Below are 576,716 nucleotides of genomic sequence, written 5' to 3' on the forward strand. Positions count from 1 at the left end.
AACGCCATAGGGGCCACAGAAATCACCATCAGCCAACTACAAAAAGCCACTTTACTGGGAACAGCCTATGTTTTGTGATGATATCTATAATAATATTAATTAATTAATTAATTAATTAATTCAGCTGTCCCAGGTCCTTGGGAAGGACTTGATATCTGGATAAAACAATCCAGTCAATAACACCTGTCAGACTGTGTAAACAAGAAAGAAGAAGAAGAAGAATCGGGTTCTGATAATTGATATTGTAATCCCAGGGGATAGACGAGTCGATGAAAAACAATTGGAGAAAATAACTAAATACAAGGACCTTCAGACTGAAATTTAGTGGCTCTGGAAAAAGAAAACAATAGTGGCGCCTATAGTTGTTGGTGCCCTTGGTGCAGTACCGAAAGAACTTGAACATCATCTTGACACCTTGGGCATTGATAAAATGACAACACATCAGCTACAGAAGGCCACACTACTCGGGACAGCACGAATACTACAACACTATCTTTAATTTTTCTTTAGTTATCTTAGAGCTTTGGAAAGGGCCTGATAATTTAAGTACCAAATGCAGTCAATAACATCTGGTAGACTGTGTGTGAATAGCATCATCATAATCATCATCAATAATATAATATTCTGTGATTATATCTATAACAATAACAATATTGATAATAAAATTCAGCCATCCCAGGTCCTTGGGAAGGACTCGATGTCTGGATAAAACAAATGAGTCAGTAATACCTGTCTGACTGTGTAAACAAGAAATAATAATAATAATAATAACAATAAATTAATAAACAACAACTAAGTTAGTGCAAATGCAGTTTTACCCTCACAACAACCCTGTGAGGTAGGTTAGGCTGAGAGATACATGACTGGCCCAGAGTCACCCAGTTAGTTTCATGGTTGAATGGGGATTCGGACTTGGGTGTTCCCAGTCCTAGTCCAACACTCTAACATCTACGTTATACTGGCTACCCCAGCATGTTGCACCTATCCACATGAGTTCCTTGCTGGCTACTAGTGCTGTGCATGACCATCATTATTAGTACTGTCCTGATCCCATTAATTATTGCATTGTGTACTCAGTCCCAGAGGTGATCTGGTTCACCTTGAGCCAATACATCAGTATCAGCTAGATGCATTGGAGTAGGGGTTTTCCTTTATTGAAGATCCAGCATATCTGAAGAAATTGGCTGCCTTCTGGGCAGCTGCCGTGACACAATTTCAAAATGCCACTTTCCCTTCCCTTGTGAAAAAGGGGAAATCATGATATTCCGTCCTTTTCCTGGTGCATTTCTGGGGAGAAAAAAATGGCAGCACACTATTTCTTAAGAAGAACTGAATCTTCAATAAAAGTAAGTCTCCCATGCTCCTATGTTATTCAATACAATATGATTGTTGGGATGCCATGTTACCTGGTCGCTTGGGTGGCCCTGTGGAGTCTGGAGAAGGGTGTGGCATCCCTCCTCTGAGGCTTTCGTTCCCTTTAGGGAGCAGTGGGGATGAAAAGGGCCCAGGCAGTCTGGTCGGATCACAGTAGGGTTGAGAGGACAAGGCAGGGAGAGCTGCAGGAAACAGCTCTAGGGAGACAGCTAGGTTAGGTGTGGCAGGAAACGGGAAGCAAGGTCAGGAAGGGGGCGGGGCTGGAAGTAGTCTTTAAGCTCTGTCAGCTCTGCACTGGGGAATTTAAAGACAAGGCAACTGATGAGGAGGAGCTGCTTCTGAGTATGGGAGCCAGGAGTTATCCAGGAGAGGGAACTGGTTGAATGCAGCAAGCCAGGAGGACTCCTCAGGTGACAAGTTAACCTCCTTCCCTGGCTGTTCCTGAGGCTGACCTTTTTGGGGTTGCTCCAGTCATTCTGGAGTTCAAGAAGGGCTAGGAGCCCACCTTGTCCCCTGGGAGTCTGACAATGATACAGTGCAGTATTCAGTGGCGCCCTTACCCCTTTGGGGCCAGAGTCCAGGGCCTCCACACCCCCTGGGGACCCCAAATCTTCCTTAGTCTGTCCAGGGAGGTGTGGTCACCACTGGCCCACACTGTGCTGGGCAGCCGAGTGTTGTTATGACTTGTGCTGGTGCTTTAGAGACAGAGGGGGTGGGGTGAGGAGAGAAATATATGGGGTGGGAATATGTTAAGTTGTGTGTTGAAATGTCTCTGCTAATGCATATTTGCATGAATATACCTGTTTTATATCCTTACATTCTTGTGAGTTCAGTTGCTGTTTGTGCCCTCAAGAACCCACGTGTTCAAAATACTGTTTGTCATGGCGTGTCTGTGTAGGGAGATTATGCTTAATGCAGCCCAGGGGGTGTGGGTGGGCTCCAAAGGCCTTTAGGCCCAGGCTCCAAAATTACCCAAGTGCACCTCTGGCAGTATTGTATCAAATAAATTCCTTTTATTGCAGACATTTTTCATCAGAATTGTTTCCAGTGAAAAATGTTCCTGTAGGGCTCACATAATCTTGGACCAGATTTTTGGGCCAATGTGATGCACAGCCCTACTGGCTACTCTGTTCCCTGTAAGCATTCCTTCTCCACACATGGAGCTTTCATTTATATAAATATACTATTTATATAATTGTAGTAAAAGTGTATAATACATTATTCTTATTAAGCTGAGATTAATTAATTGTTATTAGTACAAATGCAGAAATAAGCGTAAAAATAAACAAACTTTTTTTACTCTTTAAAAACCTTCTTTTTTACTTTAAGTAACTTCTTCTGAAGGTACTTTACACCTTCAGGAAAAGTACTTAAGTAATGGAAGCAATTGCTTATTAGATAAAAGTAAAGCTGTCTCTTGGGCCAGCTAATCGAGTTCTTTCTTAGGAGAACTAGAGAACAACTGGGGAACATGATGACAAAATCCTTGGGATAGCACCAAGGAATGCCAGTCCCACAAAGCTTACTCAATTTTAAGTCTCAATTTTAAGTGTACAGAAAACAGAAGAGACATCTGAGATCATTTGACTCACTGCTGCTTGTTCACCATGGAAATGGTAAGGACGTTTCAGTGCTATATTTGGTACTTTCATAGTGGCTTCAGGTACTCTTACTCCAAATAATGCTGCTTCGCTGTTTTATTTCCAAACTCTCAGCTGTGGTTTGATCCTCAGTTTGAAGGATTCTCTCCTATTCCTATTCCCCCTTCTCATTGGCTGGTTACACACTTGTACTCTCTGGCACTACTGAGGCATTCCTTTTCTGCATCCAGCTGGAATTACAATTAAAATGGAGGTTTCACACACGGCTTAATGTAGCTTTCTTTTCCCATAATAAACACACAATATCTGTCCCCATGGACAAGACCTGTGGGGTCAGACATTTACTCAGAATTAAGTTGCTTTCAGCAAAGATCCTGCTTTCTTTGGCTACCAACCCTTTAATTACCAGCCCGCACCTGCCCTTTCTAAGGCTGACATATGATTTGAGGCAGGAGAAGGGAGAGCTGCCATATTATTGCATGGGGGATGGGGACAGCTGCTGCTGCTGAGAGAATGGGTGAGGGACAAATGCTACTTGCGAGTTTCTTCCCTTTCCTGCCTCACCCACTTGCTGTCTGTGCATTACTTCCCACACCATTTCTTTTACCTGGAGGGATGGTATAAAGCAGCAGCTGCTCCCCTCAGCTGCCTCTGTCTCCATCCTCTTCTCCTCTGGTAGTCCTACTCGCCAGGAAATGTGGAGTCAAAGGTATAATGTGGAAAGGTTTTCAGAGCTGTTAGATGTCTCACTTCCCCACGGAAAGAGCCTCCCCACTTCTCCAGGTTCTAGAGAAAGGCAGGGGAAACCTGGTGTGTGCTTAGTTGTGGACAAACAACTCAATGTCATGGGGTCAAGCCCTTTCCTGCTTCTCCTCCCCCACCCTACTGAACAAGAAGAATTGAAAATTAAAATTTAATACCACACATGTTCATCACCACCATGAGCAATGAAAATTTAAAACATTGTTTTAAAAACTCACTGTAAATTAACATAGGGAGTACACATCAGGGATATTTCCAGTGGAGGTGGAGATTTTTTTGTGCTGGTTTCCATAGGTTTACAATAATAACAATAAATATTTATATACCACTTTTCCAACAAATGTTTCCAAAGCAGTTTACATAGAGAGAGGAATAATAAATAAATAAATAAATAAATAAATAAATTAAAATAAGTTTATGCAATGAAGTGCATGCAGAGTAACAGCTAGGTGTCCAGACCTAGTCGCTTTTGTGCTAGATTTTGTTTTGTTTTGTTTCTTTATTTTATTTACAATATTCACATAACAGAGAACAGTAACAAAATAAAACAGTACATTGAACAATCATGTTTTCAAAACATCACAAGAGAATCCAGAATCAAATCTAGTACTGTTAATATAATAAATATAATCTGCCCAAATACAGTGAAATTGTGATTCTACTTTCACAGCCTGCATTAATCTGATCAGTGATCTTTTCTAAAAGTGCAATTGACTACACTTTATTATACCATTGCTCAATTGTTAATTTATCCAAATATTTCAATTGTTGAACAATTTGTGTTTCCGCTGCCAGAATTAAAAAAATTACAAGTTCCTTAAGTTTAACTTGGCATTATTTCCTACAAAAATATGTAATAACCCTAGTTCATCATGCTCTTTTCTGCCCTCATCAGGGCACTTTCCAGACTGGACACTACAACAGTGTCACTACGTGTTCATTAAGTGTGCTTCCGTATTGCCTATATATCGACATCGCAGTCCCTGTGCTGTCAGCAAGGTGCCGTTCACATTTCCGATGCCTTCTTTTGGATTTTATTGCTGCGTTACAGTCCTACAACATAGTAAAAAAGTAGCTGTATTTTCCCGTTGTAGGATGGTTTGTGGAAGCTAGAAAAGTCTACACCCCCTGCTGGCGACTTTGCATAACTTCCATTATTTACGGTTTCAATACGATTCTGCCAAGCCGAAGTGAACTACGGCTGTATTACCATGTAATCTGGAAAGCGTCCAGGGCAGAGCATTGTGAAACACTATGACTTGTGGACCTTCCCCTATGATTCTTGCTGTCCCCATCCCCAGTAATTAGTATGCACGTGCAGAGAAAGCAAAAAGCCACAGATACTAGTTGTCCTTGCCTCTTTCTCTGATACTTCAACCATATACTATAATCGGAAATAACTAAGATGCTTATAACTTGTTTGTTTCTTGACAGAATTGGATGAAAGTAGTGTGCATGGCAGACCCTTCTGAAACCATTATACCAACTGAATTTCAGACACATAGGTGTGAAGTCTTCTTTGCACACAAACTTTAAAGTTCTGAGGCCTATTTTTTGCCATTCAAATCTCCACAATCATTGCAGTCAGGATAGGAACAATGGCTGACATTCTGAGTAAATTACTCAATGGAAGTCCCACTGACATGAAGTAGTTATTTAGAATAACTCCTAAGTAGCAGGATGGATATCAGCCAATGTTTCTACTACCCCTCTGATGTGCTTTAGAATGGCTCCTGCTTTTCTGTAACATTGAATATAGAGCAGCAATAATCATTTGGAGGGGCACAGAGTGGGGTGAGGGAGAGACAGAAGGCTGAGAAGGGGAAAGTGGAAAAGGCCTCTTTCCACAAAGGCTATTTTAAAAAGTTAACAGCACAGGAAGAGCAACATTGCACAGAAATGTCTAAATAAATAAAATAAAAGCAGAGCCAACAAATTATATCAAACTGTCCTCAATTTTCAAAATAGGCCCACATTAAGTGAGAACTGGAACAAAAGTGCATCCAAGCACAAAGGTGTGCTCAGGTAAGTGGATGTGCCAACCTTCCAATACATTACCACCTATACAGATGTGTTCTATACAGAACCCATTCTTCTGCAGGTTACATTGTGATCCATCTACATCTTTCCTTCTTACATAAAGTTCTTCCTTCTTACATAAGGTTTCCCTCTTCTACAATCTAATTAGAATAAACATTGTTTTTGTTTTTGTTTTTATTTATCTTTACATTTATATCCCGTTCTTCTTCCAATGGTGCAGCGGGAAATGACTTGACTAGCAAGCCAGAGGTTGCTGGTTCAAATCCCCACTGGTATATTTCCCAGACTATGGGAAACACCTATATTGGGCAGCAGCAATATAGGAAGATGCTGAAAGGCATCATCTCATACTACATGGGAAAGGCATCTCATACTACAATGGTAAACCCCTCCTGTATTCTACCAAAGACAACCACAGGGCTCTGTGGTTGCCAGGAGTCGACACGGACTTGATGGCACACTTTACCTTCTTCCAAAGAGTTCAGAGTGGTGTATATGGTTATGCTTATCCTCACAACAACCCTGTGAGATAGGTTAGGCTGAGAGATATGTGACTGGCCCAGAATCACCCAGTGAGTTTCATGGCTGAATGGAGATTTGAACTCAGGTCTCCCTGGTCGTAGTCCAACACTCTAACCATTACACCACACTGGCTGTATGAAAAGAAGTGAGTGTTTCAGTGATTTTAATCTAGATTGCACAATGAAGATATAGGATGTAGAGTTAGGGAAGGTTGTGGGATGTCATTGTCTAGACCACCTGCAAAATCACATGGAAGAATCAGTGTTTATGCTGGAATAAACAACCATCTGGAAAGGTTCCAGATTGCCTTGCCAGGTCCATACCGGACAAGCAAGCTCCTAAATTCTAGTAAAAGAAAGAAAAGTGGCATAAATCAGATATGACAAACCTATGTGTACAACTCAGAAAATGCTGTATACTGTGAGCTGGCAATGATGTCATCTGAGCTCTCTAAAATGCGAGTGAACCAAAGATAACAATTCCAGACTGAACAGCTATTGTGGCTTTTTACCAAATATCTTCAAGCTTAATTCTGCTGCTTTCTCCAGTAGATGGTGCTAGCATACCACAGTCAGACTCCCTGTTTTTGTTTGTTTGTTTGTTTTTGTTTTGCTGAGGGAACAACCTGGGACATTTTCTCATTTGAGATTTTAACACCTTATTTTCAGCTATGAAGACAGAAATACCTTTGCTTCTGACTACTGTGGTGCTGGGACACACCTAACTGTGATTTATTCATCACTGTTTTTCATTCAGCTGACCTCTCAGATCAAAACAATAACTGGACCCACCAACCTCAAATTATATCATGTATATTTCAAGAACAAATGGATACCCAAACATCTGCTAGAAAACCCAATTAAAACTCCACCTTACTATGGCTTTAAAAAAGAAAGAAAGATATTTCTAGTATTTATCATGTTTCCCACAAAATACAAAAAATACCAACAACCGCAAGAAAAAAACAATACCTGTAAAGAATGCCAATATATTTTCTATTATTGTTGCACAAAACACTGGTGTCATATTGTAATGTGTTGTGCACATGCTAAGTTTGTGCATTTCAAGTGTTTTGAATGTGGTGTAGGGGATAGTGTGTTAGACCAAAGAAACATGATGCCTTGCTCGGCTCTGAAAGTGATCCTATTTCTGGGTGTGAGATGAGAACCTGGTGAGGTAGCAGTACCAGCAAGCAGGCTGGGAGAAGGACTTTATACATTAGAATCCCCTGAGCACCTCCAACAGCCACTTCCGCCAAGTTTTAAAAGGTGAGAGTAGTGGTTTGGAAGCATCTCTTGAGAAGACAAGGTCAGACCAGGGGAGGCAGCAAACATTTGTTTTCTTTCCTAAAGAAGCAAGCAAGCAAACAAACAAACAAACAAGAAAGCAAGGGGGGAGGAGACAAGGAGACTTTGGTAGGGCTACTCTTGCTTAGGGTTTGATTTCTGGCTGGCTAGGGGTTTCTTGTTGAGAGGGCAGTTCCAGTTTTAGCTGTGCCTCAAGAGGTGAGGAGAGGATTAGCTGCAGATGAGTCACACAGCTTGTTGGAGGGGCCACATTCCTGAGGAGGCTCAGTTTGGAAGCAGCTCTTGAGAATTCAAGGCTCAGACCAGGAGAGCTTTGGTTTCTGGAACTTTGCAAACAGGAGTTGCTATCAGACAAGGTGTGTCCTATACCATTTTTGTAATGTTTCTTGAAAGATGGAGCTTAAAACCTTTAATTAGCTAAAAACTGCAGCTAAGACCTAGCTTTCAATAAAACAAACTCTATATATTCCAAATAGCCAATAAAACTGGTTATGAAGGTAGAAAGCCAATGGTGGGGCGGGGGTGTGTGCTGCTGACCAGTGTATTGCACAGATTGTTGTAGGTATGACTGCACTCTGCCCCTTGAGGGGCAGATGTTATGAGTGTGCATTTGGTGAAAAGAGGTCCTGGCTCTCAGGAAACAAGTTCATTCTCTTGAACCCAAGATGGCTGAAACCTGAGAAGCTCAGAGAGGCAGAGAGATATGTGGATGAGACCCTCAGAGATGTGATAGAGGCATCCCACTCCCAGGCTGACAGCTCCTGTGCTGTAATGGAGAATGAAAGTCTCAGGGAAGGAGGACATCAGTCCGAGGAAGAGGGAAATGCTCCCTTAGAGAGACCCCTTCCTTGGGTGATGCACCCATATCCTCTCGTACAGAAGATACTCATCTGAGGATTGGGGGTCTCCTAGTAGCAGGTGATTTGATTGTTAGGGGCATAGAGAGATGGGTTGTGACCCATGTGTAGACTGCATCGTGACATGCATGCCTGGTGTGAAGGTTGCACAGCGTTAGGCAGTGCTGAGGAGGAGACAGCTGTCGTGGTGCACGTCAACACCAACGATGTTGGGAAATGCAGTCGGGAGGTCCTGGAAGCCAAACCTAGGTTGCTAGGTAACATATTGAAGCCCAGGACCCCCGACGTAGCATTCTCTGAAGTGCTTCCTGTTCCAAGTACAAGGCCAGCGAGGCAAGCAGAGCCAGGGGTGTATCTAGGGTAGGGCAGGCAGAATAGAAAGAATAACTGAAATAATGGCACACCTGAAACCTGGCACCCCAGACACTAGCCCAGGTTGCTTGCCCCTAAGTTCATTTGTGAGACTGGGCACACGTGTACATCTTGCAATGTTATTGCAAAGACATCAAATATAGCTTGCACCAAGCATGTTTACTCAGTTCTACTAAAAAGAATGTTACTTACTCCCTATCAAATGTTTTTAAAATTACAGCCTAAGGGTAACATGATCTTGGATTGTTTTTAATGAAGCATTGCAGCAAGATAGGCTTCTTCAAACTTCAATATTTAAGTCATCAGTCTTCTAAAATTTAGCTGAGGGGTTTCAATTAATGGATGAAATGGTGGTGTCGGGAGGAGTTTAGATTTGTTAGGCACTGGGATAAACTTTGGTGCAAGCAAAGCCTGTACAAAAGTGATGGTCTCCACTTGAACCAAAGTGGAACCAGACTGCTGGTGCTTAAAATAAAAAAGGTAACAGAGCAGCTTTTAAAATGATGCAGCGGGGGGATTGCTTACAACCCCCCACAGCATCATTGCAAAATCCTGAGATCTGGGTGATATCTCATTCAGCAAGCAAAATACCCTAAGGTGTGAGGGGGAAACCATTTCAGATAAACCAGAAGGGTACAGAGTAGAACCAGGAGTAGGGCAGACAGAAGCACGTGACAGCTAGCCAGAAAGGTCCAGTGATGGTAAGGGAGATAGCACATGCCAGTGCCAGGTAAAAGGTGTTTATATACCAATGCCAGAAGCCTACAAGCCAAGATGGGCAAGCTGGAGTGCTTGGTTACTAATGAAAATATAGATATAGTGGGCACAATGGAAACCTGGTGGAATGGTGCGAACCAGTGGGACACTATTATTCCTGGATACAAAAGGGCAGGGAGGGGCAGTTTGGGGGTGGAGTAGCACTGTATATATTAAAGAATGGATAGAATCCAACAAGTTAGAAAACCTAGGAGGACCGGAGTCCTCCACAGAATCATTATGGGTGACAATAAAAGGACTGAAAGGAAATGTTTTACTAGGAATGTGCAATTGCCATCTGGATCAAAATGCTAGACTTGGAGAAGCAAAGGTGTCAAAGAGAGACAGAGCTGTAATAATAATGGGTAACTTCAATTACCATCACATAGACTCGGTAAATTCATGTGTGGGTATTGACAGAGAGGCCAAATTTCTAGACATGCTAAATGACTGTGCCTTAGAACACTTGGTTGCAGAACCAACCAGAGAGAAGGCTACCTTGGACTTAATACTGAGCTGGTGCGAGATGTCCAGGACCTGGTGTGAGATGTCAGAGTTGTAGAACCATTGGGGAACACTGACCATTGAGTGATCCAATTCAGCTTATATGTGAGCGGATCATTGCCAAGCAAGTCCAACACAGATGTTGCACTTCAGAAGAGGAAACCTTTAAAAAATGAGGGACTAGTAAAAGGGTATGTCAGGAGGGTCAAATCACTCCAGAAAGCATGGAACTTATTTAAAACCACAATAGAAGCTCAGTTGGAATGTTTACCAAGAGGAGGAAAAGTACCACCAATTTCAGGAGGACGCCAGCATGGCTAGCAAGTTGTCTCAGGGAAACTATAAAAAGGGGAAATTGAAGTCCTGCCCAAATGAATAGAACAGAAAGGAACACAAACTCTGGCAAAAGCAATGCAAAGAGACAATAAGGGATGCAAAAAGAGAGTTTGAGGAGCATATAGCAAGAAGTGTCAAGGGAAATAAACACTTCTTTAAATATATCAGAAGCAGAAAACCTGTCAGGGAGGCAGTAGATTATGAGGACTTGAAAGGGATTATTAAGGAGGATAAGAAGATTGCAGAGAAGCTGAATATGTTCTTAGCAACTGTCTTCACAGCGGAAGTTACTGATGATATACTCCCTCCAGAACTGAGCTTCTCAGGCCTCACACTGGGCCAATTTGAGGTGACAAGAGAGGATGTTCTAAACTGTATTGAAAAACTAAAAATTAACAAATCGCCACTGCCAGGGCCAGATGGCATCTACCCAAGAGTTCCGAAAGAACCCAAATGTTAAATTGCTGACCTCCTAGCAAAAATATGTAACTTCTCCCTACAATCAAGCTCTGTATCAGAGGATTGGCAAATGTAACTCCAGTTTTCAAAAAGGGATCCAGGAAACTAGAGGCCAATTCCCTTAACTTCTGTGCCTGGTAAACTGATGGAAAGCATACTTAAGGACAAAATTGTTAAACATATAGATCAGGCCTTCCTAAAGGAGAATCAGCATGGCTTCCACAAGGGCAAGTCTTGCCTCACTAAACTTTTATTTATTTATTTATTTATTTAGATTTATATGTCGGCCTACTCCCATAGGACTCAGGGCGGCTTACAAGCAAACATACACAGCAACACAATTTCATAAACATATATCTTACATAGCCTCATAAACCACAACCCCATACAATACTCATTCCACATGACATAATAACCAAGGATTACAAGATCACTCTATGACCAGCTATCTCAGCGACCAAACACCCGGCGGAACATTTCAGTCTTACATGCCTTACAAAAGGCCAACAGATCATGGAGAGCTCTGATATTATCCGGGAGACTGTTCCATAGAGTCGGGGCCACCACTGAGAAGGCTCTGGCTTTTGTTGATTGCAATTTAATATCCCTAGGGCCCGGGATCACCAAGGCATTACTTGTGGCTGATCTCAGGACCCGGTGAGGGACATATCGAACCAGGAGGTCTTGGAGGTATGAGGGCCCATACCGTGTAGGGCTTTAAATGTTAAGGTTAATACTTTAAACTTAACCCGGGACTCAACCGGCAACCAGTGCAACTGAGCGAGCAAAGGTGTCACATATGCTCGCCAAGGTGCCTTAGTAAGGACCCTGGCCTCTGCATTCTGCACCAGTTGCAATCTCCAAGTTAAGCGCAGTGGCAGCTCCACATAAAGCGAGTTGCAATAATCTAACCTGGAAGTGACTGTTGCATGGATCACAGTGGCCAAGTCTGGAGGGAACAGATAGGGGACCATCCTCCATATTTGGCATAACTGAAAGAAAGCCTTTCGAGTGACCTCCATAATCTGAGCCTCCATATTCAAAGAGGCATCAAGAATCACACTCAGGTTCTTCACAGTAGGCTGAGGTATCAAACAAGCACTATCAAGGGTCGGTAACTGAAAACTCCCCCCTGACCTCTTCGGACCCAGCCACAGAACTTCAGTCTTATCGGGATTAAGCTATAGACGACTTTGCCTCAGCCAGTCTGCAACTGCCTCCAAACACCTGGTCAGCTGGGCTATGGTGTCCTCAGCCCTGCCATCCATCAGCAGAAAAAGCTGGGTGTCATCCTCATATTGGTGGCACCCTAGCCCAAAACTCCTCACCAGCTTTGCTAGCGGCCGCATATAAATATTGAACAGCAAGGGCGAGAGAATAGCCCCCTGGGGGACACCACATGTTAGTACCTGACGTAAAGACCTCTCATCGCTCATTGCTTCCCTATATCCCTGGTCTTGTAGGAAGGAACGTAGCCACAACAAGGCCACGCCTCGAATCCCAGCATCAGCGACGTGATGGACCAGAATATCATGGTCCACAGTGTCGAATGCTGCTGTGAAATCTAACAGCAACAGCAGCGCCGACCCTCCCCTATCAAGCTGGCGACGGAGATCATCAGTCAGGGCGACAAGGACCGTTTCTACCCCAGGCCCAGGCCCAAACCCAGACTGGAAGGGATCGAGAATCGCTGCATCCTCCAAAAGTGTCTGAAGTTGTACTGCTACCACTCACTCTATCACCTTACTTTAAAAGGGCAAATCCAATACCGGGTGGTAGTTAGCTGGCTCCAAGGCATCCAACGATGGCTTCTTCAAACCAATGCCTCTTTCAGCTCTCCTGAGAAAATCCCCGTCTCCAGGGAAAGATTGATAATATTCCCAAGGGAGGTCTACAACCCCTCTCGGGTAGCCTTCACCAGCCAGGAGGAGCAAGGAAACAGAGGGTAGGAATAAATTGACAGTTTTCGCAATGTACGGAAGTAAGAAGTGGGGTCCCCCAGGGAGTTTAACTTATTCATAAATTAACTAGAAGTTGGGGTAAGCAGCTAAGTGGCCAAATTTTCAGATGACACTAAGCAGGATGCTGGATTATATAGGCCTTGGGCCTGATCCAGCAGGGTTGTTTTTAATGTTCCTATGACTTCATCTGCCCAGAGCAAGATTAAGAGCAGCAGGAACATCTGAAGGGCTGAAGAGAAGTCTCTAAAGAACATCTGTCTTCACTACCTCCTTTGCTTCTACTGCCAGTGTGGAGCAGAACCAGTAGCTACAGTAGCTAGACATTACCCTGGATCACTGGACACTGTTAAAAGTGCCTGACTTCACTTTAAGAAGCAGCTTATATTTCTTGTCTCAGGAATGATCTTAGAACTGCAAGATAGCGATATACATTTTTAAATCCTCTCCAGGGTTTGGATACACTGTACAGTAGGCCTGTGCAATATCAGGTTGGGAATATCGGATTTAGTTTGATATCCCCAGTATTGGATCCTATTGGACATAATTCCGATCAGGAATATCAGTAAAAATGTTGCAAAAAACCTCACAGAGACTTGGAGAGAAAATGTCTCCAAGCCTACTCCTGACTGCACCCATGAAATCAGGTGGTGCGGGCCAAGATAAACCCTAGCAAGAACCCATTGGCCCAGCTGGTGCTTATAGGGGGTTTCACTTGGCCCCCACAACCTGATTTAGAGATGCAGTTCTTAAAAACTGGGTCTGGAGCCAACTTGGAGACAAAGGCCACTCCCAACCTGCTTACGTATCGGATTTCTGTTAAGAAGATCCAAATCCGACTGGTATTTTGAAGGGTTCTAAAGGCCTGAATCCAACATTATTTGTATCAGATCAGATCCAATATTTTCATTCATGTACAGGCCTACTGTACAGCAGCTGTAATTGTGAGGCACTTTTTTCTGCCATAGATCTGATACTATTATTATGATCTTTTCACCAAAGGTCTGATCCAAATTCCCACTCTCCCACAACCACCAGTGGCTATTATCTGCAGTGGGGAGACATACAGGCACAAAATCCTGAGAACGTATTAAAACCTATTCTGTTCCAATAGTGGGGGGGCGGGGTGTGGATGACTGAGCTGTGGCCTCTGCCAAGGTAGAGATCTGGGTGCTAGCAAGAATCCTGGGAGGGTCAGGGCCTTGAATAGCTCTGAGGGAAGCACAATGCAGGCAGAGGGGGCAGGAGCAGAACCTCTAAAGCTCCAAACAGGAGCAAGGAAGCTGGGTACAACATAATAGATTGGGTGTTGTTCCAGCAAATGTCAGAGATCCAGGGTCATGACAAATCTCTCAAGTCCAGTTTCAACACAACTACATAACATTAGATCAAATATTCTCTAAAGTTTTAAAATAAGACTAGAAAAATTGTTAATAATATAGACACAGGAGGGAAATCTATATTAACGCATAGACCAATTTCATTGCTGCAGGATTTTCTGGGAAATTTCTTCACTGTAGATTTTGCCAACATTCTTTAAGTCTTTAAGAAATATGTCTTGATGAATGAACACTAGGTGTCACTGTTGTAGCATCTTGACAGAGGCATAGTTGTCCTTTCTAATCCAAATCTCACAGACAAAGAAACCAATGTGAACATAGGAAGCTGCAGTCTACTGAGTCAGACCATTGGCCTATCTGGCTCAGTATGACTGGCTACAGTTCTATTACTACTACTACAAATTCTCCAGGGTATTAAATAGGATTTTTTCTGAGCCTCATCTGGAGATGCTGGATACTGAACCCGGAACTCTGCATATGCTAAGTAGGTACTCTACCACTGAACTACAGCCCCATCTCTTGTGGGGAATTGAACTTGGGACCTTTTGCTTGCTAAGCAGTTGCTCTGCCATTGAGCTGCAGCCTAGAACCAGGAGTCACTCTAAATGAACAAATGAACAATCTTTGGTGCATGTGGCTATTTAACGAAAGAGAGAAGAGTCTTAGTGCTGCTTCATACAGAAATATACTGTAAGTCTCCATGCCTTGATGGAATCAAATCACATAGGAACATAGGAAGCTGCCATATACTGAGTCAGACCATAGGTCCGTCTAGCTCAGTATTGTCTACATAGACTGGCAGAAGAATATCCAAGGTTGCAGGCAGGAATCTCTCTCAGCCCTATCTTGGAGAAGCCAGGGAGGGAACTTGGAACCTCGATGCTCTTCCCAGAGCAGCTTCATCCCCTGAGGGGAATATCTTGCAGTGCTCACACTTCTAGTCTCCCATTCATATGTAACCAGGGCAGACCCTGCTTAGCTAAGGAGACAAGTCATGCTTGCTGCCACAAGACCAGCTCTCCTCTAGTTTATGTAATGTTTGAAGGGAAGACAGATATGTGCAAACATGCAGGAAAAATCATTATATCAGCAGTACAGAGGGTGGTAGAAATGAATTTTCTCACTTGCACCAAAATAACTCCACAAAGTGACTATATACTCTTGAAGCAGCTCTTTGCAGAAAATAGCTGATTTATGTGCAAGGCTTGCCAGGGCCAAATTGAGAGAGCCAACCCTTGCAAGTCCTTGGAGGGCAGAAAGATCCCCCCCTGCTTCCTACTTGGGGGTTGCAGTGGCAACCCCAGCTGCCCCTCTTACTCACTGGATCCTTCCGCTCTTTGTTCTTGAACAGGCAGAGGGCAGGAAAATTGGAGCAGCAGGAAATGTTTTTATTTAGTTCCTGCTGCTCCAACTTCCCTTCCCTCAGCCTTTTGACAGGCAGAGGGTGGGACATGCCAGGGAGGGAGTAGGAGATGACAAGGGTAGCAGCTGGAACACCACAAGAAGAACGTTTTAAGGGGCAGCAGCAGTGGCGGATCTGGATGGGGTGAGTTAGCCACAGGTGTTAATGAATCTGCGAGGACAGCCAATCCACAGCCTCCACCAATCTACCACTTGAGGTGTTTGCCTTATCTTGCTTCATTTGTGAAGTGCCCTTGCCCATAAGGATGCTGCATAATATAAACAGGTTTATATTATAAGTGGTATATATAAGAGGGTTTGCAAATGGATGTTGAACACTAAACATTTTCACTCGAGGAAGTCCATCTTTTGAGGAGCTTGTCACAAGGGAGGATTTCTTAGAAAGTCCATTGCATGTAGGGATTTGTGGATAAGGATGTAAGGATTTGAGACCTTTGGAGACAGGGAACCATCTCCTTCCTATTATTCTCTTGTCTTTGTAAACCACTTTGAGAACTTCTCTGTTGAAAAGTGGAGGAGGAAGAAGAAGAAGGGACAAAATATTGCAATATAAGGATTGTAAGATAGTGTAGGTTATATCTAATGGTAAATATTGTTTGTTTATTGTGTGACTCTCTCTGTGTGTGCGTGCATGTGTGTGTGTACACACACACAATGATTAGCAGAATAACAGATTCAGTGTGCAACTTCCACCTCTGTTCCTTAGGAGAGTTCACACACATACAATTGTTTTTTTAATTTTTTTTTGCCTGTGTGTGTGCGGGGGTTTGGGACTGGCTCGACTTCTCAAGTGCTTAAATGTGTCAAAACCTGTCCCTTTCAAGCTGTGAAATGGCTGGTGAGAAAAAAGAGTTTAGACATTTCCCCTCTCAGAAGCAGGAGGGTGTTTGATTGTCTTGAGAGAATATTCAAGCTGAGAAATAGCCTGCCCTTTTTGTTCAAGCCCAATCCTCACTCCTTGCCACAGAATTACATTAGCTCTGCCCACTTGGTTGTCTGCTGTCTTGAGTCCACAAATATTCCATCTCACTTACTAACATGGGTACAGTTTGGGGTTTTTTTTTTTGCCCCCTTAGGTTCTTTTCTTCAGATTTTTTTTTTAACACTGATGTATCTGCAAGTTACCCCAAATCTGCTGGTACCTCCCACTCACCCTCAGGCACTCTGGTTATGTGTCTCTAAGGATAATAAAGTTGACAGCTCTTTTGGAACTAGATAATAACAATAACAATAAATAATTTGTGTGATGGTGTCATGTCACATAGGCCATTCTTCCTATAATTTATCTCAGTAATATAATTTTTTTAGGCTACATGATCTGCCCTAACACAGCATACCTCAGCTATCAACTTTCCTATTTTAATCACAGTATTGGTTAGCAGCACACTCCTGGTCAGGAGACAAGTCAAATGCAAACAGTGTATAACTATGGGCAAACTCTTCATTGTTTATTAACAATGATCTGTCTGTCTTATGTTTACCAGCTGCCTCCACAAAGTTAATGGATTCTCTCATGCAGTTTCCAGCTTCAAAGTGACTTGGTAGGTACCTGTTCATAAGACACATATAGCGTCACAAAGTTTACATTATAAATTTCTAAATATAGTATGGTAAAGTATATTTTTAAAGATATTTGGAACCCATGTTTCTATTGAATAAATCACTGTATTATTATTATTATTATTTATTTACACAGTCAGACAGGTGTTATTGACTGGTTTGTTTTATCCAGACATCGAGTTGTTCCCAAGGACCTGGGATGCCAGAATTTTATTGTCAACGTTGTTGCTGTTGTTATAGATATCGTCACAGAATATAGGCTGTTCCTAGTAAAGTTGCTTTTTGTAATTGGCTGATGGTGATTTCTGTGGCCCCGATGGTGTTGAAGTGTTCTTCAAGGTCTTTTGGAACTGCACCCAGGGCGCCAATGACCACTGGGATTATTTTGGTCTTTTTCTGCCACAGTCTTTCAATTTCAATTTGTAGATCTTTGTATTTTGTGATTTTTTTCTATTTCTTTTTCTTCTATTCTGCTATCCCCTGCTATTGCTATGTCGATTATTTTGACTTGTTTTTCTTTCTTCTCGGCTACAGTTATATCTGGTGTATTGTGTGGCAGATGTTTGTCTGTTTGTAGTCAGAAGTCCTATAATATTTTTGCATCTTCATTTTCTACCACTTTTTCAATTTTATGGTCCCACCAATTTTTGGCGACAGGTAGCTTGTATTTTTTGCAGATGTTCCAGTGTATCATCCCTGCTACCTTGTCATGCCTTTGTTTGTAATCAGTCTGTGCAATCTTTTTACAACAGCTGATTAGGTGGTCCATTGTTTCATCTGCTTCTTTACAAAGGTGGCACTTGCTGTTTGTTGTTGACTTTTCTACTTTTGCTCTTATTGCATTTGTTTTTAGTGCCTGTTCTTGTGCAGCCAGTATTAAACCCTCTGTTTCTTTCTTCAAGTTGCCATTCTTAAGCCATTGCCAGGTCTTGGTGATGTCTGATTTTCCAGTTATATTGTGCAAATATTGACCATGCAGTGGCTTATTTCTCCATTTTTCTGATGGTTCTTGACTTGTTCTTTCTTGTAGGCCTGCTTTGTTTCATTGGTGTTGAAATAGTTTCTCGTTATTGACCATTTGAAGTGCATCTTCTTTACTGTCCTTGATATATTCTTCAAGGCCTCTTTTCTCCTCCTCTACTGTTTGATGGACTTGCAGCATTCCTCTTCCACCTGAGCTGCGAGGGAGGTATAGCCTATCAACATCACTGCGGGGGTGCAGAGCATGATTGATGGTCATTATTTTCCTGGTCTTACGATCCAGCGTCTCTAGCTCTGCCTGGGTCCAGTCTATTATTCCTGCAGTGTATCTGATAACAGGTATACCCCAGGTGTTTATAGCTTGTATGGTGTTCCCACCGTTGAATTTGGACTTTCCCACCATTGAATTTGGCTATATCACTACTGAATATACGGACAGTGTTTAGCAGTGATTCGATTTCTGACTGGGACTTTCCATACAACTTCAGATCGTCCATGTACAGCAGATGGTTGATTTGACTTGATGTTTTAGATGTTTGGTATCCGAGGCCTGTTTTGTTTAGTATTTGTGAAAGTCATAGCGATTACAAACAACAGAGGAGATAGTGAGTCCCCTTGGAAAATGTATCTTCTAATGTTAACCTGTCCAAGTGTCTCGCCATTGATTTTTAACCGTGTACTCCACATGCTCATTGCCTTTTTTTATAAAGATCTGAATGTTTTTGCTGACACTTATTTGCTGACATTTATTTATTATTTATTATTATTTATTATATTATATTATTATTATTACATTTATATCCCGCTCTTCCTCCAAGGAGCCCAGAGCTGTGTACTACATACTTGAGTTTATTTTTCACAACAACCCTGTGAAGTAGGTTAGGCTGAGAGAGAAGTGACTGGCCCAGAGTCACAAATTCTATAACTACCATTTGGGTAACTGACTATGAACAGATTTTCCTGGCTGCTGGTACAGCTGCATGTGGGAATGGGAAACTTCCACACTAACAAAATCAAAATCAGAGCCTTAACATTATCTGTAAGCAAGGCTTCTGCATGCCTTTTTCACAAAGAGTGAAGCAGATATTATCTGGATATTATCAGGATCATATCCTGATGATCACTAATTGTTCTTACTTTCATTTATTTATTTAAAAAACATACCCAGGGGCGTAGCAAGATCCCTGGGAGCCAGGGGACAAAATCTTCTTAGGAGGCCTCCCCTAACCCACTCCCCCAGCATCTGACATCAGATGAAAGGGGCGGGGCAACCAATATCTCCCCACCACCGCCCTGCCATCCCTGCCCCGCCGCTGCTATTTCTGTTTGTCTTCAGCGTGGGGGGGGGAGCTGAGTTGTGGTGGGTATTGTAGCTGGCCAGCAGACATAGCTTCTCTGGCAGCAGGCCTCTCCGGCAAAATTGGCGGCGGTGGGTGCTGTAGCTAGCTGGCTGGTCAGCCTCTCCGGCAGCCTCTCTGGCTGAACTGTGCACCTGTGAAGTTCAGATATGGACATCATATGCCCGTGACGTCATGGGCACGCAATGTCCATATCCAAACTGCGCAGGCACACAGTTCAGCCAGAGAGGCTGCCGGAGAGGTTGGCCAGCCAGCTAGCTACAGCACCCACCGCTGCTGCCAGTTTGGCTGGAGAGGCCTCTGGAGAGGCCAGCCAGCCAGCTACAGCTACCACTGCTTCCCGGCTCACCCTCCCCCAGACTGCCCGGAGACAAACAGAAATAACGGCAATGGGATAGAGGTGGCTGCAGGGCAGAGGCGGCAATGGAGCAGGGCAGGGGTGGTCTGCCTAGGGGTCCCTTCGGGGGCCCCTGACACTCTGGGTCCAGGGACATTTGTCCCTGTTTGTCCAATGGGCGCTATGCCCATGTTTTACCCCATGGTCCAGTACAATACTGCTTGGAGTGGCTTACAACAGTAAAAGCAGTATAAAATTTAAAACAATAAAACATACCATTCAGATGTGACTAAATTTTCACATCTACTCATTTTAATAACATTTTATTCTTCAGTGTGAAAGTGTCCTATAAAGGTTTATTTTGAGCAGTCAGATTCACTCATCCTACAACTGCTACATTATTTCCATCCAAGTGCATTGATTCATGTTATCCAGTGGTGTCCTCATAAACAAGCTCTGAGTTTTCTAGATGCTGACCCAGAGGTAATAGGGCTGCAGTTAGAATGCCTGTTCCAATCCAGATAAAAGTTATGCAATAGTTTGTTAAAATACTTGATTTCTGAAAATATTTTTTGTATTTGATTAGTACTGTAATTTGCTGTAAACTACTCATGTTTTGTAGTAGTCTCTGTAGTGTACAGTATATTAAGCTTTTCATATTAGCAGTTTCATGTGACTTTTAAAACAAGCCTTGTACAACATGCAAGCATTTTGATCTGTAAGCTGTATCCAAACATGATTTCTAGTCAGAGTTTAACTTGCTTGTTGGAAACTTCTTAAATGGGAGGTTCTGATACTTAAAATCTTCCTCCTGACCTATGTTATAATATTATTTTAATACACTTATAATATACCCTGGATTCTCATGAGGAGCCACATTGCCTAGCTGAACGTAGCAGCCCCTTACATGTTTGAAGGCATACAATTATAATAAAGTACTTTATTGACAGGAGGATAGGATTAAAACTGGTCATTACCTCTGTTGTCTTCTTATTTTTCAAGAAAGTTTCTGCATGTGCAAAAGCAAGAGATGCACAACTGATTCACCTTCACAAGGCTACAGATATTAGGGGTGTGCACAGGACTGCCTGTGGCAGTTCAATTCAAATTAAAACCAAATTCAAACCAAACCGCTGATCCGCAAGCTGGTTCATCAGAGCTGGTGGGTAGTTCGGTTAATGCACACAAACCGGATTGAACCAGTTCAGAATGCTCGTGAAAGGAAGTCTGGTAAGGATTCCCCTTTACAAGCATTTGGGATCCCTATAGACAAAATTTGGGTTGAAAATGGCAGGGGGTGGACAGGAAGTCACCCTACCCACGGCAGCTCCATGGTGGGCCCCCAAACCAGCTGCTGAACCAGGCCCATGCTGGCAGAGCCTAGAGGAGCTGGAGCCAGCCAACAGCTGGTGCCATGGAGCCACCACGGGTAAAGTGACCTCCCCCCTGCCCGCCCTTTTCAACCCAAATTTTGTTTCTAGGGATCCCTGATGCTTATAAAGGGGAATCCTTACCAGCTTCCTTACCAGATTCTCCTTTACAGGCATCCCAAACCAGTCAAACTGGGCCAAACCATTTCAATCCGAACTGGGCCCAGTTTGGTTCAAACTCAGACTGGCCCCCACTTTTGGATGTTCAGAAGAAGTCATACAGATCATACAGGTTTCCATGCAGTCATCTACAACTGTCAGGCGATAGGGCAAAATTACAAACCACAGGCTGCTGTGCAATTCAGAAATAAGTCTCAGTGAGTTCAATGGGACCTACTCCCAAGAAACCATGTAGACAATAGCTACCACCTTATTTTTGGATTCCATAAACTATCAGTATTCACCATCTCTGCTTGCTCTTGACACTATGATTAATGTACTTGAGATGCTAACATACAGTCCATTTCCACTTGTTCACACATAGTACTTCTTCCATTTGGTCATGAAGCTCAAGTTTCCCTGGAAAGTTGTGGAGCTGAATTTGAGGCCTTAACTGAACAGCTTATCCAGAGTTCTCTGTAGGTGCAATAATGGGGTTTCAATTGGTGAAAAGGATGGAAGATTCTTAGGATCCCTCAAAAGTGATATACAGCCTTCCATGTATCCTTACAAAAGGTCACCAATGTGCTTGCTTACACACAGTGGCATTAGCACTTCATATATATACCTTTGGGGAGCAAATAGGTCAATTGTTCCGAGACCTCTGTGTACTGGCAAATGGGATGACAAGACTTCTGTGTGTTGGTAAGTGGGGATGAATGAACCAACTTTTTTGATTACATAAAGCTTCAGAAATGTTCTGTCAGAGTGGAACTTCTGGATGCATGGCAGTGCTATGGATTCTCCTATTGATTTAAAGGAGCCATGGGCTCAGTTTTTGTTTTTACAAAATGGAGGCTCAGAATGACTCAAAATGGAAGCTCATAAGAACTGCCCAAGGCAGAGATTCTCAGCAACCTGTCTTATTGATCAGGGGTTTTGTGACAGTCTTATGGAAGGAGTCATATGACTCCACAAAATTTAAACATACACTCACTTTAAAATGGAGGGTCAGGAACCCTGCCCTAGGAGTGGGATGGTAAATGTCTATTATGTATGCAAAGGGGGATGATCTCAAAGAATGATTACATATACCCAAATTTCTGGTCACATAACAAATACAAAAAATTTACCACAGAGGAGCAGGATTTACAGTAGCAGACGTGTCCCCGGGTGGGATCTTCAAGTCCTGAAGTGCCAGGAGATGACAAAGGGAAAGCTGCCTGGTCAGTGATTACATAGGCCATTTAAGAGAGGGTATAATTTTCCTGCTGTTTATGCATTATGTGTAAGAAGACTAGAGTGATGACTTAAATATTAAAGTTTGAAGAAGGCTATCTTGCTGCAATGCTTCATTAAAAACAATCCAAGATCATGTTACACTTAGGCTGTAATTTTAAAAACATTTGATAGGGAGTAAGTAACATTCTTTTCAGTAGAACTTCTGAGTAAACATGCTTGGTGCAAGCTATATTTGATGTCTTTGAAATAACATTGCAAGATGTACATGTGTGCCCAGTCTCACAAATGAACTTAGGGGCAAGCAACCTGGGCTAGTGTCTAGGATGCCAGCTTTCAGGTGTGCCATTATTTCAGTTATTCTTAAAGTTTAATAGTTTTTAACAGTTTAGAAAACAATTTGTTTTTATGACTAAATACAGGTTTACAGACCCATGCAGACTGAGCATCAAAGTTGTGAAGGGGGGCTGCACATGCAATAAAAAATAAGGAGCTGAAAAGCTGAGCATTAAGAGGTGCTTTACAATTTTATCCTTGAGGATGCTTTCCATCAGTTTGCCTGGAACGGACATTAGGCTAACTGGCCTGTAATTTCCTGGATCGCCCCTGGATCCCTTCTTGAAAATCGGTGTTACATTTGCTACTCTCCAGTCCTCTGGTACAGAGCCCGATTTCAGGGATAAGTTAAATATTTTAGCAAGGAGGTCAGCAATTTCACATTTGAGTTCTTTGAGGACTCTTGGATGGATGCCATCTGGCCCTGGTGATTTGTTAGCTTTCAGTTTTTCCAGACAGTTTAGAACATCATCCCTTATCACTTCTATCTGACTCAGCTCTCTAGCCTCCATCCCTAAAAAGCCTGGTTCAGGAGCAGGTATATGCTCAGTATCCTCTGCCGTGAAGACAGATGCAAAGAACTCATTCAGTTTCTCTGCAACCTCCATATCCTCCTTAATAATCCCTTTCACTCCCTCATTGTCTAATGGTCCAACTGCCTCCCTGGCAGGTTTCCTGCTTCTGATGTACTTAAAGAAGTTTTTGTTATTCCCCTTGATACTTTTGGCTAAATGTTCCTCAAACTCTCTTTTTGCCTCCCTTATTGTCACCTTGCATTTCTTTTGCCAGAGTTTGTGTTCCTTTCTGTTCTCTTCATTTGGGCAGGCCTTCCCATTTCTGAAGGCAGTCTTTTCCCCTTTATAACTTCCCAAGCTTTACCTGTTAGCCATGCTGGCATCCTCCTGGACTTAGTGGTACCTTTCCTCCTTTTGGGTATACAATCTAACTGGGCTTCTAGTATTGTGGTTTTGAGTAAACTCCATGCACTCTGGAGTGAAGTGACTCTCCTGATTTCCCCCCTCAGCTTTCTTTTCACCATACTCCTCATTTTGGAGAAGTTTCCTCTTCTGAAATTCAAAATGTCTGTGTTAGACATCCTTAGGGATTATCTCCCCACATGTATGTTTACTTGTGAGTAAATACTGCTGAAAACAGTGGGACTGACCTCTGAAAAGATATTCCCTGCTTCTGGTCTCTCTGGTTCCAAAAATATTAGCTATCAACTTACTCAATAGGATATTCACTGTCAAACATATGTCTTTTGATGAATGAATGAACCTGCTGGGGCTTTTAAGAAAAAAGGATGGCTGCAATTCTTTGTACAGTTACTTGGGGCAAAGATCCAGTAAGCTCAGTAGGATTTACTTATGAGTGAATATGAATAGAATTAGACTTATTGCTCCATATAGCCAAGCTATAGGGGAAGGGACACAGAAAAATATGCATCCATTCACAATAATTACTGTAATGCGTAACAACAACAACAAAAAATTATATACCGCTTTGAACAAAAGTTTCCAAAGCGGCTATTATAGAAAAATAATAAATAAGAAGGATCCCTGTCCCCAAAGGGCTCACAACCTAAAAAGAAACATAAGATAGATACCAGCAACAGTCACTGGAAGTAGTGTGCTGGGGCTGGATAGGGCCAGTTAAAGCAACATCACTGTTGCTTTATTCAAAATACACAACTTGTCTCAGAAAAAAATTCTTTTATGAATATTTCCATTTCCCAGTGTTTTTATAATTACTAATCTGTTGACCAAAAAAACCAGTTCTATACATCATGTTCACAATTTCTGTATGTACAGTACACCAATGTTACCCTGTTGGTTACCCACCAATGTTGCTATGTAAAGTGATTGGTTCAGGGTTCCCAGATGCATTAATATGGGTGGTTGAAAATGTGTGTAAACACGTGTATGAGACTACTGTGAATTATCTTTAGGTGTGTAGCAAGGTTGGAATGGGCCTATGTGAAAATGAGTCCCTGTACCCCCTCATTCTTCTCCCCCCCCCCACATGTCTTTGATGCAGAAGAACTGTAAGGACATGGTGGAAAATAAAGCATTCTTGATACACTCTTGCTCTCACACATATGCAGATAATATCAGACCGAGACAAGTGTCTGTGAGCCATGCACACAGACATATTCAAAGACATTATTGCATGTATGCATTCCCAGGCCTGACTCAGAAACATTTTGAACATATATTTCTACTACAATTACCTCATTTTAATATAATGTCAACAACATTTCTTTCTTATTCACCCATTCTCTCTCTCTCTTACACACACACACACACACACACACACACGTTTCCCATGGGAAATTGAATCCCAGATTTCACTCCTGGATTTAGGAGTAAACTGAACCCAATTGCTAAGGAATTTTTTGAGGGAACTGGGGAAGCAGAGAAAATCAGTATTATTAGCTTAACTTGTGCAGAGCATCTGCGCGTACTTGATTGCTCCCCTCACCCCCTGCCACAGTCCCCTCACCTCAGAGATCTCCCCACCCTCACCTGAGCTGCACTCCTCCTTCTCCTCCATCCCATTGCTTCCATCCTCCTCACCTCTCTTGGTCGTGGCTACAGAGTTGCTGGCACCTCTTGGCCAAGCTGCAGCCCCCTATCCCCAGAGACCTCCTCACTCAAGCCCCACTCCTGATCCTCCCCACAGGAGCAGCAGCAGTGATTGACCGGGCCCTTCTTCACTGCCACTGCCGCCATGACCACTCATTCCCCTCAGGCTGCTGACAGGCCCTGGACCGTCCCTTGCCTGTCTACCTTCCTCTGACAATGACCTCAGTTGCCCCAAACAGCAGCAGTGGTTGACTGGACCCTTCCTTGCTGTCGGTGCGTGATGGCCGCTCATTCCTCTCAGGCTGCTAACAGGCTCAGGACCATCCCTCGCCTTTCTTTCTATCTCTCTTCCCTTCCCTTCTTTTTCTCTCTTTCTCTCTCCTCCACTCACCCTTCCCCACTCTTTCTTCCCCGTCCCTTCATGTTTTTTCCCTCTCTCCCATCCCTCCCTCCCAGGCCCTCCCTCAAAGACCCTACCCACAGGCGCTTCTCTACCCACAGGCGCCTTTCTACCCACAGCCCCTCCCTCCCCCTCATCCCTCCTCCCTCCTTGTTCTTCTTGTTTCCTCATCTAATTCACACAATGGCAGCCTCCTTCTCCTGAAGGGCCCTTTCCTCCCTCACAACCCCTCTCTTCACAGATGCCTGCCTGCCTGCTTGCTATCTATCTATCTATCCATCTCCTCTACAATCAAGAACATCTTCCGACCAGTAACAAATGCATTCCAACTGACCTTAACCACCACAGGCTCCTTCTCCCTATCTGCATATGGAATCCCCACTGCCCAGTCAGGTGCTTCTGCTTGTGAACTCTTGTGAGAGCTACCACACACGGGTACTATCAGCCACGGGTATGCCTTAGAAAATGAAATATATAGACTAGCTGGGCCAGGTGCAGAGCATCAAGCCAGCCCACCCCCACCTCCTGCCCACTGCCTGCTCCTGGCGGCTGGACTGGCGCCTCCTTATCCTGGCGACTGGGCCAGCCTGCTGCCTCCTCATCTTGGCGGCCATTTTGTCCTCATCATTAGTCAGGCAGCTGCTTGTGAACTCTCGTGAGAGCTGCCACACATGGGAGTAGCGACGGGAATACCTAGGAGAAATAAATATATATAAATGGTTTTATCCTGTTCTTTTAATTAAGGGCAGGAATTAAAAAAAGAGTCCCTAAGTTCCTTTAGTTGAATACTTTTTCAGTTCTGTCTCAGCTTCAGGAAGAAAGCAGGAAGAGGAGTGTCAGTCAGCATCCCTCCCGTTTTCTCCTCATGACTGGCTGGCTGATGCTCAGTGACAGTTCCCTTGCTTTTAAGCCTATCACATAGGCTGATGGAATACTGTGTCGAAATGAGCACTAGCAAGAGGAGGGAGGGACACTGTCTGACACCCCTTCCACTCCTGAAAAGGACTCATCTCACTTGAATCCAAGATGCATCCTTCAATCAGGAGCCAACAGTGTGCCATCAAGGGAGTCAGGGAGGGGAAAAGCAAAGAGAGAGTTAATACTCACCTTGTAGCCCCCCTCTCTCAGGGGCCTAGGGACATTTGCCCCACCTTGTTCAATTATAGCTGCACCCCTGCTTGTCTTCCACATTTTATAAAAAATGTCTAGTATACACTTAGCAATTGTATTTTCTGCAGGATGTGTGGAGCTGTTTTAAATTAGCAGCTTATTTTTCTAATTTATGCTACTTAGGAGAGGCATGCAGGGAGCTGAACTGTCTACAGAAGTTGTTGCATGCCAGTTGCTCAACTGAAGTCTGTTGGGAGAGTGAGTCAGTGGGAGGAGAGATAAAGAAAGTATGTCAACACTAGTTGTAGAAGCCTCCTTTCAACTTTCATCTCCTTGAGCCTTATCTCCAGAGTCTACTTTTCTCTGTGGAAATGGTCTTGAATTATAAAACCAAAGAACTTGATGCACACTTCAGCATTTTTTATGTTGTATTATTTTCAGAATTTCCTTCTTCAATAATTCCAGACATAGTGAGATAAAAGGCAGACATGATCATAAGGCACTAGAACAAGATGTAGGGGATCTGTGTGTTCTTTTGTTAGTCTTGCTACAGACGTGACCTTCAGCAAGTCTGCTAACCTCTGTGTCTCAATCTTGCATCAGTGAAATAGTGATAGGAATAGTTCCCTCCTCTTTGTCTTTTCTTTTGCCTGTTCCTCAAATTTTACTAGCAGGGCAAACTATTGAAATGAAGACTGTAATGCTACAGAAGTTTGAGAATTTCAATAAACCTTAAATGTGAATGTAATAACTTTCCTTCAGTACAGTGTCCAAGATGGGTCTTTAGTGAAAATCAACAATCCTATTCTCCTTGGTATGGGTATGGTGTGGGATATATCTGATATTTTCACCAAGGGAAGAAAGAAAACACGTTGTCAGTATTTACTTTGATGAACCAAGCTTTTGAAAATGAGTATACACTGAAGATACTGGTTTCCCCCCTTTCCCCCCTTACTTAAAATGCTGAATAGACAACCATACCATACCATTTAGAAGAGCAGTATCACACATCAAAACTTAACTATGAACATGGCAGGGACAGAGTGGTCCACACATTAACATTCAGTATTTCATGAGTGTAACAAGAGCTTTGTTCAGACAGTTTTTAAAAATAGGATGCTATACACGAGTACAGTGTCCACAGTGCATCCGGAAGTCCTGCCCCCAGGCAGGTTACTGGCATGTCACTCACTCTCTTGCCCATACTCTTCCCAGTTACGACATTCATCTGAAGAGGCAAATGCCATAAGTATGATAGTGAGCATTTATGTGATTACAGGGCTGGGTGCTCTGGGCACTGTATTTGTGTACAATGTCCTTATTTTTTAAAACAGTCTGAACAAGGAAAAGTTGATTAGTATGTGTGAAGATGCCATTGCAGATTGGTCATCATGGATACAACCATAATTATTGTTGGGAATTCCCTCTGGTAGGAGAATTTCTTTTTCATTATAGCAGAGTGCACAGAGGCACAACACAGCGGAATTTAGTTAGGCATGCGTGCATGCTATGCCAGTTCATAGTTTCAAATCAATATATATGGTATTTATTAGAGAACTCCATTCTAGACAGGAAAGTGAGGAGTTAGGATCTCTAATCTAGCTAGCTAGCTGGATGCAGATGGATTCTGCATCTCTGCACACATGGTGCAGGGAAGAGGAGCTTCCATGCTGCAAGGTAGAAGGAACAGAAAGAGAAGGGAAGAGGAAGTGCAAAGCAGGAAGGAAGGAAGTTAGTCCCTAAGAGTAGCAATCTACATTCCAAAGGGATAGTGTCAGAGCAGTAGAGAAGGGATGAGCAATGTCTTGACCCTCTAGCCCTCTGACTCACTAGTCTGTCCTCCACTGTCCTTGAGACAAGAGACAGCGCAAAGTCCTTCACTTCCAACACCCCCTCTCGATGTCTTGTGATTCAGTTCACAAGATTCATTTTCTCTCTCAGCTTTTCAAAGCAGGGTCTTGATAGTGGCTTAGTGAGTATATCTGCAAGCATTTCATTTGCTGGGCAGTAGATCAGCTTGATTAGTCCATCATTTTTACAGACTTCTCACTACATGGTACTTCACATCAATATGTTTGGTACGCCTCTTTTCATCTTCTTATTTGGAGAGTTGAATGCCGCTTTGGTTGTCTTCATACACTGGTACTGGCTGTGGTACATCTATACCTAGATCTTTCAGTAGTTGACACAGCCATTGTATCTCATGACAGCCCAGTACAGCTGATACATATTCTGCTTCAGTGGTTGATGATGCTGTTATGTCTTGCTTGGTGCTTGACCAGCTTATGGATCCATTTCCATAGAAAATTATGTGACCGCTGGTGGATTTCCTTTCTGTTAGGTCTCCACCCCAGTCTGCATCTACGTATGCTTCTAGTTTGGGTTCACTGTTAGCTGGCAGCTTGAGCTTAAAGTGTGCAGTACCCTTTATGTACTTAACAAGTCTCTTAATTGCATTCCAGTCCTTGACTGTTGGTGATGCAGTCTTTCTGCAAAGTAAGCCAACTGCTGTACTAATATTTGGCCTAGTGAGTGTACTAATGTATAGAAGCTTACCCAATGCTTCACGATATCTATGGTTGTCAGATAGTGGCTCAGTTTGATCTTCTTGCTTTATGTAGTTCACTTCCATTGGAGTTGGTGTAGGATTCACATCTTCCAGTCTGAGCACGTTTATCAAGTCTTTAATTTTCTGTTCTTGGTTGATGAGGAAACTTCCATCTTTCTCTCTTTGTACTTGAATGCCCAAGTAGTGTGCAATGTTGCCAAGTCGCTTGACTTCCACATCTCTGTTCAGATGATGCATTATTTCCTTGCTGTCATCTGGATTCTCATAGGCAAGAATCAAATCCCTGCTAACTTGGCAAAGAGGCATCTTTTAACCTGGTGATTCTCTTTATTTAGCAGGGGGAGAGTAACTGACCTTATCCACCCCCAGCACAGTACCTCCAGTGACTGTTGCTGGGGTCTATCTTACATTTCTTTTTAGATTGTGAGCCCTTTGGGGACAGGGATCCATCTTATTTATTATTTCTCTGTGTAAACCGCCTTGAGCCATTTTTGGAAGGGCGGTATAGAAATCAAATCAAATAAATAAATAAATAAATAACCAACCAACATACTCCAAAATGTAAGTCCAATTGCCATCTCTGAATTTCATGTACAGGCAGGGATCAGCTTCACTTCTTTTGAAGTTTGCTTGAAGCAGCATATCATTTAGTTTTGTGTTCCATGCTCTGGCAGCCTGTTTTAAACCATAAATGCTCTTTTGCAGTTTGCATACAAGGTCCTCTTTGCCTTTCTTTAAGAAACCTGGTGGTTGTTGCATGTAAATGTCCTCTTCTAGTTCGCCATTCAAGAATGCAGTTTTCATGTCTAGGTGTTCAACATGCATTCCTTTGCTAGCAGCAATACTTAACAGAGTCCTTGCTGTAGTGTGTTTGACCGCTGCTGCAAATGTTTCATCATAATCTTCTCCATATTTCTGTGAATATCCTTTCGCTACTAATCTGGCTTTGTAGCACTGAATCTCACCATCAGCATCATGTTTGCGTTTGAAAACCCATTTGCAGCCTATAACTTTGTAACTTAGTAAGAGTCGAGGTTTTGTTTTTCTGTAGAGCCTCAAGCTCTTCAATTGCACCTTGTTCCCACTTCTGGTTGTGGTAGCTAGGATATTTCCTCCCATGATGAGGGTTCTGGTTGTTCTGCCGTTCTTGCAAGGTATGACAGTCCCGGGGCTGGAACACCTCTGCTTGAGTGCATTGATCACCTCACCTCACCTTCTGTGGTCTCTCCCACTATCTCAGGTGTGTCTGGTGGATCGCTGGGGGTCTCTGTGTCGAGCGTGGTTGGATCTGGATTGGCTGTCTCCTCCTCCTCAATTCCTCTGAGATCAGGAAGCATAATCCAATCATCGGGGTGTTTGGTCTGGTTGCTTGCTTTGGTGTAAGCCCCCTCTGAAGACGTAGCTCTTTCATTCTAATCAAAATACACCGATCTGCTTATGGTTATCTTGTTAGTGTCAGGATTCAGAATTGTGTAGCATTTGGATTGCACTGAGTAGCCTACAAAAATCTCTTTTGTGGCCCTAGCCCCAAACTTAGTCCTTTTTTCCTTTGGGATGTATGAGTAAGCCGTGCTTCCAAAGACACGCAAATGCGTCATGGACGGCTTATGACCATGCCAAAGTTCATATGGTGTTGTTCCTATAGGCTTTGTGTGCATTCTGTTTTGTATATATGTAGCAGTCATGATGCCTTCTCCCCAGAGTTTCTGTGGGAGGTGTGCATCAGCAAGCATGCATCTTACCATGTCCAGGAGGCTTCTGTTCTTTGACACTTCATTCTGCGATGGGTTGGAAGCTACCGTGGTTTGATGCACAATTCCATGTTCTCTCAGGAACTGCTGTGTGGTGCTGGACATATACTCTCCTCCATTGTCTGTGCGCAGGATCTTTGGCTTCCGCTCAAATTTGTTGCTTGCCATGGCCACATAGTCCTGGAGTTTCTTGAGCATCTGTGATTTCTCCTTTAGTAGAAAGACAACTAAATATTGTGTATAATCGTCAGTGATTGTTAAGAAATATTTATGATTACCTATGGTCGCTGGTAGTGGTTCAAATATATCGCTGTGGATCAGCTCCAGGGGACTTCTGGTCTTCCTTTCATTCTGCTTAGGAAATGGCTTGTTAACTGCTTTGGACTCAAGACAACAAACACAGCTAGTCACAATGTCACATGGTACAAAATCAATGCCATCAGCTAATCCCCTTTCCTTCATGTTCTGGATTGACTCATAGCTCCTGTGTCCCAGGTGTCTATGCCACAGTTGCAAGCAGTTTTCATGCAAGCATGACTGAGCAAGGTTCACTTCATTGGGCTGGTATGCTTCAGGTTTGGACCGGGCTGGTCTTTCTCTGTCTGTCTTTGATACAGGTTGCTCCTGCATGCTGTACAGGCCTTTGCATTCAGAGCCTACAAGGCAAACCTCTCCATTCTGGGTAACAACACTTTGTCTATTTCTAATATACAATTCACAGCCTTGTTTCTCTAGCTTGGATATTGAAAGCAAGGAGTTTGAGAAGTCAGGGATATACAAAACATCCTTCACAAAAAATGGTTTAACTGATCCATCTAATAACTTGCAATACAAAATTCCTTCGCCTTTCTTCTTTGCTTTAATTGCAGTATTATTGCCCAAATGAACAATCTCTTCAGGAATATCAAACAGTTCAGTATAGAGATCCAAATGATTTGAAATATGGACCATCAAACCTGTGTCCAGAATAAATTTTTCATCGCCTTGCATCAGGGAAACACTGAAATTCTTATGTGAATCTGTTTCTGTAAATTCAGCCTTCTTTGTCTGATTTTTGGGACAGTTCGCCACCTTGTGGCCAAATTGGTTACACAGAAAACATCTAAAGGCATTGGTCTCAGTTGGCCTCATTCCAGGAGCAGGCTCCCTGCTGGTGGTCAACTCTCTCTCTGGCCTGAGTTCCCTTGGCAATGGAGCCAGACCTCTTTGTATGCAAATGTAGGGGGTCCATGCGGTTTCCTCTTGCAGCATTCCCTCCCCACCTTGGGTTTCCTCTGGAATGGCCAGTTGTTGCCTTAAGAACAAAGTTATTTGCCAATTCACCTTCATATCGAGAATTCAAAACTTTTCTTCTGCTTGCCTCAGGAGAGATAGTTTCCACAGCTCTCTCAAAGGTTAGAGCGGTGTGGGTTTCCAATTGGCCAATTATATTGCTATAGCTGGGAGGCATGCTTAGGAACAGAGCTTCCAGCTTCTGATTCTCTGTAAATTCCTCCTTTGCAGCTTTAAATGAAGCAACAAAGTCCCACAGTAGTCCAACATGCGTGGCAAAACAGTCCCCATCTGGGACTGGAGATTCTGCATTTTCTTTCTCAAGTTAAAGGTGTATGCCCACCCCTTTTTCATATGCAAGGAATCTAGCTTGCTTAGCATTTCCTTTGAGATCTCAAGATCACATATAGTAGAAAGATAATTTTTACTCACAGAAGCCGTAATCAAAGCTTGAGCTTTTGCATCTTTGAGTAGCCACACCTCTTTAGCAGTTTTCTCAGCAGCTGTGGTTCTGTCTGCGGGGGTGGTGGTGAGTGGGGTCTTCTTCAGTGACTTTCTGTAGTCCTTCCGCTTGCAATGCAATCCTCAGTTAGGCTGACTGTCATGAACCCAGACAATTACTTGGAATGGAAAACCCGAGCTTTCCCTCTAGGTAAGTAGCCATCCTCACTGAGCTCCATAAAAGGGCAGCTGCTGTAGATTAGCAATTCAAAGTGTCCAGGTTAGATCTCACTGGATCTCCTGGAACAGACTTAACTCTTTAGTTGCAGTACACGCAGCTCAAAATACTGGGCTCCCATAATCTGTTGGGAATTCTCTCTGGTAGGAGAATTTCTTTTTCATTATAGCAGAGTGCACAGAGGCACAACACAGTGGAATTTAGTTAGGCATGTGTGTATGCTGAGAGTAAAGTAACTTGGAGCCAGTTCATAGTTTCAAATCAATATATATGGTATTTATTAGAGAACTCCATTCTAGACAGGAAAGTGAGGAGTTAGGATCTCTAATCTAGCTAGCTAGCTGGATGCAGATGGATTCTGCACACATGGTGCAGGGAAGAGGAGCTTGCATGTTGCAAGGTAGAAGGCAGGGAAGAGGAAGTGCAATGCAGGAAGGAAGGAAGTTAGTCCCTAAGAGTAGCAATCTACATTCCAAAGGGATAGTGTCAGAGAAGTAGAGAAAGGATGAGCAATCTCGACCCTCTAGCCCGCTGACTCACTAGTCTGTCCTCCACTGTCTTTGAGACAAGAGACAGCGCAAAGTCCTTCACTTCCAACAATTATAACTTTTCACCATCTAAAATGTGCTGAATTTTAAGTCAGTTCACATAATCAGTAGTGAGTAATCACATAATGCACCTGCATGTGTGAACTGGCCCTAAGAGGCAAAGGCTGTGAGGGACAATTTAGTATACCCCACTCAAAGTGGGGCAAAGCTCAACCAACTTTCTGTGTCCACTTTCTCAGGTTGTTTCTTGTCACATAAGAAAGCAAGCAGATTAAATGTGGGTTTATGCATGTTTACTCATAAGGAATCACACTGGAACGTACTCCCTCCTGTGTTTGGGTTGGAGCTTGACTTGGGGCCTTTTAGCAAGTTACTGATAAGATGACTCACAATTTATTTTTGTGATGAACCTGTGTGTGACCAAAAAAAATCATTTGTTTAATGTTGTGTATAATTCAGCCTCAGAGTGATGGTATCAGTCCTGCTTTCTTGCACTGTGTGTAAGATACTGCCAATTTTGCTTTCAGAGAAACAGAAGCATGGAGACAACTAGGATTATATAATGCACAGAGATATGACTCCAGCTTTCCCTCATAAAATGTGAGCACCACAATCATTCTTGTTTTAATCGAGATTTTTCTGAAACTCACCAGACCCTGTTATAAACTAATTCTGACAAATGTACTTCAATGGGCAAGCCAGTGGCTCTGCATCAGGTAGCCGCATGTATGTTTTAATTTAGTCGTCTTAGACCATTTCCCTGTTGCTACCAGTGAAGTCATAAGAAAGGCCACAGATGTAATTGACAGCCTCTTGCCCCAAGGACAGAGAGAGACAAGGCAACGGATCACTTGTGTATAAGCTCCTGATATCTCAACCCTGAAGGCTGAGGCACTCCCATTTTAAGGACAAGCAGGAAGGGAGGGAGGAGCAGGTCTCAGGTGGGTGGTCCAACTGACCAAATGCAAAACGCCAGCTCCGGCACCCGCCACCACCCCCATCTCACTTCTTCGCCTCCAACAGGCACCCTCCCATCCTCCTAATCTTCTGACTTCAACAACTTTTATTTTCTCCCGCGGCACATCCTCGCTCCTTGACCCCAGCTGCCACAGCCTGAGTTTATCTGTGATCTCGCGAGGAACTCTTTCCGTCTCTCACACGCAACTCTACCTAGTGCATAGCGAGCACTTCGCCTAATGTCTGGATTTCCTTGGGCATGTCGCAAAAAAGACAACTCCACGTTCTTTAAAAGGTGCAAATGCAAGATCACTTAATGCATTCCTGTGGCTGAAATGACTAATCCAAGTTAGAGTTGTCCGTACGGAGTCTGGGGATACATGAGATGATTCCAGAGTAGAAGGTTTTGTGCACTTCTGTTTTTAGCACTTCATGCATGATGAAGGGGATGGCAGTCCACGAAAGGTTATGCGAAATGTGTTAGTCTTTAGGGTGTCATAGTCGTCTTGATTGTCTGCTGCTACCGATTAACACGCTTGTCCCTCTAGAAGTGGCACGACACTCTCGTATGTACACGTGCGCATCCCGACATTCCCGTAAACGTGGATGTAAAACGGTGCTTTCAATGCTCAAATTATGGGGTAGGACATGTAGTGGGGGGGGGCTTGAAATTCAGAAGCCACCCCCCCCCCACACCTCTCAATTATATCCAAATCATTCTTCCCACAAGCAGGGCCGGTGCTAGGGTTTTTTGCACCCTAGGCGAGATCACCTTCTGGCCCCCCCCCCCAGCCAATCATATTTCAAACACAGATGTATTATAGGAAGAATGAAAAGCACAGAATTTGAAATCCCCCCCCCCCCGCCAGCGCTCATCAGGGCAGCAGCGTTGCCCCCTTTACCGGATGTAACTGGAAGTACTCGACACGCCTGTGTGCGTTGCACACGCACCCAACGCGCACAGATATGTTGAGTACCTCCAGTTCCATCTGGTAAAGTGGGCAACAGGGCGGCACGATGCCAGCCCAACGGACTTTTAGGAAATCAAGCGCGGGTAGGGGAGAGAAGTGCACCCTCCCCTGCCCTTAAAGTTACCCCAGGCCAGTTCCATGCACCTCCCTAATGTGGGGCCCATGGAGCAGACTTGCAGGAGCTAGGCAGCCAGGGGAACCAATGGGATGAGAGGCAGTAGGGATGGGGGGGGCCTTCTGGGCAGTCTCTCCCCGCAGTGAGCCAGCTGGCTGGGTCCAGGGGGGATGGGGGGACGTGGTGGTGTCTTGCCATGGAGCTGGTGGCCCTTTGGCTACTGCCGGCCACCAGGCACTGCCAGGCTCTCCCGGGGCTGTGGCTGCTGGTTTCTGCAGCCCTCTTGCCTGATGTCTCTGTGCCACCCACAACCCTAACCCTACCCCCCCCCCACCAGAGAGGGAGCAGTGGCAGCCCGCTGAGTGTGCGGGGCGGGGGGGGGGGCAGCCTTCTTGCAGGCGGCGGCAGCAGCGGCCTCAGCCTCCTCCTTGCAGGCCTCTCCTCCGCGGCCGACCAAGCAGGCGCTGCTTTCCGCCCTCCTGCCGCTTGTGCCGGCGGCGGCGCCATGAGCCCCGCAGGCTCCTCAGCAGGCAACTGCCAGGCTGCTGCTGGGCGGGCGCCACCACCGAGGCCCTCGACTCAGCCGCGGCGGGCTTCCCATGCTGAGAGTCACTCAGCAGAGCCGGCCCACTGCTGACGGCGGCTCCGGGGTGCCCAGTGGCCGGTCGGGGCTCCGGGGTGAGGGTGGTCGCCCTCCTCCTCCTCCTCCTGCAGCCGCAACTGGCAGGCTGGGCAAAGCAGGGCGCGGGGGCGGGCTGGGGAGCCCCGCCACGCCAGAGGCGCGGCTGGCTGGCTGGCCAGGGTTGCGGGGTGCCCAGCAGCAGCAGCAGCAGCAGGCCGCTGCCCGGCAGGTGCCACCGCTGGCTGGCCTTCGGTGGGAGCCTCTGCGCGGGGGGCTCCCTCTGGAGCGGGAGGCGAAGGCGGTCCTCGCAAGGCCTGGACTGCTCCGTCCAGCAGGCGCGGCGCGGCCAGAGAGAGCGAGCTGAGTCCCACCCCGCCCCCGGAGGAGGTGGCGCCGCCTGCTTGCTGCTGCTGCTGCTGCTGCCTCGGGGGCTGGTCAGGGCCTGCTGCTGCTGCCTGCCTGGCCCCAGCCACGCGCGGCGGGGGGAGCCCTGGGAGGAGGGCGGCGGCAGCCCCGGGTTGTGTCCCCCGCCTCGCCCTGCCGCCAGACAAAGGGCTGCTGCCTTGTCCTGCCTTCTTGGCCCCTCGCTCTCCCCCGCTAGGCAGGGGCCTGCAGGCTGACCGCTGGGGGGGGGGGGCAGCAGGCTGGCCAGCGTGGCGCCCCCTCCATTTTGGCGCCCTAGGCAACTGCCTAGTTCGCCTTAATGGACGCGCCGGCACTGCCTTCAAGCCTTCTAAAGGAGCAACTAACGGGGCTGCTGACTGGGACCCTCCGCCCCCGTAATTCGAGCGAAGCGCACCGCCTCGTTCTCTCTCTGGGATGTCTATGAAGAGCCACTTCACGCAGACTAATACGCAACGTTAGCCTAGGGAGGTAAAAGTGAGAGAAGTGTTACTATTCCGCCTCATTTCCAGCGGAGTGCGACTCTAACCAGCCTCCTCCTGTAGGAAACTCCGGCCCGAGGAGCGTACAGCATAGCTCAGGCAGGCGCTCTCGTAGTCCAGGGGTCGGAGCAAGAGGCGCGGCCCCCGCGATACCCGCCCCCTGTCTCCTCCTCTCCGCTCCTCCTCCAGCCACAGAGCCCAAGCTTCAGGAGGAGAAAGCAGCCGCGATAGCCTTTGGAGAGTTTCCCGGGGCAGCTGTGCGCGGGGGGGCCAGCGGGAAAGGGGGTGTCCGATCGCAGCGCCTGGAACTCCTTCCCTGGTCTTGGCACGGTAAGAAAGCAAGCAGCCCCGATTCTGGCTGCGAGGGGGCCTTCCACGTTTCCGTTACTCGGTTCGGATGTCGCAAAGAAAAAGAGCTGGCGTCAGGGAGGCAACGGTAGTGGTGGAAGGAAAGCAGAGGAAAGGCAGGGAGGGAGGTGGGTTTCGCTGTTTGCTCTCGGTGTTTATCAGTCATCCCAGGAAGGCAGGCCGGATCACGCTGCAGGCAGCTCCAGCAGGGGACTTGGAAAGGCTTTGCAGGAATTGATTTTACATTCCTAGCCTAGGTAACGTCACTCTCCTGGTGGTGGCAAATGCATTTTCTTGAGCGAGGGCGATGTTGCCGCTTCTCAGAAGCGCAGACCACTTTGACCTAGTAGATTGCAGAACTGGGGGGAGGCACCCAGGCGGGTGATCGTGGCCTGGCCGAGCCTAGGTTTCCCCTGTAGAAGGCTGCATGTGGGTGTCAGATTCACTAAGAGACGGAGACTGGAAGTGCTTTGCCTGCCTGAAACCTTCGCTTCCCCCCAGAACTTGCTCGGCCAGCCATCTGCCAATAGGAGGCTTCGCGGACTCGGAGTGGGGGGCGCTGGCCGTTAGAGTTGTCAGTGGGCCTGAGTGGTGCAGATCGATCGGTCGTGGGCGAATGAATTAAATCTGTTGCGTTCGGGGAGAAAGTGGGTGGGAACTTGGAAGGCATGCATCTATCGACTTCTTGTGTTTCCCTGGATGTGCCTGACTTTGGACCTGCTCGCTGCTGAAAGATTGCAGTGCTGCGGGAAAGTTTTGGGATCATTTACAGAGGTGACAAGCGCTTCCTTCTGAGGCGACTCAGATGGAAGCGGGGCGCGCCCCCCATAAGCTATAAATAAAGGATAAGCAGGGGGTATTTTTCTTGGAATATTTTTGCTGCCCAAGTGCTTTTATGTTTTTTTCTCAGGGGTGACAGTACCAAATAATGCATTGTGTTGCTCTTTCCCAAGTAGAAAATACTTCTCTTTGAGGACTGGACAAAATGTAATATGACCGCAATGATGTGGTGATTTCATGCAGCAAATGAAGAAATGCATACTGTATTCAACATGCCCCCCCCCCCCCAGATTATGGATATATCACTGTTGTGAACTAAAATGCACCAGGAAAAAATGGTGTCAATTTGTTGCTAGAGTGAAGGTGTTTTCCAAACCAAGTCTGTAGTCTACCAAGGAGTTGCCCAGAAGTAGTACACTAATGGACTCAAAGAATTGTTCTGGAATATTTCTACAATAAAGCCCCTGCCCTGAACACATGTGCACACCTCCATAAGTTCTATTGAATTCAAGCCTATTGATTGCACAATCCTAAGCACATTTACTCACAAGTAAGCCCCACTAAATCAAATGTGATTTACTCCTTAGTAGTTGTGCTTAAGTCCATAGTACTGCTGACTGATCTTCTGCATATTTGCTTAGAAATAGTATTTATTTCAGTGGGTCTACATGTCTTTTATGAAAGGAGTCTAATGATGCCATGCTAATTAGCTATGCTAATATGATTACTCTGAAATATGTTTTATGGTGTTCAGTAGGATTTATTTTCTAATAAATTAGTTTCAGGTTGCAAATGCAATGAATGATGGGTTTATTCACCTAATACCTCAGTCTTGCACATGTTTACTTAGAATTAAGTCTCATTTAATTCATTTGAGCAGACTTTGAACTAAAGATGTTTTGGGGTCATTGTCTGATGTATGTCCCAGTTGCAAATGTACCTGCATGGGGCTTGTTTGCATTTAAATCTATATTTTGTTAAGTAGGGAGATTGTAATAGTAAAACTATATTTTAACTTGTACGTTCAGAATTGACTCTATTTAAGAAAAATCTTATGTTTATCAGATGAGCAGCTATGCTGTGTCACTGACAATTAGGTCCTGTACTTGACCTGAGAAGAGGTAACTTAATGGACAATAACACAATCTTAGTGGGTTGAAGGGCAGGTAAACAGTTCCTTCAGGGTCCCCCCTCCCCATCTGAAAGTTCTTTATAGTTTAAACTAGGGGTTACATAAGCTGGTATATGTCCCACTCTGTGAAGTCAGTGAGGCAGAATCTGCATAATTCAGATACTTGGAAGAAGTGGCCTGTGTTTTGCTTTTCTCATTTGCTCTTCACAGAAATAAGAGAAGAGAGCTCTGCATTGTCTGCCAGGCTAACCTGAAATTATCATGATAGGATAGCAGTATTTATAAGAATATTAATTGTTCCCTATTCAAGATAAAGTGTCCATGAAATTCTTTTGAGTAAAATAAACCACTGTGGGGGTAAAATATTAGATATTGAGATTTTTTGAAAGCATGGGAAAATAACTTATGCCTAGAAATAGTATAAAGATAATTGAGAGCCTTTAGGCAGTAATCCTGTGCACACCTACTTGGGAGTAAGCCTCATCAAACACAAGAGGATTTACTGTTGAGTAAACATGTTCAGGACTGGGGTGTTATAGGTGCCAGTGCAGTATTATAAATTATCCTGCCAGAGTCAACATTGCTGGCACAAAGATCACATGCATTTTGGGATGATTTGAAATGTAAAGAATTGAGCTACTATGGTGCTGCTGCTTAGTATCTATATATTTAATCCCTGTAGACGTGCCTCAGTCTCTGTGGGGATGTGTCCCGGCAACCCAGCTGATTGACTGGGCAGCGGAGCGGAGGGGCGCACCTGATTGGCTGAGGCGCGTCTGTGGTGGAGGACAGAGTCGGCAGGCCTTGCCGGACCATGGAGGACAGGGTGGTGGCGGGGGTCCCGGCCCGGCTGGGGAGGCCGGCGGTGGCGGGGGCCCCGGCCCGGCTGGGGAGGCCGGCGGTGGCGGGGGCCCCGGCCCGGCTGGGGAGGCCGGCCCAGCCGCAGAGGCCGGCGGCGGCGGGCCCGGCCTGAATGCGGAGGCCGGCGGCAGCCCAGCCGGAGACTGGGGCAGTGGGGAGAGAGGTAGCTGGCCCCCAAAAATGCGCAGATGCTCTGTGCTGGGGTCGGCTTGTAATTAATAATTCGAGCACAGTTCAAAAATCTGCCCATGTTTCATTCCTGCCTATCATGCAGCTTTTAAAGGTACAGCTGCCCTGCACATGAAACTGAGATGCTTTGAGCTCTGGACAAGTATGATTGTCACATCTTGGTTAACTCTGCTGCTGGGCCTTTAGCAGCAGCCTGCCAAATAATCAAGAAATTAAGCAGGTCATAGTTTTCCTCATAGGGAGATAAAGGTTTAATTTCTTATGTCAGGTGCAGGGGGTGATGGTGAAGTGTGCATGGGACAGGTGTCCAAATTACAGCCAAATTACAGCCTCACTGGGCAGATATCCTGTCACACATGAAAGGAGGCAATCAGGCTGTTGCCTGCTATACTGTCTCGTGCCCCATAGCTAGAGCCTGCCCAATGTGACCTATGTCCAGCCCAGGCTTCGTCTTTTTGTCTTCCCTGTGTAACAGATTTTGTTGGTTTTTCAAATTAATCCTCTCACCTCTGCCTGTTGGGCCTCTCTGCCTCTTTAGACTTTCCAAGTCCAGACCTTGGGATAACTTGTAAGTGTTATACAGAAGCAAGAATTCCCACAGGTGTTGCTTGTATCATCATGGCATTGTAGTGATGGGGAAAAGTACACCTGTTGGAATTTCCCCTTCAAAGTGTATCTTAAATGTACAGAAGCCCTCTCAGTTTTGTATCTGTCAAGTATCTGTCAGTTTTGTATCTTATTTATATGTTTAAGAGATGCTCCCTCCACTGTTAAGGTGCAAAGACCTCACAAGGCTTCCAAAGGTGGGTTAAATACAATTAATATATCATAGAATACCAATATCACACTTAATACAGGGCTCCATTCCAGTTGGTGTCTTTTTGGGCAATCAAATTTTGAGCTATACCCCTGCCAATTATTTAAACCACTTAACAGTCCCAAAGTCCCACAGAGCCCTGACACTGGCCTGTTGCAATGCCTTGCGCACAGCTGAGCTGTGATGGAAAGAAGATATTAAAAAATCCCATACGGAGAGCGTATTTGCCCCTGTGGCTCCAGTGCTATTGAAACAACGGCTCATGTACTCTTGTACTGCCAGTACTATTGTGACATTCGACATAAGCTGATCTCGCCATATATTAGCACATATCCAGGCTGTACTGATTTTTTTAAATCTTAATTTCCTCTGGACAGATCAGAATGACTTTAGATCCTATAATGTGGCCAAGTTCTGCCTCATAGCTAGCGAAATTCTTTTAGAGTTTAATAAGAACTAAATACTTTAGCGCCTGTATGTTGCGTCCACTTATTGGATGTGCTGATGCCATACATAGCATAGAATACAATATGGAATGAGATTTAACACCATTCTCTATTAGGCACACAATTTTGCTGTCTTGTCCCCTTTATACTCAGTGTCATTCTGATACCAGTGTTGATTAATTTTTACATATAGTTTTATGTTCATAGTCTTAACTTTTAGCTTCTTCTACACACTATACTATGTTTTTAGGTAATTTTATAGAGATAGCTTAATACTTTGTAGGAGTAGATTGTTTTAACTGGTTTTTGTTTATTTTTCTGTTATGCTGGTAAGACCAAAATAAAGACTATGCCTATGCTTTTGTTCTATACTTGGTGAAAATCTTTTTCACCATTGGCATTGGTTGGGATGGTTACTTATTTATTTCAGGTCCAGTTTAAATATTCAGCCTTGCATCTAAAACCAAATATTAATTTAGGATAAAAATATTGCAAAAGGGGCTGGGGGGTCACCTCTCCTGGAATTCATCAAGAAATGAGGGTCGCTAATGTGTTTCTGATAAATCTGACAGAGTGTCAGGACTACCTCCAATTCCTCCTCAGATGAGGGGTCCCAAAAATTGACTGAGAGGACCCCAAAGCCCTTGCCCCAGACATCTGGCAGGCTAAATTGCTCAAGCATAGACTGGAGGGGCATCCTAGAGACCTGTACCTCCAAGAGCCCCACAATAATACCCACAAGCAGGAGATGGGAGAGAAAACCCAAGCAGGTCCTATGGCCCCTGAACCTGGCAAGCCCTCAGGTTCTAGCTCTGCTCCTCATGCCCCCATCAAGTATACTCACCAGATGGGGAGTAAGGGTTTATCTACAGACTCTCGTCTAAGAGAATAGCTTCCTTTGCCAACAGAACCTCAGGAGAGGCGCTGATGTCAGACTTGGCTGGATTTCCAGCAATGGCATAGAAACCCCAGGCTGGCAGCTCACCCATTCAGCCAGGAGGGGTGGAGACCTCTGAGCCTCCATTTAGCTTCAGTACAGCTCAGTGACCTTGTTGGTTCAACAACTCACACAGCTGTGTTTTTCAGCTCCACAGACCCCAACCTAGTTCCTAGTGTCTGTGTCTGTCTACTGCCAGCCCTGACCTCCTGTGCTCCCAGGCCAGATTTCTACTACTTTAATTAATTAATTAATTAATTAATTAATTAATATACTGCCTGACTCCAGCGGCTCCAGGCGGTTCACAAAAACAAAGACAAACAAGAACAGCCATTAAAACAAGAATTAAAAATCTAACATTCAAAAATTACAGCAATTAAAAAGTCTAAACAGCAAAAACATTCAAAAATTACAATTAAAAAACCTAAACAACAATTAAAAAATTAAAACTCAGAAATTAATAAAAGCCTGGCTAAAAAAAAGTGTCTCAAGGGCTCTTTTGAAGGCTGGTAAAGATAATCACCTTAAGTGGCGCAGCAGGTTGCCAGTTCGAATCCCTGCTGGTATTATATTGGGCAGCAGCGATATAGGAAAATGCTGAAAGGCATCATCTCATACTGCACTGGAGGAGACAATGGTAAACCCTTCCTGTATTCTAGCAAAGAAAAACACAGGGCTCTGTGGACACCAAGAGTCGAAATCGACTTGATAGCACACTTTACCTTACCTAAAGATGTTAACCCACAAATGTTTATAGGGAACACATTCCACAGCTTAGAAGCAACTACAGAGAAGGCCCGCTTCCAAATCACCTCCAGACGAGCTGGCAGTATATGGAGATGGACCTCTCTCAATTATCTTAATGTGTGGTGAGGATCATGTAGATGGTGGCGCTCTACCAGGTAACCTGGTCCTAAGCCATTTAGGGCTTTAAAGGTAATTATCAGCACTTTGTATTTTGCCCAGAAACCCACTGGCAGCCAATACGACTGCTTTAAAACAAGTGCAATAAGACTCCAAGACACCCCGGAGACCAGTCTAGCCACTGCATTTTGAACCAACTGAAATTTCCAAACCATATACAAAGGCAGCCCCACATAGAGTGCATTGCAATAGTCAAGCCTAGAGGTTACCAGAGAGCACCAGAGTTCTGAGATCATTATCCTCAAGGAACAACTGAAGTTGATAGAAAGCGCTCCTGGCCGTATCACCAGAAACCAGAGTGATGCCTGGCTCCAGAAGCACTCCCAGGCTACATACCTGCTCCTTTAAGGGGAGTGCAACCCCATCCAGAAGAGGAAGATCTATCATGTCCCTCGAAGTATGACCCCTCACTATGAGTACCTCCATTTTGCTTGGATTCAGTTTCAATTTATTATCCCTCATCTAGTCCATTACTGCCTGTAGGCAGGCATTTAGTGGGGCTATGCCATTTCCTGATTATAATGTCATGGAGAAAAATTGATAACACCCTGCTCCAAATCTCTTGATGATCTCGCCCATCGAGATCATGCAGATGTTTTTTCATGTAGATGTTAAAAAGCGTTTCATGTAGTTATTTCATGTAGATATTAAAAAGTATCAGAGACAGAATGTAGCCTTGAGAGACACCATACAATAGCTCTCATTTCAGAGAGCAACTGTCTCCGAGTGACACCACCTGAAATTTACCAGAGAGATAGGAACAGAACCACTGCAAAGCAGTGACACCTATTCCCATATGATTCAGAAGGATACCATGGTCGATCGTATCAAAAGCTGCAGAAAGGTCCAAAAGTTTGAATAAATAATCAGTATCTTCCAAAACTGCCTGGAGTTGAACAGCCACCACCCTCTCAATTATCTTGCCCACCCAAGAGAGGTTGGAGACTGGCCTATAATTATCCATCACTGAGGGCTCTAGGGCAGGCTTCTTAAGCAAAGGACTCACAATTGCCTCCTTCAGACATGGAGGCATCCCGCCTTTCCCTCACTGAGAGGAGAGCTGGTCTTGTGGTAGCAAGCATGACTTGTCCCCATAGCTAAGCAGAGTCTGCCCTGGTTGCATCTGAATGGGAGACTTGATGTGTGAGCACTGCAAAATATTCCCCTCAGGGGATGAAGCTGCTCTGGGAAGAGCATAAGGTTTCAAGTTCCCTTCCTGGTTTCTCCAAGATAGGGCTGAGAGAGATTCCTGCCTGCAACCTTGGAGAAGCTGCTGCCAGTCTGTGAAGGCAATACTGAGCTAGATAGACCAATGGGCTACCTCAATATATGGCAGTTTCCTATGTTCCTATGAGGCATTTATGATGTCAACTAGGCCATCTCTAACAATATCCCTGCTAGATGTTATAAGCCACGTTGGGCATGGATCCAAAGGACAAGTGGCAGCCGAACACCTCCAAGGAGTTTGTCCACGTCCTCAGGAGTCACAAATTGAAACTGATCCATTCTAATTAAACCAGAGGAGATACTGGACACCTCTGCAGTTGACCCTACCATAACCTTGGAGTTCATCAGCTCGAATGCGAGACATTTTATCTGCAAAAAAAGTTGTTAAAAGCATCACAGTGGGATAATGAGAAATCCAGATCTACATTCAGAGAAGAGGGAATCTGAGTCAGTTCCCTCACAACTATGAAAAACTCTGCTGGACGTGAATTTGCGGACACAATATGTGCAGAATAGAATTACTTCTTCGCTGCGCATATTGCCACAGAATAAGCCTTCAAGTGGGCTTTGTGCAGTGTCTTATCGGATTCAAGTCGAGTCTTCCTCCACTTATGCTCTAGCCTTCTCCCTTGCTGCTTCAGCTCCCGTAGCTGTTCAGTATACTATGAAGCTCATTTTGAAGCAGAAGACACTTAGGGGCAATAGTGTCTACTCCGTATTCCAGGTCTCCACCAGGGACCTGGTGGAGACCTGGTAAGCTCCCTGTTCTAGGGTATCAACAGAATCTCCTGCAGAAACAACCCTAAAACCCTCCAAGGCCTCTTGGAATTCTATAGGATCCTTCTTGGGCGAACCATCCTAATAGGTCCTGCACCCCTGAAGAGGTGGGTTGTGGCCATGAAACCAACCTTAACCAGATAGTGGTCCATCCATGACAATGGTGGCACACAAGGAATCTCCACCCGCAGAACACCACCCTGATCTGAGCAAAAGACTAAATCGAGAGTATTACCAGCGGTGTGTGTTAGCCTCATGACCAATTATTTTATCAAAAAATAACTGAGCGAACATCAGAAAACTTGTGAGCATGCGCATGTGTGCACGCCTTAGAGGAACAGTGATCCAATTGTCTCACAGGGATCCTGGTAAGGGAGATGTTATTCCGATGGATCACAGCCACCACCACCACCTCCCCTTCCCCTTCCCCAAACCTCTTCCTCCATTGAGTACCCAGTAGGGAGGAGCTGAGCCCATTCTGGGCCACTAGCCTTCCCCAACCAGGTCTCAGTGATACAAGCCAAGTCCTCTCCATCATCTGTGATCAAATCATGGATGATTTTGGTCTTATTTTGGACCAACCTGGCATTGCAAAGGAGCAAGGTCAAGTTCTGAGAGTGGATAGAACTGCTCACCAAGGCCTGAGAGCTGACAAGGTGGATGGAACTGCTCACAGAGGCCTGAGATCTGACAGGACAGCTGGAGCTGACAGGACTTATGCTTGACCCACCTCGAGGTCTGATTGCTCCGGCTCACCCTCATACCTATACCAACAGAAGAGCAGCAGCTTTGGCTTGTACTGCTGCTGCTTGAGATAAGAGGACATGACACTTAGGAAGCGTATGGTGTCTCTCTAAACGTCATGTTTTGGACATATCTATTTGCCATTGACATATGAATGTGTGAAACTACTTTACAGTGATTCGGACCATTGGTTGATCTAACTCAGCAGCAGCCAATGCTTGCTGGCAGCACTTTGACTGACAGCAGCCAGTGCCAATTCATGACATTTTGCTCCTGAAATGGAGTACCAAATGGCACCTTCCTCTTTCTTTTTTCTCTTTCTTTCCTATCCCCCTATCCATTCCTTTCTTAGGGAAAGGAATGTTGCTCTTTTAGGGAAAGAAGCATGGTGCCATTTTGCCTTTCTCCCATTTTGCCAGGCCATCCATGGGGGGATGCTGAACACGTTGTTGTGCTGCCCCAAGAGCTCTCCCAAAATCTGCTCCCTGTAGTCTGGTGTTTTTTAAATTTTGAGCCCATTAAGAAGCCATTGACTTAAAATTACAGGATCACAATGCAATAGGATATCATTATTGCACTAGCCCTAGTCAGGTGTTAATCCCCTTGTCCAGGCTGAACACGCAGAGCGGGGGAAAGGAGCACACTGGAACGCTGCTCCACCATTGTTCATGATCATGGGAACAAACTCTCTGTGGGTACAGCACTTGCCTCTGCAGTCGCACACTTAACCCAGGGAGAGTGGGAGATGGGGCTAAAAGGGCATGTTGGTGCAGGACCATGGGTAGCTAATCTGTTCCCTTTCCCCTCTCCATGCGTTCATGCTTGACACCTTAATAAGGCTCTAAGCAGAATTCATGCTCTTTCTTGCTCAGGGATCTTCCCCTTCTGAGTTTTGTGCTTTTGATTCCAGAAACTTTCCCCAAAGCTGATGAAAATGGTTACCAAACCCTGTTGGCTCAAAGTGATGTGTCCTCTACATGGAGTCCTTGCTCTTTATTTTCATTGCTTCTTCAGTTGAGGACTCTCCCCCATGGAAGAGACCTCTATTCTAAAGGGTCTTGGGCTGCACTAGTATTTACAGTGCTATGTTATACCTGGCCCAGCTTTGTTTACTTCCTTGCTAAAGCAAAGTCCAACTGAAGAACTGCACAGCTTCATATTGCTCTTTAAGATACATCTATTTATTTTTAATAATATGTTGGAGTATGAGCATTGCAATGCCTGTTTAGTCAGGGTCATTTTTTATTCTGGTTAATAGCAATAGCAATAGCACTTACATTTATATACCGCTTTATAGCTGGAGCTCTCTAAGCAGTTTACAATGATTTAGCATATTGCCCCCAACATTCTGGGTACTCATTTTACCAACCTCGGAAGGATGGAAGGCTGAGTCAACCTTGAGCCCCTGGTCAGGATCGAACTTGTAACCTTCTGGTTACAGGGCGGCAGTTTTACCACTGCGCCATCAGTGGTTAAAGATGTTTAATCAATTTGATTGATGAAACATTGTAGTCCTCCTGAAAATCTATATACTTATTTCACTAAGACAGAGCGAGGGAGCGAGGGAGCCCCGGGGGGGGGGGTGAGCGAGGGAGCCCCGGCGGGTGGAGAGCGAGCGAGGGAGCCTGGGGGGTTGAGAGCGAGCGAGGGAGCCTGGGGGTGGAGAGCGAGCGAGGGAGCCCGGGGGGGGGGGAGACCGAGTGAGGGAGCCCCGGGGGGGGGGTGTAGCACAGGCTCACTGCACAACCGCCCAGATGCTCTGTGCTGGGTCAGCTAGTCTATCCTTAAAAACATGTGTGCTAATTTAACCTGGGAAGTTGCTGTTTCTCCCAGTGCTATATTAGAAGTATGCTGTAGGTACCTACTGGAGCCCTCTAGCCTACTGGAACATAGCAAGCTGCTTTCTACTGCAGATGCTCTTCCCAGTGGCCCCATTACCCAAGGGGGATAACTTACAGTGCTCACATGCAGTCTCCCCTTCAGATGCAAACCAGGGCAGGTTCTGCTTAGCAAAGGGGACAATTCATGCTTCCCACCACAAGACCAGTTCTCCTCCTGATTTCTTGACTGATTCTTGCAGCCTGGTCCTAAGCATATTTTCTTAGAAATAAACCCCACTAAGTACAATGGGGGCCACCTTAAGTGGCACAGCGGGGAAATGCTAGACTAACAAACAGAAGGTTGCCGGTTCAAATCCTCACTGGTACTATATCAGGCAGCAGCGATATAGGAAGATGCTGAAAGGCATCCTCTTATACTGCATGGGAGGAGGCAATGGTAAACCCCTCCTTTATTGTACCATAAGAAAACCACAGGACTTTGTGGGTGCCAGGAGTCAAAATTGACTTGACGGCACTTTACTTACTTTACTAAGGACAATGGGAATTGCTCCCTAGTAACTACATTTAGGCTTGTGCCCTCTGAGATAAGTTACTGTCTATCTACAGCTTAAAGGAATAACTGCTCTTGATTGGTGAAAGTATATGTTGGGACAGCAGCAAAAGGATGCTGTGTAATGTATGCATCTATCCCCACATGGCTATGTACTAGCCAAGATTCATCATAGTGGCAATTTATATAATTTTAAAACATAGTTGTGATAGAAAGTTCCTTCCTTCCTCTGTAATTGGCTTGCTTCAGCATCTCCTAAGGTTGTGTGCTTCCCAGTTGTAGAACAAATTGGACACTCACCTGATGGCACTTGTCTGGGCTTCATCGCTTTGATGGGCATTGTACTTCCATTATGGTTTTTTTAAGTGTTCCTCAATTTCTTTTTCATTAAATAGATCAATCCACTACTGCGAAAGAACTGGGTTCCCCCCCCTGGTATTGACAGGACAAAAGCTGTTGCAAAGATCATCTCTATGACTGGTTATTCTAACTGCACACATTTGAAGAGAACGTTTTGTATCTTGGAGCAAAATCCAGCTGTCTGTCTACTTGGCACAGCTTGTGACCAGGAACACTTTCTACCAGTTCTTTGAAGACAGAACATTGGTTTCTGAGTGCAATTCAGGAATTAGGTTTCATAATTTTTTGTTCAGAAAGCTTTCTGTGATTGATCATGATGCTTTGCAATTCCCCCCCCCCCTCTTGCATGTTAAGGACAACCAAAGCTCCCATCAGCAAGTGGTGCTTGTGAAGGGCTGATTGGCAGAGCATTCCTGGCCTTGAGCTTTGGAACTTCTTTTGCTTCTGCTAGCCTGTTTGAGGCTGGAATCTGTTTAACCTATGTGACATGGCAAAAAGAAAAAAGCTGCCTTTGCTGAAATGAGTGCAATATCTTTTTCATGGAGCAATTTGAATCTATGCAATATTTAATAAAGCCACAAATGTAGATAGGTACGCTCTTTTAAAGAGCATAATATAATTGTTTTGCTCTCTCTTATGAGCAAATACTCACAAAAACACTTACATTCTCTCTAGCCATGGGTTGATTCCTGCTGCTATTCTTATTTCATTCTCCTTCAAGGATCTGACATGATACACTCGTTCTGAACACCAGAATGCCCAAATTCTGAATCACCAGAATGCGGTTGCTGCAGACTCGTAAGCAGCTCCGATGCTGGTCAGAATGAGTGGTTGCTCAGTACTCAGTTTACCCAAATAGATGACCCTGAATTTAAGACAACCTCCTTAAAAACAGAGGTTAAATAAGGATATACCTGTATTTACCCAAAATGAACAGGACTTTGCATTTAAGGCAACTTCCCAGGTATAACCTTATTTAACCTCTGTTTATGAGCACTGGCTCCTTAGCAGCTAGTGTGTGAAAAACTGGATGAGGAATAGTACAAGAGCAACCTGTGAACAATGAAGTGGTGGATTTATTTATTTGCATGTGTAGCCTAAGAATTCATTAAGACACAACCAGATAAAATGGCCATCATGATGCACAGCTGTTCCATTGCCAGAACACTCCACACTGGGGCTGTGCGCTCACATTCCCCATTGTGCAACCCCATAGCATTCCTTATGCAACCACTCATTCTGACCAGCATCGGAGCTGCTTACGAGTCTGCAGCAACCACAGGGCGGAGCATTCTGGTGTTCAGAATGAGTGTATCATGTTAGCCATTGAAATAAACAACACCTGAAGTTATATAAATATCATATCATGTTAACTTCAGATTGCAAAAACCAGGCCAAATTAAAAATCCTTACAATGCTTATAAAGGATCCTTGAAGGAGAATGAAATAGAATAGCAGCAGGAAGGAACCCATGAAAGAGGCTCATGGCTAGAGAGAATGCAAGTGTTTTTGTGAGTATTTGCCGGGAGAAAGAATAGAAGCAAGTAGGAGCTATCCCTCTGGCAATGTTGAGAATTGGTTTTTATTTTGCTGTTGATATTGTAAATATGTATTTTTTTTTTCATTGTGGCAACACAATAAATCAGACTACTTGAATTTGTAGTTTCTGGCTGGTTTTAAATCCAGCATAACTGCAGGCCATCCACTCATATCTCCTCATATCTATTGGGAATTCCCTTCCCCCAGAGAAGGAATTCTTCAGGCAGTAGCTGGAGGAAGGAGCTGTTCTTCAGGTTAATGCCTGGAACAGCCAGGTGAGCCTTCTTGCCAGGCAAGAGAGGGGTGAGGGAACGGGTGGAAGTAGCACTTTAATTAAAAATAAAGAAACTTCAACATCACTTCACTACCAGAGATGAGGATTTCAGGGGAAATCTCATCTGAATTCATTCTTATACATAGCAGCTGGATAAACACTACTGTACTTTGGAATCTTTGCATAATTGTCCAGCGGGGCTGGGTTGGATTGTGTATGTGTCCTTGAAGGTAAAATAAGCTTAGAAGGGAGGTCCATGCTCAGAAGTGTGAGAATCTGTCCTAAAGTGCCTCTTTGCTTTGAAAAAACAAATATAATCAATCTAGGTGTAACTGTCAGTGAAGGCAGGGGCGTAGCTAGGAGAGAGGGGGCCCATGTTCATCCCTCTCTCTGGCAGCCCCCCGGAGCGAGGAATGAAGAAAATAGGGAGGGATGGAGCTGGAGGGCCCTCAGGAGCTGGGGGCCCGTGTTCTTTGAACCCTTTTGCTCAATTATAGCTACAAGCGAAGGGTCTAATATGTACATCCATGTCCTGTTAATATACCTGTCTGCGAAGCTTGACTTCACTGTTTTTTGTTTATCAGTCATATTTCTATACCCCCATGAGCAAGCATCCCTAGGCAGTGTACATAAGTTAAAACATATAAAAACAGGATAAAATGATCAAACTATTTGATATAAAGCCAATTAAAATTGATTAAAAGCTTGAGAAAACAAGTGTGTCTTAAAGGTCTTTCAAAAACCAGCCGGAGCAATTTTTTATGCCTTCTCTCCCTCCCTGCCCCCGCCCTTTATCAGCCACAGACACACAGACGTTTAGCATGAGAAATTTTGACTAGCATAGAGATGAGGATCTGAGGGAAAGTCTCACCAGAATTCAGACAATTGTAAAAGGTACAGGAATTCTGACCAAAAAAAGAGGGTTTCTCAAATATAGATGGCATCTCTTCTCTGCAATTTGTCAAGTAATCAAGGTTTCCATATTGATTCGAAGTTGAATTTTAAACATAGCACTATATATTATTAGTGGTGTGCCCGGACCGGTCCAGGGCCATGCAAAAGGCCTCTGGACTGGTCCGGAATTCGGCCAGTTCAGCGGGGGGTGGGGGAGTGTCGCTTTAAGGGTGGGGGGTAGTACTTACCCCTCCCGCTGCTCTTCCCCCTCTGGCGCTCGACTTTAAGGTAACGTTTTTTGGGCGGCAGTGTTCCTCCCTGCCACCCCTGCCCCCATCATTGGCTGCAAAGCTCCAGAGCAAGTAGAAGCTGGCGCCATACATGCGCCTGTCGCGGCACGCACGCGTCTGTTGCCGCCGCTGGCCCGTGTGCGCCGCAACGGGTGCATGCATGGCGCCAGCTTCTACTTGCTCTGGAGCTTTGCAGCCAACGATGGGGGCAGGGGTGGCAGGGAGGAACACTGCCGCCCCAAAAACGTTACCTTAAAGTTGAGTGCCGGAGGGGGAAGAGCAGCGGGAGGGGTAAGTACTACCCTCCCGCCCTTAAAGTGACACTCCCCTCAGTGCCAGACCACGCCTCTGTGGTTCTGTGCACATCCCTACTATATATACACACTTATTCCTCTGGCTGACTTATTTGGATTTAAAACTGGGTCTTCTTGGATATCATCTTTTTTAAATTTTCACCAAAAATTGATCAGGATAGCAGGAAAAGGAGAAACAGCTGCTGCTAGGATTTTGGTAATTTGCCTTTACAGATAAGCCAGTATCTCAGAGCAGATTATTACGCCAACACCTTTTGGTACTAATGGGCTCTTGAGAAGAGAAGCAAATGTGGCTTTGATGCTGTGGGCTAGGAGCCATTTTCTGAAGTTATTATGATTATTGTGCATGTTTGGCCGTTAGCTAATATCCTTCCTCCCCTTTCCCTCTTTCAGTCTGTGTTTGTGCTGCTGGTAGAGAGCTTGTGAAGAAAGGATCTGGGGGGAAATACCAATATGCCCTGCAGGATTGGGAGGGAAAGAGATATGAGGATTATTTTGAGACAGAGAGCAGTTTATTTTCTATATATTAATTCCTTATACCCCACTTTCAGCAAAAGTGGGTTACAAGAGATACACCAATCATAACAGTACAATAAACATTTTTAAAAATGATTCAAGAAAAAAATGCAGCTACACTAAAACCAGTACAAAAAACAACTGAACAGCAGAGATCAAAATCTTAAGGGTCTTTTGGAATAAAAAAAGTAAAAGCCAGAAAGGGATGGGCCCTATTGAATGATCTCCCAAACCTTTGCTCTTCTATTGGTCCTCTATTTTTGAGACATATGAGGCTGTTACTCTGGCACTTTGCTCAGTCACACCCTCCTTTTGATTGGTTCAAGCTGGAGCATAGATGTGATCATCCCCTTTTAAGTCCTGCATCCTGCCATTGGACTATGGGCTGGTTTACACACTGAGGCTATTCTCACAATTGCCCAAAAGTGGGCTTAGCACGCTTTTGGGCGATCGTGTGCTGCTACAGGAGCCGCATGGCTCCCGGAAGCAAACCTCGCTAAGTACCCCTCCCCTTAGATGAGATAAATGGAGCGAGCGCTCCGTTAACCTTATCTTTTTGCTCGTGTGTTGCCGTGGCATGTGGTGACACATGTGTAGACCCCCGGCCGGGAGGCTGCAAGCAGCCTCGCGGGCTCGGGGGTCTCTCTAGGATGCCCCGCACGCTCACACGGGGCATCCTGGAACTTCTAGGGGCCACATGGCCCCTGATCCCCACAGCCCCTACTAGGTCCATTACAGAGCTGGCAGTCGTGTGGGTGGCTGATCCGGCCACCCAGGGCTGCCTTTTGATCATCTGTGGGGAGAGCAGGCTAAGCCCACTCTCCCCGCAAACCCCCTTACGGCTTTTCACACTGATCGTGTGAAGAGCCTCATTGTGTTCTCATGGAGGTTTAACAGCCTGTAACTGCAACTTCTAGGGCAGGCCTGCACAACTTAGGCCCTCCAGCTGTTGTTGGACCATAACCCCATAATCCTCAGCCACAGCGGCCAGTAGTCAGAGATGATGGAAGTTGTAGTTCAACTACACTGGAGGGCCAAAGTTGTGTAGCCCTGCTCTAGTATTTGGATTATTATCATGTGGCGTGTCCTGCCTCCTCCATGCATCTGAGGCCCACAAGTGCATCACTTCTAGTGGAAGATAATACTTAATTCATCCGATGAAATGGGTAGGACTGTAGATCTCGAAAGCTTATACCACACTAAAATTGTTAGTCTTTAAGGTGTCACAAGACTCTTGTTTTTCTGCTGCAGATTAATGTGGGAAAAGAGACATCTTTAAAGGCTCTCTTACGTTTAGCAGGGGGAAGAAATAACTATCCCTATTCTACTTGAGCATAGTGTCTTGTCACTGGCTGTCACTTGGTGGTGGTGGTTGCATGTGTGTGAGTGTATGAAATTGTGAGTCTCTCGGGGGAAAGAGAAAAAGAAACCATTTTCTCATACCTTTTGCTCTGTAAGCCATTTAGAGAGTTCTTTTACTGAAAATGCAGTATATGGATATTTTAATAATAATAATAATAATAGTAGTAGTAGTAGTAGTAGCAGCTACTTTTTTGGAAGTTGTCTGTATGTGCACACCCTGTGTCAGTTCATAAGTATAGCTTATTTCCAGGCAATAACTTGTTCAAGTTATTAAGTTATTTACTGCCAAGTTAAAACAAATTAAACAGGCATTTAATTTGTAAAGTGTGGGTAGAGGCTTTACAGTGTTGCTGTTGTAGGTCTTGCTGGATTTTTCTTTTCCTTTCACTCCTTCACATTTATCCTGTGCTGTTGTTTTGAATGAATTGCACCTATTGGATTCCTGTCATGCTGCTGGTAAAGAAGCATGCCTTTATTATATTTAGATGTAATATGCCTTTATGCATTATACTTCTCACATGGAGCTCATGTGGTTTGCTGGGTTGTTCCCTGTTTATCTAGATAAAGTACAGTAACACCTGAAAAGGACTAGATCATGTTCTGCCTGTTGTTGTCTCTTCAAGGACCAGTCTCTCTTACTTGCAATCTTTAAGCAGAAAAGCAGCTAAATTTACGATACAGTGAGGACTGTTGCTTGTATTATTTTCATAGTTCTCTGTGTGAAGGTATAGACATTGTGCACTAGAAAGGATTGTAGTATTCTGATTTATCCTCTCACTAATGGTCTTCCAATGCCAATTTTAAATACATTTGTAAAGTGTGGGAAGAGGCTTTACTTTGTTACTGTTTTAGGACTTGCTGGTGTTTTTGTTTTGTTCGCTGACATCCTGACTAATGCTGCACTGGTGCTACGGGGAGGGACGAGGTTCACCAATCTCCCCTTCCCGCCAAAGCTCACTGTGTCTCCCTAACACATGTCCCTGAGGGTCATGTCAGGAGACGTGGTGTGAGGGGAGGGGAGTTGGAAAAAATTGCCCTTTTCCTGTAGCACCAGCACAGCATTTTTCTGGATGTCAGCCACTGTGTTTTAAATGTATTTTTGTTTTGATATGTTGTTAGCTGCCTTGGGCGGCCTGTGGCTGTAAACGTGAATAAAAACATTTTAAATAAACTTAAACAATATTTAAAACATGAATTCTTGTTTTTACAACCTGATCTTAAGCATGTTTGTTTGGAAATAAGTGTTTTTTGTATCCTTGCAATTTATTTCTCGATAAATATGCTTCGGACTTAGTTTACTTTCTTGTTCCCTTTCCTCAATTATGTGATAGGTCTTCACCATTTATGGGTAAATAATGGCTCCTTATAATGTTAGAAGGAAAAACAGCTGCTTATCAGGAGAGTTGGATTACATGTGTGACACTGAAATAGGTGGGTGTCAAGTTGCTTCCAGTTGTTAATGACATAAGAGCATATGGAGGAATAAATGGTTCGATGTTATGATAAGGATTTGGACTCTTCCCCACCCTTCGCCTTTAAAAATTTTTTTAAACTTGCACCAGTCAGGTATCTATGGGCAGATTGTCTGTGATCTAAATTGCTACGGAGTATCACACAATTGACTTTTGCTAGCCTTGTGGAATTAAAAACCCCAACATCTGCTATTGAAGTTATCTTCTTAAAAAAAAGAAAAAAAGAAGCTGTTTGCCATGTGGAATGGAGGTGCTGCTGTTAAAATAAAAGCAAGTCTAGACTAGGGATATGCCTGAATGGGCTCGGGCAGCTGCGGGGGTGGGGGGTGATCTCCTTAAGAAGCAGGTCCTTATTTGCTCCGCTGCCACTCTGCCACTTTTCCGGAACGGTGCCTGCTCTACCAAAGGCTGCAGGAAACAGCACTGCAACCCCCGCAGTCAGCGGGGTGGAGCAGGTAAGGACCTACTTACCTTTCCTTAAGGGAAACACTCCCCGCCCTGCTGAACTGGTTTAGCTGATTCGGTGCTTCTCTAAGGAGGTGCTGAACCAGTTCATGCACATCTCTAGTCTAGACCCCTCTTGAGATGAAAAGTAGCTTAATGGTTCTTTTAATCCTGGCTGTGGTTTTGAGGGTGCTTTCCCCCACAATTGTGGAATAATTATGCAGTTGTTACTCCTTTGCTGCGTGGTATCCAGATTTCTTTCCTCAAGGTCACGTGTTTGTTGAGGTGACTTCTCATTTTTTGAGCACTCATAGTGCTGTACCTTGTGATGCCGTTGTTCTCCAGATAGCATAGCCAGTGCTGTTATGGGTGCCCTTTATTATTATTTATTATTTTATTTAAAATAATTTAGATATTACAGCAGTGGTGTGGGAACTGCTCTTCTGTGAGTTTATTACATGGTACTGCAGTAATGATTACAGGCATATCAATGTGCAGGTATGGCCAATTGCAACATGGCTCTTTACCATGCAATTATCACTTGGCTCAGATCAGGAATGATTATTGGATGGCAGAGAATTGCACTTTACTTAAAAAAAGAAAAAGAAAAAAGCAAGCATGCCTGCACCTTTCCGCAAGTCTCAAAGTGACTTACAAAACTGAGGAAAAAATTACAATTAAATCATGAAATACAATTAAATGAGTTGCAACACTTACAACACCAGATGAGCTAACACAACTAAAAATAAATAAATCTCTAGCCATGGTAGGATAGATAGCTTGAATAAGTATGTTTTTTAAAGGGTGCCAAAAAGACATCAAGTGCATTGTCCAGATTTCCAATTGGCCTCACCCACTTAGCTGATGGCAGGTCTTTAAACAACACAGCAATGCCGTAAGATAAATCCATGGGAAATTTGCTCCCACACTGCTGCTGTACTATATAAAGGGCACATTAGTTTCTAGGCTAAATGTGGTTGTGCAGTTTTGCTCTATTAGTCTGTTAAAAATATTTATATACTTCTGTTCAGAAAAAGGTTATCAAAGTGGTTTACATAGCAAAAGGCATGAGCTGCCAAAACATCAAGGGATCAATGGCTAGATTCCAGAACATGAGTGCCCACATAAAGAAAGTATGAACTTGATGCCCTCACAGATTTTATGTGGAAGCCAGAGTATAGAACATCTTCTCCCTAAGAGGGAGAAGCTTATGGAAGAAGATGCTCCAGAATAAATGCAAACCTCAGACAGTGAAGGACTTTAAAAGTAGTTTTAAAATAGTCGCTAGCACTTTGAATTGGTCCTTGAAGCATATAGGCAGCCAATTGCACCAGCATGTTTTGGGAGTTTGGAGGGCTGCAGGGAAGGGACAGACTTTTCTGTGACTTCTGTTGGCTAATATCATTCAATTTATTTCTGTTTTTTCATGCCGCCCAGAAATAAATTAGATCATTACTAAGTTAATATGAGGTGAGCAAGCAAGGGAAAGATTTTTGGAAAGCATATATGGGATTACAGTTAGAAAAGGGAAACCTTGAAGAATATGTTTCCAGCTCATTGATTCTGGGTGTATTCATTTGGGAGAGTCATTTCCAACAGAGCCATAGCTTTGGAACACCTTTTGTTCCTACAGAAGGAGATTTAGCGCATTTTCAGATCACTAATGGTGTAACGTTTTGCTTTTAGACAGGGGTGTAGCAAGGTTGGAGACAGTCCAGGGACAAGACCCTGCTGCCTTGGCCACCTGTGCTGAGATGACAGCAGGCAGCCCTTGTAGACCTGTGGCCCTGCCTCAGCTGCATCCCTGTTGCCATTATATCCATGCCCTTGCTTTTAGTGATTATTAATTCAGCCTAACTGGAAAGTCATGATAGAATGAGAACCATCCAGTGAACCTTTTTTCACCTGCCTCAGTCTATATCTACTAATAAAAGTAGTGGCTAGATAGCTAGTTAGGTTTACAATTTTAAGGCCACTTTATACTGGGTTTGGCAGGTGCAGTGTGGCAGTGAACAGCGATAAAAGCGGTGCGGCACCTTAGGTAAGTGTTTGGCTTTAAGGAGGAGGGGCAGATCCCTTGAGGCTTGGCAGATCAGGGATGCTTCTTAACTCCTACCTCTCTGCAAAACGGCATCCTTCTGTATAGCTAGACAGCATCGGAGGGGTGGCGTTAATAACAGAGACCTGACTTTAGGTCGGCGAAGAAGGGTGCCCTTTGCTTGTGAGTGGAGGGCCGTCTGGAGCCAAGGTGCTAGTGCCATGGGTTTTAGGCCAGGGCAGCCCTGGGTGGCCGACCCGCTAGGGACCGCACTGTTACTGGGTGTGGCGCCAATCCCACCTTAGTGCCTTGCGGGCACTTGTTCATCTGTAACCCCCCAATAAAGTGGCTAATTTCACCAAAGCTGAATGCGTCCGTGTCTCCTTGGGTCTGGGTGCAATGAGTCTGTACTCGTCAGGAATGGGAAAATTACAAATGGAGTTGTAGTGAAAAATATTCCAGTAGCAGTAATTCTCTGAGATCTCTTAGGCTCAGATTTTTGCACAAGTTTCAATAGTTTACCGTTTCTTTCTGTAGTATGTGGTATAGGGCCTTGTCACAGGACACATTTATAATCATGGTTTATGGTTCAGTTCTTTATTGCTTATAAGTTCTTTATTGCTTATAACCAAAGCCATCACAGTATAAAATGAAAATCAAAGGTTTGAAAAAATTGTGATTGGATTCTAGAGTATCCGAATCCTCTGTGTAAACCATGACCACTTATATATCTTATATACTCCTTCTTTTACCACTTATACATTTAATTTATAATAATGGCTTATGTTGTGTGTTAAATGGCTTTAACTGTTATATAGAGCTGATGCTCAATTGGCAGTGCTTATGCCAACCTTTAACTCCTAAATAATTTAGGACCAGAATATCTAAGGTACCATCTCTACCCATATGAACTTCCCTGTCCACTTCATTGAACTCCGTTTCATGTCCTGATCCCAGCTGAGGCACAGCAGGTGAGACCATGGGACAAGGCCTTCTCAATGGTGGCACTTGAACTTTGGAGCTGCCTACCCCAGGATATTTGGATGACTTCATCTCTTGTTCACCTTTCAGGGTGAAAAGTGAAGATGATGTCACTCAGATGGCCATTTGTTTAGATGAAATAAGATGCAATTTGGCTGCTGTGCTTTCCCTTGCTGGTGTAGTTATTGCTTCTGCTTTAACTGTTAATTCCCTTTTAAATTATTTTTACAAATATTGTTTTTTTATTAAGTGTCTTTTGTTAGCTGCTCCCTTCCATTTAGGAACGGAAAGTAGGGTACACATTTTAATCAATACAAATAAAAGAAAACTGCTACATCTATAATGTTCGTTTTGCATATTTGACCAGTATAATACACTCACCACAAAGTTTTGATGACAAATTTAATATGGCTGGGATAAACTAGCTTAACTTTATAGACTGTTCAGGCTTTATAATGCTAGAATGCTGTTTGATCCCTCTGCATTAACTATACTGATGTTCTCATACATGTATAATAAAAATGTTATCTGATTGATATATTTATAACAACTCTTTCATACAATTTTTTTAAATGTTTGTCTAACAGACTTCCTCTATAGCTACTGGTGGTGCTAAAACAACTGTCTGGACATGGGGAACTAAGATGAACTAGTGGTTGCATTAAAACATCTGTGGAATTAGGACTGCAGTCTATAGAGCTTGTCTTCTTAAAAACCTTTAAAAAAATAAAATATCACATTGATACTCAACACAAAATTTCAAGTTACAAAAAGGAAATAACCCACAAATGTTACCAATCACAATTATTACAACATTATTAACATTAGGAAATTATTTAAAATTTGTGTTTCTTTTTATATCTTTTTATAATACTCTTTAAAGAAAGGAAAACCTTGCTAGCATAGAATCATCATCCTGTATAACTCAAAACAGTTACTTACAGAGCAGGTCAGGGAAAATAAAAACTGGAAAAATGCATGTGACATCCATAGTTGAACTGCGCAGGTGCACAGTTCAGCCAGACAGGCCCGCCAGCCACAATGCCCACTGCCGCTGCTGCCACGGGGGGTGGCCTGCCCCACTCGGCTCACCGCCCACATCCCAGAGACCAAGAAAAGCGGCAGCGGGGCAGGGGCAGTGGCAGCGGCGGTAGGGCAGGGAAGGGTGGTGGTGGGGCAGCTTGCTTGGGCCCCCTCTGACTCTCTGGGCCCAGGAACATTTGTCCTTGCTTGTCCAATGGACTCCATGCCCATGTTTACAGAAACCCAAGAGGTCTAGGCCTCATTCTTTCACACCATATGATGTGGAAATGCCCATTAATAAAAGGGTTTTGGAGTGAAAAAATACAGAAAATAGCAGAAATAACTGGATATGTACTCCCAGAAGATCCAAAAATATTATTATTTGGTTGTATAATGGAAGAGGTTCTTGCAGTGGATTTAGAACAAACTTTACTAGCAATGGCCAGAGTGTGTATAGCTGCAAAATGGAAATCACATGGGGCCCCATCCCTCCAGAACTGGATTGAGAATATCTGGCATAGTATCTTGATGATATATGGTTTGACCTTTTCCAAAAAGTGTTCTTTCTTCAAAATTCCTATTTTATAAAATTATCAAGAGACTCCTGTAATAAATTTGCAACTATGATAGCTATGACATTTGTCTTAATGTGCAAATTGCACCTTGTTTTCATTGGTCAGTAAAAGGGACTAATGAGCTCTGAAAACACTGTTCGGGTATTCACACACGCAGCTTAACCCAAGCTAGTGTAGCCCAGCCTACATTAGGCTGTATGTGTGAAGTTCCAGGAGCGAGGTAGCTCCCGGTGCTGCCCCCTCAACCAAGCCCCACTTTTACACTGACATTTAGCCAAGGTTAAACAAACATGTGGTTCGCTTAACCTTGGCCAGCAATTGTCTGAGCGCCGCTGGGTTAAATGGCTTCCTCCCATCCTGCTGCTATTTCCGGTGGGGAGAAGGGGCTGGGGAGAAGGAGTGGCTGTTCTGAGCACGTGGCTGCTCTAATGAGGGGTGCCCTGGTGCACCCTGGGATGCGGGAGTGGGGAGATACTCCCATTCACAGCATCTCCCTCCACCATACCACTACTCATACAGAGGGGTGGACAACCACTGCTTGTCTGCCAGGGAAGGCAGGTGAGCTCCTGCCTTTCCCACAGCCTGCTTGCCCTCCCCAGCGAGGTCGTGTGAAAGACGATGAAAGTTGTTTGTCCTCTCAGTTGGACATATTTAATCAATTTAATTTCTGGCTGTGTAAGACTTGGAGACCTGCAATTTTCTAACTGAGTATTATGATTATGCCATTTGATGATAAGTAATATTTTCATCACAGTTAAATTCCATACCAACTCAAAATACTCTCTAATTATTCTGTCCAAATAGTCAAGCAAAATAGTTAGCAGCACACAAAGCAAGTTAGAATTAATCTATGGTAGAATACAGAAGGGGTTTACCATTGCCTCCTCCCGCACAGTATGAGATGATGCCTTTCAGCATCTTCTTATATCGCTGCTGCTCGATATAGTACCAGTGGGGATTCAAACTGGCAACCTTCTGCTTGTTAGTCAAGCATTTCCCTGCTGCACCACTTAAGGTGATGGTCCCTTTTATTCTATTTGTTACTCATTGTTAAAACAGCTTAGTAACTATATCCATGTTGAACCTTTTTCAATGCAGCTTTTGCTCTTGGACTTGGAAGTTTTTTAGGGTTAACTGAATATGCTGTATTTTTGATTTTCAGGCAGGACCCAAGACTTGCATCTTATTTGTTGTTTTTATAAAATTCGTGTTAGAAAATATTTGCTCACTAAGGTATGTTGAGTTGAAACTGAGAGAAGCCTAAATGAATATTTTGTCAATTGACTTATTTGGAATTGTCTACCAGATAGATATCAAATATAATTTGGATGTTTTTTGAGCTCACCCAAAATATTTCCTTAAGAATGAATCAAGATTACACCCCGGCCATCTCCTCCTCCTCTTATGTGCCCCCTGCCACTACTTGCCTCTGGGAGAGGGCAATGGTTAGCGCTTCTGTGTTCGGATGCTGGTCATGCCCTTATGCTGGCAACAGAAGTACATCAATGCAGGGAGTGTGGCTGGCACTGGAGCATGGCTTTGCTACCTGTCACCCTCTCCCACATGCTGAGTGGTTCCTTTGCCGGCTGGGTGCTTCTTTTCTCTCCCTTGCTCAGAGCAAGGGATAGAAAGGAAACACCCAGCTGGTGAAGAAGTCATTTGTTGAATGGGAGAGTGGTGGCAATGCTGGCCACGACCCCTGCATTGATGTGCTTCTGATGCCAGCTGGCGCAAGGGTCATAACCAGTATAAAAACACAGAAGTGCTGCCTGTCGCCTTTCCCACCAGCAAGTAGTTCATTTGCCATCTGGGAGGTCTGGGGACGGGGAGAGAACGTGCACTGGGTGGGCAAGGAGGTACCCTGAGCAGCCCCCAGACATCAGGCTCCCAGAGACATTTGCCCCCCCCCCCAATTTCAATGGTGACTATGCCTCTGGTTTGTTGTCTGAACTTTGGGGACTGTGATTTAACTTTGGTTTATAAACTAGGATATTAAACCACTTGGTTTAATATCCTAATTTGCAAACTTCCTATGTTTTCTTTTTGAATGGTGGTTGGTGCTTTTGTGCTTGATCATAGTGTAGCAGTATAAGGCAAGGCACTAAAAACCTGGGAGCTCTTGATTGATTTCCTCTAATGCACTTCTAGTCCACAGCCTTGACCACTACATTTTTAAATCGCTTAGACATGATGCTAGTCAGTAGACTGTTATACAGTGGCAGTGATGGGGTTTGGCCCATAGCTAAAAGAGAGAAGGATATATACACCAGACATCATGGCTTACATGCACACCGAGTAAAATGAAAGTACTATTGTCATTGCCATATCTACAGTCTTTGAACTTGAAATAATTAGAGGAATGAAAGGCTTAACTTATTTGATTTCTGATTAAAAATAAACAGTTCTAATCCTGATCTGTTCATATGCATGTTAGAAGGCCTCTGATACATGAAGCACTAATAGGTTGCTGTGAAGCTCTCTCCCCCGCCCTGACTCCACCATGTGCTCTCCATTTCTCACACTCACACTCATGTTTGTGTGGGCACAAGTGTGCATGCAGGGCCGGTGCTAGGGTTTTTTGCACCCTAGGCGAGATCACCTTCTGCCCCCCCCCCGGCCAATCATATTTCAAACACAGATGTATTATAGGAAGAATGAAAAGCACAGAATTTGAAATCCCCCCCCCCGCCAGCGCTCATCGGGGCAGCAGCGTTGCCCCCTTTACCGGATGTAACTGGAAGTACTCGACACGCCTGTGTGCGTTGCACACGCACCCAACGCGCACAGATATGTTGAGTACCTCCAGTTCCATCTGGTAAAGTGGGCAACAGGGCGGCACGATGCCAGCCCAACGGACTTTTAGGAAATCAAGCGCGGGGAGGGGAGAGAAGTGCACCCTCCCCTGCCCTTAAAGTTACCCCAGGCCAGTTCCATGCACCTCCCTAATGTGGGGCCCATGGAGCAGACTTGCAGGAGCTAGGCAGCCAGGGGAACCAATGGGATGAGAGGCAGTAGGGATGGGGGGGGCCCTTCTGGGCAGTCTCTCCCCGCAGTGAGCCAGCTGGCTGGGTCCACGGGGGCTGGGGGGAGGTGGTGGTGTCTTGCCATGGAGCTGGTGGCCCTTTAGCTACTGCCGGCAACCAGGCACTGCCAGGCTCTCCCGAGGCTGTGGCTGCTGGTTTCTGCAGCCCTCTTGCCTGATGTCTCTGTGCCACCCACAACCCTAACCCTACCCCCCCCCAGAGAGGGAGCAGTGGCAGCCCGCTGAGTGTGCGGGGCGGGGGGGGGCAGCCTTCTTGCAGGCGGCGGCAGCAGCGGCCTCAGCCTCCTCCTTGCAGGCCTCTCCTCCGCGGCCGACCAAGCAGGCGCTGCTTTCCGCCCTCCTGCCGCTTGTGCCGGCGGCGGCGCCGTGAGCCCCGCGAGCTCCTCAGCAGGCAACTGCCAGGCTGCTGCTGGGCGGGCGCCACCACCGAGGCCCTCGACTCAGCCGCGGCGGGCTTCCCATGCTGAGAGTCACTCAGCAGAGCCGGCCCACTGCTGACGGCGGCTCCGGGGTGCCCAGTGGCTGGTCGGGGCTCCGGGGTGAGGGTGGTCGCCCTCCTCCTCCTCCTGCAGCCGCAACTGGCAGGCTGGGCAAAGCAGGGCGCGGGGGCGGGCTGGGGAGCCCCGCCACGCCAGAGGCGTGGCTGGCTGGCTGGCCAGGGTTGCGGGGTGCCCAGCAGCAGCAGCAGCAGCAGCAGGCCGCTGCCCGGCAGGTGCCACCGCTGGCTGGCCTTCGGTGGGAGCCTCCGCGCGGGGGGCTTCCTCTGGAGCGGGAGGCGAAGGCGGTCCTCGCAAGGCCTGGACTGCTCCGTCCAGCAGGCGCGGCGCGGCCATAGAGAGCGAGCTGAGTCCCACCCCGCCCCCTGAGGAGGTTGCGCCGCCTGCTTGCTGCTGCTGCTGCCTCGGGGGCTGGTCGGGGCCTGCTGCTGCTGCCTGCCTGGCCCCAGCCACGCGTGGCGGGGGGAGCCCTGGTAGGAGGGCGGCGGCAGCCCCGGGTTGGGTCCCCCGCCTCGCCCTGCCGCCAGACAAAGGGCTGCTGCCTTGTCCTGCCTTCTTGGCCCCTCGCTCTCCCCCGCTAGGCAGGGGCCTGCAGGCTGACCGCTGGGGGGGGGGCAGCAGGCTGGCCAGCGCGGCGCCCCCTCCATTTTGGCGCCCTAGGCAACTGCCTAGTTCGCCTTAATGGACACGCCGGCACTGTGTGCATGCATGCGTGCATGCACACACAATGTAACAACAACATTGGAGAATAAGAAGAGTAGGTCCAACCATTTTCCTGATCAATGTTGCCTTTGTGGTGGGAGATAGAGTGGGATGGTAACGAACCCTTCAAACAAGGGTATCCGCTGAACTCAGTACATCAGTGAGTCTGTTTGCTTACTGTTACTACTGTGTGTCCCAGATCCCAGTCTTCTGCTTAGCAGAATACTGGAATATTTGATGGTACATGAATAAAAAACCAAAACCAAAACTGACTATATCAAATACAATGCTTGTGGGGGGTGGGCAAAAGTGGCTGTTTTCAGCAGATGTCTGAGAGGTGCTTGCTAAGGGCAAGGCACAGTCAATGAGCAAGTAAATAAAGCATTTGTGGACCACATGCTGTCACAGATCCCCCCCCCCGCTTTATTTGACCATATGTTTAGGAGTCTACGCGTGTTTTTGCCTTGAGATGCTGACGCCTTTTAGTCTGGAATGTGCAAATGTTGTTAATGTGGTCTAGAAGTTAGAAGGTGGCCACTTGAAAAACAGAATGTACATTGTAGCTAGTGTAGCAGCTACTACATTCAAACAGCAAGACGGGACGTGCAAAAACGTATTTCGGCATCCTTTGTGAAAACAGCTTAAGAATGTGTTGGTGGCATATCAAGGGGCCCAGCCCCACACTTGAAACAGATTATTAGCTACTGTGTTGAGAAGCTAGTATCTTTCCATCACATTTTTGGGTAAAGATCATAACTGTAAATCTTTTTTTATTGCAGGTCACTTGTGCAGCTAATTTGAACTACGTTTCTTTGTAGCTAGACCTCTGGTTACCCACTTGTATAATACAGGGTCAAGCAAACCTGTTTGTTCTTTCTTGATCCTAATCTGAATTGAGCCAAAGGACTTTAAAAAACAACAACAACACTCCTTCCCTCTCTGTTCTTGTCTCATCCTTCATTTTTTCTCTCTTTTCCTCACCATCAGCACAGTCCTTCCCCAAATTTCTGTCTGGGAAAATTATGCTGGTAGCTTTTGTTTTTTGAACCTCATTATCTTTCTTTCCTCCTCCCTTTGAGTTGTGTATTCTAGATGATTGCAAGTTGTAGACATTTTGGAGCCATTTGGCTTACCCTGAAATAAATTAGAAATGTGAAGGCTGCAAAAGAAATACAGTACTAATCTCTTGTTCTGGAGTTTAAACATAAAAACAACTGGCAGAATTCTGGTAGGGGGTCTGGAAGAGTTCTCTTTTCTCCTCAGAAGTCTTTAATTAAGAAGCCTTCATTACTTGAGTTGTCTTAATGACTGTTTTATAATCTAATGTGGTATACTGACATGTTTTGTCAGCTATGGGTGGTTGTGTTGTAATCTTTGGAATTCTTACAAAAAACACAAACTTGCTAGGCAAGGTTGCAAACATTTGTGATACTTATCACCATCACGGTGGATTTCTACGTTAATTTATTATGTCAAAGTCTGTAGTTTTTTCGATGCTCACAACACACATATCAGTGCACGAGAAGGTTCATTTTAGTAGTTTGCAGAGATGCAAAAAATTAGTCCCACAGCTGCTTTTTCATTGGTTATGATATTTTTATGCTAACATGTATTTAGTTTTGAGGTAGTGGGTAAGCACTTAGGAAGAACAAGTCATGAACTTTAACATATTAACAGCACATGCGCATGGTACAATAAACTGAATTGCAGCTCCCCTACCTTTTAAAATAGGTTTCTAGACCTCATGGTTGAAGAGTGTGAATTGTGTGCTCAAAAACTGAATATACATTTTAAAATACTGAACTTACAATTTTAAAAATAATAACTTTAGCTGCTTGCTCATGAGCTTTATATATTTAGAATGGCAGCTTTGAGTAGGGACTAACATTTGAGCGGTTTTCAGGGTTTTTAGAAACTTGTCATTTTAGGGGGTGGCACTATTTTCTTACATTAACTCAGTGGTGAAAGTGAATGAAAATAATATGCAAGCCATAAGTAAAAGTCTTAGGCCTTCTTTGGCTTGTTGCTCGGAAACAGAAAATGCCTCCTAAGCTTATTTTTGTTGTGGGGAGGGGTGAAACCTGAATCAGTGACCATCTGTCCTGAGTTGGTTGGCTTCCTTTTGAATTGGCTTTTGTCTCTGTCAAACAATTGGTTCTTTTTTAGTGCCAATATACAATCCCAAGTACCACTGGTGGTATCTCTGCCTGCACCCCATCATCATTTGTAAACACTGTGTAGCTTTATTATAATGCCACTGATAGTAATAGCAGCCACTGCAGAATGATGGAGGTAAAACCATTCATGGAATAATTCAGTTGATGCTTTAGCTCCGTTAAGTTTCTGAAAGACAATTGGGGTGGTTCCTTTTTCTTTTTTATGATTTTAGGATGCATAACTGATACAAATCAACATGATGAACATTCCACTTGAGATGCATCAGATTCATTTCCATATAGCTAGCTTTATTATACTTTTTGTAAATGAAACTATGACAGCTACATATTGGATTCCTTTACAGGACCATGGCCTTGATTCAAAGCTCTGTAAAAGTTCCAGTGTACATTGAGCAAAAGAGCAAAGACTTTGCCCTTCCTTTCAATATTGAGGGAAGCTGAGCCACTGTACTGAGGGAAGCTGAGAGGAGAGCTTGTCTTGTGCTAGCAAGCACGACTTGTCCTCTTAGCTAAGCAGGGTCTACCCTGGTTGCATTTGAATGGGAGACCACATGTGAACACTGTAAGATATTCCCCTCAGGGAATGGAGCCACCCTCGGAAGAGCAGAAGGTTCCAAGTTCCCTCCCTAGCTTCTCCAAAATAGGGCTGAGAGAGATTCCTGCCTGCAGCCTTGGAGAAGCTGCTGCCAGTCTGTGAAGATAGACCAATGGTCTGACTCAGTATATGGTAGCTTCCTGTGTTCCTATGTTCCTAAGTGCTGGTGTTAACCAGTCTGGGTAGACAATACTGAGCTAGATAGACCAATGGTCTGACTCAGTATATGGCAGCTTCCTATGTTTCACTGATTTTTCAATGCATAGAATAAAATATGGTCTATAAATAAGGACACTAGCTTAGATGGCTTCAAAAGATAATTATTAGACAAATTAATGGAGGAAGAGTCCAGCAATGGTTTCTGTATGCCTGCATTCATTTTAAAAGTAAACCTGGGTACAGCTTCCTCAAATGCATGGTACAGATAGGAAGTGTACTGCTGTATCTGTGTTCAAGATAACATGTGAATAACTGTACCTGCGTAGTCCGTATACAGATTGTGCAAGTGCTGAACAGAACTTGGCAAAGAATTTGGCAAAGAGGCACCCCCTGGTAACTTGGCAAAGAGGCACCTTTTAACATAGTTATTCTCTTTATTTAGCAGCGGGAGAGTAACTGGCCCTATTCACCCCCAGCACAGTACCTCCAATGACTGTTGCTGGTGTCTGTCTTATGTTTCTTTTTAGATTGTGAGCACTTTGGGGACAGGGATCCATCCTATCTTATTTATTTATTATTTCACTGTGTAAACCGCACTGAGCCATTGTTGGAAGGGCAGTATAAAAATCGAATAAATATAATGAATAAATGTGTATTCCATGTGTATAGATGAATGTGCATGGGCTCCCCAGAAATGACCATGAATAGTTTGAGCATGGACCCTGCCTCATTAATATTCACCCCCCACAACTAAATATTTGGAAGGGGTTTCTGTGCCATGATTTTTTCATCCTTTATTAAATTCAATTACCTATCACTGCCACAGGCTGTTCAGGTCACCGTCCTTTCTCTAGGAGACCACTTCTACACTTTTTCTTTCTTTCTTTCTTTCTTTTTGCAGAGAAGTGTGTAGTGGGGGTCTCCTATCCAAGTACTGGCTTACCTTTAGAGATGGAACCGTATGAGACAGCTTTAGACCAATTCAATTACAAAAAATAATAGAAATGATCCTTCTGAAACAAAAGTGACCTTGAATGTATGCATTCTTTAGCATTGTGTGTGTAGTGGAAATTAGAGTTCTTCATATGCATATTCAAATCTTTCATAGTTTCTAAGCGCTTAAATATTTTACTTCATATCACTTAGAAACTAGATCACAGATCAGGAGTGGGAATATATATGTCAACCAACTATTTAGGATAATCTGCTTGCAGACTATATTCCCTTGAAATATATCCTCCCACTCTTGTTCTGTGTTCTGGTTTGGTTTCTAATATCTCATTCCTAAACTTTTCTAAAATGTACCATTATGAGATGCTTGCATATCTAATAATAAACTATGAATTAATTTAAAATATCCTTTTATTGGAATTTTCTCTTAAGAAAATTTCAAATTAAGTTAAAGCTCATTATGCTGTCTTTGTTTCTTGTGTGTAATGTCTGTCTTGCAATTATTGTGGGGAAAAGCCACTCAATAACCACCTATTTTTAAAGTTGTCTTCTGAGAAGACATATTATGTTTCCACTTGTATATTTCAATTTCTTCCACAGTTTTCACATGCAACCTTGAGAGGGTTCTTTAAACTTTCTGAGGCTCTGCTTTCCTCTTCTAAAATGGCAGTAAATGTTCGTCATTCAAGCTTTTTTGTTTTGGCTGGTCACAAGAATTGTCAGAAAGGTGGAGAGTTGTTGTCCGCCCCCCCCCCCCCCCGGTTAAAGATTAACATGCTATATCCACAAAAAGATGCTATTTTATTCTTCATGTTAGGGCACTGTATTATGTTGATTATGCTTTGAGATTCAGGAATATATCTCATGGTGCCATCCAGGCTGACTACAGATTGCCTGGGAAATTTACACAGGAGAAAGCAGCCCTATTTGGCATGGGTAATCAAGAGTAAGGCTGGAATTGCTCTTAGCTATCATTCAGGTTTCCTTTCAAAGTCCAAGGACCCGCTGAGAAAAACAAAAAGCTAATGAAAGCTGACTGTATTCTAACCTAAACCCTGTAGAATCTGAAATGATGTCCTGACAGTCTGTGTACTCTTATTCTTCCACATTCTTGTGGTTACTAAGGTAACTGGTTTTTAGCGGTTTTACGTCTTCATTGTCAAGTATTTCCTACACTTATTGTTGCTGTTTTCAAATTAGGGCAATTTAAACAAAGCCTTTTGAATAAGAACTAAAACAGAAAAAAGGAATAAAATGGAAATTGATGTAATGAATTAATTGCACTCCTTTTTTTAATTAACCGCAGTACTTTTTTTTAGAACTGAGTTAGTGTTTCACATGTTTTCTCTTCTCTAGTTGAAGCAGTAAGAGGGAAGAAGCATTAGATTTTACGTGCATTTTGAATAGGTTGCAATAGTTTGTAGGCCAACAGGTGAATCTGCTTATAGGGCTGGGTGATATAAGCTGGATATTTCACATTAAACAATTTAGGATAAGTTGAAAGACATATTGACTGTAGCCTAAGACTTGCAACACTGAGTAAGGACTATATAGTTTATATAGTCTTCCAGTGACTGTATATTTAGTATGAAAACAATTGTAATAAACAACTTTAATGGTATAATAATGCTTCGATTAGTAAAATATGAGCTTAGTGATGTATTAAATTTATAAATGAGTGAGCCAGAACTACATATTTGGATTCTGTAGTCCCTTCAATTTTAGGATTATAACTTGAGAGCATTATGACTATGTATGCCATGTAAAACATTGGTCTTAAGATCAGATGCAGTATTTTCTGTGTGTTGATTACAAAATGATCCCACTAATGTTGTTAAAATATTGCAAATAAAACTTTTTTAGATTGGCCACCTTCCATATATTAAGAGTACACAATCCAGACCATTGGCAGACATCCAGACTAATTTGTACATCAAACAACATTCTGCATTTGCAAAGGGGTGAGAGGCAGTTTTTGCCTATCTCTCCTTCTTTCTGTAGCTCACTGTGCCTCCCAAAAATATGTCTCTGAAGATTGTGAGACCCTCAGAGCTATATTTTCTGGAGGCACAGTAGACTGAAGAGAGAAGGGGAGATCTGCAAAAATTACCTCTCCTCTGTTGTACATAGAAACATAGGAAGCTGCCATATACTGAGTCAGACTATTGGTCTATCTAGCTCAGTATTGTCTTCACAGACTGGCAGCGGCTTCTCCAAGGTTGCAGGCAGGAATCTCTCTCAGTCCTATCTTGGAGAAGCCAGGGAGGGAACTTGAAACCTTTTGCTCTTCCCAGAGCGGCTCCATCCCCTGGAGACATTTTGGCATATACTTGTCAGCCACTGTTTGCCACATGGGGAGAATAGTAGATGGCTTGGTCCACTGGGATTTAGAGTATTTGCCTTCATTTAGGGGGATTGGGATTTGGCAGTTACTAATACAGGGGCTGGGACAAGCAGACTCAGGGCTCTTTAAGAATGCTGACATCACTGGGCAGCTGGGGGATTGCATATATGGAACATAAACGCTTAGATATTATATCTCTGGAATTTTGTGGGGAGGAGGGAAGTGAGGAATGAATGTATTTCCTGACACGTCTCTTCAAGAGACAGACTGGCAGTAGTCCTTCTCTGTACAAAAATGTGCAAGAGCCTCAATGCAATTAAAAATGTATATGAAAAATACAGAGATTCCTTGTTTCCCTTCTTTACAAATGAGACTGAGCAAACTTTTCAACCATACACTGAAGGCTGCATCCAGCCTTCATGCCTCCTGTTGGCCATCTCTGATGTAAATCATCCAGTTACCACCACCTTCAGTAAATACATTTATTAAACATTTACTTTTGTTGCAATAACTGCAGTCAAGGAATAAAGAATGTTTGCTGCCTTCTTTAAATACATGGTTTAGTTATGAACCTTTTAAGTTTATAGGTGCTACCAGAATGCAACCCCATGCTGTCCAAAACAAATGCTGAAAAGTAGTTTCTTAAACTGAAAGCTTTGATCAGATCATAACTATATTGAGCAATATTTTTTGCTGCAAACAGTTTCCTCATACAGGCCTACCTCACCAATTGCGGTTTGTGTATCTTTGGTCGGGTAATGGACAACTGACTTTGGCATACATGGAAAAATCTGGTAAAGAAGGGGTTTATTCCAGGTATACATGGGTCGGGTGTGGCCGGAAATGACTGCAGTGGTCATTTCTGGCTGCCATTTTGTGGAGGAGAGCCATTTTATGACTCAGTTGAAAACAAAACAAACAAAACACCCCACAATTTTGTGCCAATTTTCAGGGACCTTTGCACTTGTGGAGGGCATCCTGATAGCCTGTGGAGCATGGTAGGGCACTTTATTTGGCCTGTTTTTGCATTTTTGGGGCGATTTTGAGGTGTTTTTTAAAAAGTCTAGGAACCTAACCCTTGTGTTCCCATAGACTCAATGACTCATTATCCGTGGTGCCATTACATAACATAAGATAGGAGTTCCCAACCTGTGGTACTCCAGATGTTGCTGAACTATAACTCCCATCCTCCCTAACCATAATAAATTGTAGCTGAGGATGTTGGGAGTTGTAGTTCAGCAACATCTGGTGTACCACATGCTGGAAACCCCTGACATGAGGTCACTACTCCTCTATGCTACGTATTGATTTTCTGTGGTCAGTTGAGAATTACCACTTGGGTGGTGGCCTTGGTGTGGTAAATTGATGAGGAAACAAGGGAAGCTAGAAGAGTTTTTATTTTACTCAGTTATGTTGGCCATACTGAGCTTTCAAGGAGAGTACCATGCATACATTTTTTACAGATGATCCCTCACTGCCAAAGAAAAGAGGTGAGGAACAATAAATGTCCCAGTTTCCCCTGTGTTCTTTCTGATATAGTCCAGTCCCAATGTTTCCTTACAAGTATTTATGTGCCTGCTGCACTTGAGTTTGTTTCTAGTAGCAGACACTTCAGAAAGATCAAAATTTCTGTTGTATTTTATATATATTTATTTTTCCCCACAAAAACAAATATATAAATTTTTAAATCCCACGTAAAGATCCAATTCTGAGCTGAAAGAAAGTGATATTTTTACAGTTCATAGAAGTGGGATTTGTATGGGATTCAAATTACTCTTCTGTATAATCTGGCTTCTTAAGTGATGTGTTTGCTTTTTTGGTATTTTTGTCTATTCAGTATTTACTTCAAAGTCAGCTATTTCAAAGTCAGTATTTACTTAAAAGTCAGTATTTACTTCAAAGTCATCCCATTTTTATCTTCTTGCCCACATGTTTTCATGCAGTATTGTTGCGAAGAATCATCAATAGGGAACGTTCTAATTTCCGCAAGTAAAGTAGGAATCCAGTTTGGCTCTCCTGTGATCTGTGTATGCTCTCACAGTGAGAATCTATAGAAGAATGATTACAGATGCTCATGCTTTTTCAAGCATTTTTGTTAAGAACTGGGATTACTCCTTTTATTTACATTTTCTTTGTACCTTTTATTTTAAGGGTGTTTATCCCTTCTTACTTCCTACTTCATAATAATGTTGTGGACTTCCAGTGGCATTTTGTTTTAGTTTTGAACATTTTGATTTCTTCATTATGGGACATGTTGGTAGGCAGGAATTAAATTTACTCTGAGGAGAGCTGATTGTAAGTATAAGGATTTGTGGCTGCAACTGTTGACAACTCTTAGGTTCAGGATGTTGGCACATTCGTCGCACAGAATGGGAGACATGGAATAGGTAACAATAATGGCCCCAACCCAGAGAGCTCTGTTATGTATACGGATCACTTTATATGCATTCGCTTTTGGATTCCTGAGATTTCCCATCCCTATTGCTTTTTTAATCTTGTCTGGATCCAGTTAACCACTGCTGGTTTAAGACCATTGGAGTGGATTAAAAAACAGAGTCAGGTACCATCAGAAGAATTTATCTACTCTAAAATCCATCTTTAAAAGAATACCAGGGCAGTGGACACCTTCTTCAAAGGACAAGGCTAACATTTCAGTTCTTCACACAACTCTGGACTACAGTGTGTGTCATGTCCACATTGATTTTGGCTTGACTTTGCCCACTTTTGGCAGCTAGCCCTATCCAAGTTGTGCAAGATCATAATTTCACTGAGCTGAGGGACAGGCTGCATAGAACAGAAACAACAGGCTTTGCACACAATAGTATTCAGCAACTTGTGCCTGGGGCTGCTATAAAAGGGGCAGCAGACAGCATCTGGCATGTTACCATATGTTGCCCATCACAGTGTACAAACTGGAGGTAATGTTTATCTTTCTTGGGATTCCACAGTTGTATTTTCCTTGCGGCTGAGTTTTTGGAAGTTTCATCTCATAGAATTTGTCATGACAGAAACTGAAAGGAAAAAATCACTTGTTCTTCTGAATATATTCAATTCTAGGTAAAGTTACATGGGGATCTTGCCTACAATGATATAGAATTCATTCTAGCACACATATCAGACCAGGGGTGAGAACCATATGTCCTCACTTCAGACAGTACTCTGTAAGAGGTTATTCAGAAGCATGTAATTATCTGCTTTTCAACCCCTGCTTGTATCTGACTACGATAGGATTGCTGTCAAAATCAATTGGTGTAGAATTTGGTCTGAATTATTTTAACTTGATTTTTAAAAATTGGCAGCTTCATCATAATTTGCGAGGCTTTAAGCCCACACAAAATTGATTACACATTAATCGAAGATGTTTTCAGCATGTTAGCATTTTAAATGCCACAACCATTCCATTCTTCTCATATTTAAACGTTGTGCACTAAACAGCATGTACAGGATCTGTGTAATCACAATTGATCCTGTAGTATCACCTCTTCTTTGCTTAGAAGATCCATTTCAGATTTTGAATGTTTACTTCCTGATTGACTTCTGTTCCATTCAGAATAAGAACAGAAGCGTTTGTATTTACCAAACCCATGATGCAGTGTAACCCTGGCCTAATCATGTATTGTGGTAGTAACTAAGTGTTTACAGCTTCGACTAAAAAAACCTCTTATAGAATGGTCATCAGCAGCCACATCTTTCACAACTGATAGTGAAAGCAGTGTACAATGGGCACAGTCGCTGAACTGGCCCAATTTCAAATTGCCACTGACTTTAGCCCTAGCCATTAATGTAAAAGTCTACATTGTTACAACATTACCCGGCAAACTCTGTCCTTGCTGACCATGAGAACAGTGTTTGTCTGAAGAGACAAATGCTGTACTGAAGAGAGATCTTCCGTGTGAGTGGGAATGTTGTTGTTTTGTGGAAACTTATTGTTTGGAACCGAATGGACAGAATAAATGGTAGAATCCCTCCTCTAGATTTCACTTGTCCTTAGAATCTGCTGTCATTCCTGAAAGTGTACATATCTCAAAAATAGACCTAAAGATGCATTTCATCCTGGGGGTGGGGAGTGGTATGACTTATAGACACTGAAATTTTTTTTAAAAAGTTTTGTGTAGTTAAAAATAATTACTTTAGAATGAGTAATGGGATGTGAGCATATATTATATCAATGTATATTAAAATAATTAGTTTACTAGGGTACTACATTTAGTACACAATGGCCTTGATCAAGACCTTCACATGGAGGGATCCCTCAAAGAGAGCCCCATTTCCATCTTTTCCCTGTGATGTAGGCATAGGCACAATGCCAGGCCATTAGAAGAATGGCCCTAACTCTTGCTACATGGGCAGAGAGGCACCTTTTTAACGTGGTGATCCTCTTTATTTAGTAGGGGGAGAGTAACTGCCCCTATCCACCCCCAACACAGTACCTCCAGTGACTGTTGCTGGTGTCTATCTCATATTTCTTTTTAGATTGTGAGCCCTTTGGGGACAGGGATCAGTTTTACTTATTTATTTATTATTTCTCTATGTAAATTGCTTTGGAAACTTTTGTTGAAAAGTGGTATATAGATATTTGTTGTTGTTGTTGCGGGTGGGTGAGTGGTCAGATGGTGTCTTCCCTCTCTGCTTAGTCGACTCAAGAAATGCAAGCTTGGTCCAGTTCACAGAGTGCCAGTGAAGCTATCAGTGTTCCTAAGCTGTTCACATAATTTAAGGGAACATTTGGATGGTTTCTGATTTCAGGTTCCTATATCTAGTTCTTTTAATTACTATTATGGTACAATGTTGTGCCGATACAACAATGAAGAATCTAGTGATACCTTAAAAAGTAACACATATTTTGTGGTAGTCTTCTTTCCTTCTTTCTTTTTCACGGTCCAGAACCTGCAGCTACATGAAGTGGAGAGTGCATGAAGTGTAGTGTTAGGTAGCCTTGGGGTTGTACTGAGCAACTGATGCCTGACTTTAGATCCCATCAGCTGACCATTTTTGAGGCCAGAAGCACTATGAAGCTGCAAGAACTGCCTTACCGCTCAGTTTCTTGACACTCTTTTTGTAACAGGTGGCTTGGAATGTGACTGCAGTATCCAGCACCTGTCCACACAATGCCCATAAATAAGAAGGCATGATGACCCTAGGGGAAGGGTAGAGGGGCACATGAATTCAGAGGCATCACCACTTCTAACTAGATTACTCAAATAGTCTGGTGACTTCTTGGCATTGTTTGAAGCTGTGTTTCTGAACTATTTTGTATCATTGCATTTTCCTTAAAAAGTATTCTTCAAGCATTTAGTGATGATGCATGATGCAGTTCTTTGCCATACTTTCTGTGATTTACAAAACCATAATATACCACTTGTGTAGGGGAACTCTTTGAAGTGGAGCAAGAAAACTTTAAAGTGTCTGAGGGAAATATTATTTGTCATGGAAAAATCCAATTTCTCATCATCTAATGTGAAAAAGGTCATACCATTCTAATTGGTTCATTTGGATCCTTGATGCGCATTTAGTGTGGTTTTAGGATCTGTCTCTTTCGAAGTAGTGAGTGGTGCATGAGATTTCCCCTTCCATTTACTTGGATTATTGCCACAACATGCTGTGTTCTTGGTGATTACTAGGAGCATGTGAATTGTAAGGGCAAAGAACCTTATTCATGACAATGGCCTGTGACTGTAGGAATGTAGGGGTCATGACCACTAGTTTTTATTAAATGTAATGACATCGACCACTGACATCCCTAGTAGTGCTTAAGAAAACTACTTTGATAATCCTGTTTTCTGATCCCCAGTGGATTCTATGCACTGCTTTACTTTTCTGTAAATAAAATAGTAGTACTTTTTGTCCTTGGCTAAATTTCCTTGAAGATTTCTGTATAAATACTTAATGATGTTGGCACATGGGTCATTTTCTTGACACATTGCTGAACTCTTTTGGTTATGGTTTGCAAAACTATAAACATAATATGTGGTGGATTGTGTTCTTGGCATCCTCCTCCTCCTCCTATTTTTTAAAGTGACTTATGCGTATCAGTGTGGAAAGAAATTGTCCTGTTCATAATGAAGAATCTGTTCTTCTGCTAGTCACTTGATGCAGGGCAATGATTCTGCTTTTCTCTTTGAAGTGTTTTTGTTTTTGACATTTTATATAGGCATGTTAGGGAAATTAGTGTCCAGTCCTTTGTATTTCTGTAATCACCATGCAGTATAATGGCTTCTTGTGAGAAACACTAAAATGCCTTTGAAAGTTTTGGCAGGAAAAGCTACCTTGTGCCAAACAAGTGCTTTTTTTCTTTGTTGCATTACATTTTATTTATGATTTGTTCTGTTCTGTCTGTCCTTGTATTCCTTAGGAGAGCTTGCCAAAATGTCCCGAAAAGCAGTTGCATCATACAGTCAAGGAGGCTGGGCTTGCGTGCCACAAGATTAAGAACAGCAGAATAAGCAGAATAAGAACAGCAGTCACTGTACACCTTTACACACAGTTATCAGCTCAGTTTTAACCACTGATGAGGAGGAAAAATAAATGATGGCTTTGGTTTCTCTGATAAGCCTTCTACTGTCTCCCTTCTGTCACACACAGAGGGAGAGGTGGCTTCCTCTCTTCCTGCTATTGCTATAAGAGGGCCATTGCCACAATCAAGGGTTGGTTTGTCTACGAGGCAAACTAGGCAGTCACATAGAGCACCGAGCGGGGAGGGGCACTGATGGTCTGGGTCATGTGCCAATTGCACCAGCACCCCCTGCCCCAATGGGCGCAGTGGCGGATTAAAGGAGAGGCGAAGTAGGCATTTGCCTACGGTGGCAAAATTTGAAGAGTGGAAAGTTTTGTTCCTCAAATTTTGCCACCCCTCTCTCAGGGCAGCGGTGGCTGTAGCAGAGGAAGTCCCCCCCTTACCTTTTTTTAAAAAATGCCACTTGTGTGGTAGCTGTGAGGAGCAGTGGGGAGGAGAAAGTTTCCCCTTTTGCTCTCTAAAGTCCTGCCAGCAGCAGGATGGGGCATGGCAGCTGGAGGGATGGAGGGTGGGAGACAAGGGGAGAGTTTCCCCTTTTACCGCCACAGTTGCATGACGGGGTGAGCTCCTCCCAGCTCCCCTCCTCGCAAGTGACTGCTCAGCCTCTCTGCTGTGCTGCCGATTTTTGGCCTTCCTCCATGTGAGGAGGAAGGCTGAAAATGGGCTGCACAGCAGAGAGGTTGTGCAGTCACTTGCGAGGAGGGGAGCTGGGAGGAGCTCACCCCGTCATGCAGCTGTGGCATTTTCAAAGGTAAAAGGGGGAACTCTCCCCTCCTCGCTCCCCCTCTGCTGCTGCGCCCCATCGCACCACTGGTACCTCTTTAGAGGGCCAAAGGGGAAACGATCCTTTCGCCCCCCTGCAGCTAATGCTGCCGCCATGAGTGGCATTTAAAAGAAAAAAAAGAAAAGGGCAGCAAAAGCCTTTTTGCCTATAGGCGGCAAAACGCTTAATCTGCCCCTGAATGGGTGGGCAGGCAGACATACCTCCCATCTTTGGAATGACCAAATGGATGATTAGGCAGGCACTCCGCACCCCTGTCACAGCAGGCCAACTGTTCAGAAGCAGCTGGCAGCGGCAAGAGCAGAGGCATCGAGGACAGCAAATGGGAAGGTCCAAATGGGAAGGTGCTCTCCTCACTGCCTCCACCCACTGCTCCTGCCACCCGTGGCGTGTTATAATGACATTGAAGCATCACATGGCGATGTCATTATAATTTGCCATGGCATGCCGGCTGCCCAAAAGCAGCTGGCAGCAGCGGGCGGAGGTAGTGAGAAGAGCAAGTGGGTGGTTGACAGGGACTGCTCACTCACCAGGAAGTGCCCACTGGTGTTGGCCTATCGGTTCTTGGGCCAGCCCTGCCATAATCCCAGCAATGCATCCTATATTGTAGAAGTGCTACCTTTTTAATACTTGTGCCGAAGAAGGAGTGCAATCAGGTGCTTATTTTCTCACCCCTGCATGACATATTGCAGCTGCTAAAATTCCCTCTTCTCCACACTTACTAGTGCAACAAGAACCTTGTCTTTCTTTATCTCTGGCCATTCTAGTGCCGGCCTTCGGACCAGTGGCATAGCCACCATTGAACGAGGAGAGGGAAATGTCTCTGGGCCACTGGTGCCTGGGGGCTTTCTAAGGCACCCCCTCCCCATGTACACCCAGTCACTGAAGGACCACTCACCATCTGGGAGAGGGTGATGGGTGGCACTTCTGTGTTGCAACATTGGCCACGCCACTTGCACTGGCATCAGAAACATGCCAACATAAGGGGTGTGACTGGCATCAGTCAGAGTGAGGGAGATACAAGAAGCACCCAACCAGCAAATGAATCATTCTTTGCTGGGAGAGGGAGCCGGGTTGTGTGGATGTGCTTTGATGCTAGCAACACGCCTGCACCAATGCACTTCTGATGCCGGTGCTAGGGTTGTGGTCGACATCACAATACGGAAGTGTTACCCTGTCCCAAAGGTGGGTGGGCAGGGCGTAAAAGTGACAAGAGGGTGCCTCCAAACTTCCTTCATCCCCGTTTATGACTGCTTTCAACAGTACTCTTCCTATTCCAGGTCAGCTTCTTAAAACCCATCTAAACAAAAGCAGCCAAAAATTGGCTATAGTTATGCCTCATTTTAATGGAGAGCAAAATTCCCAGGCTTTCCTTGCTGTTCAAATGTCTCATATTTTAATGTTTCCAATCAGAGACTCATATCTGCATCCAGTTTATATTCCCTTCCCTACAATACATTTTCAGAATGTGAGTAGGAAAACACAACACACTACTAGGGGAATGTTCATGGTGATTCTTCCTCTGGGCTCACAATAATGACATTAAATAACGTAATTTATTTGTAATATGTTGCAGTGTTGGATGGTCAATGTGCCCTTTCAGGGTTTCTCCTTTTGATTGGCACTTCGATTTTTCACTCACACACACACCCCTTCCCAGTATAAAAAGAGGGTGCTTCCCGCATCCCCAAACCATGCCATTTTGAATTGATGGTGGTGATCTTTTATGTTGCTCATTTTCGAGATCTTAACATTGGAAGCGGAAAAGCATGCTTTCCCATATCTCCACATAAATAGTAGAAATGTTTGGTCAGGATCTTTTAAAGGCATTTTATAGCAGCAAAAGGAATAAGTAATTTCCTAAACTTGCCCTTTTTACCTATGGAGGCTGTAAAAATTGTTAATGCAAACGATGTTGCCTTCTGTTGTGTGATGCTAATTGGAAACGGATCACTGCAATTTATGGGGCACTTACCCTTTGGGTGCACGATAAATGGCTCACTTTGAGTGATGTTTCTTCATTGATTTTCTACTATTTAGCACCAGAAGAAGTGAGCAGAAGAACCCAAGATAAACATGGAGTTGATTTTGAAGTTGACATAATTCTGTAAGCTGTGAATTCATGACTATTATGGGTTTGTTGGACTGAGTTAAACATTATAGGAAATCTTTTTCTTTATTCCTCAGTCATTTTCCTGGCTCTATTAGTATCGGCAAATCTATCAACGGCCCACTCCATCCTGGATTTCATCTAGTTCTTTTATTTGGAAGTTTCCCTTTATTCCACAGAGAGACTTTCATTGTGTTCCAGTATCAGTTACTCTGTTGGCCCTTTTGGCAGAAAAAGGAACAATGGGTGATATAATAATCACATTATATCCAATTACACTTTCCCATATTAAGCCACAGTTCTATTTGTGATAATTGAATAATTAACTATTTAAAATGTGCCTTTGTATGAATTTAAAGATAAACATTTCAAATTAAATATTTTCTGTGTTCCAAATAACACTTTAGATTTGTGAGAATGATCTCTTTTTAAACTGGTGAGTTTAGTATTTATTTTCATTTAAATCTCCAGTATGCCAATCTGCAGTGCTGTGTGAAATACCTTATTTGCTTTATCTTTAAGCAACTGTGTGGATTTTAGTAAGGAATGGTGTGCCATTACTTGTGGGTTTTTTTAAATATTGTGAGACTATATGATGTAGAGGTTTGGTACATTACATGTGCAAACTGTAAAAGCAGTTAACATTATGATATAATAGTACATCTTACTGTGTCACATTTGCTTGCCAACTCTGATTGTTTTTATTAAGCTTCTCTCTAAAGCAGGCCATTTCATGCATTTTGACATTGCACAGCGGTATGTTCATACTAAGACACTTATTGTGTTTAAAATAACTGGGATATGGGTTTCTGATGGCGCAAAAATGCACACATTTTTCAGTGAAAAGCGTTGTGATAGTAATTTTGACAGAGCATCTTAGGTTTCCCAAAATGAAATGCGTGAACAATGTAGAAATAAGGTCTTTGAATCACTCATTAAGTGTAATTGGAAGTGTAGTCTTCACTGTAAAATAGCATGGCTGTTTAATGATTTTTCTCTCATCAGTCACGTACTTCTGTAAAGGTGTGATGTTGTTTTTACTCAGTAGGCTGTCACTTAGCTTCTTTGCACTTCAAAAAGATCTAAGGTTGCTGATTATGACTTTGCTATTTCCTGTTTAATTGTTATATACTTAAAAGGATTCCTAGTTTTAAAACCTCGTGGTAAAGAACAGAAGTATAAATCCTCCAAACCTGCAAGTCTATGAAATGTATATATATTTAAGAGTCATGTGATCAGGTTCAGCATGCATTATTCACTAAAGGCCGATTACCAGTTCAGCTATTTGGAAGATCTCTGCCATTTGGAGAAAATAATTCTGACCCAGTGTGTTTCCCCAGCTATAACAACAATTTTCTGTGGTCACGATTCATATGATAACATAGTACATAGTCACTTAAGTGACTTACTCCCAGAGAAACATCTGTAACCCGAAGCACACTGGAACAGACATTAGTTCCTTGATCGAGGTGTATAAAATTATTCATGGAGTGGAGAGGGTAGACAGAGAAATTTCTTTCACACCCAACACTAGAACCAGCGGTCATCCCATGAAACTGAAGGTCGCCAAATTTAGGAGGGACAAGAGGAAGTACTTTTTCACACAACACATAATTAATCTATGGGATTCTATACCATGGCATGTGGTGATTTAAAGCCATCTGCTTGGATGGCTTTAAAAGAGGCTTAGGCAAATTCATGGAGGACAGGTCTATCAATGGCTACTAGTCTGGTGGCTGTGGGCCACCTCTATCCTCAGAGGCAGGAGGCAACTCAATACCAGTTGCAGGGGAGCAACAGCAGGAGAGAGGGTTTGTATACATCTCTTGCCTGTGGGCTCCCCAGAGGCATCTGGAGGGCAACTGCGTGAAACAGGATGCTGGACTAGATAGGCATTGGGCCTGATTCAGCAGGGCTGTTCTAATGTTCTTATGTGCTTCATATGGCTTCCTCTCCAGGGATGCTTGGACTACTCAGCATGAAGAAAATTTTCAAGCATCTTAATTGATCCCTTTAGATCCAGCATTGTGAGCTAAACATTGTTTCGTACCTTCCACTTTCGGTATGGATTGGAATTGGTTCCAAACAGTATTTTCCAATTCTGTTTAAATGATATTTATTTTAATTATTTATTAAAACATTTTTATACCGCCCAAAACTTACGTCTCTGGGCAGTTTACAACAGAATAAAAACAAAGTAAAACAACCGTTAAGACAAAAATGGGGGTGGGGGAACACAGACATTACAACAATTTAAAAAATTTAAAATAATATTTTAAAACAGCATTAAAACCATTAAAACATTAATTAAAAGCCTGGGTGAAGAGATGTGTTTTTAAAGACTTTTTAAAAGATGTCAGAGATAGGGAGGCTCTTATTTCACTAGGGAGCGCATTCCAAAGCTTCGGGGCAGCTGCGGAGAAGGCCTGTCCCTAAGTGGCCACCAGATGAGCCGGTGGCAGCTGCAGACGGACCTCTCCTGAAGATCTCAGTGGGCGGTGGGGTTCATGCCGAGTTCTATTTCAAGTTCTAAAGAAAAGATAGAAAAAAATTCACACTGAATTACGCCAGGAATGGATACAGCCTTAATAAAAATGCATATTCTGACTGATAGGGATGTACACAAACTGGCAGGCGGCCAGTTCGGTGGTGGGAGTTTACCTTTAAGGACCAAGGAGGGTGCTCTTATCCCACCCCCGCTGCATTTCCCCCTCTGGCACTGTGCTCATCTTGCTGGCGCTGTGCTCAAAATCACTGGCGCCAGGTGGCAGAGTACCCTCTTGCCTCCCTGGTCAGCATCAGACTGGAAGTGGCTGGTGCGCATGTGCAACATGCATACGCGCACTGGCTTTTCTGGTCTATCGCTGACCAGGGTGGCAAAAAGGTACGCTGCTGCCCCACGCCAGGGATTTTGAGCACAGCGCCAACGGGGGAAACTGGGGGGGAGTGCGTAAGAGCACCCTGCCTGCTCCCTAAAGGCAACACCACCCTGCCGCAGGACCGCCAGGCCACTGAACTAGTCCGGAGTGCCGGAAAAGGAACTCTGAACCAGTTCGTGCACATCCCTACTGGCTGACATCCAGACTAAGTTACTCAGTTGTACTACTCAGGAGTTACTACTAAATTTCAATAGGACTTCCTCTAGTAAATTTAATCAGGATGTCACCACTTTCTATACAGAAATTACATGGTCTGACTCAGTATATGGCAGCTTCCTATGTTCCTGTGTTCCTACACACAATCCAGTGTATCCAGCACTTCTTATGTTCCTGATTAAAACAATGTTCAATTGACTCTACACTACAGTGCAGTGCTACTTATATTCGCATATGTTTGTTAATATCAGCCTTGTAATTAACTTCCTAAACTTGTCCAGCTGGAAATGTTTGTCCTCGTCTGCTTCAGGGATGTTGGAAAGGGTTAACTTTTGATGTTTTTTAAAAAAATCTTTTTTGTCAAGCCTTTAGAGGCACTGGCAGTTTCAGCAGCACTTGAAGTTCTGATAACATTCCTGGTGGCTGACTCCTTCTGGACCCTGTCTTTGTGACTCTTCTAGAATGAAACATGGCAAAAAAGAGGGGCCCCCCCAAAAAAAATTACCCCCCCTCCAAACAGTCACTCAGACTGAAGTTCCAGGTCACCAGTGGTTAAAGACAAGACTCTGAGGCTATTCTCACATGCAGATAAAACCGGACTAAGGAAGCCCAGCCCAGTTTTGCCTGTGCGTGAGAACTGCCAGGAGCCGTATGGTGACAAACCCTGTAGGGAGCCCTGGTTGTTAGCCAGAGTTAAGGGTGTGAGCGTGCTCTCATGCCTGGCTAACTGATTGTGTGTCAGTGCTGCATGGCTCCGCATGGCGTCTGCACACGAGTAGCCTCCCGTCCTGCGTCATAAGGCTCTCCGTAATGGGACTTCTGGGGGCCTCCTGGCTCCCAAGCCTCCCGGCTGTCAGTGGCAGTCGGCAAACATCTGGTCGAGCCAGAAGACCAGGATCATCTGCGATGGAGGTAAGCATTTTAAGGCTTCCTCCGCTACAGCATGAAGCCTGTTCTCCCTGATCGTGAGAAAGGGCTCTCTGTTATATTTTAATCATTTCTAATGGGTTAGTGCAGGGGTTGGCAGGCTTTAGGCTTGCAGAACTTTTCTTTAATGGAGCCCTGTGGTCTGTCAGCTGGGGTCACCTATTAAATAGTAGCTTGCAAGTGGGAACAGAAAGAACTAGTTGTAGTATACAGACTATTGGGGTGCTCTCCCTATACAAATTTATGGACCTAAGGCTCAATTCAGAGGAAAAATAAGACACTTGCACTCTTTTCTCAATCCTGTGCATTTTTGCACATAAGTAGAAGTATACATATGTATTCAAAAAATGTTAAGGATATTGGGGAGCCCAGATGGTCATGCCATGGACCAGAAGTGAACATGATGGTCTTCTTTCTGAAATAGCCCCCATATTCTGTAGGTATACTGACCCTTCTTTCATTTGCCCGGCTAGTGGGTGCACTGTAATGCTGTAGGGCAAAATATTCATGCAACAAATAAGATAACCTTAAGCTCTGTTTATGGATTTAGAAATGTGTTGTACTATGAAGGTTATTAATCACTTTGAGTAACAGTCAAGTCTGAATGCAAAGGAACTGACATGCTTTAAAGGGAAGTAATAAACTCTTAGGCTGTTACATGAAAGGAGAGAAATAGTGTAGTAACAGTTGAGTTAGCTTTCACTACTGCCATGAATCTGCATTAAAATGTCCATAATTCATTTCTGTATATCGACATTCATTCTTAATTTACTGTTTGGAATACACGCTTGACCAGCACTGAACAAAATGTACTCCTTGAAGATAAGAATTGTTTTAAATGTTTGCAGTGGTGAGAACAGCATGCACTAGAGAAGAATGCGTTGTTCAGCCACCTGGTAAGCATCAACAAATTTAATGGTGTTTGTGTGTGTATAAATTTGTATATATTTATATTAAAATATAAAATTAAATGCCATCTATATAGATTTCTTCAGAAAATACTAACTATAGACATTTAATTCATGGGTAGGATTGATTTTCAAGAAGTGCTGAAATGTGTGTAGTCTGATCTCTTCCCTCAGCTTGAAACATCAGTGATGGCCAACCTGCTAACACATAGCTTGATCAAGGAAACACTCTGTGTCCAAACTCTATAGTCCCATATCTTTCCAGGCAATATCAGTTAACACTTTGTAGGGGCAAACAAGAGATTTATCAACACAGGTATTGGCAGCAATAGTGACTGACTAGCAATAAGGACTAACTAGGCCTTTGCTTGAGCTAACATTACATTGAAGAGGCAAGAAGTCTGTTAAGAGTAACAAGCAAATGTTAATGATCACAAGTTGTATATTCATTTTTGTTTTGTGTTAATATGCATTAGACCCATTGCCTGTTGTTAAGTTGAGACCCTGTTTCTTTATTCCACAAGGACCTGAAATTTAAGAGAAAGCAGTTTTCTAGACTTCCAACAGATAAGGCACAATGCCGCCCCCCCAATGCTGAATATACACTTTCTACAGTTTAGCTACCATTTACTTTTAAAATGTAAAGGTAAGAATTACACACTTTCAGAGCAACCCTCCCCTGCCTTGTGTTTCTGGATGTAGCTCCTAACTGGGTGGAAACAAGCCCAGAGCAGTGATATGTAAAGATGAACCAAGTGGCCTCCACTATTGGTTGAGTACTTCATTGTCACAGGTGCTTTTAATTATTTAACTCCTGGAAGCAAAATGTTCCTTAGCAAGCATTTGGTTATTACTGAGATAAGCTAATATATACACACTAGTCTACATGTACTAGCCACCTAATGGCTCAGTGGGGAAATGCTTGATTATCAAGCAAGAGGTTGCTGGTTTGAATGCCTGCTAATTCACCTATATTGGGTAGCAGCGATATAGGAAGATGCTGAAAGGCATCATCTTATACTGTGTGGGAGATGGCAATAGTAAACCTCTCTTGTATTCTACCAGAGACAACCACAGGGCTCTGTGGGCGCCAGGAGTCAAAACCGACTTGATGGCACACTTCACTTTAGTCTGCATGTGTGCGCGCGTGCGCATGTTGTTCAAGGCAAAACATTGATTTGTGGGCCATCTGATAAGAGCAAATATTCCTCTTTAAGTTGTTGTTTCTCATATAAGGGGGAGGAGTGTGGATGAAACCCTTACTATTCTTTTATCTTTAAATATATAACTAGGAGGAATTATCTTGCAGGTTCTGATGGAGATGATCATTTGTGACAATAAATAGGGAAGAGACACTTGTGCCAACATGAATGATTTATTTTAGGTTTGGACCTTGGGCTATATAGTTCCTGAAAAAACTGTTCCTTAAGGTAAGGCCCCTCCTTTGCTGAAAGATTATCTGAGATTTCTTCACTCCAAAAGAATGTTGTAATTCTGTGAAGTATTTTAGAGATTGTAGTTTGTGGTTTTAACATGTAGTGAAAGTGGAGTTCATTCTGTGATTTGAAAAGATACTACAGATAGTCCCAAAGTCTTGTGAGGTAATAGTACTTTCTTTTAAAGATAAGGACAATCACACCTTTTTCAACTGAAACCAGCATTGTAGAATAGCTGTGAACTTTGGCCTTAATTCACACTGTGGATAGCATAGTGATTCACCACTTTTCATTGTACCCCATGTTTTTGGTTTGTTTGTTTTTAAAGTAAAGACAGAATTACCTGTTCTGCCACCATCTTACTTCAAAAACCAACTGCCACTTTTTTGAGGACTGGGAAGGTACTGTTCCTAGTGGTTAAAGGTAAAGTGTGCCATCGAGTCAATTTTGACTACTGGCGCCCACAGAGCCCTGTGGTTTTCTTTGGTAGAATACAGGAGGGGTTTACCATTGCCTCCTCCCACACAGTATGAGATAATGCCTTTCAGCATCTTCTTATATCGCTGCTGCCCGATATAAGTGTTTCCAGCGGGGATTCGAACTGGCAACCTTCTGCTTGTTAGTCAAGCATTTCCCTGATGCGCCACTTAAGGTGGCTCCCAGTGGTTGGAGGATATTATTTTCTCTGTTTTACTCCCCTCCCCTCCCCTCCAACCTTTCTTCCCACTTTGAGCAGTTACTTTCCCCTTTTGAACTTCATGGTACCAGATGGAAATTTGGGTCTAGTTCTATGTGTTTATTGTGAGATAGTCCAACCATGTTTTAGTTCTGCACTGATGTACAGGAAGCAGAGAAAGGGGGAAAGAGTGGCAGTCTTCTCTCACACATTTTACTAGCCAGTTTAGAAATCCTGCTGGTGTCATATACAAAGTGGGGACAGCACTGGAGGATTAGTGCTGCTTATGCTAGCAAGTGCTCCTAAGAGCTGCTTTTTAAAAGCATCAGCCATAATTTGCAATCATATCCAAGACACCTTGGGTTCCTAGGATCCTATGGAGGAAAGCTTTTTTTTAGCGCATGTTTGTTTTGTAGCCTACTTTTAGAGCATAATGGAGATGTCAGAAGATGTCCCAATATAAAACAAAGGTATTTGTTTCATGGAATTTGGGTCTTTCCCCATGATGTGGATTCTGCCACTATGAATATTCCCAGGAATATTTTAAACACATCACTAGAAGTCTTGTATTGGATGGGTGTTGTATAGCTAGTGAGAATTGGATGTGCTGAATCATATTCTCTGCTCCAAAATAAAGTGTGCTGTGTGATCAGGAACAAGTGTTTGGGTCATTTGGGAAGTACAGGTGTTCTGGTTTGTATCAAAATGTGTAAGGGAGGCTGTGAGACAAATAATATATGTTTTGTATTCAGGTTGCTAAAAATGTTCCTTCATGAGATCATACAAACCATATGATCTGTACTTCAGTAGCTGTCACATCCCCAAATATAAAGGGGTGTGTTCAGAAAAGTATGTATTTGATCCCAACATCCCTCTTCAAAATTAAAAGAGCATTTAAATACAGCTTCTGATCTTACATGAGTGGTATGGGAACAACTAAGCTCAGGTAATGTTGGAAAATCTAGACCATGTGGAAGGAACTCACTATACAGTTTCTCCCTATATCAGCCGTGGAAAGGAGCCAAATCATTTCCCAGTATTATAGTGCAGAAGAGGCATATTCTGCGGTGGCTTCCATTCTGCTAAGGTAACACAAAAAGGAATATCATCTGGGCATGACCATTTCATGCGTTTTGAATGTATATGAACATATGAAGCCGCCTTCTGCTGAGTTGGACCATTCATCCACTTGGCTCAGCTTTGTCTGCACTGACTGCCAGTGGCTCACCAGGGATTCAGGTAGAACTAATTTCCAGTTTGTCTGCAGCATCTTATTTGAAGATGCTGGTCTTGAACCTGGGAACTTCTGTATGCAAAGCATATGTCCCCACTGATCTATGATCCTTACCTCGATGGCTGCTCTTTACTATCTACAGTTGTGGGACCTTCAGATATAACTGTCACACAAATAATTCAACTTCTAATATTTTTTTTGTCATCAGAGTTTATTGTCCTGAATCTTTTCAAATAGTAAACAACATGTATTTTAATGGCTAGAGATAAGCTGATTGGTGGAAGTGGTGACTTTTTCAGGCTTTCCAAAGGGCTTCCCATTATCCTATCAAGTTGTTCTAGTAAGAACTAATCAGCCTTTTTTCCTTTCACTGTCTCTACAACTGGACTACATTTGGTTCAAATCAAGGTCCACAAGTTACATCTCTTGCACCTCAAATGTTGATGCATCCGCCATCTTGCATCAGGGTGGATGACATCATCACAAACTATGCCATTGAGGTGTCCCTACAGCTGTAGCAAATTTGGTTCAAATAGGTTAGGCGCAGTTCACAAGTTAGCCCACTTGGGCTTCAAAAGTTTACATGTCTGCCATCTTGGATCGGTGGGGATGACATCATCACAAATTATGCCGTTGAAGTGTCCCTGTGTGTCACTCACTACAACTGTACCAAATTTGGTTCAAATTGGTTAGACTGTCCCAAGTTATTTCACTTGCGCCTCAAACATTCACACATCCCTCATCTTGGATTGGGGTAGATGACATCATCACAAACTGTGCCATTGAGGTGTCCCTACAGCTGCAGCAAATTTGGTTCAAATCGGTTAAGCAGTTCACAAGTTAGCCCACTTGCACCTCAAAAGTGTATGCACTTGCCATCTTGAATTGATGTGGATGACATCATCATTAACTAAGCCATTGAGGTGTCCCTGTGTGTCACTCACTGCTGCTGTACCCAGTTTGGTTCAAATAGGTTAGGCGGCCCACAAATTTGCCCACATGTGCCTCAGATGCTCATGAAGCTGCCATCTTAAATTGGAGTAGATGACATCACCACACACCACACCATTAGGGCATCCCTATGTGTCCCTACAGCTGTAGAAAATTTGGTTCAGATCATTTAAGCGGTTCACAAGTTAGCCCACTTGCGCTTCAAAAATTTATGCATCCACTATCTTGGATTGGGGTGGATGACATCATCACAAACTACTCCATTGAGATGTCCCTATGTGTCCCTACAACTATACCTGATTTGGTTCATATTCGTCCAGGTATTGCAAGGTTGTTGCGGGGGGATGCATGGACACACACAGAGAATGCTGGGTGATCTCATAAGCCTACTGGGAAGTAGGCTAAAAAGATAATTCCTAAAGACTTCAAGAACAGCTTAACTATTCAAGCAGACTAGGTAGCTGTCTGGGTTGGCACTTCAAGAAGTATGTCTTATGCCAGAAAACAGTGTGTAAATCCAGGGTTTTGTGCTGCTCTCAGTATAGCTGGCTCTCTGTGCAAACAGAAAGTGTTCATTGGAACTCCACTGCAAACCTCAGGACACTTGGGAGGCACTCTTTGTTCTTATGAGAGACGTCCTTGCCCTGGCTAGGGAAGCAAAACACCTTAACCTAAAAAGAGACAAAGTTTTGGTAGACAGCTGAGATTTTTCAGGATAAGTGGGGGACAAACAGCTTAATCGGGCTTTTATGAGGTTTTGTTGGCCTGCTTTTTCTTGTTCTGGAAGAAGGCTAACTTGCAGATCATTCAACAGCAGATGGGGCAAACAAATATTTTCATGATGTAAGTTTAGTCAAGGTTAGGGTGGTACAGAATTACAGATAAACTTGAAAAGTTCATTGAGTTCTCATATCTCTCATTGGGCTGCTTTTCTTGGCAGTCTCAACAAAAGGCTGCCATAACTTTTTGCTGCTGTTCCCAGGCATGCTGGTATAGCTCTTTAAAGACTCTAGTCTAGCCTTCTCTGGAAGCAGGTCACCAAGAAGTGAATCATGTTCTCTTTTCTGCTGGCTGGGAAGATTACCATGGTGTGCAGCCTTTGCTCTTCTGATTTTTGATGGTTTTATTCAGAAAGAAAGAAAAATGTAAAAGGCAATACAATACTGGTTCTGTGTTGCTACTTGAACATGGTCAAAAGAATACCAGCCTATATAGTATAACCGTGCATAGCTAATAATTAAAATTAAATAATTAAGAAGAAATAAACTCTTCTATTTATTTGCCTGCCCAGACGTTCTGAAAAAGGTAAGCATTTTTAACTTGTTGCTTGAAACAAATCAAAAAGGAAGCCAGAAAATCTCCCTGAGGAGAGAGATCCACCATCTTGTTGCTTCTGTAGAGAAGGACCTGTCTCTTGTGACCACCTGCTTGCTGCACTCAGTTTGTCATTGGAGATGGAGACCCCAATTCATGTTACCTCACTGCACCTTGGGCAATGGGGTAACATGAATTGGGACCTTTATGACCATCTGAGTGAGTAGCCAGGTTCATATAGAAGAAAAAAAGGCAGTCTGAGAGATCCTGTCCCCAGACCATTTAGGACTTCAAAGGATGAACTCGCACTCTGAATTGAGCCTGGAAACAAATTGGGACCCAGTGAAGGTGGGACAATTTCAGAATTATATGCTCTGAATTATGAGCTCCAGTTAATATGCTGGTAGCTGCATTCTGAGCAGTTTCTGCCTTTCTTTGCATGCAACCATAGGTGTTGCACATTACAGTTGTTTAATGTGGACGTTGTTATGGCATGAATGACCATGGCTAGATCCATCTTCTATAGGAAAGGGCATGATTGGCATCTGGCATTTAATGCTAAAAGCTGTCCTTCTCACTGACAGCACCTAGGCATTTAGGTGCATCCTAAGTTATGAATCTGATTCCTAGGGAGAGGGCATCCCTATCCTGAAGAGATCATACATGCCCTCCCAGACTTGCCTTCTAGGAAGGCTTGGAACCATTGCAAAATAGTGTTTGATAATAAGGCAGCTCAGAAGGATACTGTGGTCAATTGTCTCAAATGCCACCAAGAAGTCCTGGAGTATCAACAGGGTCACACTATGCCTGTGCATCTTCTGGCATAGGTTGTCCACAAAGAATAGTTAGTGGCGACCCCTGGATAAAAATCAAATTTATGAGGTTCTAGTTAATAGTTGTCATCCCTGAAAACTTGGAATGGGAGACCACCACACACTCTAGTAGTTTGCTTAAAAATGGAACATTGGAGACTAGTTGATAATTATTCAAATGGCTAGGGTCTTAAGGACATTTTTTCCCTAGAAGTGATGCCATAATGGCCCACTATGAATGGATTATTACAATATTCTGTTCAACTGGCTAGCTTCCTTATAGCTGTTCTACTTGGCCAAGAGGAAATCCATGGATCTTGGTGGGCTTAGGCATGTACTTGTCTTATTATGGCATTTTTTTTCAGAGGCAGCAGTCTCCATCAGTTGATGAAACATCTGATTAACTGGCCTATGGAAGCAAATGCCATGACAAGCCAGTTAATTTTCAAGGTGCCACACATCGTTGTCTTGAAGCTTTTTGAAGAACATTTCCCCTTTTTTAACATGAGGTAAGAGGTAAAGTGTCCCACCGAGTGACATTAGACAATTTTAAAGAAGTGAGTAGTAAACATTTTAGCCATCATGCAAGAGAGAAAAGAATATGCTAGACAATTATGTATATGCCTGCACATTTGTTTCTTTCCCCTTCCCTCTGTTTTTTTCTTCTTCATTAATTTCCACTCTACCAAATCATTGTGCTACCTTTAAAGTCCAAGGTTTTATTTTTAAAAACCTTGTGCTTTAAAAAGTGCCCAATGGTTTGGTACAGTGGAAACTCCTGATCTGTGGCTAAATTCAACACATACATATATAATCATCTTCTAACATACGTATAGTTCAAGATGACTCTGTCAATAAAACTCAAATGGATTTAGGGTTCAGCTTCATGTAATTAGCTAACCCTCTCTTGATGCTTTTAGGTTGACTCTAGAAGCACAATGGTTGAGTTGGTAACCATTATATTTGTTTAACTGCTGTAAAGTAAGAGTCTAACAATAGATTCTTGCACTTAAATAGCAGAGTAAGGGATTGATGCCCCATCCATCATTTAGGCCTATCCCTCCTGCTGTCTCAACTGATAGGTAGTTCTGCTGATGTTGACAGTTAAGAAGAAGAGATCAGGAAGTGGGAATGATGGATCAAGACAATCTCCTATCCTGAGAGGAAATCGGAAAACTCCTCTCTTACGGAACTTCTTTGTCAAGGGTGCCAAAGATTAATTGTGCTTATGGCACACAGCAGCCCTTTCCCTTGCTTTGATGGACTAGCATGTCATCCTTCTAATTTTGACAGAATTTGCAATTAAACAGACATTGCTGCATTACATTTCTGTCTTATAGGCATTATTTGGAGTGGATCCAGGACATTGCTTGGGTCAAGCAGGGAATGTTCAAAGATGCTACAGTAGGGACCTGATTCCAAGGAGCACTCCTGAGCACTTGCTGTTCCAAGCATCTCTAGAGGCATTTAATTTTCCTTGAAGTAGGAAAACATTTCAAACCATATCCAAACTGTCTATATAATTTGGGTTCTGAATTGTGAAAATACTTAACTTGTAGAATCATTCTGAAGAGAAATTCAGATTAGCCCATGATTAGTTTTTGGCTGAGTCAGTGGTAGGGGTGGGTGGGTGAAGGCAACCAAGCAAAATCCGTTATTAGGCAGACTGAAACTTAGTGTGATTTGGAATGATGCAAAGATATAATTCCAGCTATAAGAATTTCAGAATGCATTATTATGCCAGACCTCATATTTTCAAATATAGTGCTTTTTGATACTTTTTTCATTGGAGTTAGAGTGCAACTAAAAGGCCGATTCTCCTCAGAAAATGGTTAGAAATAGCTTCTGTTGCACTGACCTCATGTTGACCTAACCGGTTTTGAAGAGCATACAGTACTTCCTGCACTCTTTATCCCAAGTACATTGTGTCTGTTTTCAAATGCGCACTTCCTAACTTAATGAGAACAATCAGCTGCATGTGTTCAATGTACACTCTTCAGAAACACACAGAAAGAACATTGATCACTGTTTAATCTTAAAATGCTGTTGCAAGCCATTTGGAATTTTTCCCTAACCTCAGTGTGTTTTTTTTATTTTTAAAGCAGGTACATTTTTCATTGATGAGAAGTCTAAAATCATTATTAAAATGTAGCTGCCGAATCAAAGGCCTTTGAAAATATATAATTATTAAAAGATGTGTATAACTTGGAAATAGGACATAGAAAGACATAGCAGACACACTATTAATATGCTTGATTCCTATCATCCCAGCTCTTTTGCAGAGCAATACCTTCAGCTTTGATCTAGTAGGCCATTACTGCACAGAAGATTATCATCTTGAACAACCTGTGACCTGAAATTTTCAGATACTTTTGATTTTACGCAGTGAGAAAAATGAATCTGTATCTCTGACCATAAGTAGGTCTAGCAAGGCAAGAACTTGAAGAAAGAGCTGTTGCACCAGCAAACTCTGGCTGTACGTAAATGAAGGGGTTATTTTATTTTTTTTATGTATTTATTTAACACATTTCTATACCGCCCAAAATGCAAGTCTTTGGGTGGTTTACAACAATACAATAAAAACAACATAAAAAGATCAAAACATTTCAACTATTAAAATTTAACACATTAAAACTATTAAACTCAACTAAAACAATATCTAATTAAAAGCTGGGGTGAACAAATGCGTCTTGACTGCCTTTTAAAATGTTGTAAGAGATGGGGAGGCTCTTATTTCATCAGGAAGTGTGTTCCAAAGCCTTGGGGCAGCAATGGAGAAGGCCCATCCCTGAGTAGCCACCAGACGAGCCAGTGGCAACTGCAGACAAACCTCTCCAGATGATCTCAATGGGCGGTGTGGTTCATAGCGAAGAAGAATACCTGGGGCCCAACCTTGTATTTTGCCCAGAAATGTATCGGCAACAGTGTAGATCTTTTAAGATAAAATAGGAATGATATGGTCTCTGAGATAGGATAGGATTTTGAGATAGGAGTGATATGGTTATATAGGAACCAGGCACCCTGCCCCTTCCTGGAGCTCTTGCTGGCCTCTCCTTCATAGGAACATAGGAAGCTGCCTTATACTGAGTCAGACCACTGGTCTATCTAACTCAGTATTGTCTACACAGACTGGCAGTGGCTTCTCCAAGGTCACAGGCAGGATCCACAGGAGCCTCTCTAAGCCCTATCTTGGAGATGCCAGGGAAAGAACTTGGAACCTTCTGCATGCAAGCATGCAGATGTTCTTCCCAGAGTGGCTCCATCCCCTCAGGGGAATATCTTACAGTGCTCACACATGTAGTCTGATTTGTATGCAACCAGGGCAGACCCTGCTTAGCAAAGGGGACGGGTCATACCTGCTACCATATGACCAGCTCTCCTCCCTCCAGAGCACCCATTGAAGGGAGATGCTGAGCAGCCGGGTGAGCACTCCACCTCTAATGTAGGAGTTTGGCCATCTTATGGTGATCTCTCCGTCCCAGGGATGATTGTGGGGGCTCCAGGGCCAGGACCGGAGCCTTGCTGTCCTGTTCTTGCTGAGAACAGGCATTGGTTCTCAGAGTTTCAGGGCTCTTCCAAGGGGACAGTTGCAGAAGGGGCAACAAGCTCTGGCTGCTCAGAGTTTATTGGATTTGGGGGGTTGTTGGGGCTGGGGCATGCATCTCCTCCTGCTGCAACAGGGTCTCCATGGGTCAGAGCTAGGGTGGATCCTGACAACTTCAGTTATTGCATTTGTTTTTATTTTGTATTTATCCAGAACAGCTAAATATTGCTGTTTAGCAACAGCTAAATAACATTTTTCTTCTGGACAGAAAGGTAGGATAAAAATAATTTCCTTGATCCGTGCTACATATAAATGAGCTCTTAGTTTTAGTTTGCGTAGTGGCAGAGCTATTTCAAAATCAGGTGTATTTATCCTAGCAGCTTGCTGTTAGTGGCAGACATCCAGACTAAGTTACTCAATAGTACTACTCAGTAGTTACTGTACTTTAAAAGGCAACTTAATGTGGTCTCTCTGAGATGATGCAGAGGCCAACCTGACTGCCTCATTCTGGACCAACTGTACTTTCCGGACTACGTACAAAGGCAGACCCACATAGAGTGCATTGCAGAAGTCAAGTCTGGAGATTACCTGCATATGTACCACAGTTTTGAGGTCGTTCATCTCAAGAAACGGACGCAGCTGGTGTATCAACCAAAGCTGATAGAAAGCCCTCTGGCCACCGCCTCAACCTGGGAGAGGTATGGATCCAGAAGTACTGAGTACCTGTTCCTTTTGGGGAAGTGTGACCCCATTTAGAATAGGTAGGTCAAAATTGTCTCTAGAGTACACACATTCAATATGGTCAAATACCCCGACAGGGACCCTGGTAAGGGAGATGTTATCCTTATAGATCACAGCCACTCTACCTCCCCGCCCGTGTCCCTCACCTGCTCCTCTACATAATACCCTTCAGGGAGAAGCTGTGACCAGATTCTAGCCTCCCCCAGTCTTGGTGATACATACCAGGTTGGCCCCTTCATCCACAATCAAATTATGGATGAGTTCGGCTTTATTCTGGACCGACATGGCATTGCAAAGGAGCAAGGTGAGGTTATGTGGGTTGTTGGCAGTGCTCCCCGAGGTCAAAGAGCTGGCAGGACAACTGGAGTGGGAGACAGATATTAAATTTCTGACTGCCCTTCCCCTGGAATGGCCTGCTGACCTGCCAGAGTTACTTCTTCTATTCCCCACCACCACCACCACCACTGGTATAGCTGCTCCACAGTCAACAAAGGCTCCCCCGTCTCTCCATCTCCAGACAAACCCAGATACATTATTTAGCAGGGGAAGAGTAACTGGCCCTATCCACCCCCAGTACTGTACCTCCAGTGACTGTTGCTGGTGTCTATCTTATGTTTCTTTTAGACTGTGAGCCCTTTGGGGACAGGGATCCATCTTGTTTATTTATTATTTCTCTGTGTAAACTGCCCTGAGCCATTTTTGGAAGGGCAGTATAGAAATCAAATAAATAATTAAATAACAACAACAACAAATTAACTTCAATCACATCTCAGTAACAAGTGGGCAAACCAGCTGTTGCAGCTCCTAAAATAACCAATAGGAATATAGTATGCCCCAGCCCTCAGTCCCACACCAAAGGTCAGGCACCAAAGGCCGGCGCCCTTTGATGGCTGGCTTTGGCGGCTGCCTACAGGTCGGCCACCGGCTGCGCTGCTGGCACTCCCTCCGACTTGATAGACTCCAAAAAACTCAGAGTCACCTCTCTCACAGGTGACTCCAAGCTGGGGCAGATGAAAATTAGTGCTCACAGTTGGAAATAGTTACCAGCACTCAGGAAGATGAAAGGGCAAAGCACAACTACACAGACCAACTTCTAAGCTGTCCACGCCGAGCTGTGGGGAGGTGGGTGGCTAAGGAGGCTATGAAATATCTCCAGACCAAGGTCAAGGAGACAAGCTGACACAGTCCAAGCCCTCGTATCGTCTTCGCATCCCTTACACTCCCTTTAGCTGATGACATAGAAAGAGTTTAGTCCAGCGGAGTTGTCTAGGGTCGTGAAGGGGCTAGTATGTGCCCCTCCCCCTTGAATTTTGAATTTGGAACTATCAGTTACTCTATGTGACTTCTTCAGTTTTGCTGATAAAATCTCTTATATTCGGGCCAAACTGGATTCTACAGTTATTGCAGAGTCTGTTGTACAGGTGTCCAGCAACTTCTCTTATAGGATTAGATTGGATCACTTTCAGTTTGTGACTCTTGAAGATGTGGACAAACTGCTTTGGACTGTGCGTCCTACAACCTGTTCTCTTGACCCTGCCCAATTTGGCTTATTTCATTGGGTGACCATATTATTAGAGAGGCTCTGATAAATATTATAAATGCTTCTCTGACGGAGGGCAGGATGTCTCCTTGTCTTAAGGAGGCTATTATTAGACTTTCTTTGAAGAAACCTGCATTCGATTCCTTGGAGTTATGTAATTACAGACCCATTTCCAGTCTTCCATGATTGGGCCAGAGTGGGTGGTGGCCTCCCAGCTCCAGGCAGTATTGGAAGAAATTGATTATCCAGACCTGTTTCAAATCAGCTTTCTAGGGGACTATGGGGTTGAGACTGCCATGGTTGGCCTGATGGATGATCTCCAATTGGCTGTCAATGGAGGAAGTGTGACTCTGCTGATCCTTTTGGACCTCTTTGATACTATTGACCATGATATCTTTCTGGGTTGCCTGAGGAGGGTGGGATTGGGTGGCACTGTTTTACAGTGGTTCTATTCTTACCTCTCTGACAGATTCCAGATGGTGTCACTTGGAGCTCTGCAAAGCAAGAATTGCAGTATGGAGTTCTACAAAGCTCCATACTGTATCCAATGCACTTTAATATCTACATGAAACTTCTGGGGAACCGCTGGGAGAGATCATCAGGAGAACATAAGAACAGCCCTGCTGGATCAGGCCCATGGCCCATCTAGTCCAATATCCTGTTTCACACAGCAGCCCACCAGATGCTGCTGGAAGCCTACAGGCAGGAGTTGAGGGTATGCCCTCAACAGGAGGTTTGGTGAAGGGTGTTATCAATATGCTGATGACACCCAGATCTATTTTTCGCTATCAACTTCATCAGGAAATGCATTAACTTCCCTAAATGCCTCCTGCCTTTAGGTAGTAATGGGCTGGATGAGGGATAACAAACTGAAGTGGAATCCAAATATGTTGGAGGTACTTACTGTTGGGGTGTCAGGACCTGACAGATTACTTAGATCTTCCTCTTCTGGATGGGGTTACATTCCCCCTGAAAGATCAGGTACATAGCTTGAGTGTACCCCTGGATCCAAAACTCTCTGTGGTTTTTCAGGTTGAGGCAGTGGCCAGAAGTGTTTTTTATCAGCTTCGGCTGATAAGTTGTTTACGTCTATTTCTGGAGGCAAATGCCCTTAAAACAGTAGTGTATATACTGGTAACCTCCATGCTTGATTACTGTAGTTCACTCTACATGGGGCTGCCTTTGTAGTCCTGAAACGACAATTGGTACAGAATGCGACATCTAGACATGTCTCTGGGACATCCTGAGGGGACCATATAACACCGATTTTAAAAGAACTGCACTGGCTGCCAATATATTTCTGGGTGAAATACAAAGTGCTGGTTATTACCTACAAAGCCCTTAATGGCTTGGGTCCAGGGTATTTAAGAAGGTGCCTTCTTTGTCATGAACCCTGTCACCTATTAGAGATAGAGATGTCCTGTTACGGTTGCCGCCAGCTTGTTTGGCGGTGACTTGGGAGTGGGCTTTCTCTGTGGCTGCCCTGGGGCTTTTGAATATGCTCCTTGATGAAATAAGAGCATTTCCTCTTCTGATTGCTTTTAGGAAGATCCTTGAGATGCACCTGTTTTTGCAGGCTTTTGAAATCAAATTTAAACTGTTTAATTTTTTTAGACTGTGTTTACTGTATATTGTAAAATTTTAACTCATTTTACCGTTTTGTATTGTGTTAAACTTTGTACACCACCTAGAGATGTACAGATCAGGCAGTATAAAAATATAATAAATAAAATAAATCATGGTTTAGCTAAAGATACACAAGTGGTGGTAGGATTGGACAGTCAAGCAGATTGTGAAATTCTTCCAAGGAACTAGCTTAGTCCATTTGATGCTGTTGTTTGTCATGGTTTTAGTGGCCCACTTTGGCTAACTAAACTAAAACAAAATTACTGTACAAAAGAGCCGTAGAAAAAGGAAACCAACCAGAAACAAAGAGTGAAATGCTCTCTTGAAGAGCCAGGTTTTAGTTGCTTGCTGAAAGTTGAGTAACAACAAAGATAAATAGGAGTCTTTGGAGAAGGCCTTTTACAACTTAGGTGCCCCACTCAGAAAAGCCTTGTCTTATGTCCCCTACACATCAAATTTGAGATTGTCAGGGGGACAATCAACAGGGCTTCAGATGCTGAGCTAAGTACCTAAGCAAGCTCTTATGGAAGGAGGCAGTCCTTGGGATGTCCTGGTCCCAGACCATTTAGGGCCCTTGCCCTTGACCAGCAGTTGTAAATGCTGGAAGCAGATCAGCAACCGGTGAAGCTGGAACACTGAGATAATCTGATCTGAATGCCTCACCCCAAACAACAGCCATGAAGCTGAGTTCCAAACCAGTTGAAGTATCCAGACATATTTTAAATGGCAGTACTACAAAAAACATCTTTCAGTACACCAACCTGGATATGACCATGGTGAAATCCACTTTCTCCAGGTTGCTTTCTTCCAGCAGCTGCTTCTCTCACTCTCCTGCTTTTGAAAAGGCAAGAGCAGGACATGGAGCAAAAGATAATGTATGGAGGACCCCACGCTTCCATTCCTAGGGATGTGCATGAACCTGTTTGGTGGCCCTTTTACGGGCCTCCGAACAGGTTCGAACATGGGGCTGGTTGGAAGTTCGATGCCAGTGGGAGTGCCACTTTAAAGAGGGTGCACTTTGACGGGCGCATGCCCACCCGGTACTTCTGGCCACTTCTGGCCAAGGAGGGGGAAGGGGCGGCAGGGAGGTACACTGCTGCCCCCAAAGGTTTTTACTGGGAAGGAGTGCCGATGGGGGGAAAGCAGCAGCAGGGGTAAGTGAACCCTCCCCTGCCCTTAAAGTGGCACCCACACCGGTGTCAAACTGCACATCCGTGGTTCTGTGCACATCCCTATCCATTCCTTGTCCCACCACCTGCTTTGCAAGGAAAGTGGCATGACCGCTTGCAGGAGGAAGAAGAGCTGCTCAGCATAGGGGCTAATGGGCTGATGAGCAGGTGGTGGGCTGGTGTAGTGGTTAGTATACCCCCTTTGCCAATTTGTCACCTGAAGCAATGGCCTCATTAGAGGGCTGGCATTGGGCCAGGTGTCAGCCAGATTTCATAGGAACACATAAGAATATAGAAATATGCCTTCTACTTCTATTTCAGCATGAAATTCCTCTCTACTGCAGAGAAAATATGTTCAGGAGTAGCTGTAACAGTGATGTGCCATCAGTGCATATATATTGAGCCTTGCTAAATAAGTCTGCAAGAGTGAACCCTCAGTAAGTGGGCCTAAACCAGCTGTGATTGTTCTGAATTCTGTGCTGGACATCAGCCACCACAGAATCATTTAGAAGTAGGGATGTGTACTGTGTAGAAGTATGTTCCTTAGTGTTTTCAAAATACATTGAAATGGGAGGGGGGCATTCAAAAAGAGGTGGGAAAATTATTTTCTTCTTAGGCAGTTTCACTATTTCTATGACAAATGCAATCGGATTCTTCAATAAACCTTTATTTGACTATTAGTGGTCAAAAACACAGTACTGTCTTTAAAAATGGGATATAGTTTTGCTGTATCTTCTTCACAAGATAATTCTCTGTGATCTGATACAACCGGAGATATGATTGCAATTTGATGGGAACATTTTGAATTCGCAGGGAATGAATTGCTGAACACAGAGTTGTTTTCTGCGCAAATAGAGAGAGAATGCTGGCATGGGCAAGGTTGTGCTGACCTTACCTAGTGGTCTGTTCCGTTGATTGACATGTTTCAAAGGTTATACTAACTGTGGTGGAAATGTAGATGGTAGCTAACTGGCATCGTTCCAAATGGCACTGAAGAGTGCAATAACCAACAGTGCTAGCTTTTGGGTAGACACAGAGGAGCACACAGAGGTCACTACCTGGCCAGTTCTCACTGATCTTTATTACTGCTTCCTTCTCGTCTTCAAAATACATTGTTGTAAGTGATGCCTTTCACTTTAAAAAAAGTGAAATAACACTGGGTGCCAGTTGCCAGCTTACTAGTGGTCAGGAACAGATTTAGTGAAAGAGAAAGGAGGACCACACCCAGCAAGGGAAAAAAATAATAAAAATCCATGGGTGGAGGACATAACTATTACATTTTCATCCGATTTCTTCCTCCAGCTATTCTGCACTGCCAGAAGCAGATCAACACAAGGGTTAAGCCCCTGCCCAAAGAGTGTTATCCAGGCTCTCTGAATAGTTTACTTTTAGCATAACTTAAAGGTGCATACAAGCTTCCTTAATCTTGCTCACCACATGGGAAGTGGTCCAGGGTTGTCCCTGCAGTGGTCCCTGCAGGGTTGCTCAACATTTGCCCTCCTGCAGCTGTTGGCCTACAACTCCCATAATTCCTAGCTAATGGCCACTGTGGCTGGGGATTATGGGAGCTGTAGTCCAAAAACAGCTGGGAGGCCTAAGTTGAGCAGGCCTGTTATAGAGTGAGCCCAAGGCTACCTTCCAACTTTTGAGCTGGTGGGGGATGATCCCAACCCCAAGGTTTGGAGGATGCCTGAGATTTGTTTTGGTGTTGTGATTAGGTGTTCTCTGAGCTCTGGAAGTGCTGTGCCAAAACAAGCCCCAGCCTCCCTGACCAAGCAGGAAAGGGAGGGTAGAGATTTTCTTGGCTTGGGTCTGAGAGTAATTCCTGTCTTTTCCCCACCCTCTCCAACTTGAACTCCAGCTCCAAAACTAGGAGTTGTAGGAAGAGAGCAGCACCATCTTAGACATATATACTAATAAGTAGGTGCTATTGAATTCATTGGGAGTAAGAGTATATAATAATCCTATGGACACTTACCCAATGAACATAGTGGGACTTGCTTCTGAGTAAGCATACAGAATATTGCATGGAAGGGGGCAGGATCCTGGATATCACAGTTTTAGCACAAGTAGAGGCCAACTAAGATTTGTGTAATTAATTACCTGCTTTGTACTAGTGTCAGCCCTGATCCCATATATGGTTGATTGTTGTTTGCTGGAGTTCTGCCCTCTGTTGTGAAATAAACATTGAAGCTCTACATAGGATCCATGCGAAGAGCCTAACCGGGCCCTGTGGGGAGAGCGGGCTTAGCCCACTCTCCCCGCAGATAAGCAGGGAGCTTGTGTCTGTGTTTAGGGAGGAGGAATTCTCTAGATAAGCTTTCCACCCTCTTGCCCTTAATTATAGGTGTGGGCATTTGCCTCAGAGTTGGCGGAGGAGGGACATATATTCAGTTCACTCCTTCCTCTATCAGCTGGAGCAAAAAGCCTGAGCTGCTCTCCAGGAGTCCATCAGACCAACAAACCCCATCCCTGCTGATCCTCTCATCTTTGGCAGCCCCTGCCTTAAATAAAGCCCTACATTTAGGACAACCCCCCCCCCCCCGCTTGCTCCTTCTTTCCTGGCCAGGCAAGTGAATTGGCCACCCAATCTCTGGCTTCCAAAGGGGAGTTGTTCTCCAACTCCACCCCCTTAATGAGCCTTTTTGTACCCATTTGCAGCTGTGAAGCTGATGGCATTGCTATTCCCTTTCCACCATTCGGCTGCCTCTTGGGCTGCCCCCGCCCATCCCCCAGCAGCTGTTGCACACCTCTCTGAGCCCTTCCTGACTTCTGAAAGGTAGTTACTGGGGTTGTCCCGGCGTCTGGAGCCTTCTCTCGGCACACTGCTGTTTGACTGGGTAAACAACCGAATCTCACGGAGGAGGGTAGGAAATCCTGACAGCTTGTCCTGGGCAGCTGGTTTGGCCACCCACACAACTACTGGCTCCGTCATGGAGCTGGTAAGGGCAGCGGGAATTGGGGGACTGCCCAGCCCCTGGGAGTCCCAGAATGCCTTGCGCAAGGCATTCTGGGGAGACCCCTGAGGCCGGGAGGCTTGATGAAGCCTCCTGGTCCAGAGGGTCTTCTCATGAGTGTCTGTGCTGCATGGCAACTCACGATCACCAAAATGGGGCTAGCAGAATGAGTTAGTGTTCACTCCGCTAACCTCATTTAGGGCAGGAATTAAGCGGGCTAACCCCAGGAGCCTGGCGCGGTTCCTGGCAGTTCTCATGGCCACTTGAAAGTGGTCTGGGCTCCCTTAGCGCGCTTTTGAGCAGTTGTGTGAATAGCCTCATTATATCCTGAGTTTTGACTATTGCATATAAGAATGGCCCGGGCTTTCTGATAATTGGAATGTCTTGGGCTTTCTGTCTCTTAAACTTCAGCTAGTGTTCAACTTACATTTTAAAAATAAAAGTATTGAAGTTCTTTAACTATTTGGGGGTATACACCATGCCATCTTTGATGGAGAGAGGTGCAAATACCCCATTCCCAGATATGTCTAGTAATCATTGTGTTGGGGGACTACATGGTAACCAAATTTTAGGCCTCTAGGTTGTGTAGAAGTCCTAACAATTTTGATATCTCATGAATCAATGAGTGGAGACTTGCATATTCTCAAGCTTTCTGTGGTTTTCAATGCATTTTTAAAGAAATCCTTACTGAAACCAAGGAGACTGCTCTTTAGTAAGTGTCCTCTTGCAGCCTTTGTAGCGAACAACTTTTAAAGAAGATGCATAAAGATAAAGTATTAAGATACTTTATGCATCTACTTAAGTCCTTTTCTTACGTAGATAAAAGCTCCAAATATCCACAAGTGGTCATATGAGTATGTTAGGTCATTACATAAATGGATTGTTTAAAAACACCATGAGAAAGAGAAAAACCATCAGTAGTAATTAACTCTGGAGGGTGTTACGTTGTTTTATAGATCAAGCCTGAGGCACCTGGGATTGCCCTCAGCTGCATCCATTTGCCCAGACCCTTCTTTAATTGATAGACCTCCTGCATCTCCTGAGTGTTCGCTCTTTGCTGGCCACTAGCCACTTTACTGTGTCAACAGCTAGGGTCAGGGCCAGCTGTCCAGGTCTAGAGAGGCAGTAAACATTGACTGAATATAGAAAACATAACAATTGGCTGCTGACTCAAACAGAAGAGACAAGGACAACAGCAGTTCAGCATTTGTGAAGCCACCAGTGTGCAGGTTGTGACTTTCTCCGTCCAGATAACTGGCACGTGCGGTGTAATGTGAAAAGATGGTTATTCAACATGGACACGTGGCTGATGTGTGCTATGTAGAAAGATTGCTGCTCCTTACCTCTAACTGGCCTTGCTTGCTGCCAGCAGCCCTGATTGCAGCCCTGAGTTGCCCAAGCAGAGTTCATAAAGATGTGGTTTGTGTGCCCTAAGAGATCAGCCCAGCAGTTTTTCTGGGACTCTCTTCCTCACCCTACCCCTGCAGGATTTTCTGAACCCCTTTTTGATATTGTCCTGACAATGCAGCCTTTGTAACTTTTTCGGTTGCCTATCTTATTCTGTGGGGCCCCCACATCCTTTCCTGATATTTAACCTTTAAAATATTTAGAATAAAAATTGTTGTGTAAGCAAAGGACTTTGTGTGTCTTTCTGTTCAATTATTTGATAGAATGTAAGAAAGGCATTATTCCTTATGCTGGACATTTGCATCTTTCTAAATTTACTGTAATCCCACAGCAATTTATATGCATGTCTAGAGTCATTTGGATTAGTCTGAGAGGAGAATTGATTACTTTTAACCATATTGATTGGCAACAATAGCATTAACTTCTTAGAGCCATACACCTCCCCCACCCCACCCCAGCGTCAAGCTAGAGCAGGCTATTCGTTTGGCCATATTAACTTTAAATTAAGAGCACGTTTATCATTTGAGACTTAGTTAGGAGAAATTATTATTCATTTACTGCCCCCAGCAACTTGCTGCAAGATTTGAGGGGTTCTGTATTTGCATTTCTTGGAACCTTTTGGAATAGCTACCAAGCCTCAATAAGCTAACATAAGATGTGAATATCCAGTTACCAAAACGTGAACATTTCTTGGTAATCATCTAAAAGGAAGGTCACTGATGTAGCAACAAATGCAGTTAAAGTGCTTTGGCTCCATTGCATCTCAGTACTCTTTTGAATTCTCTCTCAAGCTGTTCCATCTCTGGACTGTCTTTGACCTAGAGATGAACCTTGGTAATTTTGGAGCCTGGACCTAAAGGCCTTTGGAGCCCCACTCCCCTGCAATTTAAGCATCATCCCCCTACACACACCATGACACATGCAGCATTTTTAACATGTGGGTTCATGAGGGCACAAACAGGAACTGAACTCACAAAAATGTAAGAATAAGAAACAGGTATATTTATGCAAATATGCATTGGCAGAAAACATTTCAACACGCAGCTTAACATATTCCCATCCCACATTTTTTCTTTCCCCGCTCTCCCCTTGGTTTCTAAAGCAGAGGCTTCTCGGCACAGGACACAGTCATGCTCAGCCACCTGGCGCAGTGAGGGCCAGTGGCATGGTGCAGCAACCACACCACCCGGGACAGACTAAAGAGGATTTGGGGGCCCCCAGGGGGTGTGGAGGCCCTGGACTTTGGCTCAGAAGTCCAGGGGGAAGAGTGCCTCTGCTTTGACTCTTGGGACAACTTATTTTTCCATAATGCCACTGAATATTGCTGATAAAGACAAGTGGTCAGGATGACAGTTGAATATAATGTCTGGATACATAGATACTAAATATTCTTCACTTATTTGTATTGTACCAGTTAAATACTTCATTTATTTGCATCCTGTCAGTTAAATTAGGAAAGATAATTTACTTTTAAACCTCCCTTCGCTTAGGACTGTCACAGCTGTGCTCAGTCTCATCTTAAAGGAAAGTACTATTGTGTGGATTAGCTATTGTGCTTAAACGTAATACCTCAGCAAATTCTAAATTAACATTTTTTGCACAATAAGGTTTTTGTAAAAGCAATGTCTACTGTCCAGAATACTGTGATTAAGCAACCGTTCTTGCTGCAACATATTGTGATTAGGCAACAATTCTTGAACATATGCCTGTTTTGCTGGAATATCTTTCTAATGAAGAAATGCAGAACACTCCAGCAAACAGACAAAGAGTTGCACTGTTTTTGGAAATATTAGAGGATTTTATTGGCACACACGCTCCAGAACTATCCCATCCTACCTCTGGTTAAAAGGTAAAGTGTGCCATTGAGTCGGTGTCAGCTCTTGGCAACCACAGAACCCTGTGGTTGTCTTTGGTAGAATACAGGAGGGGTTTACCATTGTCATCTCCCATGCAGTATGAGATGATTCCTTCTAGCATCTTCCTATATTGCTACTGCCCAATATAGGTGTTCCTCATAGTCTAGGAAACATAGCAGCTGGGATTCAAACCGGCAACCTCTGGCTTACTAGTCAAATCATTTCCCCACTGTGCCATTAGGTGGCTTCACTTCTGGTTAAAGCACTCTAAAGCACTCTGAATTTGTCATTAGAAAATAAGTTACCTAGAATTTTTATTTGTCAGAAAGAGGCAATTTAAGTGCTGGAGCAATACAGGGCCCTCCTTCCCCATCTTAAGGTGGTGAAATGCAGAATGATGTATTCCATTTGAAATGAAATCTTTACTTTTAAAAACATTTACTTTTGATATACTATGCTTAATGTCTGGATATTAAAAGAACATTTTCTGAATCCTAAAAAGCAACAAGCAGAACAAATGGAACCTACTTTCTGCTTATTTTAACATGGCGAATCTAACCTAGGACCGCCTCCTGTGTGCTGGAAATTTGGCTTATATCCATCATCTGCACATGGGTTACCAAGGAACTTTGCCTATACTTTGAGTGGCTGCCATCTTGAAATAAGATGGCGGGTCAGCCAAAAAACAAAAACAAAAAATTAACCCCAAACAAAACTCTGTTGGGGTCCCATAGGACTGTCTCCCATGGGCTGTGGATTTGGTTTGTATCAGATTGTAAATGCAAAAGTCATTAGAGGAAGACACATGAACACACATACAGTCTTGGTGATTTCATAAGCTTTCTTCCCTTCAGAAAGTACACTAAAAATGTTATTTTTCATCAGTTGGGAATAATACATCTTGTATCAGATTATACATTTTTTAATATAAAGCTCGGTTTTTTAGATGACTTGAAACAAGGAAGGGATTAAAAAGTCTAAATAATTTGATGTTAAAACCATAGAAAATACTTAAGAATGTGCCAAGGGCACTTTCAGATGCCTTAAGAAGTGCCAAGGGCATTTCCAGGGACCACCCACCAGACAAAAAATCTTTCCCAGTAAATAAACCATACCTATGAATTGGTACAGTGAATAGGGGACTGTTAAGTTTTTGGTCATGTGCATTGAATTGGACTATACGTGTTTCATTGGACTAGACAAGTGTTTCCAAGGTTTGGAATCTCAACTGATTCTTTAGAAGGTATAGCAAATTCTGCAATGTTGTCCTATGAAACATATCAGAATTAGATCCTTCAAATGGCTTCTGCTTTTTTGCCCTCTAAATTGTGGAGGAGCTGGGTCAGCTGGGAATGTGATGTGATATGGCATGATAGAGTTTGGGGCTGGTGAAGTCAGACATAGGTTCTGTTGTACCCATGCACAGAATTGTGTATGCGAGTCATAAGCCTATCCAGACTAAGCCCTCCTGATTTTATTAGATTTGTTGTTAAATACTGGCACAATATTAAAACTTATAAAGGTTAGTGAAAAGTTTGCTGGTTCCTGGTGCTGCTTATAAGAAACCAAAATGGTGGTAGACACGTCAAATTAGTCTCCATACCTTGAACACTGCTACTTTTCTAAACTATTATTACAATTTAGGGCCCAATTAAGCATGTTTGATTTTGATGGGACTCTAACAATCCTAACTTGTTTTCTAGATCAAACAATTTACCATCTATGGTAAAGGGAGGCTGTTGCTGTAACAATAAGAAATATTATTAGTATTCACTGTAAAATCCAGCTGGTTTATTTTGAGTGCTCTTTATCACCTTCTTATCAAACTGTATGGTCTGAGTCGGACAGTACATTGCAATGAGCCGGACAACAAATCTGAAAATCATTACAGGTCTTTAAAATGTCACAAAGTTTCAAAGGGAAAAGGACCAATTTTCCTGGTAAATTAGATGCTGTAAAGAAAGTGTCACCTCCAGTAGCTTGCCCTGAGTCTTGGAGTTTCATTGCCTCAAATGCTGCTTAAGAAGAATAGCTTTTATAACTGCATAGTAAATGCATGTTGGGTTAATGAAGATCATTTCTTGATGTGTCAAAATGACCCCTTTGTTCCTCATTTTATTCTTTTGTTGCCAGCATCTAATCTGCTTTTGTATTATCAGATCCAGGCATCACACAATGCTGACTCTAGCAATGGCATTTATCTGGAATGTTGCCTTTTGTTTCCTGCTTTTACCAGGCCTCCAGTGCTTTCTTTGGTCGTCTGGTATCTCCCACTAATGTGATTTGCACTCCTAGGCTCTGCAGGTTGTCCTCAGCTTTTATTCGGGAATTAGACTAGGACTTGCCACCCTAGTTGCTAGTGAATCCATAGGGTAGAGTTTTTTGGTGGGTTCCCCCCCTCCACCTTCTTTTTGAAAGGTGTGTGCTTAAATGTTGTGTAAACTAAGTAGGCTTGGATTTAAATGTTAGAATGCACTGGCCAAAGTGTAAGACAGTTTTCTCATGCCTCAATTTATTTTTTTATAGTGTGTGTGTGTGTGTGTGTTTTGAATTATTAGGCAAAAAAAAAATTCTTTGGTTTATAGGGAGTTGGGGTTGCTACATATACATTCCATTTTCCATTTTCTGTTTTCTCTTCCAAGCTTAGGCTACAGCCCTGTGCATGCTTTCTTGGGAGTAAGGCCTGTTGAATTCAGTGGGGCTTAATGCTGAATTTACCTGCATAGGTTTGTGCTGTCCGTGTTTGGAATCTGGGCAACAAAGTTTGAACAAGGAAGGTCTAATAAAGTGGTCATTACTTTTGGGATCACAGAGGGCTAGTTTTTGATCCATAAGAGTGGTCTTCCTCATTGCTGGCTGCTCATATACATGATCAAATATAATGTATGATGCTGGGCAATGTCTCTGCTCGTGAGGATTGGGAAAGTGTCTCCACAATCTTGGTAATTAACTGCTGATGACTTATTTGTAATCACCGAGATTGCACATTGTTTATCTATAGAAGTGTGTTCCAGGACATGATCTAAGCGATACATTGCATTAACTGACCTGGAGATTATTGTGGGGAAGGTATATGTGTAGTAATCAGATGACATCATGATTTTACCTTCATGCAATGTTGTGATGCCATATGCCGCTGTTTACAAGCTGCTGTTATCAAACTCTGTCATGTGTACAAAACACGTGTTTTGCCTCGGAGCAGCTAGATTTGAGTGTCAAGAAAAGGAGTTTAAAACTACTACTAAGTCCTTCTCTCCTAGATAGTAAGGCAACTGTACCTCATTGCCAGCTCTCGTCAAATTCTTCTCATAGTTGTTCCATTTCAGAGGTGACTGCATATCAGTGGTAATTCAAGAGATGGGTGTTCACAGATTTGGATGAGAAATCCTTGTACTATTAGGACATTAAAAAGCTTACCATGATAAAGCTAAACAGTTAATGTATTGAATGGTTGCATTACAAGACTGTCACAACAAAAAGGCACCAGACAAAATATATATACAAAACCATAACTTCATCAGTAATCCATACCAAATAATCAAACTTTGAAAGTCTCCATATCACAAGCCAGTTAAATCAGTTGCCTAAACATTCTTCAGATCCTAGATTTTTTTAAAGGGTCTTCAGTGGATATATAAGAGACGGTTACTTGCTTGGAAATCCATGCTTACTCTCTGTATCATGTGTGCGACAAAGTTATATGGTCATAGGAACATAGGAAGCTGCCATATACTGAGTCAGACCATTGGTTTATCTAGCTCATTATAGTCTTCACAGACTGGCAGTGGCTTCTCCAAGGTTTCAGGCAGGAATCTCAGCCCTATCTTGAAGAAGCCAGGGAGGGAACTTGGAACCTTCTGCTCTTCCCAGAGCGGCTCCATCCCCTGAGGGGAATATCTTACGGTGCTCGCACTTCTAGTCTCCCATTCATATGCAACCAGGGTGGACCCTGCTTAGCTAAGGGGACAAGTCATGCTTGCTACCACAAGACCAGCTTTCCTCTCTAAATGGAATATATGTGTTACCTCATTTTGAAACAAAACTTTTAACATCAGAGATCAGACCTTGCCAAGGAAGTCACTTATTTCAGCTTTAGTTTAGCAGTGTTTGTCCTCCTCCTGTGGTCCAAGTTGAGGGCCATATGGAGTTTATTATTATTTTAATCCCAAAATATATTAATTTTTTCAGCCTTTGTTCCTTCTGATGATTACTTTTATTGAAGGTCAGAATTATAATATCTTATCAACATGTTACTATCATTACATTATTATTTTTCTATCAGATGTACTAGAGTATAGATACTTGCATTGCAAGTACTGTGGGGCTGTGGCATATGGCATAGTAATTTGAGGGTAATTCAGAAAATGAATTCAATAAATGCAGTGATTGCTTCCCTGTTTAACCATGGTGGAAAAGACTTAGCTAACAGAGCCATTCAAAGTGTGTATAGAACAAATGGAGAACTCAAATGTCTCTTTTAATGGTTATTTCTTTGCTGTTTTTGGTAATTAAAGAATTTGCATTAACTCCTGTGAATTTTGGATCACATACTGAGGTACTGATCCTAAGCACATTATCTTGGAATAAATGGAACTTGCTTCTAGGAACATAGGAAACTGCCATATACTGAGTCAGACCATTGGTCTATCTAGCTCAGTATTGTCTTCACAGACTGGCAGCGGCTTCTCCAAGGTTGCAGGCAGGAATCTCTCTCAGCCCTATCTTGGAGAAGCCAGGGAGGGAACTTGAAACCTTCTGCTCTTCCCAGAGCAACTTCATCCCCTGAGGGGAATATCTTGCAGTGCTCACACATGAAGTCTAGGTAATACGGTTCTAGGATTGAGCTGCCAGAGTGAAAATAAATTTAAAGGCTGCTATGGTGCTATGGCTTGTTAGTTCATATCAGAGAGGATATTGTTTTGATATTTGCAGTATTTTATTGAGCATTATAATTAGTCACCAAAGCTAGAATTTGATCAAAGAACAGACTCTACATAAAGTTTGCTTTGCTTTAAAAAACACTCTGAAGAACAAAGTTACAGGATGTATTTGATAATGAGGGTAGGACTTATAAATAGATTGAGTCATAGTGTCCTGACAACAGCTTAAGAAGGTCCCTGTGACCTATGAAATCCTCACTTTCCTTGAAATTGGCTATGTATCTTAAAATTGCAGAAAGTTAATATGCATTCTGTGTGCTTGCCTCTGCATGGCTTGCCATTTAAAATGGATTTGTACATAAGATCAAAATTAAATCTATGCTACCTAATGATATGGCAGGAGTAGAAGGATGTAATATATCCGACATGGAAAGCCTCTATTATCAAATGTATAAATGTTATACAACTGTAATTCTTTGCCTTTCAGTGACATTATAATTCCTTTTCAATTACCAAAACTCTGGTTTACAAATAGCCCTTAATTGTAGATTTGATTTAAAGGGACAAATTGTGCAAGAGTAAAGTCTGGAAGTTTTTTGTTTTTTTTAACAAGACGGGTCATAGAAAGACTGTTATTTTCTTCTCCCCTCCACCCTGCAAGTTGGCAGACTTTACAGCTCTGACTATAGGCCAAAAGGAGGATAAATGACAGCAACCCCCTCTCTTATTTTTGCAATGATTTCAAACCCTGGGGTTTAGCTGAAGGGACTTAAAGAGTTTTTGAAGTGCAAATAGGTTGGTGAAGTGTAAGCCCTTTCAGAGTTTCATTTTGATGGATTTTTTTTCCCCTGGGTGGATTTTTTGGCACCAGCTGTGATCTGGAAAGCTACAGGGTGCTTTTTTGTTTGTTTTTGATCAATCATGCAATAAGAACTTGCCATGGGGGTGTACTTTTTCTGCTTTCATATTGATCCTATTGTGTTTAAAAGTAGTTAATTTAATAGGGACTTTTAAAAACTTCCCTAAGATGATGGGAGCTAATGGAGCTGTCATTTCAAGGTCATTTCCAGTGCTGGCAACTGGTTCTAATGAGAAAAGGATTTTGTAACAGGAAAAATGTTTGGACCATCAAGCGTATTGTATCTTTGGCTGTGGGAATAGCTAGGTCAGTATCAGTTTTTAATGTATACATGTATAGATTTTCACATGTAATCATATGCTATGAAGAACTTTTAATATGATTATGTTCCTCAGCAATCAATGACAAATCTCACTGTAGGCTAGGAAAGCAAAGTAAAATATTGTGCCACTTGCAAAATTATATCAAAACCGATAGATACAATAGTCTAAAAGATGTTCATAGCAGCCTTCTGGAAAAAACTTAAACTATTGTATTTTCATCAACTTGCATATTGAATGTGACAAATTTTTGCCCCGACATGAGGCTCAAAGGCACACACAAACCACAAACTGACCCAAGTCCTATTTGGATATTATGTGGTACATGTGTGCAGGTGTCTGTACACATGTAAATGTGTTCATGTGAATTGCTGTACATGTGTTCATTTAAAAAGTGAACCTAGATACAGACTACATCAAATGTAGGATATAGATATGAAGTGTACTACTGTACCTGTACTGAACATAATGGGCCAGTTTACACAATGTTTTGTCTCCTGACCCAAATCCATGGGATAAGAATGTGTGCATGTTATGAGTGTGCATGCTTTTCTCTCCTCCCAGTGGACTCCTCTTGTGAATCACATGGGGGACAGTTATTTCTACTTGTTTCCCTGTATATTGCCCAAATTGTCCTGCCCTGGTTGCCACCAGATGTGATAGTATGGGAGAGGCTGGCTCTGTGATGAGCTTGGGATCTGGGGGTGCTGCCCCAGGGAGCTCATACTCTGAGAAATCTTCTTTGGGGGCCTTGACTCCAAAGCAGCTTCATGTTCTCGTCTCAAGAAGCAAAGCTTCTGACTTCAAAATAGAGAAATTGAGAAGCTGTGGGGAAAAGCTGGAAATTTTGCGGAAAATAGCAATACATGCAATACTTATTTTGTGTCATGTTTAAACTTACTGTTTTAAAGACACAAAATGAATAGGAGGATTCGCGCTTTAACAACCTTTTTGCCTTCTGTAGGGAAGTAAGAGAATCCAGAGAACTCTGGAAGCAGGCAGAAAGAGCGGAGGAAGGAAATTCTAGGTGAGCTCTGGATCAGTGGTTGGGAAATGGGCAATGGGGTGAGCCATGGTAAAGGAAGCCAGCTGGCAGCCCGTGTTCCTCCTGCCATGGCGGCCCCCCTGCCATGCCCCTTGTGTCCAGCGTCTGACATCAGATGCAGCAAGGAGTGGCTTCGCTCGCAAACAGGGCCGCACACGCTATTTGGGAGCAAATACCAGCCAGCTTTCACAGTGTGGCCATGAATGCTCTTCCTGCCTTCAAAGGCAGGGAGAGCATCTTCTGGCCACTCTGTGAACACAGCACTGGCCGGTATTTGCTCTCAAATGGGGAACACAACCCTGTTTGCAAGTGAAGCTGCTCCCCCTGCATCTGATGTCAGACACAGGGGGTGTGGCTGGGGCACCAGGTAGTGCCCCTGATTGGCAGCAGCCTGGGTTCTTTGAACCCATGTTCGCTCAGTGGTGGCTCCGCCCCTGGGGGTGAGGACTTGCCGGGAACAAGGCAGAGCAAGGCAGCCTGGGATTGCATACAGACTTTTCATGGGAGGCATTGATGGGTGCTCACTTACAAGCCTGGATTGGTGATTGTCTGTAACACTGTTCTTTGTTTATTTCTGAAACTTACATTAAACTTAATCCACATGTCGTTTGTACCACATGTCATCTGTACCAACCCATACCGTACAATGTTAAGTCAATTTTTAGAATCTTGATGGCCTGATATTTAGATTCTCAGGATCTGAGATTTGTATTTTGGGTAGTTGTTGAAAGAACATTTTCAGTACCTCTCCATACAGAACTTTGTTCATTTTAGCATTTGTTGTTTGGGAAGCTTCATTTTCATATATAAAATTATGCTGGGTAGCTTCTATACTAAGCTCATTATAACTAAGTCCCATTGAAATTAATGGGACTTAAGTTAGTCACTAAGCCACCTAATGGTGCAGCGGGGAAGCAACCTGCCTGGAGAGAAGGAGACTCTTGATTTAAATCCCCACTGGTGTGTTTCCCAGAATATGGGAAACTCCTATATAGGGCAGCAGTGATATAGGAAGGTGCTGAAAGGCATCATCTCATACTGCGCAGGAGAGGGCCATGGTAAACCCCTCCTGTATTCTACCAAGAAAAACCACATGGCTTTGTGGTTGCCAGAAGTTGACACTAACTTGACGGCACAACCTTTCCTTAAGTTAGTCACTATTAACTTGTCTCATGGATTTCAGTGGTGCCTAGCCGTAACTAACTAGTCTGGATGCTGCCTACTATGTTTACCAAGGCAACACTTTCCTTGTGCTGCAGGAAAAAGAAATTTGATTCAGATCTCTCACTACTGCTGTTGGTTGCATACCCACTCCATTTGTGGCATTTAATCACCCCTAAGCGGTTACAGAACAGAAGAATGACAACAGCCTGTCAAACGATGGACTTTTTAGACCAAGGAGCACTAATATCCTATGATCAATGATTTTCAAAAGACATCCAAACCAGTCTCTCTATCCATCTCTCAATACCAACAACTTTCTCAACCAAGCACATTAAATTGCTTTGCCAAACAATTGCTTACTGCCTTTTAAGATATATTTATGTTATCAACAAAAGGCCTTGTTCCTACTTTGTGTATCAGCTCCTCTAGCTCTGCTTCTGAAGGATAAATCTATGTTTAATCTTCAGAGGCAGTTGGGAGTGAGTCTAGACGATGATGTCTGGCAGATTTGCTAGTCTATCAGCAGAAACATAAAATAAGCTTAGTACAAAGTCCTTAGTAGATGGTATTTAACTTCTGTAAGAGTCTATATCGTCCAAAGTACCTATAGTCAGTCTCGCTGTAGTGGGTGTGCCAAATTGGTTCTTTTTTTCCATCTTGGGTAGGAATGCCAGTGATTCTGCACTGCTGTCTCATATCTCAGATTTTGTCTACTTCAGACCTAACATCAACACCAAAATTATGCTCTTTATAAAACAAGGGAGAATCCAGGCTACTTTCACAAGCAGAAGCTTCAGAAATAGTTATACATGGTGACAAAACTTTGTATAACAAAGTTGAACAAAAAACTTTGTTATACAATGTGACAAAACATTGTATAACAAGAGACTGAAAATTCCCCAGAGCAACAGAAAGAAGGAATAGACTGGGACTTTTGTTGGTGTACTGATCATCCTGCTGACCAACGGAGTCCCTAACTGATCTGACAGACTTGGCGTTGGAGTCTCCCAGGCTTGTGGTGGTGGGGGACTTCAATGTTCATTTTGGGACCAATTTATCCAGAGCAGCTCAGGAGCTCATAGCGGCCATGACAACTATAGACCTATCACAAGTGATCTCAGAACTGACTCACGTAACGTTGCTGGTCACTCTTGATCTAGTCTTTTACCCTGATCAGGGTGGTGTTCTGTGGGTGATTTCCCATTGTCATGGACCAACCACCATCTGGTTAAGGTTGGACTTACAACTGCTTCTGCAGAGAACTCTGTTAGGATTGTCTGCCCGAGATGCAACCGGATTCCAAGAAGTCTTTGAATAATTTAGTGTTGGCTCTCCTGGTGACCCTGTTGATGCCCTGGTGGAGAATTGGAACAGCAAACTCACCAGGGCGGTAGACACGATCATTCCTAAGTGTCCTCTCTGACCTGCTTCAAAATTGGTATACAGAAGAACTATGGAGGCTGAAACACTATGGGGGTGTTGTTGTTGAGGGCCTGGTAGATATTATAAACGCTTCTCTGTGGGAGTGCAGGATACCTTCTTGCTTTAAGAAGGCAATCATTAGACCTCTTCTGAAGAAGCCTGCATTGAATCCCTCAGAATTCAGCAACTATAAGCCTGTCTCCAACCTACCATGGCTGGGCAAGGTAATTAAGAGTGTGGTGGCCTCCCAGCTCTAGGAAGTATTGGAGGAAACTGATTGTCTACACCCATTTCAAACTAGCTTTGGGGTCGGCTGTGGGGTGGAGAGTGCCTTGGTCAGCCAGATGGATGATCTCCAGTTCGGAATTGACAGAGGGATTGTGACTCTGTTGGTCCTTTTGGATCATTCAGCAGCTTTCAATACTATCAACCATAGTATGGTTCTGGAGCATCTAAAAGGGTTGGGATGCACTGCTTTTCATTGGTTCTGCTCCTAACTCTTGGGCAGATTCCAGATGGTGTCCCTTGGAAACTGTTGTTCTTCAAAACCCAAACTTTTATATGGTGCCCCCAGGGCTCCATATTGTCTCCAATGCTTTTAACAGCTACATGAAACCACTGGGAGAGATAATCAGGAGATTTGGTGCAGGGTGTTCTTAGTATACTGACGACACCCCAACCTTTTTCTCCATTTCAACATCATTGGGAGAAGGCATAAACTCCCTAAAAGCCTGCCTGGAGGCAGTGATGGGCTGGATGAGGGATAAAAAATTGAGACTGAATCAAGATAAGATGGAGGTACAGTACTTATTGTGCGGGGTCAGAACTCAGGAGACGATTTTGATCTGCTGTTTCTGGATGGAGTCACACCTCCCCAGAAGGAACAGGTATGAAGTCTAGGGGTGCTTCTGGATCCAAACCTCTCCCTGGTGTCCCAGGTTGAGGCAGTGGACAGAGGTGCTATCTATCTATCTGTCTATCTATCTCTCTATCTATCTATCTATCACATTTATACCCCACTCTTCCTCCAAGGAGATCAGAGCAGTGTACATGGTTATTTTTATCCTCACAACAACCCTGTGAGGTTAGGCTGAGAGATAAATGGCTGGGCCAGAGTTACCCAGTGAGCTGCATGGTTGAATGGGGATTCGAACTTGGGTCTTCCCAGCTGTTATGCCAGCTGCAACTGTTTCTTGAGATAAACAACCTCAGAACAGTGCTACACATGCTGGTAACTTCCAGACTTGACTACTGCAATATGCTCTATGTTGGGCTGCCTTTGTACTGCAGTTGGTATAGAATGCGGCAGCCAGTTTGGTCTCTGAGTCATCTCGGAGAGGCCATATTACTCCTATACTAAAAGTGCTACACTGGCAAAATACAAGGTGCTGGTTATAATCTATAAATCCCTAAATATTTTAGGCCCTGTGTATTTAAGAGAACATGTTCTTCTCCATGAACCCCACTGCCCATTGAGATCCTCCGGAGAAGTTTATCTACAGTTGCCACCAGCTTGTCTCTTTTGCTGCCCCAAGACTCTGGAATGCACTCCCTCCTGAAATGACAGGTTCCCCATCTTTGACAACTTTTAAAAAGTCTCCAAGGACGCCCCCCCCGCCACCTAAGCTTTTTAACTAGACTGCGGTTTTAAATTCTCAAGGTTTGTTTTTACCTAATTTGCCTAACCTCAGTAGAAGGGTTCATCAGCTCATATGGTGTGACTAGTTATATTATTATATAATAATAATTATATATATAATTATATATATAATTATAAATAATTATATATGTATAAATTATATTATTACTATATGTTTTATATGCTGCATTTTTATGAATTACATACATTTTGATGTTCTATATGTTTTTATATGAAATTTTTTCACAATAATTGTTAAATTACACCATGTCATAAGACACCCTGCCCTCCAAACATGCTAGTCTGTATTCTTACAGTGTTCTCTGATATCATTGTTTTCATCCTAAAACAGGCATTTGGGTGTAAAGGTATTACTGCAGAAACATCTCTGCATTTAATTAAGAGTTATTGCCTGATCTATGTATTTTGGCATGAAATAAATCCTTAAAAACTTATTCTATGGCCGTGTGTTCAGGGTTTTTATTTTATTGTTTTGAAACATATGTTGGAAACATATAATATTATCATTGATTTAAACATGTTAGATTATTTGAGTCCTCCATCTCTTCTACTACTACTACTACGACGACGACTACTACTACTACTACAGCTTCCTTGTTTCATCATCATCATCATCATCAGAATGTATTTTGCTTTGATATTTCCTCCTGTTTCCTAGCAAAGGTTGTTCTACATTTCTCTATACAAACCCTGTTTATGATGGACAGAGAACGGTGGGGGGATAGATCTCTGTTCAGTATTACTCTGAGTTCTCCTTTCACTGGAAGGTAATGGCTCTTTCCATATGTAGCATTTCATTAGTTTGTTGCTGGGAATCTTAATATGACCTCCCTTTGTTACAGAAGTGATTTATCGTGCATCACGACATCCTTCTCTTTCTTTTTTCTCTATTTTTTACAGCCCAAGTTATATATTGTATAATGACTACTTCCATGTATTTTAGGAGTAAAATGTTTAAAGACCTGATTTCATGTTCATGGTCTGATTACAATCTGTGTTTCCAATTCTCACTTTAAATATTTTGTACAGGAACCAGATCTCTTCCAAGTCAGCTGAGCTATGATATGAATGTATTTAAGGTTTTTAAAAATTGAACAGAGAGCACATCTATTTTAAAACAAAAACAAAACTTACGACATTAATCTCCACAGTGTATGTGCTTCAATAAGTATGCAAGGTTCACCAATAATTCTTGCAGAAACAAATATATTTTCTTAAAGAATATATTTGAGTTCCTACTGGAGTGGCCAGATGCCTGTATTTGAAGGTGTTATATCTAATTCTGTAATATCTGAATTCATTTAAGGGAATTAATAGATTAATGTACCTGGTTCTGGAATTGCTTTTTAAAAATTCGATTTGGTCTTTATTGCTCACTTTTTACCTTACAGATTTGACAAATGATTTTGAAAGTATCATGAGCATTTAAAATAATTTTTACTATTTTGTAGTGTGTGTGTGTGTGTGTGTATGTATATGTGAGTATGTTTATATGAAATATTCATAAACAGGAAGTATTATGCTGTGCTTATTCTTTAAGAGTAAATGCTATCTAACTTAATTGTTATGAAGAAATCTTAATCCCATTTTGTAGGATATATTTTTCAGACTAGTATTTCTGCCTTGATTTTAGTAAAAGATTATTTTCTTTGTAACTGTTTTCTTTTTCCACTTGTGAGAGGTTTACGATGTAGAATCCGTAAAAAGAACGCAGTGTTAAGGTTGCTGTTGTATTTCTCCCTTGAGTTCTTAGAGGTGATGTTATCTTTTGTTCACTCAGCAGTATGGTCATTTCTAAGAGCATCTGTCACTTGAGGCATTATAAGATGGATGAGTCTCAAGTGAACTGCTAGTTGAAGCAAATGGTGAAAATAAGAAAGACAAGGGGACTGGAGGCTTTCAGAGAGGGCAGACCACAAGGAAACAGGGCAGTCAATATTGAAAGAAAACACCAAGATGGACCACATGTTGTTATATTTGGACACTAAGATTCTTTTATGGATATAATCAGAGTTGATCATCTAAATCATGGTAAAAGTCTCATAATCTTTTTTTAGTTGTATTTTTTGGTCACCATTGGGGCAGTTAGAAATGGGAGGGGAAACTGTACTTTGTTATGTTTTCTGACATGTAGAAGAAATACTCTTTTGTAGCATTGAGAAGGCATTTTCTTTTTATGTTGACATTGTTTTGGGTGTGCATGATGTACAGTGTGTATTCTTCAAACCAGTTACAGTAGGAACATGTACTGCTCTTCTTTGTGGCTTCAAGATTGCTGCATTTGTGTAGAGTTTTCTTTCTTCTTCTTAAAATGATTGCATTTTTCTGAATACTGTCTAGTTTAATAAAATGGTTTTATATGATAATATTCATTCTTGCACCTTTTAGATGAAATCAAAATATGTAAATTGTAAGCATTTGGAAATTATTCCTTTTCTGTTGAAATGCAAAAAGTACCTCTGTGGTTTCTTAGCTCCGTTAATTGTGTTTGACATTTCTTACAGAATGAAAATGATAAATTGCCGAGTCTGCAATTTTCTAGTCATAACAGACTGTATCTTTATATACAAGAGGGCTCTTCTACATTTGACAAGATTTGGAAGGCACTGTGAAACTGTTGGCTTAAAAAATTATTTTGTCAAATTTCCTTGCTGTTGTCAGGCTGTGAGGGGGAAGCAGGAGTGGAAGAGGCAAAGAAATTAAGATGATTAGAAGCTTGAAAGCTTCACAAATGGTAGAGTAGCTCTCTTCTCAATGGATGTAAATAATAGATGAAAGACTGAGAATGACAACAAAGGATCAGGGTTCTTAAGAGAATGTGTGCAGCTTGAATAGAGGTCTGTGGCCCAGGGCCAAAGGTCTTAGCTTTGAGTGTAATTAGAAGGAAATACAAAGATGTCATTACTAGCAGGTGAAATGTTCAGCACGTGGCCAAAAAAAAAAAAAAAATTAAAAAATTCAGCCTTGGTGCTTTCAGGATTAGATTATAGTCTTTAAATAACCCCAAAGTCTTTTCACTGTCTTACAGTTTGATCAAAAGCAACGTAGCTTGATTTTGATGGCCATCTGTGATGATTTTAAAGTTGGTGGTGTGTAAAGTGGTACAGTTTAGGCAGAGAAATTTGTGGATTGGGGAATGACATTGAGGTTATTCACACGATCAAAAACTGTTTTCTATTCAGGTTTGGGAGCTGTGTCTGCTCCCAATTTTCGGCTGTGTGGAAGCAAGGGAGGAGGGTAACCTGGGTAGCTTTTCCTCCTACCTTGCTTCCACACAATTACTCCTACCCAGGTTTTCCTCTTATTTTGCTTCCACGCAACCGAAAATTGGGAGCGCATACAGCTCCCAAACCTGGGTAGAACATTCATTGTGTGAATGACCTCATTGGGTTAGACTGGTTTGATCCCAGAAGTTGCTTTGCTATAGCGATAGACCTGTCTTCTGCTTTAATGAGAGGTGAGAGGCCCAAGTTATTTTTTAAATCATCATGCATTTTTGAAGTTGTAGGAATTGATTAGACACTCTGTTATTATTCTCATGCTAGATCTTCAGTAATGTACTATTGACATGTTATTAAACTGAAACTCTATTAGTCAAAATACAGGGCTAAGCCATTCTGCTTATAGGATACCATTGAAAGGACTCTACAAAATTAAAAAACCTTCCTGATAAGACTTAGGTTGATGGAGCTGTGATTTCAAGGTCAGCTGCCAGTATTGGCAGCCACTACTAATGACAAAAGGTTGCTGTGGAAGGAAACGTGATTCACTTTTCAAGATTGTAAGCTGCAGCTCTTGGTTAGATGTCCCAAAATGTCTCATACAATGTCAATACAAGTGCAAATGTCAATACAAGTGCATTGTATAGAACTCGGGTAGAATGACAACAATAACTGATCATATGGTGGTGACTTAGTCTGTTGAATGGCTCCAGCCATGAAAGAGCCAGTTTATATGTAGCCTGCCACACAGTGAACCACAGTTTACTATGCTGCTGCAGTGCCTCAGTCATTGGGTGAATAGAGGGTCTTAGGAAAGCTCTACATATTGCCGCCATTCACACAATCAAAAACTGTGCCCTACCTGGCAGTAGCAGCTGGCCGCTGCTCTATGTGTGCTCTCAATTTTCATTAGTGTGGAAACAAGTAGAAGGAAAATTGGGAGCACACACATCTCCCAAACCCGGGTAGAACACAGTTTTTGATTGTATGGCCAGAATATATAGACTATTGGTTCTTCATATGGTTAGGGCCACTATGCAGTCAGTTTTTAAATGGTTAATGGTAATGTGATTTCACTCACTCCATGTCCAAAGGATTGAAATGAAAATCATCTTAATGCAAGCATGCTTAAGACTGCATCCATAGCCTAAGAAGCAGATCAGTAATGGGCTTTCCATTATCCCAAAGTAAGTTTCATTCTGTGGAATAGTTTTTAGAACTTATTTTACTCAGCATATGGCTATGAGGTTCTAGCATTCTTCCTTAGTAATGAAAAGCTTCTGTTATAAATTCAGAGTTTTTACAGACATGCACAAATAATATAGTGGTTTTGGCATATCAGTTGTTTAGAAGTCTTGGGCATTCTGAAGTGATTTTGGCATCGCTTATGTCAGTGGCTTCTTTTGATCATAAATAACATTATTTATGGAGTAAAACAATATTTTCAGATAAACATGGGTATGTTAATGCAAGGTGACTGTTGCATTTATAATGAAACTTATAAATTTAGTTAAGTTGAAATTATAAATTAGAACTTTTCCCTTTCTCTGTCCTAATACATTCATCAAGGCATGCTGATGATATAGTTCTTTAGTTAGTTCCTTGTAAGTAAAATTAGTTTATTTCGTGGTTTATGCTAACAGTTTTTACAGTATCAGGTGTAATGGAATTTATAATGGGTTAGAATGTCCAAACTATTGTTGTTGCCCTCATATTCATCAGTATAAACTATTTAAGAATGTTCTGGTTGCATGGCAAGTCTGGAGAGAATGACAGCTTTTTTGCATTGCATTTAATGGGAAAGCTGACACATACATTCTCTCTACATTTTGATTTGGGGCGTTTGGAAACTCCCCTATTTTAGGCCAAATGGACACAAAAGTAGCAGCCATCTGGTAGCCATTTGAAATCCAAGCTATGTAGTAGATGTTCTGTATGATGAGCTATTCATGTGTAACTCCTTTAACTGATATTGAAAGGGGATTGGTTTGAGCTTCCAGACTTCATTTCCATGGCTAGAATTTGATATTTATTTGTCCATTATCTTTTCCTCCCCAACATTGTCTGTGACACTGGGTTTTGTTTGCAGGTGGTTGTGGTTACTTACCAGAATTAAATTTGTTCTGTAGTGATCTGTAGTTTAATATTTTCTAATATAGGTTTATATAGTACATCTGGAGTGGTGATGGTGGTTGTTAGACAAGGTATAGAGCATTGCAGAATGTATAATTAGGAACAGCTTTTACAATTTGCACTCCTATGCATGCTTACAGAGAGGTAAGTCACACTCTATTCAATAAATAAGAGTGTGTAGGATTTCAGCCTTGGATAAGTTTCTAAGTAGGCTTGCCACGTGGAATTTTTGTGAGGAAGCCTGAAATGTTTGTTGCTAATACAACAAACACCATCATACATTAATATTATTTTTGGATTTAATTTGTCCTCAATTAACTGTATTACTTTACAGGTCTTTAAAATTCGGCGATCTGGATCAAGTGGCAGAATAACTTTGAGCAACCGTCCATCATGAACGCATTTAATAAAGGCTGAAAGGAGTACAAGAAGGTATATATTTTCCATATTCTGCGTGCACTAGTATGACCATGCATTTATCGTAAATAACTCCATTTAAAAATGTAATATATTTCAACATGAATATTAAAACACTTGTGTAGGTATATGTCTCTGTGAAATTGTAAGCATATTACCATGATGTTATGGTTTATAACCATCCTGAGCCATTTTTTGAAGGGGGGTATATAAATCAAGCAAGCAAACAAACAAATAAATCTCATTCCTAGTCACTTGCATGCTTGGCAGAGCTAGTATTTGGATCCAGTTATTAATGTGTTAAAATAAACTTTTAGACCTTTGAAAATCTGAAGAAGAAAAATCAACAGCTTCCTTTTGTGGAAATGTCAAAATTGGCTTTTTTGGCTCATAGTCCAAAATTTTGCTTGATATTCCAAGATTGACTAGTTTATGTATAGGCAGGTGTGATAACTAAGACCAAGTGTAAACACTAGTCAGACCACAACAAAATTAATCATGACTAAGCATAAACTTTTTTTAAAAAAAGAAACAAGGTAGCCACTCATGTATGTCCCAATAAATTCAGTGGGTCTTAGTTGTGACTAATTTAGTTTGGATCCTGCTCATTGTCTATATTACCTAACTGTTCTACGTACCTTTTTATTTTAATATTTAAAAACAATTTAATGGGTTTAAAAGTTCTAACTGTGTTTTGCAATTTGAAAACAAAAGTGTTGGTTCAGTTGAGAAGTATGCAATGGTAGTGTCTTGAGTTTTGGAAAGAAGGCACATGCTGGGGGAATTTGCGGTGGGAGTGAGACTTTGAAACAGGATGACAGTTGTGGTTCCATTTCAGAAGTTCATGTACTTAGTTACAATCAGTCAGATGTGATTTATGTCAGAGAGTTGGGGTGTGTGTGTGTGTGTGTGTGTGTGTGTGTGTGTGTGTGTGTGTGAAATATATTTGTGCCATTCTGGTCAAAGTATAAAATCTATCATCATTAAAAGAAAATTGCTGTTAAAAATCTAAAGAGAACATTCAGAATATATTTTATTTCAGCATGGAGAGGACAAATCTCTTTCAGTGGGGGCAGTGACCTCTTCTCCTGCTCCTTGCTACGGGTCAGTTGAAGAAGCTTGACTTACTTTATGTGGAACATTGGATTCCGATTGTTTCTTGTTGTACTTAAATGCCCCAGTATTTCCAAGAGGCCAAAGATCTATTCCTGTTTTATGTCCTGTTTTATCCTTAGGGGCAGGAGGCCCAATAGTGCGTTCAGGCCCAATAGAACAAGAGGGTCATTGCCATAGTCCAGGTCCTAATTGTTGCTTCTTGGTTACCACACAGACAACAAACCAGCTTTCAGGAAGATTTTAGACGGGAACATCTGGAGCATAGCAGAAGTAGTAGGGGAGGAGAGTGCCTTGCATTTTGTTTCACCAGGTGCTAGGAGGAAGCAACATTAGCTTTTTTTGATATGGGAGGCAAGTTCTGTGGCCCCTGAAGTTAGGTTACAACAATTGAAAAGGTCAAAGGACAGCTGAGTGGGGTCAATGAGACACCATGGGGTGTATTTTGTTACTTAGTAAAAGGAGCAACATCCTAAAACCTTAAAGGGTTCTCTTCAAATCTGTGTTGTGAAAAGCTTTTATGAGTCTGATGGTGAAAAAATGCTGATTTATCTAAGGAATGCTTGCTTTTGTCTAAATTAAAGGATAATCCTTACCAAATGTTGGTTGTGATAGTGCAGTCAGTTTAGTGACTGGAAACCACAATTAGAGAATGAAGCACATGCGCTTTCACTTCCTAACGTTATAACTTCAGCAATTGGATCTGAAAAGAATCCCCCCCCCCCATTCTGCTAGTGATTAAGGACACTTGGCAGGTCAAATTAAGCACTTCAGTGTCAATTTATTTCAATGGGTCAATTGAGCATCCACTTACATATCTTCCATTGAAATTAATGGAACTTAAAACATTCTTAACTTTAGTTGATTTGTGTACCCTTGAGTAGATCTTGGTAGGGAAAAAAATAATTCTAAAAGGAAAATATTGTTTTCCTCAGAACACTGGTCCTCGGTCACCAGATAACAAACTTTTTGTGCTTCATCCATCAACCCACATCCAATAAGGCTGCAATGCACTTACCAATAGACAAGTGAGCGAGACCATTTGGCCATCAAGATTATTACTGTCTACACTATAATCAGAAATAGATCTTCTGTTTGTTCAGCTCAAAGGGAGAAAAAAATGCAGTTATTGTCGTCTTGCCAATTTCATCTTTTTCTTGTTATTGGTGCTTTTCACAAATATGAATAAGAATTTTAATAATAAATTCAGAAGCTCAGAGAAAAGAAAGAAAGAGGCACAGAGCTCCTCCTTTTCATAGGTAGGATGGAAAAAGAAGGCATGCTTAGACCATAAAACAATTTTGCTATTGCAAACAATCTGAGGCCTTTTAAAAAATACTCCATCCTGGGATAACTTTCTGAAGGGAGGGTTAGAAATATTTTAAATAAACATAATTTGCTCCATTATCTTGTAATCAGTTGCAATGGGAAAATACTAGCATTCAGAAAATAAGAACTTAGTGTTGTTAACTAGCATTTTCTAATGTTTTACTGGAAGAATTAAAAGATATATGTATTTTGTTTGTGTCATAAGCCATGGTTATCAAAAGAGCTAAATGTATATTCTTAATAATATTATAAAAATGGTTTGCAAAAAAGCTAAAGCTATAGCAGGGGTGGCCAACCTGAGCAATGTTGCCTGGGGATGATGGAAGTTGTAGTCCAACAATTGAAGTTGGTCATTGGCCACCCTGAGCTCTAGCATGTAAACCAGAAAACCCTGAGATATCTGTTATGGTATAGATTGAGTTTATCTCTGTTTTGCAAATGACGTTTTTGTGACATCCAAACTGAGGATAAGAATCCTGTGGAGGCGTAGTAAGGTTTGCCTAATAGAAACAATGGGGATTCATATTTTGGCTTGCATTTGGACTTTCTATACCACCCCCCCACCTCCCCATCATTTTTCCTTTCATTTTATTAGCTGAAACAAGTAGATAATATTGCAATGTTGAATTTAAAATATACTTCTCTTCCTATTCAGTTTCAGAATTTTTTGTTTTTTAAAAAAATTATTTCCCCAGCTCAGAATATAGTTTCCCCCCGCATTTCAGAGTTGGAGCATACTTCTGAGCCAGCCCACCTACAAGATGATTAGAGTTGTGCATGAACACATCCTGCTCCCCCTCCTGGCATGCCTTCTAATAATGGGGGGGTGGGGTGGTTTCCATCTGAACTGCCTCCTTACACATGATTGAATGAAAAGCTAAATTAATGTAGCATTTAAATCACATGTAAGGGATGATGATGATGATGATGATTATTATTATTAATTCAATTTCTATACCGCCTTCCAAAAATGGCTCAGGGTGGTTTACACAGAGAAATAACAAACAAATAACATGACAGTTCAGATGAACCATACTCCCATGCGATTAGAAGTAGGAGAGTGTTTGCTGGGAGTCAAAATGGGACATGCTGATGTTACCTGAGGGCCAACAATTTCCTCAGAACCACAAACCAGGCAAACAAGGATGATTGAAGGAAGCAAAATCACCGTTTATTGGTTCCAAGCCAAGCCAAGTCAAGTCAGCGCTGACGACGCCACTCAGTACCTCACGGTGAAACCTGAGAGACGTGCCTTGCTGCCTGGGTCACAAGTTTTTATAATTTGGCATTACTACATAATTAGGCGTCAACATTCAGCCACAAAGAGCCAATCAATACATTACATTCGTACATATGCTTGCATAGAGGCTGGACTTTGCGCTCTAAGTTTCTTTTTCACAGCAGAGATAATTAATTAATTAATAGAAGAAGCCTCCACATTCCTAGAACAATACAGTTACTATTCAAGGGAGTCTATCTCTCCCCGCTGTTCCGAACCCCCACTTCTTCTGCTCTGGGCGGATAGCCAACTTATCACTTTCTCTGGCCTGTACTTCTCCATCTCACAGAGGCACTGAATTTCAAACACACTTTCTACAAAGCAATTACAAAGCAGCTTTCTGAAAAGGTATTTTTCCATTCCACACTGATACACTTCCTTAATTTCACTGTAGGTGGGCTGGCTCAAATGTATCATCCAAATTGGGTCCTCCGATTATTGTGTTTAAGATAAATCTTGAAACCAACAGTGGATTTAGGCTAATCTAGATTAATCAATCTAGATTAGAGAACTGATCTAGATGCTCATACCTACATTTTTAAGTGGCACTCCTCTTTATTTTTAAAATCTTTTAGGTTTCTTTGGGTTGAAGAATGAATTTCTTTGACACACTAGAGGTCATACATTGCTCATGGATTATTTTTATCTTTGATTTAATATATGATGGATTCCCTCTGTATGTCTAGATATTCTTGACATTCTGTTTATTCTGCAGAAGAACTATTAATTGCATATATTAATTAAATATTATTTATATATATTTTAATCAATCAATTGATTGATTAAATTGTGTTTAGATTATTTGATCTGTTTCTAGACTATTTGTAAATCTTGCAGTAGGCATTGTGGTGTTCTGGTTAATCAGTTCCTTGATCCAGGCCAGCTCTTGAATGTTGCTTTAGTTACTATTTTAGTCCAGCCTAGACTGGAGGTGGGGCAGACAAACAACAAGCAGAAGGAGAATAGAAAGCAGTCTGCACTTGCCTTTCTGTAAACGGGACTGATTTCATTAAATATTCTACCTGGTCCTTGTTTGCCACAACTCTTTGCTCTGAATTCTAGAGGTATTATCTTCGAAAAGGCATTCCCTGCTTTATGACAGAGAAGGGGGAATGGTCATCTACTTGATCCCCCACCCCCAACCCCGCGATCATATCTGTGAGAGTATTCTATAGCTGCGTCCCTCACAAGTACAAAGAAATCTTATATAGATTTAACTAACAGTTTATTCAGAAACAACTCCATTTTATCCTCCTCCTCCTCCCTCACTTTTCCTTTCTGAATCCACCCCCACCCAGACACTCTCTACAGGATCCCCACTAGTATCTGTGGTTACAATAGTGTGCCTGTTGGTGTCCAAAGAAGTGAGATCAGGGTTTTCAGCAATGGCCAATTTTATAGTCTGAAAACTAGCCTTGCATGATGCATCCCAGGTAAATGCTACATTCTTTTTAAAAACAAGATGCAGTGGAGAAACTTTTGAGGCAAATTGTCTAACAAATTTAGAGTAATACCAAATAATAATTTGGTCCTAAAAATGACCGAAGTGCATCCTTGTTGTGTGGCTCTGGTGCTTCCCGAATAGCTTTCACCAAGTCTCTTTTAAGATGAATGCCACTCTGAATTATTGTGTGTCCCACGTACGTCACTGAATGTGTGCAAGATTGACATTTCGCTACAGAGATAGTAAGTCTGTGTTGTCAGAGTTTTTTTAAAGACTTCTGTTAGTTTAGCATCATGCTCCTCAATGGTTTTACCGTACACTAAAATGTCCTGAAAGTAAGTGATGCCATCCGTAGTCCAAAAATTGCATGCATCATTCTTTGAAATACTGAGGCTGCAGAGGCTTAATCTGAAGTGCAGTCTTTTGTATTGAAAAAGACCCTTTGGTTAATGAAGGCTGTGTATTTGTAAGAACTTTTGAGCAGAGGAATTGATGATAGGCTGAAGAAAAGCCCAGAGTTGTGTACACTGGAGCCTCTTTCGGAATAAGCAGCATTTCACTGATATTGGGTAATGGATGATAATCCTCTACCTTGTGGAAGTTCACATCCCTTAAATTTACACACATTCAAAGTGCACCATTTGATTTCAGCACAAGAACAATGGGAGAGACCCATTCTGATGCATCAACAGGTTCTCTGATCAGCATGCTGTAGTCTTAAGAGCTCATCCATAAGCAGTTGGCACAATGCTATGGGTACTTCCTCACTTTGTGTTGTACAGGTATTGCATTTGCCTTCATCTGAATTTTATGTTTGAAATGTATGGTAGTGCTAGGAGTATCAGCAAAAACATCAGAGAAACCAGCAATCATAGCAGCATATGGATGCTCCATCGTCTGTAATACAGCTTCCGTGCTATTTGGGTCTAACAAGATCCATAATGTTTCTGATGTTTCTAGCCCAATTATCAAGACTCCTTTTTGTGACACGTACACTTTCCCTTCTGCAATACATCCCTTGTGTTCCAGGACACCAGTGGTGGATCCATTGATGGCAATAGGGGTACCTCCATATCCCCAAGGGCGGATATCTGAAGGCTGCAAGTGCAGATCTTATGTAGTGAGGACTTTATTGTAAAGTAGATGGAAAATGATAGTGTATGGAGAACCAGAATCAGCCAGGATCTGCACTTCATGGCCATTAGGTTTGACTTGACAATGTGGAGAAGCGGGCTCTGATTCTTTCACACTTAAAACACTGTCAGGAAGTGGTTCATCTGCCTCATCCTCATCCTATGGTGACTCAATAATGGAGTGGACAGCAGACTTGCAAAGATTAGCAAAGTGTCCCCCTTTTTTTGCACTTGTTGCAAGTGACCTTCTGTAAAGGACAGTGAGCAAAATTGGCTTTCTTGGAAGAGTCTCCACATCGATAGCGTTAGTAGTTCCCATTTACCAACTACGGCTGGTACACCAGCTGCAACCCTGCTTGGAGAAGTCGAATCTGACCTCAGTCATTCATGCATTGGTAACATCCAGATTGGACTACTGGAATGCACTCTACATGGGGCTGCCCTGCCCTTGAAGACTGTTCAGAAGCTTCAGCTGGTTCAGAATGCCGCTGCAAGGATGATTGTGGGTGCAAGTCGTTTCATGAGTATCACACCCATCCTGCGGCAGCTTCATTGGTTACCGGTTCACTTCTGGGCTAGATTCAAGGTGCTGGTCTTGACCTTTAAAGCTCTACAAAGCTTGGGGCCAGGGTACCTGTTGGACTGCATTCGCCCATATGAATGTGCCAGGGCCCTCCGCTCATTTTTGCCACTAACAGAGATCTGGTTGGTGGGGACTAGAGACAGGGCCTTTTCAGTTGTGGCCCCTCAGCTTTAGAACACCCTCCCTGAAGAGCTTCGCCATGCTCCTTCCCTCAGTGTTTTTAAAAAACAACTTAAAACACACCTTTTAAAGGAGGCTTTTTGATGCTCCATTTTTTGTTATGTCTGGTAGGTTCTTTAGCTTTTCATGATTTTCAATTTTTAGCTTTTAAAATAACTTTTAATTTGAACCTAATAATGAGTGTGTTTTTACTTGACTTTTAATGTGTTTGTTAGTTTTGTTACTTTTATTGTGTCTTGTATCTATTTTATTGTTGTGAGCCCCTCTGAGCCAATCCCCTTTTAAAGTCATTTAATGACTCATCTAAAGTCATTAACTGATATTAATCTCATGTCAGTTAATTTCATTGTATGACCCCGGTTTCTAGAGTTTTGAGAAAAGAAATATTTCTCTTAGTCCAGTTTCTCCACACTTGCACACTATGCATAATTTTATAAACCTAAGTCTTCTAAGTCTCCCTTTGTTCCCTGTTTTCTGAATTAAAAAGGTCCTAAACATTGTAGTATTTCTGCATAGGGAAGGTGATCCAGCCCCCCCCCCAATAATTTTGGTTGCTCTTGTCTATTCCTTTTCCAGCTCTACTACACAAAAGGGCAACCTAGTTGATTGATTTAACCCCATATTATTTATTTTATTCTATTTATATACTGATCTGTCTTCTGTCTATCTATCTATCTATAGGTAGTGTACATAGACCAAGATACAATATGAAACAAAATACAAACAATTAAAACATTTTTACAGAATAAAAACAATTAAAACAATTTCTCGAGTAAAACAGTTTCACAAGATGAAAACAATTAACAGTTTAAAATGAATTTCAATTAAAAGCCTGAGAAAACAGATGTATCTTAAGGGTCTTTTTAAAAAGCAACCAGAGATGGTAAAGCTCTTATTCTGACAGAGAGTGCATTCTAAAGCCCTGCAGCAGCCACATAGAAGGCCTGGTCCCGAGTTGCTATCAGATGAACCGGTGGCAACTGTAACATGACCTCCACAGATGATCTTAATAGGCGACAGGGTTAATGAGAAAGAGGGCACTCTCTTACATACCCGGGACCAAATCAAATTAATAATAATAATAATATTAATAATAATTTAAAAATCTGTTCAGGGCTTTATAGGTAATATATACCTTTATAGCTAATATATACCTTTATAGGTAATTTGGGGGGTTATCAGTATGCTGAACAGAATCTGTAACTGAGACTGAATCCAGGTAAGATGGAGATACATATTTTGTGGGCTCAGAACTCAGGAGATAATTTTGGTCTACTGATTCTGGATGGGAGTTACACTTCCCCAAAAGGAACAGGTACTCAGTCTGGGGGTGCTTCTGGATCCTGACTTCTTCTTGCTGTCCCAGGTTGAGGTAGTGGCCAGATGTGCTTTTTCTCAACTTCTCCTGATAGTCCAGCTGTGTCTGTTTCTTGAGATAAACAACCTCAGAACGACGCATACATATGCTGGTAACCTCCAGACTTGACTACTGCAATGTACTCTCTGTGGGGCTGCCTTTGTACATAATCTGAAAACTGCAGTTGGTTCAGAATGCGGCAGCCAGGCTGGTCTCTAGTCATCTTGGAGAGACCATATTATTTCTATACTAAAAGAGCTATACTAACTGCCAGTAGATTTCCAGGCAAAATACAAGTTGCTGGTTATAACCTATGAAGCCCTAACAGCTTAAAGTAAAGTTGTGTCATCAAGTTGGTGTCGACTCCTGGCAACCACAGAATCATGTGGTTTTGTTTGGTAGAATACAGGAGGGGTTTACCATTGCCATCTCCCACACAGTATGAGATGATGCCTTTCAGCATCTTCCTATATCGCTCTTGCCCAATATAGTCTGGGAAACATACCAACAGGGATTTGAATGAGCAACCTCTTGCTCCCTAGGCAAGTTACTAGGCAAGTTACCTGCTGCACCATTAGGTGGCTTAAGTCCTGTGTGTTTAAGAGAGTGCCTTCTTCTCCATGAGTTTCACCTTCCCCTGAGATCATCCGGAGAGGTTCATCTGCAGTTGTCACCAGCCTTCTCTGTTGCTGCCCTAAAACTCTGGAATGCACTCCCTGCTTTAAAAAAAAAAAAAATCTCCCCATCTCTGACAATTTTTTAAAAGCCCCTAAAGACATATTTTTTCACCAAAGATGTTTAACTCTGTTGTGGTTTTAAATTGTTTTTAGGTTTTCATTTTTAATCTGTTTTATGTTGTTGTAAACTGCCCAGAGATTGAAGTTTGGGGCAGTCTACAAATTTGAAATATAAGCCCTCTCACAACCCTAGACAGCTCCACTGGACATGAACTTGTGGATGCAATGTGGACAGAAAAGAATTGTTTCTTTGCTGCACATATTGCCAGAGCATAGATCTTCAAATGTTTTTGGTGTTGCAACCTGTCGTATTCGAGTAGAGTATTTCTCCATATGTGCTCTAGTTGTCTACCTCACTGCTTCAGCTCCCATAATTTTTCTCAATACCATAGGGCTAATTATGAAGCAGGTTGAAGAGGAGCAATTGTGTCTACTGTTCTAGTGAGGTCACTATTCCAAGTTTGCATCAGAGCATTGACAGAATCACTGGCAGATCAAACTTGAAACCTTTCTGAGGTTTATTGGAATCCCGTTGGATCCAATAACCTTCTCGGGCGGACCAACCTAATGGATCTTTAATCCCTGCAGAAATGAGTTGTGCTTGCAAGTCCTACCTTAACCAGATGGTGGTCTGTCCATGACAATGGGGAAATTGTCCCCACACATGCTACACCACCCTGATCAGTAAAAGACTACATCAAGCATGTGACCAGCAGCATGCATTGATCCGGAGACCAGTTGGGATAGGCCTGTGGTTGTCATGGTTGCTATGAAGTCCTGAGCTGCTCCTGACAGACAAACCATTCCCATAGCAAACACTGAAGTCCCCACCACCCAATATCGACATATATCAATATGGATGACTTCACTGTCAGCCCTGCAACCAGGTCCGTCAGCTCAGTTAAGGACTCTATTGAACAGCAGGGTGATCTGTAAGCCAACAGTAATCCCAGTCTATCCTTGGTCCCCAGGCTTATGTACAGACACTCAATACACATTAGACCAAAGGACTAGGATTAAAGAAGAATCATTTTATGTAGCCGCCTGCTGCCATCCTAACGGTCAGTCAGTACTGTATACCATGTGTGGGGACAATTTCCCCATTGTCATGGACAGACCACCATCTGGTTAAGTATCTTATAAGATGCTGGGGCTCCAGCCTGCTTTGGAAGCCACGAAGTTGAAGCTGCTTTCACGAGGAAACTTTGTTCCCTCAATCCCAGAATTGTGAGGGATTGTCTGTGCTATTTTATGGTGAGGGAAAGGCACTTTATCTATTCTCAGGTTACTTTGGAAGATCAGTGTTTCAGGACTGTTCCTGAGAAAAATGTGTTCTAAGGCCATGACCCATGATGATTTTGGCTTCTATTGTATCTTGCACAGAAGAGTTCCTTGGTGTGACTGGATGGAGTTCTTGGGTTGGTATATGTTCATATACTGTAGCTATGCATTTACCAAACCTCTGTTGATATTCTGATGTAGCATAGAGAAAAACAAGGCACTATGGGTGATTTTGACATTTCACCCTTCCTTCCTGATCTTCATTTACTCCTGATTGCTTTAGGAATAACAAATAAAGCTCATTTTATTATATACTACCACTTCATTTATTTATTTATTATTTATTTATTGTTGCATTTATATACCGCTTTTCATTAAAAGACAACCCCAAGGCGGTTTACAAAAGTTAAAACATACAATAAAAAGACAATAAAAATATTAAGCTAAAAAATATAAAAACAAACCAAATTTAAAATCTATAAAATACAAGCATAAAAACAATACAACAGGTAAAAACACACAGAAGCAGCAGTAAAAACGATTGTGTAAAAGCCTGGATAAAAAGCCAAGTTTTAACAAGCTTTCTAAAAGCCATGATGGAGTCCGAGGAGCGAATGGACACTGGGAGAGCATTCCAAAGTCTGGGAGCAGCAACAGAGAAGGCCCTGTCCCGAGTGCATGACAGCCGGGTCTCTCTCATTGTCGGCACCCGGAGCAGGGCCCCCTCAGATGTCCTCGTCAAGCAGGCAGAAACCCTTGAATGCCCGCCTTATACATATGTCATGGGGTGAGACAGATTTAAAATAGATGGTTTTAGTCATATGTGGAAAAACCACAGTAATGATAACTGACTATTATGTGCTTCAGAATCTGTCAGTAAAATGGCTTAAGAGTAGGGCTGCAGCATTCAGCAGCAAACCCATCCTGCTTCTACATCCTGAGTAATAGGTTTGTTATAGCAAAATTCGGATAGGGAGCCTGCACTGATGTGGTACATGTGTGTGAAGCTGCACGAAACCCCAGTATTTTCATTGTGATATATGTAATATGATATTTTGAAACCATTTAATTTAATGCATCATCTCTGTGGATTTGAGAAAAGTTAGTGGGATTTCGTACAGACAAGTTAAATGATTACATTATATAAGTAAGTAAATAAATAAGGAAAGAAAGACAGACAGACGGACAAATAATTGTCAAGCTAAGTTATATACAGAAGGTTAGCTCTTGAAAACCAGTGAGGACCAGGATAACAGTAAAATACAGGCTCACATTAGTAGCAAGCTGTTGCATTAATAGGCTTGATGCAGAGTAACATATGGTGCAGTTCTCATAAGTAGCTTGTCAGTCACCATGTTAATCTAAGGAGTATTATTTCCCCTTTCAGATTGCTCACCAATTCATTCAATTTGCTGGATTTGATTCTTGGAAGCATGTAAAGCAACGTGTCATCCTCTGACAGCTGTGTTTGGCAACTCAATCCTAAGTAGATTTATTTGAAAGAAATTTCCATTTATTTCAGGACTAATGTCCAAGTAACAATGCTCAAAATCATCGCATTGATTTCAAATTATGGGTTGAGTTTGTTCATCTTTCTGAATCTGAAATGTATCCTGGTAGAAAACCAAGAAAAACCTCTTGGTTAAATAGATTATAATAAACCACGTTGTTTTAAAAATGAACAAGATATTGAAGCCCTTCTCATGATCAGTAAGAAGGGCTACCCTCTCTTGAGAGGAGGAAGACCCAAAATTGCTTACTTCCCCACAGATGATTACAGGGACATTTCTGGCGAGCAACGTTGCAGACGAGTGACGGCTCTCCTGCGGGCCGCCCGTGCTGCGCTGAGCTGCTCTGGGGGTCAGCCTCAGGGAAGCGCCGCTGTGTGGTGCCCCACCCCCGGAGCCCCAATAATACATTATTGGGAACCCCCCCCGAGTGTGCCAGATCATGTCTGACACATGATCAAACAAGGATAAGAGAGTGCTCGCTCCCCTAATCTTGCTTAAGAGGGTGGCTATTTAGGCAGGCTTGCCACTGTGGAGCCACTGGGCTTGCCCTCGAGCCCGGTGGTTCTTATGAGCATGCAAAACTGGGCTGGGCTGCCTTAACATGGTTTTGCATGCTCATGAGAATAGCCTCATTAATTTCTAATGAAATACTTATATACTAGTATTTTTTAAAACAACAACCACCACCACCATATTTCAAATCAATATCATTTCCCAAAAACTATGAGCAACCTGCTCTTGGTTTCACAGTGCAAATGGAAGTTTTACATAGAAGTTCAGGTAGGAAGAAATGGCAAAACAGTGTAACAAGTCCAAATGGTATAATGAAAGGAAAAGATTTGCACAATTACTATATTCCTAATGCAGGGACTGTAACACTTCCCCCCCCCTTTAAAAATAATAATAATAATTCAGCAGAGCTTTTGACCTCCTAATGGAAATCCCAAATTAGTTTACAAAAGCAATGATAATGGCTGCCCTCCTGATTAAGGCAATATGCTGGAAAGATGCGCCTGTGCTGTGGAGAATATACAGAATGGGGCGGGGGTGTGTGTGATTTTTGTTGACTTCTGCTTCTCCCAGAATTGTTCTGAGCTCTCAAAATATATGGCACTTAGGGTCATGCAGCCCTGAGAGACATATTCTGGGAGGGTGCGGGCAGCCCTGGACTAACCATAAGGCAAAACAAGCACGTGCTTAGGGTATCAAGGGAAGGGGGGGCACCACAGAGTTTCCCACCTAGCTATCATGCCCTTAACTCTTTCACTGAACATAAGAACAGCCCTTCTGGATCAGGCCCAAGGCCCATCTAGTCCAGCATCCTGTTTCACACAGTGGCTCACCAGATGCTGCTTGGCAAGAGTTGAGGGCATGCCCTCTCTCCTGCTGTTACTCCCCTTCAACTGGAACTCAGAGGCATCCTGCATTTGAGGCTAGAGGTGGCCTACAGCCCTCCAACTAGTAGCCGTTGATAGACCTCTCCTCCATGAAGTTATCCAAACCCCTCTTAAAGCCATCCAGGTTGTTGGCTGTCACCACATCTCCTGGCAGAGAATTCCACAAGTGGATTGTGCATTGTGCGGAAAAGTACTTCTGTTTGTTGGTCCTAGATTTCCTGGCAATCAATTTCATGGGACAACCCCTGGTTGTAGTGTTATGTGAGAGGGAGAAGAATTTCTCTCTATCCACTTTCTCCACACCTTCCATGATTTTATAGACCTCTATCATTTCTCCCCGCAGTCATCTTTTTTCTAAACTAAATAGCCCCAGATGTTGTAGCCTTGCCTCATAAGAAAGGTGCTCTAGGCCCCTGATCATCTTGGTTGCCCTCTTCTGCACCTTTTCCAGTCCTACAATGTCCTTTTTTAGATGTGGTGACCAGAATTGTATGCAGTACTCCAGGTGTGGCCGTACCATCATTTTGTATACGGGCATTATAATATTAGCCGTTTTATTTTCAATCCCCTTCCTAATGATCCCTAGCATGGAATTGGCCTTTTTAACAGCTGCCGCACATTGAGGCAACATTTTCAACGAGCTGTCCACCACGACCCCAATATTCCTTTCCTGGTCAGTCACCAACAGCTCAGATTCGATCAGCATATACTTGAAATTGGAGTTTTTTGCCCCAGTGTGCATCACTTGACACTTGCCAATATTGAACCGAATTTGCCATTTTGACACCCACTCACCCAGTTTGGAGAGATCCTTTTGGAGCTCCTCACAACCCATTTTGGATTTCACTATCCAAAAGAGTTTGGTATCATCTGCAAATGTGGCCACTTGCTGCTTACCCCTGCTTCTAGATCATTTATGAATAAATTAAAAAGCACCGGTCCCAGTAGAGATCCCTGGGGGACCCCACTTCTTACTTCCCTCCATTGTGAAAACTCTCCATTCATCCCTACGCTCTGTTTCCTGTCTTTCAGCCAGTTAGCAATCCACACTTGTACTTGTCCCCTTATCCCATGACTGCTAAGTTTTCTAAGGAGTCTTTGATGAGGAACTTTGTCGAAAGCTTTTTCGAAGTCCAGGTATACTATGTCAACTGGATCACCTTGATCCACACACATGCTGACACTCTCAAAGAACTCCAAAAGGTTTGTGAGGCAAGATTTACCTTTGCAGAACCCATGCTGGTCCACTCCCAGCAGGGCCTGTTGTTCTATATGCTTTACAGTTTTTTCCTTGAGGATGCTTTCCATCAATCTGCCTAGAACAGACGTTAAGCTAACTGGCCTGTAATTTCCCGGATCGCCCCTGGATCCTTTTTTGAAAATCGATGTTACATTTGCTACTTTCCAGTCCTCCAGTACAGATCCTGATTGCAGGGATAAGTTATATATTTTGTCAAGGAGGTCGGCAATTTCACATTTGAGTTCTTTGAGGACTCTTGGATGGATGCCATCTGGCCCTGGTGATTTGCTAATTTTCACTTTTTCCAGACAGTGAACATCATCTCTTGTCACTTCTATCTGACTCAGTTCTTTTAGCCTCCATCCCTGAAAAGTCTGGTTCAGGAACAGGTATATGCTCTATATCCTCTGCTGTGAAGATGGATGCAAAGAACTCATTGAACTTCTCTGCAACCTCCATATCCTCCTTAATAATCCCTTCCACTCCCTCATTGTCTAATGGCCCAACAGCCTCCCTGGCAGGTTTCCTGCTTCTGATGTATTTAAAGAAGTTTTTATTATTCCCCTTGATACTTTTAGCTAAATGTTCCTCAAATTCTCTTTTTGCCTCCCTCACCTTGCATTTCTTTTGCCCCCTTGCATTTCACTGCCACACTCAACTTTAGTCGATTTTTTGTAATTGTTTTTATCTGCCATGTTCGACTTTACTCTGCATTGTTAAAAAAATGTTTTCTTTGGCTTGGTGAGTGACTAAAGTTTTGAGAAACTACTAAACTATGTATCTGAAGTAAAAAGTCATTGATTTGCAAAAAATTACTGTAAAGAACAGTACAAAATATTCACATAAAAGATGGTCTGTTATGATGTCTGACCTTGAAGATGAAATATTTTTCTCAATCATCCCTTCTGTTGCGGCTGTTTATATGAAATTATAGGCATTGGAACTGTTTTGTTTTACCTTCAAAAATCTAGAAGAATTTTTTTTTAAATTTAAATAATGATTAAGATATAAGTAAATAATTTGCTTGAGTCTTAATGTCTTGTCAGTTAAGCAATGGAGGGGGCCTAGAGGGGGCACCATTGTTGGGTTGTGCTTAGGGCATCAGTTGCCCTTAATCCGGCCCTGGGTGCGGGGCATTTCCGGAGGAAGCAGAGATCAATGTTGTGTCCTACCCTGTGTGCTCCTTGCTGTGGAGCTCTGTAAGTCTTCTGCAGTGCAGGTGTGTCTGCCTTGGTTAGGATGTCGGCAAATATTAACACTATAACCCATTGAAATATTCTGAGAGTAAATTTTCAGAATTTAAATCCAGAAATGTATACTAAAATGGGCCTGTTATTTGCTATCTGCCATTATCTCTAATTGGGAAGATCCACGAAGAACCCTTGTGTTTTACAGCTGCTTCCCTCATTGACACAAAATCTTAATTAAAGGTTTATTCAGAAACAACTCTGTTTTCTCCTTCTTTTTCTCCTTTTCCCTTTCTGGCTCCACCCCCCCCCCCCGCCATGCTACCTTATCCCCACGGGAAGAAACTTCTCAACAACCCTACATAAAAGACAGGAAACAGAGGGTAGGTATAAATGGAGAGTTTTCACAATGGAGGGAAGTAAAAAGTGGGGTCCCCCAGGGATCTCTACTGGGACCGGTGCTTTTTAATTTATTCATAAATGATCTAGAAGCAGGGGTAAGCAGCGAGGTGGCCACATTTGCAGATGATACCAAACTCTTTTGGGTAGTGAAATCCAAAATGGATTGTGAGGAGCTCCAAAAGGATCTCTCCAAACTGGGGGAGTGGGCGACAAAGTGGCAAATGTGGTTCAGTGTTGGCAAGTGTAAGGTGATGCACACTGGGACGAAAAACCCCAACTTCAAGTATATGCTGATGGGATCTGAGCTGTTGGTGACTGACCAGGAGAGGGATCTTGGGGTCGTGGTGGACAGCTCGTTGAAAATGTCGCCTCAATGTACAGCAGCTGTTAAAAAGGCCAATTCCATGCTAGGGATCATTAGGAAGGGGATTGAAAATAAAACGGCTAATATTTTAATGCCTTTATACAAAACTGTGGTGCGACCACACTTAGAGCACTGCGTACAATTCTGGTCACCCCATCTAAAAAAGGACATTGTAGGACTGCAAAATGTGCAGAAGAGGTCAAGCAAGATGATCAGGGGCCTAGAGCACCTTTCTTATGAGGCAAGAGTACAACACCTGGGGCTTTTTAGTTTAGAAAAAAGATGACTGTGGGGAGACTTGATAGAGGTCTATACAATTATGCATGGAGTGGAGAAAGTGGATAGAGAGAGATTCTTCTCCCTCTCACATAACACTACAACCAGGGGTCATCCCATGATACTGATTTCCAGGAAATCTAGGACCAACAAACGGAGATACTTTTTCATACAACGCATAATCCACTTGTGGAATTCTCTGCCAGGAGATGTGGTGACAGCCAACAACCTGGATGGCTTTAAGAGGGGTTTGGATAACTTCATGGAGGAGAGGTCTATCAACGGCTACTAGTTGGAGGGCTGTGGGCCGCCTCCAGCTTTGAAGGATGCCTCTGAGTTCCAGTTGAAGGGGAGTAACCGCAAGAGAGAGGGCATGCCCTCAACTCCTGTCTGTGGCTTCCTGCAGCATCTGGTGGGCCACTGTGTGAAACAGGATGCTGGACTAGATGGGCCTTGGGCCTGATCCAGCAGGGCTGTTCTTATGTTCTTATTATCAGATAGAACACAACACTTTGGGAAATGGCTGAATCAAATCAGCTGAACTAAGCAGCAGGTGAGTATTGGAGATAAATTCCATGGTCTAATGAAACATGATCAATTAATTACATTAATAGATTAATTGCACTTTCTTCATCTCCTGCCCCTTTCTTTTTTCTTTTTCCTTGTAGGGATTCCTGCCCCTTTCTTGTAGGGATTTTGGTGATTTAATTAATTGAATTGAACGAATAAATTTTTTTTAACCTCTTGTAGTTTGGTACTACTGCCTTTCAATGATATCACCTTCCAATAAGCATACTCACTTTGCAGCATGATTGCGGCTTTATGAAAGGTACTAATTGTAAATTCTGTTTTCTTTTCTTTGTGTGCTTCTTTCATTCATCTTTTTTAAAAAATGTGATTGACCGTTGCTCAATGTGGTCCAGTGTGCTGTTATTAAAGAAACCTTTACATAGAGAATGATTTCAGTGGTACTTCTTAAAACAATGTTTCTGAAATTATGAGGGAATCCTGGGGCTCCCAACACAAGATGCAAACAATTTTTCAAGCATTACTTCATAACTCACAATTGACATCAAATTTGTTCTCACAAGCTGTGATGATGGCTATTTTGTTGGATGACTTTAAAAGGATTATACAAATGCATGAAGCGTAAGTCCATAAAGGGTTATTAGTGTCAAAGTCAAAAATGAGCCTCCGTGTTAACAGGCAGTCTGCCCCTGAGAAACAGATACTGGGGACAAACAGTGATGGCTGGGGGTTACAGTTACAGTTTGTTTCTGGAATATCTTTGGTATATTTTCTAATATATACGGCTTCTCTGAGGGAGGGCAGGATGTATCCTTGCCATTAGGAGGCTATTATTAGACCTTACTTGAAACCTTCATTGGATCCCTCAGAGTTAGTCAAATATAGTCCTGTCACCAATCTTCCATGGTAGGGCAATTGAGAGGGTGGTGGCCTCTCAGCTCCAGGCAGTCATGAAGGAAACAGATTATCTAGAACAGGAGTCCCCAACCTGTGGCCCTCCAGATGTAAATTGTAGCTGGGGATGATGGGAGTTGTAGTTCAGCAACATCTGGAGGGCCACAGGTTGGGGACCCCTGATCTAGAACCATTTCAAATAGGCTTTCGGGCAGGCTATGGGTGTTGAGACTGCCTTGGTTGGCCTGTTGGATGATCTCCAGTTGGCTATTGGCAGAGAGGTAGTATGACTCTGCTGATCCATTTGGTTCTCTTGGTGGCTTTTGATACGATTGACCATGGTATCTTTCTGGGTTGTCTGAGGCAGATGAGATTGGGTGGCATTGTTTTACAGTGGTTCCGTTCCTACCTCTCAGGTAGATTCCAGATGGTATTGCTTGGAGATCAAGGGATTAACTTCATACTGTCTCTAATGCTTTTTAACAGCTACATGAAACTGCTGGGAGATATCATCAGGAGATTTGGAGCAGGGTGTTATGACACCCAGAACTATTTCTCCATATCAACTTCATCAGGAAATGGCATCAGTACGGCCCCTCCATACATCTTAGAAAAAATATTGGGGTATATTGGATATTTTGAATTAGCCCCCAAAACCGATGTAAAAATGGAATTCTTTATCATGGACATAATGCAGACTAAGCTCCAATGCGCAGGGAAAAACATTGGAGTGCTCCCTGATATCTTGCACAGACTTTGACAGAAATATGGCCAATATGTGAATGCACACCCACCCAACCCATGGTGAAGCAAAGTAAAGCTGCGATCTGGGAAAGACCCAGGTGGGTTTAGCATGCCACTCTGTCTCAGGCATGGCGACAATACTGGGATAATAACACAAGGCTGTAGTAAAGTTTATAACTGGATAATAATGTGAAACACTTCAAACATTTGACAGCACTACATGAATCCTTAACATTCTTAATTAGTGGTGGTGGTAGGCAGGAACTGTTACCCATTCTTGATCAGAATATGGGCTGCTTATGTACAGTTGTGAATACTGCATTGTTTAAGCTAGAAAATTCTGATTTGAACCAGAATAGAGGTTCAAAGACGCAGCTGAAGGAAGTCAAGCAGAGTGGAAGAAAGAAAAGGAATATTCTCAAATAATGACAAAAGCATGGAGATGGGGATAGAGGGGAAGATGAAGCCTTGGGAGCTCTCGGCTTCTCTCCCAGTGTTCAAGCTCTTATCCAAGTTGATTATTTTTAGGGAGTCTTCAGAAGTTGGGACAACCAAATCATTTTCCTGATATTTGTTTTTTACTGGGAATCTTTTTCTCAGAGACTTCTGTTGAAGGGCTTTTCTTGGGGTTGTTGTTGTTTTTTAGTTCCTGATCATGTTCAGTCCCTGAATGCATTTCCTTCTCCCCTCAAACAACAACTCACTGTCAGGTTTGTGTCACATCGGAGGGATGCAACACCGTCTTTTGCTTACAGATCCTACAGTGTAGGATCACAATGGGGACAGCTAAGTGGAATCCATAACTTGTTCTTCCCTGAACACATCCTTTGTTTAACCCCCATTTCATTGTCATTTCTGCTGTGTTCCAGTATAAATAGCAAGCCAGTCCAGTCTACCACAAATTCGCCAGCTGTGAGGGTTTCCAGGAATGGAACCTTCACAGTTGGCGAGGGATGACTGTAGGGTTTTCGCCATTTAATCTTGAATGTATGTGTGTATGTATGTTTGTGTAGTGGTTAGAGTGCTGGACTAGGACCAGGGAGACCCGAGTTCAAATCCCCATTCAGCCATGAGAGTTGCTGGGTGACTCTGGGCCAGTCACTTCTCTCTCAGCCTAACCTACTTCATAGGGTTGTTGTGAGGAGAAACTTAACTATGTACATCGCTCTGGGCTCCTTGGAGGAAGAGTGGAATATAAATTTAAATAATTATAATAATTTGTATATTGCCCTATACAAAAAAGTCTCTGGGTGGTTCACAGTCTAAAAACCATTAAAACATTAATGTGAATAAAACAGTTTAAAAATACAATAAAAACTCTAAAACCCAAAGTTTTAACAACTAATATTTATATACCGCTTTTCAACAAACATTTCCAAAGCGGTTTACATAGAGAAATAACAATAAAAATAAACAAGATGAATCCCTGTCCCCAAAGGGCTCACAAATCTAAAAAGAAACATAAGATAGACATCAGCAACAGTCACTGGCGGCACTGTGCTGAGGATGGATAGGGCCAGTTACTCTCCCCCTGCGATATAAAGAGAATCACCAAGTTTAAAAGGTGTCTGTGCCTCTTTGCCCAGTTAGCAGGGCAAAGTTTAAAACTATAAACTAAAAGCCTGACTAAACAGGTATGTTTTCAGGTCCTTTTATAAAAACACCCAGAGAAGCGGAAACACTAATTTCAATAGGGAGCACATTCCAGAGTCCTGGGTCAACTCTGGAAAAGGCCCAGTTTTGAGTCACTACCAACTGAGCCAGTGGCAACCACAACCGCATTTCCCCAGATGATCTTAATAGGTGGCACTGTTGATGAAGAAGAAGGCATTCTCTTAAATACCTCTGACCCAAACTTAGGGCTCTATAGGTAATGACCAGCTCTTTGTATTTCACCCAAAAACTTATTGCAGCCAGTGTATTTCTTTTAAAATGTGTGTAATATTGTCTCTTTGGGCAACCTTGGAGACCAACCTGGCTGTTGCATTCTGTACTAACTGCAGTTTCTGAACTATGTACAAAGTCAACCTAACATAGAGCGCATTGCAGTAGTCAAGCCTGGATGTTACCAGCATATGCACCACTGTTTTAAGGTTGTTTATCTCCAGAAATGGACGTAGCTGGCGAATCAGCCGAAGCTGATAGAAAGCACTCCTGGCCACTGCCTCAACCTGAGAAATCAGGGAGAGGTTTCTGTCCAGAAGTACTCCCAGACTATGTGTCCAGACTATGTATACAAGGTGGCCTTTGGACTTTGCTGAATGCTCCTCCACCTCTAGCTAAAAAGGCCTTGTTTTAAAGGAACACTGAGGTACAATAAGATATATTTGAGTATATCTCAATGACAGCGAAGACCTCCATTAGTTAAAAGCAGACTTTAAAAAAATTAAAGCAAACAAACAAGAACAGTGTTTTTCCAAGATGTTATATTAATGGCTTTCTTTGCCATTGCTAATAGTTCATCCTGTGAGTGTGCCCTGTGCAAATATCCATTCATAATCTTCCTGTTGGTAATGGGGGCATTTCTGTCGGCATAGCTAAAACTCTGAATTTCATCAGCCTTTTTCACTTGTTTTCCAGACCATGGGGAATTCGTATGCAGGGCAACTGAAATCTGCCCGCTTTGAAGAAGCCCTTCACAACTCTATAGAGGCCTCTCTAAGATGCAACAGTGCTGTTCCACGGCCCATTTTCTCCCAGCTCTATCTTGATCCTGACCAGCCTATTATTTCCCCGGAAGGTAACCAAGCAAGTATGGCATATTTCAGTAGCCTTTCTTATGTTACTTAAAATGATGTCATCGTTTTTTAAAAAGCTTTCAATAAGTATCTCTTTCCACTAGCATCCTCATGCAGGTACATTTTCTTTCTATAATGCACTGTAGATGTGAAACCAAAAGTGGAAGACCTGGACAAAGAACTGATGCATCGTTACACCCAGAATGGAAGCTTAGATTTTTCTACTAGCCAGACTGCTAATGAAGTGGAGGAAGATGAGGAAGATGAAGATATGTCTGATTCCAATAGTCCACCAATCCCGTACGCACAAAAACCTGCCCCAGAAGGGTCTTGCACTACTGATGGTTGGTTTAAGCCTTCCTTATCTAAAACTTAACATTAATTAGAATACGTTTTTTAAAAAGGAGAAATTAGAATGAAACTTTTGTTATCAAAAGTTTTGTTATCAAAACCTTTGATAACATTTCTGAATGTGTAAGACTGTGATTTTGTACTTGGTTATATGGCCATAACTTTGGATAAATTAGAATATTTATTTATTCATTCATTCAGCATATTTTTATACTGCCTGAAATTTACGTCTCTAGGTAGTGTACAAAGTTTAAAACAATATAAAAAGATCACAGATTAAAATCCACAATAAAAACAATTGCATAAAACAGATCTTTAAAACAAATTATTAAAATTAATTCTAATTAAAAGCCTGCGAAAACAGGTGAATCTTGAGGGTCTTGATGAAAACAGTGAAGGACATGCTCTTATTTCAGTGGGAAGCATATTTCAAAGCCTCAGGGCAGCTACAGAAAAAGCCCGGTCCTGGGTCACCAGCAGGTTTAGTAAGATTTATATGCAGTAAACTGAATTCAAGACTGCAAGTAAAAATCTTTTTGTAATTTAAGATTTGGAACCAGTGAGATTCTAGCCAACCTGGCACAGGGGTTTTCAGGACTTGTAGTGGGAGGGAAGTTTTAGGAGAAGGAAAAGGAAAAGGAAAAATGACGTGTTCTTGATTGCTTGAAATATTCTCCCTCTGTACTATAAACTTCTGAAGTGCTCAGGTTTAGGGGTGTGCATGGAACCGGCTGGTCTGGCTCAGTTCGAGTCCAAACCTGACCCGAACCAGACTGGGCCAGTTCAGTCCGGCACCCCCTCAACTAGGGGTGTTCACGGAACCGGCTGGCCAAGTCCGGTCCAGCCCCCATCGTAAACCCCACCCCGGTCCGGTCTGGGTCCAGACAGTTCACAGAATTTTTTTAAAAAACTATTAAATGAATATTTAAAGCTACCTTTAGCCCCTTCGCAGGGCTTCGGGGGGGGGGGTCCCCATGGGTTCCTTTACCCCCTGCAGGCCTCTGGAATAACCGCCACAGCCCAGGAATCTAATAATTTTTGGCCTCTGTAGTAAGTTGTGGTGGCCATTTTGACCACCACCACGCATGCGTAAATGGCTTCTGTGAGGCCTGGCATGGCCCACGGCCTCACAGAGGACATTTGCTCATGGGCATCCGCCATTTTGTTTTTTCCAAAATGGCCGCCGTGCATGCATAAATGACCCCTGTGAGGCCGTGGGTCATGCCAGGCCTCACAGAGGCCAATTATGCATGTGCAGTGGTGGCCAAAATGGCCACGGCCGCTTACTACAGAGGCCCGAACGGTCCAAAAATTATCAGATTATCAGGGCCGTGGTGGTTATTTCAGAGGCTGGCAGGGGGTAGGGGAACCTTCGTGGACACCCACTCACTGCCACAGCATATAGGAAGCCCTCCAAAGGGGCTAAAGGTACTTTGTATATTCATTCATATATATATATATATATATATATATATATATATATATATATATATATAAAATCCGTGAACTGTCTGCAGGTTCGGTTCCGGTCCAGACAGAACCGGGGGGGGGGGGTTCGGCTCAATCCCGAACCCCTGAACCTCCGGACCAAACCTCCATGCAGACCAGTCTACACATCCCTACCCTCAGCGCCCCGGTTCAGTTCAGTCATGCCCAGGCCATGCAGAGGCCCGTTGCGCAGGCGCGGTTGCCTCTAAAATGTGGAAGGCCCAAATGGGCTGAAGAACGGCTGAATGGGGAAGGCTGGCGAGGGGAAGGAGAATCTCTGTGGACCCCCCACCTCAGAGAACCCACCTGAAGTGGGTAAGTTTAATTTTTAAATATATATATTTCTGTTCACAAACCCCCTGAATGGGCTGGGGGGGGGGTTCGGTCCGGGGTTGAGCTGAACCAGTGGGGGGCAGTTGGCTCAACTGTGAGCCTTGGAACCAAACCAGTTCAACTTTGAACCGGTTCAGTTCCGAACTTGTTTGCCCAGGATTGGGGCTGCCCACCCCAATTTCTGAATAGCAAAGAAAAGGAGGTTTCTGAAAAATAAGAAAGGGTGGAGACATATTTACATAGGAAGCTGCCTTATACCGAATCAGACCATTGGTCCATCTAGCTCCGTATTGTCTACACAGACTGGCAGCGGCTTCACCAAGGTTGCAGTCTCTCCCTGCCCTGTCTTGGAGATGCCAGGGAGGGAACTAAGAACCTTCTACATGCAAGCATTAAGATGCTGCAGAGTAGCCCCATCCCCTGAAGGGGAATATCTTACAGTAATCACACATCTCCCATTCAAATGCAAACTAGGGTGGACCCTGCTTAACAAAGGAGACAATTCATGCTTGCTACCACAGGACTAGCCCTCCTCCCTTTTTAACTTCTTCATGTCCGTCCTGGTGACTTTGTTCTCATCTATTGTCCTCTTCAACCCCTCTGCCCCACTTCAGTAGACACTCCCAACATTCTATAGGTCTTCAGAAATCCTCCTTGATTCTTATAAATAAATAAATAAATAAAACACACACACTTTTCCTCTCTTAATAGATAAACCAATATATTTCTGCATACCTGCAGATTCCCCTGACTATGCAGAAACTCCTACACTCATTTTGGATGGTCTCTTTTCACCGCTGAACTGATAGGCTGAGAATCAGCAAATTTTATCATTAGAAGCAATTGTAATCGCTGATATTTTTAGGATTCAGTGTGATTCACAATCTTTATTTTGCTTTGTCTTCGAGACTGTTTTACTGACTGACTTCCAGAGCAACAAACTGCATGTGGAACAAGTAAAGTTGTGCTAGTGCAAGAGGATGGCTTAGTTGCACTAACAAATGGGGATTTGCTGCGTGCCCTATGGTGCTGTTGCACAAAGACCTCACTAAAAAAGAGGTGTGCCATGGATGCGCAACACTTCGCAGAAATAGTTAGCAGAATAGCTTTGTGTTGCACAGCATTCCCGCCCCCCCCCCCCCGCCACCCGCACATGCGGTTCATGGCTCTAGATGTCAGCCACTGGTTATTAAAAACAGAGAACAAATGAGGAAGCAAAAGTTAAAGGCCAAAAATCAAGAGCTGTGGTTGAAGTAGAAGACCTCCAATACCTCTTCCAACTCTAAAACCCTATGATTCTAAGCTTTCATGCTTCAAAATGTGGGAGATTCTGAATGAAGCTGTTCAGGTGTTCCAAGCATAATGAAATATGTGTAACATATCCATTATAGTGCTAACCTGGTTAAAATGCAGACAGACAATGGCCCTCATATTGCGCAGGCTTATGCTGGTGTTTCTGATCAGCCCATGCTGCTACTGGCATCTAAGGAAGCACCAGCAGTCTTGCACAAGAGCACAGATACTTAAAAGTTGTGCACCCACACTTCTGGAGTACAACTTACACTGGAAATAATCTAATTGTACTCCTGAAGTGTTTGTTTATTTATTTATTTATTTATTTTATTTTTACATTTTTATACCGCCTTTCGTTAAAAGAAAACCCCAAGGCGGTTTACAAAAATTAAAAACATACAGCAAAAAGCAGTAAAAACATCAAGCTAAAAAAAAGCATAAAAACAAGACAACAGATAAAAACACACAAGAACAGCAGTAAAAGACGATTATGTAAAAGCCTGGGTAAAAAGCCAAGTCTTTAAAAGCTTTCTAAAAACTGTAATGGAGTCCGAGGAACGAATGGCCACCGGGAGAGCATTCCAGAGTCTAGGGGCAGCAACAGAGAAGGCCCTGTCCCGAGTGCACGACAGCCGGGCCTCCCTCATTGTCGGCACCCGGAGCAGGGCCCCCTCAGATGTCCTAGTTAAGCGGGCAGCAACCCTTGGGAGCAGGCGGTCCCTCAAATACCCCGGGCCCAAACCATTTAGGGCTTTAAAGGTCAAAACCAGCACCTTGAATTGGACCCGGAAACGAACTGGCAGCCAGTGCAGCTCTTTCAAAATGGGGGTGATATGTTCCCAACGGGCAGCTCCGGATAAAACCCTCGCTGCCGCATTTTGCACTAGCTGTAGTTTCCGGATATTCTTCAAGGGCAGCCCCACGTAGAGCGCATTACAGTAATCCAGCCGCGATGTGACTAAGGCGTGGGTAACCATGGCCAGATCTGCCTTCTCGAGAAAGGGATGCAACTGGCGTACCAAAGGCACCCCTGGCCACCGCCTCCACCTGAGCCTCCAAAAGCAGAGCCGGGTCCAGTAGTACCCCCAAGCTGCGTACTTGCTCCTTCAAGGGGAGTGCAACCCCATCCAGAACCAGTAAAATCTCCTCATCCTGATTGGCTCTCCTACTGACCAACAGTACCTCCGTCTTATCCGGATTCAATTTCAGTTTGTTAGCCCACATCCAACCCATCACGGCCTCCAGCCCCCGATTCAGGACATCCACCGCCTCCCTAGGATCAGATGACAAGGAGAGATAGAGCTGAGTGTCATCCGCATATTGCTGACAACTCAGTCCAAATTCCCGGATGACCTCTCCCAGCGGCTTCATGTAGATGTTAAACAGCATGGGGGACAAGACCGAACCCTGCAGGACCCCACAGGCCAACGACCACGGGGCTGAGCAGTAGTCCCCCAGCACCACCTTCTGGACCCTCCCCTCAAGAAAGGACCGGAACCACTGCAACACAGTGCCTCTGATTCCCATACCCGAGAGGCGGCCCAGAAGGATACCATGGTCGATGGTATCGAACGCCGCTGAGAGGTCCAGCAGAACCAACAGGGACGCACTCCCCCTGTCTAGTTCCCGGCGTAGGTCATCCACTAGAGCGACCAAGGCAGTCTCAGTCCCATACCCGGGGCGGAAGCCAGAATGAAAAGGGTCCAGATAATCCGTATCATCCAAGACCCTCTGCAGCTGGGACACCACCACATGCTCCATCACCTTGCCCAAGAAGGGAAGGTTAGACACAGGTCTATAATTGTCCAGGTTGGAGGGATCAAGGGAGGGCTTTTTAAATAGAGGTCTTACCACCGCCTCCTTAAGGCACGATGGCATCCTGCCCTCCCTTAACGAAGCATTAACGATCACCTCCAGCCATCTACCTGTCCCCTCCCGGGCAGCTTTTATTAGCCATGAAGGGCAAGGGTCAAGAGTGCACGAAGTCGCCCGCACACTGCCCAGGATCTTGTCCACATCCTCAGGCCGCACCAACCGAAAAGAATCCAAAACAACGGGACCAGATGGTACCAGAGGCACGTCTGCTGGAACTGCCAAAACTCTGGAGTCCAGGTCAGCACGGATGCAAGCGACTTTATCTGCAAAGCGACAGGCAAACCGATCACAAAGAGCCGTAGATGACTCCTCCCCCATTGTCCGGGGGGATGTATGGAGCAATGTTTTCACCACACGAAACAGCTCTGTTTGCCTGCACTGAGCAGACGCAATGGAGGTGGAGAAAAAACGTTTCTTCGCCGCCCCCACCGCCACGGCGTAGTCCCTAAAATGGGTTCTAGCCCGTGTTCAATCGGATTCGTGACTACTCTTCCTCCAGCGTCGCTCCAGCTGTCGTCCGAGTTGCTTCATCGCCCTAAGCTCCGAGGAAAACCAAGGAGCAGAACGGGCTCCACCAAGCCGGAGAGGGCGTTTGGGGGCAACCGTGTCAACAGCCCGGGCCATCTCTCCATTCCAGAGATCAACCAAGGCCTCGACAGGGTCACCAGCTCTGGACACTGGGAACTCCCCGAGGGCCGTCTGAAATCCAAGCGGATCCATAAGCCTCCGGGGGCGGACCATCTTAATCGGCCCACCACCCCTGCAGAGGGCAGACGGAGCAGTCAAACTAAACCCCACCAGGTGATGATCTGTCCATGACAAGGGAGTGATCTCAAATTCCCCCACCTCCAGATCCAGAGTGTGTCCCGCCACGTGGGTAGGGCCCGATACCAATTGAGACAGGCCCATGGTTGCCATGGAGGCCATGAAATCCTGAGCCGCACCCACTAGGGGAGCCTCGGTGTGGACATTGAAATCCCCCAAAACAATAAGCCTGGGGGAACCCAAGGCCACCTCCGAGACCACCCCTGCCAGCTCAGGTAGGGAGACTGAAGTGCAGCGGGGTAGTCGGTACACCAACAGAATCCCCAGCCTATCTCGGAGGCCCACCCTCAAGGACAAACACTCGAAATTCTGAGATTGCCTGACTGGGCACCTGGAAACGGGGAGGGTCTCTCGAAAGATGACCGCAACGCCTCCTCCCCGGCCCTCGAGGCGGGGCTGCTGCACGATCTGGAAACCTGGAGGACAAAGCTGAGAGAGACCAACCCCGCCCAGCGCATCCAACCAGGTCTCCGTCACGCATACCAGGTCAGCACGCTCATCCACAATCAGATCGTGGATGAGAGATGTTTTTGTGTTAACTGACCTGGCATTCAGCAGCAGCACCCTAATCCTCGAAGGAGCGTTCTCAGAGCTCCCTAGGGTCAGAGGGTTGGGAGAGGGGCCGGAAAAAGGAACAGGCCTCAATTGCCTGGACCGATTTCCCCAGTAACGCCCCTCCCAACTCCCACCGCCATACCTCCCTCTGCCCGCTACCTGTTATATTGCCGCCCCCACTCCAGACCCACTTTTTTGCTCTCCCAGGCACATCTCCCTAGACTAACCCACCACAGCTTCTTGGCTAATTTAAAAACCAGGACCAGGCTTATACGATCTCTGCTGATGTCTTAATTGAAGGAAGACAGATCTTCAAGGCAGACGGAAAAGGTCTTCAGGCCCCAGGCAGCTCGCCCCATGGCTGAGAGCCACAAGGACGAGAGCCCTTGGGCCAGCCTGCCTTTTATATTGGCAGAAGCCCCAGCTCAGCAACAGCCCAGGAGATGTTACACACCTGGAAGAGAAGTGGAGCAGAGGCAACAAACAGTCAGTGCCCCACCCAAGCTGTCCTCTGTTTCCTTCTTCTGTTAGTATGCAGCTTTTAAGTTTTTGCACACTTGCACTCTTGCACATCAGTGCTGGTGCACTTTCTTAACACCTGCCGAAGCTCAGGCTGATTGGAATGTGGTATAAGCCTATACAACGTGTGAGCCACAAATAAAATATTATTCAAAAGCAACAATTTTGTTGAAGTATTACACTGGGCCTCCTTCTTGGTGTTCAATATTTCCTTCCTCTTGTTCTTCTCTTTGTGTCCATGTTAGGTGTATCACTGCCGTTGCTCAGTTGATAAAAGGTCTTTCTGATTATTCAGCACTAGAAACAGGAATGTTGTTACAATTGAACATTGTGGGGGGGATGCTCCTTAGCCCTTGAGGAAGGGGGCCCCACTGATTCAGTGACAGCTTGCTCCTTGTTCTCCCTCGCACCTCTCTAAAGAAGAAGGAGGGCAGAGTCCCATCTTCAATCTGTCCTAGGGCCCACTTCAACCTTGCTACACCCCTGACTAGAAACATGAGTACCAAAACTCATGGATTTAGAAGTTAGAAGTAAAGGTTGCTTTGATTCTTTGTCCACAGGAGCAATCTATTTAAATCCAAATGGTTTTAAAATCAGAATGTTATTTGAAAGGAAGAGTATAAAGGGATAGATTGAGTGTTCTTTGTATTACTGTAACGTTATGTATGAAAATAACAACAATAAGCAGTTTTTTATATCCCCGTGTATCCCAGTTTTTTGGGGCGTTCTGGGATGTTGAAATACAAGTTGATTGTGAAGTTGGGTGTGAGTAGTTGCTTCTTATTTTTCCACCTACAAACCATCATTCAGTTGCCCCATGACCCTTGTAGTTGACAGTTCTATGATTAGTGTCTTTAACAGAGCATCTCAGGATATGTGCCAAACTGCAACAATAGCAGTAATGTCCTTTTGGTTGTAAACTGACCGTTTTTCTGTACTTTGAAGAGAGGCAATTAGGTAGGAAGGTAGTTAATACCTGATCAGTTGCTGTGAAGTTACAGCTGGAAGTGACTCTGAACTGCAATTCTTATGTAAATCTCTGTTGGTAATTTATTATTCAAATGCGTTATCTTAAAGCAGCACAATAACAGGTCTGTACCCCATAGAAGAGATGCTAATTGTTACTGTTGGGTGGGGGTTGGGGGGGAGGAAGGAAAATCTTTGCTTTACACAGCTTCAGTGCTTTTGTTTGTAGTTTCACAGCTGTGTTGGCCAAATTCTCTCTCTCTCTTTTTTAGCTGGTTAGCTCTGTGTTGTTTTAAAGCATTGTAGAGTGGCAATTTATTCATCTGGATAGAAAATCTTGATGTTTCTTGGGAGCAAAATAATATTGTATTGGCTCTGTGTTAATTTCTTACTGCTTTTATTTTTTTTTAAAGTCACCAAGTAGGTGTAAACTCCAACCTCTGGTTCAAAATTAACCTGTGGCCACATAAGAGTTTTGCTAATGGAATCTAACAGGAGCTTATTTTATAATATTTTATCTGTCAGATATTTTATTTTATTAGTCCCCAAGCAGCTAGCAGTAATGGCGGGGGGGGAGTGTAACTTTAACAGTACATACTGTACTCATCTACTGTCGGTTACATTGTTCCTGATCCAAAGTTAGCCCTCTGGAGTCCAATTGAAATCTTGACTTAAGTTGTCTTAAATTAGTCATAACCCACCTTTCCCATTGATTTCAATGAGTTTTAAACATGGTTAAGTTTCTCTGGATCAGAACCAGCAAGATTTCTATTCCAAATGACCAATGTGCCTGAAATTAGGGGAGCAGCTTGATTTGCCAGTTATATCTATATAGATAGTTAATCACTAGAGAGTTGTTAAATAATTCATAATTTATGCCTAGATTTAAGTCTCTGAGTTATCTGCTATGTAAAAAACAAAACAAAATTCTACAGAACTCATTACAATAATGTGAGAGACTAGAGTATCCTTGTTAAACTATAGGATATGTTGATTCAATTTTGAAAAGCAGCAGGCATTTAAACCCCAAATAAAGATTTGCAGGACCAAAAGAACTAGAAATAAAACCTAATGAATGGCTCCTGGGGACACCATCTGCATTTCTTTGGAAGAAAATGCAAGATTTTTACTTCACAGAAGTAGATTTGCATCGCCTAATTATCTCATGCTTTGAGCTAACACAGAAATCCTTGATCCAAAATGCTATATACACTTTGTTGAAACAATAGTGGAAGTACAAACTCACTCTAAAGTTCTTAAAGAATATAGCATTGTATTCTTCATGTTGTGTGGGGTGGGGAAGCAACAAAAGGCTCCTAGAAGCTACAATGATTTGGCTGCCCAGCTATAGAATTGTTCAGTGTTTGTCTTAAGAATCTAAATTAAAAGCTCTACCTTTAAATGCTGTAATTTGTTCTTTAAGTTAAGAGTCCAAAAGTCAGGTTTAAGGCTCAATTATAGATAGCAAGGAAAATATTTATATTGTAAAACATTACAAATTAAAGCTATATAAATAACTCTGGGGGTGGGGCTTGAGGGATTTCCCCTGCTATAACTGGACCGATGCATATTAGTTGAACGTTTCTGTTTTCTTGTTTGTCCTCCAGAACCATACCTTGCTCTCACCTAAAATGTTCCCAGTAAAGAAAAAAATAGAGAACCGTTATAAAGATTTTGCAATGTATTGTAACAATTTCTGTAATGTATCTAATGTATTGCAAACTTTAAAATCCCATCCCTTCCACCTTCAGTCTATGTTTGCCCTATAGTACCCTAAACAAATCTGTCTTTCCATTTTCTTGTATTTCCTCTTTCCACTCAATCCTATTTGAATAAGGTATTTCATGCCACTTGGGAAAAGCAGAAAGATAGGGATAAGTTTACTATGGGGGGGGGGGCGGGAACAGCTGCTTTTCTGCGATTTCATCAAATAATAATTTTTCGGTTCAGTAGTATTAAATCTGTTTGTTATTCCTAAATATCACTTCCTAAATCGGTTTGTTATTCCTGGTGATAGTTCTATCAGAAATATACTACATTTTAAAAAATGGCAGAAGGAAATAAAAGTGAACCAGAGTATACCAAAATAGCAAATTGGAGTACATGTCCAATTGACATGGAATTCATTTTAACTATATAGGTCACAATCTGGTATCCCTAGAGCTAGCACAAATAAAAAAATGCATTTCTTAGATTTCCCAACTGAATAAGGTAACCTAAATAAACTGGGAAATAAGGATTTCCCCGCTCCCAGTTTAACAGTATGGGATAGAGGTAATGCAATATCCAACATGAATGTCTTTGATCAGGTAGTCTTCAACCCTCCATTTTTTGTGTTGACAGAAGCTTCTTATAGACTAGGTTAGGTGAACATTGTTCAAATATCATTATGTTTTAAAATGCACACCGTCCTGTTTGGTAATACAGTTTTGAACTTCAAGAGTTAATACTCCTCCCTCCTCTCCCCACCCCCCACTGTGGGATTGTGCTGACAGTAATTAAGACCTCCAGGCTGTTTGTTTCCTTATCACTCACGGTATTTGCTTTCCTTATCAGTCATCTCTGAGTGCCTCTGGCCATGGACATGCTCTGTTATGTGCCACCGAAAAATGACCGCCACTGGTTATGACTATTGTAATGCTTGGTTCCAGGAAACTCCACCCCCCACAAATATTCTCAATATGATAAAATCTGCCAAAATTGATTTGTGTGGTGATTTTGTCCACACAAGATGGTATAGTTAACCAAGTGCTCCTCACCCTGTCACCAGAAAAATTCTTTTAACAATGTTCTGAAACCTGCAAAGAATAGCTAATGTCCCAGATAATGTTACTTCAGTGAGAGAGAGCTTTAAAATTGTATTTGGTGACTATGGAGTGGTTCTGTTTTCGGGCCTAGCAACAGAGGAGAAAATCCCAATGATACAGAAGTTCCTTATAGTAATAAATTCAGAACTTCCTAGGCCTAGCAGAAAGCATGCAGCAATTCAGGCATGAATTAAACGAAAGACTGGGCAAACTCAATTAAGCTCAATTAAGCTCAAACTCAATTAAGCTTTTTTTAAACAAAAAAATCACAGGCTTATCTCTGAATTTCAAGAAATTGCAGGATAATGCCATGGATCTAGGGATGAAGCAGCCAGAGAAAATAAAAGCACTCTCCAATACCAAGAGAGAGAGAGAAAGCAACTTTAAATGTGAAGACCTGGAATTTACTGTTGATACCTGAATGTATGGGCCTATGAACATAAGAACTGCCCTGCTGGATCAGGCCCAAGGTCCAGCATCCTGTTTCACACAGTGGCCCACCAGATGCCTCTAGGAAGCCCACAGACAATAGTTGAGGGCATGCCCTCTCTCTTACTGTTATTACCCTGCAACTGGTATTTAGAGGCATTTTGTCTCTGAGGCTGGAGGTGGCCTATATTACTCAGATTAGTAGCCATTGTCCTCCATGAATTTATTTAAGCCCTTCTTAAAGCCATCCAGACTGGCGGCTGTCACCACATCCCATAGGTTAATTATGCATTGTGTGAAAAAGCACTTCATTTTGTCCATCCAAAAAGTTTTTGGTAATCAGTTTCATGGGATGACCCCCTGGTTCTAATGTTATGTGAGAGGGAGAAAATGTTATTTCTCTCCACACTATGCATAATTTTATAGGTCTCTGTCATGTCACCCCCTCAGTCTTTCTAAACTAAAAAGCCCCAGGTGTTGTAGCCTTGCCTTGTAAGGAAGGTGCTCTAGACCCCGATCATCTTGGTTGTCGTTTTTTTCACTTTTCCAGTTCTATAATGTCCTTTTTTAGCTATAGGGGGTTACTCCAAATGTGGCCACACCATAGATTTGTATAACAGCATTATGATATTAGCAGTTTTATTTTCAAACCCCTTCCTAATGATTCCAAGCGTGGAATTGGCCTTTTTCATAGCTGACGCACTTTGTGTTGACACTTTAATGAGCTGTCCACCACAACCCCAAGATCTCTCTCCTGGTCAGTCATCTACAGCTCAGATCTCATCAGCATATATATGAAGATGTTTTTTTTGCCCCAATATGTATCGCTTTACATTTGCTAATATTGAACCACACCTGCCATTTTGTTGCCCACTCCCCCAGTTTGGAGAGATCCTCTTTGAGCTCCTCTCAATTTCTTTTGGAATAATTTGGTGTGATCTGCAAATTTGGCCACCTCGCTGCTTACCCCAACTTCTAGATCATTTATGAATTAATTAAAAAGCTCTGTTCTCAGTATAGACCCCTGGGGATCCTACTTCTTACTTTCCTCCATTTAGAGAACTGTCCATTTATTCCTTCAACCAATAATCCACAATGAACGTGTCCCTTTATCCCATGACTGTTATATTTTCTCAAAAGTCTTTGATGAGGAACTTTGTTGAAAGCTTCTTGAAAATCCAAGTATTTTATGTCAACTAGATCTCCTTTATCCACACTAGGGATGTGCACTGAACCAGTTCTGTGCACTTCTGGGAGGGCAGGGGGCTCTCTTAAGAGGTAGGGAGGACACTGCCTACCTAGTGTCACGCCCTCGATCTCAGATAGCAAGGAGGAAGGGGAAGCTGACAGCCTTTCAGCGGATGCAGGGGTGCCTGAGGGGCAGAGCCCAGCTGTCAGTTCCCAAGAGATGGCTGAGGAAGGTCTGGCTGATGTTTCAGAGCAGGCACAGCAGTCAAGAGCAGGCACAGCAGTCTGAGGAAGCAGAGACAGTGACGCACAGACTAGAAGATGAGCTGTGCAGGCAACCCCCACTGACTCCACAGCAACGGTGTGTCACAAGGTGAAGAGCACAGCTGGAAACTATCAGGAGGAGTAAACACCTCTTGCAGAGGGCTGATAAGCCTTGAATCCCTGCCAGCTGAGAGTTATCAGCTTAGACTATAAAGCACGTCAGCAGCTTTCTGTTAGCTGCTGGAAGACATTTGTCAACCCTCGTGCTGACAGCTTTCAGCCCAAGCCTGATATAAAGAACTATTCTGAGCCGTGTTTTGTTTCTGCAGCCCAGTTTGTATTGTGAACTATCTTCCTGGACTTCCCTTCTGGGTGGCCAGATTACTGACACCTGCCAGCCCATGCCCTGTCATTCTTCCCCTGCCAGCGCTCTCTCCAAAAGCAGGTGCGCGGGACAGCAGCATCCCTCTCTGTGCCCTATTCTGCATCACCATGACCCATCTGCTTTTGGAGAAAGCACTGGTGGGGGAAGTGATAGGATGGGGGCTGGCAGGTAGGCCGCGCTTTCCCCACCTCTTAAGGGACCCCGCCTCCATGTTCGAACTGGCTTGGACTCCGGTCCGCAGAACCAGTTTGGCGCTCCAGAAAGGACTCTTGGATGGATACCATCTGGCCCTGGCGATTTGCTAATTTTTAACTTTTCTAGTCATTTTAGAACATCATCTTGTCACCTCTCTCTGACTCAGTTTTTTAGCTTCTGTCCCTGAGAATCTCAGTTCAGGCACAGGTATACCAGTATCCTCTGCCAGTAAGACAGATGCAAAGAAACCATTTAACTTCTCTGCAATCTCTGTATGATCCTTAATAATCCCTTTCACTCCCTCATCATCTAACAGACCAATCACCTCCCTGGTAGGCTTCCTGCTTCTGGACTTGGTGGTACCTTTCCTCTTTTTTGGTATATATTCTAACTGGTCTTCTACTATTATGGTTTTAAATAAACTCCGTGCATTCTGGTGAAGCGACACTCTTGATTTTTCATTTCAGTTTTCTTTTTACCAAACTCCTCCTTTTAGAGAAGTTTCCTCTTCAGAAGTTCAAAGTGTCAGTGTTAGACTTCCTTGGTGATTCTCTCCACTTGTAAATGCTGAATTTGATCACACTATGGTCACTGTTCCCTAAATGTTCCACAACACTGACATCTTGCACCAGGTCCTGTTCATCACTCAGGATTAAGTCCAAGGCTGCATTCTCTGTGGTTTGTTCCATGACCAACAGTTCTACAACTTGTCATTACAGTCGTTGAGTGTATCTAGAAATTTGGCTTCTTTATAATTACTTGAATGTGAATTTATGTAGTCTATGTGTGGGTAATTGAAGTCCCCCATTATTACAGTTCTGTCTCTCTTTGATACTTCGCTGATTTCCTTCTGCAACTCTCGGTCACTGTCAGCATTTTGATCAGGAGGGTAAACGCACATTCTCTTTCAGGCCTTGTATTGTTACCCATAATGTTTCTGTGGAGGATTCTGGTCTTACTATGTTTTCTAGCTTGTTAGATTCTATATCCCCTTTAACATACAGTGCTACTCCACCCCCAGTTCTCCCTTCCCAGTCCTCTCTATAGAGTTTATATTCAGGAATAACAGTGGCTTGCTAGTTATTACTGTTCCATCATGTTTCTGTTATTATTCACTGTATCTATGCTTTCATTAGCAAGCAAGCTCTCCAGCTCACCCATCTTGGCGTGGAGGCTTCTGGTATTGGCATATAAGTACCTATATGCTGAATTTCTTACCTTGTGTGCTATCTTTCTTATGGCCATTTAATCTTCTTGACTGGCTAGCACATCCTTCTGTCTGCTCTTTACTGTCCCCTTCTGGTTTATCTGAAGCATTTAGACCCTCACACCTTAAGAGATGGCATTTACTAAAGTGGATACAGTCCATCTATCCCCCAGGTGTCATTTTGAAAGCTGCTCTGTGACCTTTTTGATCTTAAGTGCCAGCAGTCTGGTTCCATCTTGGTTCAAGTGCAGCCTGTCCTCTTTTGGTTCATCTTGTCCCAAAATGTATCCCAGTGCAAATCTAAAACCCCTCCTGCTGGCACCACCGTCTCATCCACACATTGAGACCCCCCAGCTCCTCCTATCTCACTTGCCCTCCATGTAGAACAGGTAGCATTTCTGAGAATGCTATTCTGGGGTTCCTGGACTTCAATATGCTACGTAGCAGCCTAAATTGGCTTCCAGGACTTCCCGACTACATTTCCCAACATAGTTGGTGCCAGCGTGCACCACAACAGCTGATTCCTCTCCAGCACTGCCTAGCAGCCTATCTAGATGCCATGCGACATCTGCAACCTTTGCACCAGGCAGGCAAGTCACCATGTGGTCTACACACAGGTCACAGACCCATCTATACCCCTAATGATCGAATTGCCCATTACTAGGAGGCCCCCACCCCTTGGAGGAGTATCCCCTGTGCAAGATGTGGTTTCATCATCTATGAAAAGGGTCCCTTCTCAGGGTGCATCTCCCTCTTCCTTGAAACATCCTCCTTCCCCGAGACATCCATTCTCCATGACAGCAGAGGAGCCATCAGCCTGGGAGTGGAATGCCTCTATCACATCCCGGAAGATCTAATCCATGGATCTCTCTGACTTTCTGAGCTTCTCCAGGTCAGCCACCTTGTCTTTGAGGAAACGAACTTGTTCCCTGAGAGCCAGGAGCTCCTTGCACCGAACATACACCCATGACTTCTACCCATCAAACAGATAGTCATATATGCAACACTCTGTAGAATACACTGGGAAGGCCCCCTCCCCTGCTGGTTTGGTCGGCTGTTTAGAGTATTTGGAGATTGCTTGTTTGAATCCTCAATCTGAGGATGGAAAAGACATAGTAGACTTCCTGGTAAGTCGGCTCTCTACTCTTCTGCCTGATTCATTGTTAATGGTTTTGAAAGTGCATTCTTTCAAAAGCCCAAGAGCCCTGAGGTCTGCCCCCCACAGAACATTATTATGTGGTTCGCCTGCTTCACATTTAAGGAAGCATTTCTAAGTAAATTGCAAGTTATTAAGGATATTAACTTTAAAGGGGATTCAGTTTTAAACCTCCAAGATATCAGTCCAGAAACCCTAAGGCTCAGGCAAGCATTTCAGCCATACATCACTTTGCCGAGGGAAGCTGAGATTCCGTAACTTTGGGGATTGTAGACCATGATGGTGTTATGAAAGCAGTATCAACATATCAGGAAGCACAAGAATCTGAACTCCCCACAAGAACATTAGGTCCAGAAGAGAAGAAAGAAGCTGCTGATCCAAGCAGGCATGAAGGCCTTAATGACTGGTTCCAAAAATAAAAGGAAAAGTCCAAAAAAGGAGACATCCTACAGGCAAATCCTCACTTTCCTCACTCTACAAAAGCCTCATAGAAGATAGAGAGCTGATCTTATGTGGATAGAATACCTTCTGCTTTTCTCTTAACATTTTGCAAGGAACTCCATTTCTGGGTTTCTATTATTGTTATACAGTACTTCTCTATGTTCATTGTTTGTTGTTGTTCTGTCTCTGCTGCTATGTTAGGGTAATACAAAGTTATTGTAATAATGATTGTAATTATTACAAATAATAATGAAAGTATCATGGAATCACTAAAGTTATATTCCTTCAGTAGCAAGAGTCTGAGATACCCATTTAAAAATATGTGGAGTATCTGATGTTATTGAGAAGAAAAGGCCTTTGGATAGTCCTCCAAGAAATCCATCATAAAAAGGAGGAGTGATTTTGGCAAAAAAGTTTAGTTTGGAATGGAAAGATATTTATAGAAACCCAAATGAGTGCTACATCACTGTAAAAAGGCATATCTAAAGGACAGATGATTGCTTAGTCCAATATGCCAGCCCTTATTTCTCAAGCAAACTTTGCAGTAGTGTTCAACATTAGGGAGGGACAGTGCTTTGAGGGTTAGTTTAATCTTGTCTGTAATAGTCATTGGGGCAGGAAAGGAAATCCCAGAAGAACTCTTCAAAATTCAGGCTTTTGAAAGCTATTGGAAGAATGTACTCTTCTTGATTCCTGGAGGTTTAAAAATCCTGGCGTGTACTTATTACATGTACTTTTGAGTACATGTACTACATGTGCTTATGTCATGATTTGTTTTTTGAGCTCTCAGGCTCTACTTATTCAAATATTGTCTCAGTTATAGCCTCAGATCATGCTCCAGTAATAACACATGTTCAACCCTCTGAGCAGAAGCCAGCTACACTATCATGGTCACTAAATCAATCCCACACTACATACCCACTACATACCTCTAATCCCTCACTACACAGTTATTATTATTATTTATTATTATTATTAAAACTTTTATACCGCCCTTCCAAAAGGCTCAGGGCGGTTTACATTAAAACACCTTAAAATCAGTTAATAATTAAAATAAAAATTATAAAACATAACAATGATTAACAATTAAAAACATCATAAAACTACAATTAAACAATCAAACAATTTAAAAACAAATTTTTAAAAAGCTGAGAAAGCCTGGCTGAAGAGATATGTTTTCAGGTGTTTTCTGAAAATTGCAAGAGATGGGGAGGATCGTATCTCAGCAGGGAGTGTATTCCACAATCTCGGGGCAGCAGCTGAAAAGGCCCGTCTCTGTGTAGCCACCAAACGAGTTGGTGGCAACTGGAGACGGACCTCCTCAAGTGACCTCAGTGGCCGGTGGGGCTCATAGCGAAGAAGACGCTCTCTTAGATACCCGGGGCCTAAGCCGTTTAGGGCTTTATAAGTAATAACTAGCACTTTGTATTTTGCCCGGAAACCTACTGGCAGCCAGTGTAACTCCATCTCAGGAGAAACTCAGGAAATAAACTGAGCATTTCTTTGAGTTAACACAGACAGCTGATATAGTCTTATAGTTTGGGATGCCATGGAAGTAGTCCTTCAGGGTGTATGTATCAGGGAAAATGAATATAATAAAAAAGGGTGGGGGGACAGACTGAAAAGGAACTGCATGCTGAGATCTTTAAGTTTGAAACCCTGTACAAAAAAAACAGATAGCAAACAAATTTATAGAAAATTAATAAGCACACGCTGAGAATTAAAAGCTTTGGATAGTGGCAAAATGAATATGGTATTGGCATATATATTAACTAATGATATTATAAGTTTGGGGATGGAAATTCAAAAATTATTTATTTATTGTACAGCTTCTATACTGCCTTTCATAAAGCTTCCCAACGCAGTTTACAAAAGTTAAAATACAATAAAACTCCATAAAAATAACATTTAAAACCTTAACATCAGTTAAACAGTAAAAACTGTAGAACACCAAAACAACCACCATTAAAAAGATACATAGAAACAGGAACAGTAGGCTGTTGAGTTACTTAATTTTCCTAAATTGTAGGAGCTTAGGGGAGAGAAATAGGCATGGCTACAAAAACTACTGTTCACTCACTGAACCAATGAGAGAACGCACACTACAAATCTACAAAATTATTTTGGGGTACAGAACAGGAAAAGTCTCTGGCTCACTGATTCTGTCTTTCATCTTTTCTGCATATTATATAGTGTAAATCAGGAAAAGTGTAAATTTATATTTACATTTACAGTGGTCCCTCGACTTACGAAGATAATCCGTTCCGAACGCACGTTCGTAGGTCGGAATTTTCGTAAGTCAAAAAGCGCATCCACGGAGGTCCGGAAACATTCGTAGGTCGAGGAAACCGCGTCTAAAAATTCGTAGGTCAAGGAAGCCGCATCTAAACCGGCAACGACTTCCGGTATTTTTTGTCGTTCGTATGTCGAAATCTTCGGATGTCGAGTACTTCGTAAGTCGGGGGACCACTGTATAGTGTAAATCAGGAAATTGTTAGCAATTTTTTTTGTTTAAAAATAAAATAACTTAAAGTTACAATCTCAGCTATTACAATTGGAAAAGATAAATCAGCATTCAGCACTAAAGATATTGGCTTACATCCTGACTAGATTTGCAAGAAGTGCCACTGAACTTAAAAGGACAGCAGGCACAAAACCCGTTAAACAGGGTTTAGTAGCATGTGTAGAGAGGCGATTCAGACGACCACCCCTTTCTATTGAGTAAAAGACATGCTCTGCTCGAGTTATCACATCCTTGAGTAATGTCGGGCCGGGTACATTTATGCCAGTGGCCCTGATGTTACCATGTGTAGGGCTGATGTGGGCATGGGTTATCTGAACTGGCCCTTGGTTGGGACCTATAGCAGTCAGTTCTAGCTAAACTTATTTACATATTTGTTTTCAAGTGTCGCCCATACACATCTTTCCTAAGTGTCTCAGTAAATGACAGAAACTGTTTAGCTCCTTTGTTCACCAAAGGAAAAGTACAATGTACAAATGTGTACAACAGGGTGGTGTTGGTATGCCCAGTGTGAGGTGGTATTATGATGCATTTTACTCACAACAGCTTCTTCCTCTGCTGTGCATGGATACAGACAATATCTATGAAGACTTTTCCCCACATGAAACTTTCTGTAAGAGCCATCCCATTCTAGCCAGGATCTTTTCATGGCCTAGGCTTGGTATGTACATGTAATTCTTTTCAGAGAAATAACAGATTTGAAAGATCTAGGTAAAAGCTAGCTCCTCTGTTATCTTCTCTCATACAAATAACAGATCATCCATTGTTCTTACAATGAATCCAAGCACAATCCGTTTAAAGAATAGGAATCAAAAGGCCTCTACAGATGAAACCTTAATAACAATAACCAAACAATTTTAGATTCACAAATTAGAGAAAACTAGACTTAGTGAAAGTTAATTAACTACAAGTACACCAAATGTTATATTTTGCCACCAATTGTACATCACTCAATAAGGAATCAGACATCTCTTGTAACATTTGAAATTTGATTCTAAATTCTACAGTATAAACCAAAAGGACAGTTTCTGATCTCTACAAACTCTATAGATCAAATCTACTGGGAATGTAGTTGACTTAAAACTGCTGAAGGGAAAAGACCTAGGAGTGAAATTATCTTCAAAGCATACCCTTAATGTGCCAGAATCCTCCCCCCATCACTAAAAACCAGGATCATCTATAATGAATACATGTTACCATATATGGTGGAGCTGAAATATGTTTAAATCTTTTGAGGAAAAGTTCTTAAAGAAATCTCACAAATGGCAAAGCAGGAAGTAACAAACATGTCTATGTTTGAGGGCTCCCCCACAAGGACTTTTAAGGGTTTTATGGCTCTTTTACTGATAGCAGTGTACTTAGAAATAACAAAACTTTGGAGGCATGGAAACAGATCAGTCATCACTGAAGTTCCGTATCAGAGAGTTTGACAAATTCCTTTATTAGAGCAAATAAAATTAGGTCATCAAAAGTTGCACTAGATGCATTTCCTGCAATTTGGTTTATCTTCATTTTGTACATCAACAGCACTAGATCATCCTTGTGACACAACCAACAGTCTGCTTTGTGCAGTGATGGACTCTTCTTCTTTAGTGGTTTTCAAACAGCTGTGGCACTTCCTTGCTCTGAGCAGGGGGTAGATTAGAAGACCTCCAAGATTTCTTCTAACTCTAATATTCTATTATTCTACACTTTCACTCACAACATCTTCTGGAAGGATCTTCTTGGATAAGGGTTTAGTGAACGTTTTTGGACTCTGACCTTTGAACTTTTTATACGTAACGGTTTAAAATACTTCCTTTCAACATTTGTCCTGATGACTCTTCAAATGTTTGCATTGTTTATAGAAACAAATAAAAATGTTTTTTTTAAAAAATGTGTGTATATGTGTATGTGCATGAATGCTTGTGTATATATGCGTCAGTATGCGCAGCGGGGAAATGTCTTGATTAGCAAGCCAGAGGTTGCTGGTTCGAATCCCCACTGATATGTTTCCCAGACTATAGGAAACTCCTATATCGGGCAGCAGTGATATAGGAAGATGCTGAAAGGCATTATCTCATACTGCATGGAAGATTGCAATGGTAAACCCTTACTGTATTCCACCAAGGACGACCACTGGGCTCTGTGGTCGCCAGGAGTCGACACCGACTCGACGGCACACTTTGCCTAAGGTTGCACTCTTCCTCTGAAGAGACAGTTTAAAAAAGATATTTTTAAATTGTAAGTTCATTGTTACGAATATTATGTCTGCAGATACCACCCCCCACCCACATTTGTGGAAAATAAAAGGCTTGAAAACGTTTTGTTCCAGTACAAATGTTGATTAGCAAAACAAAATAAGTACAGTCCTACTCCCAGAATTCAGTTGACTGGGCCAGATTGTGAAGGGAAAAGAAAGATCTCATTCCACCACTCTCCTTTGTAGCTCAAGCTTTCTATTTCTTTGTGCTTGACTGATCTTCCTCAAGGTGATATGTTCACAGAGGCACAAAATAATCTGGGCTTATTTAGCAGATCCTTATTTAGACTAGAGCAGGTCCTTACCTGCTCCTCTGGCACCCTGCTGCTTTTCCAGGTGTGGTGCTGCTCAGAAGTCCACACATGGCCTTAGGGCTTCACCCAGAAATCTGCGTGCCATGACCATGTGCAGGCTGCTGGGTGAAGCCCCGAGGCCACACACAGGCTTCTGAGTGGCACCACACCCAGAAAAGTGGCAGGGTGCTGGAGAAGCAGGTAAGGAGATGCTTTATTCATGCTTAAAGCTATCGCTTCCCGTCCCGCCGAAACATTTGTGCACACCCCTAGTGCTGGATGCCAAAACAGTTGCAGGGACAGAGACTAATTGGTTTCCTGAATATGGGGGAACCTGTGAAGTATGCAAGAAGGCCTTTGGGGGGGGGAAAGGACCCCAAATATCTTGCCCCCAGATCCTGGAACCATCAGGGTCAAGGGCTGTGTCTGTGTGTTGCCCTCAGGCTCCATCACAATGTTTGCAGCAGAGAGCAGCACACAGATGCCAGGTCTTAGCCACCCAGACCTGGGTTTAGACTTGTTTTTCTTCAACATGCCAATTGCTTACCTTCAATCTTTTCTTTTTTTTCCAGTTCAAATTTTATTGAGTTTTAACAATAATAATAACCATAACAATCATCACAATCATAATGAACACAAATTGACTTCCCGCGCACCTCTTTTCGTGATACTAACTATAAATTTTACCCTTATAGTAATATTAATTAAACACAAATACAAATTTAAACCTTCCACTACCATTAATCAGCCCAACCTGCATTTCAGATTTCAAATCCTGCTGTAAGATCCATAGTAGGGAAATAATTCTTTAAATAAACCAAAAAGGGTTTCCAGTCTTCCTTGAAACGTTCTAAACTTTGGTCTCTAATCAGTGTTGTAAGTTTTGCCATTTCCGCATATTCTAAAGTTTTTATCAGCCAATCTTCTTTTGAAGGCAGTTCATTAGTCTTCCATTTCTGTGCATATAATATTCTGGCCGCCGTAGAAGCATACATAAAAAAAGTTAAATTATTTGTAGAAATTGCTCCTTGTGTTATTCCTAGCAGGAAGGATTCTGGCTTCTTAGGAAATGTCAGTTTAAGTATCTTCTTCAATTCATTGTATATCATGTCCCAATGGGCCTTAGCCCTCCCACAGGTCCACCACATATGAAAAAAAGTACCTTCAACATGCCCACACTTCCAACATTTGTTTGAAACGTTTTTATACATCAGTGCCAATTTTTTAGGCGTTAAATACCATCTATACATCATTTTGTAATAGTTAATTGCTTCCCTTCAATCTTGGGACTAAAAGAAGGGCAAGGGTTTGGTTTGGAGCAGAATATACTTCTTCAGAGCCCAGTTTCCTGCCCTCAAATAGGATACCTGCCACAGCCTCTCTGATCAAGCCAGGTCCATCCAGGTTTCAGTAGAGGGGCTGAAGCAGCTGTTCCCAGAGCAGTTTATCCATATGCCATGGAAAGCTGCACTGCATAGCTTTCAGTTGAATGTACATTCAGATGTTCATACAAAAGTGAATACAACTATGCAAGCAATTCAGTGCAGATAGCATATGCACTCAAATGCATATGCGATATGCAGTTGCTGATCCATCAAGTGGTGTACATTGTGCAAGGCTGTTTCGGTATGTAAACGGCCTTAGTTCTATCAGAATGAGGAAGAGTGTGGGGACTGGGAGAGAGTACAAATACGACATTTTCCCTTGCTCTTGCCCTGCTCCTCTCTTTCCTCCAATTTTTTACAGGTCCCTTTCAAACATGCAACAATAAAAGGTAGGACACAAACTGCTTTTATGAGTCTACACTGGTTTTGTATTTTACTATTTTAACTAGTACTCTTTGACTATGGATTTTAGAAGACTGGATGAATTATTGACCCAAGATAGGTAGTTGTTTCATGAAACACACACATACTCTAAAGTCTAGAATGACCAGAGTTCTCTGTAGCTGTTCTGAATTGTTTTTTAAAAAGCAATAAATCGATCATAGATATTTTATGATGTATCCTTTCTTTTCAGGTTTTTGTCAAGCAGGCAAAGATTTGCGGTTAGTATCGTTGTGTATGGAACAGATCGATATCCCAGCAGGTTTCCTTTTGGTAGGAGCCAAGTCTCCAAATCTTCCTGAGCACATTCTAGTCTGTGCTGTTGACAAGAGGTTCTTGCCAGATGTCCATGGAAAAAATGCACTTTTAGGTAAATGGTTTTCATTATTCTTTGTGCCATGACAAATTTATAATGCCCCAAAACTGGGTTGAGATCATGCTAGATCTAATTCAAGACTTGAATTTCTCACCAGAGTAAAACCCTTTCAAAATAAGGCTGGAATTCCATCTTTCAGTTTAAAGTCAGATATTTCATATCTACCACATTTTGAACATTTGGAATATGCATTGGTTTATTATTATTTTGTTCTTCCAATGAGATCAGGGCACCATAAATGGTCCCCTCTATTTTCCTCACTCACAGCAGTCCAGTGAGGTAGGTTAGGCTGAGAGGCTGTGACTGGCCCAGGTTCACCAAGTAAGCTTTGTGACTGCATGGAAATTTGAACCCAGGTCTTACCAGTCCTAGTCCAACATTATAATCACTATACCAAAATGGCTGTCTTGTGTAGTTATCGTATATGCATTGATAGCCCTGCCCTGTCACATCCATTGATCTATTACTGCTTGTTCATCAGTGTTGCAAATAGCTACTTCCTGCTTGCCTGGGACAATTAGCAATTACTAATGTAAAACCACCTCCCAATGTCATCTTGTTCTTTCCCCAGGTAGAAAGAGCACCTTTCTGGCTCAGGGAAAACCACTGTAGTGCTATAGTGGCTGCACACACAGCCTCTCTTGGGTTTTTGACACCATACTTAGTTGCATTTTTTGATGTACAAAATGTTGGTGGAGCCTGGTATAAGCCATGCACAGACACACACAAATGATGGCCAGTAAGAGTTTTCAACCTTTTCTGCCACTGCTTGGCTGCCATGAATGATAAAAAGTGTGTGTGTGTGTTCTCCTGAGCCATCAGATTTCTATCTTGATTTTCTCTAATAAATTCTGCAAGAATGTTGTCAAATGTAAACAGCACTATCTGAAAGGAATGCCTTGGTGGTGCCGTGGCTTCTTTCCCTTGCTTTAAGGACCAGGGGAAAAAATGAAAGAAAATTATGCCCTGATGTTCTTTCTAGTATTGGGGGAGGGATGACAGGTCTGGGTGTGATCTCTGCAGGCTCAGTTCAACAGGATTATCAGCTGCAGGTAGGAATCACTCTATAGAGTCTGTTTTACAACAGGAATGTGGGACTCTGAGATAGGCCAAAGACAGAGACAGGTCTGCAGCACAAGTATTTGACAGCATAACATTTGGAATGCAACAAAACTGTGTGTCTCCATGACAGATTGTTCACACTGTGGAGATGATAAGGCAGGGATAACTCTATCACACAGCCCTGCCAAGGGCATCACCCCACCTATCTCCTCCTGCCCCGCCTCGTCTCTGCTGTTGCATCACTCTTCCCCAGGGCCGGATTATGACCTGCTGAGGCCCTAAGCTATGTCAAGCTTCAAAGGCCCCACAGCATTACAAAACGGGTCTGGAAGTCCCAAGTCCCAGCCCGGCATGTCACTCACCCTCCAACCCACCACACTACTCATGGTTACAGCAACATTCAGCTGAAGAGGCTGCCTGTATCCATAATGGTGGGCATTGGTCTAAATGAGACCCTGGTCTAATAAAATTCCATATAGGGTCTCTGCACAGATTTATGAACTCAGTATGATAAATAACTGTGGCCAAAAATAACATATAGTATTTTTATCATGTCAGAACAATAGCAACAGCAATAGCACTTATATTTATATACCGCTCTATAGCCGGAGCTCTCTAAGCGGTTTACAATGATGTAGCATATTGCCCCCAACATTCTGGGTACTCATTTTACTGACCTCGGAAGGATGGAAGGCTGAGTCAACCTTGAGCCCCTGGTCAGGATCAAACTTGTAACCTTCTGGTTACAGAGCGGCAGTTTTACCACTGCGCCACCAGGGGCTCATAGATTCTCATAGAGAAACAGATCCTTTTCCCTTGCTCCTTTATTTTTCAACCAGTTATGAAAAGGTTGAAATTCATTTATTTATTTTTAGTCAGAGGCCCCTCATAATGTGAGGCCCTAAGTTGTGCCTAAATGCAGCACTGCTCTTCCCTGCCCACTCTTTTCCCTTTGGTCTGCCTGCCCTGCCCCGTGAGCCAGAGTCCATTGCTGCTATTCCTTTTTTGCTTCCTGACTCTCCTTCCTGGGGAGTGTTCTACCACCTGGTTCCACACCATGATCCATGAGCAGTGCTCCACTGCTGCTCAATTAGCAGCAACCTGCTCACTTGTGCACCATCAGACACCACCCAACAGAGTGATGGCAGCGTTGATGGGTCAAGGAGTGGATGGACCCTAGGCACACAAAGCTGGATGCTGCTTTGAAGCTGGAAAAGCAGTAGCAGCAATTGTGTTAGTGGTGAGGAGTGGCACATGTGGCCCGGGAATGGGAGGTGAGAAGGAAAAGGGGGTAGTGGCAGCAGACTTTGTCCCAGAGGGCAGGGCCAGGGAGGAGAGGAGAAAAAGGAGGCAGGAAGTGCAGTGTGACAGTGGAGAGGACAAGGGACAATAGCAGCAGGCTCTGCCCCAGGGGCAAGGTTGGTGGGGGATAAATTGTTTCTTGTTTCAGGTTTTGGCTTTAATTGGCCATCATTGGATAAAATCTAGCATGTTTTATTTATGGGAGCCTGTGACTCTGCTGTCTTCCTTACGTAGAAGGGCCCACTTAAGAGGGCCCTTCCTTAGAGGAAGCTTCTGGCTGACTTGTTGTACCTGCAGTTCCCTCTTATGTCTGTCTATCATGTGGCACAGAATGGGGAGCATGCCATGTCTCCTTTGAAAACGGGGTGGGGTGGGGAGACTACATGTAATCGAGTGGGGCAGGCAATAAAAGAACAGGAAGAATGGGAGAGCAGGACAGAGAGCAGATTATTAATTTATTCTACCCACTTTTCTATTAAAACAAAGCAAAGTGACTCACAAGCTTTAATGGAAAATACAAAATAATTGCAATCCAATACAAAGCAAAATGGCAGCAGTAAAATTGCAGGAAATTTTGGGAGGGACCTCACCACAGCCATGGGGCTATGCCCTGCCTCAGTGAGGCTTTGTCCACTTTCGGACCAGATAGATAGATCTGCTTTGGCAGTTATATTCAGCCAAGATGAGCAAAGATTGAGCTCGCAGGTGGTTGGTCTCCAAGACTCTATCCACATATTGAAGGCGAACAGACTGAAAGGTATTAACAGCAGTATCAGATAGTGTCATTGCAACTTCAGTTTTAGATTCTGATCTAAACAATCTGCAAGATGGAACAGATACGAGTGATTTTATCTGTGAAATGTTTTGCATATGTTTCATCATATTTTGGTCTTGCTGGCTAGAATATCATATGATATAATATATAATTTTCTGAATGGCATAATATCATTCAGAAAAGCTCTGCTGGCCAGCCATTAAGCAGGTGTAATGATAGAGGGAAAATAAATGTTCTTTTGCCATCATCACTGCCACAGAGTAAGCCCTAACCTGGCCACTAGCCTGTGTTTCATCTTCAGTCTTCTGCTACTTGTACTCCAGCCATTGTTCCACTTGTTTCATTGCCCCAGTTTCTCAGCATAAGAGCTATTGTATCTATGGCCTAGGTCACTTCCCCATTCCAGAGGCTGTCTCATATATCAGCAGAAAAAGTCCCCCAAATTCATCTGAAAACCATCAGAATCTGCCCACTTCTGTTGGTGAACCATTCTAATAAGTATGCCATTTTTGCAGAAGTTAGATGCTACTCAGAATACAGCTCTCACTAGATAGGTAATGATAATTGGTCTCCTCTTCCTGTCTGGAGGAACATACCAAATCAAGCATATGCCCCCCATGATGTGTTGGATCAAATGTGACCTGAGACAAGCCCATGGTTACCATGATAGCCATGAAATCTTGAACTGCACCAGACAAGGTGGCCTCAATGTGTTGACTGAAATCTCCCAAAACAGTGATCTGTGGGATCCTCCACACCACTTCTGAGGTCACCTTCGTTAGCTCAGGCAAGTAGACTGTTAGGTAGCAGGGTAGACAGTATGCCAGCAGAACTTCAGCCCTGTGTTGGGAGCCAGCACCAGATGTAGGTGCTTATAACTGGTGCTTATAACTGGAGAACAGGAAGCCTAGTCAGGATGCCTAGCCAGGATGCCTAGCAAGAGAGGTGAAATCACAATGGACAACAATGACACCTTCGTTCTGCCTGTCAAACTGAGATTGATGCATGCCGCACTGTGAAACTGGTGGGTTTGGTGAGAGAAATTAACTCTTCACCAGGCAGGTCTCCACAATGCACATCTGATAGGCATGCTCATTCAGGTTCAAGTCTTGGGTACGAGATGGTAAATATCCATTTGCCATCCTGATTGTCAAATCAGGACTGCTATCATTCCAGCTAGAGTCTGCAGGAACAGAGAGTCAGAGACAGGACCAGAATGGTGCAGAGCTCTCTAAACACACTTTCCTTTATCTAGTCTGCCTGGCTTCCACTATCATGCTTTCCCCTGCCCTACACTTGGTGGCACCCACTCCACCTAGTCACATTCTAAAGTGTAGCAATGTTCTAAGCAGTATCAGAAAGAGATGGAAATCAGTATATTAAGCAAAAGTACAACCTTGCTATAAAAGATTGATGGAGTAAAACAGAGAACTAGTTTTCAACTTTTTTGTTTTTATTTTCCAAGGATGTTCTTGACCTGTGCTTCAAGACAACTCATATCTTTGTGTTCATTCAGATAACTTTTCTGTTTGCATTTTTTAAAAAAAAAATATGTTTAAAGTATGATGCAAGAACAGCTGGTGTTTCTGTTGTACTCTGGTCTTTTCATATTTTCTAGTTTTAATAGAATTACAACTGTCATTTGCTGAACTAAATGTGCAGATGAACTGAGTGAGGTCTTGCAAGAAGTTATGGTTTTGATCTGCCAACTGAACTGCTGCAAATGTTTCTCTTAATAACCATTGAACTTACAATGGCTGCAACATGCCTTCAGTATGAGGACAGTGTAAATCAGCTATGTAACCAAGCAGCTTCTTAACTGTCATTTAATCATTTTTATAATCCCAACTAGGATTCTTTCTGCCTAGTGTTAATGCAGGAGTACAGGCTTACTTTTACCCTTTCTATGGTTTATAGTATTGAAATTTTTAAAAAGCGCAATCCACAGCAAAAACACAGTGTAGGTGATACATATACCTCTCTAAACATCTGTGTTAGTGATGTGCACAGACCGGTTCTAAAGGCCTGCGAAACGGTTTGCTGGGGGGTGGTGTCGTGGTTTGACATCAGGGGGTGGCTCTTTAAGGGTGGGGGAGGGTGCACTTACCCCTCCCGCTGCTTTCTCCCCACCAGCGCTCCTTTTTTGAAAAGCCTTTTGGACAGCAGTGTACCTCCTTGCTGCGCCTTCCCCCGTTCCTCAGCAAAAGGCTTCAGAATGTGCAATTGCGCATGCACATGTCACGTACCTCCCTGCCACCCTGCCGCTTTTCAAAAAAGGAGCGCCGGTGGGGGGAAAGTGGCAGGAGGGGTAAGTGAACCCTCCCTCACCCTTAAAGAGTCCCCTTCTGCCTGGCTGTGAACCGGAACACTGCGGTTCCATGCACATCACTAAATTTGTGGTTATGAGTCTGAATCAGGTGGAGCGTCAATAGAGCGGATGAGTCTGAAGAACCCACACTTTCCAAAGCTGCCTGGCCCTGAGAAGGGCGGCCTTGCTGTGGTGCTGCCCATCCCCAGTGCTGTGCGCAGTCCGCTGACACTTCTCAGCCGTAACCGGAGCACAGCCATGCCTCTGTCATCATGTGGGAGCAAAGTTGCCAGCAGAGCGGCGGTGTGCAGTGATGGCACTGTGCACAGCACTTTTGCTGCCGTTTCCCAGGCCCAGCTGCTCACCTGGCTGGAGCATGGGGGCTGGAGCCACGCTGTTGCTGGCAGAGGTGGGGGGGGGAGGAGTGAAGAGGCAGCGGGTTGCTTTAGAGTTTGTACCTACGCCGCCTTCAATCTTGCTACGCCACTGGTCTGAATCTTGACTGGACTAAGGTTTTCAGAAACATCTATTTGGGTATTTAAAGATATATGTGTGTCTCATGCACTCTGTGTTTTTGGGCACAGTTCACAGACACGGTTCAATGGTTTTGTACACGGTTCAGTGTTGGCAAGTGTAAAGTGATGCACATTGGGACAAAAAAACCCAACTTCAAGTATATGCTGATGGGATCTGAGCTGTCGGTGACTGACCAGGAGAGGGATCTTGGGGTCGTGGTGGACAGCTCGTTGAAAGTGTCGACTCAATGTGCGGCAGCTGTTAAAAAGGCCAGTTCCATGCTAGGGATCATTAGGAAGAGGATTGAAAATAAAACTGCTAAGATTATAATTGTTTGTTTGTTTGTTTGCCCTTACACAAAACTGTGGTGCAGCCACACCTGGAGTACTGCATACAATTCTGGTCACCACATCTAAAAAAGGACTGGAAAAGGTGCAGAAGAGGGCAACCAACATGATCAGGGGCCTAGAGCACCTTTCTCATGAGGCAAGGCTACGATACCTGGGGCTATTTAGTTTAGAAAAAAGACAACTGCAGGGAGACATGATAGAGATCTATAAAATTATGCATGGCGTGGAGAAAGTGGATAGAGAGAAATTTAGAACCAGCCAACAGAAGTACTTTTTCACATAATGCATAATCAACTTGTGGAATTCTCTGCCACAAGATGTGGTGACAGCCAACAACCTGGATGGCTTTAAGAGGGGTTTGGATAACTTCATGGAGGAGAGGTCTATCGACGGCTACTAGTCGGAGGGCCACCTCCAGCCTCAAAGTCAGGATGCCTCTGAGTACCAGTTCCAGGGGAGTAACAGCAGGAGAGAGGGCACGCCCTCAACTCCTGCCTGTAGGCTTCCAGTAGCATCTGGTGAGCCACTGTGTGAAACAGGACGCTGGACTAGATGGGCCTTAGGCCTGATCCATCAGGGCTGTTCTTATGTTCTTATGGACATAGAGTTCATGAGAGACAGGAATAATGCCTGGAGAGATCACATAAATAATCTCTGCAGACATTATTCCTGTGTTAAACCTAAACATGCAATCAAGGTGTAGAGCCCTGAAGGGGTCTGGTGGGGAGAGCAGGCTTAGCCTGCTCTCACCACACACAAGCAGTCATTTGTTGCTGGGTGGCCGGATCAGCCACACCACACAAGTGCACCACACAAGTGGAAGGTGCCTTCCAGGGGTCCCCTCTCCTCCCCCACCCCGAGTGTGTCAGCTGTGGCTGCAATCAGCCACGGCTGGCACCTGATCAAAATAACGAGGTTAACGGAGTGCTCACTCCGTTAACCTCGTTTGGCGGGAGGGTTACTTAGGTGGGCTAGCCGCCATGGTACCACTGGGCTTACCCGTGAGCCTGGTGGTTCCAACGATCACTAGAAACCGGGCTGGGCTCCCTCAGCCCAGTTTCTAGTGATCGTGGGAATAACTTCATATACTGCTTTTCAACAGAAGTTTCCAAAACGGTTTAGCTAGCTAGCTAGCTAGATAGATAGATAGACAGACAAAAATGGATCCCTGTCCCCAAAGGGCTCACAATCTAAAAAGAAACATAAGGTAGACACCAGCAACAGTCACTGGAGGTACTGTGCTGGGGGTGGATAGGGTCAGTTACTCTCCCCCGCTAAATAAAGAGAATCGTCACATTAAAAAGGTGCCTCTTAGGGTTAATATGGGGAATGATAAAGCATTCTGGGTAACCACACCCTCCCTAGCCAAGCCCCCATGTGTCTCCATGTTCAGCACTTGTCTGCAGAGGTAAGTGTTGAATGCAGGAAGAGTTCTTCCCCAAACACAGAACACTCCCTTAAGTGTGCTTCTTGCAGCCAGCGACTGCAGGGTGTGTGTCTTAGCTGGTACAGTCCCATTTCCCAACGCTCCACGCATGCAGGCTGAATGCCTGAACAGGGATAAAGTGTAGAGCCAGCCCGAGTTTCTTTCCAAGCAGCATGCCTCGTCTATTCTACTGGCAAGACACTTTACACAGTACCCAAATAGGAAGCAATTCCATAGAGCGTGCATTCTATAGATATATACCAGACTGTCTGTAGAGTGTTCTTACAACAATATGAGGATGGAAAAACAATGCCACTTAAAGTGTGCATTCTGGAACTAGAACATTGTACACTTAAAAGAAAAATGTGCATTCTGGAACTAGAACATTGTACACGTAAAAGAAAAATCAGGGAAGCATTGCACATAGATAAACTGAAACCTGAGGTTAATGGTAAGGAGGAACTGAGATAAATGTTGAAGTATATTGGCCATTAAAGGCTGTATTGCTGAACTTGCTTCTTTCCCCTTGCTTTCTCTTTGTCAGCACTGAGTTGGGAAAGGTTTTGTTATCTTCTCTCTCCCCTACCCCGTCCCCATTGTATTAACTTCAGGTGTTTGGCTGGAAGAGCTTACTTACATAAGGATGTCAGTTCAAACAGTGAAACATTGAGCACTAATTATGATGTGTTAATGTCGAAATGTTTGCTTTTATAGAAACCTTTTGGATTAATTTCCTTTTTCATATATGCAATAAAGAAGGTCTTTAGAGGAGTCTTGTTGCAGGTTTGTCATGCGTATTTCATCGCCACTATACCAGCTGATTTGAAATATGAGGGTTGTTAAAATATGTAAACAGATGTTTTCCACACACGTGTCTCAGTTTTAGGACTACACTTTTGGCTGCTGTAAATCCCCCTCCATCGGTTTTGTCTGGAGATGGTTTGGAAATCCCACACAGAGGTGCATTTGGGTAATTTTGGAGAATAGACATAAAGGCCTTTGGACCCTACCCCCTGCTGCAAGTTAAGGATCCTCCCCCTACACGTGGGTTCTTGAGGGCACAAACAGCAACTAAAGTCACAAGAATTTAAGAATATAAATTATGCAAATAAATATACCTGCAAAATATTTCCTGTGGGTAAATAAACGTACCTGCAGAAACATTTCAACACACAACTTATCATATTCCCATCCCACATATTTCTTAACCCACTCCCCACTCTTTCTCTAAAGCACTTGGCACAGGCCGCAATCACACTCGGTCCCCCAGCATAGTGCAGACCAACAGCGACCACACCACCCAGGACAGACTAAAGAGGGCTTGGCTTCCCATCGGAACCGCTGGGAGCCATGTGGCTCCTGGCAGCACCTCGGCTGCAATCCCTTGGCTGCAAACAGCTCGGCTAAGAGACCGAGCTGTTAAATGAGTTTAAGGGAGTGAGCCTTAACCCTCTTTAACTGATCCTGTGTCAGCACCAGCTGCTTTCTGCCAGCGCTGCAACACTGTTGGGCGCCTGCCCGTTGCTGGGCAATGCACCGTGCACAGCGAGCTTCCGCTGCCTTCCTCATTACCCACCCTCAAGCCCTCTCGCTCGATCGTGAGAAAGGGTTCCTAGTTTGAGTTTTAATTTTAATGAGTTTTAATCTGGTTTGAATTTTATTTTATTTTATTTTATTTTATTATGTGTTTTTGATTTTAATGTAAACCACCCTGAGCCATTTTAGGAAGGGCCGTATATAAACTGTGTAAGTGTGTAAAATGATAACATTTTCAAAATAATAATACCGTTAAGTGCATTCCCCAGGATCATTATATGTGACTTGGCCTGTGCTAGTGTTATGAAAATAGCCAGTTGAGCTGGGACTGTATTGCTCATGGTGCATTTGCAGTTCAGGTCTTAATTGTGAATACCTTGCCTAATCATGGATTATAGGGACCAAGGAAATATGTTGAGGAGATGCCTTTGTTACACCTCACTTGTTGACTGTTGTTTGCCTTCTCTTGTCATGTAGAAATCTTCTTTGAAATCTGTAGGACATCAACAATGGGTCAAGGATAATATATAGCCCCAACTCTATCCAGTAAAGCCTAATTAAAGATGTAATTTAGGCCACCTTGCAAAACTAGTTTGACCTTCTGAACCTTTCTTCCCAAGTCTTTTCTGTTTGGAAGAGATTACAGTACTTGCGATGAGCTTTCAACTTTTGTTTCAATGGAACGAAGTGCTTTGCCTCAAATATTTACTATCAGATATTTACCCTATCAGAACTTCCACGAAGGGCGGGGGTGGGGAGACTGCAGTGACTGTGAGGACGCAGATTACAACTTACCCCAGGGAGCCCTGTAGGCCAGAGAGGATATTTATTCCCTGTGACCACTTTAAATCCTTTTTTCCACGTAAAAGTTAAAAGGAGGCCTCTGAAAATGCAAGGCAAATGAAGGCAGCATTACTAAGAATACTAGTAACAGAATACTAAAGGGAACATTTAGTTCTGGGAGGGAAATGTGACTCTCATATCCATTCTAACTCTGGCAAAGAGAGATCGGTTCGTGAAAGTTTGTTGAGCATCCGAACATAAATGCTTACTTTTCCTAACCCTCTGCATTCTCTGCCAAGTTTTGTAAGTTTGCTCTTCAATTGAGGGATATGTAAGAACCAATGGAACTGTGGTTGGTGATCCCTGGGAACTGAGAATTCTAGGTTTCTCTGCCCATTGTTTGCCCATTCTTCCTGCTATCTGTGTGCAGTTGAGGAGTGTATTAATAAACTGAGTAGATGGCAAATAGTACACCCTTTTAATAGAAGAATACTTAGCAGATAGCAATCAAATTGTCACTTCACAGCATATTTTGGAAATAATTTGAATACGTGTTATGTCCCCCCCCCCAGGTTTTTCTGGAAACTGCATAGGGTGTGGAGAAAGAGGATTTCGATATTTCACTGAATTTTCCAACCATATTAACCTGAAGCTCACCACTCAGCCAAAGAAGCAGAAGCACTTAAAGTACTACCTAGTAAGAAACTCCCAAGGTGTGCTGTCAAAGGGACCCCTTATATGCTGGAAAGGTAACAAGTATCCTATTTGTTAGACATGCCTAGGATTTGGAGAAAATTAAATCTTATGTAAACAGTAAATTGTGATGTTTTATCTTAAAATCTTATTTATAAATGGGAGGTTCCTATCATAATATGCAATCCTAAATTTTTCTTGTTTTGTTAGTGTGAGATATACACACACACACACACATATATACACACACACACACCACACACACATATATCTATATCTATATCAATATCTATCTATCTATCTATCTACACACACACACACACACACACACACACACACACACACACACACACTTATGTGTCACTTACTGGACATTTAATAGGAGAGCAACAAGGCACTCAGGAAATGTATGTGGTTCCTTCCCTTTGTTCTTGCTACAACCCTGTGTGGTGGTTTAGGCTCACAGTGACCCAAGAGAATCATGTGAGTTTCATGGCTAAGTGCATATTTGAACCCAGTCCTAATCCAGCACTCAAGCCACTACACCACACTAATGGTTATTTAATAGCACTAAAGATTTATGAAAATCATGCAAGTCAAGAATTCGGTTGAAGTTAATAAACAGATGAAGTTCATCACAGGGAGCCTGAGTTTAAACCATTATGGCCCAAAAGCAAGTGGCCAGGTGACAATTGGTGATCAGCATGTGTGGGTATTTATGCCAGAAGTTGCTAAAAGATCACCTTCATCCTGTCAATCTTGCTATGTATTTTTCATGTGGGATGGCCCTAGGGATTGACCATGTCAGAATACTCCTACAGCCCAATCCTATGGCTGTTTACAAAAGGCTTTCACTGTTCTAGCTTTACACTGATATTGTCCAGCTGGTGTAATATTCCTTGTTAGCATTTGGTGGTTTGTTGGGGCTATGACCTTTGAACATAGGAACATAGGAAACTGCCATATACTGAGTCAGATCATTGGTCTATCTAGCTCAGTATTGTCTTCACAGATTGGCAGCGGCTTCTCCAAGGTTGCAGGCAGGAATCTCTCTCAGCCTTATCTTGGAGAAGGCAGGGAGGGAACCGTCTGCTCTTCCCAGAACGGCTCCATCCCCTGAGGGGAATATTTTGCAGTGCTCACACATCAAGTCTCCCATTCAGATGCAACCAGGGCAGACCCTGCTTAGCTATGGGGACAAGTCATGCTTGCTACCACAACACCAGCTCTCAGGCAGGTAGAACTTGCATTTTTGGCTTTGACTCATGTTATGTGAATGCAGTGTTGCAACAGGTGTGGGCTCTGGTCCTTTTGTTGTAGGTGGGATTGTGCTTAGCATTACTATTTCCTCATCTACTCCCTTTCTGCCCACATGTGGCTTGTGCTCTGAAGCAACACCTGTGCAGCTGTGCACTACACTGTGTTGCTTCACCAGTGCAACATTCTAAATGTTTTGCTGCCTCTAAGTGACATTGATGATGGATTGAGGCAAGGCTGTTGCTTGTATAATAAACTTTTGACCCCAGATCATGGGGTGGTGGTGGTAGTGGTATCTGGTATTAAACCTTTTTTGTCTGAGTGTTACTCTGCCTAAGTCCCTCCTCAGTTTCCTCAACCAACAGTGGTATCTTATTGACTGCATGGAAGGTAAATAATTGATTGACTAAAATGAATCATTTTTTGACAAAATTTCATGGATATTGTTCTTGGCTGAACTCTTGTTTCTTACATAGCCTTTAAAAATATGCTGTATTGTGTTTTTTACCCTTTTATGTATTTAACATCTGATATGCTAAATTGTCTCACTGTGAAGTCTGGCCGCCTTAATATGTAATGTAGCTGCTTCACTTGCAGAATGTAGAAGCAGGCAATCTTCTGCTGCTAGCCATTCTGCTAAACCTAACCCTTCAGCATCTCCATCCACGACTCCTGAGAGTGGAGCAGCCAATGGATACAAACCAGGGTTCAGTCAGACAGGTAGGAACTGTGAATTAATTCTCTTCTAAAGACAGAGATTGATGAAGTGATGATTGTGTTGTGACTTACACCTCGGATGACACTGCTTAGGGTTGCTGGCAACCAAGGAAGCTAGCCTACCCCATCGTGCATTCATCTCAGGTGCATTCATCTCATCGCCCAGCATGCATTCATCTCAGGGCGGCTTGTAAAGAAGATTGGTTGGCACATGATTGAAATGCTGCCTCTTGGTGGAGTGCAGCTTACAAGCTTGCCATTACCTACTTAATGGCTAAGTGGGAAGAAAGATTTCCCAATATTTACAGTATATTGCTCAGTGTCTAGATGAGACTGAAATTAGGATTTATGTAAATAGCTCTTTGAAACATTCCCTTGAATACAATTGTTTTCTCTTAGTTTTCACCTGTTTGATGACAGTGTATAGATTCATTTACATTGCCACTGATGTCTGAAGAGGGGTACAATGCAGATGATGATCTTATTGTGGCTAAGAGACTGGGATCAGACCAAGGGATCAGACCCGTCCTCCTACCCATTTCTTTAGGCACACAGATGACTTAACTGTATTTAAGTGTTTAGCTGGCAGCAACATTAACCATGTGTTCAAGTTCTTTAATGTTACAGCCACAAGCCAAAACAGAAGAGAAAAATTACAGTTATATAATTGAATGTATGTAATTAAAACAGGCTGAAATTAGAATTAGTTAAAAAAAAATGACAAAATTGAAAACATAGTGATAATAAAAATTTAAAACAGTAAAATATCCTTATTAACATTCAATTATATAACTGTAATTTTTCTCTTCTGTTTTGGCTTGTGGCTGTAACATTAAAGAACTTGAACTTGAACACATTAACCATGATTAAGAGTGTCTCTACAATACTTTGGTTCATACACGTTGTTGTAAATGGTATGTTTTAATGAGCTGGGTAAATGGAAATATCTTTTCCTCAATATAGACAGTGTCACTGTGTGTAATCGTTAGAACTTGGTTGGCATTATGGTTATCTTCTGTTGAATCACCTAATGTCTGCATAGGAGTATAGAAACTTCCAAGTTCGTTAGACTTGGGTCAGAATCCCAATGAAAAGGTCTCTGTCATTTGAAAGCTTGTATACTCCTACATCAATATAAGTTGGCCAAATAGAAGGTGTAATTTTTCCTCTTTCTTATTCTCTGAGCCCATTACAGCAACATTTGTCTATATCAGGAACTACACTGGCCCTATTTTAAAAGGTTTGCATTGTAACCATAGGAGCATAGGAAACTGCCTTATCCGAGTCAGCCTCTTGGTCCAGCTACTGTAGCTCAGTATTGTCTACACTGACTGGATCTCCAGGGTTTCAGGCAGGAGTCTTCCAGCCCCACCGGGGAGTTTTCCACTCAGCAGGCTTTTCCACAAGTTTTATGCGAGGCTTTTCTGTGAACTCAAAGTTATCCCAAAAACCTGCTGCAAAAAGTGGATTTTTTTATCCCCGGATATAAATCGGGCTGCACTCTAAAGTGCAGTGAAAAACCTGAATTGTGTGTGAATAGCTCCCCAGTAGCTCACAGGGACTTTGGGGTAAATCTGCCCAATATGTGAACATACACTCTCCATTCCAGAGGAGATGTGAGCTAAAGGGCTTTAAAAGCCCTATGTGAAAAACTTCCTGGAGATGCCAGGGATTCAACCTGGGACCTTCTGCATGCAAAGCAGGCACTCTTCTACTAAGTTACAGCCCCATCCCTGTATGTCATCAATAGCACACTAGCAAGACAGATATCAATACCGATTCTTCCTTTGCTCTCCAAAGGTGCCAAAACAACAACAACAACAACAGCACTAGATCTCAGTGTTTCAGTAGTAATTGAACACTGTAGTCAGAAAAACTTTTAAGTTATAGGAATCATTCTTAAATTGTCATTTAAATTTCTAAACCAGATTAAGAACGTTTAAAGACAAAGCAAAGAGTGTGTGAAATCTTGATTTTGAGTTTTCATGGCATAGAAGTATATAGTCACAAAACAAGTCATTCTAGTCTAATATAGATGAGCTTTTGTCTGGATTCACACTTGCCAAGTCAGTAAATCCTCCTGCTATGCTCCCTCCCACTCTCTTTTGTATCACTGTTTGCTTGTCTGGTCACATTGCCAAGCCCTTTTAACCTCCTGCTAGAATTAGAATCTTTCAGTTAAGATACTATAATGTTCTCCATGTAATATATACATATTTACCCTGATTGTTTCTCCACACAACCAACCACATTTGGACACAGTACCAGTTTTATTATATGTCATGGAAAGCGACACATTTTCTGTAGGCAGATATATTTATTATATGTATTTAGAACTTTCATGTGTGCCTCCCTAATAAGGCCTATAGAACAGCTAGCAATAACTCATTAAAATAAGATATTAAAACAATTGCAGAAAAAAATATAAGCAACCGGCAGAAAAAAATATTATCATGACACAAAACTACAAGCACACAAGTCATTAGCAGTTCTAAAATAATTCAGCTTATTTCAGCAGTGTGCTTGACAAATCAAGGAAGCACATAGCAGAAGTGTAGGGAGGCTGGTGGCAGCCCATGTACGGACGCTGCTGCAGCCCCCTGCCCCCCATCTGACGTCAGATGCAGGGGGCTGGCTAGCCATGCCCTCGCATCTTAGATCAGATGCGGGAGTGTGGTATCCCTCCTAAACGGGGATGTGCTGCTCCATTTGGGAGGGAGATTGATTGGCCCCATTGCGTTGGCAGTGAGACCAGGAGTGACTCTCCCTGCCTTTAAGGTAGGGAGAGTCACTCTGGCCACACTGCCAACGCAGCATGGGCTGATCTCCCTGGGCAGTGAGATCCCTGAAGCTGACTCCTCTCCTAAGAAGCTGCAGCTCCCTCTCTCCTCTGGCCCCTCATCATTGGCCTGGCCACTTTTAAAGGCTGCCTCACAGGCTGGAGATCCAGGCCCTGACCTACTAGTCCCCTCCCCCTAATACTTTCTTGCCCCATCACCTGTCGATCCTTCCCCACTCTTTCCCCGACCTCCTTGCGATGCAACCTTGCTTGGTGCTGGCCACACCAGTTGTGTTGTTGGTTCAACGTCACCTGTGGGTGGTGGCTGCCCTGCCTGAAGGTGCACTGCAGTCCAGATGCCCAAACCACCCGTGTTCTCCTGGCTTGATGCAACAGTCCTTGGAGAGGCACCAGGTGCGTCAGATTCTCCGTATTGCTCCTCCTATCCCTCAAGGCTGCTTCTGAGGTTGGTGTGGGGCATGGATGGGCCGATAAAACCTCCACCTATTCAAATCCCCTTCTTTATCACTATTACGTCTAGGAGTCTTAAATTCCATTGACTCTGGCCACTCTCTTCAAAATGGAAAAGATCATGGGCCAGCATGAAGTACTGGAGGTCACAAAGATCTCAGGGGCACTTTTCCAGGATTCAAGTGGGCTTCAGAGGGAAGGGGAAATCCACAAAATACTGTTCCTCCCCGTAATGCACACACAGCATTAACAGCACCAGTGCTTTCTTAGTCTGGATGTCGGCCATGCTCTTTTGGAATTCACATGTTTAGTGCATATGAACTAGATTGCCTGTTAATTCACACTAGTTTCTAGACATGTCACCCCACCTCCCCCCAAAAAGCTTCTTATTCTTAAAAAAAAAAAAAAGCTTACTATTTGCCTTAGATTGGTGAATAACTCTTTGTGTCTCTCTGTAACTGCCTGAGTGCTGCTGTTTTTATGAAGAGCTGTGCTTTGTGAAAAGGATACTGTAGCTAATGGTTTATAAACTATGCAGTTTTCTAATTTCCCCCCTAATCTTTCTTACTCATTTTCTCTGTACAAATGTGAAAAAAGCTGAACTTGGATTTGTCTTTTGATAGCTACCTTGCTGTACCATGTTGTATATCTTTGCCTTCCAGCAAGTAGTCTTTCAATAGCAACATGGTCACTTCAAGGTCCCATGCTTCGACTGTGGGGCTATTCACATGATTAGCAAAAATCGGGCTAGGAGAGCCTAGCCTGATTTTTGCTAATTGTGAGAACCACCGGGCTTGGCTGCGAGCCTGGTGGTTCTCGAGTGGGTAACTCGCTCCTGTAGCCTTCCCCATAGCCCGGGTTTGCGGAGTGAGTGCTCCGCAAAACCGGGCTATCTGGTCGTGAGTAGCCACAGTATGGCTCCACGCCACGGCTACTTGCGAGTAGACCCCCGGAGGGGAGGCGAAAAGCCGGCTCCAGGGGTCTCCCCAGAATGCCCTGCGTGCTCACGCAGGGCATACTGGGGCTTCCGGGGGCCATGCAGCCCCCACTCCCCCCAGCCGCCACCCGCTCCGTCACGGAGCTGGCAATCGTGTGGGCGGTCAATCCGGCCACCTAGGTCTCCCTGCCCACTCCCTTCCCACTCACCGCCACAAACTGGGTCTCACTGATCGTGAGACCCGGTCCTGTATGTTCTCACATGTAGGGCAACCATTTGGGGACAAGGAGGAACTTTTCTAATGGAAAGATCTTGGAGGAGTAGATTCCTTGACTGTACCTCCCTTGCCTAGTTACTGTCAAAAAGCCTTGAACAGTTTATAGCCTAGTTAGTATTTTGGCAGATGAGTTGGAGTTAATGATCCAGCTTAATTTTTTCAGCTGGCAAATCCTCTATTTTCTGCTTCTCCATTTACTCTCGTTGTTCTCAGGTTGTGTTGCCTCCAGGGTATATTGATTTGGCAGATCTCTTGGAAATATCCCTTCCCTTTGCCTTCTGTCTTTTTTTCTCACTGGCTGTTTTCTATGAGATTGGTGTTGATTCAAACAAGCATGCCCTGTTTTTTTTGTTTTTTTTTACCAGTTTCAGTATTCTAGTGAAATTCAGCATACATTGTTTCCAAAGAAAAGTTCATTGTTAGGTCACAACAGTTTCAGGCATGTTGGGATATCAACAGCCTAAAGGGAAGATTGATTTGCTGTTAAATGTAACCTCAGGGACAAAGAAATCATTCTTATGTATTTGTAAGAACAGAAACTTAGAACTGTGTATAACCTATGCTAAGAAAACCAAAATGTTGCACTGTTAACTCAAATTCTATACTAACAATTGTTGAATTCTACAACTTGTATAAGTTATGCAAACTGAGCCATTTTTTCTACTATTTAATTATCTTACATAGTTCACTTTAAAGAACTATGTAAAGAACTATGGTAAAGAACTATGTTGGACATTGAATCCCATCCCTGCCCACTCACCACACTTCACCAGATGGTACCTACACACATTCTAGTCCAGGGCTACTCAACTGCAGCCCTCCAGCTGTTTTTGGACTACAGCTCCCAGGACCCCCACCCACAGTAGCCAATAGTCAGGGATGATGGGAGTTGTAGGCCAACATTTGCAGGAGGGCAGAAGTTGAGTAGCCCTGTTCTAATCTATCTTCTCCGTCTTAAGGGCTGAGATTTCCAAGATGTTGAATATTGTGCTGCTACCATGAGATGGACACTTACCTTCTTTACCTCCATCCATCTCCTGTGATAGGGGATTCTGTTTGGCCATAAGTCATGACTAAGCATTTCTGAGGATGGCAACACTTGGGAGTGCATCTGGGCTATAAGGACAGCCAGAATGGCGAAAAGGGACACTTTACCCAAAAGGAAAAGAAAAAGAAAAAAGACACAGGGAAAAAAAAAAAAGACACCACATGCTGTAGTGTGGAGTGCAAAGCCACTTGGACTCTTCCCAGTCCAGCTAAACCAGTCCAGGGAATCATGAACGATGATCCCAGACAACCCAAGGCCTTTGAGAAAGCAATTTATTCGGAGTTGACTTTAGGTAAGCTTAGCTGGGATACTAACTGACTATAGGAGTTGACTATAGGTAAACTTAGCTGGGAGTACACTTCCATGGAGATGAAAGCCATGGCAGCAGTTAGGAGAAGTTAGAGGGGAAACGGCCTATTCCAGTAAAGAGACATTGAGAACTGCATGCAGTATGCACCTTTGATGAGGTAATTGGACTGAGCTAAATTGCTAGCCCTAGCAAATATTAATGAAAATATTGTGTCCTTTCTTGATTTGTGTTGTCTTTATCTGCCTTTCAGCTGCCCTACTTACATACCTCCAGTACAGTGTTCTGTGCTTTCACAGTGTGGCTGCAAAATTCAGATACTCATGACCATTATATAAAGTTTTCCTTGTAAGGTTGGAGATGGATGATATTGTTTAAAAGAACCAATACAATAAAGTATAATAAAGGCATCATTACACTTGATATATACACACATCAGGGTTGTCTCTGCTCAAATAGACTATTGAAACACTACAGAAACTTGCAAAGGTTTTTGCCAGAGTGGAATGTATGTGTACCACTTAAGCAATGATCCTTCTATCATTCCACTTTTGACACTGAAGAAATATCATCTGCCTCCAACCAGAATTGCCTCCAACTCTCTCCAGTCTAATTATGGGCAACTTAGAAGGTGTAAAGTTCTCTAGTTGCTGTATTGAGAGTGGTGTTATCTTTCTGACAAATGTCAAGTGTGAGAAATCTGAATATTGGAAACACCTCTGTTCTGATATTTGCTTTTATGTTGCCTTTATTCTGTTGGGCCATTTATTTTCTCCTGTTTTATATGTCTGTTAGGGGGATTTTGTACCTGCTTGACAGACCTAGGAGTCTTGTTTCCTTAAGTGGAACCATCTTTTAAAATAAATTGAAGTGATCATCAATAGGATTTAAGTGCTCTAGGATTTAAGCCACTTTAAGAAGTAAATATTAAAGTTTATCAATGTCTTGCATATGGGAAACATATAATACGTGATAAGTATGAGGAAAGTAAAATTGTGGATAAAAATTTGTAATGGTGTCTAAAAGAAAGCATGTGTTGACATTTTAGGAAAATGCAAAAACATCAAAAATTCATGTTGATTTTAAAAAATTAATTAGTTATAACAATCTCTTTGACAGACTCTTCGATGTTCAGTCCAGCACAATCTTCCTCTGCTGTTAATTTAAGTGGAACTCAAGACTTAACTCGGAATAAGAACATAGTGAGACCACTAGCTTTGCCTGTTCAACTCGTAGGAAAGACATTTGCAACAGGTAATGTGTTACCTTCCCAGGAGTTCAGGCCTGTGGAAAGTTATTTGACTGGGAGAAAAAGTGACCAACTTGCATGTATTCAAATTGGTAAAACGATTTGCCACTTCTAACTATTTGCAAGTGACTGTCCTAATATAATCAGGTAATGCTCAAACATAAATCTGTTTTGCTATATATTACCTCATTTCTGAAACAAATCAAATCAAAGGTACCTCAGCTCAAGTGTTTAGGATCGCTGAAATGTTATTCTCATCAAATTAGCTACATGAGGTAGCCTGACTATTACACACTGTTTTCATAATAATCACACACATGTGTCTGAGATAAATGGTAGTTCTACATTTTGGTGTATTCATTTATTGAATGCTAAATTCACTACAGCACATAGTAAAATATTATGGCCTCTTACACACCCAGTGTTTGGACTTTTGTTTGTTTATTTATTTATTACATTTATAAACCGCCCCATCCAAAGGCTCTGGGCGGTTTACAACAAATTTTAAAAGACATGAAATCACACATAATTTAAGACACAGTGTTAAAAACAATTCAAAAGTGATTAAAAACCAATGTAAAACTAATTAAGATACTTTAAAAAAAATTTAAAAACCTTGGAAGGCCAAACAAGTAACTTGAATTGGCAGTTAAGAGTTTCTGGTTCTTACAGTGCCTTAGCTCCATGGTAGGAAGAAGAGCTCAGCTGAGAATCCTCAGTGGTCCAATGGTTGAGTAATCTGCTGTAATGTGGAACCAGAGTTTAATGGGGATGGGCATGAAATGGATTTGCATTTTGTTTTGAGTGCAAAATGAAACGCAAATGGCTGAAACGTTCCATCAAAACAACCGGTCATACCAGTTGTTTTGATGGAACAGACTTGAAACATTTTGAGTGTTTTGGCCATAGGGAACAATGAAGAAACTCAAAACACTCCATTGATCCCCATAGGTATCTCCTAGGGACAACTAAGTGGGTTGGGTGGTAGGGCATGATGGGTGTTACCTACCAGCCAGCCCACCAAAGACATGGGCAAGTGGGTGATTTTAAACACATTTTTAACCTATGGGTTCTATGGGGATTTGGGGGAAAGGTTAAACATTTTTAATGTTTGTTAAAAATTGCCCACTTGTCTATTTCTTTTGTGAGTTGGGTGGTAGGCATGATGGGTGGTCTCTAGGAGCTATCCATGGGGTATAATGGGGTGTTTCAGGTTTCCCCATTGTTCCCCATGGCCGGAACAAGCTGCACTCACAGAATGCAATGCATTTTGCAAACTTCTATTGAAAAACAATGCAGAAGCACACAGTAAAAGGGAATCTTTCCCTCCCAACACAAAACACCTATTTCAAACACATTCAAAAAATGGCCAAAAAATAATCACTGACCCAGAATCCACTGCCAGCCACAGTTCTTGTGCTCCAGTAACATTATTGGCACAAGCTGCTCTCTCACACACAATTATGACTCCTTACTTCCTAGTATTGCAAGAGCTGCCAGAGCAGCACCCTTAGCAGCAAGTAGCATAACCATGTTCAATGAGAGCAACTTCAGCTACATTTTGATTGAGTACATCTTGCAATACAGATTACAGAGCAGACCAGAGTAGTAAGTGAAGCACAAGTTAGTCTTAAGGCCAGATATGGAGCTCAACACAGCAGTCACCAAGAAATAACACACTCTAGCTGCCCCGTCCATTTCTCGCCACAACACTATCTCACAAACAAAACAAACCACAAGGAGGGAAGGCCCCCAAGTTCTGCCTTTGTCAGTCTGAGATCCAGCAAAACAAGATAGTTATAGCAGCAATAGCACATCATATTATACTCAGTGTGGAGAAAAGAAAACCACAAAATCAAATCTTCCTTGATTCCTTCCTTCTCTCCTGATCTATCCTCTTCAAGAGAGTATAAAGGCTCTCTCTGCTTCCCAGTCTCTTTGAATACATTTTGAAATTCCCACCAAAAGTGTCTCTCCCTACAGTTAGTGGGGGCACAGTTGCCCATGACAACACTTGATTTGTATGATAACAAGCCAAACAAGAAGCAAGGAGATCTCAAGCTAATTGGAGGCCAGTGCCAGAAAACGAATCAGCAAGGGAGAAACAGGCATCCAGAATGGTGCTCGGAATGTAGAAACGTTTTGATTGAAACAGAGGTGGTTCTGCTCCAAGCTCGAAACAGACCCTTTACTTTAATGATGTTCTGTTTTGAGTTCGAAATGGTCGAAACACTCAAAACTAGTTGGAATATTTTGCTGTTGGAACATTCTGCACATCCCTAGAATTTAATATCCAACAGCATCCAGCAATCTGCCAAGCCCCACTAATATGAATTGAGCTTGTATAGTGATCTTGCTTAGTGAATTGCTTGGCCGCTATATTAATTTTGTGTTTCTAAATTCAAATCCAGAATTTTGTTTATGTTCTTAATATTCTTCTTGGGAAACGGACACCTCAGTTATTAAGACGAATTCAGCATATTAGTTAATTGTGCCTTTTAACCAATTAGTTGGCTGGTTCTTTGATTAATTTCAAATGAATTTGTATATTACCTAGTCCTCAATATAGTAACAAAAACACTGCTTTTTGTTTGAAGGAATGACAATAATTAATTTTCTTTTTCATTATCTAATACATTAATACATCAGAACGTATAATAGTCTCAAAATTAAAAGTGTATATTCAGTTGTCAACCTCACTAATAAAAATATGTCCCCGTTAATTACAGTTGACTTCTACCAATTGATCATCTAATGCAATGAAAGCTTCCAGCTCTACTTTTAATTAATTATAACTGAATGTTGTGTCTGCTTCCAGTTTCTATCAAATGTTCTGGGATTTAATTAGATTGGATGCTCATTTCAGTTTTTATTTTTCAGATATCCTCAAAGTATGTCATTCCGTCCTCTTCTTTTATTCCTTGTGCTTGAAAAATAAAAGCCCTGTATAAAGTTTAAATGTTTTCCATTTAATTTCGTAAGCCTTGTTTTATCATTTTTGGATTCTTCAATACAATAGTTTCCAGGTAGTTACCTAAAGGGCTCTTTTATTTTGTTGCATTCAGCTCCTCTGTCTTTGCGTGCCACTGATGTTGCTAGTGCTAACAATAATGGAGGAAGGACTAATGTGATGAGCTCTACAATCTCCCGGTCTGTTCCTCACTCAATGTCTCCAGGCCCTAGCTGTGTAGCTGGGGAGCAAGGTAAAGGAAACCCCAAAATTTGTCATTATTAATTTTAGTATACTTCAATAAATCCACTTATCAAAACAATTCTGATAATCATAATTTTGAATGAACAGGCTTATGATGAATATTTATATACCACTTTTCAACAAAAGTTTCCAAAGCAGTTTACATAGACAGACTAACTAACTAACTAACTAACTAAAACAAACAAACAAACAAACAAACAAACAAACAAATAAATATGGCTCCCTGTCCCCAAAGGGCTCATAAAAAAGAAACATAAGATAGACACCAGCAATAGCCACTGGGGGGATGCTGTGCTGGGGATAGATAGGGCCAGTTGTTCTCCCCCCTCCTAAATAAAGATGATCACCACTTTTAAAAGGTCTCTCTTTGCTCAGTTAGCAGGATTGCTGCGTCCCATTGGACCAGTTTGGATTAATGCGGCCCCACTGCCCCACAATGTGTTATTAAGGTGGAATTGCCCTCCCTTGATCCTTCCAACTCGGACAACTATAGACTTGTCTCTAACCTTCCCTTTTGGGGCTAGGTGATAGAGCGTGTGACGGCATCCCAGCTGCAGAGGGGATTCTTTTCTTATCCATTCTCATCCCAGGATCCTATGGGGATTTGAGGGAATGGTTAAAAATTGTTTAAAATCACCTGCTTGCCATTTCTTTTGTGGGTTGGTTGGTAAGTAGCACCCATCATGCCCTACCACACAACCCACTTTGGTGTCCCTAGGAGCTACCCATGGGGATCAACTGGGTGTTTTGAATTCCCCATTGTTCCTTATGACCAAAACATTAGAACGTTTCATGTTTTGTTCTTTCAAAACAACCAGGGTCGACCGCTGCTTTGACGAAATTTTTCCTCCATCTGCGTTTTGTTTTGAGCTCAAAATGAAACACAAAATCCATTTTGTGCACATAGCTACCGGATATACATAACTTTATTTTCTCTTTTTTCCTCATTAACAAAACATGTGTTCATGCATCTGTGTAGCGTCCCCTGTTTGTCCATCAAAAAAATCAGGGTAAGTTAGTGAAAGATTAGTCTAAATTCATAATAATTCTTCTGGAGTGTATTGTCTTGCCCTTGCAAAGTCTGTGACTACATTATATAAAAGGTGGCACATATCTATTAGATTTCAAATTTGTGGTGTTGAATAAGGCTGTGAGACATACAAGCTTTCTCAGGGCCTTTAGCACAGACCCTCAGATTTCAGGCTTGTGGGATCGCCCCAGGCTGGTCACATCATGGTTTTGGCATTTGCCTCTGCAGACAATTGCCAATATAAACATGAATGGTGCTGATGAAGGGTGAGTGACGGGCCTGGTGGGACTTCTGGCCCTACTTTCAATGCTGCCCATGGTGGAGTGGTTGTTTAAAATATATGAATAAGGCTCTAGTGGAAGAGACCACTGTGTCTGTCTGCATCAAGCTCCAGTTGAGGATTTATTTTTATGTCTCTTAAATTTAAAAAGAAAAATGTGCCACAGTTCTTTGAAATATTCATATTTTTCTCTTGTTTGTGTTTTTCTATCTAGCATCCATGTCTAGTTCTGGGCCTCCAAAGAAACGACATCGGGGATGGTCTCCTGGCTCACCAGTACCTCCTTCTGGTTTAGTTGTGCCTGTTCCTGCCATTCGGCCTCTTCCAAGAGCAGGCAAGATTCTGAGATGCATGTTTCTTCAGCCAGCACAATGACTCTAGCCCTCTTCAGGTTGTACCCTGTGTACATTGTACACAGTTACAACATTGACAGAAGGGCTTCAACAAGACTTGCCCCTGGCATCAATGTGCTTCAGAGCCCCTCTCCTCCTCCAATGTCCACAAGGATTCGGCAAAGAACCTTCCCATAATTGCAAATGCTGGAGTGCCCAGCATTCCCTGTTCTGTGGAAGATCTCTTGCCAGGTACAGCATTTGTCTCTGAAGACAAATGCTGTATTTATGGATAGCAGAGCTAGCTGGCACATTCCTGTTGCCATTGTAACCATGTATAGTAAACACAGATACTTAGCATCTGAAGAGGACTTTGGTGTCACTTCTTTTTTTGCTTGCTTATAGACAATGAGGCTATTCCCACGAGCAGCAAAAATCGGCCTAGGAGAGCCTGGCCGGATTTTTGCTGCTTGTGTAAACCACCAGGCTTGCAGGCGAGCCTGGTGGCTTACAAGCGGCTAGCCCACTTAAGTAGCCCGCCCCTTAGCCCAGGTTAGCGGAGCGAGCGCTCCGCTAACCCAGGTTAACAGATTGTGAGTTGTCGTGATGCAGCTCCACGCCGCAGCAACTAACGAGGAGACCCCTGACTGGGAGGCTGAAAAGCAGCCTCCTGGCTCGGGGGTCTACCCAGCATGCCCTGCACGCTCGCGCAGGGCATGCTGGAGCTTCCGGGGGCTGCGCAGCCCCCAATCCTTCCAGCCCCCGCCGGCTAAGCCTGCTCTCCCGCTAACCCCCAGAGGATCATGAGAAGCGCCTCAATCGTGAGAAGAGCCTCAGTTACTGACAGGAGAAAAGCTACTCAAATAGTGCCATTTAAATTAAAAGGGAAACTTAATTACCGCTTTGAGTAGTGTTTTACCACTTTGACATATCGTCAGTGAATATGTCTCAAGGGACTCAGCCAGTGGTGGGAAATGGCAGAAACTGGGGGTTGAGGCTGCCATATGGAAGTTCTTCACTCATGCACCTTTGACTCCAACCCAATATGTATGAATTTCGATCACAAACAAAAAAATTCTCTATTAAAATGCTGTTGAAGTTCAGAGTGCATGTTACTGGAGTGAGGGAGAGTTTTAATATATGTGTTAAAACCCATCGATTATGGATTTCAAATATACCGGATGGGCACCCATTGTAGATTTGAGTTGCTTTGTAGAGAAGATATCGTTTGGTTTCAGATCACTTCCTCATTTCAGTGGGATTATTTTGAAGTGTATTGTTACTGAATAGCCGCATTCTAGATTAAAGGATTTTTTTAAAACACACACACACACACACACACACACGCACCCCTTTTCTGGGTGGATTAAAAGAAACTTTTATCAAAACAAAAACAGATTTCTATATTGTAATTAAAAATCCTAAGACCTGTTTTATTCCTATATATCTTCTGAATTATTGCCTTGCAATTTACATGCAGGACGAGGATTGTATCTAGTTCTTTAAGAGCTTTCTGGGCCTCCTCTTGCTGAAAGCTGTGGTAGCTCCTTCATGTCTAAAGCTTCGTTTTAATGGTCGTGACTTCAGAACTATGTAAACCAATATTCAAACAGGCTTTGAGATTGCTGCCCATATTGGGCTATCTAATCTGCATACCATAGGTCATAGGTTAGTATGGAGTCTCATCCTTTCTTTAGCCTGACAGGTAGCATTGAAAGGTGACCTCTGTGAACACTCCTAGAACAGCACCTGGCTTTGGGGAAGATGAATATTTAGCTTGTTTCCCTTTTGTTTCCTCTCTCAGCTACAAACAATACTTTAGTTCTTTTTTTTTTTTTAAAGGTTATTTGCATCAGAGCATGGAGTTAGAGAAGGGCATTTGTTCTTTATTTAAATTCCTTATAGCTGCAAAAGGAAATGCAGAAGTGTTTTGAATTTTATTGTGTTTAATGTTCTGCAGTAATAGGAGGGGTTTTCTTGTCCCTTAAATTGTTCATAGGGCCAAATCACAGTAGGAATCTTTTGGTAATGGAAGTTTCTTCTTCCTTTTATTTTATAGAGCCTCTTTTGTCAGTCCCAGTTCCTCAATCAATGTTAACTGGAATTTTACAGCCTCAGCCCATCCCTGCAGGGGAGACTGTAATAGTTCCTGAAAATCTACTGAACAACTCAGGAGTAAGACCAGTGATTCTGATAGGTAAGCTCACAATATTAAATTAATTGTTCTACAGCTAAATTATTTGCCTTTTCATTTAAAGTTCTGAAATAGATATTGTGGTAGTCTCTTACATACACAATCTGAGGCCCGTGGATTTTAAACTGCAGTTCACTCAGTGTTCTTGGAAAGCTCATTTACCCTGTTCTCAGAGTGGTGAAAAGCAGCTATAGCACAACAGACAATCAGTTCAAATCTGTAATTTAAGGCATCCCATAGACATTCTGTGTTAACAGCTGAGTGTTTATCATTAGAAAGTAAAGGGCTATTGCTGAAGCCTAAAATGCAAGAGGTCATTCAGAGGTCAGTCACATTAGCTGTTAAATGCAAAACTAAAGAAAATAGTTTTTTTTGCAGAGCCAGTGAAATAATTTATTCTTGTGTTCTTCCTCTTAAGTATTTGAAAGCTGTGTTGTGACATAATTATTAAGACAGGAACTTGCTGAGTTGCCCTCAAAATCCTAACTCTTAATTTTGCTGCCAGTCCTTCTCTTCATGTGCTAAATGGCCAACATAAGCAATAAACAAGTCAGCTGAACTATTAAATGTGTAGAAAACTACTATCTCTGTGTAAAATATATGTTAATTTTGTGCTAATATAGGATGTTGTCTTGTCAAATGCAGAAGTACACAATTTAGTTTATTTTGAAGAACTAGGCATAGGTCATGTTCCAAGGCTACTTTTCAGGGAAACATCCCAACTGCAAAGGCCTCAGGCTCTCTTGCATCCCTCCCTCACTCCTCAGCATAGGGAGGAAATTAATGTATTTAATGTATTTAATAATCCAGGACCGCCCGGAGACGTGGGTTTTGGGTGGTATAAAAATGTTTTAATTATAAATAAATAAATAAATAATAAAAATTTAAACATGATTTATTGAAGGACACGATACATCTTTTGTAGGCTGTTTCCCCCCTCATAGGTTTTTAGATTGAAGATGTGAATTTCGCAGTCCAAAATTATGACCATGTCTTTCATTTGCGATGTGAATAAAGAAGAAACATATTAAAACCAATGCCAGGTTTTTTGCTTTGGTTCATGTCCAAGAACATAAGAACAGCCCTGCTGCATCAGACCCAAGGCCTATCTAGTCCAGGCCCAAGGCCTATCTATCCCAGATGATGAAGTTAAAGAGGCATCTGGAACCCCACAAGGGCAAAGTAGCTCAGGGTGTGTGTGATTTGGAGGAGAACAAGTTCAGCACCCATTCCTCATTGCTCCTCTGCTCAGAACTGTACCCTCCCAAATCTGCTTTTAAACTAAAATCTCTCCAGTTTTATATCATATTAGGGCTTCCTAATATCTACACATATGTATTGTGTAGATTTGTATTATGTATATTCATGCTTCCAGTACTGCTTTTTATAACTAATTTCTACATAACTAATGATGTGACCGATTTTTGAATTTTGTGGCTTGGAAACCTGAAACTCAGTAGCTTGTAAAGCTGTCCACAAATAATAATAATAATAATAATAATAATAATAATAATAATAATAATAATAATAAATTCAATTTCTATACCGCCCTTCCAAAAATGGCTCAGGGCAGTTTACAAAGAGAAATAACAAATAAGATGGCTCCCTGTCCCCAAAGGGCTCACATTCTACTGTAAAAAGAAACATAAGACACACACCAGCAACCGTCACTGGAAGTACTGTGCTGGGGGTGGATAGGGCCAGTTACGCTCCCCCTGCTAAATAAAGAGAATCACCACGGTAAAAGGTGCCTCTTTGCCCAGTTAGCAGGGGTGGTGTTCAGTTTTCCAAAGCCGCCGCCTCCTCCTTCTTATCATCATCATCATCATCATCCTCATCATCATCAATTATTCTATGTATTTATTAAGTGCAAAAACCTGGCTGACTTGGGGAATTCACATATCTTTCTGACGCATAGTTGTGATTTAAGGAAGATTTAAGAAGGATTTTAAGGAGGATTTTTAAAAATGTGATTTGGGTATAACTGACAAATGCATCCGTTTTGGAGAAGGGGTTAACTTAATGTCATATCTCAGAAATAGATACAACTGTGCTATCCTTCCCACATTATATTTAGGGTTGTGCATGGAACTGCCAACTGCGGTCCGGCACTGGGGTGGGGGTAGCTTTAAGAGCAGTGGGAGGGTTTACTTACCCCTCCCGCCGCTTTCCCGCTGTGGCGCCGTAATCCTAAGAGTAATTGGGGCGGCAGGACACCTCCCTGCCGCCCCTTCCCCGACGTTGCTTGAAATAACTCTCAGCAGTCCTTTGCGCATGCGCGCACACGTCACAGAGATGTGAAGCGCGCGCTCGTCTCTGTGACATGCGCGCGCGCAAAGGACTGCTGGGAATTATTTCAAGCAACGTCGGGGAAGGGGCGGCAGGGAGGTGTCCTGCTGCCCCAATTACTCTTAGGATTACGGCGCCACAGCGGGAAAGCGGCGGGAGGGGTAAGTAAACCCTCCCGCCGCTCTTAAAGGTACCCTCCCCACCCGAACCGGACCGCCCAGGTCCGGACCGGTCCAGAGGCTTCTTCAATGGCCTCTGGACCGGTCTGGGCCCATCCCTAATTATATTTCCATGTAAGCTAGAACCTGAGCATGCATATCTCTGTAACACTTCTTGCTAACTGTCTTCAAGAAACAGCTAGCTGCAAAACATTGGCAGGACCCAACTTCCTACTTGGGGATGGCACATGACCTTACTATATGTAGTAATATAGATTATAATACATTTCAAATCTTAAAAATGATTATGAGTTTGCCTTTTTGTTTTGAAGGTTATGGCACTTTACCCTATTTCTATGGAAATGTTGGAGACATTGTAGTAAGTCCCTTGCTAGTAAATTGCTACAAGGTTCCACAGCTGGAAAACAAGGATTTGGACCTTTTTGGATTGACTGGGAGTCAGTTACTAAGTGTGGAGAACATGATTATTTTGACAATACAGTATCTAGTTCGGCTAGGTAAGGCATTACAATGTATATTGATTTGTTTATACCACTTCCTACAAATCGCTGCCTTTTGCTAGTGATAAACCTTTCATTATTTGTTTTTGTATGAAAAAATCCATGGTTACGGCCATTATGCTCAATGTTTGAGAGATTAAACTCAAGAAAGGTGGATTGGGAAGATGTTGGTGAAACTGTTTGAGAGCACCTCTAACCTTTTGGGGAATTTTTTTTTTTTTTCTGAAATGCAGCTCGTATGTATGCTTAGTATGTACCTTAAGTTTCAACAGTCCCTTTCCTTTCAAGGAAGCTGTGTAGCCAGCGCTGTCCTTCGGGCATGGCAAGCAGGGCGACCGCCACGGACCCTGCTCTTTTAACCCCCATTAGAATTAACTGGAAGGGGGCCCCGCACTGGCTGATTTGCCCTGGGCCCCGCACCCTGCCAAGGCTCTCTAAGGACAGCCCTGTGTATAGCAGGGCTGTACAACTTCAGCCCACCAGCTGTTGTTGGACTACCACTCCCATAACCCCTGACTATTGGGCACTGTGTTTGGGGATCATGGGAGTTGTAGCCCAACAAGAACTGGAGGGCCAAAGTGTCAGGACAAGGAATCTTCTCTTTCTCCTGGGGCAAGGCAGTAGTTCCATTGCCACTGTCATTCCTATAGATTTTTTCCTGAGGAATAGTCTGAGAAAAAGGAAATTTGGGGAAGACAGGAAGGACTCATTCAAGCACATGTTTCTGCCTCTGTCAATGCAGTTGCTCAACTAGATGAAACTTTCAGTCTTTGTAAGGTGAGAATCCAAGACAAGATTGTCTATTCGTTGCAAAATTGTCTGACTCATCGCTGGAAATGTATCAGAGTTCCTTAGTGACTAGAGAGACCCTCCTGTATATTATGGATAATCTGTATTTACAAAGGAATTAATGGCTTATGTCAGGTATCTGAAATTTCCTTGAACTATCTTGTGAAATCAGCTGCTTGCCAAGCTTGGTGTGCCTTGTGACCACAGCAAGCACACACCAGCTTTTACAAGCTTTATCTGCTCAGGAACATATATGATTGTTTTAGACTTGTTCACATGAGCCTAAATAAGGTCAGAGGAGCACCCAGCCAGGGTAGGAGAGCCATACGCATTCCCAGTCTGCGGTCACATAAATTCAAAAAGCAAGGTAGGAAAAGGAGAGAGTGATCATGGGGAGTGGGCAGAAGCTGGATAGAACAGGTGTGCCCTACCCAGATTCTGTCCCCAGCATCTTACCAAGGGTGGGTGAAAAACTGTTCTGCACAGCTCCCACCTCCCACATGATCACTCTCACATCCTCCTACCTTGCTTTCTAAATCCACACAACTGCGGATTGAGAGTGCACATGGCTCCTATTCTGGCTGGACACTTCTGTAATAGTGTGAACTTCTGTAGCAGGGTAGTGTGAATGAACCTTTTAAAAAGAGGATCTCTCCTAGGAATATTTCTATCCTTAAGTGCTGTCATGAAATTTTGATAGGTTTACATATTTTATTTTATTTCTAATGTTTCTATCCTGCATCTGAGTCCAACAGCAGTTTAAAACAATAATGTTAGGATCACAAAAACTAAAACAATAAAACATTAAAATCAGCAACCAGTCATAAAATGAAATTCAGTGAAACATGCTGTTTTAAATAAAAGCAGCTTTCATGGAATGCTTAATTCCCCACGACGTTGCAAAGGCAGAACAAAGCTTATTTAACTCCATTTTCATTGTTTTCCAGCATCTCTAAACTTCTCCTTGCTACAATTCCCTCTTTCGTTTTTTGCAAGATTGTGTTGCAAGATCACCGTTTTGGTTTTCAGCAGATCCTATTGTGGCTGTTCTCCCAAGAGTGTACTGAGATGCTTCCAGGTTCTTGCCTGCACTTTTATGTTTGGGGAAAAGGTTCCAAAACCTAAAAGGCAATTGTAGAAAATTTCAGGTGATGGAGCAAAAGTGAGCAAAACATTCAGTAAAGAAATTAAGTCACACATATACCTAGTATGCATATTTAAGTGAAGAAGAACTTTAAAAGCACTGCGTTCAATTGGGCTAAATATGGTTTAAAATCTCATACATGTGTTAATGACAAAGGCAGAAGCTGAAATATTTAACAAAGTTTTATCCTGATCTCTTGTTATGTCATATGTATCTATCTGTATCTTTCTGTCTGTATTTATCTATATATAGATGATCTGAAAGCAACTAAACAGTGCTCCAAGTAGGCTCTGGATCATAGCAGGATGCAATCAATCACAAAAAATGTATATGACTGATAAAATGGAGGTAAGCAAAAAATTATTTAAATAATTTTTAGCTTATCTCTGTTTTGTCAGTTTTCTATATACACACACCAAATCACACAAAACCATATTCTCAAGACAACATAAAAAATAAAAGCACCTGCATAGCAAATCCCAAATAAAGCTGTAGAAACTAGTCTAAAAGGCCGCAAGATACTATATACTATAAATCAGGCCTGCTCAACTTAGGCCCCCCCAGCTGTTTTTGGACTACAACTCCCATAATCCCCAGACACAGTGGCCAATAGCCAGGGATTATGGGAGTTGTAGGCCAACATCTGCAGGAGGGCTGAAGTTGAGCAGGCCTGCTATAAATGCATATTTTTAGAAAAGTAAAATAAAATCCCAAACATGAATCAATCGTGAAAAGCTCTCTGAAATAAAAATGTAACTTGGTGTGGACAGACTTAAAAGATGGAGTCTAGTAGGTCTCCTTATGAAGCAATTTTTGTGTGTGGTGCTGTCACAAAAAAGCCTTGATTTGGTCTCTAGCTAGCCATCCTATTCTATTCTAGCCAGTATGCCTTTTTAAACAGAACATCACCACATCCACAGGTGTACATATGTGTGTGTGTGTGTGCGCGCCCGTGCACGAATATGCTTAACTCTTTCTCACTGAACATTTTCTGCTCAGAATCAACCCTCCCCCCCCACACACACACTGGTAGAGTTCCAGATGTATACAAATAAACCTTGGCATTCGTGGGACCAGCATCAGTGGTTTTGCAGGTAATTGGCACCTGACTTCTGTTCATGTGACCAAAAACCAGCTCACAAAGTGCTAAGACTGATGTATCCGTGGTTTGGGGGTGGGTGGAAATCACCTCCTAGGTCATTTCTGCCCACCATTTTGTGGCTCATTTACTTGGAAAACCCTGGGAAAAATCATGGGAAAATGCATTAAAATTGATGTTTTCTGACTTCTGGGGGACATTGCTGGATTGCTAGAGGTCCGCAGAGCATGGTAGGCCACTGTGTTTTGACCTTTTAAACCATTTTCCCCCATTTGGGGGGAATTCTCGGTTCCCTGAGAGCCTAATCCTTACAATCCCATTGCCTCAATGACTCAATATTCACAGTTTCCATATACATGGTAATTGCACAGAAGGGAACCCCTGTGAATACTATAGTTATCCTGTATTTACAATGAACTCCCTTCCTCCCTGCTACTCTTCAAAATATCAATTTCTGTGTACTTTGCCCTTCAGTGGCCACTTCTGTTGGTTTATTCTATACAGGCAGGTTTACCAGTGGGTATGTGTGTGGACTGTTCCTGTTGTCAATGGATGTATCTGTTATTCATGGTGAGTCGTGAGTGCTGGGTGTCCTCCAAAATCTGAGAGCAAGTGTCATCCTTGGTCTTCTTTAGGTACCTTCTGTTCCTCTCTGCTGACCTTCAAAGCTGTTATCAATATGCAGCACAAACCCTTGCTTCTGTGATAATGGTTTCCTTGGCAGATTGTCAGTTTTGCCATGTGAAGCTTAGCATTTTCTGCTGCAGCAGCTATTTGGGTGAAATGATAAAGAGGAAAAGATGACTCTTCAACCCTTCAGCCATAGTAATATTTTGTTCTAGTGAGGTTTTTATAGCTCTTAGAGGAAAGATGCTTCCCTAGAGATGGGACACAATCCAGCCCAGCCAAGCATTTCTAAGTCCTGCGGCTGCTAGTGAGAGAATGTTTAATATGTGCTTAATTTGGTTACATTGTACTCAGATTTCTCAAACAATGAGGGGGCTGGCAGCCTAATATTTTGGTCCTCCAGCAAAGCTCTGTGAGAGGCATTGTGTGTGTGTGTGTGTGTGTGTGTGTGTGTGTGTGTGTGTGCAGTCCATGCTCTTTGTTGCTTAATTTCCAGCATATCTCTTTAAAGTCCTTGCATGTGTTGATTTTTCTTGTAGCCTGCTAGTATGTGAAAAGTTAATGTTTTCCTGTGATATTCTGGAAATTATGGTAAACAAAGCTGCTAAAATGAGTCTTTCTTGATTGTGACTGGTGATGACTTGATTCATCTAGAACTAACTGAAATTTTACATAAATATGCTGCTTACATGTTCAGGAATGCCACCGTCTGAAATAAAAAGGAAAAAAATACAATAGAAGAGTAGTGGACAAATGCTTTCTCATGTCTCAAAGCACAACTTGGAACCAGTTCTCCACATTCTCCGTGGTTGCAAGGGCAGAGCAAGAGCTCCACCCTTGCAGGGAGCCGGAACACTAGCTGTGTTGAAGGCTTGCCATTCAGCTTGGGTTGTGGGGAGGGGAGAAGCTATTTTTGCTTCTCTCCTCTTTCTGCAATAGCCCTTTTTGCTATCAGAAATATGTCACTGAGGGTCATGCAGCCCCCAGGGGCATATTTCTGGCAGTGAAAGGGGCTTTTTGCAGGGAGAGGAGAGAAGCAACAATCTCTTTCCCACCCCCTACCCTGAGTGCTGGGCTGCACAGCAAGCCTGTGCAGCTAGTGTCCTCCTGGCTCCCTGTGCATATGGAGCTCTTGCTCCACCCTTGTTACACTGCAGAGAATGTGGGTTGCTGAGATTTAGCAAGATGACAGTAATAGTGAATGGTTACATTTCTTATGCCAAAATGCAGAGAAAGCCAAGCCATACAATTATTGTTATGTCATTTTTATGTAGTAGAAGTATCAACCTGATACGGAGTACAAATTTCCTTCTGTGGACTAGTCCAAGGATAGTTGTGTGCTTAGTGGTAACATCTCATGTTTAAGTGGTGACTTTTCCTTTCTGTTGAGAGAAGACTCTTGGGCAGTTTCAGCTGCTCATGGGCTGCTCCATAGCCCTCACACAGAGACTACTTAAAATATTTATTCCTGGTGGTGCTCCATCCAGAGGCTGTAAGCACTGTTGGCACTTGAATGGGCCAGTCACATCAAGAGTTTTTATATCAGCATGTTCCTGATCTTCATTTTGACTCAAGGGAGGATTATCCATAAGTTCCAGCTGATTCATACAACAAGAAGCTAGTGGACCTTAGAGCCTCTACATGGAGTATTTCTGTATGGTACTGGCTTTTGGAGGCTTCCATATGGGGGCTGTAACGATTGGTTTTTAAACATTAGGCAAGCCTTTCAACAAAGATGCAAAGTTGTTAAAGAAAATCAATTTTTCTCTTTGATGTGCCTCTTCAACTTTTGTGAGAATATTGAGTCAGATGATAAGGTATACAGCTGTCTTCTAGTCAGTGTAACATAGGACACTGTGGGTGTCCCAATTTTCCATTTTATTTCTAGTGACTGACTGTTCTAGGCCAATAGAACAATTGCCAGTTTTTGCCATGAAAATTTCCCCTTTGTTTCTGGCCACCTAAAAGCACATTGGGCACCCTCCAAACTAGTTAGTCATGACTATGCATTATTGAAATCTATAAGATAAGTTATTTATGACTAACTTAAGTCTCATTAATTTCAGTGAAATGTAGTTGTGACTGATTTAGTCGGGATGCTGCCCAATTTCATAGAAATGTTGAAACTGAAGGAATCAAAAGACCTCGTTATTCACTCACTCACCAGCCAACCTAGCTATTATCTCAAAACAATGTACAGAGGAAGTGCACTTCAGAAAAAGAGACAACATCTCAAGGTCACAAGCAAGCCAAGCCATATGCTGAAGTGGAAAGCTCCCTATTGCCCCCACTGCACTGGCTTGCATTTTACTTCTTGGCAGCAATAATTTCTGCCATCCAGTTCTTTGATATTCTCCTTATTTTTGCAGTGGCATAATCCACTCATTCTTTGACTTGGAGAGGTTTGCTCTGACACGTTTGTATTGCCAGCTCTGTATCTGGACATTTTTGACAGCACTGGTTAATACTCAGCCTGATGGATGCAGTTTTTAATAATATGTTTTGATCCTTTATTTCTCTCCCCGCCCCCCCCAAAATAAATTACAGGTCCTGATAAGATACCTCTCAGAGAAGAATTTGAACAAATCATGCTGAAAGCTATGCAGGAGTTTACTCTGAGAGAGCAGTCCTTACAAATGAGTGCTCAGTGCATCTCCTTGTCACCAGCTCAACTCCCATGGCTTGCCAGGTTAATTGCCAGCGTCTCCCAGGACATGGTGCATGTGGTGGTTACTCAGAATTCTCTGGCTGAAGGCATTTCAGAAACGCTGCGTTCTCTGAGTGAAGTGAAACGCCAACAAAGGCTGCCCGATTACGTTGTTGCAATCTGCACATCGAAGATCAGAGGAAATGAGTTCTGCGTAGTAGTCTTAGGTGAGTATCTTCTTCCACGGGATGTAGAGGCACGTTGTGTTGGTCCAGAGCTGCTCAACTTCGGCCCTCCTGCAGATGTTGGCTTACAATTCTCATCACAATCTCTGGCTATTGGCCACTGTGGCTGGGGATTATGGGAGTTGTAGTTCAAAAACAGCTGGGAGCGGGGCCTAGATTGAGCAGGCCTGTGGCACCTTAAACTTTTAACACGTTTATTGTAGCATTAGCTTTTGTGGACTACAGTCTGACTTTATCAGACTACAGGACTACTACTCTGACTTCATCAGAGGCATGAAGTGAAATCCTCTGTAGGCAGGTATTGTATGTAAGGTGATCCTTTGCACTGAGCCAATGTTCAGTGCAGATATTTGATGTCTCAGAGGTCTATTGAAAAACCAGCACACAGTCACAATATTAGCACAGTGGGGAAATGGCTTGACTACCAAGCCAGAGGTTGCTGGTTCGAATCCCCGCTGGTATGTTTCCCAGAGTATGGGAAACACCTCTATCGGGCAGCAGCAATATAGGAAGATGCTGAAAGGCATCATCTCATACTGCGCGGGAGGAGGCAATGGTAAACCCCTCCTGTATCCTACCAAAGAGAACCACAGGGCTCTGTGGTCGCCAGGAGTCGACACCAACTTGACGGCAATCTTTATCTTTACTTTACACATACATCTGTACTACGTGATTTATCACATGGCTGTATTTAAATATCCCTCTTGCTGCTCGTGTGTACCCTTTTTGCTATGAAACTGGGGTATTTTTATTTATCTGAATTCCCAAAAATATCTCGAGAGACATCTGTTCCTGTTATGAACAAGAAACATCATCATTCACTTATGTGGGATATGGGTTTCTTTGTGTACAACCAGCCAAACTGCTTTTGGAGAAGTAGCCAACATGTTGCATCTAATCTACTTCCTGGAGGTAGTTACTCTGTCTAAGATAACATACCGTATATGTTATCTTGTTTAAGTGCAAGGCTTCAGCATGTCTTCCATTTTAACATCCCCACCCACAAAAAAGGAATTTAATCAAAAGGCTATTGAAAGTTTTGGAAACTCTGGTTTAGAGCCAGATTGTTATGATAGGTTTTAATTTTTCATATTGAAAAGTTGGTCTTTTGGCAAGGTAGGACATTTCTCATTTAAAAGGTAAAGTAGATATGGGGGGAAATGCAATTTTTAAGGCTGTTTGTTGGTGGAAATTTGGAGTCCCTAAATAAGCCCTAAAGGGAACGTGTCCAGGGATACTGCCTAGCCTTAGGAAGCTGTGCAGTCACTGAATGCTTCTGGGTTAGTTCAGGGACTGAAATTTTCTCTTCTGAGGGCCAAAACACATGTTCATGGGAATATGTACTAAATAGTCATGTTTCCAATTGAAAGGCCTCTTTTTCTTCAGAAAACACTGTGGGGGAGGGTGGTGTGTGAGAAAGAGCGAGAGCGTGCATGCGTGCGAGACAGAGAGGGTAGGATTGTGCATGAATCAAGATTCATGAACAATTCAAAGGAGCAGTTTGGGCACCTTTAAGAGCGAGGAGAGCAGATCTGCACCTGCTCCTTTGCCACTCCCCTCAGTTTCCTTCTGTGGCATCATGCCCTTAGCACCTTGTGTGCAGCGGCACAGTGGCATGCATATGGCCTCCGCACATGCATGGAGGCCATGTGCATGCCACTGTACCGCCACAATGCATGATGCTGCAGCAGGAAGTTGTGGCAAGTGACAAGAGGAACAGGTATGGACCTGCTCTCCTTGCTCTTAAAAGTGCCTGGACTGTCCCTTCAAATCATGAACAAATCTTGATTTGTGCACAACCCTGTTAGCTGTTTCCCCTTCTGGCTGTCCTGCCAGCTCTTTGACCTTGGGGAGCATGCCAGCCTCCCACAGACCCTCACTTTGCTCCTCTGTAATGCCAGGTCTTTCCAGAATAAGTCTGAAACCATCCATGATTTGATTCTGGATGAAGGGGCAGACCTGGTATGTATTACAAAGACTTGTTTGGGCCCAGTCTGGTCCCAGCTTCTCCCTCCAGGGTACTCTTTTGAGGAGCAGGTGCGAGTAGGTGGAGTGGCTGTGCTTTATAAGAATAACCTCTCCCTTACCAGGATCCCCTTGGAAGTGTCTGACCATATTGAATGTATGTACCTAAGTTTGGGGACCAGGGATAGACTGGAACTTCTGTTGGTGTACTGATCACCCTGCTGCCTGATGGAATCCCTAACTGAGCTGATGGACTTGGTCTCGGGTTTGGCATTGGAGTCTTCCAGGCTTATGGTGCTGGGGGACTTCAATGTCCACTTTGGGACTGATTTGTCTGGGGCGGCTCAGGAGTTCATAGTGGCCATGACAACAATGGGCCTATCCCAAAGGGTCTCGGGACTGACGCACATTGCAGGTCACACACTTGATCTGGTCTTTCACTCAGATCAGTGTGGTGTTCTGTGGGTGGGGACTCCTGTGATTTCCCCATTGTCATGGACGGAACACAATCTGGTTAAGATTGGACAGTCACACCCCACCTTCTCAGAGGCAAGGGGCCCATTAGAATGCTCTGCCCGAGAAGGTTATTGGTTCCAATAGGGTTCCAAGAAGCCGTGGAGGGATTTAGTGTTGGCTCTGCCAGTGATCCTGTTGATGCCCTGGTAGAGAACTGGAACAGCAAGCTCACCAGGGCAGTAGACATGATCGCACCTAAGTGTCCTCTCCGACCCACTTCCAAATTTGCCCCTTGGTATTCAGAAGAACTACAGGGGCTGAAGCGGCGAGGTAGACTGCCAGCAATCTGGCCACCCGGAAGGGAAGTCCAGGAAGATAGTTCACAATACAAACTGGGCTGCAGCAGCGAAACACAGCTCGGAAATAATTCTATCTGAAAGATAGAGGCTGAAAGCTGTCGACACGAGGGATGACAAACGTTGTCTTCCAGTGGTTAACTGAAAGCTGTAGACGTGCTTCATAGTCCAAGCTGATAACTCTCAGTTGGCAGGGATTCAAGGCTTATTAGCCCTCTGCAAGAGACATTTACTTCTCTTGACAGTTTCCAGCTGTGCCCTTCGTCTTGTGACGCACCGCTGCTGTGGAGTCAGTGGGGGTTGCCTGTACAGCTCATCCTCCAGTTCGTCAGTCGCTGTCTCTGCTGCCTCAGACTGCTGTGCCTGCTCTGAATCATCAGCCGGACCTGCCACAGCCGTCTCTTGGGAACTGACAGCCAGGCTCTGCCCCTCAGGAACCCCTGCATCGGCTGAAGGACTGTCAGCTTCCCCTTCCTCCTCACTATCTGAGAGAGAGGGCGTGATATAGACTGGAGTGCAAGCGGATGAAGACTCGACTCAAATCCGACAGATTACAACACAGAGCACATTTGAAGATCTATGCTCTGGCAATACGGGCAGCAAAGAAGTGATTCTCTTCAGCCCGTATTGCGCCTGCAAGTCCACATCCAGTGGAGTTGTCCAGTGTTGTGAGAGGGCTAGTGAGTGCCTCTCCTCCCTCGAATCAGAATTTGGAACCATCTATTACCCGCTGTGATGTGTTTAATGATTTTTGTGTGGATAAAATTTCTCGTATTTGGGCCGACTTGGATTTAGACCCCACAATTACTGCCGTGTCTGAATCGGAGGTGTCCAGTGACTCCTCCTTTGTGCTTAGGCTGGATCAGTTTCAGTTTCTGACTCGTGAGGATGTGAACAAGCTGCTTGGAGCGATGTGGCAACAGGACTACCACCTGTTCTCTTCACCCTTGCCCAACATGGCTCATACTATCTGGCAGTGAGGTTGCTGTAGAAGGCCTAGTAGAGATCATAAATGCTTCTCTGAGGGAGGACAGGATGCCTCCTTGCCTTAAAGAAGCAATTATTAGACCACTTCTGAAGAACCCTGCCTTGGATTCCTCAGAGTTGAGCAATTATAGGCCTGTCTCCAACTTTCCATGGCTGGGCAAGGTAATTGAAAGGGTGGGGGCCTCTCAACTCCAGGCAGTCTTGGATGAAACTGATTATCTAGACCCTTTTCAGACTGGCTTTCTGGTGGGCTATGGGGTGGAGACTGACTTGGTCAGCCTGATGGATGATTTCCAATTGGGAATTGACAGACGAAGTGTGACTCTGTTGGCCCTTTTGGACCTCTCGGCAGCTTTCGATACTATCAACCATAGTATCCTTCTGGAGCGTCTGAGGGTGTTGGGGGTGGGAGGCACTGCTTTTCAGTGGTTCCACTCTTATCTCTTAGGCAGATTCCAGGTGGTGTCCCTCGGGGACTGTTGTTAAAACTGAACTTTGGCATGGTGGCCCTCAGGGCTCCATATTGTCTCTGATGTTGTTTAACAACTACATGAGATCGCTGGGAGAGATCATCAGGAGATTTGATGCAGGGTGTTATCAGTATGCTGATGACACCCAAATCTTTCTCCATGTCAGCATCATCAGGAGAAGGCATAACCTCCCCAAATGCCTGCCTGGAGACAGTGATGGGCTGGATGAGAGGTAACAGGCTGAGGCTGAACAGGCTGAAGAATCTTCATTCTTCCCTATGGAGAAAAATCTTAAAAGATGTAACCTTCAAAAATCACTTAAAAATCAGCCCGTTGCCCCATTCCTTTCAAATAATTGTGGTAGCTTCCTTGCCCCCCTTGGGCACTACCACCCACCACACTCCACTCTAGGCCACCCCTTTCCCCACTAAAGCTATGTATGAAGCTATACATTTGCTGGAATCCTCATTATTCCCTATGAGGAATTAAAAATACTTTAAAAATTCACCAATAATCAGAGGAGTGTCTGATTGCCATGGGGTTTGGTGGGTGGTAGGCAACCCTGGGTGCCTACCACCCATCCCACTTTTGTGCCCCTAGGTGCTCCACAATAGGGGATAATGGGCTGGTTTGAGTCCCATTATACCCTATAATAAAAAATAAATAAATTCAAAAATTCGTTAAAAATCATACGAGTGTCTGATTGCTTTTGGGGTTGGGTGGTAGGCACCCATGGTTGCCAACTACCACTCCACCCACTTTGGGAGGTTCAAACCAGTTCGAATCGGAACCCCCCCCCCCAGTTCAGTTTGAATTTGAACTGGCAGCTTGAACCTAATGGCTGGTTCAGTTCAGATTCGAACCATCAAACCGAATTGAATTCGAACCGTTTTGCACATCCCTAGTAGGAAGGGGCTATTCACCTTTTACCTTGGTTAAAACCAAAGTAAAATGATGGTGGTAACCCTGCTTCAGCCACTGGATAGGAACAGGTCCTAAGGCTCCACACTAACCTCTCCTGCTCCCACCCACCTTTGCAAGGTTGTGTAAACAACTTTACTATCTGCTATAATGTTCATAATTGGGGAGGAATTCATTTTTGACCATCCTTTCTCTGCCATACACACACTTTTTAGTGCAGATAATTTTGTCTTTGTGCTTTGACTCTAAGACAATTTTGTTTCAATTTTAGTTGAGTTCTTTTGAGAAGTTTGCTCTCTGCAAGGCTTCCTTTCACATTTACAAGCCAACCTGACCTTGGGGAATCATTAAAATTATGTGCTAAATTGATGTGAAAACTCTCTCTCTTGTTTCTCCTAGGAGCAGGAATAGGACTTTCTAACATAATACATAGTTTGTATCAAGGCAGGGTTCCTGACCTGTTGTACTCCAGATTTTGCTGAACTATAGCTCCCACCATGGGAGTTGTAGTTTAGCAACATCTGGTGTACCATGGGTTGGGAACCCCTGCATTCAGGTATTGAATGTGAATATCCTTTGGAGGATTTTAATTGAAACTCACTGCACTTTCATTTGCAGACCCCAATCTTCTCACACATTTTATTTATATATTTATTTGATTTATACACCACCTTTCCAAAAATGGCTCATTCCACACATGACTTTAAAAGCACAGTTGAGCCTTTTGCAGACTATTTGCATGTGTTAGTATGATTGATTGATTGATTGATTGATTAAGTGCCATCAAGTCGGTGTCGACACTTAGCGGCCACGTAGACAGGTTCTCTCCAGGATGATCTGTCTTCAACTAGGCATTTAAGGTCTCTTAGTGGTACATTCATTGCTGTCGTAATCAAATCCATCCACCTTACTTCTGGTCGTCCTCTTCTTCTCTTTCCTTCAACATTTCCCAGCATTATGGACTTCTCAAGGGAGCTGGATCTTCACAATGTGTTTGAAATATGATAGTTTGAGCTTGTTCATTTGTGCCTTGAGTGAAAATTCTAATCTTCATTGGCCTTCAATTCAACCGCACCAAGTGCGAGTCTGTGGCTTATTTCTTGACTGCTGGATCCTTTACTGTTGACGGTCGATTCTAAAAGGCAGAAGCTATCAACCACTTCAATGTCCTAATTGTCAATTCTGAGGCTGGTTGCTGTACCCATTGTCATTAGTTTAATCTTCTTTACATGAAGTTGTAGTTCCATTTTTTCACTGTGCTCCTTGACTTTCATTACTAGAGCTTGCAAATCATCTGCATTCTCAGCTATCAGAGTGGTGTCATCAGTGTAGCGCAGGTTATTGATGTTTTTCCCTCCAACTTTAAAACCACGCCCATCTTCTTCCAATCCTGATTCTCTCAGTATATGTTCAGCATATAAATGGAATAAAGAAGGAGAAAGTAGACAGTCTTGTCTTACTACTTTGCTGATCTGGAACCAGTCTGTTTCACCATGATGTTCCATCTGGACTGTGACTTCCTGTCCTGTCTATAGGTTTCTCATGAGAACAATGAGGTGTTCTGGGATTCCCATTTTCCTAAGGATATTCCACAATTTGACATGGTCACTGCCATCAGCTTTTCTTTAGACAATAAAGCACGTATTGACTTCTTTCTGGTGTTCTTTGGCTTTCTCAATTATCCAGCATGCATCGGCAATGATGTTTCTCAGCCTTTTCTGAAACCAGCTTGAACATCTGGCATTTCCCTTTCCATGTAAGGCTCTAATCTGGGTTCGATGATCCTGAGTATTATTTTGCTAGCATGTGAAATTAAGGATATTGTGCAATGGTTTGCACTATCTGTTAAGTTCCTTTCTTTGGTATGCGAATGTAGACTGATCTCTTCCAATCTGTTAGCCACTGTGTCATTCTCCAAATTTGCTGGCATAGTTTGTTTGGTTAGAGCCTTGACTGATTCTTCTTCTATTGTCTACCATATTTCTGTAGCTATTCCATCAGTTCCTGTAGCCTTCCAACTTGGTAATGACTGGAGTGCTGATCTAACTTCATCTTCCCGTACTAGAGGTTCTTGCAAGTAGGGAATATTTTCTAGAGTATCTTGGATGTTGACGTCCCTGCTGTATAGATTTTCAGTATACTCCTTCCATCTCTGTTTGATCTTCTCTGAATCACTATCTGTCCTTTGGCATCCTTTAACATACCAATTCGAGGTTGGAACCTCCCTCTGAGTTCAGAGATCTTTTGGAAAACTTGCCTTGTTTTTCTGTGTCTATTTCCATCCTCAAGTTCTTTACAGATGTCATTGTAGTACTGCTCCTTGTCTTTTCTAACAGCTTTCTGAAATTCCCTATTAAGTTCCTTTGTGAGGTCTTTATCTTTCTTGACTTTGGCTTTTCTCCTCTTCTTGGCAATTTCCACCGTCTGTTCTGACATCCATTTTGCTTTCTTCTGTTTCTTTGTCTTTGGCAGTCTCTTTTCACATTCGTCCTTAACAACCTCTTTGATCTCATTCCACAGTTCCTCTGGTTCCCTATCAATGAGGTTCAGAACTTCAAAGCAGTTCCTGATGTTCTCCTTGAAAATGGTGGGTACATTCTCAAGATCATATCGTGGGAGCTGGATAGCTTTGTTTTTCCACTTTAGCTTGACTTGGAACTTTCACATGAGCAGTTCGTGATCTGTTCCACAATTGCCCCCCATCCATGTCTTTGCTGTTATAGATTTTAATGTTTTATTTATTTGTATTGTTGTTTATAGTTGTGAATCACCCTGAGACTATGGTTTGGGACGATATATAAATGTATTATATAAATAAAAATAATTGAGCTCTTCCACCTCCTTGCACCAATAATGTAATCAATTTTATTTCTTTGTACTCCTTTTGGTGATGTCCATGTGTATAGGTGCCACTTTGGTTGTTTGAAGAATGTATTAGCAGTGAAGAGATCATTGGCTTGGCAGAAACTAATAAGTTGTTCTCCTGCTTTGTTTCTCTTTCCTAGGCCATATAGGCTGACGGTGTTTTCCTCCTTACCTTTTCCAACTTTGGCATTCAGTCTTTAACCACTAGCATCACATCTTGCTTGCATGTTCTGTCAATTTCAGACTGGACAGAAAACTCATCAACTTCCTCTTCTTCTGCATCAGTTGTTGGGGCATAGACTTGAAGAACTGTCATGTTAAAGGGTTGTCCACGAAATCTAATTGATATTAGTTGGTCACTGATGCAGTGTACCCAAGTACTGTCATAGCTATATCCTTCCTGACTATGAAAGCAACACAGTTCCTTCTTTGTTTTTCTTGTTCTGAGTAGTAAACAATATGATTTTCTGACTGCAAGTGTCCCATTCCAGTCCATTTTAATTCACTGATGCCCAAGATGTCAATCTGTAGTTGATTCATTTCATCTTTCACTGTGTCAAGCTTTCCCATATTCATGCTTCTTGCATTCCACATTCCCATTGTAATTCTGTCTTTGCAGCTTTGGATTTTCTTTTCCCTCATGGCAACATCAGCTGCTAGATGTCAAAAAGGCATTAGTCTAACTGCATCATAAACACCATCGGTACTCTGACAGATCCTCAGCTCTTCCTCAATAGCATGTTGAGTACAATCCGACCTGAGGGGCCCATCATCTGGCACTACATTGACAATCATTCAATTTTGTTTGTCCATGTGGTTTACCATTGCTTTCTCCCGCGCAGTATGAAATGATGCCTTTGTCATGGTCACTGAAGTGATCGTCCGCCTCCAGCATCATCCTTTATCACTGCTGCCCAATATAGCTGCCTGCTTGCTTTAGCTGGGCAGCTGGGATGACCTTCATGCTTTGGGTGACCCTCCTGGGAGTATGCTTCCCAGCATACTTTGCTTATCCCTTCCAGGAACACTCCCCCCCACCCGCTGCCTTGATGAGGCAGCATAGCAGGACTGCGGGGTGAGGGTGGGGGTAGAATTATAGAAAGTGGGAAAGAGCCATTTTAAGCACTGACTACATGTCAGCTGTTATGTTTGTATTTCATTCACAGGAAATTCAAAAATGGCTTTTTGTGTCATAAGCAGTCTTAAAGACTTGAATCTAATTCTAGCATCCACACATTTTGGCAGTGTTCAGAAAGTTAATCTCAAATGCCAAATTTCAGAAAGGTTCAGAAAGAGGAAACATTTGGAGCAGTCCACAAAATAGTTCTAAGGCTGAGGCTACAAGGCACACATCAATGAATATCTCTAACTAATGCAGTGCTTTTTCTGTTTCAGAACATGAGCTGCCAACAGTTTTGGTGAATACTCACTAAAAGCAACATTGTGCCTACTGTCTAGTAAATAAATGTACAACTTTATTTATTCCTGTCTAGAGACTTTCACATATTCGGGAATTCTACTATATAGGCTAAAAAATATCTTTCTTATAAAATGCTTGAACAGTGCACTAGGAATGTGCACAAACTGGCAGATGGCCAGTTCAGCAGTGGGTGTGGGGTTACCTTTATGGAGCAGGGTGGGTGCTCCTCCCTGTGTTTCCCCCACTGTGTTTCCCCCACCGGCGCTGTCTGTAAAATTGCTGGCGTGGGGCAGCAGCATACCCTCTTGCTGCCCCAGTCAGCGCCAGAACGGAAGTGGCGCATGAGCACTTCCGTATGGGTATGCTACCACCCCGCGCCAGCGATTTTGCAGACACTGCCAGGAAAATGCTGTAGGGGGAGGAGCACCCTCCCTACTCCTTAAAAGTACCCCCCCATGCCAAACTGGCTGAACTGCCAGACTGCTGAACCGGTCTGGAAAAGGACCTCCATACCGGTTCGTGCACATCCCTACAGTGTACATGTATTTCAAGGGAAATGTTTGAACTATTTCATTGACCTTTAAGAAGCCTGTGGCTGAAACACAGAATGTCCACTATGAAATCAAGGTCCTTATGTTGACAGTGCCCTGTGATCTTGCTCTTTCATTTCTGTTCTCTAGGTCAATATCAGTCTAGAGCACTGGCAGAGAGCATGCTTACTACCAGTGAGTTTTTAAAGGAGATCAGTTATGAGCTCATCACAGGAAAAGTTAGCTTTCTGGCATCACATTTCAAGAACACATCTTTAGGTGAGTGGATCTAAGATTTTACAGTTGCTGCTCTGAATTATGAACTTGACCACTTTCACATACCAAAAATTGGCCCAAGTTAGATGCTTCTTGACTAAGCACAGAACTGATTTCACAAAGTCTTAAGGGCCACTGCCAGCCTTTATTTTTAAATAAATCAGTACATTTGAGACGTCATAAAACTGGCTCAGGAAAGCGCTGCGTTTAGTGAAGAAATAGATGTGTGAAAACTAAAATAAGAGGGGAAAAGAGATTCCCTCTCCTCCACTTAAAACATCAAACTTTCTTCCCAGTGCTTGTTCCATGTGGTGAGGGCTCCCCCTCCTGTTTCATTATACATTAATCACGTTCTTTTAAAATTAGATGATGGCATAACTATTATGTTTATCACTTTTCTGTATGCTACCTTTAATGCAAATGTCTTCAAGGTGTTTCCATACAAAAAAGCAATACAATTTAATAAAACACATACGTACAGCCAAAGTACACTCCCAGTTGAAGTGTACCCAAGTACCTGTCAGAGTAAAAATGGTTTCGCTTGAATCTCTAAATTGAGACTAGGGAAGCTCATATGGGCCTTTGGAACGAGTGTGTTCCACAGCTCCAAAGCCAAAAATGAAAAGGTTTTGCTTCTAATCAAAGGTAAGCTCTGTTTCTGAGAAGATGGCACGTGTAGCAGAACCTTGTCAGCAGATCCTAGAACCCTGAAATCATACCATTTCAGAACTGGTATGATATATTGCTGGTTCACACCCTTTTGAAAGTGTTGTTCTATGTAAATTTAAGTTTCCATACCATATACCAAGTCAGTCTCATTCAGAGAACATTACAATAGTCTCATCTCAAGGTCATATGAGCATTAACAGCAGTAGACAGTTCCCTTTATTGCAGGAGTAGCTGTAGCGACAAATCAGCTGAAGTAATAAAAGGCACATCTAGTCATGGCTGTCACCAGAAAATCTAACAGCTCTGCTGGGTCCAGGAGTCCATCCCCACCGAAACAGTTAAGCTGATCCTTAGGGGGGAGTGCGATAATATCCACAATAGGCATTTCCCCAAGTAGCTGGCCTGCCACTATCATCACTTTCACTTCTTGTCTGCATTGTGCTTATGTTTATTTATCTCCTCCTGCGTAGTACTCATCAGGGATGTGCACGGATGGTTAAGGGCAGTGGGGTGTGGAGTGGTTCTCTTTAAAAGCAGGTAGGCAGCTCCTTACCTGCTTGTCCCCACCCTGCCGCTCTCCAAAAGGCCATGCGGGGCTTTGGCACTGATCCCTGCAGCATGACCGCTTCCCAGAGGTGCTGAACCGGCCCGTGCACATCCCTAGTACTGATTCTGTCACTTGTTCAGTGGAGTGACGACCACATCTCAATCTGTTGAAGAGTAGAAATAGAGCTGGATGTCATCAGCATGCTGATATTACCTCATTTCATATCTTCGGACAGAGACTCCTGTGGTTTTGTGTAGATATTAAAAACAGGAGTATTCCCATGTCCACCAGCACTGCCTTCTGGAACCTATGCTTCAGGAGGGAGCAGAAACATTGCAAAGAAGTGCCCCCATTTGCAATATGCTCATAAAGCATATTAGCTGAATATCGTTTTCTTCTCTGTCAATGAGCCATGGTTTGTTGCTTTGGATGGTAAAATAACATATTTGACAGCAGATAGCTTTGGTTGCCTTTATGTTGATTTAATTTTGTTTAGATCTGCTTCAAGGAAATGGTGGATAGTCTCTCTTGAATCCATTTCTTATGAAGGTTTCTTAGGGACATAGTACAGTATACTCCTTTCAGATACATGTTTGCTTTAAACGCGATTTTTCCCCCTAGGTGACGAATTGGACAAGTTGCTAGAGACAATGCAACAGAGACGAGGAGATAACGTTGTAATCCCGTTCAATGGAGATGTTAATGAATGTGTATCATCTCAAGAAGCAGCTGCCATGGTTTCCACCCAAGAATTGGGTAAGAGTTGCTTCCTAAGGAATGAAATAATTTATATCTATGTAAAGTTTTGGCTTATGCTTAGAAACTAAATAGAAAGGTCAGTTTATAAAGGGCCTGCCTTTATAGATTGGATTTATAATGGGGTTTAGCAGAATTCTCATTTCCAGGTGTTAGCCAGACTAGCCATGTTTAGATGGCAACTCATCATCAGGCACTTTTGGCCTATTCTCTGTGACAGAACTACATTTTGGTTCTGCTTTTTTCTAGATTTGGACACTGAAACCTTCCAGATCTATCAGCCACAGCTCACAATTGCCAGAAAGCTCTTGTCGCAGGTATGTGCCATAGCAGATAGTGGCAACCAAAGCCTGGATCTGGGCCACTTCAGCAAAGTAGATTTCATCGTTGTAGTCCCTCGTTCAGAGGTGCTGGTCCAACAAACAATTCAACGGATTCGACAATCAGGTAAAGAAGTGGGGAAGCAAAGAAGCACATTACATATAATGAGGTATTTATATATGCCTGGACTGAATTTGAATTGAAGAAAAAATTCCAACCTATATCCCAAAAAGCTTGGTATATAGCATGATGTGCCACTGTACTCATATGCACAAAGATAATGGCCAGGCTGACTTACTATGCAACATCACACATGCAGTGCAATGTACTGCTTGTGGTGTTGTGCAAGCAAAAAAAAATGGATGCATGGATTTTTGCCACAGTGCAGCCGTTATATGTAACAGCTGCACTGTTGTGCAACTCCGTTTGTGAAATGTTTGCTCTTGTGCAACTGCAGAAATGTTACATTCCCTTGCATGCATAACATTGCTCACTATGTCATTTAGAGAGACAAAATTGCAGGGGGAGGAGAGAAGAACCCAGAGCCTAGTTTTTACCCATTAGCTTTTCTTTCCTACTCATTCCAAGGAGTTCAGTGGTGGAAATGCATCCTTCTCATTATTTTCTTTCCGTACGATGTAAGATAGGGCCTTTCCAGATGTCACTAAACTGCAGGATGTTAAGTGCTTTCTCACAAATTGCAAGCGCAATCTTACTCCCTATACACATGCTCTCACAAGCTTCCATTCTACATATCCAGAGCCAGCGTGGTGTAGTGGTTAGAGTGCTGGACTAGGACTGGGGAGACCCGAGTTCAAATCCCCATTCAGCCATGAGACTAGCTGGGTGACTCTGGGCCAGTCACTTCTCTCTCAGCCTAACCTACTTCACAGGGTTGTTGTGAGGAGAAACTCAAGTATGTAGTACCCCGCTCTGGGCTCCTTGGAGGAAGAGTGGGATATAAATGTAATAATAATAATAATAATAATAAATATCTGTAAATATGCTGAGCAGGGGCCTCCTGCAGTTTTCTCAGCACCACCAGCTGGCAAGCTCTTGCATTCCAAGAAGAATTCACTCTTTTCCCAAGTAGTTTCTTTCCCCATACATACAAAAGTATGTATGTATCATGTTTGTAAACTGCCTAATGTATATATCTCATCATCAAAAAGTGTAAGTTCTCAGAAGGCAGGAGCTGGCGAACAGGTTCCACTGCAGAAAGTGTGTGACAGGGTACGATTGTGCTAGGAAGTAGTACAGAAACTTGCTGCATCATATATATGGGGGGTAAAATCACACTTGAAACTTGCATGAAAACTTTTAACATCCCCAGTTTATTATTGTCTGAAAAAGTGCATAGAGAGCCACCTTGCCATGTGAACAAAATGGCTGAGTTGGCCTTTGGGCCTCAGCCTGTCCTGTGTCACAGCACCCTATCCATTCAGCTTCTGGCAAGTTTAGACATCTGCTTTAAATACTGGAGCTTTATTATATTTATTTATTTTTCTTTGGGCAAAAGCAAAGTTTCCCCCCTCCTATCCATTTCTTCCCCCAGGCGTTCTTGTAGACTTGGGCCTTGAAGAAAATGGAACAGCTTACCAAAGAGCTGAAAAATATGTGGTGCGGTTAGACAATGAGATTCAAACCAAGTTTGAAGTTTTCATGAGGCGGGTGAAGCAGAATCCATACACTCTCTTTGTGCTGGTTCATGACAATGCCCATGTGGATTTAACAAGGTAATTCATTAAAAACTGAACAGCAGAACATTTAGTAGTATAACACGTTTTATTTCAAATTTCTATGACAGTGAGGATGAGCTCTGGAGGATGTTTCTGTTGTGTGGCAAAAAGATGCTCAGGTATGGCGTCTCCTGTCAGCACAGTGCTATGACAAGATGAACCACATCTACCAAACTTCTTCCTGTTGTGCAGCTGTTAAAGACACTGAGGACTGCTTAAGAGTAGACATCTCTGCTTCTGTAATGACTTTTGGTTGCCCACTATTGGGAAGGTTCATGATTATAAAGTTCTGTAAGCTTCTGTGAGGTTTTTTTGGGTCGGGTATCATGCAACTACTGGAGGTGTACAGAATGTGCTGAGATACTTTTGGTGGCAAGGTGGTTGGTACACAGTCTTTGCTTTGCTGAGTGACCTAGCAGGACTAAGAACAAGTCTTCAGCACATACTTGATCTACCACAGTAATGTTTGCTAGGGATGTGCATGGAACCAGTTCAGAAGCCCTTTATGGGTCTCTGAACCAGTTTGAACGGTGGGTAGTTCTGCTGCTTCAAAGGCGGAGGGTGCTGCTTTAAGGGCAGGGGGCGGTTTACTTACCCCTTCCACCGCTCTTTCCCCACCAGTGCTCCGTGTTTAGTAAGTCCTTGGAGTGGCAGCGTACCTCCCTGCCACCCCATTTGCCCCTGTTTACCAGATATACCCAGAAGTATCTGCTGGCACAGCAGATACTTCCGGTAAACGGGGGCAAATGGGGTGGCAGGGAGGTATGCTGCTGCCCCATGGACTTACTAAACATGGAGCCCTGGAAGAGTGGCAGGAGGGGTAAGTACACCCTCCCCCGCCCTTAAAGCAGCAGCACCACCACCACCACCTTCAGGCCTCCCCCACCCGGTTCCATGCACATCTCTAATGTTTGCTAGGTTCTGGAAAGAATCCAGACCTTCACCCACAAGGCTGCATAGACTCAGGTTAAATTTGACAATCACAACCATTGAGCAATAAATAAAGTATGCAAAATAAGAAGCAGTATTTCATTATGGCAAAAGAGTTGTCTATAGGCTATGACGGGTGGGTGTTATATAATATTTACCCATGGGGTTGCTTCTGTAATGTACTCCCATTCTGTACCACCACAATAGAGCCCTTTCCAGTGATATGCTTCACTTCCTTTGTGTGACACACTGTTATCACTGACTATTCTGACACTGAGTTATGCAAAGTTGGCAGAGTTGGGGAGCATAGTTTCAAGATATGGGCATTAGGCACCAGAGATTCAGCGCAGACCAGATGATTAGGTGTGAGCACTCACTAACTCTATCTTTAGCATGTAGTACCTGAGGCTTATATGTTGCCCACTTCTGTTTTCAAACATGCTAATTTTACAATTGTAAAGTTGGAAGGATCTTGGAGGTCTTCTAATCCAACCCTCTGTTCATTGCAGAAATCTGCTCCAGCATCCCTAATCAGGATTGGTCTTAGAGGTGGGAGTTAGGCAGTTGCCCAGGATGCCTACCTGAAGGGAGCACTGAGCTGATGTTCATGGCTTGGTGTTTGTTGAGTGTACTGTCTGCAGTGAAATTGATCATTTCCAAGAGATATGATCATTTCCAAGAGACCATATTACGCCTGTACTGAAAGAGCTACACTGGCTGCCAGTAATTTTCTGGGCAAAATACAAGGTGCTGGTTGTAACCTATAAAGCCTAAGCAGCTTAGGCCCCAGTATTTAAGAGAACACCTTCTTCACTGTGAGCCCCACTATCTATTGAGATCATCTGAAGAGGTCCATCTGCAGCTGCCATCAGCTCATCTGGTGGTTACACAGGAACGGGCCTTCTCTGTTGCCATCTTGAGACACTGGATTGTGCTCCCTGCTGAAATAAGAGCCTTCCCATCTCTGACAACTTTTTAAAAAGGCACTGAAGACACATTTATTCACCCAGGCTTTTAATTAGAGTTATGGTTTTAATGATTTTAATTGTTTAATTGATTTAGTTTTGTTTTTAATTGTATTGTTTTTATTTTGATGTAAACCACCCTGAACCATTTTCGGAAGGGTGGTATATCAATCAATCAAATAAATTTATGACCCTTAGATTTGTTTTAAAATCTTTTTTTACTTATTACTCTGCCACTATCTCTAAAGACATATTTTTTCACCCAAGCTTTTTAACTAGACTTGTTGTTTTAAATCATTTTAAGGTTTTCATTTCTGTTTTCATTTGTTTTATGTTGTTGTAAATTGCCAAGAGATGGAAGTTTGGGGTGGTATATAAATTTAAATAAATAAATAAAAAGCCTGTGAGTCCAGTGGGATCCCAGAACTGGAGCAAGGCAGTGTTGGTAGTAAAGCAGCAAATTATTAAGCGGTAGCTTTGGGTCCTTTACACAGGTGTTGCTGGGAAAGCCTCGGGACAGTAGTAGGGCCTGTTATGCTACTAGGTTTTGCAATTCTTCACAAGCAACACGATTTGGCTACCCTGCCAAGGGAAGTATTAACTAACCATGGGTGAGGGGGTCCTGAATGTGCTTCTTGCCCAAGGAATTACTGATCTTAGGACTGTCCTTCTCCCTGATAAATGACCATCCAGCTTCTGTTCAAAACATCCTTCAAAGGAAAGCCTACTACTGCACAAGGCAGGCTTTTCCATTGAATAGGTATGCCTTCTGGTTGCTTCACTCACTGTATGGCTGCAAGCCATAGAAGAGCTCTCTGTACTATGCCACAAAAATGTGATTGAAACCTCCTTTTGTTGTTTTATAGAGGGGCATATTAAGTCATTATTTCTAGATCTGTATAGTAATACCCTGTTTTGTTTTGTGTTTTCCTGATTCCTTATGGACCAAGTGACTCCTATTGTCTCTCTCTTAATCTTTTTGTTTTGATCAATGGAATGTAAAACAGACAGTAAAAACTCCTAAGTTGTTTGTCTCTTTTCCTAGTGCCATCTCAAGCTCTCTATCTCACGGAGAGCCCAGTCATGGACTTGCTGATAGAGTAATAAATTGCAGAGAGGTCCTTGAAGCTTTCAACCTCCTTGTCCTGCAAGTCAGTTCTTTCCCATACGCTCTTCAAACTCTGCAGTCCAGAATCAGCTCTGCCAATGAAGTTCACTGGATACAATTTGGGAATATGGTAAGGGCCTAAATGTTTTGAATATAATACACAACTTAGAAATGACCCTCCTTAGGTCCAGACCTTTAAGCCTGCTGTTGTCATAAAAATCTTTTTTGTTTTGTTTTGTTTTGTTTCTATTAACAAAGTCTACAGTAAGATCTTGATGTTTTCTAAGAAGAAGGACACTTTGGGACTATTCTCATCATCCTCTTCAGAGTAGGAGGGGTGGCCAGGCTGTTCTGGGAACCATGCACACTCCTCACTGAGAATTCTACAATCAAGAATTCTGATTGTAGGACAGCCACCATACCCAGTTCTTCCCTCTACCCTCAGTCTGGAGCTGGGTACAAGTTCTGGACTCACCACTGCCACTTGCCTCTGTACCCAGCTTGCAGACAATCATTTCCCCTTCTTCCTATGTTGATTGTAGAATTCTCATTATGGCCAATCAGGAGCACACATGGCTCCCAAACCCAGCCTGGCAACCCCTCCTACCCTGAAGAGGATTGTGGGAGTCATATGATGATGATGATGTACAGCACTTAGCTTGACTGCTGACTAGCTTGTCAGCAATTTCATCTGCCCTGGGTGGGACCAGTGGGGCCAAACTCAAGGGGGTGGTGAGACAGGCTAATTGATGTAAAGGTCTATGTGATCCATTATTAAAGACCCTTACGAAAAGGATAGCCCAGCTGTAGAAATGGCGGGGCAGTAACATTGTAGTTACATTAAACAAATGTATTTATCTCATGTTGTTAATGGAAGAGGTCATTTTAAGATGTATGAAAAGAACTATGTTTATTTTGTCAGAATATGCTAAGACAAATATAAATTCTAAGAACCCATTTGTTTGCAATATTTCCATTTGGAACAGGAGGAACTAACCCAAGATGAGAAGTTATATTTTGGCTTGAATGAATACAGCAAATCTTTGCAGTGGGGGATCACAAGCCCTCTTCTGAGATGTGATGAAACCTTTGAAAAAATGGTGAACACACTCTTAGAAAGGTAAATGCTTTTGTGGTAGTCATGAGTAGAGATGAGAAATTTGTGATCTGCTGTCATACCAGAAATCATGGATTTCTACTTCCAAGTCTTTGGGAGGTTTCCAAATCCTCGAAATGGTACTTCTTGTTGTTTTACAAAATACAAGAGACCTTATGCTTACAGGATAATTTAACCATGGCTCAGTGTATAAAAGCCTCATTTTGATCCCTGGTGTCTGCAGTTAAAAGGTTTTTGGTTTAGCAGGGCTTGTATTTGTTGTTGCTGGTGTCATTGTTATATTTCAAACCATTTTCCTATGTTAGCTTGAGTACTGACAAAAATATAAGGAGACCCAAATTGTTCCAAAATATTAATACAAGACTGCACTTTGATGTTGTTAGTCTGTTATCTTTATTCTCCAGTCTTTTCAAGACTTGGTAGTTTTTCTATAACTCTTTATCAAAAGAGTAACTACCAATACATGTATACCTTTCTAGAGGCAAACAGTAATTGTTTTGGCCTTGATTCACAGGGCATTGAATTGATTCACAGGGCCTCAGCATTTTTATCATGTCTCACTCCTGCTAACTGAGTAAAGAGACATCTTTAAAAGTGGTGATTCTCTTATATTTAGCAGGGGGAGAGCAACTGTTCCTATCCATCTCCAGCACAGCATCCATTCAGTAGTTGTTGCTGGTGTCTACCTTATGTTTCTTTTTAGACTGTGAGCCCTTTAGGGACAAGGAGCCATCTTTAGTTGTTATTTTTCTATGTAAAAACTGCTTTGAGCCACCTAATGGCGTAGCAGGGAAGTAACTTGCCTAGGGAGCAAGAGGTTGCTGGTTTGAGTCCCTGCTGGTATGTTTCCCAGACTATGGGAAACACATATATTGGGCAGATGTTGAAAGGCATAATAGGAAGATGTTGAAAGCGATATAGGAAGATGTTGAAAGGCATAATCTCATACTGCGCGGGAGATGGCAATGGTAAACCCCTCTTGTATTCTACCAAAGATAACTACAGGGCTCTGTGGTCGCCAGGAGTTGCCACCGACTCGACGGCACAACTTTAAACTGCTTTGAGAACTTTCGTTGAAAAGCGGTATTTAAATAGTAGTAGTAGTAGTAGTGGTAGCCGCCGCTTTTAATATTTCCCAGAAGTATTACATTGCACCTGTTTCAGTTAAAAGACTGAAAAATATGTATCCTGTAATTTAAGAAGGATGCATGTGTGTATGTGTCATAAAATTTTTCTTAGAAAATGCATGTGGTCAGTGACTAGGAAAGGAATGGTCTGAATATGATCTTTATTTATATATTTGGCACATTTATATACCACCTATAAACAGGTCTCAATATGATTTCTTTTGATCTTAGAAATCAACCAATCAGTCACTTGTGAAAAATCTAAACCAAATCATTAGATCCCTCTAAAGAGTCATAAATACAAGCACTACATTCTCTCAGTATGAGATATAGTCCAGAAACTGCAGTTGGTAAAAAATGTCACAGCCAGGTTGCTCTCTGGGAGATCTTGGAGAGATCATATTATAAAGCCTTGAACAGCTTAGGCCTTGGGTATTTAAGAGAACGTCTTCTTCACCATGAGCGCCCACCCCCCACCCATTGAGGTCATCCAAGGGGTTCGTTGGCACTTGCCACCAGGTCATCTGGGAGGGAGCTACACAGGAACTGGCCTTCTCTGTTGTGTTCCTGAGACTCTGGATTGCGCTCAGTTCTGAAATAAGAGCATCCCCATCTCTAACAACTTTTTTAAAGTTTCTAAAGACTCATTTTTTTCACCCAAGCTTTTTAATTTGACTGTGGTTTTAAATTGTTTTAAGGTTTTATTTTAATTTGTTTCATGTTTTGTTTTTTAAACTTTATTAAAACAAATTTACAATGCTAAACAATATTGATCCAAACACAAACAGCAAAACATAATATGACAAACCCCGATTCATCAATCCATCCACATTCTAATATTGTCTGAGATAGGAAAACAACATAATTTTCTTGATTAGTTTAAAGTAAAAAATCTGACCAAATTACACAAAAAGAATTATTTGTAGTCTGATTTGAATGGGATTGAATAATATGGGTTAGCTGTAATGTACAATATGCCATAGGTTCTTGTACCAGATGTCCATCGACATGGTTTGCTTTTTCCAATGTTAGCAAACCGTAGCTAGCCTGGCAGCAGTTACCTTAAACACAATTAATTTTTTGATGTCCATCTATGCTGACTCTAGAAAATACATTTACTTATGCTAGCTGGGGGAATAATCTTGTTTTCTGGTTTGTAATCCTGCACATCTCCATTAATACTTCTGTCCAAAAGGATGAGACCCTAAGATAGGTCCACCAAAGATGAAAATAGGTTCCCTTCATCCTGCAACCACTCCAGCGGGTTGTAAACTGCTCAGAGACAGAAGTTTGGGGCAGTCTACAAATTTGAGAAATAAATAAATAGACTAATGAAAGGTGTTCCTTCCTGTTCTGTCAAATACTTTTTTCTAGCCCCTAGGAACAAAGACTAGTGTCTGTTCTTCTTTCCTTGCTCAGATGAATATATATTCCAGATCTTCTTACATTTCTGTATTTCTTTAGTGTATTCCTATCAGAGAATTTGAGTATCTAGTGGCAAAATTAGAAGACTTCCAACTTAAAACTCTAAACCCTCTTTACAAGGATACGAATGTATAAAGCTGTAATGTTCTTGTGCAAATTAAATCAAACACAAGTCCTAGGATTGAATTTTTTACCCCTCCTACTAATTTTTTATTTATTTATTGTTCAGGTTTTATACCACCTTTCATAAGGCATCCCAGGGTGGTTTACAAAAGTTAAACCTCCATAAAAATAACATTTAAAACCATAAAATCAATTGAACAGTAAAAAATGATAAAAGAGCAAAACAAAAAACAAACACAAAAAAAAAAACCCCACCATAAAAAGACAAACAGAAGCAGGCGAGCTGGTAACCCCTAAGGGGTAAAAGCCTGGACAAATAAAAAGGTCTTTAGTTGTATTTCAAAAGCAGCCACAGATGTCAAAGAGCGGACATTCACTGGGAGAGCATTCCAGAGTCTGGAGGCGACAACAGAGAAGGCCCTGTCCTGCGAGCACAATAATTTAGCCTCTCTCAACATCAGCAGATGGAGCAAAGACCCCCCTGATGAATTTGTTGAATGGACAGAAACCCTTGGGAGCAGGTGGTCCTTAAGGTATCCAGGCCTGGACCATTATCTCAGCAACTTGGCTATTTTAACAAATCGTTATTTTATCATTTTTCTATATTTGGAGGCCAGTTTGGATGTTATTCCATCCCCTCCCTCAATTGTTCTTCTCTATCAGTGTTAATTATATACTGCTCCCCCTTCATTCAGGGCACTTAAATAAAGATTAAAATGCAGATTCGAATAAATATACAGTGGCACAGTTATACAAGCATCAGTTCCTGTGTGCATAGGTAAGATAAAATTTAACTGTTCTGCACAGTTGGGGGAGCTAATAGAGGCCTAATTCTCACTGAGGTGATAAATCTGTGTCTCCGTACCACTTCAGACTTGAGTTAGGAGCCCTACAATTTTCTGCACCCTTTCCCTCCCCACAAAATCCCTGAAGATGTGAAGCCAACATATTGGGGGAAAGCTAGGCTGCAACCCACATTTCTAACATCTAATTTTCTGTGTGGAGGGAATGTTTGTATGGAGGAGCATTCAATCATTTTGAGCTAATTGTCTTATTGGAAACTAGCCAACCCCACACAGAGCATCTGTGTGCTCTTTGGGCCAGCGGTTACCTCTTCCCCACCCCCACCTTCTGCCCCAGTCTCCGCTTCCGGGCCCAGTCACCTCTCCTCCCCACCTCCACTTCTGCCCCCCCACCTTCTTTCCCCCCTCCTGGGCCTTGCCTCCATGGCCGGGCCCACCGCCGCCTCTGGCCTCCACGGCCGGGCCCGCCACCATGGCGACCAATCCTCCTGGGTACACCTCAACCAATCAGGCGCGTCTGCCACCCAGCCAGTCAGCTGGTGCTACGACATACATTCCAAGTCACACCCAGGAGAATTATATATATATAGACTAGCCAACCCGCACAGAGCATCTGTGCATTCTTTGGGGCTGGCTGTTCCTTTCTCCCTCCTGCCCCACTCTCCCTCCCTCCCTTCTACCCAACACTCTTGCCCCTCTTCCCCTCCCCTCCCTCCCCACTCCCTCTTGCCCTCCCTCCCATCCCTCTCTCTCACCCTCCCCTCCCTCTCACCCTCCTGCCCCAGTCTCTCCTCCCCTCCCCCTGCTCCTCTTTCCTGCCTTCTCCCTCCCCCATGCTCTCTTGCCCTCCCCCTTGCCCTCCCCCCACTCTCTCTTGCCCTCCCACCCTCTCTCCTCCCCCTGCATTTTTAAAAGCTCTACCTACTGGGCCACCACTGCTCCTCCTCCCGGGTGGCGAACAGGAAAGTCCCACCACCCAGTTCTCTCCCACAGGCTCCTGGCCTTGGCGGGCGGTACCGGCGCCTCCTGGCTGAAAGCTGCCAATGCGGCCGGGCCCAGCGCCTCCGCGGCCTGGTCCGGCACCGGTCCGAGTGCTGCCTTTGCGGCCGGGCCCACCACACCAAGTGCCGCCTCTGTAGCCTGCTGGGCCCACTGCTTGTCAGTCTTTGTGGCCAGCCTCTTTGGGGCCGGCCACATCTCCCCCCACCCCCACCTTCTGTCCCAGTATCGGGGCCCGCCGCCACCTCCTCACCGCCTTGGGCCTTGGCCCGCTGCCGCCTCACCGCCTTGGCCCTCCGCTGGGCCCGCCGCCACTTCGCCACGGCTGGGCCCGCAGCCACCACCCGTCGCCAGGCCGGGCCCGCCAGCAGCCAATTCTCCTCTCTCCTGGGTGTGCCAGCCAATCAGGTGCCTCCGCAGCCCAGCCAATCAGTTGGGCTGCCGGGACGCACATTCCATGGCACACCCAGGAGAAATATATAGATAGGTGATAGCTGCAATATTCACAATGGTAGCTTGAATCTATCAGTCTTCACAGATATAGTATTTTCATCCTGTGAGGACTACACCATCATAGTGATTGAAGCAGCCAGTTTTCAAGGGAGCTGTTAAAACACAAAAAGAATATCTTGTGCCAGTTCTCCTTCCTATTGATAGTACTGTGTTTCATGCTGTCTTTCCGTCAGTGGAGGCTAACTTAGCAGTATTTGATTTATGGAATCCAGGTATTAGTTTATAGTTGTAATTGTCATGTGAAGAAAAGAGTGCTGTCATTCAGGTGCCCCAAATGGTATTGTCAACTTTTGTTTTAATATGTTTCGACACTGGAATTGTATATACCAGGGTTGGATTCTGAGTGCTGTATTTCTGCTATCATACAGACCCAAATGTATACAATGCTTGTCCAGAAAATCATTTCATTAAAAATGGGAGCCACTTTTGGGGACCCCCAGATTCACTCTACATTGTGGTTTAACATCTTTACCAGCCTTCAAAAGAGCCCTTAAGACACATTCTTTTAGCCAGGCTTTTAGTAATCTCTGAATGTTTTTTAAAAATTTAATTCCTATTTTAATAGTTGGTTTTGTTTGTCTTAGTTTCTGTGAACTGCCTGGAGCCTTTGGAGTCAGGTGGCTTATCAAACAAACACACAAACAAATCTGTCTTCCTTATCTTTGTTGTCTGGTGGTGTTAGATCTAAGTTCAGACCAGCATATACTGACTAAAACAAAGCTGCATTCCTTTCAAGGTACCCCAGGCTGCACAGCATGGTGATTCGCTGCTATCTGCTTATTCAGCAGTATTTGGAAGCCTTGATGGCTCTCACCACGATGGTTTCACTCAGAGACCACAGCACACCGGAAACTCTCAGCATAGTGGATGATATTATCACGGCACCTGGCAAGGATAAGAATGGTCGCGGCCACATGCTTGTTATCAGGATTCCCTCCGTGCAACTGGCAATGCTGGCAAAAGAGAGGCTGCAAGAAGCACGAAATAAACTAGGTCTCCAATATCGTTTTGAGATCATCTTGGGGAACCCAGCTTCAGAACTCATTGTTGCCAAGCACTTTGTGAAGCGATTAAAGGTTAGCTTTAGTCAAAGACTGTTTATGTATGAACATTGCACAGATATTGTGGGTTTGCACGTGAGCATGTACTTGTTCGTTCATTTACTTCTGTACTTAAATTTACATGAGAAAGGGACATAGAACATGTGCAGGAATGCTACATTTTTCCAAACCTCTCGTGTTCAGAAACATTGCTATTGTAGCCATACTTTATAGTGCTCTTCAGAATGCCAAAAGAAAAAGAAAAAAAAGCTTTACAGGCCTAGAAACATAGGAAGGCATCTGCCTTATAGAGTCATTAGTTCAGCTAGCTCATTTATTGTCTACATAGAGAGACAGTGACTCTCTAGGGTTTCCGACTGGGGTCCTTCTCCACACTCCATGAAGATGTCAGGAATTGAACTTGGAACTCTCAGCACGCGAAGCATCTGCTTTGCCACTGAAATATGACCTCTCCTCATATCATGTTATGTCTAAAAAATCATCAACGATTGTTGGCCTGAATCCTACAGCCTTCTGTGCAGAGTAAAAAATGTTCAAGTGCCTTTGAGCTAATGTAGAAATATGGTTTTGCTAGCAAGACATCCTGGATTTTTTTTTTTTTTAGAACATAGCAGCTTCTAAAACTAGTACAGATGTGCCAGCAAAGATCCATTGTGGAAAGTCTTACAGAAGTTAATAATATGGCCAGAGAGGGGAGAATGGTGGGGATATGATAGAGGAGAGACAGTGTTGTCTATAAACTTGCATATGTTGACAAAGTCAAGGACCCTTCACTCCTCCACCTTATCAAAACCACAATATATTTTGTTTTTTTACATTCCGCTCTTCCTCCAAGGAGCCCAGCGTGGTACTTAGGTTTGTCCTCACAACAACCCTGTGAAGTAGGTTACACTGAGAGAGAAGTGACTGGCCCAGAGTCACCCAGCTAGTATCATGGCTGAATGGAAATTTGAACTTGGGTCTCCCGGTCCTAGTCCAGCACTCTAGCCACTACACCACGCTGGCTCTGAGTGTTAGCTTGAAAACGCAAAAAAGTGACAAGGCCTATGGCCTAAACAGGCCACAATGTACTGACCGGGAATAAGTTACTGACTAGCTTTCATTGGTTCAAGTACTAGTGTAGTGACAGTACATAGGAAGCTAGCTGCTCTATACCAACTCAGACCATTGACCCATCTAGCTCAGTATCATCTGCTCCAGTTGGCAGTGACTCTGAGGTTTCAGGCAAAGTTTGCAGCCCAGATGCCAGGGGTTGAACTTCTGCATATTAAGCAGATGCTGTACCACTGAGCTATGGCACATCCCTAGTCTTTTGCAGACATTCATAGGATTAGACTCTTTGTACACATTAAAAATAAACCTATTTCTTTTCAGAATGAGTTGCTATATGAAACAACTTTTGTTAACAACTGCATGCACTGAGGAACAAAATAGTATGTTTACTAATTATGAGAATGAACAAGGTAGGTAGGATGGACCCTGTAAGAACTGTCAGTTTATGACTAGTGGAGAAAGCATAGCTTGGGTCCCCTGAAGTTAGCACATTGTATCTGAGCTTTTGCACAATTTGCTAAGCCAAAACCTCTATTCACTTCCTTCCCTCTCATTTCTGTCTCAAGTGATGTACAAGCCTCCTCTTGAAATAATCTTACATTATATATGTGTCCTTCAGGGTGTTTTATATTTTATTTCATGCATCTGAGCAGACTCCATGGAGCAGGATAATCTAAGCTTGCTATCTCCTATTGTGTAAGGAACTAAGTGAATTTTTCCGAGTGGGCTTGTTCCAGTTTTGTATTGCTTTCAAATACATGCTGCATGGAGGGTACAGAAGGCTGCAGGTTGATTGAGTGGAGAAGGGAAGTAGATCTCTAATAGATGAGCTCTGCCCCTAGCCCTGAGAAAGGAATTAGTCATAGGTCTCTTCACAGTGGAAATTTCTAAAAAGCACAGCAACATATTGACTCATTGATCTATTGCTAAGTGTTCCATTTTCAGAACTATTATTTTGCCTCAAAAGAAATGACTCATAATGCACAGCATATGTATGAGGGGTGTGGGGCGACAGAGAGAAAATGGCAGATGGAGATGAGGAAAGAATTGAGGGAAAACTGTCATTAGAGGTTTCTTCCATACTGTGCACACATGTTCAAGAGGCCTTTTTGTTAAGCTAAGTTCTCTTCGAAGAGTATTACTCTTTCTCTAAAACAGCACTTTTTAATGGCTATGCCACTGGTTTTTTAAGGCTCTTTGGTTTTTCATTTAAAAATACACATTATCCTCTTGGTTCAGATGGTCAGGTTAAATATGATTGGTCTAGCTATAATTGACAACTGTTGGAGATCTCAGGTACCTCAAGAGGTATCTCCGAGATGAGGTTTAGCATTGGATTCTCTTTTCCTTTGTGCCAAATGCTGCAGTTTGCCATTTGCTTCTTCCTCGCTTAATTATATACCAAATGTATAGATCCATCACTCTTTTTACCACAGAATCATGGAAGAGGGAAAGCATATAGATCACAGATCCACTCCTTAATTAATTAATTAATTAATCACTCAATCAATCGATCGATTTCTATACCGCCCTTCCAAAAATGGCTCAGGGTGGTTTACACAGAGAAATAACAAATAAATAAGATGGATCCCTGTCCCCAAAGGGCTCACAATCTAAAAAGAAAAATAAGATAGACACCAGCAACAGTCACTGGAGGTACTGTGCTGAGGGTGGATAGAGCCAGTTACTCTCCCCCTGCTAATTTGAAACTTCTTCTTGGAAGAGCATTCTTGATGATACAGTACTGAATGGTTTACTAGATGCAAAATATTCTACATCGTATGTTTTAAAAATTGTAATTGGGCAAAGAGGCACCATTTACCATGGTGATTCTCTTTATTTAGCAGGGGGAGAGTAACTGGCCCTATCCACCCCCAGCACAGTACTTCCAGTGACTGTTGCTGGTGTCTATCTTATGTTTTGTTTTAGAATGTGAGCCCTTTGGGGACAGTGAGCCATCTTATTTATTTTTTGTTTCTCTTTGTAAACTGCCCTGAGCTATTTTTGGAAGGGCGGTATAGAAATCGAAATAATAATAATAATAATTAATGGCAACTTTTATTTCCATTTCCATTGCAAGAATGAACTTTTCTTTTTAAAAAACACCACACACAACGTAGAACAGAACATCTGGATTCTTAATATGGTGCGAATATGAAGAATAAATATAATGACTGACATGTCCCACAGTGTGATGCGGGCAGTTCTGAACCGCCCATGCTGCTGTATCTAAAGCACACGCCTGCTTTGCTGTGCAGTTGGGCTGTTCCACTACTAATTCCTGTTGTAAAATTGCATGTTGTGACAGGACTTGCATTGGGAATAATGCAAGTCTGTCACAATGTATGAACATGCAACTCTTAAGTTGTAGCAGTCTTGTTCTGCAATAATGCAAGTGTGTGTCTTAGATGCCTGCAGCAGTTCAGGTACGTCAGAACTGCCCAAGTTACACTGTGAGACCTGTCAGCCAGTAGTTCAAAAATTTTAAAGATATGACTTTTGCCAATCATCCAAATGTCAAATATCATTGTGTAGCTATTGATTACTATTTCTCTCTCTCAAAGTAATCCTAACTGGCTTCTTTCATTACTATCATTTTGGGTAAATGGTTGGCACTGGCTAGTAGGAGTCTCAGTAGTCTCCTCTTTTAATCTTTTTTCTGAGAGAAAACACCGTAATCTCACATTTCTAGGGAAAGACCTGTGTTTTTAATTGAGCTGATGACTCTGATTGCTTTCCAGATTAATCTCCAGGTGAACAAATATCATGGCAACCATCCTTTCCCATTATCTTCTTAATATGTTTTCTGTGAGTTATTAGGAATAGATCCCGAGAATTCTCCAACTCATTGGTTTCCTCTGCTATATGTATTTGTTTGAGGTTTCCTGATGGTTATCTTGGCTCGCCTAAGCCGTTTTCTTGGGCTATGCCACAGTAGCTTTACACAGGGCTTCACTTTATATGAGTCAGACCATTGGTCCATCTAGCTCAGTATTGTCTACACTGATGGGCAGCAGCTCTCCATGGTTTAGGCAGGAATCTTTCCCAGCCCTACTTGGAGACACCAGGGATTGAACCTGGGACTTTCTGCTTACAAACAGATGCTCTACCACTTAACTATTTTGTTCGTTCATTCATTCATTTTTACATTTATGTCTTGCTCTTCTTCCAAGGAGTCCAGAGTGGTGTACATGGTTATTTTTTTAACCTCACAACAACCCTCTGAGATAGGCCCAATACCCTTTGATTTGATAAAGTGAGAAACTTTTCACAAGTGAAGCTAAGAACAACTTTTATAATTTGCCACTTGTGAATGGCAAATAGAATAGAAAGTGGGAACATGCCATTGTAAAATCAAATACTGTATACAATTTGGTCAATGCATGTTGTTCATTTATTTTACAGAAGCAAGAAATGTTCCATTTGTCAAAACTGTCATAGTTTGCTCTCACTCTTTTTGTTCTTGGGGTAGAACACTTGGTTCCAGCATTCTGCAGGTGTAACAGTTCATTTTGTGAACTGCCCAGAGAACAACTGTTATAGGTGGGCCACTAAATAAAGTTGTTGTTTTCATTATGTTCTGAGTGATGGAGGACGGTGGGGTTCAACAAGTTTGCAATACTTTAAGCTATTGTCTTTTTTAAAAAGCCAGTCCTATTATTTAGCCTCTATTGTAGATAGAATTTATAATTTTCTTTCTTGTCGGGACAGATACTTTTTATTTCCAGTGGCATTAATTCAAAGATGACTGTCCGCTAATGGAAAGCCCCTTCTACTTAAGGGATGGCTTTCTTACATAGTGGAACAATGACATGAGAAAAATGTCCCCAGATCCAGATGACTACCTGGATCCAGATCAAAGTCTGTTATCCTTCCCATTGGACTGCACTAATTTGGTTTGGAAACCAAACTCACGGCAGGGAAAAGAGGAATACGCAGCAGAACCCTCATTTCTAGCCACACTCAATTTGGGTACCTGTACAAGGAGTGTTTTTAGGATAAAGAATGAATGAGGATGACATTGCAAAGCAAGGTTCCAAACTCTTTTTGTGCTCTTTTCTCACAGGCATGGAGAGGAAATGAACGAGAGGACTGGTTTCCTCATACTTACCAGGATTTAGAAGGTCTACCCTGTATTGTTGTGTTAACTGGCAAAGACCCACTAGGGGAAACGTTTCCTAGGTATGCTCTGAATTAATCAATAGTGCAAATATTATTTTAAAAGCTTCTTAAAATGACTACTTGATTTCCACTTTAAGTCCCACTGTTAATGCCTCTGTGATTAGAGAAAAATACACAAACACTAGTAAAAGGTGGTGCTGATGACTGAAAAAAATATTTAGATCAAGGATTCATTGCTCAAGATTCTAAGAACACATTTTTTTGTCTGTAATACAAGGGTTTTTCATGATGCCCAGAGCAGTCCTCTCTCCAAGTGAGGCTGCAACCTTTTAGTTGAACTCATCCTCCAACAGAACCTCACAACATTCTGCTTACAGGTGGACCTTGTTACACGTGGTCCCGACACATGCAGTTTCATGTATCCGTGGTCAGGCAATGGAGACCTGACCTTGGTATACGCAGTTAAAAGGGGGTTTAAATCTGTGTATCCATGGTTCCTAGGTGCCCAGAAATGACCACCGAGGTCCTTTCCAGCTACCATTTTTCTTTAAAGGAGCCATTTTGGTGCTCAAACATTCTCCCCCATTATTTTTTGCGGCAAATTGATGAAATTGTGGGTTGGGGTCATTGTTGGGCAGCTGGAGACCCACAGAGCACAGTATGGCACTTTATTTCTATTATTTCTGCCTTTTTCAGTCTTTTAAAGCACTTTTTTTTTAGCCTCTGGGAACCTAACCCCCATTTCACATAGCCTCAATGCCCCATTATCCACAGTTCCATTATCCACAGTTGTAGCCGAGAACGGAACCCACATGGATAACGAGGTCCTCCTGTATCTCTGTTGTATCCCAGTTCTCTGGACAGAATAAGGAAACAGAGCTGTAATCTAATTGCAGGCTCATCGCAGCCGTTGCTTCCCTCCATCCCCAAAGTTGGAGAGGGGATTCTATCTGCTTCTGTTATCCATTTACTAAAGTCCCAACATGGAAAATTCACCTGGCCAGGCACAGAGAAGGCAATACAAAAAGAACTGCTCCAAAAGGATCACAGTAACTATCATGGATTTTGTCATTCCCAACCTCAGTGCCAGAGATTGTGCCACTGGTTAATATCTGAGAAATTACAATTGGGAATAACCCCAAGAAAGGAAGCAATTCTCTAGCTTGTCAATGAGCATGAAAAATTATACAGAGTCAAGTTGGAAGAAGAAAATCCCAAAATACCTGTTGCTCTGTCCAATCTTAGGAGCACAAATTATGTTTCCCCCCAGAAGCACCAATGGGGACTTTATCATCAAGGTGGAGTCTCCTTGCAGACTTAAATCCTCCAGGTCCTGAATGGTAATGGTGAACTTCATTTTATTCTTGCTCATAGCTTCAGAAGCTGAAGAACTCTTCAAGAACAAGCTTGCACAATATGTACCACACAAAGGCAAGGAGGCACCTGCACTGCCATCACACTCCACAGTTCCCACCTCCGTTTGTAGCAACAATTCTTGTATGGGCAAGATCTAAGTCATGATCCCATTGGCCATGGATGCCATCACCCTCCAGTTCTGTAGTTCTTTCCGCAGAATCCCATTGAAGATGCAAGCAGTGCTTCACAGAGCTCTGCACCCACATGACTTGCCTGATACTAGTGCAAACACTGGAGTAAAACGGGAGAAAAAAACCTTGCATTATGCTGTTGTTCAAGATAGGGATTGCATCTTTTCATTCCAGGGAGCTGGAACTTGGATGAGTCTGGTTTGTGGGTGTTCCAAGGCTGCTGGAGCATCCTCAAGAGGATGTTTGCCTAGGTCTCAGCACCAGCATGTTTAAAGGGAAATGAATTATGTGAGAGGGAATGAGCAGCATGGATTAGATATTAGAGATGTGCAAATTGATTTAGGTTCGAAACTATTTGAATTGCCCTTAAAATAAAGGGCCTGTTTTGAGCTAGAAACAAAACTACCCCATTTCAAGCTTTAATCATATTGTGTGTTTCAGGCACCATTTTGGAGGGCTGTTTTTCTGGGGAGAGCTGGTCTACCAATTGGGTTGGCAGGTAAACCAGTCCTCCAATACAGGCCAATGTGCACAGTATGGAGCGGAGGCTGGTCTACCTCCCTCACGTGGCAGACCAGTCCATGGCAGGCTGACACACCAAGTCCAGAGTGGAGGTCTATCTGCCACATGGGGTGGGTAGACCACGCCTCTGCTCCAGACTTCGTCTGTTGTCTTGCCTCGGAGGATTGGTCTACCCACCCACCCCAATTAGTAGACCAACTCTCCCATTAAAATGGTGCTCAAAACAAAACATGAAACATTTTCATGAAACATGAAAAGAGCCCCTGGTGGTGCAGTGGTAAAACTGCCGCCCTGTAACCAGAAGGTTACAAGTTCGATCCTGACCAGGGGCTCAAGGTTTACTCAGCCTTCCATCCTTCCGAGGTCGGTAAAATGAGTACCCAGAATGTTGGGGGCAATATGCTAAAATCATTGTAAACCGCTTAGAGAGCTCCGGCTATAGAGCGGTATATAAATGTAAGTGCTATTGCTATTTTGAGCATTTTGTGTTTTGTTTTGAACACAAAATCTGTTTTGTGCACACCTCTATTAGATATGTAGAAAGCCTTCAAATTGTACCTAAAATGGATACCATCTGTAGGAAGGAGAAGAGCATATCTACACTATAAATGCTTACCCGTTTTATACCAGTTTGGCTTATTTCCCCATTCCATTATTATTTTGGGGATTCACTCTGCCTTGCATTCTGCTCCACCTTCCATCCAGTTTTTCTGACATTTAATTTTGAAAGTGATGCATATTACATGATGCTACAGGATTTGGTGATAATTGAGAGATCCCTATATCTGTCCCTCTATTCTATCAAAGTCCTTTCTCTGTTACAGGTAAGCCAGTCCTAACTATTTTGTAACTCCACGGAAGAGCAAAGATAAGCAGTTCACATTTGAAATGGCAGAGAAGGCAAATCCTTTTTCAAAACATGGGTTTATTGATTTTCTAGGTCCTTGAAGTATTGTGATCTCCGGCTGATTGACTCAAGCTATTTAACTCGCACGGCCTTAGAACAAGAAGTGGGCCTGGCATGCTGCTATGTTTCAAGGGAGGCAATCCGAGGGCCCATTGTGGCTCTTGACCTTAGCGAGAAGGAGCAGGAGAAGGCTAGTGTTGGCGAGAATGATGCTGATGAGCTGCTGATTGACTTGGAGAGGCCCCAGAGTAACAGCAGTGCTGTGACTGGAACCTCAGGTTGGTGGTTCATTTTGCTGTTCAGCGATGTCCTTTTCAGTGAGTGATCTTGATATGAGACTTTGGGCTTTAGGGGATTCTGAGGTACTACCGGTAGCTGCTAAGCAAGTAGGAGTCTATGGAGGAAGTGAAGTTTTTGCAGGAGAAGAGAAAAGAACAGGGCGTGAGTTGTAGGAGGGGAAAGTTTCTGTAAAGGAGGAATTGGAAAAGAAAATACGCAAGTCCTGTGGAGGACAACAAAATGCCAGGAGCTAGCTCCTTATAGCTTTTTATTCTACATAATAAGCAAAAACCCTGATTTGCAAGCATTGAAACAAGTAATATATGGCTTATTTGTTTTGTTTTGAATGACATTACGGCAAATGAAAACAGTAGCAATTGTCTGACTTAAAAATGAGCCAGATTGTCAATTTTGAGGTTGGACAGTGAGGATGAAGATGGAAGGAGAAGGAGTGCAAAAGCTTGATTGTCAAAATGACCATTATGGTTTCTGTCTAAATATAGAATATCCTTTGCCAGTTTGGTGACAGCTGTTTGAGGGTAACTGTAAGATATTATTAGTAATGAACATCTGCTTATTTATGTAGAATAACAGAACTCCAAGACCTAGCCTTGAATGTAGGTGGAAGGCTTAAATGTTCTTCTAATTTATCATTGTCAAAAAATATACCAAAAATATTATTTGCTAGGCCAGCTTTACATCATTTTTCCTGACTTGTGTCCTCTCTGTGAATAGTTGCCTTTCTTTGTATGTAGCCCAGAAAGAAGAAGGCAGGTGAAGTAAAGCCTGCAATGAGCCAGGGCCGCTCTTCATTTTACCAGTCTGCTTTAGCAGTGGTAGCATCTATACTTTTCAGGATGCTGCTCTAGTCGGAGGCTCATTGATCTCCATGATGCTTAGTCATGACTAACTAGTTTGGATGTTCCTCAGTATGAATGTAAAACTTATAGGACCAATATTGTTGTTTGCTATAGAATCCATCCTTTTAAACCATCCTCCACCCTCTTTTCTTTTCAGGTTCTATAGCTGAAAACGGCGTGAGTTCCTCCAGTGCCACAGACAAGTCTCAGAAGCCAGCAGCATCCCTTAACTTTCAGAATGTGGCCAACAGTTCAGTTGATGAAGGCTTCACTGCTGGGGAAACCCTGAAGCAAGAATGTGACTCTCTAGGAAATCAGATAGCAAGCAGTACCACTTCAAAATTGTCAGCAGCATCCTCTTCTGTAAGCCAGACATTTCGATGGCCTAGCCAGCCTATGAAAGAATGCAAGGCCTTTCGGATGTCCTTACCTCGGATTGTGATCTTGTCTAAAGCTGCCTATTGCCTCCTAGGCCCACAGAAAAGTGGGCAACAGCCTTTCTCCTCTTCTCTCTTGCCTCATGGTGATGTGTCGTGGGTGAGTTCACTGAGACCTTTGCTGCACAAGGACATGACCACTGAGGAACAGTCTTTGTACTACAGGCAGTGGACCTCAGCCCGGCAACACCATGCAGACTACAGCAATCATGGTGAAGCCACCAGCAGTAGGAGCTTTCATCCACGGAGGCTACTTCTGACAGGACCTCCACAGGTAAAAGAACTGCCTTCCTTTGGGCTGCTATGGCAGACCAAGTATGCAAAGACACTGAGGTAGGACAAAGCGGCTAATAACACAGAGGTTTGGGGCTATAAATATACATGTTAGAATGCAAGCAGCTTTGGTTAAAAAGGGAATATAAATGCTTTGGAATGCTTTCCTTCTGTGCTTCCATATTCACATGCTTCTATAATCCTGCAAATCACGGAAGAGAATGGAAAGCAGGAGCAAATCTATGGTTTAACTTAATTTCAGTAGTGCTATAAGGCACAACCTATCAGTGCCACATCAATGTCGACTGTGCACCGTGAGTGCATAAGTTAGCCATGGATTCTGTACTGCAGAGCAGGATAACTTCTGGTGTGATCACTGTGCTGGCATCTTCATGGAGTCCAGAATGCTGTTGATGTTGGGTTATGTCTTGCACCATGCATTTCGTTCTTTAGTTATAATGTGCCTCACAACGTGTCCTTTTACTTCCTGCTGTGTCTGAGTTGCTGGAGAAATATATCCCCAAATTTATATCAAATTCTAATCGCTTCTCTTCTCTTCTCTTAATAAACTGCCTGTTGCCTTTTGGGTATCATCTGGAAATCCATGTGTAGGTGGAAATGTCCTTGGTAATTAAAAAAAAGGATATTGCTTCCTAAATTAAAAAAAACCAAATATAATTGCCAATAAATGTGTGGGATGATTTCTTATACTTTGCTGCTGAGTAACCATGACAGCTGAAAGCAGCTTTTGAAATCCTACATTCTTGCCTATAGGTATAATATGTCCACTTCCCCCAAGCAATGAGAAGTATGTGACTAGTGCTACAGAGTTTCATTTCCTTTGGAGGAGAAAGTGGTGGAGACTTGTGGTGTCTTTGTTAGTTAGTTGTTTATTTACGATCCTAGATCAAACATATGGTGTCTTTGTAATACTTGTTTTATTTGCAGACTAGTAGGTGAGACCTGTTGTTGACAGGGCAAAGTCATTTTGCATAGATTACACTGCTAGAAATGTTTAAGAAATGAAATCCAGGAGGCCCTCTGATACTGCGGGAATAATGTTCATGGTAACTGCAGTGTTGGAGTGCTTGACTTAACTTTGAAAATGGGGTTGGGTTCCTTAGAAAAACAATCCACTCTCATGGCAAAAGTGGATAAAGCAGCCTGTGTGGGGAGAGTGGCCTCCCTGCATATCAGCTGAGAAGCGAGAAGAATGGCTTAGGGGGATAGAAAATCATGAATAAGTGAAACTATGCCCTGCAATAATTAAATTAGTGTACAGGGAGTTGGCCTGAGAATGGGCAAAACTGCTGTTCAAGGGCTACCTGAATATGTTATGGAATTTTTGTATTAATGGGCTTGCAAAAGGGAAGTAAAAGAACAGTTTGAAATGTGTTTGAAACTTCAAACATTGGTATTTTCTTGAATAATTATCATATATGGTAAATTTGAGTCGTCATAAATTGGATTCTGAGAAAGATATTCTGCTTCTTTCGGGAATGGTGTCATTTTGGAATTATTGATCTGATTATTGAGCGTTAAAAATCTGTTGAGAACGATAAGAGTTAAAATGACAATGTTGTTGTTATTGTTAACAATGTTGTTATTGTTATTGTTAACAATGTTATATGTTGTTGTTAACAATGTTATTGTTAACATTAACAAAAACAGTTAAAATGATTCAACATTTCTTTTAAAAATAAAAGTAAAAGCATTTAAACTTTCATTGAGCATATTCCAGTGTAAAAAGTAGTGCATTTGGCTAACATCAGTGGCAGGATTGTGTATGTGAAATTTGGTATCATTGGGAAGTATGACTTTATGGCGCTATTCTCACAATGGGGGGAAACTGGGCCAGCCCGGTTTCCCCCCATCATGAGAACCACCGGGCTCGCGGGCGTGCCCGGTGGTTCTCTGCTGGCTTGCCCGCCAAAGTAGCCCTCCTCTTATATGAGCTTAGCAGAGTGAGCACTCTGCTAATCCCATTTTGGGGGTCATGAGTTGTCAAGGCGCGGCTCTGCACTGCAGCAACCCGCGAGGAGATCCCTAGGAGGCTAAACAAGCCTCCCAGTATCGGGGATCTCCCCAGGATGCCTCGCACACTTGTGCACGGCATCCTGGGACTTCCGGGGGCCAGGTGGCCCCCTAACCCTGCCGCCCCTAGCAGCTCCATGATGGAGCTGGTAGTCGTGTGGGCGGCCAATCTGCCTGCCCAGGGCTTCATGGGTGATCGTCTGCGGGGAGAGCAGGCTAAGCCTGCTCTCCCGACCAAACCTGCCCAGGCTCTACACACTGCTCATGTGTAGAGCCTCTATTTCTCATAAACAAACACATCCTTCAGAATATATAATAGATATAGAACCAGGCCCTACAAGAAGCAAGAAGACTCCTAAAAACAGGAAGCAGAAATGGCAATCCTGCATCAGTTGCCCAGAGAGCTACTGTTTCAGCACCCCAAGACTGTGCCTTATATTAGTTTTAATGAAGTCTAGCTAAATCCAATATGCTTGCTTCTCTCCATTCAGAACTGCAAAATTGGCCTGAGACAGTCTCTTTGTGCCTCCCTAGCTAGAGGGTGTCACCTTTCAAAAGCTGGAGAGAGATTTGACCATCAGGAAAACATCTCCAGCCATGAAAGGTCCCAGTCAACACATCAATTGGTCATTCAGTTCTTTACATGCCAGATTCTCAGCCAATTTTGATCTTTCACCAGTGTGCAGACACCATTTGCAAGTTCTGGTGTACTTGATTCCTCTATTATTCAGAAGCTCAAAATACATAGATTTGCATAAAAATAACTCTGTAAAAAAATTTAGAGCAAAGTAAACTCTTGATAATTGCCATGTACCCCTGAGAATTTAGAGTGTGAGGGAGGAATAGGTAACTGTTATTTTAGAATTCATAACAGCCCTGTTATGTTGTACATGTGTTCTGGTGTCTGTATTACACTTTAGATTTCTTGTTTGCCTTGAACCTGAACCAGAATCAAGCCTCTGAACACAAAGGGCAGGTTCCAGGTTAGTGTTATACTTAGGTAATGTGAGAAAAATATGTTCTTTTAAGTGGTTTGTACTACTCCACGATGTTGCAGAACTGCTAATGGAAAACCTTTTCAGGGACATGTGAGATTGTACAACATTCTGTGCAATTAGCTAATGTCCCGTGTTGTGCTAGTATAACATCCTCCACTAAACTCAATAACTAGTCTGGAGTACAGGTTACTTCCTTAGTGTAACATCTTTACGCCACTAGCAGCCGTACACTAGCGCAACACTAATCTAGATACTGTTCAAAAAATGATAACTGATTAAAAATAATATTTTTCCTCAAGTTAAAATAGCTATCATTGTATTCTTTTATAGGATGACATTGCAAATGGTTCAATGCCCTGATTTGGAGAGATTGTTCTTATGTTAAAAACTGGTTTTAAAGTCTACTGGGGAAAACTACTCTAATAATTTTGATTAAAAATGAACATTTGTGTGAATTGATCAGTTATATATCGACTGTTTAAATATATAACTAATAACTGTTGGACAGTGAGAGGAAGAAGAGTGGATAAATCAATAACCTTGTCAATGACATTATTTTTATTTGTACTGAGAGGGGATGGGTTTGAGTCTGGCATTTAATGACTCAAAAGAAATAGCTAACAATGAAATTAGATATGTGGGATATATTTGAAGGTCATCTGTTCCAAACCCTTGATGTAGGATCCTCTGAAAATAGGATTAAATAATACTCTGTCTACAAATAAATTTGGACTGAGGAGGATTAAGTTGCAAGGGATGGTTGACTTGCAGGCAAATGGGAAGAACGAAAGAGCCATGGAGGTGAATGTATGAATAATGACCTTGTTTTTGCACATGGTTACTGAATCAAAATAGCTTCCCACAGCACAAAGCCACATCCCAAAGACAACTGTAATGCACCATTTTTACTGCTTAGAAGCTCATAGAATTGGTAAGGTAGGCACAATGGTCTTCAAAAAACAAGATAGGATGTTGGAACCCTATTAATATGTAGTTGGTGCCCACTGTTAAAGAAGCACATAGACATTTCTGGAGTACCCTAACCCCTGACTTTGCATTTCCATTTAGAAGAGGTTCTATATTGAAACGACGCAATAGCAGACTATAGTAGACAATTGCTTCTTTGATAATGCAACCCTGCTTTTTATACTACTGTTTTCTAAGATGATTATGCCCTTTTGTTTAGGTGGGGAAAACTGGCTCTTACTTGCAGTTCCTACGGATTCTGTTTCGCATGCTGATCAGATTACTAGAGGTGGATGTGTATGATGAGGAAGAAATTAATACAAGTAAGTCAAGTGGACTGATCCTTATTGTACTATTTGTAGTGGGATATGAAATTAACATATTCTCTGTGAAGCTTTCAGATTGCCTCAGAGAAGGGTAAGTATGGTTAAACCAATTTAGGAACATCATTGTTATAGACATACACATAGCATTCGTGGGGGGAAATCTGGTGTGAGTAATGGACCATCTGAGGATATGGGATAGAGATGTGCATGAATCGCAAAATAATTGAATAGATTTGTCAAAACAGCAGCCATTGCTGGCTGTTTCAATGAATCAATTCAAATAGATTCAAGTGATTTGGCCATAGGTAACAATGGGGAACTCGAACCACCCCATGGATAGGTCCTAGGGACACCAAAGTGGACTGGATGGTAGGGTATGATGGATGATACCTATCATCAAACCCTAAAAGAAATGGCCAGGCAGGCGATTAATTCCCCCACCCCAATCTTTCACCCAAACTCCCATCGGATCTTAAGGGGGTTTGGGGAAAAGGTTAAAAAAAATTAAATTGCCCACTTGCCATTTCTTTTGTGGGTTGGGTAGTAGGTAGAACCCATCATGCTGTACCACCCATTCACTTTGGTGTCCCTAGAACCTACCCATTTTGATTTCCCCATTGTTCCCCATGGCCCAAACAAGCAGAGTGCACATATTTTGCAACCCTGCCTTGAAAAACACTGCAGAACAGAAGCACACAGTCCTTAATTTTACATTTAATTTTGCATAGAAGCACACAGTCCTCACCAGCTACACTTCCGCCTTGCCACTTTCTGGCGGCAGTGCTCACTCTACCAAAGGCTGCGTGTGGCTGTGGAGCTGTTCCCTGCAGCCTGCATGTGGCATCAGCATGCACTTGTCGCCACACATGCTGATCACACAAATGCTGGCTATGCAAATGGCTGTGGCACATGAGCAGTGGCCATATGTGTGCCAACGCCACACACGGACTGCAGGGAACAATGCCTCAGCAATAGCACAGCGTATGATACTCAGTGCTGAGAAAAGAAAATCACAAAATCAAACCTTCCTTGACTCCCTCCTTTCTCCTCTCCTGTTGTATCCTCTTCAAGGGCACACTTAGGGCTCTTGAAGACATTTTGAAATTACCTCATTTTTTGTTCCTCCTCCCTCCACCTGGCCAATGGGGGAACAATTGCCCATGACAGCACTTGACTTGTATGATAACAAGCCAACCAAGAGGCAAGGAGATCTCAAGTCAATCGAAAGCCAGTGGCATTCAGCAAGGGGGAAAAGCCCACCAGATTGGCAGTCAAATTGATTTAAGGTCGAATCAGGATCAATTTGATTCAAGCTCAAGTCAGGCCCTTTATTCTAAGGGCAATTTGATTTGAGTTTGAATCACTCGATTCAAGCTGAGCATGATTCGAGCTCAAATCAGTTACACTCAAATCGATTTGCACATCTCTAATATGGGATTTAATTTATGGACAAATTGACTGAAGAAACAGTGCATCTGTTGGACAAACACAATCAGACTCATTTATTGGACAATGGTTTATTTCATATGTCAACGATAATTGTTCTCAAATCAACCCATATATCTTTAGAAGCACTTAATTTCCATAAGGCAGGGGTTCCCAAACTTGGGTCCCCAAGTGTTGTTGGACCACAACTCCCATCATTCCCAACCACAATGGCCAAAGGCCATAGTCCAATAACATCTGGGGACCCACATTTGAGAACTCCTGCCATAAGGTTTTTGTATTATAATTTGAAGATCTGTCTTAATTGACAGTGATTGGTTTTGAGATATCTATCTATCTATCTACCTACCTACCTACCTACCTACCTATCTATCAGATTTGTACACCGCCCCAAACTTTCGTCTCTGGGTGGTTAACAATAACATAAAAACAAGTTAAAAGCATACACAAAAACTTAAAACAATTTAGATAATTTAAAATCAAACACAGATTAAAACCTGAAAAAAGCTTGGGTGAAGAGGTTTTCAAATGCTTTTTAAAAAATTGTCAGAGATGGGGAGGATCATATTTCGGTAGGGAGCACATTCCACAATCTTTATGTTTTTATTTTGTTTATTTTGTTTATTTTGTTAAGTTATTTCTCCTCCAGTACATTACTGCTCAGGGCAGCTCACAACATTTATAAAACAAGTTACATATAAAATTATACTAATAAAATTAACCAAATTAAACAAGTTAAAAATCCAAGCTCTAAAACCACAATCATAATTCGCTTTTAAAATTCCAATTTAAATTCTTAAAGCTAAAAACTAAGAATTATAAAAACTAAAGAACCTACCAGATATACGCAACAGGTGAAACATTAAAAAGACTCTTTAAAAAGATGATTTAAAAAAAAAAACAACCCCTGAGAGAGGAAGCATGGTGAAGCTCTTGAAGGAGGGCGTTCCAAAGCTGAGGGGGCCACAACTGAAAAGGCCAAAGGAACCATTTTGTGGCTCATTTCTTTAAAAAAAGAAACCACCTGTTTTCTTCTCCCATGGTTTTTAATGGGTTTTGGAGGCATTTTGTTCTTGAGGGGCATTCCTGGGCTCATGGGGGACCCACAGAGCATACCGCAGAAAGGGGTTTTTTTGCTGTTTGGGGGCGGTTTTCTGGCTTTCCCCCACCACCCTGGAACCCAATCCTCCTTTCCTCATAGTCATAATGCCTCATTATGCGGTTCCATTCTCCGCGATAGTAAGCAAGGAATGGAACCCCCACGAATAATGAGGTTCTCCTGTATATTGAATAGTATGAAATGTATGACTCAGTACAACAGTGCTGAAAGATGTACTTGTATATTATATGATTTTATAAGCATAGTAGTATAGTAATATTCTAGGATATAAAATGGCTATTATTGTTTCAGTTAGAGTAGAATAAACGTTTGAATTATTTTGTCTTTTGTTCTTTTTTTATAAGAATGTGGAGACAGACTTGTTGAATCATGCCAACAACCTGTTGGGTAGCATCTCCGATGGCTCTTGTGGAAGCTCATGGTGCTTCACAATGTTGTGCTATTGTTAGAGGAACCACCTGAGTACAAGTTGCATAAGAAATTCCCCCTGCTGATATTTATGGGTTTGTGCAGGAGATAGTTGCAACAAGTTGCACTAGTGCAGAACTAATCTGGGACAAAGATGAATTGCTTCACTCAATGACCATGTGCTGTGTCTATTCTCTAGCACAGCAGCACTTACACTAGTGCACGAGTAATCTGGATGCTTCCCATTTTTCAAATAGTGGCTGGAGTGTTCAGATGTCTCCAGAAGTTTACAGGCTGAGCATGAAGTGACAGCAGGCCTGTTGTTTGCTCCAGCATCTAGCTGTCAGAGGTGCACTGCCTCTGAACACAGAGGTTTCATATAGCCATCATGACTAATAGCCATTGATACACTCATCCTCCTTTAATGTGTTTAATGTGTCTATAACCCTTTTATAGCTATCTAAGCTAGCAGACATCACTATCTTGTAAGTATATATTTAATGATGATAATGCACAAAGAGGCACTTCCTTTTCTTTGTCTGAAATCTGGTAGCAAACTACTGTCATCCAGCATCAGGATGCATCTTTGATATGTGGATAATATTGACTTGTCTTTTAAAAAAATATTGTCTGGCTGATATACAGACTAACTTTGCACACACTGAAAAATGGTTTTCGCGTGTAATGGGAAGGAATGGTTTTCACAAATCTCCTTTGTAACCCACTCTGACTCCTAAAAATATAGAGGGTCCTGCAGTATTTTTTAGGCATGCGTGGCTTTAGTCCAGATGTCAGTTAATGTCTTTGCATGGTTATTGTAAGAGTGTGTGTGTACGTGCGTATGTGGTGTGTGTGTGTGTGAGAGAGAGAGGGGGGGGGTGCTTGGAGAATGTAGAAAAAAACCTATATAAATATTAAGTTGTAATAGTTTAATTATTATTCCCACATTTTGCTCTTTGAGATCATACAGAGGACAATGAAATTGCCAGGTTGAGCAATGATCAATGGCCTGATGTTGAAACAGTCAGTAAAATGTCTTTCGATCTCAGCGTGCATGATCCTAAATACATCCTTATGAGCCCAGTGTATACAGAGCAGCTGCAAAGAATAAAACAACGTAAGTGAAAATGTATTTTATTATTCTTACTTTATTGCCTTTAAAATAGTATAGAAGGCCATCGAGCTATGTATTTACTTTAAGTGGCCAGTATTCTGTGCTGTGGGACACCCGTGTTAGGGACCTCCTGGGGCTTCTGTGCAATGTGGTATTGTAGAGTGGAGTGCTATACAATACCCAGTGGTATTGTGGAGGCAGGAGGTTGTGCAATGACCTAAAATAGTGTGTAGACACTTGCTTTATGCCATTTCCATTGAAGTGCCTGCATGTTGCTTTAGGCCATTGCGCAACTTTACGTTGTGCAGCCCTGAATGTTGGCCACTGTTGGACTAATTAGCAGAATTTCACATCTCCATTGCCCTTGTCCACAGAACCAAGCAAGGAAATCAAAGCTGAGGAGCCCAGGAAACGGGACACTGTGTCTATGATGTTAACGAAGTATGCAGCTTACAATACTTTTCATCACTGTGAACAGTGCCATCAATATATGGACATAAATCCTTCAGCTCCAGTAGGTCCTTCAAAGCATTACTTGTGGTTTATCAGGGCTTCATATAAGGCTTGTCTATACGACAGACTTAAACTGTCTTAGCAGTCATTCCTTCTCTCTTAGGAACTCTAGGATCTGTCATTCTGCAAGAGGGGCTAGGGTTCTCTATACCGTAGTGCCTTCATCAGACTCCTAGTGGGCAACATCCAGACTAAGTTCATCATAACTAAATCCTATTGAAACTCCTATGAGTTAAGTTAGTCAGAGCTAACTTATCTCATTGATTTCAATGGTGCTTAGACATGACTAACTAATCTGGATGTTGCCCAGTATTCTTTGGAAGAAACGATACTTGTTACTGGTATAAAAACAGTATATTTTTGTAGTGTAGATCTGCTCTTAAAGGACATGGGTATGATGAATTGTGTTATGGAGTCCCCCCAAAATCTTGACCTATAAAGTATATTCTTCTGCCATCATTCACACCCATTCACTTGCACAGACCCTCGTAGTTCAAGGTGAATAAGGTGTTCTTTGCCCTGTTGCCTTGGCTGTCTGTCCATTAGTGTTCCCAAAGCTTTCCAAATCCAAAGAGCTGGGTAATTCTCCTCTTCTTTCTGAGCATCCTAGTAACGTATCCTGTTTCTATAAATATGTGACTATAACCACTGTTGCCCTAGCAATGTGAAAAACAGCCACCTTGTTCTAAACTGTGAAGGTTTTCAAGGGGTCTGATGTAGGAAGTTAGAAAGACAAACTCCCCATGCCTAAGAGCTTCCAAATAATAAAGCTGTCAAAAAATGGGCCCAATTTAGCTGCAATCCTAAACTGGTAGAGTACTTCCGATAATAGTTCATCATCTTTGTTGCCTATATACCTTAAAGTGCACTGACAGTCTATCCTCACAAACCAACATATGTTATGCTGTTGTGCTGCCTTCTTATTAGATTACAATTTCTTTCTCTTCCTTGTATACAGATGTCTGACTCCACCCTGCATGCATTTACATTTTCATCTTCAATATTAGGAGAAGAGATTCAGCTACATTTTATAATTCCCAAGTCCAAAGAGAGCTATTTTGTCTTCAGCAAGCAAGGCAAGCATCTGGAAAGCATGCGTCTTCCTCTTGTTTCTGATAAGGTGGGTAAAATCTGTTTTAGCTGCACAAAACAAACCCTTTTGTATAATATTTCAACATGTATCTACCCTGAGAAGGCAAGCCAAGTGGGTAATATGTTTTATTTGGGAGATAGGTGTTCAGTCCCAGAGTCTGAACTCCCTCTGTTGCCTTCCTTTAACAAGGAGGTAACCATACAGCAGTATCTCTGACCACAAAATGCGTCATGCATTACCTTGGGCCTTGCTTCCCAGACTTTAGAGCAAACATTGTGGAAGCAGGGTGATGTTTGTTTCACTGTGTGGCTGACTCCTACAAATGGCTTTCCATGTGGTAGAGCTACCATGGTAAGCGCCAACCATGCAAGACACATATGCATGATTTTGATCTCACTCAGTGTATCATTCTAAGTGTGCAAATCCTTTACTTGTTCTCACAAGAATTCTGTATGCTACCAAGTAAGACCAGCATCAGGGGTCAACCAACTGATTAGGTGAGGAGAGCTGGTTTTGTGGTAGCAAGCATGAATTATTTCTTTTGCTAAGCAAAGGCTCTGGCTTACATTTGGATGAGTGATTGCATGTGAGCACAGTCCACTGTAAGATATTCCCCTGAGGGCGTGGGTTCGTAGTTCAGTGGTAGAGCATCTGCTCAATGCCTGGCATCTCCAGGTAGAGCTCAGAAAGACTCCTGTCTGAAACCTTAGAGAGCCGCTGCCAGTCAGTCTAGACAATACTGACAATGGATACATTGTCTGACTTAGTATAAGGTAGCTTCCTATGTTCCTGACTTAGGCACTGGCAAAAGGAACAGGACCATTAAAGGGCCCATGGCCAACCCCTGAAGCCCTGATGAAAAAAGGTAGCAGCTGCCAGTGCGACTGCAGAGAAATGCTCTAAGTTGCTGCTATTGCCAAGGTGAGCCTTCCTGAACCTTGTGGGGGCTTGCTACAGCAGCAGCTCAGAGAACTCTTTGACAGCTCTGCTGATGGCTACCATCTTTTTCTGGCTATAATTCAGTGTCCCCATTGTTCCATCCACTGGCTTAACAGCAGGGACATTACATTATAAGTTAAAAAAAGATAGCGCTTGCCAGCACAGCTGTCCCTAAGACAGCTTTCAAAGGCAGTTGGTGGACCTTGTTGGCTTAATTCCAATACCTCATTCCAGGTACTTCAAGTCATGGTTTGGAAGATCAGGAACATGCCACAAGCTCCCACATGACATATCTTCCTCCTGTCTCATGTGCAAATTCTATCTTCCATTTCCTGGTTTGCATAGGCATAATTCATTGTGATGCACAAACCAGATAGCCCTGTTCTAGTACTAACAAGAATTGCTTCCAAACTCAACTTGCAAACCCACTTCAAACCATAGATCTGTATCATGATCTGTTACACTCATAAGAGTGGGTTCTGCACCTACCATTTGGGCAGAATTGACTAGCTCCTCGAAGTGCTTAGCCCTGCTCCTTGCACATGGTGCATTTCCTCAATGTGGGCGGGCTAGCGTTTTCTCCTCAGTTCCTTTCTGGCCGCCATTGTGTCAGCACTTTAGACAGTGAGCTCCTCAGACCGGAACAGTTTTCTGTTAATTTTTTTTACAAAATTTATTTAGTTTTTCACATATCACGACTTGTACGTGACCAGACTATTCTTAATATTCTCAACTTAGTCGAAATGAAGATAAGAACATAAGAACAGCCCTGCTGGATCAGGCCCAAGGCCCATCTAGTCCAGCATCCTGTTTCGCACAGTGGCCCACCAGATGCCATTGGGAGCCTACAGTCAGGAGTTGAGGGCATGCCCTCTCACCTGCCATTACTCCCCTGCAACTGGTACTCAGAGGCACCCTGCCCTTGAGGCAGGAGGTGGCCTACAGCCCTCCGACTAGTAGCCATTGATAGACCTCTGCTCCATGAAGTCATCCAAACCCCTCTTAAAGCCATCTAGGTTGTTGGCTGTCACCACATCCTGAGGCAGAGCGTTCCACAAGTGGATCACGCGTTGTGTGAAAAGGTACTTCCGTTTGTTGGTCCTAGACCTTCTGGCAATCAATTTCATGGAGTGACCCCTGGTTCTAGTGTTGTGTGAGAGGGAAAAGAATCTCTCTCTCTCCACTTTCTCCACACCATGCATGATTTTATAGACCTCTATCATGTCTCCCCGCAGTCGTCTTTTTTCTAAACTAAAAAGCCCCAGGTATTGTAGTCTTGCCTCATAAGAAAGGTGCTCTAGGCCCCTGATCATCTTGGTTGCCCTTTTCTGTACCTTCTCCAGTTCAACAATGTCCTTTTTAAGATGTGGTGACCAGAACTGTACGCAGTACTCCAAGTGTGGTCGCACCATAGTTTTGTATAAGGGCATTATAATGTTAGCCGTTTTATTTTCAATCCCCTTCCTAATGATCCCTAGCATGGAATTTGCCTTTTTCACAGCTGCCGCACATTGAGTCGACACTTTCAACGAGCTGTCAACCACAACCCCAAGATCCCTCTCCTGGTCCGTCACCGACAGCTCGGATCCCATCAGCATATACTTGAAGTTGGGGTTTTTCATCCCAATGTGCATCACTTTACACTTGCTAACATTGAACTGCATTTGCCATTTTGTCGCCCACTCACCCAGTTTGGAGAGATCCTTTTGGAGCTGCTCACAATCCGTTTGAGATTTCACTACCCGGAAGAGTTTGGTATCATCTGCAAATCTGGCCATGTCGCTGCTTACCCCTGCTTCTAGATCATTTATGAATACATTAAAAAGCACCAGTACAGATCCCTGGGGGACCCCACTTCTTACTTCCCTCCATTGTGAAAACTCTCCAACTCTCCTGTCTTTCAACCAGTTAGCAATCCACACATGTACTTGTCCCTTTATCCCATCACAGCTAAGTTTCCTCAGGAGCCTTTGATGAGGAACTTTGTCAAAAGCTTTTTGGAAGTCCAGGTAGACTATGTCAACTGGATCACCTTGATCCACACACTTGTTGACACTCTAAAAGAAGTCCAAAAGGTTGGTGAGGCAAGATTTACCTTTGCGGAAGCCATGCTGGCTCACTCCGATCAGGGCCTGTTCTTCTAGGTGCTTTACAATTTTATCCTTGAGGATGCTTTCCATCAATTTGCCTGGAATGGATGTTAGGCTAACTGGCCTGTAATTTCCCGGATCTCCCCTGGATCCCTTTTTGAAAATCGGTGTTACATTTGCCACTCTCCAGTCCTCTGGTACAGAGCCCGATTTCAGGGATAAGTTAAATATTTTAGCAAGAAGGTCGGCAATTTCACATTTGAGTTCTTTGAGGACTCTTGGATGGATGCCATCCAGCCCTGGTGATTTGTTAGCTTTCAGTTTTTCCAGACAGTTTAGAACATCATCCCTTGTCACTTCTATCTGACTCAGCTCTCTAGCCTCCATCCCTAAAAAGCCTGGTTCAGGAACAGGTATATGCTCAGTATCCTCTGCCGTGAAGACAGATGCAAAGAACTCATTCAGTTTCTCTGCAACCTCCATATCCTCCTTAATAATCCCTTTCACTCCCTCATTGTCTAATGGCCCAACCACCTCCCTGGCAGGTTTCCTGCTTCTGATGTACTTAAAGAAGTTTTTGTTATTCCCCTTGATACTTTTGGCTAAATGTTCCTCAAACTTTCTTTTTGCCTCCCTTATTGTCACCTTGCATTTCTTTTGCAATGGATGCAAAAGAAATGGACTGACAGTTTATTCGGTTACGACTTAGGATTGGACTTGGAATGGACTTTACTTCACACACTTGAGTATTTTCCCCTCATTTTTAATCCCATTATGGAAAAGAAAAATACTTTTAAGTGCTGTGTTTGCTGTAACGCTAAATTCCCTTCAGTATACAGCCATGATTTGTGTCTATTTAGTTTGGGGGAAGAACACAACACCTCCACCTGGAAATTTTGTTTAACTTTCTCTCATCAAACAAGAAAAAATAGAGCACTACAGCTAAGATCCGCCCTTTATGATGACATGCTCCACCCCAGCACTCTGATGCCCAGATCTCCAGTTAACGCTCCCATGCCCTCAACATCAGGTATAGTGTTGGAGTCGACATTGGGGGACTGCTGCCAAGCAGTCTAAATCCTCAACATGAGGTTCCTTGGCAGCCACCACTGGCACATTTAAAGTGTCAAAGCTGCCTTCAGATTCTTCTCATCATAAGAGGCACAAGTCCCAGCATCGGGACTCTGATACTGAAGAGGTGTCTCCGTACAAGAAGCATTGGGAGAAGTGTACACAGACTGCCACTGAACAGGCGTCCGCTGCATCCCGAACTACTCCTTCTCCAACAACACTCCACTCGGCACCTGTGACACCTCAGTCATGCCCTGCAACCCCAGAAGTTAACCCCAGAAGTCGTGGCCTGGGATTGTCCATCAGCTTCAACTCAACACCGAGCCTCGGCATTTACTTTGACATAGAGAATGGTACCGACCACAACTTCCATCTGCTTAGCATCGAGAGCATTCTCTCTCGCCTGCTATGACACTGCAGCAATTGCCATCTCTGGCTGATCACCCGGCACAGCAGGCTTTGTGTCCTTCACCAGTTTCCTTCAGCATCGACATCAAGGATGACAACATGGAAACCAGTTTAGGGCCGGCCGATACCCAGCGTCTTTTAGACTTGCTACAGTCTAGCAAAAGTATGCCGTCAAGCTCAATGTTTTATGGCTTTTTTGAGCCACGGTCTCAACACAGAGGAGGAAGACGTGATCTTCTCTGTACGGAAGACGCAGGGCGTTTCTACTTCTTCAGCCTTTCAGCCCCCCATTCTGTGGTAGGTCAGCTTTCAACACTGCAGCTCTCTAGTCCATATGCCTGGAAGGCTGCCAGAGATTATGTTTCCAAACAGGGTTCGATGCATGAAGGAGGTTGCGGAGATGCATGCAAGAGCACCTACGTTCCCCTGGACTTCTGTCAAACTATTAAGACTACAAACTTTGGAAGGCTTAGTGTCAGTTGTCGACATTGATGGATCCCATGGCTACTCAAGTCACTCCTCCTCCAGATCTACCTGCTCTGACGGTGACATTGGTCTCAACATCAACTCAGGTCACCCTGTTGCCACTCCTTCTGTGACTTTGATATTGACGCGGGTTACCCCTCCAATTTTAGAGTATGAGGCTATTCCCACGATCAGGCGAAATTGGGCTAGGGGAGCCTAGCCTGATTTCGCCTGACTGTGAGAACCACCGGGCTCGCAGGCCCGGTGGCCTCCAGGTGGTTAACCCGCCAAACTATCCCTCCCCTTAAATTGGGTTTGCGGAGCAAGCGCTCCCGCAAACCCAGTTTTTAAAATCGTGAGTAGCCACGACCGGGAGGCTGAAAAGCAGCTTCCCAGCTCGGGGATTTCTCCAGCATGCCCTGCGCTCACACAGGGCATGCTGGAGCTTCCTGGGGCTGCATGGCCCCTGATTCTCTCAGCCCCCCGCCGGCTCCATAACGGAGCTGGCAGTTGTGTGGGCGACCAATCCGGCCGCCCAGGGCTGCCGCCCTGCTTATGTGCGGGAAGAGCAGGCTAAGCCCGCTCTCCCCGCTAACCCCCTAGAGGCTCTTCTCACAGATCGTGAGGAGAGCCGCAATGTCATAGTACCAAACTGTCCTATTTTACTCTCTTGCATCTTCACTCAGACTGTGGAGGAGCCTCGCCCTTGACCTCAGAAGAGTCAACCAACTCAAACTGTAGTCCTTGACAGAACTTCCTCCACCACTCAGAAGGTATCTAAGAAGAAGGTCCCTGTCCCTTCTAGACCACGTACCGTGATACTCATGGAGGACTATGACTCTTATTCGTCTACAACTTCTACCTCTAGTTCATGCGAACATCTTGATGAACCAGCTCTCAAGGTGGTACTCTCCAATAACACTTCCCCAAATGAAGAGATGCCTTCATACCGTCGCCAGATCTCTAAAATGGCTTTGACACTCAGATTATAACTGAAAAAAGCAGACTCAAGATGTGGACCCTGTCTACAATTTTTTCAGTTCCACAGTTTCCACCCAACCAGTACACCTTCCTATGCTACCAGTTACTGTATTTCCAAGGCTGCTAAATCTGCTTGGTAGACCCTACAAACATCTGCCCCGACCTCCAAACACCTGGAGAATTTATATAGAATCCAAGAAGAGGAAGATGATTTCCTCCTGAAGCATCCCTCCCCCAATTCAGTTGTGGTGGATTGTACATCCTCCTCCAAATCTGAGAAGTGACACTCTACCCCAGGGGGATAAAGAGGGGTGCAAATTAGATGTCTTAGGACATAAGGTTTACTCCACTTTGTGCCTGTTGGTGAATATTGCTAATTATACTGCCTGCTTTGCCAAATATACCCATTCCCTCTGGGATGATCTTTTCCAAGAGCAAGCCGACCTCTTACCGGAAGAGTTCCTAGCTAAATTTAATGATATCCATGCCAAAGTGACACTCCTCACTCAACAACAGTTATCCAATGCCAAACACTTGGCAGAGACAGAGTCCTGCACCATGGCAGGTGCTGTTACTTTGAGGAGGCACGCCTGGCTGCACTCCACTGTGCTGCAGCCCAACATGAAAGACAGAGTGGAAAATTTGCCCTTTGATGGGAAAGGTCTTTTCTGTGGGATGACAGACTCCACTATGGAGTCCATCAAGAAATCAAAATCCATGGCAAAAACATTTTCGACACCTATACACTTCCAAATACCTCCAATATGGGTGATGACAGTACCTTTATAAGCAGACGGACAAGAGAGATTTCTGCAAGCCTTACCAACATTTTGGAAGGAAGCCTTTCAACCAAAAGTCTAGAGCCTTGCTGGGCCAACACCCTAAACCCACTGATTCTAACAAACAGCATCTTTGATCACAAGGTCAGTCCACCAAATCACTTCGCCCAAGATTCACTACCATCGACCTCCCTCCAACCTACCATCTTAACCACCTCCAACATCAGGCTGGCAAGTAATGCCTTCATAACATCAGACTGTTTGGGTCCTTCGCATAGTCAAAACGGGCTATGCCATAGAGTTTGAGACCCTACCATTATCAAATACACGCCTGCATCCCCATTACTGAGGGAAGAAGTTCAGACTGTCTTGGACAACAGGACGATATCGCCTGTTCGGTGGACAGATCAGTGGTGGAATTTTTACTCCCACTACTTCCAGGTCCCCAAAAGACGGGGGACTAAGGCCATTCATGGGCCTACGGTGGCTGAACCATCATGTGGACATGCGCAAGTTTTGCATGGTGATATTGCAGAGCATATTTCCTCTTCTCCACAGGGAGGAATGGTTCGCAATGTTGTATCTCCAAGATGCATACTTCCACATCGGAATCCAACTCAACCACAGACAGTTTCTAAGGTTTATGGTAGGTCACGTCTACCAGTACAATGTCCTGCCATTTGGACTGGCAATTGCACCCTGTGTATTTACAAAATGCATGGCCGTCATCGTGGCTAACCTTCAGGCGCAGGGGCTAACCATTTTTCCGTACCTTGACAACTGGCAGGAAGAAAAAAAATGAGTTAGCTTTGCAAGTCTTGACAGTCCTGAGTTTACTCGAGGATCTGGGCATTCAGGTCAACTGGTCAAAGTCCATACTACAGCCTGTCAAGTGCATATAGACTACTTTGGAGCAGTCCTCGATGCATGGATGCTGCGTTCATTTTTACCCAAGGAACACTTCCTCTGCATCAAAGCACTAGTAACTTCCTTCATGATGCAACCCAGGCAAAAAGCCCACGAAATTCAGAAACTACTGGGCCTGATGGTGTCATGCTGCTCCACTGTGCACGTCACCAAGCTACATCTCTGGCATCTTCAACTTTGGTTTCTGTCTGTATTTTGTCCAAATGTGGACAATGTGCCGATGCTCTTAACAATCCCTCCACCAATCCTTGTGTCCCTTCAATGGTGTACAAAACGTGTCAATCTACTATCCGTTCCTGTAAACATTTCTGATAGGGTTACCTTATTTAGGCAGCACAGCACACTAAAGTTATGCAAACCAGGAAAAAAAGAGCAAATCCTTACATGAGAGGGCAGAAAGGATAGGGAGGAGGAGTGACCAAGCCTTCTGTTTCCAGTCTTCAAAAAAATCCAAACCATGATTTGGGTGTTTGGGTACATGATCCTTTTCGAGCCACTGACTGAGATGTATCAACATTTTGGAAGCAGTTTCCAATGAGCTGGAGATTAGAAATATGGTACATGTATAGTTAAACACAACCAATTACTAAAAAACAACAGTTGAAAACTGGACAATTTTACTTTTCTCCTTCAAAACAAGGACTCAAAGTGTCCACTTAAGACTGAAAATATTTCAAGCTACCCAGCAAGGTGGGATTTGCTCATGTACCCAGATGACTAGAAAAGTCTGAAAGGAGGGGACATTTGTACATCCCCCAATTTCTTCTGCCTGAGAATAGAGCCTGTTTAGATCAGCACAAGTCAAAGTAGTGCTATTCCAAGGGGGCTCCTGGGGAAAAGTGGTGATTGCTAGTGGGCTCAGAAATGTCTCTGAATTTCTCACAGCCCCATGGAAAATTGCCAAAATTGTGACCCCATTTTTGCTATCCTGAAAATTTGGTGGAGAAAAGAGAGTTTCAGGTCAGCTCCAATAAAAACTTTCTGTGCACTGCCATAAAATCCACTAAAATGTCCAGCTGAATAAAATGAAGTATTGACTTGGTGCCTGAAACATAAGAAAGAAGGCACCAGGTGAGTCTCCCTGGAAGGCATAAGCAGGCTCTTTCCCAGGTACCCACCAGGATTTAGGGAAGGGCTCAATTGCAAAATGGATGTCAGAACAGACAGTGGAAATTGCCGAGAAGAGGAGAGAAGCCAAAGTCAAGAAAGATAAAGACCTCAGGATGGGACTTAATAGGGAATTTCAGAAAGCTATTAGAAGAGGCAAGGAGCAGTACTACAATGACCTTTGTAAAGAACTTGAGGATGGAAATAGACACAGAAAAACAAGGCAAGTTTTCCAAAAGGTCTCTGAACTCAGTAGGAGGTTCCAACCTAAAACTGGTGTGTTAAGGGATGCCAAAGGACAGATAGTAACTGATTCAGAGAAGATCAAACAGAGATGGAAGGAGTATACTGAAAATCTGTACAGCAGGGACGTCAGCATCCAAAATACTCTAGAAGATATTCTCTACTTGCAAGAACCTCTAGTACAGTTAGATCAGCACTCCGGTCATTACCAAGTCGGAGGGCTACAAGAATTGATGGAATAGCTAAAGAAATGTGGCCGGCAACACAAGAAGAATCAGTCAAGGCTCTAAACAAACTATGCCAGCAAATTAGGAGAACGACACAGTGGCCAACAGATTGGAAGAGGTCAGTCTACATACCCATACCAAAAAAGGAGACTTAACAGATTGCACAAACCATCGCACAATATCCTTAATTTCACATGCTAGCAAAATAATGATCAGGATCATCCAACGCAGATTAGAGCCCTACATGGAAAGGGAAATGCCGGATGTTCAAGCTGGTTTCAGAAAAGGCCAAGAAACAAGAGACCTCATTGCTGATGCACACTGGATAATTGAGAGAGCCAAAGAACACCAGAAATAAGTCAATATGTGCCTTCACATAAGTCAATAAGAAATAAGTCAATAAAAGCCTTCAATTGTGTTGACCATGTCAAGTTGTGGAATATCCTTAGGAAAATGGGCATCCCAGAACACCTCATTGTTCTCATGAGAAACCTATAGACAGGACAGGAAGCCACAGTCCAGATGGAACATCATGGTGAAACAGACTGGTTCCAGATCTGCAAAGGAGCAAGACAAGGGTATCTACTTTCTCCTTCTTTATTCCATTTTTAAAATGTATTTATTTATTTATTTATTAGATTTATATACCGCCCTTCCAATACGACTCAGGGCGGTTCACAAAATGATAAAAACAATTAAAAACAAATTAACAATTAAAATCAAACTATTAAAACACAATAAAACCAATAAAACAGCTAAAAGCCCTGAAAATCAGGGCAACAATTTAAAACAGTTTAAAACAATTAATCATTTAAAACTCTGGAAGGCCAGGCCAAATAAGTACGTTTTATGCTGAACATATACATTTTATGTACATTTTATGCTGAACATATACTGAGAGAAGCTGGATTGGAAGAAGATGAGTGTGGTTTTAAAACTGGAGGAGGAAACATCAATAACCTGTGCTACGCTGATGACACCACTCTGATAGCTGAGAATGTGGATGATCTGCAAGCTCTAGTAATGAAAGTCAAGGAGCACAGTGAAAAAGTGGGACTACAACTACATGTAAAGAAGACTAAACTAATGACAATGGGTACAGCAACCAGCCTCAGAATTGACAATGAAGACACTGAAGTGGTGGATAGCTTCTGCCTTTTAGACTCGCACTTGGTAGGGTTGCAATGAAGGCCTTGTAAAGGATATTTAGGTGCTGTGACGTGTCTACACCTACAAAGATTAAAATCATTCGGACAATAGTTTTCCCCGTGACTCTCTATGAATGTGAAAGCTGGACTTTGAAGAAGCAAGACAGAAAAAGCATTGGCGCTTTTGAACTTTGGTGCTGGAGAAGACTTTTGAGGATATCATTTGACAGCCAGGAAAACAAACCAATGGATCATAGAACAAATCAATCCAGAATTTTCACTTGAGGCACAAATGACCAGGCTCAAACTATCATACTTGGGACACATTATGCGAAGATTCAGCTCCCTTGAGAAGTCCATAATGCTGGGAAAAGTTGAAGGAAAGAGAAGAAGAAGATGACCAGCAGCAAGGTGGATGGATTTGATTACGACAGCAATGAATGCATCACTAAGAGACCTTAAAGGCCAAGTTGAAGACAAATCATCCTAGAGAGAATCAATCTATGTAGTTGCTAAGAGTCGACACCGACTTGATGGCACTTAATCAATCAATCAATCAATCAGTCAACCAATCAATCAATCAGTCAACCAATCAGTTACAGTAGTAACCCAGAACATGGATAGATGCTTGAAAAATGTAGCCTTCACTTAATAAATAGAGTGTCTCGACTTCTTAAATGTGAAGGCTGGGTCTGTGCAAGCCTATGAGCTCATTCAGATGATCAAGCTAGCCCAGAGTGGGGTAATTTAGTAATCTAGATAATCTTGCCAAGTTGTACTTCATTGCACATCAGATGCATATGTGTGGTTAAAAGGTCACTTCACCTGTATGGGTTGAAAATCCCTGTGTGTGGAACTGCAACAGCTACTGTTAGAAGTATTTCTTGCAGCTAGGATTTTTGACAGAATAGTCAGAAGTAATTTGCAGCTATTTTTTGTTTTTAATGCTAGCGAAGTTCTCCTAAGTATGTCAGGCTGTTATTCCCCCCTTGAGTGCCACTGATTGAAGGCCCTTCACTTACTCACATGGCTCTCTTCAGTATTCACAAGAGACGCTTTTATGGCTGCAATTTTGGGAACATAGTTGACGTGGGAGCAAAACTGCCTGCTTCCCCAAATAACGGTGTAGGGGGAAGGGAACAAATATTATTCAATCTCAGCAGCCTTCTGTTCCTCAGTTGTCCTGTACATTTTCCCTATGGGATCTATGGAAGAAAGATGGCAGGTTAGAACTGTGAGAAGCCCTTATTGCCTTCCACTTGGCACAAACCTTGTCATGTTCAGCCTGTTGTGTAGGTGTGTCCCCTACAGGAAAGAAGAGTGTTTTGTATCAGAAACAGAGAGGTTGAAGTGTGTGTGTGTGTGTGTGTGTGTGTGTGTGTGTGTGTGTGTGTATACACGTGGGTATGTAAGACCATATGTACATGCATATATGAGACATATAAACTATTCTTCTGGCTTTTTCTTCCAACAGAATTTAAATGCGGTAAAAAGTCCTATTTTCACTCCTTCAAGTGGGCGCCATGAACATGGTCTCTTAAACCTCTATCATGCTATGGAAGGCATCAACCACCTCCATCTCCTTGTGGTCAAAGAATATGAAATGCCACTTTACCGCAAGTATTGGCCCAATCATATCATGCTGGTTTTGCCCGGCATGTTCAACAATGCTGGCGTTGGTAAGTAAGGCAAAACCAGAATGCAGGCATGTTCCTTTTGTTTCAAGGTGTCTCACAGGTAGACATAGCTTAGCACCTACACAGGCCTGGTTCATTTGAATCTAGGTTTAAAGTCTGTAACTGATACTTGTGTGATTGTGTGGACTCATACCAAGATTATCAATGTCTGTTTGTGTTCTGAAATAAATCTTCATTCACTAAACTTTTAGTTAGTTAATCAGTGTAGGCTAAATTTTATTGCTGAGATTTCAGAACGGAGGGCATACCCATGTTAAATTATTTTCTGCTGTGTTAAGGAATGAAAAAGAAAACACTAAATGCATTAAAAATACCTTTGTGAACGCTAACTTTCAATTTAATAATCAAAAGCTATCTTCCACTTAAGTAACTAAAAATGGTTTTAGTTTCCATGAGCCTTTGGAAATATGCAAATTTATTTACATTTAATTAATCAGTTAATTAATTAATCAGTTAAAAGGCATTCAATTAATCAGTTAAAAGTCTTTAATCAGTTGGCATTCTTATTAGGTGAAATTGTGCACAGTGTTGCTTCTTAGATTTACAAGAATCTGAAAATAAAACCTGGAATTCTAGATTCGCCCTAGAACCTCCCATTTTGACCACATTCATAGGGTTGGATGCAGATGTACACTTGGGACTTATGCTTCTTAAGCCCCTTCAAAGCCACTTATAAGGGTCAGGGACCTTCAGAAATTGTGTGTTATGTGGTGCAGGGGGCTGCAGGGTGTGCAGGGAACCCCCAGAAACCAGCCACAAGCACCTCCTGCAAGCAGCTTACTACTTAGGGGGAGGTTCCAGGGATTCCTGGAACATCCCATGCTCCTGGTTTCCAGGGATTCCTGCACATCCCATGTTATTCCTAGGAGTCCTCTCGAGCAGATATTTGGTAGGCTTAGGTGGCTGCAGTGCGGACAAGGGGGTGGGAAAGATTTCTTGGTACTCACACCATTGCATAAGTGCAAGTCTGGGGCCAGGCCATTATGGTTAGCTTTACTGAATATTTCAGAGATCAAAATGCTGTTTAAATAAACTCTTATTCGACAATGTCTGAGTTTTGACTGACCCACAGGAGTGGATCTGTAACTGTACACACAGGTTCCAAGACCCCATTCGCAGTTGCTGTTGGGGCCACCACACGTCGTGATGGGCACCTGGTGGCAGCCCCCCAGTGACCCTTTTCTCCCCGCTATGCGCAGTGCCGCTTTTCTTCCCACTGTGTGCACGCATTGATGGCAGCCTCCCTAAGGGAGCAGCCTGCCGTTCAGCCACCTCTGCTGCCGCCACCATGCGCATCGGTGGGAAAGGGGTGCCCTGTGCAAAGGAAGAAAGAGAAGGGGAGATGCTGGTGGGGGGAGCGCCACAAGCGGGGTGCCACAAGGTTAGGGGGTGGCTTGAACAAAGATCGCCTGTGCCTTACTACTGCTGACCCGGAATGGGGACTTGCCCTCCAAATGCCAACTGTGTGGCTGTAATTTGACTTTAGGTTGTGAACCTCTTGTAAGTTCCCATCTTTGGCTGTAATCACTTATCACTTGGGCTGTAATCACTGTAATTACACTTATGTGATCATTTATCATGAAAACCATCTTGAACTTGTATAACTTTCATCTTGCTTGCAAGCCTCATAACTATCTTAATTTCTCAGAGCCAAACAAAATTACAAATTACCAAAGCCTTAATAGAACAAAACAGTTGACCTTAGCTCACAAGTAGAAATTAATTTTTAAAAAACCAACAAACCCACCCACAGTCCATTCAAGCTCTTGAATGGCTTGAAGCTGCATGTTCTTGCAGAAATCAAGTAGATTAACCTTTCTGAGCTACCATGTGGCTTACCTTAGACATGTTCCTAGTAGACCCTTTGTCGTTCTGAAGATGTGAATTAACTATTCTTTTGAAAGTTAAAATAATAACACTGTATAACTTCCTTAAAAGGATTTTAATTGTATTGGGTCTTCTTGGGTGGATTCAAGAATCTGCAGTCAACGCTCATTGGGCAATCTGTCAATTGGTACTGGCTTTGGAATTCATCATTTTTTGGACTGTTTCATATAACACACCTCCACTTGATTCCTGTCTCTTAGAGATTAAAAAAAAAATGTTCACATGGTCATACAATAAACGCACAATTATTCTGTGTTAAATAAAGAGGACTTAAAGGAGATCAAGCCTTATTCTCTTCAAAAAGAAAGCTCTGTGCTGTGTGTTTTCAGGTGCAGCCAGGTTTCTTATTAAGGAGCTTTCTTACCATAACTTGGAACTGGAGAGAAACCGTTTGGAGGAATTAGGAGTCAAACGGCAGTGTGTCTGGCCATTCATTGTTGTCATGGATGATTCTTGTGTCTTATGGAATAGTCATGGTGTCGAAGAACAGTCCAGGTAACTCAAGTGTGCCATAATTAGCACACATAGATCAAGAACAGTAAATTGAATCAATATAAGAATGTGTTTTGACAAATATATTTGTTACACTATTATGCATTTTTGATAGGTACCCAGTATTTGATAATGATCAGCGGTTTAAAAAAAAGAAAAAGGAAAGCTATGCTAATCTCGGATGTATTCAGTACTGTTCAATTACAAAACTTCAAATATTATCTTTGCTATTTAAAGACAGAGTATTTGTGATTTATAGCATAGAGCCATCTTATTTATTTGTTATTTCTCTGTGTAAACTGCCCTGAGCCATTTTTGGAAGGGCAGTATAGAAAACGAAACAACAACAACAACAACAATAATAGTTTCATGTCCCTTAGTGGATTTGATGCAGATTCAGTGGCATAGCAGAAGAGCTCTTATTCTTTATTACCTTGGTTCAATATCCAGGCAGTTTAACAAACTGTTGTTAGCCCAAACCAGAATTTGGCAGGTTCACATTCAGCAATAAATCTTGGTTTGTTTTAAACAGGAGAGGAAGCAGCACATTTCCTCTCCTTGCATATGAAGGTAAGGAAGTGGGTGTAAGCTTATGCTAATAAAGCTAAACTGTAGTTGTAAAATGTTTTAGGGTTACATCTGAACTCAGCCCATTGTGGATTGGGGCTAGAGTGTTTGACTAGGATCATGAGGACTTGTCCAAATGGTCACTCAGACATGATGCTCTTTGAGTGACCTTGGGCCAGTCACTATCTCACCCTAGGTGGTTGTGAGGATAACAGGAGGTAAAGGACATGAGCACTGCTCTGAGCTCCTTCAAGGAAGGATGGGATAACCATCAGTAAATTATAATTTGCTTTGTGGTAGTATACCAGTTTTGGTTGTGGGACAAGGTCAGTCTCTGGCCTCCTCCGTTTTATGGGATCTTTGACCTTGGAGCTGATGAATCTTGCAACTCAAGTTGTAGCACCTGCCAACTGCAGCACCAAGAAACTTCCTGAGTTCCTAGGCTCTTCACCGACATCTTGTGGTTCTCACAAGATAGGCAGCTGGGAGTTGACAATATAGGATATCTAAATGGGAAGGATTTCCCAGTTCTCTAATCCCGTCCTTTATACACAGACAAAATCCTATTGCCAGTGCCATTGACATAGCAGTTTCCTCTACTGTGTACGGACCTGCTTTCTACATAAGACCATCCCATCCAGCATCCTGTTTCCAACAGTGGCCAGCAGATGCTTCTGGGCAAAATAGTTGGTTTATTTGTCACATTAATGTCAGACTTTGCATCAAGGAACTCAGGACAGTATACATGCATTTCCCCCCCATGCTAGCTTCACAATAATCCTATAGGATAGTTTAGGTTAAGAGAGAGTGACCTGCCCAGTGAGCTTCAGAACTGAGTGACAATTTGAATCCAGGTCTTCCTGATTCAAGTTCAATATTTCATCCACTATCACTGTTTCCATGAGGTTCAGAGGGGGCTTGCCCCTGAACACCAGGTGCTAGAGGATAACAACAGGAGGGGGCATTGCCCTCTTTCCCATCTGACTTCCCAGATGCACTTGGTTGGCCACTGAATGAAGCAGGATTCAGGGCTAGATGGGCCTTTGGCCTGATCCAGCTGGACTTTTTCTTATGTTCTTACTATAACTTGGCCCTTTTGCATCTGAGTACAGTGGTGAAAATAGTATAATAAAACCTTTTACTTTCCATAGTCAGTCCATGGATCAAGGAACGACCAGTAAAAATGTGTCTCTGAAGAGTGTTCTGCAGCATATTGAAGCCACACCAAAAATGGTCCATTATGCAATACTGGGCATTCAAAAATGGAACAGCAAGCTGAATTCTAGGATACCCAAAGCGCCCTTCTCCAGGTGCCACATACATGACTTCATACTGCTCAACATAGACCTCACCCAAAATGTGCAATATGATCTGAACAGGTAAGAACATGCACTCCAGTTGCTGCCAGATATGCTACTGGCATGAGTTTGAATTAAAAAACGTAAACTATTCTTGTTTAAAAATAGGGATGACACTTACCGGCAACTAGAGAATCACCACAATGAAAATCAGTAGAAAGAGTTCTGATTTTAATGATCTTCCATGGCCAAGTTGGTTGTTTGAACTATGAGTTAATATAAATTACTGTAATTACTGCCTTGTAATTAAACCCTCAGATGTACCTGCCAACAAAACTTTCTGCTTCCCGGTTTCTGGAATTTTGAAGGGGGTTACATATTTTCTCAATGTAATTTATTGTAAGCAGTCAAGAGGCATAATATGAACTTCTTTCTTTCTACTCAGCCCCTGCTCCCAAATATGAACTAAGGATTGTTCCCTTAAACAAGCATTTGACTTGGATATATCCGTTTTTAATTCTTTAGGTATTTCTGTGAAGATGTAGATTTTAACCTGAGAACAAACAGCAGTGGACTGCTTATCTGTTGCTTCAACAACTTCAGTCTCATGAAGAAACACATCCAGGTCGGAGGGCAGAAGGACTTTGCTATTAAGCCTAAAATCATGGTGAGTGTCACTGTTGGACCAAAAGAAAATGAAGCTTCTACAACCATTACTTTTTGTGTTTCATTCAAAGGAAAATGTTTGGATTTCTCTGCATTCACCTTATGTTGTCTCTGATGAAGGGGAAACAAGATTTGAAAAGGATGAGTCAACCCGAGTTCTATTCACAGTTTAACATAAGTGGTGTTGATTTGTATGCCAGTAAACTCTTGTTTTTGCCGAAGTACTGATATTTGCAAATGCAGTCCAGATCTGCATGTACATTTGAGCTTCCTGTTGCCATTTCTTCTTATTAGCTCTTGGCAGATGATAATGGTGTGCATGTACGTGCACACATATGTGTGCATGCATGCATGGACACACACACACACACATGCGCCTTATAACTGAGAAGATGATTCATGGGACTTTTATCTTGGCATCCTGGCATGATTTGGAATACATGTTTAAAGCCTCCCATGCACTGATTCTTTAGTTATGTAAAGTAAAGTGTGCTGTCAAGTTGGTTTCTAGGGATGTGCAAACCGGCTCAAACTCGAACTGGTTCAAATTCTAACCGGGTCAATTTGATGGTTCGAATTCGAACCAAACCAGCCATCAGGTTCAAGCTGCAGGTTCAAATTCGAACCAAACTGGGAGGTGGTTCGATTCAAACCGGTTTGGACCTCCAAGAGAGGGTGGGGTGGTAGCTGGCACCCATGGGTACCTACCATCCAAACCTCAAAGCAATTGAACACTCGTACAATTTTTAATGAATTTTTGAAATTTATTTTTATTTTTTTCCTCATAGGGTATAATGGGACTTGAACCATCCCATTATTCCCTATGGTGGAGCACCCATGGGTGCCAAAAACCACCCAAACCCCGAAGCAATCAGACACTCCTACAATTTTTAATGAATATTTGAACTATTTTTAATTATTTTTCTCATAGGGTATAATGGGACACGGACCAGCCCATTATCCCCTATTGTGGAGCACCTAGGGGCACATAAGTGGGGTGTGTGTTAGGCACCCAGGAGTGCCTACCACCCACAAACCCCCAAGGCAATCGTACACTCCTCTGATTATTGGTGAATTTTAAAAGTATTTTTGAATTCCTCATATGGAATAATGAAGATTGCAGCAAATGTATATCTTCACATTGGGCACAAAGGGGTGGCCTAGAGCAGAGTGTGGTGGGTGGTAGTGCCCACGGGGGACAAGGAAGCTATCAGAATTATTTGAAAGGAATTGAGCAAAAGGCCACTACACCACCACTCACTCTTGGCCACCCCAGCACCTCCCAAGTGTCTTTAAGGTTTTTCTCCATAGGGAAGAATGGAGGTTTCAGCAACCCCATAACTGCACTTGGGGGGTGGGTGCTGGGGTGGCCCAGAATGAGCGGTGGTGTAGTGCACAGAGGGTGCCAACCACCCCATGGGTTGCTAACCCATGGGGTACTGGGTTTTGTTGTTTCTGAGGTGTTCTGAGTGTAGATTCTTTGGTAGCAAATGAGATTTTCAATGACAAACCATGAATCCACTCTCATTTGCTAACAGCCCTTTGCCCAATTTCTTTCAAATAATTCTGGTAGCTTCCTTGTCTCCCTTGGGAACTACCATCCACAACACTCTGCTCTAGGCCACCCCTTTGCCCTCAAAGTGAAGCTAGACATTTGCTGCAGTCCTCATTATTCCCTATGAGGAATTCAAAAATACTTTAAAATTCACCAATAATCAGAGTTGTGTCCGATTGGGGTTTTGTGCCCCTAGGTGCTCCACAATAGAGGATAATGTGCTGGTTCGGGTCCCATTATACCCTATGAGAAAAATAATTTAAAATAGTTCAAATATTCATAAAAAAATCATAGGAGTGTCTGATTGCTTCGGGGTTTGGGTGTTTGTTGGTACCCATGGGTGCTCCACAATAGGGAATAATGGGCTGGTTCGAGTCCCATTATAAGAAAAAGAAAAAAAGATATACCCTATAAGAAAAAAATTAAAATAAAATTCAAAAATTCATTAAAAAAAATTGTACAAGTGTCCGATTGCTTTGGGGTTTGGGTGGTAGGTTCTCATGGGTGCCAGCTACCACCCCACCGACTTTTGGAAGTTTGAACCGGTTAGAAACGGTTCGAAATCGAACTGAACCGGTGGGGGGGTTGAGCAAAACCAAAACCGAACCTCCCCCTCCTGGTTCGAACCGTGTTCGAATTCGAACCAAACCGGTTTTGTGCGCATCCCTATTGGTTTTGACTCCTTTCGACCACAGAGCCCTGTGGTTGTCTTTGTTAGAATACAGGAGGGGTTTACCATTGCCTTCTCCCTCACAGTATGAGATAATGCCTTTCAGCATCATCCTATATTGCTGCTGCCCAACATAGGTGTTTCCCATAGTCTGGGAAACATACCAGCAGGGATTCAAACTGGCAACCTCTGGCTTGATAATCAAGTCATTTCCCTGCTGTGCCATTAGGTGGCTGTCTACTTAATGTGTATTCATTAATGGTACTGAAAAGGGGTGTGTGTGTGTGTGTGTGTGTGTGTGTGTGTGTGTGTGTGTGGTTAGCTTCCTTTATAGTGTGTTGTGGTCCATTTACTCCTGCACCCTTCTGTTTGATTTCACTTGTCAGGTCTTGGGCTTAGTTCAAGAATGAAATGTCACAAGCCAAGTTTGTTTTACTTTCATTGTTAATCAGTGATGACATTAAGTCTAGCAAATCTCTAGGTATAATTGGGCCTCTCCTTTATGGTTTATATATTTGTTTGCTATTTACAAAATGGCTTTAGCTGCCAGGTACTGAACAATGATTTTTTTTAAAAAAAAAAACCAGACAGATCCTGAGCCAGAGGCTTACAATCTACTCAAAAAAAAAAAAAAGAAAGAAAGAAAAAGGGGGGGGGGGAGGGTGTGTTAGGAAGGAATGAGAAGAGAATAATTTGTATCATTTAAGCTCGTACGGCAACCCCATCTGCTTGTGGGCATGGAATGGACCCTCCCATTCCAGAGCCATTACCTCAGGTGCACTCTTGTTTGCCTTTCAAGGCCCCTTATCTACTTGCTGAGCACCCTGTAATGTGCAACTGTACAATCTTCTCAGAGCCTCACCACCTGTATGGCATTCGTACATACCCCACCTGTACAACACAATATGTCCTGTCTGCAGCAGGATTGCAGGAAATGCTGAGAACTCTGCTTGAGCCTCTCCAGTACTGACTCTTTCTTACCTGGCCTCACATGGCCATACTCACCCTTGTCCCAACGACTGTCTTGATGGTCCTCCTGCAGCTACCAGTTGTTGGACTCCTAACTAGATCTCAAACAGACCCATACCAATGTGATATATTCTGCAGATGCCCTGGGTGCTGTTTTCCTAGTGCTTGCTTCTAAGGTACCTATATGAAGTACAATGTGAGGAGAGATCCAGACTTCTGATACTAATTTACTTACTTGGGCATCTGGGGGGTTAGGCAAGAGGGGGCATTTGCTCTTCCTCCCAGAATGAACCTGTCCCATTGAATACAATGGGGCTTACTCCCAGGTAAGTGGGCTATAGGATTGCAGCCTCCCCCCATCCGCTGAAAAAGTGCTGTAGACACTCATGTTTGCTTGCTGACTTGTTGCTATTATTTTACTGCTTTTCAACAAACAAATTCTCAAAGCAGTTTACATAGAACAATAATAATAAGAAGAAGTTGGTTTCCTGAACTCCACAGGGCTCACATTTTAAAAATAAATACGAGCTGGATAGCAACAGCCACTAACGGAATGCTGTGCTGGGGTTGAAACAACAATACTATGCTCAGCTGCTGGATGAGGCTATCTCATGTGGGTTATCCTTCCCATGTGCACCATAGGGCAGGGTTTGTGTTAATTAACCAAAGGCTTTCTAAGCCCGGGAAGGGTAACCCCTCCCCATTACTTCCCATCCTGCATTTTTGTTCCAGAACTACTCTCTAGCTCTCTAGCTTCCAGCCAAGCCTATCTCTGCTTTACATTTTTTCTATTTAGTTACTGTTCCCCCCCCCCCGTTTACTGCTTACTTAACTCCTCTATGTTTCTTTAGCCAGCATTTGTTTTCTTCTACACCTTCTAGTTCTTAAAAAAAAAAATAATAATAACACACCAAAATACCCACCTTCCTTCTCTTTCCTCATTTCTGTCTTTCCCTCCCTTTACCCTCCCGGATGGAGCAAACTTCCAAATTAAGGCTTATTCTTGTGCCAAAAGGCAAGAAGAACCATCAGCCTTTTCCTCCCTCCAGAAAGGCAGTGTTTGCCTGATCTCAGGCTGCAGGCACACTGGAGACCTAGAGGACCTCATTGATGCTGATGTAGGGAGGGTGAGGAGGAGAAGGCTCCGACCCTCTTGAATGCTCTTTGGGGATTGTCATGGCTCAGACTTCTGACTCAGAAGAGTCAGAGCAGGAGGATTCGCCTGCTAGTGAGGGCTCAGAGGCACAGCAACAGGATTTGGCAGGGAGACCAGACTCTGGAGCTGAGGATTCGGAACAGCTGCCAGACATGATTTCTGATGAGGAGGAGCCTGGGATTTCACCTGTCTTGAGAAGACGTCTCAAGAGGCAAGCTCAGTGGGAGTCACACAGGCGCAGGAGATAACAAGAGAGGAAGCAGAAGTGCTGATTTAGGGAAGCCTGATTGGCTGTTGGTTCTCTTGAACCATATATATTTAGCAGTCTGTCAATTGCTCCAATGCTGTTAGCAACGTTGCTGACCGCAATCCGTGTGCTATTCTGAATCCCTAACTTTTCCGAATTCCCTTGTTTATGCTTTCCTGCTTTGTTCCGTTAATTCCTTGTTTCTGGTGTCCTTCGCTCTTTCATTCTTCGCTCTGTGTTTTCTTTTCAGTTATTACTCAGTTATTGTTAGAGGGGGGTACCTAGTTCAGTTCAGGGGGACTTAATTCATTTACTATTTTCTTTGTGAGCCTTTTATTTTCCTTCATGTAGCTTCGCTGCTGCTTTCTGTTAACTCACAGGGGGAGTGCTGAAGGGGGTTGTAAATTCTGTTGGGTGAGCCGAGCTAACAGATTTATGACAGGGACCAGGATTTGAAAGTGCAGCTGTCCCCGACACCGGGAGTTCGTAGTCTGCCGGCGGATCCCACCTCTGATCCAGTGGGGCCTTCCAACAGCATGGAAGTCCCAGCAGGAACAGCAGCTCCTCCTGCACAGCCTTCCCAAGTGGCCACACAGAGAATGGACTCCTTCTCTAGCCGGGCCTACTAATCCTCAGCCCGCACCTGCAGGTACCACAAGGGACATTCCCTCACAACCACTGGAGAACCCAGATGGGCAGAATGGGAGCACGCTGAGCGGGCCACTCCCTACTCTGCAACAACCATTGGTACTGTCCAGCCCCACAAGCCATGGGGATGATGAAGACATACAGGGCCTTTGCAGCCAGTGCAGCCTGCTCTTTCCAGGACAGCCTCACATTAGGGTACACTAGATTAACTGCCAGCTGTAGCACAGGAACCAGTGAGACCAGGGCCTTTGCGCCCCCTCTCCCCCACACCCTCCAACCAGCCACCTCCTCCAGTCCCCATTTCAGTTTTACCTTCTGAAATGCGTGCAAACTGGTTGGTTTCAAAATATGCTTGACAAGTCACTGCAACAGTGCCAGCACACAAAATATTCTAAAAAGAGGGATAGAGATAGACTCCACATCTTCCTCTACCTCATCCTCATCAGAGCGCTCTGACAAAAAAATCCAAGAAAAAATATAGATGTAAAAGATCTCAAAAGTCTAAAAAATCTAGAACAATAAGCAAGGATCAGGGAGATCAAGACTCTCCATCCCATTCACTGGCTATTTCGGTATATGACTCCACTGATCCCCACCCTAGGAATCCTGACAATCTATCCAACCTGGGAACTATTGATAATGCCAAGAGTCCCGTAGAAGTCCCAGAGAACCCTGACTTAGATGCTGATTCAAAAGAGGGTGAATGGTCAGATGACTAGGATTTTGTGTCCTTTTCTAACTCTAGAAGGTTATTTATCCCTGAGGACTTTTCTCACCTTTTTCACAAGGCATTTTTTTTTTAAAAAAGGCTGGTCAATAAACTTCATGGGCTTACATAGACAGTATCTGAAATGTTTTAGGTACTCCTCATGGATGTTCCAGTGGCAGCTTTTTTGTCCAGCGCTATTCTCCCCCATGATGGAGACAGCTCTCTCAGGGATCAGAATGAAAAGAAAATTGAATCTAATTTTAAAAGGGGGCATGAGGCCTCCTCATTGGCTATCCGTGCATTCTCTGCAGCATCCATCATGAAAAGGGCATCACTGCTCTGGGTAGATGAGTTACTGCAGATTCCGCCATCAGATCTTGCTTGATAACACCAGACATTGTTAAAGATCCAAAAGATTTGTAGTTGATGCCACATTGGATTCTATCTGCTTCCCATCTTGTTCCACAGCATCTGTGGTGGTAGCTAGGCGATTGTTGTGGCTCAAGCACTGGCAAGTGGATTCTGCCTCCCATAATAATCTGGCAGCAGTCCCTTACACATCTACAAAGCTTTTTGGTGATGAGGCCCTCCAAGAGGTATATGTAGAAATGAAAGACAAAAAGAGGGCGCTCCCTTTGTACCTCGCAGGGATGACAGGAGGCCCCCATGTAAGTCTTTCCAGTCCTTTCGTCCCTCCTTCAAACCAAGGGATAGAGATCACAGGCCACAATGTTCCTGTTGGAACAAGCAGTGCACCACCAATAGAATGCCCAACCAGCAATGACAAGTCTTCAGAAACCAACCCAAACCTAGAGAGGAGTCTTGACTCCTCCCTGCCAGGCTTGCAGGGGCCAACTATCCCACTTCTTCCATGCCTTGGAGTCCAGCACCTCTGACAAGTGGGTCTTAAACACTATTTCTCCCGGTTACAAAATAGAACTGACTGCCATTCCCAATAACCACATTCTTCCAACATTAAGGTCAAGTTCACTTACCAAACACACCAAGCTCCTCAGTGCATCCAGCACCTGTTGTCCATAGCAGACATAGAACCAGTTCCTTCACCAAAGGGGCAAGGGCATCTATTCTATTTTATTTATTGTGCCCCAAAAAGACAGATCACTAAGAGAAATCTTAGACCTAAAATCCCTGAACAGGTTCATATAGCGCAGAAAGTTCAGGATGGAGACCCTCCACTCCATAGCGAAGGCTCTTCATCACTCCAACTTCCTGGCATCAGTGAACTTCAAAGAAGCATACCTGCATATCCAAATTCATCCGGTGAGCCACCTGCTACTCCACTTCAGATATATAGGATGGGAACCATCTTATTTATGTATTATTTATTTTTCTATTTAAACCGCTTTGAGAATGTTGTTGAAGAGCGGTATATAAATATTATTATTATTATTATTATTATTAGTAGTAGCAGTAGTAGTAGTAGAAGAAGATGATACGCAGGTCAACACTCAATACAAGGTCCTTCATTTGGGCCTCTCATCGGCCCCTCAGATATTTACGAAGGTCCTCATGCCCCTGATAGAGCACCTCCAATTGAAAAAGACAGGCGTCTTGGTTTACTTGGACGACCTCCTCAAGTTATCATCACTGGAGACAGGGAGCCTGTCCACTCCAAACCCTGTCCAACCACAGCTTCTTGGTGAACAGGACAAAGAGCCATCTTACACCATCTATATGACTTCATCACTTGGGGTGATAATAGACACTGCTCAGTACTATCTTATCCTTCCTCCAGAATGTATACAAAAGATCACTTTGCTGATACGTCATGTCCCAGCATCCAAGAACGTCCTGATTCTTCTACTGGCCAAACTCCTAGATCTGATGGTGGCATCCAGAGAAGCAGTCCCTTGAGCATGCATCCACCTCTGGGATACTTGCCCAAGGTACCACTGGGTGCCTACAGTGGTTTCCGCTACTGCACCAGGCACAAATCCCACAGTGCCACACAACAAAGGTCGTGGTCATGCCACACCCATTATATTCACTGCAATGGTGGACTCAACAGTCACACCTAACTCAAGGCAAGAACTTTCTTGATCCCCCGAATATCATAATGACTACCAACGCCAATCTATCGGGATGGGGGCGAACTACCTTCAACATTTTGCCCAAGAAAAATTGGGCCCCCAGGAACGGAACTACAGCATAAATTGGTTGGAGCTCAGAGGTATTAGTTAGCCCTACTAGCTTTCCAGCCACTATTTCTATACCAGCATGTCCTAGTGTGTATCGACAATGTCATAGCCTGGCTCAAGTCAGCCGCCAAGGGGGCACCAGGTTGAAATCTCTACAGTTTGAGGCAGCCCTACTCCTACAGTGGGTGGAGTCTCACTTGACATCTCTGATTGCATACCACATCAGCGGGTCTTTGAACACACAAGCAGACTGGCTCAGCTGGACAGATGTTCAGCCAGTAGAATGGAGCCTGCACCCAGAGGCTTCGAGCGCCTGACACAAGTCCTGGGCCATCATCTTCACCTTGCTGACTATGAAACTCAAGATATTTTTCACTCATTTTCCCTGTGAGGCCATGGAGGCCATGGGTTTTCTATCTGCACTGTGGCCCAAGGAACTGCTCTATACTTTCCCACCACTTCCGGTTCTCAGACACCTACTTTGCAGGATACATCTGCTAAAAGTTCAAGTGACTCTAGTGGTCCCACATTGGTCACGCCTCCCATGGTCCGAGACATTCTACATCTGGCAGTAGTGGTACCATGGTTCCTATCGATAACACTGGAGTTCCTTCAACTGGGTCTGGTCCTTCATCATGACCCAGTGTGGTTCAATCTTGCCAAATGGTGACTGAGCAGAACATCTTGAAATGCTGTGGGTATGTTCCGAAGGTTCTTGACACCATTCTTGCCTCCAGGAGGGACTCCACCAATCGGATCTACTAGTGTACATGGTGAGTGTTCTTCCGTTGGTGTCACAATCATAGCCTACGTGCTGCGGACTACCTGAGTTACTCCATTTCCTGCAGTAGGTGCTGGATCGGGGTCTTCAAGCTAACGTGCTGAAACAACAAGCGGTGGCCTTGGCACCTATACTATCTACTTCCAACAAGAAGGGCTTGAACTATATCTCAAACACTTCTTAAGAGGTGCCATGCTCAAGGAGCTACCAGTGATCCATAGATTTCCTTCACTGGACCTACACAAAGTGCTCTGGGTCCTACACACTGCACCTTTTGAGCCACTCTGCTCTATACCTCTACGTCTCCCTTCCTTCAAACTAGTTTTTCTAGTGGCCATCACCTTGGCCAGGTGTGTGTCTGAGCTCAGGACACTGTCAGCAGATCCAAACTTCTGCATATTCACCTCAGATTTGGTGCATCTGATACCCTATCCGTCTTTCCTACCCAAAGTTCTATTGGTATTCATCGTTCTCAGGACATCATATTTCTGTCAGTCCTGTCCAAACACTGAAAAAACAATGGCATAAACTGAACGTCCGCCACCATCTCAATGTGTACCTAGATTGCACTGCATCGTTCAGATCCACAGATGCTCTGTTTGTATCATATACTGGCACACTCTACTAGGTCAATGGCTACTTCTGCTGCTTTCCCCACCAACACCTCTCTGGTGGAAATCTGCAAGGCGGCTACATGGACATCTCCATCAACCTTCACTAGGCACTATAAACTCAATCTGCATTGCTCATCTCAGGCAGCCTTTGGCAGACGAATTCTCCAACAAGTTCTTCTGCCCCAGTAGACACTGATGCTCCCACTCTGGGTTACTAGCTGTCACATGTCCTACATGAGATGTCCTCATCCAGTAGCAGAGAATGGAGCATTGGTTACTCACAGTGAAGGCTCCTTCTTGCTGCTGGATTTAAGGATATCCCAACCCACCCATCTGGGCGTCTGCCTCTACTGGTTTTGTGTACTTTCATCTATCCACTGCTTTCTGCCTTTCTCTGTACCTTGACTTGGCTGATCAGAACTGGGAAAGGGTTACCTTTCCTGAGCTTATAAAGCCTTTGGCTAATTAACACAAGTCCTGCCCTCTGAAGCACATGGGGAGGATAACCCATGTGAGATGTCCTCAAATTCAGCAGCAAGAAGAAGCCTTCACGGTGAGTAACCAAATGCTTCTTTATAAACTTTTGTTCAAAGAAGTTGGTAGTGTGCCAACTACCTTATTGTTAACAGTGGACCAGTTACATATTACTCCCCCCCCACCTGGAACTTAAAAATGCTACTCATTAAGTTTCACCTGTTACCTGTCCTAATTTTCCCTCTAGGTATCAGAGAGCTTGACTCCAATAATGCCTCTTCAGTATGTCTGTGCTCCAGACAGTGAGCACACACTCCTGGCAGCTCCAGCTCAATTCCTCCTAGAAAAGTTCCTTCAACATGCCACATACAAGCTTTTCCCAAAGGCCATCCATAACTTCAAGAACCCTGTCTTGGCCATTGACTGCTATCTGAACATTGGACCTGAGGTACGTATCTAGGAATCTTAGAAATAGCCAACTCTTGTAGAAAAAGGACAAACCAGTGTTTTGTTTTCAAAAGGGAGCAGAGCAAGACATAACTGTTGTGTATTGACTTTTTTGGACCCTTAGCTTCAGTTTGTGAAGCTGAAGAATTTATATTATTGTTTGTAAATGCGACAAGTGGGCCACATGAAGGTTGTGACTGGTGTTTCCCATAAATGTCCTCCCCATTTTTTTATGTTGCCTTTTAATGCTTTTGTTATTGCTTAGCGCTTTCCTTCTCTCTCTTTCTGGTTATTTAAACCTTCTGCTTTCCCTGAGTTTATGGTATGAACTTTCTATACAGTTATCTATCTTTAGTAATATGTGACAGATAGTTTGCTTTGGGTTTTTGTTTGTTTGTTTGTTTGTTTTGGCCTCTGGTTTAATTTCGCCCCATGCATCTCTATTTCATTAACTTTTGGACTGTTATTAATAGCTGATGACTTGAATTGAACACCTCCCCCCCCCTTTTAGTTCATGTGAGTGTATTTTTATGCTTTCTTGACAACTTGTCAATTTCTGTCACTTTTTACATTAGTTATACAAAATTTCTTCGGCTTTGCTTCAGTTTTCTATATAAAATTTCTATTCTGCTAGCTCTCCTTGTGTCAAATGTATTTGTTGCTGCAACCATTCCCCGCCTTAATTTCTGTTGTTAGCTACACTCATACAATTCCTTTCTCCTTGTTTAGGTTTCTGCAGTTTATGTTTTGACTGTTATTAATTGTTGCTGCCCTAATTTGGCCATCTTTTCTATGGCTTGCCACTTTTTCTGCAAACCTAGAGGTTTATCTGTAAGACCCACTTCTGCCATAGCCCCCACCCATTTTTACACCTTGTGCAATCTGCACACAGAGTACTCACCTTATTGATATGAATGGTTACCTTATCTGTGTATTCAAGGATAGGCAAGCTAAAAATCTAATAAGTAAACAGCATTAGGCTGGCGCTGTGACCTTTTATGCATAATCAAACACTGTTGTAGCCTAGTCACTAAAGCAGCAGCAATGACAGTGAAAACTGATTTGCTTTACTAGCATGGTTCTTAGACCTGGAGGACAAGGGTTATCTTTAGGAAAAAATGAGTCTCTGTTATTTACCCTACTTCTGGGTTTGCTAGGAATCCTTCTAAATTTAACCCTGGCCAGAAGTTATGTACCCGGATACAGGGCCCACGGGAGTATAGAAGCAAGGCCAACATGCTCTTTTGCTTCACTCTCTACTCTCCACAGAATTCAGCATTTGTCTGCAGTAGCAAACACTGAATTTGGTAATTTCTCCCCATGACTTGGAACACTCAGTGCCTAGGGTACACTGTAACTTTTGAGGGGCATTTTCTCTTGCTATTTGTTTATATTGTCTTCACCTGGTTCATCTTTTCAGCAAGCTTGCTTTTATCTAACGTTGCCTTGTTTGCAATAAGATGTCCTTGTCTTTGTCAGGACCTAATTTACTGGTATCTTTCATGACAGGAGCTCAACTTTGGATGGCCTTACTTGGAAATTGAAATGTAGCAATAGCAATAGCACTTACATTTATATACCGCTCTATAGCTGGAAGCTCTCTAAGCGGTTTACAATGATTTAGCATATTGCCCCCCAACATTCTGGGTACTCATGTAGATGTCCTGATATGCTGATGTATACTGTCATTGCAGCCTGGTGCAGCATCATTATGCTAATTTGCCCTAAATTATTCATCAGAAAAAAACTGGCTATGCCTCCCATTCTTTTGTGCTTTCTCCCTAGCAACAGCGACTGGGATATTGCTTGATTCAGTACTATAGAACAATTGAATGAAAACAAGTCAGGTCTGCTCTAACAAAATATTTAACAAAAGGGCAGCAAGAAGTTGCCCAGGAAAACAATAGATAGAACATATTGATTTACCTAGAGGAAAATATCAGATCAGTAATTCATTTGGATTTTTTCTTCCCAGTAATTACAGTTTATTCAGGGGACTATCTGATCAGATCTGAATAGTGTTTTTTTTAGTTTACCTGATAGTAGTGTGGATAGAACTTGAATGTTTTTAACCTGAAGAAGTATTGAGTGTATTTTTCCCCCTTTCCTGATTTAGGTAGCTCTCTGCTATGTGAGCTCACGGCCACACTCTGTGAACGTCAACTGTGAAAACGTGTTTTTCAGTGGACTTCTCCTGTACCTTTGTGACTCCTTTGTAGGAGCAGACTTTCTTAAGAAGTTCAAATTCCTGAAAGGTAATTATTTGTATACTGAATCTTTTGTCCAGTGTTTGTTTTTGATAAGACATTATGAACTCCTAGCAGGGTGGACTGGGTTGGCACATGTGTACCACATCCAGCATCACCAACGTAGCATTATTAGCAACGTAATTAAAGCTGATACCACCATCTCCTTCACTTCCTGTCTCTTTTTGGCCCTTTAAAACTGGGGCATACGATAGCTAGTGACCTAAAGGTCTGGTGGATCTAGAAGCACCACAAACTCGAAACATCACAGACAGTGGCCGACATTCTGCACTGCAAAATGTAGGCAGTAGGGACTTGCTGGGGCTGCTGCATAACGTGAAAGGCAGCCACAATAGTGTTGCAGAGGCAGGAAGTTGAGCTAAAAGATCACACAGGCCCTTGGGCCATGTTACTACCATTGTTTCCAGTTGAAGTGCCCACATGATGTTTGAGGTCATTGCTCAACATCCTGCCTCTGCAGCACCACTGGGGTTGTCTTTCACATTGTGCAGCAGCCCTGGTAGGTCCCTAGCACCAGCGTTCCACAGAGCAGAATGCCTGCCAGTGTCCCACATATTCTGCAGTGTAATTTGAACAGTGTAGATCCGTTGGCACTGCCACAGGCTCTTGGAGGAATTGCCTGCACTGTTGACTTGTCTTCTAGGAAAGGAAGGGTTGTGCCATCAAGTCGGTGTTGACTACAGAGCTGCGTGGTTTTCTTGGTAGGGTACAGGAGTGGTTTACCATTGTCTTCTACTAAGCAGTATGAGATGATGCCTTTCAGCACTTTCCTATATCGCTGCTGCCTGATATAGGAGTCTCCCATATTCTGGGAAACACACACACCAGCAGGGATTCAAACCAACAGCCTCCTGCTCTCTAGGCAGGTTGCTTCCCCGCTGCGCCGTTAGGTGGCTCAGACATGTCCTATAGCCAACAGCAAAATAAAGTTGTCACTCTGTCTTTACAACCAGTGAGTGGGTGGGAGAGAATGAAATGAATGTTTATACATTTTAACTGCAGTATGAAGAAGACCTGATTGTATAAACTCATTTCTGCAGAAACTTGAAGGAAAGTAGTTATCACAGTGGACAGAACCTGTTGATGTACCATTTTGGAATTAACTACAAGTGACAGTGAAAAGGAGATTAGTTGGTATAGTGAAAAGAACTTGTAAGGAGTGGCAATACAAACCAAGAGTGGAGGAGGTGTGCAAGTCTTTAGGCACCAGTTTAATTCATTGAATAAACGACTGATGAAGACCAGGAGAGGTTGAAACTAACCAACTGTCCTCTTGTACTTTGGATTTGAACTGTTTTCTTTCCTTTATATTCATAAGCAATCTTCAGGTCTCATAATCTATAGTCGATTTTATATTGGATACTTCATTTTTTATGATTATATATTGGATACTTCATTTTTAATGGCTTTTTTAAAAAACCAGTTATTTTGCCTTTGATTATTTGGTGAGATCTTACTGTATTTTACTGTTTCTGCTGTTTTAAGTTTATTTAGCATATTTCTATACTGTACGACACAAACATCTCTAGGTGCTATAGATACAATATTAAAACCATATAAAACAGTTAAGATTGTTTGAATAAATAATATTGTATATTTAGTACATAATTTTGTCCTGGTTTAGAGTGCTTCATTTTTCCTACCAATGCACCAATATCATGCTTTTGTGCAAGAGCACCAGTGCTTCAAATCGTGCACCTACACTGCAGAAGCACTACTTAGTTTTGAAGCACATAGCTTGAACTTCATCAACTTGTTTCTGACCTAAGTAGCACTGTTGGAGTCTGGGCATGCTACTTGAAGTATTGACGTTCTTGCACAAAACTGCAACACCATCAGGCCTTCATTAGGAGTCCACAGCAGTGCAGACAGATCTGCCCTGCCCATGTTATCTAACATACACATCCCCAGTTAAGTACAATCCAGGCATAGTAAAAATTATTTTGAGTTAGCTGTTCCTTCACTACCCAAAATGTTACTACCTTTTTGTACTCATAATCTGGGTAATATTACCCAAAATATTACTACCTCTTTGTACTCATAATGAGTACAATGAATAAAATGATGGATTGTTCAATTTTTGTGTGTGCACATACGTACGTGCACGCACGCATGCACACTCATTCACTCACTCGTCTTACACTGTATAGAGTATCATTTTTATCATTTAAGACATTGCATTAAGCTATGGTTGCAACTAGAAATTGGAAAAGCAGTTCCACATTGTGGAAGATTCATCACATCTCAGCCTATGACAGTAAAGGTTTGATGAAGCGTTAATCAATCACTAGTGATCTATTATGAACGGTCTTGCTGTTCTTGGTGTTGTGAGATGGCTGGAGATGGGAAAGGGCCTTGTATTTTGTGTATGGGTATATTTCCAAGCAGTAGAGGAATGTTAGCAAATGAACATGGAAGTCCAATGAAAATGAAAACTGTTTTATTTTGTTTTTTAAATCTAAGGTGCAACCCTGTGTGTCATTTGCCAAGACAGGAGCTCCTTGCGTCAAACAATAGTCCGTTTGGAGCTAGAAGATGAATGGCAGTTTCGTCTCAGAGATGAATTTCAAACTGCTAACAGCAGTGATGATAAACCACTCTATTTTCTGACTGGACGCCATATATAAGCTTGAAAGGAAACAAAATGGCAAGGAAGAAAAGAGAACCTGACAAGTTTGATTGTGTCTATTGCCTTCTTTCTTTTCAAGTACAATCACAGTGGAGCAAAGTGCAACCAATATTTATGTTCACTACTCTTAAGGATTTTCCAAAATTCTATCCCAGTCTTGACGTGTTGTTCTGTTCTTTTATGAGTGACAGAGCATTGATGCCAGTGAATTCTTCATGGGTCCTTGTTACAGAAGCTATTACAATGGCACACCCACTGTGGCCCATGATACAGAGAATAACATTTTGGTGGATGAGGAGTTGTTCTGATCTCTGTACTATACTAAACAGGGGAGATGAAACTGACTTTCGGCATCTGTCAGCTTGAACATGTTAAATGAGATTCACACTAAGAATGTAGAATTGTTTGAAGATAATATGCTGAGGAATGCTGTCCATTTCTCTTCATGTCTGTACTTTTGGTACGGTAAAACTCAGGGGTTTGAAATGACATAGATATATGTGTTAAAGAGTAATCTTTGTTCACTTTCTGTGCAGTGTTAGCTTAAGGTTTGTAATTTTATATGTATTGAAACTGTTTTGGCAAAATTTCCACAGAAGTTAAAAAGTTTACTATGTAAGTCTGAACAAATCAATGAATGTATGGCAGGCATTGTATGCACACACATAGGTTTGTGTAACAACCTTTATTTTCCACACTTGGGAACCATTATTGGTCTGGATCCAATGCCTGGATAGTGCTGATCACCTGTCTGGAGGAAGGTGGTGTCTGGATTCCATCTCGCTCCCTCAGGTCGTCAGCTTTTTTCCTTCTGGCAGCATATATGGCATCGGATCTAGAAAAACAAGCCACGTGCAGAAACCCCTTTCACCATATGGATCATCCTTATCTGTGGTTTAAAAAGTGTCTGATCAGCACGCCTAAGTGGATTTGTTATGCATATTGTCTCCTCGGTATATTTAAACTTTACCAAATGGATTTCAGTCCTCAGTACTAACAAAAATATTTTGAAGTGATTAATCAACCTTCTAGCTTGTTCTTATACAGCAAAAATTCACTGAAGGAACAGCAGAATCCTCGAATTCCTTTTGCAGTAGGTGCCTCACTTACTTCAACTTTCTTTAGTCCTTGGGGTAAAGAATGCTACTTTTGTTCTTTTGAGAACTGTTACCATCCCATGTAGAATAAGTAGATCTTAGAACAGGGATGATGGGGCTTACTATTTTATGACGTAGTGACTGAAACAACCGAAGCTACAAGCTAGGAGAGCTAACAAGTCTTTAAAAATCACTTTCAAGTGAGTTGGGACCAACAGGAGCCTGTTGTTCTTATAATGGTCTTAAACTACCTGGAAAAGCTGACTAACTTATTTTAAATACTAAGGCCTCAAACCAGTTGAGCACAGATACAGCATCCATATGCAGAGAAGTTCTGCTGGGCTCAAGAGAGCAGTTTTCCCATTTCCTCAGTCAATGTGAAAGCAGAATACATTAGTGCAATGGGAGGTCCATAAAAGCCTCCCATAATATCCCCAGCCAACCCTCCATGATTTTTATTGTATAACTGTATTTTAAAATATTCTAAATTGATGAAGTGAAGTAATAATCCAAAATGTTACATTTGTTCCTGAGCTGAATTTTATCTGTTGCTGTTTTGTAACTTTTTCCTTTTATGCTTTTCTGCAAAAATTAAAAATAAAATGCATAGGAGGAAGAAGCCCTCCATGTCTGTGCCATGCAAGTTAGAAGCATAAGCTGCCTTATATTGTGTTGGGCCAGAGGCCCATTGAGCTCAGTATTGTCTGTAACAGAAGTAGGCAACTGTGGCTTTCCAGCTGTTGTTGAATTCCCATCATTCCCAGCCAGTTTGTTGTGACTGGGGATGATGGGAGTTGTAGTGCAACAGCTGGAGAGCCCCAGTTGCCTACACCAGGTCTATACTGACTATACGTCTCCAAGGTTGCAAACAAGAATCTTTCCCAGTGCTTACCTGGAGATAGTGGGGATTGAACCTGGGCCTTCTGCATGCAAAGCAGATGCTCTACCACTGAGCTACTGCTCCATCCTCAAAGATGGCACACATGGGTCTCCCATCCAGGTACTAACCACACCAAGAACTACTTTGCTTCAGCAATATCATGTGCCCTCAGATCCTACTCTGGGACCCTGCAGAATTACTTGCTCCAGAACACAATTTACATGGCACAGGGTTGGATGGGGGCATTTGAAGTGTGCACAGGCAATGCTTCCCTACTGCAGCATGGTTGTGTTGGTGGGGGAAATGAGGAGAACAGCTCTAGTGAGCCCAGTATAACTTCTTCAGATGCAAGTACTGCATGTATGCGTGACTGGATTGAACCCTGTGCTTTTTGTCTGTTTGAATAAGCAAGTGTATTAAAACAACACTATTTCAAACAGATGTGGTATTGTTCCACAATTATATTTTGACCAGCACTTGGTGCTGTGATATGTGCTGAGAATTTAAATGAGTTTAGTACAATCAGGTCTTCATTCTGCAGTTTAACATGTATAAATATTTCCTTCTTCCCCACCCACCCCCTAATCAGACTTTTAGTTATCCTATAATATATTAATAGTTCTTCCTTCACTCGCACTCTTACACTTTTTCTTGTCATCAGATAGGTGTGTAGCCTATTTCATAAGTATGATCTAAACTCAAGCAGTATCCTGCAATTCAATTAAGAAGCACCTGCCAAAATTGCATTTAGAACAAAGTGTTAATCATGCAACTTTTTTTACCTTGTGAAAGAGCTGTTTACAAATAATGAAAAGCATAATATATTGATTGAAGTTGAAAAGGAGAGTAATGGTTTTCATACCTGTTGGTTTTGTGATAGCTTAATGTAAATGTAGCATATTTCAAATGAACAATTGTTTACTTTAGTTTAGGTTATTTGAGGGTTTTTGTACCTATACAAAATCTGCCTTATACTTTAAATACCTTAATTTTTATTTGGTAGAAGCTTATCTAACAGCTGCATTTAGAAGCTGTAAGGCCAGTGTGTTCATTGTGCAGCCTACAAGATGCATGATGAATACCAGGGTTCTAGGGATTACTAGGCTAAACATAATACCTGTGTAACATGAATTTGAAAATATCTAGACAGTTACCATTTTATTGCAAATGTTTCTGGTAGAACATTTAAAATTTTTTTTGTACATTTTATGTTTGCACTAAGTTCTTAAAATTCCAGGTGCTGAGATGTATAGACCCTTTGTAGAGGTACAACAATATCTGTAGGCTGAGAACTTAGACTAAGGGCCTTTTCACACAATCAGGGATTTTGGGCAATATATGTAGCACTGTCTGCACGCTTCCATCAAGGGAGAACGCTTGTATCAGAATTTCTGAGCAAGTGCTGTATCCTATACCTAGAAAGTGTCTCCTAGTTATCACATTCTTACCTTTTTACCTGATGCACCATTTTGTGGACATCGTTTTACTACTTTTAGATAAAAAATTTACATGGGCTTGCCCTCACTTGCTGGCCAACGTCTATATTTTGTTTTCTTAGTGCACTCCCTGTTAAACAATTTGTGCAGAAATATGAATTTCTTGACTTCATTGTTGGAAGCATACAAACCCAACTACTCATTCTTACTGAGGAATGTTTTTATGATTGCGTGGAAAGGCCCTGAGTACATTTGTCTTCTTTGTTGAACAAGAACAGCTGATTATTCAAAATATCAAGAGAAAGGAAGAAGAGCTCTGTTTGAATATTACATGGAGCCGTTATGGGCAAATGTCTTCACAAACAAATCATAAGGGTCCATGTGCTACAACAATATGAATTTTCTGATATGAGAGATGGAAAGGAGATCAGAATAAGACACCAAATGCTACCATTTTATTGTTTTGGTTGAAAGCCTTGCCAGCAAGGCAGTGACATGAATGTATAAAATAGGCCAGCATTATTTTACTTGTTGATGTGATAAATATGAATAGCTGACCATTCACAGGTTAATATATTGAATGCAATCTATGACAACAAACAAATCATTCATATTTCTGTAATTTATACAGTTACTATGTGATCTCTGAAAAGGAGTTGAATGTTGTTTTTTTAGGACTGCTTCACACTTGATCAGTTTCCTCTACAGGTAACCTTCTGTCTAGGGCAAAACACAACCCACAAACTGTAAATGGAGAGAGTGTAAGGATTAAACCATACCCACCTGGTTTGTTACATGAACAGTTAGCTGCATCTTTCCACAGCATGTGCGTGAGGCAAATACATCCATCATATGGAAATATTTTCCATAGAAAGTTCCAGAGGATTAGGTCCTGTAGGATGTTCATTAGGTATGAAGCAGTCCTTTATGTAAAGGTCTTTTAACCAAAACTTGGTGAATTTAGCTTCACTAGTCAGTCTACCTCACATTTTATTGTTTGAAGTTGTCTGCAATTGTGGCTACTGCCTGTTTGTAATGTTCTTTCATTAAATCCAATGAATGTTATCACATTACTTTCAAGCATCTGTCCTGTTTTTTAAAATTGAATAAAGAAGTCTCTACATCACATCATTTGGTGAAACTGCAGTCCTCTTAGAAACTCAGTTTCCAGAATCAGGTGAACAATTTCTTGTGTCAAATTTTAAAATACTGGCTGGCATACTACTCAGAGAACCATCTCTCAAGCTGGAGGCACGCACACTGCTGCAAAGCACTCAAAAGAACACCAGTGCTGCTGCTGGGGCAGGGCTGCTCCATGCATATTAAGCATTGTGTAATCACGGTCATGCCACTATTCACATTGGAGGCACACACTTCTTTGTGTGGTATGTCAGCCGCTGAAAGATGAATGGTTGTTGATTATTGTTCCCTGAATGTGATTAGGAGTGAATAAAGCTGGGGGCATAAATGGTGCCCAATCAGAAATATGGGTAGTTTACATATTTCCTTCCTTGTTGTAATGGAGGTATCTTCAATAAAAGCAACCTTCAGAAAAGATGACACAACAAGGCTGGTTCCGGGGCATAAAGGCACGTTATCTTGCTGACGCTAGGCAGATCTGGGTTAGGTCAATTCCTGGATAGGAGGCCAACTGAGAACTCTTATGTATGCTGCATCAAATGTCATGGAAGAAAGGTGGGGTATAAATGGATACAAGGCTGCTGTTTGCATGTATTCTTTGTTACTAGACTGTGCCACTTCAGTGCAGATGAGAGGGACTGTTTCCCCAGTATTGAACAATACCCTCTATATGTTTAAAGTTATTATGCCTGCAAGAAGATTTAGCTTTAAATAGCTTTTGGGTTTTTTGCAAGGTCAAGGCATTCAAAAGGTTTGATTACTCCCTTTTCCTAATAAGCTCTGATCAAAATATGCTGCAAAGTTCCTTAGTAATTGCATACATAATCGGTGTCTCCAAGGTCTACTCATAACAAACCAACAGGGTACAGGAGTACTAACAGATCACAGAAAGTGATCTAAATCTGCACTAATCATGTCTAGCATTACAGAAGCTATGCTGTAATGCTATAGAGTGTATTGTGTCATTTATTTAAGCAGATTCCTTTATATAGATAATCCTATACTGCAAGCTTTTCTTTTAAAGCTTCATAGTATCCAATACTAGTGTGAGAGTCAATCTTGTCTTATGCACCTTCCTAAAGTATATTTTACCACATGAAATTCAGTCCAGGTCAAAACCAAGAAATCAATGACAATTTCTGCCAAGTCCAAACAAAGCAGAGAATAGACTAATGTACAGTCCATGTCTAACCAATAACTAGCAAATTTAACACTGTTTTCTAGAACCGGTTTGATGAGGAGCAAAACCAGACGAGGCAAAGGCTAAGGCGGTCAGAAGGAACAAGATTGGAGCTCTAACCGCCAAACAATGGTTGTGCTGGAACACAATGAGATCAGAACGTATGAGGAGCTATGGAAGTCTATCCCGCAAGGTTCTGCATAGGCGCAGTACCCAGTATTAGGAATACCATGTAGATCACTTTAGATGGCAGCTGAATAAAACTGCAACAAACTTCAGGTTCTGGGAACATTTCTTACCTTATCTCATTTCTCCCCAAAGTATTAGAATGAGATTCTGGGAAGAGAATGATCTGCAGGGGCAAGGATGGAAAGCTCAGAAGGAACAATTCAAGAGTGAGGGAAATTCAGCAAAGAGGCAGTTTTTGGAAAATATCACCCATCCAACCTCCAAACAAGAGGGTTCAGAGGACAAATGGAATGGATGTAAGTTAACTTAGCTACAGCAAGGGCACTGTGACTAAGGATAGACAAGCAACACTTTTTTAATGCAAGGATATACCAGTGCAGCAAGAGAGCAGCTTAACAGAACTTGAGGACATATTTTTGGGCAGCACAGAGGGCTTCCCAGAGGGTGGTATCAAAAATTGCTGCTTTCCTGCTGCACCAAAGCAGCTGGGAAGTTCCTTTAGACTGCTTTCCTGCTGCACCAGTGCATCCTTGCTCTGTATGTTAGCCACTGTTCGGTGGAACAGAAAAGGTTGTGCATGTTTTATTTACCTATCAAATTTGTATCTGCTCCAAACTTGTGTCTCTGGGTAGCACAGAGGGCTTCCCAGAGGGTAGTATGATGCCACATATGAAGCTACTGTACATACAAAGTCAGACTATTGCTCCATCTAGCTTACTCTCTTCAGAATAGCATCTAGTATCCCAGACATCCTACCCAGTTCAGACATCAGGGCTATTTTGAAATGAAGATGTCAGGAGCTGAACCTGGAACCTCCACATGTTGTAAGCCCTTCCCCCAATGGTTAGAATCGCTCCGTCAGAGGCCTGTCAGGTAGAAAACTGACATTTCAATGGAAGCAGAAGTTGGCAGTTACTTTTAAGGTTACCAAGAAATAGCTCTTAAAAACATACTTAATGTAAACTGCAAGATTAACCATTCATATAGCGTGTAGGTATACTGTATGTGAATATAGTATCAAGCCTACTGATCAGTAATGATAGACACAATATAATTGCAGAGTGGCATTGGACTCCTTTGTCTTCCTGATCAGCATCATTTATTCATATCATGCTTCCTCAAGGCATGTGATTGGCCATAGCTGGAAACAGGGGCTGACATCCTGACCAACAAAGTGCATGTTTAAGTAGGGTCTGTGGGCAGTGATGTGTTTCCAGTCTTACTAAGTGCTTCCAGAGCGTGGGGGTGGGGGGAGCTCCAGATTCTTAGCCAGGTTGTGCAATAGTGCAAGCACAGGAGGATGGGGGAGAAGTTGTGTGCGGGGTGCTGCTGCTGTGTGCCTGCAGACTCCACTTACATGCGCACTTTGTTGTCAGGCTGCTAGACACTACGTCTAACTAACTAACTAGGTTTGATCCAGCTAGGCTCATCTTGTGTTGAATGTTTCCATTGTAATACTTAGGGAGTCCAGCTCTTATGACTTCAAGCTTAAGTATTTTTTCAGTAGAATATCACCCCAACTCAATATTTTGATAGAAGAATCAAACTAGTAGTTCAGTCAACTTTTAATATTCAACAATATCAAAGGAAATGCTTAAATGCATTTAGCATTAGTACATTTAAAATTATCAAATACTTCTTTAAAATCTACATTATGTACAGGTCAAGAAAGGCCACATTAGTTTTTCAACATATGCACCCTCTCAAACTGGAGGGGGTTAGGTTAAAGTATCAAAGTGAAGTCCACAAATGAAAGTATATATATCCTGTATGCTATTGCTGAAGTAATCAGGGAAATTCTCTTTGCAATTTTAAAAAGGCCAAACCAGCATTCTCCTTTTGAAGCAGTTTATTCTTATTATTAAGAATAAGTTCTGAAACATAAGTAGTGCCTTGCTGTTGAAGACCATATTTTATTAACAATATAGAAGTTCTTCTTGAACATGTGAGGCTTTCAAAGCCACACAATATTTATTAGCTGTTGGTTAGAGTAACTTTCACCGCCCTGGTATATTACTAATTGTGAACTTCAAAATGTACTTAAAAGGCGACCATAGTTCTTGAAACTAGTTGACAGTCCACTATGAACAATTATATGCTGCATGTAAACATGACTAAGCAACTATAGATAATACATTTTTATAAAAATATCTTTTAAAAAATTATACTACCTTTGTAAGTTTACAGGTAACAAAATACAAACACAACCTTTTGGTTGTCACTAGTCCTGAGTTCACTGCTAGTAGGAGTTCCATTCTCTTGGTCAACATCTGCAACCAGGCAAGACACCAACAATTTCTCATTACCTTTTTCTATAAAAGTTTCCTCATTAAGCAGGCTGTTGTCCATTGAGAAAGTTATATACCAGGAATTGACTAGTACCAAAGTAATATGTTGCAAAGAGTTTTCCATCAGGAGTCGGATCAGAAAAAGCGATTTCTTCTTTACTCAAATATGAGCCATATATAAAGTTACTCCTGTTTAAGAGATATTTTTAAAAGTCATGGTTGCAATAGAAACATTTTAAACATGGCTGATCAACTAATGCCCAATAATACCCACTCAAATATCTGCTATACAAACTACTCTATTGAATGCCTCTCAAACAGCAGTTAGCCTGTGACTAGTGTCATTTCTTCCCCAGCCCTTGACATAGTGAACACACAACTCCTCAGATTTGAAGAGTTGCCAGCTAGATTCACATACCCACAATGAATCAGAAGGCTTCCAAAGCAACACTGATCAACAAAGGAAAGTGACAGCTGTTGATAGTGGGTTACAGGGTTTGGGTTTTGGGTTTTTTTAACAAACTGATTTTAATGGATATTTGGATATGTGAAGCACTATATTATTAATAGAGTGTATTCGACAAAATTCAGTCCACATTAAGTGTAGTAAAACCTGCTTACCTCAGACATTCTAACATTCGAGAAGCAATTTTCTTCCGCCGCATCATGCTAAACACCCAGATGCGACTAATGCCACAGATAGCAGGTTCAGGAGACGTTGAGCAGCACCAAGCCTTCTGCCTTTCAAATATGACTTTCTCATTTTCTGAACTAACTTCTGGAATTTTTTCTTCTATTACTCGATACCCCTAGAGAAAGAATCCTACTTTTAGCATAATTTATCACTGCAAAATGTATTAAAACTGTTCTTACAAGAGGCCTTGTCTGTTTTCAGGCATATTTTCACGAATACCTCATTTTAGTTCACTGCACATTTGTTCAGTCACACTTTGATCATCTTGATTACTATACAAAGCATGGATGTGGAGACTTGCATGTCTGCATCAAATGGAAGAGCAAAATCAGCTGCCACAAAATTAGTAACAAGTCAGTAGCAACTCCATACCATGACTGTATTCTGATGCAAAGATAAATGATAGTTTGTCATTACAAGAATCAACCATGCCAACACATGGGATCACACACTGCATCCTAGGAAAGCAAATTCAGAACTTCCAGTCATGGTCTGTAACACACATTTTCCATTTTGTCCAAAAAAGGGAAACTGTGGTTTGTACAAGCCCTGGTTAGTTAAACCAGGATCTATCATAGCTGAATATCTTGGTTTGTTGCCCAACTAGGGTTTATATCCATACAAAACAGAGAACTGCAGTTTGTTACCAACCATGCTTAGATTTTCTCTGCCTGCATGACAGAGAGGTGTGAGTGAGTGAGTCAAAAGTTCAATGCAATGAATTCTATAACAAAAGAGCATGGTTTATCATTACATCTGAATGTGGCTTGTGTTATGAATTTAATTTTGGCACCAGATGATTTTCCCCTAGCCAGGATATGCCTGCCCTCTGAACAGTTGGGTACAGTGTACTACACATCTTGTAGTAGCATCTTCTCTTTTGGATAACGTAGTATCTTCTGGTTTGGAGTGGTGAGGAAGAGTACTTCATTTAAAAGGGCATTCACTTTTCCCTGCAATGTTCCTAGTGATATCTGGACAGACATTACAGGAGGACCTTTGGCTCCAGCAACCTTGCCACTAGGGTGCTTGCTTGTTAACAGATCTTCTTACAGTAGACACTAGACTGTTTCAAGTAGGTCACTAAGAAGCTGTGGTATTGTAAATTTTTCTAGGGGAAATTATCCTCTATTCCTGTACCACCAAATGGAAACAGACTACACTGTTGCCTGGAAAAAGGTTTCCCATCTGCTGGGTCAAACAGTAGACCGAAGTTCTTCTAGAAGCAAAGTCCCCAGCCTGCTGCTTTAGTTGCAGGCTAGAGCACTTGCAAGAAAATGCCATACTGCTCTTTAAAGTACTGATTGCAAACCTGCAGAGTACCATCAGAGGAACTTACCAGGACAGAGGAGCTAAAAATTGGTGCAGACACACTTACCCACTGGATATGTTCAGCAATTAAGCAGCCAGTCACTTTTTTATCATTAGAAATAAATAAAAATGTCTTGGTTCTGGAGCATGTAACAGGAGCTTGTTGAAATCCCAGGTCGTTATCTACCATCTCTCTGATCTCATCAACCTGCCAAAAACAACATAATTACAGCCAGTACATACAAAAGTAGTTATAGTACTTGGATGATGCTTGTTTATGAAGTTCAACAAAAACTGAAGAATCTATAAAACAGATTGTATGGGGATTGTTAATATGATTTCCTCTCAGACATAAAGCATATATAGCAGAGGATTATATCCACCCTATAGGTGAATTTGAATGTCTGCCAAATTCCACTCGTTTTTAGTAACTTTCCCCCCATTATTAATGTCTTGTCGTGGCAACCAAGCCCAGCCTCTATGCCCACAGTGCGCTATTTAAAGGCAGGCCAGCACCATGTTCCTCAGGTTTTGGATGACCGCCGTGGTCGATCATCCAGAATCAAGTGAGTTCATCAAAGAAGAATAGCATGCACACTATGAACACACATAGCAGGACACTACTGAGAGGAGTGGTTTGGGAGTGTCTTATGGATGTTGACAAATCTCTACCAGATCATGTGAGCAACCTGTTTATCTGAACTGAGATCTGTCCAGAGCCATAAGAATGGGTGTTTAGCTAGCTCCCAATGGAGGAGGATTCAGTAGTAGCTATTGTAACACCTGCTTGAGAACGCCTCTCCTGAAGCTTGCCTCGGCAGCAGAGTGCATGTTTACAGCATGAAGGGTAACTCAGTGGACTAAGTAGCTGCTTTACAGATGTCCATGAAGGTTACCCCTGATAAGTGTGCAGCCGGTGAAGCGTAGGTACAGGTAGAGTGGGCCTTGATATCTTCAGGTGGTTTCATGTTCTGTAACATGTAGGTCAGCATAATGAGTTCCACCAGCCACCTGGACATTCTTTGTCTGGAAATGCAGGAACCTCTAACAGGGCCCTTGTAAGCTATAAAAAGGCACTTGGTGGACCTAAAGTCCCTAGTATGGTCTGGTAATATAAAAGTGCCCTGTGCATATCCAAAGGGTGCATCATGTGTTCTAAACAGAGGCGTATCTAGGGAAAATAGCGCCTAGGGCAAGCACTGAAATTGCGCCCCTGTCCAAATATCCGACACTCATCTTTCAGATAACTTTACCATAATATCAGCTCAAAAATACAAGTAAAGCTCATTAATCTCTTAATTAACAAATTATGACACTACAACTGCACCTTCCTTGCTTTCACTGATGCAAATTGGTCTATGATGTGATCAAAGTCAGTTTCTTCTCTTTCTGCACTCAGCAGAGCAAGGTCACAGAGTTTGCCTTGACCCATGAAGGCTGTTCATGTAGATTCTCAATTTGAGAATGAGAGCAAGTAAGGACAATGTACATGGACAGCCAAACACTTTTGCAAAAAGGCTGAAACTCCTTTTTGGAAAAGGGGATTGGTTTTGGGGTTTTTTTGGCACTGCCAAAAAAAAAAAAAAAATCATACAAAAAGGGTTTCTTCTTATTCCTAGCCAAATGATTTTGACAGCCATGATCTGGGCTCTGCCCCAGAACCTGCTCTCAGTTAGGAAATCAGCCCTCAGACAGATTACAGAATAGCAGAGTGCTTCTGTGCATGCACAGCATGCATCACTACTAAGTAACAATCACCTGCCCCCTACATCTGGTTTAGCAGGCTTGGTGTTCAAATTAGGGGGATGCAACTGACAGTCAGTCACCTTAAGTGGCACAGCCAGGAAATGCTTGGCTAACAAGCAGAAGGTTGCTGGTTTGTATCCTCACTGGCATGTGTCCCAGACTATGGGAAACACCTATATCGGTCAGCAGCGATATAGGAAGATGCTGAAAGGCATCATCTCACACTGTGAGGGAGGAGGCAATGGTAAACCCCTCCTGTATTCTACCAAAAGAAAACCACACAGCTCTGTGGGCACCAGGAGTTGAAATTGACTTGACGGCACACTTTGCCTTTACCTTTAACTGACAATCAGGTTTGAGTTATGTGGCCCATTTAATTTTAGAGACAAGCCACTGTTATCACATGAGTGTGGCTAGTGACGCCCAAAGAGATTTTTTACTTAGTGTGGCTTGGCTCACTTTCTTTAACTATCTGGGTGTTTTCTATTGAACTGATTATGCATTGTCCTGTAGATCTTGGGCATAATGCTCCTCCATTCATTCCCCTGCCAGAGTCTAATCCAGATGCAATGAAAATAATCTATTGAAGGTGTTGGATTATGTACAGAGGGTCTTATTTTAGCCCAGGGACTGAACTTTATATTTTGGGTAACATTCAGCTCTATGGTCTTAGCAATACCAATGCTGTACATGAAGGTCAAAAGATAGAACACGATGCACACAGCTTAAATCTAGCACTCCCACTGCATCTGGGCAGAAGGAATGGTCTACAACGGAGGGTTAAGTTGATACACCTTTCCAGCTTTATAAGAATCTGGAAGTGTCTGATGGAGCCCTATGATATCCTCTTGTCTTGGGTCTCCACCCCACTGGAATGTGGTCTGAGGTATAAAGTGGTGGTAAACATCCCTCCCACCTGAGAAATCTAATCTTACATTCAGGACTCTACCTGCTGACTCCAATATCTGAAATATTCCTTCCTCATACAACTTGGGAGGAGAGTAAAAAGGAGGGGGGGGTGGGATTATGTAAGAAGAAGCCTAAAGATGCTGAACAGTTATTAAATACAGCCCTGTAGGGGAAAGCAGGAGAAGCACTCCCTCAGCAGGAAAAAGCCCAGAGCTAAGGTTACTAATACTAGGAGGATGGAGGCAACCTCTGAATCACAAAAACAAACATTTCAGTGGTTCATTTTTTGCACAAAGTGCACACAGAGAGGCACAAATTCCTAAGACCCCTGAAGGCTGGCACAACATTCCTCCCTCTCTTGAAAGACTGTCTCTCTCTCTCTCTGTGTGTGTGTGTGTGTGTGTGTGTGTGTGTGTGTGTGTGTGTGTGTTTAAAACAAAACCTGAACCCAAGCGACAAGAGAGAACGACTGACAAAGAAACAAATTGGGGAGCAGCGATGCAAGGGGGAGGGAAAATAATAATCTACTCTTCATGAATGGAGCGGCAAACAAATCAAAACCTGGAACAGTTTAGACAGGAGACTTTAAAGACAAAACAATGAGCGTTTGTCATAGCGTTATTGCACAGCCTTAGCAAATACAATTTCTTTAAAGTTCTTTAAAAACCCAACCCACCTAGAATCTCCAGAACCAAAGGCTGAGCGGGATGGAGAAGATCTTACTTTTGGGAATGGCCCGAGAGAAATAGCCACAGCACAGAAGAGTTAAGGAGAATCGGAGGGGGGGGGGGGAAGGGAGGTGCCACATGGAGGGGGCGGGGACCGAGAAATAAAGCTTTGCTGAGATCAAACAGTCAGTGCAAACTGATTTCTTCCCATGTCTGCCCAACCCCCTCCGCCTTGAATTCTTTCCTTTATTTTGCACCAGCAAAACCAACACAAAAACGTTCTCACATGCACACACTCTGTCTGTAGCTAGGGACATTCAGAGGGAGAAGGCACAGAGCAGCGACAGAGAAAAAAACGGAAGCATAACTCCTCCCACTCCTTTGCTTGAAAGAGGCACAAATCTTTCTTAAAGCAGGAGAAAATGTTTCTCCAGGAACATTCCACCACTGAGTGGGGGGTGGGATGTCTCCAAGTGCATTTGCAGTCCTAACTGAGTATGTATAAAAAGATTTTACCAAACGCCCCCCCCCCCCCACCACTTGCTTCATTAAAAACACAGCAGACAAAGATCTGACTCGAGGCAACTTATCTATTAGAAATGGGAACTTCGAAAAGTGCTATAGGCTGCTGCTACCATGAAATGGTATATATCTGTGTGCAAAGACTTTCTGCCATGATCTCTCCTATCCATATTCTTCCTCCCCTGGCAATAGGGGTGTGCACGGAACCGCGGAGCTGTGGTCCGGCACTGGGGTGGGGTGTTCCAATAAAGACGGGGGGGGGCTTTACTTACCCCTCCCAACAAAGGCACCGTAATTTTTTTTAGCAATCGGGCGGCAGGGTATCTCCCTGCCGCCCGCTTCAATCCCCACTCGGCACAGCGCGGCTCCTCCTTTTGTATACATAACCGGGCAGCAGGATAGCTCCCAGTCCCTGCCGCCCCCTACAAAGCCCCACTCGGCTGGCGGCCGCCCCCTTCAAGCCCCCTGCAGCCCCCAAGAAGACCCCTGCTGCCCCCTTCTTGCTAAATGTCTTCCCATTGCAAGAGGACGGCAGGAGAACTCCCTGCCGTCCCCTTCCCCTTTGCCGGCTGGGCTGCAAATGGCTGAAGCTTCTTGGGGGCTGCAGGGGGCTTGAAAGGGGCGGCCGCCAGCCGAGCGGGGCTTTGTAGGGGGCGGCAGGGACTGGGAGCTATCCTGCCGCCTGGTTATGTATACAAAAGGAGGAGCCGCGCCGTGCCGAGCGGGGATTGAAGCGGGCGGCAGGGAGATATCCTGCCGCCCGATTGCTAAAAAAAAAACGGTGCCTTTGTTGGGAGGGGTAAGTAAAGCCCCCCGTCTTTATTGGAACACCCCACCCAATCTATCCGAACCAAAACCACCCTGTGTCCGGACCGGTCTGGAAGCCTTTAGAATGGCCTCCGAACCGGTCCGTGCACATGACTACCTGGCAAGTTGCCCGGCATTGCATGACAATGGGTTTAAAAAAAATTTTTTTTACCTTTTACCTCGCCAGACTGAGGGGCTCCTTCCCTTCCCCCCTTTGCATTCCCCACCCCTCTGCCTGCACCCCACATGCCATTTGCACTCACCACGACTTCAATACCATTTCCATGATCTGAATTATTGTCCAGATCTCTCACCGTGCTCCCAGTTGCTCACTCCCTGGCCTGCTCAGCAAAACCTCCCTCCACTTGTGCACAGTGCAGCCAGGTGATGAAACTGCATGGCAGGCAGCAGAATGAAGCAAGGTCGCGACTCACGAGTAGACTAGTCACAACAATGAGGAGAAAGCCCCCAGCAACTACTCCCTCCCTGTCCTCCTCAGTTCAACCAATTTCCCTCCACGTGTGCAGCCGGCTCTGCACAGCGCTGGGAAGGGAAGAACCGGTGGCAGCCCACCTGCCGGGCACCATGGTGTGAGGGGGTGTGGGTGCAACAGGTCCCTGGCTGCCTGGGCACCCCCGGAGACTCTGCCACAGTGGTGAGCGGTGGCGGTGCGGGTGTGTGTGTGTGTCAATTTTCTTTTTAAAGAATTTTTTTTTAAAAAATTGGTGGTTGGGGCGGAGGGGCCAACAGTAATGATGCACTATGAAGGCATAATACTAACAGGCCTTTCTGGGTACAATTAAATTATATTAACAAAGTGAAAGGCTTCAAACATTTAAGATGAATGTAACATAGATATAAACACAGGAAGCCATTAAGTGTACTTGAAATTATAATGAGCTGCCAAACTAGTACAAATACAGTGTGTGCGTGTGCGTGCACGCACACACACACACACACACTCTCTCTCTCTCTCTCTAAGGCGTACCTGTGGCTAATCCTGTGTGTGACAGCTCTTGTGAGAAGAAGCACCTGATTGGGCAGTGGGGATTCCATATGCAGATCGGGGGAGGAGCCTGTGTGGGGGGGGGTGGGGTGGGCAGGGGTCTGCAAAGAGCAGGGTTGTGGGGGGGGGGGAAGAGTCCCTTCAGGAGAAGGGGGCTACCACTGTGTGAATTAGATGAGGAAACAAGATGATCTGTTAACTCAGAGAAAAAGAGAGAGCGAGAGTGCGCGAGAGAAAGGGAGAGTGGAGGAGAGAGAGAAAGAGAGAAAACGAAGGGAGGAGAAAGAAGAAAGGGACGGGCCCGAGCCTGTCAGCGGCCTGAGGGGAACAAGTGGCTATGGTGGTGGCAGCAGCAAGGAAGGGCCAAGTCAACCACTGCTGTTCCTGTGGGGAGGATCAGGAGTGTCACTTGGGTGAGGTGGTCTCTGGGGATAGGGGGCTGCAGCTTGACCAATGGGCGGCAGCAATACTGCAGCCACAACCAAGAAGGTTGAGAGGGATGGAAGCAACAGAATGGAGGAGGAGCAGGAGTGTGGCTCTGGTGAGCATGGAGACATCTCTGAGGTGAGAGGGGCAATCAAGTACTAGCAGATGCTCTGCGTGGGCTAAGCTAGTTATTACTCCAGTTCCACTCCACAAACCATAAAAAGAAACAGACTTGAACATCAATCCTAAGTTAAAAATTAAAAATCATGCATCTAATCAATTTGTACAGCAGAGTTAAATTCAAAACAAGTAACACAATTAGTACTATATAAAACTGAATTAAACTTTACATGACCCTTCTCAGTAGTACAAATGGATAATCAAGCCAGAGCACCTATGTTTTAGTATGCAGAACCAAGAGCAGGAGACATAGTTTAAGGATATTGATCTACCTTTCTCAATGCATACTTTGGATCATCAGGAAGTACCATTATCATCTTGCCATCAGGATACTCGGCCAAAATTCTCTCCTTTTTCCAGCCCTAAAAAGGAAAAACACATAAGAAATGCTAGACTAAAGAAATACCTTTTACATTGCTTAATCAATTGTTCAAAACTATCCTCTCTTTTAGCATTTGTAAAATAACCTATATTTATTAGGCGGGCAAAGGTTTTTATTGGGCTATTAAATCCATAACAACAGCCACAAGGAGCTTATTTAACACAAACCTCCAGAGCAAACTATACAGACCTATGTTTCAATACTTCAACATTCTCAGTTTTCTGCTAATGATAATTCTAAAACAAATCAGCAAACCTATTTTGTTAACTGAGCCAATTCCCCTATACAGCAACGCAGAGCAAGTGCATATACATGTAGATGTATGTATGTATTCTACCCGCGTCTGAATAGAAATGCATCGAGTCTTTTTATATAAATGTTTCTTTAACATAGTTACCTCCACAAATATAAAGTAGGTACATTTTAACATTTTGGCATGCAACAGACCTCCAGGAGGTTTTTAATGAACTGACTGGCATGCAATGGTTCAAAATATAAGGATTTTTTTTTCACTGGTTATAACTATCATAGTCACAAAAGTGAGACTATAAAAAGAATAACTACCTTCTAAGAACCTAAAGGGGAAAGTTGCTATGTTGTGTGTATCTGAAGTTAAACATACTCAAAAATGAGGTAATTAACTCTTCTTCAGATCCACACTGATGGTGATTAATGAGCAGTACCTGCATGGAAAAAACAAAACAAAAAAGCCACTTAAGTCTATTAAGATGGGACTTATCCAGAAATTAGAGTTTATTTTGCTCAGAAAGGATGCTGAAACTATATTTATAAAAGACATAAAATATACCACACTATGGTGATCTACAAGCCCTATCTAAATTTGAAGCATTTTAAAAAAAAGAAGATAGAGGAAAAGGGTATTAGAAGATTTTCTCTTCCCCTATCATGGCTAAAAAGGTAGTTCCGGTGCTCTCAGTGCTACATACTACTTTAATGTAGTGATGCTACCAATCCATGATCAGATAAACATCCTTTTATCTATTAGCATTTCATCAACACATGTTGATTTCTCTATCACCTTATTTAGAGGGCAGGTTAGTATAATTTTAAGAACAGATTTTTAAAAAACCCTTCCAAGAACCTGCTATTATGAATTCCTGTCTAGGTTTTGGGGGCATCATTATCTCTCACACCAATAGCAATATTGGACAATGCAAAATTAAGAAGATTGTAAATCCAAGGCTGCAATCCTATACACACTGATTTGAGATTAAGCTCGTTTAAATCAATAGGCCTTGCTTCCAGGTAAACATGGGCAGGACTGTAAAAGTTGAAACATGAAATTTAAGAATAGCTTTTGGATTCAAATTAATACTGGTGGCACAGGGGCCAATTTCAGAGACAAATTCTAGTCAGAAGAAATATGGATTAAATAAAATGCCCCACATTCTGTTCATAATAAAATATTGCTACTAGTATTTTACATAAAAATTGAACTTAAAACAAAAATGGCAAAGAAACCAAGGCTCTTTGCTAAACCACCACTAAAAAGATTATAACTAAATTATAAAGTTACCAATTTCAACAAAGAGGAAGCTAGTACTTCAATTCTGTGCAGGCTCTGATCACCATTTACTCATCTAGGTGCATCCTCTCTGTCCCACCCCACCTCTACTTACCAAACCGAGTGTGTTCCCAGATTTGAAAATGAATGTAGAAAGTACTGTTCTAAACAATGTTTTGTACAAGCGTTCAAGGACTGACAAAAGCCATCAGCAAGAAAGCACACCTCAGTTACACTTGAGTGAATCTACAAAGAGGAGAAAGCATACTAAACCCCGATACATGCAAGGCTTACTATGGGTCTTAACACACTGGCCATTATCAAACTACTATGCAGCAAGAGGGTTGCAAAAAGACTTTGCCAGAGGCAATTAGTAGATGGCTCACATGCGCAGAAGTCAATGCTCAGACTCCAGTAACCAGAATGGGGAGTAGCCAGGCTACTTTAAAATATTTGAGAACAACAGAGGGGCATATATGTAGTGCGGGAATGGCAATAGTTCTAGTTTTGAAATATACGGGCTATTCCCCTGTGTAATTTCAAATCCTATTCACAATGTAGTGGTCAATGCAAGCCTGAACCAGTTTTTAATATGTCCAACCATATATCCTCCCTTCACCACAAGGACTGAAGGTACATTATTGGAATCATTGGAGGTAAAATCTAAAATTGGTCTGACTTCATCATGAATCCATGGCAGAAATGAGACTGGTATTACATAGAATACAGGTGTACCTCATTCTCTACGGGGATTCTGTTCCCACAGATTACCACAGGTAATGAAACCGCATCATTACACCAATGGGATTCCACGGGTTAAGTTCCCATATTCTGAAAATATCACTAAAATCCATTTTTTAAAATCACGAAAATGGGCCAAATGAAGTACCCTACTGTGCTCTGCAGGCCTCCTGCAGTCCAGGGATGTCCCCCCAAATTTCACAAAAAAACCGTGAGTTTTTTTTAAAAAAAACAAATGAACCAGAAAATGGCTCTTCTCCACAAAATGGTGTCACCCCCAAACCACAGATACACAAGTTTAACCCTCCACCACCTCCCCTATATGCTGAGGTTGGGTGTTTATTACCCAGCCGTGATTCCACGGATGCTGCATCCAAGGAAATGGATGTTCTCCTGCATGGAGATTGTGGAGTGGCTAAGACAAAGCATCATTCTACCAGTAAAATTTGTATTACACAGAGGAAGAAGCTTCCCTGCACATCTGATGCCTACTCCCCTAGCAGCCCTCCACCTCTTGCCAAGCCAAACCAAAAAGCAGAAAAAGATGTCTTGATGGTGTTGTCACTGCCTATCCAGGACAGGATAGCCATGGAGTGAACAATCTCATGGAGGAAAGGAGATCTGCTGAGGGACAAAACCAAACTGTTATGGTAAAAACAGTAGCTTCCATTCCCTCTGTCTAAGCCAGGCAACCTGCACTAGTCTGCCTCTACTCCATGAGCATCAGCAGATGCACTCCAGATGTGAACTGCGTTATCTATTGCAACCACTAAAAAGTTAACTGGAGGATGCTTCACTCTGTTCCATTTGCCTGGGTCACTTCTCTTCTTCTTCCCCACCCCCACTCCTTCAACACTGGAAGAGCGCTTTTGAAGAGCCAAAACCAGTTAGCCATGCACAGCCACTACATCTTGGTTTCATTTTTAGCACAGAGTTAGATGGACATGGGAGTTGAAGCCATGTCAGAAAACAGAAGACGTTTATCACAGAAGAGGAGTGAGGAGGAGGAAAGGCCAGAGTTGCTCCACTCAGAGCAAGACTAGATGTCACAGCAGCATATCTGAGTGCAAACATTGGGTCACCACCTAATTAATATAAAGCAGAGTCAAAACCATTTAAAGCATGGCAAGGGTGAGCATGAGAAGCGTGCTGAACTGTCCCTTATCTCCCCACACCCTGGAACTGCTACACCCCAGCAGTTTTTCTCCTGGGGCTCCAAGACCAGAAATAAACCCTACCAGGAGGAAAGCAAAAGCTGGAGGTTTAGGGTCCCTTCTCCTGACTGAAACCACAAGCTTAATCACCCCATTGTTGTGTCTCCCCAGAGAGATGAAAAACAGAGGCTGATGATATTTTCTCTCTCTTTTATAGTATTACAGAACTATTATCTCTTAACACTTAAATGGGGTATATTCCCATGTAACCTTGTATGGGAAGAGACCCTGAAGCTGGACTTTATGCCAGTCAAAACCAAGAGATATGGCAGCAGATGTTCACCCAGTGGGCTGGTGTTAATTGCTCTGGACACAGCAGAGTTTGCCAATTCCAACTGAGCTCTAAAACACACGAAGATAAAGCAATACCTCTGTGTAAGGGGCATTAACTAACCAAACTAGACTAATTGAAAAATCTCTACCTTAAAAAGAGAACAATGGACAGAAATGTAATTCATAACTCTAGACAGATGAATGGGCTCAGCACAGTAGCTATGAGTAAGGAATCCCCTGCTTCACATCTCAGCTGAGTTACAAACTCACTAACAGCACAATCCTATGCATGTTTACTCAGAAGTAGGCCCAATTTAATTCAATGTGTCGTACTCCCAATTAAGTGTGCACACGTTGCAGCTCAAGCGGTCTTTGGAAGCCGAGAGATAGTGGCTTGCCTATCTGCAACCTAAGTGATTATGATGAAGGATTACTGAGATAGTGTGTGAAGAAAAAACTTCGGGAGAAAGAATTATATAAATACGAAGTATGATCAAATCAAAAGCAGCACTGATGGACACAGCGAACTACAAAACTTCCAACTTTACCTCCAACTTAAAATCTAGCTTCTCATATGTCCTATCTGTCACTGAAAAAGCTTTGTATGAAATACTTAGATCCAGTCAAGAAGTCTAGAAATAGTAGTCATTAATATCATCAATTTCCATACCATGAACATTTTCAAAAAGAGAACAGAGACTCAAACACAGTCAGAAATGGCTTGACTGCCTTTGTTATCAAACTTGGTAGACACATTATTTTCTAGTTGTGGTTTGTAGGTTAGTATTAAGATAGTCAAACCAAGATGTGATGTAAACCCGGAATAGAATTTAATTTTTTTTTTAAATGTGAGAGTAGTAGTACAACTACATGTGGCCCTCATTATCCATGGACGCCATATCCACAATGTTGCATATCCGTGATTGGGTCTTAAAGACCCAATTTTATTATCTATGGATAGAAAAGTAGGTGAAATTCGCCTAGTCGTGGTTTGGAGTGGCCAGAAATGACCTGGAAGTGACTTCCAATATCATTTCTGGCTGCCATTTTTGGCTCTTTGGGAAAAAATCAGCAAATATTCAACTGTTTTGTAGGGGAGGGGCATTGCTGGAGAGCTAGAGAATAAGGTTCTTTCCTGGTCTTCTCTTATTTCTGCCCCCTTGCTTTTTTTTTTGTATCCCCCCTCTTTTTTTGGTTAGGAACCTAAAACACCCCACCACCCACCAACTCCTATTGACTCAAGGTTTCGTTATTTGTGGCTTCCATATTTGCTCCTATAGGCAAGGATGGAATCCCCACAAATAGCGAGGGCCACCTGTATAATAATTTTTTGTTATATCTTTACATTCCAAGCTGGATTTGAATCAAATATTGAATATCTGTTTGGTACACAAATGAAGTGACTTAGTGGGTTCAGTTCAGTTATCCTGGAGGTCTTATCAATGCCAATGCAGAAAACAGAAGGTAACACGTATGATAAAGAAAGCAGACTTCATTTATTCTATTTTTAGTTACAGGGGCACATTACAGTAAGTCTAATTTAAAAAAAATACCATACTATGCAAAACTTAACGTTTCCAGTTAGCTGGTGTCCATATAAACTTAAGGGCATGTTAATATCTGCCCCTTGTTTGCCTAATTTACATTTTAAATGTAAATAGAGAACACACATATTAGAAAACACATGCACGGCATTGTAGAGAAACTAGTGGCTACCTTTGTCAACTCATGGGTACTAAGTTACATACTGCCATATTGCTTCACAGAAGAGAAATAACAGGACAAGCAACAACTCTTGAAAGGTATGATGATTACTAAGCATAAACTACTACGTTGATGACTACTACCTTGCAAGAGCTTTAAAAAAAAAAGTTGACTACATTGGGGTTTTGGTGATATTTATTAGATAGCTATAGCAGCACTAAGCAGAGTTCTGGTTAATCCATAGCAAAACTCCCAAAGCACACACTGTTTTATTAAAGAAACATATGCGTACACACATATGTAGAGATGAGATAATCTTACCACATATTTTACAGCACTTATAAACTGATTGTGGAAGAGAAGATGTTGCGTTTCATCCTCAGGATTTGCAGCAGTGTAAAGCATCCCACAAATGCTGCAGGAAATGGCTCCAAACCTTTTCTGCCCTGCATCCTATATAACGAAAATATACTGCTTATGCAAGAGAACTAGATGTGGTACAACACAAAGTTCCTTAACAAAACAGGCAGTTCACAAGAACATGAAAGGCTGTAGACTCCAATGTTGCTAAAAGACAGTGGCAGGTTTTTTGGTTTGTTTGTTTAAAAATCAAGGATAGTCGCTATAAAGAGCTTTCCATGGCCTGTGCATGAATGTCTGAGTTCAAAGCACACAACCTCATACTTGTAGTCTGGAAGGTGCAAACAGCCATCAGTAGGACAAGAGGGCTAACTCATGAGATGGTTAAGATAATACATTGTGTCAGATCTTCTAGCTGCTTTGGTTAGTAAGTCTGTCCAAGGAACCTTCATTATACTACTATGCAAGGTTCTTTGCATTAAAGTGATTCACCAAAGCAGCCAGCAATTGATGTGTCGTCCTTCCCTTTGCTTCACTACACTAATACATCATACATGGAGTGGATCCCCAATCCATAGAGGGGTGGTGGTGGAATAGTTTCCCTGGACTACAGCTTCACTCTGTTCAATGAACTGGGCTGTCCAGAAATCAAGCAAAGTAAACGTTAATTACATTTATTTCCCCACTAGCTCCAATTGTAGGTGTAGATTCTCATTTTACATATACATGTATTTTAAAACTCGGGTAACTTGCTTGGTATTCTGGTTTTCATTTACAGAATAGGAGAATGCTAGTCATTATTCTGGATGAGCAGATAGGCAGAAAGATAGAATGTATATTCTGAACACCCCTGTAGAATCTCTGTCAGTGGGAGCCAGGTTACCGAGGATTAGTGAAAAGAAACAGGATTTTCTCCTCCCACACAAAACCAGAAGGATAAAGACGTGTTTAAGAGAGGATTAATTTTGCTCAATAATAATGCACAAGATGAACATTAAACTTACAGTGTACAAATACTTACTATGATTAGCTGCTTCTCACTGTCTTTTGCTACTTCTCTTAGTTTTTGAATAGGTTCTTCAGATGAAAGGAATCCACCACTTTTTGATGCTAATGAAATCTTTGACAAACATGACCTTTAAGTATAAAAACAGTTAATGTGAGCCAATGTTACTTCTGTTTTTATGTGCCAACATGACCTGAACATGTTTTCACAAACGTCTAGCTTGAAATCTGAAACTCTTCATGACCTGGATTTCAGTCAATTCAAATAATAATGCTCCCTAAAGAATCACATGCAGTACAGGCTTAAATATGTATATTAAGAAGCAAGTCTCATAAATTTCAATGGGGTTTGCTTTCAAATGTGTGTGCCAAGAATTGCAGCTAAGTTTACCTTCATTACACTAGTGGCAAAGTTAGGAAGCATAACTGACCAAAGCTGCAATATGGAAATAAGCCCAATTGAACTTCATGGGACTGAACTTCATGGGACTGAATGGGACTGAACTGAACTTCATGGGAATAGGGTTGCAATGTAAATTGATTATGGAAATATGGAATCTTGTATGAAAATGACAGCCTCTAAAATCAGAATCATTATACAACATACAAAATAATGTATGGCAAAGGCCAAAGCTTGTAAAAATACAAGAGTGGAAATATTAGCCTCACCTTCTTCACAGGAATGTTAAACCAAGCAATATGAGGATAGGCCTGTCAGAGCCTATCTCAATTATAGGGTAATGAAGGATACCCAGGGTTAGGAACATAGGAAGCTGCCTTACACCAAGTCAGACCATTAGTCCATCTAGCTCAGTAGTGTCTGCACAGACTGGCAGCAGCTTCTCCAGGTTTGCAGGCAGGAGTTTCTCTGAACCCTATCTTGGAGATGCCAGGGAGGGAACCTGGAATCCTCGGCATGCAAGTGCTTTTCCCAGAGCAGCCCCATCCCCTGAGGGGGAATATCTTGCAGTCCTCATGTCTCCCATTCAAATGCGAACCAGGGTGGATGCTGCTTTGCAAAGGGAACAATTCATGCTTGCTACCATAAGACCAGCTCTTATTATTAATCAAGGGCTGGCCAAGTAGCTTCAGTTTTTAGATCCAGTAGGCAGACACCCCTTTTCAGGTTCCAGTGCCCAGAGGAATATGAGAAGGAAGCTGGCATATATAGAGTCAGACCATTGGTCCATCTAGCTCACTATTGTCCACACAGCCTGGCAGCAGTTTCTCCAAGGTTGCAGGCAGGAGTCTCTCAGCTCTATCTTGGAGATGCCAGGGAGGGAACTTGGAACCTTCTGAATGCACACATGCAAATGCTCTTCCCAGAGCAGCCCCATGCTCCATCCCCATCCTCGGTTGTGAACCGCCCAGAGACTTTTTTGGGTGGTACAAAAATATGTTGAATAAAATAAAATAAAAAATCCCTTAAGGGGAATATCTTACAGTGCTCATGCATGTTGTCTCCCATTCATATGCAACCAGGGCAGACCCTGCTTAGCAAAGGGGACAAGTCATGCCTGCTACCACAAGACCAGCTACTATTCTTACATCAAGAAGTTTTACTCTGTTTTGGTTATATTTTGATATTTCTAAAGAAAAGGTCTTTAATGAAAGCTTTAAAAGGGTACCAAGCAATGCAATGCTGGAATTCTTAAAAATACTATACCTGCTTTCACTTGTCTCAGAGGTTTTATCTGTGAACAGAGTCCGAACCAACTGTTTGGGGGCTGGACCTACAAATAAATGAATATGTTACTTCATTACTATATTAACACATATGTACCAATTAGGTTAGAGTTTACAAATATGTCTGAAGACAGAAATGTACAGATAGGGTGTGTACTTGAGATACTAATTTTCCATTTAATATCTGCCTTAGCATGGGGATAATATCAAGGATCGATGCTATTTTAGGTTGCAACACATTATATACTACTAAACTGTTCCTGGAAGAGCTGCTTTGCTAGTTATGGCTGATCTTTAATGTGTTGCCTTTGACTATATGAAGCTGCTGCCTTATAGAAGGTATATATGAAAGTATATACTCTGCTAACTGAGTAAAGATACATCTTTAAAAGTGGTGATTCTCTTTTATTTAGCAGGGGGAGAGCAACTGTCCCTATCCAACCCCAGCACAGCATCTCTTCAGTGGCTGTTGCTAGTATCTGCCTTATGTTTCTTTTTAGATCATGAGCCATTTGGGGACAGGAGGCCATCTTATTTATGTATTATTTATTTTTCTATGTAAACCGCTTTGAGAACTTTGGTTGAAGAGTGGTATATAAATATTTGTAGTTGTAGTAGTATTGCCCTTTATCAAATGAAGTACGAGTGGGGTAAAAAAGGGGATACATAGATTAAATAGTTCCCTACTTAGCAGTTAATTGGAGACTATAGTCTACTCAACATGCCAAAGCTTAAACACAAGTCATAGAAGAACTGCAAAAGTTAAAAAGAAGAAGAAAAAATGAGGAAAAGTGGCAGGAGCTTGGCAGGTTATCCTATTGCAGACCTCCAAAACTTACATCCCACAAAATGAAACATAGCTATCCATCAATATTTGATGGTACTGCAGGAGAACAATAAACCTCCTGGTTTTGCTGCAAAAAGGACTGCAAAAATGGAACGCAAGTCTATCTCCTGGCAGCCATACTACATATCTGATGGGGTGCACTTGTATTGATGGGTCACAGTTTGTGCAGGACTCTTTTACAGAAGAGACAGTACAGAATATACCAGATGTTTTCAAGGAATGCAGAAAGAAGAATAACTACTGTACTTACTCTATTGACCAAGGTAGGCAATATATTAATATATAGAAAGTAAACTTAATTAAATGTGAGGATTACCTTCCCAACTATATGATCAGCTCAGCAATGGAATAAGCTACTTAGGGAAGCTGCAAGTGACCTCACTTGGAGGTTTTCAAGAAAAGTCTAATCAGGCATCTGTCAGGAATACCTGAGGTACAGATAATCCAATTAAGGGCTAAGTGTGGGGTTGACAGCATCCTTTCCAGTTCATGGTTCTACAAATGCAGCTACAGACTTGCCAAACTATTTCTTCAATGCAATTAAGAATTAGTTCAATACAATTAATGTTTTACAGAACCACTATAGAAATGAACTACTAATACCTTCCATAGAAATGATAAAAATCTGAAAGCTTATGGAACATAAGGTATACCTTGGGATTTGATTTCTATTGTATCTTTTGTTGCTTGCTTCACTGCTGGTGGTGCTGTAGTGATTTTTGTTGGTGTGCTTTCTGGACTTGAGTCCAATTGCAAGTTGAAGCTCTAAACAAAATAATAGAATACATAGTTTTAGATAAAGCTGCTCCACCACATGCTTTAATCTACCTTTCCAAATTAAAGATTTCTAAACATATTAAGCTGCCTTATACTGCGTCAGATCATTGGCCCATCTAGGTCAGTACTGTCTATATGGATTGGCAATTCTCCAGAGTTCCAGGCAGAGGTCTTCCACAGGCCTACTTGAAGATGATGGGAAGCCAACCTTGGACTTTCTGCATGCAAAGCGTATGTTCTAGGGGTGTGCACGGAACCGCAGAGCTGCGGTCTGGCACTGTGGGGTGGGTTCCTTTAAGGGCGGGGGAGGGTTTACTTACCCCTCCCACCGCTTTCCCCCCTCCAGCGCGCGTATTCTTTGTAGTAATTGGGGCGGCAGGATACCTCCCTGCCGCCCCTTCTCCCGCTTAAGTGCAAAAGGCTTGCCGGAGCCTTTTGCGCACGCGCACATCGCGCGCTTGCTTCACATCTCTCCGATGTGCGCGCGCGCACGTTGAGGAGACATGAAGCTTGCGCGCAACGTGCGCGTGCGCAAAAGGCTCCGGCAAGCCTTTTGCACTCAAGAGGGAGAAGGGCCGGCAGGGAGGTATCCTGCCGCCCCAATTACTACAAAGAATACGCGCGCTGGAGGGGGGAAAGCGGTGGGAGGGGTAAGTAAACCTTCCCCCGCCCTTAAAGGAACCCACCCCACCCGAACCGAACAGGTCTGAACCGGTCCGGACAGTCTGGAGGCCTTTAGAATGGCCTCCGGACCAGTCCGGACCCATCCCTAGTATGTTCTGCTACTTAGTATTAAAGAACAACTTAAATACTAAGTATTTGTATTTAAATATAAACAAAGTATTACCCCCCCACCCCTACCAAAGTAGTAGGTAGTAACAAATTGAGTCATTTTAAAGAAACCATTTCCATTTGTCAATTAACGGTGTGTATCTGTGTGTCACAAAACATTATTATTCAAGCTAATCTCATTCTGAAATACAACAAAAATATACCACAACACAATACGAGAACTGATTACCTCATCTGGCGTTGGCTCAGGAAACTGCTTTTCCTCATCAGGCAAACCATTTTCTGCAGCCTGTAGCTGTTCAGCATGTGGACTCCTACTTTTAGCTTGGATTCCTTCAAAGCAAGCTGTTTTCAACTTCTGCTCATGTGCTGTACTACCATCATCATGTGACTGAATCAGTTTTCTTTGGGATTTTGGAAGGTGCATTTCTACAGCTGTTGCTTGTCTTTCCTTTGGAATAGTACACTTTGACAAATCAAGTTGGGGGGTACCTGTGGCATTTGATAGACTTTGGGTCACATGATTAGCCTTTGCTAATTTTATTTTGGTCCACTTAGAGTTCTTGTTTGCAGAGCTATGCCTGCCATTCACAGTGCACTTGATAGGCATACCTTTTTTGCTGGGGAAAAATCGTTTGCATTGAGAGTTCTGATTAGTTTCCTCTTCAGCAGGCACTGCAGTCTGTGGCAACTCTGCAACAGCACCTTTTTCTCCCTCTTTTCCATATTCCGAAATAGGAGCCTCCTTTTTTACCTCCACTGTGTCCGACTCAATCTCACCTGCAATTTCCTCACACAGTTCAAGAATGCTAATCTTTTTGGACTTCATCACATAGTCTGGTTGACAAGCAGGTTTTTGATTCAAAGATACTGGTAAAACTCTCTTTGCTTTTACACTGATTTCCCCATTTTTGTGCACCGAGTCCTTTTCCTTGCTTATTAGACTGTTAGTTGATATCACAGGGCAGGAAATTGTGTTGCCAGGTTCTTCTTTACATTCTTGAAGACTGAAGTCAAGAGTATTGTTTGAATCTCTGAATGTATCTTGAGAAGTGGTCAAATCACTGACCTTAGGATAAATGTCCCGTCTTTCCTCTTTCAATGAATTCATTTTCTCAACACTGGTTATGCCTTTCTCTTGATCTTTAGATTTGTTGTCAATTTTTATGGGCTTTTGCTCAATTTTCTGCTGTACAGGTTTTAGCTTTTCATTTTTAATGTGGGGCACTAGTCTTTTCTTCTGGAAGCACTGTTTTGCAGTGGAAGCATGTCCTTTAATTTTTCTGCTGCGCAAGGATATTGTAGGCACGTTAGATAATTGTTGCAATCTTGGTGATCTTCTAGCTAGGTGTTCATCATGTGAAACAGTATGTCGTAACTTGGGATAGTTCTGTACCATCTCCTTCTGCAACATTTCCTTAGATTTTGTGACATTTAACTGCTCTTGTGTAATTCTGACAGGACTTTTTTTAGACTTAATACCTGTTGTTCTTGTAGCTATTTTTCCCTGGTCAGACTCACAAGGTTTTTTGTCACTGAAAGTTTCAATCAGCTTTTGCTCAGTGTTTTGATAAGCCATGTTTTTTGCACAGCGATTTTTAGAACTCTGAACCTTTAAATTAACATTGCTATTTTTAAGAAATTTACTAGTAGTTCTAGACTTCTTGGAATTTTTCTTCATCACTTTTGTTTCAGGACACTGATTCTTATGAGTAGTTCTAAAGTGCAATGCTGAGCATCTATTATATACAGTTTCAGTAGAAGTCTTTTTAATGCCTGCAGATGACTTCTTTTGCTTCTTGCTTTCATGGGAAGTTTTATTTTTGACAACATTGGATTTTCCCTTCCCTCTAGGACCAACTTTGGAGGATGTCTTTGTGGAACTACACAAATTACTACAGTTCCTTTTGGAAGATTTTGTAGATGTTTTTGAAGAAGATGATCTACCTAAAGACTTTAGGGACGTTCTTTTCACACATACTATTTTACAGGGTTTTTTCTTTAATTCATTCAAAGTCTGCTTGGAGTGTGTCTGTGATAGTTTAGAATGGGAGGATGGTATAGAACTTCTATTTCTGGATTTATTTACAGTTGATCTGTTAGTTTTGGTAGAAGTTTTGTGAGTTTCTTTCTTCAACACTTTATTTTTATTTGATACACGTTTGGCACCAAGTGACTTCCTTTCTTTGCTAGTTGACACCAATTTACTATTCTTATCCAGTTTCTGACGCTTAGCAGGGGGTTCTACTAGCACAGACTTTCTTTTCTGTGCTGCCATTTCTGAAAAATACAAATATTAAGTCACTTCTACAGTCTTTTCAAATGATTCTGCATAAATTAATTTACAAAAAAATGTGACGTTTAATATGACTTGGCTTACTCACAGGTACTGTTTTATAAGTGAATTGTCTCAGTGGAAGAAATGTACTGATCTGTGTAAAACACATTCCTTAAAATTTGATCCAAAGAGAGCATTACATTTCTCCTATAAGTAACACAGAAACAAAATATTATAGAAATGACACTGTTTTACAAATATCCCTATTTCATTTACTAGTTACATTTATGTTCACTCTTACCATTGCTAAGATGGCTACCAACTCAAAGCTCCTACAGTCCAATGAAGATTTGAAGCTGGCTTTCTATTTCTAGGTGAAGCTAAGAAAATGCTACACACAACATAGTAAATAAATATGAACTATAAGCAAAGTGACCAGGGCCTTGTATATTCTACAAATGCAGAATTTGGCACTAGGTCAGGATTCAGCATCCCGATAGGTGAGATTTTGGGTTTTTTGTTTTTTTAAAGAATATTTTTTAGCCTACAGGGCTGCAAAGACAGGCTTGCCTGGTGAAATATCAGAAGTCAGAGGAGAGCCAGGCAGAATTTCCATTGCTTAAGGGGAAATGCTTCAGAAACCTGCATAGCTCCCCATCCTTCCCCTGAGTACAATAAGTTATCAAACAGAAGAAGCTCTCCACATGAATTTTGAACTCATATAGCTCACATAAATTCACTTTTATTTTTAAAGAATCTGGGGCAGCCTGTTGTGGCATTTTTCTGTTTTGGGTGGAGTACAAACTATTTATTTATTAATTACATTTTTACACCGTCCCATCCGACTCTGGGTGGTGCACAACAAGTAACACACAAAAACACACAATTTAAAACAAACTACTTAAAACAATATAAAAAACCAATTTAAAACAACTCAAAACCATTTAAAACAAATGAAAAATATTTAAGAACAATTTAAAAACCATGAGGCCAAACAAGTAAGTTTTTAGAGCTCTCTTGAAGGCCAACAATGTGCCCAAACTATGGATATCGGACAGGAGTGCATTCCACAGACCAGGAGCAGCTACAGAGAAAGCCCAGTTCCGAGTTGCCATCAAACAAACCAGTGGTAACTGGAGACGGACCTCTCAAGATGATCTCGGCGTGTGATGGGGACCATACAGAAGAAGGCGCTCTCTAAGGTAACCCAGACCTAAACCGTTCAGGGCTTTAAAGGTGATAACCAGCACTTTGTATTTTGCCTGGAAACATATTGGCAGCCAATGCAACTGTTTGAGGACAGGCATAATATGGTCTCTCCGTGATACTTAACTGCATCCATGCATGATTTTACTTATATTTATTACACTTTTTGCTATCTTGTGCACCTTGGAGGAAGAGCAGGATAAAAGGGTTTATTTTATTCTATTCTACCACATAGATTAATATAACTGATCCAAGGTCAACCAATAAGCTCATAGCCTGCTAACATGGCAAAGAGGCACCTTTTAACGTGGTGATTCTCTTTATTTAGCAAGGGGAGAGTATGGCCCTATCCACCTCCAGCACAGTACCTCCAGTGACAGTTGCTGGTCTCTATCTCAGGTTTCTTTTTAGATTGTGATCCCTTTGGGGGCAAGGATCCATCTTATTTATCTTATTTATTATTTCTCTGTGTAAACCGCCCTGAGCCATTTTTGGAAGAGTGGTATAGAAATCGAATGAATGAATGAATGAAGTGAGTCTGAACTGCATGTCTCTCTGATCTGAGGTCAGCACTCTAACCACTCCACCATAAGTGGCTAATAACTAGAAATACCAAGGAAATCATTGTCACAAACACTAAAGAACGGGCATTGCGGGAGAAGCTGCTAACAACTATCTTCTAGCACTGTATCTTAACAAAGCCTTTTCACACATTATGTTTTTAAGATCTTTAAATGCACACCAAACAACATAAAGCATGAATCTGATAAGCAGTTTTTGAAAAACACACATACAATGTAGATATACTGGTCCAAGATCCATGATGGACTATAATTTCCCTGTTTTACTTGGTGACAAACTTAAAAAATCACCTATATAAACTGACAAAATGGCTTCAACAGCCAACCGCACATCTTACATGGCAAAGCCCAGCCCACCCTTAGGACTGGTTCCTCAAATGTAAAGCTGCTCTGCAAGCACACCTATCTGGTAGGGAAGACAATCACTTCAACCCCAGCTAAGCATGTCTAAGCATGTCCAAACTACGGTTACCCAAACCACCATTTCGCAAATCGACTTCAGACTGGGATTCAGACCCTGGCTCAATAACCACTTGCAAACGACAGTTAGTTCGACAGGAGCAGTCTAGACCTTTACTTTGATAATAAACCACAGTTTGGCTTTGCAAACCATGGGTTGCTGTTATACCCGAACCATCTTTCCGAGTTTTGGGAAGGAAGGAACTCTGAGAAGTAAGGAGGCTAAAATGGTGGAGCTGCTGAGAGAAGCTCCCCTGTCTCCAAAGCCAGTTTACTGGGAAATACTAAATGGGCCATCAATGCAAAGATGTTCAGTTTTTACATAAGAAAGCCCTTGTAGACAACACCTTATTTTAGTACCAATAAGTGTTTCCTGGGGGAAAAACAAGCCACACGCTGGGCAACTGCAGGTGGGGTGATAGGCCGCCCAAGAGACTGACTAGGCGAAGTTTGGGGCAGTCTACAAATTTGGAAAATAAAAATAGTTAAGTAAATAAATAAAATAATCGTGGGGTGATCATCTCCCCCGCCCTCCACTCACCCCCGCCTCACATCCTTCCTCGCCGGTTTCTCGCCTTCAACGAAGCCAGCTTTCTGACACTACAACCACCCTCAACACGGGTCTAGTTGCCAAGCGGGAGGACAGACATGACAGCCCCCCCCCCCCCATATCTTGGACTGTTACGCCCTCTTCTCTCCCCCCCCCCCCCGCGGGGCCTGTGCGAGGAAAGGGAACAAGATTGCCATTTACCTCTCAGGAGGGGGCGGGCCTTCCGAGTTACCCGCTCACAGCCGGAGCCGCCTTTTGACCGCTGCGGACCCACAGAGCTGGGGGGCAGAGCGCTGCAGGGGACGACGACGGCGCGGAGGCACAAGGTCGCTTAGCTAACCGCCGCGTCACTCGCGCAGGCTCTTCTTGTCAGCCGGCCGGCGCTGAATTGCTTGCAAAGACACACAGAAGAAGGAAGCGACTAGGACGCCTCTTCACATCCGGGTATCACAAGGACACCAGAGGGCTACAGTCTTCCACAGTTTTCTTAGAAGCTCCGGGTCTGGATTGCAGCTCCCAGAATCCTCCATATGCGGGGCAAGGCTGCTGGAAAGCAAAAAAAGGGATCGCTACAAAAAGACTGCAATAAAATAAGGCAGAGTTACAGGCTTCCTTTCATTGCAGGGCTTTGAAATCATGCCCTTTTGGCCTTTTCCTTAAATAAAAATAAATAAATAAAATAGCCAGACAAGCCAAGGACATTTTCCCCCTACCAAAGTTCACGCCTTTTTCTTCCCTCCACTCTAAAAGGGCTTTGTTTTCGTGAGGGTCAGAATTTCAACAGAGATGCAGTAATGGAAAATGCTTCAGTTGTTGACTTTCTAATGGCATCTTGATTCAAAGGGACATGAACAGCAGGCTCCCTTTTCTTTCAGCCAAAGGCCTAAAGGAGGAGAGCTGGTCTTGTGATAGCAAGCATGACTTGTCCCCATAGCTAAGCAGGGTCTGTCCTGGTTGCATTTGAATGGGAGGCTTGATGTGTGAGCACAGCAAGATATTCCCCTCAGGGGATGTAGCCACTCTGGGAAGAGCAGAAGGTTTCAAGTTCCCTCCCTGGCTTCTCCAAGATAGGGCTGAGAGAGATTCCTGCCTGCAACCTTGGAGAAGCTGCTGCCAGTCTGTGAAGACAATACTGAGCTAGATAGACCAGTGGTCTGACTCAGTATATGGCAGCTTCCTATGTTCCTATGCCTAAATTCTAGAGTTTAGGGGATCTCAGCAAACTGCTCTCAATGGGCCAGCTCCACCACTACTTTTGAAAGCTTTGTGCAGGTCACACAGGTCGACAAAGACATAAATAAAATGGGTGGTGGTGAAATTGGTCTGGACTGGTATCTCCAGAATTGACTATTGAAAACATCCCTGGAAATTTTACTGTCTTGAGATTGTGAAAAATGTTGGGGGAAAGATTTCCAATAATAGCTTTTCAGAGTAGGGGGTGGAGGTGGGAAGATTGCTGATGCTTGCAAATGGAAAGGACGCATACCCGGCAAAAAATAAGCACATGGGGCCCTTTGGTCCTCATGTCATGGAAGGAATAAAAGAGATATTTCCAGTCAAAGCCCAACACCGTATCTAAACTGCCAAATCAATGTTGTTTACTTCTCCCTCTGGCTAATTCTGATTTGAAGACTAAGGGGGTATGGGGTACAAAATCTCACTTAACTGAAAATTGAGAAGCGGGCAGGAGCACTGAGTTTCCAAATGTTTTTTCTTTATAAATCCCATTTATAAAGCAACACATATTGAGCATATGTGATAAGTTCCAGCTTGCAACTTCTGTGCTCTGTCTTCTTCCTAATCACAACTCCAAGTTCCCCCCCCCCACGTCTTTTTTAAAAGGAGCAGTGGAATTCTAACAGTGAATGAGAGATCAGGTTCAAATTCAAAAGCATTGGAGGGGAAATGTTTTGACTATTTGAAACACTGTAAAGGCACAGTCTAATAGACCAACTCAGCTACTTACAATTTTTGTAGGTATTCTTTTCAGGAATAGAGCATATCCAAGAATACAAGCTGAGGCTCAATCCAGAAAAGACAGAACTACTGTTGGTCAGTGTAGGAGTGTAGTTATAACTGAGCAGATGGGTTCAAAGGACCTGGGGACCACCAGCCCACCCCTCCCTATTTTCTTCATCATCTCCCTCTCTCCAATGGGCTGCAGGGGAAAGGGGTGAACATGGGCCGTCTCTCCCCTAGTTACGCCCCTGGGTCAGTGGTTCCTCTGCCCGGGTGAATGATGTTCAGCCTGTTCTAGATGGGAGTTGCACTCCCCATGAAGGACCAGGTTTGCAGTCTGGGAGTGCTCATCTATCCAGCACTGTGTCACTAGAGGCTCAAGTGGCCTTTGTGGCTCAAGCACTTTTTATCTGCTTCGGCTGATACGACAACTGCAACCTTACCTGGACAGGGATATCTTGGTCAAAGTTACTCACGCTCTGGTAACCTCTAGCTTAGATTGAAAACGGTCCAGAAACTGCAGCTGGTACAAAATAGGGCTGCAAGATTATTAACTGGGACTGGATATTTTGATCATATTACGCCAGTACTTCATCAGCTGCACTGGCTTCCAGTCTGTTTCTGGGCCCAATTAAAAGTGCTGTTTTTAACTTTTAAAGCCCTAAATGGCTTGGTGTGGGTTACTTGAGAGAGTGCCTTGCTCCATATATCCCTGCCTGTACTTTAAGATTTTCAGAAGCACTCCTCCAGGTGTCCCTGCCAAATGAGGTGAGGTGTGTGGCTACCAGGGTTAGGGTTTTCAGTGGTTGCACCCTGTTTATGGAATAGCCTCCCCAGTGAGGTCCACCTGGCTTATCACTTTGTTCTTTTAGGTGCCAGTTAAAGACCTTTTTGTTCATCCAGGCCTTTTAAATTTGGGTTTTTTAATTTGGCTCTTCAGATTTGATCTGATTTTTAACTAATTTTAAAATGAGTTTTTAATGCTGCTTTGTATTGTATTTTCACTTTTTTTGTCTGTTATGATTTAATGTGTCATGTGTTTTTATTGTATGCATTAATCCTCTGTTGTGAGCAGCCCAGGGAACTATTTGTTATGGTGCAGCTAACAAATCAAGTTGGTTAATTATTATTATTTATTATTATGATGATGATGATGATGATGATGATGTTTTGTGTGCAATGAAAGGGAATTGCTAATCCTGCAGTTTTATTAAGGGGTTTGCATTGATTCCGGGGGCCCTTTCACCACTCCTGCCCTGCAGATGGATGATGCTAAGATTTGCGATTGGGAACCAGAAGAGAAGACAGGGTAGACCACTTGTTTTTTATATCTTTTTGCGGTGACATCGTTTCCGTCCCGCCTCCAAAACGCGGCCAGCTGACTCCTGACAGTCATGTTTTTGGAAGTCAATTGGCTCTTCTCCAAATAGGCTAGTACAAGCATAAGAGATAAGAAAATCACCAGAGGGACGCATCTCATTGCCTTATTAGGAATTTCCCGGAGTTATATTGGAGAAGCCATTTTTAACCCACCCCGTAGGGCGGGAGAGAGAGAGAGAGAGAGATCGAAATCTCAAAGGCGAAACCCAGAATGTTACCATACTTCTGACTGGACAGCCGCATGTCCTTCTTGAAGTAAAAGGTATCATCAACAAAGAGCTAACTTCCTGCTCTTTCTAACTCTGCCTTACTTAGGCTGAATTGTTTTAATTTTTTTCAGTTCTTAAACATTAAAAACGTTTGAAAGCAGCCCTATCAACGTAAATTCCAGTGCCAATACAGTCCATTGTCCCCATATACCAAATTGGGAAGGACTGAGGTTTATGACAGCCCAGCAAAGTAGCCCACCGTCAATAGTATAGGTTAGAAGTGGGACTGAAGCTGGTTTTTATTTCCGTCCAACCCGCCCCCCTTCAAAACACCCCTGAGGTTGCAGCAAAGGTCAGCCATTGCGCCTCGGACTCCCTCACCAGCCCAAATTCAGAGCTCTGTTGCATGCTGAATCTTAGTAGTCTGTTGATTATATGAAATGCACTCTTAAGTGTTTTAGAAAAATTAAGCGTTTTTAAAAAAATAAGATTTGAGTTAAAGCATGAACTACTGAATTTGCTCTACTTTCTTGTCTTTTGTGGAAAGCGGGGTCCTTCTGCCCAAGTGCACTTACGTTGTGATTTTTCATGGAACTTCTATAAGAAGCTTTCGCTTCCGCCCTGAGAGAAGAAAAAGATTATGGAACCCGTAAGATTAAGTTTTGCGTCAGTCTGGCCCCTTTCTACCTCTGTGATTACAAGTCCTGGCGCGTGCTTCTTGACGTCAGAAACTAAGCTCCCGAGATGAGTTTTAGACGCGACTCTTTTCGTGGGACATGTCTTTCTTTTTACTGTCTTGTTTTCTTGGCACCTGAGCGACTCCTGCTGGTCCCTCTGGAGCACGACTCAAGAAGATCAAAGAGTTAGGCTAATGTGAAAACAAGCAGGAGATCGGATGCCGCCTTATATTGCTCACGTGCATTGCGTATATTTTCGCGTTGTCGGACCTAATGTTGCAACCCGGAAAGAAATAACGAGGGAGATTAATTGAAAATTTATTGAATGGTGTAGATCTTTTTCTTTTCATTTTCCACCCCCTGTAAGCATTGAATATTTGGAATTTAACTCATTGGGCGCCGGAGAAAGAGTTATAGAACAAAAGCCGGAGGTAGCTATTTTAGGTTTGCAAGACAGGCATCAAACCAAGAAAAAAAGCTAATTTCTTACTGTGAATTCTTGTTCTCTGAAACTCTCATAGGGCATCCTTAACAGACGAGATAGCCCCTCCTGCTGGAGTGATAGGCAGCATCCTGAAAATTAGTCTCCTGTCAGGACCCGAGGTTGGGACTTGGAGATATTGGTGTTTAAATATATAGATAGATGTTAAAGTAAACAATATGTATATGACCTAATGGTGCAATGAGAAAGCAACCTGCCTAGAGAGCAGGAGGCTGTTGGTTCAAATCCCCTCTGGTGTGTTTTCCAGAATATGGGAAACTCCTATATCAAGCTGCAGCGATATAGAAAGGTACTGAAAGGCATCATCTCATACTGCACAACGGTAAACCCCTCCTGTATTCTACCAAGAAAACCACATGGCCAGAAAACCTTTCCTTTCCTAGAAGCCCAGCAGAGAAGAGGGAGAGCCCATCTGCTTCACCTTCCGTGCTCACGGTGGAAGACCGAGTGTGTGCTGTTGGCTCCTTCTGCTACTACCTGTCTGCTTCTGCTTCCCCTGTGAGACTGCAGCCTGCTGCCTCTGGGTAACATCTGTCGGACGTGTGTGCAGGACTAGGGCCAGGGGTGGCTTACTCAGCAGTTCCTGGGGTCATCTGCCCAGCTCGACCTTTATAGGAATGCTGCCTGTGGTGGCAGGGTCACCACTGAAGGGGCAACACCAAAGGGGGTTGCCTCTTTGGGGGAGCCACTTCGGGGGATAACTAGGGCAAGGGCCAGGCTGTTTGGCTTAGGATCCTTTCTGGCATGTGAGGGTGGGTGGCTATTTTAATTTGGTTTCTGTTTGCAATCCAGGATGAGTTGAGTAACTTGTCTGGGTCTGTCAGGAGATGGGGAGACAGGGGGTGTATGCATTGATTATGGGGCAGCTATTCCAGTGGTGGTGGGGAATAGAAGTATTAACATTGACAGGTCAGCAGGCCGTTGCAGGGGAAGGGAAATCAGAAACTTAATTGTTGTTTCTCCTTCTGGCTGTCCTGCCAGCTCTTTGACCCTGGAAAACAATGCCAACTACCCACAGAGCCTCATCATGCTCTTTTGTAATGCCAGGTCGGTCCAGAATAAATCTGAAATCATCCATGATCAGATTCTGGATGAAGAGGCTGATCTGGTATGTATTACAGAGACCTGGTTAGGGGTTGCTGGTGGCCCAGTCTGGTCCCAGCTTCTCCCTCCAGGGTACTCTGTTGAGAAGCAGGGGAGGTGACGTGGGTGGGGAGGTGAAGTGGTCATGGTCTATAAGAACAATATCAGGATCCCTGTCAAAGTGTCTGACCATATTGAATGTGTGTACCTAAGTATGGTGACCAGGGATAGACTGGGACTTCTGTTGGTGTACTGATCACCCTGCTGCCCCACGGAGTCCCTGAGCTGATGGACTTGGTCTCAGGCTTGGCGGTGGAGTCTCCCAGGCTTGTGGTGCTGAGGGACTTCAATGTGAATTTTGGGACCAGTTTGACGGGGGCTACTCAAGAGTTCATAGTGGCCATGACAACTATGGGCCTATCCCAAGTAGTCTTGGGACCGACACATATTACTGGTCACACACTTGATTTGGTCTTTCACTCTGAACAGGGTGGTGTTCCGTGAGTGGGGACACTGATTTCCCCATTGTGATGGAAGGACCACCATCTGGTTAAGGCTGAACACACAAGCACATCCCATCTCTGCAGGGGCGGGGGGCCCATTAGTGTGGTCCGCCTGAGAAGGTTACTGGATCCAATAGGATTCCAAGAAGCTTTGGAGGGATTTAGTGTTGGCTCTGCTGGTGATCCTGTCAATACTCTGGTGGAGAATTGGAATGATCAACTCACCAGGGTAGTGGACACGATTGCACCTAAGCGTTCTCTCCAACCAGGTTCAAAACTGGCCCCTTGGTATATGGAAGAACTACGGGGGCTGAAGCGGCAAGGTAGACGACTAGAGCGCAAGTGGAGAAAGACTCAACTCAAATCCGATAGGTATTACACAGAGAGCATTTGAAGATCTATGCCCAGGTGATATGTGCTGCAAAGAAGTGATTCTTTTTACTTTCTGAGACAAAGTAACAACCCGAGAACTAACAAGACTGTATACCACTTCTTATACTTTGAACTGGAATCTTATTATATAAGACTAGTATTTTTAAGCCCGTTATGATAACGGGCGCTAGCTTTCTATCCCGTCTTTTCTGTCTCTCTCTCTCTCTTTCTGTCTCTTTTTCCCCCCCTTGTCCCCCCCCCCTCTCTCTCTCTCTTTTGTTGTTGTTGTTGTTGTCTCTGTTTTTGTTCTTCCTTATTTTGCTTTTACTTTTGGGTGTGTGTGTGTGGGGATGAATAACGGCCAAAATGGCCCATGAGAAGGTGGCCGCCCCCGCCTATCGCCCTCCCGCGCACCCAGCTGCCGGAGCCCACCTTACCCGCTCCAGCCTGAAGGAGAAGAGAGGAACTCGGGAACAGAGCTACTCTCTGTGTTAAGCTGCTGCCCATACTGTCGCAATGGACGCAATAGGCGTCCTTTACGTCCATAGCGGCAGTTTGAGCAGTGACTTAGCACAGAGAGGAGCTCTGCTCGTGAGCTCCTCTCTTTTCCCTCGGGCTGGAGCGGGTAAGGTGGTCTTCGGCAGCTGGGAGGGCGATAGGCGGGGGCGGCGACCTTCTCATGGGCCATTTTGGCCCTTAATCTTTTTTGGGGGGGAGCGGGGAAGGTGATTTTGGGCAGCTGGGAGGGCGGGTGAGCAGGCGACGGCGGCTGTGAGCGGGCGGGGGCCTCGTTGGCGGCTTTGCCGCCACCTCGCCCAGCTTCATTTTGGGCAGCTGGGAGGGCGGGTGAGCAGGCGGGGGCGACGGCTGTGAGTGGGCGGGGGCCTCGTTGGCGGCTTCGCCACCACCTCGCCCAGCTTCCCTGTCCCCCGTCTCGGTCTTCCCCCGCCGCCATTGCCCTCGCCTTTTTCAGGGCGGCCGCTTCTGGTTGCCTCGGCCTCCTCTCGCCGTGCCGCAGCTCATGGCCGAGGCGGCAGCTCTGCCGCCGCCTCGGCCACTTTCCCCCGCCGCCACACACTGGCTAATGGCCGCCCGTGGCTGTGGGACACTGGTGTCTGCGGTCCTGTGTCCCTTGGGCTCAATGGCCACCCGTGGCTGTGGGACACTGGTGTCTGAGGTCCTGTGTCCCTTGGGCTCTTCTGGGCCTGCGCTTTGCGCAGGCCCAGAACAGCCCAGGGAGGCAGGGACACAGATCCCCAACGTTCCAAAGCCACGGCCACTCACTTAGCCTTTTATTATATAGGATTGTGTCAGCACATCAACAAAGGCTTTACTTTCACGTTTCTGAGCTGACTCTTTAAATATAACAAGCTTCTTTAGACTTTCAACACCTTTATTTGGATACAACCTCTCTGACTGTATATCTTGTGTAATCAACCATACAGTCCCAGCATTTACATTTGATGGTCAAGCTTGCTCTACAGAGGTCTTGCCTAGTGTGTAAAACCTACCTACCAGCCTCCCAATTCCAACCTCAGTCCTACCCTAGAGACCCTAACCAGAGATCCTATCTCTAGCCCGAATTGTCCCTATCTGAACCTGTCAGTTAACTGAATTTTATAGCCATCTGTTCACTCCATTCCAAAGCCCTTCCCTTAAGAATTCTTCCCAGAGGAGATTCCTAAGTTTAAATTCCTCTTGATTGACAGTATTTACCAGCCAATCACAGAACCACCCCTCAACCCCCACAATTGTCAGAATAACAAATGCTATACCGAACAGATTAAACCATTAACATGTCCCAAAGGGGGCAAAGAGAAAGAAGACAGAAAAGAGAGGACATCCCCAGGACTACCACATGTATGGGGGAGGCAAAAGTTTCACCCTTCCAGGAAAGAACAGACCTGGAGAGTGGGTCATATGCCCTCAGAGAGTCTCAGAAAACAGAATTCATGGTAAGAAATTACCTTTTTTCCTGAAGCTCCTGGAGGGCATCCTAAACAGATGGGATGTAGGAAAGCAGTGACATCCTAAGAAGGGGCAAGGTACCAGGACCTTAACTGGAAAGCACCCTCTGAAAGACCCTCCTACCAAAAACTGCATCAGCAGAGGAGCAAGCTTTGATTCTGTGATGTTTTGTAAAGGAATGGACAGAGGCCCATGTAGCTACCCTACAGATGTCAGCCATTGGAAAATTCGCCTTAGAAGCTGCAGATGTAGCTGTGTCCCATAGTAAATGAGCTGTAATGTCCTAGGGCAGCAGCATATCCAAATTCTTGTAGGCCAGCACAATACATTCCTTCAGCCATCTGGAAATTGTAGAAGGAGACACTTTCCCCCTAAGGATAGGTCTTGAAAGGAAACAAATAAGGAATTTGACTTTCTAAGTGGACTTGTCTTGTCCAGGTAAGCCCAAAGTGCTCTTCTAATGTCCAGAGAATACCACCGATGTTCCTGTGGGGAAACTGGACAAAAGGGAGAGAGAACTCCTGAGACCTATGGAACAGGGAATTGAATTTTGGCATGAAGGAAGGGTCCGGGAATAATACTACCTTGGCTGCATGAAAGACACACAGCTCTGGGTCCATAGAAAGACCACTCAGCTCCAAGATCCTCTGAGCCAATGTGATGGCCACCAGAAATAAGGTTTTAAGCATAAGAGTGCGCAGATCACAATCCTCCAGAGGCTCAAAGGGAGCCACCATCAGAGCTGTGAGCACTCAATTGAGATTCCATGTGGGGAATCTGTGTACCACTGGAGGTTCAACAAAGTGGCCCCTTTTAGGAAACATAAAATGTGCTGGTGGGAGATCCCACCCCCACCTGCAACCCAGAATCCCATTCAGGGACAGCCACTTGTCTTCTGAGAGTGTGGATAATCAGGCCCCTGTCCAGACAAGCTTGGAGAAACTCCAAGTCCTTCCCAAACTTAGGATCTTCCCTGCACCTGTAACAAAGACAGGACAGTCCTCCAGGTATGGTTATAGATCTTATTAGTGGATGCTAGGCATGGGGATAACATGATAGACAATATGGCATCTGGATATCCCATTAGGCTGAGACTTTTCCACTCATCCTCCAGATTGTCAGATGGAAAGCTTCTGATTGGGGGTAATGGATTTATTTTTGACTTATTTGATTTATAACTCCTGCTAACTAACCCCTGCTTACTAAGCAAAAAGGCACCTTTTAAACATGGTGATTCTCTTTATTTGGCAGGAGGAGAATAATTGGCCCTATCCACCCCCAGCACAGTACCTCTGGTGACTGTTGCTGGTGTCTATCTTATATTTCTTTTTAGTTTGTGAGCCCTTTAGGGACAGGGATCCATCTTATTTATTTATTATTTATCTATGTAAACTGCTTTGAATACTTTTGTTTAAAAATGGTATAAAAGTTGTTGTATACCACCCAAAAATGGCTCAGGGGCCCATCCCATCACTCAGGGATGGGCGCCTGAGTGAGTAGATTCTCTTGTACGGGGATCCACCAGTGTTTCCACACCAAGAGATTGACTAGTTTGTGAACAATGGCCGCGGCAGCCAGTGGGCACAACGGGAATCACTTCCGCACACTCTCCCATCACATTTTGAAGGTCTTGGGACAACAGAGGAAAAGGTGGGAAGGTATATAGCAGGCCCTTGGGCCAAGATTGTGTCAATGCATCAGTTCCCTGCGCTGTGAAGCATAGTGTGTGAGAGTAAAACTGAGGCACTTGGGTATTCTCTGCTGTGGCAAAAAGAGCCAATATAGGCTGTCCAAACATACATGTCATCTGACAAAAAAAACCTGTGGGGGAAGGCTCCACTTTGACTCTTTCATGGAGATTTGGTTGAGCCAATCCACGCCCCAGGGTTGTTCATTCCCACCAAGTGTTCCACTGTGATGGATAACAGGTGTTGTTGCACCCATTACAATAGTAAGCACACCTCCCTGTGTAGGGCTCTGGACCTAGTGCCCCTTTGTTTTTTCACACAGGCTTTCGCTGAGATGCTTTTGGTCCAAATTAAGACATGAGAGCCTTCCAGGTCCTCTTGAAAATGCAGAAGTGCCAGTCAGTTCTCCCTGAACCCCAGCCAATTTATGCTTTTCCTGGTAACAATCCGTGTGCAAGGAATCCACATGCTGACCTCCATGACAGTCTCTGCAGGGACAGCCACCAGTCTGGAGACATCCCAGTTTCTCAGGGAACAGAAATCAGTAGCTGTCATTTGCAAGCAATCTGTTTCTGAAAACGGAGTAGTAACATCTGCAATAAGAATGAAAATGAGATCAGCTGACCAGGTCTTGGCAGGATACCATCATCCCCATCAATTTTGCCAGAACCATGAGGATGACCTTCAGTTGTCCCTTGACTGCCTGGAGAAGATGGACGAGTTTGTCCTGATGCTCCTTGGTGAGGTAGACTCTGTGCTTGCTGAGTTTAGGAGCAAACCTTGCCTTAGCCAAGGTTGCCCATTCTGATTTCATGACTCTCTCAAAGAACTCCAGGAAGAGAGAGGCTCACTGGGATTCTGTGGGGAAACGGCCTTAGCACCTGTGAGAGGGAGGGGGCCTGGTCATTCAGGGTTAGATGGCGTCACTTTTGGGAGTTGCAGAGTATGGCACACCTTGGCTAGGAGTGTGGAGAAATATCCTACCTGAAAAAACCTGTCCTGCCTGGACTCGGATGCATCAGAGTCTTCTTCAGACAGTTTGCCTTTTTCCCTGCCACCTGAATGTGAAGATATCTCAGAGTTGTCTGTGTCTGTGTTTGGCAGAACTGCCCGGGTTCACACTCCCGCAGGAGGGACCAGATTTGGGACCAGGGGAAGTCTGGACTGTAGATGATCCCTTTTTATTTCCTGAAGGCTTGTGTTTGCCTTCCTTGTGGAGTTGGTGTCCTGAGAAGGGAATGAAGGAGAGGAAGCGGATGAATCTGCCTCTGAGGAAGAAGAAGACCTAACACGCCTCCTCTTTTTGTGCTTGTGCTTATGACCAGGTTTTGGAGTGTGTTTGCGCTTCCTTTTCTGGTGCTCATGTTTTATGGAAGGAGTAGGAAAGAGAATGTTCCTTGGGAAACTCCACAGGAATAATCCCCTTGACTGTGGTGACAGTCAGCCCCTCAACTCATTGTACAAACTGAGGATAGGCATCAGGCCCACTTAGGTCTGGAAAGGGCACAGGTGGCGCTATGGAGTAGTTATACTCACTCTCCACCATTGAAGAAGAGATGCCCAGACTTGGCACCAAAACATTGCCCTGCAGGGTTTGGGAGCTCATCTCTTTCCCCAGGCTATAGTTTGTCCTCTACACCTAGCCTGTGGTGGGAGTGGTAGCCTTTGCTCTCTATAGTCTTTGCTCTCTACCTAGCCCAGGGGTGGGGAACCTTGGCCCTCCAGCTGTTTTTGAACTACCTCCCACCATCCCCAGCCACAATAATTCTGACTGGGGATGATGGCAGTTGTAGTTCAAAAACAGCTGGAAGGCCAAGGTTCCCCACCCCTGGGCTAGCCTATGGCAGGGGAGGTAGATAGGGTTAGCACTCTCAGGCAGCTCCCGATGCTGCAAAGGAGCAGAAGCAGGAGAGCTGAAAGGGCAAGCAAATACTGTTGGGCTGGGCATGATCCCCTTAACTGCAAATCAAATTGCTTGCCACCAAATCCAATCCTTGCTGCCATGGAGTGGAGGGTGGATTGGAAGCCCCTCACCTGCACTGTCTGAGAGTATGGCCGGGGTTGCCGAAGCAATGTGGGCCAGAAAATACCACCCACCCACCCCCCGCCCGCTGTAGGCACTCCGCACAAGAGAAAAACCTGACTCTCTCTTCCCCATGTAGGGCCCCAGGCCTAGCATGACTAATCAGAGAGGAAAGGGGAAGGAGAGAAAGCGGGAAGCTTTAGGAGCTCTGGAGGATGCTGCCAACCAGCTCACTAGGCAGGGCCAGTCTAGGAAGGCGGGGCTGCCCCTCCCCCCGGAAGAACCTAAATTTGAGGACCTTGCCTGTCATTCCAGGTGGAGGGGCTAACCCGTCTGTTAAGGATGCCCTCTGGGAGCCTCCGGAGAAGAGAAAGTTTTCCCTTACATTTCCCAAATTCTGGAATGGTTTACAAAAGGAAGAGGTTAAGAGTGTACAAAAAATTGTAGTTTTTAATTCGCACCTATCTACTGGTGCAAAACTATAAGCAAATTCATTAATAAGGCTCTCTAGCCTCTGCTGGTGTATTTTGATTTGGCAATACTGAGAAGAAAATGGAATTTGTAACTCCATGTTCATTTTAGCTTTGCCAGTGCATTGTTTATTTATTAAGCAAACCCTCAGTTCTGTGCATGCTGGGAATCCAGACTAGTTGGTCATGGCTAAGCACCATTAAAACAATGAGGAAAGTTAGTAATGACTAAGCTAAATCCCATTCATTTCAATAGGTCTTCAGAACCTTACAAATAGCGGTTTCTTTCATCCATGAACACTGAGAGGCTATTCTCATGACTGCACAAAAAAGGGCGAAGGGGAGCTCCTGGAGCTGCACAGTCATGTACAGCAGCAAGAGCTGCGCCGCTCCCGGCTGCTAGCCCTCTAAAATGCCCCACTTTAGCACTCGCTCAGCTAACCTCATTTTTGTGATCGTGAGTAACCATGGCATGGATCCATGCCATGGCAGCTGTCGGAAATCTGTTGGCTCGGCTGACCCAACAGGATTTACAGTCCCTTCAGCTCTACTTCGTGAGTTAAATAGAAAGTTTGGAGATAAGAATAGCAGCTTAGCTGCACGGACGAAAGCAAAAAAATGACTCACAAAGAAAAGTAGCATAAACAAAATTAAAGCCCCTTGAACTAAACTAGGTACCCCCCTCTATGATAACTGAGTAATAACTGAAAATAACGGAACAAGGAAAGAACAGAACAAGGACAGGCTGAAACATGAAAAGTTGAACAATTTTTAAGTATGGACACTGTCTGCGATAGGCAATGTTGCTGACAGTGCTGACTTAGAAACCGCGTCGGCTTGATAAAGGGCTCGAGATAACCAGCAGCCAGTCAGGCTTTCCTGACTCAGCATTTCTATTGCCTCTCCTGTGAGATCTTGCGCCTGCGTGTCTCCCACTGAGCCTTTCTCTTGAACTGTCTTCTTAACACAGGGAAAATTCCAGCTTCCTCCTGATCAGTCTCCTCAGCCCTCATCTCTGCCAGCTGTTCAGATTCCTCTGTCTGCTGCCGTTCCAGCTCAGCTCCTGAGTCTGTTCTCACAGCCAAATCCTGCTGCTGTGCCTCTGAGCCTGTACCCCCACCCAAGTCCTCCCGCTCCTCCTCTGACTCTTCTGACTCAGAGGTCTGGGCGATGACAGCAACTCACAAGGGAACCTCTGACTGGGAGGCTACAACAAGCGCACTCACATGGGGCATTCTGGGACTTCCAGGCAGCCCCCGATCCCCACCGCCCCAACCAGCTCCATGACAGAGCCGGTAATCGTGTGGGCGGCTGAATGTTCATGTGTGGAGAGAGTGCGTCAAGCCCACTCTCCCCGCCAAACCCCTTCCAGCTCTCCACACTGCTTGTGTGGAGAGCCTCCATGTGTTATAGGAGATTTGTGCTTTGTCCAGATGATGTTTTAACAGATCCCACGTCTTCTTTGTAATCTTCATGAAAACATTCAAAACACTTGTTTCTTTTCTGACCATATTTTTCCTGAAAAGTACTAGGAGAAAAACACAGTAACATAGGAAGCTGCCAATCAGACTGTTAGTCCATCTAGCTGAGTATTGTCTGCATTGACTAACAGTGGCTCTACAGGGTTTCAGACAGGAGTGTCTCGCAACCCTACCTAGAGATTCCAGAAATTGAACTCCTGGGACCTTCTGCCTGCCAAGCATATACTCTACCATGGAGTAGACATGTAGCCACCCATCCAAATGCAAACAAGGACAGACCCTGCTTAGCAAATGCTAACTACCGTAATGCCAGCAATCCTTGCATGATGAAGAAACTTGTAGACACTAGATAGACCTTAGTGCAATTTGTAAAGGACTGGTTTTCAGTTACCTATTGAAGGGTTGGCTCCCCAATGGTGTGCCACCTACTTGCTTACCTAATAGTGCTTTTGCCACTTTGTCAATTTACTTCCACTAGTTGTCCTTTGCAGTTTTTTAAGAGGCCAATATTATCTCTATTGTGATCTTCTGCACCCACAGCAAAACATTTTTAAAAAATTTTTAATTTTAAAAATAAAACCCCACTCATTCATGTTTGTTCAGATGTAAACCTCACTGCTGTTAATGGGACTTCCTCCCAAGAAGCGGGAGAGAAGAACTACAGCTATGGGACAGGGCTGTGCATCCCTTTCAGAGGATTTAGTTTCTTTTTCTGTTTTTAAAGATTACCAGCAAGCAACTGCTCTTTCTTTATTCTTAACTCTGGCTTGTGGGAGAGAAACCTTCCCTCCAGGGCTCACCAACCTAGTGAAGAAAAAAAGCTTCAACAGAAAGTGAACAATTGTTAATAGGTGGCCAATAAATACCATTTCTTTTTATTACCATTTTATTGTATTATATTTAAGAGAAACTGGTAGTCCCAGAGTGTTGCCCATTCATTTGGAAGTTCCACTGGTTTCAATTACACTTCTGACCACAGTAGCAATCCTGTGCAGGCATTGATTTCATCTGGGACTTATTTTTATGAATAAATATGCACTGGAGGCAACGGCATGTATATACCTTACAGCAGATTCAGAAGTTCAGTTATGTGCCTAATGCAGAGGTGAGTTCATGGAGTGTGGTGTACAAAGGATTGCAGCCATCATCTAAAATCTGTTAGAATCATAATTTGGTTTTAGAATTTATCAATGTGGCCATACTTTATTATTTATTTTATTTTATTATTATTTACATTTTATATCCCACTCTTCCTCCAAGGAGCCCAGAGTGGTGTACTACATACTTGTGTTTCTCCTCACCACAACCCTGTGAAATAGGTTAGGCTGAGAGAGAAGTGACTGGCCCAGAGTCACCCAGCAAGTATCATGGCTGAAAGGGGATTGGAACTCAGGTCTCCCCGGTCATAGTCCAGCACTCTAACCACTTTATCACAGCCTTTCAAGCAGATACGATCTGCCTATAAATTATTGCTTTTTGTGGCCATATTAACAAGGCAATACATTGTCAGGCTTGCTTTTGCTTCCAAGGCAGTTTTTAAGAAAGCACAGCCTGTCCTGACTGCATATACATTTCCTGCAGCTGCAGGTTTGTTTCTTGGGGTTTTTTTAGTAGCAACATTATTTATAACCCATTTTAGAAACTCAGCAGCTGTAACTCCCCACAAAGCCTGCTTGATTTTTCAACCAATGCATTCTCTGCTTTTATCTTTGTCTACCTTGTTTTTCTCTGTAAGGGAGAAACGGCTAATTGGCAAAGAAGCACCTTTTAAAGTACCTCCCTTATATTTAGAGAGGAATGATGGGTGAGGAAGGGGAGAGAGAAAACTGTCCCTATCCAGCCCCAGCACAGCTTTGCAGTGACTGCTGCTGCTGTCTCTTGGGTTTCTTTTTAGATGGTGAGTCCTTTGGGGTCAGGGAACCATCTTATTCCTTTTTTCTGTGTCAACTGCTTTGAGAACCCATTTTTGTTCAAAAGCTGTATTTAAGTATTCTTAATTATAGTAAATAGTGTAGGCTTGAGCCCGAAACATTTCGGCGGCCATTGAAAAGGCCGCCGAAACGTTTCGGGTGGTGGGGGCGATTCGGCGTTTCGGCGCCGGCGGGGGTAGGGCTTTAAGGGCGGGGGAGAGTGTACTCACCCCCCCGCCGCATTTCCCCCGCCGGCGCTCTCGGAATTAGAAGCCCCTCGGGACGGCAGCGTTCCTCCCTGCCGTCCCGTTGCCCCCGTCGGCCGGAAGTGGCCGGAAGTCCCGTTCGCGCGTGCGCCCGTCGTGCGCGCGCGGGGCCGTACGCGCGCGCGCATGACGGGCGCACGCGCAAACGGGACTTCCGGCCACTTCCGGCCGACGGGGGCAACGGGACGGCAGGGAGGAACGCTGCCGTCCCGAGGGGCTTCTAATTCCGAGAGCGCCGGCGGGGGAAATGCGGCAGGGGGGGGTGAGTACACTCTCCCCCGCCCTTAAAGCCCTACCCCCGCCGTGCCGAACAACCTTTCGTGCACATCCCTAAAATAGTGTAAGCATTTTAAATATTAGCAAGCCTCGGGATGCTATTCGAACAATAAACATGTATATTAATTCATGGTAATGAGGATGTGGTAGAGGGGAGGGATGTGCACGAACTGGTTCGGAGGTCCAGTGTTCGGACCAGTTTGGAGGCGGTTTAAGGAGCAGGGAGGGTGCCTTTACTCCCTGTTTAAGGAGCAGGGAGGGTTACTGCATCTCCCCTGCCACTGCTGTCTACAAAAACACTGGTGCAGGGCTGCCGTGTACCTCCTTGCAGCCCCGGTGAGCATCATACTGGAAGTGGCTGGTATGGGTGTGCATGTCATGCACGTGCACCAGCCACTTCTGATACAACGCTGTCTGGGCCTGCAAGGAAGTATGCAGCAGCCCCATGCCAGCTTTTTTGGAGACAGCACCAACAGGGAAAACGTGGCGGGGGCAGGTAAGGGCACCCTACCTGCTTCTTAAAGATACGCCCCCCCCCTCAGGAGTGCATGAACCCATTCATGCACATCCCTAGTAGAAGGATAAGCTGTCATTGTTCTCTTGACCTACTGTAAACTGCAAGTATCTATGCAAGTTCATTTTTTAATGTCCATGAACATTTTTAATCTATACACCGTACATGTGCCCATACACATGCATACATATTATGCATTACACACAAATATAGGACAGAGGAAGGGACTTTTCCTTGCACTTACCTACCCATAAATATACATTTACATGTAGTCAAATACATATGAACTTTTGATTGGCCTGGGCTTTTCCAGGTCCTTTGTAGAATGTTAATGTACTTTTGAATAGATGAGCCGAGGTCAACCTAGAAGTAATAACTTCTGTCACATAATAGAATAGTCCAAGCAGATGTGACCATTCTTTTCTATATTCTTCTTCTCTTGTTTCCTGTGGACATTGGTCAGATGGTAAGTTTTTTGCTGGATAAGGACTGATGGATTACCTCTGTGTGATGATTATTTCGGAACAGGGTTGTACCTTGTCCACTTTTAATGGTACTTAAAACTGGTTTACCCTATTTAAATTATTAAGTGCAAATTCCACAATTTGACAGTTTACAGATTATAGTCCTTAAGAATGAGTGTTTGAGTTTCTTTGTATTTATTCCTTTGTTAAATTTCTAGACTACTCATCCATTTAAATGATCTTCATAACTTTCTATCAAATCCACATTTAAAATACAACCACTAGACAAGAACTAAAACCATCCATTTTCCAGTTTAGGAGTTAAGTTAAAATTCAGCCACAATCCTGACAATCACCTGCATCTTAAATGCCAATCAAGGAGAAACTAGATCAGTTTCCGTGAGCTGGGAGTTCCATAGCAGAGACAGACGCCGCCACCAAGATACTTGCAGATGTTATATTTACCTGCCACATTTCAGATAGCAGAGGTACATGTAGAGTTCCTCTTTAGAAAACGTTAACGGGTGAGGTAAGATACATAGGAGGCTTTGTTTCAGATACCAGAGGCCCAGGTTGTATAAGGCTTTAAGCCTGAATACACTCAACTGGGCCCAGAAACAAAAAGGAAATCTTTGCAGATGTTTCAGGTCCAATTATATAGTTTTGTAAGGAAATGCTCCTACCTGCATGTTCCTGCCTGGGTCAGTACTTCTGTACAGGGAAAAAGTTGGTAACCTGGCAGCCAAAAAGCACCTAGAGAAATAAAAAGGCCCCTTTGTAACATTGTTGATCCTTTGGGATCTCTCGGTGGCTTTCAATATCATTGACCATGGTATCTTTCTGGACCATCTGTGTAGGAGGCACTGTTTTAGTGGTTCTCTCATGCCTCTCAGACAGATTTAAGCGGATGTTGCTTGGAGACTACTGTCTACAAAGCGAGAGCTTTTATATGGTGTTCCTCAGGGCTCAGCTTTGTTTCCAATGCTTTTTAATATCTACATGAAACAGTTGGAAGAGATCATCAGGGGATTTGGTGCAGGGTGCTATCAGTACACTGATGACACCCAAATCTATTTCTCCATGTCAGCTTCATTGGGTAATGGCATAATTTCCCTAAATGCCTGCCTGGAGGCAGTAATGTGCTGGATGAGGGATAACAAACAAGCTGAATCCAAACAAGACAGAGGTGCTCACTATAGCAAGCCACAATTCAGGAGATGGAATAGTTCTAGATGGGATTACACTCCCTCAAACTTCACAGTTTGGGTGTACTTCTGGACCCAACTCTCTCTCTGACAGATGGAAGCGGTGGCCAGGAGTGCTTTTTATCAGCTTCAGCTGATACGCCAGCTGCACCCTTTCCTGGAAGAGTGATCTTAAGACAATGCTGCACATGCAGGTTATCTCCAGGCTTGATTACTGCAATGCACTCTATGTGGAACTACCTTGGTATATGGTCTGGAAGTTGCAATAGGTGCAGAATGCTGCTGCCAAGTAGGTCTTGGGTTGTCCCGAAGAAACCATATCACTCCTGTTTTGAAAGAACTACACTGGCTACAATAGGTTTCTGGGCAAAATGCAAAGTGCTGGTTAGTACCTATAAAGCCCTTAATAGCTTGGGTGCAAGGTATTTAAGAGAACATCTTCATTATGAACCCTGCGACCTATTCATATGATCAGGAGAGGTTCATCTGAGTGTGCCACTAGCTTGTCCGGTGGCAACTCAAAGGTGAGCCTTCTCTTTAGTTGCCCCAGGGCTGTGGAACACACTCCCTGCTAAGGCTAGAGCTTCTGCACCCCTGATGGCTTTAGGAAACAACTGAAGACATCTCTTCAGCTAAGCTTTTTCGTTGAAGCTTTTAGTTGATATTTTAGTTGAATTTTATTGATTGTTATAACTGTTTATTTTATATATGTTTTAAATGTGTTATTTTGTTTGTTTTTGTTGTTGTAAACCACCTAGACTTTGGTAGTGGGTGGTAAAAATATATATATTAAATAAAAATAGAAGGTATCTTGATGAGTCACAAGAACAATTCCATAGCATCAGGCTGTCTCAAGAAGCCCTTCCCCCAAACACACAGGGATGCCTTATTATATTGCTGACCTAAGTGGCAAGGCAGCTTCATTGATTCTCAAAAGAAAAGAATATTATTGTTCAAGAAGATTCCCACCAATTATATCCCACAATCTAACCAAGCAAAACTGGATCCTCTGCAATAGAGAAGCAGCTCTAAAGTTGTCAAGCAGTACCTCATTCACAAAAAGGAAGTACTTTATTTAAGCTGAGTCAAGAAGAAATCAAGGAAAAGACCCATCTCAGAAGGCCCTTTCAATCCTTTGTAATTTCTACTGGGAAACAAGGACAACTTGGGAACAACTGGAGGGTTTCTGAGCCAGGTCAAGCAGAGTCAGGAATTGGGAAGCCAAGAGTTCCACCAGTTGCACTTCTTTCTGAACCTTCTACCCATTTGGGCAAGCAGGTATATTTCTCTGGCCAGTGTTCCGTCTCCTCCCTCTCAGTGTCCTATCGTTTCCCCACTGCCCTCTCTCTTGCACTCTCTTAATCAAATGCTTCTCTGTTCATTGTTTTCTATTGCTAATTTGTCTGAAATGCCTAACTGCTCTTTGCTTTATTGCGCTCAACTGTTTCTCTGCTTGACCCCACCTTTATAATTTATTCTGCAAATAAGTAATTATTTGTACCAAATCTTGTAGCCATTGTGACCCATAAGTGTGGTAGAGGCTTTTTAAAAATAGTAACACCAGTAATAATAATGGTGTTGCAGCACAATAAAATGACAGCTTGAGGTTTTGTTACAAAAGCCAGTAAGATAGATTGGGTTGCCTGGTTGATTTCTGATTACTTCTACTTCTTTGGTAGTCAAAATATTCTAGTAGCATCATAAGCTGTTCAGATGCTAACTATCATTCACTGATAATATTCCATCCATATATCAAAATATCATTCAATGATATATTTCAAAACACATGGGAATGTAGGGGGAGCTCTGTCAGTAAATCAATCCATTTCTGCAGCAATTGCCTTAATAACTTGCATTAGGACATTTTAGCGGGGAAAGAGAGAGAGTGTATGGGTAAGATTGTGCTCCTGGTCATTTCTATGGGCAAAGAAAGGCAGCAAAGACTCATGGATATTTGCAGAAAATACCCCAATGCAGATAGGGTCTTTCACTGTGAAGGTTGCCGTTGTCAAAATCCAGTGGCTGAATGCAGCAACTGATGAATTTCTAAAAGCTGTTTTTGAGTGCAAGGCATCTTTTGAGCTATGCTGTGTGACCTGCAAGCCCTTTCTCTTAATCCCATACGTAGAATGGTGCTTACTGAGTACTTACAGGTAAAGGCATATGCGTATATATATAACACTGACAAAACTTCTAGGACTGAGCCGCTTGCATTGGGAGCACCCAGTCTGGCTCATATCAACTCTGAAAGCAGCCTGAGAAAATAGAATGTATTGCAGTAATTGGAAGGGGATACCATTTACGTTTTCTGTTTCAGCTCCTTGATAGCAGGTAAATACATGCATTTTGAATGTACTGAAAAAGATGGTTCCATCTCCAGTTGGATGGGGAGTGAGACTACAGATATCCCAGAGGTGTTTTCACAGTGGGGCAGCTGTATTCTGTACTGAACTGTTCTTGTTAACAGCTTTAAGAAACATAGTTTTCTGTATATATTACGTAGAAATAATGCACAAAACATTAACTATAAGAGGTGTTTCTTTAAAAATGTAGTTTATTTCCATTCTGCATTTCAACATAAAACGTCTGGTAGAAATATTATAAGTTAACTAGCAATGTTAAAAAAGTAAGACATATGGCATCAATATAAATTAAAAAGCTGTCAATATAATTCTCATAAGTGCAAAAATCAGTAAAGCTATTGCAGCTCAAGGCTAAAGTTAAGGATGGCTTTAAATTGCTATATTACTGTTTAAAAATCTTCTTATAGCATTTCCTCCATCAATGCCCTTCAAGAGACCCCCCCCCACTTATGCCTTACAACAGAAATGTGTCTTTGAATATAAAGTGCATATGAACTAGTAATTAAAAACAAAATTCTGACCTGTGACCTGAGTAATTATTATCTGTTTACTTAATGGTTCTGGTTAAGTGCAATTTAATGTGTGCAGAGTGCTCTTTTTATTTAAGGTCATTCTTATAAGGCATGTTCAAATAAAATATACAATATTATTGCAAAATATCTAAGCAAAATTATACTTTTGCTCCTACTCATTGACTTGATCCATTTGCTGGCTTATTTGCTAAATCATGTGCATTAAGCTTCATTACCCTGATCATAATGTGCCACTGTGCTGCTGTCACGGTCCTGAAGTTGCTATATGTTAAGGATATTGCTTCCATGCTCAAACACAGCTTGAACAAATTGTTTGAAGACTCTGTCCATATAGGTGCACTTTCTTGGCCACAGGCCTTCCAGAAAACCAATATGGCCTCCGCAAGAAGTAAGGACCAAAGCTACATTTGGGTTTTGTTTTGCAGTTTCTACTGGTATGGCTAAAAAGAGAGAGAGAAGATTGGCTGTTGCGGGGGGGGGGGGTAGGTATAAGTTCTTATTCCAACATTTATCTCCTGTCATGCAACCTGTAACTTAATGGATGGTTCTGGGTAAGTGCGCACTGATGTGTGCAGAATGCTACTTCATTAGGGCATTATTGAAAATAATACCAATAATAGTACAATCCTATTGCTATAGTGCGATGGGGCTTATTTCCAAGCAAGTGTGCATAGGATAGCTGTCTAAGTGGTCTATGACTCAGAAGAGACAGAAAATAACTCTAATCCCATCAAGTGTATTGAGGGGTCCCCAAGGCAGCATTTTACAACAATACCCAGCCCTGCAATAGCTTCCCATTGCCTTTTAGGCACAATTCAAAGTTATTTCCTTCATAAGTTTTGCATAAGCCTACCACTGTCAACTGAGAGCACTTACTTAATCAAAGATTAAAATAAAGCAACTTGCCTTGATTTGGTGAGAAGACATCATCCATGGAATTTAAGCACAACACTGGAATTCCAATTCTCTTCAGTCTGCTGCATGGACTAGCATCTGCATAATAATCATCAATTGTAGGGTAGCCAAACATGACTGAAGTGAACTGTTTGTCAAATTCCCTAATGGTCTTAGCCTGAAGGGCAAAATTCAAGTCAGGCACTTATGTAAGTCTTCATAAAATTTAAAATATGAAATGAAGAACAAAAAAGTTAATCTTCATACCTTCATGACTAGGTTCATATTAAATAGTTTATCAAACATTTGCCGATGTCTGTTAAAAGAACACAAATGGGAGGAGTCTCAAACTAGATCCAAAGCCTGCAAATATATACACTGAAACAAACTGCCATTAGTTAGACAATTAAAACTAAGCCCAATTTGTGTGTCAGCCTGGAGAAGTGATTGCCAGTGGAGACCTGAAACGTGATAGGACACATATAGCCACTGGCCAATATCCTAACAGTCAACACTCTTGGACAGTGGAAACATGTCTCTGAGGGCTGTGCAACCCTTAGGGATATGTTTTTTGCTATCAAAGAACACTTCTGGAACAAGGGGAGAGTGGTAAAAATTGTTGCATTCCTGGGTAAGAGCAGGGATGTGCATGGAATATTTGCGTTCCAATCCAAGCTCAGAATGGAATACAAGTACCTGGAATGTTCTGTGAGAACAACTGGCTGAGCTGGTTGTTCCAATGGAATGAGCTTGAAACATTCCAAATGTTCTGAGCACCATTTTGGACTCCAAAATGGTGATCATCTGGCTTCTGTGCATGCGTGGCAGCCATGCAAATGGCTCCCACACATGTGCAGAGGTCAGAATGGATTCCAAAATGGCTCTTTTGGAGTCCAAAATGGCTCTCAGAACAGGCCCTTCATTTGAGAGGCATTCTGTTCCAAGCTCGGAACACTATAAACAGCCCCATTTCAAGTTGGGATGTTCCACCTACAGAACATTCTGCACTATGTCCTCCATGCTTTGGAAGCAGGGAGGCTAGCACTTTCGTTAGAAGCATGCAGTCACCAGTAGTCAAGATAATGGCCATTAAGGGTGTGCACAAATGGTTCATTCCAAATTGCTTCACCTTGAACCGGGGGTGGTTCGGTCCATGATCGAACCAGTTCAGAACTGTAAAGGGTGGCCGGGCGGGGGCAGCTGAACCAGGCTCGGTTTGGGCAAACCAGTTTGAAACCATAAGGAGTGACTGGATGGAGGTGGTAAATCATGTGGTGACATCAATGGCCTCCAAGCATGCACAGAGGTCAAAAATGTCCTCCGTGCATGTGTGGAAGCCCAAACTGGGCCTTAGCTTGGCTGCTCTTCAGGAGGCTGGAGAGGGGTTTGAAGGAGCCTCTGCCACCAATGTCTCCGTGGCTGCCTCTGCCATCTCCATAGTAGGTACTAGTAAGTACCCTTTCTTTTGCCGCCTGACACCTTAGGAAATGCCCCCCTTTACTTGTAAAGGGGAATCATCGCCCGATTCTCCTTTACAAGTATGTCCTCCAAACTGGCCTGCGAACCAGTTTGGTAGGTGAACTGGATCAGACCCGGTTTGGCCGGACCTGGAACCAGACCAGTTTGAATCTGGTTTGGATTCGAATTGGACTGGCCAAGCTGGTTCTGTGCACACCCTTACTGGCTACTGTGTGAAATGGCAGTCATGTGGGTCCATATGAGCAAGTGTGTAACTATATAAGCAAAAATGAGAGGGTTCATGTAAGTAATACTCAATTTAATCTAGGTGGACAGTACTTCTACCTGGGGCGGATCTAATCTATGGGCAAAGTAGGCAGTGCTCACCTTTTATTTCTCAATCAGCCATGTTGTCTCTGCCTCCATTTTGTGTGCCTAGTGCCTCCCTCTGTTGTTCCCTGCTGCTTTCGCCTGCAATCTTCTGCTGTTTTAATAGTTGTGAGGTGGGTGACAGTAGCACCAACCTCAAAGAACAAATGAAAGGCCCCAGATCTTTTAAAATATTAATAAGGCAGGAGCCAATAATCATGCTCACTTTTGTTTTTTCAAAGTGGGCAGTCCTAGGACTGCCCTGTAAACCAATCAGAGAAGGACTAGGCTGATTGACTCCTCAGGCAGCCAGAGTGCCCAGAAGGTGGGGAAGCAGTAACGGCTGGTGAGGGCAGTGCCGGAGATGGGGGAGGCGAGAGGCACCTTTAAGGATTAATAAGCAGGTGCTTACCAGTGTTCAGGCAGCATCTGCAGGTTTTACCATGGGATTAAGAGGGCTGAAGTACTGCGAGTTATGGGGCGTATCAGATATTTCAAATTTACCCCAAAAACCGGTGCCAAAAGTGGAATTTTTTTTACCCCAGACATAAATTGGGCAAAGCTCCATTGTGCAATTAATCGTTTATGGAGTGCTCCCCAATAGCTCTCAGGGACTTTGATGTAAATCTGGACAATATGTGAATGCACATTTGCACTTTCTGTGGTGAAGGACAGTAAAATCGACGTGTGGGTATAGCCCTACTGACTTCAGAATGCATTTACTCTCCACAGAAGCATCTTTTTATTGATTGATTGATTGTTAAACTTTATATACCGCCTTTCATTAAAGCAATCCCAAGGCGGTTTACAGCAAAAAAAAATTTAACACAAGATGGTAAAAAAAGACACAATTAAAATATTAAGTGGGGGGGAAATATTAAACAAATCTGATTAAAAATTTAACACAAAAGCATAAAAGCAATAAAAACTATAAAGAGCAGCAGCAGAGAATCAAATAAATGCCTGGACAAAAAGCCAAGATTTTACACTTCTTCTAAAAGCTGTGGTGGAGACCAAGGAGTGAATAGCCACTGGGAGAGCATTCCAGAGTCTGTGGGCAGTAACAGAGAAGGCCCTGTCCCGCGTGCACGACAACTGAGCCTCACTCACGCAGAGCCCCCTCAGATGACCTTGTCAAGCGGGCAGCAACCCTTGGAAGCAAGCGGTCCCTCAGGTATCCTGGGCCCAAACCATTTAGGGCTTTTTGTAGCTTGTGGCTTGTACAGTTCCTTTCCTGCATGTGTGCACTTGTGTTTTGATCCTGCTGTGTTAGATACAAATCTACACACTACTGTAGTCCTGTTAAGCACTATAAAGCAACTGATGTTTTCCATATTTTTCTGTATCTCTGTTGATGAGCAATTGAGGTGTGTGTGTGTATTTTGATCCCACTTGTTAGCTACAAGTCTGCACTTTGTCAGTTATTTGTTAAGGCACCCACCTAGTCCTGGCTCCACCTCTGCAGCAGCCCACGGTCGGCTCCACCCTTCACTGCCCTGCCTAGTGCCCCCCTCCCCCATCCCAGGAGCCACCAGCTGCCACTGCTTCTACCAAGGCTAGCTGTGCAGAGAAATGCTTCTCATAAGGCTTGGATTTCCAACAGCAACTAGGCTGCTTAGGTTACATAGGGCCCTGATTATAGAAAGATCCAAATAAACTTGAATGAAATCAGTCAACCCACTCCTGCCCCATTGCCTTATGAGAAAAGATAGCACCTGGAAGGAGGAAAAGCCCCTAAAATTCCAGATCTCCAGAAGAAGTGGAACTCACCCACTGTTCCTCCTCCTGCAGTGGTAGAAAGAATAAAATAGTGGGGAGTTTATTAATATTTACAGTGGCATTTAAGATGGGGCAGAGAAATTAGTGGCTTGCTTAAAGCCACCTAATGAGTTATTTTTGAAATGATATTTCAAGCAGACACTCCCTAGAGTTGCTTGGTTTTAAAGAATGCACATAATTTCCATTTTGATGCCTTCAGTGGTATACAGTTTATGCTCAGTGCTAACTGGATCAATGCACAAGTTTTAATTTGAGATGAAAAAAAGTCATGCTAAGTTACATATTATGCTTAGTACTACTACAGGGATAGTGTAAGGAGCAGGGGAAATGTTATTCAACACACCATGACATCCTTAATGTGTCTCACAACAGACTTGGTTTGAGGCACATTAAGACCTAGTTGTGAGGCACAATAATATGGTTAACATATTGTGGTAATTTAAATCTGATCTGATGTTGACTCACCTAGTAACTGAAGATTGTAGACAGGTGGTTAAATAGTAATTAAAAAGAAGCCAGTTGACTGGTTTTTCTAGTGAGTCTGCAGATTCAAAAGCATTCCATCCTGCTGAAAAAATTGCAGCTGCTTTCAATGGTGTTTCTCTGCCAGTTTTGCCCAGATAATTTAAGAGAAGCATCCTATAAACAGGAGAACAAACAAACCATATTTCATCACACATAGTACTCTCAAATACACACTTCTCTGGCACTTTGGTTCTAAATATTTGAGCTAACAGATGTACCTATGAGGCTGGCATCGATAGCAAGTAACTGCCATTTGAATGTTAAGTTCTGTAATGCTGCAGAGCCAATTGTTTTAGAACTGTCCTATCCTACATGATATGTACAGTGAGGTCGATAATAACCATGAAATGCACAATAAACTAAATTAAAACATTACATGGATTCAATGTCTTTGCTCATTCAGGAAAGCTGACATATCAGTATCAGAGGTATCAGCTTTTCCTCTTCTTTATTTCATGTATTACATGTTCAGATGTACACCTAAACGTATGCACACCTAAGTGTGCACCAAAAAATGTAAACAGTGAATGTAGCAAACATATGTTTGCCAATGTACAACTTGTGAAATTATCTTGAAAGAGTATACAGTTATAGCTGGCACGGCTCTTTTAAAAGAGAAATAAAGAACGGCTTGGGAGAAATGTGTTCTAGTTCATAGTATAGCTGATGCTGTAAATGCATAAGGAAAAATGGAATGGAAAAAAGGGGGAAATACTTCTTTGCTTCCTCAGTAGCATCTGTGGGCAGACTCACAAAGAAGACTGCTGCTGTTACTCCCTTGATATTATTTATCTAATCCTCTATAATAAGATGGTTAGGTGTGCGTCTGTGCCTTAGAAGGCTGGTGTCTGTGTCCGTGTCTCCCTTGGCTGTTCTGGGCATGCGCGGAGCGCCGAGGGAGACACGGCCGAGGGAGACACGACCGCCAGCACCAGGCAGCCATGTTGGGTGGTTGTTTGCCCGGCCGCGGAAAGGCCAGAAGCGGCCACTGCGAAGCCGGGGAAGAGGCGAAGCCGGGGAAGCCCTGCGAAGCCAGGGAAGAGGTGGTGGGGGAAGCTGGCCGAGGCGGCGGCGGAGCCATGGCCGAGGCCTGGCCGTGCCGCCGAAGCCGGGCGGGGGGAAGAGGCGGCGGGGGAAGCTGGCCGAGGTGGTGGCGAAGCCGCTGCCGAGGCCTGGCGGCACCACCGAAACCGGGCGGGTGGGAGACTTTGGGGCCCTTGCCCGGCTGGGGAGACCGGCCGCGGCATGGAGGCTGGCGGCGGCGGAAGGGGGAATGGCGGCGGGGGGCCCGGAGCGCACAACTCTACTAGCGCCCATTATTTAACGGGCCTCAAATCATTAGTACACTAATAAGGTTTTTGATTATTATAGAATTATATCTTATAGGAGAAACAAGCCATTTTCACAGGTAGGTTCCAGACCTCGGCCAGACTACAAGAAAAATCGAAAATCCTGATAATTTGCTGGAAAATGTAGATAAATTCTCCCATTGGAAAAGCATGGGGAGTGATACCACCCGACAAATTTCGATCGTTTTCTCTGGTACTTTTCAAGACAAAGTCCAGACTTTCCCTGAATCATGAAGCAACAACCTCTACATTTTCAGTTCACTGCATTTCAATCCATGTTGTATTTCCATGAAACTTGCTTAAGACATTGAAAAACACGAAAAAGCTTTAATTCTGCTGATATAAATAAATTTTTCTAAAAAATAAAATCTTCTGGACATCAACTAGAAACAAGTGAAGGAAAAGTGTATCATTATTTTGTGGTACAGGAGGAATGCTTGCAAACTGCATTTACTAGTAATAGAATATAACCTACAATTGTGATTAGTAAACTAACAGTGATCATCAAGATGAACTTAAAACATATTCTGCCCACTTCAGAAATCTGGAACATGGCAGACTTGACATCTTCCAATATCAAGTCAATGTCTTATAGAATATATTGTATTCGTTTTCTTATCTAGAATAGTGGTAAATATAATTACCCTGCAGTGGTGTTTCATTCTTCGAGTGATTATGATGTAAATGCTGCTTAGACTTCCAGTTTCAACTGTCTTCTACCAATGGAAGTCAGCTGCAGCAATTGCCACTGTCACTCATAGTTTTTGACAGGTATTTAGCTTCTAGCAGAAAAACATGTCAGTGAATTTCACAGACACACGCAGCAGAGAGGGGAAAAGAAAAAAGCGGCAGCAGGGCAGGGAGAAGAAGTGGGCTGGCCAGCCTAAAAGCGGCAGGGGTGGTGGTGGAGAAGAAGCAGACCAGCCAAAAAGTGGCAGGGCGGGGGGAGCCACGGGGAGGAAGGAAAAGGTGGCAGCGAGTGGGTGGGCTGGCCAGAGGCTCTCCACATATGCTCTGTGCCTGGCCCAGCTAGTATAATCTATTATTTAAAGAGCACTTTAAACAAAAGATTGTATACTACGGAAGTTAGTCACGACTAAATCCCATTGACATAAATGGGACTGTCATAATTAATTGATTGATTACAATGGTGCTTTGTTATGATTAACTTTCTTTGGATACAATTAATATATTATTTGTATATATTTATATTTTTATCCACGTGTTCTTTGGATGTACTAGTATTACTTCTGGGAACTGTAGAATCTGGATGAAAAATAAGTTTGCCCATTTTCCACTGAGTCTGTACTATATAAGAAGAATCCTTACTAAGGGCATTTGCAAATTGCTTCCTAATGACCAGAGAGCTATATTTCTAGGATTTCTGTTACGTAAATACTCACCCTCCCATAGAAACTCCTGCTGCCATAAACAGAGCTGAGGAGTATAAGTTGTGTATATAATGAATAACAGTTTCCAAATCCTCTGTATTAGCAGCACAGTAAGTCCTTGGTGTCTACAAGGAGCCCAAAGTGGGAAAGAGTACAGTTAGCATATGCTTTATCTTTAAGGCAAGGCCAAGTCAGAATAGTACAAGGTTATTTATGTAGCATCAAATATGGTAAGAGTAACATAAACCCTATGGCATTTCTAGAAGATACTTTGGTCAGAAGATACTAAGATTTCAAGTGCACACATTTTGGGAATGAACTGTATTATCAAAATTTTACCAGAAACCTCCACAGTAATTCTTATTATGCAGTTAAATTCTACTAAGACCACATGATATTCTGGTAGTAGGTTCTGCTATAGAAAGTGTTTAAAGCACATTTATAATTATTCTATGAGCCCAATTACAGGAGCAGTGTGATGCAACTACAGAAAAAGGCTAATACAATTACAATTTTAGGCTGCATTAACCAAGACTTAGTGTCCAGCTCAGAAGACACTAGTTGTTTCACTCTATTCTGAAGTGGTCAGACCTCACTCACTTGGAATACTAAATCTAGTTTTGGACCTTACATTTTAATAAGGGTGCTGATAAACCGGAACAGGTTCAGAGGAGGACAACAAAGATGGTATGAGGTCTAGAAACCAATTACTATGAGAAAAAGTTGATAGCCATCTTCAAATATCTGAAGGGCTGCCACAGAGACGAGCAAACTTGTAAACCAATGCTTTAGCAGGCATAAAATCCTCTACCCTAGATCTTAAATGAAGGCTTATCCTGCAGAAATTGATATTCCATACCTATTGGACACCTGTACATAACATATCATTGCTTCTCCCTTATGTTGGTGCTATGGTGTTGCTGAGTCTCCACAATTCATATGGTATTGAGTTGCAATGAAATAGCTCCCTTTTGGCAAGATGTGCTTGATCGCATCAACCTTGTTTTGAATTCCAATTTTAAATTTTGAACAAATGTTTGAACAGAACAATCCTTGATTATTTACCACATGTCTAGAACCTCTCCAAGGGTAGCTGATCATGGCTCACCTATGCGCTACTTGTTGCCAAGCATATTATTTTACAGTGCTCGAAAGACCATTTCAGCCTCTCCTTTGATCAGAAGATGTCTGTAATCTGACTACTTTTGAACTGACAACTTACCGTTATATTCTGAAAGAAGACTCTCATACCAAGATTTGGAAGGACTATTTAGAGTTATTTGCATAATTCTCTCTGTTTATTTCAAATCAGTAATTGTCTTAACCCCTTCGTCAACCCTCTTCCCTCCCCACTTTTCCTATTTGTTTCTGTCCCATACATTTTTTGTAATGACTTTGTTACAACAGGGGGGGGGAGTGAATAAAACTGTTAATTAGGAAAAAAAGAGCAAACTTGTTCTCTGTTGCACCTGAGAGTAGGAGCAGAATGTTGTGCAACGCCATCGAGGCTGCCTTACATGTTGCTTAGCAGCCCCGGTAGGTTCCTAATTCTGGCACACTGCTGCATGGAATGTCAACCAGTATTTCAGTTCCCTTTAACTTTTGGCATTGAGGGCGATATTGCCATCATATTGTTCAGGGAGTTTGAAAAATATTTAACAAGAAAAATATGTCCAATATTAATTATTGCTAAATATGTAGTGCAATCCTAAACATGCTTACTCAGAAGTAAGTGTACTGATCTGCCTTGGCCGACTGCCCAGCAGCTGCAAAAAACCCACTCTTTTCAGAGGGAGAGCCAACAGACAGGAACAGAGACGGAGAGTAGTCAAAACACTGCCAGAAACCAAGCACCGGGAATTCCACAGGATGGGGGGTGGGGGTGGGGGTGGCAGGAAGGTAAACATGAATCATGGTCAGACAACAACAAACAGGTCCAGATTTCTAGGTCAAGGTTGCTCATGGTGGGGCCAGTCACCACAGATGTTGTTTCCAGCACAGAACCAGCTTTCAGGCTTCTCTATAGGCATGTTGAGGGCCCTGCCCAACACTGCAGCTGGGCCTTGTCAGGGAGGTGCAGCCAGGTCAGAGCTGGAACACCTGTTCCTTCCGGCCAGCCTCTCCGACCTACGGCATTCCTCCCTCTGAGCCTGTGCTCTGGTCAAACGTCGCTGTCAGGGATCTGGGGCAGGCATCTCAACTTCAGCGTCCTCAGAGGCTTCATCAGGAGGAGGGAGGGAAGGAGACAGAGGGGTCTGCAGGCCTGTCAGCTCTGGCTCTGCTGAGTGGAGGACTGGAGTTTCAGCCTGCTCCCTCTGCTCTGGGTCTGAGGAATCTTCCTCCACAACCCCCATGGGAGTCATCACAGTAAGTCTCACTCAATTCAATAGGGTTTACTCTTGTGTGCAAAGAACACTCATTTCAATCTCTTTCAGGAATATAACTCATAACCTAGTCTTTAAAAAATATAAAAGAAAGCATTGCTTGCTCTGAGGAGGGATGGTATTTAGTCTTGATAGGACTAAAATAACTTGCATCTGCACTTGTCTATAATACAGTTCTTAATCACTCTCTTGAAAATCATCAGGTGGAATTTTGTAACAATATGCTAAAAATTCTTTTCTGAACGCAACTGCAGCTGCTTACTTTGAAAAAGAGCTGTTTAAAACTAAAATATGTAAAGCCGATTACATGGAATTTCACACAATACAGCCAAACAAGAGATCTTTTCACTTAATCAGAATTATAATTTTAAAAAAGACTGTGTGCCACAGAGCTGCTTGGTGGTTCATCTCCTTAAGTATGCTGAAAATTGATTCTCATATTACTTTGATAAAAAGAACGATTGCAAATTGGTGATTTAAAGATGTAAAGCAGTGCAATATGTAGCACTACCGTATTTTATGGAGTATAAGACACACTTTTTTCCTTGAAAAATATCCCCCCAAATTCAGGTGCGTCTTATACTCCGATTGGCCGGGGAGAAGTTGAAAGTTTAGCGCTTGTCGGAAAGAGAGGAGGAGGAGGAGGAAGAAGGGTTCGGAAGGATTGGGGTGGGGGGTTCCATTAAGGGTGGGGGAGGGTTTACTTACCCCTCCCGCGCTTTCCCCATTCCGGCATAGTATTTCCTTTACAAATCAGGTGGCAGGAGGTATCTTCTTAAAGCCTTTTGCAGCCAAGCAGGGAAAGGGGCGGCAGGGAGGTATCCTGCCACCCGATTTCTAAAAGGAGCCCAGCGGGAAAGGGGGCGGCAGGGAGGTATCCTGCCGCCCGATTTGTAAAGGAAATACTGCGCTGGAGTGGGGAAAGCACGGGAGGGGTAAGTAAACCACTTTTCCGATGGGCTCCTTTCCAAAATCGGGTGGCAGGATACCTCCCTGCCGCCCCTTTCCCTGCTTGGCTGCAAAAGGCTTCAAGAAGCCTTTTGCAGGCGCGCACGCAAAAGGCTTCTTAAAGCCTTTTGCAGCCAAGCCTGGAAAGGGGCGGCACGAGCCCACACAGGCGAGCGCCAGCCTGCAGGAGCCGCCGGAGGCACAAGGTGAAGGAGGTCCTGGGCGGGCCCCGCTGGCGGCCGCGATAAGCAACAACTAGCAGCAGCCACCGCCGCTGCGGGTCACCAATGTGGGCTCGCTGCTGCTGGCAGGAGGGAAAGGACAGAGCGGGGCTCGGTGGGAGGGCTTGGAGGGGAGATGGAGGCGAGAGAAGCAGGAAAGCTCAAACTCAAAAACTGGATGAAAATTTAAGATGCGTCTTATAGTCTGTAGCATCTTATAGTCCGTAAAATACGGTATTTCACAGGAGTTAACTTCTGAAGAGGCTGTCTACAGAATGCATGTGGCAAGAGACAACAATGTTAGTAATGTTATACAATTTATCACTGAATCTAATTCGGAATACATCATCTTGTTCTGTTGTTACTGTGAAAAACGGCATGCTTATTTTAGAAAGATGGAGTCATCAATAGTAGGACGACTTATTCAACTGGGAGTTTGAGTTTACCTTGTATTGCAGCAAGTGGCCGCCACATGTGCAGCTCCATCCACTTCAATCCCCGCCCCCCGCCAACCTACCCCAGCTTCCCTAAATGGGTAGAGAGGAATATGCTGTTGGTTACAATGAATGACAGACTCTTCCTTAGGAAAGGAGTGGGGCTAATGCACTCTATCTGGGTGGCAACTATATTGACCAGCATTTGGCTCCAGGCATCTGCTGGAGCAACACTGACCTTACCCTGTTGTACTTAGCTCTCTTGCTTGAAGCGATCTGAGGTTTGACCTGCTTATCTGCTGTTACTCTTAGAACTGTCTGAAGACTCCCAGAATTCAGGTCCCTGCCTCAGTGGAGGCCCTCACTATTATTATTATTATCTCTTGTTTACACAGTCAGACAGGTGTTATTGACTGGTTTGTTTTATCAAGACATCGAGTCCTTCCCAAGGACCTGGGATGCCAGAATTTTATTGTCAGTTGTTATAGATATCGTCGCAGAATATAGGCTGTTCCCAGTAAAGCTGCTTATTATTATTATTATTATTATTACATTTATATCCCGCTCTTCCTCCAAGGAGCCCAGAGCGGTGTACTACATACTTGAGTTTCTCTTTCACAACAACCCTGTGAAGTAGGTTAGGCTGAGAGAGAAGTGACTGGCCCAGAGTCACCCAGCTAGTCTCATGGCTGAATGGGGATTTGAACTCGGGTCTCCCCGGTCCTAGTCCAGCACTCTAACCACTACACCACGCTGGCTATCCCGCTCATAGCAGTAACTGTCCTGCTCACAGCACTAACTCTGAGTCAGAAGCTGGGAAGTGACATCAGTGCAGGACCCAGTCCTGCTGGACAGAATCTAAGGAGGAAGGACCACCACTGACCTCAGTCCAGGACCATGACAGTGGAGTGGAACCTGGGGAAGCCTTGGGGCTCAGGTCCCTGAGGAGGCTCCCTTGAGGCCTGGGCTCCCTGAGGCAGCACCTTCAGAATCCCAGCCCACTAAAGAGCCTAATTCCTCTCCTACACCATCACACCCCTTGATGCCTGCCCATCAGTGCTGACAAGAAACTTGGTAGGTGCAGGTAAAGCAGAGGAGTGCCAAACTCCATAGTGCTACCTCTTTAAGGCTTCAGTTCTCTAGGCAGGGAGCTGAAGCCCCAGAGGGATTGTCTGAGCTAAAGAGTACTTAAGGGCTTGATCTGCTTCCAAGCAGCATTGAGTCAACTTGTTCCCTTGTACCTCTCATAGCCTAGAACCTCTCCAAGGTCCTGTGGACCTACCTTTGCTTCGTTTTGCCTTGTGGACAACTCAGCCATTGGCTCAGCCATTGACCCACTGCCTGGAACATGATACAAACAGGGCTTTCCCCCCACTTTTTTGCAGCCTGTGAGCCCTTCCACTTATGGCAATGTACAATACAGGGTTGTCAGAATGCAGTTAAAATCTGGAGAATGATTGTGAGTAAATTGTGTAAATGTGTTATTACTGTGACCCATCCACCATAGAGAAAGGGTTAGGGTTAGGGCAGCTTGCCTGCCTTGCCATTGGTAACCCCCGGCCCTGTGTAATCATGTGCAGGGGGTGTGGTCAGTGCATGCTTGTGCACATTCAACCATAGGAAAAATGGTCCACTGGTTGACCTCGTCCTGTGGCTGCTGGTGAGCTCCCTATGCTTATAGGTATTAGCTGTGTTCCAACCAATGTTTTTCATTGTCTGTGCAGAATGAATTTTGTTCTGCGCGGCAGTATCAAGGCAGTGTGTGCACATGTGCATTCAGAGTGGGGCCTTCCCAATTCAACCTGAGTAGGATCTAAAATTAACTGAGCGGACATCAAATATGATATGAAGGCACACATGTACACACCTTAGAGATAATACCGATTGGCACCCTTGATATGCCAAAATTATGGTTTGTCAAAGTTCTTACTTAACCAAATTTATCAATTTAATTTAAGTAATTAGCAATTCTTACCAAGAGATTTTCACCAGCAACTCCTCGATAGTTAAAGACCGCGCACCTTTAAAAACGAACAACAACAAGAACACTGGTTAATCAGGACTGTGTGTGTGTTCTCTCTCTCTCTCTCTCTTTCTCTCTCTCTCTCTCTCTGTCACACACACACACACACACACACACACACACACACACACACACACACCAGGAGTTGATATTTACTATTTATAAACAGTAAACTTCCTCTCTACAAAGTGCAAGAAGTACATGAAGCAAGTCAATGAATTTGATCCACTTTTAAGTCACCTAAATTTAGTCCTAAAATTAATGAATTCTGAGATCTTTATGCTAGCTGAAAAGCAGTGAGGAGAAAGTGGACCAATGCTTCCCCACTATCCCACCAACTCCCAGCTAAGCAAGCCTTGAGCTGCTGGGGCTGTTCTAACAGCCAGTGTTAGCCTGCATATGTTCATTAAGGAACAATGAATAGCAAGTAGGCTGGAGGGTTGGCAGGGGCATCCTTACAATAAGGCATCCTGAGCTGGTCTCCTCAGGTGGCAGATTGTCAGGGACTGCTACCTTCACCCACTGATAATCTGCCAAATAATCCACAAATTGTTGATGGGGAGGTGTTTGGAAGAAGGCAGCAACACTGCTGTCCCCTTCTGCTCTCTCCTCCCCACATCCTCCCAGGTTCCCTCCAATAAGTCAGGGATTCAGGAAGAAGGACCATTCACTGAGGGAGAGGAGTAGGAAGAGCCGCTACTGTTGCAGCTGGTACGGATGGAGCTATGGGGGATGAGCTGCTGCATCTGTGGCTTGTTTTCCACCACCCCCTGCCCCACCCATACCAGCTGCCACTGGCTGAGAAACATGGCAGCTTCAAATGTGGGGAGAACATAGCAGTTCCTCCCCCTCTTCCCAACCTCCAAAGATGAGCCGTTACCAATACCCTCCCCCATTTATCCAGGAAGAGCATCCTCCCACAGACCAGCTGGCCCATTGCTACACCTACCAACTGGCCTGTGCCCAACCCCCACGGCTTCCTCCCTCCCCTTTCAGGTAAACTGGGGTGGGGGACTGGCAACTCTGCCTCAGGCAGCAAAATGTCATGGTAGACATTTTGCTAAACGTACTAGGTAGTTTAGGCTAGGGGAGGGAGTGGCTGACTTCTTGACTGCTCCACTTTTAACTTCCAGATCCTTTCTGCTGTTCAGATGTAAAAATATGAAGTAAAACTGATTATACCTGTATCCCAGTGTTTTACTCTGCTGAATCATATGGAGAATATAGGACTCCCTGCTTGTTCCTGTGAGGCCAGGCAGTAGCAGGATAGTGGGTCTCATGTTGGAATCTGGGTAACATTTGCTGTCATTATTGTCAAACCAGTCCAGCGAAATCTGCCCTCCATCCATTGCTTTAATAAGTTCACTGGGAAAACCAACATTTATTATTATTAGAAGAAGAAATCAGTCAGCTATCACTCACTCTGTTCATTGCAGATGCTCAACACAATGGGTGGAGAAATGGGTGGGGGAAGAGAGGGGCTGGGTCCTTACATACAGTGGGGAGTCCCAACATATGTAGGTAAATTATGTTTCTCTCTCTGTGTGTTGCACCCCCACCCCACCACCAAACTAGTGAGGGATAATGGCTAGCATGCACACAATCTCACTAATGTATTGACATGGAAGCATTTCCATGCATGTATCATTCACTGGATGGAGAACTGCATGCCTAAATCAGATATGCATGCAAATGTACACCTGAGAAATCTTTCTGCAGGTCCAGACTTCTTAATGATGTAAGAGTTAAATTCACCTGCTGCTTTTGGCATTAACCACATGCTAAACAAAGAATCTATGAAAGAATCTGCACGTTCACACACGCAACAAAGATCAGGATTGGCTGGGATGTCCCAATCTTTGCTGCCCGTGTGAACCATTGGGAGTCATGCGGCTCCCAGTGGTGGCACAGTGGCAAACCCGCCTTTGGAGCCCGCTTCCAAAATGGGGTTAAGGGAGTGCGTGCTCTCTTAGGGCCCATTTTGTTAATGGTCTGTCAGCCCTGGTTGCTTGCAGCCAGGGCTGGGAGACTGTAGGGCTCCTGGCCAGCGTCGGCGGGGGGGATCCCCATAATATGGGATTTGGGGGTGGGTGGGATGACGTGTCCTGGCCCTGACCCTCTGTTGTTGCTGGGGAGAGCTGGAGTCCATGCAGGCGCATGGTCTGCGCACTCAGCACGGAAGGGCACTCATCTGCAAGGGAGGTAAGGTTTTGCAGCCTTCTTCCCCACATGCCCCAAGCCCTTTCTCTTTCTCTATAAATATAATGCAAAACATCCACTTAATCAGTCCATTTGGATTGACTGTAAATTCTCTAACAAGAATCTGTAGAAAATATTCTCTTTTCTAAGGTGTGATGTACATTCTAGTATGTCACTGTTCTCTTTTCAAAGCCTTGAAGCTGAAAGGCATTGTTATTTGCATGGATAATGAAAATGTCTCCAAAACAGTGACAGCACTTAATGCCATTATCAAAATAGGCCATAATGCTCAGAAATGTGGTCCATTCCCCCACACGCCTTATATTATGAGTGAAGGAACAGTCCAGAGTTAGTATATGAAAAGTATATGCTTGCTATGCACAGAATCATAAAACAGCTACAAGGAAATGGTTATGCAGGAAAGAGCCACTTACTTCCTGTATTGCACATTTGGTCGAGAGGTGATGAAGGGGCGAAGGAGAGTCTGCACACGGCCCTCCCAGCACCACACAGGGGGGTAATATGTTTCTGTCACGATAGGACAATGATCCTGGAGGAAGCGGCAGAAGCCCTCACTACCAGTCACCAGCTGAGGTTTCTATAGAGAAAAACAGGCAACTAGTTAGCTCCAAAATTGGGGGGGGGGAATCCCAAAACAAACCAAGGTAAATTAATTCAATTATTTCAAGTAGTAACACTATGAACATGACAAGAAAATAATTTCAGGTTGGTGAGGGGGCAATAGACATGCAAGTCTGACAAGGTCATTATGATGATCTGTTTCACACGTGCACTGAACGAACAAAGGGTGAAGGGGATCATGGCCACTGTCCCTGATGGTTACATGCCTGATGGTCTTGCTTCCTACCTATGTGCATTTGGTGTAAAGTGAGACCAGGGTTTCTACACTCTTACAGCTGTGTGTGCATAGAACTTGTGTCTAGCATTCACCTTGGCAGAGAGCTGCGGGGCTTCCCTTTTCCTCAACTGGAAGGTGAGAGCCTTGCTCCTGGGACTGACCCCATTGACACCAGGCTCTTTCAAGCACCCAACCTCAATGTCAAGGAGGGCCCAGTTGCTGATGGATAGAGGACTGGCGCAAACAGGCAGGGCTGGCTTGACACTCAGTGTTCTGGCTCTGGCAAGCAGAGCTGGCTCCCCTGCCCAGAAGACAGAGTGCCGCCCGATCCAGCAGCAGAACAGGGAAGAGTCATTAGGAGGGAATGAGAGAGGAGGGGTCCAGGGGAGAGCTCCACAGGCCACCAGGGAAGCACAGGATTGGGGGAATTAAGCAGGGGTGGAACACGGGGGGAGGTGCGGGACCCAGGGGAATGTGCCAGGCTATTTAGATGGGCCTACACCACTGATGAAGGAAGTCAGTGGTGGCAGACTGGGGCAGAGGCTAGGTCTCCCAGTGAGGAGCCAGGCATTCACTCCCCACAACCAGGTGGAGAAGGGAAAGGGCATTTAACCCTTCCCCACCCCTCTGAGGTGTAGAAAGATCCTGGGGACTCTCACCTGGGGAATGGGAATGAGTCATTAAACCTGACAACTTGTACAATTTTGGCAACTGTGATGGTTCCTGAGAGCGTGAAAGTTTACCATGTACACTTCTTACCTTTATTTATTTATTTTCCACTCTTCCTCCAGGGAGCTCAGGGTGGTGTGCATGGTTCTCTTTTTATCCTCACAACAACCCTGTTAGGCTGAAAGATAAGTGCCTAGCCAAAAGCCACCCGGTGAGCTTCATGGCTGGACAGGGATTTGTGCTTTGTTCTCTCCTGTCCTAGTCTGACACTACAGCCTCCTTGCTTATGACAAAGGCACATAAGTAAGGGCAGGGCTAGTGGGCATATGCCCATCAGGGCAGGGGTCCACAGGCAAAGTCCCTTTCCCATCAATGCATTCAGTGAGTAAGTGGAGGAAAAACCTGAGCAGCCCTGAATGTTGGAGGTGGATCTGACCAACGGGGTGCAATCTGGGAAATTAGCACAAGCATCACAGAAATAAAAGTGAACATTCCCCCTTCATTTCAGATGAGACAAGCATGCGCACACTTCCTGGAGGATTATCCCCTGCATTAATTAGAGTGCTTGTGCATATGAGTGGGTGCCATTTGAAGTATCCCTCAGATGCCAAAATATAGCAATTGCTATATACTTGGAAAGCTGTGCAAACCAGATCATTGCACTAATGCTATCAGCAAAAAATTGTTGCCGTTTGGGGGGGAGGGGAAAGGAGCAGGGGAAGGGAAAGCAAAGAAGGGAATAAGATGGATTACAGTGGGGAAACTGCAGTGATCAATAGCGAGTAACCAACAGAGTTTAATTCAAAGCTGGAAATGAGAAAGATAACCACAACACACAGCTACTAGAAAGCTCTATAAGGGAGATCTGGGAGGTATAGATAGGAGCTGCTATACACACATTTCCTCCTACGTTCAGGGGGGGACCCACACTTGTACATTATCACTATTGGCATGCAGTGTGAATAATTATTGTGCCACAAATATTATGAAAGCCTCTGGCTTCTGCATAAATCCTGAAAACAAACAAACAAAACTCACTTGTGCTGCACTTCATAAATGAAGATGTACACATTTCCCCTACACAGAGATAATCTCTATATAGCAACAAGATCTTGTGTGAAGTGGTTCTAAAGGAAGAGGCCATAGGAAAGCATAAGGCTGTTGCTGACACAATTTAAATGCATTTGTCCTTGTGAAGTTTGATAGGTAACTCATTCTGATGCAATTTTTCATATGTGTGTATGTCAATGCAAAATGACATCTAGAAGTTATGTGTAAAGGTACAATGCTACACTGGAAAATGGTCTTTAGCTCCATGAGACATAGATCAATAGAAGTGTGGACATTTTGTAGACTATTTTGGACCAAATCTCATCCCTATACAGTTGCTGTAGGGATAAATACTGTATACACTGAAATACAAATAAACATATAAAAGAACAGTGTTACTGACAGACAGTAATCGACAGCCTAATTATACTGAAGCACTTTAAAAAAAAATCATGGTTTTGATGGAACAAAATTCCCTCCTCGCCCATCAAGTGATCTTCCTCTCCTTATCCAGATCTGCCATGCAGACTTACATTTGTGGGAACAGAACTACTCCAGTCTCACCTTACATGCTCTTCCATTGTCACCTGATCCTGCCCTAATACATCTCACTAATTCCAAATCCTTGACCTTATCGCTTTTCTGTGAGTCATGATCTGGTTTCTGTATATCAGATCCATATTCTATGCTGTGCTGATCTAAAAAACACAAGTACATTAATCTACTGTGCATTTCAGATTTCTGCACAACACCACACTGCTGGGACAATAAAAATTGTTTAGTAGTAGTAGTAGTAGTCAGGGGCGTAGCTAGGGGAGAGGTGGCCCGTGTTCATCCCTCTCTCTGGCGGCCCCCAAGAGTGAGTGAGATAATGAAGAAAATAGGGAGGGATGGAGCTGGAGGGCCCTCAGGAGCTGGGGGCCCGTGTTCTTTGAACCCTTTCGTTCAATTATAGCTACGCCCCTGGTAGCAGTAGTAGTAGAAGTGGTGGTAATATAATGGGTCAGTTTCTGGAGAAAGGAGACAGGGATGCAAAATGAATGAGGGTGGCCCCTGTTGATATGGCAACAAGGTTTGAGAAGAAGCACTGAGCTCCCTGAAGACTGTGGGAACATCCGGTACTTGGGAACATCCGGTACATCCACGACTTGCTCCAAGAAAAGGTGGTATTCTGACATGAGCCACTCAGGGCAAAGAGCAAGCTATCTTTTACAAGAAGGGCTCCAAAGGAATCCGTGTCAGGAGGGGAGATTGTCTCCAATTCCTCCTCAAGACGCTAAATACTGAACTGAATTCGAGTTTACATGTTTCAGCCCGGGGTTGTAGTCCACCTTTGCTTCCTCCTAGACAGGCCACTTTCGGTCCATCTGCAGTGTCTGCTGTGCCAGCACCGAAGAGCGACGCTGGAAATGGAAAGCCAACCTGCCCTGCGTGCTCTTCACGCATCGCGGGAATTAAGCACAAGAGGGAAGGAAGGTCACCCCAGGCAACGGAAGGCAGAGGGGCTAGCAGAGGTCCCCCCTGCCTTTTGCTGCAGTCTACAGAAGCGCTGCGGCGGGTCACATTAGCCAAGGGCAGCCGGCCGGTGTCCAAGATGGGTTTAGCCTGAGCGGGCTGGCAGTCTCTTGGCTGGCTTTGCCCGCTTCCTGCCGCGCGACTCATTCTCTTAGCAAGGTCCTGTCCGCAGTTCCAAAGGACGAAGAGCCCCTACCTACCTTTGCGATGCTGCTGAGGTAATAGCAGGCGTAAGCAGCTCCGAAGCAAAGCACCAGCGACCAGCCCACGCCGGAAGCCAAGAGTCCCTCCCGGACCCGGCTCTCCAGATACAAGGAAAGCTCCCGAGTCAGCCCTTGCAAGTTCATCTCCTCCAGAAGCTGCAAAGAGCACCGGGGAGGAGGTTACATTACAACCTAGGGAGGGGGAGGCTATGGAGGCGCGGAGATGCTGCTTGCTGCCTGCCTGCCTGGCTCCTTCCCCGGAGTCCAAGCGAGATGGCGCCCCACTCCGGGCCGTTCCAAGGCAGCAAGAAGAGACCGCGACTCCTTACCTCCCCTTCTGGTGGCTGCAGCAGCTCAGTTCCAAGGCAATTCGGGCTGCTCCGCCCTTGTTCATCCTCCGGGCGGGGGTGGGTGTAGAGAGAGATACAGCCTGGAGACGAACTCTGTCCGAGGAACTTCGCTCCTGGCGTGGAAGAGCGGCGGAACTGGTGGCAACCTGTTTTGAGAGCTTAAGAAGGCGCCCCAGGCAGCGCAGCTTTGAGGCGATGCTAAACCGAATTCAAAGGCCCAGGGATGTGGCTATAACCGAGCAGATGGGTTCAAAGAACCCCGCCCCCCAGCTCCACCCCCTCTCCATTTTCTTTTATTTCCCCCTCACTCTGAGGGGCCGCTGGGGAGAGGGGCGAAGGTGGGCCTCCTTTCCCCCTAGCTATGCCCATGCCACACACACCCAGCTCCTGAGGGCCCCCCTGCTCCACCCAGAGGTGCACCTAGGTAATTTTGGAGCTTGGACCTAGAGACCTTTGGAAGCCCCCCTCCTGCTGGAGGGAGCCCCCCCCGTGTGTAGGGGGACAATGCTGCAAGTTAAACATCATCCCCCCACCACACACACACACGGTGACACACACAGTATTTTTAACACGTGGGTTCTTGAGGGCACAAACAGCAACTGAACTCACAAGAATGTAAGAATATAAAACAGGTATATTTTATGCAAATATGCATTGGCAGAAACATTTCAAAACACAACTAAACATAACCCATCCCACATATTCTCTCTCCCCCCAACACACTCTGTCTCTAAAGCACCTGGTGCAGGTCACACTCACACTTGGCTGCCTGGTGCAGTGCAGGCTGGCAGCATGGCAGGGCAACCACACCACCCAGGACAGACTAAATAGGATTTGGGGGCCCCCAAGGGGTGTGGAGGCCCTTGAGCCCTGAAGTTCAGGAGTAAGAGTGCCTCTGGCTCCACCCCTCCCTATTGTCTTCATTATCTGAGGGGCCACCAGGGGTGAGTACGGGCCCACTCTCCCCTCGCTATGTCCCTGCAAAGGCCCATCTTGGTTAGGACCAGTCAAGGTCTGGGTTACTAACTAGCTTGTCTACCCAGTCCTGGGCCATACCTTACAACCAGGGCCGGATTAAGGGCAACTGATGCCCTAAGCACAGCCCAACAATGGTGCCCCCCTTGGCCCCCTCCATTGCTTAACTGACAAGACATTAAGGCTCAAGCAAATTATTTACTTATACCTTAATATTTATTTTTAAAAAATTTAAAGTTATCTTCTAGATTTTTTAAGGTAAAACAAAACAGTTCCACTGCCTATAATTTCTTATAAATAGCCAAAACAGAAGGAATGATTGAGAAAAATATTTCATCTTCAAGGTCAGACACCATAACATACGACCATCTTTTACTGAAGTTTTATCAATATTTTGTACTGCTCTTTACAGTAATCTTTCGCAGATCAATGACTTTTTACTTCAGATACATAGTTTAGTAGTTTCTCGAAACTTTAGTTGCTCACCAAGCCAAAGAAAACTTTTTTTAACAATGCAGAGTAAAGTCGAACATGGCAGATAAAAACAATTACAAAAAATCAACTAGAAGTTGTGTGGCAGTGAAATGCAAGGTGCCAAAAGAAATGCAAGGTGACAATAAGGGAGGTGAAAAGAGAGTTTGAGGAACATTTAGCTAAAAGTATCAAGGGGAATAATAAAAACTTATTTAAATACATCAGAAGCAGGAAACCTGTTAGGGAGGTTGTTGGACCATTAGACAATGAGGGAGTGAAAGGAATTATTAAGGAGGATATGGAAGTTGCAGAGAAGCTCAATGAGTTCTTTGTGTCCATCTTCACGGCAAAGGATACTAAACATATACCTGTTCCTGAACCAGACTTTTCAGGGATGGAAGCTAAAGAACTGAGTCAGATAGAAGTGACAAGAGATGATGCTCTAAACTGTCTGGAAAAACTGAAAACTAACAAATCGCCAAGGCCGGTTGGCATCCATCCAAGAGTCCTCAAAGAACTCAAATGTGAAATTGCCAATCTCCTTGCCAAAATATATAACTTATCCCTGCAATCGGGCTCTGTACCAGAGGATTGGAAAGTATCAAGTGTAACACCAATTTTCAAAAAGGGATCCAGGGGCGATCCGGGAAATTACAGGCCGGTTAGCTTAACGTCTGTTCCAGGCAAATTGATGGAAAGCATCCTCAAGGAAAAAAATGGTAAAGCACATAGAAGAACAGGCCCTGCTGGGGGAGAACCAGCATGGCTTCTGCAAAGGTAAATCTTGCCTCACCAACCTTTTGGAGTTCTATGAGAGTGTCAACAAGTGTGTGGATCAAAGTGATACAGTTGACATAGTATACCTGGACTTCCAAAAAGCTTTTGACAAAGTTCCTCATCAAAGACTCCTGAGGAAACTTAGCAGTCATGGGATAAGGGGACAAGTACATGTGTGGATTGCTAACTGGTTGAAAGACAGGAAACAGAGGGTAGGTATAAATGGAGAGTTTTCACAATGGAGGGAAGTGGGGTTCTCCAGGGATCTGTACTGGGACCAGTGCTTTTTAATTTATTCATAAATGATCTGGAAGTGGGAGTAAACAGCGAGGTGGCCAAATTTGCAAATGATACCAAACTCTTTTGGGTAGTGAAATCCAAAATGGATTGTGAGGAGCTCCAAAAGGATCTCTCCAAACTGGGCGAGTGGGTGACAAAATTGTAAATGTGCTTCAGTGTTGGCAAGTGTAAAGTGATGCACATTGGGACAAAAAACCCCAACTTCAAGTATACACTGAGGGAGCTGAGCTGTTGATGACTGACCAGGAGAGAGATCTTGGAGTCATGGTGGACAGCTCATTGAAAGTCGACTCAATGTGCGGCAGCTGTTAAAAAGGCCAATTCCATGCTAGGGATCATTAGGAAGAGGACTGAAGATAAAATGGCTAATATTATAATGCCCTTATATAAAATATGGTGCGGCCACACCTGGAGTACTGCATACAATTCTGGTCACCACATCTAAAAAAGGACATTATAGAACTGGAAAAGGTGCAGAAGAAGGCAACTAAGATGATCAGGGGCCTAGAGCACGTTTCTTATGAGGCAAGACTACAACACCTGAGGCGTTTTAGTTTAGAAAAAAGACGACTGCGGTGAGATATGATAGAGGTCTATAAAATCATGTGTGGTGTGGAGAAAGTGGATAGAGAGAGATTCTTCTCCCTCTCACATAACACTACAACCAGGGGTCATCCCATTATACTGATTTCCAGGAAATCTAGGACCAACAAAGGAAGTACTTTTTTTGCACACAATGCATAATCCACTTGTGGAATTCTCTGCCAGGAGATGTGGTGACAGCCAACAACCTGGATGGCTTTAAGAGGGGTTTGGATAACTTCATGGAGGAGAGGTCTATCATTGGCAACTAGTTGGAGGGCTATAGGCCATCTCCAGCCTCAAATGCAGGATGCCTCTGAGTTCCAGTTGCAGGGGAGCAACAGCAGGAGAGAGGGCATGCCCTCAACTCCTGCCTGTGGCTCCCAGCGGCATCTGGTGGGTCACTGTGTGAAACAGGATGCTGGACTAGATGGCCCTTGGGCCTGATCCAGCAGGGCTGTTCTTATGTTCTTGTGTTCAGTGAAAGAGTTAAGGGCATGATAGCTAGGGGGAAACTCTGTGGTGGCCCCCTTCCCTTGATGCCCTAAGCACGTGCTTGTTTTGCCTTATTGTTAATCCAGGGCTGCTTACAACCGACCCTTGTGCTTCTATGAGTGCTGGAGACAGAACCAAGTAGCTGCTAGATTCTATATTTTCTAAAAATAGGGGAACAGTCAATATTGTTTTATCGTTCCTGTCGTTCTACCTGCATCCTGACACCAGCAGTTGCATCTAGTGAGGTTAATCGACGTTCGTCTGCATCACTTCTCCTACATTCTCCTTCTCCTAAGAACCATCTTATTTGTTTGTTATTTCTCTTTGTAAACCGCCCTGAGCCATTTTTGGAAGGGCGGTATAGAAATCGAATTAATAACAACAACAACAACAACAACATTTTGCAAGGAGGTGATATTGAACAATGGCTAACAACTGGGAAAACTCATCTCATCATGAAAGACCCAGCAAAAGGTGCAGTTCCAAGTAATTATAGACCGATGACCTGTCTGCCAACCATGTTCAAATTATTAACTGGAATAATAGCAGATGAAATGTTGCAACACTTATTAACTAACAAACAGCTTCCAGTTGAACAGAAAGGAAATTGCCCGAACACCAGAGGCACAAAAGACCAGCTGCTGATTGACAACATGATTTTAGAAAATTGCATGAGAAGAAAAACCAATCTAAGTGTTGCATGGATTGACTACAAAAAAGCCTTCAATTCATTGCCTCACACATGGACACTAAAATGTCCATGTGTGGACAGTTTAGAAACAACTGGTGTCAGCAAAAACATTCAGATATTTATAAAAAAAGCAATGAGCATGTGGAGTACACAGTTAACAATCAATGGCGAGACACTTGGACAGGTTAGCATTAGAAGAGGCATTTTCCAAGGGGACTCACTATCCCCTCTGTTGTTTGTAATCGCCATGACCCCACTTTCACAAATACTAAACAGAACAGGCCTCGGATACCAAACATCTAAAACATCAAGTAAAATCAACCATCTGCTGTACATGGATGATCTGAAGTTGTATGGAAAGTCCCAGTCAGAAATCGAATCACTGCTAAACACTGTCCGTATATTCAGTAGCGATATAGCAATGGAGTTTGGACTAGACAAATGTGCTGCATTAATAATGAATAGAGGGAAAATAACAAAAACAGAAGGAATAGAGCTGCCCAATGGAAGCAAGATCAAGAACCTGGAAGAGAAAGAACATTACAAATACTTGGGCATTCTCCAAGCTGATAACATCGCACACACTGAAGTTAAAAGAAAAATTGGAAGTGAATACATCAGGAGAGTTAGAAAAATCCTCAAGTCCAAACTCAATGGCGGGAACACCATACAAGCCATAAACACCTGGGCTATACCTGTTATCAGATACACTGCAGGAATAATAGACTGGACCCAGGCAGAGCTAGAGATGCTAGATCGTAAGACCAGGAAAATCATGACCATCAATCATGCTCTGCACCCCCGCGGTGATGTCGATAGGCTCTACCTCCCTCGCAGCTCAGGTGGAAGAGGAATGCTGCAAGTCCATCAAACAGCAGAGGAGGAGAAAAGAGGCCTTGAAGAATATATCAAGGACAGTGAAGAAGATGCACTGAAAATGGTCGATAATGCGTAACTATTCAACACCAATGAAACAAAGCAGGCCTACAAGAAAGAACAAGTCAAGGACCGAGCAGAAAAATGGAGAAATAAGCCCCTGCATGGTCAATATTTGCACAATATAAGTGGAAAATCAGACATCACCAAGACCTGGCAATGGCTTAAGAATGGCAACTTGAAGAAAGAAACAGAGGTTTTAATACTGGCTGCACAAGAACAGGCACTAAGAACAAATGCAATAAGAGCAAAAGTCGAAAAATCCACCACAAACAGCAAGTGCCGCCTTTGTAAAGAAGCAGATGAAACCGTGGACCACCTATTCAGCTGTTGTAAAAAGATCACACAGACTGACTGTGTCATGACAAAGGCATGACAAAGTAGCAGGGATGATACACTGGAACATCTGCAAAAAATACAAGCTACCTGTAGCCAAACATTGGTGGGACCATAAAATTGAAAAAATTGTTGAAAATGAAGATGTAAAAATATTATGGGACTTCCGACTACAAACAGACAAACATCTGCCACACAATACACCAGATATAACTGTAGTCGAGAAGAAAGAAAAACAAGTCAAAATAATCGACATAGCAATACCAGGGGATAGCAGAATAGAAGAAAAAGAAATAGAAAAAATCACCAAATACAAAGATCTACAAATTGAAATTGAAAGGCTGTGGCAGAAAAAGACCAAAATAATCCCAGTGGTAATTGGCGCCCTGGGTGCAGTTCCAAAAGACCTTGAAGAGCACCTCAACACCATCGGGGCCACAGAAATCACCATCAGCCAATTACAAAAAGCAGCTTTACTGGGAACAGCCTATATTCTGCGATGATATCTATAACAATTGACAATAAAATTCTGGCATCCCAGGTCCTTGGGAAGGACTCGATGTCTGGATAAAACAAACCAGTCAATAACACCTGTCTGACTGTGTAAACAAGAAATAATAAAATAATAATTTCATCATAACACTCTTCTAAACTACAGACTTTGAGACTCTGCCACCATGCCCAGTTTCTTCCCCACTGTTTTGCTTGATTGTCCAGCCTGATGGAAAGCTCTGGAGAATTCAGAAGCTTGCTGGTCATAACTGGGTGTCATTTTGGTTGGTCCTAAGAAAGCTATTTCCAGACTGTGACTAAATCCCTCCCCGCCCTGTCAATGACCATGATTTATGCAATTTAAATGGTCATAGGTATTGCCTTGGAATACACCAACCACTTAAATGGTGGATACAAGACGCCATGAGAATTTGTTGTTTTTAGAAAGGCAATTTAAGGAGAATAACTAAGAGCTAACAGAGGCCAAGCCACATAAATCCTTTTGTCTTTTGACTGGCCATAGAAATGCATTTGCTGTGTGGTAATTTTCTCTCTCTTAGTCCTTGGAAGGATGTTGATGCAAATAATCACGCTGTCCCAGGATTAGTATGTGAGTTTACCTTGGAATCGTTTAGTCATCTGTATGGGCTGCAAGAGGCACAAAACAGGACAGGAAAGCAATGAAATGAGAACACTCCAGTCTAATGGGAACTGGTGTTTGTATGTATGCATGAGAGATTAGACTAATGTGGACATTGACCTTAGTCAATGCCGTAGTCAATATAAAGAGCAAAGTTACTGACAAAAATACACATTTTATTTGCTTCAGTGGCTTCTGTTGAGACCTGCCCATGGACTCTTGCCCTAGTGGCTGTTCAGACACCATCAATTTCCTGGAAATCAAAGAAAAAATCCAGTATGATTATGGCCAAGAGAACAGAACAGAACACTCCCCACCCCCCATACACATTCTTTATGTTTTCCAAATGTGTTGGGTCACATTTAAATCAAGTAATTGCAAGATGCTATAGGTTGGCCACACTATGAATAATTTAAATAAGTTTTCAATTGTGTAGATACCTTTTTTCTAACAGAACTTGTGGGAATTAATGAAGTATATGCTTAATAGTTTATGTACCGCTTATTCTCAATTACAAGATGACCATAATAAAAATCTAGATCAAGGATCCTTCTGGTCCAACATGCTTCTCTCTACACACGTGGCCACAAGAGGCAATAAATCTCATCCAGTGGTAGCAGTCCTGAGAAACAGGGTCCCCACTGGGTGTTTAAAGGAGGAGCAGCAACATTTGGCAGGCAAGGTCTCAGGGATTCCAGGGAGTCTGAAGGTCTGTGTGAAGCTTCCCAGTCACAGAGATCAAGGTCCTGAAGCCAGAGTTAGTTCTTTTGGTAACTGGGAACCTTAATAGGTAATGCTGTTTTTCCATCAGTGAGCTGAGAGTTCAGGGAGGCTTATAAGGGCTGTGGCTAATTTTATTTATTTATTTATTTATTTATTTATTGTTACATTTATATACTGCCTTTCATCAAAACAATCCCAAGGCAGTTCACAGCAGAATTTAAAAACAAGATTGCAAAAAAGACAATTAAAATATTAAGCTAAAAACATAAAACAAATCTGATTAAAAGTTTAAAACACAAGCATAAAAACAGTACAAAATACAAAGAGCAACAGCAGAGACAAACATATAAGAGCCTGGGTAAAAAGCCAGGATTTAACATGCTTTCTAAAAGCTGTGATGGAGACTGAGGAACGAATAGTCACTGGGAGAACATTCCAGAGTCTGGGCGCAGCATCAGAGAAGGCCCTGTCCTGCATGCACGACAACCGAGCCTCCCTTATTGTCGGCACCTGGAGCAGAGCCCCCTCAGATAACCTCATCAAGTGGGCAGCAGCAACCCTTGGGAGCAGGCAGTCCCTCAGGTATCCTGGGCCCAAACCGTTAAGGGCTTTAAAGGTCAAAACCAGCACCTTGAATTGGACCTGGAAACAAACTGGTAGCCAGTGCAGATCTTTCAAAATGGGTGTGATGTGCTCCCACCGGGCAGCTCCAGACAGAACCCTAGCTGCTGCATTATGCGCTAGCTGCAGTTTCCAGATATTCTTCAAGGGCAGCCCCATGTAGAGCGCATTACAGTAATCCAGCCATGACATGACTAAGGCATGGGTAACTGTAGCCAGATCTGCCTTCTCGAGAAAGGGACGCAGCTGGCGCACTAGCCGAAGCCGTGCAAAGGCAACCCTGGCCACCGCCTCCACCTGAGCTTCCAAAAGAAGAGCTGGGTCCAGTAATACCCCCAAGCTGCGTACTCGCTCCTTCAAGGCAAGTGGTCGGCTAATGGCTTGCTGGCCCTGACAACTGAGGCTGATCTCCTGCTGGCTCATGAGTAGTCCCCTGTTCTTGTCTAGGTCTTTTCCTGGGACACCTTCAAGCTGGCAGGTGGGCTCTACTTCTGCTCCGGCCCAGTCTACCCGGGGCACGGGACCACCTTCGTGTGTAATGACTGCAAGGTGTTGCGGTTTTCCAAGTCAAAATACCATAAAAACTTCAAGAAGAAGCAGAATCCCTGGAAGGTCAGATACCCCTGGGTAGACCACACCGGAGCAGAAGTGCCATCGAGCTGCCGGACGGGCACTTCTCCACCATTCTGGAGCTCACCCCTAGTTTTTTGGTACCAGCACTTGTGACAACTTGGCACTCTTTCTTACCGGTACCAGGGCCCTCAGGGGGTCTTGCAGGGTCCGGCTGGGGTGAACTGTTCTAGACAGCTGATGTCTGGGGACTGGATTTTCTGTGACTTGTGGGCCCTGGCCCGAAACTTCTGGGTGGTCTTCCTGAGTTGGCATCTCGGGGTCAGCTACCCCAGAGTGTCAGTTTTCAGTCTTGGGAGTATCTCCTTGGCTTCAGGTTCTTCTGGTGCCAGGTCCTCTTGGGGGAGGATGTTCCCCTGATATCCTGTTGGGCTTTCTCCTCTGGAAACATCGGGGTTACCTTTGGGGCCCTCATCCTGGTCTGCCTCAAGAAACTCATCAGAGTCAGTGTCTCCCGCTGGTTTCCCCCTTGGGCAATCCTGGGTGGATCCTGATAGCATTCTAGATGAATCCAGACCAAGGATCCAACTTTCTACAGTGACCAATCAAATGCTTCCAGGAACCCTACAGATGAAGGCAACAATATCCATCCCATGCTGTTGCCTCTCAACAAATGGTATTCGGTGGCATACCAATACCACAGGTTCTGCTTAGCTTTCATGCCTAATAGTAATTGACAAACCTTCTTCCAGGAGTTTGTCTAATCCCTTCTAAAGTAATTAAAGGATATAGTTTATTAGTGTCTCACATTTTCCCAAAGTTTTAGCAGTTTTCACTGCCTTTTATTTCTGGAGAGCGTACTGGAGTCATAGGATATTTCACAGATACCTACTTATTTACAAGGTTACAAACTGAAGAGGAATTGCCAGTAGCATAAAGGTGTCTTACAAGTGGTCACAATGATCACACAACACAGCCAATGAAGTAATATATTTTATTAGGACCAATTGGAGTTCATAATGTAGTAAGCAAACTTTTATATCCACAGAACTCTTCCTAAGACTGAATGTCTAAAAATTAAAAATGTCCCTGAGTATGAACAGGATGATGAAGGTATTTTCCTTAAAAGAACAAGACTTCATGATCAATGAGCTATGAAAGAAAAAAGCCAGAAGACAATAAATTCTTTAAATGTGTTTCTCTACTTCTCTAAATTAAATATTGAGAAGGACTAGTGTTCTATAAATTGTTAATTTTTATTCCATAGCTTGCCCTTATTCATACTTTGCAAGTCATTGTATGTGCTGTACAACTCTGCTCCTGTCACTAGATGCCCCTCCCCAGCCATCCCCCTCCTGCTCCCATTCCTGAAGCCACTCAGTGACAGAACCAAAAGCCACCAATCATCAATGAGCAAACACAAGTTCTATGTGCAGAGTGGAAAATCAAAGTAGGAGACAGATTTAGACACTAGCAGGTCTGAATGGCTTTATGGGTATGAAGCAAAATGGCAGAAAGACCTCAACAAGCAATCAGAAACAGCAATGGGAATCATGCAAGGGAAATATCAGCATGGAAATGGAGACACATGGTAGGGTCATGTATTGCAAGCAGAATGCTTTTGATATACCAGGAAATACATTGCATACACGGTGACAGCTTTGTATCTACTGCACTTATTCTTTTATGAACCAGAGGACCAGCTTGGTATCATAATAATGGAATCCCCTAATTAATACCCAGCACACATTTTGGGGGTCCCAAGGAATCAGGGAGGCACACAGGAGCTGAACAAAAACTGTGATGTTGCCACCTGCAGTTTTCTCACTTATGAATTACTTTTTCCTTTTTAGTGGGCTCAGGTCTGCCATCTACTGGACAGAGTTTGACTTATAGGAACCAAGAGAGGTTTTCTTTGTTTTTCCAGGGTTAAGGAAGTGGGAGTACATTCTGCTTTCCAGGCTCCTATTCTGTTTCTGGTGTGATATGCTAAATCCTCAGCAGTCAAGCATTTGAACCATTGGTCAACAAGGTGATGAATATTCATGGCTAAAAAGAGAAACTATAGTTAGGAAATGTTGGCACAAGTAGTTGGGAGATGTTGGCACAATCCAGAGCTATTGCTAAGCATATAATAAGCCCCATTGAAATAAGTGAATCTCAGAGTGGAACCCTGGGAGACAAATGGTTGCTTTTCAAAACAGTAATCTGGTAACTCTTTCTCTTTTCTTCCCTGCTAAAGTGTAGTACAAGAAATGTGGGCTGTGATGTCATCATACTGCAAAGCTGGCAGGGAAACTTGGAGCTCAGTGCCATCATATCATGTGTTCTCTTTTAATGATGTAACCATGCGAGAGAGGAGTAGGAGTAGTGGAGAAGACATGGTACTGCTGTTTTTTCTGGCAGCTCTGTGCCACCCATTATAACTATGCTTGTCCTTAAGAGCATAGTTACCGGTAAGCTCTTAAGCCTGATTTAAATCAGTGTGAATTAAATGCTCTTAACATTCTCAGGACTGTACCTTTTGTATACAATGATATTGCTGGGCTGGAAATTTTGAAGTATGCAATGCTTGTAAAGATGACATATATCAACAAATCATGCACACATATCCTCACACGCATGTATTTATTTACATCTATAGAAATATATTCAGAATGACCTATATGAAGTCAAATTCAGTTGGCAAGACTGACATTTTTTCAGGATTCAAAAACTTTTTGTTCAAGTTGTCATGAAGGCATCATCCTAATTTTCATTTAAAACAATTTTTATTAAAAAATAAAAACACCCTAATCCCAGATATTAAAATCCCCCTAATTCATTTGTTGCATATATTTTACTCACAGTTTTGTTAATACAAGCCGACCCCCGCACAGAGCATCTGTGCGTTTTTTGGGGCCGGCAACCTCCCCCCCCCATGCCCCAGTCTCCGCCTGGGCCGCCACTGCCTCCTCGCCTTGCCTCCGCGCTGGGCTGGATCCGCCGACTCTCTCCCCCCGCCCCAGTTTCCGGCTCGGCCGAGTGCCACAGCGGCGGCCAGGCACCGCCTGGCATCCGGGCCCACCGCCGCCTCCTTGCCTCAGCGGCCGGGCCGGACCCACTGCCTGGCCCACTACTTTCGCTGCACCGGGCCTGAGGCTGCCCGGCCAACCAATTCTCCCGCCGCTACTGCGGCTTGGCCCACCGCCGCGGCGGCTTGGCCCGCTGCCATGGCCTGGCCCACTACTGCTGCCACGGGTCGCAGCCTGGCCCACTACTGCTGCCACGGGTCGCAGCCTGGCCCACTACTGCCGCTGCCTTGCCTCAGCGGCCACCCAGCCAGCCAATTCTCCTGGGTGCGCCTTAGCCAATCAGGCGCCTCCGCCGGCCAGCCAATCAGCTGGGCTGCCGGGACGCATTTTCCCTGGGCACACCCAGGAGAATTATATATATAGATAACATGAAAACCTAAATGTAAATTATTGAAAACATTAAATTTCACAGGAATACCTGTAATACTAAGTTTCTTGAAATCATACACTTTTGTCTTATCACCATAGTCTTTGTTACTTTGCCTGCTTCATTCCTTTAAATAAAATATATAAATTATTTTTATTTTACTTATTCATTTAGCAAATTTATTGACTGAATGATTTCCTTAGACTTGAGGCAGTTTACATAAATTAAAACAATGAAGACAAGAGAAGAAGGGAGGGAGAAAAAGGAAAGGAAAGGAAAAAAAGAAAGAAAAAGACCCCCCACACACACGTTAAAAACAAAAAAAGCCTGGCAAAAGAGATAGGTTTTCAGGAGCTTCTTAAAGGACAGAAGGGACGGGGCATTACGAATCGCAGAAGGCCAGGTATTCCATAAGGAGTGGGCTGCAACAGAGAAGGCTCTCCCACAAGCCCAGCCCCCATGTACCTCCCCTGGGCCCAGAACTCTGAGAAGGCCCACCTGAGATGACCTCAGAGGGCAGGTTGAAATTGGACGGGAAAGCCAATACTCTATAAACTGCAATGTTTTAGAGGCTTGATCACTACTTCCCTTTTTTTACTGTGCTTTTTGTATTAGTCCATTAAATTATAAGCTTGCAGGCAGGGCTCACCTTTACTTTTATTTATTGTACAGCACTTCCTTTTGATGTTGATGATGATGATGATATGATTATTATTACAATGCATCTCCTGCAGCCTGTTCGGGGGCTACAAGCAGCATCCCTCTATATGGTTTGGAAGTGCAGGCTTGCAATCTCCATCTTTGCTACCTGGACTTGTGGGACTGCAAGGCCTCCACATGCCCATATTTGGCAAACTCTCAGTTAGTTGCTTAGCACAAGCAGCATGGGGCAACTTGACCATACTTGACCATACCAGGTCAAGTATGACATGTGACTGAAAGGTACTCCCATGCCCTCTCTATTTTGCAATACAGAGAAGGGTGTTGGCTGAGTAAGACAGGAGTTAAGGAGAAGGACTATTTCTCAAAAGAGTAATCAAACTATATATAGTTGTTGGCAGAAATGATTAGTCTTATTAATCACCTCAAAGGAGCTCAGATAAGGCTGTATCACTCCCACCTTATTATCACAGTGTTAATGGTATGACTCCGACCAGGGAAGAGACTCTTAGTGTGAAGAGCATTCTGATTTTCCCACCTGGAAGGTCTTCCTAAACCACAAGATAAGTTTTCAGCTTGCCCATTTACCCTATCCCATCCCATACAGGTTTTCCAAATCATTTCACTTTATTGTTCTTTAAGATTGCGCACACCCATGACTGAATCATACAACATGTATTGTTTTGTTAAACAAGGATATCATCCCCTGCATCCAGGAGGTGTGACCAGTGTTCCCTCTAACAGGGATTCCCAGATGTTGTTGACTACAAATCTGCAGTGGCTTTTGCTTGGGGATTCTGGGAGTTGTAGTCAACAACATCTGGGAATCCCTGTTAGAGGGAACACTTGTTGTGACCTGTGTCTGGCCTGAAGGCATGTGTTTGCCTATTTCAACCCCAAGCCCCAATCATTGAAGTGCTTCTTTTTGGACCCACCATTTGTGTGTGCTTGGCTCTGGCAATTCCATCTATCATGGCCATTGCTCCAGCTTTGCTTCCAGCCAAGAAGAAGTGGCTGCTGGTGGGCCAACATGAAGCAGGCTTTGGCAGGCCAGCTGGCAGGCCGAGGAGAAGCGGCTGCTGCCAGGCTGGTCGGCGGGCAGAGGAAAAGCGGCCACTGGTGGGCCAAGCAGAAGCGGCTGCCGAGGGAAAACTAGGGGTGCAGATGCTCTGCGCCAGGTCAGCTTGTTTTATTATAGTTTACCTGCAACGTAATTGAAATAAGAAACACTAGCCTACGCCCATCCTACCTAGGCGTTGCAAAAGACTCTATAAACATTTAAGCGTGTATAAAGAAAACCTATTTTTGTAACTTACTGAGTATTTTAAACTGTATATAAAAGCTGAGAAAGCCTCAGATGGAAACAGTCTGTAGTAATTGAATAAAACTGTTTTTTTAAAAGTTATTTTCTTTTTACGAGCCGCTGTTGGTTGATTTTTAACTCAGGAGAAGGGGTGCATGCAAAGGGGGGAGTTATCTGGTGCAAACACGTCCTCGAACAGCCAGAAACTATCAGTTTTCTCACCACGTTTAGGCTTGCACATAGAAGGTTTTTGTATCTGATGGCAAAATAAAGAGAGTTTGCCCTGGGATTCCACCCCAAGCCTAGGGAGGTTCAAGCTCTGTTGATAAAAGGGGTGGTGGCGGGCAGGGGTGTAGCTAGGGGAGAGGGGGCCTGTGTTCACCCCTCTCTCTGGCAGCTCCTCAGAGTGAGGGAGATTAGGGATGGGCCCGGACCGGTCTGGAGGCCATTGAAAAGGCCTCCGGACCGGCCCGGTCTGGTCTGGACCTGGGTGGTTCGGTCCGGGGGTGGGGGGTAGCTTTAAGAGTGGCGGGAAGGTTTACTTACCCCTCCCACCGCTTTCCCGCTCTGGCGCCGTAATGTAATGAGTAATTGGGGCGGCAGGATACCTCCCTGCCGCCCCTTCCCCGATCTTGCTCTACAAAAACTCCCAGTAATCCTTTGCGCGTGCAAAGTCTTTGCTTACCCCTCCCGCCGCTCTTAAAGCTACCCCCCACCCCAGTGCCGGACTGCAATGTGGCGGTACCGTACACTTGGAACTTCAATGGCCTCCAGACCGGTCCGGGCCGATCCCTAATCTCCCAGTGCCGGACTGCAATGTGGCGGTACCGTACACAACCCTAAGGGAGATAATGAAGAAAATAGGGAGAGTGGAGCTGGTGGTACTGGAATTACTTCCTTCCAACAGCCTGCCAATCATCTCAGTGACTGGTTACTGTACTGTAGTACTACTGCTATTATTTTAAACGATGCAGCTTTCCCCTTGGTCAGTTGTTTGGTTTTAATTTGTATTTTGTATTATATTAGTGATGGTTTTGTTAGTTGCTTGTTTGAATTTGTAAACATACTTTGGGTAGGCAGCGGTACATAGACTATAGAAAAAGCAGTGTCGGCACTGCAGGGTGCGATGGCAGCAAGTTATTGTCACATCCAGTACTAGAGCTGATAAAGGGTGCAATTGAACTATTATGGAGAAACTGACATTCATAGTTCTCATGCACAGCCGCAGATCGCTGCTGTTATTTTTTTTAAAAGCACTAAACAAATACATATTTTCCAGTCCGAACATCCAATTGGTTATCTTCTGAAACACTTAAGGACAAGTGGACGGGGACCGACCGACGGCCCCCAAGACGGTAGCTACAACGAATGAAGTAGTCCTGCGTAACCTCTGCCGTGACAAATGCAATACACGTCTCGGCTCGCTGGGTGACGCTAAAGAGCCCGTCCTCTCACCTTTTTTAAAGAATCACAGAGATAAGAAAATATCAGAGTACCCGATCTCATTACCCCGATATGGAAGCTTCGGGTTTACATTGGGAGCCTTTGTGTTTGTGTATGATCCGGGGCGGAAGTAACAGCAGTAGCTAAGAAACACAGGATTCTAGCGGAACTGTGATTAGCAGCACTGCGTCCTCCCAAGCGAAAGGGAGAAACAAAGAGTAGTAATTGCTCTAACTAAAGTTTTATTTAATGAGACAAATGTATTTGGTTTTTTTTACTTCTAAAATATTTTAAAATTTGCCCCGAGGATGCCAATTCCAGTGAAATTCATTATCTTCAAATTGCAGATTGAGCCCTCTTTTAATAATAATGAAGATTAGGTAGATATGAGATTGGTTTAGATTCCCAGCCAAATTCTCCATCTACAAGACATTCCTCAGATTGCAGTAAAGGTCAATCTAGTTAAATTGTCCCTCTCGTAGCCGAAATCCGTGTTCAACTGCAAAAGTCTGTGCTCAGCTGATCTGTACGCAGACGTGATGCTCTTTTAAATGTTTAAAAACCTCTCCAAACTATAAAATTTAAGTGGAATAATACTTAAATGAGCACGAGCTCCTTTTTTTTTTTTTTTTTTTGCAGGGAGCAGGGCATACCACTGCCTACCCAAACCCAGCTACACTACGATCCTGTATTTCTCAACTCATTTCTATGGTCAGCTCTCACTTCCGCCCCGGCAGAGGGAACAAAAGCCTAATAGAACCGGAAATTAATCCCCGTGTGTCAGTCTACCGATTACTCTATGTTTGGAGCAGAGCTGTTCGCTCCCCTCCCGCCCCCCCAAATCAGGACATGCGCAGGACGATCCCTTGTCTTTCCACCACTCCTTAGTCTGGTCTATGTGGTGGCGCTGCTGCCGCCGCCGCCGCAGTGCCCGGATGTTTCAGTGGAAGCGCCAGGTTCGCCCCTGCAGTTGGAACCTGTAGGAAGCGGGGCGAGAGTCTCCAGTCGGGAGAGACCATTCGGGGGGAGGGGTGGGTGTCAGTCAGACAGACAGAGTCGGTGGCAGACGCTTCGCTCCGCTGGCGGAGGCCGCATCTGACGCCACCCCCTCTGGTCCAGGAGACCGGCTGGCCCGGCTCCAGCTCCAGATCCGACTCCCCGCCTTTGTTGTCCCGGCGCTTCAGCCCGGCGATCCCTCCGTCCCTCCCTTTTCCGTTATCGGCGCCGACGGCCCGCAGCTTTCGCCGCCGCGTTTCTGCCCCGCCGCGAGGCACGTTCTTGGGGCGGCCGAAGAAGGCGCGGCAGCTGCGATGAGCAACTCGAGGAATAACCGGGTGATGGTGGAGGGCGTCGGGGCCCGGGTCGTGAGAGGGCCCGACTGGAAGTGGGGGAAGCAGGACGGCGGCGAGGGCCATGTGGGCACCGTGCGCAGCTTCGAGAGCCCCGAGGAGGTGGTGGTGGTCTGGGACAACGGGACGGCCGCCAACTACCGCTGCTCGGGAGCCTACGACCTGCGCATCCTCGACAGCGCGCCCACCGGTGAGCGAGGAGGGAGGAGGAGGAGGGCGGGGGCCTCGAGGTGCGGGGGGGGGGCTCTCCCCGTGGTGGGGGGGAAGGGTCTCCACGGTGACATTCCAGCCCCCCCCGCCGCCCCCCGTGTAGCTGGCGCGACGTCGAGCGCCGGCCTGTCCCCTGCAAACAGAGGGCGCCTGGCTCGAGGCTCCTCGGGAGACGACTCTTGCTGCCTGCCAAGGAGTTGCCAGCCCTCCGGTCGCCGGCTGCAAACAGGGGTCCTCCCGACCTTCCTCTGGGGAGGGGCAAAGCCTGTTGCGGGAGCCGATCGGGGGACGAGAGGCGCCTCAGCCGCCTGGGGGGGGGGGCACTTCAGGGGCCAGAGTAGACTTGCACTAATTCTCAGTCAGTTGGAGGACTCCCTTCGAAAAGGGGTAGGCAGGTGTTGCCCCCCCCCGCCGCCTCCCAAACTGCATTTCAAGAAAGTACCCTTGGTTTTCTTGGACCTTGCTTCGAGGATTGGAGGTGGCGGTTACAGCCTAATCCTATGCACCTTTCCATGGGAGCACATTCTGCTGTCTCTAGTGGGGCTTACTCCCAGGTGAGTAAGGATAGGATTGCAGCCTTAGACTCGAAATGGAGGCAGGTGCTGTATGCGGAGAATCTTTCATCTAGCAGTAGACGTGTCTTGCCTCAACAGGCATGACCTCAACATCTTTTTTGTTTTGGAAAGTTTTTAGTGGTGTGGTTGTACAGTATTGCTACAGAAACAATCAGGCGTTTTGGAGCACTCTTCCTTGGGCTGCTGATTGCTTATGTGGTCAGTATCCTTTAAAAATGTGTGGAGAACGTTTGCATTTGTTCTTGAACTAATGCTGCTTAGTCCGGGAGGTGCCCATTGTTCAGTTCTTAGCATAGAGGAAGTGAATCTGCATTTCTTGTAGCCATTTAAACACTACTGGGAAATGAAGATGCTAAATGTCTAGGTTATTGTAATATTCATGGTGCCTGTGGTATGATAGAAATTTTATATCATTTGTACTTACAGATTATATTCCTCTTAATAAACAATGAGAATGCATTGTTTATATGTTGTCCCACTCAGTCATTTAAAATACTGCTGGCTTTTTATTTTCCTCAAATTATGTATCTTATTCACTAGTGGAGCCTGGTTCCATGCATTTTTACTCAGAAGTAAGATCCAATAAGTTTGAACATATGCAGCTGCCTTATACAGAGTCAGTGACTTGGTTCATCTAACTCTGTATTGATTGGCAGTGGTTTTGTAGGATTGCAGGCAAGGGTCTTTCCTAGCTAGCTCCCGAGATGTCAGGGATTGAAGCTGGACCCTTATGAGTGCAAAGCATGCCCTCAGTCACTAGGCTACAGTTCTTCCCTACTGTGGTAATAAGTTTAATTGTAGCCTTAACTTTGTGCCATTGAGAGATGGCCTACTTAGAACAGCTTCACATCTTTACACAGGACAGATGAAGTTGGAAGATGAACATTAGTATACATGCCTGGGCACCCTGTTGGTAACTCAAATGCACCACCTAATGACGAATGCTGTCAATTCTTAACAGCAACATTTACCCATAGGGCAAGAGTTTGGGAGAACAGTAAGCAAGCATTGGCCTCTGTTTAGAGGATCTCTTAACTTTCCCACAAGTAATCAGCCTCTCTGGTCTGGCAGTGTGGATTACATGTGGAACAGAGGTGCTGCATAGCTGCCCTCAGTGCTTGACATTTTCTAAAGCAGGGTCACTGTTTATCTCTGTGTTTTTGAAGTAGAGCTGCAGCTACAGTTATTGTTACCATGTTTAGCTTGAATTACTGTATCTGAATGAATTGAAGCTGAATGTGAAAGCATGGACACACGCACCTGCCCGCTCTGCTTCTCTCGAATAATCTGCACCATGGACAAAGCTGAATTCCCATAACTTTCCTAGATGAATTTCAGATACATTAAGTTTTTCAGAGTAATATTTCTGTCTATCCCAACTATTCTGAATTCCACTATTTTGTCCATTAATTGCATTTCCATTGCAGTTCTTGCAGTGCAGACCTGCATGGTGTTTTAGGAGACTTAATACAAGAGAGATGTGTAGAAGTCCCAGGTTTGTTTGTTTGCTTGTTTAAAATATTTATACCCTGTCCCTCCAGTATACTTCTGCTTGGGGCAGCTCACAACATGAATAAAATAGATACAATAGATCGGTTCAATCCTGGCATATTTGTTTAAAGGATTTTGGATAGCATGACTAGGAAGGGCTACTTGGCTGAGACTTTAAGGCGCTTCTGCTAGTCTAAGTAGGTAGTACTTAGCTAGAGAGTCTAATGATCTCTAACTGTACATATCTACCTAAAGTAACAACATCTGTGCAAAGCTACCTTGGAGTGTCTTATTAATTCAGTTTGGATTTATTAATTCGATTTGAATTTGATTTCTTTGAGTACTTTGTTTACTTGTTGCCATTTGTAAGAGTACATATGTAGCAAAAACTGTTAAATAAATAAATAGACATAAATTAAAAACCACTCTAGGTTTTAATTTGTCCTAATAGTTGAGTGACTTTGTATGTGTGCTGGCACCGTGTGGGGGGTTATTGGGATACCGCCCCCCAGCAGGAAGCAGAGTGGGGCAGTGGAGAGCAGGCCCTTACCGGCTCACCACCACCCGTTCTGCTTCCTGCTGGGAACTTTTAAAGTTCTCTGTCCCCTTTTCTTAAAGTGCTTGAACCATGGTTCAGGCACATCCCTAAATCCTTGGCATTTCTAGGTAGGGCTGGGAGAGATCACTGTCTAAAACCATGGACAGCTGCCACCAATCAGCATAGACAGTAGGCCTGTGTCATAATGTGCAATTTCAATAAATGTATACAACTAACCTGGTGCTGCATGGAGGCGTACACTCCCAGAGTGGCCAGTTCCACATAGTACCTGCTATTTTTTTTTGCTGGGGCCACTTCCTAGATTCTCCTTGGCTCCAGATATGTAGAATACACTCCTCTGGCACCAGAAATGGCAAGTGCTGGGTGGAGTTGGCCGTGCTGGAAGCACCTGTCTTTGTGTGGTACTGGGGTGTGGTGGTATATATTTATCGGAATCGGTCATTCTGAGACACAGGCCTAGTAGACAGTATTAAGCTAGATGAACCAATGGTCTGTCATAATGAGTCAGACAGACTATTGGTTCACCTAGCTTAATACTGTCTTCTAGGCCTGTGTCTGTGAAGGGATCTTCATGTGTTCATAGATATTTAAAACCAAACCATTTAGAGCTTGTTACACAATTACATTGAATCATATCTATTTTGCTATAAGAAGCCAGTACAGATGCTGGAGCACTGGTGAAAAATGCTCCTGACAAATCTCCCTCAGCAGGGGGAAAGGGTGCTTATTATGTTCAGCAAAAAAACACTCCTTGCATTTCAACATACAGAGAACGTACTGAAATGGAATCATACTGAAATAGTATGCTAATCTGTGAAATTTTCTCCAGACTGGCAAGTCATTTTGACCTTCTATCTGTATTGACTAAAAGTTGAAACTACATAAAGTAAAGTAAATGTGTACTCTTTGGGAAAGGAAAATGTTCTATAATTTTTTGGTGATCTCTAAGCTGCAATATGTCCTATATATTCAGGAAGAACCTCCTGTTATTTCAGGCTTTTAAATAATTTTTAAAAACTTGTTTTAATAATTTTATTCTATTGTTTTTATTGTCATGTATTTTAATTTGTTACTTTTAAATATTTAAAATTTTGTACACTGCCTAGAGATATATATATCAGGCGGTATTAAAATATGATAAATAAATATAGATATTTAAGTTGTCGAGAATAAACTTCCATGGTCTATTGGCTTCCACTGATATTTCCTTCATATATGTGCATGTTATTGTTTGGAAGTCCCTTCAAAGGTTTTTGGAAAAAAGTGCTTGTTACATACTATTTTTTGGTTTGTCAATTTTGTTGTCACAAAGTCATTTCCTACTTTCTTAGAAGTTAGTTCCTGGGAAAGGGATGCTGGCAGGATGGATAACAATTAATGTTTTTTTAAAAATTAAAAGATTTTTAATTTAAATAAAATACTAAGTTTCAGATTCTCATGTAAAAAAATAACATAATTAATATTAAATCTCATCACAAACATGCTACACCATGTTTAAAAGTCTCCTAAAAATGAATTAATGGTTCTGTCACACAAGTTGAGTCACCTACCAGTCAGACACAAGTATTCATTTCAGTTTTATCTCATGAAAATGGCTCTAGTCTACCCAGTAGCTACCAGATCTTGCTTGTAGAAAATTCTCGGCTTTTAGTCCCTGTTTCTAAGCAGACTAAAGTAACATTTGCAAAGTCAGAGGCTGGGTTTCTTTTTTGGGTGGTATGGTCTGGGCCACTGCAGATGCATTGCATTAAAAGTTGGGTATTACATAATATTTTGTAAATTAGTAGGAATCAAATGATCAAATTAGATATATTTTCCTAGATGTTGTAAATGCTCTAAAATAAATTTATTTTAATTTTAAGATTTGAAATACATGAAAAAGTATCAAGGTAAACTTTAAATACTTTAGGTACTTTAAATAAGTATCACTTTTATTTAAACCAGGGTTTTCTTTTGGTGATTTACATTGCCTTGATTTAAATCAATGCACACTGGATGCTGGTTGGCAAATTATAAGTTTGATCCACTTAGTTGAGCTTAATACATCTGAGAACATAGGACATGGCCAGAGATGTGGATTTTCTAGGAAACTTTGAATTGGGAAAATTTCTGCATTTTTTTCTTGTGGTGGGGGGATATCCAGAAATGTTTTCCATTCAGAACTTTTTTCTATTTGCATAAACAACGTATTAATTGCCCCCTCTATCTCAATTTTTCAAGTAGCCAAGTAGTTGAATTGAAATATTTGAGGGGTGGAAATCAATGAAGACACGTCATATGATTCAAACATTACACTGAAACATTCAAAGCTTTATATGGAAATAAATTATTTTTTATTGGAATACTCAATACATCAATAAAACATATAAGCATTCTCTCACGTCCTTCCTAGGAACAATCATCTGAAAAACATTAATTACAGCTTTGAAGCTTCCAAGTCTGTATAATGCATTGGCATCCTTTCATTGTTACTAGTGAATTTAAAGAAACAATGAATTTTTAGAAATCGTAAACTTTCAATGGGGCGGAAAGGTATAATTTTCCAGAAAACTTGGAACCCCACATATCTAGACATGCCAGACTGGATCAGACCAAGGGTCTCTTTAAGGCAGCAATTTGTTTCCAACAGTGGCCAATCAGACATCATTGGGACTCTTGCAAGTAGGAGATAAAAATGTATTTCCCTGTTGATTGTTCTTCGTAATCAGTGTTTAGAAGTATGTTGCCTCTGAACATGGAAACTTTATTCATCATTTCAAATAAATAAATAAATAAATAAATAAGCGTCAGTCTTTTATTCCCCACCCCTTCAGTACACTACTGCTCAGGGTGGAAGAGTGGTTGATAAACCTATCCTCCATGAGTTTCTCTAATCCTTAAAAAAGAAAAAGAAAAAGCTACATATTGTGGCAGTAAATTCCTTAGAAGGATTATTGTGTTTGTGCTGAACTTATTGTGAATCTACTTGGAGTGATCCCAGGTTCTATTAGTATGATGGAGAAATTTCTCTACCAATTTTCTCCACATTATTCATAGTTCTATAAACCGATATAATGTCTCAGCTTACTCGTCTAAAAAACAAATTGGCCTTCATGTGGAAGGTGCTCCCTTACTTTAACCATTTAGTGCTCCCTTACTTTAACCCTTTCTGTGCTTGTTCCAGCTCTGTGACAGTCTTTGAGATGGACAGCTAGAATTCTGTAAATTTTCCCAAATATTATAAAGATATGGTTGCTTCTAATAGAACTGGCTGTTCTATTAGAAGCAATTGATAACCGCCATTACTGAATATTACACTGTTGAAGCTCACTGATGTTTTTAATGAGTTATCCATGATGATCCTGAAATATCTCTTGTGCAGGTTGCAGCCATATCAGCTTCTATGCAAAATTAGTGTTTTCTAATGCAAACTTATGGTTAAATAGGAACATAGGAAGTTGCCTTGTACTAAGTCATACAATTGGTCCATCTAGCTCAGTATTGTCTAAACTGACTGTCAGTGGTTCTCTAAGGTTTCAGGCAAGAGTATCTCCCAGCTCTACCTGATATATGATAAATTGAATAATTAATGCTGACATTTTGAAGATTGTTTTAAGAAGCTATTAAAATGATGCTGTTAGTCTTTCCCCCCACACAAATCAGTACATGTATTGTATGCTTATGTAAGCAAAGTTATACAAACATTATAAAATGTTCTAATTTTGCTCCTTTTACAGGTATTAAGCATGATGGAACGATGTGTGATACTTGTCGCCAGCAACCAATAATTGGTATTCGCTGGAAGTGTGCAGAATGTACCAATTATGACTTGTGCACAGTGTGTTATCATGGGGATAAACATCATCTAAGACATCGCTTTTACAGAATAACTACACCAGGAAGTGAACGGTAGCTTTTTGATTTGTTCACATTCTAATAAAAAAATCTAGTTATAATAAAAAAGACTTTTCATTGCTCCTGAATGTTGAGGTGTTCAATGCATTTAAATTTAAGCTCCTTTAATAACTGAAAATCAAGAAATGTTATATTCAACAATTTATTGTTGCTCTGGCCATTCTTTAACATATTGCTTGGCATTACATTTTAGAGTATTACTGGAGTCACGTCGTAAATCAAAGAAAATAACTGCAAGAGGAATCTTCACAGGTGCCAGGGTAGTACGAGGCGTTGATTGGCAATGGGAAGATCAAGATGGTGGCAACGGGCGTAGGGGCAAAGTAAGAGTTCATAGTACCTCAAAAAGAGCTCCAGAGTTGAAGCATGTCACCATAGTTACCTGTGTCTGTTGTTAAATGTGTGGGTGATGGGGTTCAAGACTAGTGTTTCTCAACCAGAGGGTTATTTTACTTATTGGGCCAGTTCAGGCATCACACCGAACATCAGTTAAAGCTGAGCTCCTCACAATATATGTGAGTTTGGGGCATATCGCTCCTCTCCTTTTCCAGCATGAGCTTTCATTTTCTCTCTAGGTTAAAATTGGTCGGTTCCTGGCTTAATTTAACTTAGGAAGTGGGCACTCACATGGGGATAGGAAGTGAGGAGACTTCTCCCCCAGCCCAGTTTTAACAGAGGTTCCACATTATGCCTGAATCTGTCCATTGTTTATAAGTTATGTAGTATTCACTTTTTGTATCTTTCCCAAAAAGAGAAGCATTTGTCTGTGTTTGTGTATGAGAAAAGCATGAGTGCTTTTAGCTGATTTTTATTTTTGAAATGACAATTGCTAAATATTAAATGGATGACATTTACCCCTCAGTGCTCCTAGCCTTGAGCTGAAAAGGGTACTAGGCTGACATGCTTGCTCCTCTCTGCCTCAGAAGTGGGGATGTGAAAGCTACTCATCTTTTCCCCCTGTGCTGGAGCTCCTCATTAGTGGGTTGTGCAGTAAGCATTCTCCAAGCTTTTCTGTGACTGTTGCAGGGCAGCATTTCTTCATCTTAAAAGGATAAGAGATACAGCTGTACTTTCCCTGCAGCACTCTTTCTGACTTTAGAAAAGGGTGTGATGGTGGAAGGACGGATAGTTGGCTGAGCAGCAAGAGTGGGAAACTTTACCTCTCAATTGTAACTTGCTGCATGACCTTAACACCTCTGTGGGTTGATTGTCTTCCCAAGGTTATCTGATTAGTTCATAAGAAGAATCTTGCTAGATCAGGATCAAGGCCTATCTAGTCTTGCATCCTGTTGGAGATGAAAGGACGCCCCTTCTCCTGCTATTGCTCTCCTCCAACTTTTACTTGAAGGCATCTAGCCACTGAATCTGAAGGTAGCCTGTAGTATTAAGGCTGGTAGCCACCGATAGATTTGCCCTTTGTGAATTTGCCTAATCCCTTGGATGGCTTTAGATTTGCTAAAGCTGTCCAAGCTGCTGGCCATCACCACATTGCATAGCAGAGAATTCCATAGATTTAATTATATGTTGTCTGAAAAAGTACTTCCTTTTCTTGACCCCAAATTTCCTATCAATCAGTTTCATGGGATGGCTTCTGGTTCTAGTGTTGAGAGGAAGAACCTCTCTCTATCCACGCTCTCCAAACCATGCATAATTTAATAAACTTTTGTCATGTCTCCCCTTAGTTGCTTTTTTTGCTAAACTAAAAAGTCCTATCTCGTAAGGAAGGTGCTTTAGGCACCTGTTTATTTCGGTTTCCCTCTTCTGCACCTTCTATAATATTTTTCAGATAATGGTGACCAATACTGTATACAATATTCAAATGTGGATGCACCAAAGACTTGAATAAAGGTATTATAATACTAGTGGTTTTATTTTCAGTCCCCTTCCTAATGATCCCTAGCATGGAATTTACCTTTTTTCACAGCTGTAGCACACAGAGTTGATGTTTTCAAAGAGCTGTCCACTGTGACCCCAAGATCACTTTCCTTGTCAGTCACCAACAGCTCAGACGTCATCAGTGTATATGTGAAGTTGGGAATCTGGATCGAGATCTGTCAAGATCCATAAGAATGGGATTCTGTGCCTGCGCAGGACCCTCACGGTAGAATGCCGCAGCTCGTCGTGGTGACCAAGCCCCACCTCCACACCCACAGCGTGCTATTTAAAGGCAGGCTGGCGTCAGGTTCCTCAGTTCTTTTCCAACTGCTGTTGCATTTGGACCTCGGTCTGTTGCTCCTCATCAGACAAAGGTCTTCAAATTTTCTTCGTGAGATGATCCCTTTTTTTTTTTTTTTAAGGACTGTTATTTTGGTTATTGACTTGATCTTGGCTTCCAGACTACGTTGGTGGTATTTTACTTTTGGAACAGACTTTGGATGACGCTATTCGCTTATCAATTATGGCTGACAAAAAAGAGTTTTAAGAGGTGTGAGGGCTGTAATGTTAAACTTGCCTCTAAGGACCTCCTTGATTTGTGCTTCATCTTGCTTGGTGAGGAGCATAACGTCTCCTCTTGCAGTATATGTCTGTCTTTCTCCAAGCAGACATTCAAGAATTGGGCTCCGAGGCTTTGCGCTGCCATTTATAACGAGATGTTAAATCCTTGAACTCTGGGTGAGCCTCACACATCAACGTTAATATTTAAATCACCATTGAAAATGGTCTCAACATTGAAAACATCGGCTTTGATCAGCATCGGCTTCGAAGTCTACAGCTTTCAGGAGCCCTAAGTCGCCTTCGGGTGTGAATTCGAGGTTCAGACACTCGAAGTCCAAGACCAAGCAGACAACTTTGGAAGTTCCATTGACACCAAAACCGAAGAAGTCTAAAACCAAAGTCTTAACCAAAGACAAAACTCCATCGCCGTTGGACCTACAGCAGCTGGCATCGAACTGTGTATGGGCCTCAAAGTTGTTGGTTGCCCACAGTATTGGCCCCTTGACATCGACCTCTTCGAAGAAGATGCTGGAACCACAAGAGTCTCTCAATGCCGACTACTCTTTGACACTGACACAGTCGGCGTCGAGGGCTCGATCTCTGTCTCCAGCTTTGACACCCTTGGCTCCATCGATGCCTCTTGATTGACGCTGAGAAGACACCTTCTTAGTTTCCAGTTCTTAGTTTCCAGCTGCAATGTCAACACTGTGTACACCAGTGTTGTCAGCATTGAGATGGCTTCCTTCTGGTGTAAGATACTGACGCCGACATTCAACGTCAATGAAGAGGATTCAGATAGAGCTGCCTGTTTGGATCCCTCCATGGCACGCACATTACTATCGATACCATTCAAAGGGTTTCTTCTCATAACCATGCCTACACCAACAGGGTCTGCTACTACTTGTTCAGTTGACCAGCCGTCTTAAACTCTATCTGCTGACCAATTGGAGGGTCCCTCTGCTTGGCACTCCTGCAGTTTCTCATGCACTTTGGCTTCGGGATCAATGCTTACTATGTTAACTTCCTCTCCTGGCTTTCCATATGATTTTCGGGAAGGGAGACCTTGGAAAATGGTTCCTTTGAAGTCCTATCATCCTCTTTGTTGGCACACGTTCGTCCAGTGAACACGTGATTGGAGATGCTCCTGCCTTGCCGAGCAGGCCTATTAGATAAGCTTCTGTAACAACTCAGACCCCTACTTCACCACCTGTGTCTCTAGTGTCAGCGGTAACTCAGACAATCCCTCTGCCATAAAAACCTCTATGCTTGGCTGTGGGGACTCAAACACTGTCTCTGCTTCTGCCACCTGTAAAATCTACTATTGAGACTCAAACAATCCCACACTCCCCAACTGGATCTCTGTTGGATCATCATGGTTCATCCAACTTCAATTTGGACCCAGAAAATCCAGACAATTTGATGCATCCACCTACTGATGTGCCTCCTTCTACCTATGTTTCCCTTAATGAAGAAATGAAAGCCTACCATAAACATGTTAAGGAAATGGCAGAGGCTCTGGGTTTAGACCTGAAATCTGACCTAGCCACCATAGATGATCCTGTCTACAACTTCATGGTGAAGTCTCAGTCATCTCAGCCTGTGGCTCTGCTGGTTCTCCCAGCTACCTCCAGGGCAGCAAAGTGTTCTTGGGAAATCATCCATACATCGACCCCAACTTCCAAGCTCTTAGAGAGTTTGTATTGTATCCACGAGAAAGAAAATACCTACCTGCTAAAGCATCCTGCTCCTAACTCTCTGGTCATTGACTGTGCTACCTCGACAAAATCCGGATGGCGTCACACCACTCCTGCAGACAACGAGGGGAGAAAGTTGGATCTTTCAGGGAGAAAAAATACTCTACATCATGTCTATCGGTTAAAATTGCAAATTATTCGGCTTGCACAGCAAAGTATAATCATGGCCTGTGGGAAGCCTTTCAAAGCAACTTAGACACCCTATCACCAGAGGAATTGAAAAAGAGATAGCAACAAAGATTGGATAAATTGGCTGCGCTTACTTGACAACAATTGAGCATGGCAGAACACCTAGTCGAGTCAGAATCTGGTTCTGTGGCGGCAGCAGTCTTGCTACGGAGACATGCATGGCTTCGCTCCACTACTCTTCAAAGCAATATGAAAGAAAAAATTGAGAGCTTACCTTTTGATGGTAAGGGCCTCTTCAGTGAGACAACTGATTCACCACAGCTTCGAATTCTTCCTATGCTTCAAAGAATTGCTCTTACCCCAGACAGTGGCCCATGTTCAGACAAGAGGAACGCCGTGATTTCAAGAAACAATATCATCAAGGCAAAGGTAAAACCGCTCCATTTCAGCATATGAAACAGGCGGAACCTCAAAAGCATCTTTGAGGAACAGGACTGCCCACCGTCACCTCTGCGCTTCTCACCCTTCCTACCACCAGGGGCAGTAACGTCTTGGCAAGTGAACAACAACACCAGCCTCACAATTTCATCTCTTCCATCAGCATGCAAATCCATCAGGCTGGTATGCCATGCCCCAGTGTAATATTCAGTATGGCACTGCATAACATTGGACTGCTGGGTCCTGAAAATCATATCCTTGAGATACCTCATAGAGTTCAGAATGACCTCAAACTTTTCAGGGATGAAATTCAATCATCCGTCCCTGTCATTGCAAGAGGAAGTGAAGGAGTTGTTGGAGAAGAGTGCAATAACCCCTGTGAGGTGGGCACACAGGTGGGAGGGTTTTTACTCCCGTTATTTCCATTTCCCGAAGAGGGATGGCGGGATCAGCCCCATCAAGGATCTGCGCCACCTAAACAAGTTTGTGTAGGAAAATTTTGCATGATAGCATTGGAAGAGATCCTACTGCTTCTTTATCAAGAGAATTCACTTGCTATACTGGATCTGAAAGACACATATTTTCATATTGGCATAAGAGATCATCATAGAAAGTATTTACTGATATGTAGGAGAGCAAGTGTACCAATACCAAGACTTAACTTCCGGGCTTTCCACTGCCCCAAGAGTATTTACTAAATGCATGGCCATAGTGGTAGCCCATCTGAGGATGCAGGGTATAGCAATCTACCTATTTTTGGATGATTGAAACCTGACATCTAAAGACCAAGGAGAGTTGCGTTCTCAGAGCGATATGGGTGTATCAGAGATCTGATCCACAAATTCCAACAAAATCCGTCGCAGCCACCTCAACTCATTCAACAACTCTTGGGCCTCATGGTGTCCTGCAACACAGTAGTGCGTTATGCACAATTGAAAATGCGCAAACTACAACTTTGATTTCTGTCAGTTTTCCACTCAAACGTGGACAGCCAACGCAAGTGTCTGGAAATACTAAAACAGATACTTCGCTCCCTTACTTGGTGGATGAACTGCCGTAATCTTTTTATCCTTTTCAAACTTTGACTCCGTCAATCTGGTTAATGATGGATGTGTCTCTGCTGGGTTGGGGTGCCCACTGCGAGAATTATTGAATCCAAGGCAAGTGGAACCCACAACAAACTCAGTTGCATATCAACTTTCTGGAACTGCTGGTTGTCTTCTAATCATTAAAGGCCTTCCTACTACGTCTGCAAAACAAGGTTGTGCAAGTTCAGCTAGACAATACCACTGCCCTGGCTTACATCAGTCGACATGGGGGAACAGTGTCAAGGTCTCTTTGTGTCCTCAGCCCTCAGCTGTGACACTGATGCATCAGACAATAGGTTTACCTAATAGCCATCCACATAAAAGGTCTGGACAACATCCTAGCAGATTATCTGAGTTTTGCTCAACAGCAGCACCATGAGTGGGAGATCAAGACAGAATATATTGCCCCACTCTTCAATGACTGGATATGTCCCACCATAGATCTGTTTATACGGGAAACACGAAGTGCACACTTATTTGCTCAAGGGCAGGTCACGACCCACAAACACTGGGAGACACTTTCCAGATAGACTGGACTCTGGAGATCCCGTACATGTTCCCACCACGTCAATTGATGAGTTGTGCTGTGGCGTATCTTCTTACTTCTCCAATATCATGCATCTTAGTAACTCCATGGTGGCCAAGACAACCATGGTTTCCACAGGTATTAGAAACCAGTACCAAAGACTGTCACAAGAGCTAAATCTCCCAACTCAAGACAGTGGTCAAGTCCTGCATCCAGATGTACTCACACTCCATCTGATGGCATGGCGAATCGGCTTCTGAATAATATCCTACTCAACCGAAGGAAGTTTTCCACCAGGTGTAACTACTTTGGCAAATGGCTGTGTTCTTAAAATCTATGCCAGAGCGCATGGTTTTCAGCCTAAAGAAGCTACTACTAAGGATGTACTCCTCTACTTGACTACCTTAAAACCGCAAGGTTTGGATAATGTGTCTCTAAAATTCATTTGGCAGCACTTTCTTCCAAACATCCAGGCTGTGATGGCAAGACTTACTTTTCTCACCCAGATAGTAGAGCTTTCCTGAAGGGCCTCATGAATGTATACCCACCTATTTGAATGCCTTTGGAACCATGGAGCATATCTTTGGTCCTCTCAGCATTGACCCAGAGCCCATTTGAGCCAGTGGGTACTATTTATCAAACTAGTAACTTAAAAACGGCCTTCCACCTTGCTATTACGCCAAAGTGCATTAGAGGATTTGATGTGTTAGAGGTTTACGCCAAAGTGCGTTAGAGGCTTTGAGGATTGATTCATCATAAAGCAGGATCTATCTTGATAAAGTACTAATGTGTATGGACACCAGCTTTATGCCCAAGGTGGTGTCTGACTTCCACCTTAACCAAGATATTCTCCTTACATTCTTCATAGACCTGTCTACACCTTTAGAGCGTATGATGCACTCTTTGAATGTGATGATGAATGTATGATGAATGAATTGAAATATTTGAATGAATATTTGAATGAATTGAAGTATTTGAATGTATGATGCACTCTTTGAATGTGCGCAGAATGCTTTTATATTACGTAGACTGTACTAAGGACTTTAGATCTGCCAAGTGCTTTTTTGTAGCTTACAAGGGCCCTGATGGGCTCCTGCATTTCTGTGAAACCACCTGAAGCAATCAAGGTCCACTCTACCAGTGCCTACGCTTCATCGGCTGCCCACTTATCAGGGGTAACCTTCACGGACATCTGTAAAGCAGCTACTTGGTGCACTGAGTTACCTTTCATCAAGCATTATGCCATAGACATACGCTCTGCTGCCAAAGCGAGCTTTGGAAGAGGCATTCTCAAGCTGGTGTTACAATAACTATTACTTCACCCTTCTCCATTGAGAGCTAGCTAAACATCAATTCTTATGGATCTCGACGGATCTCGATCCAGATAAATAGGTTGCTCATCTGTAACTTATGATCTGGCAGAGATTTGTCAACATCCATAAGACCCTCCCAAACAACCCCTCTGCAGTAATGTCCCGCTATGTGCGTTCAGACTGTGCATGCTATTCTCCTTCGATGAACTTACTTTATTCCAAATGATCGTCCTCTACAGTGGTTGTCCAAGAACTGAGGAACATGGTGCTGGCCTGCCTTTAAGTAGCACGTTGTGGATGTGGAGGCAGGGCTTGGTTGCCACAATGAGCTGCAGCATTCTACCTGTGCAAATGCGGAACCCCGTTCTTATGGATGTCAATGGATCTCTACCAGATCATTAGTTACAGGTGAGCAACTTGTTTTTTTGTCCTAATGTGCATCACTTTACCCTTAATTACAACAGCATTTGTCATTTTGATGCCCACTTAACCAATTTGTGAGGAGCTTCAAAAGAATTTTTCCCATCTGTTTTGGATTTCACTACCCTTAATAGTTTAGTGTCATTTGTAAATTTGGCCACCTCACTGCTTACTCCTGTTTCTACATTTATGAACAATTTAAAAAAGTTCTAGTCCCAATACAGATCCCTGGGTGACCCCATTTCTTATATCTCTCCACTGTGAAAATAGTTCATTTATTCCTACCCTTAGTTTTCTGTCCATCAATGTGTTACTTCAGCAAGGCCTGTTCTCTGTATGTTTAACAATTTTATCTTTAATTATGTTTTCCATCAATTTATCTGGAACAGTTGTTAAGCTAACTGGCCAGTAATTTCCTAGATCCCTCTTGGATCCTTTTTTGTAAATTGTTGTTACACTGGCTTATTTCAAGTCCTCTGGCACAGAGCCTAATTGTAGGGACAAGTTACATATTTTTGCCAGAAGATCAGCAGTTTCACATATGAGTTCATTAAGAACTCTTGGGCAGATGCCATCTGACTCTGGTGATTTTGTTTTTCAAGCTGGCTTAGAACATAATCCCTTGTCACTTCTTCTTGACTCAGCTTCAGCCTCTCTCCCTGAGCAGCTCAGTTCAGGCACAGGTATATGCTCTGTATCTTCTGCTGTGAAGACATATGCAAAGAACAGCTTCTCTGCAAGATCCCTATTCTCCTTAAGCATCCCTTTCACGCCTTTGTCATCTCATGGTCCAGCTAACTCCCTGGCAGGTTTCCTGCTTCTGGTGTATTTAAATAAGTTTTTCTTCCCTCCTCCCCTTGATGTTTTTAACCATATGTTCAAACATTCTTTTTGCATCCCTTGCTATCTCCTTGTATTTCTTTTGCCAGAGTTTGTTTTCTTATTCTCCTTTCGGCAGGACTTCAATTTTCTCAAGGACGTCTCTTGTCTTTCATAGCTTTCTTGATTTTACTTAATAGCCATGCTGGCATTCTCCTGGATTTGGTGGTACCTTTTCTTCCTTTTGGTATACATTCTAATTGTGCTTCTATTATTACGGTTTTTAATAATTCCATGCATTTGACCCTTCTGACTTTCCTTTTCAGCTTTCTTTTCATCAGATCCCTAGCTTTTGAGAATTTTCTTCTTCTAAAGTGTCTGTTTGAATTCCTTGGCAAGTCTCCACTTGCATGTACAGGAGAACCTTGTTACTCATGTGGGTTCCGTTCTTCACCTACTACTGCAAGGAACAGAACCGCAAGTAACGAGGCATTCCGTCTATGGGAAAGGGGGTTAGGTTCCAGGGTGAAGAGAAAACAGAAAAAAAACGGTGAAAAAACGTACAGTGGCATGCTCCGTGGGGTCTGAATATGTTCAAGAATCCACCCATGTGCCCAGGAACTCTCCCAAAAGTATGAAATGCCCCCCAAACTGTGAAAAATTGTGGGGGAAAGTTCAATTTCTCCCCAGAAACAAGCCACAAATTGGCTCCTTTAGACAAAATGGTGGGTGGAAGTGACCTCCTCAGCCACTTCTGACCCCCTAGGAACTGTGGATGCATAGGTTTTAATCCTTTTGTATCCACGGATACTGGAAACGGGTATCTTAGACACCTCGCGGATACCTGGAACCACAAATAACGAGGTTCTTCTGTATGCTGAATTTGATCGCACTATGGTCACTCTTCCCTGTCAGTTCCATGACATCTTACACCAGGTTCTGAGCACCACTCAGAATTAAGTCCAGGGTCGCTTTCTCTCTAGTTGGTTCCATGATCAACTGCTCTAAGGCACAGTCATTTAGTATATCTTGAAATTTGGCCTCTTCGTTAATTCCTGAATGTGAATTCCATGAATTAACATCCAGTCTATGTGAGGGTAATTAAAGTTGCCCATTATTGCAACTCTGTCTCTCTTTGATAATCTCCGACTTCAGGTCACCATTGGCATTTTGATCATGAAGGTGACAGCATGTTCCTAATAATACATTTCTTTTCAGTCCTCATATTATCACCCACAGTGTTTCTGACATTGTCTGATCCTTCTAGGTGGTTAGATTCTATTCCTTCTTTAACATAGAGTGCTACATAACCACCAGTGCCCTCCTCCCTATCCTTTCTATCAAGTTTGTATACAGGAATAACTATGTCCCACTGGTTTTCACTATATATTTATAGTTATATTTATGTGAACACTTCTCTAATAAAGACTAATATTAAGAATGTAGGCCAGGAAACCTCTTTCAAATTTTACCTAGCTGCTTCAGAGAAACTGAACCAATAGTATAAATATTTACTTCATGAAATAGAACATTAAGTAATATTTATTTGCAAGTAAATACCACTGGAGTCAACGTAATTTACAAATAGGTGGTATCTAGTTCTTTGTTGCAGTGGCGTGCTGTTGGGAGAAATTCCTTCCATAAACAAGAAGGGCCTTCTTCCATCCCCAGAAGAGCTGCTTTCTAATGGTATGCCACTGTTCCAAAAGTGTGGATGCTGCTTAGCATGTTTAGAACTGAGGTATAACACAACTTGCTAATGAAAGTCAAATATAAAAATGTTGGAAAAAAATTGATCTAGAATTGTTTTGATGATGAATAAGAATGCTGCTATCACATTCTTATCTATAGGTTGTAGATGAAGATGATTTTACTTCCCCCCTCAATAGACATATTTCCCTCTCTTTGACTCTGCTAGGTAACTGAAATCCAGGACTGGAGTGCATCAAGCCCACACAGTGCAGCATATGTTTTATGGGACAATGGAGCTAAAAACCTTTACAGAGTTGGCTTTGAGGGCATGGTAAGGAATAAAGCAACACAAAGAGTAAAATTGCTTTGTGGGGGAATGGAGGAATAGCAAAAATGGCTTGTGCTGTGCTATTTATCTTCTTTTGTGATGTCCTTCTGTCAGTTTGCATGCTATTAGCCACATCATTGTTCCTCCAGCTCAGTAGATGGCTTATGCATATGCATTAGTCTGGTCTCTGTTTATGAAATATGCAGACAAACTTTTCAGCTGGCTTCTGTCTCAGTCTTAGTGGCAAATGTTCTTGTAAAAAGGTTGCCTGAGATAGTTAGGAATTGTTCAATGAGAAGATAATGGAACAGTATTTAAGTTCATCATGCCAATTCTGTTTAATGTTTATAACATCAAATCCTTGGGTAGTTTCATATGCTGCTTGCCCTCTGTAGACTTTAAGTTTTAGCAGTAAACTTCTCGTGTTGATTTCAGAAGTTGTAATAAATTCTAATTACATAATTTATAAGGTAGAATTGGAAGAGATTGTTCTGTCTCACCCAGTGAATTTGATTATAAGCATTATCACTAAAATAAAATATTTAATGTGTTAAGTAAGACTGAGTAAACTACATGAAGATATTTGATATAATCTCCCAAAATATTGGCAAATATATTCTCTAGCACTAGTGAAGTTGTCATTCCTTTCTTTGAAATTTAGGTTTACTGCTGTCTTTGTGGAAATTACCCATATATTGTAATCAACCTTCAAATTTTTCCTGCTTTCCATTTGCAAATAGAATGACCTGCTCATTTGCAAGCTGTCCTTTGCTTCTCTTTTTCCCTTGAATTGAATGTTTCATTTCTTATGTTGGAAAAGTTTGTATATTCCAGTATAAAAATTGTGGTGAATACATGCAAATGTGTGTTGGAATTATACTATCCTTGTCATGTTGATGTTGTGCTTAAATATGCCCGTGCTGTTTTGAAACAGTCGCATTTGTCATCTTATTCTTTTCTTGAGAGTTTTTGTGTTGCATATTCAGGCAAAGCCATGCTTTTTGTGATTGGAAGCAGCACAGTCAGTTGTATTCATGTACATTTTTGCATGATTTGAATAACAATGAATTGGGACAGAATTAATTGAAATGTAATTTGTTGGTAAATGCAGAGTTTTCACATTGTTGCCAAGTTTATATATTTAACACATTAGAATGTACTCAGTTCAGTTTATTAACGGTCGCTGTGCAGAGAAATATTTACATACAGCTCAAACAGAACTTAGAGAGTCCAGCTATACAGATACACTCTTTATATGAGTATGCCTGTGTTGTACATTGTGTTTCATCAAAGCCTCTCATTTTCAGGATTACTCTGGCATATGTTCGTATAGCTCAGATGATAATGATTATAAATATTTATATACTGCTTTTCAACAAAAAATTGTTTCCAAAAGCAGTTTACATAGAAAAAGAAATAAGATGGTCCCTGTGCTGAAAGCGCTCACAACCTGAAGTAGACACCAGCAACAGCCACTGGGAAGATGCTGTGCTGGGGCTGGAGAGAGACAGTTGTTTCCCCCCCTGAACAATTCCCCCTATTGTTCTTTTCATGCCACAATCTGCCAGTACCTCAGGTTTACTACTTGGTTCCCCCCTCCCTCCAAGTAATAAAGAAACAGATGAGATCTCTGCTGCGGCACATGGTTGGCCTATACACCACCTGTCCCTTTGTTCGCTCCCCTTAGATCCAAATGATATGAATTGAGGACTCTTCTTACCCTGCTCGCTTCACACTTTAGTGTGCATGTGTTGAACAACCTTTGCCCAGAGGGAATTGCTTCAGATATAACACCAGATGGTTGCCGTTTGGCTTAGGACTAGTTAGAACAATGGTTAGGAAAGGGGAAAGACGTTAAAACATATAATTGAGTATTTCCAATAAATGTTTGTTTTTAGGCTTGCTTGTGTATCTTGCAAAGGGCATAAAAATAGCTTGCAGAGTCTTGCATAGTGGTAGCACAGAAAGACAGTAGTATCTTTTGGTAAAGCTAATTACTGTGCATGAAAATCCTCATGTCCTCCTTGAAAAAACAGCTGAGTTCTGCTTTGGCCAACTGTTGCCCAGCATAGCATTGTGACTCAGACAACAAGTGATGACAGGGCATCTGAGCTATACAAAGTCTTCTGCAAGTCAAATGTTGGCAAAGAAGGGACATGGTGGCTGACTTCCAGACTAAGTTACTCATGAGTCATCCAATTAAATTAATGGGGACAAGTTGTTATGCCTAGTTTTTCCCATTAATTTCAGAGGGACTAGTCATGAGTAACTTAGTCTGGCAGTCAGCTGGTGTTCACATCATGGAGGAGTGATGGCAGTATTTTGCCCTATCTCATTTCAACAGGACCTGGAGTTCCTTTTGCAGTGATGCAATTACAGCCACAATATAGGAGTATTAATTCAAACCAAGGCCCATATTACAGAACACAGATGGTCATGTAGGTGACAGGATTTGTGAAAAAGCACAGTCTTTCTAATACCTATGGACTGCAGAGGAAGGGTGATTAGGTGACGACAGTGAATGGAAAGCATATGAAAAGTCTACATAAATACTAATATGAGTATGCTAACTGGGCAAAGAGGCACCTTTTACCATGGTGATTCTCTTTATTTAGCAGGGGGAGAGTAACTGGCCCTATCCACCCCCAGCACAGTACTTCCAGTGACTGTTGCTGGTGTGTGTCCTATGTTTCTTTTTAGAATGTGAGCCCTTTGGGGACAGGGAGCCATCTTATTTGTTTTATTTCTCTTTGTAAACCGCCCTGAGCCATTTTTGGAAGGGCGGTATAGAAATCGAATTAATAATAATAATAATAATAATAATAATAATAATAATATCACAAGTTTCTGTTACAGGACCATGATTGGGCAGTCTACAAACATGACTCAACAGCAGCCAAATCAATTTGCATTCAGAATCAAGTACTCTGTAAATGTGTGTCTGTCTCTTTGATTTTTAGTCAGACCTTAAATGTGTCCAAGATGCAAAAGGAGGATCCTTCTACAGGGATCACTGTCCTGTACTTGGTGAGTTTGAGGAAACTAAAGTAAACCCAGGAATGTGTTTAGTATATAAGACCCATCAAAATCTGTGGACTTGCTGTATTTATTTAACCAACTTGTATATTGCCCTTCAATAAATATTACCACCAGTATTATAGCATATCAGTGTACAAATACTTATATAGTACCTTTGAATAAGTAGTAATAGTATTAGCTTAGTTAAATAACACCATAAAATGATTAAAAAACATCAGGATAAATAGCATTTAAGCAGTTAGCTGTTAAAAAACCTCATTAAATACTAAATGTCTTTGCCTGGCATCAGAAGATATTAATGTAGATGCCAGAAGGCTTTCCTGGAGAGGGAATTCCATAAACAGGGTGTGGGCAGTGGAGTGACAGCCGAAATTACCACCACCTCAGTTGCCACTTGCCTGATGGGGGCATTCAGAGAAGGACTTAAAAAGTGATTTTGGTGCATGGACAAGTCTATGCAGGAGCAGCTGCTCCTTCAGATCCAGCTGTGTTGGCCTTTCAAAGTATGCACCAGCACTTTGAATTATGTTGGGGAAACAGATTTGTGTGCAGCATGGTATGGCACTGTACCCATAATTAACAATGTGTAAAAATAAATAAATCTTACTTACCATGGTGAATGGTTCCAACTTAGCCTGTACTCCTTCACTATGGTTCTTCTAATAGTGACACTGTTCTCTATACTGCTAACTTAGTGCATTTTTAGCTATATTGCACTGCTAATTAGTATACTGCTTCTATGTTGAGAGGCAGTATACCTTTGATTGCCAGAAGTTGGGGATAAATAGCAGGTTGCTGTCTGTCATCTTTGCTAGTGAGCTTGGGGACATTTGGCTCCCTACTGTAGAGACAGAGTGATAGATCAGGCCTTTTCTCTTCATCCAGCAAGGCAGTTCTTAACCTTAATTACTGTGCTCATGAACACTTGGATTCAGTTCATCATGTTTTAATATTATTATGGTTAAATGCTTTTTACTAGTTTTCATGTTTGAACATTCTAAAAACATGGTATCTAGGAAAGTATGGTGAAGATAATGCACAAATATTTTTTTTAAAAAATTAGTTATCTTACATCTGATTATGTCAGGTATGACATACATATTTTATATAAATACTAATAATATATAGTAATAAAATAATTACTGTATATTTATATTGGTGCAATGTTTACCTGCTTGAAGACAATATGCATGCTAACGTTTATTTGTGTCATGTTTATTCCCAACATGTTTACTCCTGTTTGTTTTTAATAGATTAAAGTTTTAGTCCTTTCCATGCTTAGTAGTAAGCCTCAGTGGCTGACATCAAGACTAAATTACTCACAAGTAGTCACACCAACAACATGTGTTGGTCATGACTAACTTATCCTATTTCAGTGGAACTATCGTAAGTAATTTAGTCTGGTTGACCAGTGAATTTAATCCTATGCATATTTTTGTATAAGTGGGATGGGTAGGACAGCTTTATTGTATCATGTTGTATCCCTGAAGTCTTCTCTTTTTGAGAGGGGCTTTGCGTTTTCTTGTTGTTTCTTACCCTTTAGATTTCTGGATGACTAAATTGTTTCCTTTTGACTATAGGTGAGCAAAATGGTAACAGGAATCCTGGTGGTCTGCAGATTGGTGATCTAGTAAACATTGATCTTGACTTAGAAATTGTTCAGTCTTTGCAGCATGGCCATGGAGGATGGACTGATGGAATGTTTGAAACTCTAACCACTACTGGCACAGTTTGTGGTATAGATGAAGATCATGACATTGTTGTACAGTATCCAAGTGGCAACAGGTATTCTAATCTCAGATATTTTTACTAAGACTAACCTTGGTTCATTTGAAAAATATTAGTTCTAAAGAATACTGTAAGATTCTCTGAGTCTTTTGGGAAGAGCAGGATAGAAATGTAAGAAATGTTGGGTTCGTACTTAAAGTTCATCTTTTGGTTCTTGCGACATTCTAAAACAAAGAGTATGGATATTTCATGTATTCACTTTTGGTTTTAGATTGTGTAGAAATGTTTAAAAACAATTGTATCACTTCACATAATAATGCTTGAACTTACTAATGTTTTCTAGGTGGACATTTAACCCTGCTGTTCTCACGAAAGCCAATGTTGTCCGAAGTGGAGATGCTGCTCAAGGTGCTGAAGGAGGAACCTCACAATTTCAAGTCGGTGACCTTGTCCAAGTTTGTTATGATTTGGAAAGAATCAAACTGCTTCAAAGAGGACATGGTGAATGGGCTGAAGCAATGCTTCCTGTACGTTTATATAAACATTTTGTTAATGTAGTATTTCAATCATAAATGAGGATTGGTTTACCATGATGTTCTGCCCGTTAGGTCACATCTCTTCTGGATGAGAAACAGTGTAGTGTTGCAGGGAAATCCTGTTCTGATAGTGTGGTAAAGGTGTTTATATGCATTCTCATTGTGCCATTTTGGGGCAAAAAGCTGTGCACCAACACCAGTGATGACTCCTGTACTGTTTGGTGTCAAGTGAAACTTTGTGCCAGTGTCAAGACACTTAAAATCACTTGTACAAGGTGGTCTGCTAGTGCAATAATTCATCAAGGCAGTGACCTTACCTACTAATGATAGGAAATCGGTTCATGTTTCTAAAATTCAACTGTAGGAGCTTGGTGGCCAAATATTAAGCTGACCTCAATATAGATTTAGTGTGTGGGGAAGACTTGCCATTTCCTTTTTGCACAATAATAGTTATGAGATCTGTTCTTCAAGGATCACTGTTTGACCCAGAGAGATTCTCTTTCTCTTAAAGCCTTGAGTGGAATTCAGAGAAGATCCATGTTGTTGATCTTCCTCTAAGAGAAAAACAAACTGGAGTGGGAACTGTGTTGCAGCTCCAAAATGCATGCAGGTGGTTTGTCTTCCTATGCAAATCCAGCCAACTATAATGTATAATCAGCTTGGAGGTGGTGGAATATTTTTCTTCTATTGAATGTGTGGAAATGACAGTAGAAAATTCAAGTCCCTCTCCTAGGTGTACACTTCATTGTTCTAATCTAATGCACATACAAAGTTGACACTTCCCACCTTGAACATGGTGTATATGAAATCCATATATAGGATTAGGTGACTGTACAGTGTTGTGTGACCTCATCCTTGTCAAAATCTTAACTTTCCTGTTTCAAATGTTTTAGGTCATTCATATATGTTTGTTTGTGTGTGTGTTTGTGTGATACACACACACATACATACAAACAGGTGCATGAATAGCTAAAATTGTCTGGCAGTGGAGTTAGAAGCGTGTGTAATACCAGCAATTACTAAAAAATGTTCTGAGCCAGTTCATAACTGAAAAAAGTGGATTTTGTGCTTGATAATGTTTCATCCTCTCCCACCTAGATGTTTCAAGCAATACTGTGAACACAGGTTGCTTAAATCTGAATTTGAGAATAAAATACCTGCATAAAAATAAAATTTTATTTGTTTATCTTTTTAAATGACATATGCTGCAATCCGTCTTGTTTTCAATTCAGACTTTAGGTAAGGTTGGAAGAGTCCAGCAGATCTATTCAGACAGTGATTTAAAAGTAGAAGTTTGTGGAACTTCTTGGACATACAATCCAGCTGCTGTTTCAAAGGTGGCATCAGCAGGTTCTGCTATAAGCAATGCATCTGGAGGTAAGTTATAGGAATTTCTAACATATCTACTTAAGTTGATATTTTGGAAGTTCTGTTACTAAAGAAAAATAATATGCAACAGAAGTACTTGGTCAACTTTCAGGAAAATTTAATTAATATAGAATTGTTTTAAAAACTTGTCTCTGGGAGAGATTGTGAAGGAATAGCCTCTTTTTACCTGCTACATAGATTAATTTTTAGATTCTTGCATATTTTAATTCTTATTTTACTCTGAAAGTACAAAAAAAATCTGGTTATAAATATAAACACATAGATCACCTACTAGTTCAATTGTTCTAGTAACTGGCATCAGTTAGTTTTCAGGAAGGTGCAAGAAAGGTAGTTATGATGGATATAGTATAAATTATATAATTTAAATTAATATACAAGTGTAAATATTATGCAGTATAAATTAATATACAAGTTTTGGAATCTGGTTGCTGTAGAACGATATAAAACTATGCTTGATTTCCCAGCACATACAGCCCTTAATCCAAGCACTGTAAAGGGAAAGAGAGAGGATGGGGACATGACTTTGAGAGCAAAGAGTTGCTTTATGCAAGGGTAGTGGGGTACAGGAAATTGAATAGTGGTTGGATAGGCATGTTGCCAAGTTGCTATGCTAGGAAGGGAGAAAGAGGTTTGGGGATGAAAGAGAGAGAGGAAAGCCATTTGTCATATCTACCTAGATCTCGCTGTGGGAATTCTTCTCTCTGGAGAGCCCAAGCACAGAGCAAGCTCATTGGCACACGTGGGCAGCGTTGGGGTGCAGTGTCTGATGGTAAGTTGCACAGAGGTGCATGTGCAGCAAGTGTGGCAGATGTAATGGCAATAACAAGATGTGATCCCTTAAACAAAAATGTAAAACGTGTAAGGCAAAAACATGTCCTAAGGCTAGAGAGGAGTCCAACAGACTAGGCTGGACTAAGGCTAGGGAGGAGTCTCCTCCAGGAATTTCCTGATGACTTCAGGAATTACTGCTCCTGATAAGGCATGAATATTAGTTATGGTTAGGTTATGTCTGGGTGATATTTTCCTGTATGAAAGGAAAGAGGGATATCACTAGAGCAATCACCTGGACAAAGGGAAGAGAGGAGGGAACATCACGCCCTCTGGCACAGACTTGTACCCCCAAATGGTGAAGTGAATGGGTCTGGTAACGGGCAGGGCTGGATGTGGAATGAAAGTGCAGCAGAGAGCATTTCAGAGGATTGCCGAGACTAGACTTTAGGGTGTTAACATGGACAGAGAACGTCTGCAGAAAGTCTGGATGCTTATCCACACTTTGTTTGGTAGATGGCTTTGGTTAGGTTGAATGAGGAGGTTCCTGTTTGATTCTGGAGGCATGACATGCATAGAAACATCGCTTCCAAATCTGTAGTATAACTTTTTTATCTGGTTCGTGATCTGTTGCATTTATAATGGCCTACGTCGGACCATTTGGGCAGAATTCATTAGTTCCTCGTGGCACCGAGCCCCACCCCCTGTGTGTGGTGCAGTTCTGTTGTTTTCGGTGGTTAGGCGCTTCTCCCCCGCAATTCCTTTCTGACTGCCTTTGTGTCGGTACCTCGGCTATGTGGCTCCTTAGAATCGAACATTTTCTAAAATAAGACACAAAAATTAGTATTGTTTTCTCCTCCCAACAAGGCATATGCTAGACAATGTTATTTCTACTTGGATAAAACTTTAGATGACAGTTCAGATGGCAAATTGGCTTTGACCCGGCCCGCTAACACTTTTTTTGGCTAATGGATAAGTACGCTAAAGAGAGAAATATGGGCGGGCGAGTGGGGGGAGATGTTTAATAAGTGCCAACGCTGTAAAGGGCAAACTCTGATCAGTGGATGATCACGATTTGTGCTTGCTGTGTTTTATAATACCTCTACTTGCAAAATTTGTTTAATAACGTTTTCACACCAAACGAGAAAGAACTGAGCGCTCTATTTGAGGGCTGCGATATATGAGGATGTAATGGAACTGGGAACTCTAATGCCACGATCACCAGTAGAAATGTCCATGCCATCGACCTCTAGCATGGTGTCGGTGTCAAGGACTGCATCGAAGGGGCAGTCTAAATCCTTGCACTGGGAGCATGAACCTCAGCGATGGAGGCGCACTTCAAGCTGCCTAAGCCCCCGTTTGAGAGTTCACATCGGAGGAAGCACAGATCGAAGCAAAAGGGACACAATGTTGATGACAAACCACCTCCTAAGAAACACCATGACAAGGGCTTGAAGGCCCAAACTAATTCAACATCAGAGACTGCCTGCTCGACGCTGTCCCCTTTGGGTTTGCAAACGGCATCAGGGTTTCCCCCTCGGGATTGAAGGGATACAACATCTCCAGTATTTCCTCTCGACCTCAAAACGGACACAGCCATGGAGACAACGTTAACCCCACGATACCGGGGTACTTCTATGATGTCAACGCCTCGGCATTGAGACAAGTTTTTTTCTCCAACACTGGCATAGTCCCCGTCTCCCTCAGCAGTGATTTCTGGGCATTTCTGCTGCCCAGTCACTGATAACCCTCGTTATTGATGACTACATCAATGAAATTGAAGAGGCTCTAGGGCCCGGAGATGCTCAAAAGTTTAATGCATCTCCTAAATTCCAATGAAAGCACACCATCTGCTCCACATTTTGAAGCTTCATTACTCAGGGCTTAGACAATGATGGGGATCTTGATGATGGCACAATCCTCAAAACACCGGGCATGTTTCCATGCACTCAATTTCAAACAACTCGGACCTCAGCATTCCATCCACTACAACCACGCATGACAGTAAGCATGTTGCCTATTGCACAGGCCGTGACTGGAAATACTTGGAGAACACCAAGGGATTACACCATGGTGCACGGCTTGATGTCAGGAGGCGGAGCAGGCAACAGTGTATCTATTCATATTCACACACACTCTCTCTCTCACTCTCACTCACTCACTCACTCACAGCCTCAGTCGCAGGGGCTGCCATTTGATTGTGATGAATATAAACTCTGGAAAGCCTGCCGACAAACAGTCAATTTGAAGGTCCTGATGGCAATGCAGTTCACTCCAACTAGAGATGAAGCCACAACAGTCTCAAGTGGTGACAATACTCCCTAGGCAGTGCACTTCTCTGGCTACACAGACGGTGGATAATCTTCATGATCCACTAGTAAGAACTCAACCTACTCAAACAGCAGTGCAGTCAACAACCTCTGCAACAACTCCCAATCCGCACCCAAACCGAGAGTGACTACAACCACTCAATGGTGAGTTCTGCATCATCGGAACACCCTGATGATCCACCAGTGAAGATTGTACCGGGAACAAATATATCTCCAAATGAAGAGATTCATTCTTACTACCATCAAATATTAGAGATGGCTAAGGTTCTGAGTTTGGAGCTCAAGAAACAGACTCAGGATCTAGGCGACCCTGTATACAATTTCTTGAATTCTGCATCTACAACTCAGTTGGTGTTCCTACCTATGCTATCGATCATATCTAAAGCTGCAAAATCAGCATGGGGCATTCTCCAGACTTCCGCTTTCATTTCAAAACATTTGGAGAAGTTATAAAGAATACAGGAGGAGGACAATGACTATCTAGTAAAAACATTCGTCACCAAACTCCTTAGTAATGGATTGCATGTCTTCCTCAAAAACAAGGAGACACCACACTACCCCAGGAGATAAGGAGGGATGTAAGTTGGATGTTTATGGCTGTAAACTATATTCTAATGCTTCTGGTTCTCATGGCTTCGTTCACCTCAGTGGTTCATTTCAGCATCTCAGAAAGCTGAAACACTGTTTTCTGTCTGTAGTCAGACCAAAAGTGGACAGAACTTGCATGCTCCTGAGACTCCCTCACTCAGTCCTGAATTTTCTTCAGTGGTGGACTAAGACAGACAACATGCTGATGGGGATAGAGTTTTGGATACCCCAACCAACTCAATGGGTCACGCCTCTCTAAAGGCCTGGGGAGCACACAGTGGGGAGCTCCAAGCACAAGGACTACAGACACCACAGCTGTGACTGCTACACGTAAATTTCTTAGAACTACTGGCAATATTCTACACATTACATTTGTTCCAACCAACTCTAAAGGGACATGTTGTCCAGATACAGCTGGACAATACCATGGCAATTGCATATCTGAACTTCCAGGGTGGGACAGTATTCCAATCTCTATGCAAAATAAACCCGCAAATCTGGAATTGGAGTATTGCACAGAACATGTAATTGGTGGCTATCAACATAAAAGGTTTGGACAACATGCTAGCAGACCACCTAAGCAGATCTCAAATGTGCTAACAGCATCACAAATAGGAACTAAACCCAGAATATCTAAGTTTGTTTTCAGAGCATGGGGGACACCATGGAGGGATTTATTTGTGACTGTAGAGAACAAAAAATGCAAACATTATTGTTCAAGAGTGGATGCTAGCCACAACTCTAGAGGGCATGCCTTCCAATACCACTGGAATCAGGGATTTATGTACTTATTCCCACCGTATCCTCTACTGAGCAGAGTTGTTGCGAAACTATTACAAGAATCTATGAAATGCCTTCTGATACCTTCATGGTGGCCAAGGCAACCATGGTTTCCACAGGCACTCAAACTATCCAGGGGGGTCTGCAGATGGTTGCCGCAGTGCTCAGACCTCCTGACTCAAGCAGAAGGAAGGTTACTACATCCGGACTTAAAGACTCTGAGCCCAACAGCATGGCTCATAGGCTACTGAATAAAATCCTCCTAAATGACAGAAAAGCATCAACAAGGAGAAACTATGGCTGCAAGTGGAAGCGGCTTATGGCGTATGCTAGTACTTGTGAATTTTGCCCATGGGAGGCATCCATTAAGTGTTACTGTATTTGATGGACTTGAAAACAAAAGCACTGGCAAATTTTTCCATCAAAGTACAATTGGCGGCACTCTTGGCAGAACTTTCCAGCTGGGACGGAAAGACATTATTTTTCCATCCAGGGACAAAGCGATTTATGAAGGGCATCAACAACCTATACCCTCCAATACGCAAGTCTGTAGATCAATGGAGCTTGTCGCTGGTCTTAGCTGCCCTGACTGAGCACCCATTTGAACCACTATCAACAGCACCACCAAAACTAATAACATTGAAAACTGCTTTTCTGTTAGCAATCACAACAGCTCAGTGAGTGAGTGGACTTAATGCACTTCACATTAACAATCCATACACACAAATCCACTCAGATAAGGAGGTTCTCTGACTAGATCCTGAATTCCACCCAAAAATAGTGACTGACTTCTATATCAACAGTGATATAGTACTACCTACCTTTTTCAGAAATCCACAGACCCCCCCTAGAGAGATCACATCATTCTCTGGACGTCCGAAGGGCTCTGTTGTATTACCTGCAGCACACCAGGCCCTACAGAAAATCAAAATGCCTGTTTGTGGGCTACATGGGCAAGAGGAAAGGTTTATTAATCTCAAGGCAAAGGCTTGAGATTCATCACTGGATCAGAGATTCACACTGGATCATGGAACTAATATACCTCGCATACAACTACCAGAAGGTAGAGGCACCTAGGGGCCATAAGGGCCAATTCAACTAGAGAATGGAAAGAAATCTTATGTAATGTAAACCTAGATGCTTTTAAATTGTTAAAAGCATTTGTTAAAAGTGGAAAGTAAAATTGTTACTAGTCAGCTCAGTGGCAGAGCATCTGCTTCACATACAGAAGGTCCCAGTTTCTATCCCTGTCATCTCCAGCTAGTGCCAGGAAAGACTCCTGCCTGAAATCTTGGAGAGCCACTGCTAGACTGTGTAGACAGTTCAGAGTTAGATGGACCAATGGTCTGACTTGGCAGCTTCCGATGTACTTTCTATTTTTAAATTAGTGTACCTTTTTAATTTGTATTTTCACCATAGGGCCTCCAGTGTCTCTTACATAACATTACATATCTGATGACACTCCCTCGTTGGTTCTTGTTTCTTCCTGCACGATGAACACCTCTGTTAATGATACTGTTCCTGGGTCATTGGCAAACCACCCCTGACTAACTTTTGGTCTTGTGTTGGGGAATCAGCAGGCACATTTAAAGGCTTTTTGAGCCATGGGCTGGATAGAGAGGATGAAGACGGAGTAGTGGAAACTACCCAACCAGTGCCAAAAACCCCTTCCTTCTCTACTGAGCGTCCAGACTTTACCACATCTATGCAAGGTCTTCTACCTGGATGTGGATGGGGTAACACTTCCTTGGACCCTTCGCCAGTTTTCCTTGAAGACTATTTGGCTTATAGGGCATGGAAAGTGAGACAACAGGAGATCCCACAACTAGTTCAGATGGCAACACAGGTCTCTCCACCTATTGTTTTCATACAGGATATGGCTGTGCAGATAGTCATGCAACATGATCTGACTCCTTGGCACACAGTGACTTGCCTGTCAAGATGCAGCTGTTCAAGCTTGTGTATCCAGCACCCAACTACTACCTCTACTGCAGCTGTTCAGACTTCTATTCCAACTCGGATTGCTACCTCTACTGCAGCTGTTCAGGCTTTTGTACCAACTCCAGTGGCTACCAAACACTCTATGTGTACTCAAATAGTAAGTCAGCCAAGATCTATGGCTACTCAGACACAGGCTTCTCTAACCTTGGAAATGGCTATTTGAGTACAGGAGGCTGGAACATCATCCAGTGCCTCCATGGTCCTAGGGCATTTGCGTCCTGGTCAATTGTGTCCCGGTCATTGGCATCCCTGGACGTTTGCGTCTGGGTTTCTTTGCATCCCAGACATTTGTGTCCCTAACCAACTATAAGTAAACCCCATGTTATATATGTTAAGCCTCTTATCTAATCAGTTAGCGTAATTGTAGGCACATGAGGGGTGCCTCGTTGGTGACTGAGCTACTTATAAACAAATCCCCACATGTGTTTGGTTTGATTAGAAAACAAAGAGTGGGGGCTGTCTTGGCCGACAAACTTGATTCTCCTTGTAAGTTCAGCACTGTTCTGATCAGTCAATATTTATATACAGTGAGGGAAATAAGTATTTGATCCCCTGCTGATTTTGTCCGTTTGCCCTCTGACACAGAAATGACCAGGCTATAATTGGAATGGTAGGTTTATTGTAGCTGTGAGAGACAGAATAACAACAAACAAACCCTCAAAAGCCCAGTGCCCAAAAGTCAGCAATGGATTTGCATTGTAGTGAGGGAAATAAGTATTCGATCCCTTCACAAAAGATGTCTTAGTACTTGGTGGCAAAACCCTTGTTGGCAATCACAGAGGTCAGACGTTTCTTGTAGTTGGCCACCAGGTTTGCACACAACCCAGGAGGGATGTTGTCCCACTCCTCTTTGCAGATCCTCTCCAAGTCAGAAAGGTTTTGATGCTGATGTTTGGCAACCCGAACCTTCAGCTCCCTCCACAGATTTTCTATGGGATTAAGGTCTGGAGACTGGCTGGGCCACTCCAGGACCTTCATGTGCTTCTTCTTGAGCCACTCCTTTGTTGCCTTGGCTGTGTGTTTTGGGTCATTGTCATGCTGGAATACCCTTCCACGACCCATTCTCAATGCCCTGGCTGAGGGAAGGAGGTGCTCACCCAAGATCTGATGGTACATGGTCCCGTCCATCGTCCCTTCGATGTGGTGAAGGTGTCCTGTCCCCTTAGCAGAAAAACACCCCCAAAGCATAATGTGTCCACCTCCATGTTTGACGGTGGGGATGGTGTTCTTGGGCTCATAGGCAGCATTCCTCCTCCTCCACACACGGTGAGTTGAGTTGATGCCAAAGAGCTCGATTTTGGTCTCATCTGACCACAACACTTTCACCCAGTTCTCCTCTGGATCATTCAGGTGTGCATTGGCAAACTGCAGAGGGGCCTGTACATGTGCTGCCTTGAGCAGGGGGACCTTGCGGGCACCGCAAGATTTCAGTCCTTCACGGCGTAGTGTGTTACCAATTGTTTTCTTGGTGACTATGGTTCCAGCTGCCCTGAGATCATTGACAAGTTCCCCCCGTGTAGTTCTGGGCTGCTTTGTCACCATTCTCATGATCATTGCAACTCCACGAGGTGAGATCTTGCATGGAGCCCCAGACTGAGGGAGATAGACAGTTATTTTGTGTTTCTTCCATTTGCAAGTTATCGTGCCAACTGTAGTCACCTTCTCACCAAGCTGCTTGGCGATAGTCTTGTAGCCCAGTCCAACCTTGTGCAGGTCTACAACCTTGTCCCTGACATCCTTCGACAGCTCTTTGGTCTTGGGCATGGTGGTGAGTTTGGAAGCTGAGTGATTGCTTGCTTCTATGGACAGGTGTCTTTTATACAGGTACTGTAACAAGCTGGGATTAGGAGCACTCCCTTACAGAGGGTGTTCCTCATCTCAGCTCGTTACCTGCATATAGTGAAAAGACACCTGGGAGCCTGAAATCTTGCTGGTTGATAGGGGATCGAATACTTATTTCCCTCACTACAATGCAAATCCATTGCTGACTTTTGGGCACTGGGCTTTTGAGGGTTTGTTTGTTGTTGTTCTGTCTCTCACAGCTACAATAAACGTACCATTCCAATTATAGCCTGGTCATTTCTGTGTCAGAGGGCAAACGGACAAAATCAGCAGGGGATCAAATACTTATTTCCCTCACTGTATGTTAAAACATTCCCTATTTTGTAATTTTTTTAAAAAAGAAACTAAGCTATGTCACACGAAAGCTTGCTGGAGATGTGTGGTACGATCCTGCAAAGCAAGAGTTCGTACCGAGAATGATGTAATAACAAAACTAATTAATGAGCATAACCATGGTGGTTCTGCGGCTGCAATTAGAGCAAAAGAATTGATTTCAGAGTTGAAAGAAACTGATATCCTCACAAGAGCCAGCCAGACTGCACTGGAACAACTTTGTCAAAACATGATGAATTTTCAATGGCAGAAATGCCCTCTAGCTCAGCAATGGGGAGAAATGTTCGTCGGAGACAGAAAGCACAAAATGCTCACCTATACTAAACCAAAGATGTAATTACAAAATACCAGAAGAATATTGTATTCTTCCAACAGGACAAAGGTTTATTGCAATTGATACTGGCATAAATGATGAAAATAGAATGCTCATCTTTGCTTCAGAAGAGCGTTTGGATGACTTGTCACGATTTCAGAATTGGGCAGCTGATGGCACTCTCAAAATTTGCCCACAAATCTACTATCAACTGTATTGCATTCATGTCCAAGATGGTGCATTCAGTATTCGCTGTGTATTTGCTCTTCTACCCAATAAGACTAAAAAAAATACGACTGCCTATTCACTCTTTTGTTGCTGATTCGCCAACAACTTAGTCCCAAATCAGTGCTGACAGATTTTGAACTAGGAGCAAGAACGAGTATAGTGGAAACATTTCCTAATGCAGCAATAAGCTCGTGTATTTTCCATTTGTCATAATCCATCTTAAAAAAAAAAGCGACCTCGGTTTAAGACAATGGTATAACGAAGATCAAGGATTCAATATAAAAATTATATGTTTCTTTGCATTAGCTTTCCTTCCAGTAAATGAAGTGGTAGCAGGTTTTTTGGATCTGAGTGAAGATCACGACTTACCTCCCGAATTCATCACATACTTACATACATTGGCCAAGCAAGAGGTAGAAGTGGGTGCAGGATTGCAGCGACCTTTCCCATTGAATCTTGGAATGTTCATGATCGGACAATGAACGGCTTACCTAGATATAATAATAGTTTAGAGGGGTGGCATAATGCTATCCAAAATTCAATTACTTGTCAACACCCCTCTGTTTGGAAATTGATTGATGCGCTGAAGAAAGAGGAAGCTATGGCCACAAAGAAGAAAATTGAAGAGGGATTATTGTCCAACCAAGAAATAAGAATCTCAATAAGCGCCTACAAACATTACTTGCATGTTACAATCCTGAGGACAAAATAAGTTTCTTTCGAGGGGTTGCCCACAAAATGCATACTTCTTAAGGACTTATGAATTAATTTTGGTGCATGCTACCATCTCTTTTTAATTAATAAAATTGTTTTTATGAAATCTAATATGGAAATATTATACTGTGAGTTAGGGATGCAAAAAAACTGGATGCAAATGTCCAGGGACGTCCAGTTGCAGGACGCAGCTGTCCTGTCATGGTGCAACAGCACATGCGTGACAGAGTGCATGTGCTACCATTCAATGGCAAGGGTCTGTTCTGTGACAAGATGGACTCCATTATGGAATGGTGGAAGAATTCTAAATACACTGCTAAGACCTTCACTACCACACCACAGAGGTACTCTAATAATAGATACCAGCTGTATGGCTGACGTCAGGGCAACTACCGTCAATGAGAAAGAAAGGACTGTTGCCGGCCCTTCCAGCATTACAACAAGAAACCATTTAACAGACCAAAAGGTGCACAAACATCATGTACCAAGACGCCACAAGCAGCAAAGCAGCACCTTTGATGGTGTGCCAGCCCATCTGTACAACTAAGCCTATCTCCATCACAACTGATGTTTCCATCTGTCAGGACCAGGCCCAACATCTTCCTGGCCAAAGCCAGCAATATCATCAGACTGGCAAGTCATGCCAAAGCATGGCACAACATAACATCAGACAGATGGGTCCTGAGGATAATAGAAACTGGATATGCAATAGAATTCGAAACTCTGCCAGTTTCCACAGGGGTGATATTCACTCCCACCTCAGAGGCCCTGATGGAGGAAGTGAACACCTGGTTGTTGAAAGGAGCAGTATCACCAGTACAGTGGGGGCATATAGACACAGGGGGGTTCTACTCCTGTTACTTTCAGATCCCAAAGCGGGATTGGGGGGGGATCCCACCAATAATGGACCTAAGGTGGCTCAATGTTTATGTCGATATGAAAAAATTCCAAATGATGATGTTGCAGGCAATCCTTTCCCTCCTTCACGGGGAGGAGTGGATTGCAATGTTGGACCTGAAGGACACCTGTTTTCACATCGGCTTACAGGGGAACTACAGGAAATAGCTTCGGTTCACAGTGGGGCAAAGGATTTACCAATACAATGTCCTACCCTTTGGCCTCTTGACAGCACCAAGGGTCTTTATGAAGTGTATGGCAGTGGTGGTATGTGCAGTCTTCCATACTCATCATGCTTGTGAGAAATATCAATAAGAAATAGGAATCCCCCCGCCCCCCCAAAAAAATCCCTGCTTCTTTCTTTTAATCTCTGTGCTACTTCCCCACTCCCAACTCTTTGTTTCTCTCATCATTATTCCCAGGTATAAGTTGCAACTTTTTAATCTGAGTGATGCATTTTATTCCGCCTGTTACAGTTTCCTTCTACAACTTTGTCCACTTGTCTTTCTTTCGAAAATTGCATCTGCTCCCCCCGCTCACTCTTCCGCTCCATCTCTTCTTGCTGATATGAGTGGTGTGGCTGTATTTTCACAACATGGCAAAGAACACACACACCATCAACCTTGCTATAAAGAATATCTGCCATACCTGTTGCTGAATATTGTTTCCATCCCAGGGAATTATTGCTGCTTTTCTGAAGTTGCTAGTTATATGCAAGTTGCAAGGCAGCTTTAAAACATTTGGAGTGCTGCTGAGTTTGAACTTTTTGTCCTGTTATTTATAAAACTGCAACACAGTATTCAGGTATTGTGATCCTATCAATAGAATACCACCCCAACCCACTGATACCTACTCTGCTGTTTTTCCCCAGCATCAGGCAAACAGTGTGTGTTCTCCCATTTTTGTTATTAATATGATGGCTTTACTGTTGCCAGTTTTTAACTTCTATTTTAACGTATTAATTGATTGTTTTTCTTGTTTTTTCTTGTTTTGAGCCAATATTTCTATTGAAGGGTAGACATTGAATACACAATAAAAAATTGGTTTTGTTTAATATTCACAGAGCGATTGTCCCAGCTTTTGAAGAAATTGTTTGAAACTCAAGAATCTGGGGATCTTAATGAAGAACTGGTTAAAGCAGCTGCAAATGGAGATGTAGCCAAAGTAGAAGACTTGCTTAAGAGACCAGATGTGGATGTGAGGGCTTCCATATTTTCTAACTTTTCCAATGCAGTACTCCCTTACTAGGGATTTTTGGAGAAATGCAAGCATTTTTATATGAACATGAAATTCTTTAATAGCTGCTCTGTTACTTTAGCCGGGTAAAGTAAAAGTAGTATGGGAGTTTGAGACAATTTAATTGCATGTCTACTGTATTTTGGAAAATGCACTTGTTTGTAAAATGTTACCAGTTTGATGTTCCACTTAATTGTAATTCCTGAACATTTGTGCCTATAATAAAATTATGCTTGTCAGCTACATTGACTTTAATGATTGTGTACTTCCAGGTGAATGGGCAGTGTGCAGGACACACAGCTATGCAAGCAGCTAGTCAGAATGGACATGTTGACATTTTAAAATTGCTCCTGAAGCAGAATGTGGATGTAGAAGCAGAGGTATGATGATGATTAACTTCCATACTGGTGATAGCCTACAATCCTATAAACACTCTTAGGTGCATATTCATTATACACCCACCCACTCTTTATTACTTGCAGATCAATTATTGATATTTTTTCTGACTAAGTTTGTGCATCATTTTTCCGTTGCTACCTTTGATTGTTTAATTTCAGTAGTAAAGCAGTTGCATGCATCAAATCTCCAGTTTTCAGTCATCAGTGGGCTTATGAGGGTTCCTATAATATTCCATTTTATTTTAATTGCACACTGTTTTAACCCTATGATTTAAACTGATGTCAAGGTAAGACATTGGAATTTATTAAGCTTATTAATCAGGGTTAGCAATAGTCGTGTAATGCCAGCAGAGTGGTAGAGAGGAATATGCATATGGTGGTATAGTGTGTGATTGTGCAGCCTCTGCCTGGTCAGAGCATTGGGTTAGGGCAATGTTGTACTGGCCTCATACCTTACAACATTTTGGGCTGTGTTATTCAACAAGACTATTTGGAAAAGTTTTACCCCAATGCAAAATTGATGGTGTGATGTATATAATATCAACAACATTTCAAATTAACTCTGTTGTTTTTTTTGTTCTCACTAACGTATGCATGCATAATGTCAGGGTGATGTTGCATTATGCTATTTAAACATTTTCTTTCACCAGTGGGATAGAAAGTGCTCAATCATCTGTTAGAAATTAGAATTGTATTCAAGAAGAATGAAAGTAATATGACTAATTCAATTTTATGTTGATTTAGGACAAAGATGGAGACAGAGCTGTTCACCATGCAGCTTTTGGCGATGAAGGTGCTGTGATAGAGGTTTTGCATAGAGGCAGTGCAGATCTGAATGCTCGCAACAAACGGAGGCAGACACCACTTCATATTGCTGTTAATAAAGGTCATCTCCAAGTAGTGAAGACTTTACTAGACTTTGGTTGCCATCCTAGTCTCCAGGTAACTTAAGCTCTTGTATGCTATTTGTTCTGATATATACAATGTATGAAAGCCATATTTATTTATTTTTGGTATGTGCAGAACTATGGCAGGCTTCAAGAGTGTTCCAAGTATAATTGTTACTGGTCAATTGTCTGTGCATTTACAACCATGATATGTGGTCATAATTGCTTCACTTCTTCTTGCTCTTGAAATGTGAATTGTTGAACTTATGTTGCCATTTTTATAGTTTAGATTAGGGATTGCCAACTTCTAGTGGTCCTGTGACTATTTGAGACAGTGGTCGTGGGGCTACTGTTGTGATCAGCTCTGAAATAAAGTTAGCATCTTCTAGCAGTAAGGGCTTCATAGATAATATGCTGAAGCACAGGATGACATAAAATATAGACATTAGCTTATTATATACAAAATCCAAAAGATAGGTGTAAGATTAGTCAAGGAGCTCTTATAACATCCAAGCATGTTTGTTTAACTTTCAATAGGAATAATAAAAATATGTAATTGGAAATAAGAGTTTGCTAAGCTCAGGATTTCCAAGTTTTTTTCATATTTTCTTGAGAAACAAATGTATGCCTAGTTGTCACTAGGGATGTGCACAGACTGGTTTGTGCACTCCCGGGAGGCGCGCGTGTGTGTGGGGCTCTTTTAAGGGGCAGGGAAGGTGGCCTTACTTGCCCCGCTGCACGCACGTCGGCCATTTCTGGGACAGTGTTCACGGGGGCTGCAAGCAGATACGCTGCAGCCCTGCACCAACAGTTTTGGGGAGAGCGCGGCGGAGGGTGGGGGAAGCGGTAGGGCCTGCCCCTTGAAGGACCCCCCCACCTCTGAACCGGTTTGGTTTGGAACTTATGAACCAGTTTGGTGCTCTAGAAAAGGAGCACCGAACCAGTTCTTGCACATCTCTAGTTGTCACGTAGCCTGTATAACAACAAAATGTAGCCTTGATTAGTCCTAAGTAAATATAAAATTGAAGTACAGACTTGTCCACGTATGTTGGCACCACGGAAGTCAGGAAACACCCCCCCCCCCCCCGCATTACTGGCAGAGAGGACAGCAAGGTTCCTGTGTTCCTATTTTGGTAAGAAAGAAACAAAACCTACAACCAACCCCTGGCAGAGAAGGTCCACCCAGCTTGAAAACTACACATGCAGGGACTTCTTACAAACAAGTAATAGGGGGGTGGGGGTGGGGAGGAGAGATCAGATACTTGCTGTTGAACAGACTCAATTTACATGATTGAAGTGGTGTACACGGAGGTTACAGTTCTACTCTTTCGTTTTACTGTTCCTTATGTGTAGTAGGGATGTGCACGGAACCACAGAAGCGTCGTCCGGCACTGGGGGAGTCTCTCTTTAAGGGTGGTGGTGGTAGTACTTAACCCACCCACCCCGCTGCTCTTCTCCCTCCGGCGCTGGTGCTTTTAAAAATCTTCTTGGGGCGGCACAGTTCCTCCCTGCCGCCCCTGCCCCCGTCCTTGTTCTTGAAGCCTGAAACGGAGAAGAGCTAGCGGCGCACATGCGCCCTTTGTGGCGCGCGTTCGTCTCTGCTGCTAGCGCGCATGCGCTGCATGATGTGTGTGGCGCGTGCGCCAGCGGCACACCACGAAGGGCGCATGCGCGCCGCTAGCTCTTCTCCATTTCAGGCTTAAAGGACAACGATGGGGGCAAGGGCGGCAGGGAGGAACTCTGCCACCCCAAGAAGATTTTTTAAAGCACCAGCGCCGGAGGGGGGAGAGCGGCGGGGAGGGTAAGTACTACCACCCCCCCTTAAAGAGAGACTTCCCCGCCCTTCCGACCCTCCGGACCGCCGGAATGCCAAACCGGTCCGGAGGGCTTTTCAATTGTGCCCGAACCGAACCTGGCACACTACTAATGTGTAGTATGCCTTGCAGCAAAGGGGGCATAGAAGCTCATATACAAAGGGCAGAGATGGGCATGTGGTGTCCTAGGTTCCTCTCCCCACCAAGGAGACAGGTGAGGCAGAGGTGTGGTTATCTTGCACCCTGAAAAGATGAAAAGAGGGCTACTTTGAATTTTTTTTTGAAAAAGCAGGATGTGAGATGGAGCCATCAAGATGTTATCAAGCATACCAGAACAGGTGTGAATGAAATGTTTTGCAAACAACAAAGGTGAGGTAGGGTTTAGATGGTCTGCCATCCTAGAAACAGAAAAGTAATCTAAAGGTTATTTTGCATATCTTCAAAAAGCATCATTTCTAGCTGGCCATCAATGTGTTAAAGGACACCAGAACAAAGTTAGTTCACACTGGAATGCATCTTGAGCTACATTCAGAAACTCCTATAAGCAGAAATTGCATTAGGGTAGCAAATTATCCTAATAATTAAAATGAGCTTGGATTAATTTGTATCCCAGTAGGAAAAACACACGTCTGGGATACAAAGTTACCCCAAGCACTTTACATTCACAGAACCAAACTGTTTATTGTAACTACATTATATTTAGGATATTGTGTACTGGGGTGCTAGTGACAATGTTTTTAAAAGGGCACCACATTTTTAAAAATTGGAATTATTGCAAAATGGTCAACTGAGTTACAAAGTTTATCTCATAATAAGTATTGGTTGGCATCTGACCCTGCCCACAGGCTTGGCTTTTTTTGGGCTCCTTTGGAGCTAGAAATATGAAAACTTGCGAAGAAATTGTCAGTTGATGACACTGTGTAAATTAATTTCATATGGGTGGAAATAGTTTTGGCGTCTTAAAAATAGGCTATATAAATTTGGTGTTTATGGGAATTAACCAAATACCTATTTTTAGGATTCTGAAGGTGATACACCTCTTCATGATGCAATAAGTAAAAAGCGTGATGACATCTTGGCTGTACTTCTGGAAGCTGGAGCAGATGTGACTATTACAAACAACAATGGATTTAATGCTCTCCATCATGCTGCACTAAGAGGAAATCCAAGGTACAATAGCAATAGCACTTACATTTATATACCGCTTTATAGCCAGAGCTCTCTAAGCGGTTTACAATGATTTAGCATATTGCCACCAACATTTTGGGTACTCATTTTACTGACCTCGGAAGGATGGAAGGCTGAGTCAACCTTGAGCCCCTGGTCAGAATCGAACTTGTAACCTTCTGGTTACAGGGCGGCAGTTTTACCACTGCGCCACCAGGGGCTCTTGGTTTCTAGCCATTGGTTTCTTCCTCACTTGTTAAGCAAAACGACTACTAGAAAAATAAATTGTGGGGGGAGAGTGTATGCATTAGTTCACAGAAAAGGTTTTCTTTTGTACATTATAGTTTTTGTACTGCTCAGTGGCTGAACTATCAATAGCAGAAGTAAGCATTACAGATTATATGGTTTTTCTAATTTAGGGGCTGTTAACATTATGATCTCCACCTGGAGGCCACTTTAATTGCTCTATAAGCTGAACCTAGTGTGTATGCAATCACGTTGTGGATTTGCGTGTGCCTCTCCATGCAACCACAAATCCTTTTTTTTTTTTTGGAATGTGTTAAACTGCTGTACATGAACTGCTTTGTGTACTGATAGCCACCACACGGGGCAATTTACTTATTGTGAGTATAATTTTTTTTAAAAAATTGAGACTGAAAATGCAAGTATTTTAAGTACCAAGGCAATGTTTTCTTCAGAAATAAAGAATTTTAAGTATGTAAAGTTGAAATTGTGAAGTATTTTGGGATTATAGCATGCTGTGCCTGGCAGACAAGTACACAACTATACTGAGGGCAGTCTGTGGCCTGCTCACAGCCCGCCGAATGTCCTCTTGTTTGCCCATGTTGCCACCACACCCACCACACTGAACGCCAAGTGTGGCCAGCCTGCAGCCGCCTACTGCCTCCACTGTGGGTGGTGGCTGTAGCGGACCCGGGCCTGGCTGAGTGGGCGGCAGGGGCCGGTGAGCAGGAGCAGCCCAAGTTGTTTCCCCACCTGTTCACAGCAGGCAGTGTGCCTGTGCCATGTGAGAGGGAGTGCATGCATGTGATGCCACACATGCACATATTGCATCTCGCACGAGCCAGGCAAGCAGCACAAGAGGGAGTGGAGTGTGCTGGCACTGGCTGTGAGGAAGCAAAGCTGCAGTTGAGACCAGCCTGGCCAGGTGTTCTCTGCGCCCAGTAGAGAGGCAGGCAGCCACAGCCGGCAGCAGTCAGCCTAGCGGCCTCTGACTCCTCTCTCTGAGGAGAGCTAGTCTTGTGGTAGCAAGCATGACTTGTCCCCTTAGCTAAGCAGGGTCCACCCTAGTTGCATATGAATGGGGGACTTGATGTGTGAGCGCAGTAAGAGATTCCCCTTAGGGGATGGAGCAGCTCTGGGAAGAGCATCTAGGTTCCAAGTTCCCTCCCTGGCATCTCCAAGATAGGGCTGTGAGAGATTCCTGCCTGCAACCTTGGAGAAGCCGCTGCCAGTCTAGATGGACTTATGAACTGATTCAGTATATGGCAGCTTCCTCTGTTCCTATGTTGACCCTTGCTGTGCCTGCTGAGGAGGTGCTGCCTGGCCTGCCCTGGACTCTCTGTCTCGGTGCAGCTCTGATCCCTGCACAGCAATGACACATTGCCAAAAGGGAAGGCAGGAGGAAGGGACTAATAGGATGCTTTTTAATTCTGTAGTAGGTTTCTTTAGGGGAAAATCAGCTGCATGGACAGGCACTAGGGGGAGAGATTCATGTTAATCTTGTCTCTTCCCCTCTCTTGCACAAAGTGCCACTGCCTCAGTCTCTTCACCAAAGTAACAAAGCTTGATCCATGCAATGGTTACCGTTTAAAATTACATTTCTTTGCATTTATTGTAGAAAATTGTCCTGATGGCTTGGATTGCCTGCCTCCCAATTTCTCTGTCCTCAAAATAACATTATTCAAAATGCTCTGAAACAGTTTGTGATCTTGCTGACTTGGGACATTTCTCATTTTCTCTCATTTGTGGACAGGAAGCATTTCCCCTGCAAACTTCTTTTGAGAATTTGGGGTAGTTTCCTCCCCCAGCCACCCTCCCCCATCAAAGGTGTGTGCAGAAGTTTTTGTGCCTGAAGCCTTTGATGATCCTGGCTTGCCTCGATTCTTCTCCTAAGACATAGGGAGGCAGGGTGTGTGTGTTGAAATAAGTTTATGATTTTAGTTGTAGACTACATCTAGTATGAAACTGAGATTGTGTTGCTTCCACCACCCCCACTTGTTTTGGGCTCCAAACAAAGGGGAGAGTGGCTGGACTGTCATACAATTTGTATCTTCAGGTTAATGGGAAGTGTCTGATTCAGAATTTCTTGTAAAAATAACCCACCCACCCCCGCAAATATTTCTCCTTGAGCATATTGTGGTGTGAAAAGTAGTGCATTCAAAGTGGCAGGATTGTCCATGCAAAATGGGGTATCTGCAGGTCAGTGGGAAGTGTCTGATTCAGAATTTCTCCTAAAAATCTATCTTCTGTCTATATATTTAATTCTCTTAAATGTACCCGACACTAATCATATGCGTGGCAGCTCTTGTGAGAGTTCACACACAGCTGCCGGATAGGATAGCGACTGGGGCGAGGTTGAAAATAGTGATGCTGGCTGGCGGCTGGAGGAGGCAGCAGCGGGCCGGCCCAGCCAGTGGGAGTAGGAGGCGGTGGCGGGCCAGCCTGGCTTCTGGGAGGAGGCGGGTGGGTGGGAGGTGATGGTGGGCCAGTTTTCTGGCTTGCCCGCCAGCCAGAAAGTGCTGGGGGTGGGGCAGAGAAGGGGGGGGGGGAGAAGCGGGTCCACCAGCCAGCCAGAAAGCTGGGTGGGCCGGTGGTGGGGATGGGGGAGAAAAAGGCAGTGGGTCGGCTGTAAGTGCAGATGCTCTGTGCCTGGCCCAGCTAGTGTATATTAAAAGTTTTAACCTTTCCCTAAGCATATAGTGGTGTGAGCTAATTTAAGTGGCAGGATTGACTCTGTGTTTGCTCCAAAACAATTCCATTCTAAGCATTTTTTTTTAATTGTGGCAGGGCATATCTTTCATTAGATCATTCCCTTGATTTTTGTTTCCTTCTTTATTTGGAGAAAAATAATACAATATTAAGGAAAATAAGTTCACTATGATATTCTTCAATTTAGATTTGAGAAAAGCAGAACTGCCACTAAAGTAGAGGCAACTGTAGCACATAATTATTAAATATTTTATTTTGTGGGAACTGCCATACGACTTCTTTAAAAGCAAGAACAAAGCAAGTGACACAAAGCAAGTCTCAAGGATTTATTAATATACAGCATGGGAATAATTTCTAATATAGAACTTCCTTGGAAAGCAAATATCTTCTTTTTAGATTGCCCAGAGTTGGTAGTGATGCTCAATCTTACTGTATAGCTTGCTTGAAATTATGTACTTAACCATTGCTAAGGACATTTTTTCTTGCATATTCTCATATTCCCCTTATTAAAATACCTTGCTGATAAAAGCATTGTCCTGTAGTGATCAATACATAGCTACAGCTGGTTGAAGGGGACCAAATCCATTAAATAGGTGATTTGGTTCCATTTTACCAGCTTTAGCAAAGCATTGAAGTTTAGGAAGGGTACAGCTATTTAATATTTGTGCTAAAGGACATTGTAAGAAGTATACATTGTTGTCAGTTTGAAATTCCTGGGATTTCACTACTTCCAGCTTTTCATAAAGTAGAGGTGAGTTGTTTTAAGTGAAACCCAAGTGTTTGGTAGGTCACAGAAGAAACACATGGCTTAGAATAATTAGCTCCTTGCCCTCATGATTTTTGTAGGCATAGATTTTCTTTATCATAAAATAAAAAAACAGCCCTTAAAATTTAGAACTTTTCCTTATCATTTAGTTTTGCTATACTAAGAATATATGTGTCTTGACTCTTTGGGGATCATTATTACCCCAAAGGAAGTATATTAGTGAGGCAATACTACTGTACATTTCACTGTAACTTTTGATTAGGATGGCTGATTGGGGAGGTGAATATGGAGCAGTGTTTCAGCTTGCTACTTGTAATAGTCGAGTGCTTCTGAAACTGTTCTCAAGTATAAACCCAATTTTATATATCCAGAGTAAATACTGTTTTGTAAGGCTTTTTTTGTAGTAACATTCCTCTTTGCGTATAGATGGAACATAACATTTTGATGGAAGCAAACTTTTTTTGTTTGCACCTTTTTTGGGTTGAAGTTATAGTTACATATTGCAAAATCTGACACTGGAGTTAAATGGTCATGCAGTCTGCATGCTAAAAATTAATGGTTTTTTAAAATGGCAGATGTCAAAAAATAGTATTTCGCTGAAAGCCTTTGAATACTTAGCCAAGTTAGAGAGCTGCAGTATTAGTTCAATCCACATGATAATCATACATTAAATGTAAATTGTGCAGAGTCTGCTGGTGGAAGTAAGATTTTTGTAAATACACATTTTTGTCATGTTTATTATTTATTATTTACATGCCACTTTTCAACAAAAAGGTTTTCAAAGCAGTTGATACACATAGTGTGTGTTGCTTGGACTAGAACATTTAAGGCAGCTATAAAAACTGGTGTCTATTTTTATCAGTAACATGGAAACTGTTGTACAGGTCCAGCTGCTCAAGTGTTGCTTTGGATGGCAATAGAGTTTCATGTACTGGCCATATCGGGACAAAATGACCATGGAAAGAAGCATAGTAGCATTTGATAATGTCAGCATCTGTTACCCTTGTCAGTAAAATGGTTCAGATGTTTGAGTTACAACTGTGTCAGCAGATGTCCACAGTTCAACTTGTGCTTAGCTAGAATTCAACAGCTGATCTAAATGATGGAGGTGACATTTTAGAATAACTGACAGCGTTCTAAGAGAAATACTAACATGAGTCCTCAGAGGTTTTATCTAAGTTTTGTTCTGCTTTTTGTTTACAATAGTGCTGCAGGAGAATATACATAATTTGCAGCTCATATACAAAGTAAATTTTAAATGTGACTCTTCAATAGGTTATTAGATGTGCTACTAGTAGAAATGGACAGTACTTTATAAATAGCTGTGCCAACTTTGCTGCTAGTTACTTCAACACTCTGATTATAAATATTATTATAGTCATGTTGATAACTTTTCAACATTATCAACCATCTTAGAATGATCTTTGTGTGTACAAATGTATATAGTTATAAGATAAATTTTGGAAATTTTTGGTGGGTTTTCCACATAATGAGAAACGTTAGAGTCCATAACTTCATCTGTGAAAATCTTAATATCTAAATGTACCTCTGTTTAATAATTATTGGATTTCATGTTAGAGCATCTGTAATATTTGAGTAGTTGGGCTCGTGAAATGGAACATTAATCTATCTGAGGTGAAATCGCATCTTTTTAATATGTTTCAGCTCTATTTTTCACATGGTTCTCACCAATGTCTGCCCTACTGAATAGGGCAGACATTTAATTGTAGGTTTTTTGGTGGAGAGTTAACCAATAGCAGTATTGTTGCAAATTTCTGTAAGCCAATTCAAATACTTATTGCTGCTTTTAATAAAAATAGCATTCTGGATACCAGCCAGAAAACTCAGATTTCTGTCTTTGAGACCTTGGAAACTAGTTGCATCTGGTTTGTGGCAGAAGACTCGTGTGTTAACTGAATGGGAATATAGAGGCTGCTTGTCACATAATCTAGTAAATGGTGCAAGATGGCCTAGACACCACTGCACCATAAATGTAAACTACCTATTTTGCATTTTCTCACACATTTATTTACTTCTCATGCTTTTGTACAATTAGCAGTCTTGCCATGCATCACAATAGCTGCTTATTTCCTCTTAGCATTTGATGATCTGCTTAAATATCATGTTGGGCCTTTCAAGACCAAGTTACTTAAGTCCTGTTGATACTAACTCTGAACTGAGTATATTAAACACACAGTATGGCTGTAGAATCACAACCTGCCTGCATTGCGTCAGCACACTTATTTCTGAATAGCATGTCAGTTTTTCCAAAAGAGCATCCAATAACTCAAGATCTTTATTCTTCAAAACTATTGGAGTAAAGATTAGACCACGTGCATAGGTCTTGACACACATAACACTTGTGTTCCGACACATCAGCAAAGGGAAGCAAGCACAATTGGTGTCATTGGCATACTGCCTATGACACCAAGGGTTGCAAGTAAGCAAATAAATGCATGACAGATTTCTAACTAAACACTCGAGGCAGGTAGGTAAGATGAGCAAAGGTCAATCTTTCGTCTGTGGGTTGAGCTTGCACATTATGATGAATGTGTGGAAAGACCTAAGGATGTTCATGAGCCATTTATGCAGGTGTGGGTGGGGCGGGGAGCAGTTCCCTTAAGGAGCAGGTAAACAAGTCCTTAACTGCTCCGCTTCCACCCCTCTCCCATTTCTGAGTGCTGTTCCCTGCAGGCCGCATCAGCATGCACATGGCCGGCATACACTGGCCATGTGTATGCCAATGCCACATGCAGCCTTCTGGGAACAGCACCACATCTGTGTGCGCAGCCTTTGCTTGAGCAAGCACTGTGCCTGGAAAAGCAGCCGGGTGGCAGCGGAGCAGGTAACGACCTGCTTACTTGCTCCTTAAGGGAACCGCTCCCTGCCCTGCCGAACTGGTTCGGCTGTGGGTGCCCGAGCCACTTTGGTGCTTCCCAAAGGATGTGCCAAACCATCTTGTGCGCATCCCTAGAAAGAACTTCAGGTATGTTTAATACATTTTAATCACATTTTTCATATCTTTATGTACAGAAGTTTAGCTGTCAAACTTCATCTTAATCAGTGTACTACTTGATGGCTATAGATAATTTCCCAAAAACCTTCCAGAACTAGACACTTAGGGTTTTTTAGAAGACAGTTCTGGCTAGAAAACCTTACAAGTTTGATCAATTAACATTTTTGATGGTTAGTAGTAATATTCGGACAATAACGTTGAATTTTATTACATATTCTAATGTGATTGATTTTATTTCCTTACATTTGGAATTTATAGAAAATATATGCCTGTACAACCAAAGTTGGATTGTTGCTAATGAATAGCACACTTAACACCCTTCATGTTTTAGGCAAATGTTAATGTTTTACAACATTATTCTAAATAAGTGCTTTCATATTACTTTTTGCCTGGTACCATTATAAGTTAATTTCACCTAAAGTAGACCAGAGAGCAGTGTTCCCTCTAAGGCGTGTGCATGTGCACACTCTCACACATTTTTAAAATGTCCGCTCAGTTAATTTTCGATCCCGCTCAGGTTGAATCAGGAAGGCCACACCCTGAATGCATGTGCACACACACTGCCTTGATTCTGCCTCCCTGAACAAATCTAATTCCACACACAGATGAAAACAATTAGAGAGAACACTGAAAGAGAGTTCCTCTTTTGTTCAGCTTTCTCTTACTGGTAGTTCTCACTTGCCAAAAATACATACTTCTTTACATTCCATAGTGTTCTATCTTCATATGGGTACATAAAGAAGTATGTGCTCTGGGCAGGTTTTGATAATTGCTGAACTATCTGCTGGATGATGATGCTGAAAAGCATTTTTCTTGCTCTCCATTATCCTAAGGTGCAAAATGATTGTTCCCAATTAGTTCCAAGAACAGTGTTTTTTAATTCTTAATATAAAATTGGCTTTATTACTGAGTGTAAATTCCACAGTGTAGTTTACCTGCTCAGTAGTTTAGAGCATATTAATATTCATTATTCTGTCATGAAGATTTCAAGTACTTTTCTGGACTTTCGTTGCTGCCGCTTTCTGTCTGCGAAGTTTGCAAATGAAGAACAGTCACTGAAGATTGGCTGTACAAAATACCTTCATGAAATGGGAGTTGTACTCCACTTTGAGCTTGAGTTGCCTTTGGTACCTTCAATCATCGTTCAGTCTGTTGTATATTGATGCTTGAAGCCAAATATCCAAATGAAATTGAAATAATATTCTGCTTTTTAAAAGTCCCAGATATATTTTCTTCCCATCGTTTTTTGTTTTTTTGAAATGTCTGAGGATGTTGCAGAGATGACAAACTTTAAAGGGGTGGGGTGGTGGACATAAACTGCAGGATTAGTTGACTGTAATGCTCATACTGTGAGCTGATCCTTACTAAATAATTTTGGAATAGTTAACTTCTCATGATAGTTCATGAATTTCACAACAGAATTATTCGCAGGCTTGCCACAGTTATCTGTTTGGATACACATGAGATATATAGCGGCCTAATACATTCCACATTGTTCTGTTGAATCTGTTTAGTGTGGTATCAAAAGGACAAGATTTATGTGCAAGAATCATTTAGAATTTGCTTGCACTTATGAGGTCAGATTTTTTAAAAGAGATGAAATATGTAGACTATAGTTTTGAGAGATGTATAATCACATTTGTAAAGCTGGATTTGTGATCTGATACAGGAAATATGTTTTCACTGGACTCCTTATTTAGATAAACGCTTAAGTAGAGCATTTTAAGAGTCCTGAGACAAGAAGAAAATAGTGAATGTTCAATTTCTGCAGCCCATGACAAAAAAACTAGTGCAGCTGATAGAGAGCAAATCAGAGCTTAGCAGTGCTAGCACAGTACTACAAGGAGAAACAGCAATGCAGCATAAGAATTGCAACTTGCTCATTTCAGATTTGAACTGGATTGTATTCTTGCTCCAAAATAAAATGTTTTTAACATTCTGTCTTACTAAAAGTATCTTGTAATTAAAGCATTGCCATCCTGTTTTTGCACTTACAATGAAATAGTTGCAAAATGCTAGTTAGATGCAACTTGAAGGGAGAATGAGAGAATGCATTTTTCTAAAATTACTACTTTTAAACATGTTTAGATATCAGTGGGTACTACACTTAAGACACTACTAAAACAAGATTTCCTTTCAAACAAGTAATCTGCCATGTTTGGATTAAAAATGATTTCTCTAAATCTCTTTACACTAAAAATATTGGGTAATTAAACACACTGGCAATAAGCGGTACCTACAATAGAGAGTAATATAACAAAATACAATCCAGTAAATGATACCTGCAGACAGGAATCCTTGAAACATGTGGCATAATTCAGGATTTCTAATTCTCTGTTACCTGTAAGCTTATCATGCAGCATTTGCAGTTGGAAGAGAGGTAATGACCTAGAGAGAGACATCAGCAGCAGCCATCTCATCTTGAGTGTTCGTTCACTCTATTCGCTGATTCAGCTCTTCATTATGTGGGAGGGGGAGCAGGGGGGAGGTGTCAGTGAATACATATTTCACTTTCTAATATAGTTATAACCAAAACGCGAGCAATATTGTTAATAGGTATCTCCTACTTGTTCCTAAATACTGAAGTCCGGACGTGTAGAGATAAGTTCCTTGTGCCTGCAAGACTGAGTAAAGTATCCAGGATAAGGCTGCTAGGAATCCCAAAGAAGGATAAACTCATCATGCTTGTCAGCTGAAAGCAACTAAAGAGAAAATGTTCACGAGACATTAAAAATTTCGCATGCACCTTTACCATCACCACCCCCTTCCCGAGAAATTGTTTTCTTTCTTGCTCTGTAGATGTTGCATTTCATCTGTTCTTGCTTGGATTTTAGTTTCCAGTCAGCCCCGTTGTAGCGTTTTTTCCATCTTCAGAGGTCAAATCATGTTGAGGTCAGGACTCTCACATGCATGCGACTTAGGCTGGATCCATTTGCCATTTGGAGGGCACGAGTAAAACTGTTTCAGCTTTATAGGCAGCTAAACATTCGAAACATCCACTCCCAGGCAAACAGGCTGTCTCTGCTCTCTCTTCCCTGACCATATTTAGTCAACCATTGCAAAAAATAGTCTGTCGGCTGTTGGTTGCTGTTCCAGAAGCAGAGGTAGCTCTTTCTTTTTCTCTGCCTATTGATTGTTTGTCCTGCAGTCCCAACACTGCTCAGTCATTTCTACTGACATGTTTTTAGCACTGCCAAATAAAATGGGTTCTTGTGTGTTCTTGTTTTTGTTTTTGTTTTAAATTAAACTGGAATTTAAACCTGGTGCAACTGTTACTGCTTCTAGAGGTATACACTTACTAGATATCAAAATGAAGGGCAACTCAGAATAAGCAACTATTAAAATGATTTTTTTCTGTAAGGCAGTTGTTTAGCTTTCGATCAGAGTGAGGCATGAGGGCTAACTTTTCTTGAAGAAATCCCTTAATAAGGGATGTAGAAGAAATATAAGCTCTGTTTTATTTAAAAACCCTTGTCAACTGGAGGGCTGCTTGCTTTAGGAAATACTGTAATATATTTTATGAATATTACTTTGTACATTAGGGATAGTGTGTTTGATTTTTATAGAAGTGTTATTGGAGTGGAGGGAAAGCTACCCTCTTTAGTGTATTGCATAGATTTGACTAGATTAACTATACTTCATTTGCACGTCTGGATAAAATGCCGTCTGGAGGAGAATACTCTGCAAATAAGAGCTGGTCCAGATGGACCTTTAATGTGTCATTTGTGTTCAGCCCTTATGTGATCATAGCTCTCTGTTTCTGGGAGGGCTGTTGCGGGTGGTAGTTGGTGGCAAGAAGCTCATATCTGTACCTATTGAGATAGGATTTACAGGATGTGATGGCTGATTGGATCACCCCTAAAAAAGACATGCTAACAATATAAGGTGGTACTACAAGGACAATATAAAATAGGATTTTAATGCCATAAAATGGGTACCTACTCTTTTTCTGTCTCTTCTCTTCCTCCCCCACCACCCTGACCACAGGTAGCCTGTACTCCAGCTCTACCGCACCTTCTGTTCAACCATAGTATTCAGTTCTGTCTATGTTCTGAAGGAATTAGGAAGGTTTGGAGGAGGAAACAAAAAGATGTGTTGAAGCATAAAATTAGTTTTAAGAGGAAAAGACTGAATTAAGGCCCACATACTAGTCTGCATATCAGAAAAATTAAATTTACTACTCTTGGTGACACCATTTCATATTGCTGCCACAGAATCCTGTATTAAATTCCATTCATGCATGTTAGGAGAAGAAAGGTATGTAATGTCAATCTGGCAGATTGAAGAGCACCAACTGCTACGTGAGCTAAATGGACTTCATTCCAGAACATGAAGTAATAATACAGAAGCAGGGGGTGGGAGAAAGAAGGAAATTGGAAACTGAGATAGAGTAAGTTATGTGGAGACTTTACATATGCCCGTGCCTGCTCATTCTATTCAAATGATTTTATAAAAGATTGAATAAATGTGTGACTATATATTCCATATGATGCTGTGTCTGCATTGCTGGATTCTGAATGAGGTTGGTTAAAAAACGTATGTTAAACTCTAAGAATACTAATGGCTGTTTAAAAAGCCATTGCATACCACTGGAAGTACAGGAAATCTCCATATTCAGCTGAATACTACTGTACACATTGTATCAATGTCCTGATTAGCAAACTGTATCGGGAAAGCAACAGGCTGACAAACTTCTAGGGGAAATTGATTTTGATTTATTAACTTTTGAAATAACTTCTATAATAATGTGAGTACTGTTCTCATTTATCTTGAATTGGGAACATTTAGTTAAATGTGGTTTAAAAGTGCTGGAAAAATAAGACCTTTCAAGCTTCCATAATTTAATCATTACATCTTTGTACTTCATTCTAAGCCAAATGGTTTGTGCTACTATTGCAGGATAATATATCAGTGTTAATATCTATAGTGCATATTTTGTGTGTGTCTTTCAGTGCAATGCGGGTATTGCTCTCCAAGCTCCCCAGACCATGGATTGTGGATGAGAAAAAAGATGATGGTTATACTGCCTTGCATTTGGCAGCACTTAATAATCATGTGGAAGTGGCAGAACTCTTGGTGCATCAGGTACTTAATGTTGTTTTGGCATGAATGCAATTCACGACTTGAAATATGTCTACATAGTCTGCCAAACTCACTTCTGTGCCTATGTGATAATTGGTTTGGTTGTAGGGGTGTAAAGAGTGGGAAAGGTGCATATTGCCATTCCTGTGATAGTGACTGTTTTGTATAGTCACCAGTTCATGTAGCATTTTGTTCACTTTATTAGTGTCATTAATAGTGACACTGTCATAGATAAATATTTTTACAGGTAGTTACTGCGGTTGAATGGAACTGGAATTCTAGGACAAAGGTGATAATGCAGTTTTACTGTTAACACAGTCAAATCCACTGGGATTCTCAGTAGCTCCAGTGCTTGCTCTTCCTTTATGTCTCCCTGTTTGATGCTTCTGAAGAAGTGACGACCTTAACATGTCCATGCAGTTGGAATCAAGCTTTAGGCCTAGATAAGCTCTGTTCGAGTAAAATTATTATTACCACGAAAAGGTTTGCTGTGAACCTCATTTGAGGCTTTGCAATACAAGACTAGCTTTGCAGAAAAGTACAAACATGTTTTCACTCCCTCAATTTTTATCAGCTTGAATGTATTTGTGTTGTCATTGCAAGTAGGGATGTGCGCAAACCACGGTTTGAGCACGTTTTAGGTAAAGGGACTGGGAACTTTAAGAAAAAGGAGAAAAGACCCTTACCTGCTCTCCGCCACCCCATGTAGCTTCCTGCTGGGGTGGTGCACGTCCCTTGAAGTCCCACGTGGTGTCAGTATGCACATGGTGCCTACGTATGTGCAGATGCCATGTGCATGCTGACACTGTGCAGGCCTCCCACACACACATAGGGAGCTGCATGGGGTGGCGGAGAGCAGGTAAGGACTTGTCTTAAAGTCCCCAGTCCCCCTGCCCGAAAAGTGCTCAAACCACAGTTCATGCACATCCCTACTTGCATGTTTGATTTGGCAAACTTATTTATTTAGAAGTAGTTGTTCTAAGCACATTGGCAAGTTACTAACTGAATATCTTGGTAGATTTCAGCTTCTGAGAACTAGGGAGAAAGTAGCATGTCTTCTCCCTAGACACATATTTTTTGTCCATGAGCATCTCAAGACGACTTCCAGTTCAGGGCTATGTAGTTGGTTTTTATTATATTAATGAACAGCAACTGGGATTTCTCTTTCAGGGCAGTGCTAACTTGGATATCCAGAATGTAAACCAACAAACTGCACTGCATCTTGCCGTTGAACGACAACATACTCAAATAGTGCGGGTAAGGTGCCTATAATAGACCACAAGGATCAGCTATAGATTAGGCATATAAGGGCTTGACAACTTCCTTTGACCACCATTCACTGGAGTAGAAGGGGACGTTCTGTATCTATAGGACCTCATGTAGATACCAGTGTAATTACCAGTTTCTGGATTAGGATGTTACATGTAACTTCAGGTATTGGCTGTCTTGTACACCTGTAAAACTTATCTGTGATGTGGAGTTCTGATTTTTATTCTTCTGAAGTCTAATAGGTGAGCAAAACTATTAAAAAACCCCAAAAACCTGACAGGAGAGACAGAGAAGGAAGTGTTGTGGGATCAACGGGTAAACATTTCTTATGGGTGTAATGTTATTGGGGAGAGTGTGTTGGGATTTTGCCATGGACATTGTCTCAGTTCTCTGTATGGGGCATGCTTTTCTATATGAATATCTCTTACCAGCTTGAGTGGAGTCATGGTTTATTTGTCTGCTCTTTACTTGCTGTCCTCATTTCAAACTGACAGGTTCTCCCTCTCTCTGCATAAGCGACTGTTAGTCTGTCTGTCGTTTTCTTACCCATGCTTAGTTAGTAATAAATATCAAACCCTTGTTTCTCAGTTGAAGTTGGTGGCTTGTTCAGTGAGTTATAGAGGATAAGTAATTACGCTGCAACAGAGAGGGAGGGGATTTGGGGAAAAGATTTCCCTGAGGTGTTAATGCTGTGAGAGGGCAAGAGTTGACAAAGTTTGGAGAGTGGAGTTCCATAGTGGTCTGTGAACATGCAGAACCCTTATTCATGAATACTGCTTCTGTCTATTCTTTGGGCTTTTTCAGCAGTGGTACCTTGAAAGAGGTGAAAATATCTTTCTGTTCCTGCCTGCTCCTACAAATGTTTCATATAGAGGCAGTGAGGCTTCCCTGGACTAACTGGCCAAAAAGAAAAAGAAAAAGGAAGAAAAGGGGGAAAATGAGCTTATCAGATGCTCACTTATTTGAAGGGCGAGGGGGCAGAATAAAAAGCAGAGCAGAGAGAGAGGTCATGCTTTGAAATTTCAGCCTGAAATGTCCAGCAGAGCAGAGAGAGAGGTCATGCTTTGAAATTTCAGCCTGAAATGTCCAGTCCATTGCTGGAACATTGTTCTGTTGCAGGACTTGGCTCTGGTATGGAGGGGAATCAGAAGCATGGGAGAGCAGAGCAGTCATTAAACTTAACATTGATGGATTGCACTTGCATTCAGAATGAGGCCTTCCTGATTCAACCTGAGCAGAATCAAAAATGAACTGAGCAGACATTCAAAAACTTGTGAGCGTGCACATGTGCGCTCGCCTTAGAGCAAACAGTGATCTCATCTTGAATTCCTTCTATTTCTCCCTAATTTTTCTAGCAACGAGGACAAAATTTGGGATATACCTTGTAATATAAGGGTTGTCATTGCTTAGCAAAAACCAGTTTGACAATCTCCTGAAAGTAATTTGAGTGCAAGATGGTTGTATAGCTTGCACTGGGGTACTCCTGGACCCAGGCCTCACCCTAGTATCTCAGGTGGGGGCCTTGGCCAGGAGTGCTTTCTGTCAGGTTCAGCTGAATCGACAGCTGCGTCCATTCCTTAAAGAGGACAACCTCAAAACAGTGGTGCATCAGTTGGTAACCTCCAGGCTTGACGATTGCAATGCGCTCTATGTGGGGCTGCCTAGGTATGTAATTTAGAAACTTCAGTTCAAAATGCAGTAGCCAGACGCTGCTGGGGTAACCCAGAGAGACCATATTACGACTGTTTTAAAACAGTTGCCCTGCCTGCTGATATGTTTGCGGGCGAAATACAAAGTGCTGGTTATATTACCTTTAAAGCCCTGAACAGCTTTGGTCTGGGTTAGCTTTAAAGAGTGCCGCCTTCTGCATGATCCCCACCGCATGTTAAGGTCATCTGAGGAGGTCCATCTCCAGGTACTACCGGTGCATCTGGTGGCAACTCAGAGGCGGGCCTTCTCTGTAGCTGGTCCTGGCTGTGGAATGCACTCCCGGCAGAAATCCATTCCCTGAGTTCATTGTTGGCTTTCAGGAGAGCCCTTAAAACCTATCTGTTTGGCCTGGCCTTTCAGGGTTTTTAAACTGTTTTAAATCTTTTAATTGTTAGGGGTTTTATGCTGTTTTTAAATTGTTCTGTAATTATTGTTTTTCAAGGATTGATTTGTGAGTTTTATTTTAATTGTTGCACACCGCCCAGAGCCGTTTGGATGGGGCGGTATATAAATGTAATCAATTATATAATAAAATAAATAGCTGGGTAAAGCTTGTGGGGTTGTTGAAAATTGTGCTCTTGCATTGTTGCACAGCACTAGTCTGGAGTGCAAGCTCCTGATGTGGCATACTCTGTCTGCTTAGTGCAACATGTGTACACAAATACAACATTAGTCTGGATGTCAGCTACTTTTTATATGGCGCGGTGGGGAATTTATTTATTTATTTATTCATTCAACACATTTTTATACCACCCAAAACTTACGTATCTGTCTTGCCTAGCAAGCATGAGGTTGCTGGTTTGAATGCCTGCTGGTACCTGTATCGGGCAGCATCGATATAGGAAGATGCTGAAAGGCATCATCTCATACTGCATAGGAGAAGGCAATCGTAGTCTCAGTCTTTATTGTTACGGTCACTGACCAGAACCAGAAATCAGCAAATAAAAATTTAAAAATTAGTTAAGATACAATGTATCAATAACAATAAAATAGATAATATAAATTAAATTAAAACAATAAAATTCCCTTATTAATCATCCGCCGATGAGTATTAATGGCAGCAGCACAGTATTTAGCAACTCTAGATGTAACAGCAGACTCTGAATCAGAGAGCAGCACAGGCAATCGTAAACCCCTCTTGTATTCTACCAAAGACAACCACAGGGCTCTGTGGTTGCCAGGAGTCGACACCGACTCGACGGCACACTTTACTTTATAGGGAATATAACAAAAAGAGTGTAGCCAGGCCTGGATAAAATAAGAGAATGAACAATAGTTTAGAAGTCTCTTCAGAAAGGAAAGGATATATTTTACCAATAAGATGCTGTTTTGGAAGGTCTTATATCTTATATCTACAGTGATAAAGATGCATCAAAAATCATACCAAAAATAGGAGAAGCATTTCACTAAGAACTGTGTGCTCCCATTTCTTATAGGGAGACTGTCACTTTCATTCCATGCCTATCCAAAATCTATTGTGAGTTACTAGAATTGTGTAAGCACAATAAGTAGTTAATACAAATAGAAGGATAGGTAAGCATGAATTGTCCTCTTTACTAATCAGGGTCTGCCCTGGTTTGCATTTATTTGTTAGTTTGTTTAATTTAAATTTTTAAATTTTATTTATATACCACCCTTCCAAAAATGGCTCAGGGTGGTTTACATTAAAATAAAAGCAATTAAAGTCATTAAGGAGCCCCTGGTGGTGCAGTGGTAAAACTGCCGCCCTGTAACCAGAAGGTTACAAGTTCGATCCTGACCAGGGGCTCAAGGTTGACTCAGCCTTCCATCCTTCTGAGGTCGGTAAAATGAGTACCCAGAAATGTTGGGGGCAATATGCTAAATCATTGTAAACCGCTTAGAGAGCTCCGGCTATAGAGCGGTATATAAATGTAAGTGCTAAGTGCTATTAACATTAAAATCGTTTAAAACCAACATTAAAAAATTTAAACCATAAATCTAATTAAAAGTCCGGATGAATACACGTGTCTTCAGTGCCTTTTTAAAAGTTGCCAGAGATGGGGAGGCTCTTATTTCAATAGGGAGCGCATTCCAAGGTCCAGGAGCAGGAACAGAGAAGGTTCCTTAGTAGCCGACAAATGAGTTGGCGGCAACCGCAGACAAACCTCTCTAGATGATCTTAACAAGCAGTGGGGCTCATGGTGAAGAAGACGTTGTCTTAAATACCCAGGGCTTAAATACCTTTAGGGCTTTATAGGTAATAACCAGCACCTTGTATTTTGCGCAGAAACTTATCGGCAGCCAGTGTAGTTCTTTCAACACAGGAATAATATGGTCTCTCCTAGATGACCCAGAGACCAACCTGGCTGCTGCATTCTGGACCAACTTTCTGGACTATGTATAAAGGCAGCCCCACATAGAGCACCTTGCAGTAATCCAGCCTAGAGGTTACCAGCATATGTACCACTGTTTTGAGGTCGTACATCTCAAGAAACTGATGCAGCTGGCACATCATCCAAAGCTGATAAAAAGCACTTCTGGCTACTGCCTCAACCTGGGACACCAGAGAGAGGTTCGGATCCAGAAGCACCCCCAGACTGCGTACCTGTTCCTTCTGGAGGAGTATGACTACATCCAGAACCAGCAGATCAAAATCGTCTCCAGAGTTCAAACCCCACACAATAAGTACCTCCATCTTATCTGGATTCAACCTCAGTTTGTTATCCTCATCCAGCCCATTATTGCCTCCAAGCAGGCATTTAGGGAGGTTATGCCTTCTCCCGATTATGTTGACATGGAGAAATAGATTTCGGTGTCATCAGCATACTGATAACACCCTGCACCAAATCTCCTGATGATCTCTCCCAGCGGTTTCATGTAGATGTTAAACAGCATCGGAGACAATTTGGAGCCCTGAGAGATACCATAGGAAAGTTCAAATTTCGACGAGCAACAGTCTCCAAGGGACACCATCTGGAACCTGCCTGAGAGTTAGGAGTGGAATCACTGCAAAGCAGTGTCTCCCACCCCCAAACCCCTCAGATGTTCCAGAATGATACTATGGTATCGAACGCCACCAAAAGATCCAAAAGGACCAACAGGGTCACACTCCCTCTGTCACTTCCCAATTGGAGATCATCCATCAGGCCGACCAAGGCAGTCTCCACCCCATAGCCCACCGAAAGCCAGTTTGAAATGGGTCTAGATAATCTGTTTCCTCCAAGACCTCCTGGAGCTGGGAGGCCACCATCTTCTCAATCACTTTGCCTATGGAAGGTTGGAGACAGGCATGTAGTTGCTTAACTCTGAGGGATCCAGTGCAGGCTTCTTCAGAAGTGGTCTGATTATTGCCTTCTTAAGTCAAGGAGGCATCCTGCCCTCCCTCAGAGAAGCATTTATAATCTTTACCAGGCCCTCTACAACACCCTCCCTGCCAGATAGTATAAGCCATGTCGGACAAGGATCAAGAGGATAGGTGGTAGGCTGCACCACTCCAAGCAACTTGTCCACATCCTTAGGAGTCACAAACTGTAATTAATCCAGAGTTGCCATGTAAGAGGAGCTACTGGAACCTTGGCATCAGACTGTAACAATTGTGGAGTTTGAATCTACGTCAGCCCAAATACAAGAGATTTTGTCCACAAAAAACTCATTAAAAATGTCACAGCAAGTAATTGTTGGTTCCAAGTACTGATTCGAGGGGGAAGGGGCACACATTAGCCCCCTCACAACCCTGAACAACTTTGCTGGATGTGAACTTGCAGACACAATATGGGAGGAAAGGAATTGCTTCTTTGCTGCATCTATCACCTGAGCATAGATCTTCAAATGTGCTCTATGTAGTAATCTGTCGGATTCAAGTCGAGTCTTTCTCCACTTGCACTCTAGTCGTCTACCTCGGCACTTCAGCCCCCGTAGTTCTTCTGTATACAAAGGGGCCAGGTTCAAAGTGGATTGGAGAGCACACTTAGGAGCGATTGTGTCCACTGCCCTGGTGAGTTGATTATTCCAATTCTCCACCAGAGGGTCGATAGGATCGCCAGCTGACCCAACACTAAATCCCTCCAAGGCTTATCGGAATCTTATTGGATCCAATAACCTCAGGTGGACCATACTAATGGGTTCCCCTTCCCTGTGAAGGTGGGATGTGGTCGTGAGTCCAACCTTAACCAGATGGTGGTCCGTCCATGAAAATGGGGAAATCACCGGAGTCTCTGCCCACGGACACCACCCTGTTCAGAGTGAAAGACCAGATGAAGTGTGTGACCAGCAATATGCGTCGGTCCCGAGACCACTCTGACTGGGCCCATAGTTGCCATGGCCGCTATGAACTCTTGAGCTGCCCTGGACAAATTGGTCCCAAAGTAAACATTGAAGCCTGGGAGACTCCAACGCCAAGCCCGAGATCAAGTCTATCAGCTCAGTTAGGGACTCTGTTGGGCAATGGGGCAATCAGTACACCACCAGAAGTCCAGTCTATCCCTGGTCACCAAACTTAGGTACACACATTCAGTATGGTCAGACACTTTGACAGGGATCCTGACAAGGGAGATATTGTTCTTATAGGCCACGGCCACTCCACCTCCCTGCCCACATGTCCTCTCCTGCTTCTTATCAGAGTACCCTGGAAGGAGAAGCTGGGACCAGACTGGGCCACCAGCAACCCCTAACCAAGTCTCTGTAATACATACCAGATCAGCCCCTTCATCCAGAATCTGATCATGGATGATTTCAGATTTATTGTGGACCGACCTGGCATTACAAAAGAGCATGATGAGGCTCTGTGGGTAGTTGGCATTGATTTCCAAGGTCAAAGAGCTGGCAGGACAGCCAGAAGGAGAAACAATAATTAAGTTTCTGATTTCCCTTCCCCTGCAATGGCCTGCTGACCTGTCAACGTTAATACTTCTATTCCCCACCACTAGAATAGCTGCCCCATAATCAATGCATACACCCTCTGTCTCCCCATCTCCAGACAGACCCAGACAAGTTCCTGGCAATCATCCTGGATTGCAAACGGAAGCCAAATTAAAATAGCTGCCCACCTTCACACGCCACAAGGGATCCTAAGCCAAACAGCCTGGCCCTTGCCCTCATTATCCCCTTAAGTGGCTCCCCCAAAGGGGTGGTGGCGACCCCACCACAACAGGCAGCATTCCTATAAAGGTCCAGAGCTGGGCAGATGACCCCAGGAACTGCTGAGTCACCCACCCTATCCCTAGTCCTGCACACACGTCCGACAGATGTTACCCAGAGGCAGCAGGCTGCAGTCTCACAAGGGAAGCTGAATTAGGCAGGTAGTAGCAGAAGTAGCAACCACCTCTACACATGCTTTGCGCCTGCTCACATTGGCAGTTTGGCGCCTCACAGCTTGGTTCTTCTAGACTCAAAGTGTTTTATTGTTGGATATCTGGACTTGACTCGGATTGGACTGGATATTTATTTGTGTTCGACTTGGACTGGTTGGATTATTTTTTGTTTTACAGATGATGATACCTCAGCAAAGTGTTTGAAAACTGTATGACCACGGATTGTTTGATTTGACGATACTTGAGATGTCTCATTTACGAGCCCCAAGCCTATAGGGAAAAACCACCTTTAAGAGGTGCATGCGCTGTGGAGGGAAGCTCCCCTCAACGGATGGCCACGGCCTGTGTCTGAGAGAGGTGCATAACGCTGCTGCGTGCTTCTTTTGCAGCTCGTTCTCTAGACCGGGGATTCTCAACGTTGGGTCTCCAGATGTTATTGGACTTCAACTCCCATAATCCCCAGACCCAGTGGCCTTTGCCTGGGGATTATGGGAGTTGAAGTCCAATAACATCTGGGGACCCAACGTTGAGAATCCCTGCTCTAGACAAACTTTGAAAAATAGGGTTGCATGTTTGAAGGTGGCTTTGCTGGAGGAAGCTCTGATTCCAGGCAGAGTTTTGAAGTCTTCGGTATCGATAGCTATGGTATCTAAATCAGCATCAGGGACTGCAGTGCAAACACAGTCTAAATCTCCGATGCCAGGGCCATCAGTGTCGAAGGGATTCCCATTTAAAGAGCCATGGGTGCCTGAGTGTGGTTGTCTAGCACCTGGGAAGAAAAGAAGTGGAGGCGAGAGGATGTCCGGCTCCCCACCCCCTAAGAAACATAAGGAGAAGAGTTAGAAACATTGGGGAAGAGGGGTGTCTATTGCCGCCCAGCACTATGACCCCTTCTCTATCTGGCTTACAATGTCTGGCAAATCCTTCGCCATTACAGTGCCTGATGAACCCCTTGCCATTGAAATCGATGCCTGAATGGGGAAGGACTCATTTTGTAGGACTCAATATTGAACAGTGTCTTTCACTGGCACCCACACCACAGCAATCCCCATCGATGCTGAGGACTCCAATGTCTGTGTCGATTTCGAGGTGGGAGTACCATTTGCCTGTGGTGTTCGATGCTGCTGCTGCCGAGGCTGTCTTGGATCTCAAAACAGCCCAGTCCTTTTAATGTCCTTTCAGTGTTGGGATCAGGGTAGAGCACTCCTTCAGCGTTGCATTTCAAGGTTTCTTGAGCCAAGGTCTCAGCATCAAGGAAGAGGATTTATCCGAGATACCAAGGACTCCTTCCATGACCCCGTTCCAGTCTAGGAACTGGATGCAAGTGTGCAGACAGCTGTTCAGCTGTTGGCTCTGAAGCCACTGCAAAAGGCTTCAGTGTCAACACAGGTGTGTACAGAATGTAATGCAAACAGATCAGTGTGCATGACAGGTACATGGACATAGTCTCAGAAGACACCCAAGGTTTTTGTGGTCTCACAAGCCAGTAAAAGTGTTAGTTCCGGCTCCTGCTCATCTTCGGGGAGGCCTAGTGCATGTTCTGCAGATCCAGCATCCTCAGAAGATGACTACGAATCTGATTCCTCAGACACAGACAACAGGTCGTAACTCAGACCCAAAAGATGATGTTCCGACAGAGGCTGCTATATCCCCAACTGAGGAAACGAAATCTTGTCTCCAAATTGCTTAAATGGCAGATATGCTTGGTCTCGACTGGAAACAAAAAGTTAGTATGCTGGATAATCCTGTCTTACAATTCTGTGAAGAAGTCAAATGTGGCTCAACTGGTGTACTTACCTATGCTTCCTGTGATAACAAAGGCAGCCAAGTCGGCTTGGCAGGTGCTACACACATCCACTCCAACTTCTAGGAGGCTTGCGACCCTGTACAAGATACAGGAAGAGGACAATGGTTACTAAAACATCCTACCCCAAATTCCTTAGTTATTGACAGTGTCCTCGTCAAAGAGTTTGCAGCGGCGTACTACTCCAGCTGACGAGGGGAGGAAACTGGATGTTCTGGGATGTAAGATGTATTCTACTACATTCCTGGCAATTAAGGTTGCAAACTATATGGCGTGTTTGTCAAAGTACACACATTCTTTGTGGGACTCGCTCTATCGGGAGAAGGATAATGTGACACCAGAGGAGTTCCAAAAGAAAGTTTCTGAAGTGTTTGCAAAGGCAACATTGGCGACAAGACAACAGTTAAGAAACGCTAAGCATTTACCAGATGTCCTGCTTGTTAGCGTCAGCGATTTTGGTACGTAGACGTACTTGACTGTGCACAACCACCTTACAAGTGGATATGAAAGAAAAAAATTGAGGCCCTGCCATTTGATGGCAAGGGTTTGTACTGCAACTGCACCGATTCCACCATGGAAAAGTGGGAAAAATCCAAGTACATGGCAAATACCTTTACATCCATGGCAGCTACCTTTACTGCTTCTAGGTACCAACCTTATAGCCATAGGTAAAACACATACCACCAGAGCGGCTGGAAGGAATTCCGCAGACCCTTCCAAAGATATAATAAAAAGCCATACAACCAGAAGAGAAAAAGCAACCAGAGAGCATGCATTAAGGCTTTACAGCAACAAAAACATCTTTGATTGCATTGTAAGCCCACATGTATGACCACCATTGGAGAAGACAGCACCATCTACCATCAACTACAAACATCAATGCTGTTCACATCATCAGACTGGCAAGACATTCACAAGCATGGCACCGGATAACAGCAGACTGGTGTGTTCTCCGGATAGTCCAGACCAGTTATGCCATTGAGTTCAAGACATTGCTTGAGTATGTGGGAGTGAAATACACACCACTGATGGCCTTAATGGAAGAGGTGGAAACGCTGCTTGGAAAAGAAGCGATTCCTTCTGTACAGTGGGCAACCAGATATGGGGGGATTCTACTCCCGGTACTTTTAAATTCCCAAATGGGACTGGGGCATTCACCTTATAATGGACCTGTGGTGGCTGAACCTGTATGTTAATGTGAGAAAGTTCCAAATGATTTCGTTGCAAGCTCCCTGCCTCTTCTACATGGGAAGGAGTGGGTTGTGTTATTGGTCCTCAAGGACATGTATTTTCACATCGGCATACAGGACAGTCGCAGGAAATATCTAAGATTCACTCTGGGCCAGAACATTTATCAGTACAATGTGCTACCTTTCGGTCTGGCAACAGCACTGAGAGTTTTTACCAAATGCATGGCTGTGGTGGTGACACATTTATGCACGCAGGGGGTAACAGTATATCCTTAACTCAATGATTGGCTGATAATGGCAAGAACAAAGGATGAGTTATGTTCGCAGATCACATGCGTGATGACGCTTCTGGAAACATTGGGCATCTAAATCAATTGGAAAGTCACATTTGACACTCTCCAAGAGACTACCATACATAGGTGTAGTACTGGACATGGATCGGCACAAGCATACCTTCTAGAAGAACAATTCCAGAGAATAAGGAAATTGGTGCTGGCATTGCAGTTGCATCCAGTACAACGGGCACACATAGACCAGGTGTTGATAGGCTAATGGCCTCATGCACTACTACAGTCTGCGGAAACTGCCGTAATGGTATTTATTGGCTTTTCGGCCGAATGTGGGCAGCCAAAACCTTCTTCTACACCTACCGGACATGATGCTGAGATCCCTAGTATGGTGAACGAAAGAGGAAAATCTTCTGGCAGGCATTCCATTCAAAATTCTAGTACCAGAAGTCTCATTGACAACAGATGCCTCTCTCACCGATTGGAGAGCTCGTATGTCTGGACTGGAAGCACAAGGGCTCTGGACCCTGACTCAAAAGACTTTACACATAAACTTCTTGTAGTTGCTGGCAGCTTTCCAGGCAATAAAATCATTTCAGGGACATCTGCTCGGAAAGGTGGAGGGATGTTTCACATGTGCGGCAGATGGTCTGTGACACACTGCCAGGCTTCTAGATCAGATTCTCTCCTGCTGTGCAGCTTGTGTGTGTGTGTGTGTGTGTGTGTGTGTGTGTGTGTGTGTGTGTGTAAACAGTCTTGAAGAATTGAAGCAACTGCTGATTTAACAGCCCTTGTTACCAGTTTCCTACTTAACTCTGATATATTAAACTGCATTCAGAGAGCATGCCAATTGATGTTGAGCTTCCCAAAATGAAATGTAGGTGGGTAAAAACAAATTTTAATTAGAAGTGTAGTCTGAAAGATGCTGTGCTTCTTTGAGGAGAGATTTCAACTTGGTGGTAGAGTTTGTGCTTTGCATGTAGAAGGATCCAGATTCGATCCCTGGCATCTTCAGGAGAAAAAACTGCAGGCAGCTAGTGGCTGACATGATGTTCAGACTTCTGTTAGGATTTCGATGTGCCCAGGCTGCTGGGCTTAGCTCTAGTGGTCGTGTACAATAGCATGCTTGTGCAATTCCTTAAAATCAGTACTGCCACAATTGCACAACACTGATTTTAAGGAATTGTACAAGAGCACTCTTACACAGGACTTCAGGGGCTATCTTCTACAAGCAGCAGTCCCTGAAACTCAGAACACTGACATAAGACTGTTCATCATGTTGGCCAGTGTAGACAGTACAGGGCTAGATGGACTAGTGCTCAGTATAAGGCAGCTTCCCATGCAGAATAAATGTATAATTCCCTTGTGTAGCATGTCTGTACACTTTTGTGTTGCAAGCATGATTACAAAGTTTGATTAGATTGGTGGTTCCTCAGTGCCTGTTTACATGAAAAATGAAATGCTCTAAATGTCAGAATTTTTGCTTCTTCCCCAGCTTCTAGTTCGTGCTGGAGCTAAACTGGATATCCAGGATAAAGATGGAGATACTCCCCTGCATGAAGCCCTGAGGCATCATACTTTGTCACAGCTTCGTCAGCTCCAAGACATGCAAGATGTGGGCAAGGTAGACACTGCTTGGGAACCATCAAAGAACACAGTAAATACATTACTTATTTACTCTTTTCTACTATATTTTCTCTCTTAAGTGTGTTACAAAAATTTGTTCTGCTGTGGACTGTTGTTCTTTTCAGAAAAGCAATATTTAAATTAGATTAATATTCTCTTATAGGAAAACTAGTGTGTGTGTGTGTGTGTGTGTGTGTGTGTGTGTGTGTGTGTGTGTGAAATTTTCTAAAATTATAATTGGATTTTGGCTATGTCTTTGAACAAGCAACAGCAATACAGAACAAAGATGGACTAAAATTTCTAACATGCATGACCTCTGTTGTTTCAGTTGTATGTTTTGTACTAAATTATAGAAATTGATATAGAATTTTTAGAGGCATACATTAGCTTTCAATAGCATTGTGTACATATTGCACTTGCAGCTGTATATATCATGAATGTGTCTGCTTTTTCTTCCTGTTCAGCAGTTTGGTTCAGGTGGAACAGCTGGAAAAAGTAACAGAAATCTTACAATACAATTGCAATAATGTTAACAGGAGACTGTGGTTAGATTTGAGCTACTTCTGAACCTACAAATATGAACAATGCTAGAATTGTTGATTGAGGAATTGTGCATGAAGGATTATACATGGGAAAGGGGCTTGAGACAAGGGAAAACTCTGGACATTATGAGCAGTTGTATTTATTTATTTATTTATTTATTTATTTTTAAGTCAGATTAAAAACCACAACTATTAGGCTCAAATTAAAACTGAAAATTATAAAAAGCTAAAGAACCTATCAGATATAACAAAACAATCATGCAGCATTAAAAAGCCTCCTTTAAAAGGTGCATTTTGAGATTTTTTAATTATAAATTATAAATGTCCAAAGACGTTTAAGCTTGATCTGCACATGCATGGAAATGGTGGTAGAGCTCAGCGATGTTAGAATGGACTGTACTACCTCAGAATTTCAGTTGGGTAATCCCATTTCTGAATGCTGCCCTACATGAAAACTCTGCAAGTAGAAAAGTAGCATAGCAGGAAGTGGGTGGATTGCGATTTTTCTTCTTGGGGTTATAGGTTGTGTTTTTTAAATTTAGATGTGTGTGTTTTTAATCTGAGGAAGCATTCAAAATGGCATTTCCCACCTGCAGCCTGAAGTGGTACAGTCCACTTTATCAACTAATTCTGCTGCTAAGGTCCTGCTGTCGGCTGGACCTTAATTATTCTGTTCAAAGAACTTTGCTGTTTGAAAGTGGCTAGCTCTCCAAAGTTACACTTCAGAGCGAAGTGTTTTCTGAGATCTACTAAAATTACCAGGTGTAGTTTCCTTTGTCCGGTTTTGTTTCCTCTCTAAGACTTCATTTTTCAGCTGTATCAAGAGAAACTCAGATTAGCTGTACATTTCCTTTCTTTCAGTTGATAATGGGACTGGGTACTCAGGGAGCAGAGAAGAAGAGTGCAGCTTCTATTGCCTGCTTCCTGGCAGCCAACGGAGCTGACCTTGGTATCCGTAATAAGAAGGGTCAGTCTCCGCTTGACTTGTGTCCTGATCCGAGCCTCTGTAAAGCGTTGGCTAAATGTCACAAAGAAAAAGTCAGGTTTGTATTGTTACAAAGCAATGCTTTTTTACACAGACTGTATTTTACAGCTTTCCATAGACAGCTGCCAGAGACAAATAAAATAAATTACCCAAACACACCTATGAGTCCTAAGAAAATACAAATGAAAGTAAGGCAATATTGCATTTTCACAGAATAATATAATATGACCTAAGACGGATGGTGGCTTTTCCATTTTAACACTTTGGTCTGCTTGTGATTTGATAGATAACATTCTTGTCATTGCTTCTACCCGCTTTCTCCACTTCAGTAACAGAGAACCATATTCCCCTTGCTATTGGATGTGCACTAAAAAGGTCAGGGAAGCTGTGAGGTTCATATTTCATCTAGCTTTGTATCAGAGCATTAATTTACAGAGGAAAAATGTTCACTAGTCATTGTACTAATTTTATTTTACTATTGACTTTTGGCTAACAGCCATATTGTGTATTTCCCAGTGATTCTACTTTTCAATGCACAAAATGTGACTTTTGCTGGTGCATGCTGTGCACAGCACTTTTAAATATGGTCATGGTGTGAGAATATAAATTTAAAACATGCTTTCTGTTCTAAATAATACAGGATGTTAATGAGGATGTATTAATATTGGACAGGGCCCCACCCCGCGCATTAGAGGAATGTGCCCAAGGGGGAGCTAGTGGAATGTGGGGTGGTGGTGGTGATATGTCCTCCCAGTGGCAGCCCCATGTGCTTCTTCGGATGCTATTCCAGAGGGCCCTAACCTTGAAAGGGTGTGTGGAGAGCTTCCCCTGGAAGGGGGGAGGTGAAAAACACCTGTGTGCAAGCTGAATTCTATTTATGATGCTCTTGGACTCAGCCATTCATTCTTAATTTCTTATTAAAAGTTTTGATTAACTCAAAGGCTTGCTCACTTCTTTGTGACTTTAGTTATTGTAATAAGAGCATTACCCAATCCTTTAGATTGCTATAAATTATCCGTGTTGCTGTGAAGTTTTAATTCTTTAAAATTCCCTGTCTTACTATACACTTACCCAGCTTAAAGTTTTTCATCAATCTTTAAACTATATAGAATTTACATAAATTCTATCTCATAAAAACCTTTGTCCAAAATGCCTTTTGCAAGTTAGGCAGGAAGTGTCATATGGCTGTTGTCCCTTTAATTTACAATGTATACAAATACCTATGTAAAACAAAAAACAGAATGAGTCTGACATACTGCAACAGTAGGACTACAAATATAATGTTGATGACGTATAATATAATGCCTGAATGAAAATTTGTGTTCAGTGGTCAGGTTGGTTCCCGAAGTCCTTCTATGATCAGCAATGATTCAGAAACTTTAGAAGAATGTATGGTGTGCTCTGATATGAAGAGAGATACGTTATTTGGTCCATGTGGGCATATTGCTACCTGTTCCCTCTGTTCACCAAGAGTCAAGAAATGCCTCATCTGCAAAGAGCAAGTTCAGTCGAGAACAAAGGTACTTTGCTTCCACCTGCTGCTTATTTCAGTGTCCTATCTCTTAAACAAGCTTTATTTTAAAAATGGAGCATAAGAAAAGAAGACTTGAAACTGCAGTAACTCTTAATGTTACTGCCTCTTGACTGTTTCCTTGAAAGGAATGAGCCCATCTTTACAATAGAATCTTTCCCTGCATATTGAGCATAACTATTCTCTGGTATGTAAAAACTCAGTCTTGATTTCAGCTGCTAAGTCACGTCCATGGGAGATGGTTCATTTAGTATTTCTATTATTTAAAGCATTTATAAGTATAATGCAATATACTATTTTTCCAAAGTAATTAACAATTAAAATGGCAAGATATTTTACAAAATATTTCAGTCAACTAAGACGGGGGAAATGAAAGACTGAATAATTGGCAGCTGTAGACAACCTTTGGCACTCCAGCTGCTGTTGAACTACAGTTCCTATTATCTCCATCATGATATATTATGATGGGGATGATAGGAATTGTAGTTCAACAGCTACCCCTCTGGTGTAGTGTATGATACTTCTATAGCATGTGCTTTAGTCTATGAGCATGAGGTGCATTGTGAATTAAAGGTACTCTACTGTCTTGCTACACTCTACTTGATTATTTGAAAGATATGGGGAACCAAATCTCCCAGCAATGGTTAAACACACCTCTAGCCAGCACAGCTTAATTATTTCTATCACAGGGAGAATATCCTCTTTTCACTCATTTCGTCTTTCGAGATGTACCAGTTCAATATTTGTAGATGCTGTTGTGCTTTAGGCAGCTGTACACAACAGTTTTTGGTTGGCTGATTTTTGAGATCACAGATCACCATGAAACACATTAAAACAATTGTGTTGACAGACTGAATATATCAAAGTGAGGCAAAAGAAATGGTTGTGACTTAAAGAATGTACTCCAAGTAACAAGGCACATTTCATTCTGTTAATGATGAATAAACAAACATCATTCAACAAAATGTTATGAAAACTTCAAGAACCACTCAATTTTATCTTGCAGATTGAAGAATGTGTAGTGTGCTCGGACAAAAAAGCAGCAGTACTATTCCAACCTTGTGGTCACATGTGTGCTTGTGAAAGTAAGTGCTTTTGTTGGATAACAATTGTCTACAAAGGTATTTTTATGTTCAGCTTTTTTAAATTGATAAGATTTGAGTCTGGTAATGAGCTAATAGTATCAAAAATATAAAGGTCAGTTTTTGAGTTCTGTTGCACTCTGGTGTTTTTAGTGGGGATGACTTTGACCTTGTACAGGTGTGTGCCTGATTGCAGACTGCTATACAAATCAAAGTGAACAAGCTCCAGTTGTCAAGACTAGGATTGAAGGAGGACATGCACCCCTGTTGGGGGTAGTTTAGCTCCAATCCAGGGGTGGTCTATGAGTGCCTCCCTTATGCCCCCTAAAGTGAATGAGTGATATTTGCTCCTGTGGGGAAAACTAGAGCACTGTGCTTGGTAACAGTTTTGTGGTGGATTATAAATGATTCCTATTGTTGATGTGCCACCATCCGCTGTTGGGGACAGTGTAGGGACAAAATGTGCACCCGAGAGACTCTGCAATCTCTTCTTCTTAGCATTAAATAGCCGTTTTTAAAAAAAAACAACCAAAACACCATGGGTTTCTAAATAACTGACTTTTTTTACCAGATTGTGCCAGCCTGATGAAAAAATGTGTACAGTGTCGGGCAGTGGTGGAACGAAGAGTGCCTTTCATTATGTGTTGTGGTGGCAAAGGTACTGAAGATACCACCGATGATATTGGTAAGTTTTGTTTTTCCTGAAGTGTCTGGATTAATCTCTTAGTAGAACTCGACCATAACGTCTCCCTCCTTTCTGTTTACTGACCCCAGCCTTTGTTTGCCAACAATATTTTCTACTCTTTAAAACTGGGAACTCCTGAGGTAACTGTACCATTTACTTTGTAGCCTTGGAAAGAGCAGTTGAAGTCACTCTGCCATTTCAGTGGAGTCTTCCTAGCTATAAAGAGTCGTGGAAGAGTGCAGTTATGGCTTATGGTGGTGGGGAGAGAGGGGGAAAGTTCTGCTACTTGTCTCTTCCCTGAGGAGACACTTGCTACAATGGAAAATGCTTCCTGTCCCAGACAAATAGGCAACAGCAAACTGCACTATTCAACTAGCTGGAGATGTAAAGTCCTAGAATATGCTTTTAGTTTGGCATTCAAAGAGTAAAATTGTATTTTTAGTTAGTTAGTTAGTTAGTTAGTTAGTTAGTTAGTTAGTTAGTTAGTTAGTCAGTCAGTCAGTCAGTCAGTCAGTCAGTCGTTCATTCATTCATTCATTCATTCATTCATTCATTTTTCATTCAACTTTTATACTGCCTTTCATAAGACATCTCCAGATGGTTTACAAAAGTTAAAATACAATAAAATTCCATAAAAATAATTTTAAACCTTAAAATCAGTTAAACAGTAAAAAACTGTAGAACACCAAAAAATAACCACCATTAAAAAGACAATGGAAGCGGGAGAGCTGAGGGGCCTGGCAAACCCCTAAGGAGTAAAAGCCTGAACAAATAAAAAGGTCTTTAGTTGTTTTTTAAAAGCTGCCACAGTTGTCAAAGAGCAGACATTCACTGGGAGAAGGCCTTGTCCTGCGTGCACAACTATTTAGCCTCTCTCAACATTGGCACAAGGAGCAAGCCCCCCCGCCCCAACAAACTTTTTTGGGCGGACAGAAATCCTTGGGAGCGGGCAGTCCTTCAGTTATCTAGGGCCTGAACTATTAAAGGCTTTAAAGGTAATAACCAGCATCTTGAATTGGATCCGGAAACAAATTGGCAGCCAGTGGAGCTCTTTCAAAATAGTTGTAATATGCTCCAGGCGAGCAGTTCCAGAGAGAATCCTGGCAGCTGCATTCTGCACCAACTGAAGCTTCTGAATATTCTTCAAGGGCAGCCCCACATAAAGCTAATTGAAGTAATCAACCGTGATGTGGCCCCTTCTCGAGAAGGGGATGCAGCTGGCACACTAGCCAAAGCTGTGCAAAGACACCCCTGACCACTGCCTCTACCTGAGCATCCAAAAGCAGAGCCGGGTCTAGCAACACCCCCCAGGAATGTGCCCGAACCGGTTTGGATGGTTTGGTGGGGGGGTTACCTTTAAGGGACTGGGAGGGTGCTCTTCCTCCCCTGCCCCCTGTGTTTCTCCCGCCGGCACTCTCACCAGTACCTTCTTGACGCTCTGGTCAGCATCAGACCAGAAGCGACTGGTGCACGTGTGCACATCCCGCATGTGCATTGGCCACTTCCGATTTGACGCTGACTGGGGCAGCAAGAAGGTATGCTGCCACCCCGCGCCAGCGATTTTGTTGAGAGCCTGGAGGGGGAAACGACCTGGGGGGCGGGGAGACAGAGCACCCTCCCAGTCCCTTAAAAATAACACCACCACCCCCGTCGCTGAACCATCAGTCAGACGGTTCGTGCACATCCCTAACACACCCAAGCTGTGCACTTGCTGTTTCAAGGGGAGTATAACCTCTTCCAGAGCTGGTTGAATCACCCTATCCCAATTGGTTTTTCTGCTGACCAGCAGCACCTCCACCTTGTCTGGATGTAACCTTAGTTTGCTACCCCACATCCAGTCATTACTGTCTCCAGCCCCTGGGTTCAGTACATCCATTGCTTCCCTAGGATCTGATTTCACTGGAAGGTAATGCTGAGTGTCATCTGCACATTGATAATACTTCAGTCCAACCCCCCTGATGATGCCTCCCAGCAGTTTCATGTAGATGATAAACAGCATGGGGGACAATACTGAGCCTTATGGGACCCCAGAAGCCAAGGAGTCGAGCAAAAGTTCCCCAACACCACCTCTGGAACCTCCCCCCAAGAAAGGATGGGAACTACTCCAATGCACCACTTCCAATCCCTATATCTGAAAGGCGGTCCAGAAGGATACCATGGTAGATGGTATCGAATGTTGCTGAGAGGTCCAGCAGAACCGGCAGGGACACACTCCCCTTTTCAGTTCATGGTATCCATCCACCAGTGCAAGCAAGGTGGTTTCAGTCAAGTAACCCTGAATTTACATATGATATTCACAACTCTTAGAAACATATTGTGCAGTAGTCTTTGAAATTTGAATTTGGGTTATGCTCAACTGGTTCCTTGATGCATCTTGCTTATAAGACAAGTCCTGCTGGATTGGACCAAAGGTCCATCTAGTCTGTCATCCTGTTTCCAGCAGTGGTCAGCCAGATGCTTCTGAGAAGCTTAGAAGCAAGACATAAAGCCTGCAGAGCTCTTCAGTTCTTTGTTTCCAACATCTGATATTCAGATGCTCTGGACTTGGTGGTTCCACTTATATATCATACCCTAATGTTATATCCATCTTCCATGCATTTGTCAAACCCTTTTTTAAAGGCATCTACTATACTAATCTTTACTATATCTTGCTATATTCACTATATCTATAGTCCTTTTTGTCTATCCATTGCTGATCCAGTATTGGGTGATGCTGGATTCTAGTACTGAGAGAGGTAGAAAAATCTCCCCACTGTTTTCTTAACATTTTAAGTGTTTTTTAAAACCATGGTCACAAAAAAGATTAAAGGGTCGGGGCGGGGGGAGGATATGTGTGTTCTAAACTAAAAATCCCCAAATGATTGAGCCCTTTGAAGAAAGATGTTGCAACTCCTTGATCATTCTGGTTGTCCCCTCCCCCCTTACTCCTTTCCAGTTCTATGATGCCCTGTTTGACATGGGGCAACCAGAAAAGTACAATCAAAATCTCTCTCTAAAAATATTGTCTGTGTGTGTAACCCTGCAATTGAATTTGCTATGTGTATCTGTAAGCCTTTGTAATATCTGTAAACTGTCATAATTTAATTCCTCTACTTAATTCCATGTATCAATAATTGGTTGCATCTGTAAACATAAAAATATTCAAAAGTGCTGGTCCCAATACTGATACTTATGGAACCCTACTACTTGCTTTCCTCCTTTATGAAAGCTGTCCATTTCTTGTTCATGGGAACTGAATCGTCTATATATACTAGACACACACATGCACGCATGCATACTACCATCTGTGATGCATATGAATATTTGCTTTTCTGTAACCGGCTCTGGTAACATTGTTACCAGGTAGTCTTCTATAGCAAGACTAATGTAATTTAGCTGTCAACTTCATATCAGGCAGAATCTTTTTAAAAGCATAAGATATTACAAATGTGTCTTAGAAATCACATTTGTTACTTTAAACTAGTCTTAGAACATTTGTTCAGTATTTAAGCACTTTATAGCTTTTTATTTACTGATTTATTCCTTGGAGAATAATTATAAAGAACTGCAAATATCAGTTCACATATTGAACAAAAGCAGATCCTTTTAAGTAATTAAATTAATATTTTTAAAAATCTCAGAATTTAGACAGATGAGGAGTGACTTGTAAATGGGTTTGGCTTTATTTTAGAAGTATTGCATGTCACCATTTTTCCTCTCTGCATTTTGTAGCAAGTGGAAACATTCCTGTTCTGCAGAAAGACAAGGACAATACCAATGTCAATGCTGATGTACAGAAATTGCAGCAGCAACTGCAGGACATAAAGGAACAGGTAAAACAAATGGGTGTTCTTATGTGAAAAATATCAAAGGAGAACTTAAATGCTTTGTCATTTGAAGCCATTGCCAGAAAACATGCCACTTTTTTGAGTAAGGGCATTATGTGCTGAATAATCCAGATGGCAGTTATAGTGTACTCCATTATGGTCAGCTGCAGAATATCTTTCTAGGCATCCTGCTTCTGTTTATGTTCATTAATAAATAGGCTGAAAATAGTTGGATAAAGTATGGAGAAAGGTTCAAGATTTAATCTTGCCTCAGTTGCATATAAATCGAGAAGGAAACTGGAGACAGTATTTTATACATGCAATGATTTGCCTTTACAAGTAACAATGGGTATGCAGGATTAAAACCAGATGACTCTGAAGCATGGCATTACTTTTCTTAAGGTGTGTGGTGTAGTTAATATGGGATGAACACTTTTGCAGCCATGTGGGGACACAGTACAGAGAGGCTGTTCATGAATCAGCCACAATCTTGCCAAGCAGCAGAGTGTACTGCAGGAATGATTTTCGCTGCTCTCCCCTGACTCATAAGTATTCTTTGCCTTCCAGAAATATTTCCCTGAGGGTCAGACTTTTGGAAGGCGAAGAGCACTGAAAATAGTTCCCCCGTGCATGCACTCTGTTATTCAGCAAGACTGTGGCAGTCAGGAGCAGCCTCTCTGCATGGAGGGCTGCTCTGGATGTCAGCCACTAAAATCTTACTCAAAGTTATAAAGTCATATTTTTCTTTTCTGGGACAAGAGGACAGTAACCTGAGAGAAGTTCAGCCCCTTGAGGTGAGAGCCAAGATTAATAAATGATCAGCTTTTTCAGGAGTGGGACCTTGTTCAATTTCTTCACAGTTTTTTTGTTTTTGAGGGGAAATCTTCTTTCTCTTCATTCTGGGATTCAGTAAGACCCGGGAAACAAACAAAAAAAGCAATAACTAGATCTCTGGACTTCAACACTGCAGTTTGAATAAATAATAAATATCTCTCCATATGAACCAGGACAGCAAGAAAGGGCCACACAATTTCTGTTCATCTTAAGGCACAAATGTGGCAATAGATCTGAGCTGCATGAGATAGGCTGGGGGTCTTGCACAGGGCATAACTCTTAGTTTTGCAATTCTCCAAGCGCAGTTTCTGTGCAAAAAGCAGCAACTCACATTTCAGCTATAGAATAGCGGTGAAGCAAGTCGTGAGTGAACTAGGTTGGAGACGACCATTTTTCTCCTCTCCCTCTGTCCCTGCCTTTGTAGAGGGCAAAGAGCTGTACTTTGTCTTAGTCATCAGGATCAAGGCAACAATGGAGAGGAGAGTGGCAACAGCTACGTGCCAAACTAGACGTGATACAGGAGATCATGTTTGTGGGTCTCCTGCATTGAAAAATGTTAATACAGTAGCAACTGTGGGAGAGCTCGATTCTGCCTTCAACTGCAGCGCTGGGGAAATCTTACACCTTGTTTTTTCCGAAGTTGCATCGGTCCCAGAATTTGTCTCCTATGGCTTTCTGGGGAAATTGCTAATTTGCATAGCCCTGTCTCCATGGAGCAAGTGAGAGGTACAGTCAGTGTACCTTCATCCCATTTCCAGGAAATTCTGATGAATTTGTAACAACAAACCCCCATCCCCAGTAGTGCTGTGCAGGGTGGTCCTCCCCTGTGTAGTGGTGCTTTTCAGTGGAAGCAGAGATACCCGATGCTGGCTTGGAGGGAGTGTAGGGAATGTGCAAACTGGGAAGACATGCAAGGGTATCTGACGGGAATGACATCCCCCAGATATCCTTGTACATCTTCCAGTGTCCTTTGTGTGTTCCCCTGGCACCCCTGTGCTCTCCCAACATTCCCTGCACTTCCTCCCAACCAGCGCTGGGCACCTCTTCTGATGGCACACACACACCCCAGTCCCCAAAGCAGAAGTTGGGGAGGGCCTGCCCAAGCTTCCTCCATGAACCAGGAGATTGCTGCTAATTCATCTGAACTGGAATGTCTGGTGCAGAGGCCTAGCAGAAAGATCTCTTCAAGGCGAGTCCAATGTTTGTTTCTAAAAGGTGGTTATTAATCTAAGCAATGCTGCTTTTAGGTAGTTAATTATTGAATATCTCTGAGTGGCTTCTCCACTCTCATACTTTATGGCATTTCTGTTTGAAGTAGTATCCCACTGAAGTATTGTTTGATTATTGTTTTTCTCTCGAGAGTTGTTCAGTTATTCGTTTGTCTCTTACAGACCATGTGTCCTGTGTGTTTGGATCGTCTGAAGAATATGATCTTTCTCTGTGGTCATGGAACCTGTCAGCTTTGTGGTGATCGAATGAGTGAATGCCCTATCTGCCGAAAGGCTATTGAAAGAAGGATCCTTTTGTATTAAAATTATCACGTGTCTTCTTATAGCTTGTCATGTTATTACTAGATTCTGCTCATTGAATCTCTGTAAGCTTTGATGGCAGCTTGAAAGCTGTCATGAAGGAATTTCGAATGCTACAGAAGAAGTATATTTTAAGTGCTTAAAGACTGACAATTACAACACAAATCAGTATTTGAATGGTCAATCTCTCCTATCATCAAGAAAGCTAAACCAGGTTAGGTTAATTAATGAAGCTGGTTTTTTAAAAAAAAATCTTTCTCTTTTTCCCCAACCCCTTTATGTTAAAGGGACTATCTTGATTTTCTGTCTTGGTATTTTTATTTTATATGATGATCTCTAATTTCAGCAATGTTGATTTTTATACTGTCAATTGCTTTCATGTATAAATGCTTTTAATTCTGTATTGTATTTGTTTTAAGATTTTTCACAGTAGTGTCAATAGCAAATTGCAGCAGCAAGTTAATCCTTGTAGCAAGGTACAGGCATTTTTTAAAAAATCAGCACAATAAATAAATGATGTCTCAGTATTACAATTTGCCTCTATGAACTAAAAGCCTGGAAACTTTTGTATGGTCTGTGTTTTGCTCTGAACTAGTTTGGAGAGCAATTTGAGGGTTGTCTGTTCATCTTGAGTGAGGACTGCTCAGTGGGCTCTGCGCACATGGTGAGGATTCTTCTGGAACCAGATGCCTGGCAAGCAGCCCCCAAAACTCAGAGGAACTCCCAGTATGACTGCTGCCCATAACAAAATGGACACAGTACATGATGCAGTACATGCAAGCAAACCCTTCTGAATGCCCCAGTGGCTTTTTGCATCTCGGTCTTAAACCTTCAGTAGGAAAACAATTTTTAGAATGGCAAGAGTACATATATTTATTTAGGTACTTTTATAAAAGAAAACCATCCTAGCCACAAGCTAGAAATTTTTCATCTTAAAAGTCTGGTGAGCTAGATTCAAACAATACTTTGAAAAAAGGGGATATCCAGCAAGAGTCTTAAGATATGCAGAAACAGTAGCCTGTGTAATAAAATGTGTCTGTTTCTGTTGCAGGCTTTGCAAAATGCATGAACTGCCCCTCCCTGCCCCCCATATCTCTTGAATATACTTCAGACTATTCAGTTAATAATGAAGAGAGTGCTTGATAGATCTATGGAATTTCCACAGATTGACTGGCTGGGGGGTGGCGGGGTGGGGGGAGAATAGGCAAGACCCAAGTGAGATTTATTGGCTTAACATCATAAATGCTATTTAAGAACATGGAGAAAACAGCTTGCTCCGAATGTTCTTTATTAAAGTACAGGTAGTCAGAAACTTAAACTGCATACTTGTGATGATGCATGATTGCAGAGAATAAACTTAGTTTTTGGAGCTATAATTTACAGGTATATATTAATCTGTGTATTTAGTCCTAAATCAGACACACAAACATATGAAGAAACACAGATAGATTAACTGCCTTTCCTCTGATTAATTTTATTCTTTTTTACTGCAACAAGGTAGGAAGATGCTGCATTTGGATGTAGACTATGCCTAGGGTGATATTTTTATTTTTGTTGTTGTTCCAGGCATTGTTCCAAGCAATATTGATGATGTAGTAGGATTCTGTAGGAACACTATTAATGGATAGAAGCAGATGCTCCCTGCCCTGCCAGAAAACTAGATTAATTCTATTACATTTGGTATATTATCTTAAAATAATAGATTGTCATAATGCACCATATGTTAGCAATGTGCTAAACCTAAATGTTTAATGCTTGATTCCCTGAAACGGCCAGATAGTTAAAGGCAATTATTGAGCTAGAACTACAAAAGCTGCAGTTTTATTTATACTTGGGAATAAGTCCCATTGACCTTGATGAGACTATCTCCTTCCCAATTAAACATGGATAGGTTACGGGCTATGATAAACACACCCATCTGTTGGTTCAATTGAAATCAGTGGGTCTTAAAGCTGTGTCATATGCTCATTTAAAAAAACAAAAAAACCACACATTTCATTTCAGCACATGTGAGCTCAAACATGCTCAAATTTAAAAATGATAGGTTGGTTTAAAGCATTTGTGGAAGTTCTGATTTAGAAATGTATAACGACTGAACGATTGAACTTTTTTTAAAAAAACTGGACAATTCCAACTTACACTGTTTCCACCAGAAGTATATTGAAAAACCTGTGCTTGGATTTGTGTGAAAACCTATCTTACAATGAGTAATAGTAAAACATTCTCAAAGATGATACTAAAAACAAGATCTGGTTCTAATGGTAGACTACTATTAAAACTGATCGTACTATAGTACTATGATAAATAGTACTTTTGTACTATTTTAAAATGGATCTTAAGTACTAAACTTGCATAAAAGTATCAAACAGGGCATCGGGGGTGGCAGGAAGGAACTAATATTTTACAGCCTAGATAGGGGGCAAATGTACATTCTTTGGTGACAAAGGAGAGTTTGTTCTACAATTGTGTAATTTGGTGTTGTGGATCTCCTGCAAAAGTTAAGCTACTAGGATTATCACAGGTATATAAAAACAAAGGTATCTGCAGGTGCTGTTGCTCCAAGCCAATATAAATACTTTTAGGACTTCAGCCTTTATCATTGACTTTTTCCAGTTTTGCTAAAATGTAATGTTTGCAGACCATTTTGTCTCTATTTTCCTCCCTACTCACTGCAAACTGTTTTATAGCATGACTAGTCTTGTAAGAAGATTACGCTATTCAGTGTTTAAAAGGATGGACGTAAGGTGCTGTGTAGACCTCAAATTTAGTAGAATAAAGTATGAAACATGTTATATTAGCACAAATTTTTGTTGCTTTGATGCTATTTTATGTCATTTTGTTTAACTTGTAGAAGACAAGTATTTGTTACATGCATTAGTTAACGGAAAGCAGTACATTGTTTAATTTTTTCCTTAATTTATTTTAATTACTTTGTTAAAGCTTTGTAGTATATAAAAGCAGATGTTGAGACTTGAATTTATACTTTTATTAAAAAGTGTAAATATAAACCTGGGGTGGATTGACTGTGTGAAACTATAACATCATGACATGTGTGTACATTAGAAACTATAGCCACAAACTTGAAAAATACACAGGATCCACCCTTATGATTACAGGAGATCGAGGGAAATGGTCCAACACTGGTGGTCAACTGTCTAATCCATCAGTGTGCTTTGCATCAGCTTCTCCATGCAACATCTCCGCTCCAGTGTGTTGCATGCTGGGTAGCAACAAAAAGGGGGAATAAATGCAGAAGACCACAGCAAGTTGGACAGACAGCTGGCGCTTACAGCACATAGGAGAAATGAGCAGCTGTGCAGTGTAGCAGCTGAGAAGCAACATGTTTCGCCTCTCTTATCCACAGTTGGGAGGAACACACATAAGAAATGTCATGAATGCTCATCCTGACATGAGTATAGAAACTGTAGCACCTGGATTGACTGTTGGTCATAGGGAAAGTTGGGCTACAGGTGCTGCCGCATCAGTGAATCAGCAGTCTGGTGCATTGGGGAACTACAGGTTGGCAATACCACTCAGCTTTTATTATACACCTGTACTCTACTCTTTTGCCACCTGAGAACTGGATTGAGGTCTGTGTGTACCCCTGAATTGGCCGATAATTTCCAGCTGTCTTGCTTCTTATAGTCTTTTGATGTGACACTGTTGTGCAAAAATTTGCTGTGCAGGCAAAAGGCGCAAGTACAAGGAAGACACTAAGGATATTACCAGAACACTTGATATGAAGTCATGTAAGCGGGGAAATGGCGCTTTGCTGTTATTTTTAAACATATCTCCCATTGTAAGCTTTTAATGTTTGGAAAAATACCAGCATTAGGCAAAGTTAGAACATCTCATTTAAGAACATTGATGCAAAGAACTGAACTAGAAAGTAATATCAATGTTATTTTTGTAAAAACCAAACTAGTCCTACATTTGACACAAGAATTTAGTAAGACTTGAACAAAGTGTGCCTTGTTAGTGTACCCTTAATGTGCATTATTAGACTTGATTAACAAATCTACTAAGATTTGGCCTCAATTGCCAGGAGCCTTGCTGGGAGGAGGACATCTTAACATCTGCTTCCCAGAGACAGCTGCTGCCCAGTGGTGAGTTCCCCCTTTGGGGGGCAGCGAGGGCCAGGTGGTATTTTGTTTCAGATGTGTCTTGGTTTGTCTGGAGATGGGGGGCGGGATGTCAACTGACTGTGTGATGGCTATTCCGGTGCTGGTGGGGAATAGAAGAAGTAAAGTTGGCAGGTCAGTGAATCGTTACCGTGGAAGGGAAGTCAGAAATCTATTAGCTGTTTCCCCTTCTGGCTGTCCTGCCAGCTCTTTGACGTTGGAGAGCAATGCCAACCTCCCACAGACCCTCACCTTGCTCCTCTGTAATGCCAGGTCTGTCCAGGATAAGTTGGAAACTTCATGATTTGATTATGGATGAAGGGGCAGATCTGGTATGTATTACAGAGACTTGGTTGTGGGAGGCTGGTGGCCCAGTCTGGTCCCAGCTTCTCCCTCCAGGGTACTCTGTTGAGGAGCAGATGCAGTGACGTGTGCAGGGAAGAGTGGTGGCTGTGGTCTATAAGGATAAACTCTCCCTGACCAGGATCCCTGTTGAAGTGTCTGACCATATTGAGTGTGTGTACCTAAGTTTGGGGACCGGGGATAGACTGGGACTTCTGTTGGTGTACCGATAGCCTCGCTGCCCAATGAAGTCCCTAAATGAGCTGACAGACTTGGTCTTGGGTTTGGCGTTGGAGTCCCCCAGGCTTGTGGTGCTGGGGGACTTCAATGTCTACTTTGGGACCAGTTTGTCCTGGCCAGCTCAGGAGTTTATAGCGGCCATGACAACTATGGACTTAATCCAAAGGGTCTCGGGACCAACACACATTGCAGGTCACACGCTTGATCTGGTCTTTCACTCTGATCAGGGTGGTGTTCCATGAGTGGGGACTCCTGTGATTTGCCCATTGTCATGGACGGATCACCATCTGGTTAAGATTGGACTCAGTCACATCCCACCTTCGCAGGGGCAAGAGGCCCATTAGAACGGTCCTCCCGAGAAGGTTATTGGATCCAGTAGGATTCCAAGAAGCCTTGGGGGGATTTAGCGTTGGCTCTGCCGGTGAGCCTGTTGATGCCCTGGTAAAGGATTGGAACAGCAAACTCACCAGGACAGCAGTAGAAGTGATTGCTCCTAAGCGTTCTTTCTGATCCACTTTCTGATATACCACTATATCCCTTGGTATACAGAAGAACTACAGGGACTGAAGCAGGGACTGAATTTGGAACCATCTGTTAACTGCTGTGACATGTTTAATGGTTTTGGGTGTGGATAAAATCTCTCATATTTGGGCCAATGTGGATTTAGACCCCACAATTACTGCAGTGTCTGAATTGGAGGTGTCCAGCGACGACTCTTATGTGATCAGGCTGAATCAGTTTGTTTGTGACTCGTGAGGATGTGGACAAGCTGCGGAGTGATGCAGCCTACCACCTCTTCTCTTGACCCTTGCCCAACATGGCTAATACTATCTGGCAGTGAGGTTGTTGTAGAAGGCCTAGTAGAGATCATAAATGCTTCTCTGAGGGAGGGCAGGATGCCTCCTTGCCTTAAGGAGGCAATTATTAGACCATTTCTGAAGAACCCTGTCTTGGATCCTTCAGAGTTGAGCAACTATAGTCCTGTCTCCAACTTTCTGTGGATGGGCAAAGTAATTGAGAGGGTGGTGGCCTCCCAACTCCAGGCAATCTTGGATGAAACTGATTTATCTAGACCCATTTCAAACAGGCTTTCTGGTGGGCTGTTGGGTGGAGACTTTCTTGGTAGGCCTGATGGATGATCTCCAACTGAGAATTGACAGAGGAAGTATGACTCTGTTGGTTCTTTTGGACCTCTCGGTGGCCTTCAATACCATTGACCATAGTATACTGGAGCATCTGAGGGGGTTGGGGGTGGGGTTTAATTAATGTTTTAATCTTTCTGTTGTAAATTTGAAAGAGACCTGATTTTGGGCAGTATAGAAATGTGTTGAATGAATGAATGAATGAAAATAAATTACATTACATTAAAATTAAATTACCTCTCGGGCAGATTCCAGATGGTGTTCTTTAAAAACTGAACTTTCCTATGGTGTTCCTCAGGGCTCTGTGTTGTCTCCAGTGTTGTTTAACAACTACATGAGATTGCTGGGAGAGATCATCAGGCGATTTGGTGCAAGGTGTTATCAGTATGCTGATGACACCCAAATATTTTTCTCCATGTCAACATCATCAGGAGAAGGCATAATCTCCCTAAATGCCTGCCTTGAGGCAGCAATGGGCTGGATGAGAGGTAACAAACTGAGACTGAATCCAAATAAGACAGAGGTACTTATTGTGCGGGCTTGGAACTCGGGAGATGATTTTCATCTGCCAGTTCTGGATGGGGTCACACTTCCCCAGAAGGAGCAGGTATGCAGTCTGGGGGCTGCTTCTGGACACAGACCTCTCCCTGGTGTCCCAGGTTGAGGCAGTGGCCAGAGGTGCCTTTTATCAACTTCAGCTGATAGGCCAACTGCGTCCATTTCTTTAGATAAATTACATTAGAACAATAGTACATCTGCTGGTCACCTCCAGACTTGATTACTGCAATGTGCTCTATGTGGTGCTGCCTTTGTCTGTTGGCTACTTGGGAAGGGCCTTTCTCCATTGCTGCCCTGAGGCTTTGGAACACACTTCCTGCTGATATAAGAGCCTCCCCATCTCTTACAACTTTTAAAAAGGCAGTCAAGATGCATTTGTTCACCCAGGCTTTTAATTAGATATTGTTTTAATTGTTTTTAATATTATTTTAAAATTCTAAATTTTAATTGTTGTAATGTTTTAATCTTTTTATCTGTTGTTTTTAGTGTTTTGTTGTAAACCACCCAGATACTTGCATTTTGGGCGGTATACAGATGTGTTAAATAAAATAAATAAGATGTTCTTCTCTGAGAAGAGGTTTAGAGCTGGCATTTGCCTAATTTATGCCTCCTTAGAATAATTAGGCTGTATTGCTGGCATGAGCATTACTGTTTCATTCCAGCAGTTTGTAATGGGAGCAGAATCTTATGGAGGTCCACAACTGCCAAGGGCTCCCCGGTTCATTTCCTTGAAGAAAGCCAGTCCCTCATGTTCATTGCTTTGTATATGTACATTGAATCCTCTACTGAATGGACATATGAACTCTCATTCATGAATGAGTGTTCCTCATAAGTTGTATTTGCAAAACTCTACATTACAATATGTGGGAGCAATCTGTCAAGTACTGCTCCTATGCAATTACTATTCAAGTGTGGCTTGTCCTTGGGGAATCTCTGCAAGTCTTATAGCAATAGCAATAGCACTTACATTTATATACCGCTCTATAGCCGGAGCTCTCTAAGCGGTTTACAATGATTTAGCATATTGCCCCCAACATTCTGGGTACTCATTTTACCGACCTCAGAAGGATGGAAGGCTGAGTCAACCTTGAGCCCCTGGTCAGGGTCGAACTTGTAACCTTCTGGTTACAGGGCAGCAGTTTTACCACTGCGCCACCAGGGGCTCTTAAAGTCTTCTTGAAATCTGGTTTATACAGTAGCGTTGCTTGGTGGCTTGTAACTTGGCCTTTTAATTTCAATGGGACTACTTTGAGTAGTTTTCCTCATCATATCAGCCACTGTATGTAAGTTTAGATGGTACTGTAACATATCCCACTTTCTGTTGCTGAGTGTCAATACTAGTGTCTTGTAATCTAGTTTAGTTTCAGGCTCTCTTGGATGGTTAAAAGTGGCATTGAAATAACTCTAACACCTGTTTGGCAGTGTTGCATATTCATGGAATTATTATTATTTAGCTTGAAGGAGAGAGAGAAAAGGTTCCTTTTAATCCTCAGTTGAATAGTAGGGTCAAACTGATGTGGAGAAGTTGGAATAAAGGTAATAAACTTTTGATTTCAATCTTCTGCCATGTATTCCTCAGCCTTAAAGAAGCCAATTGCCCTGTAATTATGCATGCCCTCAGCTCCTTGTAACATTTTTGTAAATTGCAGTGCATACTCGGATAGTGTTTGTGTCATTTTAATCCCAATTGCATTCACTGGGAAACTAAAATGAACATGTACTTCATTGCTTCATATTTGCATGTACAAAACATATTGCTGTAATTGACCCCATTATTTTTGCTGCTGTTTTATTCCTGTACTGCCAAAGCAAAATTCTTAATGAAGTGTTGGGTTTTCCCCCCTTTGCAGCTGGTGTCATGCTCAAGGTAAGCCACCCATGTTTTAAATTACTTATTTGGAATACGTTAACACAGACACCAGACTAGCAAAGTACACTTTTGGTTAAGATGAGGGTCAAATAAAGCCCTGACAGTTTTGCTCACTCTCAGCAAGAGTATTTGCAGGAATAGAAAAAAACATGGATAACAAAATATGGATATGATCACAGTGGCAGTAGTGATCATGTCATAAAATAGTTCTAATTACTGTTAATATCTGCTGCATTAGCAAAAACAGTTGCTTTGGCATGGAAAGATTGAGCCTTCTGGCTGCTATTCCCCAATGCCTTGACTTAGTCAATGATTATGTACGGTTTTAGCTTAAGTGCTGCATGCATTAATCTTTACATGACTGAGGGCCACATCACCTTCTTCCTCCCCTCCCCTTTCACTGCAATATTTGCCTAGTCCTCTGCTTGCCTCCCAAGTGTCCCCTCTGTAATTCCAGGGGACCGTTGGTTCTAACCTAACTGTTATCTCCCACAGCCTTCAAGCATTTGGATCTGAGAAGGGGAAATGAGAAGTCTTTCCCTGGTAGCCACATGTGTAATTCTTATTCTAATAACTCCTGAGGCATCTTTTAACTACCCAAACATATAGAATGTTGGAGCCTGTATGTATGCTGCATTCTAGGGAATATCCTGTTCTTAACCTGAAGTTTCTTATGCCAAGATTCTGTTAATACTTCAGTGCCATCTTTGTAAATAAAAGCTGTATGAAAGTTCACTCAGGACTTTGAAACATCTTCACATGCATTGATTACCTTCAATGGATATTAAAAGTCAGTGCCTTGACAAAATCTATTGACTTCCTGGCTGAGAGCAACCATGATGTTCTTTGAACCTTCAAATATTCATTGTTTCCACACATAATAAGCAGTGAACCACACATTATTTCAGTACAAACAGGTTCCCAGCCTTCTCTTTGCAGAACTACATGTGGCATTGAGCAGTTTCAGGATAGAAGAGGGAGGTGAATGCTTAACCCTTTCTTCACTTTCTTTTCTGTCCAATTCTTCCCTGTAGCCTGGTTTATGTCTGGGCTTGGAGACTGGCTGGAGGGGAGCAGTTGTGAGATGGAGAAATAGGAGGAGTTTAAGCCACCTTTTCTTGCCACTTCTCACCTGAACATGTTCCACCTATCACATAAATACATTATTCAATAAACATGGAGCTGGAAATTGAAGTAATTTTTCATCAGCCTTGTTTATATACAGCACACATCGGTGAAGCATATGCTGTATACTTGTATTCTGATAGAATTGGCTAACTTAGCCTTTGTTTTAGTTTGTATAATTTACAAAAGAACAGTTTATGTTTAAGACCAATGGTTTGGATCCAGACCTTTCCCTCCATGAACAGAAGCTACTCACATTCATAGATGGAGTATTGTACTCACTGAAGGGACTTCTGTTCATGGAGCACAAGGTAAAGATCTAACTCAATTGAAATATCCATCCCTATAAACATGTATTCCTGTAGCAATGCAGTGTGTATGCAGTCAGTGTAAATACAGCAGAATTATGTGTGTAGCAAACTGTTGTGTAGTTTTGTCTGCTGGAACACCAGTAAAACAGCTTACAACATTATCTCAGGCAAGTACAGTTGCACTGGTGCGAGTAACTCATACAACAGCCCAGGGCCCATCCAGGCCAGCATCCTGTTTCATACAGTGGCCCACCAGATGCCTCTGAGAAGCCCATAGGCAAGAGGTGAGAGCATGCCCTCTTGCTTGCTGTTTCTCCCCTACAACCGGTATTTAGAGGCATCTTGCCTCTGAGGTGTCTTATAGCTACCAGAGTAATAGCCATTGATAGACCTGTTCTCTGTGAATTTGTCTAAGCCCCTTTTAAAGCCATCCAAGGGAGGTATCCAAGCTACTAGCCATCACCACATCCCGTGGCAAAGAATTCAATATATTTAATTATGCGCTGTATAAGAACAGCTCTGCTGGACCCACAAACTTCTAAGACACAGTGTCATCTGTATTGCTCCCTGTCCCACTACTGTATCATGCCCCCTCTCTTCATTTTGGTGTGTGACTCATTCGCAAAGTAGCATTTGACCTCTTCTAGAGCAGCAGCGATATAGGAAGATGCTGAAAGGCCAGTGAAAGTGAGCCAGCGTGGTGTAGTGATTAGAGTGCTGGACTAGGACCAGAGAGACCCAAGTTCAAATCCCCATTCAGCCATGAAACTAGCTGGGTGACTCTGGGCCAGTCACTTCTCTCTCAGCCCAAACTACTTCACAGGGTTGTTGTGAAAGAGAAACTCAAGTATGTAGTACACTGCTCTGAGCTGCTTGGAGGAAGAGCGGGATATAAATGTAATAATAATAATAATCAATTCTTTTCTGCCTCTATTGCATCCGCAAGCTCATATCCAGCAAAGTTGTTCAGAGTTGTGAGAGGGCTAGTACATGCCCCTCCTCCCTTGAATCAGAATCTGGAACCATCAATTACCCTCTGTGACATTTTAAATGAATGTTTTGTGGACAAAATCTCTTGTATTTGATCCAACTTAGACTCAAGAGTCCACAATTACTGCAGTGTCTAATGCAGAGATGTCCAGCAACTCCTCTTATGTGGTTAGGTTGGATCAGTTTCAGTTTGTGACTTCTGCGGATGTGGACAAGCTGCTTGGAATGGTGTAGCCTACCACTTGTTCTCTTGACCCTTGTCAGACTTAGCTTATACTATCTAGCAGGGCTGTTGTTGTAGGAGTTCTGGTAGATATTACAAATGCTTCTCTGAGGGAGGGCAGGATGCCTCCCTATCTTAAGGAGGCAATCATTAGACCTCTTCTGAAGAAGCCTGCCTTGGATCCCTCAGAGTTAAGCAACTATAAGTCTGTCCCCGACCTTCCATGGCTGGGCAAGGTAATTGAGAGGGTGGTGGTCTCTCAGCTTCTTGAAGGAAACTGATTATATAGACCAGGGCTGCTCAACTTCAGCCCTCCTACAGATATTGGCCTACAACTCCCATAATCCCTGGTTATTGGCTACTGTGGCTGGAGATTATGGGAGTTGTGGGCCAAAAACACCTGGGGGAGTGGCTGCAAAGTTGAGCAGGCCTGATATAGAACCATTTAAAACTGGCTTGGTTGGAGACTGCCTTGGTCGGCTATCTACATGAAACCACTGGGAGAGATCATCGGGAGATTTGGTGTAGAGTGTTACCAGTATGCTGATGACACCCAAATATTTTTCTCCATGTCGACATAATCAGATGAAGATAAATGCCTGCCTGGAGGCAGTGATGATGAGGGATGATGAACTGAGGCGGTATCCAGATAAGACGGAGATACTTATTGTGTGGGGTCAGAACTCAGGAGATTATTTTGATCTGCTGGTTCCGGATGGGGTCCCACTTCCCCAGAAGGAACAAGTACACAGCCTGGGGGTGCCTCTGGATTCAATGTCTCCCTGGTGTCTCAGGCTGAGGCGATGGCCAGAGGTGCTTTCTATCAGCCTCTGCTGATATGCCAGCTACATCTGTTTCTTGAGATAAATGACCTCAGAACATTGGTACATCTACTGGTAACCTCCAGACTTGACTACTGCAATTCGCTCTTTGTGGGGCTGCCTTTGAACATAGTCTGGAAACAGCAATTGGTATAGAATGTGGCAGCTAGGTTCGTCTCTGGGTCATCTTGGAGAGACCATATTACTTCTATACTAAAAGAACTACACTGGCTACCAGTAGATTTCCAGGCAAAATCCAAGGTGCTGATTATATAACCTATAAAGCCCTAAACAGCTTAGGCCCTGGGTATTTAAGAGAATGTCTTGTTCGCCATTAGCCCCATTGCCCATTGAGATCATCTGGAGAAGTTTTTTCTGCAGTTGCCACCAGTTTGTCTCTGTTGCTACACTGAGACTGTGGAATGCGCTTCCTGCTGAGCCTCCCCATCTTAGACAACTTTTAAAAAGACTTATTTTTTCACCCAAACCTTTTGACTGGACTGTGGTTTTAAATTGTGTTAAGATTTTCATTTTTGTCTTAATTTCTTGTATGATTTAAAACCACCCAGAGATGGAAGTTCAAGGTGGTCTATACATTTGATAAATATATAATTGTGAATAGGTTTGCACAGTTATTTGTTCAGAAATTCTTAGTAAATGCTAAACTTACTGTACCGCATTAATAAAACACAGATTATTCTGGTGTGATTTTTTTTTTAAGCCTACTTAAGGAAAGTAAGCTTATAAGGTTACCCAGCATTGTGTGTGTGTGTTTCTGTGTGGGTCCCCCCTCCCGCACTATCAACTTTGCAATTCCTGGACCAATATGGACCAAATTGGGGAAAGTTGTAGGGACACCTCAATGGTGTAGTTTTGGATGGCCATCCACTGTTTCAACATGGCGGACACATAAATGTTTGAGGTATAAGTGAGCTAACTTGTGAACTGCCTAACCAATTCGAACCAAATTTGCTACAATTGTAGTGAGTGGCACATAAGGACGTCTCAGCAGTGAAATTTGTGATGATGTCATCCACCCTGATTCAAGATGGCAGACATGTGAACATTTGAAGTGCAAATGGGCTAAATTGTGGACTATCTAATCAATTTGAACCAGATCTGGTACAGTTGTAGTGAGTTACACACAGACCCCTCAGTGGCATAGTTTATGATGATGTTGTTCACCCCATTCAAGACAGCAGATGCATGGACATTTGAGGCTTAACTGAGCTAAGTTATGAACTGCCTAACTGATTTGAACCAAATTTGCTACAACTGTAGGAACACCTCAGAGGCATAGTTTGTGGTGATGTCATTCACCCCAATTCAAGATGGCACAAACATGAATGTTGGAGGCACAAATGGGCTCTAACTTGTGAACTTCCTAACCGATTTGGACCAAATTTAGTCTAATTGTAGGGATAGTGAAAGGAAAGTAGGTAGGTTAGTTCTTACCAGAACTACTTGTCTTAAACTAAATGGCAACATGAATGAGATCAAATATAGTTTATACATTTAGCTATTTGAATGTAGTTGTCATGAATTACATATGCTAAGCAGCTTTAATGACCTAAGTCAATCAGTGATGCTTCAATGATTAGAAGTTAAATCCAAAATAATCCTCCTGCTGAACATATGGATTCTCATTTTACTGTTCAGTATCTTTCTTTTTTTGTACTAGTTATCTAAAAGGAACGTTACTGTATTTTGCAATGGAAGTTGGGCAGTATAAACAGTAGCTTGAAACCTAGTGCAGATCTAAAGTTACTCATGGTTTTTTAAAACTGTTTTTGAAGTACTGAATAAAGACACACTTGAACATTTTCAGGGCTTTGGTGGCTTTTTTCCTTACACATGACTAAGAGGGTTGCCTATATGATTGTATTCGTAACTACTGCATTCTCCCTATCCACTTTTGGGGACCTTATTTCTTTGTGATGTATGATTATTGCTAATGTATGAACATCCCTGCATTTATTTAAACTGTTCATAACCTAATTGGGATTCGGAAGGGAAGTTTAGTATCGACTATCTCTGTGCTTATTTTCACCAGGGATACCAACAGATACAGGCGAACATCCTGACTAATGAAGAACATGTATAAGTAAGATGTGCAGGCACACAGCAGCACCCCTTGCGCAACTCCACCTGTCCTGTATTTGCATGATTGCACTAGAGGGCAAAGAACTCCCTGTGCTCTAAAAGCACTTAATAAGACCAGGAACATGTCACTGACCCTCTGTGTTGTGTTTCTTCCAGAGTGCAAGGAGCAATCTGGACTCTAAGCCACCTTGTGCAATAGTGGGAGCACAGGGGGATGGGGAGTTGCATGTGGGGTGCTGCTGCATGCCCGCTCACCCTTCTTACATGTGTGCATCCTTACAATGTCAGTTGTAGCAACAATGAACCCAGGTAGAGGGAGCAATGGATTATCTATATAAAAGGCAGGAGGTTGGCCCAAATGGGCCCTGGTTAAAGGCCCATAACAGACCTCAAGGTCCCAGTACCAATATAGTAGGTGTATGTGTTGTTGTTTTTTTAAAAAATTGGGTTTGTATTTTTATATTCCAATTAAATATTTTATTGTGTAATTGTTTTATAGTCCTATATTGTTTTAAGTATTTTGTAAACTGCCTTGAGGTTGTTTTAATGAAAGGTGGTATAAAAATCTAGAAATAAATAAATAAATAAAAATTCCATTCATGTGTGGATCAGAGAAATATGAAGCGTGTCTTTCTGGACATTAATCAAAGATACTAAAACCAAACACACCCTCATTAAAGAAACTTGTGTGGGATAAGCAGGTGAATATTTCACTTGGAAAGTGCACTTGCAGCTGCAATCACTAGTGTTAGTTTATTAGCAATTTTTTTCTGTGTCCTTGGTGTTTGAGTGTTTGTGTTTTGGGGGATTAGTTTTAAATGCAGGTCAAAAGCAGTATTTTTGGTGTCCAAAAGTCAACAAGGTTTTCCAAATCTGAAAGGATAGATTGGAAGTTGAAAAGTTAAAGCAAAATAGGATGTTAGGGATAAAATACCTTTTGGTTTATATTTCCACAGCTCATTTTAAAACCACCTGCTGCTGATGATTTTTTAAATATCCACAAGAAAATTTTAGTAAACCTTCCCCCCACCCCCCAGACCAGTTCGATTCACTTCCAAAACACAAAAGTAATTGATATTACAGCAAAAGACAAGTAGGAATGCATACAATATTTTGAGAGAGCAGCATTTAATATCAGTCACTTTAGGCTCCTTCATTGTATTTATCTCTATTATCCAGCAGGGGCCAGTAATGCACTCTACTGCTAAGAAGATCACCCGATCACAGAGAAATGTTTAGATAACATGTAACTTCCATAAATGTGGGTGAACTAGAATTTCCTTTTCTCTGCAAGACTATATCAGGGCAAAGTGCCATTTGGCTGTGTACTTCTAAAATGATGATTTAAGCTACAATCCCAAGAACTGCATGATTAACTTCATATGGTTAGCAGGACTTTGGACTTGGGTTTCCCTTTGTCACAAAGGGAAGCTTGGGAGTTTCAAAAACAGTTTGTGCAATGAACTGGACCCTGCTGTTTGAAGACCAAAAAAAGTTGCTCTCTAGTTGCTGACCACATTATTGCACATTATTACATATCTGCAAAAGCCAAGAAAGGCGCTTGTATGCAAATTCTAATGATAATGACAAACTATTCAAATGTTCTATGTCCATATACTTGTTGCGCTTGAAATGAAATCTGGAAATTGCCCAGCAACAGTACCTTTTGGTACATGTTCTTCCTGAAAGAAGAATTACCCATCCTGCATAGATGAGTTTCTAGCAGTCCTAGCATTGATGCTGAGGGGCTGTGGCAGCTGCTTCTTGGAGCCTAATAACCAAGGCCTGGGGAGGATACCGCAGGGCTTCCTCTATGAGCCTCTTCACTTTCCATTTGGTGGTTAGAGGACCATTTGGCACCACAAAATGTATGCAGCTTCTTCACACTGATATTATGGATGGGCTACATTGGCTCCTTGCTGAGGGACCTGTACAGAGGCTGCTGGGAAGAGCCAGCAGAACTGCAAATCTGTGACAGTGCCACTGCGTTCTCCCACCTGCCCCCCTTCCACAAATGCAAGCTTCCCAGCTGGAGAGGATGGGGTGGAGGGGGATATGCAGGGGGGACTCACGTTGGGGGTGGACAGTGCTGAGCTTTGCCCCAAGGCCACCAGCAACTTGGTCCAGCTTTTCTGTACATTTAATTACCTTGTCTTTATATTAAACATGACTGCTTTTATTCAAGACATAGCTTTGGTAAGGTGAACCCTTTATTTCAAAGGAGCTAAATGTATGAATAAGAAAAACACAATTAAGGACTAAGTGTAAACTCAGTGTTTTTAAGAAACAGTTGAAGACATCTTAGAGAGGCTTTTTTCATATTTTATCCACTGCTTATAGCTGGCAGGTTTCTTAGTTTTTAGCTTTTTATTTATAACTTTTGATTGGAAACTTTTAAATTTTGTAACTTTTACATGTGTGTTTAGCCTGGTCTTTTAACTTTTTAAAATTATTTTTAATTCTATACTGTATTGTATCTACAGTATTTTATTAATATAAACCATACCGAGCAGTAGCATACTGGAGGGGTGGGGTATAAATATTTTAAATAAGTGTAAGGAGTTTGTGTTGCACTTTTGCTCCTCTAAAACATTTTATTTATGACCAAGCAAATGAGAAACTATTTTCACTAAAACATTCTTGCAAATGAGAGATGATATAGTTCATATGAAAAGAGTTGATAATGTACCTGAGCTGAACTACTCTTGTGCTCTAGCCCTGCCGTTGAATGGTGTCAATTATTCCTTGTTTCTCCAGGATGTAGATTCTGACATTTACATCAGTAAATTATACAGCCTGTTAATGCTAGACAAAGCACAAAGAGTTTCCCTGGATATGTCAACTCTGCTTTGCAACAGTTTAGCACATCCAGCCTACAAACTGCAGCACTGTCCTTCACATGAGATTTGCCCAAACATAATGGCAGCCAAGTGCTGACTGGAGGTAGGGAGACAGAGAATCCTGCAATTCTCTACCAATATGCAATTGCTCCATGTTGAGTAGGCAAAGCAGCAGCATACAGAATTCCAATATTTTCCATCTGAGAAATATTTGGAAACCTTCCATTCATCATTGCTACTCTTGGGACATTGCCTACCAACCAGTACCATTGGGTGGTGCTGTACCCACTGGGTTTGAAAACGGTCTAAACTGATATTCCTGTCCTACAGATAATAGTGCAAACTGATCTTTAGAAAGAAAATTTACTTGTTTTGTATTTAGTAGGAAGTGCAGTCCAAAAAGAAGAAGAAAAGAGCTAAGACTCAATTTATCATAGGGTTTGTTTGTTTTTAATCACTTTCCCCCAGTAACATGATTGGAGATATTCTCACCCAAACTCAATTGCTTTTTCATATGGAGTGCTAGCATTTATGATGATGGGGGCCATCCTCATGGGAAATTGTATTTGCAGATCTAAGTGCTGTAGGTCATTCTGGCTCAAAGCATCTCTCCCTCCCAGGCTAAGTCACCTTTACCAAGGCTAAGACTTGCTCTGAAGAAAATGGCCTTTAAAGCTGGTGCCACAAAAATGTATATACACACAGTTGACAGCCCCCACCTTTCAGCTCCCCCATAATCATGCACACAAACCAGCCACAGAAGCTTTGAACTGCTTATATGCTATACATTACACCATGGGACCTGCACTTTTTGGAGAGGCCTCTTTTACACAGGTCATTGCTAAGGCCCAAGTTGGCTCTGTGTATGTTATCATGAAGATGACAGTTTAAACAGACCTTATCACTGTGTGTTCAATCAAGGTTTATGAGGACTGATAAAGCTACTTATGTATGTTCATTAAAATAGTATTTCTTGGTAAAGACAAAAATAGTGATGGTAATGCTCACTACTTTCTACTTTGGCACTGTAAGGAAATATATACCTGGAATAAAAATGAGACATTCCAGTTGTATTTGTATGCATAGTTTGCTGCTGTAGCTTAGCTGCAACCATATTAATATCACAGCAAATTATAACTGCTTATTTAATGGTTCAGTGGCTAAACTCAGTTTTCATGTGGCAGTAAAATTGTGTGTTTTTCCAGAATGATGCATTACAATAACACGGACATTAGTCTGAAGGGCTTCACAAATGTTTATGCTTGCTTTTTCTAAGGCACTATCCACCCAGTCTCTCAGATTCTCCTTCCCCATCTTTCTTTCTTGCTTAATCTACCATTTTTATAATGATTTTTAGTACAAAATACTATGCACTCCTTTTAAGTAGAATCATTCTGCTCATAAATTGTATCAGTTATTAAAAATGGACTGCTATAAGCCTTGCCATCTATGGAAGATTTCCATAATTGTAAGCATATATGTTATGAGTAGAGTGCATGTTTATCAGTGCTTAAGTACACTACTGGTGCTGATTTACTTGCTGATAATTATACTAATTGTGAAAATTAATCCTATTAAAGGAGAGATCAAAAGTAATAGGACAAGGTAGAAAGCGTGCAAGACGTGGAGCTGGAAACACTAGGCATTGACTGATTGATTGATTGATAGATAAACTGCTTGATACACAACATCTCCAGACCATTGACATAAAATAAAGTAAAAACTAAAATAAAACAGTTAAAACAATATAGAACTTTTTTAAAAACTAAAAGCCTGATATTTTCCTCACATGGATTCTGTTTCCACAACAGAATCAAAGTGCCTGTGCATTCCTGGCACATATTAGGAGGTGCTACATGTTCTCATAGAAACCAGAAAGAACCCAAGAAATACTGTACTTTTGTGCAATACCAAAGAGAACCAAGTCAGGAAAACAATTCAACAACATGGAAGACAGTTTCAGAGCTCCCTGTCTACACATACCAATAGCCCTCTTCAGGCATGCAAAAAAGAAAAAGAAAAGAAAAAGGGTGTGTGTGTTGAGAGTGCACTGGCAAGCCCTGCCCAAAAGCCTCAGGCCGAGGCGCTCTCCATGCTTAGAGCATCTACCTCTTCAGACAGATGCCATAAGAAGCATGATGGCAGCCATCTCCACAATCTAGCTGAGGCGCCCCAGCCTTCCAGCATGGAAATGGCCACTGTCACAGTCATTGCACTTGCCTCTTCAGAAAAACTCCATAAGTGTGAAGAGCGCTGGAAGGTTGGTTCGCCTTAGCATGTGAACACTGGAGCAGGACTCTCAGGCTCTCTCCCAGCACATGAATGCTCTGCCAATGTTCAAAATGTGGGGAGGCAGAGAGGGCCCAGCCTCTTACTCATCTATCACGACAGTCCTCTTAGCTCCTATATTTTTTAGAAGACTCCAGATATGGCAATGTTTTGGAGACAGTTGGAGTAGAGATTCTGAATTTCCAACTGGAGGCAGTTGGAGTGGAGACTCTGAATTTCATGGAGATTGTGCCTACTTAAAAAGCCAGCGTGGTGCAGTGGTTAGAGTGCTGGACTAGGACCGGGGAGACCCAAGTTCAAATCCCCATTCAGCCAAATACTTGCTGGGTGACTCTGGGCTAGTCACTTCTTTCTCAGCCTAACCAACTTCACAGGGTTGTTGTGAGGAGAAACTTAAGTATGTAGTACACCGTTCTGAGCTCCTTAGAGGAAGAGCGGGATATAAAATGTAAATAATAATAATTAATTTGAGGCTTAACTGAGGCTTAACTATTAATTAATTAATAATAATTAATTTTCCTTCATGCTTTTAAGCATGTTAGTGCATGTCAGGTTGGTCATGGTCAAGTTTCCATCCATAAGCCTCTTACTGGAGTTAAATACTCATTGGTCACGTCAAGATAAGATTACTTCAAGCTGAGATATTACTGTAATGTACTCTATATGGGCCATTAAAAAATGTCAAGAAGCTTCAATTGCTGCAAAAGGTAGTCTCAAGACTGCCAGTGGGAGCCTGGTCTTTTGACTTGTTTTATCAGCTGCACTGGTGATCGATGCACATATTCCCAACACCTCAATATTTAATGGCACAAAAATAATTCTTGATGTTTACAATAGATGGTGGAATCTACAGTTGCGGACTAATAGAGCCTTCTTATGGTACTTCAATGATCATTGATTTTCATCTGTATTAGCCCTCTCTGCTGATAAAATGGAAGGGAAATCTGCCACAGCGGTTATGTGAATGGGCTTGCTCCCATAGCCTATTATAAGCAGTTGTTGAGGCAAGCATAAAAAAACCCTAAGAGGAGCAGGCCTCTTCTAATTTGACAACTGGAGCAGCCCCAGTTACATTCATCTAGGCTACCTTAAAACAAATCAAATTAATTAGGAAACATCCAGACAATGGAGCTCAGCCAATCTATTTTGCAATGTACCTCTTTCCCACCTTAACCTAATTTGGCAGCTGCAATGACTACTTTAGGTTAACAATAGGTACATTTATGCATTATGTTTTACTTGTAAACTGACATGTAAGGGAGTGTAAAGGGTTTAAGTTACCTGTGGAGGTTTCTTTTCTGTTTTTAAAATCTTTTCATTCTCGTGGGTGCTCCCTTAGAAATAGATGCATTTGATCAGACATGGAAAGCAGTCCCATGATGTTCTGCCAAATATTGGCCATGGCAGGATTGCTAGAAGTAGTGAAATAACAATGAAGCCAGTGTGCCTTCAGTGAGGTATCATGGCTTTGTTCACATTAAAATTTTAGTCTGATTGCTGGAAATCCCACTGAAAAACTGAGACACAGCTCACCCACCCACAAATGCACTTTGCCCTTTCTGTGCCCCCCTCAATTTTTTTTCCTGGTGCCACCACTGTCATCTTTATAAACTGAAACCCATGAAAAATTGGTGGATGTGTGATGGGTGCTAGAGATATTAAATGTTGCTGGTCAGTGGATCACTGTAAATGTTGGTGGTGTCTACCAGCTCAGTACTCAAATTATGGGTGGAAAAATAGGGGAGCTGTTAATGATATCCACAAGCCCCATCCCTTATCCCCACAAATTTTAGCTAAATTAGGTCACTCATCTAAAAAATAGTAGATAAGGGATACTACTGCAACCCAATAATTTAATCTAATATATTTGGGGATAGGCTCCCCTAGGGATCCACAAAGCTTTTCTGCAAAGGTACGTGTGTGCATTTATTTATTTATTTAAACATATTTGTATACCGCCCAAAACAGAAGTTAGTAACTCCTTGGGGAGTCCACCTCCTTTTTTGTGACGCTCTCTTGAGTTTCAAGGGTCCAGCTGCTCCCAATTATCAGCTGCTCAGGTAGCAACTTCATCTTGAAGGCTCAGCAAGGCTATTACAGGCAGCCTGGAAGTCAGTGCTCATGAATAATTACCCTGAGTACCCAGAGTCCTAGGTTTTATGCTTTACAATCCTCATTCAGGTGAATGGGAGGTGGCAGTGGCTAAATAATTGACCTGTCTATCACTGCTACAGGCTTGTTAGTTCAGCGGAAGCTCTTGTGAAAATTCTGGTTTGAATCATTGTTGCCGGGACCTGTAGCTGCAGCATCTCTCCAAATTTTTAAGAGGGATTAAAAAACCTGTTAGTCTTTAAGGTGCCACAAGGTTTTGTTTTGTTTTTTGCAGTAGCAGACTAACTTAGCTACCCCTATGGAAGTTGACACTGGCTAGGATTCATTTGCAAATTCCTCATTAGGTCTCTAATTAGAGGTATAGAATAGCATCTAGGAATCTGCTTCCTAGTCCTGAAAGAAGTAGGTTGATTACATGTATTTATTTCTAAAGCTCAGTAAGAGTAAAGTGCAAATTTCCATTATAACCAGTTACCAGTCCTAAAAGCTGTAAGATTTGTAGAAAAGCCTATTTTGGGGGAGGAAGCTAAGCAGTCCTACAAGGAATCTGTTTTAAGTGGTTAGGATCTACACCTGTCTTACCTTTGACTGTGTCAATACTGATTTGAGACTTCCATAAACCGTGTCTGACCTTCACCAATTCACCTGTTACCAGGATAAAGAAGTGTGCCACTATTCTCATTATAACTTATTATGATCCTTAAATTAATAGGAACAGAAATCCTTTATCCTGGGTATGCTTAGGATGACTTTTCTGTGAATAGATAGAGCCTGTCACAATCTTGTTGCCTCATTTTCTTCCTATTTTCCTTGTTGATTTGCTTATCCTTGATCAAAAGGTGAGATTTTATTTACCCTTTGACAGCACCAGTATGTACAATTGCAAACATTCACTAGATGAGCTCTCTCATCTCAGTTCTGAAGGACAGTAAATATAAAAGATACTTATGCCTAAGCAGCTGTAAATGCTTATGTGTGAAGAAGAAATGCAGACATACAGGGGTGGATGGAGTATGGAGGAGACTGGGAATAAAATCACTGGAAGACGCATGAAAACAATTTTAAAACAAACCAACCTCACAAGATCCAGATCAGGATTTGAACCTTCTTTATGCACCATTTTGTCTGCAAAAATTACCTCCTTCCCCTGAAGGTCCTGTTCATCTAGGAATCTGCACCCATATATTCCTGCCTCTTCCAGGGCAAATAGCAACTTGGGGGTGATGATTTTTGTGAAGAAAAAAAGGCACAGGGGAAAGGGTTAAACATTTTTTTTAAAGTTTAAATAGAACTGCAATAATACATTCTGTGTCTTAACTAGTTTGACCCCTAGACCAGGGATTTCCAACCTGTGCTCCTCCAGATATTGCTGAACTACAACTCCCATCATCCCCAGTCACAATTGTGGCTGGGGATGATGGCATCAGTTATGGCTGGGGATGGTGGGAATTCAGCAACATCTGGAGGACCACATCTGGAGGTTGGAAGCCCCTGCCCATGACTGTTATTTATTTACTGGTCCCTGGTGTACCTTCTATACAGGAGCATGGGAAACCCCAAACCACTGATACAAATGCAGCCTAAACAACGCTAAAACAAGCACAACCTCAAATGGAAGTGTCTCACTATGACTCACTTGCCATACAGCTGTGGCCTTAGTCATGCCTTTTGCAAGCCCAGTGCAGCTAAAGCATGCTCAAAGTTTACAGCCCTGCAAGCAAAACCCAGTCTGAGTTTTTCCTTTTTCACTAGGCGTAGGCATGAAATATATTGAACAATTAGTGTGGTCAGGAAAGAAAAGTAATTTAGATTTTATTTCAAATTGTTTCCATTAGCTCTCAGCTTGCCCAGGTAGCGATTGGCATGGTTCCCCATTTGTCTTTTATTTATGAAGTCTAAATCCCACCCCTGCTTGCTAGAAAGAGAGAAACTTGGGAGAGGGATGAGGGGAATGGCCAAAGCCAGTGAAGCTGAAACCAGCAATGAAGTTCTAACCCTGGGAACGCCCAAGGACGAAGAGGAAGGGAGAGGGTTTCCTGGGAAATAAAGAACATTATTGACCTTCAAAGCCTAACCTAAACAGCCAGAGTTGGTTCTATTGTCTGAGAAAGGCTTAATCCAATGGAAGCTGAGAGGGGGAAATGAAATAAATATCAGAGAATGGTAATACCAACAACAAACAACATCACCACTGAGTATTATAGTTTCTCCCCTGCTGAGAACAGACCACCTATTGTGGAAGCCACACTGAAGACAGGTCTTGTACCAAAAAGCTTAAAGTTGAAATACAGTTAATCCCATAAATTCACATTCTACCTGTGAGCTTGTTGGTTTATAGTTCCTGGTAACTTACCCAAACTAGTATGTACCTTTTGCTTTTTAAAATTCATCTGTGAAATCCGTCATGGTTTGTTTTTAATTAAACAGTTTAATTTTTTTAAGGTGCTGTTTGTTCCTAACTCCAAAAATGGCAATCAAGCTAGCATAAAAGAAACCCCATTCATAAATTCTCTCTAAAGGAAGAGCTTTTAAGGTGTGAATCCAGTGTGGCCAAGATCCTCATTGTGGCAGTGGTAGAGTACATGCTTTGCATGCACAATGTCAGGTTTACTCCCTGGCATCTCCAGATAAAAGGATTAGAAGTAGCGGAACTGAGCAAGATTTCTCCAAGAGATCCTGGAGAAGGATTGTTAACTGGAACACACGTTACTGACCTAGATGGACCAATGGTCTGATTCTGTATGAGGCAGCTTCATATATTACAGTCTCTCAGGACTCTGTGCATGCAGCCATTTTTGGTTTTGGTACCAAATACCTTCAGACTGGAAGAAATAACGCACTCCTTAAGAGCATGAATGCTGCCAAACGATTATAGATCAGAACACCTTTCATCTTTTGAATTAAGAATTTTCCCACTTTGACTTTATTTGATTGATTGATTGATTGATTGATTGATATACCGCCTGTCCAAAAAAGGCTCCGGGTTATATACCGGCCTTCCAAAAATGGCTCACTTGCACGTCTTGGCTAGGAAACCAGTACTATGTAATCTTGTAAAGTCTTGATTGTCAGAGAACTAGTCTGGGCAGAGAGCCTTTTCAATGGTAGTGCCCTCCCTGCACACCTCTGTTGTCAAATAAGGCACCAATGCCTTTATCATTTTAGATAAGCTTTTGATTTCCTCAAGGCTTTTCATGGGTTACACTGGGTTGTTTTCTCTGACTGCCAGAAGCTTGTTGTCATTGCTGTTCTTTACACTGTTTTATTGTGGGGTTTAAAGTTATTTTATAAGGTTTCTTTTTATTGTAAACTGCTTTGGATTTTTTTAAATTAGAAAAGCAGTATACAAATATTTTAATTACAGAGATAATTCATAGTTCTCTTGTTTTTAAAAACATAACCCAATGAGGATGGTTTTCCTTAGCCTAGGAGTCTTACTCTCTTTCAATATATTCCATTGTTCAACAGCTGATTGATGTACCTACCTAGAACATGAACCAAGGTGTGTGGATATTGCTGATCAACTTCACCTGTTTTCCATGCACACACACTGGCTCTTTTAGCAGAGCAGTCTTTGAATCTGCTCAAAATCAAAATCAGCTATTATAACTTCATTCTTGATCTCACCATTGTGTTACACTACAATTGGTACCTGCCCCTCAGAGTACCATTCTAACAGCCTTGTTGTGCTTCATCCATCTTGAAACAGCTATTTATGGTGCAGGAAACTTTCCCCCACCGCCCACACAGGATTCTAACTGTAAACTGTATTTGCCCCCTCCCAAATTTCCATTTGTATGTGTTCTTGTTAGTCCTATTGTCCTCCACACTTTGGATATCTGTGCCTGCGTAGACAGGACCTCGGAACCTTCTAGAGCTGTAAGCTAGAAGCTTTTTGGTGGTAGCCCCGTCCCCCTTGCGGACACACATATAGCCTCTCACAAATTACCTCCCTCAGTCTTCTTCAGACTGCTGCAAGAGCGATTTCAGGAGTCCTTCTGCCTCACTTCATGTGAGGAGAGCTGTCAAAACACACACACCCTTTCTCTTTAATTTAGTTTTTCATTTATTCTATCTGTCTATCCTCTCATTTTTTGAGTCATTCTCATTTTATGTCATTATTCAACTCCCCCCACCCACCCCACACACAAACGTTCAAGGTTTTTCTCTTCAGAGATCCTGAGGCAGTATATGGCTGCTCGAGTCTCTTTTAAGAGTTGCCTTGCTTGCTCTGTTAAACTCCCCATTTCAGACAGGCACAAGGAGTGCTCAGCGTGCCTTGGGGAGTCCCACTGAACTGACCTCTGTGCTATTTGCCAGGGCTTTACTAGACATGCCCGATGCAAACACACTTCCCACCTTCGTGCTTTGTTGTGGGAGAGGGCCTTACATGCTATATCTGCCCTACAAGCCACTCCCACTAGCCAGCTATCCCAGCAGCACTGTGCTCTCAGGAGTCCAAGCACCTGATACAGAATGAGACACAGCTAGTGCCAGTACCAAAGACAGGCTCCACGCTACCTCTCTTAAAGGGGCAGGTGCTGCTAACACCAAAGGCTTCTCCTCCTCAAGGCCTGCACTTCCTCTCTTAAAGAGGAAGGCGCTGTCTCCTTGGGGCTTATGTCTGCTAAACAAGGGAAGTTGATGCTCCAAGCTGGGGTGAAGAAGCAGTGCAAGAAGAAACACCCCACCCCAGCAGCTAAGACAACAGCAGTATCAGTGGCAACCTCACCTATGCATGTGAGCGAGGCTGACTCCAAGCAGGAGTATGAGGAACTTGAGATGGGTTCAGAAGTGGAGGCTAAAACTGACTGGGAACTTGATACAGAAAGCTCCCAACAGATGTGGAAGCCTACTCTCCCTATAAATACGTGACTGGGACAGGCACAGTAAGAGTAAGCATTCCAGTGGGGTTAGAGAGCAGGAAAGGGAGTGAGAGGTCTTTTTATTTGCCTGGACCTCACTACAGAGCCTCCCCAAAATATTACGCTTATGACAGCCACAGACCACTTTATAGATATATGTGAGTAGAACCCAGGTCCTGTATATCACCATGGGCACAGATATTGGGGACCTGAAAAGAGGGACAGAACTCTTAGTCCAAGGTGTCATAGGTCCAAATCCAGCTGGGTGGAAGGCTGTGGCAGCTGGAATGGGTTGTTCCCTTCCCCTTTGCTGGTCGGGGTCCACCCTGGTTTGTATTTGAATGGGAGACTACATATGTGAATATTAACACTGGTATAGGGAGGTCATCCTGGGTTTATCAGCCTCTGCAGAACCAATCAAATTTTAGGCAGGCTAGCCACCTAACAGTGCACTGGGGAAATGCTTGACTAACAAGCAGAAGGTTGCCGGTTCAAATCCCCGCTGCTACTATATCAGGCAGCAACTATATAGGAAGATGCTGAAAGACATAATCTCATACTGCACGGGAGATGGCAATGGTAAACCCCTCCTGTATTCTACCAAAGACAACCACAGGGCTCTGTGGTTGCCAGGAGTTGACACCGACTCGTCGGCACACTTTACTTCTGTAGCTGTCACCCAGTCTCCAGTTCTGGTCCTGTCTCTCTCCATTAGACAGCTCTTGGTTTGAGCTCTTGTTTTACTTGCTATTATCAGGCTAATTCAGGCTAGTTCTTTCCTTTATTGTTCTAACTGGAATTTACTAGAGTGATTTTTAATTTACTAATTGGTGAGGCAAAAACTTGGTTTTTTATCTTTTATTTTCTTGGAAATTGGCTTATTGATCACAATTAGGCAGGCCTCCCACTTAGGCAACATGCCGAAAGGTTCCTTATCTGGGGGACCTTTTTCAGAATCAAGGGGAAGAGACCCCCAAAGGGTAGGCTCCTCAGTCCCCAAGAGACCCTGTTTGGTTTCTCCTCAGCGCAATCGCACGCCTGGCAGGTGGACCGAAGGGGCTGGGGCTTCTAACCAAGCAATTATTACCACTGCTTTTTCTGCCAAGCTGCATGTGCATGCATGTGCACGCACACACACAGAGTGCGTGGCAAGAACAACCGCATCTGAAGGAGACGGAGGGAGCTAAAAAGAAAAGGAAGGCTATATTCACCTCCAGCGGGGCTCCCTTGAGTGAGAGGCTGCAAATTTGGGCAGTTTGCAAGCAGCAGCCTTTCCTATTCCTGCCAAAAGCTCCCTCTGAAGCTCCATCAACCATTTGGAATATGGCTTGATCTGCAGTTTCACCCATCACCCAACGGTGCTGCAGCCGCCATTGTGGGAGCAGATACACCAGGGTTCTAGCTTTCTAGTCCCTGCAGTGAGTCTAATTGTGACACCAGTGAGAAATGCGGGACCCAGACAGACCATTTCACCACATGACCCTCCCGGGGGGTATCCAATTTTGCCACATGACCCCCCTCAGGGTCCGATTTTGATTCTGCCGCTGCCCACAGCACCATCACTACTGCCATCCTGGGACAGGGGGTGAGAGTACTGCTCCTGCCTTGTCGGTGCCATTTGTGCTTAGACCATTTCTAAGTGGCTGGAACAGTTTATTGCAAAACAGTGCCTTGCCATTGTTTCTCCCCTCATTGCCCCCCCCCCCAGTCCCTCCTGCCTTGCCTGATCCTTCTCTCCCTGCCATTGCTGCTACCCCTGGGCCCTCTGCACCTGGGTCACAGCTGCCTGCCCTTGTGCTACCTAGACATCCTGGCTGTCCTTTTTCTTCATCCCCAGACTCTAGCCCCAACAGATGGGTTATTCCATGGGGGGAAGGGAAAAATTCTTGTAAAATGGAGGAGGCTGTCATGCTAAAGAGGGGTGAAACTTTCCTCTTCACCATCCTCATCTAATTGCTGCCCAGAGTTCCTAAATGCACAAATGTTTGTGTCCCTGCACCTATTATTCCTGAGGTGCCTGGACCTGTAATTCCTAGGCCTGGACTCCCTGGCCAACCAGCTCCACCTATAGGACAGCAGTACCTGCCCTTCTTTGCCAGCTGGAACCACCTGGAGGCCAATAGCCTCATTCAGTGCCACTGTCTCCAGGGACTCATTTATCAGAGTCTGAGAAAGGCAGGGGTGGGGGGTTGTCCGATGAACAGGCCCCTGATGAAAGGCCTAATTCTACACATTTGGTCACTACAGCTGAAATTGAAGTGTGGTTCACCAAGGCCAAAAGGGCTATTAAGGATGTGGCTCAGGAAACTGGTACCGCCACTGTGTCAGGCCTGAATCAGGAGGTATTTCCATCAACTGCAGCGGCTGCTGCTACTGTTCCTTTTCCTGATCTGTTGGAGGACATCATGCTTCCTGAATGGGGTGCACCAATTGCTTCCAAACCTGTTCTGGCTTTCCCCAAAACGCTTTAGAACCTGCCTAATGATATTTTGTCTCTATTGGCAGTACCTCTGGTTGATGCTCCTGTGACTCAGCTTGTGTCAGGAGCACTAGTGAATAAAGAGGGGGATAAACAACGGAGATCACCAGAGGACAAGAAAGCAGACCGTCTGCTCAGAAAAGGTCATGATGCGTCTGCTACTGTAATCAGGGCAGCTACCACAAACTCTATTTTTGCAAGGACATATAATTGGGCTAAGGAGTTGGTGCAATACATTCCTACGGAGAATGTTAAATTGCACCAGGGTGTCAACAAGTTAGCTAAGGCAGCCACTCTCATGGCTACTTTGAGTCCAGATTGTATCCAGCATGCCTCAGATGGCATCTGGAGTGACATTGCACAGGGGGTTGTGGTTAAAGAATTGACATGTCGATACTAAATCAAAGGTTACCTTGGCTGCTACTCCCTTCCTGGGGGGGCAAATGGTTTGGAGAATCTTTAGGGTCGGTGTTGGTCGAAACTAAAGATGAAAAGAAAGCCATGCCAGCTGGATGCAGAGTTTTTGTAGGCCCTTTGGGGGAACACTTCCTACCAGTCTTCCTTTCATTTCTACAGAGCTTTCAACTGGGCTCTGGCCAACCAATTCAGGGACAAATTTAGGGACAATTGAGCACCAGCCTTCAAACCAGCCTGGTGACAGCCCTGGAGCAATTGAGGTAGAGGTACTTCCAGAAACCAGCAAGGCAGACCTTTTTCTTCCTCTTCAGCCCAGGAAAAACATAAGCAATGACTGTAAGCAAGAACTGTAAGCAAACTTCTCCTTTTCTCATAGGCCTGAGTGCACAGCACCACTGATCACTGGGTGCTGCAGACTGTACAGGATGGGTGTTCGATAGATTTTGTTTCTACTCCCCCCAATTTTCACCTATTAACCTCCATATCCAGGGTCAAATCCAAAAGAGTTTGATGGAACAGGCCATTCAACATTTGTTGGACATTCAGGCCATAGAGCCAGTTCCACTGACCACATCATGTTCAGGCATCTATTCTTTGCTCTTTCTGGTGCCAGAGAAGGATGGGTCCTGGTGAGCTATTTTAGACCAAAAATGGCTCAATAGGTACATGAGGAAAAGGCTGTTCTATATGGAATTCCTCAGGTCAATCAAAGATGTAGTCCAGCCCAGGCATGTCCTGGCATCAATCGACCTGTTGGAAGCTTAACTACACATGCCCATTCATCCCTCCTTTCGTTGCTTCCTGAGGTTTTTTTACAACCACCAGCAGTACCAGTACAAGGCTCTGCCCTTCGGGTTTTCATCAGTGCCTCAGGTTTTTACGAAGTTGATGGTGGCAGTGATTGCCCATGGCTGTCTCCAGGGCATTCATGCCCACCTATTTTGGGATGATCTCTTGATTTGCTTGTCTTCCCAACAACAAGCCTTCAGTGATGTGCAGCAGACAGTCCAGATACTCGAGGAACATGGCTTTGTCATTAACCTTCTGAAGAGCCATTTATGTCCATCCCAGTGCCTCCAGCATCTGGGCGTGCTATTTGACACACAGATGGCTACTGTCTCCCTTCCACTGTAATGCCAGCAGAATCGTATCCCTGTTCTCCAGACACAGGATGGGGCTAATGACTTTGGATGCAGATAAGAACCAGTCCCCTCCTGAGACCATACTCCTCGGACCATGCTGACCAGGTCCAGTGTATGGTGTCAGCCTTGGTCTTAGAGACATAGCAACTGAAACATGAGATAGCAGGTCTTGTCTTTGGCCTTATTCAGTCTGCTTCTGCAGCACCACTATCCTTACTGCTTTTGCCCACTGTTACAGATGTAGTTAAAGTGGCTTGGACCAAACCATCATCTATCCACTCAACTTCAAAGAAATTAAAAAACCTCTATAGAGGTATACCAAAGTGATGTGCCCTACTTGTTTTTGCATCCCAAACCTAACTCAATAATTAGGTTCAGTCTTCTCAGCAAGGGGTCAAACAGAAGTTATTATCAACCGCAGGGATGTCAAACTGTGGCCCTTCTGCAGATGTTGGCCTACAACTCCCATCATCCTTGGCTACTGGCCATTGTTATTGGGGATGTTGGGAGTTGTAGGCCAACAACAGCTGGAGGGCCACAGTTTGACACCCCTGATCTACCCCATCAGATCCTGATGGCAAAGAGCTAGATTCATTTGGTAAATGGATATATGCCATAGCAAGCCTTCAGGTGTGCATATCAAACTATCAGGGGTGTATGCCTAATTATACCCATTTTATATTTTTAAAACCTGAACCTTTCATCTGACAGCTCCAACCAGACCAAAAGGATGCAGCTGTGACCTTTATCTGTAGGCTTACAGACTACCAAGCAGCAACTGCACTCTGCCTGCCATGAGGCAGAATGCGGTTCTAGGGCAATGGCAGCGGCAGCGGCAGTAACAGCAGCAGAGACAGACGTGGTCATATCAGCAAAGTCCAGTTAAGCAGCACCCTTGGACCCAACACTCTCAACAGAGATCATCTTACCAGTCATTCTGCCAACATGCTCTCAGAAGGATCAACCTTACAGTTCCTTTTACAAGTCAACTACGCCATTGCAAAAAACCACTCCTAAGTCCAAGCCAGCTTGCAATAAAAGGAGCTGACACTATGACCAGCTCAAGATTCTTCCCTTTCGCAGAAGCATGGTAGGCAATTACTATGGACCAGTGGGTGATGACTATAATTGGATTGGGATTTGCAATAGAGTTCTGTATGCTTCCACCCTTTTTGGGAACACATTGTACACAGTCTACTACAGGACTACTACTAACCCTACTACAGGAAGTTCGATCACTTCTCAAGAAAGGCACCTTTCAACCAGTGTGCACCATCACAGTCAGGGGATTTTACTCAAGGTACTTCATGATCCCAAAATGAGATGGAGGCCTGAGGCCCATTCTAGATCTTCACAGCCTCAATAGTTATATTTGCTCCTGACATGAGGTTTATTTGCAGTTCAACTTTTATTTGCTCCTGGGTAGGATGACCACTCTCACCCAGATCTTACAGCTTCTGTTTCACAATGACTGGTTTGTGGCAATAGACTTTAAGACTTCTAGTTTCATATTTCGATTTGGCTGCACCAGACAGTACCTGCACTTCTGTATTGGGAAGAGAACTTACCAGTACAAGGTCCTGCCCTTTGGTCTGTCCAATGCAACAAGAGTCTTTACCAAGTGCATGGCAGTGGTGGCGGCACAAACTTCTGTCAACAGGCCGTCTGTCTATTCCCATTTTAGATGTCTGGCTCTTGGTTGCCAGAACCAAAGAGAAGTTGCATCAATATATCCATCCCACGCTGACCCTTCTAGGCGAGCTAGGATTGTGCGTTAACTGAGAGAAATTAACATTGGACCGTACAAGAGATTCTGGGGTTCATAGCATCCACTGCCAGCACCCTCTCTCTGACATGCCCTCAGATGAGGTGGCCACTGCTAACAGGCCATTTGGTGCAGGCCATGACAGACAATGTGACCACGATGTCCTATCTGAACCATCAGCGGGGCACACACTTTCCAACATTGTCACACCTAGCCATCAGTATCTGGATGTGTTGCCTCCATCATTGGATCTGGCCTTCTGCAATATGCATTGCAAGGGAAGAAAATATATAGGCAGACTCCTTGAGTCAGACACAACAAACACAATCCCACAAATGGACATTGGACCACTCAGTGGTGTAGGGCCTCGCCAACAGATGGGATAATGCGCGCATAGACATTTTTGCCACCGAGCAAAACAAACAATGTACACAGTTCTTCAGCAGAGCGGGCCAGGGACACCACTGCCTGGGAGATGCATTTCTCCTGTCTTGGAGCAAGGAACTGCTATGCATGTTTTCTCCATTACTACTCATACCAACTGTTCTGTGCAAGATCAGAGAGGAAGCCACAGATTGCCCCTTCATCACTCCCTGGTGGCCTCAACAAACCTGGTTCTCCGCTCTCTGCTAGCCATGGCCAAAGGTCAGCATCTACCTCTACCCAGCCACCCCAACCTATTTACCAGAGAGCAAGGATCAGTACTTTGTCCAGACGTGAAGAGTCCATCTCATGGCCTGGAGGCTCACCTGCCAATGATGAGACCAGGAGGTCCTGGGTGTCCTCTCCGCTGCCAGGAAACCTTCGACACAATGCTCCTACAGGACAAAATGGACACAGTTTACCATTTTTGTGACCTTCAAAGGGGTCAACCTCAAAGAGGCCTCATTGGACTTCTTTCTTACTTGTTACATTTGAAAAAGTTAAATCTTGCTGTTCCGTTGTTGGAAGTTTGTCTTGCTGAAAGTTCATCTTGCAGCCCACACTCCCCATGTTCATATTTTCTTGTTGGACCTTGTTGGAAAAAAATTCGAACAGGGTTCAGCGAGAAATATGAAAAATGTTCTAAGGACTGCTCCGCTTGTATCCCTCCAGCTCCAAAATTCACCCCTCCATGGGATCTCAAGCTGGTTCTCTCTATGCTCATGTACAAACCATTCCGGCTGATAGCTACATGCCCACTGAAATATTTGGCCATTAAAACATCATTCCTCCTAGCAGTTATCTCTGCCCTTCAAGTATCAGGGCTTTCAGGGCTGACCCCTCCCCCCTTCATATTCTTCCAACAGGATAAGGTCCTACTCAGGCTGGACATTTGATACTTTCCTAAAGTGGTATCTCAATACCATGTGAAGTGGAGAAAAATAAATGTATGTATGTATGTATGTTTCTCAGGACATCTGCCTTCCGGTCATCGTTCCCTCGCCGTTTTCAGATGAAGAATGCATTTGATATACCCTGAATTTGAAACATGTGTTGTCCTTTTATCTTCATTGTACTCGACCATTTCATCAGCCCACCTCCTTGTTCATGTGCTTTGCTGGGAGAAACAAAGGAAAACAAGTCTTCTGCCAGAGATTGTCAGCCTGGATCACATCTGCCATCGAACAGGCCTACACACTTGCTAAGAAACCACTACCATTCTGCAAGGGCAGTGGCGACTTCTAAGGCTTACCTCCATGGAATTCCATTAGATGCCATCTGTAGGGCAGCAACTTGGAAAGGACCCTTGTCCTTCATGCACCACTCTGCTTTGGACACCAGGTCAAGAGCCCATTCATAGTTTGGAGCAGTAATCCTCAACACAGTTCTTCAGTAGATGCCTGCTTCTCCCACCATCCTGGTGGATAGCTCTCTAATCTCCATAGTATGGAGGACAATAGGACCACTTACAAGAAATTCAGGTAGCTTACCTGTAACAGTAATTCTTGTAGTGGTCCATTGTCCTTCACATGACCCTCTCTCCTCCCCGCCGTAGCGGTCACCTACTTGCTATATATGATCGCGGCGGTCAGGGAATGAGAGAGGTAATCTGTGAGGGGCTATATGTGTGTCACCAAGAAGGTGGAGCTACTGCCAAAAAGCTTACCGCTCACAGCTCTAGAAGATTATGAGGTCCTGTCTACACAGACGCAGACATCCGAAGTGTGAAGGACAATGGACCACTACAAGAATTACTGTTACAGGTAAGCAACCTGACTTTCTTTTTTAAACTGACTAAACTCCCTTTTAACTGCTCACTTTAGCCTTAGCCATCTCTACTGTAGAATTAATTGATATTCATACACACAGCCTGCCCAACTTCTGGGTTTTTAAAAAATGTATTTTTCTTTGTGAGAATGAGAGTGTTCTGTATGAGAATGAGAGCTGACCATTGAAAACAATGGAGTAATCCAGGGTTTTAGTGTAACTGACTGGGCAGTCAGCATGTCCCCTCCCCAAACAAAAGGAAGCAGAAAATATGATAGGAACATAGGAAGCTGCCATATACTGAGTCAGACCATAGGTCCATCTAGCTCAGTATTGTCTTCACAGACTGGCAGCAGCTTCTCCAAGGTTGCAGGCAGGAATCTCTCTCAGCCCTATCCTGGAGAAGCCAGGGGAGGAACTTGGAACCTAGATGCTCTTCCCAGAGCGGCTCCATCCCTTGAGGGGAATATCTTACAGTGCTCACACTTCTAGTTTCCCTTTCATATGCAACCAGGGCAGACCCTGCTTAGCTAAGGGGACAAATCATGCTTGCTACCACAAGACCAGCTCTCTTCCCTGGAGATGATAGTTCTTCATCTCCAGATAATGAGATGTGTTTATTATTTTCTTATTTCTAAATGTCCTCAACACTCTGAAATCCCCTGGAAGATCCTAATTTGGGTTTTGTTTTTAAAAAATATATATTTTTCTTACATTTGTAAATCAAATCTACTTCTGCATACTTAGGAAAATCTCCCAAGTATGTAGAGATCATATCTTATTTTGGGGCAGCCTGTTTCACATTCAGTTAATAAGCACTCTACCACTTGAATTGCCAATTAGAGGGAATATGTGGGAACTACAACAAAATGTTGCATCACCAGCCCTAAATTTCTTTAAAATTTACAAACACATGTACTTTTGTATACTTAGGGAATCCACAGAAGATCTAGAAACCAAAACCTTATTTTGGGGTGGTCTAATTTTGCTTCCAGTCTGATAGGCACTCAACCACCTAAGTTTACTATTAGTATATATAAGGATATCTCAGTCTACTTTCAGAAGCATGATACCTTTATTAGGATAAGTCCATATGTTGATGAATATTTATTAGGATCAAATGAGAAATCACAAAACAGTGAGCAAGCTTTCAAGCTCACCAGAATCCTGAAGAAGGATTCTGATGAGTTTGAAAGCTTGCTTACTACTTTGTGACTATGTAGTTGGTCTTAATAAAAATACTGGATGACATACCACTTGAGGGTACGTCAGCCCAGTGACACTGCATTCACAGAAGTTACGCAAACACAAAATTGGGAAAGTGATGTTTCACAAGAACAAGCCCATTGGAGATAATGGGCTTACTCTTGTGTAACATCACTTGCACAATTTTCATTGCTTGCATACACATAATATGTAACTGGGCTGAGGTACCCTTTTGTGATATGACAGCAAGCATAGCAATATGGCTTCTCTCTCTCTCTCTCTCTCTCTCTCTCTCTCTCTCTCTCTCTCTCTTCCCCTTCTCTCTCTCTCTCTCCCCCCTTCTCTCTCCCTCTCCTCCTCCCTCTCCCCCCACCTCTCTCTCTCCAGAAGGCTTGGCCTGACAATTGAAAAGCTTGCTTGCAGTAGGACAATGACATGAGTGCTGTAACCCAAATTCAGTTGAAAGATTGCTCCTAGTCCTCAACTGTTAGCTGTCTGGGTGTGTCCAAACAAATTTTATGTACACTGCAGATGGACTGAAGAGGGTAAGGTAGAGGAGATGGAAGAGCTGGTGCTGTTATTTTCAGATTATGACATCTTGGAGATTATAATCCCACCAATATAAACCTAGGATGCTAGCCCTAAGATGCTAAACCTAGGATGCTAACCCACCAATAAAAGCCTAGGATGCTAGGAAAGCACCATCTCCAGCACGGAAATTAGGACATGAATGCAAATAGAAGTGTCCTGATTTTCTTTTTCTTTCTTTCTTTCTTTCTTTCTTTCTTTCTTTCTTTCTTTCTTTCTTTCTTTCTTTCTAGCAGAGGCAGTGTGCTAGGAGCTGTTTTTGTATGCACATCCTCATCTTAACGTCTGCCTGCCTGGCCTTTGATGGCAGTGAAGATGTGCATGCCCATTTGGAATGACTGATTGCCCATGATCTGAATTGGATCATGGCCAGGATACTAATTCCGACTGAAGCTATTCCTGGAGATTCCTCCTGCCCATGGTAATATTTTTCATAAGGCATTAAAATCTAAACAGTCACCTAGAGACGGATGGCAGTTCCTGGACTGGAGACTGCAGGCCAATCCTAGCAGGCTGGTAACCCTGGATCAGGGCCATTGTGAGGATTCCAGAAACTAAACTTGCTGACTCTACATTTGTCCAAAGAACAAAATATTACAATGTCATTTTTCAGTTGTTAATTAAAACTTTCTCCGCCTCCCCCACTCCTTTCTTTCATCCTACCCTTCCTTCAAGGAGCTCAGGGCAGTGCACAAAGTCTCTAGGGCTGTGCCGGATGCTGTGCCGGATGCTGGCACCACTGGCCCGTGTGGGATTGTGGGCAGAGTGTGGCAGCTTGTATGTGCTGCTTTCAGGCTGGTAAGCACCTGCTTATTATTCCTTAAAGGTGCCTCTCTCCGCCCCCTGCCCCCCGCCTGCTGGCACTGACCTCACCGGCTGCTGCTGGCCCAAGACCAGCATTACAACAGAGATATGCTGATTTTTTTCAATGTATCCCAGAGCTGTCTATATCTGGATGAGTGGGAAAGCCTTCTCCCTCCTTAATCACTACAAAATAGGGGCCCAGTTCCCACACCATTTTGTCACCAGTCCACTCATGAGTGATCCAAGTTACCATGTCACCAGCTGCTTCTGTTGTCTATAAAAAGAGGCACTGTAGAGATTAAGCTCTCTCAACCAAGGACCTGCCTATTGCTAGACTAAGGTAAAACTCAGTACTAGTTAGTTAGTTAATCTTTTTGTATTTTGTTTTGAATTCTTTCTTTTGTATTTTCTCTTGAAATCCTTCTGATTAATTAGAAGTGGCTTCAATCTGGTTTAAAAGGTTCCGGAAGTTACTTGCAAAACTCTTCCCCTTCTACCTTATATGGTCATGTGCTATTGATGAGTTTTTAGATTAATATACTGTTTGTCTAGAGCAGGCTTCCCCAACCTGTGGCCCTCCCGATGTTGCCCAACTACAATTCCCATCACCCCCAGCTACAACTTACTGTGGCTGGGATGATGGGAATTGTAGTTCAGCAACATCTGGATGGCCACAGGTTGGGGAAGCCTGGTCTAGAGCCAAGCTCTCTCCCATCCCCCTGATTTCCCCCCTCCCATCTCTCTTTACTTGGTGGTGGTGGCAGCAAAAACCTCAGCTGGCCTCGTTAGTGGACCAGCTGTGGTGGGGATTGAATTCCTGCTTTTAATCTAACACTATAACCCAGTGGTTCTTAATGTGGGGTCCGCCAAATGTAGCTGAACTACAACTCCCAGCAACTCCACAATGGTCTGTCTCTAATGCGGACTCTACATTAAGAGCCACTTCTTTAACCATTGGATTTTGTTATTTATGCATGTTAACATCATGCCCAAAAGAACACTTTTTTGCTGCAGTCATAAAGATCCAAACAGTCTTACACTGGCTTCTACACACCCACTTGGAGCCTTTCAATGCTCCTCCTCCAGCATCATCTCAGGCCTGCCCTTCCCAAGCCACTGTTGGGGGTTTGTAGGCCTGGTGGAGCAGCATGTGATGCAGTGTGAAGAGTTACAGTCAGAAATTAAAATTCAGGAAAATCTCCATGTATGTTTTGAAGTGTGTGTTTGGATAGGATCTGTTGGATCCTAGCCATGATGAATATAACAAGAAATATATTATTTATAAACCATCAAATCAAATACAAATCATAGGTCCTTTATTTCCCATCTATTCATTCATCTTCAAGTTCCATCAGTACAGCAAGTCTGTGAGCAGCTCCAAAAGGATCTCTCCAAACTGGGGGAGTGGGCGACAAAATAGCAAATGCGGTTCAATATTAGCAAGTGTAAAGTGATGCACATTGGGACGAAAACCCCCAACTTCAAGTATATGCTGATGGGATCCGAGCTGTCGGTGACGGACTAGGAGAGAGATCTTGGGGTTGTGGTGGACAGCTCGTTGAAAGTGTCGACTCAATGTGCGGCACCTGTGAAAAAGGCAAATTCCATGCTAGGGATCATTAGAAAGGGGACTGAAAATAAAACGGCTAACATTATAATGCCCTTATACAAAACTAAGGTGTGACCACACTTGGAGTACTGCGTACAATTCTGGTCACCACATCTTAAAAAGGACATTGTTGAACTGGAGAAGGTATAGAAGAGGGCAACCAAGATGATCAGGGGCCTAGAGCACCTTTCTTATGAGGCAAGACTACAACACGTGGGGCTTTTTAGTTTAGAAAAAAGACGACTGCGGGGAGACATGATAGAGGTCTATAAAATCATGCATGGTGTGGAGAAAGTGGAGAGACAGAGATTATTTTCCCTCTCACACAAGACTAGAACCAGGGGTCACTCCATGAAATTGATTGCCACGAGGTCTAGGACCAACAAACGGAAGTACTTTTTCACACAACGCGTGATCCACTTGTGGAACTCTCTGCCACAGGATGTGGTGACAGCCAACAACCTGGGTGGCTTTAAGAGGGGTTTGGATGACTTCATGGAGGAGAGGTCTATCAATGGCTACTAGTCGGAGGGCTGTGGGCCACCTCCAGCATCAAAGGCAGGGTGCCTCTGAGTACCAGTTGCAGGGGAGTAATGGCAGGAGAGAGGGCACGCCCTCAACCCCTGTCTGTGGCTTCCAGAGGCATCTGGTGGGCCACTGTGTGAAACAGGATGCTGGACTAGATGGACCTTGAGCCTGATCCAGCAGGGCTGTTCTTATGTTCTTACGTTCTTAAGTTCTCTGTCAGAAGTCCAGGAGAGCTGCTGCTAATCAGAAAAGACATAACGGAGCTAAGCAAGCCAATGGTCTGTCTCAGCCTAAGATAGTTTCATATGTTCGTAGAACACACATCCAGGAGATGAATCCCAGGGCCTCAGAACGTGGTCTCAGGGTGCACGAGACAGCCACCTGCTGGGCCACTCTCTCGGAACTGATGTACCCTGTTGCTAAATTGTAGGAGTAGTCTACTATTTCAGCTCCATCTAATGCTTAACTTGTTTGTTTATAAATAAATCAAATTATTGTAAGGACATCATAACATTTCAGTTATCTCTACCCCAAAGGAAGCCAGAATCTGAGTTGAGCTAAAGCTCTGGAACTTCTCACTGCTTGGGAAAGTGGGGAACAGATGTGTTAACAGTGGTATACTGTATGACTGTCACAAATACTTCCTGCATAATTTAAGCCTTATCATGGATAGTATCTTATTAAACCAATCAAGGAAATGATCATATTTTTGGGCAAACAGTGGATGATTTTTAAAAAGTGGAATCTTCTTCCACCCCCAAACTTGTTTTTCATTCATGCAGTTTTTGCCACCATCTGTATGTGGTTAGCTGGAGAATGTCCATTCTATCATTTAGTTACCTTTTGAATGTCGAGGGCCTGTTGTTTGATGTAAAGCACACCATTACTAGGTTAATGATCATGAGCTGTCATTGCAGTCACTTTGAAAAGGTGGCAGTGATGAATGGAGCCAACAGCTGAGGAAGGTTGATCATGGAATGCACTGACTGAAGTTTATTTAAGCGGGGCTTGATAATGGGCCTGTAGCTGAGATGGGATGATTTCAGTCTCTGGTTGGATCACAGACCATTCTCTGACACAATGCTCCTTCCCCTAAAGGTAAAGGAAAAGGTTGGTCTTTTGTTCTGGAATCTGCTCTTACAACTGATTTGCCTGGTGCAGCACTGCAACACAGTCATGTGTAGAAGGTAAGAGTGGTTGGATGAGATGACACTATGATTTAATGTTTGGGAGGTAAAGAGTGGAAGGATGAAGGGTTTTTGAATTCTGCTTAGATTTGTATTAACCCATTTCTGTGTGACATATTCATGTTTTTAGGAGGGCCAGGGATGGAGCTGTAATAGGAGCATTCTGTTACACACATTTTCTGCATGATTGTCCTGTGGTAGGATATCATAAGGAGAGTGCATGTTTAATTTATAGAGTGAGAGTGAAAGACAGAGGCAGAGAGATAACAGTATCATAGTAAGACAAGGGATGGAGCTGGAAGGCCTTGGGTTCTTCCTCTCCCTCCTCAGTATTTAGCACTCTCTGGAAACTTTGTGTCACCAGCTAGCATGAATGTCAAAGAGAAATGAAGAATTTCTTTTGTCATATACAGGGCTGACTGCAAGTACTTAAGTTGTGACTGGCAAGTGGTTGCTGTGAGACTTGGGAGTTTACAGACTGGGAATGCTGCTGCTGTAGGGTTCAGTGCCCTGAGGACCCAAGATAAACAAATCTGCTGGTGAGAGTGACTAGTGTTAGGTCAGGCTAAGGGTCACTGAAAGGCCAAGCTGCCTTGAATTTGGATATTTCGGTTGTCTGTTTACCCACTGGAGAAAGGTAGGGAGTGCTGAAACACTCTCTAGTCCCCAGATTCGTGGGTGCTGGAACAGCCTGGATAATGTGGGAGTGGGGAACCAAATAAGCAAATAAACTTGAGCTCTTGCCTTAAGAAGGAAAAGGCTGCAGCCCCTTAGAGGCTGTCCTATTATGACATGATCTGTCATTGGCAAGAGCATGTTTTATGAACTGCAGGAAATGCTCTGAGAGGATAGCAGGCTTAGGTCCATGTACGTTGATGTTCCTGTAACAGATTTTTTTCCAAACCCCACATTCTGATAGCAAGAGTACTAAACACACCATCTAAACCTTTGTTGGAGCATCACTGAATTAATCATGAAAGAAATAAGTCAGTTGGAAAGGCAGAAACAGATGACTTCTTAGCAATGGAGGGTGCAAAGAAACACAGGTCCCCAAGTTAGCTCAAGAATGTCTTCCACTTACACTCCACCCTGAGTGGGAGACATTCCTTCCATTTGTTATTGAATGAGAACAATTCTTGCCTTTTGTCATTGAAGGGGCAAGAGCCATCAAGGTATAGTCTTAAACTCTTTTTGACAATAGGCAAGCAGCTCAAACCAGGTTTTCAGACACATTAAGGGAGGGGTGTCAAACAGCTGGCCCATGGGCCGGATTCATCCTGTGCAGCTCAGCAATCCAGCCCCAAACTAGCTGCTGCTTTCCTGGCTCATTTTCCCCTCCCTGCCACTTTGCTATGGTCACTGGCATGTTTCCTGGAATGTCCCATTCCCCGCCCCGCCACTGCCTTGTGCACTCACTGGCACATTTAAGCAAATCAAATAATTTTCTTAAAGATGAAATCCAAAATTTCTTAATCAAAATTTCTTCTTAACAAACCACCAGCAGCCTTTCCCTGAGCAGTATTCTGGTGTAAAAAGCAGTCCACTAAGTTAATGTAAGTGGCAGGATTGCCAGTGCAAAATTCAGTATCTGCAGGTCATTTGGAAGTATTTCTTCTTAAATATACAAACAAAAATTCAACCTTCCCCTGAGCATTGACTGATTAAGTGCCGTCAAGTCAGTGTTGACTCTTAGTGACCACATAGATAGATTCTCTCCATCATGATCAACTTGGCCTTTTAGGTCTCTCAGTGATTCATTCATTGCTGTCGTAATCGAGTCCATCCACCTTGCTGCTGGTTGCCCTCTTCTTCTTTTTCTTTTAACTTTCCTCAGCATTATGGACTTCTCAAGGGAGCCGAGTCTTCACATAAAGTGTCCAAAGTATGATAGTTTGAGCCTGGTCACACTTGTGCCTCAAGTGAAAATTCTGTATTTTTCTGGTGTAAAAAGTAGAGTATTCAGCCAATTTAAATGGCAGGTCAAGGGAGGGAGAAAGAGGGGAGAGGGAAGAAGAAAGGAAGAGTGAAAGAAAAAGGGTGGATGAGGAGGGAGAGAGAAGGTGGGGTGAGAAGGCAGCATGAGACTATGTGCAAGAGATGGATTGGAATCAAATCCAGCCCACAACCTGATTTGAATTTGACACCCCTGCATTAAGGAATAGGACCCTCCAGTTTGGAGGCAATTCTCAATCGTGGATTGGCCTAAGACCAGCGTTGCATCAGAAATACGCTAACTCTGTTCATTGGATCCCAGAGCTATTTCCTGAAGAGTGGGAAAGCCTTCCCCCTTTTTAATCACTATAAAATAGGGGCTCAGTCCCCACACCATTTTGTCACCAGTACAGTCATGAGTTGCCAGTAATCGGGTATCCTGTCACCAGCTGCTACTGGTTGTCCCATTGTAGAGACACTGTAGAGATTAATGCTCTCTCAACCAAGGTGCTCGACACAACTCAGCGCTAATTAATGTTTTTGCATTTTCCTTTGAATTCCTGTGTGCGCTTCTTTACTCCCAATTTCCCTTACTTCCCCCAATTCCTTGTTCTGTGTGCAACCCTTATTTCTTAATAAATTTCATATACTTAGAACTGGCATCAGTCTGGTTTAAAAGGTTCTGGAGGGTTACTTGTGAAACTCTTCCCCATGTGCATCATAAGATCATGTACTAGTGCTGGTTTGTTTTTTGAACAGTATATTGTTGATCTAAAGCTGGGTTGTGTGGACTCTGTCTGTACAGTGCCAGTTAGGTCCCAAGCCAGATAGTTCTAGGTTGTTGGAGCCTGGTCAGTGACTTTAGATCAACTGGTGGCAGCCTATCTCGAAGGAGTAGCGTGCTCCTAAATTGGGATCAGAGCAATCTCTCTACTGATTTCCTGGGTAGATCCTGGGAAAGCACAAAGTAACCCCTGGACAATCACAGAGTGATACAACTAGGGTTGCCATATTCTGGCTTTCCAAATCCGGGTGCCTAATTTGCATATTTTGTAAATTGGCTTGAAATAGTTTTTGAGCAGAATAGTGACTGCAGGTTTGCTCCATAACTCTGCTTCTACAAGGGCTAGAGCTTAGCTTTTCTTTCTTTCTTTTTTTAATGAAAGCTGAAATCTGGGCAAATCTGGGTGGGCGGAACAATCTGGATGAGATGCTTAAAATCCAGGTAAAACTCAAAATTCCTGGGGGTATAGCAACTCTAGATACACACTCAAAGAGAAGGAACAGCCAAATAATACCATAAGATAGAATGATAAGGGATACAGAATTTATATAGAATTTCCTAATGACAAGCAGCTATCTCTGTAATCTGTATTTTGTTTACATAGTCAGGATAAAGTGCATATTAAATTACAAATATTATTGTATTTCAAGATAACACGATAGCCCATAGTTAACTAAAGTGGCAAATTATAGTATATCTTCTGAACATTCCAGTTAACGTATCTGTAGTCAATAGCTGTGTAGCATAGTGGTTAAGCCACTGAGCTATGAATCAGGGCTTCCTTGATTGGCAGCTCTCCACGGCCTTGAGCTCACCACATAGGTTTAGGCAATCCCTTTCAGCCTCAGCTGCAATATCCACCCCCAGCACAGTACCTCCAGTGACTGTTGCTGGTGTCTGTCTTATGTTTCTTTTGCGATTGTGAGCCCTTTGGGGAGAGGAATCCATCTTATTTCATTCATTCATTCATTCATTCATTCATTCATTCATTCCTCTGTGTAAACTGCCCTGAGCCATTTTTGGAAGGGCGGTATAGAAATTTAATAACAACAACAACAACAACAACAACAACAACCTTGAAGAGCACCTCAACACCATAGGGGTCACAGAAATCACCATCAGCCAATTACAAAAAGCAGCTTTACTGGGAACAGCCTATATTCTGCGATGATATCTATAACAATTGACAATAAAATTCAGCCATCCCAGGTCCTTGGGAAGGACTCGATGTCTGGATAAAACAAACCAGTCAATAACACCTGTCTGACTGTGTAAACAAGAAATAATATAAGAGGATAATAATACTTACCTATCTTATAGGGTTGTTGTAAGGATAAGAAAATATATGTGTAGTGCCTTGAACATTTGGAAGCCCTGCACAAATGCTTATATAATATTAATAATAATAAAACTATTATTTATTTATTTATTTAAAAGGCATAGACTGACACTCTCTCTCTCTCTCTCTCTCTCTCTCTCTCTCTCTCTCTCTCTCTCATGCACATGCATAAAGATTGTGAGCTCCTTGGTGAGAAGGCTAGTTTTAAAAATGCTGCAAGTTACTCTGAGAAATAGAATAGACTGGGATACAAGTAAACATAGGAATTGTAAGAGGCTCAATAAACTTTTAGCAGAAGTATAGAAAAACACACTCAGGACTGATTCTTATATTACATTTCTTTTCTACATGTAAAAAAAAATCCATATAGGAAAAGTAGGACACCTTTGTGAGGAGTACAATATGGGAGCTTATTTTGTTGCAAGTGCATAAAGCATCCTCTACAAACCACACAAAATACAAAACACTTGCACTGCATAATGCTGTTTTCAGAATCTTTTCACAGATAAAATGTCACTATCAAGATATTGTCCAGTTTTCTATTCAGGCAAACTTAAAAAAAATAATAATCAGCCCATTTCTAGATAGGTGAAGGGGTTTTTATGGGATTAAACCAATGTTTGCTGCTCTCAGGGTCTTAGCTCACAGACATTGAGGTTTTTAAAACTATAACAAAAAAATGAGTGGGCTTTGTGATTTTTCTGATCTGGAGATCTGAATAGGCTCAGATGTATACAAGGATCTCAAGAAGTCTTCATTAATTTCAATGGAGAGCTAATCCACATATTTGTAAAGTAATAGCAGTCCTCCATTGACTCCTCTGTTTAAATTAATGTGAAAGCCATTCAGAAAATGCATGCCTGTATCAAAGCTCCCACATCTGAAACAAATGGGTCTCTTGTTGTTAATGAGAATATTAGTAGTAGAAAACTGTAATACATAATATTTCAGGAGAATCTGGGTACTCCATTTGTGTGTATATGATAAGGGGAGATGATTATACAGGGAAACCTCGTTACTTGCTGATTCATTATCCGTGAATTCACATATCTGTGGTCAGGTAAAAGAAACCTGACCTCGGCATATGCTGGGGGTGGGCATGTCAACCCCATGTATCTGTGGGTTGGAGGTAGCTGGAAATGACCGTGGAGGTCATTTCCAGCTGCCATTTTGTTTCTCGGAGCCACAAAATGGCTCCCATTTAAAAACAAAACAAAAACCAAACAGCAAATTTCAGCTGATTTTCAGCTGCATTCTGGGAACACAGCATGATGCAGGGAGAGAGCAACAAAGCATGGTAAGAAGCTGCCCCCACGTCCCCCCATGCCTCCCATTTGGCTGGAAATCTGCATTTTTTAAAATTTCCCCAGCGATGGGGAACCTAACTCCCAATTCCCCATTGAAAAAATGCCTCAATATTTGAGGTTTCCGTATCTGTGGTACAACTCCATAAATATTGAAATCCTCCTGTATGTACAGTTGTGATATACTTTCATTCCAAAAATTTCTCGCTGTGTTTCCCTAGAAGACTCTGCCAAACAAGCAGAAGTTTGTTTTCTTTCAGTGTAACTCAGAGATTAGGTCCTTAAAGAAGCACGGTCAGCATAGAAAGGACTATCCCCTTGGATAGTACTTTGCCAAGTATCTGCAAACATTTAGATACATAAAATTACAGCTGTCAGCTTAGAAACTATTGTGTTCTCGGTGACATTTCCCTGAATATTACTTACCAGAAGGCAATGTTGACCAAGCAAATTAATTCTATAGAAGCTGAAGCCTGCTTCCCACCTTTTCTCTGTACTATGGAAGGTGTGGTGGAGTTTATTTAAAGCAACCTGAATATAATTGCCATTATTTGCAGTTGGAATTAGGAGAAAACTGACTTCAAAACAACCTGAGGGTCTGCAGGTTTGACTTCTTGTTGGTGGCAGATGGTGCCATTTGGACAGAAAGGAAGGTGCAACTGAAACTATGGCTTCTTTACTTATAATGAAGAGAACTAGTCTTTTTGTCTATCATGGCAGCTGCACTTCCCCTGTTACAAAAGTGTCAAAGGGAATAACAAAAGATTCTTTAAATATATCAGAAGCAGAAAACCTGCCAGGGAGGTGGTTGGACCCTTAGATGATGAGGGCATAAAAGGAATTATTAAGGAGGGTAAGGAGATTGCAGAGAAGCTGAATGAGTTGTTTACATCTGTCTTCACAGCAGAGGATACTGAGCTTATACTTGCACCTGAACTGAGCGTTCTCATGGTTTGAGTCTGAAGAACTGGGCCAATTTTAAGTGATGAGAGAGGATGTTTTAAACTGTCATGAAAAATTAAAAATTAACAAATCCACCCAAGAGTCCTTAAGGATCTCAGATGTGAAATTGCTGATCTTCTAGCAAAAATATGTAACTTTCCTTTACAATCAGACTCTGTACCAGAAGACTGGAAAGTAGCCAATGTAACTCCGATTTTCAAGAATGGATGCCAGGGTGGGGAGTGGGGTAGGATCTGAGAAACTACAGTACAGGCCAGTTAATGTCTGTGCCTGGTAAATTGATGGAAAGCATATTTAAGGACAAAATTGTTAAACATATATAAAAACAGGCCTTGCTGAAGAAGAATCAGCATAGCTTTCTGCAAGGGTAAGTCTTGCCTCACTAACCCTTTGGGTTCTCTGAGAGTGTCAACAGGCATGTGGGTAAAGGCGATCCAGTCAACATTGTATACTTCCAAAAAGCTTTTGACAAAGTTCCCCACCAAAGGCTCTTGAGTAAACTTACCAATTGTGGGATAAGGGGGTGGGTTCAATTGTGCATTGGCAACTGGCTGAAGGACAGGAAACAGCGGATAGGAATAAATGGATCATTTTCACAATGGAGGGAAGTGCCCCCGCCCCAGGAATCTGTACTGGGACCAGTGCTCTTTAACTTGTTCATATGATCTAGAAGTTGGGGTAAGCAATGAAGTAGCCATTTAGCAGATGACACTTGAACTATTTAGGGTAGTGAAATCCAAAACAGATTGCTGGGATAGCCAAAAAGATCTCTCAAAATTGGATTAGTGGATGACAAAATGGCAAATGCAGTCAGAAGTGCACTGTAATTTTGGAGCCTGGACCTAAAGGTCTTTGGAGCCCCCCAGTGCAAGTTAAGCATCATTTTTTAAACATGTAGCTTACTGAGGGCCAGGGGCGTAGCAAGGTTGTAGTGGGCCCAGAGACAAGATTTTAAAATGAGCCCCACCCATCACTGAAGCTCAGCTCATGAAATAAAGAAATCTTCAATGAGAAAGACATGCTGTTCTGGTAGCTCCAGGTCTTAACACTCGCATCAATTTTGGAGGATGAATACAACTGAAGGAAGCCCGGGCAGGTGCGCAGCTGGGGGAGACAGACATGTGACTTGCCTTCGGGGGGTGCCAAGGCAGCAGGCCCCCAGACAACTGTCTCCCCTTGCCCTATTATAGTTACGCCCCTACTGAAGGCACAAACCACACCACCCAGGATGAACTAAAGAGGATTTGGTGGCCCCCAGGGGGTGTGGAGGCCCTGGACTTTGGCCCTGAAGTCCAGGGGTAAGAGCACCTCTGAATGCGGTTCAATGTTAGCAAGTGTAAAGCGATGCATATTGGGGCAACCTCCTCCCTCCCCACTTCATATATACGCTGATGGGGTCTGAGCTGTTGGTGATTGACCAAGAGAGAAATCTTGGGGTCATGGTGGACAGCTTGTTGAAAGTGTTGACTCAGTGTGCAGCATCTGTGAAAAAGGACAATTCCATGCTAGGAATAATTAGGAAGGGGGTTGAAAATAAAAATGTTAATATTATAAAGCCCTTATACAAATCTATGGTGTGGCCACATTTGGAGTACTGCATACAATTCTGGCCACTGTATCTTAAGAAGGACATCGTAGAACTGGAAAGGTGCCGAAGAAGGCAACCAAGATGATCAGGGGCCTGAAGCACCTTCCTTAAGATGCAAGGCTACATCATCTGGAGCTTTTTAGTTTGGAAAAGTGCTGACTACAGGGAGACATAGTAGAGGTTTATAAAATTATGCACAGAATTGAGAGTGGACAGAGAAAGATTTTTATCCCTCTCTCACAACATGGGAACCAGGGGTCATCCCATGAAACCGTTTGCCAGGAAATTTAGGAACCATAAAGGTAAGTACTTTTTCACACAGTGCATAATTAATTTATGGAATTTTCTGCCATGGGATGTGAGGATGGCCACTAGCTTGGATGGCTTTTAAAAGGGCTTAGACAAATTCATGGAAGACAGAGGTTTATCAGTGGCTATTAGTCTGATAGCTATAGGCCACCTCCAGTAGGGGTGTACATGGAACCAGTTTTGCCAGTTTGGCTCAAATCTGGACTGGATTTGAACTGACCTGTTCTGGGTCCAGCTGAACTGGTTCTGGTTCAGCCACCAAACCGGTTTGCAGGCTGGTTCAGGGATATTCTTGTAAAGGAGAATCTGGCGAGGAGTCCCGTTTACAAGTAAAGAGGGACATTTCCTATAGTAACCCTATAGTAATTAGGAGAGGAGAGCTGGTCTTGTGGTAGAAAGCATGACTTGTCCACATAGCTAAGCAGGGTCTGCCCTGGTTGCATATGAATGGGAGACTTGATGTGTGAGCACTGCAAGATATTCCCCTCAGGGGATGAAGCCGCTCTGGGAAGAGCAGAAGGTTCCAAGTTCCCTCCCTGGCATCTCCAAGATAGGGCTGAGAGAGATTCCTGCCTGCAACCTTGGAGAAGCCGCTGCCAGTCTGTGAAGACAATACAGAGCTAGATAGACCAATGGTCTGACTCAGTATATGGCAGTTTCCTATGTTCCTAAGTCCAAGGGGGAGTGAGAGAAAGGTACTCCATACCATAGTGGGAATTGGTGAAGGCAATGAGGGCTCCTCCAAGCCCCTTGCCAGCCTCCTGCATGGTCCAGCTGTGGCCCAGTTTGGGCCTCTGCGCCTGCATGGAGGCCATTTTCGAATGGAGGCCATTTTCGCATTTGCAAAGGCAATTTGTGTCACCACGTCATTTTGCATCACCAATGCATATGTGGAGGTCATGAAAATGGCCTACACAGAGGCCTCCAGGAGGCTGGCAGAGTGTTTGGTGGCGCCCACACCACCGTTGATGTTTCCGTTGCCTCCACTAAGGTCCGGTGTACCCTTTCTTTCAACCCTTCCCTCCCCCAGCCTTACTATAGAGAATGCCCCTCTTTACTTATAAAGGGGAATCTTCATCAGATTCCCTTTACAAGTATATCTCTGAACCGTTCGGACCTGTTCTTTTGGAACTGGGGGCTGGTCCGGTCCGTCCAAACTTGAACTGGCTGAACCAGGTTTGAATCGACTGTGGTTCAAATTGAGCTGGCTTACACATCCCTAACCTCCAGCCTCAGAGGCAAGATATCTCTAAATGCCAGTTGCAGGGAGCAATAGCAGGAGAGAGGGCATGCCCTCACCACTTGCCTCTGCATTTCTCAGGGGCATCTGGTAGGCTGCTATGGGAAACAGGATTCTGGACTACATAGGCCTTGGGCCTGATCAAGCAGGGCTGTTTTTATGTCCCTACCATGATGACTGAGAGGTTCTTCTTTTCCTGTCACACAATGGTCTCTTGGCATTCAAAGACAAGAAACACTTATAAGACTTTCCATTCCAATGAGCATTGCCTCAGTTTATGAAAAGTTTGCAATTACAAAGTGTTCAGATATCTTTCCGGAGGCATTTGCACATGACTGGTTAGGTTAGGTTTCAGATCATCCCGAGAAAGGGAAAGAAATATGTTGATGCTGTCAAAGATTTTCTAATGAATAACTATTTTAAAAAGAAGATAGCTAAAGAGGTATATAGTTATAGTATAAATATAGTAAAGTAAAAACTATATAGTAAAGAGGTATATAGTTAAAAAGGTATACTGATTAATATATGTAAAGCTCCCTAATAAAATAAAATGAAATAGGAATAGAAATATATAGCTATCTAGCATGATTGTGAACAAAAGGCCAGTAACACTGTTTTGATTTATGGCTATCAGAAACTGTGGCAGGAAGCTGCCTCCATCACAATAACCCCAAACTCCACCTTATGTCAACAAGCAATTGAAACAGAAGGCTACAAGGCCTTTGCGCAGCCTGGAATTGTACACCCTAACCAACCCATGTATTACGTAGAAAGGAAAACACCATGACGGTCCTTTTCCGATCGCAAGCAGATTAACAGCCACTCCACTGGTTCCCTCCTTTTCTCTTTCATTTTGCCACTAGTATAATAAAGTTTTGGCTGTTTATAGCCTTCTGTTTGAATTTGCTCTCTTCTTCACTCACTGCAACCATTGGTTCATGTAACTCATTCAAGAATAATGTGGTTAAGAAAATGTTAATCTTCTTAACCACACTATGGATGGTTTTATTATTTAAATTTATTTGCTGCCTACCTCTGTAATTTCAGAAATAAGAAACACAATTGAAGGAACTTGCACTAAACATTAAGCAGTGGATTAATTTATTTTATGGTATCTATGTGCATTATGGTGGGCGGGGGGGAACTGATATTTTTTGTTCTTTATTTATAATTGCTTTTGGTTGATAGCTCATGTCTAAAGCAGGGCAGCACAAATTCAGCCCTCCAGCTTTTGTTGAACTACAACTGCCATCATCTTCAACCAGTGGCCAATAGTCAGGGATGATGGGACTTATAGTCCAGCATCTGCAGAAAAGCTGGAATTGTGCAGCCCTGGTGTAAAGAGAATGCAGCAGAAGATACCTTATTTGGGCCAGTATCATCTCTTTGGATTCTACAATACTGAAAAGCAATTCATCTTATCTCTTTAATCAATAGGCAATATTATTAAACTGAATTGACTTACGTACTTTGTGCACTACCAGATTAAAAAGGTCTGAAATAATTAGTAATTTCACCACTGGTGGTTGTTCTGTAGTTTTCAAGGAATATCAGATAGAATCTTGTTTGAAAACAGAGTTTTGTACAAATTCAAGAGCTTGGTATCTTAACTAAAATAATAGTTCAATTAAAAATATAATCCACAATATTTGTGGATCCCTGCTAACTTGGCAAAGAGGAACTTTTAAATGTGGTGATTCTCTTTATTTAGCAAGGGGAGAGTAACTGGGCCTATCCAGAGAGCTGGTCTTGTGGTAGCAAGCATGACTTGTCCCCATAGCTAAGCAGGGTCTGCCCTGGTTGCATATGAATGGGAGACTTGATGTGTGAGCACTGCAAAATATTCCCCTCAGGGGATGGAGCCGCTCTGGGAAGAGCAGAAGGTTTCAAGTTCCCTCCCTGGCAGCATCTCCAAGATAGGGCTGGGAGAGATTCCTGCCTGCAACCTTGGAGAAGCCGCTGCCAGTCTGTGAAGACAATACTGAGCTAATAGACCAATGGTCTGACTCAGTATATGACAGTTTCCTATGTTCCTATCCACCCCCAGCACAGTACCTCCAGTGACTGTTGCTGGTGTCTATCTTATGTTTCTTTTTAGACTGTGAGCCCTTTGGGGATAGGGATCCATCTTATTTATTTATCATTTCTCTGTGTAAACTGCCCTTAGCCATTTTTGGAAGGGTGGTATAGAAAATAAATAAATAAATAAATAAATAAATAAATAAATAGAATAATTTAAGATTTTCACTCACAAAGCTAAGGATCCCTCTGGAATTCCAATGTTTAGTCTGTGGAGTTTTATAAAGCATCATCATTATGAATTAAAGGCCATCCATTGTGTCAATGAAGCTATGGTGTTTCAGAACAAGAGGCAAAAGTGGCATCCCTTAAATAAGGGATATCTGGGAACCAGCTAATTCCTTCCTGGGTCCACTTTGAATGTGGAGAACCAGTTGGGAAATCTTGCTGGATAAAAATGCAAAAAAAAAAAATTAAAAAATTAAATTAAATTTAAAAATAAAAGAGCCCTGTAAGATCATCTGTGAGTTGTGGGGAAAGGTTAAAATTTTGTTAAATATCACCCTATTGCCCATTTCTTTTGTGGTTTGGGTGGTGCACCCAAGGGTGCTCTTGTACCCAATCTACCTTCATGTCCCTAGGAGCTACCCTGGGGGAACAATGGGATGTTTCGAGTTTCCCCATTGTCTCCTATGGGCAAAACTCTTGAAATGTTTTGAGTTTTTTCATTGAAACAGCGGGCTTAACTGCTGTTTTTAATGAAACATTTTGGCTGTTTGCATTTTGCTTTGAGCTCGAAACATAACACAAAATCCGTTTTGTGCACATCCCTAGTATAATAGAATATGGGAATGCTCCATACTTAGTGTTTCTTGAGTCAACAGAGCATTCCTATAACTGTAGTCTTCATCTGATAAAAGCCCTGTTCAGTTATTAGGAAAGCAAGAATGCTGTATATGGCTAGAGCATCCTTAAAAATGCACTGGCAGGCAACTAGAACTAACAGGCTGAAATTACAAGGAAACAGAATTTTAGGCTAGTTGTTAGGTGGAATTTCCTGGCTGACAGCATCCACCCCCCACTCCCAAATACCTGAACAGGCTCATTTTATCAAATGAAGGTAAACTTTGCTGAATTGTGAGCGCTTTTGGGACAGGGAACCATATCCATCCATCCACTTTTCTGCGTAAAGCACTTTGAGAACTTTTGCTGAAAAGCAGTATACAAATATTTGTAATAGGAAGGTCTTCTAAAATGCCTCTTCCAAAGGATGCTACCTGTCTTCAGGGCTTTTTAACAGAAAGATGGGGTTTTAATATTTTAAATAATAAGGAACAGCCTGCCTCATTCAGTGGTGGGCTGTCCTTCCCTAGATGTTTTCAAACAGAGGCTGGACAGTCATCTGTCAGGGATGCTGTAGCAGATCCCTACACTGACCAGGGGACTGGAATAGAAGATCTTCAAGGTCCTTTTCAACTTTGAAATTCTATTATTCTATTCTGTCAAATCCCCTTAAAACACATGATTAAGAAGTTCATTTGAATGCTTTAGCTGACTGTAACTACAGTACAGTGAAAATACCAGAGATGCTATTTTTGGTGCAGAATAATTTTTTACTTTAAATCAGATAAATGTATGGATTTGTTTATGATAGGTTTTGGACACATACACACACACACCCCAAATCTGCTTCTTGTCTTACATTTAATACAGCAAGATGACCTACATTAAAAATAAAAATGCTTCTTGATTTGATTCTGGGTATTTGTTATCTGCAAGGTCAAAAGCAAAGTACAGTTTGTATTTGGTTCATTCTCATTAGTTCTTATTATTATACAAGCAAGAATATAAAAACAAAAGGCACATCCACTAGGTTATATGTTATAATGCCTGACACATTTTCATTAAGAGTTCAGAGTGCTAAAAGCTGTGTTGGTCTGACAAATGAGAAAAACCAGTCACACAAATAAATGCAGAGTGGTGCATGCTTAAATCCACTAGTTTCAATGACCTTAAATATGCTTAATTCTGTGTTGGATTATGGTCAGTGTACATCCAGATGCATTTCACATGACATCTGCAAGCTACACAGGAACTATGCCATTCCTTGTGCTAAGCCACACAAAACCAAATGACAGACCAGTTATTCAGCAAAGGTGCACCTTGTTGTCAAGATGGTCATTTAGTTCTTGCTTATGTTTTTACTCATTTTTACTTTTGTGGGGAAAGCTGTTGAATGAGTGGTGGTTCAACAGTTTCAGTGATCATTATAGGCCCTGGATGGTGACCCAATTAAATCCAGGAATGGCAAGGGTTTCCACTCTATAATCTCTTCAGTATCAGCCAGGCACTTGCTGGTGCAACAGGTCTACACCACTAGAGCTACCCCCTTAGTTTCTGCATCAGTTACCTGCTTCGGCTTCCTGTACAAGCATTCTGTTCCTGCCCTCCTGCCCTCCCATTCAAGCCTGCCACTCAATCTTATTGTTCCTAGTTGCAAGGGCGCAACAGCAGAAGAAAAGACATGCCTTCACCTCTTGCCTATGGGCTTCTCAGAGGCATCCAGTTGGTCGCTGTGTGAAATAGGATGCTAGACTAGATAGGCCTTAGACCTGATCCAGCACAACTCTTCTTATGTTCTTATTCAGTTTTCTGCAAAAGCCTGTTCCCATGCAAGACAAAAGTATTTATTTTACTTACCCTGAAGAAGTATCTCTTTTTCTATTCTGAGAACAGATAGATTGCAATTCCTTGTAAACTGGAAAATTACCTTTCAGTCTGCAAAACAGTAAGCAAAATGGTCAGATCAACATTTAATCATGATAGATGTCTTCTGTGATTGGTTTAAAAGGGCCAGTGGGCCTGAAAAGAAACCAAGAAGCCATTTGGTTTGGCAAGAAAGGACTTACCTCCATGTTGTGGTGACTATCTGTGATCTTTTATACTTCTTCCTGAAACAGTGCAATGATGTGTATCATTGGATTATTTTGTTATGAGTTTGTTGCTTTCTTAAACTGATTGAAAACAGTGCATTCAGGCCAAGCCATTTCCTGCTAATAAAACATATTGTGATGGTGTTGCCTCTCATTCTCTAGGAAAAAACCCAAAATGGCTGTTTTCTTTAGCAATAAAGCCCTTACCTCTGTGTTGGTGATGTTAATATCTGAAGCTTTTCCCTTCTCTTTTTCTGAGGCTGGAGGTGGCTACCAAACTAGTAGCCACTGATAGCAATAGCAATAGCAATAGCACTTACATTTATATACCGCTCTATAGCCGGAGCTCTCTAAGCGGTTTACAATGATTTAGCAATGATAGATCGCTGTCCAAAAATTTGTCCAAGCCCCTTTTAAAGCCATTCAAGCTAGTGGCCATCACCACATCCTCTGGCAGAGAATTTCATAGATTATGTGCTGTGTGAAAAAAAGCCCTTGCTTTTGTTGGTCCTAAATTTCTTGGCCTTCAGTTTCATGGAATGATCTCAGATACTTGTGTTGCGAGAAAGGGAGATAAATTTCTCTCTGTCCACTCTCTCTACTCCATGAATAATTTTATACAACTCTATCATGTCTCGTCATAGTTGCCTCTTTTCCAAACTAAAAAGCCCCAGATGCTGTAGCCTTGCCTCATAAGGAAGGTGCTCCAGGCCCCTGATAATCTTGGTTGCCCTCTTCTGCACCTTTTACCATTCTACAATGTCCTTAAGATATGGTAATCAGAACTGTATGCAGTACTCCAAGTGTGGCCACACCACAAGTTTTGTAGAAGGCCATTATAATATTAGCAACAGTGCAACAAATTATGTTCCTTACCTTAAAACATTCCTTTCATTGCATCACAATTTTTGTTGACCATATTTTCTTAAACTTTTTTGGCATCTATTATTTTAGCTTTTCTAGATGGTTCTCAAAATGAAGGTTGTCTTATTGTTGTCCATTTGTCTTAGTGTCTTTCCCCCTACTGCCTCTAGAATTAAGCCTTTGGAAAGGTTATTTATAAAGCCAAATGAATAAAGGAAGCAAAAGATTTTGGCATTTGGAGATGCTGAAATTCTCTCCTCATCTGCTGTACTGCTTGGTTTCAAACTGCCTCCAGTTGTTACAAATTCCTGTTCTAGAACAGAAAGATACTTCTTGCCTTATGAGTACGAGCCTTACCACTCATTTGTTTAAAAGGAGCACAACTGCTTTGCTATGATTATCCCATTTATTCTTAGAATAGGAGAAGGAGAACCAAGGTACCCTGTGAGATGCTACATCTCCTCCTGCATCCTCCACACCTTGATGGCTAAAGCTTGTTGATGGAGCTTTAGCCATCCTGAAGGAGACAATGAGTGCATCATAATAGATAAACCACAGTCAATGTCATAATTGCCACTGGCAGAGGTCGGGGCAAAGTGTCATCCTTCAGCACTAGAGAGAGATGCAGGTGATGGGCACCTACAAACATATATGTGTTTTATACCAGTCCTATCCTGGGAGAGAATTGGAGAGAGTGCTGATAATTTTCAGAGTTATTAATCTTTTTGAGTTCCCCATTGATTCCTATGGGGAAAATTAACTGATCGGGTCCAGGTTCATTTTTTGCACACAGGCCTCTTTAGAGATTGTTATACCACTGGCTTGTGCCCAACATACCTTCCAGGCAACTTTCTCACTTGTACTCTCCAAAAGTAGGGATGTGTGGACCGGTCTGGCGGTCCAGTCCGGGGGTTCATGGGTTCATGGTAAAACTGAACCCCCCCAGGTTCTGTCGAACTGGAACCGGACCGCCGGGTCTGGTCTGGCAGGTCCGCGAATTCCCCCCCGCCAAAAAAAATTGCCCTCACAGAGGGCATTGGTGCATGCGCAGCGGCTGCCAAAATGGCGGCCACTCGCTCGTATGGCAGCCCGAAAGGGCCAAAAAGGCTTTACATAACAGCCGTGGCAGTGATGAGGAAGGCTGACGGGGGGAAGAGGAAACCCGCATGGACACACACACACACACACACACACACACACACACACACACCGTGGCTTCAGCAAGCCCCCCGAAGGGGCTAAAGGTACTTCTCATTTACTTTAATTTTTAAAAAAATCACGGACCAGTCTGGGACCGGACTGGACCAGGGGCGGGGTTCGATGGGGGGCTGGACTGAACCGGCCCAGTTCTGTTCGAGGCTGGTTCGGCCTCGAACCAAACAGTTCCATGCACACCCCTATCCAAAAGTAACTTTTTGAGCATCCCATCTCTGTAACAACTTAGAACAACAAAAGATTTAGACAGCATTACAACAACAACATTCATTATCAAAGATTGGCTACAAAAGAAAACATACGCGCGCACACACACACACAGAACAAAAATATTGAGAACCAACTGGATCACGATTGAGTCATTTGTTGTTGTGTTTTCACTGCTGCCACATATAACTTAGCTACCATAAAAGTTCTAAATTGGTTTGTATCAGAAGGAAGTAATGTGATATAAAACCCATCTAATCACCTGCATATTTCAACAATAGGGGGATGATATACTTCAAGTGAGTGAGTGTCCTTATAAAAGCCTTCCCTGGACCCCTTACCAATGGATAGTTATAGGCTAATCTCCCTTGGTTGGGCAAGGTAATTGAGAGCGTGGTGGCCAGCCAGCTCCAGGTGGTTTTGGAGGAAACTGATTATCTAGACCCATTTCAAACTGGCTTTAGAGCTGGCTATGGAGTTGTGACAGCCATGGTCAGCCTGATAGATGACCTTTACTGGGGAATCAGCAGAGGCAGTGTGACTCTGCTGGTTCTTTTGGATCTTTTAGTGGTGTTCGATACCATCGACCATAGTATCCTTCTAGATCGCCTGGGGGAGTTTGGGATAGAGGGCACTGCTTTGCAGTGGTTCCACTCCAGATGGTGGAGCTTGGTGACAGTTGCTCCTCAAAGCAGGAGCTGTTATATGGAGTCCCTCAAGGCTCCATTCTGTCACCAATGCTTTTTAATATCTACATGAAACTGCTGGGTGAGCTCATCAGGAGATTTGGTGCTAGGTGTTATCAGTATGCTGACGACACCCAAATCTACTTCTCCTTCAGGAGGACCCTTAAGATCTATCTGTTTGGCCTGGCCTTCCAGGGTTTTTCAACCGTAAAGGTTCTACCTGGTTTTCCAGGGTTTTAAAAACTGTTCTAATTGTTCTAATAATGGTTTTTATGTTGTTTTTACAGTTTTAGATTTTAATCGTTAATTGATTTTAGTTTTGTTTTAATGTACCTGAGCCATTTTGGAAGAGTGGTATAGAAATCAAATCAATAAATAATAAAAGGGGCTGTATCATTTTGATCTCCTCCAACCCACATGGACAAGTTTCCTCTTAAATGACACTTTAAAATATCTACCTTGCAAAAGTTCAGAAGGGAGGACGTTGTGTCTAGTCCTAAAGAACTCCTTTCACAACTTGGGAAAAGTGAGTGGTTAAATAATTTGCAGGTTCCCAGGCAAAATTTACAGCCCAGACCTTTGTATTCTGCGATATTCTATTAACTTCATTTTGATATTCCATATTATTCAGCCTCTTAAGAAATACTTGTTTGGCCTGATCATATCCTAGAGAAGTAAGGAGCTCTATCAAAAGGCCATATGAAAATGACTAGCAAAACTAATCCTGTTGGAAAAAACTGAACCTTGAGCCAATAGTTGATTATATATCTCCAAGTCCTCACTTCAGTTTTGGGCATCCCAGTCTCTAATCTGAGTACTTTGTCAGTAGTACACACATCTAGGGGCAGAGAGGATGGCCCTTAGGCATTTAGTTTGAACTGTCTCTATGGCATTCCGATTAATATAGATTCCCACTTAATATAAAAATTAAATAAAGAGGGTGCCAAGATAAATCCCTGCTTAACCCTTTTATAGGTGGTAATCATTTTTGAGAGCAACTTTTTCAGGTTGCCTCTCACTCTTAGGGAAGTGTTCATATACAACTTCTGGAAATGGAAGAGTAAATGACTGTTGATAGATGACTTCTTAAGTTTTCCCCAAAGGATAGCACTTGAAACTGAATTGAAAGCAAATTTAAAATCAAGCAAGGCCACATATAAAGCAGAGCTAGATTTTAAATGATAAAATCTATTAAATAATATAAAACTAGGATATGATTAATGGTTGAATGCCCGAATCTAAACCCAGCTTGCTCATCCCCAAGTACACCTTCAAGTTCCAACCTATCTTGGAGCTTTTGATTTAGGTGCCTTGCATATAACTTACCCACAATGCTCAGTAAACTAATGGGGTGGTAATTAGCTGTCATTCTTGTCCTTTTTATATATTTGGATAACTATCGCTACACCCCAATCCTTGGGGATGTGTGTTGTTCAGTCAATATGTGTGAATAGGGATTCTAACAGGGAAGCCCACCAATCTGGGTTCGCTTTAATTATCTTAGGGAGGATAAGGTCACTACCTGGGGTCTTCCCCACCTTCAGGGTATCAATCAGACCAACCGCCTCAGTTAGAGTTACTGTGGGCCAGGCAGGTAGTAAGTCTATATCTAAATCATCTAGTTTCCACTCTGGCTCAGAGTCTGCATATAAAGTTCTAAAGCGTTCTTCCCACGCATGTGCTGTGACTTGGTTGATCAGACTCATTAGAGTTCAACCAAGGCCTCTGGCAGTGTTCTACCAGAAAAGAGAGGAATTGCTTTCCTTAGCTGATTGAATCAACAGTTGTCAGGATTCTTTATAGATTCCTTCTTTTTCTCCTTAAGAAGAATATTATTTTTGTTTTGTTTTGTTTTCTTATATTATCAATAACTCTTGGGGAGACACAGTTGTGGAGTTTTGCTTATAGGTTCTAAAGCCAGCTACAAATTTTCTTCTGAGCTTCACATATTCTTGATTGAACCATTCCTGTGATCTACTACCCTGCTTGAGATGGTATACCTCTCTTCTGTGGTATAGAAGCTCTGCAGTTTACTAATATATACTGGTCAATATACCTGTCTGATGGGACTTCGCCTATTAAAGCTGAGCTGATTTCTAATATAAATGAAGAATTTAATCAGTTGAAATTATGGTGCACCTCTCATTCCACCTAACCCACACAGCAAAATCACCTTCCTCCAGTATCGGTGTGTACTTTTCCTCAAGTACGGTGTTCATTAAGAAGCAACATTCTCAAAATCAATGGGAAGTTATTGCTATCTAAGCAAGGCTCAGCTACCATGCTTGCTCACTTTAAAAAAAAAAGATAAATTATGAGCTACAAGCCAATAGTCAACCGTAGAGTGCCATCCCCCTACCCAGAAGGTAAATTCAGCAGGGTGGTCTCCCATCAGTGTACCACTACACACACAAAGATCCAACTGAATGGCCAACTGTTTAAAACAAAATCCTGCCAGGTTACATTTCCCATCTTTTGCTAATTTAGAAAGGGGAAAATCCCCCTGACTCTTCCTCAATATAGCAGCTCTTAAACTGTCATTTGCTCCCAGTCTAACATTGAGATCCCCTTCAATTATAACAGTGGCTTTAGGGTAGGTTTCAGAGTATCTATCTATCTATCTATCTATCTATCTATCTTTCACAAAACGCTCCCAGTGAGCTTTAATTTGGGAGCAAATCTGGAGTGGGAGAAAACATTATAGATGGTTGCTTGCTCCCCACTCTGGGACACTCCTCCTCCTAAAGCTTACTAAAGTGTAATCTAGAGCATAAGGCTATTCACATGACCGACAAGTGGTGGGGGGAGGCAGGGATGGACCTATTTTTCCCCCTAGACGGCTTGTGCTCCCACACAATCTGCACTGCTTTAGGTCCAGGCTCCAATCTGCACTGCTTCAAGCAGTGTGGATCCCCCAAGGCCAGGAAAACAAGGCCCAGCTTCCAGATATCCCACAATGCACTGTGTAATGAACACGGTGCATTGGGGGAATCCCTTGTGAGTCAGGCGCTCGGGCTGCAAACAGCCCAGGCACACACATGATTCCAGGTGGAGAGCACACTCATGCCCTCTAACCCTGATAAAAGGATGAGTATAAAACTTGGGCTTGGGGCCAAGGCCTCAATGGGATCAGGTTTGATCTCAGCTTGGGCTTGGCTACTCGTGTGCACAGCCTCCATAAGTTCTTCCATAAGCATTGTCAGAACCTTTTGTTTGGCAAGCATTTATTGACCAGGGAAAGAGTTATTTGACAGCCAAACTAAAGTTGATGTGGGAGAACTGTGAACAGAATCTCCCACAGTTTTAAAAAGTGTATTTGGCAACGCGAGAAATCTGGATCAGGACTAGGTCAGCACTGGGGAAAGAAGTTTTAACCCTGTCTGTTTTCCCATTTGAAATTGTCTCCCTCAAAGCTACTATTTGCCTTACAATGCAGAACATACAGGAATTCTGTGAGGCAAACAGCAGCTGCGAGGTGATTGTACTCAGCAAAATGGCATGGTGGAAAACAGTGCAGCAGTCCTGATCCAAATCCCCCTCCATGGCTGTTAATACTAGAAAAACCAGGGGATCTCCACAAAGTTGTATAAAGTTTTTACAAACTCAAAGTCTCAGTGGGATATAGTTTTAAATCTAAAATTAAAAAGAGCATATGGCTGCTTGATGCATTTGCACAAAGCTTTTAATTCCAGTCTCCTTGTCCTTGACTGAGTTACAGAACAGAGGTGTAAGCATTGTAAGCAATGTACACTACTTTGAAGTAAATGGCAATGTTCCAACAGGTTCTAATGGAGCTGGATTGCATCCCACATATAACAAGTGGGTCTCTATTATGACTAAAACAGAAGGCCACAAATTTAGTCATTTTGTATTCTTCACAAGGATTCGACAGTGCAAATGAGCAGAAAGACCTTGATGCTTGTGACATCATGGATAAGAAAGTGTAGAAAGCAGCAGATGTCTGACCTTGGCTATCTTGTTACTACTCTTTTGCTGCTCCAGTGAACAACATCTTTCCAAGGTTTTAACACAAAAAATAAGGAAGAGACAGTACTTGCTAAAATACTTAAAAATCAAAATCTTGAAACATTGGGGAATGCAATTATGGTAGTAAAATTTCAGAACAGGTTCATAGGAAGGAAGCAAATAAATGCTGGGAGGTGAAATATGTAAAAAGAATGATGGCCATGAAATAATTGGGTAATAAAATCTTTATACATGGGTGTTTTATAGCTGCTTCCCTCATAGACACATATAAATCTTATGTAGCTTTACGGTAACTGAAGGTTTAGTCAGAAACAGCTCCATTTTCTCCTTCTCCTTTCCCTCCCTTTCACTTTCTGACTCACTACAGGATCCCCACTGGGACAGCCTTCTCAACACTACAAAATATCAGATTACGAGAGAGAATACAACAATGGGGTAGCCAGTTGAAAACGTACTGCACAGATGGACTGTTCTCTTTAGCCTCTAGCTATGTAGTAAGTTGAGTATTTTCATGCCCTGCTGGCACTTGGCAATCTCCTAACAGAAATAATTCAAATGAATTATTTTGTGTGTAATGTGGATAGGAAGCTCCCTTTTCTACCCTTTCCAAATTGCAAAATTATTCCATGTGGTCATTATCCCCTTCTGTTGATATTAGCTAATACCTCTCCACTCTAGTCCTCCCCATTCTATTTGTCTCCATCCTTGCAGTTCTGACTTCCTGTTTATTTCTAGATGAATCTCACCTCCATCTCAAATTTAGTTATATCCAAGACTGAACTGTGCCCCTTTCCTCCCAAATCATCTTCTCCTTGATTACTCTTTGCTTCCACTGATGACATCACCATCCACCTTGTTGACTAGGCTCATAACCTTGGCTTTATCTTGGCTTCTTCATTCTCCTTTGCTTCCCATATTTAATCTATTACCAAATCATGTTGCTTCTCCTGGTACAACATTGCAAAAATCTGATCTTTCCTGTCTTTCTCCTCAGTTAAAATTCTGATTCATTCTCTGGTCAATCTCTTTCCTTGACTATAACAAACTTCTCTCTGGTATTCCCTTGTTGCACCATGAGTCCATTTCAAATGTTTAATTGGACACACATGATGGGGAAGGTGTGAACTCCTCTCCATGCCACCCAACAAATATATATTTGAAGGTGTAAACAGAGCTGTGCATGCTTATGGCTCTCTTCATACCTTCAGATTTATGCTGTAGGTTTGAGACAAGACCTTCCACTACAATCCTATTACCCCATGTGTGTGCTACTTATATACTTTGTAGGTCTTCAGATTTTTAAACCAATTTCCAGAACTTTGCTGCCCAAATCATTTGGTGCTCTTGTTGCTCAGACCATGTGTCTCTACTTCAGTTCACACATGGGCTTTCAGTCTTCTTCCATGTCAACACAAATCTTTAAAGCTCATTTATCATGCTTTGCCTACACTTATATTTCTACTCTCATATTCCAATATTGCCCTGCTCATGATCTTCGTCCTTCAGTTCACCACAATCCATTTCCTCAAAGTCATCTGCTTTCTTGAAGTACTCTACCCACTTTTCCTTGCTGCTTCTTATGCCTGGAATTCTATTCCAGAAAACCTATATGCTTCATTCTCTCCTTCCCTCTCCCTCTGTCTTTGGAAAAACATCACCTCTTCCACAAATTATACATTACTTATTTGGGGCATCTATATCATTCCTTGAATCGTGAGAAGTTCCAGAGGCAGCTATACCTGGGTATTGGCTTTCTTTGAAAGAGTAATCACTGAAGACTTATGGTGTCTGTATAATATTTGGTTATTCACAAAAATGTAAGATAAGTGTTAAGTACGTGAGTCATACACAACTGGATAAAATCCTCAGTAACAGGTTCTTTATTAACAATAAGCACAGGAAAAACCAAGCAGCGTGTGCATTTCTACAGGGCTGCTAACTCATATCAAGTCCTGAAAGTGAGTTCCTATGCATCACAAGGGACTTCCAGCCTTCAGCTCTCTCTTTCAGCTTCCAGTCTCACTGTCCCTAACCCAGGCATTATAAAAAGTAGTGACACTGTACTCACATAATGGCCTCATTCGCATGTAACACAAAACTGGAGGTCCCTTCACCTCTGGTTTTGCAAACTGCACATATGAATGCTGGCAACTACAAAGCAAAAAATGGACCCGTGGTTTCCCTCCCTAAACAGAGAAATGTACCTTTGGTTTTCACAAGGTTTTGTCCCTTCTACCTACAGTTTAGTGGTGCCAGCATTACGTCTGAATGCTGGCACCACAGATAGCCTTTTCCTCAACTGGAGTTGAGGGAGGAAGCTGGCATGACCCAGGCCTCTTATAGGCCAATTGTGCAGGCGCGGTGGCATCCAAAATGGCCACCGCGCCGAAGTTTGAAAGCCTGAACGGGCCAAAAAACCAGCCAAATGGGCCACTGGGGGTGATAATGGAGGCCAGCGGGGGAAAGGGGAACCTCTGCAGACCCCCACCCCAAGGAACTCCCCCGAAGGGGATATGGTAATTCTTAAAAAAAAATTAAAATGTGAACTTCCCGAATAGTTGGGGGCTGTTCGGTCCGGGCTCAGACCGAACCAGGATGTGTGTATGTGTTTCAGCTCAACCCTGGGCCGTCGAGCCGGTTTGCACATCCCTACTTTTGGATGCACCTGCACACCCCAATATCCTCACAATCAGCCTTGAATACAATAGGTGATTCACACACCTTCCTATTCAGACACAATGCATTCTGAAAAAGACTGGTAGGACTCCCCTATTCAGAAGAGCATGACAACAGCAAAGTGCCCCCAAGGCACATTTTGGGATATAAGTATCCCTAACCCCATGACTCAGTGTGCTTCCTTGTGTATTACACTTGGGAATCCCACTGTGAACATCTGTGTTCCCTTGTGCCTCTCGCTCGGGACCCCATAAGACTGCAGCAAGAATTCCAGCAGACCACCTTGGTGTTCCCCTCTTTGTTGGGGCCACCCAGAGGCATAACTATAGGGGGGCAGGGGGGGCACGTGCCCCGGGCACCATCTTTTCTGGTCACATGGGGGGCGCCGACATGACAAAATTTTTTTTTAATTTTTTGTTAATACAAATGTTTCCTGCTCAGTGCAGCAGCGCTGCAGCAGTCAAGGGAGCGCGTAGGCAGCCCATCCCCCACGAGCGGTCCCTTCCGCGCCCCCTGCGCCCCCCCCCATTGCTTTGCTGGCGCCTGGCGGCCAGTCAGTGGCCTGGCTTGGCGGCGGCGGCGGGCGCTTGTGAGGAAAAACCTAAGTATAATGTAGTATGTTGTGGCGCGGGGGGGCGTGGGGGGCGCCATTTCAGTGTTTGCCCCGGGCGCCATTTTCCCTAGTTATGCCTCTGGGGCCACCCAAGCTGAAATCACTACCTGCCTGGCCAATTCACTGCCCTCACGCCGAGGCTCAGCTTATTGTGCCTGGTTTGAGATTGATCCACCTGCCAAACTATCCAGCTGGCCTCACACTGGAACTTTCCTCTTGAGCAACCCCAATAACTCCTTCAACTCTCCTGCTTTCCACTTCACCTCCTTGGACGGATGCTAATGCCCAGCTGCCCGAGTTGGATCTTTTTGAGGACAGGGGATATAGCCTCTTGCCTGGCTCCTTCAGGGCTGAATATATCCCTTTCTCTTATTTCTGAAACCTTGCCCCTCTATCTTAAAGTACTTCTCTCTAGCCCACCTGGGAATTTACACACAATCTGGAACATTAAGCTAAATGTGCCTTGTAATAGTCTGTTTTTGAAACATAATTGTATTGCCTTTATGTTAGGACCAACTAGTAACTTAGTCTATTGGTCTTATTATTTCTCTGTCAATAAACTCCTTTTTGCTAATTAAAACCTCTCTCTCTCAAGCCGATTTTCTTGAGTTCATACGCTTGCACAAATTAAGGCTGATTGGAACTGTCTCCCTTTTGCGCTAAATTCCCCACATTCGCCCCACCTGGGGATGTCAACCAATCATCCCTGAGGCAGTTCCATCAACAATGTTGAGGTCATCTGGAGAGGTCTGTCTTCAATTACTACCTGTACGTCTGGTGGCGACTTGAAACCGGGCCTTCTCTGCAGCTGCTCCTGGCCTGTGGAAGGCACTCCTGGCAGATATCTGTAGTTTGGGCTCATTGTTGGCCTTCAAGAGAACCCTAAAAACTTACTTGTTTGGCCTGGCCTTCCAAGGTTTTTAAATTGTTCCTAAGTATTTTTAATTGGCTTTAAATGGCTCTAAACTGTTTTAAATTTGTTTTTATATTGTTTTAAGCAGTTCATTTTAAATGGTATTTTTTTTGTTTTTTACTTGTGCACCACTCAGAGCCTTTGGATGGGGTGGTATAAAAATGCAATAAATAAATAAAATAAAATGAGCCCCAAAAATTGCTCCTGTGGACAAAATGGTGGCTAAAAATGACTGCAATCATTTCTGGCTTTCTAGGAACTGTGTCTACATGGGATTTAACCCTTTTGTATCCATGGATAAGGAGTTTGGGTGTCTGACACTCACGATACGCAAAACCGCAAATAGCTGTTCCGTGTATAATGAGGTTTGCCTGTATTGATTAACAATAGAGTTTACAAGAATGATACTTCCTCATGTTTTAACAAGGTATTCCAGCACTCAGCACCACTGCCTTATCAAAGGTTTACAGCTGTGAACAAAGCCTCCTGCAAAAGCTGAATGGTTAAAATACACAGACAGAGAAAACTGGATTCCTAAAAAGAAAAACAAAAGATGCAGACAAGGAGAGCAGAGAGAGAAACAGGAACATGTTAAAGTTAAATTTCCAAACTGTTCACCACCACTGTAGGAGAGGGAAGCATTTTAATTAAAACAGTCTCTAGGATTCCTACAAAAATCCAGGAGCCTCAAACCCATTGCCCATCTAGTCTGTTCCTCTTAGGATGCTTCAAGCCATTTGGGTGAAGGATAATATGATGCAAACACATACACACCCTCCATTGAGTGCTCAGCATTCTCAGGCCATGATACCAAGATAGAAACATGCAAAGTCTCTCAAATGCAAATCATGGACTTGCAGGGACATTCCTAGCTCCAGCTGGGTGGGGCAAAGAGAGGGAAATAAACTGCATGCCCCAGCAGCAGCAGTGGATGGTGGGATGGCTGCTACAGAGTCCAGCACTTGCCACCCCCCTGAAAAGCCTTGAGAGCTCTTTTCCTCTGTCTACATTGAACAGGCTGTAGCTGCAATTGCATTTTATTACCAAAAAGAAAAAAAGAATGAAAGAAAAAACACCACAAACCAGACTTCAAAAAACACATGAAACCTCCCTGTCCTCCATGTGAGGCAATTCCCTCACCCTGCCTCACGGAAGGGCCACTCTGGTTGCTCCACTGTCTATCAGTTATGTCTTGAGAACAGTACATTCTATAGAATGTACAGTTAAAGTTAAAAGAAGCCCAAGGCTGTGCTACATTCAGAAGGAGACAATAAGATTTGGTCAGTAAAACTGTGTGCCGGTGTGTTTACTTTTGCACAATGCAATTTTTTCTACATGTAGATGTAAATTTCTAAAATCATTTATGTATTGTATAATATGTCATATTATATAATTACACAGAATATACATGTATAATTTATTCTGTGGAGCACTGTATTTTATTTATTTTTCACTTGTTTTGTCCCACAGTGTAGATGAAAGAGCTTTTAAAAACTATGTTAAACTATTAAACATATAGATCACTCCATAGCAAAACTCCTTGGGTAGTTTATAATGTACAAAATAAAAACAACGAGAGCAAGGAATAAAAGGGAAAAAAGCTTCCCGATAAGAAACCTCATTCAATTAAAAGCACTTTGGAATGGAAAGGGTTTCAGTCATGTCCTCAACTAGTGACTTGGTGGGTCCTACTTATGCATAGGCTCACCTGTGAGTGACTGGTTCCAGTTACTAGTACAGCAGTGTGGAAGGGTCTTTGCTGCAGTAATTTCACAACTCTAACTGATCCACACAACATTATTAGCATTTTATGGACCTTTAGTAATGTATCAGGTCTTTTGTAGACTATGCAGAATGCATCAGCTATCCTAGGTGAGCTACAGGAAATTTGCTAACAACTTGAGGATAATAGAAAGAAAGGGGAATGGGAAATATTTGGGGGGGAGCGCCTGCTACTCCTGGCTACCCCTGGAGTAATCCCTGACCTACAGCTAGTTTATCTTTTGTAACAGAAGCTTTCTTGCAATTAGATCCAGTCATAGGAAGGTGTCCCTCCCAGCCTGCTGTTTCAAGCAGCAAGAGGGAGACTACCATTTCAAGGTGGAAATCCTTCCTAACAAGCAGACCTTAACAAGCATCTTCTCTTCTAGTCAACTTCACTCCTAAAAGAAAAATAGCTACTTCTTCATTGGGATCATACTCTTCCTCTGGGAAATGTCATTTCAGAACCATGTGCTTAGACCCAAACAAATCAAATCTTTATTGTTACAGTCATTCGACCATCAAAACACAAAGTACAAAAGCTTTACATAAAAACGAACTTGGTCAAATAAAATAATAAACTGTTGAAACATAAAACAGAACCATAACATCCACGTTCATCCATTACATAAAACAGAGGGCTCCATGCATTCTAATAATCTAAAATTTAATTCAATCCAACCCCATATCTCGCTTCTCAACATTTCTTATCCTAGTCTTATTAGCCAGAAAACAATACTTTGCCATGTTGTAAGATACTACATCCCAACGGTCTGTCAAAAGTAATTTCAGATAGAACTGTTCAGAACAACTGGAGTATGCTGTTAAAAAAGGACTTGTATATCTCTCCTGCAAAGTTCGATAAAACTGACAGTTCAAGATAACATGGGCCATTGACTCCACTTCCCCAGAACCACAAGGGCAGACATGCTTCTTATAGGGGATCTTGCCGTATCTCCCCACCTGGACAGCCGTTTCTAAGGCATTACACCGGGCCAGCGTCAGAGCCCTCCGGAAACTAGGTACTAATATTTTATTAAGGTATCTTGCTGGGCCAGACAGTGATGTTTGATTACCTAAATAGGTGTCAGCCCCTATCTGGCTTCTGTCCATCTGTTTCTCCATATCCATAATGCGTTGGCACAGACATGATCTTGCTCTCCCATAGCCCAAGACAACCAAAGCATTGCTGGAGAAGCCATAGTAATTCAACCCCTTCTCTGCATAATATTTCCACCTAGACTTGTATGTATCACTCAACACTAGGGGTGCTAGTCCTACTGGCTGAAAAATCAGCTTCAGCCAATATTCAAATATTACCAGCCAAACACTTGCCTCCACCCGAATCCAGCCTACTTCCAATCGTAGAAATGCATTGGGGACACCCTGGGGTAGCTGGAGCACACTTCTCAAGAACTTTGATTGAATTGCCTCCAGCCTGGCAAGGTTGGAACAGATACCTAGCTGCGCTCCATAAAGGAGTAAAGGACGGATTTTGGCCAAAAAAAGTTTAAGGGCAGCCGGAACAAACTGTGCACCTTGCCTCCTATGAAAGGAGTTAATAGCTGCTGCTGCCCTCGAGGCATTTTGCATTATATATTCCTTGTGCGCATTCCTCCTAGTATTGGTCTGGAAGACTATACCCAAATACTTAAACTGTGATATCTGTTCAAGTCTATGTCCATTTAACATCCAACACCCAAACTGGACATGACAATAAACTTGTTATTGTCTGGTTTGATGATTGTTTTATCTTTAAAATATCAGCTGCATGAAGGCCTGACCCAGATCGGGAATGTAGCATGGAGGTAGGAGGTATTTAACCTTTTACCTATGGTTTTGTTTTGGTCACAATCACCTGCAGGCTATGGGCTTCCAAAGGTGCCATTTGCTTCAGTGGCATCTTTGGGGATCCATAGCAACTCTGGTGATTTTCAGCAGGAAAACAATGCAGGGTTAAATATCTCCTACTTTGAGGTCATAGTCCTAATTCAGATCAGACCCTGCATGGCTCCAATTTTAAAGAGAAACTAACCCTCAGACTAGACAGTAGTATGTTTAACATCTCATCTAGTATAGCCCTTAAGACAGTTCTTTAGAGTGTGAGGGAAACCTGCCAGACTGACTAACTGGAGTCTTCTTTTATTCACTGTAGCAGGTATAGGCCAGGTCATGGCTATGGAAGTTTCTCTTTCACAGTTCCATAGTCTCATTCTTATCAGGATGCACGTTCCACTCACTGTGAATGAAACTGTGGCACAGTTCCCAGCAATTTCCCCTGCTGCCAAGACGAAAGTGGAAAACCAAAATAATAAACACGAAAGGACAAGTAAAAAATTGTCTTGGGAGGAAAAGGAATGGGGCGAGGGGGGAGGAGAAGAGAAAAAGTGGAAAGAGTTTTATGCACAGTTAACAGTCAAGAACAAGACCAAAACGAAATACTAGATGGAGGGAAAGGAGAACATAGACTTATACGGATGCTCTGCTTGGCTCAGTTTGAGTGCTTAGCTCTGCTGGATGTCCTCAATCCTATTGCAAGAGCCAAGGACAGAATGAACTGCAGAGAATGTTCATGTACTTCAGTAGAGGGCCAGTGCTGTCTGTGTTGATCAGTCAGCCGCCCTACTTGAACCTCCTGCTGACATCGCTCATGGAGCAAAATAGCTTTCTTCAGCTCTGCATCCATTTTTTTTGTCCTGTATCATTTGTTCACAAAGAACAGAAGGAAAGTTTGAGCTTAGTTACAAGGACAGAGAAATGGAATGCTTGATCTACTTCCTCCCTTATGGCTAAATGCTTGGTTTAGTGTGTTAGTGCCAGTAAACATACCTCTCTTTCCTGTGTAGGCATTTAAAAGTTGGCTCAACAATTAGAAAACTGACTTTTACAAAAGACAATGGAAGTCAGAACTGCAAAAGAAAAGCATTACATGGGATGCCAAACAAATAATGTTGGGGAGTCCTATAGGTGCCTTTGTTTCTGCTTCTAGTTAGCCAGTCAGAAGTACAAATGGATCAATTTCAGCAGAAAGAAAGCTGATAGAATTTATTTTATAATGCTATACTTATATAGTAATATAAGTATTGGTACTTAAAGTATTGGTAATTTAAGTACTCTTTGACTAAGCTGGTGTAATGGCTCAGAATGTTTTCATGCATAGTTTTTTGCAATCTAACTCCTGTGAGGAAAAGAAAAATTATCAGTTTGGCTGGGATCAAAACTGCACACAGAGGTTAGGAGGTTCCAAACAAGGTTTCTTTTCTGGAATTGCCATATTGTATTTTATTTATTCACTTTTTAGAGAGCATCACACAACATTTTGAAATAGTTGATTCCAGCTTGCTTCATGTGTTTTTTGAAGTCTGGTTTGTGGTGTTTTTTCTTTCATTCTTTTTTCCTTTTTGGTAATAAAATGCAATTGCAGCTACAGCCTGTTCAATGTAGACAGAGGAAAAGAGCTCTCAAGGCTTTTCAGGGCTTCTGTGCCTTTAAATTAAACACTTCTTTTTTTCAGGGCATGTCTAGCCCATTTAATAAGTTAAATTGATCCTGACTGGGACATTAGTTAGTAATTGCCCCTTGGATAGCATCTCTGTGAATTGCCCCAGCAATTCTCTCTGTGAATCTCTGTGAATTGTGAATATTTTCTGTTTTGAGGTGTGTGTCTTTAATTATGAATTCCTTCTCTTCTCTTCTTTTCGTTTTTACATGAAAAAGAAATGAAAAACAAAACACCAATATTTAAAAACCTCCTCTGCCGCTGCAGGAACAGAAGCTGACACAACAATCCACAGTGAGGCTATCTAAGGGGGGAGTTATTTACAAATCTCCCAGCCAGAACAACCAAAAGCAATAGAACTAGCTGAACCTACAAGCACTGAACAAAGTTGTTCACATGACCTTTTGCTGAGGGAAGGCAGGATAGCATCCCCCCCCAGATGATCCAGTGGTGATCTCAGCCACTCAGCTCACGTGCCCACACAACTGGTGCTGCAGCAAGCTGTGGGGTGTCCTAGAGGTCGAGAAAATGCATCCTGGCCTCCAGATATCCTACAATACACTGTGCAACAAGCACGGTGCATTGAGGGGTCTCCCCGAGAGTCCTTCTAGGTGCCCAGGTCTGTTGGCTCAGTCTGTGAGTAGCCCAAGAGACAAGCGTACACACGACCCTGTACCTGGGTAAAAGAGCATGCTCACGCCCTTTTACCCCTGTCAGGTAAAAATCTGGGCTACGTGGGGAGGCAGCAATGAGATCTGCCTTGATTCCAGCGCTTCACACAAGCAGCCCTACCTAAGTATGGCTGCCCAAGCCTGGGTAGAGCTGCTCATGTGAACAGCCTCAGCTTTTATTTGAAGTTAGCAGGGACCTTTGCTGAAGGGAACTGAAGGGCAGCGTTAGCTAATGTAGTGCTATATGATACGCTGTGTGGAACCTCTGTTTTAATTCTGTTTGTGGCTAATTATGGGAAAGCAGTACCTCAGCAGTGCTAAGGGGCTCTTGCATGGAAGCAGCTGGTGCCTGAGGACTGGAAGGAGGTCCTGAGCTTTAAGGAGGCAAAGGAGCAGGACAGGGGCATAACAAGGTTGGAGTGGGCCCAGAGACAAAATTTTAAAATGCCCCCCGTCACTGCCTTCCTCTAAAAATTTGAAAAATTATTCAAGGAAGATCGGGCGGGCATTGGGTGGGGGAGACATGTCTCGGGGGGGGGCGTGAGGCAGGGCCCCCCGAGACAACAGTCTCCCCTTGCCCTATTATAGTTACGCCCTTGGAGCAGAAGCCAAGGGGTAGCAAGGCTGAAGGCAATAGCGTATGCATTGGTCTGATAGACTGGTTGGAAAATCAGGTTTGAGGAAAAGGGAGAAGACAAAGGGAACTGGAGCAAGGATGGTCCAATCAGAGAAGAAACGTCAGAAGATTAAGGGCTATATGTTATGTTATCACACTTACTCGGACTGTGTTCCCCAAGGGCTGTGTGTTTGTGGCTTGATAACCAGCTCACTTGGGAGGTGAGGGGTATATTTGAAGCTGGGGAAATTACTCAGGAAGCTCGGAGAAACCCTTTCCTCTCCTGCTTCTCCAGGGGAAGCAGGCAGCTATGCTTCCAGCAGAGTGAGCCTAGAATTACTCTAAACCAACAAGTGTGGATAATGTGTTCCAAATTAGATCCAGACAGTGAGTGTTGCTTCAGGCCAAACAGTCACTTCAGGGGCAAACAGACAGAAACTAGAACTTTCTGAACATAAAGAAATAAAGTTGGGGTGTTTTTTTTTTAAGAGCACAGTGCAAAAACCAGGTGATTGAGAATGACTGTAGCAGCAAGAGTTGAAGGAGGTTCCTGGTCAGAAAGGGGCTGGAGAAATGATATTGCCTGGTGGTAAGAATGAAAGAGTAGGAGAAAGCAGGAAAGTGGGGTGGCAGGTGTGGGAGAGAAGGAAGGGGAACTGTATAGTATACTTCTCATAGGGTCTGCTGACCCGAAAGCAACACCAAGATCTCAATGAGGCAGTCTAGGGATCCACATCACAAAGGGGGCTGCCAATGAAGAAGAGGAGAAGAGGCTGCCCAGGCTGGCACCTTAACCTGAAAAGCTGTTGACTGCTAGACTGGCACTAGGTTCCAGTCAGGCTGATGTGCACTATGTTCACACAGCCAAATCTCTAAGCAGGGAAGAAGTATGAAGACTAGTTCCTCCAAGACCTCTAGGACAGTTTCTCCACAGAATCTCATCATGAGTGATTTTGGCTCATGGGTGAGGCCTCACTTGAGAGAACAAGAGTAGGGATTGAGTGTGATAGTGGGTGCTCCACTGGGCAGAGTCTTGGGCAGTAAATGGACATAATTTTTATTGACGGGTCAGGACAGATGATTTGGTGCATGGTGGTGGTAGAACTTTTATATATTGATCTGAATTAACCATCTGGGTGTTTGGCTGAAGGTCTCTAGCATGTTTCAGATGAGTGATAGGCAGAGATGTGTAAGAAAGCACCTTACCTTTTAGCAGAATTTTTAAGAACTGTTTGGTATGAAGACATTCAAAAAGTGAAGTCATTGTTATCACTGTATCTCTGCCAGGAAAATCCTCATCTGTTGAATCTCTACCAACCATGATGTGCCTGTTAAAAGAAGAGAAGTCCTTCCAGAAAAGAAAAAGCAACCCCACTGTTGGGGTTCTAGACATTGTGCTCACTTTAATATTGTTAAGTTTTATTTTTGGGTTAGAAACTAAGCAGAACAATCTTTTACAATTCATAGTTATAAAGATAAGTGTATGTGGAACATTTCACCTCTAACCAGGGGCGTAGCTAGGGGAGAGGGGGCCCGTGTTCAACCCTCTCTCTGGTGGCCCCCCAGAGTGAGGGAGATAATGAAGAAAATAGGGAGGGATGGAGCTGGAGGGCCCTCAGGAGCTGGGGTCCCGGGTTCTTTGAACCCTTTCGTTCAATTACAGGTGAAACTCGGAAAAATAGAATATCGTGCAAAAGTCCATTAATTTCAGTAATGCAAATTAAAAGGTGAAACTGATATATGAGACAGACGCATTACATGCAAAGCGAGATAAGTCAAGCCTTAATTTGTTATAATTGTGATGATCATGGCGTACAGCTCATGAAAACCCCAAATCCACAATCTCAGAAAATTAGAATATTACATGGAACCAAGAAGACAAGGATTGAAGAATAGAACAATATCGGACCTCTGAAAAGTATAAGCATGCATATGTATTCAGTACTTGGTTTGGGCCCCTTTTGCAGCAATTACTGCCTCAATGCAGCGTGGCATGGATGCTATCAGCCTGTGGCACTGATGAGGTATTATGGAAGACCAGGATGCTTCATTAGCGGCCTTCAGCAATTCTGCATTGTTTGGTCTCATGTCTCTCACCCTTCTCTTGGCAATGCCCCATAGATTCTCTATGGGGTCAGGTCAGGCGAGTTTGCTGGCCAATCAAGCACAGTACACTGTATACTTTTCAGAGGTCCGATATTGTTCTATTCTTCAATCCTTGTCTTCTTGGTTCCATGTAATACTCTAATTTTCTGAGATTGTGGATTTGGGGTTTTCATGAGCTGTACGCCATGATCATCACAATTATAACAAATTAAGGCTTGACTTATCTCGCTTTGCATGTAATGCATCTGTCTCATATATCAGTTTCACCTTTTAATTTGCATTACTGAAATTAATGGACTTTTGCACGATATTCTAATTTTCCGAGTTTCACCTGTATAGCTACGCCCCTGCCTCTAACTGTTCATCCAAACTGCTGTCAGAATGTGCCTGCCTCTGGCGCAAAAAAATATTCAGGCAAACAAAAGGCTCACAGGTAAAAGGAGAACAGAATGGGGAGAAAAGTACTTTGAGACCAGTGTTGTTACATGCACATTTTACCTTGAAAATAGACAACCCAATGTGCTGAGAAAATACTCGTACTGAGCCTTTACTGCCCATTATTTACTTAGCAATCATCTCTCTGCATCATATGCCTGTTGGTGAGAACTCTACCTTAAAGAGCAAATAAAAGGCCTCTGGACAGTGACCCTCGAAGGGTTGAGTTTGCTGATGCTATTGAGCACAGATACAGGGCAGTCTGAACCATTTAACTGGATGATGGACAAATACCATTCTGCGTGCTAGCTTGCTTGCTTACTTTTCTCAACTGTTTAATCGTAGCAAAATGCCTATCAGTCAGATAGATGGGGGACAAAAAAACCTGTAAATCGCAGTAAGTGAGAATGCAATAAGTCTCTCTGCTTTCAGCATTCTCCATGGGTGGATGCTGGAAGTTGTACACATCTTGCTCCCCACTGCATCTTGCTGAATATAAATCTGGAGTGTGGTGTTTTATGTTTTCCCACAGAAGTAAAGGGCAGGCATTCACACATATAGGAGGAGAAGAAAAAACTGCATTAGGGGACAGGATCACATAGGAGATAAAAATTGCCCCTCGTCCAGTAATCCTATTATTTGCTATCAGGGTCAAGTTTTGCTTCTTTTCAGCTGTGTCAGGGGGATAACATAGATAAAATGATGATGTTCTGTGACTGGATCTCCTGCTCTGTACTTTTTTGCAAATAGCAGTCATTGTCATGGTGCTGGAGCCTGGAGGGCGCAATGAATCCTTCCTCCAGCTCAAGGGCGTAGCTATAATTGAGCGAAAGGGTTCAAAGAATAAGGACTCCCAGCTCCTGAGGGCCCTCCAGCTCCATCCCTCCCTATTTTCTTTACTATCTCCCTCATTCTGGGGGGCTGCCTGAGGGAGGGGTGAACACAGGGCCCCTCTCCCCTAGCTACACCCCTGCTCCAACTGCTGGTTTTGTTTTTGGGGGGGATGAAAAATGCCCCCTGGAAGTGGCTATTTGTTCTTTTAAACAAAACATATGTACAGTCTAACAGGGCAAACGGCAACGTCATGCGGCAGCAGGGGGCAGGGGAGTTTTGATCAGGACAATATAACAGGGGAAAGGATTAAACAGTCCTGCTCCACCCCCACTGCCACAGTCCTGATCTGGATGCCTTCTCTCCCATTTTGCTAAAAGGTAAGGAGACAGGAGATTCAATAAGGAAACAAATCTCCATTGTCTTGCCTAACTGGGCCCTCAGGTTGCCTGCCATCCATGTATTTTGTCCCATGGAACTCAGTGGGAGCCAGGGAAAACAGAGTCAGCCCCTAACTGCATAGCCCCACCCTGGGTTCCATATGCTGGTGTGATGCTAGAAGCCCTTTTCACAAACATGTTATGTACAATGCATGTACAGTCTGCTTTGCAGTTCTGCTCCTACCTTTTGGGCAGATTCCAGATGGTGTCACTTGGAAATGGTTGCTCTACAAAATGTGAGCTTTTATATGGCGTCCCTCAGTGCTCCATACTGTCTCCAATGCTCTTTAACATCGACATGAAACCGCTGGGAGAGATAATTCAAAGATTTGGTGCAGGGTGTTATCAGTTAGCTGATGACACCCAAATCTATATCTCCATGTCAACATCATCAGGAGAAGGCATAACTTCCCTAAATGCCTGCTTGGAGGTGGTAAAGGGCTGGATTGGGGATAATAAACTCAGACTGAATCCAAATAAGATGGAGGTACTTATTGTGTGGGGTTGGAACTCTGGAGATGATTTTTATCTGCCAGTTCCAGATGGAGTAATACTTCCATAGAAGGAACAGATACGCAATCAGGGAGTGCATTTGATCCACATCTCTCCATGGTATCTCAGGTTGAAGCAGTGGCCAGAGGTGCTTTCCATCAGCTTCAGCTGATATGCCAGCTGCATCCATTTCTTGAGATGAATGTCCTCAGAACAATGGTACATATGCTCTTAACTGCCAGACTTGACTACTGCAATGCCCGCTATGTGGGGCTGCCTTTGTACATAGTCTGTAAACTGCAGTTGGTACAGAATGCGGCAGCCAGGTTGGTCTCTCTCCAGGTCATTTCGAAGATATTATATTACTCCTATGCTAAAAGAACAACTCTGGCTGCCGATAAGTTTCCGGGCAAAAGTGCTGGTTATCCTCTATAATAATATGGTAGAGCGTGATCCCGTGCCTGTCTTCAGCCCGTGTCTTTCTCGGCTGTTCTGAGCATGCGCGGAGCGCATGCTCAGAACGACCGGGAAAGATACGGCCGTCCAGAAACGGGCAGCAATGTTGGCTGGCTGATCGACCCGGCCGAGGGGAGGCCGGATGCGGCATCCGCGGGACCGGCCGGGCTGCGGGGAGGGCAGAGGTGGCAGAGGCGGAACCGGCCCTGCCGCGGAGAGGGCAGAGGCGGCGGCAGCGGGTCCGGCCCGTGGGAAGAAAAGAGACGGCAGGCAGCAGCAGGCCGAGGAGAAGCAGCCGCCACCAGGCGGCCGCGCCGAGGACAAGCGGCCGCCGGCCCGCTCCTCCACCCAGCCAACATGGGGGACGGCGCCTGCCGGTACTCAGCCCAGCCCTCTCTGGGCCCAGGTACTCGGCCCAGCCCTCTCTGCCGCCTTGCCCTCCTCAACTGCCACCCGCTGGGCAGCACGCGCTCCCTCCTCCCTTCCCCATCGGCTCCCCTCAGGCGGCGGCGGTGGCAGCAGCAGCACCTGGACTCCGGAGGAAGGGCAGGCAGGGAGGGAGGGAAAGACGGCGGAGGGAGGGAAAGACGGAGGAGGGAGCCCACCGGGTGGCTGGGAAAGGAAGGCGAGGGGGCGAAAGAGCGCGGGGTGGTGGAGGAGTAGGGGGGGGAGTGCGCGCCGGAGGGAGAGGGAGCCAAGCCCCGAGCATGCCTGGGTTGGGGGGAAGGGCCAAGACAGAGGAAAGTCCACATCCCTTGCTGTGGAGGACTAGTGCCCGTTATTTTAACGGGCTTAAAACTACTAGTAACCTATAAAGCCCTAAACGGCTCAGGACCAGGGTATTGAAGATAACGACTTCTTCACCATGAACCCTACCACCCGTTGAGATCATCTGGAGAGGCTTGTCTTCAATTGCCACCGGCTTGTCTGGTGGCCACATAGGGACGGACCTTCTCTGTTGCTCCCTCATGACTCTGGAATGCACTCCTTGCTGAAATAAGAGTTTCTCTGACAACTTTTTAAAAGTACTTAAAAACTTATCTCTTCACCCAAGTTTTTAAATTTGACAGTGGTTTTAAATTGTTTTAAGGTTTTTATTCTCTGTTTTAACTTGTTTTATATTGTTGTAAACTGCTTAGAGATGGAAGTTTGGGGTGATGAACAAATTTGACTGACTGTGTGACAGACAGATAGACAGATAAAATCTGTGTATAGTGTATGTATGTACAGTTCTGTAAGCACATACAATTATTTGCATGTTATGTTCAACACACATAGAGTAGTATACTTTTTATCTCTACCCTTCATTTTGGGGGGGGGGGCCTGTACCCAGGTTCAATTTTTAAAGGGAACTCATGTAAGCCGTTCACACAAAAACATGTGCATGTGCACTTGTGCCCATTTACAACATAATGTCTGGATTGGGCTAATGTGTGTTGTAATTCTGAAAGCTGTTTTTGTACACATTTGTTATTGATTATTTATGTTTGGGACTAACAGCATACAAACCTCAGCCCCCCCAACTCCCAGGTTTTCTGCCTTTAACAGTGGCATAACAGGCCACAATTCCACTGGTGCAACTTTCTCACCAGTGCAACTTCATGCCAGAAAAAGATTTTGTTTGTTGAATTTCTGCCTTCTATGCAGCTGTTCGAAGGAATAGCAACACTGTCAGAAAGGGAACATATGGCAACCACAACCAAAGGAGATGGATTTATTTTGTAGTCTCTTTAGATTTTTGTTTGTGAGGCAATTTTATACTTTACGACTTTTAAGGTAAAATTTAAAATGTCAAATTCTTAAAGAACCAAGGATAAGTTGAGATTAGGAAGAGCCTGTCATGAGACAATCATGCAGTTAGGGAGAAAAATAAGGGGCAGAGTGAATATTTAGATGGTACGGCAATGCAAACTTACCTTCAGTTCACTTTAAAAGCCTAGTAAATCATTACACTTTTTTATTATTTACCTGGTACAAAATTCCCTGGTGGAGGAGGGGATGTAAAATCCTCTGAGGGCACATTCTTTCTATTTTTTAGTGGCTTGTTCAGCACTATTTGTGAAACTTAGGATAACCTGGTGAACATATTTCATTGAGATGATCAGAAATTAGAAATAAAGTGGAAGGTTATTTGAGTTTTGGTTGCACAACGTGGATGTTTGTAAGACTCAGTGTGCAATGCCAGGTGGGAATTTTGAGAAGGAAGATAATTCTCTCACAGCTTGAGGAAGACAAAGGTTGCATTTACACCTGGCCAGAAGGTTTAATCATCTACTATTTCCAAACATTGCAGGCTAACAATCTGCTGTGTCTGAGATCATAAAATATATCACAAAGTGGAGACAGAAGAATTGGGACTGAGTTGACCAGAGCTTATCTTTTCAGAGGTGCAAGCCAGAGAACTTTTCTGGTTGGGAAATTCTTGGTCAACTTTGCAAATGAGACCATCTTTCAGGGAGAACAAAAACCTATGGCAACTTCTCTGGTCGCATGAAAGAAATGTGTTTGTGGCTGCAGGGGTAGAGGTGGGCAATGCCGTTTAAAGGTCAAAGAAAGATACCAGCAGACATATTTTTAGAAAGAGAAGGGCAAAAGATATATTTTTAGAAGAAGGGGCAGAAAAACATGAGAAAAACGTGAGAAAAGCATGACAATGCTTTAGATAATCATCCACCCCACAGAGCCCCTTTTAGGCTGTGTACATAACTGCTAGAATTAGTCATTTCTAACATGAATGCAGTCTGAAAATTGTCCAGTTGTAATTGTCAGTAACTTCTTAGAATGTTATTATGCCACCAAAGCCTCTTAATTTTCTACAACGTCTAACTTCATTGAACATCACTCACCTGCAGTGATTGTTTCCCTAAGGCAAAACATTCTGTGCATTGGTTCCCTATCTGTAAAATGGGAGTGTAAATATATTAAAGATAACAAGGTGTTCCAATTCTTTCAGGCTGGATTACAAGCCTAAAGTAGCTAGATGGATTTAGATGAGATAAAATATCTGTTACATCCAATTGCTTTGACACAGCTCTGTCTCTGTGTGTGTGTGTGTATGTGTATGTGTAATGAAAATGGTTTCTTCATTGAACCCAATGTATTTCTGGACAATTAGTGTATAACTCAACAGTAAGTTGTTCCCATTTTTTAATTAATACTTGTGATTTATCCTTTCCACTTCAAAGACTGGGTGCTCAAGGTGGCTTACAATAAAAACAGAGTGGGTGGCTTCACACATAACCTGAGGGCCCTGCCCCCAGCTTGAGATAGGGAGGGAACCTGAAGCTGGTGCTCAGTTCCTTGGAAGTACTGAGCTGAGCTAGAAGTATGCCCCCTGGCTGGGCCTCCCAGTGAGGCCCCAGATGCTATCCCGGCCTGCTTTGTGCCACCTTGCAGCCACTGGTCCCCATGGCAAAGGTGGCAGGTCTGCCTGGAGTGAACCAGAGGCTCATGTATGCCCAGAGTATGGGTTCAGACATAATGCACACCTCAGCTGGAGCAGCACTTGGTTTTGGCCAGCCAACTTCAAATTTTGGTTATACATCTTAGCTTGAGGCCCTGAATGAACCTCACATTCCTGCCTTGGTGCGTGTAACTGTAGGCCCAGCAGTGGCCCATATACTAACACGCTGGAGAGATGGAGAATGAGCCCCAACTGCTTGGGTACTGACAGCCACTGTCCCACTGCTTTCCAGTCCCACCCTGGCTGTAATTGAACCATGCAGGCTCTTCATTTGTCTGGTAAGGGAGGGAAACCTCCAACTGAATGAATGACCTGAATCATCATTAAAATAGGGCTAGTGTCTTGGTATTTATTTTTATTTTATTTTATTTTATTAATGCATAGATATGTTTCTGCCTAGATAGTGTGTGTGTGTGGAGGAAGGGGAGTGGAATCTTACCTCTTGCACCAGAGTCCCAACAAAAATAATCCCCTGGTTGCTCTTTATCCAGGGAGGAAAGCCATTGGGAAGTCAAGGGAAGCTTCACTCCCCAGGCAAACAGCAACTTAAGATGCATTTTTTAAAAGATGCACAGGATGGTGTTATGATGGGAAGGATTTGAGGGAAGACTAGGCTTCACTTAGAGCAACTGCTGGGACGGTGGGCCTTTCCTAATAAGGGGGAAAGCTCAGGAAAATCAAAACAGAAGGACTAATCCAGAAGACTGGATGGGAACTACACTCACAGCCACCAGCAGAAGAAGAGAAAGCTTTATTCTATTTATTTATTCTGTCCCAAGAGTGCCCTGAGGAAGCAGTTGACTGAGAAGCTGATGAAGAAATGGGAAGGCCACAGCCTAGAGGCTGGAGACAGCAGGAAGATCCCTGCCTGTGAGTAATAAGACAGGGACCAGTTCAGTTAGACATGTGAGGGAAGTTATTTTCCTTTATTGTATTGCTTGAATCTGAGTTGCCTGGTTAATGAAAACTTCTCTCTCTTACAATCTGCTTTATGAAGAGACAATTGTTCTTATTGTAATTGCATATTCTTGGAAGACATTCCTAAAATATGAGGAGCAGAACAACGGAAAGGTTATTTCCCTGTATGTAGCAAGTATATCCCTTCCATCCAGTATGCACAGACAGGATAGCAAGCTGTTGCCTTTGAATTAGGGCTTGCTACACTACAACGCAAAGGCTAAAACACATACTGGATAATCTGGATAAACCTCCATTGTGGTTCCATGTACAGTGCACTGCACAGAAGAGGGAGCACAGAGTTCCTTCCAGACACCATTCAACTGTATCTCTAAGGGTGACTGTGGTCATGTCACCATCAGCCTCAATTGTTCATTTGTAAAACAGGAATAGTAATGACTTCCCACACAGCAGCGTGCATAAGATGAAGACTGCCAATCATCTGACAGCATCAAGTGCCATGTATCTATTTATATATACTAAAGCCTGTTCGCAACATTCCATCACAATCTTCCAACATTCTGCCACCCTCTCTAGTATGCTTGTGGAACAAACTAGGCAAAACAATGGAGAGCCATAATAAGATCTCCTAACTTTTGTAAAATGAAGCATGGGGGATATGAATAAAGACAGTGCCTCTGGGAAAGGGATTAATCCTTCCCCTTGTGCCTTTTCCCCAATGACTCACCACCAAAGTTGCTGTTTGCCCCACTGGGGAAAACTTACTTATGCATACCATTTGGGGCATCGCAGAAAAGTGTCTTGCCTAGGGAGCAAGAGGTTGCTCGTTCTAAACTCTGCTGCAGGGGCGGAGCCACCATTGGGCCAATGGGTTCAAAGAACCCCAGCTGTGCCCAATCAGGGGCTGCGCTTCGCAGCCCCGACATGCCCCCCACCTCTGACGTCAGACACGGGGGTGCTGGTTTAGCTCCTGGGCGGGGGCCACGCAGCCCCTTTGGGAGCTAGACTTAGCAGGGAAGAGCTGCTCCTGGCTGTGCTGCGAACACAGTGCCAGCCTAAGTAGCTCCTGAAGGTGAGTTTGCAGCGCCAGCCTTAGTTCCCGAAGGGGCTGCCCGGCCGCTTCGGGAGTTGAACTCCTGAATGGAGCCTCAAGGCTCCGTTTGGGAGCCAGACCATGCCCCCCGCGTCTGACGTCAGATGCATGGGGGGGGGTGTCAGTGGGGCCACCGCCACGGCTGCACGCGGGCCGTTGGCAGTCAGGCTGCACCACTGCCCTGCTGGTATGTTTCCCAGGCTATGGGGAACACCTATATAGGAAGATGCTGAAAGGCACCATTTCATACTGCGCAGGATATGGCAATGGGAAACCCTTCCTGTATTCTGCCAAAGAAAACCACATGGCTCTGTGGCTGCCAGGAGTTGATACCGACTTGACAGCACAACTTTAAAGACAGAAGGGGCAAAATCTGATTTTCACACCATACAATGGGATCAAGAGAGGCAAGGAGGAGGTTTTACCATCACTCATATGAACGCTGGCATTCGTTCCAATTGGAGCAGCATTAAGGTGGGGCTATAACTACAGCCACTGCCTCTGGATAGCCTGGAGGGTAATGAGGGAGGGAAGCAAAATCTGTCTGATGATTTCCCAAAAAACAACCTGTTTGATAATAAGAGATATCTGCATCCTGAATGTACTGTAACTGTTGAGTTTGCAGGAGGAAGAGAAGAAAAGAGGATGCCCTACCCCTGAATCTGTTCCGGCTGTGAAATTTTACAGGCCTTGAACTAGTTATTCATAAAGGTAAGCTACGATTCTTTATTTTATGGTTTGCTCATGTTTCTTCACTGATGTATAGCCTGAATGCTAGGCATGGGACTGTTGCTTCTGCACCAGTTAATAAAAAAGGCAGCAAAGCAGGGCTTGTATGGCATTCCATTTTGGGGTAGCCATTGTTTGCGAACATTGTTTGCGAACATAATGAAATATTCAATGTCGTTCAGAGCTACAGTGTTACCAGATTGCATAATCAAGGTTGCTTGCAAATCACACAAAACTTTGTCCCACAGTTCCTGCAAAGATGTGAAACACTTGGAAAGAATACTCTCTGTTTGCAGATGCTACAACTCTGCATCCATAACACATTGAAAAGCATGTTACCATGGCACCCTGAGAAGCAGGCTCAATACATGTATTTGTGTTTAAAAGAGCTACTGAAATAGACAGATGAATAATCATCAGAGCTGGCTCCAGGTTTCAAGGGCCTTCAGCAAATTGCCCTTCATAAGCTCCTGCCTACCTAGGGTTGCCATGTCCAGATGGCAAAAATAGTTGAAATAGTTGGAAATAGTTGCATTCCACACACACACACACACACACACACAAAAGTGGAAATAGTGGGTGCTATTCACAAAAAAGGTCTCCAGAAAGTTTCCATTTTGCATAAAAATTTGCATAACCTTTGCATACCTTAATTGGTATAATATGTGCATATTTGCATATTTGGATAAATCTGGTGCATTTTAAAGGGGAAAAAATGAAAGCCACCACACATGCTCTCTTTTCTACCATTAAAACACCCTACTTTGGATTACAGACTCCCATTGGGACAAATGGTGCATTTAATTTTATTTACAAGTGGGGGAAAGGTCCAGCCTGGTGTGCATTTGAATGAGAGACTACTTGTGAGCACTGCAAGACATTCCCTATGTAGCTCACTGGGAGAGCATCTACTCTGCATGCAAAAGGTTCCAGGTTCACTGCCTAGCAGCCAGTAGTGCTGAGAGAGACTCCTGCCTGAAACCTTGGAGCGCTGCTGCCTGCCAGAGTCGACAACACTGAGCTAGATGGACCAATGATCTGACTCAGTATAAGGCAGCTTCCTATGTTCCTATGCATATTTATGTTGATTTTTAGCTACATGCACTCCAATCCTAACCTTGTAAATTTAGTGTTTAAAAAACAAAAACAACCCTATCACAGTAGTAAGCAGCCCGGTTTGATTTCTTCTGTGAACTACATTTAAGCAAAAGGCATACCGTGTGCATTTATAGTGCTGTCCAACAGAAGGAAAAGCCACAATTTGCTGTGAGTGTAGATCTATATATTCACCACCCTGTTGTTAAACAGAACAGCTGAATGGTACATGTGGAGTTACCCCAATTGCTTAGGATTTAAAGCTAAGCAAGCATTTCAAGAGCAAGGGATCCTTTAAAACACCTTCCCTGTGATCTGATTTGCAAAGCCTTATTTCAAAGCAAGTGCACAAAAACAGGCCAAAAAATACTGTACTCTTGATGTGTGAGGGGGAAATGTTTAATGCTTATTTTAGCTATTTGTGAAGAGTGAAGCCACATGCACAGATTTGGGGGTATTTTTGATCCACTACAAGCTTTTTTTTTTTTAAAGACAATGAGGCTGTTCTAATGTGCAAGCAAAACAGCCCGGTTTTGCCTGTGTGTGAGAACCGTCGTCAGGAGCTGCATGGTGGCAAACCCGCAAGGAAGCCCTGGCTGTTAGCCTGGGTTAAGGGTGCACAGCTCCACACTGCACCTGCACAGCAGCAGCCTCCCGGCCAGCATTGAAGTACTCCCCAGAATTTATTTATTTATTATTTATTTATTTGATTTGTATACCGCCCTTCCAAAATGGCTCAGGGCGGTTTACAATAATGCACCATGCACTCGCGTGGAGCATTGTGTGAGTTTCTGGGGGGTCTCGTGGCCCCCAAACCTCCCTCCTACCGGCAGAAGCTGGCAATTGTCTGGGCAGGCGATCTGCTCACCCAGCAACAAGGAAGGATTAGAGCTAGTAAACAGCTTAATATCTTCAAACCCAGCAGCCACCACATGGTCAATCAAAAAGCAGAAAGAAAAAACAAAAACAGATCAATGTTTTTAGAGCTTTTCTTATTTTTCTCTCTCTTTATTTTTGGAGTGTTTTAATACTTGTGTAGCAACCAATTTCCTCAAGAAAGTGTACTGTGGGGGTGGGCAGAATTTTTCTTACAAGTTTGTACAGTTTTAACTTATGCTTGTTGGCATCTTGTTGTACTGCTTGTATGTGTTAAAAAATCTCTCACCCATGCACAAAGAAGGCCTGGGAAGAAAGACACACAGATGGGGGCTTTCAAGTTAGGGTGGGGTCTCTCTCTCTCACACACACACTTACTTCATAAATGTGGGAAAAAGAATACACCTAGGGCAGGCATCCCCAAACTGCGGCCCTCCAGATGTTGCTGAACTACGACTCCCAGCATCCCTAGACACAATTTTTTGTAGCTGGGTATGCTGGAAGTTGTAGTTCAGCAACATCTGGAGGGCTTCAGTTTGGGGATGCCTGACCTAGGGGCTTCTACAGGGAAGAAATCACAGAAACAAAACAAACAACTAAAGGTTTGTTTCCCCCCCTTTCCTTTCCTTTCCTTTCCTTTCCCAACTCAGCAGACAGCTTCTACCTCCAGCTCCTCACCACCCTCACTCAGGAACTGTGTTCAAATGCCAAGCAGGGGAGGAACAAGAGAGAGGTCCAGGAGGAAGACCAATCAGGGGGCGGCTGCAGCAGCAAGAAAACAGGGTTGCTTATTAATCCTTTTCTTCCTCTGCTGCTGCCAGACAGTAGTAAGCACCTGAGAAGAAAAGTGCAAAGCAGGCAGAAGGAGGCAGTCAAATTATGGCAGCATGGCTAGGACTCCAAATACCCCCTCCAACAAGAAAGTAGTTGAAAAGGGTTTTAAACACAGTCTAAAATCTAGTTCAAAAGTCCCAAGATGACAGCCCTACTGCCTGAATGGACCAGGGATCAGGAGTGGGTCCCTGACCCTTGAGAGCTGTCCAGTGATGCCAACCTCTGGTGATAATTATTTCATGGAAAACATGCATATATTCAACTTCCATCGTTCTTCCTTGTCTGCTTTGCCTCTTAGTATATTGGCCTCTGGTTGAATATAGGGTATTTAGTAGAATAAACCTGCTAAGAGGTTTATTTTTGATTATTTATCTTTTGAACTAAGAAGGTTTATTTTTCTTCTATGGACTCCAAACTTTGATCCATTAGGTGCCACCCCTGATCCACCAAAAGTCACTGGGTTCTACCTCCCTGACCTATTAAAACCTGCTGGACTTCAACTGCTGGCCCACCAGAATCTGCCAGCCTTTTCCCCCGCCCCACTAATTCATGGACCAGGTATTTTTAAAACTAGTCTGACCTTATCTGGGATGATGAAGAAGGGGTAACATGAGCCCCTTGCCTTTTGATTGATTAAGTGCCATCAAGTCAGCGTCAACTCTTAGCGACCACATAGATAGATTCTCTCCAGGATGATCTGTCTTCAACTTGGCCTTTAAGGTCTCTCAGTGGTATTCATTGCTGTCGTAATAAGAGTCCATCCACTTGCTGCTGGTCGTGCTCTTCTCTTTCCTTCAACTTTCCCCAGCATTATGGATTTCTCAAGGGAGCTGGGTCTTCACATAATGTGTCCAAAGTATGATAGTTTGAGCCTGGTCATTTGTGCCTCAAGTGAAAATTCTGGATTGATTTGTTCTATGATCCATTGGTTTGTTTTCCTGGCTGTCAAAGGGTATCCTCAAGTGTTCTCCAGCACCAAAGTTCAAAAGCATCACTAGTTTTTCTATCTTGCCGTGCCTTAAGTAATGACCATAATGGACAAGATAGTGACAGATCCGCATGTTTAAACCCAAATCTGTCCCAGTCACATGAAAAGAAGGGGAATCTCTTGTATTATATCTAGTAATCTTTTATGTTTTGTCCTTTAGAAGTTTGTCCCATTGGGGGATCCTGTAGGGAGATTGTGGTGGGTGGAGCCAGAAAGAAAAAGCATGGAAAGGAGAAAATGGAGTTGTCTCTGAATTGGTGACAACATCTTGAACCAGCTGTACATATAAGCCTGCAAAGCTTGTAAAAATTCTGCATCTTCATTTCATTGCATTATTGGGCCTACATTCCTGAACTGCTGCATTCTACTATTGCTACTGCTGATTGTTTCTCCAGCATCCTGACCTCCACAACCCCTGAAAGTATCCCCCCCCCGTTATCAATTCTGGACTCTGTTGTTCACTGAATGTCCACCACAGCATGGCTCAGATCCCACCACCACCTTTTTTCTTGTCCAACCCAGGAGAACCTGCTCTTCCCTGGTCCTTTTCCCCCAATTACCTCCTGACTATACAGACCCCTGATTTTACTCCAAGAAAGCAGAAGGCTACATTGCTTCACTGCCTGGCCCCTAAAGGCCAAGGAATATATAATCATTTGCCCTTTCCTAGCAACAGGGGATGCTGACCCATATGAAGCTGCTCTTCAAGCCTTAGATGATCATTACAAGTTCTGTTCTAGATCCCAACTGCCTGGTGAGTCTAGAGATCAATGTGTTACAGCATTGTGTGCCTTAAGTGTAACCTGTGAGCTTGCCAAGTTTACTGATGATATAATCAGGGATCAAACTGTTATGAAAACAAATTGCTCCAAACTGCATGAAAAACTGCTACTGGAATGGAAACTTAATTGGACACAGTTATAGAAATGGCTAGGAGGGTGGAAAATGCTCTTCACCAAATCGCTCTCTTTGGTACCTCAAAACCAAACTCCTGAAATCTAGACTGTTCAGTCTAAATTCTTCCAAACCCAATCTTCTCATATGACACTGCCCCAAGAAGTAGCAGCAAAAGAAAGAAAGAGCTCCACTGCTACCGACATGGAGACTCTGCCCCTGAAAGTATTTTTCCCCCGTTATCAATTCTAATTTATCAATTCCGAACGGAATTTAATCAATTCTGTTATCAAAGCTAATTTTGCTCACTATCCTGCATGGAAGGACACTTGCAACAGGTGCAGGAAAAGGGGACACTTTGCTAAGTTTTGCAAGTCTGTTGTCCACTCCATTACTGATTCCCTGAGCCTCTTCTCACGATCTGGGGCAGGCTGTGGGGAGAGCAGGTTACATTTACCCTCCCTGCAGATGATCACGGCACTGTTGTTGGGCGTGCTCTCCACGTGCCCAGACAATTCCCCGTATGCCGAGGCAGCAGAGAGGGCTGGTGGCCAGGATGTGTTGTCCCAGCCCCCAGAACTACCAGGATGCACCGTGCAAGAGCATGGTGCATCATGGGGATCTGCCCTCCCCTCCCTGGGCTCCCAACAGTGTGGCAGCCACGGCTGCAAGTAGCCACCGCTGCCACACAAGCAAACAAATGGAGTTAAGGGGGTGCTCACTCCCTTAACCTCATTTAAGAGGGTGGCTGTTTAGGCAGGTTTGCCGCTGTGGAGTCACTGGGATCAGGCCCAATCCCAGCATTTCACATGTGCGTACAAAACCAGGCTGAGCTCCCTTGTACGCGTGTGTTAATAGCCTCGCTATATGATAAGGATGAGGCAGATGAACCACTTCCTGACAGAGTCTTAAGTGTGACAGACTCAGAGCCTGCTTCACCACATTATTAAGTAAAACTTAATGGCCATGAAAAGTGAATTATGGTTGATTCTGGTTCTCTGTACACTATCCTGCTGTACAATAAACTCCCTGCACTTGCAGCCTTCAGACATCCACTCATGGGGATATGGAGGTTCCCCTATTGCCATAAATGAATACTTCACTGCTGCCCTTGAATGCAAAGGATACTGCAGAAGGGAACATGTATTTGTCACAAAAAGAAGTTTCAATATGGTTTTGGAAACATCAGAAAGCTCTACAGATAGTGTTAGAGCCAAATAGCACGGAACCCGTATTACAGATGATAGAGCATCCATATGCTGATATGATTGCTGTTTTCTCAGACATTTTGCTGATACTCCTGCTATACATTTCAGATGAAAGCAAATGCAATACCTGTACAACACAAAGTGAGGAACGTACCTATAGCACTGCTCCAACCACTTAGAGAGGAACTCTTAAGACTACAGCATGCTGACATCATAGAGCCTTTTGATCCATCTGAATGGGTCTCTCCCATTGTTCTTGTGCAGAAATCAATACAATACAATAAACAAATACTTATATTCCACTTTTCAATCAAAGTTCCCAAAGCGGTTTACATACAGAAATAAATTAATAAATCAATTAAATGGCAAATCAAATGGTACATTTTGAATGTGCGTAGATTTAAGAGTTGTGAATTCCAACGAGGCAGTGGATTCATTACCCAATATCAGTGAAATGCTGCTTACTCTGAAAGAGGCCTCAGTGTTTATAACTTTGGACTTGTCTTCAGCCTGTCATCAAATTCCTCTGCTCAAAAGTTCTTGCAAATACACAGCCTTCATTACCCAGAGGGTCTTTTTCAATTCAAAAGACTGCCCTTTGGATTAGCCTCTGCAGCTTCGGTATTTCAAAGAATGATGCATGCTATTTTTAGGACTATAGATGGCATCACTTTCTTCCAGGATGTCATTTTAGTGTATGGCAAAACCATTGAGGAGCACGGTGCTAATCTGGCAGAAGTCTTAAGAAAACTCCGACAACACAGACTTTTTAGGAGCACTTAACTGGAATGCATCCCATAAGTCTATTTTTCAGACTATCAAATTGGCCATTGCTAAAAGCCAAGCTCGCACTTCTTTTGAGATCAACAGGCACACTATTGTAACCACTGATGCTTCTGAAGAAGGTTTGGATGCTGTCTTGACCCAGCAAAAAGTGGGCAGGGAAGTTACAGTTGCCTTTGCTTCCAGAGTGCTTACTGCTTCAGAGAAGATGTATTCTATCCTTGAAAAAGAAGCTCTAGCATGTTTCTGGGCATTGAAGCACTTCAGGACTTACTTGTTGAGCAGAAAATTCACTTTACAGTTAGAAAGTCAAGCAACACAAAGAATAGCCAAGTTGATCACCAGACTTATCTGCTTTATTTTCCAGGTGGAATATCTTCCAGGTACTGGAATACAACTGCAGATTATTTATCTCAACTTCCACTTCCAGGCCAAGAGGAGATCACAAAAGAAGAAGATGAAGGAGTAGTAACCGTGCAAATAGCTTCATCCACTCATGGAATGATCACATTTTCTGAATGGAAAGCGGCCCTTGGTGCTGATCAAGTGCTTACTGAGCTTAAATCTTACATAATTAATGGATAACAATGCAAAAGCAAGGTACCTGAACATCTTCAACCATACATGCATGTAGCGAATGAGCTGTCCCTTCTCAATGAGCGGATGCTAAGGAATAATCGTTTGGTGGTGCCATCCTCCTTACAAGCACAAGTGCTCAAAATTGTCCATAACTGGTCACTTGGGCATGAGCTGAATGACCTGAGGTAAATCAGAGAAAACTTTTGCTGGCCAGGTATGAACAAACACATTGATGATGGAATCAGGCACTGTATGGCTTGTGCCGTATGTGACAAATTGCAGAAGACTTTTACCACCCCTTTGACTCCAGTAGACTATCCCAATGGTCCTTGGGGAAAACTTGCCCGGGGGCCTTTTGATAACCAACCCACAAAACAAGATTTGTTATAGTGAAGGTGGATTACTATTCTAAGTGGCCAGAAGTTCCATTTGCTGACAATATTACTACAAACAAGTTGATCCCGTTCATGGCTGCATATTTTGTGAGATACAGTCTTCCTAAAGAACTGGTGACTGACAATAGGACACAGCTTCCCTCATTTTAAATGGAGCAATGTTTGTATAACCATGGGATAAAACACAAGACTTTTTCCTTGTACCATCCTTGAGGGAATCACTTATTGCAAAGAATAAACAGATTAGTGAAAGAAAGTTTACAACTGGCTTCTATGCAACAAAAAGCCTGGAAAGAGGCAATCCGTGAAATTATATCCGCTTATCAAACTACTCCTCATTCTATTACAGAAAAATCACCTTTTGAACTGCTGAGAGGATGCAATGCCACTACCAAACTTATCCAGTGGCAACAACTCATAGGGCTTTCCATGCCATTTTACCCTGAGGATACAGAGATTTGTGATCAGGTAAGGGCAAAGCAACAAAAATATAAATGGTATGTGGATTAGAAATGGGGTGTGAAACAGCAAACAATTCAGGTGAGGGATTTTGTTTGAGTTTGGCTTGTTTGAGTCTAGAATTTTATCTTGCCTCCAGTTTTAACCTCACAGATGAAGCTGATGAAAGTGATGGATAATCATCTGTACCAGAAAACAAATCACCAACAGCTCATGTGCCAGAGAACCCACGAATCAGGAGAAGTGTGCACGACAGGAGACCACCTGAAAGACTTCAAGACTTTGTCCCCGAGTTTTAAAATCAATTCAATTCTGGTTGTTATAAAGGGGAGGGACATGTTACATTCTGTCTTGTAATCTTTTGTGTTTGTCCCAGTGGAGATCTTGTAGAGAGTGTGGTAGGTGGATTCAGAAAGAAAAAGGAAGAAAAGGAGGAAAAAAATGGAGTTGTTTCTAAATAAACTCTTAGTTAAACTTACTTAAGATTTCTTTGTGTTTATGAGTGAAGCAGTTATAAAACAGAATCCAATTTTAACAGCAAATAAAAACATGTGCGCAGGGATGCAAAACTCCATCCCCTCCTCATAGCTGAAATCTGGGCCCCCAAATCCTTTCCTTCTTAATCAAGCTCAAATACTGGAGATGAACCAATATTTGGGGAGCAACAGCAGGAAAGAGGGCATGCACATACCTCTTGCTTGTGGGCTCCCCAGAGGCATCTGGTGGGCCACTGTGTGAAACAGAATACTGGACTAGATAGGCCTTGGACCTGATGCAGCATTGCTGTGCTTATGTTCTTATGAGCCTGGTTGGAATAAAAGCACGTGGTAAGTGGAGGCGAGGTACCTTTTAAAAGATCCCTTCTACCCAGTTTAAAAGAGAACATTGTTTCACTAGCCTACAAGCATTTATTGTTACTCTCAGAACATTTCCTGGAGCAGCAGAAATAGTTTTCTGTTAACTTTTGAAATATTTTGCTTTAAACCTACAGCGCACCAATGAAGGCCCCCAACTTGTAAATCAACTGCAATTTCTATAACAAATCATTTCAGTGGAGCCTTGCCAACTTCATTTTCTGTGCTCATTCGTTATTTGGTTTTCAACTTTTGAGCTGATTTAAGGAGATTCTGTTGAAGCTGCAGCACTTGTGTCTCAGAAACAAGTCTGATTTACGCCTCTTCAACATGAACCAATCAATGGATGACAAAGTGCAGGAGAACCACAAAGTTGTTGCTATATCCCAAGACCCAAAGAACTAGGCAATGAGTTCCATACATTCAGTGGGGCAGGGGCCCCCATGCCACATTGCAAACTGCTTTCGAAACTGGGGGGGGGATATTATTATTATTATTATTATTATTATTATTATTACATTTATATCCCGCTCTTCCTCCAAGAAGCCCAGAGCAGTGTACTACATACTTGAGTTTCTCTTTCACAACAACCCTGTGAAGTAGGTTAGGCTGAGAGAGAAGTGACTGGCCCAGAGTCACCCAGCTAGTTTCATGGCTGAATGGGGATTTGAACTCAGGTCTTCCTGGTCCTAGTCCAGCACTCTAACCACTACACCACACTGGCTCTGGTGGTGTAGTGGTGTAGTGTAATATTCAAAAGCTATTTCCTTTTGTTTGTTTGTTTTGTTTGTCATATTTATGTATCATATTTGTACAATGCTCCCACCCCCAACTTCCATCTCTAGGTGGAATAAGTAAAGAGTGCTATCAAGTCAATTCCAACTCCTGGCACCCACAGAGCCCTGTGGTTTTCTTTGGTAGAATACAGGAAGGGTTTACCATTGCCTCCTCCTGTGCAGTATGAGATGATGATGCCTTTCAGTATCTTCCTATATCGCTTCTGCCCTATATAGGTGCTTCCCATAGTCTGGGAAACATACCAGTGGGGATTCGAACTGGCAATCTTCTGCTTGTTAGTCAAGCATTTCCCTGCTGCGCCACTTAAGGCGACTCTGGGTGGTATACAGCTATTAAAAATAAATTAAAACAGGAACTATTCCTTAAAAGTGAGCCAGCGTGGTGCAGTGGTTAGAGTGCTGGACTAGGACCGGGGAGACCTGAGTTCAAATCCCCATTCAGCCATGAAACTAGCTGGGTGACTCTGGGCCAGTCACTTCTCTCTCAGCCTAACCTACTTCACAGGGTTGTTGTGAAAGAAACTCAAGTATGTAGTACACCACTCTGGGCTCCTTGGAGGAAAAGTGGGATATAAAATGAATAACAACAACAACAACAACAGATGTTTGTCTGTTTGTAGTCGGAAGTCCCATAATATTTTTACATCTTCATTTTCTTCAACTTTTTCAATTTTATGGTCCCCACAAGCTACCTGTAGCCAAGAATTGGTGGGACCATAAAATTGAAAAAGTTGAAGAAAATGAAGATGTAAAAATATTATGGGACTTCCAACTACAAACAGACAAACATCTGCCACACAATACACCAGATATCACTGTAGTCGAGAAGAAAGAAAAACAAGTCAAAATAATCGACATAGCAATACCAGGGGATAGCAGAATAGAAGAAAAAGAAATAGAAAAAACCACCAAATACAAAGATCTACAAATTGAAATTGAAAAGCTGTGGCAGAAGAAGACCAAAATAATCCCAGTGGTAATTGGCGCCCTGGGTGCAGTTCCAAAAGACCTTGAAGAGCACCTCAACACCATAGGGGCCACAGAAATCACCATCAGCCAATTACAAAAAGCAGCTTTACTGGGAACAGCCTATATTCTGCGATGATATCTATAACAACAGCAACAACATTGACAATAAAATTCAGCCATCCCAGGTCCTTGGGAAGGACTCGATGTCTGGATAAAACAAACCAGTCAATAACACCTGTCTGACTGTGTAAACAAGAAATAATAATAAAACCACAAGTCTAGTTAAAAGGTTGGGTGAGTGAATAAACCGGTCTTTAGAGACTTTCTAAAAGTTGTCAGAAATGAGAAGGCTCTTATAAGTAGGGAGTGCATTCCAGAGTTTCAGAGCGGCAACAGGGAAGGCTTGTCCCTGTGTAGCCACCAGATGATCTGGTGGCAACTGCAGACAAACCTCTCCAGATGATGGAGAGATAATGGCATGGGGATCCACTTATTTTCTTATTAATTGATTAAAGACTGGTGAAATTTTGCAGTTGAGGTCAGGATGTTTATGGAAGAGGAGGAATCTGCTACCCTTTCCTCTCCATCCTCCCCTTGTCATTCTTTTCACTGTTGCTCCAGACAGCCCCTTCTGTTCTCTTCCAGAAGGTGTAGAGAATACAGAAGAGTATCCTGCCAAACATGGCCACTCAGTGACAGGGGACAGGACGTGGATTTTGCCCCATCTCAGTTTGTTCTCAAATACATCCCTAAAGTGCATTGCTCCCAGTTGTACACTTACCTGGGAGTAAGTCCTATTATTTTATTTTTTATTTATTTGATTTTTATACCACCCTTCCAAAATGGCTCAGGGCAGTTTACAATTAAAACAAACCATTAAAACAGTAAAGAGCTAAAACACAAATTTAAAAACAATATAACAACAATTAACAATTTAAAAAACATTTTAAAACAACAATTAAACAATTAAACTATTAGATACTGAGATCATTCACACAAGCGGAAACTGTGTTCTACCCAGGATTGGAAGCTCTGTCTGTGCTGCCCATTTTCGGTTGTGTGGAAGCAAGGTAAGAGGAAAACCTGGGTAGCTTTTCCTCCTACCTCGCTTCCACACAATCACTTCTATCTAGGTTTTCCTCTTATCTTGCTTCCACACAACTGAAAATTGGGAGCACACACAGCTCCCAAACCTGGGTAGAACACAGTTTCCGATTGCATGGGATTTACTTTTGAGAAAACATGGCAAATGATTTATACTGAATCATTGGTCCGTTGTCTACACTGGTAGAGACACTCTGTGGTTTCAGACAGGAGTCTGTTCCAGACTAAATCTGGGACCTTCTGCAAGCAAAGCATGTTCTTTTTCACTGAGCTGTGATCCCTTCCCCTAAACCTGCATAGAATCAGACTGCACATTGCTCTTGGGTCCCCACCATTATGTTTTAATATTATCTGAATAAGAACTTTTAAACACTCTTTCACTTGCTGGATGAGTCTTAATAGAGCACTAGATGTTACTGGAAGGAATCTTATTTGACTGGTTTCCACTAATCATTTCTCAGAGAAAATAATTCATAGGAAGAAAAAGCACAGGCTCCAATCCTGTTTTGGAAGGAAGCTATCAATAAAGGGTGAGTAATAGGAACACACATATTTATTAACTAATTTTCCATTCTGCTTCACATCAAGGCTGTAAGTCCATCAGATAAGCTGTGCTGATTCAGTCCAAAGGGTATCTAGTCTAGCACCCTGCAAGCAGATCAAGAAGGCAACAATGCTTTTAGCAGTCACATGAAACTGCTGGGAGAAGTCACCTGAGGGTATGAGTGGGGTGTCATCAGTATGCTGATAATACAGAATTTGTACATCTTTTCCATCTCCACCTGAAGAGGCGGTGGCGGTTCTTAATCAGTGTTTGGAGTCAGTAATATGATGGTTGAAATTACATCCAGACAAGACAGTGGTGCTGCTGACCAGGAGAGCCATGAATATGGGACTGGGTTTCTTATCCGGTTCTGGGTGGAGTACTTCCTCTGGAAAAGCAAATTCACAGCCTGGGACTGCTCTTGAATCCAGCCTTACTCTTGAATACCCAGGTGTCAGCTATGACCAGGGTCCAGCTAGTGCACTAGCTGCACTTATTTCTGAGCCAGATGCACCTGGCTATGGTCATCCATACTTTTGTCTTCTCTTATCTTGACTAGTGCCATGTGCTCTACATGGAGCTGCCTTTGAAACCCCTTTGGAGACTTCTGCTGGTACAGAATGCAGTGGCAACTGGCAAGAATCTTGATGAAAAGATGTTTTCTGATCACATCACACCACTACTGTGTTGGCTGCACTGGTCACCAGTATGTTTCTGGGCACAATTCAAGGTACTCATTTTGATCTTTAAAGCCCTGAGGGCCAAATTATCTGTTTTCTCCCACTTGAATCTGCCTGTCTTACAAGATCTTTTAGAAAAGCTCTCCTACATACCCCACTGCCCTCTGAAGCTCAATTGGCAGCACGGATGCATTGGTGAACCTTTTTGGTGGGAGCCCCCACCTCGCTCTGTAACTCCCTCTGTAACTATTTAATTTCTAAAATATTGTTATTGAGTGGAGATGGAGAGCTGGTCTTGTGGTAGCAAGCAAGACTTGTCCCCTGAGCTAAGCAGGGTCTGCCCTGGTTGCATATGAATGGAAGACTTGATGTGTGAGCACTGCAAGATATTCCCCTCAGGGGATGGAGCCGCTCTGGGAAGAGCAGAAGGTTCCAAGTTCCTTCCTTGGCATCTCCAAGATAGGGCTGAGAGAGATTCCTGCCTGCAATCTTGGAGAAGCCGCTGCCAGTCTGTGAAGACAATACTGAGCTAGATAGACCAATGGTCTGACTCAGTATATGGCAGTTTCCTATGTTCCTATGAGTGCCTCCAACACATCCCAGTGTTTTGGGGAAGCAATTTTATTTCTGAAATGGCTCTTCTGGCCCACTCCAAGCTATTCTGGCTTTTCACTCTCCTTGTCTCCACAGCATATAGAAAACTTTGTCTCCTCCCCCCACCACTATCCCGCCAAACTGTAAAACAGGGTTCTTGGTCAGCCCAATTCAGAAACGAAATTGACTTGATGACAATCATTTCAGTCCATTCACAACTTCTCCTGTGAAAAACCAGTTTGTTTGAACACAAATATACTTTTATGCTCAGTAGTCACCTGCTTAGGTGTGAAGCAAGTTTTCAGAAATTACCTCCAGTATATTTGCACATTTGTATGTTTATGAGTGTGTTTTTCCCCCTTGATGAGAACAATTTTGTATCATGTTTTCCTAGACTTCCAGTTTTTACAGTTTCTAAGAAACCGTCTTGATGTGCTGTCCAGGAAATGAACCTAAATGGTGTGAGGGTATCCAGAGTTCACATGTTATAGTAAAAAGTTCTACAAGGGCAACATTGTGCAAGGGCATACAGATCAAACCTGCATAACCAGTTTTGATCATCAGTGTGTTCTAAACACCTTTTGCTGCTTTCTTTTTTAGCTTTTCATTAAGAAAAATACAGATAAAGCAGTCACTCAAAAACCACCTGTATTTTTATTTGGAAGTGAGCTTCCATAAGATTGCACTCGGAATCAGTCAAAGAATCAGAACAAAAAGAGAGAGAGAGCTTTAAGAGTACGAACATGTTTACCTTGTTTTTGTATTTGCAAACTGTCAGCACTGAAGTTGTAAAACAGCTTAAATCACTGTTGTGTATAGAAGACCTTGCCAAATGATAAAGAAAAAATGGGGAGTGGGTGTAGCTCAGTACTAGAACATATAGAAGGTCCCCGGTACAATCCCTGCACCTCCAGGTAGGCCTGAGAAAGACCTTGTCTAAAAGCCTGGGTGCCAGTCAATGAACACAATATGGATCTAGAGAGACCAATGGTTTGAGTCACTAAACAGCAGCTTTATGTATTCCATAGATATTTTTGTCTTAGCACAATACACATGCTAGTCCTCATCTAGCTCCAGTAATGCCATCTCTGAACCCCATTATGGGTGTCAGGTAGGGTCATGTTGCAGGGAAAATAATCTTGCTACTGGCGTTACGTATTTGAGCTTACTACTTTTTAAAAAAAGGTTAGATGCCTAGACTTACCAGAAGTAAAACACACACACACAAATGCATCTGTTCATATTTCTAGGGAAATTAGTAGCCTTGATAATATTCACCTTTTTATTTGACTGCATCAGCAGGAGGAGACTTAGTCTTCTGCACAGTTTCCCCAGCATTTATACAATGTCACAAAGTGGTGAAAGCTTGGCTGAGGAGGAGTTATAACTGGTCACTGATTATGGTACTGGCAGCCATTGAAATCATAGAGACCAAGGGAAGGAGTGACCTGGCCTCAGGAATTTCCAAAATGCCCTGCACTGCATCCTGCCTCTGAGTACCAGTTGCAGGATGCAGGGATGCAGGATGCAGGATGAGTTGCAGGGGAGTAACAGCAGGAGAGAGGGCATGCCCTCAACTCCTGCCTGTGGCTTCCAGCGGCATCTGGTGGGCCACTGTGGGGCCACTCTGTGAAACAGGATGCTGGACTAGGTGGGCCTTGGGCCTGATCCAGCAGGGCTGTTCTTATGTTCACTGCTGGTGTGGGGTATTGTGGGATTCCTGGCCGGCAGGCTTAACTCCAACCACCTCCAAATTGCTGCACTGCTTGCTGCAGTGGCAATTGTGTGGGCCCACAACTGGCATGGCTCAGCAGCAATAGGCTGTCTTGTGGGGGAACGTAGGCATGATTCTGCCTTCCTCCCAGCCCAAGCAAGTATGGTCATGAGAACAACCTTACAGAATCAGAATGCATATTGCCCCACAACTGGGGATAAAACTCATTTTCTCAGTGACAGTGTTACCAGAACAGCCCCCAGAGTGCTGGCTAGACACTCCAATCATGCTTTTGGCTTAGTGTGGTGTTAGCTTGGCTTGAAGGAGCAGTTCTGTTACAGTATCAATTTGAGCAAGTTTTGAATTTTGGAAATGAAGAGGAGGCAGAAATGCAATACAACAGATATATTTAAGGGTGAAAAGGGCACATGAAGGCAAAAGTTAGGCAAGGCAACGAAATCTTAACTGATAGTCTTAACAAGAATCTCACTGACAGTAATTTTAGGTTAGAGTCCAAACTGCAGGTTAAGGATTGCTGCAGAAAGTACTTAAAGACAGGAATATAGGGAGAAAAGGGGGGAGAGGAGACTTAAAGAGACAGAAGTTAGCTTTACCTATCCTTATTCTCCTTGCAGGAAAAGAGCAGAAAGGCAGGAAGAAAAAGGGCAGGCTACTACTCGCATGCCTGAGAACCAGCAGAGTACCAATGCATGCAGACTCCAGGGCCATATGGCTTGGCCAGGAGTACTTATACTCCAAAACATGCCCAAAGGCAATTAACAAATCACACTTCCTCCTTAGAAGTGCAGAAACTCAGGTAGAACAATGAAATTCATAGTTGCATGGACTGGTCAGTCTTGGGTGTTACTGGCCAAACAAAAGGCAAGAGTGGCTTGTGGAAGTTTGTATGTAGACTTGAATAGCTGATAGACTTAAGGCTTATCTGGAAATGGAGATGCCACTCCAGTGCAAAAATGTATGTGTTTAGATTTTAATAAATGGTCTCCGCTCTGGTTGTTGCCAAATAATTGGCCTATTAATGGCGGGTTGGGGAATGTTGCCTCTTATCTGAGTTGTGCCAGAGAGTGCTTGTGAGGCTAGCTTTCTTGTGAAAAGGAGTATTGGCTTCCCTTGAGGTGTACCTTTTGAATTGGGTCTACTTGCTGGCAGGTTGCCTTCTCTTGAAATAATGAGAGAGAGGTTGGGGATGACCCCATGGAGACTTAGCTATTTTAATTAATTGATTGATTTGATTTGATTTGATTTGATTTGATTTATATACCACCCTTCCAAAGGTGGCTCAGGGCAGTTTACATTAAAATAAAAAATATGTAACAATTAAAATAAAAACCCAATTAAAAGCAGATTAAAATTACAGAGATTACCCTATCCCAAGTCACCATCAAATGAACCAGTGGCACCCAAAGATGGACCCCTCCTGATGATCTCAATGAGCTGTGGGTATCTTGCAAAGAAAGGTGTTCACTTAGGTAACCTGGACCTAAGCCACTCAGGGCTTTAAAGGTACTAACGAGCAATTTGTACTTTGCCCGGAAACATATTGGCAGCCAGTGCAACTTTTGAGACCAAGCATAATGTGGTCTCTCCGAGATGCCCCAGAGACGAAAATGGCTGCCGCACTTTGAATTAACTGAAGTTTCCAAACGACATACAAAGGCAGCCGTACATTGAGCGCATTACAGTAGTCCAACCTGGAGGTTACCAGCTGGTGCACCCCTGTTTTCAGGTTATTCTGGTCAAGAAATGGGTGGAGTTGTTGAATCAGTTGCAGCTGGTAAAAAGCGTTCCTGGCCACAGCTGCAACCTGAGGCACCAGGGAGAGACCTGGGTTCAAGAGCACTCCCAAGCAATTAACCTGTTCTTTTGGGGGGGTGTAACCTCATCCAGAACAGGAAGTTCTATCCCATCTTGCAAATGATGACCCCCAATAATGAGCACCTCTGTCTTGCTTGGATTCAGCTTCAGTTTATTATCCTTCATGCAGCCCTTTACTGCCCGGCATTTAAGGGGCTAATGTCATTTTCTGATGTTGATGACAAGGAGAAATAGATTTGGGTGTCATCCGCATATCTAACACCCAGTACTAAGTCCCCTGATGACCTCACCCAGCGGTTTCATGTAGATGTTAAAAAGCATTGGTGACAGAATGGAGCCCTGGGGGATGCCATATACTAGCTCCTGTTTTGAAGAGCAGCTGTCACCAAGCACCACCATCTGAAATCTATCCGAGACATAGGAGTGGAACCACTGTAAAACAGTGCCTCCTATCCCCAAATCCCTCAGGTGATCCAGAAGGATACTATGGTCGATGGTATTGAGAGCTGCCGAAAGATCGAAAAGAACTAGCAGTCACACTCCCTGCATTTATTTCGTTGAAAATGTCTAGGAAGGCTCTGAGAGTGTGCTATAAGGTGTAGATGGAACAAAGAACATGTACCAGGCATGCTTGTCCCGTTAAGGATTATCCGGCATGTCAGCCTGGTGCCAACATTCTCCGCAATCCCAGCAACAAGAGGCTGCAATATCTTACCTAATGTGATTTTACTGCTTTGAATCCTTGCCCAGAGCTTCATGGCATTCCATACTACCACATCATCACAAGGGAATGAGCTTTATCTCAAAAACGTTAAGAGTGTTTGTTTTAAAGATGATTTACCACACTTGACAATGACTAGATTTCCTAAATTAAGGCTGAGCAGCTATTGTTGTTCTTATGCCTCTCACATTATGCAGAGAAATACTGAGGGCCGAGACCAGTAAATCTCTCAGTATGGATCAAATTGCACATAAAACAAACGGCAGTGCCCGGGATTCTAATTGGATTTCTGCTGCTCTGGATGTCAGCACAGACTTGAAAACCACCTGATTGAGGGGGTGAGGAAAACAGAGCTGGCGCCCGGCCGGTTGAGACTTCAGCACATCTCTGGGTCTAGAAATTATCTGTCTCTTCTTTTGACTGCCTGGTGAAGAAATGCATAGTTCACCAAGATTGGAATAGTTCACTGGAATAAAGCAAGTCATGGTTATTGATTTCTCTTTCCACCTTTAATATTCTGGCTTAGGAACAGAAGGAAGTGTGACAACTAGAAGTACATCTTAAAAGGCAAAAGTAGAATGACAATCTTGATTCTAAATGGTCTGGCTATAATTTGTATAAAATAACTGAAATCATGCATGGTCCTCTATTTTAATGCAAGTATTATATTGTAAAAATATATTCATGTTATTAAATGTGTTACTACAATGGACATTAAAAACAGCAAACAGTTTAGCAAAATAATTGTTTTTAAAATTGACATCAATGGAATAACAAACAGGTGAGTCTAAATTGCATTAGCTACATCTGAGATACTTTACAAGGACCTAATGAATTAGTGACTTGCTTTTGGGAAAAGGCATGCTGTGTATCTCTTTTCTTCATTTAATACTTCCTTATTCTGGCAACATTGCTATTCTATTATTTTTTCTGAAGGCACAAAGATTCTTTCCTGAAGGACTTGGCTGTCTTTGCAAAATTAAAAAAGAAGCACATCAAAAGTAATAGTAGGTGACAAATGCTAATATTTGTCAAAGGCTCCTGCTTTGATCCTTTATTTTTATTTTTTAAGAGCTTGACAAATGTGGCCTGTGGTTTGGCTTCAAACATCTTCCGTCCCCAAAGTGCTTTGCTCAGTGTCTAATCCATTTGATCCTCTACTTGCCTCCTCTGCAGTTCTGGGGTGGGGTGGGGGGACATGGGTAGCAACTGCCAGTGATTGAGCTGAAGAACTGTAGTTAAAGAACAAAGAGAGACCCAGCGGCTCTTAGGTCCTATCTTAGGTCCCCAGATATTGCTGGACTATAATTTCATAATCCCCATCCACAATGCATGGTGACTGGGGATGATGGGAGTTGCAGTCAGGACCCTTTAGGAGGGGCAATTGCCCCAGACCCTACATATGCCCCAGGCCCCACAAAGTATGGCTCAGTATCTGAAATGATCAGATCCTTTTCACTGAAGGCAGTAAAACTTATCCGTTAAAATATAACCCCAGCTTCAAGAGTTATTTCAGTATTTTAGGTTATTACATGGACTCGGGATGTAGTAGTGGATATACTGTGCAATGATTATAATGGAATGGGATGTTTCGGCAGTTGCACAAGAGCAGGATTACAGAAATGGAGTTATGCAACAGTGTGGCCATTATGCATAATGGCTGCACTGTCACATAATCCTGTTTTTACAGTTTTTGCACTTGTGCTACAGTGCAAATGTTACATCCCACCATGTGCATAACGTTGTTACCAGAGGAAAGTGGGGGGCCCACAAATGAACATTCTTCTCCTGGGCCTCTCAGAGTCTTAAAAAGGCCCTGGTTGTAGTCCAGTAACATCTGAGGACCCTTGTTTGAGAATTAATCTGTGGCTGTTCTGAAGGCTTTGCTTTGTTCTGAGTTTCTTTGAGCAATTTGTATGGAGACATTTTTGCAGTGTTTGTTGTTGATTTCCAGTTTTTAGGATCATAGGAAGCTGCCTTATAATGAGTCACATCATTCATCCATCTAGCTCAGTATTTTCTACCCAGACTGGCAGCGGCTTCACCAAGGCTGCAGGCAGGAGTCTCTCTTAGCCCTATCTTGGAGTTGCCAGGGAGGGAACTTGGAACCTTTTGCATGCAAGCATGCAGGTGCTCCTCCCAGAGTGGCCCCATCCCCTAAGAGGAATATCTTACAGTACATACACATGTAGCCTCCCATTCAATTGCAAACCAGGGCAGACCCTGCTTAGCAAAGGGGAAAATTTTAGCTTATGTTTTCCTTATATTCCATTTCCTCCTCATCACTGGCAAAAGAGGGCAGGAAACACAGGCCAGCATAATGATAATACATTTCACTCTGATTGATTGATTGATTAAGTGCCGTCAGGTCGGTGTCAACTCTTAGCGGCTACATAAATAGATTCTCTCCAGGATGACCTGTCTTCAACTTGGCCTTTAAGGTCTCTCAGCAGTGCATTCATTGCTGTTGTAATCGAGTCCATCCACCTTGCTGCTGGTCATCCTCTTCTCTTTCCTTCAACTTTTCCCAGCATTATGGACTTCTCAAGGGAGCTAGATCTTCTCATAATGTGTCCGAAGTATGATAGTTTGAGCCCTGTCATTTGTGCCTCAAGTGAAAATTCTGGATTGATTTGTTCTATGATCCATTTGTTTGTTTTCTTGGCTGTCCATGGTATCCTCAAAAGTCTTCTCCAGCAGCAAAGTTTAAAAGCATCAATGCTTTTTCTATCTTGCTTCTTCAAAGTCCAGTTTTCGCATCCATAGAGTCCCATGGGAAAAACCATTGTCCAAACAATTCTAATTTTTGTAGGTGTAGACACATCACGGCATCTAAATATCCTATCCAAGGCCTTCATTGCTACCCTACCAAGTGCTAGTCTGTGGCGTATTTCTTGACTGCTGGATCCTTTACTGTTGACAGTTGATCCTAAAAGTCAGAAGCTATCCACCACTTCAAAGTCTTCATTGTCAGTTTTGGGCTGGTTGCTGTACCCATTGTCATTAGTTTAATCTTATTTACATTTAGTTATAGTCCCATTTTTTCACTGTGCTCCTTGACTTTCATTACTAGAGCTCGCAGATCATCCGCATTCTCAGCTATCAGAGTGGTTTCATCAGCGTAGCGCAGGTTATTGATGTTTTTTCCTCCAACTTTAAAACCACACTCATCTTCTTCCAATCCATCTTATCTCAGTATATGTTCAGCATATAAACTGAATAAAGGAGGAGAAAGTAGACAGCCTTGTCTTACTCCTTTGCCAATCTGGAACCAGTCTGTTTCAACATTATGTTCTGTCTGGACTGTGGCTTCCTTTCTTGTCTACAGGTTTTTCATGAGAACAATGAGGTGTTCTGGGATGCCTATTTACCTAAGGATATTCCACAACTTGATATGGTTGACACAATCGAAGGCTTTTCTGTAGTCAATAAAGCACATATTGACTTCTTTCTGGTATTCCTTGGCTTTCTCAATTATCCAGCGTGCATCAGCAATGATGTCTCTTGTTCCTCGGCCATTTCTGAAACCAGCTTGAACATCCGGCATTTCCCTTTCCAAGTACAGCTCTCATCTATGTTGGATGATCCTGAGCATTATTTTGCTAACAAGTGAAATTAAGGATATTGTGCAATTGTTTGCACTATCTGTTAAATTCATTTCTTTGGTATGGGAATGTAGACTGACCTCTTCCAATCTGTTAGCCACTGTGTCATTCTCCAAATTTGCTGGCATTGTTTGTTTGGTTAGAGCCTTGACTGATTCTTCTTCTGTTGCCTACTATATTTCTGTAGCTATTCCATCAGTTCCTGTAGCCTTCCAACTTGGTAATGACCAGAGTGCTGATCTAACTTCATCTTCCCGTACTAGAGGTTCTTGCAAGTAGGGAATATTTTCTAGAGTATCTTAGATGTTGACGTCCCTGCTGTATAGATTTTCAGTATACTCCTTCCATCTCTGTTTGATCTTCTCTGAATCACTATCTGTCCTTTGGCATCCTTTAACATACCAATTCGAGGTTGGAACCTCCCTCTGAGTTCAGAGGTCTTTTGGACAACTTGCCTTGTTTTTCTGTGTCTATTTCCATCCTCAAGGTCTTTACAGATGTCATTGTAGTACTGCTCCTTGTCTTTTCTAACAGCTTTCTGAAATTCCCTATTAAGTTCCTTTGTGAGGTCTTTATCTTTCTTGACTTTGGCTTTTCTCATCTTCTTGGCAATTTCCACTGTCTGTTCTGACATCCATTTTGCTTTCTTCTATTTCTTGGTCTTTGGCAATCTCTTTTCACATTCATCCTTCACAACTTCTTTGATTTCTTTCCACAGTTCCTCTGGTTCCCTATCAATGAGGTTCAGAACTTCAAAGCGGTTCCTGATGTTCTCCTTGAAAATGGTGGGTACATTCTTGAGATTATATCGTGGGAGCTGGATAGCTTTGTTGTTCCGCTTTAGCTTGGCTTGGAACTTGCACATGAGCAGTTCGTGATCAGTTCCACAACTGGTCCCCGGTCACATCTTTGCTGTTATAACTGAGCTCTTCCACCTCCTTGCACCAATAATGTAATCAATTTGATTTCTATGTATCCCATCTGGTGATGTCCATGTGTATAGGTGCCACTTTGGTTGTTTGAAGAATTTGTTAGCAATGAAGAGATCATTTGCTTGGCAGAAACTAATAAGTCGTTCTCTTGCTTCGTTTCTGTTTCCTAGGCCATATAGGCCGACTGTGTTTTCCTCCTTACCTTATCCAACTTTGGCATTCCAGTCTCCAACCACCAGCATCACATCTTGTTTGCATGTTCTGTCAATTTCAGACTGGGTTTATTGATTGATTGATTGATTGATGAATTTATATACCGCCTTTCATTAAAAACAACCCCAAGGCGGTTTACAAAATTTTAAAAACATACAATAAAAATGACAATTAAAATATTATGCTAAAAATATAAAACAAATCTAATTTAAAAACTATAAAATACAAACATAAAAACTATAAATGAGTAAAAACACATAGAAGCAGCAATAGAAACAGTTATGTAAAAGCCTGGGCAAAAAGCCAAGATTTAAGAAGCTTTCTAAAAACTGTGATGGAATCCGAGGAGTGAATGGCCACTGGAAGTGCATTCCAAAGTCTGGGGGCAGCAACAGAGAAGGCCCTGTCCCGAGTGCATGACAGCCGAGCCTCCTTCATTGTCGGCACCCGGAGCAGAGCCCCCTCAGATGACCTTGTCAAGCGGGCAGCAACCCTTGCGAGCAGGCGGTCCCTCAGATACCCCAGGCCCAAACTGTTAAGGGCTTTAAAGGTCAAAACCAGCACCTTGAATTAGACCCGGAAATGAACTGGCAGCCAGTACAGCTCTTTCAGGATGGGTGTGATGTGCTCCCACTGGGCAGCTCTGGATAAAACCCTAGCTGCCGCGTTTTGCACTAGCTGCAGTTTCCGGATATTCTTCAAGGGCAGACCCACGTAGAGCGCATTACAGTACAGTAATCCAGCCGTGACGTGACTAAGGCATGGGTAACCGTGGCCAAATCTGCCTTCTCAAGAAAGGGACGCAGCTGGCAAACTAGCCAAAGCCGTGCAAAGGCACCCCTGGCCACTGCCTCCACCTGAGCTTCTAAAAGCAGAGCCGGGTCCAGTAGAACCCACAAGCTGCGTACTTGCTCCTTCAAGGGGAGTGCAACCCCATCCAGAACCGGTAAAATCTCCTCATCCTGATTGGCTCTCCTACTGACCAACAGTACCTCCGTCTTGTCCAGATTCAATTTCAGTTTATTACCCCACATCCAACCCATCACGGCCTCCAGCCCCCAATTCAGGACATTCACTACTTCCCTAGGATCAGATGACAAGGAGAGATAGAGCTGAGTATCATCCGCATATTGCTGACAACTCAGTCCAAGTCCCTGGATGACCTCTCCCAGCGGTTTCATGTAGATGTTTCATGGGGGACAAGACTGAACCCTGCGGGACCCCACAGGTCAGTTGCCATGGAGCCGAGCAGTAGTCCTCCAGCACCACCTTCTGGACCCTCCTCCCCAAGAAAGGACTGGAACCACTGCAACACAGTACCTCCAATTCCCATACTTGAGAGGCGGCCCAGAAGGATACCATGGTTGATGGTATCAAAAGCCGCTGATAGGTCCAGCAGAACCAACAGGGACGCACTCCCCCTGTCTAGTTCCCGGTGTAGGTCATCCACTAGAGCGACCAAGGCAGTCTCAGTCCCATACCCGGGGTGGAAGCCAGATTGAAAAGGGTCCAGATAATCCGTATAATCCAAGACCCTCTGCAGCTGGGACTCCACCACACGCTCTATCACCTTGCCCAAAAAGGGTAGGTTAGAGACGAGTCTATAGTTGTCCAGGTTGGAGGGATCAAGGGAGGGCTTTTTTAGTAGTGGTTTTACCACCGTCTCCTTGATGTTGGAAATTCTCTGTGGTGAGAGAATCCCTTTCTCATTATAGCAGAGTGTACAGAGGCACAACACAGCGGAATTTAGTTAGGCATGCGTATATGCTGAGAGTAAAGTAACTTGGAGCCAATTCATAGTTTCAAATCAATATATAAGGCATTTATTAAGGAACTCTATTCTAGATAGGAACGTGAGGAGTTAGGATCTCTAATCTATCTATCTAGCTGGATGCAGATGGATTCTGCATCTTCTCTGCACACATGGTGCAGGGAGAGGAGCTTGCCATGTTGCAAGGTAGAAGGACAGGTAGGGAAGAGAGAGAGGAAGGAAGTTAATCCCTAAGAGTACCAATCTACATTTCAAAGGGATAGTGTCAGAGCAGTGGAGAAGCGGTGACCAATGTCTTGACCCTCTAGCCCTCTGACTCACTAGTCTGTCCTCCACTGTCTGAGACAAGAGACAGCTCAAAGTCCTTTAACTTCCAACACTTGAGGCATGGTGGCATCCTGCCCTCCCTTAATGAGGCATTAATAATCACCTCCAAATCTACCTTTACCCTCCCTGGCAGCTTTTATTAGCCATGAAGGGCAAGGGTCAAGAGCACACGATGTCACCCGCACACTGCCCAGGATCTTGTCCACATCCTCAGTCCGCACCAACTGAAAAGAATCCAACACAATGGGATCAGATGGTACCAGAGGCACGTCTGCCAGAACTGCCAAAACTCTGGAGTCCAAATCGGCACGGATGCAAGCGACTTTATCTGCAAAGTGACAAGCAAACTGATTGCAGTGGGCTGTGTATGATTTCTCCCCCATTACCTGGGGCGGGGGATGTGTGGAGCAATGTTTTTACCACACGAAACAGCTCTGTTTGTCTGCACTGAGCAGATGCAATGGCGGCAGAGAGAAAAACATTTCTTTGCTGCCCCCACTGCCACGGCGTAGTCCATAAAATGGGCTCTAGTCTGTGTTTGGTCAGATTCATCATGACTCTTCCTCCAGCGTCGTTCCAGCTGTCATCCAAGTTGTTTCATCGCCCTATGCTCTGAGGAAAACCAAGGAGCAGATCGGGCTCCACCAAGCCGGAGAGGGCATTTAGGAGCAACCATGTCAACAGCCTGGGCCATCTCTCCATTCCAGAGATCGACCAGGTCCTCAACAAGGTCACCAGCTCTGGACACTGAAACTCCCCGAGGGCTGTCTGGAATCCAAGTGGATCAATAAGCCTCCAGGGGTGGACCATCCTAGTCGGCCCACCACCCCTGCAGAGGGCAGACGGAGCAGTCAAACTAAACTCCACCAGATGATGATCTGTCCATGACAAGGGAGTCGTCTCAAATTCCCCCACCTCCAGATCATTTATTTCCCGGTCGGCAAAAACCAGATCCAGAGTATGTCCTGCCAAGTGGGTAGGGCCTGATACCAACTGAGACAGGCCCATGGTTGCCATGAAGGCCATGAAATCCTGAGCCGCACCCACTGGGGGGCCTCAGCATGGACATTGAAATCCCCCAAACCCAAAGCCACCTCCGAGACCACCCCCGCCAGCTCAGGTAGGGAGACTGAAGTGCAGTGGGGTGGTTGGTACACCACCAGAATCCCCAGCCTATCTCGGAGGCCCACCCTCAAGGACAAACACTTGAAATTCTGAGATTGCCTCACCGGGCATCTGGAAACGGGGAGGATCTCTCGATAGATGGCTGCAACACCCCCTCCCCGACCCTTGAGGCGGGGCTGTTGCATGATCTGGAGACCTGGAGGACAGAGCTGAGAGAGACCAACCCCACCCAGCTCATCCAACCAGGTCTCCGTCACACATACCAGGTCAGCATACTCATCCACAATCAAATCGTGGATGAGAGATGTTTTAGCATTGACTGACCTGGCATTCAGCAGCAGCACCCTAATCCTCGAGAGAGTGTTCTCAGAGCTCCCTGGGGTTAGAGGGTTGGGAGAAGAGCTGGAAAAAGGAACAGGCCTCAATTGCCTGGACTGTTTTCCTCTGTAACGGCCTGCCCAACTCCCACCGCCATACCTCCCTCTGCCTGTGATATTGCTACCTGTGATATTGCTGCCTCCACTCCATCCCCGCTTTTCTGCTTTCCCAGACACATCTCCTCAGCCTAACCAACCACAGTTTCTTGGCTTGATTTTTAAAAAACCCACATCCGGACCAATGCAGTCTCTTGTTCACACTCTTGCTGACTTCAGCATAAAACTCATCAACTTCCTCTTCTTCTGCATCAGTTGTTGGGGCTTAGACCTGAAGAACTGTCATGTTAAAAGGTTGTCCACAAAATCTAATTGATATTAGTCGGTCACTGACCGCATTGTATCCAAGTACTATCATTGCTATATCCTTCCTGACTATGAACGCAACACCATTCCTTCTTTGGTTTTCATGTCCTGAGTAGTAAACTGTATGGTTTTATAACTGAAAGTGTCCCATTCCAGTCCATTTTAATTCACAGATGCCCAAGATGTCAATCTGTAGTTGATTCATTTCATCTTTCACTGTCGAGCTTCCCCATATTCATGCTTCCACGTTCCCATTGTAATTCTGTCTTAGCAGCTTCGGATTTTCTTTTCCCACACGGCAACATCAGCTGTTAGACATCTAAAAGGCTTTAGTCTGTGTCATAAACACCATCGGTACTCTGAGAGATCCTCAGCTCTTCCTCAGTAGCATGTTGAGTACCATACGACCTGAGGGGCCCATCATCTGGCACTATATCGACAGTCATTCCATTTTGTCTATCCATGTGGTTTTCTTGGTAAAATACAGGAGTGGTTTACCATTGCCTTCTCCCGTGCAGTATGAAATTATGCCTTTGTTGTTGTCACTGAAGTGATCGTCCGCCTCCAGCACCTTCCTATATCGCTGCTGCCCAATATAGGTGCCTGCTTGCTTTAGCTGGGAGCTGGGATGACCTTCATGCTTTGGGTGACCCTACTGGGAGTATACCTCCCGGTGTACTTTGGTCATCCCTCCCAACACCCCGCCCCCTTGCCATGATGAGGCAGCATACCAGGACTTGGTAATATTCATAACTAAGCAACACAGCTTTTCTTAGGATTCTTGGAACTTGGGCACTTATTTCAATTTTAGAGAGCACTTGCATACACCTTTCAGACGTGATGGGGAATGCATGCATTATGTACTTGCATTTAGATACTGAATGCAAAAAAACTAATTTGAGAAATGTCCCTTAAAGGACCTGTATAAAGAACCAGAATAGAAGTGAAAAATTGGAACGATATGGATTGGATGAAATAATCTGTAATGGAAAGTTCATCTATCTATCTATCTATCTATCTATCTATCTATCTATCTATCTATCTATCTATCTATCTATTTTATATACCACCTGACTCCAAAGGCTCTAGGCAGTTCACATAAATAAACAGAACACACACACAAAAATAAGACAAATCTGTTAAAATAAAACAATTTAAAACATTCAGAGATTACTAAAAACTTGGCTAAAAATGTGTCTTAAGGGCTCTTTTAAAGGCTGGTAAAGATGTTAAACCACAATGTCTATAGGCAGTGCATTCCATAGCCCAGGAGTGTCTACAGAGAAGGCCTCGAGTAACTGCCAGATGAGCTGGTGGTATCCAGAGATGGATCTCTCTTGATAACCTTAATGTGTGGTGGGGATCATGCAGACGAAGGCCCTCTCCCAAGTAACCCGGTCCTAAGCTGTTTAGGGCTTTAAAGGTAATTACCAACCCGGAAACTATTGACAGTCAACGCAATTTTTTAAAACAGGCATAATATAGTCTCTCTGAGAAACCCTGGAGACCAATCTAGCCGCAGCATTTTCGACCAACTGAAATTTCTGAACTACATACAAAAGGCAGACCCACGTAGAGTGCACTGCAGTAGTCAAACCTAGAGGTTACCAGCGAGTACATCACAGTTCTGAGATCATTATCTTCAAAGAACGGATATAACTCTTGTATCAACCAGTTGATAGAAGGCACTCCTGTCCGTAGCCCATGGCCGTCCTTAGGGCGGGGCGACTCAGGCAATTGCCCCGAGCCCCACGCTGGCACAGGCCCTGCTCTTGGCACACTGTAGTGCAGCCTGCCCTCCTCTCTCCAGTCCCAGCCACTTATCTTTCCCTGCAGCCGATCTTTTGTGTCTGTGCGCAGCTTGAAAGGCTCCCAGGCAAGCTGCTAGGGTTCCCTCTCTCCCGCCTCTTAGCTGTTCAGCAGGTGGGCGAGGCTTCCAGAGAGGCCTCCATGCAGGCCTCCCTGAAACCTGAAGCTGAGGAAGAAAGGAAGCAAGGAAGCAGGCAGGCAGAGTGTGTCCAGCACCAGAACTCTCTGCAGACCCTCTGCCCAGCCCTTAGTGTAACAATCGCCCAAATTATGCCGCCATTTTAATCTGCATTAAACTAGAATTCTGTGCTGATTATAAGTTAATTTCAAACATTTTCAGTTATATTAATTTCAATAGTCACTCTAGGTGTTAGAGTTTCTTGTACTTGTCCATATCTGAAGCATATTCTGTTTGCTAAACACCAAGAGAAGCGATTGTGTGATTAGGATCCTGAGAGTAAATCAGATCCTGAACGGGAGATGGTAAATGTAACTGGAGATCCTGTTCATGTTGTATGAAAAACATGAGATTTTGGGGAGATAATTGAAATCTTTGAAATACTGATCAATTTTTTAAAATGAATATGGATGTGAAAAGTAATTATTTTCCCAGTGTTATACTAGTTATACTAGTAGATTTGCTGTATATGGTGGGGGGGGGGGGAGACCAAACTGGAAGCTGTTTTAACATACTTTTCTTGTTTGATTGCTATGTAGATGGAGTGTAAACTAAGCATAGTTAGGAATGTTACAGTTCTATTGCATTCAATGGAAAAAGGTTTAAGAACAGGGTTACCTTATTGGCAACAATTGCTTACCTTTGGCAGGATTGTGTTTGTTATTCCTTACTTGTTGTTGGCTTAAATTAAAAACCATGAAGTATGATATGAATTTAAACAATAAATACAAAAGGTCATAAATAATAGTTGAATGGAATCTTATAAACTGGTATAAGGAAAGTTTGGAGTTTTAAACTGGTGATAATTTTATGTGGTTTTAATTTGTTTATTTTTTGCTTTATTCTTAAAACATGCATACCCTCCAAAACATCACCCCTCCAAGCATTCCACATTGAGAAATAAAAGCATAAAGTGTGTTCTCATGGTATTGTGGTTTCACCATTACTTTTCTTCTTTCAGAACATTTCTCTTGTATCATTAAAAAAAATTTCTGTCCTGTATACCTTTTATTTAAAAAAAATATAAATCCATTCAGTCCATAAGAAAGAGTCAAAATTCCAATTTCTTTTATATATCACCATTACATTTGCATTAAAATTCCAAGAATGATGAAAAACAAGACGGCATTCAGAGAGAGGCTGGTTGGATAAGTATTTGCTATCAACAAAGAACTTTCCTGCGGTTGGCTCTGTGTTTGTATGTGTGTGTGTAGGGTTTTTTTTCTTCTTAATATAGAAGTGTTTTCTTTGCTCTTGGCTCAGCTACTTGAATCTTTCAACTTGTGGTTTCTGACCCTCAAACAATTGGGTATTTGCTAGTTTACCTGCATGTTACAAAAAGTGCCATATACCTGTATTTCATGCCCTCCAACAGTTCACAGTTGAAAACAGGGATGTGCATCATGTGCAATAGGCAAAAATGGAGGCGCCCAGGCCAGGGGAGAGCATAACATCGGCCCCCATAGAGACCAGCTCTGGCCTGTGAGGACTGTTGAGGCATCCCCACCCCCACCTTCCCTGGAGTATGGAAAGACCAGTGTGCCCTGAGAGGAAGGCAAGAAAGGAGGCACCCAGGCCAGGGAGCTCTCTTGTCCTCAGCTCCTGAAAAGACCAACAGCCTGAGACAATGTTTTACTAATCTCTTATTTGCTTCTTTTAATATTGTAAACTGCTTTGGGTGCCTTTGACAAGGCAGACAGGTGATATAAAAATGTAGTAAGCAAATAAAATAATGCATGTGACACCCTTATTGATTTCAATGGAAATTAGGTGTAGTTGGCTTTAGCTGGATTCCAGCCTAGGAATTTAGCAACTTATTTGCTTTGAAGTGTCTGGAGAGGAGTTACCTTCCACAAGTGTTTTCATAGGTATTTCCTGAAGGACTCTCTAGTAAAATACTGACTTTCATGTTTGCTGTTTCATGTGCACAGTGTCTTTTATTTTATTCCCCTTGCTTGCTTCCCCCTGCCGTGCCTTTTTAAAAGTATTTTGAATTTGTAGTTGATCGTTCTAATCTATCTCTTTATCTACTGTCCACTGTGCTGGCATGAGAAGCACACTGATGTGTTGGCATCGGGGCACAGAAATACTGCCTGTTGGTTCACTCCCAGAGGCTGAGTGCTTCATTCGCTGGCTTGGTGCTGGGGTGGGTTGGGGGGAGGGCAAGGGGCTGCCAGGGGGCAAAAGGGCTGCCAGCGGCCAAGGGGACATTTGTTCCTCCCATTCTGTGGTGCTATACCCCCAAGTATTACTTTTGTTCACTCATGAATGGGCAAGTCAGGGAAAAGACATATGTCTTACTTACTGCTTGGGAAGCTCTGCAACTTTCATGTGCTGAATTCTAAGAGACAAGAGAAGGAAAGGGCTTTATCAGAAGGGGCACTTCAAGTGCCCCCTTCCTTGCTGTTGCTAGTGCTACTGTCCAACTTCCTAGCTTTCAAAAAGTTAATACGTAGGAAAGGTTCCTGTTGATATTTGGAAAACTGGTTGCTTTTAGTGCCTATATAACTACTGAGAATAAGGATTTCTGTGAGAAGCCATGTCCTACACACCCAAGTGGTGGGGACGGACATTAAATGACCTTTGGTGGCATTTAGGTTGGGTCTAGTTTTGTATAAATTACTCTTGAGGCCTATAGAATGGGTATATTTAGCAGTTATGGCATATTTTGCCTGTGAATATGAGGTATCTGTTGTGATACAAGTACAATTAACATAATCATAGTGCAAAATTGTCCCTTTGGGAATGGTTTGATGTCAGATGAAGCAATGAACTACCAGGACTGGGCTTTATAACTAGTAATTTAGTGCCCTTGTATGCCAATGCAGCCTTTTCTTCACTGAAATCAATGACGAAACCCAGCAGAGCTGGATTGCTTCCATTGACATATTAATGATCAACTTATCTTCCTGAATAGTTCTATACAGGCAGTGAAAGAGGATTTCTTTTGATTGTCCTCTCTGCTACTAAGTTTATCTTCTTTCTTGAAAAGGATAAGAGGCTCAAGTTCTATTGTTCTCCTTCCAAGATTACAGGAGTGGGCACTTGAGTCATCGACATGGTCACCTTTTATGTTATTGTTGGGTGAGCTGAAATGAACATGTGGTTTGCTCACTGGTGACCGCCAAGCTGGCTTCATTCAGTTCAAAAGGTTCAGAGACGTCTGCCAGTCAGTCTTTAATTTAATTTACTGCTTCATTTGCATTAATGCCTGGGCAAGACAGAACTCCTTTCCCACCTCTAATACTGTACAGTATTATTTATTTATTTGTCATATTTATACTTCACCTGATATATGTAACTCTAGGCAGTGTACACAATTTAAAACACAACAAATATAAAACAGAGTAAAAACAATTTCCCAGAATAAAAACAATTAAACAGTTTAAATTTAATTTTAATTAAAATCCTGAGCGAACAGGTGTGTCTTGAGGGTCTTTTGAAAAGCAATCAGAGATGGAGATTATTTTGACAAGAAGTGTATTCCAAAGCCCTGGGGCAGCAACAGAGAAGGACCGGTCCCAGGTAGCCACCAAACGAGCTGGCAAAGTAAAAAATTAGAGGATACACGGACCATAGAAACAGACCATATACATAGAAAAATATATATGCACCGTGTATAATCTGTTCACACACACACCATGTGAACTAATTCTGCATAAACGTTATACCAAAACAATTTTAAAGCCAAAATTACAATCCAATAAATCTTTTAACATTTACAATTGACCAAATATATGAATATTATAACACAGGTATAAATTGAACATCCTGTAATAAATAAATGATGAAACAGACAAACTTTTGAAAGACTTGTGAGAGAGATAATTTCTATTTCATAAGTCCCAAATGATGTTGCTTGAAGGTCAAATATTAACAGTTCCTTTATGCATATAAAATGCTATATGATGAAGGAATAAATATGAAAGGCAATCCTTATGGTTCCCTCAAAGTCCTTATTGGTCTTTACTCTCGTAGATTCTTGTTCAAATTCTTGCTCTGTACAGGTGTCCTAGGTAGCTTTTAACCTGTTTCTTCCATCTACAGTGAACCAAATCACAATAATGCATATATCACCTTAGCATAAAAATACCTTCAACAAATTACTGTATTTACTCAAAGGGTTCATTTATTTATTACTACTCACATTTATCTCTTCATTAGTGCCCCTACATCTACTAGTGGTTTCACCTTGGAACTCCTACTGATTACAGGGTTGTTCTAACGTCAAATGATTCTGATGCTGCTTAATATATCATACAGCATCTCCCAGATGTTGTATTAATCACCAGGAATGTAATCCTTATCCAACCATGTGTCTAAATGGCCAATTCTGTTAACAATCCACACGCGTGTGTGGAGAACGCAGACACTAAACTTCAAAAGAAGCACTAAGCTTTTTTTCTTTTCTTTAAAGTCTTAAATTGATATGGAACCAAAATACAAAAGTCTGTGAAAGCCTACCAAAAATGTTAACCCTCCAATTCTCCAACAAAGGAGAAAATACTTATGTCCCAAAAATATATCTGTTTATTCTCTGTCAATGTCATACCTCACTCCATTGTACCTCAATCCACATCTGAATCTCTAAATAAAGCAAAAAACAAAATCATTGCATGATGCCTATAAATAACTAGAAAGATCATTAAGCCGATTTAGGCCAAAAGGCTCTAAAGTCACCCATTTCTCCTGCAGAAATGGGTGTAGCTGACGTATCAGACAAAGCTGATAAAAAGCACTCCTGGCCACTGCCTTTTGGATCCAGGAGCTCAATCCAGTTTTGGATCCAGGAGCTGTGTACTTGTACTTGAGAAAACCAGAGAGAGTTTGGGATAGGAGAGATAGGAGTGGTATGGTCTCTCTGAGATGACCCAGAGGCCAACCTGGCTGCCGCATTCTTGGCCAACTGCAGTTACAGACTAGGTATGAAGGCAGCCCCACATAGAGCGCATTGCAGTAGTCAAGTCTGTACTACTGTTCTGAGGTCGTTCATCTCAAGAAATGGACGCAGCTGGTCTATCAGCTGAAGCAGATACTAAAAACATAATTAAAACAATATCTAATTAAAAGCCTGAGTGAACAAATGCATCTTGACTGCCATTCTAAAAGTTGTAAGAGATGGGGAGGCTCTTATTTCAGCAGGAAGCGTGTTCCAAAGCCTCGGGGGCAGCAATGGAGAAGGCCCGTCCCCAAGTAGCCACCAGACAGAGGCAGCCCCACATAGAGCACATCGCAGTAATCAAGTCTGGAGGTGACCAGTAAATGTATTACGGTTCTGAGGTCATTTATCTCAAGAAATTGATGCAGCTGGCCTATCAGCTGAAGCTGACAAAAGGCACTTCTGGCCACTGCCTCAACCTGGGACACCAGGGACACACCCACCCCCCAGACTACGTACCTGTTCCTTCTGGGGAAGTGTGACCCCATCCAGAACTGGCAGATCAAAATCATCTCCCAAGTTCCAACCCCACACAATAAGTACCTCCATCTTATCTGGATTCATCCTCAGCTTGTTACCTTTCATCTTGCCCATCACTGCCTCCAGGCAGGCATTTAGGGAGGTTATACCTTCTCCTGATGATTTTGACATGGAGAAAAAGATTTGAGTGTCATCAGCATATTGATAACACCCTGCGCCAAATCCCCTGATGATCTCTTCCAGCGGTTTCATGTAGATGTAAAATAACATTGGAGACAACACAGAGCCCTGAGAGAGACCATAGGAAAGTTCAGGTTTTTTAAGAACAACAGTCCCCGAGGGACACCATCTGGAATCTGCCTGAGAGGTAGGAGTGCTTCCCACCCCCAACCCCCTCAGACGTTCCAGAAGGATACTATGGTTGATAGTATCGAAAGCCACTGAGAGGTCCAAAAGGACCAACAGAGTTGCACTTCCTCTGTCAATTCCCAACTGGAGATCCAATTCAGACACTGCTGTAATTGTGGGGTATAAATCCAAGTCAGCCTGAATACAAGAGATTTTATCCACAAAAAACTCATTAAACATGTCACATCAGGTAATAGATGGTCCCAAATTCTGATTCAAGGGAGGAGGGGCACTTTGGCTTCTTCAAGAGTTGGCTTCTTGATAAGAAGTTCTTCCTCTTTTGAGAGGGACTCCTCTTCTGATACCCCAATGGACCTTTTTAGATGGTGAGTTCAGAAAAGCAAGCAAATGTTGCTCTCCAATATGTCTATAGAAAATAAGGAATGGTTCGTGAATGAAAGGAGAATAACATTAGCCCAAGGAGTTACTGCTAAAGTGGCTCTGGATGACCTTTCTTCTGTTGTCCTACCAACGACCCCTTCCTTAAGCAGGCAGAAATCATGCTGCACAAGAGTGGGAGGTAATGCCGCTTCCATCCTGGTCTGCTCGTGGGCCTCTCCTTTGCAGACATATTGCTTTGAGTTATGCACAGTGGTTTTATGATGTGAAGTCCTTCATTTATTTGTCACATGGTTCAAAGTTCAGTCACAGGAGTAACTGGAAATCCAACATCCCAAATCCAGTTTCTCGACACAACAGTGGGCTTATAAACTATCCTAAAACAATCCGATTTCTGAGGCTTGAGAAGGGGGGCAGGAAATTAACTACTTGAAAGGGCTTTTTTAAACTATACAGATCCATGCAAATGTAGTGACTGTCACGCACAAAGTCTAGTCAGTGGATGGAATGTTGGAATATCTCAGGCTTTTAGGTTCAATCCAGACCAGCCATGAACCAATGGCTTTGGACACATCATTATCCTGACTTTGGTTCTCCATCTGTAGAATTTCATGGGATTTTTGTAAGCAGATGAAAACTGAAAAGCATTTTACAGATAGGCAGGTTGAACATATTCCCAGCTTCAGCTGCTGTGGTGAAAGCAGGCTCTCGTGCCACAACAGCTATAGTGACATCCTGCATAAGACATTGGAAGAGAGCTGGACCCTTGACTCATGCTACATATTCTGACACAAGGGTGCTCTAGTGCTGACATCTTGAGAATTTCATGTGATAGTTAACATATTTGTTGACTCCTTGCCATCTTGTCTCATGTTCATAGGAATCACAGGAGGCATTACCTGTTCATAATAACTGATCAGTACTACATGATCAGTGCTCACTTGTCGTAACTGTTAGGTGTCAAACAGCAAATTACCGTGTGAAAGATGATACCAATCAGATGAGAAGTATCATCTTTATCAGCTTAATGGCTTTTCTGTGAGGCAGGGTGAGGCAATTGCCTCAACTGCTACTGTGAGGAGGGGCATAGGGGGCAGCAAGCACCAGCTCCTTGCCAATATGGGCACCACTCTATGGGCCTCTCTGCTGCTTGCTGTCACCATCCTTTCTTACACCACTAGGCCATGCTGTTCATTTCCCCCCTCCTCTCCCCACTGACGTGTGCCTCTTCTTTTCCTTCTTTGCCCCCATTGGCAGGAGCTTGGCCCACCCTTGTCACCACTTCCTGGCTCAGTGGCAGAGTCTGAGAGTGCTCCTGTGACACCATTGCTGCTTGGCAGCTTGGCCAGAGAAGGCTGAGCACTTGCCTGGAGTGGGGTTGGACATAATATTGCCCTTTGCCTAAAGTAAAGTTGTGCTGTCGAGTTGGCATCGACTCCTGACAACCAAAGAGCCATGTGGTTTTCTTTGGAGCAGTTTACCATTGCCATCTCTCATGCAGTATGAGATGATGCCTTTCAGCATCTTCCTGTATCGCTGCTGCCCAATATAGGTGTTTCCCATAGTCTGGGAAACACACCAGCAGGGATTTGAACCAGGAAGCTTTTGCTCCTTAGGCAAGTTACTTCCCCACTGTATCATTAGGTGGCTGCCCTTTGCCTAAAGCAGTAAAATTTCTTGGACTGCCCCTGAGCTTAATTCATTCATAAGACTTCTGATTAAAAGATTTCATAGGCAGAGAGAAATTTTATTCAATGTAAATATATTTGGTTGGTAATTAATGTATTACCATAATATATTTATTATTCCTCCACAAGATCAAGACTTCCCTCTAGAACTACTAGTAGTCCATTGAAGCTGGTTTGAATAGCTTGTGTAATCCTTGTAAGAGGTAATCCAGAATCAAATTTCTGGAGCATTTCAAGATGGGCAGGCTTTTCCGGGGGTTTCCTGCAAGGCTTTACTGCGAGTTCAAAATTACACACACACAAAAACCAACACAAAAAGTGGATTTTTTTTACCCCAGATATAAACCAGACTACACTCTGATACACAATGAAAAAACAGAATCCTGTGTGAAGTGCTCCCCAATAGCTCGTAGGGACTTCGAGATAAATCTGGCCGATATGTGAACACACACCCTCCACTCCAGAGGACAAGTGAGCTAAAAGCCTTGTCTGGAAATGCTCCTGGTCAACCAGGAAGCAAATTGGACAATGCTAGTCACTGAGCTGGGTCTCACCATCAGTGAGACCCGGTTCTGGAGGGTGCGCAGGGAGAGCGGGCTAAACCCGCTCTCCCCACACACAAGCACGGAGGGAGCCCTGGGCGGCCGGATTGGCCGCCCACACGGTCGCCGGCTCCATATTGGAGCCGGCGGGGGCTGGGGAGCTTGGGGGCTGTGCGGCCCCCGGAAGCTCCAGTGTGCCCTGCACAAGTGCACAAGTGTGCAGAGCATACTGGGGAGACCCCCGGAGCCGGGAGGTGGCTTTTCGCCTCTCCTCGGGGGGTCTACGCATGAGGAGCTGCGCCGCGGAGCTACACCACAGCTACTCATGATCTTTAAAATCAGATTTGCGGAGCGCTTGCTCCGCAAACCTGGTTTTAGGGCAGGGGTAGTTAGGTGGGTAACCCGCCTAGGAACCACCGGGCTCGCAGCCAAGCCCGGTGGTTCACACAATGGAGCGAAATTTGGCTAGCCTCCGCTAGCCCGATTTCACCCCATCGTGTGAATAGCCTCACTGTATCTCACCTACCCTACTTTACAGGGTTATTGTGAGAATAAAATGGTTGGTGCAGAATCATATATACCACTCTGAACTCTTTAAAGAAAGGGCGTACTTAAATGGAATGAAACTGTTTATTCCTCCCCGCTCCCTCAAACTTTTCCTTTTATAGACGGACAACTTTCATGTCTAGTGAGGTAATTTCATTTTCACATTATGCTTTATGGGATATCCTTTATTTACCCAATGCTTTCCTGTCCACTCTTTTCAAGCTATGTATCTTGCATATTTTATACACACAAAGGTGACTTTTCCTTCCTTTAATGACTGTGGCTTATCAGTGCAAGCAACTGATACTGGACTCATAAATATGTCACTCTCCATTTACTCACAGTCTCTCTACTTTATAAGACTACTCCTCACTGCCCTCTCCTCCTCTGCTCACTGTCCCACCCTCCACATCCATGCGCATCTTCCTTGATTCTGCAGAACTCTCCATTGGGTGATATAAATAAATCTCCAATGTAAGCTATCGGCAAAAGTCATTGTAGCAAAGAGTACACAGGGAATATAAATACAAGGTCAGTGGAGCCAGTGCCTTCCGATTCTAATTAAATGTTTCCTGTAAGTCCATGCCAACTGTGCATCTTGTAAGAACATTTGGAGGCAGGAGCTTGAACTCCCAAAGACCCTGTTGCCTCACAACCTGTTTCCTGCTTAACAACATTAACAAGAAGGACCAAACATGCGCCATCAGCAACAAAAGTCATTGTAAGCAGTCCCAATCTGCGAAGGTGCGTGGTTTCCTCCCTGCAGTGTTAATATATTCCTGGGTCAGCCAGGCTTTCTGACATGTGGGAGTTTGTTTGCATGACTCAGTCCCGCTTTCCCCTTAGAACAGGTTTCTCATGGGACATTCTATACTCCGGCCTGTTTTTCAACACAGCATGGAAGAATATGGTGTGGGAAAGGCGACTAGCTGCTTTGACTCAGGGCTTCTCAGCACATCAAGTATGTTTTGGACCTGAGATGCATACGGTAACCAGTGGAACAAAATTTGAAATGCTGTTTTATAGAAAGATTATACCATCCATATTGACCTGGGTTCCAATCCGTGTTCGGCCATGAAGCCCATGGGGTGATCTTTGGCCAGGCATTCTCCCTCAACTTAACCTACCACACAGGGTTGTCATGAGGAAAAGAGAAGATACATGTATGCCACCCTGAACGCCTAAAGCAAGATATCTATGCCTTGTATCTAGTTACACTCCCACTCCCCACTTCCTTGAGCAGTGAGAAGTTTCAGAGGTGCAGTCTTATGCTTTCTGGCTTCCTCAGCAGGCAAAATCTTGGGAGTATTGTGGTGCCTTGTAACATTTGGTTTATTTAATATTTAAAAATACTATGGATATTTTTATATTTCAATTTGGTTTATTTGTGGGCTCCCAGGCCCATAGCCCTCTAGGGTCACTGATCCCACAGTTGGCAAGGGGTACCCCCCAAACTACCAAAGCCTCCAGTGCTACACACAAGGTGGAATGTGTCTGTTGGAGAGCCAGCATGGTGTAGTGGTTAGAGTGTTGGACTAGGATTGGGGAGGTCTGGGTTCAAATCCCCACTCAGCCATGAAACTCACTAGGTGACTCTGGGCCAGTCACTTATCTCTCATCTCATCCTAACCTACCTCGCAAGATTGTTTTGAGGATAAACATAAACATGTACACCACTCTGGGCTCCTTGGAGGAAGAGTGGGATATAAATGTAAACAAAAAAAATGCAATGACAGAGCAGTCCTACAAGTCAGCAACAGATATATCAGTAGGACTATAGGAAGCTGCCATATACTGAGTTAGACCATTGGTCTATCTAGCTCAGTATTGTCTTCACAAACTGGCAGTGTCTTCTCCAAGGTTGTAGGCAAGAATCTCTCTCAGCCCTATCTTGGAGAAGCCAGGGAGGGAACTTGGAACCTAGATGCTCTTCCCAGAGTGGCTCCATCCCCTAAAGGGAATATCTCACAGTGCTTACACTTCTAGTCTCCCATACATATGCAACCAGGACAGACCCTGCTTAGCCCAGGTGACAAGTCATGCTTGCTACCACAAGACCAGCTCTTCTCTCCAGTTCCTAGAGAGAGGTCCTGCCTGCCCCCTAAGGTGCTTTGGCTCCTGCCCAGGATCTCCATTCCAACTCCTCAAAACTGACTCTGGGTCTGTCTCGCATCTAGTCTGAAATTGCTGTTTCTCCACAATGACCACTGGGAGGAAAGAGGATGAGTCATTCACCTTATATTCTCACATCTGCGCCTCCCATCATTGTACCAGAGCAGTATTGTACTGGAAGGGCAGTATATACCTATTTTAAATAAATTAATAAATCATGTGAAAGGTGCCCTCTTACAAGGCTCATGATGATTTCTCCCATCAGGATACTGCAGAGCCATTAGCACCACATCCAAGAACACCCTCTGTTCTTCTGATCCAGCCAAAGGCTTTCTAGCTGTGGTTGAACTACAACTCCCATCATCCCATGCTCCTTTCCTAAAGGAAAGTGGTGGTGCTTGATTGAATATTCGGATTGTTCACCAAATTAACATGAAACATATATGTACTCTCTCACATTAATAGTCCATTCTGTACTCTGTCCGTTCTGTACTCTGTATAATGCTTTATATAACCCACCCTTCAAACAAACAAGAATCATATGGCTACTGTTAGCAGACAGCCTGTTTCCCCCATCCCACCTGTCTATGTTGGAAAGAAACTCTGGTTTGCCAGCAGAGGCACTTCACCACAAACAGGCATTTGATGACACAGAGGGAGGGAATTAGATGGATCAGACGGCAACGCTGTTAAGCTAGACCAGTGGGGAAACTAACCGACTGCAAGCAGCAAACACCTCACTCCCTAATCAGTCATGGGAGGAACTGAGCTCCTGTCCTGACAGACAAAAGAAATGTTAATGTGTCAAAGGGCAGGTAAGGCTGAAGCAGCCTTAAACCTAATTTCAGAGACCTTCCTTTTCTTTGAGCTGAAATCACTAGGGACCAGGGGCGTAGCTATAATTGAGCGAAAGGGTTCAAAGAACACAGGCCCCCAGCTCCCAAGGGCCTCCCTATTTCCTTCATTATCTCCCTCACTCTGGGGGGCCACCAGAGAGAGGGATGAACATGGGCCCCCTCTCCCCCAGCTACGCCCCTGCTAGGGACACTGGATGGCGGGATCCAGAATCCCTAGCTGAATCTCTAAGCTCCACGTGCTGGGACAGCTTAGCTCTGTGCTTGCCTGGACTGGACATTCTTCGCAACCTGAGCCTTTGGACTCTCTCTGTGTCGGGCTTTCCCCAGATCACTCTTGTGTGTGGCTGCCTGAGAGATCAAAGACTCCCTGAGCAGGAAACCCAGTACGGCTGAGACCTTCCCTGTGTAGGCCTGTTGCCACCATCTAATACGTATGCCTGGTGGCCTGGGAACCTCACTGCTACCCTTGCTTGCTATGGGCAGGCCCAAAGCCACGATCTTGGGTGCTGTGCTAACACCCAGGGGTGTCGCTATAATTGAGTGGAAGGGGTCAAAGAAGCTGGGCCCCCAGCTCCCGAGGGCCCCCCCGCCAGCTCCAACCCTCCCTATTTTCTTCATTATCTCTGAGGGGCTGCTGGGGAGAGTGGTGAACACGAGCCCGCGCTCCCCTAGCTATGCCCCTGCTAACACCCCACTGCCTGTCCTTGCCCTCTGCCAGCAGAAGTTAACAAGGGACCACAGGTTCTCCCCTGCCATGGGTGGAGGATACTCCTTTGGCTTTGCACAAAAGGGGGCAGACTCTGGGAAGGTAACTGAACATTCTGCTTTCAAGCTGTGCTTTTTATTCTCCTCCCTCCCCTCTTCCTTTCTGCCTACACCTCGATACAAGCCCACAGGCTGTTGGAGCCACAGACCCCCACCCCTGCCCCCTCTGCTCCCTCCTTACTTAGTCTCAGGGAACTGTAGGCATTTATTGTACTACCAAGGTTGCCAAATACTCCCATTTTGTCTCGTGCCTCTGTTATATCAATACGTCTTTGTTTCACATGCCTTATCTCTGAGTCTGTTGCTCCTCTAAGGGTACCCTAACACTGATATTTGCCTGAGTCCAGATTGCAATCCTTAGCTACAGACAGTTGCACGACTGCCTATCATAGACACAGTTGTAAGATTGGTTTTCACAGCTAATGCCCCCAATTAGAGCAATGGCATAACATACATGTTATGTGTATGGCAACATACACATGGCAACATACACATGTCTGAGAATGACTGGTAACTCTAGAAGACATTCAAAGGTCAATAAACTGAACCCATTTCCAAAGGCAGAATCATCACAATGTAGATGAATAGTACCTATTTTTGACTTTTAAATCTTTTGGCTAAAATGAGATGTAGTGCAGATTAATATATTCTCTGTGACACCTTAGCCTTTTTCTTTTCTTTTTTTAACCAAAATATTATTTTGCACCTATTAGTGGCAAGTCCTGCCTTTTGATGCTGTAATAAATCACAAATTCAACATAGATAATGTTATATTTTCTGTTGGGTAATTACCATGTGAACTTTCAAATTATTTCTAATGCTTCATCAGGATGAATGAAAAGGTAGCTAATTCCCAGTTAGGTAGAGAGCCAGGTTAGTATATTAATGCAGACATTTGAGTCATTTCAGATAGTGGCACAAGACATTTAACATTTGCAATCCAACACACACAGTTAAGTACAGAGTATGAATGGGCCCATTGCGATACATGCATCCTTAATTATGCACTGAACTGAGTTGGTATAGGGTAGCTAAAACAACAAAGAGTCTTGTGG

General features: G+C 43.0%; 4 protein-coding genes and 4 long non-coding RNA genes across 29 annotated transcripts; 3 read left to right on the forward strand and 5 right to left on the reverse strand.

The window, feature by feature from the left end:
• The first annotated feature begins 17,135 nt into the window (after nucleotides 1-17,135).
• Nucleotides 17,136-287,194, forward strand: GREB1L (GREB1 like retinoic acid receptor coactivator). 14 transcript variants are annotated; one of them, XM_053243286.1, is made up of 34 exons: nucleotides 17,136-17,151; nucleotides 124,173-124,270; nucleotides 145,815-145,986; nucleotides 146,119-146,316; nucleotides 169,325-169,501; nucleotides 180,138-180,314; nucleotides 182,113-182,235; nucleotides 189,171-189,305; nucleotides 192,366-192,503; nucleotides 194,039-194,158; nucleotides 196,216-196,353; nucleotides 199,130-199,315; nucleotides 205,525-205,851; nucleotides 215,990-216,118; nucleotides 217,953-218,087; nucleotides 218,337-218,534; nucleotides 219,964-220,144; nucleotides 223,088-223,280; nucleotides 224,137-224,270; nucleotides 229,994-230,333; nucleotides 235,438-235,553; nucleotides 238,503-238,747; nucleotides 239,766-240,319; nucleotides 244,537-244,639; nucleotides 248,578-248,733; nucleotides 249,105-249,244; nucleotides 250,202-250,363; nucleotides 262,196-262,400; nucleotides 264,635-264,800; nucleotides 266,516-266,743; nucleotides 267,188-267,329; nucleotides 277,558-277,758; nucleotides 279,874-280,012; nucleotides 282,488-287,194. In XM_053243286.1, the coding sequence occupies exons 3-34, from the start codon at nucleotides 145,818-145,820 to the stop codon at nucleotides 282,649-282,651; spliced, it is 5,919 nt and encodes a 1,972-aa protein (XP_053099261.1). In that variant the 5' UTR covers nucleotides 17,136-17,151; nucleotides 124,173-124,270; nucleotides 145,815-145,817; the 3' UTR covers nucleotides 282,652-287,194. The 14 variants fall into 14 exon arrangements, with proteins under 14 accessions (XP_053099261.1, XP_053099259.1, XP_053099267.1 ...); XM_053243284.1 differs by lacking the exon at nucleotides 17,136-17,151 and adding an exon at nucleotides 37,286-37,743; XM_053243292.1 differs by lacking the exon at nucleotides 17,136-17,151 and adding an exon at nucleotides 37,286-37,743 and having other exon boundaries at nucleotides 145,815-145,974.
• On the reverse strand, nucleotides 200,805-229,125 carry LOC128322297 (uncharacterized). The gene is made up of 3 exons (XR_008305655.1): nucleotides 228,998-229,125; nucleotides 202,865-203,120; nucleotides 200,805-201,228 (listed from the first exon to the last, which is right to left on the reverse strand). It is a non-coding gene; the product is annotated as an uncharacterized LOC128322297 (long non-coding RNA).
• A 2,928-nt stretch (nucleotides 287,195-290,122) lies between the features above and the next one.
• Nucleotides 290,123-315,985, reverse strand: ESCO1 (establishment of sister chromatid cohesion N-acetyltransferase 1). 6 transcript variants are annotated; one of them, XM_053249459.1, is made up of 11 exons: nucleotides 315,714-315,972; nucleotides 312,823-312,923; nucleotides 310,668-312,718; nucleotides 309,523-309,634; nucleotides 308,003-308,069; nucleotides 306,353-306,467; nucleotides 305,293-305,424; nucleotides 299,405-299,494; nucleotides 292,936-293,076; nucleotides 291,485-291,672; nucleotides 290,123-291,052 (listed from the first exon to the last, which is right to left on the reverse strand). In XM_053249459.1, exons 3-11 carry the CDS (start codon nucleotides 312,714-312,716, stop codon nucleotides 290,905-290,907), a joined length of 3,042 nt encoding a protein of 1,013 aa, XP_053105434.1. In that variant the 5' UTR covers nucleotides 312,717-312,718; nucleotides 312,823-312,923; nucleotides 315,714-315,972; the 3' UTR covers nucleotides 290,123-290,904. The 6 variants fall into 6 exon arrangements, 4 of the variants coding, with proteins under 4 accessions (XP_053105434.1, XP_053105435.1, XP_053105436.1 ...); XM_053249460.1 differs by lacking the exon at nucleotides 315,714-315,972 and adding an exon at nucleotides 315,504-315,612; XM_053249461.1 differs by lacking the exon at nucleotides 312,823-312,923.
• A 21,011-nt stretch (nucleotides 315,986-336,996) lies between these two features.
• ABHD3 (abhydrolase domain containing 3, phospholipase) lies at nucleotides 336,997-357,950 on the reverse strand. Its single transcript, XM_053243108.1, has 9 exons — nucleotides 357,626-357,950; nucleotides 353,767-353,930; nucleotides 352,316-352,498; nucleotides 351,086-351,131; nucleotides 345,136-345,248; nucleotides 342,324-342,497; nucleotides 338,520-338,568; nucleotides 338,265-338,430; nucleotides 336,997-337,798 (listed from the first exon to the last, which is right to left on the reverse strand). The coding sequence occupies exons 1-9, from the start codon at nucleotides 357,770-357,772 to the stop codon at nucleotides 337,620-337,622; spliced, it is 1,221 nt and encodes a 406-aa protein (XP_053099083.1). The 5' UTR covers nucleotides 357,773-357,950; the 3' UTR covers nucleotides 336,997-337,619.
• Nucleotides 347,351-454,420, forward strand: MIB1 (MIB E3 ubiquitin protein ligase 1). Of its 3 annotated transcripts, none has more exons than XM_053243107.1 (22): nucleotides 347,351-347,490; nucleotides 381,338-381,509; nucleotides 381,709-381,838; nucleotides 392,357-392,461; nucleotides 395,419-395,485; nucleotides 397,078-397,282; nucleotides 397,569-397,752; nucleotides 398,994-399,138; nucleotides 411,008-411,141; nucleotides 411,453-411,560; nucleotides 412,323-412,520; nucleotides 415,298-415,449; nucleotides 427,133-427,265; nucleotides 428,433-428,519; nucleotides 440,288-440,449; nucleotides 441,822-442,003; nucleotides 443,273-443,465; nucleotides 444,483-444,561; nucleotides 445,130-445,243; nucleotides 448,955-449,055; nucleotides 449,811-449,843; nucleotides 451,275-454,420. In XM_053243107.1, exons 2-22 carry the CDS (start codon nucleotides 381,358-381,360, stop codon nucleotides 451,413-451,415), a joined length of 2,805 nt encoding a protein of 934 aa, XP_053099082.1. In that variant the 5' UTR covers nucleotides 347,351-347,490; nucleotides 381,338-381,357; the 3' UTR covers nucleotides 451,416-454,420. The 3 variants fall into 3 exon arrangements, with proteins under 3 accessions (XP_053099082.1, XP_053099080.1, XP_053099081.1); XM_053243105.1 differs by lacking the exon at nucleotides 347,351-347,490 and adding an exon at nucleotides 374,324-374,976; XM_053243106.1 differs by lacking the exons at nucleotides 347,351-347,490; nucleotides 449,811-449,843 and adding an exon at nucleotides 374,326-374,976.
• Nucleotides 398,916-404,508, reverse strand: LOC128322226 (uncharacterized). Its single transcript, XR_008305602.1, has 2 exons — nucleotides 404,438-404,508; nucleotides 398,916-400,739 (listed from the first exon to the last, which is right to left on the reverse strand). It is a non-coding gene; the product is annotated as an uncharacterized LOC128322226 (long non-coding RNA).
• LOC128322225 (uncharacterized) lies at nucleotides 418,711-425,181 on the reverse strand. Of its 2 annotated transcripts, none has more exons than XR_008305600.1 (2): nucleotides 424,522-425,181; nucleotides 418,711-423,911 (listed from the first exon to the last, which is right to left on the reverse strand). It is a non-coding gene; the product is annotated as an uncharacterized LOC128322225 (long non-coding RNA). The 2 variants fall into 2 exon arrangements; XR_008305601.1 differs by having other exon boundaries at nucleotides 424,463-425,181.
• A 79,122-nt stretch (nucleotides 454,421-533,542) lies between the features above and the next one.
• LOC128323903 (uncharacterized) lies at nucleotides 533,543-542,944 on the forward strand. The gene is made up of 4 exons (XR_008306520.1): nucleotides 533,543-533,611; nucleotides 534,258-534,343; nucleotides 542,363-542,481; nucleotides 542,612-542,944. It is a non-coding gene; the product is annotated as an uncharacterized LOC128323903 (long non-coding RNA).
• Nucleotides 542,945-576,716: the final 33,772 nt, after the last annotated feature.

Source organism: Hemicordylus capensis, chromosome 4 (assembly GCF_027244095.1).
Source record: "Hemicordylus capensis ecotype Gifberg chromosome 4, rHemCap1.1.pri, whole genome shotgun sequence".
In the NCBI taxonomy this organism is placed as follows: Eukaryota; Metazoa; Chordata; class Lepidosauria; order Squamata; family Cordylidae; genus Hemicordylus; species Hemicordylus capensis.

Coding starts and splice junctions, on each gene's coding strand:
- ABHD3 (XM_053243108.1), bottom strand. CDS start 357,772: ATGAACTTGCAAGGGCTGACTCGGGAGCTTTCCTTGTATCTGGAGAGC. Junction 351,132..352,315: donor AGTAAAACACTGGGATACAG/GTATAATCAGTT, acceptor TCGTTTTTAAAG/GTGCGCGGTCTTTAACTATC. Junction 338,569..342,323: donor CTACAATCTTCAGTTACTAG/GTGAGTCAACAT, acceptor TTCTTTTAACAG/ACATCGGCAAATGTTTGATA.
- GREB1L (XM_053243286.1), top strand. CDS start 145,818: ATGGGGAATTCGTATGCAGGGCAACTGAAATCTGCCCGCTTTGAAGAA. Junction 205,852..215,989: donor GTTCTGCGTAGTAGTCTTAG/GTGAGTATCTTC, acceptor TCTGTTCTCTAG/GTCAATATCAGTCTAGAGCA. Junction 224,271..229,993: donor GTGAACACACTCTTAGAAAG/GTAAATGCTTTT, acceptor ATTCCTTTCAAG/GTACCCCAGGCTGCACAGCA.
- MIB1 (XM_053243105.1), top strand. CDS start 374,748: ATGAGCAACTCGAGGAATAACCGGGTGATGGTGGAGGGCGTCGGGGCC. Junction 381,510..381,708: donor ACTACACCAGGAAGTGAACG/GTAGCTTTTTGA, acceptor ATTACATTTTAG/AGTATTACTGGAGTCACGTC. Junction 415,450..427,132: donor GCACTAAGAGGAAATCCAAG/GTACAATAGCAA, acceptor TGTGTCTTTCAG/TGCAATGCGGGTATTGCTCT.
- ESCO1 (XM_053249461.1), bottom strand. CDS start 312,716: ATGGCAGCACAGAAAAGAAAGTCTGTGCTAGTAGAACCCCCTGCTAAG. Junction 291,673..292,935: donor TTGCTGAACATATCCAGTGG/GTAAGTGTGTCT, acceptor TTCTTTCTCTAG/GGGTATCGAGTAATAGAAGA. Junction 291,053..291,484: donor CGAATGTTAGAATGTCTGAG/GTAAGCAGGTTT, acceptor TCTCTTAAACAG/GAGTAACTTTATATATGGCT.